This window comes from Ambystoma mexicanum, chromosome 6p, assembly GCF_040938575.1.
Source record: "Ambystoma mexicanum isolate Mex_15411 chromosome 6p, UKY_AmexF1_1, whole genome shotgun sequence".
In the NCBI taxonomy this organism is placed as follows: Eukaryota; Metazoa; Chordata; class Amphibia; order Caudata; family Ambystomatidae; genus Ambystoma; species Ambystoma mexicanum.
In genome coordinates this window covers 826,880,683-827,457,398 of record NC_090935.1, presented here as the reverse complement: position 1 = coordinate 827,457,398, position 576,716 = coordinate 826,880,683, and the positions used below count along the sequence as shown (strand labels likewise).

Below are 576,716 nucleotides of genomic sequence, written 5' to 3'. Positions count from 1 at the left end.
CCTGGCAAGTGGCTCAGAGGAACTGGTTCAGATTGATTGCATACACAGAGTGGGCCTACAGAGGGTGGTGGAACCGGGCACGTGTCCAAGGGATGTTTTGGCAGCAAAACCATTTTACAGCCAGAAAGAGCAGATTTTGAGGGCGACAAGTTCTTCTGGCCCGACGAGAGTCAGTGAAGTGGAAGTAAAGTTGTATCAGGATCTCGCTCAATCCACATTACAGAAAAGAAGGTAGATGAGCCCGCTGGTGAGATTCCTAGTTCTAAAACAAGTCAGGTACAAATGGACGTTCACCTTCGACCTCCTGTTCTCGTGGGAAGGATGGCAACATAGGATCACATCCTGCGATGTAGGGGAACAGATTTTGAACTTGGAAGAAGGAGCTGCAAGTGTTTGGGACAAGCTTCAGAGGGGAGAAAGAGGAATTAGGCGACTGTGGGACTGGAAAAAGTAACGAAAAAAGGCAAGGGTGATGCAAAGAGCAAAGTTAAATAATACATGTTATGAGGAAGTTTGTAGACGGTCTCTTACTGTTCTTTCCTGTGCTTTCACCTGTGTTGGCTTAATGTCAAAACGCTGTGCGTCATTTCCTTGGAGTATTTGTTTGTGTTACTATGGTGATTTTTGTGTAATGGTCCTTTCTCTATTTCCTATCGCGGGCATGAGGCGACTGAAGAAATGCGGGCGCCATCTTTTGGGATGGGTGTTGTATTATGATCCATTTAAATTGATGCTAAAGTTCCCCAAATTGGGTTTTGTAAGGGATACATTCCTTCATGTTCACTAAGACTTAGAATTCCTAATAATGCATTTGGATTGGTTAAATTTAAAAACGGAAAATATTATGTGAAATCTTCGTAATTGGATGCATATGCATTTTTAGTATAAGTGTGAAATGAATTACATTATCACGGTCCTGGGTTTGAATTACACTAATTCAACATTGCCTAGTGCTATACGCCACAGCTTCACAGTCGCCAGCGCTGCCTCCGACTACTATGGTTAATCTCTTAAACACGGCATATTTACCTGCCGAACTTCTGTTTTACTATGACTATTGCTCCACTTTTTCTACTACACATCTATCCATTGATCTCTGCTCGTTGTACATTTTCTGTCTTTATGCCTCACCTTGTTAACTTCTATTGTAATTCATGTATATATCTATGTTTGCATACTATTCATATATATAACTATGTATGTATATAAGCTAAGTATGTATATTTGCACAAGTTGCACCCTGATGCCCCTGGGCCAGATGGTGCGCGTTATAAATAAACAAATACAAAATACAAATACATTGGCTTGCTTCTAAAATCAGGTTGCGATCAAAATAAATACAGTTCATACCATTCTTCCATTCTATTAGAATCAATCTATGTTTGTATGTATATTTGCCCGTGCATATATGATCAAAGCAGAATACAGTACTGCGGGTACTGTACATCTGTACTTTTCCATATTTCTATCTGTACTCTAGGGTACCGTAGTTAGTACTAGTTTTGCATATGTAATATGATAAGCGTTGCCAAATTAAGCTTACGCTAATAATTCGGTGTTGAATATTTCATATTTCAAACTGACTGTTTTGCATCTATTGTAGACAGACATTTTCTCATAAGAAAGAAATCCTCTCATTGTTGGAATTGAGGCCTGTCACTGTCGTATTTAATTTAAAAATAAGTCTTGCTTCAGTTTGTCTGAGTAGCTTTTCTTTGTTTCCACCTCGTCTTCCTAGTATGATTCTTTGTAGGCCTATAAATCTTAGGTCGGATTTGCAGGCCATTTGATGTGCTGTTTGCCAATGTTGTGCGATGGGGAACCGGGGGTCCTGCCTTCCAATTTGAGCTATATGTTCTCTTATGCGCGTTCTTAATTCTCTTTTTGTACTTCCTATGTACAACTTTTTGCACTTGCATATTATTCTATAGACCACAAATTCTGTTCTACAGTTAATTTCTTGCTTTATGGGGAAAAATGTTCCATTATCATCACAGAATGTCTTGGTTTTCTCATGTGCATATTTGCACATGCTGCACGTTTCACATTTTCAGAAACCTGTATTGTCTGATTGTAACCACGTACTTTTTCTTTTTTTTTATGTGATGTAATTGCATTTGGGTTTTTTTACACATTCTTCATAAAATTACTCAAAATTCATTACAGCATTATTACAGTTTCATACAATTTTCACTTGATAAAAAAGAAAATAAAATAAAATAATTGAACAACAGCAATCAACAATAAAATCTCATACACATCTCCCATCCACTACACCTATTAAGTTACCAATTTTTTTGTGGGATGAAACCTATGTATAGCAATACTCTTATTACTTTTAGTGTCAATTTGGTTTCGTGGCCGGCAATCATTCTTTCCCAGAAGGCACTTGATGACAGCCGGTCAAGTGACCTGACTGAACTGCCCAGTTATTTGACCCTTGTATCCCAGGTACCTTTGCAGAATCTCAATAGGTGCTAAAGCGTTTGTTTACTCGGGTCTGAGCATTCCGTACATATGCTCTTTGTTGCTTCTGTGAGTCCCCATTTGGTCAATACTTCACCCGTCTTGATCAAATTCAAGCGTACTCGCAAGAAATTCTGCCTTCCTTTTGCATCTGGCAACTTCATCAAATACCTAGGAACAAAACCCTGCTTTTTTCCATACTTAAAAAAAGATATGGGGATAGAAGAAGACCTCAATGTCAGGGCTTTCTTGACCTTCAATGGGTTTATGATCAATGTGTGTTTGTCTTGTTCACAGTAGATCAATATATTTTCTGCCACCTGTCTAAGTTCTCTCAAAGTTAGAGAGGTGTCTGAATTCAAGTTATCTAGAAGGTCTTCGTACAGTGTGTTAGGCATAGGCGCCACAATGGACCTATTTGAAGAAAGTAATTTCCACTCTGCTGCGATTTTAAGAGATTTTAAGCCTAGTTCATATCTAAGAGTGTCAGTCTGTAGGCCTCTGGGCAGACCTAATACCTGCTTCCAGATATAGCTCTCAAGTTTTTGCCAATCTATTGACCATAATAAAGATTTTGCCTCGATTCCATACAGGGATCATTTTGCCACATAGAACTTAATTATTGGCATAATGGCGAATTTACCGTACAGATTCAAAATCTTCCTCATTTGGGCTATTAGTTGTGTACATTTGGTCAGTAGTTCTCCGTACTGTGTCCCAATTGTAGGGACCGCATGCAGAATAACGCCAAGGTACACAACTTCTTTTACCACTGGAATTAAACAACCACCTATTGACCAAGGATATCTTGCTCCTTTAGTGCCCTTACTACCAAAGGCTACAACCCTTGATTTCTCCGGGTTTACCACCAAATCATTTGCTTTCACATACAAGTCAAGTACGTTTAACAATCTTTGCAGACCGACAGGGGTCCTATCTAATAGGACAATGTCGTCTGCATACATAAGCCATTTAATGGCTAATGAACCCACCTTGGTGCTTGCCAGTACTGAGGAATCTATATAGTGTCCAACGTCTCCCAGATAAAATTTGAAGAAAAATGTTGCCACCATACACCCTTTTATATTAATGTACTCTGGTAGGTGTCCCGCTAGATTTAGTCTTACTCTAGCTGAATTTTCTTCGTGGAGGTTTACTAGGATGTTTAACAGAGTTTTCGGGGCACCTTTCTGCTCCAACTTAACCCAGAGCTTATCCCGATTCACCATGTCAAAGGCGCTTGACAGGTCGACAAACGCGCCGTAGAGTCTACCTTTTTTTATCTTTATGGTTTGTTAGGGAGGCCAGTATAATGCCATTCAGGGATGTAGAGTGGCCTCTCCTAAAACCTATTTGCTGTTTGGGAATTATATTATTCTCTTTTGCCCAGGTTTACAATTCTCTTAGTACTAAACTAGTGAACAGCTTACCCTCACATCCAACAACGTAATTGGCCTGTAACTTGTTAGATTTCTACGATCTGGCCTTCTTGAAAATGGGGACTATAATCGCCGATCTCCAAGACGGAGGAATCGATCTATTGTCTATCACACCCCTGATAATGTATACAGAATTTCTGCCCACAACGTCCCATTTCCTTTGAAAACTTGATAAGTGAGACCATTGGGGCCCGCAGATCTAGACGCACAGGATTTATTGATCAAGTTCAAAACATCCTCTCTATCGAAGTTCAACCCCCAATTTCCACCTCCACCCTTGAAGATCAGCTCTCCCTGTGGTTTGTGATATTTGTCACAAAAATGGGTCAACTAGCTTGATTCGGGTACATTATTCATCTGAGCTATATCTTGATCAATATTGAGTGGGTTGATAAGAGACCAAACGTTACGTGACGAGTTGTGTTGCAAAGCACGCAACATTTCTTCTCCGTCGTTTTGCCACAGCTCTTCTCTATGTTGTCTGAACCAACTCCTAAAGTTGTTTTTAATTTTTTTTATCTTCACTACAAGATCTAATTTACTCCTTGCCGTCTTTCTAGCTAATCTTAGTTGTCTCTGTGTCTCACATTTTCTTTCCCATATTGCTTCGTCAAAATGATGTTTATGGATTTGCTGATGACCCTTCTGAATGCTCTTTTGGCAATCAATTGACCATATGAAGTCATGGAAAGTGGGCAGCGTGCAGTTTTGATATAATGCTTCGGGGCAATCCCAATTAAGGAGTCTGTCCAGACCATAATTTAGACGAGCGCCCTCTCTCTGGTATTTAACCAGGCGATTTTTTTTGGCATTTACGACTACTCGATTGTCCCACACCTCTACTGTGTCCCTACAGCTCCAACTTATTTGTGTTACCAATCGCTTATGGTCACTTGTACCCCCATCTTTAACGGCAAAATATCTACATTTCCCGAACCAGTTTGTAGATAAAAAAACATAGTCCAATGTTGACTCTGTATCCCCCCTACCCCAAGTGGTGGAGGGCAGAACGTCCCCTTCCACTGATCCATTTAGAAGTTTAAGATCCCATTCGTCGAAGAAATCCAACCACTTTCTGCCATTAGTTGTTATTTCTTTCGTTCTTCCCTTGCCAGATTTATGTAAAATTTTTATACATTGTGAATTTAAGTCTCCTGCAACTACTATAAAGGCCCCGGGAAAGGTAATCCTGATGTCACTAAGGACTACCCAAATTGACTCTAGAAATTCCAATAATTTTTCCCTGGCCGGGTTCCAATATAAATTGATAATTATTATCTCCTTAGATGATACATCGCCGGGGAGAGTGACTGCTTTTACCACGAGAATTCCTTCTTGTTTATAGGGTATAACTGCTATTTCTTTAAATAAAGCCTTTCTGCAAGCAATCAGTAATCCCCCCATATGTCGACCCTTGGCTTTATTATATGCTGGTTGAATTGCCAGGTTGAAACCCTCCAGTTCTGGTGTGTTGACTAACCAGGTTTCTTCTAGTAGAATCAAGTCGCTCTCCCCGAATAACAAGGCTCTCATTTCGTTGTTTTTAAATGAACTAGAGCCCCGTGTATTCCAACTAGTGATTTTTAGATTTTTGCTACTAAAGAGAAGCCTGCACAACCCCCAGCTTCTGACATACTTGCATGATTATTTCTGGTAGCATTGGCCAAGAAAGTGATTGGGACCCCTCTTTGGATTGGCCGTCTTTCGTTTTTTGCTGTCTAACTTGTGCACAAGGAACTTTTCCCTGGGTATCTCCATTTTCCTCGGCTCCTTCAACTACTGTGCCATAAAACGGCAATTTATCATACACTTCAAGTCCTAAACAACACAACTTTTCTCTCACATTTAGAAGAGCCTTAACCCCCATTTTAGAAACAAATCCGACTTCAGCTAAACTGGTGCGTCCGGTTCTGGAAAGCGAATAATAATAATCAATATCTTTTGTTGAAAATAGATATAATTCAGGAAGTTTTTTAACTAATAACAAGATCGCTCCCCTGTTCAAAGGTTTACCAGACTGTCTATTTTCTTCATTAGTAAACCAAAGTCTCGGGACCGCATAAGGTGTTAGCTTTTCTTCGGAGTTCGTAGTATTTTCAATCGTAACTTCGGAAGATTGTATTGTCAGTGATGGAGTCCTACTCCCTTCATTTGCAGTTCCTACACGTAGGTCTGGTTTCTTAGTCTCCAATTTGGGTAAAGAGACTTTGATCCCGCCCTGTAAATAGTCTGTCTGAGGTTCTGATGTTAAACTGTTCTTCCCACTTTTGCTCTGGTCATATTAAATATTGGGGCAATCCTCAAACCGGTCTCTCTCAGTATTAGGGCTTTAGAAGCTGTTTTCTGCTTATGTAAAAATATTGGTGCAGGTTTTAGCGGCTTCCCAGTTGTCTTTGGTCTGACGGCATCCTGCTGATGTGGATTTTTATCTTCATTTATAGATTTTACTTCTGTCTGAGTGCCCATTGATTTTTTGTTCATTTCTACTTCTGTTACTTTTTCTGGGACCGCGTTAACAGGAATTTTTTTCTTTTGTTGTTTTTTTTTGCTTTTTTGATACTGTTCCGCCCTGAACTTCATACAATGGGGATTCTGCTTCCAAACTCTGATCATTCTTTTCCAGTTCGATATGTTTTTCTGGGTTATCCCCAGATCCGAGATCCCCTTTACAAAGCTATTTACGTTTGAGCTCCTTATTTTTGAGCCCTTCATATTTTTTGTTTTCTTGTCCTGTCTACATCTAGACTTGGAGGACATATGGTTTGATTTTTGATTTTTCCGCCTTTCCCTTCTACGACTCTTATATGATTGCTGTGTACTCCTCTTCCATGGAGTTTCATTTGTAGTTACTTCTTGTGTTGATATCTCAATTATTTCATCTTTGTTTTCTGGAGACTGTTCAAATAATAAATCTGCGACCTGTGCCAGGCGGCAGAATTCTTCCATCACTGACTCTGATAGAGGAGTATCATCAGCAAGTATGTTCAAACCTGGCTGAATGTCATCTTTTTTCTTGTTGGTGTCCTGCTGATTTAAAGGATTTGTTTGTCTGGAATTGATTTTTATTAACAAATCCTTAATCTAAGAGTCCTCCATTAGCAAAGAAGTTATTTGTTGTTTAATTTCACTTAGATCTTGTTTAGAGAAGCCGTCTTCCATCCTTGTCAGTGTGGGCAATACTGAGCAGTTTATTACATTGCTTTGCCCTACCACTGTAAATTCGAATTGTTCAATATTTTTTGTCATTTCCATCAGGATTCCTGTGTGTGTCTGCACATCCCTTTTAAGAAGTTCAAAAACTTTCACCAATGAATTCAGAACATAATTCAATGCTGGTAGGGTTGGATCCCCTTCCTTGGGATCTTGACTCTTACCCCCATGGGCTACCGAGGATCTATGTGCAAGATGATCTACTTTTAGTTCATCAAGTGCAGCTGACTCTCTTCGAAAAGCTTCTGTTGAATTCAATCTCTCTCCTTGGTATAATGGATTTTGGGTTAGGCTCATTAGGCGGTTAGGAGTCCTTGAAAGATCTATTACTGAGTTTGGTAGTTCTGATTGTACATTCTCAGTCATTAAGTTGGAATCCTGGTTGAAGAGCCTCGGGGAGTTTGAAGTGAGGGCACTCAGGCTATTGTGTCTTCGTTTCTGAAAATAATGATCAATAGTCCCTTTTATATTTGTTGATGTCAAAGTGAAGTCCCTTAGTAAGGTGGGTGGGATGTTTTTAATTGTATCTCTCAAAATGTCTTCTGCTGGTTTCCTTATGGCTTGAGGTTCTTGATGAATTTGAACCTCCACTAAATTAATATCTTTTGTTGGGGTAGTAGGAATATCTGGACCTGGGATGTTTTCTTCGACCTGCGAAGATTTTTCTATATACGAGCCATCCCACTGAGGAGCTCTTAAATCATCAGCAAAGGGACCACTCCTCAGACTGTAGCGGGAGGACATTTCTCACTTTTGTAGAGCTTTTCATTGAGTATCGTAAAGGATGCTCAATACAAATTATTGTTGTTCTTTTTGTATGAAATTATTGTTGTTATTCGAGTGCAGTTCCACACTTTATCTTAGGAGATGGGATGGTAGAAAGGAGGAAAAGGGATCAAAGGAGTGCTATCTCCAACAGTCTCCCCTTTTTTTTCCACCTTTATTTATTCTACCTTTTGCCTGCAGTTAAATTGTATTAGATCTGTTATTGCAGTGGGTTCAGAAAATAAACCAACACACTACACTCAAATGCTGCTGTGTTGCGCTTAGTCAGTGGGTTCAAAGAGACCCAGTCTCCACAGTCTCCCACTGGGAGCTTGGTCAGTGGGATCAAAGAGACCCAATCTCCACAGTCTCCCACTGGGCGACGGCACCAGGTAGCACACAACTCACAGCGCAAAACACAGCGCACTACCCCCTCAAATTGAGTGCCAGGTGCCAGTAGTTTTATTTATTTATTTATTTATTTTACAATTTATTCAGCAGGCAATAGGCCAACTTCAAATTACCTTACCCCCCTACTTACTGCTGCTGCCCTGTTCCCTTACAGGCACTTATTCATCCGAGTTCAGAAAAAAACGTACTCGGGTTCACTTGGCTGAGCTTTTCCTTCTTCTTTTGCAAGCTGCCACAAGCGGCTTGACTGCTCGCTGGCTGCTTGCTGACGCTTCCCCTTCCCCTTCACCGGCACTTCACCTGCGTCCGTGCGTAGCAGTCAGCTATGTAGCAGTCAGCAGTCAGCTCCCCGGGATCACCAGGCACGCCGGGCTCACCCGGCTCGGGCTTAGGCAAAAAAAATTAATAATAATTTTTTTTAAAAAGCCGCAGGAAATCGCACACAGATTCGCGGTTCACAGTGTTTTCACAACGTTTTTCCCGTTTCCCGAACGATCTCGACAAGCGGCAGACGCCCACAACGGACTTCCCGTTGGAGAAAAGGACCTTGTGCACATCCTTGCACGTCCTTGCACACGTCACTGATTTCTGTCAAGCCGCACTGGGACCTGGGAACAACACACAACCAGCCGCTTCCGACAGATTTTTCCACGTAACCACGTACTTGCCCTCGTATTCTGGACATATGGTAGTAATGAAGGGCTGAGTTTGGTTCTAAGGATGATTTCTTTCTTATGAGAAAATGTCTGTGTACAATAGGTGCAAAACAGTCAATTTGAAATAAGAAAAATGAATAGGAAATATAGTATCAAATGCATTGTAAGATTGTTACCCATTCAACACCGAATTATTAGCGTAAGCTTAATTTGACAACGCTAATCATATTACATGTGCAAAACAAGTATTAAATAAGGTACCCTAGAATATGATATGATATGATATGATATGATATGGTATTTGTAACGCGCCTATACACAAGTGTTTCAAGGCGCGACGAGGTAGGGAGGGAGGGAAACAAGGGGAAGACAGACAAACGATCCTACTAGGCCAGGTGTCATTCAGATCGCGCAAGTGCAGAGGTAAGGGGAAAAGGAGAAAGTGCAGGGGGAGGAGGTGGGGGGGAAAGTGCAGTACAAGGTAAGTAGCGTAAAAAAAAAATAAATAAATAAAAAAAAATAAAAAATAAAAAAAAAATAATAATAATAAATAAAAAGGGCCAGCTGGTGGCAAGTGCGAGGTAAGTGCAGAGCAAGTGCTGGGAAGGGGGCTGTAGGGATACAGTGACAGTCCCACAGTGCAGGGGGAGCCAGGGAGGCAGTGCAGGTGGAGAGTGGCTGGGCCCTGGACCGAGGTCGCTGAGAGTGGCCCAGATGCAGGTTTAGTGCAGAATTCAGTGGGGAGTTAAGCAGGTTTAGCAGGGGAGAGGGAGAGAGAAGGCAGAAGCGAAGAGGAAGGTTTTGAGGTGCTTCCGGAACCGGAGATGGTTCTCCTCAAGTTTCAGGGAGGCAGGAAGGCTGTTCCAGAGGGAGGCCCCTGCTGCGGAGAGAGATCTACCCCCAGCTCGTTGCTTCGAGAAGCGGCTGACCATGAGGGAGTTGGAGACGGATGAGCGAAGGGCTCGTGAAGGAAGATATTTAGGAAGAGAGAGTTGAAGGTATTTAGGCCCCAGGCCCCAGAAGGCATTGTGGACAATGCAGAGGGTTTTGAACTTAATCCTCGCAGCCACTGGGAGCCAATGAAGAGATTTCAGTCAGATACGGTCCCTGGGCTTGAGGCCAAGGACAAGTCTCGCAGTTCTGTTCTGGATAAGTTGCAGAGGGCGGAGAGTGGAGGCAGGCAGATTAAGATAGAGGCTGTTACAGTAGTCCAGCCTTGAGAGAACCAGGGCTCGGGAGACAGTGAGCTTCTGGGGGAAGGAGAGGAAGGGAAGAATACCTCTTAGGAGGTGCAGCTGGTAGTGTGACTTCTTAGAGACGTCAGATATATGAGGAGAGAAGGAGAGTGTGGAGTCGAAGATGACCCCGAGGTTTTTAGCCTTGCAGGTAGGGGCAGGAAGGGGGCCAAGGGAGGCCGGCCAGAGAGCTGCAGGGAAGGAGGGAGTGGGTGTGCCGATGAGTAGAATCTCAGTCTTACTGGCGTTAAGGCAGAGGTCATTGGCGGCACACCATTCCTGGATAGCAGACAGACAGTCGGAGATGAGGGAAGGAGAGGAGGAGGCCGAGGGTAGCCTGAAAATGAGCTGGGTATCGTCCGCATAGCACTGGAAGTAGGGGCAGAGAGCGGCGATGCGGTGGGCAAGGAGTGCCAGATACTGGTTGAAAAGCCAGGGAGAGAGGTTGGATCCCTGGGGGACACCACAGGTGGAGAAAAAGATGTCAGAGAGGAAGGAGCCCATTTGGACCTGGGAGGGTCGACCGGAAAGGAAAGAGGTCAGCCATGCCACAGCCTGACCAGTGATACCCAGGTTATCACGGAGACGGTTGAGCAGGATGGCATGGTTGACAGTGTCAAAGGCAGAGGAGAGATCGAGCAGAATGAGAACACAGGGAGTGTTGGAATCGAGGTTCAGGAGCAGGTCCTCACGGATGTTCAGGAGAGCAGTTTCCGTGCTTCTGGCCGCTCTGAAGCCGGATTGATGGTCATGAAGATTACCAACAGATTCAGCATGGAGGTTAAGCTGGGAGATGGCCAGTTTCTCCAGGAGCTTGCCCAGGAAGGGAGTAATGGAGATTGGGCGATAGTTGGCCGGGCAGGAGGGGTCGGAAGAGGGTTTCTTGAGGAGGGGGTGCACAAAGGAGTGCTTGAGGGGAATGGGAAGACTCCAGAGGCGAATGAGTGGTTGCAAAAGTCAGCCAGGGCAGGAGCCAGGGAGTCGATGTGGTCCTTGATGGTTTTGGGGGAACAGGGGTGAACCTGTTTAGACGAGGCTTTCATAGATCGGACTTGTCTGGAAACCTCATCAGCAGAAAAAGGTGGAAAAGCAGAGAAGGAGGGCGGAGGGGCGGCTGCAAGAGAGCAAGAGGAAGAGCCGGGAAGAGAGGGAGGGAGGAGAGAGGAGGAGAGCGAGGACAGGATGTCCTGAGTTTTTGAGATGAAGTGCGAGGCCAGTGCAGTGCAGAGGGCCTGGGAGGGGACAGGAGAGGTAGAGACTGCAGCAGGGTTGGCCAGCTCCTTGCAGATTTTAAAGAGTTCGGCCGAGTTGTTAGATGCCTCAGAGATGCGGGCTTGGATAAGGGCTCTCTTCTTGGTGAGAACGGAGAGCCGGTATTGCCTTTGGAGCAGGCGGCAGGCCAGTTTGTCAGAGGATGAACATGAAGCACGCCATTTCCTCTCTGCCACCCTGCACTTGCGTTTTAGGGTGACGAGATCCGAGTCATACCAGGAGTTAAATTTGGCTTTGGGCTTCAGGCGTATCAGATATAGCGGAATAGAGCATGGAGAGGGCTGTGTCAGGGTGGGAGTCAGCCAAGGGGGGAGGAGGGGGCGAGAAGGTAGCAGCGAAAGCCTCAACTGACACGCGATTCATGGGTCGGATGACCGAGAAGGTGGGTGGCAGTGAAGAGGGTGGCTTTGCCTGTGGGGTAGGGAGGGAGAGGTGGGAGGATAGGAGAAAGTGATCGCTCCAGGAGAGAGGAGTGGAGAAAGGGAGGGAGAGGGGAAGGTCAGAAGAGATCAGAGCATCAAGAGTGTGCCCTGCAGAGTGAGTAGGCCCAGACGGGAGAATAGAGAGTGAGAGAGAGTTGCAGAATTCGCGAAAGAGACCAGTGGGGGGACAGGAGGCATCGAGGTGGATGTTGAAGTCACCGAGAAAAGAGGGAATACAGATGGAAATATGGAAAAGTACAGATGTACAGTACCTGCGGTACTGTATTCTGCTTTGATCATATATGCACGGGCAAATATACATGCAAACATAAATTGATTCTAATAGAATGGAAGAATGGTATCAACCGCATTTATTTTTATCACAACCTGATAAAAAGCGAGCCGATGCACACTAGGCAATGTTAGGGTCATTCAAACCCAGGACCGTGATAATGTAATTCTATTCACACTTATACTAAAAATGCATACGCATCCAATTACGAAGATTTCACATAATATTTTCAGTTTTTTAAATGTATCCAATCCAAATAAATTATTAGGAATTCTAAGTCTTAGTGACCATGGAGGAATGTATCCCTTACAAAACCCAATTTGGGAAATTTAGCATCAATTTAAATGGATAGTAATACAACAACAATCCCAAAAGATGGCGCCCGCATTTCTTCAGTCGCATCATGCCTGAGACTGAAAATAGAGAAAGGACCATTACACGAACATCACCATAGTAAGACTAACAAACAAATACTCCAAGGAAATGGCGCACAGCATTTTGACATTAAGCCAACGTGGGCGACAAACACAGGAATGAACGGTAAGAAACTGTCTACAAACTTCCTCATACCATGTATTATTTAACTTTGCTCTACGGCTGAGAGTGCTCCATAAAAGCCGGCGCAGGCCGAAGACAATAAGATCCTAACATATGCTTAATGACTCGTGCGGACAGCGTTCGCTACGAGATTTAGTCCTATTGACATATTGCAATTAGGAGCGGTTGATGGCAACGGCTAAGTACGAGCTATGCAAGCCGACATGGAATAAAGAGAGGGTTTTAAAATAAGAATGAGAAATTACAAATTGCGCAAGCTGCTGCAATATATGTAAAACCAACACATTATAGTGTTTTCAGAATTCAATTCAAAGATGAGAATCATTGATTTTGCAAGCCGCTCTAAGCATGTCAGTTTATTGGTTTCCACAGGGATTCAAACCTTTAAACTTCATCAATGGATCGATGCAAACATTATACAAAAAGACGGGTAAGACTAATCAATTATGCAGTGTTATTTGTACTGGAGCTGTAATACTATAACCAACCATTACTACAATATTGGTGAAATGAAATCATTGAATTTTGATCAAAAGTAGATGCGAAAATGAGAACTGACTTTCTCTTGTGTCTCCTATCTCATCTCCTACCATTCCTCCCCTACACCAACCCTAAATCTATGTCTTATGACCTACTGTTATTGTATCATTATGTCTGTGATTTATATGATGCACAATATGATTTTTGGTTTTGTTATAGCACTAATACAGAATCTATTGCCTATCGGCACAGTTAAGACACCAAATGCCCTGATTTGAAAAAGGAGGCTGATGCCGAAACACTTGTCATCACAAAGGGCTACTTTTTTCTGTATATATATATAATTTCATGCATAATAAACTTGATATTTGTAAAGAAACTGGCGCAGATCAACTTGAGTGAATTTTTGTTGGCTGTTTTTGAAGTACACTGGGAAGGAGGGAAGCGGATGAACATTGGCACCCTGGAGGGGGGTTTCCCACTGCTCAGGAGTAAGAATCACTTACATTACAACTTGGATGGTTTTTGGGGGCGGTGGACTTGGGATCCGACAGTGGGGTTTAGCACTCCCCATGACACGTCTCTGGGAATATGTGAGGGCCAGGCGTGGCGGGCAACACGCCCGAGTAGTCCTAGGAACCTGAGCCCTCTTCAGGGAAAGGGGAGTTGGGATCGGGTGGGAGGGGGAGAGGATTGTTTGGGTATGGTTAATGCAGTTGAAAAACCCCTATAAAGAGGAAGAAATTGGAGGGGCTCTTGAGGGTAGAAAAAACAGATATCGTTATTTATCAGGAAACCCACATAAAGAAATGGGATAAAGGGAACCTGGGGATCAGGGGATTCTCGCAACTGTATCAGGCAAATGCGTGAGACAAAACAGTGGGGTGCTCATAGTACTGCACAATAAGCTGGGAGTACAGGTCTTTTTCAATGTTATCATAGACTCGTACAAATATACATTAGCTATTGGATATGCTCCCAACACGGGCCAAGACGGGTTTCTGAGGGGAGTGTTATCGAGATTGGAAGTCTTTGCCAGAGGGGACATAATCCTGGCAGGTGATTTGAACATAGCTTGGCTCCCCCAGGTAGATAGAAGCTCACAGGCGACACATCAAGCAAAGGCTCTGTCTAAGGCCCTTCAAACGAAAATTACCATGTTGGCCCTCCATGATGTTTGGCGAGCACTAAAGGGGCAGGTGCAGGGATACACATATTAATTACATGTGCACACATCCCTCTCTAGGATAGACTACTTCTGGGTCTCTACGCGATTGATAGGGAAAGTGAACACCATGGAACTGGGGTCCATTTCCTTATCAGATCATGCCTCACTGTCGATTTCATTATCATTGGGGAACTCCTAGGGGGGGTACCTGAAAGTGGAAATTCCCATCAGAAGTATTAAAGGATCAGATTCTGCTTGAGTCAATTAGAGATAAGCTAGATCAGTTAATTTTGCCAAAAATGAGACCCCAGACACAACTCTAGAAATGGTTTGGGATGCATTTGAGGCGGTTTTGAGGGTCCAGCTAATAGCCATAAAAGCAGCAAAAGATAAACAAAGACGGATGTGGGAGGTGGAATTAGCGGGGAAACTAAGAGACGTACAAGGGGATCTGGCTAAGGGTCAGAATAAAAAGCTGCAGAGGACTTTCAAACATATCCATGGCCAGTTGGAAAGACTGCGTACGGAACGGGCCGAGAAAACATTATTATACACTAAGCAATGGTACTACGTGAAGGACAATAAAGCAGATCGTTGCCAAGGAAAAAAGCCCCGGATGGGTACCCGACATGCTTCTATAAACAGTACCAAGACGTCTTAGTCACCAGGCTCACAAAACGATTTAATACATTTAAATCAAAGGGCTCCATCACGCCATCAATGAACAAAGCCAAAATGGTGGTGTTTCTTAAGCAGGGTAGAGACCCTTCATTCCCAGGCTCATATAGACCCATATCACTGATTAATATTGGCAGGTAGGCTGTCGTTCCTGTTGCCAAAATTAATACATCAAGATCAATCAGGGTCTATACTCATGAGACAGACACATGGAAATACTCACAGAATATGCCATCTGTTAGAGAAAACGACCAAGACACAGAAACCGGCGCTGCTGGTTTCCCTCGATGCTGAAAAAGCATTCAATAGAGTTGAATGGTCCTTTTTATTTCGCACAATGGAGCACATGGGGTTGGGTACAGAGTTCCTCCAGATGGTCTAGGCCAACTATAGGTCTCCTATGATCCGACTAGTTGTTAATGGGACTCTCTCCAATAATATAAGAATTGTGCGGGCACTCAGCAAATATGCCCTTTGACCCCCTTATTGTATGCTATATATTTAGAGCCACTATTAGCGAGGATCTGTGACATGGATCAAATAAAGGTGCTTGAAATGGCATGAGGAGCACAAGGCAATATCATTTGCAGATCATATCCTGATCGCGATATCTGGCCCAGGTAATTCTGTGCTGGCTTTGATGGAAGAACTAAAGGTGTTTTGGCCAGTATCAGGACTAAAAATCAACAGACAGAAGTTGGAGATTCTGAACTTTTCAACCCAATCCAACAAGTTAGATAGGCTGAGCTCCCAAACACATCTGAAGATCACAGAAAAAGAAATCTCGTATCTAGGAATAACCCTCACAAGCACTATAGGGCAATTATATGGGGCAAATTACCTTCAATTACTCGTCAAGTTTAAAGAAGATCTAATGGAAGGGAGCCCACTTGCGATCTCCTGGGTAGGGATGATGATGACAAGAAAGATGGTAATATTACCTAGGCTCTTATATTATTTTCAAGCGCTTCCTTCCCAGTTTCCAAGTACATTCTTTAGCTCCCTCACAAAACCTTTAGCTTCATATATTTGGCAAAATAAATCCCCCATGGTAGCGATGTCAACTTTGACGGCTCCAAGAAAGAGGGGGGGGGGGCATGGTACTTCGCCACTTCTTCATGTGTTATGAAGCAGCACAACTATGGGTTTTGAGGGGAGGCTTTACCAATAACCAACAGAAGATATGGGCCAGGCAGGACAGAGCAGTGGCGGGATCACCCCTCTCTAGGCTCTTGTGGCTAACTAAAAAGCATAGACACCCCAATGTCCGGGTTAGAGAAATAGTGGGGCTGAGGGTGGAAGACTCCCTCGCGATTCCTCCCATTGTTTGGGAATCCGGATTTTCCACCGGGAATGGGAAAGTGAGAATTTAAATTGTGGAAGGGGGTGGGATGCCTGAAGATCCAGGGCATCTTTCACAGACAGACCCTGCAGACGCACACGGGCGAGTACCGGATTGAGTACCGCTTAGCCGCGTTGTCTGCTGCTCGTGCTCCTGTGTTCCCGTGCTGGACTTGTGCTGGACTTTGGCGCTGGACGCTTTCCTGGGGAGTTTACTTTGGCGTTCTTGGCGCCAGAACTGTGTGCTTGAGCTCATTCGGCTCCACCCCTTACCGCGGCGATTGGCTGCGTGGTGAATCTGCCTAATCTACAAATATCTTGCGCACGCGCACATCGCGCGCGCACACGGGCGAGTACCGGATTGAGTACCGCTTAGCCGCGTTGTCTGCTGCTCGTGCTCCTGTGTTCCCGTGCTGGACTTGTGCTGGACTTTGGCGCTGGACGCTTTCCTGGGGAGGTGATGCAAGGACTTTGTCATTTGAAAAAACTTTATTGACACTGTTGCAAACACAGTGAAAGTGATACAGTGTTGTCTGTTTGTTTTTTAGTTTACTTTGGCGTTCTTGGCGCCAGAACGGTGTGCTTGAGCTCATTCGGCTCCACCCCTTACCGCGGTGATTGGCTGCGTGGTGAATCTGCCTAATCTACAAATATCTTGCGCACGCGCACAGCGCGCGCGCACACGGGCGAGTACCGGATTGAGTACCGCTTAGCCGCTTTGCCGCATTGACGGTGGAGGTGGCTTAATCTATATCTTTTTTCACGTGTAAGTGTTTACTAAGTCTTCCATAGAGTATTACGTATAAAAACACCTTGAGTGCTCTATTGTGCTGTAACTTAGCTATTTAACGCCCTTTTGTTGAAATTGAAATTGAAATGCTTAAACGTGGCCGACTTTATTCTCTGAAAACCGATGTGCCACCTATGACAAATGTTTGTAATAGCTTTGATGGTAATCATAATAATTTGCAACAAAAAAAGACTTCTTTTAAGTCTATTGTTCTGACTCCATGCCCATTGACACCAAGGGGCCCCAGTTTAACAGTATTGCAACCATTGTGCTTGTCAACGCCTAAACAAGGAGGGCAGTCGATAGAAAAATCCCATCAGCTATTTAACTTACCTAAGCCAAGCAACCATCCGGTTTTACCTACACAGCGTCCTTCCTATAGAATTGTTGCTGGTTTAAGGGTGCCTTGTGAACTCTCTGATAACACAATGCTAAATTCGCCTTGTCAGATGTCTCCAGTAGTCGATGCCCAAAGCACTCATTCATCTATTTCCACTGATTACACTCCCGAAGCATATGACGATCAAGAGGTGTCCCTTCATGCGCGTCAGTGCGAATCTCCTATAACGATTTGCAACTCCCAAAACTCACAAGCAAAATCTGAATCCCCAATATCAGTTCATTCCTTGTCTGCAATCTCATATGTCCTCCCAACACCACGCCGCCCCAGGGTTGATCCACCAGGCGACTTTGTTGAAAGTCAGTCATTGCTGTTACAAACCACACTGACGGCAATTAATACCACCCTAACGGCTTTGTTTAAACTCTTCGAAGTATTGGATGGAAAAATAACAAAACAAGAATCCAAGTTGGATGACCTATTGTTATGGACACAGAATATGAAACTGGTATCCCAGCCTGAATCTCATCTAACGGTCGGCATGCTGAGCGATACATCAATTGGCAATCGGCTAGTGCCGGACTCTGTCTCTTCAATACCCCCTCTAGATTTAGTCTCAGCCCGTGCAATTGCCCCTTTACATCCGATGGTGCCTATCATTTCTCATATTATTACATCTAGTCCGACAAAATCATCTGTCGCCCCGGCCATTGAGAACAAATCATGGGTGAGTGTACAAGACTCCATTATACCGGATTCGATGTCTGATAATGCCCTGCCCATTGTGAATAACATTGCTTTAACATCTGAGTCTATGACTAACATAGTGTCTATTGGGAATAATATTCCTTTAACATCTGAAAGTGCTGCTGCTGTATCACCTAAACCTAGGCAGATTGTCAAGGCACCTACCAAAAAACAAAAAAAAAAAAAAAACAAGAAAATGTCCGTGGCTCGAGTGCCAACAGCGTCCATACACGCCTTTTTCAAAAAGATCACCGCGTCCTGTCCTATGCCTCATGATTCCGTAACCATACGCCCAGTCACCTCAGCTAGTGTCACAATTAACTCTGTTGCGCAGGTCTTGCCTGCACGCTCAGTGATACATGACCCGTTGGATGCACCCCCTGTGGTATATGACCCGTTGGATGCCTTGGTTGAAGTACTTGAAACTGCCCAGACCAATGACAACTATGATCCGTCTTCGCCAAGGACATTGGTCATACCCTCGGATAAACAGTCATTAACACCTAAAAATCATGAAAACGATTTACAAAAGGCTGATTTTCTGAGGGAAATGCGTAGGGCGCTGGATTCTTACTTAGACGAACGTGGTTTGGCACATAAGGATTCACTAACGAAATTAGCTTCTGATACTCAAGCAAAAACGGTTTCGTGGTCATCCCCGGTTGTTCAACCAATAATTCCATTGAATCCAACAAACAATGGGGTCTCGAATGTATCTAATCAAGCTCCTTGTTTGACCCCAGGAAATCCACAATACAATTTGGAAAGAAGTAACAACTCGTCCAATAACCAGGAACCGAGAAATAGTAATCATAAACTGACCCGTCACTCGACTTCGCCTCCCTCAGCTTGTCACACGTTAATTTTGAAATGCCGTGAAGGTCCCTATCCTAAATTCAACTTAAACAGACAAAGTGTCTTGAATATTTTTGGCGATGTATACGAACTAGAGGATCTAACATCTCTTGATATCGCCCAAGTTGAATATCTCACTGATGATTCAACAGCGATAGTGAGATTATGGATTCCTTCAGGTCTAGTCCTAAATACAATATGGCTGGCAAAAATGTCCCTATTTAATATGGGATTTTTGCTAGCTCAAGACCCGGATCGCATTACAAAATGTAACGATGCTCCTTGTGCTCAGCAATTCAAAACTTATTCGAGTTCTTGTGATGACATGCAGGCGGCGAGATATTAACCATTAACTACTTTACAGCCTTATGCCATTAAGATAGCTTCCTGGAACACTCGTGGTCATGCCAATTTACTAACTTCCTTAAAAACATTAGCAGGGTATGCGATAATTGCTCTCCAAGAGACTTGGTACTTGGAACCACCTACTTGGGACAATTTTGATGTCATTCTTTTACCTGCAAAGATGGGATCTCATGGTCGGCCTTCGTCAGGTTTATTGGTGGCTGTAAATAAAAAATTGGGATTTCAAATCGAAGCCTGGAGCCATGTGAACATTTATATGCAATTGGTGAAAATTAACTGTAAAAATCACACAATAGCCCTCATTAATATCTACCGTAATCCGATAGGGATATCCGAATCAATTTTTTTTGCGGGGTTAACAGGGTTCATAGACCTCATATCAGCTACTGCTGGCATTACGGAAACCTTTATTATGGGCGACTTAAACATGGATTGTTTATCCTCTCCTCTTAAAATCAAGACGAAGGCCGTTACCACCTGGTCAAGGATTATGTCTGATTGTAATATGCGAATGGTGAATTACTCGGTAGCTAATGATATTCCACCGAATCCTACATGGCAGAGAGACACCAGCCATAGCATCATTGACTATATGTATGTTGCATATGCAATGTTTTCCGAGATTCTCTCGTTTGAGATAATCCAGCAGTTGTCAAGTGATCATCACTTGCTCTCGTTACAATATGCTTGGCTATCTAATAGTACATCTAGACAATAGTTGAACCAACCTTTAATGGTTAATAACTCCAAGACCCGTTTAAAATGGTCTTATGGAAACTTAATGAAGTTCACCCATGCAATACATAAATCAGATAACTCGTACAATTTGATCGAATACATTGATTTTCTTGAACCTTTTTGGAACACTATTGTTCCAAATGCTTATGTTAAAAATCATAGCCACACATTTGACCTTGCAATTAAAATCCGCAAGGCGGAATACCGTAAGGAAAAGAGATCAATTTTCAGGTCAAATATGATAAACATCAATTCTGCTTTAAAAGCAGCTAAATGCAAATACCGGAATTGGATTCGTGGACGCCGAGCCTGTATCTACCAACAAGATGGCGAAGCCATGTTTTCTGCAATCTGGTCTAAAAACTCTGCAGAGATATGGCGCCACCTTAATCAGAAATCAAATCAAACCCAAGCATATGTACAAACAGGAACTGTTAAAGAGAACGTCTGGATATCTCATTTTACAGATTTATATAGAGACCCAGGCTTCGATCCAAAGGATTATCAGCTTCGATCCTCCACATCCTGGACCATCCATTGCTCTCCCACCCTACTCGAAGAGCTGATTCAGAAGCTAAGTTCATCTCGTGCTGCTGGCCCCGATGGCCTCCACAACGCCATCTTGAAAGAAAATTCAAGACTTTGGGCCCTAAATCTTAATGCAATCTTCTCCCAAGTAATGATCCATCGTAGACTGGCAACTTCTTGGTTATGCTCAGTAGTAGTCCCCATCTATAAGAAGGGTGACGGTGCTGACCCTCGAAATTATCGCCCAATTGCTTTGTTAGATGCCCCAGGCAAACTCTTTGCAAAGCTAGTATTGGCAGAATTTAATCAATGGACTGAAAGCAGTGGTAAGCGTGATTGGCATCAAACAGGGTTTGTTGCAGGGATGGGGACCGGTATTAATCTATTAACCCTCCATGCAATTAAAGCCCTTAGCCAATCACAAAAACAATCAGTTTACTTTGCGTTCATTGACCTACATACCGCTTTTGATTCTGTTTCCCGCCCCTTACTAGTGACAAAACTCGTAAGAGATAGTTGTCCACCAGACCTTCTTGATATCATCCATGCGTTTCATGGTGCAACGTTGATTCGGGTTAGACTTACCCTGGAGGGCCTGCTGTCAGCTCCAATCAAGACAGCTAGAGGCCTAAAACAAGGATTCTTATTAGCCGCCGCAATTTTCAATTACTTTATCCATGATTTAAGCACCATCTTTTCGCAAACAGTTTCTGATGCCCCTATCTTAAAAGTTCAAAAAATAACAAATCTGAACTATGCTGATGATATAGTTCTCATTTCGAAAACTCCGAAGGGCCTCCAGAATCTGATTGATACTTTTAGCAAGTATTTACATGAGAACCAACTAATAGTTAGTACCAAAAAAACACAGATTGTAATTTATAATGCAAATCGTCTTCATAGATATAAGTTAAAGTGGTCAATAAATAATATACCACTAGAGATTGTCCCAACTTATACCTATCTAGGTGTTGACTTTGATGGCTCCATAAAATCTTGTAGTCAGGTCGAGCGCCTAGAGGCAAAGTTGTTCACGGCCATTTCTCAAACTAAAATAATATTACATAAATTTGGTAAATTTACCATTAAACCGGCTATAACTTTTTGGACCATGAAAGCGATACCTTCTATCTTATACGGCGCGGAAACGCTATTGAACTGTAAAAATTTAAATTTAATTTTTGACACACTTGAAGGCAAATATTGGCGGGCAGTGCTTGCTTTGCCTAACTGTGTTCCTGGTTCTTGGCTGCGCTACGAACTTGGTCTTATTTCAATGCAGGCAGTTTATACGTGGCGCTGCTGTATGCTCTTGCGTAAATGTGTCATGGCATCTTCCAAAACAAACACCCTTTCGATAATTGCTGACTATATGTTATCATCAGACAAGTCCTTTGTAAAACAATGGACAGATTTTTGTTTGGAATCCCTAGCGAGTGCAAATATATCGATTGATTTATTGACTTCCAATCCAGAGAAGTCAAGAAATCTGTTATTCCAACTCGACTGGCTTAAGACCCTTGAAAAATGCCAAAAGTACCGTCAACCATGTAGGTTTCGGTTCTGGCCTAAACCAGTTAAAAGTCCAGAGGCTTATCTTCTGAAATCTCCATCGGCATCATTTAGAGCAGGTTTTTTAAGGGCTCGGTTTGATTTATGACCGACCTACCTAGTTCAAGCAAGACGTAATTTGAGACCGCGAGCACTTACAATATGTAGATTCTGTAAGGATGCAACTACAACCGAGTCTCTTGAACACCTGGTCTGTCACTGTGTCCAACTTGTAACCCTTAGAGCACGGTACTTTTCAAAGGTGATTAGTACCTTAGTAACTATCGACCACGATATGCGTTGGTCGTTTTTATTGTGTTTTAACAATTATTCTGTTCAGATAGCTTTATTTAATTTCTTATCTGCGGTAAATTGGGATATTGATAAATGAGAAGAAGTTGTAATCTCAAGCAGCGTACACTTGACGCATTGACAATTAATTGCTATTGAATTTCTGGATAAAAATCTAGTTTTATGAATTGTCTAGCTGTGGATGGACTATAGTCTAAAGCTTATGGTTAATCTGGTTGTAGACTGTTATCTGTTTACTGCTTTATTGCTATTGCTATAGCTACAACTTGTTTTATGTATTATGCTTTGGTCTTTTGGCTTTTTTGAGTTTGTACATCGCATATGAATGTAAAAATGAATTGTTGTATTTTTTTTTAAACTGTTTAACTTTGTATATTGAAAAGTTGTTTATAACAGCTAAATCAATTAAAAAAAAAAAAAAAAAAAAAAAAAAGACCCTGCAGACGTTTATGGAATTCATGCAGGACATGGGGGGGGTGCAGGAAAGGGATAGATTTAAGTACAAGTGTTAGGGAGAATTCTCCAGAATGGCTAATTTCCCTTACCTACTGAGGGACAGCAGCTTTGCTGGATTTCTAGGATTTATTTTTTCACCTAGTAGAGTGTGAGCCTATTTTACCCACTCTTACAGGTGTTTTGCTGTGTGTGTTTAACATTTTTGTGTTCATGCACTGTGGAGCCTCACCTACTCCTCAGGCATCATCTTTTTACTGTGTGTTACAGAGCACCTTCAGTGCAGTTACACAGGGTTGTCTTTTAGACTTCCCAACTCAGACTCCATTTTCTGGGACTGACTACTGTCTCCCAGAACATGTAAAGTTGCCATTGACTTTATTAGTCTTTTTAAAACCACAGACCCAGTACAACCCATCTTACATGGAGTACTGGAAAGGGTTAATACTTATCCCTTTTTGTCTGTTTCTCTTGGAGCATTGTTTTGCTCCCTTTTCATCAAGACTTGGCTGGTGGCAGTGGTAACTACACTATTTTTCCTAGCGCGGTTATCTTAAATAACTTTGGTATTGTTTTAGGCTATCTTGGTAGCCTTCGAACTTAAACCCGCTAGACCATATACGTTTTTATACGGTTCCGGCTGGGTTTATTCGCCATTTCTTTTAGAAAATGTCTTTCACGCTTTTTTCTCTGCGCGACAAACCATGTTTGGTTCCTTTGTTCACCGCCTCTTCACGGGCTTCTACACAGGCGCTGTTAGGGAGAATTCTCATTTTATGGCTAATTTCCCTTACCTGTAGAGTCCCCCAGCAGCTGTGCTGGATTTGAAGGGTTTGTTTTTTCTCCTAAGAGTGAGACTCTTTTTCCCACTCTTAAGCATTTTTGCTATGTGTGTTCTAGGCTATTTTGTGTGTTTAATGTCTATGGGGTTTCTCTCACCTCCATAGGAACCCTCTTTATTCACATGTGTTACACAGCACCCTCATTTAAGTATTTCCTATACTGATGCACTGTCTTGCTTAAACTGGTTCACAAGTTTATGGGAAGTGTTGCTAGGGTGTGTAAGAAGATATTTCTGTATAACTTGTGCTTTCCCTCCCTTGTGAGAAATTGCTAGAGTATCCCTTGTGTGCGGTTTTCACTGTGCCGTTTTGCTCAGTTTTCACTCTGGTCCACTTGGTCTACAATTTAACTAGGGAGTGTGTATATTTTTTGTTGACTTATTTTAACTTGCTTGATGACTGTGATACATGTGTTTTACTAGAAGTGTATTAAATAAATATATATATACTTTTTAATACAAAGCTTTGGTCAGTGTTTCCTTGTGCCATAGTACTGTAGACCTATTGTGTAAACCCTGAATACTGCTCATCTCCCTCTTGAGATAAGTCTGACTGCTCAGCCACAGCTACCAACTAAATTGTTGTGGTACAGACTGATAGCAAAGGGTATTTATTGCTCTCACCTGTGGTCCTAATCTTCTGTAGTGCTCCCTAAGGGAACTGCACAGGATTCTGCCTAACAGGCGCCTGAAAGTCTGGGTAGGCAGGATGTGACAGAGGGGTTTTAGGACCCCTGCCATGGCTTCCCTTGGTTACCCAAGTCACACTCCTGTTTGATTGGCTACGTGACTGTCTGGCCAGGACAGCCACCCTGCTGTGTGATTGACAGCCAGGCTGTGTGAATGGGGGAAAACTGCATAAAAAGCAGGTCTCTGGGTCTGGAAAGGCAGAGTCGCCACTGGAACGAAAGAGCCGACGAGGAGCTGATGGAAGAGGACCCCTACCATGACAAACCGCCCGGTGAAGCCCTGCTGCAGGTCCGAATCCTCAAACTCCAACGACAGAGAAGATCCTCCCGGAATCTTCTTCCCCTGAGCTGGTGGGACCAACCAGTTCGCCCAAACTGCAAGCCAGGACTCCCTCCTCTGTTCGAATTTGCTGTACAGAGCTACAGTGGGCCGGATAGCCAGGAAGGTTGGAACCTGGGGGGTGGCACTGTTGAGCAGCCCAAGATGGCTGCTTAGCTCTCAAGCTCTGTGCTGGCCAGACCGAAACCCGTTCACAGCTGCAGTCTCCTGCTTCGCCATCACTCCAAATACCATGGATCTGCTGCCTACACCTTCCTAACTGCCCATGGGAAGTTTTGTATAAAACCGGACTCCAGAGGCCGATTTGCAGTGGCGACCCAGCCTCGTGTACATTCTACCCTCCCCGTACGTTCGGCTCCCGGCTTCCTGTGCTTGTCTTCATTCGGCCGGCTAGTGCGGCGGCTGCTCCTCCAATACCCGAAGCCCCCGCCATCTGGACCCCCCGACCGAGAGACAGGACTCTGGAGGGACCCTGTTGGCCCAGCCCTGCTCACCGCAGCGGTCTCCTGCGGGACGCACAGCGTACCGCTGTGTGAGGCTGGGACGCGACTAGGCTTGTGCAGGGATGCGCCCCGGCCCCTCTGCTCCCAGGGCCGGGCCCATCATCTGTTGCTTGTGAGCGGCGTGGAGGAGCTGGGCTGGAGCCCAACCGCCATACCAGCGCAGTGCACAGTGTGCCTGCACTGACATACGTGCAGCAAAGGTGAGGAGTGGGGGAATCAAAAACAAAAAAGGCCCACTGTTGTTTATTACACCCGCGGCCCCCATTGGACCCTAATGGCATATTTGTAGAACTGCAGGGGCACGCACGCGGTGCTCCTATGCCTCGCCATAGCATCAGTGCAGGACTGGACATGTAAGCCCCCACTCGCCCGCTCGGAGACATTTGACTAGTTAAGCCTATACGGGCCGCAGCGGGCGCTCTGTTACCTGCCATACCAAGTCTCACATAAATCTGTGGCTCCTCCACTCGGGCGCAGCCCCAGGAACCCTATGGCCCCTTTATGTGGTGGGCAGTGATCCGCTGTCCCCCTCTTGCAGCGGCTGAGGGCGGTCATGAGAGGGTCCAGCTCAGCTTGACTACTGCAGCATCTACTGCCTCTGCATGGGATTGAGGCATCATATCACAGCTCTGTTCGACCAACACTACCCCCTGTGACCTGTTGTCGGCCTCCTCCTGGCCTTTAGGCGGCCCTTGCCCCGCATCTCACCACAGCCCTGTCACTTCTGCCCGCTGCTACCATCATTCAACCACCTTGCTGTTGCTGGGGGTGGTTTCTGAAGACCACCTATCTGCCCGGCGCCCTTGTCATTTACCTCCCCTCCAGCTCCACCTGGGGGCCATTGCTGCATCTGATCCCACACTTGCAATGTCCAACCGATCCCGAGGAGCCAGTAAGGGGGGAGCCATGGATAAGTTTACGAAGTCTGTCCCGAGGGCTGAGGCGGGTCACACATCATCCCCTCAGGAAGAACCCGAGCCTGATCCCCATACTAGTTCACCGGTACCTGATCTTACCGTAATGATGGAATCAATGGCGAAGAACTTTGCCTCCTTCCATGAGAAATTGAACGACATCAATGCCAATGTCGCCTCACTCAAAACCAGAGTGGACCAAGCAGGAACCAGGATCACCAACACTGAGAACAGAATCTCTGTAAATGAGGATGAAATACATACACTTCAGAATACAGTGGCCTCCCTGACCCGAGACATGAAAAGTGTAAGAGCAAAATGCGATGACTTGGAGTCTCGCTCCCGCAGGAATAACCTGCGAATTATCGTGGTCCTGGAGAACGCCCTCAAAGGGCGCATGGAAGACGCTGTTGAGAACCTACTCAAAGACCTTCCGGGTAACCCGGCCTTATCACCATACTTCACGGTGGAGCGAGCTCACCGGGCCTTATCACCTCGCCCAAAACCGGGCGACATCCCCAGGCCCATCATCGCCAGAATTCTCAATTACCGGGACAGAGACCTCATCCTTCGCCTATCACGTGAGAAGGGAGACTTGCGCTTGGAAGCCCACACCATCAGGATCTTTCCTGACATCTCAGTAGGAGTGCAACAGGAGAGGCACCAGTTCCTCTGCGTCAAAAAAATTCTTAGAGAGCGCAACATCCCTTATGCAACACTGTTCCCGGTGCGACTCAAACTCACCCATAATGGAAAACTATACTTCTTCACTGTCCCGGACGAAGCAGTGAAGTTTATTAAGTCGCAAATACCCCTTCACAATCCAGGAGGGGCTCACGCTGATGACGTCTAACCACAACTGATTCACCCTATGGTACTCAATATGTCTGATGATCCTTGTCTATAATGTGATGATGGCAATACTATATCTGTAACTCAGCAAATATGGCTCCCTGTTACAAGTATTTGGATCACTGGTCGGCTCTTGGCCCATAGCCACTAACTATCTTCCTCTTCTAGTGCCTGGAGCCGGCGACAGGTGCTAACCAGTCCCCTGATCTAATCCTCATCTGATATTCGATGTGTTACCAGGGGCCTTGCAAATAATACACACCCCGCAGAAGATTACACTGGACAGCATTTGCTGTCCCTTTTTGTGATTGAAATGTCGGCCACACGGCAACTGCGCGCCCCACTACAGTTGCAATGATAATCTTTAGTTTGTTGTTGATGACTGTTGGTCCCTGTTGGGCCAGTTGTGGGGTGCACCCATGTTGGGTCCTACCCATTGCCCTTTGCTGTAAAGGAAATGTTGGTTTATTGGGGGGACGGGGTGGAGGGGAACACTGCCCAGCTGGGGAAGGTGGTGAGGGAGGAGGGTGGATTCGGGTTGGGGGTTTATGTTAAAAATGGCAGGGGCTTACGGTCACACCACATTACAACCGGGCATCCCCGGATTGAAAACGCCTACAACAGCTATGCTCGACATCGCCAAAGCTGGGATGTGCCCTAAACATTTAAAATGCCCACCACTATAATGTCCTGGAATGTCCGGGGCCTCAGTAATCACACCAAAGCCCGCAAGATAATGGTTTATGGCCAAAGACACGGCTGCAAGATATTACTCCTACAGGAAACACTCCGAGGGTCCCCTAGCAAAGAACATGGTGACATACAGGGGACCAAACAGGTACTATACCTCCTACTCCACCCAGGCCAGAGGAGTCCTTACACTGATTCATAAATCCATTAAATTTGTAATGCACAAGAATTATATCGACCCTGCTGGCCGGTATGTCATATTGCATTGCACAATCATCAATAGAGAATACCTCCCGGTAAACACATATGGTCCCAACGTGGATAACCCTGACTTTGTGGATAGTGTGGTTTCTATACTCCTGGGATACATAGGAATCCAAATCATCTGGGGAGGAGACATGAATTTCATATTAGACACTGTCCTGGACAGAACAGGGATGGCACCCAGGTCACTGTCCGGCGCGGCACACAGGCTATTGGCACACACCCATACGCTTGACATCCACTATGCCTGGAGACTCTTACACCCACAGTCACGGCAATATACCCACTATTCCTCTGTACATGACAGTTCCGCCAGAATCGACTTGCTCCTGGTGTCAGGTGAAACAATGGGGAGGATTAAGGGAGCACAGATACTGACTCATACTCTTTCGAATCATGCCCCGGTCACCCTGGCGGTGGAATTGGGAAACCCTGCACCAACATTCAAATCCGCCGCACTGCGTGATATCATGTTTAAAGCTGATATCCTTGCAGACATTGTGTCCTTCTTTGAGCATAACGTTCCCCAGGCCACCACCATTGGGATACGATGGGATGCCTTTAAGGCCTACATTAGAGGAATGTCCATATCCAAGGAAGCCGGGATACTAAAGACCATTAGGGCTGACCTTAGCCGCTCTGAGTCTAGGTTACGCGATCTAGAGCAGAAATCCACAACACCAGCTGACCCCGCCATCCTTGCCCTTATTAGTGAGGAACTTCAGCTATTCAATGTTCATGCTACCAGGGAAGTTCAATACTTCAGCCGCCCACTTGCGGCGTGGAGGTATGGGGAGGGCGAGAGACCTGGTAAGACACTGGCTACCCTGACAAGGGGGGAGTGGGGGCAATCCTAGATCACCGGCATCAAAGACAAACAGGGCACATACACTGGTCGGACCAGCAGATACTCGACATTTTCACCAAGTTCTACACAAACCTCTATTCCCAGCCCCCGTGCACAGTGAACAGTCTATGAGGGACCTCCTCACCCGTATTCCCACAACCAGTATCTCCCCTGCAACAAGGGACCAACTAGACGCCCCACTCCACCTCAATGAGATAGTTTCTGTCATCGCAGATCTCCCCAAGGGCAAGGCCCCCGGCCCTGATCGACTCACTGCCGAATTCTTTCTGGAACACGTCGCCCTATTGGCCCCCAAGCTCTTAGAGGTGTGGGAGGAGTCCCTTTGCATATCTGCCCTTCCCCCGACGATGCAGGAAGCCGTTATAACAGTACTACTTAAACCTGGTAAGCCCAGTGAGTAATGCGGGTCCTATCGACCCCTCTCACTAATGAATCTGGACGCAAAGATCTTTGCTAAAGTAATTGCGAACTGCTTTCTCCCAGTGATGACCTACATGGTCCACGAGGACCAGGCAAGCTTTGTACCTGGCAGATCCACCTCCCACAACATTAAGTGGCTATTTAACATCATGTCACGGATAGACCAGGGCTCAAGGGCGGTTGCGGTCACGCTGGACGCCCAAAAGGCGCTTGACATGGTATCCTGGAGATACATGTGGTTGGTGCTGGAAACGATGGGCATTGGCCCTTACATGATTAATTACATTAAATCACTGTACACCTCCCCAGTAGCAAGGGTGCAGGTCTAACATCGTCCCTGATCCCGCTTTCCAGAGGCACCCGCCAGGGCTGCCCATTCTACCCTATCCTCTTTGCCCTAGCAATAGAGCCCATGGCAGACCACATTAGAGCATGTCACACCCGCCGGGGGATCCGTTTAAAGGACACTCCTGAGATCATATTGCTCTACGCGGATGATGTGTTACTGTATGTGAGGGACCCATCAGTCCACCTAGACCCAATATTACGTAACATCACACGAATCGGTGCCCACTAAGGCTTCACATTTAATTACACTAAATCTGAGATCTTCCCACTCACTAGTTCCACCCAACAGCCGGCCACTGACTATCCACTTCGCTGGTCTCCCACCGGGATTAAATACATGGGGGTACATGTTTCCCTTACCAAAGACAATCTCCTCACTGACAATTACATGGCAGTGGCACAGCTTGCTGAAAGCAAAATGACTCGCTGGCACTCTCTCCCGTTGTCTCTTGCTGGGAAGCTTTCACTCATCAAGATGGTGTTGCAACCTAAGTTTTTGTACACTTTCTCTAACATACTCATTTGGCCAGGGGGAACATACTTTGCAAATCTACATAAAATGTGCGCGCAGTTTTTGTGGCATTCGGGCGCGGTACGTAAGAAATGGTCCGGCATGACCCTCCTTTATGAGAGAGGAGGATTCACCGCTCCCGATCTGACACTATACTGGATAGCGGTACAGGCCCAATATGCTTCCCATTGGTACCCTGGGACCCCCCCCACCCGCATGTCAAACTGTAAACACTTGCAGCTGACAAAGTTAAGGTAATGACACTAATTTTACACCGACAATACATACCAGACTCCCCCATAGACCTAGATGGCATCACAGTATACGCATGGGGCCGTCTCCTTGGGCTGGCAGCTGATCAGCACCCCTATTACAAGTCGCTTCCCGCGTGGGGGCTCTCCGGGTTGGAGCCCACGCACGACATGGCCCTCTCACAACACTGGAGCAATCGGGCTCTGGCAGAGTTCTACCCTGACGGGCAGTTTATAAACCCACAGACTTGGAGGCCGGGTCACTCCGGGTCGGCCCTGGAACTCATACAATACTATAGACTCCGAGCTGCCTTCCGCACCGCGTGGCCGGACTTCCCTGATGAGCCCCCCGAATCCCCAGGGATTGCCTATATCGCTAACTTGGGAGGCGTCCGAGGCATTGTCTCCGCATTATATAAGCTGCTACTAACAAACTCCCCATCTCAACCCTCTGGGTTCCGGGACGAATGGGCAGAGGGGCTGGGCCTTGAGATCACCAACAAGGTCTCCCTCAACTTCTGATACCGCGCCATGCAATTTAAGCTGCTGAATAGGCTGTATTACACCCCCCGCCCTTAGGATCTCCAAATTCGCTCATTCTGGCTTGCACGCTTGCCCCCGGTGTAAGACGGAGAACGTAGACCATTTACACATGTTCTGGACATGCCATAAACTGGGAGAATTTTGGGGAAAAATACTAGCGTCATTATCAGAGATTGGTGAATGTGCTATTGATCCGGATCCACTCGGGGTGCTATTTGGGGTGTGGAAAGCTAAGAATATTAAGAGCATGTTTACATTTTGGAACATAGGCTGTATGGTGGGCAAGAAGTGCATACTTCAAAACTGGAAAGATTCCCGCCCCCACATTTAAAAAATGGTTGAACTTACTTACATGGTCCCGGAACTGCGAGGAGGAATATATTGACATGCTCCCCACTCGCTCTTGCCCTAAGAACAGTTGGACTACTTTTAACAGTTACCTCAACATCCAGGAAGCAAGTGAGTCCGAGAGCGGCTCATCAATGGGCCAGTAGAACGGTACTCCAGTGTAGCGGTGTATCATGATTCATCTTGTTTTTTTTTATTTCTTTTATTATGTCTCGCACTGGCCAGCTATTGGCAGGTCGACCAATTTTGATTACTGTGTCACTATAGGTACTTACTGCTTGTGCATGATTACTCTGAAGTGTGTGTTCTCTGTATGCCTCTGCCAACAGAAAAAATATATAATTTAAAAAAAGGAATGTAGGACCCTGCTTGGGTTTTAAGGAACGCACCTTTTATGTGTTGCTTTGCTCTGCTGCTGGTTTCTTCCCTGGGCAGTCCAGGACCCTCCAGTCTTCCTAATTCATGTCAGTCCGACAGTCGATTCAGGAACTGTGAGCCTGCAGGAACTGCCAGGAACGTCCACCTCAGCTACAGCTTCTCCATTTAAAGGTGCTGTGCAAATCCGGTTGTTAGTTTCGTCCAGCCGCAGTGAAGATGTGTGAAACCTTTCGCCAATCCAAGGGCTTGTCCTTCTCTACTCTTTAAACTAACCTTTCTGCCGACCAACTTCGTCCGGAACTCTTGGCAAAGACTTAACCGCGAAGTGCCCTGAACTGTGTGATCTTGAGCAAAAGACTTTTGTCCTATTGACGTGGGCCCTAAGCCTATTTGATTTGATTCCATCACTGTAGTTCCTCTAGATTGCCCTGCTTACTTACCTGTTGGTGCTGCTCAATTTCTGCCTAACTTTGTCTTTCTCTCCCTTTTTAATTACTAGAGTGCCATTTTGCTCCCACTTCATTTTGTGAGATTAACTTGTCTGGAAACTATTAGGAGTTGTGTGGTGTATTAAGAGTGTGATTTTTGAACTGCTTATACTACTGATGTGTAAATAGATGTATATTCTTTTACTCAGAAACCTTGAGGCAGTGTTTGTTTGAATCATAGTAATTGCTGTCCTTTGGGTAACTATTGATACTGCTCACTTACTCTTGAGATACGTCTGGCAGCTCAGCCATTGCTACCACTTTTACTGTGTAGTACAAGCTTGTCCCAAAGGTGAATTTGTACTGTCACTTGTAGTCTTAATTGTGTGTGGTGTTCCCAAAGGGTACTGCATATAATTCTGCCTAACAACAATCAATTAAAGCATTGGCTATCCGACCCACACGTTAAAACAGCTGCCACGCGACAGCTAACGCCTTTCAAAATATACATTACAACCCATCCAGGATCGACAAGACTAGTTTCTACACTGTATGGGCTTCTTAATGAGCACCCACTCCAAAGTCAAATGAAAATATATGAAGAAATGGAATTAACATTAGGGAATACCATTTTGGAAGAACATTGGGCTCATCTGTGGGGAGTAGTCCAGAGACTAACACGCTCGGTGCAATTGAGGGAGTGGTATACAGCTATATTTCAATGACACTACACACCGGAAAGATTGGATGCAATGTATCCATCAGTATCAGATCAATGCTTGAGAGGCTGTGAGACCGTAGGAGACTGGGCCCATATGAGGTGGGATTTTCCGGTTTTGCAGCCCTTCTGGGAGGAAGTGAAATCACAGATGGGAGGGATGTTTCAGGGGATTGAACTGGTGAACAAAAAGGTGTGGCTGTGCGGCCTGTGGTATCCATCCTTCAGAACTTACTCAAGAAACCAGACAAGGGGCTTCATGACCTTTCTAATAGCAGCATGGTTGGTGATAGCTCATCTGCGGAAACAACAACAGATCCCTACAAACCAACAGTAGCTTTGGAAAGTTTGGTGTTTTGTCTCACTGGAATGGGTAATGTATCTGATTCTGGGAGCCCTGGATGCTTTTAAACAGGACTGGGGTAAGGTTTTGTTGTATCTACATAGTGACTATATGCTACAATGGTGCCCCATAAGATACACATTTTGGACATTTTATAAAACCACTAAAGGACATATCACAAATGAGAAGAATGGACTCACCTCAGGCGAAGGGGTGGGGGGTCGGGGGAGACAAAAGGGGGGGACGTTTTGGCTTGTATTGCATTTGGTTGTAAATAAAAATACATTTAAAAAAAGTGACTGTTGTCACTTATATAGTGTGCCGCAAATACTGCACTACTTCTTGCCACTAACAGTGCTGTTCTTCTATGGTGATTTTGCCTAGTGGCTCTAATGCCATGCCCCTCGATTTGTGGGATAGGTGTAGGAGGTTGTTTTACCAAGCTTCCTTTGGCTCAGTTTGGGGAGCCAGGTGAGTCACTATGCTAGGGACGAAGGCCGGACCAAGGATGGATCCTGGTTAGAGTGGCTTTGGGTTCGAGGTGGCACCATGCGATTGGCCATCATTGTGAGTTGTGAGCCCAAGCAGGGAGACAGCCAACCAGTCTGGTGTGAGATGACAGGAGGGAATGTCGTGTATCAGCTGGGTGGGGGGGGGTCCAGAGGCAGAGTCAGTAGATCTGGCAAAGTTAAGGTGTGTGTAGTAAAGGAGTGGGACTGAGGTGAATGCACCTCCAGCAATGCAATTGAAAAGAAGGCTCTTCTTATACTCTCTCCCAGAGCAAACTTTAATCTCAGACTTCATTTTTGGTAACCTCTCCTCACCCTAAACCATCGACATTGTATATTGCGATCCTCTTACGGTGGAAATAAAAGCCATGCAGCAACAGAGATCCCCATATTCTATAAACAACAGCATTTGAAAATGACTATTCTAGACAGCATCATTTAGGTCCTCAAGACTAGAGTGAGTAGATAGGACAAAACCATTAATCAATACGGTTTACAAATACAACTCCTGGCAGGCAAGTTGGCCCCAATGATCTTCAAGCTCATGGGTTTGGGAGACAGAGGATTTAGAAACAACCTACGCTTTGAGTAAATAACGGTGGGAGCAGATGGATCTACTCTTAAGAGAAACATCACCCACACACCTTAATTTCTTGTTCCCCAAGTCCAAACTGATCAGCTTTCCATGGTAATCTTGTATGCATTTTGTGAGGACTCCCAAACAGCAAGCTATAAAACAGGACAGCTAGAAAAAACAGAAGTGGAAATTCTAGTGAAAAATGTACCAGGAGGATGGCCCAGGGGAAACGTGTTTGTCTTGGAAGCAAGACAATGCAGAGCAACACAGGCCCCATGCTTAGAGACTGGTTTCCAGTGTTATATGCATAAAAAAGAATAATTAATTTTGCTCCAGGACCTCTCTGTGTCACCTCACCAAATTCCCCAAAATCCCCAGGTTTTCCGACTTCTCCGAATGTGGGCCTTGTGTACATCTGAGAGCACCAGCCAAGTGAATGGAGGATAGCACAGGTCTTGGAAGCAATACCACACAGAGCAACAGAGGTTCGAATCCCGGATCTGTGCTTAGAAGAAGGCTTCTATGGTTGGAATTGGGCACAGTTCGCTGCCAAAAGAAAGAGGAAAGGACCTGGCACAAGGACCTCTTATACCAAGGGCTGACTCCTGATAGGTGGAGGAGGGACGCCCAGGACTACCAGAGACTGGAGGTTCATGGGGCTTGTAGTGCCCAGGACAGATCTATGGAAATTTCGTTTTTGGAACGCTTTAAACTTTTGAATTTAATTTTCTCATGTTGGACTTATGAGTGAACAAAAAACTCCCAGTTTAAATGTTCATGTTTGAAAAGCTGTGAGCGGCAGCATTAAAGACAGTTTAAGCTTAATGCCCGCCTCCTGTCTTGACATAGAATAAGGAAGTCATTTGTATAGCTTACATCATAAACCAGCTAATTCAGTGGTGGGGCATACCACACTCACAGAAACTGCACTCTCAGGCAATATATCACCAGAATATCAAGCAGCTGGACCCTATTTAGGGGTGTCAGGCTTGAAACATATCCTTGAATGTGTCCACAGGTCCATATTATTATTATTATTACTATTATTATTATTATTATTATTATTATTATTATTATTGTATTTATTGAGTGCGGACATAGTTTTGCGAAAACAACCAAGCTCTTTGCAATCATAGGGGGAAGAACACAGGGATGGAAGCAGAGAAAAAGGGAGTAGGGAGCGAACAGGGGAGGATGGGCAATTGGCAGCATGGGGCAGAGGACAGTGGGGAGCAGATCATCGAGTCTCAGGTAGGGTGGGGAGTGCAGGGTGTGTGGACCTAGCTGTTAAGGAGGCTGAAGGGGAAGGTCCTGAGCTATTTTCCTGAACTGTAAAAGTGATGTTGACGAGGAGGGGGTTCCAGAGTCTTGGAGCGCAGACAGAGAAGGTCTTCTTGCAGTGTCGTAATTCAAATCTGCACAGAGTTAGAGAGCCGAGGTGGAGAGCCAGTCTGCAGCTTTGTGCAGTCCATCCACGATATTGTGCAGGAGGTGCCTATAAGTGCCTCAATACACCTCGGAGCGGTGAGCAGAGTTGGAGAGCCGAGGTGGAGAGCCAGTCTGCAGCGTTGTGCAGCCCATCCACGCTATTGTGGATGAGGTGCCTATTAGTGCCTCAATACACCGCGGAGCGGTAAGCGGAGTTGGAGAGCCGAGGTGGAGAGCCAGTCTGCAGCGGTGTGCAGCCCATCCACGCTATTGTGCAGGAGGTGCCTATAAGTGCCTCAATACACCACGGAGCGGTGAGCGGAGTTGGAGAGCCGAAGTGGAGAGCCAGTCTGCAGCGTTGTGCAGCTCATCCACGCTATTGTGCAGGAGGTGCTTATAAGTGCCTCAATACACCACCGAGAGCCGAGGTGGAGAGCCAGTCTGCAGCAGTCCACTGCAGATGCGAAGTCGGAGTTGTATGGAGCTGGTGGTTCGACCTCCAAATTCACTGAAACCACTCTTGAGACCACTCCTAAGAAATTCGCCGTCGACCAAAACAGCCAAGCCGGAGGGGGCGATGGCCCCGGGATCAACCGACAGGAGGAGGAGTAAATCGGATTCGCACCAAGACCGGCTTTAACATCACCAATGGCGGACCTTCTACCGATAGCGCCTGGACGGACATGTCCACAGGCACCGGTACATGGACTCGGCAAAAGAAGCGGAAAAGAAAATAATATCCTACTCGAACCACGAAGAAATGGGCAGGAGTCCGCTGGAGTGAAGAAGTCACGGCATTGGCAGAGGAGCGGGAGGAGTCTCCCGCCCGGGAGGAGGAGGCGGAGGGGGCTCAGGAGGGGCCGCGCCCACCTACCTCGGCCATAGTACACCAAGCTGGGAGCGGTCCGCCCTCACCGGAGGTGGTGAGTAGAGTTTGTCCGGGTGCGGTCGGAGGACGGCGCCCGCCTGACTCGAAGCCGCCGCCGGGCGGTGGCCTTGAGGAGAGTCCCGAACCAGAGAGATCGGAGGATCGGGAGGTACACATACCCTTGGAGAAACCAGCTGGAAACGGTACCCAGGCACGGGACGCACGTAGCGGGTTCGAACTGGGGATCATAGAGTCGGCAGCAGGCCTGGAAACATCTGAGACATCAGAACAGCGTTTGGCAGGAGAGGGGCTGTCCCGTCAGCATAGCACCGAAGTAGAAGGGTTGACTAATCCGCCAGGTAGAGCTGAAATCAGCGAATTAGCCCCTAATATGGTGCGCATCCAAGTTTTGCTCCATGATACAGACTGCGAAGGCGACGATCTCATACAAAGGCAGGGTAAAAGGCAATCAAGGGTCTTTAGACCCGTTATAGAGATCAGTGACAATGAGAGGAACGCCGACCTAAGCAAAGAGGAGGAATCAGATGAATTTGGCTCGGAAAGTGAAAAACAAACGGAGGGAGAGCCGGAGGATTCGAATAAAGAGACGGATGGAGAGCAACTCAAAACTGGTTGTGCAGTGAAAAGAAAAAAGAGAAACAAAAGCAATACCCCGGCCAAAGCAAGGCAACAAGGGACAAAAAACACAGCAAACATGAGAGCCCTGAATAAACTGTCCATGGGAGAATCGAAAGAAAAAAAAGTATCAGAAGACGAGGGCAAACATCTAAAGGACTGCCTAATCCACTTCTGTCTTGCCCTTTAAAGGCGTTTTTTACCCAACAACATAAAAGGAAACAGAGTATAGAGACGGAAGTATCAGATGGAGAAATGCTTGAAATGGCAAATGAAACACAGCCAGTTCTAAAGCAGAGGAAAACTGAAACGGCAACATTGCCAACTAACAATCAAGGGCGAGAAACCAGTAGCCCCAAGGAGAGAAAGAATACAGCTACTAAAGAACCAAGCAATGATACAGAAAAACCAACGGCGGCAGGGAGTCTGGATACATCGGCACTGGATAAGAGAGATGGCCCCCGCCCCCCAGACTCAAAAGGCATCAAAGGGGGTTTCTGCAATTACAGAGGAGATTGAGATACTGGAGGATGAACAGGAGGAAGAAAGGGAGAAATTCAATCAAAGAGCCTGGGACTCGAATCGTGAGTCCATCACTCGACCGGAAAAAGAGCTCCGTCTTGCATGGACAAAGCCCCATCTGTCAACGGGCCATTTGACCTCTTCTCCGACTACGAAAGGACAAGAGTTAAAAGCAAATTGGGACAATTCTCAATTAAAAAATGGACCTTTAAGAAACCGGGTGAATTCGGATTGGAACACCAGTGGAAGGCTTGGTGTTCGACTCATCAATACCCGCAAGGTGATCTGAAAAAACCCAAGTATCGCCAAAAAAGAGACGACTTAGTGACATTGCAGTAGCTATGCAAAATGAATTGCCAAATAAAAAACCGGGCATGATAGCTATCATGTTGGCCATGACCTTCGTGTTAGCACCCTTCTGCAAATTATATGAAGCTATAAAAGAAAATTTACATGACAACACTGCAATCCTTTCAAATATAATAGGGAAATTAGCCATCGTAGAAGGTTATATAACAGCAATTGAAGACAAATCGCTCAATCAGAAAACCTGGGAAAGGAAAATTTCAGCCCTGGAAAAAAGATCGAATTTATGGACACACAAAACAGAATTAAAAAACCAACAACACTGGTGCACAAGGAAATGGTTCAAGAGGTTCAGGTGCGGCCAAAGGGAAAGGATAAAAGCATCCCAACGCTCCCTCAAGTGTCAAATGAAGGGACTCATTCTGCAAAACCTAAAAAGTCCCTGCTGCCTATAACCCCCCAGATTGAGAGAAACACCTTTGAAATGTTGGTTAAAGCAGACAGTAGAACGGGAGCGCCCCTAATAAAGCTTAACCAACTTGAGCCACTGATACAGCCTGATGAAAATAGCGCACCAAGATCACCAAGAACAGCGGAAGAATTTTTAGTCTGCTCGGACTTAATGAATATATCGATACACTCAGAAAAGGAGAGGAAGGAGATCAAGGAGGACCGAACAGAAAGTAATTAAAATAGAAGGCGCAATGATCAGGATGTTTCCGTTATAGACACGGATAAAACGGCCAAAGAGGGAGCCATCTGGAATAACAAGAGCGGTCCATCCCAGCCGGATTCAAATGAGGCCCGGCTCAAAACCAAACCACACCGAAGCTGTGAAGAAAAGCAGTATAAAAGCTATGAGGGTAGAGCAAGAAGGAGTCCATCGAAACCCTGATATGAACGAAAGGAGGCAGACAAACGAGGAAGCTCGTGGAAACACCGAGCCGAAAGTTTTGAAGTGGAGAACCATCAAATCAAAAAAAAAATGGACAAGAAAAGACACGAGTTTTCAAATTGGAGCAAATGGAAGCAGATAAAAACTTCCTAATACTGAATAGACCGACAGTATTGAAAATAACACGGAAAACAAAAACATTGAAAAAAATCAGAACGGAGGACTTTGAGCTTGTGGAACCATACCACAGGGAAATGAAGGCAAAAGCCTTTCTGCACATGAAATCGGCAGGCATTCAATATATTAATGAGTCCGCATATGAAGAGCTGGAATTTTTGGTCTTCCGTCTGACGGAAATAAAAAGGAAGATTGATAGTCAAGACTATGAAGTAAAAAAAAAAAGAAAGTAACAAAATCCAAAAGCACTACCGATCAAAAACGGAGGATCTGTACCGCAATAATCGATGGTACAGGTCTCAGGAGTCTGATGAATCCAGCAGAAGACCCCATTGGAAGGCTGGGGCAGAGAAGCGTTGGTTAGAGGCAACTAAGAGGGACTCTCCAAAAAATAAAAACGAAGGCAAAGTCCAAGCAACCGCGAGCATTCTGAATCGGGTTGCAAGGGACCTAGATCCCAAAGAGAGGAACACCAGCAATCCTCTCCCTGTACAGAAGTAGGTCCCAAATACTCGGATAAGAAGATAAATTCATATGGACATACTCAAGAGACATCAGGATCAAGACAACCTAAAGGTCCCTGGAAGTGGCTAATGTCAAATTGGAACAAAAATACTGGCAAATAGCAACGACCAGAGTTAGCTCAACTCGACAACAACATCTGCAAGAGAGAAATCGAGCGACCCGTAAAGGAAAAGTATAGTCTGGGCTCATGGAATACACGAGGACATGTTCATCTCACAACAGCTGGAGACGTCAATGTGGGTCTTTTTGAGATAGTTTGTCTGCAAGAGACCTGGTTGTTGAACCAATCGGCTCTCGGTGGCTTCACAGTGACAATATCACCAGCAGTGAAAGGCCTGTTAGGTAGACAATCATCGGGTCTTTTAACTGCTATAAAAACAGGAACGGGTCTGAGTGTACCCATCAAGTGGAAAGAGTCCTATCAAATGCTGGTCATTTTGACCTCGCAGCCAGAATTGAAGGACAAGAACCAAAATGGTGTGCGAAATCCCTTGGCCATAGCTAATTGTTATTGGAATCCACAGCGGATGTCGATAAAAACATTCTGTTCCAACATGAGTGCAATGATAGACCAGCTTCACGTTGAATTTGACAAAATTGAGCTTATCATCTGTGGTGATTTCAACGCCAAATGCTCGGTAACGGCGTTTGACCAACAAAGACCTCCAACCAGTGGGAGGCTCTGATCGCACCATCGAGAGAGGTAAGGCGTGGAATGAAGTTATTGCCTCAAGAAACATCCAAAATGTCGCCTCCCTGTTCCCAAATCAAGTGAACATCCCGACATGGGAGCGTGACTTTTCAAAAGCAACTCTTGATTATATTTTTGTCTCCAACTGGTTGATTCAAGACCTGATGGGCTTCAAGGTGCAAAAAACGGTGCACAGTGATCATAACTTACTGATGTGTACGTGGCAAACAAGAATTTTGAAGCCAAGCTCTTACGATCTGGCCATTGAACAAATATCCAACAGACCCGGCTACGACTGACTGAACAAGATATCGTGCAAATTAAACAGGCCTGGCAGCAGAGGGTCAACGGCGACGTCTTGAGCACAACGAAGGATAGACCGAATTACCTACCTCTTCTATTGTCATTCCAAATAAGGGGCAAGAAGAAATTAATGAAACCCGAGCATACAAACCATACCTATGACAAAGACCTCGTTGCGAAAAGAAAGGTGGGCCGCAGATTGAAAAGAATAGCGAAGAAATCAAATGCCCGTGAGGATTGGTAAAAATGGCAAATGGAAATGAAAAGCTATAACAACTGGCGCAAACAACGCAGAGCAGCTCAATATCAAAACGATGCCGAGAATATGATGAGCAAACTTCAAACAAAAAAATCCAATGAATTTTGGACTCTGATAAAAGCAAAGAACAGCCCTCAAAGTGCAGTCCAGAGTAATGCCGTGGCAGAAGTAAGGTGGATCAACTATTTTACAAAGGAATTTGAAAGCGTAAATCAAGATCCAGCAATGACTGACCAGGTTTCCAATACACCCTGAGAAGACCTCTCGAACGCAGAAAACATCGAAGCAGCCATAAGGAAACTTAAAACATCGAGAGCCCCATGTCCTGATGGGTTGACGAATGTGGACTTAAAAATGTTCCCAACGCAATGGTCGGAAATGATCAGCATGATTTTCGCCGAATGTGGTAGAACAAAGATGATCCCTGAGTCATGGCAGAAAGCGGTGATAGTCCTGATTTACAAAAAAGGAGCTAGAAACGACCTGAGAGCTACAGGCCAATAGCCCTATTGGACATAATAGGGAAAATCTATGCAACCCTCCTGCTAGCTCACTTGAGAATTTGGGAAAAAGACGGCCCTTCAAAAGACCATCTACAAACGGGCTTTCAAAAAATGGATGTACAACAATCAACCTAATGATAATAAACATCTTGAAAGCCAAAGTCAAAGAAGGTGCACCAAAGATCTACTTGGCTTTTGTTGACCTCTCGAAAGCTTTTGATAGGATCGACAGGAACAGACTGTGGTTGAAACTGCAAGGTTGGAATTGTCCGAAAAAAATACTCGACCCCATAAAAGCTCTTCACGCGCACACGAAAATCAGAGTTAAACTAAACCTCCAAGGCGCACTTTCCGAGGAGATAGTGGTGAACAGAGGGGTCAAGCAGGGGTGCCCTTTGGCCCCGGCTTTGTTCATGGCTTTTCTAGGCGATTACCAGCTCTCTGAAAGTAAAATAAGAGCGTTTCCTCCTAAAATCGGGAAAATGGAAATTCCACGTCTTCTGTACGCCGATGATGTCATCTTAATAGATCAGCCCAAAGCGGGGCTTCAAAGAAAACTAGCTAACCTGGAGAAATACATCGCTGAAAACCAATTGGAGATAAATAAAACAAAGACAGAAATCTTGGTAATTGAAAAAGTAACCAACAAAGCAACGAAAAAACTAAATTGGTTTCTCGACAAGACAAAAATTGAAATTGTCAAAAATATCAAATATCTAGGGGTCCAGATGGACAGTTCAAGAACAGACATGAGTGCGCAAAACCAACTGTGGGAAGAAGTGAGATGTCTAACCTCCCAGACAAGAATGGTTAACTCAAAGTTTGGAAAGTTCTCTTTAATACCAGCGATAATCTTCTACAAGGCAAAAGTCAATCCCGCGATGACATATGGAATGGAAGTCTCGTTGTATATACCTCGCCATCTCTGGAGCAAACTAGAGGGCTATGTTTGGAAAACACTTTTGGGCCTTCCAAAATCAACTGCCATGCCGGCCATTAGGAGAGAGTTGGGGCTAGTCTCACTAACGTCAATGGTAGATCAAAGCGCCATGAGACTGTACAGGAGAATAATCATGTCGGATACTTTACCCATTTTTAACTTCATGAAGATGGAAATCAAAACAGGCAACTGTGAGGCATTGAAAAAATGGGTCAAGGCCAGAAAGACCGATCTAGCACTAATAGCATGCACAGAAGTAGAGCTGAAGGAAAATCCAGATCGAATCAAAAGAAAAATGGAAGAGATGGACTGGATTCTGACAACAGATAAAGCGGTGGGGAACAAACTCCTGAGCCACTTGCCATCGGCTTTTAATAAACTGAGAACACCGACGAACTACTGCCAAAAATTTCCAGACAAGAAAATGAGAATATATGCCACGAAAGCTAGATTGAATCTTTTGTTGACCCGAGAGATTATAGCAACCCGAGGAACCACAACCGACAAGAGTTGTCGCCTATGTAAGGAGGATTCATCTGTTGAAACACTTAAACACCTGGTGATTGACTGTTCTAAAACCAACGCAAACAGAAACATCTACCTCCCATCGCTGGTGGAAAACCTATGTATATTCAATTCTGACGATTTGTGGAACAGACTGATCTCTTGGGAAATAACGAGATGGACCATTGCCCTGGTCAAACTACTCGAACTCGCATTCGAACAGATAAATCGCCAAGGGCCCTTGGGTGGAGGGGCGCAGGGCGCCAATCTCAAAAGACTATGTCTTAGTTCCTTGCTCTCGTATACCAGCCACGGCTACGTACCAGTAAATGTGGGAGGTTTATGTAGTTGGTGAAGTTTTAGCTTTTTTCTTTCGGCTGAAGATGAGGCGAAATTTTGATAAAACGTTTTGTAAATAAGTAAAAGTTCAAATAAAAAAAAATAAAAAATAAAATTAAAAAAAATCTACACATATTCTTACTTCTGGTGGATTGCAGGCTTCTGGAGATGTTTCCATGGCGGCCCATCCTACACTTTTGTTCTCCAAACTCAATTCATCTTTCACTGATTTGTATGGTATCTGTCATCCTGACTTCACAGTGCTTGCCCTGTGGAATGATTTAAACGGTGATATTGAGGCAAATAGCTGCCACAAGTTCACTGTGTTGCTGTAGAACATCTGAAGCTCATCACATAATCAAACCCGATGGCGCTCATGTTTCTCCAGTATGTAATTTGACGGTTCAAATAAATGTCATCAAGAAAATGTAACACTGGTTTGTATTTTGTGAACCTATGACTGTATTTAATTGAAAATGCAGTAGTATTTACTCCAAAGGTTTCGCCAGTTCTGATGTTTCATATCATAAGTTCATTCTCGTCGCTTTTTAAGGCATACCATCACTCCAGCACTGATCACCTCGCCCGCACACTTCCCTCCCCTCCTGTATCATGTGTGTAATCTAGCTTCGTTCCCCCACTCTCTATACCTGATGTGCGTGATGTCACGTGTATCGCGGGAGACCGGGCCTACGTGCTGGGGGCGAGGCCGGAAGAAATAAAGGTACCACCGGAACTACGCACATTGCATCAGTCCGGGTTTATGCACCACACATGCTGAACGTGTCGTTATTGCTGCACATGCTGCTGTAGGCCAAGGCGGGCCCGTGCAATCATTAAGGTCTCCCCTACCACTGAAGGCCCCTGCACCTCCCAACAGAACACTGTGCAGTGATCTGCTGCACAGCTTAAGTTTCACCTTATAAAGTAAAAGCAAACTACAGTCAGAGAGAATGGACTAGTGCCGGCAAAGAGCAATATTTTTACTAGAGGCATGGTGGCAGTGGATTGTTGGATGGTGTAAGTATTTCTGCTGGATTTGATATGATTGGCTACGGGGTGCTCCAATAGCATTCCTAAACAGTGGCAGATGTATTAAAGGCAGTTTATGGTCAATTGTACTCATTTTGTGCAAACATATAAAGCAATACCACATGTGGTGATCAGCAGTGGCCTTCAGCTCCTTATGCACATCTGGTTTCTCCTTCACCCACACCATAGAAGAGTGGGAAAAGCAATATGCAAATCAGGCCTGGTCCCACCCGAAAAGAGGCAGTTCAGCCTGAACTACTGGGTCGCATTTGTTCTGCGTGAGAACACAAGCAACACCGGACATGTTTCAGTCTTTTGGGCATCGTAGGTGATTTGTAGCTTGGTTTCCCGTATTAAAACGTAGTGGGGCACAATTATGAACTGGTTAGAGGCTGATGTTTTACGTGCGACGATCCTTCAGTGACAAGCACTGGAAAATCCTGTGACAGACGTCGATGGGAATGGGTGAGGGAGAAACCAGATGTGCATAAGGAGCTGAAGGCCACTGCTAATCACCACATGTGGTTATGCCCAATGCACATGTTAGTGGTTGGTTCCACTGTATTGCTTTATATGTTTGTACAAAATGAGTACAATTGATCAGAAACTGCCCTTAATGCATCTGCCACTGTTGAGGAATGCTATTGGAGCACCCTGTAGCCAATCATATCAAATCCAGCAGAAATACTTACACTATCCAACAATCCACTGCCACCATGCCTCTAGTAAAAATATTGCTCTTTGCCGGCGCTAGTCCATTCTCTCTGATTGTAGTTTGCTTTTACTTTATAAGGTGAAACCTTAGCTGCGCAGCAGATCGCTGCACAGTGTTCTGTTGGGAAGCCTTCACATTTTTTTTTTTTAGGTATTATGTTTTCGACATTTTTGTCATTCGAAATTATTATTTCGACATATTAACTGGATACCAGGCTAAACCTTACTGACAACTACTAATGAGGTTGAACAGGTGTAATTTTAGGGCGGGACAAGGGTGTTTGTCCCTCCATCTTTTGTGGCACACTGTGTTATCCCATTCATTTGGCAGGAGCCACTTTCATCCTGATGTCATGTCCCCCCCAACATTATGCCTGGGATTGCTTGAGAACTCACAGTTCAGGCTGGACTGGCCTTTTGGGGCGTGACCAATCCTGATTTGCATATGGTTTTCCTCTTCTGTAACGGCATGTCAGGGCGAAAACGATGGTCTAGTGGGTTGATCAATTCAATTGCCAGTGGTTAAGATTAATTCAAACCTTTTCAGCTATCTCTCTTTTATTTTCCTCTATTTTAATAACAATCAAGCTACTCAAGTTTACTTCTGTACCACCAAATCAAATCGTTTCAAAGGACGAACTAGGGTGTTGCCTGGTGCTCTGGGGAAATCTTTATCCTATGCCTACCATGCACAATTGCCCTGCCCATTTTGTGTAATACAGCACCTAGAGGCTTTCACAAAGCATGATAAAGAAGTTAACATTGATCAACCAGATGCTTCAGAATGATTGGACTCTAATGTTTAACTCTGTGCTAAACTCCATATTTTCATGTGTGTAGCATAAAAATCATGGGTACTCGGTTATGCAAAACACAACACAAACACTAGGCGTCAGGACTGCAATCAAGCTTAAATGAGTCCATCATTAGTAACACATTTAGCGCTCATTAGAATAATGTTAACTATGATGAAGCAATCTGTTGAAGAGCATGCGGCATGTACCGTAGATTCATAAGTCCCATTATTTCTAATAGGGTCACAGTCAGAGGCTAGGCATTCACACTGAAATCACAGCTGAAGACACACCAGGCTGCCACCTTTCTCCTCACTTACTCACAACTCCACATTTCAAGTGTCAATTTCTGTGAAGAATAGCCATCTTGTGACACTGTTGGGTTTTTTGCAAGTGAAATAAGTGAATTCGTAGACGAGTGCAGGGCATATTCATCATGTTCAATGTGTGTATGCTCATGGACCAACGATCTTTGCTCCATAGAAAATATGAAACCACTTACATCTCCATTTTACAGCAGAACATTTTGGTGATTTCGGTTTCAAATCTACTTCTGAAGCAAGACACTGAATTGTACTACTGTGTATTCCCTTCCTTCCCTGTGCCACTGTGGCGACATTGTCTCTTTCGACGGACTTGGAGCGATTTCTCATGTATACAAAGCATTTGTTTCTTGCTTTTGTTGTGTCAAGGTGAATTACTGTTTGCGTCCAGCTTGGTTGCTTGGATTGATTTGGACAGCCTTCTCCTTTCAGGTTCTTGAGGTCGGGTGTTTCTTCCTGCAATACTGTCACGCCCATCAACTGGCTCTTGGCGACAGTCCAGCATGTGCCTCTGATTGATACCTGCCCATCACTGCATATTTTCACATGCCATATCCATTGCATACTTGTGATATTGGGTTTGCTGTGTATGGAACAGGGTTTTGCAGATGATTGTCGTAAGGCATATTGCTTACCGTTTTAAATTCACAGCTGCAGAAGTATTGAGGATTAGCAGCAAGTGATCTAGACATTACTGGGGCCTTCTTCCATGGGACGCACAGCATCTGGTGGGTGGAATGGATGTGCGGTTAGCTGTGACTGTCAGTTCTTTACTCAGCAAAATATAAACTGAACTGGATCATATGTGTAGTATCACTTTAGAGAACTGTGGTTCCCAAGTTAGCACCGTGCACAATATTTTTTCTGTAGTACAGGCTTGGGTCACGCTGAAATGTGTCTCAGACGAGGAGTTGTTTGAGAATAGAGAACATGAGGGACAAATAATATTAGAAGTGTGTGTCCCCTGTGAAATAATGATACAGTACAGACACACTCTTGATGCCATCTTTAGCTCCAACACCCTGATTCATTTAAAGCCCCCCACCCCTATCCTCTGGTCAGATCACTTCATTCTCTCGTTCACCATTCACTCACCCGACCCCCTTCCCGTACTCGAATGTGAAACTCCGAATCTACGAAAATCCTACAAAAAACTAATAATCGTCCCGGACCTAGCCGACGCACTCCTCCAGTCTCCACCAACTACCTGCCAACCCAACAACCAACTAACCCCTGCAGCCTTTGACTAATGGCTTAACGCATCACTGATGTGGCTTACACCCCCTTGCAAACCATCAGCATGCCGTGGCAACTTCTCCAGATGGTTCACTCCTGAGTTGAAGATCAATAAACAACTATATAAATACCTAGAACGGAAATGGCACAAAGACAAAACCCAGGAGAATAGGGCCACCTTGGCCTGACACCTTTATCGGTACAAGACCGAAATCCGGAAAGCAAAAAAAACCCACTACAACTCCCGAATCCTAAACTGCAAAAATCCAAGCAAAGAACTCCACAAAATCATTTCCGAATTTACCAATCTGGCTTGCAACACGACCGTCCCGAATCCCTCCCAATCACTGTGCGACTCACTCTCTCTCCACTTTTTCACCACTGCTCTCGAAAGAACAAATACTCTAGCCACCAAACTGGCCCTCTTACATCCTCCAAGCAATTCCCCCTCCATACCGGCCACCCCACCAGCAACCACTACGCAACCAACGTTTGAATCCTTTAGTCCAATATCACCAGAGCAATTTCTCAAACTTCTATCTGCCCGCAAACCATCTGGCTCACCACTGGAACCTTGCCCAGCCACAACCCTCAAAGAAATTTTCACCTCCACCTGCGCAGGTGAACACGCAAGATCCATCATAAATGCCTCCCTTTCCTCTGGTATCTTTCCCGACGCATTCAAAACGGTTCATGTCAAACCTCTAATTAAAAAGCCTTCGCTCGACCCTCTCGAGCCCAAAAACTACCACCCCATCTCAAACACCAGATTCCTTGCCAAACTCATAGACCGAACCGCCTACTCCCAGCTAAATGCTTTTGTCGAAGCCAACAATCTTCTAGAGCCCGCTCAATCAGGTTTCAGAGCCCGTCACGGAACTGAAACCACCCTAACCTCAATTTGGGATGACCTTAAAATGACTGCAGACTCCACGGGATGCGCTGCACTAATCCTCCTTTACCTATCTGCCGTCTTTGACACAATCAATCACTCAATCCTCCTAGACCGCCTCCACTCCCTAGGAATTCGTGGAACCGCTCTTAAATGGATAGCTTAATTCCTCAAGGATCGGTACCAAATAACGATACTCTCCTCCTATACCTCCCAAGCCAGACCAGTCGACACAGGAGTCCCACAAGGAGCATGCCTATCCGCCCTCCTGTTCAATCTCTACTTGATCACCCTCCCACCAATAATTCGTTCGCACAACATCCTGTGCTACAGCTACGCCGATGACACTCAACTAATTATAAAACTCCAGAACTCAAAACCCATCTGACGACCTGACCTGGCCTCCTGCCTCCTTGACATAGAACTCTGGATGACGCAAAGCCACCTCCTGTTAAACCCCTCCAAAACGGAAATTATGGTATGTAGCAACCCCGAACTTCTTCCACACCCACTACCCTGGCCATCCGCCATGGGCAACTCACCGACCCCCTCCAACTCAGTGAAAAATCTTGGATGCACCCTTGTCTCTGACCTAACTCTCTCGCGCCAAGTCAACAAAGTCTCGAAGTCCTGCCACTACCACCTTAAAACCCTTAGGCGCATCTTTCCATATCTCTCCTTTCCCAACAGACTCTCCGCTGTCCAATTAATCGTTATAGCAAGACTGGACTACGCAAACCCCCTATACCTCGGAGTCCACGCGTACCAACTGAATAAACTCCAAAGGGCACAAAACGCAGCAGCTGAATTGCTACTTGTGCTCGGCCCAAGAGATCACATCTCCCCAGCCCTTAAAAAGCTGCACTGGCTTCCAGTAGCCCGAAGAGTGACTTTCAAAACCTTGTGCATCTCCCATCGAGCACTGCATAAAACCGGACCTCAATAGCTTCAAGACAACCTAAAACCCTACCACCCTCCACGCACCCTAAGATCAAGCTCAGCCGGTCTCCTAGTCATACCGAAGACAAACTCACCCAGGTTAGGCTGATCATCATTCTCAGCCTTGGCCAAAACACTATGGAACTCACTCCCACCCCACATCTGCCTAACTGAAGATTTAATGTCCTTCCGCAAACTGCTGAAAACCTGGCTCTTCCCCTAAAACAAACCTGTACCAAACTAACCCATACAGACCAACAGCAACTCAAGGACACTAATCCATCAAACCACCTGATGCGAGGAACTAACAGCCAATAACCCTAATATAACCTAGAAGGGCAAAACAGAATCAAACAAAAAAGTAGCTCAAAGCAGTGAAAGATTTAATAAGAGTAAATCATACGGAAACAGTAAAGTGATTTAAACTCCTGGAATGACCACAATGCATACAGAGTGAACGGAACTAATGGCGTGGATGAATTAGTTCGAATTGATGAATCAGGTAGAACAAAAAGGAATGCGCTGAGTGGAAGAATGATTGAGTGGAAGAACACCGTAAAACAGTTGAATATCTGGAAAAGATGAGATACAGCGGTTAAGTATGTAGAACTGATGATAATGTGGAACGGATGAATATGTAGAGCACATGAATATGGATAACAGATGAATATGGAAACACGGAGAGTTTGTAGATCGCTGGAACAGATGAATGTAAAGACCTGGCGAATGCGGAGTGTATCTAGATCACTGGAGCAGATGAATGTACATACCGGGCGAATATATGGAGCGGATGAGTGTACAGAACAAATAAGTGTATAGAACGGGTGAGTGTATAGAGCTGATGAATGTATATGACTGATAAATATATAGATCAGACAAGGGGTTAGAGCGGACGAGTGGATAGACCTGACAAGTGGATAGAGCGGACGATTGGATAGAACGGATGAGTAGATAGAACGGATTAATGTATAGAGTGAATGAGCGTATCGAACGGATGAGTGTATAGAGCGAACAAATGTATAGAGCGGACCAGTAGATAGAGTAGACAAGTGGATAGAACGGAGGAGTAGATAGAGTGGATGAGTGGATGAGTGGATAGAACGGATGAGTGGATAGAGCGGATGACGGGATAGAGCGGATGAGTAGACAGAGTGGACGAGTCGATAAGTGTACAATGAGGATGAGTGTACAGAACGACTGAATATATAGAACAGATGAGTGTAGCGATGAATATATGAAACAGCATATTGCTGTTGAGTGCGTAAAAGGGATGACTGCGTAAAGGGGATGAGTGCGTAAAGGGGATGAGTGCGCAGAAGGGACGAGTACGGACGAGCGCGCAGAGGGGACGAATGTGCAGAGGGGACGAGTGCACAGAGGGGACGAGTGCGGACGAATGCGCAGAGGGGACGAGTGCGCAGAGGGGACGAGTGCGGACGAGCGCGCAGAGGGGACGAATGCGCAGAGGGGACGAGTGCGCAGAGGGGACGAGTGCGCAGAGGGGACGAGTGTGCAGAGGGGACGAGTGCGTAGAGGGGACAAGTGCGTAGAAGGGATGAGGGGATGAGTGCCTAGACGGGATGAGTGCCTAGAGGGGATGAGTGCATAGAACAGGTGAATGTATAGTACATGTGAAAGGCAGACAAGAGTACATGCGTGGGGCTGACTGGAGCGTGCAGAGAGCGAGGGACGAGCCGGAATGCATGAGTGCGTGAACAGGCTACAGTGTATCGAGCAGACTGGGATGCATGAGTGGATAGGAGTGCATGGAACGGACTGGAGCGCATAGAACTGCATGATGTATATAGTATGGTTGGATACAGAGAACGCTTGAAAGACCATATCACATCACCACGCTTACTCTCTCCTTTACATCACCACTCCACTAGAACACAGAGATACTATGACACCATTTGGTATAACTGTTCTCATACCAACATCCAACGCTCACTCCACATCATTCTAAGTAAACACTGCTGGTTACTCACCCCCCAGCCAGGCATTCTCCTCAGGCCTAACGCAGCCACCTCCGCTCTGGATAAATCCTGCCAGAACTAACACATACTCCTGATCTCGCAACCACCACACCTACCGCTAGGAAGCAGCTACTACACTGATACTGCATGAGCTGCACACATACCCGGTTCCCACACGCACCTTTTTGACTCTCTCTTCTGATCTGAACTTTGGTTCCCAAGGGCGTTCAACCTACCAGCGCATTCAGACCATACCAATGGTATATAAGGCGCTAAATAAATGCAAAAATAACAATAACAATGTAGTTTGTCCAATGCTGCTAGTAGGGATGGCTCCTTCATTTACCTCTGCAGATTTGGCTCAGGTTTCCGGCAAGTTGTGGACGAACAATCCACACAATGTGGGACTTGAAAAAAGTGTCATGCAGATACGCATCACCCTGAAACCGGTGCTGTGTTGCCATGAGTAAAACAGTATTCTCTATTGAAGGCAGCAGAGGAGAGGGATTTACGATACTATTAAGGCCCTTGTACATCAGGGCATCTGTCTCAGGAGGATAGCTCAGGGGCAACATGCTCGCCTTGGAAGCGAGACGACGTGAAGCAACACCGGTTCGATCCCCGGGTCCGTGCTTAGAAACTTCTGGGTATTAAGTGCCTTATAAATAACCAATTATTATTATAACAATCATAGTAACCTCAAACCCACCCTGTAACATGGCTATTTACCTGGTGAAGAAATTGAAAGGTGCTAGTATGACCATGATTCAAGATCTACGCCCTCTTAATGACATTCTACAGGCAGTTCCCAGTGGTTCCGAACCCTGCTACAATATTGTGCAATATACCTGTTGAGGCCACTCAATTTACTGTAGTGGATTTGAAAACATTTTTTTTCTCAGTACTCTTGCATCCTGATTCGCAGAATCTCAGTGCGTTTACGTTTGCAGACAGCCAATTCCAACATACTAGGCTTCCTCAAGGGTACTGTGAGTCTCTGAGTATTTTTAATAGGGTGTTGCACGAGAATTTGGGTAACATCACTGTCCCTAGCATCATTATTCAATATATGGATGACTTGTTGATATTTAGCAGCACAGAACATCAATGCAGGGAAGACTCCATAGCGATTTTACAATTATTGGCTGACAAAGGGTACAATCTTGTCAACAGGAGGTGTTTGTATTTGGGACAGTTGATTTCAGTGAATGGTAAAAAAATAACTCCAGAACGTGAAGTCCCAATGCACACCATACCCCAGCCAGTGACAGTAAAGGATATGCAGACATTTATCGGATTATGTAATTACTGTAGGGCATAGAATTTTGATTACACGTTATATACTAAACCATTGCTGCAGGCCCTCAAAGAAGCTCAGCAGACAAAAAATATTATTATTTGGACAGATGAAATTATTACTAAGTTCCAGGAGCTTAAAGATGTTATTTCTACCGCCCTAGTATTGGCTACTCCTGACTACGTGCAAAGGTTTTATCTCTTTTTACATTCTAATGGTCAGATGATGACTGGCTGGGGGGAAATCTGAGGGGAAATCCGCCGAAATCTGAAATCCGCCGAAAAGTCGCACTCTTACCGCCGGCGGGAAATCCGCCGGCGGTAAGAGCGCAAATTTTCCCCATTGTGCCCAATGGGGAATGGGGCATTCACGAATGGGCTCAATGGGGAATGGGGAATTATATTTCCGCCGAACTCGTGATCCGGCGCTATTAGCGCCGGGGAGTTCGGCGGTAGGGCTAATACCACCGGCGTTACCGCCAAAGTCGTGGTCAGGCCCACAGTGCAGTACAATGGGGCATAAACCTTTGGCCTATTACAGTGGCATGTTCGATTCTGTCATGCAACGGCAGTTCCTGTGCAAACAAGCGTTGGCTGCTGCTGCCTTTGCTATTGAGAATTCCATGACTATTGTCATGGAATGTTCGTTAACATTGTAAGTAGAGCATGCAGTATTTGCAATATTAGAGAGGTCCAAATTCACCTTGACCACACAAAGGGCTTCTGCATTTGAAGTGATACTTTCCAGCCTGTCTATCAACATTATTCATTGTAAGACAGTAAATTCAGCTACCTTCTTGACTGAAATTATTACTGGCAATGATGGGGTGCATGACTGTGTCACATATGAAGGTCCAGATGATGATATTCCTAAAGCATTGAGACGAAGGAGAAGTGTACTTCATTGACAGGTCTTCAACTATTGACCAGGAGACAAGCCAGAAACATACTGGGGTGGTAGCGGTGCATCTGTTTGATGGAGAATATGAGGTTGCTTTGCAGCAGAGGCTGCCAGAAAAGTATATTGTTTCAGATGCTCACAGGGCTGCATCAATCCTGGGGGATGAATTCCACTTGTATTTAACACAGTTAACAATGTGTATTAAATACCTTTCTCAACAGATTGCTCCACAGCGGTTAGAAGACGTCGACATCAGCGATGTACCAGAATCTGCAAGCTCACCACCATTGCAATTGTTCCCTAATGATAAAGTTTGTATAAAGAAATGTTGTGCGCAGGTGGAGTGAACCTTGTTACAATGCTACTCCCCATGCTGTTAAAGTAAAGGAACTGCATTATTGGGTACATTTGTTCAAAAAGCACCACAAACAGAGCCCCACCTGTAAACATTTTGACAGTGTTTCTAAATTACTGTCGTTGTTTGATCATTCTAGATTTTAACATTCACAGCAGTATTAATTGTATTTGTTTTTTTGTTTTTTGATTTTGTGTTTTTTTTATACCCTTTTTGAAGAGATTGTTTGGATTTATGTATTATTTTTAAAAGTTTTTTATGCACCATGTTTCTTCAAATGACTAGATTATGCATCAATATTAAAAATGTGTGTTTTATGCATAATTGCACTGCTTTACCGTATCCACTTATGGGCGAGTTTGCTTTTGTGGTGTTCATTTATATTTTTAGCACTGTTATATGGGTAGGCCATATAAAATGATGTGGGAATTTAGTACTAGTACCTTAAGCAGTGCTCTAAAGGAATGTACACTTGTTCGATATTTTGACAATTCTTTGGAAGCCACAACACCAAATGATGACTATTTAACCATAGCGGTAAATTTTAAGCAAATGAAGATATAGGATATTTCATTATGGGATTTGAAAATACGAGTAGAAGGGATTTGGAGGAAGAAAATGTCTATGATCAGTACAAAGGAATAGTGTTTGATAAAATGTCAAATGTGCACCACCCAGAGTTTAACAATTTGTGGTATAGTTATATAAACTAAGTGGGGAAATGGGTACAATGGGAGTTGTTATGTCTGCACTCCCCCACATGCCAGGAGCACCCAAAAGGTGAGTACCTCAGGAGATGTTGCACTTGGAGGCTCAGTGGCTGGTGCACTTAGCACTGTGTCGGGTTCGAAGTCTGTTCCAGTGGCACAAAGTATAAGTTGCACTAATAGACTAAGATAAACAGAGGTGTGCAAAGGACAACAGTGCCCCACAATGCAAGCCCCAGCTGATGTTGAAATTGGGTGCAGTATTGTTCAAATCAAACAGTTGGCAGAAGGTGGTGATGAGTTGTGCGGTAGGGGGGTTGGCAGGGTTCAGAGAAGAAGTCATATGGGACATTATAAGAACTGTTTCAAGATATGGTCCACACACATATCTAAACTAACTTGGATTGAAGCATGTGAAACACCGGTAAAAGTGCAATCAAGGGATGAATACCAGTTTTGTTTTTGAGGGCATGGAACTGTTCCAGTAGGCACTAACACTAAGTGCAATAAGACATTGTTCATTCCAGATCTTGCAAAAGGAACAGCAGCATTGATGCACATGTACTGGGTATGTGGTCAACAAGCATACCTGCATATTGCACTCTTGTGGAAAGGCACCTGTGCATTAACAACCCTGCACTCAGCTATCCTGGTGGTGCCAGAAGTACACTTGACAATCGCAACTGAACGTGAGGTGTTGCAATCTGTTTCAACGTCCATTCAACCCCCACCCCCCAAGTGAAGGTGACAAGTGGTCGTAGAAGTTGAGAAGGAAGAGATTGAACTATTTATCAGAAGAATCATCCAAGTTGCTTAAAGCAATCCCAGATAAATATCCATTGTGCACCAAAACAGAAGTATTCTTCATGTCCCTTATGAACCCAGGAATTGAGGCAGCTGCGAATGCCGAGCGGTTGCAAATTGTTCGTTGGGAGATGATCCAGTTAGTGAATGATACTGAACAAGGACTCATGCAATCAAAAGTGAGCTGAGAGTGATCTGGTTGATGACGCTCCAAAACAGATATGTTTTGGACCTCCTAATGGTGATGGAAGGGGGTGTGTGCAAGAAGATTGGATTGTTATGTTGCACGTACACACCCCCAAATGGCATGGAAAACGGGTCCCTAACACATATCATAGGGGCCTTGCATGAGCTGAAAACCGGAATGGAAAATGAAGCAGGTGTGCAATCTGAAGATTAGTTCGACGCGCTGTTCTTGTGGGCACTGTCTTGTCTTGGGGCACTGGTGAAGCGATTGGTGTTCCTGTTGGTGGTGTTTTGCACATGCCAGATGATACTCTGATGCTGTGTGAAGACTATCCCAAGCAGTGAAAAAATGATGGTTACTATTGGGGCAAGAATAGCTCTCCCAAGCCCAAAAAAAGGAGCAAGTACAAACTGAGGATTTGAAAAAGCTACGGATGGTCAGAATTGAACAACCCCTCCATCACTCAGGGACACTAACATTGCCCCAACCAGATCCTGAGAACAACACAGAGCACTGGGTATATTTAGCAGGTGATAGAGATTGCATATAAATTGCATGCACCCCAGAGAGGTATGCACAAGATGGGGGCAGTTTGTGTCATATGTGTAGGACATGGGTCCCTAAGGATATAGCAGATCAACAAAGAGAAAGAGATAGCTTAGTTAATGAAGGATTAACTAAAGGGGGGAATGTTGGGATGCATTTCCAGACCACCACCTCTCCTTGATGATTTAGATTGTGAAAAATATATTAAAATATGGAAATGAACACGGGGCGGTGTAGGGGGAGGTGTTATGGGTGGGGATGATTGGTGGGAGTGGAAAATCATGCAGGGTTAAGTTATTCAGTAGTGTTGCAATTGAACTACTTAGGATGTACTATACATATATACATGACAGTCATAACACAAACAAACAGTGCATTTACGAGTAGGCCTGAATCCTTGCAGGCCGTGTTTTCACAGAAATACAGAAAAACAAGGCCTTATTCTTCACCTTACTATTGCCTCCCGATTCCTAGCTGCGACAAAAGAACACACGTAAGCCCTCACATCATTTAGGCCTTTCAACTAATTAGGTAGAAATGTGTGCGGCTGAAGAAGTGAAGGGATGTAGCCTAGTACCAAGGTCGTATTCTTGGGAGTGAAGGCAGAGGTCTCGGGATGCCAAAACACGAACCAAGATTTAAGACACTAGCACCCTCCAGAATGAGGGTCACTCTATTTGAACTACCAGATGTGCAGGGAAATGAGCTCTAAATCCTTTGTAAAATGGATTGATTAGTGGGACGCTAGGCGCACTCTTGGGGAGGGGAACTGATAAAGGGGAAAACTGAGAACAACAGCTAAGATGAAGCCCATATAGTGAGGAGCACATGGGGGGAGTGCCAACATGTCTGGGATGAGAAAATGTCTGCTTTGTTCACAAGGACCAGGCTGACCTCCAAGTTGCCCACTGAGTTCACGTTGGTAACCAGGTGCATGTCACACGGTTAGGATTGAAGGTAGGATTGTGCCAGTCATTGCTAACCAATTGCTTTACAGTATTCCATGATTGACAAGGACGTTACTCATGTGTGGTGAAGAAGAGCAAATGGACTGCGTAACCAACTGAAGGATGTATGTAATCATTAGCATGTATACAGGCAGCAGCCAATGAGGAGGATTAACACTGTATATCAAGTGCATCATGAGTGACGATTTGTGGGTTTATAAACTGAATCTTGTACGAAAGATGTCGGAGAGCTTTTTTGCAGTGGATTTTTAATACCCTGTTGCCTTTTCCTTTTGTATATAAAATAAAGCTCTTGTCTTTCTCAAAAAAGGGTACACCTACCGTTTTCCCTAGCAGGTTGTATTTGATTGGTCTGTTCGCTGGGAATTGCCCCACACAGGTCAGCAGAAGCCCTGCAGGTAGTACTTTAGGATCAGGGTCAATAAGAGTGCATAAAATGTCTGGCTACCAAAAGCACACATCAAACAATGCAAAGCACTCAGGACCCTTACTTCCACAGAGTGGTTGAACACTGTCTTAGAGGATATGCTCCCAACTGCTTTTAGGGGGATACAGTGAGCAAAGGCCCTTCCTCTTGAGGAACCAAATAATCAAGGGGCATACCCTTTGCCTCGGAGGGTCAAGTATACCCATAAACAGCCCTCCAAATCTTTTTTCAATTAACCCACCCACCCTATGGCAGTTTCCAGGACACAGGCTCATTGTGCCATATGGAGGTGTATGCTGAAAAGGGCAGAGCTACATGTCAGGGGATTCATGATTGTCAGCGTCTGTATGGCACTCTTGCTGGGTTCCCAAATCCTAAAGATGGGCACAAGGATTAACACCCCACATCGAAGGGCCCTGCTCGATCCATCCCACTGAGCATCAATTTCGCGGCCCAGCACAAAGGGTAAGGGATGAGAATTAGTTAAATCCTAAAAGGGCTGGGACAGATCAAAGGAAAACAGGAGCCCCAAAATCACATGGCAATACAGAATGAGCTGGGAAGAACAGTGACAGGATTGGTCAACATGTTTAAATGAAGTCAAACACTCAGGAAAAAAATTAAACACTTTGGTGAGCTTCATGGATTTCATGAATAGGTTTGGCAGAGCTTGTGTCATCAACATTGCAACACCATGCTACGTGCCTACAGGTCTTCCCATAAAAGCTATGGGACAACCCTTCCTTTCACACACCAAGATCAATGATAGGATTCTCAGGCCATACATATACTGTTCTCCTGTGCATAGGTATCCACGAGACATAGGAGTTCTCAAACACAACATGTGCATCCTGGAGGCATACACAGCAGACAAAGATTCAAGTATTCCCCAGTGTCATGGCATTTAGTGAGCACAGTTGTGTAAGCTATTTTTGGAATGTGTTTCAGTGCAAAGAAAAGTATGGTGGCACGTTAATCTAGTGTTAAAGTCACATAAATTGCAGTTTTTAGGTGGACTAAGTGGAAATATTATGCAGAGATGAAACAATTAAGTAGATTTCAAAGGCCCACTGACTTCATCAGATGGTGCAGAATGAAACAATTTGCAAAGAGAACACTTCAATTCAGTCCATTCTCATTGCAAAGAGAAAAAAGCATTTTCAATTTAAACTTCATTGGATGAAGAAATTGTAAGCATGGAATGCAGGTCTGGGGTTACTGTCTTATTTAAAGATCCATACAAATGCTGCAAGCAGGGGACACAAGTCCGCATTTCTAGCTGGAAGTTACATTTTAAGACAAACACATCTGATTTCACACATAACTGTTTGTCAGATCCTGGTCTCTCGTGAAGGTAGCATGCACTCCTGTCTTCCCTTAGAGGTATTGGCACCTGTAGGCGGAGGTGTAGCTAGGATTGCCTAACAAGTAGGGCCTGAATCTAATGTAGTTGAGTCCAGTGCAGTGACATTAACATCTGTAAATGCTCATAAAGTGCTGCTGAGTGGGCATTTACAGATTTTGGCGGGCCTTGCCCGCTCAGGCCCTACCTTGTCTATGCCTCTGCCTTTAGTTACAATGAAACAGGTTGACCGCAACGCTCATGGGGAAAGAGGGTTAGGGTCCATGGTTTGGATGGGTAGGGGGAATTAGGGAAACTGGTAAGAGGGTAGGGGAGAGGTTGTGGATAGGTAGGGGGGATTATGTAAATATGTTCCTTGGCTTTTTAGCACTGGCAATGCTTGCATTGTGTTTCATGTGATTGTTCTATACACTCACACATACAGCATAGCTCTCAACCATTTGTCTTGCAAAGGCGGGTGAAATCACCCGATTTTGTTTCTGGCGGGTGAGACGCCCATTGGAATGAATGGGCGTTCAGGAGGACTGGCGGGTGAGTCACCCCTTTGCAAGGCGGGTGACACCCGCCAAAAGCGGGTGAGTTGAGAGCTATGCATACAGCACCACACTCACACCCAAACTGTTGGTGTGCCCACGGAGTAAACCAAATGCTTCCTGCACTGTGGTTGGGTGCTGGCTTGTACTACACATATAGCCCAATTACCTCACTGGGTACAGTCTACACATATAGCACAGTTATCACATGCAAATGTACATGTGAGCACTGGGTGCCAATGCTCACATGTACATTTGCATTCAGGATTTCCTTCTATTTAGTTATTGGTACATCACAAAAGAACATAACAGAAAAGAAAAAAGCACTTCGCTTTATTTTCTCTTGCAGCTGCTTAGGTGGCGTGTTGCACTCTATGTGATCCTGGAGCTGCCAAGGTTTGGTGTGCGTTAAAGTGAGCGCCATGGCTGAGAGTCTATAAGAAAGGCACAACTAGGCGCGGCCGATACACAGAACACAGTTACATGATAGAGATCGATGTGATCATTTTGTAACGTTTTAGCGGTCAGTGTGGGTTAGTATTCCAAGTTCTGTTTAGTGTCCCCAAATGCGCAGTGTTAATATCCCTCAAGCAATATTAGTTCTCGGCAGAAAGCGGCGAAGCCGTAGTACGTAGCTGAAGCCGTAGCAAGCCTGAATGAGAGCCAGGCAGGGCACGGCCCCGCACTGGAACTTGCTGTGATCTAGGTATTGGGAGGAGAGGCTCCGGAACATGTCCATTCAGCTTGCGCATGAACAGAGTTTCCTGCGCGTGCATGCGTGTTGTCGCCGGCGGGGCTCGGGAGAGTCTCTGTGTGCACGGCTACTCCCGAGTGGTTCTGGGAGTTGTGGTTTCCTGCTCCAGCTCCCACACCCATTGATTCCTTCGGGCTGGCTGTATTTTTGTGTTTTTTGTTGTTTTCCTCTGTTGGGCTCTAACTCTGTGTAATAGCCTGAATCTACATATGGGACAAATGTGGCGCCTATTATGCTTAGAGTTCAGACACTTCAGATCACTTCTCCCTAGACCACCATTCAGCATGCCCATGACTCCTTTGCCCACAGAAGTGCCTCCAACAATGCACCTCTGGCCCCTGCCCTATCTCCTGCCCCTGACACTGTTAAATACAATATGTTCTCAAAGTAAGGCACAGACAGTCTTAAAGTAGGCCCAGGATTTTCCTAAAATTACTGTACAAGTACTGGTATGAGGAATATGACGACTTGATTATTTTCAATAATTGGTTTTATCCCAGGGATCTCGCTTTTGACCCAACTTGGTTTTATTTCACCCTTCAAGGTCTTACTGGGGATTTCAACCTGTCCCATACTTTGTAGGGCATTTTCCCTTTAATTATCACAGTTCGTTTTATAGTTTCTTCCAACCCCAGGAGCTTGCTCCTTACCCCCGCTCCGGGGCTGCTTCTCTCTTCGGTTCACAGTCTCACCAGGATGCTCTTGCCGGCTCTTGAATTCTCCCGGCTTCTCTTGTCGGCTATTGGTCTCTTCTGGTTTCTCTCACCGGCTCGCAGCTTCTCAGACTGGCTCCTGTCTTCTCTCGCTCCTCGAAGTCGTGCCGTGGCCCCACAGCCCTGGGTCCCTTACAGGTTCAGCAGTACCTTCTTCCGCCTTCTAGCTTACTGCCGGATACCTACTTCTCCCACTGTGGTTCGAGGGTGACAGCGGCGTACTCTGATGGAACTCATAGTTTGACTGCTCTTCGTCTCGGTCTCCTTCGGTCCCTGTACTACGCACGGCAGCTCCCTCCAGCTCGCGGTTCCACCAGAGGTCTGCTTGCTTTGGTTTCAGCGAGGGGCTCTTCATTCCTCTTTTCTTATTCCTTATATCAATATTTACAAAGCCATAATTTTCCTTACTCTTCCTCGTCACAGTATGGTTTTCCTTATACTCATAAATAGGTCTACACTGCATAAAGTAACTATGAGCAGAAAGAAGGGCTACAGAGAATGGGACTGTTGTGGTTTTAGCAGTGTGAGTGGACGTGGTTCTGGTGGTAGAGGGATAATTGTCATACTGCATTCTCCCTCGATAGTCTTCGCGTTTCCCACAAAGGGGGTCTCCTCCCATGGAATCTTCCCGCTGAATACCATCCCCAGGGGGACTATTGGATAGTGACCTCACCTCCCTGGCCCCATGGGAAGGTTCCCCCTCCCGGGGAGAATTGACGGTATCGAGGAATTTGTCACAGAAGGCAAGCAAGTGTATAAAGATGTGTATGAGGAGACATCTATTAATTTTTATTTATTTTTTATGCTTATATAGCACTGTTATCCAAAGCGCTTTACATGGTAAAAGTGACGGTACAAAACATGAATAAATTATTAAAAACACAATGGCTAGTGCAATTTACATGAGATATTTTGGAATAGCAGAATGAATGAGACAAGATTATAAAAGTTTCTTGAACTGGGAAAGAGAAGAACAAGAGCAAATGTTAAGTGGAGCAGTGTTCCAAAATTTACGACCTAGAAGATGGGAAGATCTAACACCTGAAGAAGCAGATGGAGGACAAGAGACAGCCAGAAGAAAGTGTAGTAGAGAACAGACATTACGAGATGGTTGGTAGAAGGGAACAAGATAAGGAGGAGCTTAAACGTGTATACATTTAAAGGCAAGACAAATGAACCGATATTCAAATGATACTGAATTGGTAACCAACGTAAATCAGCAGACATAGAAAGACAAAAAAGAGATCTGACCGAAGAGTGCAAGATGAAGCGTAAAGGAAAAATAGCATATTTAAGAGGTCCAACCTAAAGAGAGAAACAGTAATATAAACAAATGTTATATAACTGGAAACCATGATAGTGATCTTAGCCTGCAAAGAAAATGAAGAGTCAAACATGATATCTAAATTACGAGCCTGGCTTGAGAAGGTGAGTTGTAGTGGAGTAAACAATATAAACAAAGACATTTTGGGAGCAGCAGCAAAGAAAAGGATTTCCGTTTTGTTGGTGATTTAAGCAAAGAAAACGAGAGGACATCCACGATTTTATGGCAGTTAGACAACCAGACAGACGTTGATGTATAGAATATGTAAATCATGGAAATGATACAAGATTCTGGGTGTAACTTGCATAAAGGTGAACATGCAACTCATGACCAGAGATTAAGGAGGCTAAAGGACAAGTATAGAGAGTAAACAGAAGAGGACCAAGAACAGAACCATAGGGAACACCATGAGGGGAATAGTAGGAGCAGGAAGAGGAACCTTTCCAAGAGAAAGTGAAAAAACAATTACAAAGAAAGGGGTTAAACCAAGTAAGAACTGTACCAGAAAGTCCAAGAAAGAGAGAGTGGTGATTAAAGTGGAGTGATCGACTGTATCAAAGGCAGGTCTCAAGACAAAAAGAATCAGAATAGAAGACAATTTAAGATGACAACTGCGGATAATGGAATTGGAAAAAGACAAAAGAGCAGTTTCAGTTAAGAAGCCTGACCAAAATCAAGATTGTTAAAGAGGAAGAAGGTTTTATGAATTAAGATAGACTAAAAGTCGAGAATAAACGAGTCTTTCAAGAAGTTGAGACAAATAAGCTAAAAGAGAAATAGGAACAAATGTAACCGTGTTGGAAGAATTGAGAGATGGTTTTCTTTGGTAACAGAATGACTGTCATGGGTACTGGACCCCCAGCTAAGCACTCCTTCTTAGCCCATAGAGGGACATTGAATAGGCAGACAAGGGCTATGTGGGTTGGGGCCTGGCGTGCAAAATGCTTCCAACAGCTTCAACCACCCTAACCTCAGTCACCATTCCCATTTAGGGTAAAACCCTTTTAGCAGCTGCAAACCTTTAATCTTAGGCACACATCCAGGTAGGGTTTATCACTTCCTGCTCATTGAACATGGAGCTCTAGTGGCAATGCTAGCAATGTGCAGCGCGTTCTAGTCTCTGAGCGTGGCTGCCTTTAGAAGCCATGCCCAGAAACCAGTCCATGCTTCGTGTAGTTTCTGTGGCCTTAAGCTACACGCTCACCACAGCTCCGGTACTCCTGTGAAGGAAGAAATAATAACGTTATCATTTACATTGCTTCACAAACCGGCTATTGTGATCTACAAAGCACTTACCTGATCCCAGCTCAGCGGGCTCTCCGAACTTCAGTCAAGGAACTTTCATGGTCAATTCTGTAACTCCAGCGCCTGCGGGAGAAAGAAGGGAAAACTAGTAAGTCCAACGCCGCGCATTGAAACATTGCCAGGCTTGCAAAGACGAAGGGAAGTGCAGTGCAGCAGCGAACCACTCACGCAGCCCTGCACGTCCATCCAGGCTGCTTGCAAAATTTGCCCCGACAACAGAATCGCGGCGAGCCTCACCCAGCGCTCTCTTGCCACCCGCGCCACGCCGATTCCGTTTCAGCCCACCAGGAACACCTGTAGAAGGTAGAACGAACGGAGTGTGGAAAGTGGAGATTAACTCTGCACCTCATGCCGACAATTTAGCCAATTCCTGCATTTAGAGACACTTGTTTAATCCACATGCTCAACAAAAGACTTGCTAATCTACGCCTGCTCTCAAGACACTTGTTAACCCCTGAGGAACTCCCACAACAGGGGAAGGAACCACTAGCCATACCTATTTTGGGACACGCTGCTAGTAACACAAGCAGCAGAATTTACCAACAATCAAAGATCTAAGGGTCCAGTGAAGTAACTGGAACTCAATCCCACCCATGACTCAGCACCCCTGCGTCTCGCAGGATGGAGAGCTCTGCAAACCAGCCATAAAGGTGAGCCCTGCACTAATATTTAGAAAACGCACACAGGGTATCTGGGAGGGGGAGGTTCTGGGTAAGACATGGAGAGCAGTACACTGAATCCCTCTTGTATTGGCAGGTCTAGCCTCCATCTACTCCGGGGCCCCTACCCAGAGCTGGAAGGACCCATTACCTGGAATAGGAAGGGGCACCAGAAGGAATCCATCGCTCCTGCAGAGTACCCAGATGAGTGTGACAATGACAGTAGCAGTTTTGAATGTAGAAGGAAAAATCCCGGATGACGAAGACAGATTAAATAAAGTAGTTAAAATGGAAGCTAATGACGGAAATAACCTCACCCTCAGAAATTGGGGAAAAGGAAGAAAAACAAGCAGAGGGTGCCAGAGGGTGTTAGACAGTCTACAGGTGGATGAACCACCGGAGTATTATTAATCAAACAGAGATGGACAGTCTCACTTTTATAAAAAAAAAGAATTTAGCAAAGTTTTCGGCACTGAGATTCGAGGTAGAAGAGGGATCAGTGGGAGCTGGTGCAACGATTTTGGTAAAGGTAGAAAAAAGAAACCTAAGAGAGTTAGCCTGAGCTTGAATATGGGATTGGAAGTAGGTAGCCTTACCCTGTTATAAATCAGACGAAAAAGATGTTACCACAGAAGAATATATCCGATAGTTAGAAGTAGAACAACATTTCAGCCAGCGCCATTCTTCTGTGGGATATTTTGACCCATTCCAATGTGTCCCACTGCATCACTTTACAAATGGTGAAAGAAACAGCCCAAAATGGAAGGCGCTGACTCCTGTACGCGCCAAAATCTGCAAAACTGTGTTTGGGTCACAACCAAGAAAAGGCTGCACACCCTGCCATACACAGTCAAGGGGGAGTAAAACAGTCATCACTGCAGGAGCATGCCAGTGGGCTCTGTTACATTCAACATGGAACAAAGCCGCAGAATTGTGCTGAAAACCGAAAATGCCTTTTAAAATGCTAGCTTGCAACCTTCAAAAGTGCTGTTTTGGCGCTAGATCCATTTATTTCCATTGAATCATTGAGAGTAAAAGGGTACTGAAATGTCAGGATCATCCAGTGGGGCTCAGAGGAACTGGGCCTCATTGACTGACAGCTTTAGAAAAGGTATCTAAGGAAAGAACAGCCCAGGAACATTTGTTTTCACTTCCACAGGAAAAACGCAGCTAAAATTGCAACATGTAACAAAATCAGCTGTGCCGACAGAAACTTTAAACAGAGGCAGGATACATGTATCCAGACTGCAAACAATCCCAGCACTCAAGGGAAGACCTAATGCTGAATCAAACTGTATGTGCTGCATAGGGAAATCAGATTTAAAAGAACTCAGATTAATGTGTTTTTCCATGAAGAAAGTGCAAAATTGCCTGTTTTGAAAGCATGTGTTTGTTTAAAGGTTTAATTCTTTAAGAAATGTCAAAGGATTGCTAATGTAAAAATCCACCTATAAACTGTGTTCATTTTATATATTTTAATGAAAGATGTAGGTAAAAACTTAAAACCCAGCTTGGAGTTAATTAACTATTTTAAAAAAACAATTCTGCTTGACAGTCCTCAGCCTGGGAAAGGTTGACACTTCAGGTTGATAATTCACTGCTGGCAGGAAGGCCTAATTGCTGCTGGGAGGCCTCGCATACTCACAACAAAGGACCTCATTAGAGTTTAACTTTGCTTCAAACAAAGGCAATACAAGGCTTGGACACCCAGCCTCCCAGAGAAGGGGTAGGATGCTGGGAGAGGCTTCTCAGTGAACTTTAAAGGACTGGCCATTTGCTTACACTTGGGAAGTAAGAAAAAAAAACTGACCTGTGATTTTGAGTTTAAATTGCTTATTTTGCCACAGAACTTCATGACATTTAACTTGGCAGCAAAAATAAGGAAAGGAATGAAAAGTACATACATTGAAATCTAAATTTATGATAGACATATGAAAACTTGGTAGGATTTCTTACTGCGTAAGGAACAAAAGTTATGCAAAAAGACTAATTGCAACAAAACTATTAATGCTGTAAATCTAATATTATGTAACCATGTTCTAGGGGTGATTGCACATATATGTACCGAAGTAGGAATTGTTAGGCCAAACCTTTATGATTAAAATTGACAAAATTCCACAGAAAGACAAAGCCAGGTCCCACCGACTGGGGAGTTGGACGTAAATCCCAAGTCACATCATAAAATATGACAACCCTTTCTGTCAAAAAGCAAGGCGGGAACTGTGCCTTTGACCAATCCTAGCCTTGTGGGTGTTGGTTGTAAGTCTGCCCCTACCATAAATTTAGTGATGTCATTTGGCAGGATAAATAGGGGAACCTCACAACACACAGACACACACTGATTCCTGACTCCATCTTTATTTCCGTGTGGCACCCTGTTCCTGAATTCTCCATCTTTGTTCCTGATCCAGATTTCTTTGCAAAGCCAAGGCCTGAGCATTTGCTGAACTCTTTTTCAGCTAGGCCCAAATCCTGAAACCATCCCAAAACTTAAGGGAAATAATTCTGAACCAGTCTGGCTTGCTACCATTAATGCTTGCCTGCTGAAACTCGCCATCCCGCTGATCTACAGTGTCCAGTAACCAGAAGGGCCAATCCAATCCAGTCCAGTCTGAGGTGCCAGTCCAATTGACCAGAACCGCCCAGCTGACCTATCCTGTCAGATGTGCCCTGCTGTCTGTAGACCCGATCTGGATGACCAGAACCCTGACGGTCCAAATCTTAAAATAAAGTGGACTGTAAGTATCAATAGGAATCATAGTAAACCATAGCATATATTGCCCTGTCCTATCCCAATCTATAACCTGTCCCATCTTTAAGTTAAGAACCATAATATTGTCAGAACCGTTCTTCCCACCCTATCTGTGATTCCAAGTGTTAGTGATATTTTCTCATTTGTTTTTCTTGGCCATAAGCCATTAGTGATTTGGATTAAATAAAGTAATTCCCATAAAGAAAACAGGGTATCCACCACGTGAAGGGTTACAAGCAGCCGTGTGTAACTGTGGAGATTCACGGGTGGCATTCTCCTTTTCTTAGCATTAATCTAGTTTAAGTAAAATCAACCTGTCATATTAAAACCGATTTCCAGTTTTTTTAAAAAATGCCTCTCATTCAAACTTCCTCAGTTTTATAGCTAGAGACTTAATTTCAACTCTGATTTAAACCTATGACCCTTAGCTACATCCACACCTACGTACCGCATCCAAGAACAGTGTATTTGACCCGTTATTCTTAAAAATCGCATAGAGAAACGTAGGCAGGAATTTGCAATTTTGCAAAAGTTTTACACGTGTGTTTTCCCATTCAAAGTATTTCCAAACTTCCATTCTGATCAAATTGTGTATTGTTGCTCATATGATAGCTTATGTTTGTTAGGAGCTTTTCAGTGTTGCTCCCATAGGAATTTATATCAATTTAAGGATTTTTGCACCCTTTTCATTGTTTCACAAAGCCATTTTCAAATGTCCTTTTAAAAGTGTAAAATTTCCAAAACGCTTTTCTTTCTTGTTTGGGGAGGGAAGATTGCATTCAAACCCTAGACACTGTTCTTTATTCCCAAATGCCTGATGCTTACTTACATCTGTGTAGAATTGCTTCTTTGTGAGTTGAGAAATTTGCAGGGGGAAATCTTAACCTAAGCGCTATCTTTTCAACAAACCAAAAAGTGTTATTTTCCTTGTGTTTTATCTTCCGTATTGCTATAAGTGAATTCAACTGCCTTACCTCCTTTCTGATTTATATTGTCCCACATTGGTGATTGCTGCCCCATATATGTTAAAACCTGTTTGATTTGAATTTTAAATAAAGAAATAAATATTAGCTTTACCAACCAGCCAGATTCCTGGTCCAGTGTGACCTGGGGGTATTTTGAGAAGGGGTGTGATATGAGTGGTATATCACTCAGAATATTGAACCCATAGACACAATAAATAAGTATTTCATTTGTGCATTGCATGCTAGGCTGAGACCCGGGTGTATGGCCTGATTGAAAGCCTTAACACAGCTTTGTGAAATTGAGTTCTGAAAATGTTTAAAGAAGAGGAAAACCAGGGACCGAGGGATTTACCTCTAGGGGTAAATTGATAAAGAGGAGCAAAACAATCAAGAGCAGAGTTAATAGTGGTATGAAGTTTATCAAAACAACTATCAATGATAGAAGAAGACGGCGGTTCAACATCCGAGAAGGAGGAAAGCATAGAATTTGCAAGGGCAGCGCTATCCACATTACGTGGGTCATGCTGAAAAAAGGAAGGTCCAGGCGGAAGGAGCAAAATAACTCGTTTTCTAACACGAAATAAGAAAAGATGAAGAAATGCGTAGAAACAAAATCAGAAGAGACAAAAATACGATCGAGAACCCCGCCTTTCAAACGTGTAGGAGGGATATAAATAAATGTAAGATTATAGATAGAGGTAAGAAAGATCAAAGGAGAGAAAGAGGAATCCGAAGGAGGTGAATTAATATTGAAATCAGTATCAACAATAATGGAAGAAGCAACCGGGGATAGAAGAGATAGAAGAGAATCAAGATCCTCATAAAAGGAACTCCGAGTGCCTGGAGGATGGTAAACTGTAAGAATGGACAGAGTTCCTGGAGAAGAAAATGAAACTCAAAAGAAGCTAAATTAGAGCTAAGCAGCCTCCTCCTGAGGAACTGGTGGTACAGTCCCCTAGTTAAAAGTGTGTCATAAGATTTAAGGCTCAATAAGTACTATGAGGCATAAGCGGCACCATGGGACTCATTTGCGTTACGGGTATAACATAAGAAACCTGTATAAAAGCCTTGCATAAGGCTTTTATGCACATTTCATATGTCACCCCCCATTTTCATTCATTTGTATGGTGGAAAGGAGTGGCAGAACACAACTTGTGTTTCCACTGCCTCCCTTCCTCTTTGCCATACAAATGCTCCAGTATTTGCACCAACATGCTTTTTCATGCTGGCAAAAATGCTGTAGATCCATTGTAAACACTGTGTGGCATGAGTACATGGCAGGCAGCATTTACTTCATTTGCACGTCTGAGTACAAAAGTGCAGGGCAAATGACAGCATGCACACTTGTATGCCACCTTTTGACCTGCATCTATGCACTCCGCCATGCAAATGACCAAAATTCAGCAGCGGGCACCCACCTACGTGTATGTCTAGATCTAAGGCGTTCCTGCCGCTGAATTACGCGGCTCAATAACATGAGCTCACACGTATCTTATACAATTCAGTGCACAGTAACAGAAGAAACGTGTGGCTATCTTCTGTGTAGCCACATCTTTCCCGAGCATGTAGCGATACAGCAGAGTGCCTGCTGAAAACTAGGAGGGTGGCAGTCTGTCACCACTTCTCCACCCTTCTTCCGAAGTAATGAATTCTAAGGCATAGCAAGAAGGCTCCTTTTATGCACTCTCTTTTCTTTTATTTAATCAACAATAAGAAAACAAAATAACTACTGCTCCCTGAATGCTCAGTCTGGGACTATTCTCTTTCCTCTTCCAAGCACTCCTCTGCCTGCCACATAAGGACCCTTGAATCCCCATAGACTTCCTTTTTCTTGCTGCTCCCAGAAAAAGATAAGGATGTTATGAAGGCATCATGAAGCAATACACAGACAACAGGTTCAAAGTTAAAAAGCAATATGTTTATTAACTTAAATGTCAGGATGGTGTACGGCCTAACTTGCCCTATGCTGAGGTGGTATTTCCCTACCTAAAGAAACTAAGGATAGTCTGAGTCAGTAAGTTCAACTTAAAAGTCTGTCTTTGTCCAAAATCTATAGTTGTCCTCACAACTAAATCTAAACAATGTGTAAGGATGTCAGCAACAAACAAAATAGTGTTCCAAACAAAGTTGAGCTTCTTCCAGCTCTAAGCTTACTTTCTAGCACCCCTTCCCCAAGTTCAAAACAGTTCCAAAAAGCCACAGGGTTCCCTTCCCCAAGTAGACAACACAGCTCTGAAAAGGCCTCAAGGTTGCCTTCCCCAAGGCTACAACACAATTCCAAAGACTTAGGTTTAAAGGCAAAAACACAGTTCCAAATGTCTCGGGTTTCCCTTCCCCCAAGATGTTAGCTGTTTCAGCTTGCTAATGTAAAATCAGTTCAAGTCTCTCAGTCCTTAAAATATGTTCCAGGTCGACTGCACAATCCTTCAGGCTTGTCAATAAGTCTGTACACGTTGCTATTTCACATTCACTTTAGCAATCTACTTCATAAGTGGAAACTATTTATCTTGACTTTCCTTGACTTTTCCAGACAGGGTATCCTCTGTCTGGACACAGTTGTCGGACCACATGTTTCACCCATTACTGGTCACGCAACCGATAACCCTAAGTTCTCTTGCCCACACAGGTGTCTTTCTCACTACACCTGGGCCTTGCTTCAGACTCACTTAAGCTTCTCCTTTACAGTCACTTGGCTTTGCCACAGTGTGTTCTTCCACACACCTCACTCTGTGGTGCTCACTCTTTTCCACCACCTTGCTTTCACAATCAACATAAGTGTTCAACACTTGCTTTCAAGTTATACATAACGTTTCATTCTTTGCCTATCAATGTTCATTGCGGGTGTTTCACACCTCTTTTCATTTAATTCATGGGTTCCCTAAAGCTTTCCTTCAGTTCTGTATTAATAATGCTTGCAAATCCTTCCTTTACTTTACAGTTCAGTGTTTACTCGTAGTATTCAAAACCCCCTTGCTTTAGGTCCACTGTCACTTGCACCATTTTCTGTTCAACCGGCATCACTGTATGCCATGCAGTAGCATCAGGAGCGCGCTGGTACAAGTGCTCCTCTGATTCACTCACCGGTCCCCCCAGCTTCTCTTGGCGTTTCTCTCTCTCTTCCCGGCACTGCACACACTTATCTGGGCATCTGCGAGCAGCGCTCTCCTGCTAGAAATCCCAAATCTCCACTACACCCACTCAGCAGGGCAGTCTTCCAGCAAACATGGTCTGGTATGCCTTACCTTAAGTAGCCCAGCAGGAACGGAATGGACCCCCCACCTTCTCCACTAGGTCACCTGTGGCATAAGAGGTACAAGGCCCAGGAGGCCAAGTGAAGGGAATAGGGATGTGTGCTGTAACTTCCCTCCTGACTCTCCCTGGTGTCGTGATTCTGCCCACTTAGTCTGTGCTGTCTTCTGCACTCTGTCAATGTTCTGCAAGAAGAGTTATAACTTGATTACTTGCACATTCCTCTGGTATTATCCCTTGTCCCACTCCCCTACTTCTGTCCCCCAGTTTTCCTTACTCTTCCCTGAATCACAAGTGAGACCCACCAGCTCTATGCCAGTTACTGCACAGGCCAAGACTGAATAGTCCTGCTACTTCAGGCGGGTTTTAGTAAGAGCTGCACAACGCTCACTTGCTTCACTGGGCAGGTTTTCTATTACATTTCTAAAGTCCTCAATTTCCCTTCCTAGGTTTCAATCGTGTTTTGTTTTTGTGTCCCTGAGGCAGGTAGCAAAAAGCACGCACACGGGCAAGAAGCACACATCATGGTGAAGAGCGTAGCAGCACTGAAAAAATAGGTTAAAGTAAGTCCTGCGATTGTTGTAGTGACAGAAACCTGAGGGTATCCTCACATCTAGTCCCCTTGGATCCTCTTCTCAGGTGGCCAGGGAAAGGCCATCGCTTTGGATCCTGATCCTGGGGGTGGGGATGTGTGGGAGGATCACCTGGGTAGAGGGTCCTTGGGGATTGGGGTGAGGATGTCTGCAGGCGAGGCATGGTTTTCCCCCTTGTGATAACCAACCTTACCCTCCCCCTACCTTTATAGGCTGTTGCCAATTACTCACCTTCATTTCCCCTCATTCATACCACTATAGTACTGTCAAGAGGAAGAGGCGACTAGGAGTAGTACACACAAACATGTCCTTTCACCACTCTGGTGCACAGACGAGGAAGCAGCCTGAAGACTGCTGTAAGGGAGAGACATGTCCAGAGAACACCACTATGTTCAGGCAACTGGACTTGAGGACTCACACCTGCAACCTGTTAAATGTTTGCAGGTGCATGAAAGGTGGGCCCGACAATCAGGAAAGACAGACCAGAAGGAGAGAAGCCGGGCCAAGCGTTTTGAGCCTGTGAGGGGAGAAAACCTGTTGAGAATTAGGCTGCCAAGGAGGGTCCTGTCTGGAGGTCATGCCGCCGGCCAATACCCAGAAGAGACTGCAATGCCAAGGGTCAAAGGGGTTTGAGCCTCCCTGGTCCACTGCCCACATTAGGAGCTGTGGGGCTCGGAAGAGAAATTACTGCAAGCTACCAGCAGCATCCGCGAGAGGCGAGTTTAGCTGCCAGCAACCCACAGAGGGAATAGCAGAGGGTGAGCACAGCGGAGACCTGTACATGGAGCAGAAGAAGTGGAAAGAAGCCGCCCGGAGGAGCCGCCAGCGACCGGATAGTGAACAAATGTGAACACTTTTACTGAAGTGCCCCTGCGGGCTACTACTGGGCAAAAGTAATTGCTGAATGAACTAAATGAAATGTGCAAGCTAATGTGAACACAAAGTGAAGGGCTGTAGTGAACAATACAAGCAAGTTGAACTGCAAGTGAAAGAAAATGAACTAAGAACTACTGAATACCGAATTAAAAGAAAGCACTGATAAACCTATGAATGAAATGCAAGCTTGTGTGAAGCACACGTAACATATATTGAAAGGCAAAGAATTAATCTGATGAAATACAATGAAAAGTCAGTAATAAACATTACGGAAAGTGTGAAAGAAATGTGGTGAAGGAAAAGGGGGACCACGTAGTGAACTGTATGAAAGAACACATCATGGCAAAGTCAAGAGACTGGCAAAGAGGAAAACACATTATGGCAAAGCCAAAAGACTGGCAAGGAGAAAGCAAAGTGAATGTGAACCAGAACACAGGTTCAGAGAAAAGAAGAACCTGTTTGAGCAAGAAAGCCTAGGGTTACCAGTTGCGTGACATGTAATGGGTGGACCGTGTGGTCCAACAACTGCACCTGGACCGAGGATACCCTATCTGTGAGAGTCAAAGAAACATACAGATAACAAATGTGCATCTATGAAAGAGATTGCTTAAGTGAAGTGAAGCAAAAGAAAGCAATCTGTATAAGCTGTCAAGGAAACGGAAGGACTGCAAAGTTGAACTGGAACTCGTTTCGAATATTAAGAGACATAAACGAAATGTGAGTTGGCAATCTGGACAAGCCTTGGAGAAGGGAAACCTAAGACTTTATGAATTTTGTCATTGCCTTGGGGATAGAGAACCCTGAGGCCATTTTGAAACTGTAATGTCTTTGTAGGGAAGGGAACCGAGGACCCTTTTGAACTGTGTTGTCTTCTTGGGGAAGGGAACACTGAGACTTTGTGGAGATATTTTGAACTTGGGGAAGGGGAGTTGCAAAGCAAGACGAGAGCTGAAAGAAGCTCAGAACTTTATTTTTGAACATTATTTGAGTTGTTGTTGACATCCCTATACATTGTTTAGCTTTAGTTGTGAGGTCAAGTATTGGTTTTGGACACAGACAGACTTTTGAGTTAAACTCACTGACTTGGACTATAGTTCGTTTTTTTAGGTTGGGAAATCCACCTTAGCGTAGGGCAAGTTAGGCCTTCAACCGTCCTGACATTTAAGTTAATACAAAAATTGTGTTTGAACTTTGAATCTGTTGTCTGTGTCTTGCTTCATGATGCCTTCACAAAAGGTATTGAGTTCAATGGTGCATTGTAAGAAGCGCAGAGGCGTATACCAATAGTTATGCGGACCATGTAGCGGGGAAGAATGAGTCAAGGTATGTTCTTGCCAGGAATGCGCCACAGTGTGGGGGGACTAAGACTGTGTATGTTTTCTTCTTCCTTTTTTCAGGTCCAGCAGAAGAGACATGCAGATGACCAGAGCAAAACAAGCAGGCTGCGCAAGAGAGGAGAAACGAGCAGGTGAACAAGGAGGTAAGAATGCGTGAAGAAATGCAACACTAAGCGATGGGCGTTACATTGGGTGTGGTATAAATATTCTCCCAGGTGTCATGGCCACCATGACTTCATTAGCCTCGTGGGATTATGTGTTTTCTTGCAAACTGTGATGAATTGAGGGAATTTGTCCCTTCACCCCAACAAGTAGCCCCCGTCTGTGAGGTTAGGGGGTCTGCTCTGCAACACCCTCCCTAGGGGTCGAGGCAAGTAAGACCTCACTGGGAGAGACTCCCCCTTTGGGCACGATTCCCATTCCTGGGAGGAACTCCCTGATGGCCTCCAAATGAGGGCATATATAGAATTTGTAAGGGTGTGGAAGGAGGAGATTGACACACAAGTGGCATGATTGTTGGCAGAGACTTTTATTAAATAAATAAGCGTTGGAGAAATACCTTCTTGACCCTATTACTAAGAGGGGTTTCCATGCCTCGAAATAATATTTTAAGGAGTCTGTCAGGATAGTTCACAAGAAACAAGTCCACGGTTGTGTCAAAATTCCTATTTCCAGCCCTCACACTAAGAACATAAACTAATGTGAAAAGGGGATCTTCTTTAGTCTCAAAGTACTATTCCAACTCGCCAAACAAAGTTCCAAAATGGTGCAACAAATAAACTCCAAGGAAGGACAACCTTACTCCCAATTTGTCGTGCCCTCCAAATGTTCAATGAGGGTCTTTTCTTTTTTTAGTATTCCGGTCATGCCCTCCAAATGTCCAATGAGGGTGTTTCCCCTCTTTTAGTGTTTATAAAAGTATCCTTGATATTGTCTACAAAAATTATTAGGGAGGAGGCTTCCCTTCCCCTTGTTTCTTACCAGTATATTCCACAGTCTACCTCCTTGGTTTTACAGCCAACCAGGTACACTGTCCTGCCAGGTACTATGACTATCAAGAGTGCTCTATCTCTCTCTTCATATGTGAGTCCCAGGCTTTGTCTTCTCTGTACTTTCCAATTGTGCGTTTTCTTGCTTGATGTTAGGGAGAATTCTCTGTAAGGCTTAATTTCCCAAACCTAGTGAGTCGCCCAGCAGCTTTGCTGGATTTTTTGGGGTTTATTTTTTTCTCTCCTGCTAACAGTGACATTCTTTTGCTCCCACTCTTAGACATGATTTGAGGTGTTCCTTTAAGTTTCCATGTGTTTTATGGGCTGTGGGGTCTTTTACTCCTTAGGGTCTCATGTGTTTTTTTGATGTGGGTTACACAGCACCCTCTGTGCCGTAACCCAGGGGTGTCGTAGCGACCCCCCAACATAGACTCCATACCCTGGGACTGACTACTGTCTCCCAGGGCATGTAAAGTCACCATTGGCTTTGCTAGTCCCAAATTATGAACAGAAACCAGTACAAACCATCATATTGTGGACGTACTGGTTGGGGCAATTCGATTGCCCTGGGGTCTGTTGTTCGAGGGGGCACGTCTCCGTCCCCCCTGATCGAGTTTTGGCTGGTGGCAGTGGATACTACTTTTTATATTCGACCGCGAATATATCTCTATGGTATTTTCCCATTGTTCGAGGCTACCAACTTTAATTATTTAATTCTTATAGCCTCGAACATACCGCTGGTTTATTTATTTAATATTAATTCGCCGGTTGGTATTTTTTGCCAGAACTCGATTCTAAAATGGCGTTTGTGTTCTCTTCTGTGACTCCAACCCAAGTCGAGCCCTTTGTTCCACTTTTTGGCGGGCTTCTCCACAGAAGCCTCCAAAAAGTGGTGCCACTCTGTCTGGGTACCACAGGGAGTGTGGGAGGGGGTTTATGCACCCTGGACTGAGTTACCTTGGTAACTCAAGTCGCACTCTTGTGTGATTGGCCCAAGTGGTGAGCCGGCCGGCTCACCACTTAGCATGTTTGATTGACAGCTAGGCTGAGTGAATGGGGGTATGCTGCATAAAAGCAGGGCTTTGGGGACTGGAACTTCAGAAGTCACCACAGGACCTAAGAATCCGAGGAGGGAGAAGCTGAGCCAGCCTGCAACAATGACACCACCGGTGGAGCCCTGCTGAACCGTCTCACCACTTTTGCCAACGACAGAGGAGATCTCCAGCCCGGAGAGTCTTCTTCCTTCGACTGGTGGGGATAACCAGTCTACCTTCTTTTCGCCTTCCTGGAGCATCTCGTGGCCGCCTTGCCTGTGCCAAGCACCCCGGCAACCGGGATACCACTTTTTCACCACTACCGCGAACCGAAAGGGTAGTACCTTTGTACCGAAGAACTCTGCGGCTGGTTTCTTCCGTGGCAGTGCAACGACCTTCATCCTTCCTCCACGATGAGATCTTCTCCTCCTCTTGACGACGCTGCAACTTGCACCCGCTGCCAGGAACAACTGCCCCCGCTGGAGGATCCTCTCTATTTAAGGTACCGTGTTCCGCCTGGCTTCCCTTGCAACCGTTTGAACGGGGTGTATTAAATCCTCGTCTCTCGAACCTGGGTTAGCCTGGGACACCTTCGCTAACTTTCCTGCACTGAACTAAACCTTTTTCAAACTACCTCCACAAACTTTGAAGACTCTGTGTAACTGTCTGATCTTGGGCATCTTCCGCCTGGCTCCCTTGAAAGTGGGCCTGGCACCTAAACTTCCTTGCTCACCAGTAGACTGTGCCTTCCTAACTTGCTGTGGTTCTTTAAAAAGTGTTTAGTGTGTATGCTTCCATAATTCTGCTTTTCCCTCCCTTTTTATTTAACTTGTTGGAGTGCCATCGAACGTTAAGCGCTCACCTCTGTCTGGAAATAAGTGGTGTTAACTAAGACTTGTCCAACAAGTAATCAGGGACGTACATATGATAATAGTGATTGTGTTTCGAACTTATCCTACCAATTTAGTGCTAGTGTGTTTTATAAGTGTGTGTTAAATAAATAATTATATACTTTTACAGCCCAAGTTCTGGTCAGTGTTTGCTTGTGCTACTGTATTTCTGTACCTATTTTGTATGCTCTGTATACTGCCTAACATTTCTTGAGGAAAGTCTGAATGCTCAGCCACAGCTACCAGTGAATCTGTGTGGTACAGACTGCTACCAAGTGGGTTTAGTGCCAAACACCTGTAGTGTTAAATCTTTTGCAGTGGTCCCTAAGGGAACTGCACAGGTTTCTGCCTAACACTTGACTACTACTGTTTTGCTGGACACAGCCAACCTGGTATATTCTGCTGCCAGGTGCTGTATGAAGATAGCTTTGGCTCTCTCATTGTGTGGGCGTGAATCCAAGATTCACCTTTCTTTAATTGTAGTCTTCTTGCTTTGCTACTACTACTCCTTTGTTGGTCACAGTTAACCTGGTATACTATCCTGCCAGGTGCTGTGAGTATGAAGATTGCTTTGGCTCTCTCTTTATGTGGGTGCAAATCCCAGACTTGCCTTTTCTTTAAATGTGATCTTCTTGCTTGACTACTACTAATACTACTACTTCGTGGATCACTGCCAACCTGGTATACTATCCTGCCAGGTACTTTGACTATGAGGATTGGTGTCGAGGACTTGATAAGGTATGGGGGTGTGGGTCCCAGACTTGCTTTCATGATCCTCCCTTCTCCTAGCCGTCCCGTGAACTATACCAGTCTTCCCGACCTCTCTGGAGAGCATAGCAGTGCTTTTCAGTTGTTTGTGGGTGCTTCTGCAGTTCACGGCTTCCCTGCTTCCACTGCTTGAGGGGACTCCACGCTGACTCCTGGCCGTTGTGCTGCTCGTCTCGGCTTCCCACGTGCTCCAGGCTTCCCAATGGGATGGGAGCTCAGGCTTCTGCCTCTCACGAGTGTTCTTCTGTGACAGAGCTTCTAGGGACACCTTTACCAGTGGTTAAGCATCCCTTGCTTGGTACTGTCAGTGTCCCGTCTCTCTCCCTACAGCTGCCAGCATTCGAATTTCGCTCTTCTTCCTGGGGGGGCTTCTCTCACTTCCCAATCCAACTTCCCTTTTTATGACAGGAACAGTATTAGCCGTTCTATGGCATCTATTCCATGTAGAACCTGCCACATGGATCCGTGCCTCTTCCTCGTCTCAGTAGTGAGGCATTCACTTCTCACTAGGTTGTTATTGCTCTTCCTCATCCCAGTAGTGAGGTCTTCACTCCCCACTAGGTTGTTATTGCTCTTCCTCGCTCCAGTGTTTCCAGGGGAAGTGACATTATCCACTCTGCAGACATACATGGATGTCTTGTGCAGGGTAACAGAGTGAGGGAGGTTGGGGTGTAAGGGAATTACACTGTGTATCTCCCAAGGTGCCGTTCCTTGTCCCATAGGGGGTTTCTCTCCCCATGAGAGCCACCCACTGAGTACCACCCCCAGGCGGACTATCGGGTAGTGGCCTCCTCTCCCTGGCCTCACAGGAAGGGACTCCCCTTAGGGGAGAAGGGAATATATCCAAGGATTCATCACAACGTATGCAATATACCAAAATGTTATCAAACTCATGAAGATAACATGAAGTTATATTATGAACGACAATACATGGAAGACATCCCTTTAAATTCAATTATCCAATGGACTGCAATGAGGAGGCTGAAAAGGGATGTGAGACCAACAAGTGAGAGAGCAGGCCGATAGCAGAGAGAAGGCCAAGAGCCAAAGGGAAAGCTCCCTGTCTGTAACAGAGCAGAAGGAGGTGGGGTTCTGGCAGAACGCAGAGCCGATGTGTGACATAGCTGCTCCAGCACCGAACCAGAAGCACTGAGCAACTGGCATGCAAGGGCGGAGGAAAGCCAAGCAAGGCAGAGGAAAAAGAGCAATGGTGGCGTAACCAGAGAGTCGGAGTGGTGGGTAGTGTGCCCGTACAACAATGCTGAGACCATGCACTGGAATAAGGAGCTCCTAGTCCAAGTCACGAGCCCTGTGATGTCCCAAAGACAAGAGCACATAAAAAAAAGAGACGTTGTGAAAAGCAAGCAGCAGAGCGGCAACGAAAAGAAAAGAGAATTCAAGGGCCCTGCAGGTACTGGCGACGTTGCCCCAGAACACAGAAAGTAAAACAGGAAAGGGGAATACCGGCAAGCCGAGAAGACTTATTATAAGATAAGCAAAACTTGTCCCAGTACTAATGGGAAAACTATTGGAAATAATCCAGTGAAACAGAACTGTTTGAATGCGATAAGAAGAAGTACGAAAAACAGAGAGTTGAAAAGAAACTAAATTAGAGGCTTGTCACTTTGGGGAAAAGGGAAGGACCACCCATACTTCGAAGATAAGAATTAGAGTACAGAAAAGAGAGACATTTCGGGAGGACAAACATGTGAAGCTAGGAAGCCCAAACTCATACATGAAACTGCACCCTGGGAATGGGGAAATTGTAATTTGAACTTGAGCTACCAAAAAAGAGGGGAGAGTAGGGTAACCGAAATTCAGCAACCCCGCAATGGGGAGAAAAAGAACTTAAATTTGCGTAGGCTCACCACTAAGAAGAGAAATACCAGTCCCCTAAAAGAACTGCAGAACTTGATACAGTGGATAACCAGGGAATATTTGCATATGGTCTATTGACTAGAGCAAGAGAAGTGAGACCGGGAAGAACAAAAGGGAATTACCAATCCCCTTCTAGAATTGCAATACTTGATATAGTGCATGACAAGAGACTATTTGCATAATGTCTACTGAAAGGAGTAAGAGAAGTGGGAAGAAACGGTATCCAGTTAAATTGTCGAATGCACATTTTCGAATGCCATTTTGTCGAAAACAAATTTGCGGAAAAACAAATTCCGAATGTGTTTTTTTTTTTTCCAACATTATTTTTATTATTTTTGGCATAATGGAACATACAGGTTCTTTGATTGTTACATATTTGGTAAACTGGTTATAGCATTAAGGAGCGGTAAGCTGCCTTGGATGTAACCGAGTCTTAGTAAATTATGCATTGTCTTCAAAAACAACATTATTAATAACAACTGAGGAGGGGGAAGGGAAGTGGGGGACATGGAGCTGCATACACAATGGGAACAGCAGACTGCTTAGTTCGTTCTTAGGGACTTTTCAAAGGGTCCGTGTGGCTCTCCAGCTATGTTTAGGATGGGTTCTTTGCCGTGGATTCGGCAGAATTAGGGGAGTAGTTCGCTTAGCTGCCTGAGACTACGGGGTGTGGAAGAGCCCCGTCGCTTCTCGAGACTAGTTTTAGTCTTGTTTTATATTCAGTCTTGAGTTTCCATCCAGCGTAGGCTTGGGGGCTGTCTTGCCACCCCTGGGAATTGTTGCACATAGTCCAGGAAGGGGGCCCATATGCGTTCGAATTTGGGCTTGTTGCGTAGTCTGATGGCCGTGACTTTTTCGGCTGCCACAATTTCCCAGCATTTGGACCACCACATGTGCGTGGACGGGCTCGCCGGATTTTTCCAGAGTCTGGCAACAGCGATTTTGGCGGCTGTGAGGAGGTGGGAGCATAGGTCCGCCATACAGCCTGTAAGGGGGAGTTGGCCGTCTCCTGTAGCCCCAAGCAGCACGATTCCTGGGTCCCAGGGAATGTTGAGCCCGGTGATTGCTTTGATCTGCTCAAGAGTGTTTTTCCAGAATAGAGTGGCTTTTGGGCAAGACCAGAAGAGGTGGAACAGGGTTCCTCGTTCTGCGCATCCTCTCCAGCATTGATCAGGGATCGCTGGATTGCACTTATTTAGGATGACCGGGGTTCAGTGCCATCTGTAACAGAGTTTAAACGCACTTTCTTTGTTTGTTACGCACTTTGAGCTTTTTTGTGCTCGAGACCATATATGGTGCCATTCCTCTGGTTCGATCGGTCTTCCGATGCCTTCTTCCAATTTGCAGCATATATGGTTCTTTTTTAGTGGGGTCTGTTCTGTCCAGTAATTTGTACAGTGTTGAGATTTTCCCTTTCGGGGGATTTGCTAAGAGGGTGAGTTCTAATGCAGTTAGCTCTCTGCTGCCTTGTTTCCTGACCTGGGGGTTCGACAGCCAGTGCCTCAGTTGCATATAGCGAAACCTTTCAGTCTCCGGAATCTTAAATTTTGCTTTGTACTCCCCAAAGTTTAAGGGACGCCCATTCTCGAAGAAATCTGCCATAGTTTTTAAGCCCCCGGTTCTCCACGCAATGAACTGGTTTGGTGAGACTCCCGGGGAGAAGTCTGGATTCTCCCAGATTGGGGTGAGGGGGCCCATCGTGCCCCTACATTTCCACCGGCGGGCTGCAGTTTTCCAGCTGGCAACCGTGTTCCTTGTTGCTGGTAGGGGGCCCAACTCTTGTGTTCCTTTGCATTCTTTAGAATGGGGCAGAACTTCTAGCGGGACCCTGCTACAATCTTCCTCTAGTTGTAACCACCTGGGACGGTTGTCGCTGAGCTTCCAGGCAAACGGGGGGGCCAGCTGGGCTGCTAAGCAATACCTTGCCACATCGGGGACCCCCAGGCCACCCAGAGCTGTACTTCGGAGCATGATACGTTTCGGAATGCGAGACTTCTTCCCTTCCCAGACGAGGTTTAGGATTTCCCTTTGCAGTTTTCGCAGCGCTTCCTCCTGGATTGTCACTGGAAGCGCCTGCGCGTCGTATAGCAGCCGTGGGGTCAGGTTCATCTTTATTGCTGTAATTCGGCCAAACCAGGAGATTTCCTGTTTCTCCCAGCGGTTGATGTTGGTTTTTAAATCTCTGAAGAGCATCAGGAAGTTTGCCTTATACAGCTTCTCAGTTTTATTGGGTATCTGGATTCCCAAGTAGCTGATACTGCTTCTTGCCCAAGGAATCCTGAACTCCTCCTCGAGATTGGCTTTCGACTTACTTTGAATATTGATGCCCAGTGCTACTGATTTGGATATGTTTATCGTGAATCCTGAGGCCGCCTTGAATTCTTCGAGAGTTCGCCATAGGGCTCTTATTGAATCTGCCGGGTGGGTGAGGGTGAGGAGAACATCATCTGCGTATAGGGTGATTTTGTAGGTTTCACTTTTGTGCGTGAGGCCGTGTATTGCTGGATTTTGGCAGACCCTGTCCGCGAATGGTTCCATTGAGAGGGCAAAAATGAGCAGGGAGAGTGGGCATCCTTGTCTCGTGCCCCGGGTTATGTGTATGCTGCCAGATTTGGCCCCATTGAGGCGTAGGCTCGTAGAGGGACTTTGGTAGATCGCTAGGATCCATTTCCTAAAGTTTGGGCCAAAGCCAAAATGCCGTAGGATTTCCTCCACATAGCCCCAGTCGAGCATGTCGAATGCCTTATGTGCATCTAAGGAGAGGACTGCTAGCCTTGAGCTCAATCTGTTTGCTGTCTCTATGAGGTTGACGGTTCTGCGGATATTGTCTTGGGTGCCCCGTCCTGGGATGAAGCCTGTTTGATCTGGGTGAATGATCTCTGGGAGGAAGGGGGCCAGTCGATTTGCCAGAATTTTGGCAAATATTTTCGCGTCGTTGTTTAGAAGCGTTATGGGTCTGTAAAATGCGCACAGCGTTTGGTCTTTCCCTGGCTTTGGGATCAATACTGTTATTGATCCGTTCATTAACGCTGTCGTGGAGCCGGTGGAGAGAAATGAGTTGAATAGATTTGCTAGTTGCGGTGCTAGCAGGTGCGCAAACTTCTTGTCAAATTTTGAGGATAGCCCATCTAGCCCAGGCGTTGTGTTTTTCAGGTGGCGAATTGTTTCGCTAACTTCCTCCACTGAGATTAGGCCCTCCAAATCCGGGAGTGCGGCAAATGGTTGTGGTTTTGGGATGGGGGCCAGGAATTGAGTAATGGCTGGGATTGACGTTGGGGGTCCTGCCATAATTTCCTTGTGGTGCTGCACCATTATTTCCAGCTTCCCAGGGTCCAGATGGTGTTGGGAGCCCTTTTTGTCCAGCAGGGTTTGGATGCAGTTCCTGGTTTGGAGCTTTTTCAGTTTATGTGCTAGGAGCCGGTTCGCTTTGTTACTGTTAAGGTAGTAATACTGTTTAGTGTAGGTCAATGCTCTGGCGGCCCGGTCTGCTAAGTGGATCTCCAGCTCTCTTTTTGCTCTTTTCAGTTCTCGCTGTGTTGTTTTCGTGTAGCGTTGTTTGAGCTTGGTTTCTAGTTCCACGAGTCTGTCCTCTAGCTTAAGTTGCTTCAACAGGTTTTGGCGCTTGAGTCTCGCAGATAAGTCCATTGCCATCCCTCGGATTACCGGTTTCATGGCGTCCCACAGTTGCTATTGGGGTTTCTGGGGTTGTGTTCTCCCTGAAATAATTCTGAATCGCCTCCCCAAGGTCGGAGCTGGCCGCTAGGTCGGTGAGAATGTGGTCTTGCAGCTTCCATTGTCTCTGAGTAGGTTCGGGAACTCCGTGCAGCAGCAGCGTCATCATGACTGGGGCATGGTCCGAGATTGCAATGGGCCCAATTCGGATGTTCTCCATGCAGGGGGCCATAGTGGGAGCGGCGAGCAGGAGGTCAATCCGCGAGTAGCCTCGGTGTACGTGTGAAAAGAATGTGTAATCTCTTTCTCCCTGATTGCGTAGTCTCCAGATGACTTTGGTCTCGGTTTCCTGCAGAAATTCCTCAGGGCCAGGGATTTGCCGAAGTCTTCCCTAGAGGCTGGGAGCGTCTTATCTACCCTCGGGTCTGGGGGGAGGTTGAAGTCCCCTCCGATTAGCAAGTGGCCTGTTGCGAAGGCCCTGATGGTTGGGAGGAGGCTTTGGAGGAATAGGTCTTGCTCTTTGTTTGGTCCGTAGATTGCCACCAGGGTAATCAGAAGTTTGACTAAGAGTCCTTTCAGGAGCAGGAATCTGTCTTCTGGGTCTCTTATGATAGTGATCTGTGATAATGGGAGATTTTGGGTTAAGAGGATAGCGACACCCCTCTTTTTCTGTGCAGCTGAGGCGAAGTAGCATTTCGGGTAGCGCCGAAAACCTATTTGCTTTTCATCCTCTGCGATCAAGTGGGTTTCTTGGAGGAAGACAATGTCCATTGCTAGTTGGTCTAGTTTGTGTTCCACTGATTTCCACTTTCTTGGTGCGTTGAGCCCATGCACATTCCACGTCGTGATAGTAAGTGTCTTGTCTAGTGAACCCATCCTGTAAATCCTAGGTAGGACGATTTGTAGTCTTCCCTGGAGATTTCTTGTTCCATGTCGTTGAGCAATGTTTTCGGCCATGTGCCCCATATTATGAGAGACGTCCGCCCTCCTCTTCTCTCCCTCCCTCCTCTCTCACCCCCCCAACAATAACTAGGTTTCCGGGCCAGCCTTCAACCAACGGGGCATTCGGCCGGACCGGTGTAGTGCCTCTGTTTGGAGGCAAGCAATGCCTCTTCTGTTGATCAGTAAAGTTCCGGTAGAGGCTAACGAGTTCATTTGATGAAGTCAGCTTATGGTCTTTTGGCGTCCCACTCTGCGGTTTTTGTCCCTTTTGGGCATGCCCAGTGGACCTCGGGGTCTGCGACGCCCTGCTATTTTGGTCCAAGCTCTGGTGGGATCTCCCCGGGGGGTTCCCGGGGCATCCGCAGTTTTGGCGGGGGGCTCCTCCTCAGCTTCCGGGTTCATAAATCGCTCAGCTTCTTTAGGGGAGGGGATTATCCAAGACTTGCCCTCCCAATTGAAGATTAGAGCTGTGGGAAAGCCCCAGCCGTAGGTAGTTTTCCTCTCACATAACCATTCGGCGAGGGGTCTGAGGGCTTTCCTGTTTGCGAGAGTGGGCGCAGCCAGGTCCTGGTACAGGGATATTTCAGCATCTCGGAAGCCGATTCAGTCGTGTTTCTGGCTTCATGCATTATTTCTTCCTTGACTTTGTAGAAGTGGACTCTCACCAGAATGTCCGGCACCGAATTTGCGTTTTGTCTGGCTCTGACCCGGTGTACCCTGTCCAGCACCAGGGGGGCTCCGCCTGGAAGCATTAGGATGAAGCAAAATAGGTTGTTGACGTAGGAGACAAGCTTTTCATCAGGAACCAAGCTCGGAATGCCCCACAAGCGGATATTTTTGCGCCTAGACCTGTTTTCAGCTTCTTCTTGCTTGTTCTCGAGGGCTTCGCATATGGCCTCTAGTGAGGCGATTCTGTCGGCCCCTTCCCCGATCTCAAAGTTTTCCTCGAACAGGGTAGTCTCGATTTCTTCTGTTCTGGTTTCGACCCCCCCCCGACTCTTTTGTCCAGGGATGCAATTTTACCTTTCAGTTCCTCTGTGCCTTTGTGATATTTCGTGGTTATGGCAGATAGGAGCTCCTGGAGGTCAGCTTTCATCACTCCCTGGGTTGGTGGGTCGTCGTGGAGGTCTAGGGACGCGCTCGTAGTGTCATTACACTCATTACGCTCCCCTTTCTTGGGCTTTTTGCCCATGGTGGTGGATAGTAGGGTTGCAATGTCGGTTTGCTTGGTTGATTTTTGGCTTCTGGCCATGACCCCTTGTGACCTAGGCAGGAGTTTGTCTGACCCCCACTTGAGTTGGTTGTTTTCAGGCACTCAGGGTCCCCCTGCGATTACCGCCCCCCTGCTGGGCAGGTTTATCTCCCGACTCTGCTGCGGGGACAGCCGAATAGATGTTGGTTGAGCTTTACAGAGTCTTGGAACTCGGTGGAGGCTGGGCAAACCCCGGATCCTCTACGGGTGGGTCACTTCTTCGGGGGGGGGGGTCTGGGGTGGTCTCAGGGAAGGGGCACCAGGGAAGGGGCCACGGGGCTCGGTGGGTGGGTATGGGAGTGAGCTCCCCCCACAGAACGTGCACGGGACTCTCTCAAAGAGGGCGCCTCCTCTCCTCGCGGAAGGGAGATTGGTCTGTCAGCCCAGGGAGCTCCCACTTGATGCGGCAGGTGACGCCCTACCTTCCTCTGGGAGCGGGCACCGGGGCCCTTGCAGTCAGGATCATTGAGGGGCCTCTCTCCTCCTGGCCTCGGATGCCGCTGGTGGATGGCTAGTGGAGGGGGGGGTCCTCTCTGCCCCCAGCTCCGGCTGGAACATGGAAGGTTCTAGATCGCCCCCGGGCCTCAGCAGATTGTTGGCTGCCGAGAGCCGATGGGATCGGTAGGGGGAGGAAAGGGAGCCTCAGGTCGCACTCCTCCCCGACCGGTTTCACTTTGTTGCTGCCAAGGGTGACTCAGGGGAGGTGGGGGTCGCCAGCTTCCGCAGGAGAAGCGGTCGTTCAGGTTGTTGTGTTTGGTGCGGGTCCAGCTGTAGTGGAAGTGGAGCTGAAGAGTTCAGAAGGAGAAGGCCGGGCTCTGGGCTTTGGATCTTCGGGGTTGGGCCTACCACGCTGCTGCAGATGGAGTCTGGGCGTGGCCCCGCACTGGAGCCGGAGAGTTCATTGGGCACTGACTATGAGGCGGGAGGGGCCCGTTGCCACCCGTGCTGGGACCTCTGGGCGCAGATGGTCGGGGGGCCGCCGTTGGTGGTGCTAACCCGGGCCTTTGGTGTTACAGGGAAGCCCGGGAGAAGGAGCCCCACACTGCCGCGTTCTGCCCGCTGTTGATTTTCAGGCCTGGCGTAAGGACCTCCCGCTCTGAGACCGGGGTGCTCCCAGAGCTTCGTCCGAGGGCGGGACCCGCTGATTTTGGGCACTACGCCGATGCAGGTGCAAACCGGTGCGGCAGGTGAGGCAAGTCGGGCTCCGTGCTATGGGCCTTCGGGGCTGGGCCTGCCCCACAGCTACGGGTGATATTCCGATGTGAGCCCGCACCAGAGATGGAGGGTTCATTGGCTCTGACTGTGAGCGGGGCAGGGCTCGCTGTTGCCCATGTTGGACCCTGCGGGCACAGATGCTGGGTGAGCAGCGTTTCGGATCTCCCGTGCGGAGCTCGGCGCCCCCCAAGGGCTTTGTTCGAAGGCAGGGGCCGCTGCTGTTGTGGTGCGGCGTGGGTTGGAGCTGGTGACGCTGGTGGACTCGGGAGAAGAGGCCGGGTTCCGAGCCCTGCACCCACCGGACCAGGATTCCCCCTCAGCTGCGGATAATCTTCGGCTGAGTCCCCGCGCCAGAGCTGGAGGGCTCGTTGGGCATGCCTCTGAACGGGCCTCGTCCGAAGGCGAGGCCCGCTACAGTTGCCATTGGACGCTGTACTGCACCGCCACAGATGCATATTCCGGCGGGGATGCTGGGTTCTCAATCTTCAACCGTTTTGGGAGAGAAGATTGCGACACGCTCCAGAGTGAGCTCTCGGCGTTCCCGCTCGGTTTGGGAGTTGGAGGGCGGGTCGGGCTACTTTACACCATGGTCCGCCATCTTGGGCTGCCGCCTGCTTCCACTCTTCTCGTCGGGGAGATTCGCTTTAAACTTGGTCCTCCTTCGCCTCAGGACCCCGGTATTGAGGCATGGGTTGCAGGAGCCTCCAGGCTCCGCAGGACGCCGACTCTGCTTTTAAAAACCTGAACTTTACTGGGGCATTACGGACAAACACACGGTCGTGGCCAGGAGCTCTCACCGGACCTGAGTGTTCGCCATGGCGCCAAGCCACGCCCCCCAAATGTGTTTTTTTTATTTTATGTTTTTTTTCAGTTTGGTTAGTAAAAAAAAAGTGTAAATAAAAAAAAACAGGGGGGTTGGGGGGGGAACCCCCTCAAATAATAAAATAAAATAAAATTTGAAACTTTTTTTTCTGGCATATTTGTGTCGAGAAAAAGGCATTGAAAATGTGACATTCGAAAAAGTCACTTCTTAAAACCAGAAGAAACTTGTGACAAAACACAAGCACCAAGAGAAGGGAGTCATTTTCCTGTCCTTAGTTATAACAGTGGTAGGGTCAGATAGCTTAGATTTGGTCAGTGGACGGATTTGTTTTTGGACATTCATTCTGACTCAAGAGTCCCTTAGTAAGATGGGCAGGGAACACTCCATAGTTATAGGGAGAGATATGGGGGCATGGCTGGAGTTCTGATGCAAAATGTGCTCTAGGCACATGCCTCCCACTTTCGCTGTCATGTTCCAGTGCTCTACACAGGGTGGCCCCCGCAATGTTTTCTTTACTCCCACAGACAGAAAATATCATTTGTATGTATGTGAAACACATTTATCACTTATTATAAGTAGGCACTAGACAAAGGGATGTGTTTTGTACACCAGGTTATACACAATTCTAAAATGTTTTTTTGCAGCTAGCATTTTGTCTTGTCACAAATCTTTCAAATATATTTTTTTCTTGTCTGTCACAAAAAGGTCGCACACGAAGAAAAAACACTGAAGGTAATTTCTTGCCTCAAAACAATTCTAAGAAATTGTCTTTGGAACTAATATTCTGCCTCCTTACAAATCTTCGCTGACAGTATTTTCTCTAGATTGTCACACAAAGTTGCACAACCATTACTGACATGTAATGTAACTTCCCGCCCCTATACAATTCTACAATTTTAAGAATGTTTCTTTGCAACTAATACTTTGTATTGCACAAAAAGATGGGCACTAAATTGGGGCCATAGAATGTTATCTCCTGCCTTCAAAGAATTCTAATATTTTTTTTTGCAACAAGTAGTTTAGCTCATCACAAAACAATTTGCACTCTGTTACAGCCACTGAAAGTAATCCCCTGCCTCCGAACAATTCTAAGAACGTTTCATCTTAACTGGGATATTCTCTCCAGTGTAAAAAGTTGTCATACTCAGTAAAAATGCTAAATGTAATCGCCAGCCCAAAACTATTCTGTTTGTCATTGCTGCAAGTATTTTTCTCAGCACAAATCTTCACAATTAGTATTTTCTTTCAATTTCAATTTTCACAAGTGGGTACACCAGTTACAGCTGCTGCTTCCAAACCTTTCGAAATAATTCTTCACAACTGGTATTTTATGTCATCACAAAATGTAATCTTGTGCCTGCCTTCAAATAATTCAAACACTCACGTCCTTGTCACTGACTAGAAATGTCCCTCAGTAGTCATACAAATATGGATCCATTCTATTTCAATGTTCTGTCTCTTCTTCAACTAAAGCCTATTTTAATTTGAATGTTCGACCACTCTTTTAGATATATCCTATTTAGATTGTTTCCCTCTCCTTCAACAAATCCTATTATTTTCTGTCTCTCCAGCCTCAACTGCTTTAGCACACAAAATCTTGCTTTTGCCTACGATATAGATCACCAATTAAACAATCAATGTCCTATTTATATAATGCGAACCCAAACACAATTGAAGTTCTCTGCCCAAACACCAAATGAGGTTTATACAAGTTCGACTTGTAGGATTCAGCCATAATTAAGGTAATTTGGTCTTTGGGTCAGTACATTTGCCAGGATTGTCAGTGATGTAGAAATAGTACATCATGATGAAAGCTCTGTTATAATGTTTGACCCTTTGTGGAAGCTGGTCCAACTGTGTAAGTTTGGGGGAGCATTGTTAAGTGTAATTTTTAAAAGCTTTTTTCTGTTCTCATGATGCTTAATGCAATGATTTTTTCCCACGTTTGTGCTGCGTTACACTTTGTTAAGAGAATACATCAATTAGGCTCCTGGCCCATAACTATCAGTTTATCTATGATTCAGAGAGTGTCTACAGCAATACTTTCACAAGTACCATCTTAAAATGATGAGGCATGCTCAGAAATGTTAGAGTTACGCGTACGTGTGTGTGTCCGTGCGTGCGTGCGTGTGTGAGAACCCAGTGATGTTTCTATATATTGTGTATTTTTCTTGTGTTTGATCATTATAAGTTGCACTATGTAATTAATTCATTGTACTGAATGCATTGCTGCATTATATGAAAGAAGCACTTTTCGCACCGTCTGATTTAACTTTGAAATGTGGCATGTAATGAAACAATACATGTAAGTAAATACATGTTGGTATCACATAAGAGGAGAACATTTTTGCCAGCAGATAGTGTATGTGCTAGATAATGTAATTCAGAGTGGCACAATATAAGACCTACGTGCCATAGTCAGACCTTCAAGGCATACATTCAGGCCCTCCAAGTCACAGGGCGTTTTCGGTGAAGTGCAATTACTTCTGGGTTTTTTTATCTCTAAACCCTAGAGAACAAACAAAGCAAGTAGCACTTTGTGGTGCTGGGCAAATAATACATTAATCATTTATGTATTTATGGGCAGTAAAGAGAAGCAATCAGCACTTGGAGGTGGAGAGGTTCATTGCAATGCTGCGCTGTGATCCTTGGAAAACAACACCAAGCAAATAAGAAATCATTGAAGAGGGATAGCTTACAGTGTATCCTTGTGATCTCTGCCAAAGGAATATATTCTGAACTCTGGTGTTCCATGAGGATGGAAGAAAACCCATTGGCACTGGGAGATGGAGAGGTATATTGTGTTAACCAGGGGAGGAAAGAAAAGGAATAGGCAAATGGTGGTAAAGGCATTCAGTGCAGTGGAGATTTGAGCAGTATACACCAGGCTCTTGGGAAGAAATAAATCAGCACTTTACCCAGTACAGGGTATGGGGAGATGTATAACAATGAGACTTGTGATCTTGCGCATACTGTGCATCTATCCCTGCGATGTTGCAAATCTATGGGAGGAATGGAAGCAACCCGCCCTAGAAAGTGAATATATTTTTGGAAATAGGTCTTAGACAAACACCATATTCTGTGTTTTTATTGTTCTTTATAAAACAGTACAAACAACACCAAATACAACTATTTACTCCTTTTGTGGGTTTCCTCCTCCACCTCACCCACCATTCCCAATATCCAGTCCCAGCTCAATGGGGCCCAGCTCATGTGACCATCTCCAGAGGCCAGAGTGAGTTATTATTCGGGGGCAGTCTCTTGACTCAAGGGCTAGCAGGCTGGATGGAGGTGCTTGCTTTCTCCGTATTTGTAACTTAAAAAGGCCCACAGCGCCACCTAGCTATACCTGCAACTATTCGGCTGTCTGAAAACTGGCATTAGCAGATTTAAGCTTGCAGACAACTACTTGACAGCAGTGATTTCTAGGCTTCTGAGAAAGGTCAATTGCCTTTATGTTTCTCTGGCAGAGACCTTAAGAAAATTTCGGTAACCTAGATTATATGTTTTTAATACACTCCTATACAAGGTGGCAGTTTTCTCATAAAATGTTACGTACTTAATGTAACATGTCAATGCATATACCTGAAAATGCCTTTTTCTAGCTGAAAAAAACCTTTCCAGGGAAAACAGTCCCTTCAACAGTTAGGCCCACAATAGAAGGGTTGTAAGGTGCATTCATTCCTCTATCGAAACCACGTGTGCACACCAAGATTAATTTTCTCCATGACGTTTTACAAAGCATATGAAAGGGTTGGACGGTTTGTGCATAACCACTAACATTTCCATGGGTTTGGAAAGGCAAAACTTTCCTTGGATTTCCCAGAGACTTGAAGTTCTACTGGGTTTGACCTCGCCTCTATGGAGAGGGGCAAGGGAGTAGAAATATAGAAAGGTCTGTGGCTGGCATTGGAAGAGGGTGGAGTGGCTCTTGCCAGTTAAGGAGGGGAACTGTAGCTATGGGTGTTGGTTTAGGATTATTAGTAGTGTAGGTTTAGAGTTCAATTACGTCAATAATATGTCCACTGTAGAGTTAGGAAATTGGGTTCGAATTTTTGGGCACATGATTTGTGGGTGGAGGGGTAGTGCACTAAACCAGAGAGTGTAAGTGGTGTTGGCCTCCATGTTTTTGTAGCTACAGGACAATGCCACTGAGAATCCATAGCTCTCACCTCAAACGCTTTTGGCGGGTGTCAGTCGCCTTGCCATCAGCTGACTCACCCACCAAGCCCCCCATACGTCCATTTACCTCAATGGGCTCTCACCCACCAAAAACAGATCAGGTGTTTGCACCCGCCTTGTCGACACAAAAGATTGAGAGCTATGAGAACCCAAAGTTCAATTTGTAGGCAGAGGAGAATTCCATGGAGTGTTAGGCGCACATGCATTTTTTATGCAGGGGCGAACACCAATACAACGAGAATCCCATTGTAAATGTAGGAGAAGGCCAAAGCAGTGAGAACCCTACATGCATGTTGTAGGTGGAAAAGAACCCCAAAGTAGTGTTAGGCGCTGTCACTTCTGTGATGGGTATCAAATGATCAGACAACCACAAATCTAAGTTTTAAATGTTTGAACCATAGCGAGTGAGAAAAAAAAAATGGGGTAAGCCTAAAATGCCATGCTAGTGTCAGGATAGTTGCAGTGGTGTTGGGGTGCACGTTCAGATCCCAGCCCCACCCAAACGATTATGATTGCGGCGAGTGTATTAGTATGCAGGAACTACACATAAGCGAGGACTAGGTGGAGGGGGAGACTTGTGGGTACAGGTGAATGGTGTAGGATCTGATAAGACAAAAAATGAATATGCTTCTTAGGAAGCTAGGTGGATACACTGCCTGCACACAACATATATATAAAATGGACGTGTGAAGGTAGGCCTGAATCCTCGCAGGCTGTGCTGGGAGCACAAAACAATGAGGCCTTGCGGTTGAATCATTCTCCCTCACCCCTGGCGAGGTAGGGAACACAAACACACACACAGATACATTTCAGTACAGCTTTCGATCATTGAAAGGAAAGTGAACGGCCCACCACGAATAAGTGCTGCAGCCGGTTGTGAAGGACCAACCCATGGGAGCGAGAGCAGAGCTCTCAAGTTGCCAAAACACAAGCAGAGACTTAGGACATCAGCAACCCACAGGTGAATGGCCATGTCATTTGAACTACCAGATGCCCATGAGCTAAACTTCTAAATCCTTCACTATTTCGACTGATTAGTGGGACCTGCAGGAAACACAGGCCTGTCCCTCGGGAGGGGTAGGTGATAAGGGGGGAGCAGAGGACAACAAAACCTGTGATTTGTACTGGGAGAGCAAAGGATGATGCCAACTTTTGTAAGATTACCGTCGGGAGGCACCATGTGGGCTCCTGCATGTCTGGGATGAGAAAAGGGAGGCTGTATTCGCAAGGACCAGACTGACCTCGAAGTTATCCGCTGAGCTCATGTTGCAGGCCAGGTGCACCTCATGTGATTAGGTCTCAGGCCGGGGCAGTGTCTTTAAAAATCTTACCAATCATTTTGCAGTAATGCAAGGTGAAGAGTTTGTCACCCATGTGCGAAGGCATTGGAGTTAGAGAAGCTTTGACCAATAACCTCAGGTCTATATGTGATTATTGGTATGTAAATAGATGGAAGCCAATGAGGGTGGGCGATGAACACTGTATATTGTACACGTCATGAATGACAATTTGTGCAGTTAAAACCTGCTAGTTACTTTGAAGAAGGCAGAGAGAGCTCTACGGCAGTGGAGCTATAATACCCTGTCAGTCCTTTCCCTTTTTGTATATATAATAATGCTCTTGTTCTTCTCACAAAAGGGTGCACCTAGCTTTTTTCACTAGAGGGTTGGTCTTTTTTGTCTGGTGGTCGAGAGGTTACTCTACAAATTGGTGACCATGATGTGATCCCAGACTCCCACGCGAGGATGGGGATTTCTGGTTGTACATCCTGAGGGGTGCACTCATCTGCAGCGACCAGTTCCCTTGCGGGCACCTTGGAGAGGTTTATAGGAGCCGTGTTAGAAAGATCACTGTCTGTTCTATGGAGCGGGGTGCTGTCCCCGGATTGTGCAGGCCGTTTATGGGACCCTGTGATGGATGATTTTGGGAGAACACGCAGATCTAAATGCACCTTTTTTGGAGAAAAACAAGTGGGGTTGCAAAGGGATGTGTGAGTGTTTGAGGGCGTGAGGAATGGTGTGAGCGTGGGGAATGAAGAGTGAGTGGAAGAGTGGCATTGTACATAGGTTGATTTGATTATAATATAGAGGATTGTGGTGGAATGGAACACTTTCCTATGTTACTAGGGAAGAAGACATCGCTATATAACGAGGAAACAAGGATACGGATAGAGGCTCCATATAATTAGTGAGCCTGGGATCCCTTCGTCCAGTTTAAGGGCCGGGGGGCGTGAGGATGATAAGTAGTTGGGGTAGAGGGCCTTGGTGGACATGGGATCTGCTCACCCGACATACAGGGGGTGTTGGAATAAAGAAGATGTTTTTTCATTACTGTTGATGGGAGCAGTTTTTGTAAATTTTTTGTGATAAGGAGAGGCCAAGGGAGGTCTTGATTTTGTTGTGTGAGAGGAGATTTGTGGGTGGTGTGAGGATGTGTGTAAGAGCAGTGCAGGAGGGTGTGAGTGTGGGGAAGGGTGGGGCATCGGTAGCAATGATTTGTGAGAAGGGGGATGGGGCAATGTGTAAGAATAACTCTGCTGGTCCTGGGCACGGTTAACATAGGTGACGTAGAACGGTGATAGAGAGGCAGCCACAATGGAGCCGGTACCGCGGTTGGACTTTGTGTAAAGCTCTTCCTTTGTATCAAGAAAACATTCTTAAATATCATGAAGAGTGGCTAGTTGAGATGAAAGGAGGGCTGTATAAACCATGGCCGGAGCAGGGAAAAAATAATAGGGAGGGATATTTTGAGTCACATGTATACCTTTTTGCGAGCTACGTACAGAGGAAAAAGTAAAAAAAAACAAGAAGGAAGAATTGGAATTGTGGAAGTGGAGTATGACCGTACATGAGTAGGGGAGGAGGAGTGGGATACCATGGATGAGTTGGAGGAGCAGCCGCCAATGATTTCTCCACAGGTTCAGATTTTGTCAGGGCCTAGTTTAAGGAATACATTAGGATGTATGGCAGTGGCGAAAACATCACTGGCAGGGAAGAGGAAAGCGATTAAGCTGGTGGAGGCTCAGTTTCCATTATTGCATAAGGGGCCGGGGAGAGCCCAGTACATACCATGGGCCCATATGAACAGAAATAATGTATTAAAGGCACTACCATCCCTCACCGCTGGAGCATGTAAATGGATATAAGCCTTTGAAAAGTAGATGACTGGTACAACCCTGACTGTAGGGGATCTGAAAGGTTTATCTCAATATTGGGGGGTCAGGCTGATGACATTTGGGTCAAACCTGGCTACCCGGGAGTGAAGTTAGGGAATGAAAGCCATGATGGGGTTCATTTCAAAGACATTAGGCCCCAAGTGTGGACTGCGCTATGGCGTACATATCCAGACATGCCTGACCTTCAATCATTAATGAAGTGGACATTGCAGGATGATGAGGATCCAGCACAGTACATTTTACAAATACAGGAAATGCGGAGGGCAGAGATGGGAGATTCTTAGGACCAGGCATTCCTGCTCTTTTATTTTGTGGTGAAAAGGGGACTTCCAAAGGAAGTGCACAAGACTCTCGATAAGATAATGGGGATTGAAGCTAAAGGATGGGCACAAATAAAGTCTATTATTGTATATCATTGCAAACGGTTCAAAGAAAAAGAGAAGGACACGGCTCAGAGAGCGCAGACAGAGGAAGGGAACCTGGTGCAGAAACAGTTAGCAAAAGTTGCATTGTAAGGTGCAGTGATGGCGGTACAGACAGAAGGACAGATAGAGCCCAGAGTGGTCCAGGCAGATGTATGACCAGCGCCTGGTTTGGGAGGTGAATATGATTTGAACGGTGGGTACCAGTTTCAGTATCAAAGGGGTTTCCAGGGAGATATTGGGCAGGAAGAGGGAGGTTTTTGGGGGCACGGGGAGGATGAGTAGGATTTGGAGGAATGGGGACACGAGGAGAAGGAGCGGGACAGTGTTGGACATGTGGGTGGATGGGTGATTTTTTCCAGGGAGTGTGGGAGTAGACAGCAGCAAACATATCCATACCCACAAAAGGCACAGACCCATATCTCGAGCCCTACATGCAAGTTCCCCCACCAGTTAGATATGGCGTGCGACTGACTACAACCCTGTTGGCTCCCCCACTGCCATTTCCGCAGCTGCCAGTCCCAGGCCCTGGTGGCGCACTAGCATATGTGGTACATCCGGGGCAGCAGCAGTGCCCTCAAGTGAAGAATAACAATGCAGTACCCAATGGCACAGTGACGCATTATCAAGGGACCACTGTCGCTGGAGGAAACCCATTTGTTTCTCTAGGAAGAAATAACCATTCAGATTAGGACAACCCACAGAGAGATTTAGCGTTACCAGTTCTATCGGCCGCTGCCAACCCAGGAGAGAAACCCTTGATGGGCTTGGAGCTAGGCAATACACCATTCATATTCATGGTGGATACAGGTGCTACTAAATCATGCATTAGTCAGGGAGGATTCTCTTTGTCAGGTGAGGTAATGGACATGCAGGGCTTCTCTGGGGCAGTTGAATAAGTTCCCGTCACAAAAGAATTACCCATCAAAATACAGGCCCCATTGTTGTTTTCCGCTCTGACCCCCATCAATTTGTGGGGTTGGGACATCTTAAGTAAGCCCTACAAGACCATCTCTTTCACTGAGAGGAGTGTGTTAATACCAGTGCCCCCTGATTTGTTCATTTCTGGGATCCCAGTACTTCTTAGTGCAGTGCTGCAGGTGGCCAACCAGTATTGGCGGGTGCCTTCCGAGTTTTTATTTAGACTTGATCAGGCCCAGGAAATTGTTGCAGGGACTATCATCATGCTTGACATAGAAGGGGTGTTGGTGTCGAAGGAAAGGATTGTGTTGATCGCCACAGACCCAGACAGGGCAGAAAAGCGTACGATTTGTGGTATTTTTCCAACCCAGCCCCTGAGAGATATAACTGATGAGGACCTCTTTGAGAACAAAGAGAAAGATGGGGAGATAATATTGGAAGTGTGTGTTCCATGTGAAAAAATTATACAGTATCAGCATATTCCAGGTCTGATGTAATTGGTAGGGAGCGCCCCCTCATTTGCCCAAGAAGATTTATCTCAGGTCCCTGACAAATTGTGGACAAGTAACCCTCATGGTGTAGGACTCCTGCGCAGTGTTGCACCAATTCATGTTACATTGAAGCCAGTCGCAGTGTTACCCAGAGTAAAACAGTATCCCCTGTCCAAGGCAGTGGAAGAGGGAATTTACAACAACAATATGGGCCTTTTACATCAGGGCATTATAGTTCCATCTAATTATCTGTGTAATACAGCAATGTATACAGTGAAGAAATCAAACGAGGCAAATTGGGGAATAATTCAGGATTTATGCCCCCTTACTGATCTAGAGGTAGAGGCAAAGGTTTCTGTGGTTCCTAATCCGGCTACGATATTGTGTAACATACCCACAACGGTCACACATTTCACTGTTGTGGACCTAAAGAAAGCCTTCTTCTCGGTCCCATTACATCCTGATTCTCAATAATGCACTGCATTTACGTTTGCCGGGAAGCGGTTCCAACTTACTAGGCTCCCACAAGGGAACTGTGAGTCTAACAGCATTTTTAACAGGCTTCTATACAAAGACTTAGGTAACATTCAGGTGCCCAGTACTGTTATCCAATATGTGGATGACCTGTTGGTGTATAGTGACATGTAGCGACAGTGCAGGGATGATTCCATCACCTTGCTGCAGTTATTGGCTGACAAAGGATACAAGGTGGATAAAGCGAAGTTTCAAATTGTCAGCAGGAGGTGCTGTATCTAGGGCAATTGATTTCAATTCATGGTAAGAAAGTGACTCCAGAACGCGCAGCAGCGGTGCGCAGTATGCCCCAGCCAGTTACGGTTAAGGACATGCAGAAATTCCTGGGGTTGTGTCATTATTGCAGGGCATAGATTTTTGACTATTCACTGTACACTCAACCACTGCTGCAGGCCATTAAAGACGCCCAGCGGACAAAGAATGTCCTTAATTTGGACTGATGCAATGCGCACAAGTTTTCAGGAATTAAAAGAAGTTATTTCCACTGCCCCTGTTCTAGCAAGCCCAGATTATACTAAAGAGTTTTATAATTTCTCTGACGGACAAATCATGACGGCAGTTTTAATACAACACAACTCTATGGGTCATAAACCTTTGGTGTATTGCAGCGGGATGTAAAATTCTGTTGTGCAAGGACAGTTCCCTTGTAAACAAGTGTTAGCTGCAACTGCCTTCGCCATTGAGAAGTCAGTGACAATTGTAATGGGATGCTCAGTGACTCTATACATGGAACATGCAGTATTCACCATACTTGAGAGGTCCAAATCCATGTTAACTACCCAAAGAGCGTCAGTTTTTGAAGTTATTCTGTCTAGCCCATCTATTCACATTGTTTGATGTAAGACAGTGAACCCTACCACCTTTTCGACAAAACCCATTACTGAAGATGATGACGCTCTCAACTCCGTCACGTATGAAGGTCCAGACGATGACATTCCTAAAACACAAGACTATGCCATAGATGACAGAGAAGTGTTCTTTGTTGATAGGTCCTCAACTATTGCTCAGAAGACTGGCCAGCAACATACTGGGGCAGCAGTGATTGGATTGATTGATGGGTAGTATGAGGTCTTTCTCCAGTGAAGGTTACCAGGGCATTACCTGGACATTTCTCCACCCAGGCAACAGAATTGATTGCGCTCATTGAAGCATTGGAGGCAGCACAGGGATGCAGAGTAACAATTTATTCGGTCTCGGCTTATGTGATGACAACCGTGCATTCAGGATTATCGGGGTGGATGAAAAGAGGGTTCCAAAGAGCTGATGAATCCCCAATACAGCATGCAGCCCTTTTAGACAGACTCATTCATGGCCTTTCACAACCAGCACTTGCCGAGATCAAGTCACGTGTGCTGCCCATACTAGTGGCAGGGACTTTGTTTCTCTTGGTAACGAAGCAGTGGACACAGCAGCAAATTTGGCCACATATTTACCAGTACCAGATATCCCTGAACACCCAGTACTTGTCGGAATGTAATTGCAGATACATGTCCCGTATACTGTGCTATCTGTTACAGAAGGTATTCAATTACAGGCCCAGGCACCCCAGAGTGAGAAATAATTGTGGAAAGGAAGGGGGTGTGCACAGTCTCCTACAGACTTAGTGTTCAGACAGGCTAGCACTGGGAATGTTGTGATGCCTCAAGAAAGGGCTTTAGTTGCATTCGATCAGCTGCACTACCCTTGCATGTGTCTAAACAGCATATTGTTGCCGATATACAGGAGGATTGGTATGTGCCAGATGTTCAGGACATGGTTTGTCAGACATCCACCACTGGGCACACATTGGAAACATTAAGGGGTACATTTCCCCATCCAAGGCCCATTTAGAGACCTCTACATTGACTTTGCAGATATGGGAGAGTGGTGCAAGCAACACCTTTCACTATCTCATAGTTGTGATATAACCTTTCTCCAGTTGGATTGAAGCTGGTCCATGTGCACATCCGGATGCCAAATCGGTAGCCACATTTCTGGTAAGAGAAGTATTTCCCCATTGGGGACTGTGAAAGACTCTTAAAAGTGATAATGGCACCCACTTCTTTAATGAGAGTTTTAAAGAAATTGCATCTCTTTTAGGAACTAAACACAAGATGTGCTCCATTTACCATCCCCAGGCCAACGGCCTTGTTGAGAGGATGAATGGTCTCTTGAAAGCTAAGTTATCTAAACAGTGTTACACTTAGAAAAAACTGGGTCCATTGTTTACCTTTGGCCCTTTTCAGTTTAAAGACTGTGAGAAACCTGAGGGTATCCTCACACCTACTCCCCTTGAATCCTCTTCTCAGGTAGCCAGGAAAAGGTCATTGCTTTTGGATCCTGACCCTTAGGGTAGAGATGCTAAGGAGGGTCCTTGGGGGTTGGGGAGAGGATGTCCGCAGGTGAAACATGGTATACCCATTTTCCATTTGATAACCAACCTTACCCACCCCCTGCCTCTATAGGCTGTTGCCAATCACTTCACTTCATTTCCCCTCATTCATACCACTATAGTACTGATTTAGGAAGAGGTGACTAGGAGTACTAACATATCATTTCACTACTCTGGTAATGAAATGAAGAAGAGGCCTGAAGACTATTGTATGGGCCAAGCATATTTAGAGACCACCACTAACTGTCGTCAGGCAACTGGACTTGCGGACACACACCTGCAAGATGTTAAATGGTTGCAGGTGCATAAAAGGTGTGTCCGACAATCAGGAGAGAGAGACTCGCAGGAGAGAAGCCGGGCCGAGCATTTTGGCCTGGGAGGGGAGAAATCCTGTTGAGAAGGAGAATGCCAAGGAGGGTCCAGCCTGGAGGCCAGGACACCAGCAAATACCCAGGAGAGACTGTGACACTGAGGCCTCAGCGGGCCGTGAGAAGGTCCCAGGGGTTTGAGCCTCCCTGGTCCAGTGCCCACAGCAGGAGCAGTGGAGCACGGAAGAGAAATTGCTGCAAGCTATCGGCAGCATCTGCAAGAGGTGAGCAGTGCTGCTGGTAACCCTCAGAGGGAATAGCAGAGTGCGAGTGCGGCACGCAATACTACAGAGACCTGTATGGTGAGCAGAAGAAGAGGAAAGAAGCTGCCCGGAGGAGCCGCCAGCGACTGGTGAATGAACAAAAGGGAACACCCATACTGGGGCACTCCTGGGGGCTACTAGAGGGCAAAAGTAATTGATGAATGAACAAAATGAGAGGTGCAAGCTAATGTGAACACAAGGTGAAGGGTTGTAGTGAGCAATATGAGCAAGTTGAACTGCAAGTGAAAGAATATGAACTAAGATCTATTGAATATCGAACTAAAAAGAAAGCATTGATAAACCTATAAATGGAATATAATTTAATTTAATTTTTATTTTTAATATTAATTTTTTAAAAAAATGTATAACACACTTAATACCCAAGTGTGGTTTCTAAGCGCAGATCAGGGATTCAAACCTCTGTTGCTCTGCATGGTCTTGCTTCCAAGACCAGCACATTGCCTCTGTGCTATCCTCCATTCACAAGCTTTTGTGAAGCACACGTAACATATATTGATAGTCAAAGAACAAATCTTATGAAACACAATAAACAGCAAGTAATGAACATTACGGAAGAGCGAGAAAGTAATGTGGTGAAGGAAAGAAAGCACCACAGAGTGAACTGTATGAAAGAACACATTGTAGCAAAGACAAGAGACTGGCAAAGAGGAAAACACATTATGGCAAAGCCAAAAGCATGGCAAGGAGAAAGCAAAGTGAATGTGGACCAGAAGATGCAGGGATAGAAGAACATATACGGTCATGAAAGCATAGGGTTACCGGTTGTGTCACTGTAAAGACTGGTGGGGGCTTCTCTGTACTTCTGCCCTCTATATGGCACAGTAGAAGCACAGAGCACCCCAGCCAAGATTCTCTATATGTTAAGTGCTAACACAGTTCTTTCTATAAAAATAAGGTTCTATCTATATCTATATATATCTCTATATATATATATATATATATACACACACAATTTATAACACACTTTGTACTTTGGCAAATCTAATATGGCAAATGTGGTAGCAAACTTAACTACTGACTCCTTTAAAATGTATCAACTGCTGACAGTTATAATGGCATACAAATCATATAACAATGTGTATCAGCATAGATCATAGGAAGGAAGGCAAATTAGTTTAAACAATGACAGAACGTTTCTCTTTCTACTAAGAAACAGTTATGTGTGAGTATCCCCACAACCTGTAATAAAGTGTATTAACAAGACCAGTCCATTATTGCTAAAATAGTCTTGTTTCCTGGTCAAAAATGTTCTACTACCCCAAGTTTAGCAGAGTTTCTTCGACAGTTCATCGATGGATCCCTCGAGGGTGGACTCCCTTTAAAGCAGGAGCCACAGGGCATCGAGATACCTCAAAGAAGGTGAAACCTGGCATCAAGAGTCCTCGAAGTAAAATGTTTGGTGCTGCAAAGAAGACTCAATGAAGAAGGAAGGCCCCGCAGTAGGGCGTCGAGGGTCGGCGTCGGATGTCAGCGATCGAGACTCAACCATGGCTAGACTTTGGATCTTCACTTGTCAGCGTCTTTGTGGACCTCAGGTGGTGGGAAACCCACCGGGGAATTCTCCTCAGTCGTCAACGACCTCGACTTTTTCTGGTGGGACAAAGCGGTCAACGGTGATGGCAAGGGAGCCCTTCATTTAAATGTTCTTTGGCAAGGCGGAGCATTGCGGCTCCTGTTGTCAAGCAGTACAGCGTCAAGCTGTCCCCGCTTCTGGGCAACACGACTTGACAGGCTTCCAGCGGTCATGGAGATCCTCCGAACCCCGGTCAACAGTGATGGATGTTGACGGCCTCAATGTCAAAGTGCTTTACTTCAAGATTTCTCAGCAAACTCCATTTCTGGTCGACAGCCTTTCGGGACTGGCTTCCAGGGTGCCTTGATGAAGATCAGCATCTGCACGATGTTATCTCGTAGCTCAGGGAGAGATCTCCTAGCCAGGTCCTCTCTTGGATCAGTCTTCGATAGACTCAACAGCTTCTCGGATTTCCTCGAAGGAAAGCAGCAGCAATTATTCTTCTTCCAGCTGGGCTTCAAGAATAAGCAGCTTCAAGTTTCAACTTCAGCTTCTGAACAATATTGGTAAGTGAGAGGTCCCCAGATATACTCATAGGTCCCTCATTCAGCCAATCAGTAAAAAGGACATTCATGCAGGCAGGCAGACAATCAGGCTCTCAGTGCATTCAGGATATTCACTTCCACCCAGACACCCATAACAAGGAAGGTGGATTGGGGCAAGCACACAGACTTTCCGCAAACCACACTGCATTCATGTTAGTTTCAGGCAGGACTGTCTCATTCTTTGTGTCACACACACAGTGTCAAGACCCAAAAGGAGGAGAGAATATCGACACTCTCCCCCAAACCACAGAAGCCGAATAGATCGACCCGCCCACCGTGGTTAGCACGGGTGCCTGATGTTTGTAATAACATGTAGCCATGTGTCAGCCAATGGGGGAAAGAGGGATTAGGGAGAGGTTGTGGATAGGGAAGGGGAAGTAAGGAAAACCGGAAAGAGGGTAAAGGGAACCATAATTGGATAGGTTTGGGGGAAGTTAGGAAAAGCAAGATACATATATATACCACACTCCTGACCTATTCTCACCACCAGACCTGCCTGTCACCTGAGCCTAGAACCCTAACCTGGAAACTCCTACTACAACTCTCCTACTGTGGCTATGAAACACATAACATGAAACTTAATGCAACATGGAAACACATACTGACAATGTAGCAAGCAGCATGGCACATACAAGGGCATTTCCCTCTATGAAATAACAAACACATGGCCCGTTGGGCAACCAAAAGTGAACATAACATGCATTACATTGAAGGGTCACCCCTAATGCAACCTATTAGTACCTGACCCCTCCCTTCTCATGTAATGGCTGTGCATTTAAACTAGCACACACTTTCCCACTCATAGGGGCAATCCGCGCTTCTCAGCGGATTCATGACTTCCTTTGTTAAACATAAACAATGCTTGTAACTTAAATGTCCAAACAGCCCTTCAGCCGAAGAGCAAGCAGAGCGTGCAGGCAGAAGCCCTCAATAAGGTTTCATACACGCGGGCAGAGCATGCCTGTATTGTTTAAATACACATACAGCAAGAAATCAACATGCAGCTGCTTAGCTGAATGTCCGGGAGCCCCACGGGACTACCCGGACGTAGAGATGTGAAGTGAAGAACTCTCTGGGCCCCCTCCTATTCACTCCTGTGACCCGGGCTGAGCGAATTCCAGCATTCCTCTGGCGTCCCTGCCCCTTCCAGTCTCCTTCACGCATGCTGCTGTGACCGCCCATGCCGAAATGCTCAATAATCTGCACCTGAGCATGCACGTATTGTTCACATACACATACAGCAAGAAATCAACATGCAGCTACTTAGCTGAATGTCCAGGAGCCACACGGGACTACCCGAACGTAGAGATGTGAAGAACTCTGGGCCGCCTCCTATTCACCGCTGCGACCCGGGGCGAGTGAATTCCAGCATTCCTCCGGCATCCCTGCCCCTTCCAGTCTCCTTCACAAATACCGCCGTGACCGCCTGTGCCGAAAGGCTCAAAATTCTGCACCTGAGCACGGGAAGCCAGCGTATGAAATAGTCCCTTCAATTACAATCAGCTGCTGCTGCGTGTGAAGTCTGGGACTACAGAACCTTCCCACGGCTGCTGGGAAGTGTAGTTCTTCCTGATAATTAGCGTTTTTCATGCCCAACACGCCTTTTCCTGCCCCGGCCCCAAATCCTGACAGTACCTTCTCTCCCTGGCCCTTCACAGGACCTGGCTTCTCAGGGCGGCGCAGTGGAAACTATCGCACCGATCGTGGCGCATGTACTGCACTTGCTGGCTCCCATGAACAGTCGTCTGGATCATTACCAGACCATTGGATTAAATACCACAACACATGCCCTCCTTCATAATTGCTGATGGTCTCTGCGTGATCATCCCCATAGCTGAAGGTTTAAGCAGAGACACATGGAACACTGGATGTATGTTTACATTTTTTGGTAACCATAATTTAACAGCCACAGAAGACACACACTGCATAATCTCGTAGGGCCCAATAAATCGAGGTGCAAATTTACGAGGTCCCACCAGTAACAGATTAGGAGTCGACAACCATACCCTGTCCCCCACCTTGTACTTGGGAGCCTCTTGTAGTTTCCTGTCAGCCTGTATTTTATAGGCCGCCTTGGCCTGTTCCAAATTAGATTGTGCCTTCCGCCTAATGTACAGAAGCAAATGCTTCTGCTCTTGTAGAACAGGAATTTGTTACACCTCGGGCAAAGTATCAGGTAATATATTTTTTAAATGTCCGTACAGGCATTCATTAGGTGCCATACTCAGCGATGCGTGTTCAGTATTGTTGTACGTGAATTCGGCCAACCACAAAGCTTGCACCCATGACTCCATCCCATCCCCGAAGCAACATCGTAAGTATTGCTCAAATGTCTGATTGACCCTTTCAGTCTGCCCATCAGTGTGGGGATGATAACTCGTAGACAGGGCCCAGTCGATTCCCAAAATTTGGCAGAAGGCACGCCAAAATCTGGACATAAATTGGGCTGCCCTGCCCCTGGAATACCGATACATGGCACAAGTGAGCTTGCTTAGACAGGGAATCCACCACCACCCAAATAGTGTCATGTTGATTATCGGGAGGAAGATCAGTAATAAAATCCATGGAAATGTGTGTCCACTTCCTTTCGGGTGTTGATAAAGGCTGGAGAAACCCCACCTTTCTAGAATGATCAGCTTTGTTGCAGACTCACGACTCACACCTTTGAATGTACCCAATAGTATCTTTCCTCAAATCCGGTCACCAAAAGTACTTTTCTAACATGCGTTGTGTCTTTGTCCTCCCTGAGTGGCCTACTAATGGGGATTTAAGACACCAATACAAAGCTTTCTCTTGCAAGTCATCGGTATGTAAAAACAGCTTGCCCGCATTATAAGGAAATCCATCTCAGATGTTTTTTAACGGGTCTCCAACTCCCCACTTTTGCACTTCCTGTTGACTCATAGCTTTCCGCACCTGTCCTAGCATATTTCTCAGTAATCACCCCAACAACTTTCTCTGAGGGAATGATTGCCTTAACCTCTGTCACCTCATTCTCAAAATTTTGCTGCCTTGTCAAAGCGCCAGGCTTCCCATTTCCCTTTCAGGGTGAAAGGTTACTAGAAAATCAAACTCATTAAAGTATTGTGACCATCGCAGTTGCCTCGGACTAAAGGTCTGGGCTGTCTTAAAGTATTGCAAGTTTTTATGATCTGTCACCAACACGATGCCTGGCCCCCCAAAAAAAGTGCCTCCATTCCAAAAATGCAGCACGAATGGCTAACAACTCTTTATCTGTAACAGAATAATTCTGCTCGCAACTTGTGAGTTTGCGGGAGTAGAAAGCCACTGGATGCCAAGTACCCTCGTCATCTTTCTGAGACAACACTGCCCCCAATGCCACATTAGATGCATCCGTCTCAACCTGAAAAGGCTTCTCATGATCTGGATGTCTCAAGACTGGTGCTGTAGTAAAAGCTCCCTTCAGCTCCAGAAAGGCCCACTCCACTCCTCCTGTAGAAATTGGCAAACCTCAAAAAGGACTGAATATCTTTTACGCATTGAGGAGTAGGCCTATTAGCAACCGCCTGAACCTTTTTCTTATCCATTAAAATGCCTGTGGGGGTTCAAATGAACCCCAAAAACTCCACCTGCGTAGTATGGAATGCACATTTCTCCAGTTTGACATAAAGCTGCAGCCGCTGTAACACTGCTCTTACACGTGCTGTATGTTATTTCTTGGAGGAAGAATAAATCAGAATATCATCGATATACACAATGACAAACACGTCAATGAATTCCCTCAACACCTCCTGCATGAAATATTGGAAAGCAGCCAGAGCATTACACAAGCCGAAGGGCATCACTAAGTACTCAAACAACCCAAACTTGGTTCTGAAAGCAGTTTTCCACTCATCACCTTCTTTTACCCTTATTAAAAGGTATGCTCTGCTCAAGTCCAGTTTTGTGCATACCACTGCCGCTTTTACTTGATCTAATAATACATAAATCAAAGGGCAATGGGTACCTGTTCTTAATTGTCACCTTATTCAATGCCTGTAGAACCCCTTTTCCCACATCTCATCCAAGTACTCCCTCAAATGTTGGTTCTCGGCTTCAGTGAGAGCGTATATCCTACTACAGGGCAACTTGGCACCAGGTTCCAACTAATCACACAGTCATAAGATCGATGGAGTGGCAACCTCTCGGCCCCACCTTTGCCAAATAATCCAGCAAACTGTATAATGGGACAGAAATCCAGTCCCCACCGCTCCCACAACCTGCGGTACCTGTGTCCTGTCTGCCAAAAACATAGTGGGCCCATTTCCCCCTCCATATGCCTCTTGGACTCCTGAGCCTCAAAAAACACTTCCCGAGTTGCCCACTCAATCCGTGGGTTATGCTGCACTAACCATGGCATTCCTAAAATGAGACCAAACTGAGGAGCCACTATTAAGTCAAAGTAATCTCTTCACCCTGACCTGTCCCACACACAATGGTGAATGTGCAAGGGTTGGGTTTGCTGCCGAATAGGACCTGAAGTCAATGGTGATCCATCCACCAACTGCACTCCCTCCACCCGCTGTTTGTCCTGCAAAGGCAATCCCAATTGTTCTGCCAAATTGATGTCAACAAAATTCCCTGTGGTCCCAGAATCAACCATCGCTGACACCACCTGCTTAGTTAGCGCAAAAAACAATGCAGACACAGATTATTAGTCTTGCGCTGTTCCTTCTTTGCGGCAGACAATGGCCGTCTTACACTCCCAATTTGCATAGGTTCTCCTTCTCCACCCCTTCCACCCCTTCCTCCCTGACCCTTATCCAACCTCACAAAGGGTAACACTTCTGGTCTCTTCCTATCCCCCGTTCATTCATACGTTGATCTAACCGTAAAGCCAAATCAATCATAGTAGTACATGTAGTAGGTTAGGTCTCCAGCTGCGCAATTGCATCCTTCAATTTCTCTCTCAAACCTTGGTAAAACAGCACTGTCTGTTTGGTCTCAGACCAATCTGTCTCTGTTACCAACCAATTGAACTGTGTCACGTATGACACCAAATCATGTGACCCCTGCCTTAGTGGCAATAATTCCTTATCCTGCGCCAATGAAAGCTCCCGTCTATCAAACAACCGCCCAAACTCTGTCAAAAACCCCTCTCAATTATACAGTAAAGAGTCATCCTTCTGGACCAGGGGCATGGCCCATGCGGCAGCACCTGCAGTCAAATAGGAAATCACAAACGCTGTTCTAGCCTGAATTGTTTCAAAGGCAGCAGGTTTAGACAAAAAGTGTAACCTACATTGATTCAATCCTGACCTATTCTCACCACCAGACCTGCCTGTCACCTGAACCTAGAACCCTAACCTGGAAACTCCTACCTAGGCCGACAAACATCCTACTGTGGCTGTGAAACACATAACATGGAACTTAATTCAACATGAAAACTCATATTGACAATGTAGCAAGCAGCATGGCAGTTACCTGAGGGTTTGGCTGCGCTATATAAATAAACTAACTAACTAACATACAAGGGTATTTACCTCGATGAAATAACAAACACATGGCCCGTTGGGCAAGCAAAAACGAACATAACATGCATTACATTAAAGGGTCAACCCTAATGCAACCTATTAGTACCTGACCCTTCCCTTCTCATGTAATGGCTGTGCATTTAAACTAGCACACACTTTCCCACTCATAGGGGCATTTGGCGCTTCTCCACAGATGTGTAGCTTCCTTTGTTAAATTTGCCTGGCAAATAATTTTTTTATGAAGGCAAGAAATGATGGATACTATCTGTAAACAATTGGCCCCTTATTAACATGCCAAATCTAGGAAAGTGTTTAACTCATGGTTCTCTCAAAACTTGTCTTGAAAAGGAGTCAGCTGAGATCCCTGAAAAACAAATGGAGGAAGAGGAGAACTGATCATAACCTAGAGTTGATTAAGATCACCCAAAGAAATTATATAAAGGCTATTTTTGAAGCCAAATCAAAATTTCTTAGGGATAAGATTGAGAAAGCTAGTAACAGACTGCGAGAATAAAACTCGGCCATTTCAGATTTTGTGGAACCTAAGTGCACTTCAGTACTGTTAGCAGCCTACAAAACACAAGCAGATGCCTTTAAAGACCATTTTGTAAAAAAAATAGAATTAATTAGAGAGAAGATTGTTCAATCTTTACTGAGGAGCAAAGATAGGATAAGGAGACCATTAATCCAGATTGCTCATTAACGAAAAACCTTTTACATTCTCAAAGGACACAGTATATTCTTTACTTTTCAATCTGAAATCCACCAATGATGCCCTATTTGAGATACCATCATTGGTACGAAAGCGGCTTGCGTCGGATATCTCTCCTTTTACCACAGATTTTGTGAACAAATCTCTAATTATAGGTATTGTACATACAAATCTGAAAAGGGCAGTTGTTACTCCTCTGCTGAAGAAGGTAAACTTAGACCCTAAGAACCTACAAAACTACAGACCAGTGGCAGGGTTACCATGGCCTGGACACATTTTGGAAAAAGTAGTCACATCACAGCTGCAGGAATATGCGGAGAAGGAGAAATTATTAGATCCTTTACAATTAGATTTTTGACCAGGATCTGGTACAGAGACTGTGTTATTGACAGTCTGGGATGATCTCCTGGAGAAGGCAGATCAGGGAGACATATCACTTTTGATTATGTTGGACCTGTCTTCTGCATTTGACACAGTAGACCACAAGTTCTTGCTGAGCTGGCCTGAGGAGGTCGGGAAGGTCTCTATAGATGCCTTACAATGGTTTAAGTGATTTCTTACTGGAAGAGAACAAAGGGTTACATTTGGAGGATTTTACTCTGATTCCCTCTTGCAAAATTGTGGTGTTCCACAAGGTTCCTCACTCTCCCCTCTCATTTTCAATGTATATATAAAACCTCTCATGGATATCTTGAGGAAACATCACGTTAAATTCCACTCATACGCTGATGGTACTCAAGTATATCTGAGAGTTGAGAGATTGGAGGCGACTTTAGAACCAATGGAAGACTGCCTACAAAATATCCAAGCATGGATGACCACTAACCAGCTGTTGCTAAACACTAATAAAGACAGAGGTAGCATTGTTTGGTTACAAGCACCATCTGCAGGATAACAAGCAGTTACCATCACCATGCTTATTGGTCTCTCAATTGGATTTCTCCTCTAAAGTAAAAAATCTGGGCAGTATCTGGGAGGATAACATGGGGTGTGGAACACAGTTTAGTGCCAAAGTGCAATCTGTGTTCTACACCCTTTGGATACTTTGACAGATCCTTCCGTTTATAGTGGATTCCGACCGGGCGACAGTCGTGGGGACCCTGATTAACTCCCGACTGGACTATAGGAATGCTCTGTTGACAGGAATCCCAGCATTCCAATTACAGAGGCTGCAAGTAGCTCAGAATGCGGCAGTTAGATCAGTGTTGACGGTGGCAAAATCTTCCCCTATCTCTAAGTTAAGGGGGTCATTACACTGGCTAGCTGTTGCTAAGGAGAATTCTCCAGAATGGCTAATTTCCTTTACCTACTGAGTCCCTCAGCAGCTTTGCTGGATTTCTAGGATTTCGTTTTTTCACATGGTAAGAGTGTGAGCCCTTTTTCCCACTCTTACATGTGTTCTGCTGTGTGTGTTTTACATTTTTATGAATTCTTGGACTGTGGAGCTTCACCTACTCCATAGGGATCATCTTTTTACTGTGTGTTACACTGCACCTTCAGTGCAGTGACACAGGGTTGTCTTTTATACTTCCCAACTCCGACTCCATTTTCTGGGACTGACTATTGTCTCCCAGAACATGTAAAGTTGCCATTGACTTTATTAGTCCCTTTAAATGCACAGACCCAGTACAACCTATCTTCCATAAAGTACTGGAAAGGGTTAATACTTATCCCTTTTTTTCTGGTTGTCTTGGAGCACTGTTTCACTCCCTTTTCATCATGACTTGGCTGATGGCAGTGGTAACTACCCTATTTTTCCTACCGCGGTTATCTTAAATAACCTTGGTACTGTTTTAGGCTATCTTGGTGGCCTCAAACTTAAACCCGCTAGACCATATACATTTTTATACAGCTCCGGCTGGGTTTATTCACCATTTCTTTTGAAAATGTCTTTCTTGTGTTTTACTCTGCGCACCAAACCAGGTATGGTTCCTTTTTTCGCCGTCCTTTCGCGGGCTTCTACACAGAAGCCCTCCTTAGGCGCCTGAAAGTCTGGGTAGGCAGGATGTGAGGGCGGAGTTTTAGGTCCCCTGCCATGGGTTCCCTTGGTAACCCAAGTCACACTCCTGCTTGATTGGCTAGGTGACTGTCCCACCAGGATAGCCACCCTGCTGTGTGATTGACAGCCAGGCTGTGTGAATGGGGGAAAACTGCATAAAAAGCAGGTCTCTGGGACTGGACAGGCAGAGTCGCCACTGGAATGAAAGAACCGATGAAGAGCTGACAGAAGAGGACCCCTACAACCACTGAACCATCCGGTGAAGCCCTGCTGCAGGTCCGAATCTTCAGACTCCAACGACAGAGAAGATCCTCCAGGAATCTTCTTCCCCTGAGCTGGTGGGATCAACCAGTTGACCCAAACTGCAAGCCAGGACTCCCTCCTCTGGTCAAATATGCTGTACAGAGCTACAGTGAACCGGATAGCCAGGAAGGTCGGACCCTGCTTGGGTTTTAAGGAGCGTACCTTTTATTCGTTGCTTTGCTCTGCTGCTGGTTTCTTCCCTAGGCAGTGCAGGACCCTGCAGTCTTCCTATTTCATGTCAGTCCGACAGGCTCTTCAGGAACCGTGAGCCTGCAGGACCTGCCAGGAACGTCTGCCTCAGCTACAGCTTCTTCTCCATTTAAAGGCACTGTGCAAATCCGGTTGTTCGTTTCGTCCAGCCACGATGAAGGGGTGTGAAACCTTTTGCCAATCCGAGGGTTTGTCCTTCTCTACTCTTTAACCTAACTTTTCTGTCGACCAACTTCGTCCGGAACTCTTGGCAAAGACTTAACCGCAAACTACCTTGAACGGTGTGATCTTGAGCAAAAGACTTTTGGCCTATTGACTTTGGCCGTAAGCCTTTGTGATTTGATTCCATCACTGTAGTTCCTCTTTCTAGATTGCCATGCTTACTTACCTGTTGGTGCTGCTCAATTTTAGTCTAACTTTGTTTTTTCCCTCCCTTTTTAAATTGCTAGATTGCCATTTTGCTCACACTTCATTTTGAGTTTAACTTGTCCAGAATCTATTGGGAGTGGTGTAGTGTTTTAGAGTGTGATTTTTAAACTGCTTTACTTTAGTGAAATGTTTTACAACTGATGTGTAAATAAATGTATATTCTTTTGCTCAGAAATCTTGAGTCAGTGTTTGTTTGAATCATAGTACTTGCTGTCCTTTGTGTAACTATTGATGCTGCTCACTTGCTCTTGAGATAAGTCTGGCTTCTCAGCCATCGCAACCACTTTACTGTGTGGTATGAGCTTGTACCAAAGGTGAATTTGTACTGTCACTTGTAGTCTTAATTGTGTGTGTTGTTCCCAAAGGGTACTGCATATAATTCTGCCTAACAGCTGTGAAGGAACGCATTGATTTCAAAATTCTCTGTTTCATGTTTAAATACGTAAACCAGCTAGCACCAAGTTATTTGTTGAATAATATAAAGATTTATGCCCCGGCCCGTCAATTACGCTCATCTGATGAGTTGCTGTTGCAAGTACCATGGTCTAGATACCAGAGCAAAGGGTACCGCAGGTTCAGAGTCTATGGGCCAAAACTTTGGAAAAGCCTCCCGAGAGCCATTCAAGTGTCACAAGTCACTCAACTGCATTGCTAACTGGACACTGATTTCAAGCTACCGAAACATTATTCTGGGACATGAAGCTACATTTTTTAGGGATATTAAAATCCATCAGAAAAATCTTAGGTCAAAATGTTTGACCATTCTTGAAAATAGAATGAATGAAGCCTTATCACGGGTTGAATTAAGCCCAGAAACTCTGGTGTCAAACCCCCTAAATGTTAAGCGTGAGCAGGACATTTTGGATTGGATTGACACTATAGCCAAAGTTAGGCAATCAACCCCAACTAACCCATTCTTATCGATTGAAAATAGGCTGGGCTTTCTTCCCTGCTAATTGGTTCAGTTTCCCAGCAAGTGAGGCACAATGCTTTGAGGATAAGATTAAATCTAGTTCATACTGGGGAAGTGCTAGCCAAATGGAAACAAGAGAACAAAGCACTTAAGCTTTGTAAATCCTGTGACATCCCCTCGAAACAATTGCTAAAACACCTCCTTATGGAGTGTGAAGGAACCTGGAAAGTGAGATTGGCTCTCTTTAGGCGTTTTGTCATTAAAGAGGAAGGGATCATCGCTGAGTGCTTCTGGGATAGAATTATTTCGGGGAATGAAGTGGGGCTAATGGCAACTGTAGTGCAAGTATTAGAAAGTTGTAATTTCATCGCTCGAGTATAGATAGTGCATACAGAAGAGTTTTGTTTCCATTCAGACTAATTACCGATGTGTAAAGTCCACTGGCATACTAATTTCCACTTAGCCTCCTGTTGAATGAGTGGTAAAAATTGGATATTGGCTGCTAATTTTATCTTGGGTAATGGTTACTGCTCCTTATTTGAAAGTGGATTTTTTTTATGAGGCATCTTTGTAATTATGTAAACAGTGACTGTTTTATTCTATGTCATTTTCGTTCTCTCTTTTTTTTCCTCTTTCTTTTTCATCGTCTTAGTTTGGTTTGTAAACTTTTTATCTGGGTTTCTTTTCTACATGTAATACCTTTCTGTTTATTCTTTTTTCTATCTATAACTATCTTTAAAATGTTCTAAATTTGTAAAGGTTTTGTTGAACCATAAACAAATACAAAAAAAAAAGAGTCCCTTCAGTTACAATGAGCTGCTGCTGCGCGCAAAACCTGGGACCACATAGCCTTCCCACAGCTGCTGGGAAGTGTAGTTCCTCCTGATACTTGGTGTTTTTCATGCCCAACACACCTTTTCCTGCCCGAGCCCTAAATCCTGACACACAGATACCAGACACTGATAACATGGAATGCATATTGGTCACACACTCCATTTACCCAGGTCCCACCCCAAGGGTGTACCCACAACATACAGTCACTGGGAAGACTCCAGCCAGTCTGGTCTGGACTACCCCACAATACCATATATGGTTCTTCCACCGAACAGCCAGTCAGGGGAAGGGACAGAGTCAGGGCTTCCCAGGACTTTGGAAAAACAAGGTAACAGGTAATATAATCTAAGAGGCCACAGGGGCCATCTTGTCTCCTATCAGGAATCCACTGATTCCTATGGCAGGGCCTGGGTATCCCAAAATGGAGGATATTCACAACACCTGTCAAATTCAGCATGGAGCTGCCACCAGCCCATACCCTGCTCTGTGGTCCACACACAGGTGCCCAAAAACATTCACTAGGAATCCAGGGTTGTACCCCCACCCATGGGTGCCATAAGGGTATCCCAGGGGTCTTTGTTCACCACAATCAAAAAGAGGAAGAGCTGCACTGCCAGGAGTCCCACATGGACTCCTCTGCTGAAAACAACACAGAGCACACATGATAAGGGAGTACGGGACAAGGACTTGGAGGACCTCTCCCTCCAATGCGTTTCTAGTATCAAAGTGACCTGTAATGGGTGGACCACTTTGTTCAACAACTGCGCCTAGACCGAGGATACCCTATCTATGAGAGTCACAGAAAAATACAGATAACAAATCTGCACATTTGAAAGAGATTGCTTAAGTGAAGCAGAAGAAAGCAATCTGTATAAGCTGTCAGGAAACTGAAGAAGTGTAAAGTTGACCTGCAACTAGTTTTGAATTCTAAGAGACTGAGACTAAATGTGAGTTGGCAAGCTGGACAAGCTGTGGTCTTGGGGAAGGGAAACCTAAGACCTTATGAACTTTGTCGTCGCATTGTGGAAAATGAACCCTGAGGCAATTTTGGAACTATATTGTCTTCTTGGGGAAGGAAACCCCAAGGTCCTTTTTGAACTGTTGTCTTCTTGGGGAAGGGAACCTCGAGACTTTGTGGAACTATTTTCAACTAGAAGGTGAGCTGGAAAGCAATACAAAAGCTGGGAGAAGCTCTGAATGTTATTTTGGAACACTGTTTAAGTTGTTGTTGACATCCCTACACATTGTTAGCTTTAGTTGTGAGGGCAGGTATAGGCTTCTGACACAAACAGACTTTTAAATTGAACTCACTGACTTGGACTATCCTTAGTTTCTTTAGGTAGGGAAACCTCATCTTAGCATAGGGCAAGTTAGGCCTGACATTTAAGTTAATAAAATTATTTTGTTTGAACTTTGAATCTGTTATCTGTGTCTTGCTTCATGATGCCTTCACAAATGGTGTCACCAGTGGGATACTGCTCAACCGATACAAGTTGGGGAACCCTACATTCTGAGAAGTAAAGTGACAGAGAATTTGACCCATCAGTCACCACCTTTGGGTTTGATCTTTGTAGCAGTAGGGAGATTATTCCCCCAGGTGAAAGAAGACTGATACCCACTGATTTGATTCTAATTCTATGCCCTGATATTTATATTAGACTAGCACCCAAATCCAGGCAAGCATGGAGGTTTGTTATTGATGTATTAGCTGGAGTTATAGACCTAGACTTTAGAGGTGATGATAAGGTGGTTTTACAAAATCACAGGAAGAATCGCTTCCAAATCCACCAAGGGGATAAAACTGCTCAAGGGGTGCTTGAGAAAGCAACGTTCCCTACGGTTAAAGAAGAATCTAGGAAAAAGGGAACAGATTATGGTACTCAAGGTTTTGGAGAGGCAGATGAAACACCTGATGCCCTTCCCAACCCTGAACCCAGAAAAGTTAAAAAGGAAGAACCTGAGACACTTCCAGGCCTATCCTTTGTCCAAAGGAACAACCCCTTATTGGCTGAAGTATTTTTACACGTCCTTTCTGAGCCAGAGGGTCGTGAGAAAGGGGGACTATTTTTCATTTTGAAACATGGACTTCTATATAAAGATGACACCACTTCAGAGATCTTGGTAAAAACACAGTTGGTTGTTCCTAAAAGTCATATGCAGGTGGCCTTAGACATAGCCCATTCACATCTGATGGGAGGCCATCTGGGACAGTCCAAGACTCAGAACAAAATACCTAATACATTTTACTGACCCGGAACACATACTGATATTAAAAACTTCATTCAGGCTTGTGAAATCTGCCAGAAGACTAGCACTCATATGCCAGCGCCAGTTCCCTTTAATCCATTACCAATAATTGAAATTCAATTCTCAAGAATTGGTATGAACATTGTGGGACCCCTAGAAACGTCCAAACTGGGAATTCAATACATTCTGGTAATTGTGGACTATGCAACACGATACCCAGAAGCATTTCCCCTGAGAGCCAGTACCACACAACAAATTTTGAAGCATCGGCTCCCTTTCTTTTCTTGAGTGATGTGTGCAAAGGAAATATTAACCGGTCAAGGCTCTACTTTCATGGGCAAACTAATGTTATGTTATGTTGATTTATACCGTGTAAGGCTACCACCCAGGGGCAGTCTCCAGGTGCTCCCGTGGCTCTGCAAGAGAGGGGGTGGGGAGGTTAGTGGGGATAGGGTAAGAGGATAGGGTCAGAACCAGGAGGAACTGGCACCTGCGAGTGTTGTTGTGTTGTGCATGTGATATCTTGTGCGAGGGGCCTTGTGCATTGTAACCGTATGGGTAAGATTCTGTGTCTCAGGTGTGTGGTGTGATTTGTATTCACGTTAGTGTGGTGTGTGGGTTGAGGCTGGGTTTGGTCGTGTGCACTGGTTAGATAGTGTCCATAAGGGATCCAGAGACATGGGTGGCCGTAGCTGTAGAGTAATCCGTTATCATGGTATGTAGTAGCGTTGTTGATGGATATATGGACTATGTGGGTGGTTCACTCTAGGTGTGCTTCAGCATCTGAAGATGCTGAGTGTGAACATAGCATTGATTCTCTTCCTGTTTATGTGTAGCATGGCTAGTTCAAGGTCTGCAGTGGTGGCGTCAGTTATGGTGAAGGAGCAGAAAGGGGAACATAGGTTAGTAAGTCGGTCGGTTGCCGCTTGAAGGTATCTAGCCACATTTTTGTTTGTGGTTCTTTGGCCCATCTCATCTCCTCTCTAGTTGTTTGTCTGTGGTGTTGTTGTTGCTGGTGTCCCTTCAAGGTTGTCATTGTCTGCTGAATAGCCAGGTTTTGAGCAGTTTACTGAAGGTAATATGGTCTTCTGTGGTTCTAATTTCTTTGGGCATGTTGTTCCAGGTGTTAGCAATTAGGCGTGAGAACGCTGTTCGGCGGAATTTCCTTTATTCATTGTGTTTTGCCTCTATTTGTATGTCGTTGCTGGAGCTTAATTCCCTTGCTGGGCGATACCGGCTGATCTTGTCTTGCAGGAATTCCGCTCCTTGTCTGTGCAAGTCTTTGTGGGCAATGCAGAGTGCTTTGAATCTGATGTGCTTTTTTACTGGTAACCATTGTAGGCTTTTCAGTGCTGGAGTGATGTGGTCTCTTCTGTTTAGTCTTAATAGAATCATCGCTGCTGTATTTTACACCCTTTGAAGATTCTTGGTAAGTCTTTCTGGCATTCCTAGGTAGAGGCTGTTTGCGTAGTCAATTCCTGTGAGTATCAGGGATATGATTGTGAGGGTTCTTTGGGGGAAGGTGAGGTAGGGGAGTAATTCTCTGAGCAGTCGTAGGAGGAAGAAGCATTTTTTGGTGATTGCGTTGACTTGCGGTTCCAGTGATAGTTGTCCATGAGTATTCTGAGTTTATTTGCTACATCAGTAGTCTCTAGTTGTGCTTCCATGCAAATCGGCCAGTTCAGTTGTGGGTTCCCTCTGGCAAATCCTGCGGGTGAGAGCATTATTTCTGTTTTTGCCAGGTTCACTTTAAGGTTGCTTGTTGTCATCCAGTTGTAGATATCTGTGAGGCAGTTTTGAGGCTGTTATTTTGTTCTTGGGCTGTTTGGTTTCACAATCAGTTGTGTATCATCGGTGTAGTTGTAGGCGGTACGTTCGTGGGTTCAGATGATTTTCATCAGTGGGCACATGTAGATGCTCAAAAGCAGAGGGGAGAGGCTGGATCCCTGTGGGACTCTGCATGATATATTTTTGGTGTTTGAGGTGAACAGTAGCAAGTCATTTCTTTCAGTTTGGTTTGTTAGAAATGAGATAAGCTACTTTAGTGCAGATTCCCTTATGCCACATTCAAACAATCTTTTTTATCAGTGTTGCGTGGCTGATTGCGTCCAAAGCTGCTGATATCTCCAATAGTGTGAGGGTCGATTGGGCATTATTGTCTGCATTTATTTTCAGGTCTTCCCATATCGATAGAAGTGCTGCTTCTGTTTGTCTCATTGATCTGAAGCCAACTTGTGACTGGTTGAGTATTCCGTTTGTTTTAACGTATTTAAGAAAGCTTTTGTACACGTGGTTCCCAAGATCGTTGCTGGGTAGGACAGGTTGGAAATCGGCCTGTAGTTGCTCAGGTCTTCTCTGCATTCTCATTCCTTTTTTATCAGTGGTTTAATGTATGCTGATTTCAAGGAGTATGAAACTATTCCTCTTTTAAGTAATAGATTCAATAGGTTACGGATGTGTGTCACCAGGATTCTGTGGTTGAGAATTCCTTTGAAGGTGTCAGGCAGGTAGGGGTCCCTTGGGGATCCTGCAAGTTTAGTGTCCTTGATCAGCATGGCAAAGGTTTTTTCTGTGATTGGTTCCAGGTAAGTGAGTTTTGCTATGATCTGTGTTTCGCCCAGTGTCTGTGGTCCGGCAGTCATTGATGTGTTTGCCCGGGGTAAGTTGATGATCTCGTGGATTCGGTCTATTTTTGCTCTCAGGTGGTTGGTGATATTGTCCCAAATTGCTTGAGTCGGGGTGATGGAATTCTTGCAGGACAGAGGTTTTTTTTATCTGTTTGATGATTTTGAAGTGTTCTTTCTGTGGATTGTTTGCCGATTCTATTCTTGTGGTGTAATAGAACTTTTTTGCTTTGAGGACTGTTGATTTGTATAGTTTAAGTTGTCTTTGGTATTTTATTTTGTCTCGTCGGGTGTATTGTGCTTTCCGTTTTTTTCCATTTTGAGGTTCTTGTTTTTTAGTTCTTTCAGTTCTTCTATGAACCATTTTGATGCCAGTTATTTTGGTGTTGCTTTGAATGTTTTAGCTGGTGGTTCAAGGGCCTTGGTGATTCAATAACTGGTAGGAGGTTTGTAAATCCCCTTTCAGTAAAGTATCTAAATAACAGAGTTTTAACTCATCCCTTCATCTGAATTGGGTGGCTAACCTTTCAAAATTTAGGAAAAGATTTCCCAAAACATCTCCCTCTTTGTATGCTTGAAGAACCCCCTGTCTTATATTAGGTCTTTCTTGGACTGCAATTAGCCATTCCAGCCCTGTCTGGAACCGTTCCTCAGCTTGTATTTGGTATTCCGCCAATTGGGCAAGCACGGTTTCCACTGACGCCATGATGTCTTGAGGCAAGATGTTTTTAATTGGGGTTTCATCAGAATCAGAGAGGGAAACAAATTCTGAGACCCCCAAGTTCTGGATTTAAATAAATCTCCGTCAGGTTGGGTGGATTCATGCTCTTCTTTTTCCTTTTCACTCAAGCTAACTCTGTAGAAGTGTGAGGCTGAGTGAGAGGAGTGAATACCGTTTTATGGACAAACACACCCAATGTGCCTGGTCGAAGAATCCTTGGGGTTTTTGAATATTTAAAAGGATTCTGCCACCTTGTTTTAATTGGTAAGTGGCAAGGGTAAGAGTGTCAAGAAGAATTTGGGAGTCATATATTAGATCTTGACACTTGGCTGGAATCTGACACTGAGTGGCAATTAAGGTTTTGATTTTTGAAACTTTCTCCTGGGCCTGAACTTTTACAATTGTTTCTTTTCCTGAGGGATGTTGGACCACAAGAAGCATATGGTTCTTTTTTTTTCTTTAGTATATGGGGTCCCCAATGTATATCAATTGAGAGCATACCACTCCTGACCCCATTTGTGAAGGCATCATGAAGTAGACACAGACACATTCAATTACCAAGTCGCTTTTCCGGTGGGTGTATTCAGTCTAGGTGCAGTTGTTGGACCACACAGTCCACCCATTACAGGTCACGCAACTGACACACCTTAGAATCTGCATCATAAGTATTTTGCACCATCTCAGCTTCACAATAAGGCTTGATTTGTTCTCCTTCCACGTGCCCTTGAAGCTATTTGGTTACTTCATTTATCACCATTCACTTGTTTGAAAGCTTCCACTTGAAATAACCAACATAGGCTTCACAGTACACTCTCCTGCAAGGAACCCCAGTTTAAAGTTCTTTTGCACCAATTATCATAAGCTTCCCAGTACACTCTCCTGCTAGGAAACTTATTCACTGTTTCATGCCATCTGCTCAAAACCTCTGATGCCCTTTTTGCCAGGTTTCCCTTGCACACAAGATTTCTGTTTTCAACCTTTCAATAATGCACAATAATATCCGCCTAATTCTTGGCAATGTTCACTTGACTCTTGATCCTCTTGCAAATTGTTAATCTCAAGCGTTCACTTATGCTTGCTTATTTGGCTCTCTTTATTATCATTGCTTTTCTGGTCCATTCATAACCAATTTACTGACTTTATCACAGTTTGTTACTTCGTTGTTGAACTTATCCTGTATTGTTATCAAATTGACTTATTTCAGGAAATTCACACAATTAAGGTTTCTTTCATTTATCCGCTTGTCATATACAGTATTTAGCCCATTGAAACCCATGTTGGTACACCCCGGGACTCCCAGCAATTCTCGGCAGACTCACCGGTGTTGCTTGGCATGTCCAACACCAGGTGTGAGGCTGCAGCACTTGTCGTGTCGCAGGGAAGCATTTTCTGTCCTGCCGGTCCTCCTGCAGCTTCATAGACAGCTTCTCTCTTGCCTGCCGGTCTGCCCGATGCACCTCTATGCCTCTGTGACACTGCACACTTCTTATCTGCTGCCGTTCATTCGGCGGTGCTTCTCCGGCTCTCACCCAGCCTCTCCAGCTGCTGCAGTACAGAGGTAAGTGTGAGAAACCAAAAGGTGTCTCACCCACTAGTGCTCGAAGACTTGTCATCCGAGTGGCAAGGACATGGCCATCGCTTTTGGATACAGTTCTTTGGGGGGGCACCAGTGCGTGAGGATCGCCTGGGTGAGGGGCCTTCCGGGAGTGGGGATGAGGCAGCCGATGGTGAGATGCAGTTTCCCCCCTTTTTTGTATATCCAATCCCTCCTATTTTTTAGGATCCAATGTCCCAACTTCCCCTCACCTTTCTGCGCAAAACTAGGCTGAGGAAGATAGCGACTGAGAGTAACAAGACTAACTCGTATACATCGTACTGGACAAGTCCCGCTAATCGGGTCAGGCAAGGTCAGGCACTTGACTTCAAGTGCATACACCTGAATCCAATTAGCTCTCCCCAAACAGATAAAAGGCAGAACCTAGTGTAAGAAGATTCAACTCAACACTACAGCTAAGTCCATGCATAGTCTGGGATACTGAATGGAAATCCTTATTGATATATCTTTATGTCCAGTTCATGAGTTCTGGATGACTACCCCTATATAACACCCGTCTCTTAGAATCCCCCTGACCCCACTGAGCCAAGAAGTAGTTCTGTTTTGCAAGTTAAAAAGGTTTATTTGAGAATTTTAACAATATATATCACACTTTATAATAAATTAATATCTGATAGTACACTTAGACATATGATGTTGATCAACAATGGGTAATCTGGCACTAGCACACTTCTTTACAATCAATGAGGAGTTAGTATAGGATGGATAAAGTAGCAAAACTACTTTTATGATTTCAAGGGAAAAGCAATGAGGAATAAAATGCAGTACAGAAATACTTGATATGATTTTAGCAAAAGATAAAATAATCACTTTTTCTCTGGCAATTCACCCCCCTCCCCTATGCAATGTAAGAGATGGAAATAGATGGAAAGAGGAGCACACAGTTCTCAGGAATGCAATCAAATACAATACGAAATTCAGTTCCCCCCCCAGCAAGCTTAGAGAAAACCGGTATGAGTTTTAAAACACAGGCCCAAAATGCTTTTTAAATGTGATGGCAATGGATGAAAAATATGCTTTTAATTCCCTCTAAGAGGTTCAGGGGGAGTGGTAGCTACTTGGGATGAGTTCAGGCTCACTTTAGCAATGATTCAGGGATGGTTCTTAAGATGCAAATGAATTTTAGCAATTCAGGCAAAAGCAACTATCTTTTTACAAGTAAAGAAATCCGGCCAAATCGCGGCAAAATTCGCGAGTGCGTGAATTGTGATTGCGGAAAAAGTATAAGGAGTAGGAAGTCGGTTCTAGGCCCATTAAAAAGCTTAGATTCTAAGCTTTCAGAGGAAAGTTAAACTGAGTTTGTAGCCAAAAGGGTTCAGAGATACAGACGATTAAATAAAGGTAGTTTTTTGGATTTTAAGTAAACTCAAAATGAGAGGTGACAGCTTTGCAGCTGCAGAATTGACAAATGACAGTGGTGCAGCTTTACAAAATGACAAGTGACAACTTCTAAGAGGCAGTTCTGGTTAGATTAAAATAGTTTGGATTAGATTATTTTAACTAAGAGATTGGTTCTGCACAGTGCTGCTAGGTACTCACAATATATTTTTGAAATAGGCCTCGGCACGGATCTGGTCAGGTTTTGGACTGGACTCCGGTTCTGGTCTCGGCACTTCACAGTGATCTGGGTCAGCTCTCTGGTTCTGCTCACAGCGGTCTGGTTCACTCTGGATCTCTGGTCTGGTCTGTCCGTATACAGCGGTCTCTGCACGGCTCCTGGATCTCTGCACTGGTCCTGGCAAAAGTTCTTGGCAAGGGATTCAATCAGCTCGCCCGGCTGTGAGTAGCTTGCAATGATTTGAGGCCTGCGGCAGAGAACTCAGCTTGTGGTTTTAGGCCTCTGATTTAGGTTCTAAAGTATAAGTTCTAGGTTCTGGAATATGTAGCTGGAGTCAGTCTGGAACTGGTATCTTCTGGATGTTGTGTGGTCCGGCAAAGCTTCCCGCAAGAAAATGGAAATTGAAGTCCTCTCTAGATTTCAGTGGTCCCTTTTTATGTGTTTTGGAAATGGGTGTGTGCCTGGGCCTAGCTAAGCCTGCCCCTCCCTACTTGTCATTGGCCCAATTCTCCCCTCTCCCATGATTGGGGGAAGGAAATGTGAGTTAGAGTGATGCTGTAGGTTTTATGGGTCAGAGGATCCTCCCCTGGTCAGTTTGCCCACAAATCTATATTTGATTCAAATACATATTGCACAGATACACAGTTGTTTAAAATTGCATGCACCCATCACATATCACATGAGGTATACCCTGTTCAAAGCTCTTCCTGGGGGCTTGCATTCAGAAATGGCAACATTTTGCGCTTTTTAACTGGTTTTGCAATATCGGACATTTACCCAAATTTACACACATGTGCGCAAGGAGTATGGACATTAATTGATGAAGTGTCAGATTTTTAACATGCAGACATTTGGAGTGACAACCTCTTTTCCGCTCGTAACCCCCCAGATCATACCACCGTGTCCTAAAACCTCTTAAAATGTGGGCAGAAAAATCACAAGAATTATGGTATCATTTAGATAATTTTGACAAGTCCGCACCATGAGTTATACATCTTTCTTAAAATCATATTCTGGCCAACAGGGGTGTGTCTTCCCAGGTCACATGGTGGAGAAACCAGTCTATCCACTTTCTTTAAGCTTAGCCTGTCCTCAGAGGGGGCTGCCCCTCCCCGTTTCTGCCAAGAGGAAGCCACTTTTACGACGCCCCCAATATAACATTTGCCTGAGTCCAGGACAGGCCTTTGTTCAACTCCCTGTAGCTGCTCCACCCCTAATCTAATCAGAGAGGTGACAACTCCTTTTGGCAAGGGGAAGAGTGGCTGAGCAGATTTTAACTCCTGTGGGGGTAGATGTCAGGCAGAATTGGAATCTCTTTAAGCCAGTTTTTAGCTACATGTCAATTTTTTTGTTCCCAGTTTAAATCACTTACGATTTTTACATACACATTAAATAATGACTTCCTTCAAGTCATTTCAGAATATAGTTTTACATTGTATCCACCTCTTAGCAAGTCTTTCCTTGGTCTGGTTTTGTTTCATTTGTTCAGTTTTACACAAAAGTCTGGTGGTTTTAAAACGCCGGCTTTCTGAAAGTGGTGAGTACTGGTAATGCAACCATTTTTGGGATTTAAGAAAATGAATTCCTCACAGTTCTAGGTTGCTTTTGGCAATCAGCATTGCCATTCCCAATGGTTTCAGGCTACTGTGTGGGTAGTCCAATGGTGGTTTTAGGCAGTGGCCTCCTGTGCTCACAACATAGGCAAAAATGGGTGGCAGCCTATTCTTCATGCATTTCCCTGTGCATTTTCTGGGAAGTTCTGGCCATCATGATGTTTTCCATGCCAGTACTGTACAGTTTTCCTATTCTGGCCTACATGTGGGCTTTTTGGCCATCTTGGATTTTTTAAGCCCACAGCACCAAATGTTGCAGCATGATAGCTCAAACGTGGGTCAGGACACCCAACACTAGAGACACACTTTGAGCAAGGTGGAAAACCAGTACGAGCAGACCTTCTGGGGAAAAAGCGAACCTAACGGAGCAGAGCGACGGACCAAGGGATGAGAGCAGCGGGTTGAAAACCCCAAGAGTTCCCTACAGGAGGTTCTCGCATACACAAGGCAGCGAAAGACATGTGGAGAAGGCCAGATCCCAATATCGAAGACTGTGGACACGCCAGCGTCCCTCCTGGTTGACCAGCAGAGTTGGGGAAGTGAGGCCAAGCCTGTGGTACTAACCTTGACTCGTGAATTGAAAATCGAAAAGCAAGAAAGAACCGCACACAGCTGGTGAGTTGGCAAGTGACCTGAGAGCCCTGTGTGTGCAAAGAAAGGTCGAGGTTTGCAACACTATATCGCAAGTGAAGGCTGCAAGCGTGTGGATGAGATGCAAGGAAAGGCAGACATGGGAATGAACTTAAAGATATAGACAGCTGTAAAGTCAGCGATATTGAGTAACAAGGTGGTCCGGCAAAAAGGAGTAGCCCACATGAAGGTCTCTGTGAAAGGTGCATTGTTTGAGGCGATTAAAATGAAGGACTTGTAAAAGCGAAAGTGAACGAAGTTGACCCCGAGAGAAGGGGAGAGGAAATCTGAGTCGAAGTGGTACTGCGGTAGCCTATAAAGTAAGCCAGCACATTCAAAAGTCTTAGCCCAACTGCGGGAGACCCGAAGTGTAAAAGGATTGGGAAAGGGAGTCCCGGCAAGAGTTATCGAACTGTGAAAAGGTCTGAGCCTGGCAGAGGGGGACCAGCGCTGAACTGTGCAAGGTGTGAGCTCGACAGAGGGGGATCAACGTTCAACTTTTGTTTTCTTTGAAGAGGTCTGAGTCCGACAGAGGGGGGCCAGCGTGAACTTTTTGTTTAGTTATTTGGAGAAGACTGGAACAAGTGCATTTAACGTGCAAGGCCAGGTGGGCCTCGATCCATGTTTCAAACTGTTTCAGTGACAAAGCCAGAGTCAGTGTGTGGGATCCTGTCTATAGAGACTCCTTATTCCAAGCTTTCTAAACGTGGGGAGGCAAGCTGATTCAGCCACATTCTTTGTGTCCTTTTATATACATACCTCCTCTACACACGTTTTTGTACAAGAGATAGGGCAGGCATTCGTTTTTGTTAGCATAGGCCATTCTGATTTGACAGACACGACTAAGACTGTTTTATTTATTATTTGATGGTCGAGATGACTCCCATCCTGGTTAGGGGAAAGAAGGAGTTGTTCCAAACCTCACCAAATTAATAAAGGTTTTAAAAATGGTATATTTTGTTTCAGTGTCGTACTTGTGATACCATGCCTCCCCTACAGAAGATCCAGCTTTCCTCTGCAGAGCTTTCTCACGCTGGCCTGCTTTTCAACTGGCTTCCTGCTGCACTTACTCTACATCCCTCTATGGCTTCTCTGGACTCCTATGGCTTTAGCTCCCACACGACTACTCTCTCACTCTGGTCCCTCTCGTTCAGGTCCCACTCATGCTTCCAGAACTGGCTTTTAAATATCCTGTCAGCTTGATTTAACCTTTGGCAACCAGACTGAGCAGAGTAAGTTCTGCAGTCTGTTGTCAGTGTTGGTTGCATCTTTCTCGTAACAGTACCAAAGTGGTGTTTGTGTGTGTGAGAATTAATGAAGAGCAGATGTATAGCTCTGGTGTGTTTCTTCCATATCCCAGTACCTGAATGACATTTACTGGGAGCTACTTTAGGTAAGCAATAGGGAAGGGATTGGTAATAACCTAAAAAGACATGGGGGATAGTAGGTTCATTAGAAAAGGGAAATGGGGGATACTGTGTCTCACCCAAGAGTGCCTCATCACACTCCCCAAGTCTTCTCTACCCAGGTGATCCTCCATTGCATATTCACCCCCAGCATCAGGATCCCATAGCGAAGGCCTTTCCCTGACCCCGTGGGAGGAGGATATATTGGGAAGAAAAGTGAGGACGCCCTCAGGTTACTCACAGTACACAATTCCAGAGAGGGAAGACCCTATTGTATGGAGTGGAATCACATATCTCATTCCATATCTTGCGCCAGGCCAATGCAGTTATACTAGCAGGGTCGACCTTGCAGCCATCTGAAAATCAGACAGGGAAAATTAGTGACCGCAGGTCTCTATCACCCGCAGAGTGTCTCTCTAGCCAGACGTGTCAGGGAGGTGGGTCGTCTCAGAATCAAAAGGCTGCGAATTGTACCTGCGCAGCTATCCAATATAGACCAAAATTAGGAGCTGCAAATCCTCCATTCTCATGTGGTTGCAACAACGTAGCCCACTTTAGCCGCACCACTCCCGAGTGCCACATGAACCACAGTGCCTGTGTTTTTGTTGTATTAGGTCCACTAATGGCTTGATAGTAATAGCAAACAGAAGGGGTGATAGATGAAGTCTTGGCGAGCTCCTCTAGCTATCATGAATTTTGGGGATAGTGTCCCATTAGTGCTGATACTAGCTGTTGGATTTGTGTATAGAAGCTGGACGGATGGAAGGAACCCTTGACCAAACCCACATGTTGCTAACACTGCATACATAAACCTCCAGGAGTCTGAGTCAAGCACTTTCTGAATGTCAAGTGAGGCAGCTACTGCCTAGACCCCAGGGTCTATCTGAGCTAATATATTAAAGAGGTGCAGTAGGTTTAATGTAGTGGACCTCCCCGGAATGAACCCTGACTGGTCTGGGTGGCCATTATCTTTGCAAATATTTTGATGTCTTAAGGAGAGGGGCCTATTGGAGCCACAGTCTTCTGCAGGTTTGTTTGGTTTCAGAAGGACTGTAATAACAGCCTCTCGCATAGTTTCCGGAAGTGGCTGTGCCCCAAAGGCTTCCTGCCACAGTTGCAGTAGGTAAGGGGCCAGCCGTGTTTTATAGCGTTTGTAAAATTCTGCTGTGAGGCCGTCTCTGCCTGGAGCCATCCCTGATGGCAAGTGTTCAATCACCTGGATAATTTTGGCCAGGGAGATCGGGTGATCCAGGAGGGGCCGAGCTTCTGTTGATAGTTGGCTAACCGGCAAGTTGTCAAGAAACTCGTCAAAGTCCTGCGAGTGTCTTTGTCAGAGCAGAGGTCTGTGTCGAATCTAGGGAACACCTCATTAATGGCTGTTGGTGTCAGTACCAAGTTACCCGTGTTATATGTAATAAGTGAAATGCACCCACCACCCCTTCTTGATGTGCCATACCAGCCAACAGTTTGCCTGTTTTTTTGCCCTCCCCATATCGCCTGACAACCGTCAGGGCATCAAGAAACCTAAGCTCCCGCTCAGCATGCACTCTAAGAGTATCAATTGCCTCCTTGATCTGCGCGAGGGTGGTCGTGGAAGGATCAGCTGCTTGCCCTTGCTCTAGTTCTCTCAGCTTACTCTCACATTACGCTATGTTCCGCCTGATTGTTTTGAGTATGATGAACTCGGCAGACATGACAATCCCATGTATGTACACCTTGAAGGCTTCCCAAAGTGCGCTGGTCAAGCGTCCCAAGCCCACGTTAGTTTCAAAGTACAGTTTCACGTGGTCGACCATAGTGGTCGTAAAAGCCACGTCGTACAATGCTTGTGATTTAAAGCGCCAGACACTGCAGGGTTTGGGGAGTGTAGTCAATGCCAAGGAGTTACGGACCGGGGAATGGTCAGAGTAGGTTCTGAGGAGGTTGCAGGTCTATTTAACTCCCCCAAGTAATATATCAGAAATGAGCGACATATCAATGCGGGAAAAGGAGTCATGGACTGATGAATAAAAGGAATAGGAACGATCACAAGTGTGTGTTTCCCTCCAACCATCCACCAGTCCAAGGGACTCCATTCCTTCCTTGATGGTGCAAGCTGCCCTTGAGCGGGGCCTTTCAGTGTGGGTAGATCTGTCCAATTGCAAGTCAAGAATAGTATTGAAGTGTCCTCCCCAGAGGATGGGCATCAGTGGGTATTGGGACAGTTTATCTATGATGGCAGCATACATTTGAGAATCATCAATGTTGCGACCGTAGACATTTAGCAATAGTATTTCCCTCGCCGCCAGGGAGCGGTAAACCAAGATGCATCTTCCGAGAGAGTCAGTATCTACTTTCTTGTGCTGAAATAGGAGTGACTTATGCAGGAGGGTCATAACACCTCTGGACTGTGTACAATATGTAGTATAGAAGCGGTCCCCTCCCCAATTCCTGGCAAACCCCTCACAACTTGTGACAAGTGTGTGAGTCTCCTGCAGGTATAAAATGTTGGCTCTGTGTCTCGATACATAGAGGAGTAATTTCCAACTTTTGATCTGATTCCCCAGGCCACGTATATCCCAGCTAAATCATGTCACTTCTGCCATCCTGGCAGTAATGGTATCATAACATAACCCCACACACATAACCCCAACCTCAAAGACGCCCCAGACCCTTCTCTGGTGCCCATTGTTCCTCCAACTGCATACAAATTGCTTGCCAAGTGCTGTTTTATCAACCCCAACTCCCTTCCTCCACCCCTTCCCCGCATCCCCCTTGAAACTGGGGTGATGATATCACACCAAAAACATACCCAACCATTAACGCAACTTTGCATGGGGAGAACAGTGCGCCGGTTTGAGCACAGACTTATACACATGAAAAAATTAGCATTCACACAATCCTGAAATTGGCACATATCGGAAAGGTGGTAGACTGTCCATCACACACATTGTTGCTCAGAAAGGACCTCCCTCAACGCAGAGCAAGAATGAAAATGAAGTGCTGAGGAGCGGCAGCAGCAAGGGAAATAGAGAATGAGGCGAGTCAGCAGGTAGATTATAAAGGCAACCTTAGACTTCAAACCAAAGATTCATGTCATCGGCAAGTTCTCGTCCAGGAATTTCATGGCTTCACCAGGCAAAGTGAAAAAGTAAGTCTTGTTATTCCAGTCTATGCGCAGTTTAGCAGGATAAAGCATTGTGTATTTTAGGCCACCATCTCGTCGGTGCTTCTTCACTGCCAAGAATGTCTTTCTCTCCTGCTGCACAGCCACTGAGAAATCAGGACAAATGTGCACTGTGTTGGACCCCTGCATGAAGTCACCCTGTTCACGGGCGTCCCAAAGGATGGCATTTCGGTCTTGGTAGTTGAGGATGCGAGCGATGATCGGCCACGGGGGTGCACCTGGTTTAGGTTTGGGCGCTAAGGATCTATGGGCGCGTTCAGTCACTAATTGTAGTGAGGGTGTAAGGCTACCCAGTAGTGGCAGAAAGGTATCTTCTATAAATGACACTAGTGAAGTTTCGGTGTTGCTCTCAGGGACTCAGATGACGTGTATGTTATTGCATTGGGAGCATGATTCCAGCTCATCATTCTTCCTCACTATCGTGTGCACCTGTTTAGAGAGCGTTGCAATTTCCTCCGTGGGAGCAGTTACGTCATCCTCCACCCAGCCCCCTCTAGTCTCTACTTCAGTCAATCGCTGATCCGTTCTTTCCAGGCGTGCCTTAATAGATCCAATGGTGCTGGTTATGTCCAGTTTACTATGCACCGCTGAAAATCCCTCCTGCATGCATGCCATCATCCGTTGGGTTTCAGTGAGCCCCACAGGGGGGGCCGGGGGGGGGGGTCCATGGTGCCAGCCGCCTCAGTAGATCTGAAACCTTAGGGGTAATTTTGGCATAGAGGTTCATGGAACATTGTTTTTTGACACCAGCCTGAGTCATTTTAGCAATATGCAATGTTCTCCAGCCTCAATGTATTGGGTAATAGCCCACCAGTATACAGACTCAGAGTGGCAGTGGATGCATAGTCCAGTAGCGACACAATGGTCACTTTGCATCACAGAGAAGCAGTTGGCTCAGGCCCTCACTCACCCAGGGGGTGGCAAGGTCTCATTTGGGTATCCAGTGGCATGAGGCACGCCCACCAGCAATTGAAGTGCCTGACCCCCCCAATTTGTTGAACTGAACTGGATTATGGACGGAAGGTGCTGACGTGCTGTAATGTCCAAATGTATGTTGCTGGAACTCAAGTGTAGTAAAAGCTGGAGCGTTTTGAAAGTCAGTGTACTAATGGCCGAGCAAGCACTGTCCACCCTGGCTAAGTGGGAGTCTGGCCCCTTCAAGTGCATATGGAGCTGCACACACACTTGTGATGGCAGGCCAGAGATGATTACAATTGGAAAGGTGTGCGCCAGCTATATCAGACCCCCACCAGATTACAGAGGCATAATGTCCCCTCCCTACCTCTGGGGTGGATTCGTAGAGTACTCACAGATTGTTGGGTCTGATTTTGTATACTTTGTACCTGCAGGGTAGGTCATTATTCAAAGGGTAATCAGAGCCAGTAACACATAGCTCCACCGATTCAGCAGGCCACCTCCCGCAGTCGGAGCGCAAACGGTAGCAGGACAGAGGTCGGTGTAGCGACGCGTAGCTGGAGGCTCCACCACAGTGTCTCCTGGCCCAGCTGAGCAGCTCACACGCTGACCGCAAGATCAAGGGCCTTGAGGGAAAGCTGTGCTCTTCTGCAGCTGGTATTATATCTGGTGTTGGCGCCTCAGCAAGAACGGTCACGCAGTATACGAATGACAATGACGGTGTTGCCTGTCACACGCCAACAGCCGTGCTGCCTTCCCCACTTCCCCTCTGTCTTCACACAGTGATGCAAATGAAACCGCTCTATCCTCCCTTTCCGGGCCAGTTGCTCACCCGACAGTAAGGTCAATGCGTTATCTCCACAGTTAGGGGACACCCTCCACCGAGCAACACGCGATGAACTGGGTTCAGGAGCGCATTTTCGCCCGATTATGGCGTTAGGCTCTGGGAGCTCTAAAAAAGGGCAGCCATCACAGTTTTCGCGCAACAGCGCCCACCCCCACAAAGAACACTTATAAAGGCTTAAACAAGGCATCTTTCAAAACTGTCATCCTATCTCATCTTCTGAAAATAATCTTTTTTAGATCTTACTACGTCTTAAGACTTCCATCCTAATTGTTGAGGATGTATGTCACTAGCCAACATTGAGACTTTGCCAAGAGCAATTAAGATCTCCAACCTAGGCAAACTAGTTTCTGCCTAAACCACAGTACTGAAGCTGTATTAGTGGTGGTGCTTGGTGATTTGAAAAAAAATGATGGATGGTAACCATATTACAGTGCTTATTGTGCTGGAGATCTAATGGCTGCCTTTGACACAACCAAACAATTCATTCTTTTTGACTATCATCGCCTCTATGGAATAAAGAGAATGGTGCTAGATTGGGTCTGCTCCTTTCTTTCTACCTGCATTTAAGCTGACCATTTGACACCTTCTATTACAATCTGTATGTTCATCCTCTGGTTGAGATTATTTGGTCATAAGACTTCAGCTTCTACACCAACTCTTTTGACACTCTGCTCGTCCTCCAGTTGGATGGTGAGCGGAAGGTTGTTGCCAGCAAATTGTGCACTGCATGACATCCACTATGACTTACATTTAGAAATATTTATATGACTGATTTTATGTGGCTTGGCAAAAATCCAAAGATTTGGACCTCACACTCTTGGCACCCTTCAAAGTATGCTTTTCTGGATCTTGCCACTGCGGTGAAGAATTTGGGGTTCAGAAGGGGCCGTAGCCCTTCACTTAGCCCTTGGATAAAAGAGGTGATATCCTCCTGATTTTTCAGGTTCTACACCAAATATTTCCATGTCCTTCTAACCTGTGTTGTCTCTCAACCACCACCGCTGTTGTTCAATCTGGCCTAAACCACAATAATGCCCTCGAGCACGACTTTCCTGTATATAGCCTCAGGCAACTCCTGCTCATTCAAAATATTGCGGCTCTCCTTTTTGCACACACAAAGCGGTGCACCCACATTACTCCTATTCTGGCCTCCTTGCGTTGGCTGTCTGATAGATAATGGGATAAATTCAAGTTTCATTGCAGGTTCATAGAGGTTTTTACAACAAGGACCCACCTTTCGAATATCCAACTTGTTCATCATTTTCCTACCAGAGCCCTTTGTTCTTTTGTCAAATGTCTTTTAACCGGCAACCTCGCCAAATAACTGCAAACACTGTCGGGGACCCAGAAACACCCTAACTGAGCAGCTCTTCCATACAACACACGTTAAATCCAAGATGGCTGCGTGACTTGATGTCGGTTAAGGCAAGCCTCACCAGCCTGAACTGGATCTAGGTGAGGCTAAAAATAACAGCCAATCCCACTCTTCCAACAGTTAATGATCGGTGCAGACCCTCTTCCTATTTAGCCGAAGCAAACCAACTTGGCAGAAGAGCTGAGAGAGGTGGACAAAGAAGTTGTTGAAGAAGCAGAGAATGTTGGAGAGGTGATGACAGTGAAGAGCAAGTGAAGGTGCGGAAAGAGAGGGAGGGGAAGGGGAGGGTGACATGGGGGATAGTGAACAGGAGGCGTTGTTAGCAAAGAAAGAGGAAACATCAGGCAGTGAGAGTAAAAAAGAAGGTGGTGTTGGCTGTAAAAGAGGTGTCATTATTACTGGAGGAGAGCACACAGAAGCAGGTGAGGGTGGCACAGGATTTGGTGGCATCAAAAAAGGCGAGAGTGAAAGGGTGGTGGTAGCAGAAACGGAGGTAGTAAAATCATGAGGCAAGAGTGGAAAGAAGAAGGTGGAGTGGGCAGAGGATGCAGTGACATTGGGAGGAAAAAGAGAACAGAACAGTGGGAGCGGAGGAGGTGGTCACATCAAAAGTCAGAGGTTGGAAGGAATACGTTCTACGGGGAGGTGGGAGAATTGGGGGGAAGAACTAAGATCAGAGAAATTGGTAAGATCAGGAGGTGGACAGGCCCAGGAGGGGGAGATGGGGTGAGGAAGAGGTGTGGACATTAGGGTCCACGAGTGACAAAGAAGTAACCATAACAGAAGAAGAGAGTGGTACGTAGGAGTCGGGAAACAAGCTGAACATTTCAAGGAGTGAAGAAGAGAATGAGGAAGACTAGGGACTTGTCATAAAGAATAGGAAGGTTCCAGTAGACCGGGTTAACCCTTGGGTGGAGGAATGCTATGGGTAAAGGAGGTTATGATCAGTTTAGAGTGGTGAAGGGGAAGAAGTCGAGGGTACTCTTAGCCGGATCATGGACCTCTCTCTATCTCTCCCTGCTGGCAGCGACAAATGACCCATCTGCCCACGAGGCTTAGTGCCAGTTATTCAAGTGACACAGGACCTCTGAACGCCTACACCCAGAGGCAAAGAAAGAACAGGGGTTGGTCCTGTGGGCCCTACACGCCGGTGGATGTGCTCTGAAGCAAACTTCAGTGAACTCTAGAGACCCTGGCATTTGCTTCAGAAGCCTGAAGGCCTGGCTACCCGCACCTGGCGTGAGAGTACATTATTTGGAGAAAACCATCCTGATTATTATAATTTCCTCGCAGGGAGCTCCAGTTTGATTTTCGTTTGCCTTATTTATACATAATCCACAAATTAAAGTTGTGAACTGACAACACCTGTTATTGGCTTCATTCTTGAACCCTGGTGCCTGCCCTATGTGGCATCTGCCCTACGTTGGTGCACGAGTCAAGCCTATTTGGCGAGTGCAGGCTGCGGATTCCAACTCTATGCTAGTGAGGCCCATCCCAGAGCCCATTCGCCTGCTTCACAAAGCCTCCAGGACCCATGTCTCCTATGTACATGTATTTTATTTTAAATGAATGATGGTCGTTTTACGTACAAAATACATACAACCCAATTTACTTAGTGTGGGTGTAACAAAGTGCCTGTGCTTAATCTAGCTCATGCTGAAAGTTCTTCATAACATCACATAAACATATAGATCAATATATGACAAACTTTAATCTTTGACAAGGCCTTGCCAGGATTAGACTAAGAACAATGATACAAATTAAGTAGACATTATTTACTGCAAGCTTTCTGTTGATCAATACCCATGATGTGTCATGTAGGATGTGAGTGGTTGAAGAGTGCCACAGCAGTCATCAAGTCAGCAATCAACAATGTGAGCAAAGTATTTGACCATTTCAAATATATAATCTGTATCCATATTGAAATGCTTACCAATTACAAACGATATAATAATATCTACAAGAAAATTATTGGCTGTAAAGAATAATGTGGTTAATAGTTCCAAACTTGATTACACTAGAAGACATTTGAAAACGCTACTTGCTTTTCAAATCTGCTTCCTGGCTTACGTTGTTGCTCACTGAAATCAGTGGTGCGCCCAAACTGAAGCTCATAGTTATATGAAAAGTGAGGCAACACTGCCATCTGTTGTTATAGAAACATATTGCTTCTAGATTAGCTGTGTGTCGGCATCATTTATCTGCTGAGTGACATGTTCGAAGAAAGAATAACAATAAAAGCACCAGCATTGGCACCTTATATAAAGCCATTATATATACGAAGTACACTTATCGCTGATACATGTAAACAAAACCTTGATCTGAAACTGTTTTCATGTTTTAAAAGTTTCCTTTTAATGACCTTTAGTCATCTTCAATTTCCTCTGTTTGCATTGGATGAGTTAAAGTTACTTTTTGTTTTTCCTCTTTAATGGTATTTTCACATTACGCTTTCCAGAAAGTTCGGCATTAATTGTGTTTATTTTTTTCATATGGAATGTTAATTTCCTAAACGATGCATTTTGATGATTAAAATCTCAATATTTAAGTATATTTTATAAGAGAATAATCACATAGAGTAGATCCAGGCATGTCAACAACAGAACTGGATGTCACAATGCCCTGATCACTTACTAGTAATTTTCATTACACCGAGTCCTAATTTTTTCTCGTGGCAATGCTAGATATATGAGTGTGAATTGTAGTCCTGGGAACAGTTCTCTGCTGCTGTGATATAAATCAACTGACCATTCCCAAGCAGTAATGCCTTCGGTTGGCGAAACAGCTGAAATTTGCTCCACACAGAAATTTCCGAATTCAGGAAAAATTCACCTGTTTTGCCCATTTCGCTCACATACCGAAATTGGCCAGTTGAAATGTTTTCCGAATCGAAATTATTCTTTTCCCTCGAAATGTTGCTTTTTTTGCAAAGTGTCTTTTTTTTTTTTTTTTTCTTGTTTTTAATCGGAAAAGAAATTAGCGATTTTTACAAGAACCCTTCTCCTTCTACAGATGCGCCGAGACGCTTTTCACAGTCGTTTTTGTGATGATGATGACGCTTCTGAGTTCATAGTCACTTTCCGCCTTCTCTCTCGAGAATTTCGCTGTTATTTGATTGTTTCTCGGATTTGGCTTGCAATGGGCGATTTCACTGTTCCGGCCATCTCTGCTATTTTCCTATGGGCCTGTTTGTTGGAAATCTTTTCGAAGGCAAGGTCTATCAATTTTACTGCCGCTATGGTCCATCTCGTTGTTTCTCCGGAGATTAGCCTATTCCAGACCGCCTCTTCATCTAGCGTCGTCGCCCCTTGCAGACATGGTTGTATATATCTGTCTCTGTTTATGCTGGTTTTTGGGCATCTTAGGACTAGATGTCGCAATGTTTCCACTTCTTCTTTATTTTTGATAGGCGGCAACTTTTATCCATTTTTGATGATCTAATGGCTAGGATTTGGTGGGTCATCAGCAGGTTTAATCTTGCCTTCAAGAATGTGCTCCTCATCTTTTTGTTCGGGAACTTTTTGCAGTAGTTCAGTGGCTCTTTCACCCTGTTGAACGTCGGTGGAAGGTGGGTGAGTAGCTTATTTGCTTTCGCTGTGTCTACAGTGTGGATCCAATCCATGAGTTCAATTTTTATCTTTACTCGATCTGGATTTTTTTTTAGATCTTCTTCTGTGCATGATATTTCGTTTAGTGTTTCTTGTATTGTTGTTGCCCAATTGTTGAGCGCTTTACACGTACCCGTTTTCAATTCTTCTGCTATCACCGCACATATTGGCAATGAATCGGCCATTATGCTTTTCCTATAAAGTCTCAGCTTGCTTTGCTTTACTGATGTAGCTAACAAGACCAGGCCCAATTCCCTTCTAATTGCGGGCATGGAGGTTGATTTCGGTAGGCCTAGTACTGCCTTCCACACGTGTCCTTCCAATTTTTGCCATATTGAGTTCGGTAAGTTGAGGGTGGCTTCCATACCATAGGTGATAGAAGGCACAACCTTTGCCTTGTAAAATTTTATTGCCGGAATAATGGAGAATTTCCCAAATTTGTTGTCGACCAGTCTCGTTTGTGCCGTAAGTCTTTTGACTTTGTCCCATAACTGATCTTGTATTGCGTTGTCACCTGCTGATCCATCTAAGGTTACCCCTAGGTATTTGAATTTGTCGACTACTTCCAGTTTGGCGTTCTCCGAATGCCAATTTGACTGCTTTGTATTTTTGTTTGCGGTTTTTTCAAAAACCATCACTTTAGTTTTTGTTGTATTAATTTCCAGATGGTTTGTTGACATATACTTTGCCAGATTGTTCAGTTTTCATTGCAGCCCAATTGGTGTTTGGTCAATGATGATGGCGTCGTCTGCGTACCATAGTCGTGGTATGATTTCATTTCCAATTTTTGGTGGGAAAGCTCATATTTTTTTTTCTTCCGTCTGGTAGTCCCCCAAGAAAGCGATGAACAGGGCTGGAGCTAGTGGGCAGCCCTGCTTTACACCTCGCTGGATTTCAATCTCTTCCGACAAGGTGCCTTGTTTATTCAGTTTTACTCTGATTTTTGTGTTTTCATGAAGCGCTTTTATTGGTGCCATGATGCGCGTTGGGCATTCCCACTTGCTCAGTTTCAGCCATAGTTTTCCTCAATCAATTTTATCAAAGGCTTTTGATAAATCTACGAATGCCAGGTAGATTTTTGGGGCACCTTCTTTTACTTTTGCTTTCAAGATCTGAATGATCAATATATTTATTGTCGTGCCTCCCTTCTTCTGGAACCCTGTCTGAAAAATGTCGAAGCAGGGTGCAGTCTTTGCCCATGTCCCAAAGTGGGTCAACAACTGGGTTGCGTAGATTTTGCCCACAATGTCTAACAGTGCTATGGGTCTGTAGCTTTCCGGGTCTTCTCTGTTGCCTTTTTTGTACACTGGCACAATTATGGCCTTTAGCCATGTTTCCGGCACCATTTTTGTCTGGGCACAGTGTGAGAAAATTTTGCTAATTAGCACTGCCCATGTCTTCGCAGATTGCTTTAGGTCGATATTTGACAACCCGTCCGGTCCGGGGGCCCTTGATGTTTTTAAGTTTTTGATGGTTTTTTCAATGTCTGTGATGTTAGTCACGTTCACCCAAATGGCTGTCGTGTCTGATAATCCTTTAGTTGTTTGCGTTTTCGGTCGCTCGAATTGTGCCATTAGATATGATTTCCAATTTGACTCAGGGACTTGATTTATCAGTTCTGGTGGCTTCGATGTATTTGTTGCTTTGATTATTCTCCAGAAATCGCTTGTTTTCTTTGAGCCAAGACTTTTCAACATTTTTTCCGCATCTTGTTGGTACATCCATAGTCTATGTTGCTTTAGCCAATGATTATGTTTCTTAGCCTCCATTTGCCAGTTTTCCCAGTCTTCCTGCTGGTTTCTTTTTATTGCAATTTTTCTTAACCTCCTCACCACTTTTCTTCTTTCCACCACCAGTTTATCATATGTGTGTAATGCGTTTGATGTTTTCTTCTGTTGACTCCTCGCTGGTTTTTTGTATGGTATCAGCAACGGTATGTAGTTTGGTCGAGTTTGTGGGGCTTTTTCTTGAACTTCCTCTGAGAGTCTATATCTTGCTGTTATCGTTTTTACCTCTTCTTCTGTTAGACAGACTCTAGATTGCTGGTTGTTTATTTCGAGATTGTGTTTGTACACATGATTTTCAGTTTGTGATCCTGTCCATTTGCATATTAGCAGATTGTGATCACTGTGTGTGGTTCTTTGGACTTTGTATTCTTCAATTCTGGGTATGAATTCTGTTGACACAAAGATGTAATCTAGGGTAGCTTTTGCATTCAAACTCTCCCAAGTTGGAATGTTCTTTTGTTTCGGAAATAGAGCTGCAATGTTGTGGAGATTTCTTGGTTTAATCAGGGTCTCCCATGCAACACCTCTCTCGCGGGCGGACTCTTGACACTTTCCCGACTTTATTTCTTTGTTCCCCTCTCTGCAATCGGCGTTTAAGTCACCACATATGATGATGTCTGCATTCATGTGCTCTATTTTGATTTCATCTATCACCTCTGCCATTTTTGCGCAGTATGTTTTGTTTGTCATCTTTTGGGGGTTCCAATACGTGTTTATTATGATGACTTGGTTGCCAATCCTCTTGCTATTTGATTTTCCTTCGTTGGTCCATGTGGTCAGTATTACTAACATCTCATATAATTTGTGTAATTTTGTCGGTGTTGCCAGGCCTACTCCCATTTTCGTTGCTGTCAATAGGCCTGAGGATGGTCGGCCTAACAGGCCCTTGCTTGCAGGTGCTATTTCCACTATATAGCCGTCTAGGCCGGGTTTTTCTTGTAGCCAAGTTTCTTGTAGGCATATGATGTCAAATGCGCCTAAATCCACGTCGCCCGGTCTGGTTAAGTGCGTATATCCTCTTGTGTTCCATGACCCCAGGATGAAACATTTCTTGGTTTCTTTTTGGTCACCACTTCTTTGTTCATCCCACATAGGTGCCGGTGACCGTGTTAGTTGCTAATTTTCTGTTTTGCCCATTAAGGCTGCTTTTAGCCATGCTAGCGGGCCCGTGTTCGTTGACGTCTCCTTTGCTTGTCTCGGAGGTGATTTCTTTGCTCTCTCGTTTCTACTGTGGCGGCCAGTTCTCTCTGGACTAAAATGTCTCTGAACGCGTTTTGGTTCCCCTCTCCGGTATAAGTTCTGATATTCTGCGCCCGTCTCCTGGTGCTCCTTCCTTGATTGCGTGTTTTGTTTTTCGTCCTTATGGGGTCTGCGGTTCTCTTTTCTGTATTCCGTTCGTCCATACATCACTTCCCAATCAATACCCCTTTCTTCTCTATATTTTCCTAATCTATTAGATCAATACCGCTCTTCTGTCCGTGAAGTGAAATGGTATGGTCTTCTTTCTTTTTCATCATACTTAGGGTCTTTCTTTTCTTTTTGTATTTCTCTTTTTATTTCTGTCAGCCCAAACCCATTTTGGAGCATTTCAGTAGCTGCGTTTGCTTCTGTTTCTTGCCGGATTGGTTCTTTCACGTGAATGTATGCCTTTGCGATCTTTCCTCTATGATAAGGCTCTAGTAACGTGATATCTTCTGTTTTTATCATCTTCAACGCGTTCATTTTGCTCATTAATTTCAAGATCGTCTTCCTATTTAGGATAATGTATCCCGTTTTATTGCTCAAGTTTGAATTTACGTTCCTGTCTTTCCGCTTTCGACATAACCATTCTTCTGTTTTTCTCTGGGCTTTTTATCACCTGTTTTCGGTGCGTTGTTGACCACTCACTTATTCTTTGGTCTTTTGAGGGCTTTCGTTCTTCTTCACTGTTCTTTTTTTATGTTTCCGTTTCTCTCCCCTTTTGGATCTCACTTGCCTCTCGGCTTCTTTTTGGTGTTTGGGGTTTCATGTTTTGTCTAATTTCTATTTCTTTCTCTGTTTCTTTTTGCTTTTGTGTTTGCTGATCTGTGTTCACCTCCATCACTGAGTTGTTGGAGGCGGTCTCCCAATGCTGGGACAAGTTCATCAGGTTTGTGTCGCTCATAAAATCTTCGACCGAGAGGGGGGGGCTTCTCATTTTGTCTCTTTTACTTTCTTTCTGGCTTTTTTCTGAACTTTCCACTCTGATTTCTTCTTCTTTTTTTTTTTCTTTTAGTTTTTCTGCTTCCTGCTGCTCCGCCTTCTCTGTCATCGGGTCTTTGTCAGCCTTGTCATTTTTCTTTAGTTTCAATATCACTGGGACTTTATTCTGGGGATGATTCTGGAGTCCTGATTTGATTGGGTATGTTTGTGGGGGTTTGGATCTTTTCTCCATCACTTCCTTTATCTCATGGTCTCCTTTGCGTCTCTCTGTTATTGCCGCATTTTTACTTTCCCGCTCTGATTTTTTGGTTTTCTCGTTCTCCTCCTCTGTCCCTCTTTTTAGGCACTCAATTTGTTTCTTTGAGTCCTCCAGTTCTTTTTCCCACCCTTTCTTGTAGGCGTCATTTCTTTCTTCTACAGCTGTGATGTATCCTTCTATATGCGTGATTTTTGTGGACATTGAAGCCAGAATTGATGTGTTGTCTTGTATTCCTTCTTTTATTGTTTCGTATAATTTGCAATATGGCGCCAGTGCTATCAGTATTGCAGACATGATTGTTAGTAGATCTGGTTTTTTACTTGGGGACTCCTTTTGTATCGGCGTGCCTAATTCACTTATCCTTCTATTTTTCGGCGATTTTGGAGTACTGGCTATTTTCCCTGGCATAGCCATTATTTCTGTGAATAGGCTATCGCTTAACCTGGGTCTGTGTGCTTTTTCCTCCAACCTTGTGCACTTAGGTTTTTCTTTCTGTGTTTCTCTTTGTTCGTTCTCTCCATATAGTTCTCTTACTTTCTCTGGGGTACGAAGTAGCTGGTCTGAATTCGGGTGTGCTTTTGCCCCATCTGGGCCATCCACGTTTTGTCGTTGATCTTTTGGTTGGGGCACCCTCTCCCGGGCCAGGGCCTGTCTTTGGTTGTCGTCTTCGGGTCTTGCGGTATTTCCCCCTCCTTCAGGGAGCTCCTCCTGATGTTCTTTTAAAGTGCTTTGCTTCCGTCTTTCTTCTCTTTCTTCTATTTGTCGCCGGATTGCTTTCGCCGCATTCTTTTTTTCCTGCAGGAGCTGCGGCAGACCTATAGCTGGCGATCCTTCTGGCCCCGGTGAGACCCTGGGGGTCTGTTGGGTGTCTCCTCTGGAATTTACCTCAACCGCTTCCAGCAGTTCTGCGTCAGATAGATCGTTTTCTGGTTCTAATTTTCATTTCTGCTGGTTAAGGAAAAATGCTTTCAATGTTCCTGACAAGGATACTGGTAATGATCCTTTTTGCATTCCCTCATTTATTTTTTTTTGCGGTTTCTTTTTTATATTTTCTAATGTTGTTTTCGTTTTTCCTAGCTGTTCACGTCCTCTTTCTTTATTATTTTTTGTTGTTTTCATTTCGTTTGTCTTTTCTTGGTTTTTTCTTTGCATTGTTGGTTTGTTGGTAGTTATCCTTTTTTTCTGTTTTGCTTCTAAGGCTTTTTTTTCTTGTTCTATTTCGGAATCTGGGTCTGACGTCCCCGTTTCACTTTCATTCCAACTTTCTTCTGTACTACTTTCTTTCCCCTCGTTGCTAATGGCTTTGTTACTTGGCACTTGCGTCCGATTTTCTTCCCTTAGTTTTGCCTCTTCTTCTATTACGTTCTCACTTATGCCTAGTTCCTCATCAGTGTCAACAAACCCTGCTTCCCTGTGTACACTTGCTTGTACGACTGTTTTGGGAACCTTCTCTTTTGGCCAGTCTAGCCTTCTTCCTTCTTCATTTTCTTGTGGTAAACTGTCCACCTCCACACTTTCCCTTTCTTGAATGGTGGTCAGCTTGTTAGCCTGGCTCTTGGCCAATTCCACTATCTGCGTCCCTTTGGTGATTTCATTTGGGCTGTCTACTTGACCTCGAACTTTCTCACGGCGTTTCTCTAGACCACTTCTCTCCGTGTTCCCCATCCGCATGGGGCTCCTCCTCCCAGCCCTCCCTGAGTCCGGCGAGGCAGACAGGGCTGGCTGTCCTGCTCCGCGGTTTGTTGTCTTTTCCGATGGTTTCTTCTTCCTCCGGTCCTCGGCGTCACAGCGCTCCTGCTGAGGGTCCGTCAGCGGCTGCCCTCTGGCTGCCGTTTCCGGAAACCCACTCGCCTTAGGCGCGGTGTGCAGGGCACTGGTCACCTCAGATCCCGGTAGGTCTTGCTTACTTTCACCGCTTAGATTTATTCGCGGGACTTGTGGTTCTGTTGTTACTGGTTCTGTTGTTCCTTGTGCATCTTTCTCCTTTGGTTCGAAGACGCACAAAGTAGTCGTCGTGCCCACTTCTCTGAGCTCGTTATTCGTACTGTTGAAACAAGACCTCGGCGTATGTAGCTCTTTTTTTCCTTCGTGGGCAGTTTCTTCACTGAAAAGCGTCTTGGATTTCAGCCGCATGGCTGGCGATTTCACACTCCTTAGACGCCGTTTGTTGTTATCAGTGTTGTCAGTGTCCGAAACCGCTCCCGCCTCGTCCGGTTTTTCATTTTTACTATTTTTTCGCCCTTGCTGTAACGATGGTCTCTCATATTTCTGGGCTGCATCCATATTACGTCTACCTCTGTCTCTGCCCTCACGGGCTCCCGCGGACTCCAGCAGACTCAACTCTCCTCACCCAACTCCGCTCACCGCTCCGCTCTGGTGCAGGGTTTTTAAGCCCTCCCACACGCTGTAGTAGACAGGGGAGAGAGACTCCAGCAGACTCCAGCAGACTCAACTCTCCTCACCCAACTCCGCTCCGGAGCCTTTTTGTGAGCTCTGATGCTGCCTGGAAACTGACAAAGTGCCTTTTCCCCCAAAAAATCATGCAAAGAAACCTGCAGTTTTGTGGAAAAACATGACATTTTGATCCACTACCGAAGCGAAATTCGTAGTCAATTTTGCCAATTTCGCTTCGCTGCCAGCAATTTCAACCACTCTCATGCAGAATGCTAATGGTCGAAGGCACACACAGCAAAGATGTGCAGAAGGGGGGAAATGCAGGACTGTTACGAGAAACGAAAGTATAATGAAGATCCTCGGATATCTTATAGAAAAGAGTGCTGTTGGCTGCCCTTCTGCCGAACGATACTCCCGACTTTTCTCTCAAATGTGGGTTATTGCATGCAAATCTGAACCTCTTACATACTGCCTGACTGAAGCGCCGCCCACAACCCGCAAGCGCATTGATATAATCCCAGGGCACGTGCATCACAGAATGCCTCCAGAGGGCTCTTGGCTGACCTACTGCCGAACGCTGCCCCCGACTTTTCTTTCAAATTTGGGACATTGTACGCGAGTTTTTGGAGTTTCCCTACATCAGGTGATCCTCTGGATTTTGGACTTTGGTCTGTTTATATTCAATACTTTAAATCAGACTTAAATCTACTATTATTGTGCTTTTCTTCATACAGTTTGAACCTCTTACATACTGCCTGACTGAAGCTCTGCCCACAGGCCGCCGAGCACACTGATTTAATCTTGGGACTCGCGCATCAGTGTGCGCCCATCGCAGTGTGCCTCCAGAGTGCTGTTGGCTGTTTGCTGGCTTGCAGCGAGGTGGCGGGGGCTTTCTGTATTTTTGTATCATTTGAGCAGTGAGTAAATACGTTACTTAACAGATGTTTGTGTTGGGGGTAAGGGGTGCCTTGTGTCTGCCTAACTTAGCATTTATTTTCACGAATTATTGACTAAATCTTTTTTTTGGCTGATACGCCATAACCCCTTAAAAGAACAATGCGGAAGAAAGAGTGTATGCCGTCTTCATGGAAATACATCATTAGTGCACCCCTGGTCTTCACAAGACGGAATAGGTTGTCATGGGCAATGGCACTGCCTCTTCCCGCAACTGCTGAGCTTGCTGACACCATTTTGTTTCGATATCGTGGGAAGAGAGGGGGATATATCCAAAGTGAAAGCAACTATTGTGGTAGTCCAACATACTAATATACCAGTGATCCCTACTAGATTCCTGAAATTCATAGTGACTGCACTCACATTCCACAGGTACACCGCTGGTCAGTACACCTGTCATGTCTCCTTGAGGGACACCTTCAAGTTGAATGCGTTAAGTTCTAAATACCAAAATAATACAAATCTTTACTACCCGCAATATGATTGAGAACTGCCGGCCTCACTCAATGTAGCTTCATTCATCCATGCAAACAGCCACCCAGTCGTAATGTTGTTACGTAACCCCTTACCCGTCACACATACTCCCAACGGATATCTAACCTTGTCATTTGGGTAACGTTGTAGATGGACATGTACATGAAGTCCTGTAGATGTAGATAGCATAACGTGAACACCACTGTATAACAAATATAAATGAGGGGAATGTGTAAGGTGCCACTGTATAGGCACAGTCCACTTTCATCGGTAACACATTAATGAGATTTGAGTCCATTGTTGTCAGCTGTGTTAGATTTGTGAGAGTGCAGGTTCACAGTGAATGGTCCATGTGACAGCAACTGCACCTAACACCCCCTCACCACCATGCATCTGCCCTAAGTTCACTTACGGGATACATAGCCAATTGCATATGCCATGTACAGTTAGTATTCCATGTGCATAGTTCACTAATCAAATGAACACTGTATAGCCTGTGCCAACGTGGAATGACCACACAAATCACAAGTTCCCTTTCTCTTGCTCCCATGCAGGTGATGCCGGGTATCCCCTGATGGCATGGCTCATGTCTCCCATCAGACAACCCCACAATCGGCACGAAGAGGCCTACAACCACGCACATGTATGCACTCGCTGCACCATCGAGCAAACGTTTGGCCTGTTGAAGGCCAGGTTCCGCTGCCTCAGCAGATCGGGGGGAGCCCTCATTTAAGGGCCACAAACGGTGGGCAAAATCGTGCTGGTATGTGCCATGCTGCACAACATGGGCATCCGGTGCAACGTCCCCCTGGCCCGTGACGTGGACATGATGCCACCACAGGACGAGGATGAGGATGATGAAGATGTAGGAAATGCACCAGGCCATAATGGCAATGAGGGACGTTCCACACAGTGGGATTTAATTAATCACTACTTTGGATTTGATGGACTGTTACAGACAGGGCACTGAACATGGGTCGCACTGGACACTGTACATGATTAAATGCAATCACACTGAATAACCAATGTCCAGTCATGTTTTTTTGAAACACCAGGTGTATTGGCACATGATTAACTATGTACAGATGTGCATGACATTCCTGACCACTACAATCCTGTTGTGCTGACCCCACACCCCTTCCCCAACTCCCCCCACACCACCTACCCAACTCCACCCTCACCCCCTCCCCAACTCACCCACACCCCCTCCCCAACTCCCCCGACACCCTCTCCCCACCTACTCCCTCCCCGCATGCACAAGAAGCTTGGCCTATTTACGCCCCCTTTTAGGTTGATGGGGGTGCCCCTCTGGCGTACGATTGAGCCGCAGCGAACGATGCACAGGGCTACTTTGCATTGAACTTGTCAGTGTTGTGCTTGAGGATGGGGCCAGTGGGGTGGTGACGTGGCTCTGCCCTGCATTCGTGCTGTGTTCGGTGAGGTGTCCTGCATGGGCTGGGGCGCGAGTTGGGACTCAGTAAGGTACAGCTGCACCAATGCGTTCATTGCATGCTGCCTTTCCTCCATCCTGGTGAAGCCTCCCTCAATGTCACGTATATGACAGAGTCCCGGTAGTGGAATGGGTGGTGGGCTCTGAGGGTCTGTGGGACTGAACACTGCATCATCCACATGGCTACCGTCACTGAGTGTGTTGTGCACACTGGCCTCCACAATGCTGTGGGCTCCAGACACTTGTGTTGGTGGTGTAGGTTCGTCCTGCTGGCTGGGGTCCGGGGAAACAGGCTCATCCTGCTGGTGGGGGTCTGGGGAAACAGGCTCATCCTCCTGATGGGGCTGCATGGCAACAGGTGTTTGGGGCTGGTGGGGCTGCCTGGCAGCAGGTGTTGGGGCTGGCAGAGCTGCTTGGCAGAAGGTGTTTGGGGCTGGCTGGGCTGCTTGCCGGCGGGTGTCTCCTGCTGGTAGGGCTGCTTGGCAGTGGTAGGGGGTCTGGGCCAAAGGTGTTATGGCATGCTCCGTTCTTGTGGTGGATGTGCTTGGCTCCTGGCTCAAGGTGGTGGATTTCTTGCAGTAGGGCCGTGCCCCAGTGCCCCTGGAGGTGGTTGCATGTTCCCCATCGCTGCCAGATGATGTGCTTGTGGGAGACAGTGAGGCAGGGCATTAGTAATAGATGTGGATCCATCAGACAGACATCAATGCTAGTACATTCTGAGTCATGTGCATTGTCATGGACATGGTGGAAGGCACGGCATGGTGCACACATGAATGTGTGGGTGACGCAGTGTGGGGGCATGTTTGTAGTGCGGCCATGGAGTGCGCATTTTCTGTTTCCTGGGGTACTGGTGTTTACCGGTTTGGGTGTTATGGGCATGCCACACGAGCTGTGTGACATGTTGAGTCCGATTGAGAAACTGATGTGTTTCACTTGTGGCTGTTGCTGCGTTGATGATGAATCAGCGTGAAGGGACATGGTGTGTGAGAAAAATGAGCAACAGGTGTCATTGATGTGTGCAGCCTGTCATGACGTGACTTTGGCCATGTGGTGGCATGGCGGTGACAACAGCAGTTGGCCATTGTCTGGGTGATGTGTGCCTGTGTGCATGCAGATGCTGCTTGTGTGGCCAAATGCAGGGGACATGTGGGGTGTGTCATTGGTGTTTGTTTTTGGGTTGCAGACATGTTACTCTGTATTGGTAGGTGTTCAGATTTCGAGTATCACTCTGGTGGACTGAGGATTGCAATGGATTGTGTTTTCATAATGGCTGCCGGTGCATTTCCTGTTCCGGCGCAATGACGGTATTTCCGGTGCTGGTAATACCGGCACCAGTAATAACGGACTCCTGGGTGCTGGAGTCGGAGTCTGTGTCACCGTGGATGCTGGTATTGGGGGTTTTGGGGCCGTTACCGGCATGCCGGTGCTACCAGTTCTGGCATGTCGGAATGCGTATGCACGCTGACTCGCAATCTATGGTAGATTCCGGCAGCAGTGTTGTGCTACACAGACACAGTAGCACCGGCAGGCCAGAATTTTTGATTTTTTTTACCGGCAAACTCATAATGAGGCCCTATGTGTTTCTTTTTTGAGGTTACACTGGGAGATAAAGATGTGTAACCTGATTAAATTGCACTATTTTTATAAGAAACGTGTTTTATATGTTTCTTGGATTACTATATCGCTTTTGGGATGTGAATCTAAGTATTGAAATTGATAATGTAATTATTTTACTTTATGTATAATTTATTGTACATTCTTGTTTCTTTTCTCTTTCTGTATTTTAATCTTTTTGTAAAGGTGTATATAAACCAACACAAATAAATCAATAATACATAAATAATGAAGATTACCTGTAAGTAATTAGAATATTATCACTTCATCCCTGTTACTTGTCACAAACTTTGAGCTATGAAGATTTAAGCAAGTAATGCCCAGTTTTCAAACGACAGCCAAACATAAGTCATGCAACAACTATGACCCACAGGTTTCAACAAACAACACAGTCAGTGAAGGTACTGATATTTCAAACCTCAAAGAGTAACAGAACAGCTGCTGACGTAAACCCAGTGGTGGAACCACAATAGAGTTGCTCATAAAGGTACAGTGTCATCAACAGTTGCCATAAATCCAAGTCTAAAAAAGACAAGTAAAGAGTTGATAAGTGGTAAAACATTCGGTAAAAAAAATGGCTAAATCAGGGCAAATGGCCAAGACTTTCCACCAGGATCCTTCCAACCGAAATTCAGAGATGGGGAACATACTCCAAACCACATAAACTCTTGAAAATGAAAAATTCAAACAAAAGCAATTACTGTAAAAGGAATGATCTCGGATGAGTTGTACAACTTCAGCATATGAGAAGGCACACTGACCAGCTTCAACAAAGCAATTTACACCAACCCACATGCTGAAAGGCTCAAGGCCCACAACATCAGGTCACCAAAGAGTTTGGAATCCAAGTGATACAAAGCTCTAAAGATACCCAAAGACCAGGGAAATCACACACATCATATCACAGGTAACTACCACAGCCTTAGGCTTTGAAGAATGTAGCAAAAGGTCTGACCCATTCTTAAGTATGAAGGGGAGTCTTTAACCCATGAAAGGTGGCCTAACAATCCTTCAGACCAGGGCCATGTGCTCGCCAGACGTAGTCTTGGAGGTCCGCAGGTCTTGGAGGTCCCAAGACAAATATTGAAATCAGCACTTCCAAACAGCAGATCGCTAAATAAGCACGCCCGGGACATACGCAATCCTTTTGTGGCTAATGATTTGGACTTACTGTTTCTTACAGAAACCTGGGTCACAGAAACCAGCGGTCAAATGACTGACTTTGCTGTTCCCATGGGCTACTCGATCCTTTGCGGGAATAGAGAGTCAGGACATTGTGGGGGTGTAGCAATAATTGCTAGGACCATTTTTGATCTCTTTTCCTCCCCCTGCTCATGTCAGGGATGCAAGATTGTTCTTGCAAAAATGACTCTCTCTAATCACGACTGCCTTAATCTCGTACTTGTTTACCGACCACCTAACAATATGCCTGATTTCAATGATGAAATTATTCATATCTTGAATAATCTGGATGGTCCAAATCGTATGACTCTCCTTCTAGGAGATTTCAACCGATGGCGGGGTAACAACTCGGACCCCGAAGCTTTGAATCTAGAAGCTGCTTTAAATAATATTGACTACCCGAGATCCAACGATAAGGAACAAAAATATCTTGGACTGGATTGCGACCAAGAACCTTGATGTAAATACTGAACAGACCAAGCCTTGCATATGGTCTGTCACTTCATAATCGATTTTCACATCTGCCCAATTAAACCTCCTATGAAACTCAGAAATTAGACCAATACTGTTTGGAGTCGCAATTTCAAATAAGTATCACTAACAGGACTATCAAGTGTGTCTTGACTCTATCATGACCAACCCCTCCTCCGGTACCGCGGTCTGTGATCTGGTGGCTGTATTTAATGGACACTTTCAGACTATGCTGTATAAATCTGCACCCATGAAATCTAAGCTTGTAAGACAGAACCAGGGTCACCAAAAATGGTTTACTCCACAATTTACAATGCTGAAAAAACAGAAACGTAATTTAGTATCCCGTTGGCTGAAGTAACCTACGGAGGAAAACAAAATCACCTGGAAGAAGGCGGATAAAACCTAAAGACTCTTAATTGAAGATACTAAAAAATACTTTTTTAATTTCCAGATCCACCATTCAGCCAACCACATAGGCAAACTCTTTGAGATCCTTAAGGCACTGGAAAAACCTCAGGCAGCCCATGTCTCATTTCAGCCTACAAACCACGATTGTCTGAGTGATCAGGAGGCTTTTGAAGCTAAAGTTAACACTGCAAAATACAAAATAAAAAACATGCAAGCTCAGACAACCAAATATGATTCGGTGGAAGTACCCTTTCAGGGGACTAGTGAACACGCAAAGTTCAGGTTATCCTCCATTTCTACCACAGAAATGACAAGAATGCTCTCATCCATGCGCCCTACCTTTTGCACCTCCTCCAAAGATTATTTTAGAGCAAAAATACCTTCTTAACCAGGTTTGTAAACTCGTCTTTTAGGGATAGTCAGGTTCCTGCCTCCATAAACCTGTGATAGTTACCCCCCTCCTGAAAAAAACAAATCTTGACCCCAAGGAACCCAATAATCTCAGGCCAATTACAAATTTATTTTTTTCTAAAAATCCTTGATAAGTGTGCCACCTTACAATTTCAGACTTTTATTGAACTCCTCTCAATTTTACATGACAGACAATCAGGCTTCCGGACTTCGTTTAGCACTGAGACTGCTCTGGTGGATTTGCAGACACATCTGCTGAGAATTAACAATGAGGGAATACCAGGTTTGCTGATGTTGCTCGACTTGTCTGTAGAATTCCACTTGGTGGACCATGACCTCCTCCTGTTATGTTAAAGGTTATGTTATGTTAAATGATTTTGTAGCAAGGTACAGCGCAACCAACACCAAAGGAGACAAGCTGGCGCTATGATTGAGAAACACAGGTATCACAAAAACAGGGAAACTAGAAGAGTAGAGTTTCAGAGCTTTCCTGAACTGTAGATGAATTGGACAGGCACGAAAGGGCAACCGGAAGGACATTCCACAACATAGCCGCTCTGACTGAAAAAGAACGTCTTCCAATTCTTGCACTGTAAACTTTAGGGACAGCCAACAGGGAGCGGTCCGCAGAGCGCAGAGCCCGGGTAGGCATATAGGGCTGAAATTTCAACTGCAGATACTCTGGGCCTGAAGCATAGAAAGCCCTATGCACCAAACAAAGGGATTTGAAAAACACATGCGTAGCCACTGGAAGCCAATGGAGAGGAACCTGAGAACGGTGAGATATGCTCCAGATTCAGAGTACCAGTAGCAAGGCGAGCAGCAGAGTTTTGAAACACCTGCAAGCGGTGTACTAAGTAATCAGACTGAGCCAGATACAAGGAATTGCAGTAATCAATTGTGCTGAGGACTAAAGCCGAAACTACAGGGGCATGCAGACAAAGAGGAATGAAAGGCAGGACCTTCCTGAGTATCTTTAGTTGGAAGTGGGCAGCCTGACAGACCGACCCAATCTGTGAGGCCATAGAAATGGAGGCTGATAATTTAACACCCACATTTTTGACTGTCGAGACCGCTACAGGGAAGGTACCCAGCGAGGACAGCCAGAAGGGCGGCCACCAAAAGGACTGGACAGTATCAGCACCCACCACCGTAACCTCGGTCTTGTGTCCATTAAGTTTGAGCCAATTTTTGCTCATCCAGCATCCCGTGGCCGATAAGCAATCTCGCAGCTGGGTGGCATTAGCAGGGGTGGAGTAAGTCAAGCTGAACCAAGATTTGAGTATCGTCAGCATACAAGTAGCATCTAAAGCCGTGGGAACGAATTAAGGCAATCAGGGGTTGGATATAGATATTAAACACTGTGGGAGACAAGGTCGAGCCTGGCAGAACCCCCGCAAAGCAGGGCCGCAACTGCAGAGAGAAAAGGTTGAAGTAGCAACTGCTGCGAACGGTCAGAAAGGAAACAGTGAAACCATGAGAGAACAGGACCCAACATACCAGCAGCTGACAACCGACTGATTAGGATAGCGTGGTTGATGGTATCAAATGCGGCCGACAGATCCAAAAGGATCAAAGCCGCCACACCTCCCTGATCGACGATAAACGTCAGGTCATCCAGCACTAAGACCAACAAAGTTTCAGTGCCCCGGCCCGGTCTAAAGCGGACTGGAAAATGTCAAGCACAGCCATGGACTCACAAAACTTCAGCAATAGAGGGGACACCAAAGATTCAAGCAACTTCATAAAGAATGGTAGCAGAGAAATAGGGCAGAAATTAGCAGGAAGGAGTGGGTCAAGAGCCGGCTTCTTTAGAAGGGGGATCACTGTGGTTCACTTCATAACAGAAGGAATGATCCCAAAGGAGCATGAAATATTAACTGCATCAGTAATCTGAGGCAGGAGCAGAGGGAAGATGTCTTTAACCACAGACAGTGGGATAGCGTCAGAAGGAGAGGCTGACTTCATCCTTGCAACTGCTAGGGTCAAATCTGCCTCTGTAAACAACGGGAAAGAATCCCAGCGGGCAAGAGAAGATGGCCTGATCTCATGAGCTGTGGAGAAAGATGAACCAAGGAAAGCCCTAGAGGGATCGTGATCCAACGAAATATGCTCACGAATCTTATCAATTTTATGAATAAAAAACTCAGCCAAAGAGTCACAATGCTCTTGGGAGGGAGGCATCGTATTGTCAAAGGTGTCCCTGATTGAAAGAGAGCAGACTACCCTATAAAGCTCTTTAGGCTGGGTAATGGATTTTTCAATTTGCAAAGTGTATTAGTTTAGCTTGGCGAGCTTAATAGCCACATGAAAACGTGAGGTGACAGCACAAAAGGCAGCCCTATCCTCCATCACATAGGAGGAACGACGTTCTGCTTGCCTACGTAAGAGGCGAAGGGACGGAAGGTCCTCATTAAACCAAGGCGCAGATGGCCCGAACCAAAATCTCAGTCACTGGTGCAAACAAATCAGCAGTGGAGGAAAATATTTCAGATAAAGAACCAAGATCATCAGTGGATACAGTACTGCATCCCTTAATTATATGTGCGGCCAACGCGGAAGTATCAACCGCCCGCGAGTTACGCTTCTTCACCCTCTGTTTGCCATAAACTAAAGGGGGTCAGAACAATCAAAAATAAAAGGTATGACAAAGTAATCGGACCACGTAATATGAAAATGGGTGAGATACTGTAAGAAGATTGTGCTTTTCACAAATACTAAATCTAACTGGTTGCCCAGGTTGTGGGAAGGTTCAGTAACAGATTGCCACAGAGAGAGATCATCCATGGCAGCAATCAATTTAGCAGCCATTTTGTCAGAAGGATCATTACACTTATAATTAAAGTCAACAACAACAATGAGGGTAGAATACTGCACTTGTAATAAGGAGCCAAAATCAGTAAAACTATCAACAAACGTTGAATCATAGCCAGGAGGGTGATAGACTATTAAGACATGAACAGTCCTAGAAGCTGACAGAGTCAGACGCACAAAAACTGCCTCAAACCTGGAGAGAGTGGGCAGGGGGATTACCTCAGATACAAGTGAAGACTTACCAATAAAGGCAACACCACCCACCGGATGGCAGGCTGCTCGATCAGCCCTCAAGACGTTATACTCAGCAGGGAGCATCGCAATCACTGCAGGTCCAGAGGACTCAGATAGCCAGGTTTCACTGACAAATAGATAGTCAGGTTGGTAATCGGATATAAGGTCATAGCAATCTGCAGCGTGGGAAACCAAAGACCTTGCATTACATAATAAACTATTCAGGTGATGCAACTTAAAACCAATCTCTGCCATATTAATATTGTTATTGTTATTGTGCTTGTACCGCGCCAAAGCCCATAGGCATCCAGGCGCCAAGAGAACAGAGTACAGTGAGCAAAAGACTACCGCAGAAGATTACTCTAGTTAAAAAGATGCGTTTTTAATTGTTTTCGATAGGCAAGAAGATCTGTTGTCTTGCGCAGGGATGCAGGCAGTGCATTCCATGCCTTAGCTCCCTGGGTGTGAAAGGCCCTTCCAGAGCCTCGAGAGCGTTTCACCCAGTGCTGTACCAAAAGATAGCCTTCAGCTGACCTGAGGTTTCTTTTGGGCTGGTAAATGCTAATGACATCCTTAAGGTAAGCAGGAGCGCTACCAAAGATGCATTTATGGCATATGGTTATCAATTTGAATTGAATTCTGCGTTCCACAGGAAGCCAATGCAATTTTTTTCTGGCTGCAGTAGTCGGTTCTGAACGCTTCATTTGGAAAATGATGATAATGGCTTTGTTTTGTATTTTTTGTAACTCCTGTATTTCTGCTTTACCTGCACCGCCTAGAAGTGCATTACAGTAATCAATACGTGTCAAGATAACAGCTCTCACGAGTTGAATACGGTTTTCAACCGAGACGAGTGTTGCAACTTGCCTGAGCACTTTAAAATGATAGTTAGTGCTAGTGGTAATGGCTGCAACATCTGCTTCGCAGTTTTAACTTTTTCTTATGAATGCGCCCAAGGTTTTTACTTTCTGCACGGTGGTGATGAAACAACTAATAGCAGGTTTACCTACAAAACTAGCAGACCAGCAAGTGTCAGAAGGGGCTAAATCAATAAGTTGTGTCCATGTTCTAAGTGGCATGGCCATATTAATATATTAGTACCGGTAGCAGATAGAGTCCGCCCAAGCCACCCAGCCAGGTCTCGGACGTGCACAGACAGGCTTGCCTTAAGCGTGCCTTTGGAACTCAACAGACATGCCCGCTGCGCCGTCAGGTAGGGAAGCACATAAGTTTCGAGCAGAGAGGCCACATGACCGCAAGCTCCTCCTGAGCACTCTTTGTGATCTGGGCCAATGCACAGATGAAGCCATTGGATGGTTCTGCTCCTTCCTTACGGATAGAGAATCTAGGGTAAGGTGGGGCCAGGCGTGTTCCCCCCTAGCTCCCATGCTATGTCACAGGGGGCCTCTCACCCCTCCTATTTAACCTATATATCAGATATCTCTGTACGCACATGGAACACCTGGGTGTGGTGTTTACAAACTACGCCGAGGACACACAGGTGATCATTAAGCTAACGGGACTACAGTCAAGATCAGAACAATCTATCAAGAGTATATAACCACATAGAATCCTGGATGATCACAAATTGGCTCTGTCTGAATGGAAATAAGACAGAGCTCCTGCTGATGAGCACCAATCAGGCTCTCACCAAATTGAGCTCCTGCTATAAAGATTTTGACTGTAGTAAAAATTAAATCATGGTTCAGAAACCCTGGGTGTACAGATCGAATCCTCCCTCACTGCCGATACCCATGTCAGCCAGCTGTCTCGCACGTGCAGCTACCATCTGCGTCTACCTAGGACCCTTTGCCCTTTTATCTCAGAGAAGAATTGCGCCACAGTGGCCCAAGCTACGGTATTATACAGATTGGACTACTGTATCTCCTTGTTGATTGGAGCCTTCTCAAGCAACCTGAGAAAATGGCAAACATTGGCTGTTCGCATTATAAAAAAGATCTCAAGAAGATGCAGAATTTCAGAACATAGTAGGGCCCTGCACCGGCTTCCAGTGAATGAGCGTTTCATCTTTAAGAGCCTCACTATTGCTCACCGATTATTTTCGGAACTGATCCAAAGTATTTAAAAGGTTGGGTGCCTTTGTACACTCCAGGCAGAACTCTGCGCTCCTCAACCCACTCTTTGCTTCATTGTCCAAACTTCAAACGTTCGAGGCGTGGAGGTAGATCATTCCCAGTTAGAGTGGCAAGATCCTGGAACTCACTCTCTCCTGCCCTTCGACTTGAAGTAAATCTATTTTTTTTTCAGAAAATCACTGAAAACCTTCCTGTTCAAGTAGTCCTACCTGTGCCAGATCCTCTGATTAGCTGCTTTAGCTTGTCCTGTCTTTGATGGTCATATCCTGCGTGTAATTGTGTGCCCGATGCCCCGCGCGGTATAAAAAAATAAATAAAATAAAGTCTAGGGTGGAAATTCCTGGTCCACGTCCTGTTGTAATGTCAGGTAAATCACTTCCTGAGGATATTGGCTACTTTTGTGATCCATTCTCCTACTCCCAAAGTCCATACCTCAGCTCTACATAAGGTCAGTGGCAACAACTGCATGTCATGGAAAGCAGAAGGAGAACACTGATGGTCATGGACCCCAGGGCTATTGTGAATGTCACCAATCACACATATCACAACCAATGTCCAATACACCACAGGGCCCTATCGACCAGCTGTGACCTCAAAGACCTGCCACCCTGCGAACACAGCGCTCCAAGAGAAGGCCATAGTTCAAGCCATGTCACAGGTGCAGTGACAAAGATGGGATTCTCACTGAGCTTTGCTTGGCGCAGCAGAGAAGTATTACTGATGGAGTTTGGGGCAGCATATAACCTGTGCCATAGGATCCCATGATATGATATGATATGATATGATAAGGCATTTATAACGCGCCTATACACAAGTGTTTCAAGGTGCGATGAGGCAAGGGAGGAGGAGACAAAGACAACAATCTTACTAGGCCAGGTGATATTGAGATTGCGCAAGTGCAGGGGAGGGGGAAAGTGCAGGGGGAAGGGGGAGAGGGCAGTGCAATACATAAGATCAACAGTAAGAATAAATAAAATAAATAAAAACAATAGGTAAAAGTGTGGTCAGCTAGTGGCAAGTGCAGCGGTAAGTGCACTCATCAAGTATCAAGAGCTCGGGGGACTGTAGGGATACAGAAACAGCCCCCCAAGTGGAGGGGTTGCCGGGAGGCAGTGCAGGTGTGCAGCTGGCAGGGGAGGGGACCTGGGTTCAAGATCAGAAGGTAGCCAGGTGACCAGTGCAGTTTCAGTCAGGAGTTCAATCAGGAGAGCAGGAGAGAAAGCAGAAACAAAGAGGAACGTCTTCAGATGCTTCCGGAACCGGAGATGGTTCTCCTCAAGTTTCAGGGAGGCACAGTGGCTGTTCCAGAGGGAGGCCCAAGCCGAAGAAAGAGCTCTACCACCAACTCATTGCTTGGACAAGCGAATGACCCTGAGGGAGTTGGAGGCGGATGAGAGAAGAGTTCGAGAAGGAAGATATTTAGGGAGAGAGAGTTGGAGGTATTGAGGTCTCAGGCCCCAAAAGGCCTTGTGCACAATGCAGAGGGTTTTGAACTTAATCCTCGCAGTCACTGGGAGACAGCGCAGGGATTTCAGTCCTTTAGAGATACGATCCCTGGGCTTGAGGCAAAGGACAAGTCTTGCGGTCATGTTCTGGATAAGTTGCAGAGGGCGGAGAGTAGAAGTAGGCAGATTTAGAAAGAGGCTGTTACAGTAGTCCAGCCTAGAGAGATCCAGAGCTCTAGAGACAGAGAGCTTCTGGGGGAAGGAGAGCAAAGGAAAAATACCTCTGAGGAGTTGCAGTTGGTAGTGGCACTTCTTTGAGACGTCAGAGATGTGAGGAGAGAAGGAGAGAGTGGAGTTGAAGATGACGCCAAGGTTTTTAGCCTCATAGGTGGGAGAAGGAAGAGGGCCAAGAGAGGCCGACCAGAGAGCGACAGGAAAGGAGGGAGCAGGTGTGCCGATGAGGCATAGCACTGAACATGTGTCAAAGTGTACCCATCCCGATGGGATGGGGCCAGCTGGAGGTGAGAGCCAGAGAAGAAGATGTCTCTGAGGAGAGGAGAGTTGTAGAAGCCAGAAGATCGCAGACAACTGCTGCAGAGCTCTTAATGGAAGACAGTACATGCACTTGATTGAAAGATGGATGCTCGGGCTCTTTTGGCCTCAGTGGGCTGCCTAAAACCGCAACTGGGGACAATTAAGGGGCCAAGCCTATCAGCAAACATGATAAGACTATCCTTGCAATACCAGGGTATGAAAGGTAGGCGAATCAAGTACGAAACCTATAAAATAGTTGGGAAAACTAGTCACAGGTTACCAGCTACCCAGAGCCGATGTGAGGGACAGGGTCAGGTGCATAGGAGCCAGGAAATCCCACCAGAGTTTACAGAGGAAGAAGAGTTGGGCAACTATGCCAGTTGGCCTTTCTGAATGAGCTAAGGGCCTTGAGAGGAAAGCAGGAGCTGAGAAAGCTAAGAGGTGAAAGGTCCTGAAACTGCTACTAAATGAGATGAATACTAAATCCCTACAAGAGCGAGCAGGACACTATTTCCTCAGAGAAGTGAGCTGGGCACAATATCCCAACTAAAGTGAGCTGGGCGCTATAACACTATAAAAATGTGTTGGGAATATATCCCTACAGGGGTTATCTGGGCACTATATATCCCTTGAAATGTGGGGCGGGTGCTCTATTCCTGAGTCTTTGAGAACCAAGGAAGTTAGCTTGGCACTATATCCTTGGATGGATTGCAACTAACAAAATGGGTGCTTTATCCCTGAGACTGTCAAGATGTCTGCTGGCTGCTATAGCCCTGAAACTGGCCATGATCAGATATCCACCAGATTGCCTTTTATATAGAATATACGAATGCACAATTGTTTGACTCGTTCCTTCCTCATTACCAACCCAACAACTCTAATAAACCTATTTCCGGTGTCACTTATTCTTAGATGTGGGTGAGCCAAAGAATGCATGGAGAGAAAAAGGTGCCCATCTTGCTATCTCCCCTCCTTCTAACACAAAACCCATTGCTGTCATGTTGTCTCTTCCCCCTCTATAACAAAAAGCAAATACCCAACATCGTCTTTCATGTCCACCACAACACAAACACATACTTGATGTCCTGCTTCCCTGCCCCATAACAGCAAACCCTTACTTAACATCTCAATTTTTGAAGATGCAGCACAGTGACATTAAATGATTTGTCCAGAATCGCACACCTTCTGTAAGATGTGATTTGATCCCTGTCAGCACTTTGGACACTTGGCCACATACCTACTCATCTCTGGCTGATATAAATGTGTCTTAATGTACAGTATTAAGAAGATACAGTAATGCTCTGTTTCATAAAGATGACTTAAAATTGCAAAACTCGCATGTAAACCAACCTGACAAATATATAAAACCCTATGTTAAGCAAAAAGAATGATTAACGCTTTATTTTCACCAATCTGAATCAAATGCCACATTTACCAGAATGCAAATAATGTTGGCCTAAACAAGCCCCTGTTTAGCAACAGTACTTTCAAGACTTAGTCCGACAGCAAAACTGCATGAAAAGTTAATCTACCTCTGGTCATTATTTCATGCAGACTTGGAGTTGGTTATTGTGCACAGTTTCTAGTGGGATTAAACACTAGGGAGCTAGCTTCAGTATTTCAGCAGGCACAAGTAGGAGCAAAGGGCAGCACCCACATATCCTGGATGGTTGAGACCAAGGACAACATGTAAAGGGCTGTGTGGCAAGTGGGAAGCCACTTTGGGTAGCTTCCCTTGGACCAATGGCCAAAGGAAAAGGCCTAGGCAAACCCTCTCGCCCCCCAGAAAGTGCACTATTTCACTATTAGCAATTAGCAAGTTAAGGGATACTTCAACCTCTGCTATTCACATTATACATGATACATTTCTGTATTATCTTTAGAGTAAATACTGTAGTTTAATACACCTTATATAGTGCAGCGTATTGTGGAGTGCACATTTAGCAGAATCATTCTATTCAATCTCAATTGTAACAGCCAAAGGAAACATGAAACAATTATGCAGAGTGATTTGCCCAGGATTGCTTGGATTGCTCAAGTGGCGCAGCTAATTTTTCCGGTTGCACATATTGCATTTTTGCGGCTTTCCGAGCACCCATGCTTCCAATGCATCTTCAGTTTTGCACCAACATGCAATTTGCAAGCGATAATAAGCAGTGCGTGTAAGTAGATGATTGCATTCAGTTCTTTTAACTGCCACTGGGTGGCACTGTCAAGTTGCTCTGTGAATGAAACAAAGGATGAGGAGATGCTTGTCTCAGATACAGTTGGGCTCTTCTCTCACAAATGCACTCGAGCCCAGCCAGTGCCAGACATTTGGCTCTTACCAGGCTAAAGCTAGCTCTGCCCCCAACACACACACCTCTACTTATTCTGCCAATCTGCCATAGCATCCACAAGAAGAAGAATATAGGTATTGCCAAAGATCATCTGAAAATGTGAGAACCAAGGTATAGCATCACCCTTAGAACTATGGTAGGACAATAAAAACACGGGAAAAGTGGGCTATATTTTGCAGTATGAGTCTGCGGCCCCAAGATCCATGTGCTATCCCTTTGCAGCCACCACATCTTTGAGTGTTGCCTGTGCCCCAGTCCACTGCAGTCAGCCCACCACGCCGCACCTCTGTTTTGCTTGGGCCATTATCTTGAGTCAGTGGGGCTGTTAACAGAAATTACAACCCAGGCCGAATGCCAATATCCACTAACTGATGTATTTTGCAACTGTCCATACAGTGTGTAAATTAGCAGTCAAAACGCACCCCTAAAAAGACAATTAAAGTGACCAAATAGGATTCAAAGCCTCATGGACCATTCAGAGAGGAAGAGAAGGAGAATTAAACCACTGATGCCAGAAGAAGAATAAAGGTAAAGCCTTCAGAGGACGCTTACTTGTACACACAGTCCCAGGAAAGTAAAACAAGTTATGTATAGGCGCACTATAAAAACCCAAAGAACACAAAATAATAGTCATACATTAAGCCCACTGCTTGGTTATGGCAACATATGTTCAATGCCAACACCCCATGGGTTACTGCCTTCATTGTTTGCTTGGAAATTCCAGAAAAAAAAGAAAACAATACTGTTAGAGGCCATATTGTGAGGTAAAATCTCTGTCCTGAAAACCCATAACATCTGAAACCTAGGGACCCATCACCCTTCAGCCTTTCCAGGCTATGCAGAGAATGTGCCTTTATTCCTTCAACCAAACAGAGCATATTGTGAAGGTCAATTGTTACATAAATGCGGGGGAAACCCCTGCAACCCCCCATTATATATATATATATATATATATATATATATATATATATATATATATATATATATATATATATATATATATATATATATATATACCATTAACAGAATATAATACAAGTACAGAGCAGACAGAGATGTATATACATGTCCTGTACCACACAGGGAGACTGGACTGAGTAAGGGTATCATGGATCTTGGGAGAACAGCCATGTTTTAGCATTGTTCTTGAAGGAGTGGAACGTTGGTTCAGTTCTAATAGGCGTGGGCAGAGTGTTCCAAAGTTTGGAAGCTAGGACAGGGAAACTCACCCCACCAGCTTTTTGGAGTTTACATCTCGGCACAATGAGGCTATGAGTTTGGGCTGCTCTAGTTGGTCGAGTAGATGTGTGGAGTGTGAAGCGAGCGGACAGGTAAGGTGGGGCGTTGTTGCTCAGGTATTTGTGAGTCAGGGCTAGGGTTTTCAGGGCAATTCTTTGTTTTACCGGGAGCCAACATAAGTCCGATCTGATGGAGGAGATATGGGAACGTCTCAGGATGTTTAAGGCTTCCCTTAAGGCATTGTTTTGTACAGTTTGCAATTTATTAAAGTTAGACTGACTAGTCCCAAGGTAGAGAGCACTGCAGTAGGCAATTTTGGCCATGACAAGTGTTCTGGAGAGGGTGATGCAGTTGGTAGAGTTTAGGAAGGGTCTGCAGGCGGTGATAAGTTTGCAAGTATAAGCCAAAGCTGACCTAACTGCATTAGTTTGTCTGTTCAGGGAGAGCGTGGAGTCGAGATAGACGCCTAGAGCCTTGGTGTCTTTGGAGACTTTAATATCGTTTCCGTCAATAATGAAGGACTTGTAAGTTTGGTCTAATTTATTGAGCCGATGATTTGATCCTAGAAGTTGGAGCTCGGTCTTATCATCGTTAAGGCAAAGTTTGTGATGTGCCATCCAGGCCTGAATGACCAAGTAAACATCGTTAAGGGCTTTGGTGTCAGCTGTGTAGTCTCCCGTGATGGGGATGAGTATCTGGGTGTCATCCGCGTAGTTGGTGTAGGAGACACCCAGATAGTCAAGCACATCGAAGAAGGGCTTGGTGAATACGTTATACAACGTAGGGGATACACACGAGCCTTGAGGAACGCGACAATGAATGGGGGAGGGGTCCGCTGAGGCAATGGGTGAGAAGACCCTCATAGATTTTTTGCTCAGGAATGAATGGATCCAGGCATTGGCAGAGTCAGAGAAGTGGGCTGCAGATTTGAGATGCTGGCAGAGTATTTGGTGGTTGACCAAATCAAAAGCCGCAGAGAGGTCAAGGAGGAGGGGAAGAGCTAACTTCCCTTTGTCCTTTAGTGACTCCATCTGAGTTTTCAGGTCAATCAGAGCTGATTCCGTGCCATGTTTAGGGCGGAACCCTGATTGTCTTAAGCCCAGAAGATTGTTTAGTTCGAGGTAATCCTGATTCTGCAGGTAGGCTGCACGGTCCAGGATCTTGAGCAGGAATGGGACTGTAGTGATTGGTCTGAAGTTAATTGGGATATTAGGGTCAAGGGAGGGTTTTTTGAGGAGTGGGATAACCCATGCATCCTTTAGGTTGTCAGGGACAATACCCGTCTTGAAAGAAGCATTTATGAATGCTGTGATGAACGGGGCTAACTCATGAGATGCTTCCTTGATAATAGGTGCTGGGCAAGGTTCACCTTGGCAATTGGATGGTTTTAAATTGTTTATGATGGCTTCTACTTCGAGGGTAGTGAGCGGGGAGAAGGAGAAAGGTTTATGAGAAGGGTTGGCTAGGTGTGTATTGAGTGTGAGTGTGGTCAGTGGTTGGTCAAGCTGTAGGGATTTCTGTTTGTCTCTGATTTTGGATTGGAGGGTGGCAATTTTACCCAAGAGTGCTGACTGAATGTTGGAGCACCAAGTGCTGTCTTTGGTACAAGAGTCAGGGGGGCTGCAGGTGCCTCAAGTTCCTTAAGAATATTAAAGAGTTCCTTGGTGTTAGACAGGGCTGATATAATGCGGTTATTGTAAGAATCTTTTTTTGCCTGGAGTACAGCTTCTTTATAGTTAAGGGTGGCTATCAGAAGACTGGCCTTGTGGGCGTCAGAGTGGTGACTTCTCCAGTGTGACTCTGCAGTACGTTTCTCTTTACGTAACACTCTAATCTGGGGGGTGAATCACGAGTTAAGGTGTGCTCGTTGTTTGGATTTCCTCAGTTTCAGCGGGGCAATGGAGTTGATGGCTGCAAGCACTGACTGGTTGTACATGTCGGCTAGGGTGGTGGGGTCTGAGCAAGTTTCAGGAGCATTATTTAATGTGGGAAGGATGAGGGGGAGTAGTTTTTCATTCGTAATGTTCTTTTTATTTCTGGTGAGGGTGGCTGGGGCGACCAGAGGCATGGGTGGTAAAGCTGCTTCAATACTGAAAGTGATGACGTGGTGGTCAGACCAGATGCAAGGGGTGTTGGATAGTACGCTAATATTGCAATTGGTGTTACTAAGCCAGTCAAGGGACCGCCCTTTAATGTAGGTGGGTTCCTGTATGTGGTCTGAGAAGCCTAAATCTGTTAAGGTATTAGCGAGGTCGAGGGCCGCAGGGTCATTGGGGTCTTGGTGTCCTAGATTAAGGTCACCAAGAATGATGGCTTGAGAGTTAGATTTTGCATTGTTGAGTACTAAGGTAGAGATGTCATCCACAAAGGAAGTGGGCGGACCAGAGGGTCTGTATATTAGGTGGATGGTGACTGTTTGGTTGGCTAAGAGTCCGAGTTTGACAGAGTGTAACTCTGCGGATTCCAACTTAGTGCTTGGGATGGTTCTAAGTCCTAATGAGTTTCTAAAGATAAATGCAATTCCCCCACCTCTCGAGGTGCGATCACATCTGATAATGGAGTAATCAGTGGGGATGGCCAGAGAGAGTGCCAGGCCAGATGCCGCGTGCAGCCAGGTATCAGAGATGGCGATGAAGTCGAGTTCCTCAGTCTTGATAAGATCAGCGATGTCCAGAGTGTGTGCGGCTAGGGACCTTGCGTTAATCAGGGCGGCTTTAATTAAACCAGCGTTGCTTGTTGAAGCTGTGTTGGTCTGAGGGTGATGGGGAGTGGGTGAGGTGGGCATTTGTGGAAGCGGGCTGAGCATCTGTGTTTTCAGATGTGGGCTCAGATACATGGGGTGGGCCTTCGTACCCATAAGTCTAGATCCTAATCTTAAGTTTCTAAGAGAGATAGAACATGGTTGGTTAGGTGCGAGTTTTTTAGCAAAATGGTCAAGTCATAAGGCCAGATCGTTGAGGTAGATGTGGTTTTGCGGTGCAGTGCTTGGGTAGGTATCAGCAGGTGATCTGTAGATGATGGCCATGGATGAGGTGTACAAGGAGCTAGGTGCAACTAAGTTGGATGGTGGTAAGTGTAGCATCCAGGTAATTGCCCACACTAAGAGTGGTGCTTGTAGTGAGAAGAGCAGTGACCTTAGGGAAGACAGTGCACAGTGGCGCGAGTTATGGTTGCTTAGCTTACCATAACTGGCGAATTTCAAGGGTTTTTCGGTTTTACTTTGAACCATAACATCCCTTTAACAAAGTATTTTACTGAATTTCATAGGTTTTTAGAAGTGCAACTTTACCATAATATCCCTGACTTTATATATATGTAACATAAACATACTGAACCCCCAGCTAGAGATTTTGATGTTCGCGGACTGTGCGAATGTCCGCGGACGGACGCGGACAACAGCAATACTACCCAAAAACTCAGGGGTATCTTAAATTGTTATATCATGCCATATGAACACTGCACAAGTTGAAAAACCAACACACAAACACATTATATGTAGTAATAAATAAGAAGTAGAACCTATATATATATATATAAATATATATATATATATAAAACACATCAACCATCCATTTAAATACCATATATACTAAAATGGAATATACCAAAACAAGAAAGATATGCTTCTAACATAATTACCTCACAGAAACTGCCCAACTAGGTGCAACAGCAGACCTATAGAACAGTGAGAAGACAACTTACCACAATCTAGTAAGTAAACTTATTTTTCTTATGTATTTCTAAAATGTCTATATTAGATACAATAAAAGTAATATATATTTTTTTTCCTCACAGAAATGTCCAATACTTTAGAATGGCTTGAGGAGAATTTTCCACATGGTGAAATGTCTGAAGATATTGAAACTAATGGTAGACACTTCTCTATATAACCAAATTAATAAGTATTACTTTATGTGCACTTAATATATACATAGATATTTTTTAACAGACCATACAAACATTGAAAACAATACACAACAAGATACTTTAGAACAAACTCTCCAGCGCATGGAAGATAAAATGAACAAGCTCATGACAAATTTCCACCTTTTGAAAGATTTTGTGGAGGACCATTTAAAAGAAAAAATTAGATACCATTGTGCAACATGTACCTGTCCCCCCTCTCCATATCCCAGTCAATTATCCCCAAACCCTTCCCACATAGAAAAACGTTTTGATGAGACTTCCATCCCTTCATCTTCTCCTGTCCATCCTCTTGAAAACCCCAATTCCCCTGTGTTTGCGTCAGTTTCTGCTTCCCCTTCTCTATCATAAATTGTACATATATATATATGTGTGTGTTAATTTAGTCCTTTGTGTTTTTTTAAAAAAGTCAGTTTTGGTGTCCGCGATCAACACGGGTGTCCAGAATGTTTGTAAATAAACAAAATAGGGGTGTCCTGAGGACACTATACCTGTCCGTACTGTTCGTAGGCAGGTTGAACTGTTCTAAGAACACATCAAGTGTCCTGGGATGTTTGTAAATAAACAAAATAGGGGTGTCCTGAGGACGCTATGACTGTCTGTATTGTTCGTAGGCAAATTGAAACTGTTCTAAGAACAACCGCCTGTCCGTAACTGTTAGTTTCCATTGTGTCGCACTTTTAATTCGTTTCAGGACCCGAACACTGTCCGTAGACTATCTACGCACATGCGCACCACACCCATAAGTCCTACGAACACCGCGCCTGTCCGTAGCTGTCCGGCACACTTTGTCGCAATTTTAATTAGTTTGAGGACCCGAACACTGTCCGTAGAACACCAACGCGCATGCGCAAAACAGTTCCCATGCATTTGGTGTCCTGCGGACACCCGTTCCCTTCGCGGACATGTTCGCGACGTTATCATGTGGCCGCGCCCACGCTAAGCATGTGTTCTGATTGCGGACAATGTTTGTGCCCCCGAACAATTTAAAAGTACCTTTTCAGGCAATCTACAGTATCTTATAATAAAAAATCACCTTAGCACATGTCCCAGAGAATGATCCTGACTTTTTGGGACTTTTTGAGCCTTTTTTGGTGTTCGATCTGTCCGCAGACAGCGCGGGTGTCCACGAAGCACGCACCAGAACCCCTATAAAAGGCCACACCCCAGAGTCATTCTCATGGTGTTTCTGGCTACCTGACAGAACACTGTACTTTGGCTGCCAATCTTCCTGATTTTTCAGAAACCTGATGGCAACCATGGATCCTCTGCTTCCATCTGGTGCTACATCTACCTCAGCACCACCCCCACCCCCTCCACCACCACAACCTCCTCAAGGGCCTGAAGAGGGGAACAGGAGTGAGGATGTAGAGGAGGATGAAGAGGATAAAGAGGATGAGGTAGTGGAAGTCCCTACTACCAGCACTTTCCCATGACTCTTGGGTGTGGCGGTTATTTACCATTCATGGTAACGTAACCAAGGCGCGTGCGGACAAAGTCACCTGCAAAGAGTGCAAAATGGTGCTCAGTCGCGGGAGGCTTGGTTCGTACAGCTTTGGTACGATAACTATGAAGCGACACCTAAGGTCGTTCCACGGTGGGGCCATTCGCAAGGTTGTACCTTGCAAGGAGCGTAGTCGGTTGACTTCCTCTACTACATCCTTCGTTTCCGATCCTATCACCGCAAGGAACACTCCTGTGGGAGAGCGTATCCCTCCAGCTGCCTCACAGGCCATTCGCAATGCTGATGACCCTTACCTTTCGAGGGTCACAGTTGTGTGTATGTACTGTGACAAGGTACTCTGCAGGGGGGAGAGACTTCGTAGTGCTTTCGAGACTACGGTCTCAGAGCACGAGAAGACCTGCCCACTACCTAAGTAAGGCCCATCCTACATATTCCTCTCTCCACCCACCCTTTCTGATCCCTGTGGCTGGTATCCCCACCTTACCCTCCTTTCCCCTCCTCTCCTAGTGTGTTGTGTAAAAAACCCCAAAAAAATAAAACAAAAATAAAAAAAAGGCTCTTTTCAGAGCTGCCTTTCACAGTTTAAAAATAGAAGTGGCAAATAAATGGATCAGGGCCCTGTGTATTTTTTAGAAGTCCATTGACAGTTCGCGGACATCTAAAATTTTGGGGTGCTGCCCTATCATAACCATTGCACTTTTCTCTGGGAGGAAGTGATGGCTCTGAAAAGAGCATTTTGGTGGTGTTTGTTTGCATTTGAAAAACTTGAAATGGTCAAGACCTACTGCAAAATGGATGGCTGTAATTCCAAAAAAGGTTGCAATGCATTTTGTACATTTCTCAGAAAAATCTGATTGCCACCATAAGTAAGATGGACTCCATCTCTACGAAAAATGTATGTCCTACGAAACATAATATTTTCATTGTGAAAAGAGGACATGCCAACATCTCTTAGAAAGGCACAACATTGTGCCTCGCTTTCTCCATTTGTGGACCAAATGAAGAAGAACGCAGCCACATTTGCCTCTGCGCAATCCGAGAAAAATTTACTTGAGAATTTAGAAACATGTCCATGACCTTCCCAAGTCCTTCTTTCATTTCAAATTGCAAAGTAATTCCAGACACATGTCCTAAACTATTCCCTCCACAAAGAATTATCATTATGTCTGGATGATGCTCTGTCTCCAAACTAGCACAGACAGGTACCAAGTCCAACCACATAATTCCACGCACTCCATGCCAGTGCACTTCCACATGTGGGAATCCAAGATCTACAGCTACTCCACAGCTTTCTGCATGCACCTTCAACCAATGTATCCACGAATCTCCCAAAATCCAGACAATCTGTTTTCTGAAACACACAGCCATAGCTATCTGTTTTTCTCTCAGGAAAAAGACTTTCTGACAAACTCTCTCCTGACACAGCACACCCACTAAGCTTTACTGACCAATCCCTTGCTCTGCTCATTCTCATTTGCATACAGCCCCACCCCAAAATCCCTGTATGTAACATGCGATGTCCGTGGACTACTGCCATGTCCGCGAAAATATCGTAACATGGACAGCCCTTCTACCATTTCCACTTCACTCTCTGTGCCATTTCCCGATTGGATACAGCTAAGCAGTCACACAACCATCCACCAATCAGATCCAAGACCTCTACATCTAACTCCATCATCATAGATCAGCACTTCAAATGTACTGTTTATCACTCTGAGTACAAGTGTTATATCATCGGAAAGCACCTACTACAAGAACTACTGTACAAGTCTCCAAGATTTCTACTTGCAGCTGCATGCATATCCATATGCATGAACACAAACTACAGGTATGCATATTTTCTGTATAGTACATGTACAATTCTTATAAATGCATATAAACAAATTAACTGCCTTTTAACCTGTATAACCTATAAAATGAACTTACTGTCATTTTTCCCATCTGCTATAATCAACTGTCACTTCCAAACCTATCTATTTAATTTCTTTTTACACACATTTGCAAAGCATGATGAACTAACATATTTAAAGAAATATATAAAGACTGCACATGGTCAAACAAAATTGCATGCACACACTATGTTCAGATATCAAACATGAATAGTTCAACAAAAACATAAAAATCAATGTCGAAATTAACATCAGTGCTATAAACACACACAATTACTAACTTCTTTCCTTTACAATTGCAGTGAAGACCACTCTTCTGAAAAGCAGCAGCAGAATCTGAAGTATAAACAACAACTCAGAAGAAACCTGCTCATTCCACACAAAAAAGTAAGTTAAATACCACCATAATATTTTTACTGTTACTCGAACAGACTGTGGGTTTCATTCATGGCATTTCTGCTCCAAAAAACAGAGATTGTGCACCATTCTGCCCAGAAATCCCCATTTGTTAAACAGGGATTTGCAGGCAGAATGGCACACAAATCCCAATTTTTCGGAGCACAAATGGCATAACTCAGCCCCTAGAATGTTAGTATTGTAGAACAAAGAACTGTTTTAATTCTATACCATTAGATTTACTATGTGTGCTTCTACTCACCACTAGCTTACTTTCCACTGTCATCTGAACCCCAGTATAGTAACACACAAATTCAAGAATAGCCATCCCAACTAATTGTAGTTGCCCAATGCACAATCACACACCATCACATACATCTTTACCATCATACTCAGACACTCATGCACACAGCACACATACATTGCAGAACAGCCCAACCCATACCTTCTTTATTTTTTTCAACAAACCCCAAAGAATGCCTACCAAAAAGCAAGTCCATAGAAAGCAACGCAGAAGTAGAGCAAATGAAAATAGAAGTGTCCAAAATAAGCATCCATCTCTAGCAGAATTTGTACAAAAAGTTCAAGCAAAACAGTTAATACAGTCATTTAGCGAAACAAAACAAGCTTCAAGTACAGAAACTTTCTATCAAAATGTAAAACTAAACAGAAAACAATTAACAAGAATTCAGCTACCACTACTGCTTAAACTGCTCCTATAAATCTTGATATAGTGCCAAGTAAGCATACCAAAAAAAGTATTTTAGCAAAAATGTTCCGCCACAGAGTCCTTCAAAATCTTATAAAAACAGGAGAGAAATCTTGCAACCCTTAAAACCTAGCGTAGAAAATTAATCTTAGAAGCTTTGATAGACAGTGCAATCCTTCTCAAAAGAAAGTTATTTTAGTGTTAAACAAAATGAAACCACTAACAAAACTAATGACTAAATTACAAAAAAGACTTCTCAATAAACGAAATGTCAACAAAAATAACTTCTTAAATATCTGTGGAGGTTATTGGAGTAACACCACAAGCACAGAACCTTATTTTAATGAAGAAGCATACAAACAAAAGCAAACAAATACAATTGCCATACATGGCAGTGGACGAGGTTATGAAAACGTTAATAATACCATAATGGAACAAGAAATACTGCTTACAAAAATATCCCCAGAAAACTCAGAATTACCTCTCCATTCGACAGAACCAGAACGTCCAGTATACAAATGGCCATGCACGTCAATGTGTAACATTCCCAAAAAATCTTTCAAGTCTTTACGCCAATTCCTCAATCAGCATGTGAAAGGCAAAGACAAAATCAAAACGAAACTACTGCAAAATATGGATACCTGTCCAGTGCGCAAATACACAGGACTACAAGGACATTCATTAGCCTGCATTTCAGGACCCATTTGCAAAACCACCTTCCATCATATCAAAATGATATCAACACATCATTGAACTATAAGAAATCTAGTCTATAAACTGTACTATGCTAAAAGTCCTGCTTTAGCACTAGCCAATTTAAATAACATTCTTCTACATGGTACAGCCAAATACCTACTCGAAGAAATCGACTATATCCAGAAAAAATATTTTGGAAGTGAAAGCCACTTACAAAATGCAATAGCTTTACACAGACTAGCAACAATTCTACGGATGGCAACCTTCTACTACACACATACAAAAAAGAAATACTGAAATTTAAAAGTACATCTGCTGAAGTACCAAACCATGTGTGTGTGTGTTGCCGCAGAACTTTTTATAAAAGTAACACAAAAACTGTAGACCTAACATACAAAATACAAGACAATGAAGATTCTAAATGGTTTGAATTAACTGACCCCTTAATACTTTGCAGTTACTGCACTATAAAACTTGACAACAGCCAAACTCCTTCACGTGCTATCACAAATAATTTGTAATTATTCCCACTACCAAAACCCCTACAACAACACAATTTATATGAGAGCATCATAATTCAAACAGTGCACCCCTTTCAAGCAATAATACGCCTTCAACCAAAAACAGCAAAATTACCTCCCTCTGAATTGGTGAAAGGCATTCGTGGCAAAGAAGTGTCTTTACCATTAGATCTAAAACAAAATGTGCACACTCTGGGAGTGCAACATCCAATAGAGCAATATTTAATTATCTTAGTAAATGGTGTACCTACAAAAGACAAAAACATTTGGCAACAACTGGTAGACTTACATAAAGTTAGACAAGCCTTGCAATAATCTAAAAGACAATAATGAATACTACAAAGAAATGAATATTGAAGAAAACTTGAAGGAAACCACTGAAATAATTCAAGAGTCACCAGAAACTGGTCAATTTGAGCTTCTAGATCCTGCTACAGTATTCAATATTTTAGACCATTATACAATTCATCCATTGCACTCTAATGACACCATAGAGGATGCACTAGAAACGTACCAAATGCGACAAACGAAAGGATCACCAATCAGCATATGGGAAAAAAGTATAGAAGCACATGTTTTTCCTCTACTCTTTCCTACTGGCAAAGGAGGAAGGTACGATGATAGACCTATTCAAATAACAGCATCAGACTACCGCTCATTACGGATGTATTCTGAAGATCCCAGATTTAGACAAAATGTGGAATACATATTCCACCTACTCTTTGAAAGTGAACTAGAAACTCTATGGTACAGAGTTGCACACACATTAAAATCAGGAACCCACTTTCAAAATATGTCAGCTACGCAATTATTACAAAAAGTGCAAGAAAAAGATGAGGGTTTACAATCAAGTATTACTACTCTATTAGCAAACATGCGTGGTACTAATGAGTACTGGTTCCAGCGTCATGGAGATGTACGTTGTATGATAAGAAACCTTGGCCCACCCACTTGGTTTGTTACATTAAGTTGTGCAGAATATGCATGGGAAGATTTACATGATTTCCTACGCATATCAAACAAAAATAAAACAAACATAGATATACTAACACCTGGAGAACTTTGTTCTCTAGATCCTGTTAATGTTTCAAGATATTTTCATCATCGCTTCATTGCTATGCTATACTTTATTTGTAATAAAACTGTTCCTCCCCTCGGAGAAGTGCAACACTTCTTTTGGAGAAAAGAATACCAAGCCACAGGAGCACCACATATCCACATGCTTTTATGGATTAAAGATGCTCCTAAATTTGGTCAAGACAATGATGCCACTGTGTTACAGTTTATCAAAAAATATGTCACTTGTGAAATTCCATCGGAAGCAACAAATAGTGATCTTCATGCACAAATTTTACAATTTCAAAGACACAAATGTGGCAAATATTGTCGTCGCAAATACAAAAACAAAGGGAAATACTACACCAAATGCTGCTTTGGTTTCCCTAGACCGGTTGCAAAAACAGGTCAAGTGAACAACTTCATGTCTTCAGTTAGACATAGTGTTAAAGGTAAATCACCTAAAAATACATATTACATAAAAAGAACAGAAGAAGCAAAATATATCAATGATTACAATGCAATCATTGCACTCTTATGGAATGCAAACATAGATGTGCAGTACATTGCAGACAATTCCACTGCAGTTGCACGATATGTTACAGCATACTTAACCAAAGCAGAAAAAACAGAGCTTCAAGACCTCTGGAATGACCTGTCATCAGACAAAACACTGTCTCAGAAATTGTATAGCTTGGGCATAAAAATGCTCTCCCATAGAGAATGTGGCTCCTATGAAGCTGTGGCTCGTTTAACCGGTACTGCTTTGTATGGAAAATCTGAAAATATAGTATGGCTAAGTCTTGGTCCTGCTAAATCTAGAAAAAGAGTTCTCAAATCATACGACGACATCGAAACAATAGCCAAAAATGATCCCAACAGCCAAGACATTTTGAAAAACAATTTGCTGGACACATACTACCCAACCAGAAGTACCACTTTGGAAACCATGTGTCTATACCATATAGCCCAAAACTTCACATACAAAATTAATATAAAACCTGATGAAAAAAAGGTAGATACAGAGTGACAAATTGTGAAGGCAGCTTAGTAAAACTCACCAAATCAAGTTTAATTAATCATATCAAATTGTCATTAAAGACTCCTCAACATAAAGAACTATATTACATGTCCATGCTACAACTCTTAAAACCATGTAGAAAAGAAGAAGAAATACTAGATAACTATGACTCCTACGAAGATGCTTTCAAAGCAAATGAAAGCACTATAACCGATGTAAACTTTACACACTATAAAACAATGTTGCACAATGAACAGCAACACGAAGAAGAACTCCGGGCCCAACTAGATAAGGACACTCCTGACAGTAGTCAACCTTCTGTAACAGGAAGCCAAGAACCACTGGGACAGCCACTAATAGCAAATGATGCAGAATTAGCTATGACAGAAGTAGAAAACACTATGTGCCAGTATGTAGATAAAGAAGACTTAACTATACTACAATCAAAACTAAACAATGAGTGGTGTGTCGATCAAAAATAAACATGTTTAAAAAAAAAACTAAACAATGAGCAGCGTAGCATTTTTCAAGAAGTAACAAAAGAAATTGCACATGGTGTACAACATGAAAATAAATAGTGCAAGTGCCAAATTTACAAACCTATACTGTCGTGATGCCCGCTCCCGGGGAGCCGGTTCAAGCCCTGCATCCCCGAAAGCGGACATCCAGTCCCCAAGGAAGGACCCAGCAACCCCATATAGGGGCCCTTTGGACAGTGCCCTGGCGCCTATGGCGCCAGGCTCATAAAAGACATCAGTCCTGGCGCCATAGGCGCCAGGCTCATTATGGAAGTGCTTGGGTGCACTTACCTGATGCAGACCATGCTGCAGGATCCCGGCCTCCTTGAGGCCTGAAAGGAACTACTTTACCTGTGGGACTAATTTACCATCCGGGCGTGGTCGGGGAAGGATACATACCTGATTGGAGGAAGGATACATACCTGGAACTTCTTCCGAGGCTATTTAAACCCCACCCGAACAGCCACACGTGCTTCGCGTTGTTCTGCATCTAGCAGCTGGACGCTCACCGTTTCTGCTCCTGCATCCTGACTTCTGCCACGCCTGCCAGCATCCTGGATCACCTGCAAAGGAAGAGAAGAAGAGAACAGAAGAAGGAAAAGTCCTTACCTGCTAAATCCGCATCCCGGAGACATCTCGCCGACAATCCTGAAAAGGAAGACTTTTATTTAAAAGCTCATCGCGTCGATCGCTGCAGCGCCGCATTCCACTCACCTTTACAGGGCGCCTCCATGTTCAGCAGCGATCATCCGGATTCGCAGTCACGCCCCTGCGCCTAGGGAGAAAAAGATCAGAACAAAAGGCGAGAGAGAGAAGGGAATAAGGAAAGCTAAATCTCCATGTTAAGACTTACCTGTTGATTCATTCCCTCTTCATTTCGGGTCCGCGCCATATCCTGGCATTTCCGGACCCTGACCCCTAAGGGAAAAAGAGACATCCGCGTTAATGAGGGAATGAAAAGACATTACCAAAAAAACGCTCATTAAAGACTTACCTGATTTCTACAAGGATTTCACCTCTCATCTCGGGTCGGTGCCTGTTCCCCGGCATTCCGTACCCCGGCCCCTATGGGGAAAAAGACACTAGCATTAGTACATTACTGCATGGACACAAGGGGAACCTCTTATCAAAAAACGTACCTGGAAGCCAAGCAAGTTTGGTTCTCACCAATCCGAAAATCCAGTGATGTAACTGGATACCAACGCGCCCCTGCATCAGAAGCAGGATGGAGAGCTCGTCCTTCCAGACCCTAAGGTGAGACGCTACGAGGAATCACAGAAGGGTTTCGAGGAGGGTGAGAGGGGAAAGTGGGAGGCTGATTGCATTAACCCGCAGACAGTTAATCCCCTATTTTCGCCTACAGAAGGATACATCTGCGAGCCAGACAAGCCAGATTTGGGGGCCCGGTCCAGTCCGTCTTCCGAACCCTGCGCATCACCTAAGAAGAGGTCATAGGAGCGCGAACCAGGCCAGCGCCTCCGTGGGAGTCAGGTGAGCGTTACAGAACGCGAAGCCTTCCTACAAATTCCCACCCAGGCGCTATGGAAAGTTCTGAGACTGATCAGTTGGCCCAATTACTGGGGGAATTACGGGCCGAAGTACATGCTGCTCGTCAAGAGACTAATGCCCTCAGGAGGGAATTAATAATATCAAAGGAAAGAACTGATGACCTGGCCAGACAGCTTTTGCAAGGTCAAGCTGGGCAAACTCCTCTACTCGGTTCTGGAGGGAACCCCGCTCCTGTGGTTTCCAGTAACCCTGTGCAGATTAATCTACCTGGAAACATGCCGCTGCCCCGCCCGAACGCTTTGCTGAATCAGTGTCGTTTGCACTTCCTGTGCAGACCTGGGGCCTTCCCTAATGATCAGACCAAGGTAGCCTTTGTATTGTCATATCTCAGCGGCTGCGCTGCCGATTGGTCAGTTCCACTGGTTACTCAAGATGACCCGATTCTCCGTGATTTTCAAAGGTTTCAAGCAAGCATGGAAAGGTTATTTGCTCGACACTCTCAGGGGCAGGCTCTTGATGACGAACTTCTATCCCTGCGACTTGGCAATCAGGACGGGATGGAAACGGGATGGCCTGAGGATAAAAGAGTCATGTTGTTTTATCGAGGCCTACGCGGAGAACTTAAAGATGTCTTGGCCCAAATTGTAAATCCGCCCCAAGAATGCACAGAGTATATAGACTTAGTGGTCCAATTGGATCACAGACTTCAAAACAGAAAAGCAGATCAGTCCAGGTTTGAAACCCGGGTGTTGGTCAAGACCCATGCTAATCCCAAGGGAGTTGATGTCTCTGAGCCTATGCAAATTAGAGGGGTTAAAGGACCCTTAACTCAAAAGGAACATGAAAGGAGGCGGCAGTTAAAATTATGTCTTTATTGTGGGAATTCTGGACACTTTCTACGAGATTGCCCGGCAAAGCCGCCCCGAAAAGCGGTAGGAGCCGCTGATAAAAACCATGAAACCTCTGTTTCGGGAAACGACTCCGCCCGACAAGTGTAGGGGTCCGCTTGCCGAGCTTGAAAACTAACTCTCAGACCTCGCATTTCATTGTGCCAATGGTTCTCGTAGATCCAGAACAGCCTAAGCAGTTGCATACATCGATAGTGGGGCAATTGGAAACTATGTGGATCGTGAATTGGTCTCTAGGATTAACCTCCCTCTCCGTCCTAAAACCAGCAAAGATGTCATCACCACAGTCGATGGAACTGAAATTGCCTTTGGACCAGTAACACATTCCACTACTGAGGTGACTCTTATTGGTCCCGACGGCCATCGGGAGGGTGTTGTGTTTGATGTAATCAGGGCTCCACAGTTTCAGGTTATTCTTGGAATCCCTTGGTTAGAGACACATAATCCTCGAATTGATTGGCGAGCTAAGAGAATAACCTTTCCGGATTGTACACAAACCTGCTACCCAGAAAACCTGAAAATTAATCTAGCATCTGTAACCTCTGCCTCCATGCAACTACCTCCGGAATACCAAGACTTTCAGGACGTCTTCCAAAAGGAACAGGCCAACACGTTACCTCCTCACAGATCGTACGATTGCCAAATCAATCTGGTGCCCGGTGCACAACCCCCTTGTAGCAGGATTTATGCCCTTACCGAACCTGAGAATCTGCATTTGAGACAATATTTGGATCAATACCTAGCTAATGGTTTTATTCGCCCGTCAAAGTCCCCGGCATCCTCGGCTTTGTTCTTCGTGCCCAAAAAAGAAGGAGACCTTAGAACTTGTATCGATTACAGCGCATTGAACCAGATAACGGTTAAAAACCGTTATCCTCTGCCTCTGATCCCTGAACTCCTTGACCAGGTGAAAGACGCTTGCATATACACCAAGTTAGATCTCCGGGGGGCTTATCATCTGGTACGAGTTAAAGAAGGCGACGAATGGAAAACTGCCTTCCGTACTAAATACGGATTGTTCGAGTACCAGGTGATGCCTTTCGGATTGTGTAACGGGCCGGCTGCCTTCCAACACTTCATGAATGATGTCCTTCGGGAACTCATCGATGTTTGTGTTGTCGTATATATCGATGACATTCTGGTGTACTCCTCTTCGGAATCTGATCACAGAAAACACGTCAGGGCAGTACTTGAAAAACTGCGCCAACACAAACTATTTGCTAAATTGGAGAAATGTGTTTTCCATACCACAGAAGTCGAGTTTCTAGGTTTCATCCTGACACCCAAAGGAGTCCGAACGGACTCACGAAAAGTGGATGCCATCCTCAAATGGCCATCACCTAGCTCTGTAAAAGGGGTTCAAAGCATGCTCGGCTTTGCCAATTTCTATCGCAGGTTTATCCCGGAATTTCCACGCGTGGTACAACCCATTACTGCACTCTTGAGGAAAAATAAACGTTTTGAATGGTCTGAAGAAGCCGAGCAGGCCTTTCAGGATTTGAAAGCTAAGTTTATCTCCGCACCTATATTGAAACACCCGCGTCCAGATCTCCCTTATGTCGTCGAGACTGACGCATCCAGCCTAGCCATGGGAGCTGTCCTGTCCCAAAGAGATCCCGAAACCAACCAACTCCATCCTGTAGCATTTTGGTCCATAAAATTCTCGGCACCCGATGTTAATTATGCAATCACGGACAAAGAACTGTTAGCCATTAAGTTCGCTTTTAAAGCCTGGTGGCATTATCTGCTTGGCGCTCGACATACTATCACAGTGATCACTGATCACCGGAATTTACAGTATTTGAAAACTGCCAGGGCACAGTCATCACGGCAGCTCCGATGGGCTTTTTTTTTTCGCTGAATTTGATTTCGTGATTACCTATCGACCTGGCTGCAAGAATGGCAAAGCAGACGCCTTATCCCGAATTGGAATGGAAGAATCTGATACAAACTCAGAACCAGTACCAATAATTCCCGAACAGAGGATTCTAGGCATGACTTTGTTACAGACGCTTGAAGACATTCAAGCCAGAGTGAAACAACTCATGGACCCTACAACCTTACAGGATTGGATACAAAAGGGATCAGACTTTACTATAGATAATGGTTTACCTTATTTCCAAGGACGCTTATTCCTGCCACATAAGGAATTACACGAACTAGTTATTGCCGGTTATCATGATGCATTAATAGAGGGACACACCGGTATTGCCAAGACAGAGGAAAAGGTGAAACAACAGTTTTGCTGGCCCTCTTGGCGAAAAGATGTTAAATCTTTTGTGATGTCCTGTGGTGTTTGCACCCAAAATAAAAGTCAAAAGAAAAGACCAGCCGGTCTCCTTCAACCTCTAGACATACCTCCAGCACCCTGGCACACCCTATCAATGGACTTTATTACGGACCTGCCTCCTTGTTCGGGGTACAATACTATTCTGGTAATTGTGGATTTGTTTTCCAAAATGGCCCACTTTATTCCTTTGAAAGGTTTACCTTCAGCTTCTGTCCTAGCCAAAGAATTCCTCGAAAATATTGTTCGGCTACATGGATTCCCATCTATACTAATCTCTGACCGGGGAATCCAATTCATTTCCCACTTCTAGCGCAAATGTTGTCAAATGGCGCAGATTGACGTAAGATTATCGACCAGTCACCACCCTCAGACCGATGGTCAGACCGAGAGGACAAATCAGACCCTTGAGCAATACTTACGGTGTATGTTACAGCAATCTGAAAGCAACTGGTAAGACATTCTTTGGATAGCCGAATACGCATATAATAATTCGGTACACTCTGGAACTGGCCACAGTCCTTTTTATACTTAGTTTGGGCATCACCCTCGAACCTCAAACCTTGACTTACCTCAGAACCTCAGAATGCCTGCAGTAGAACATCTGCATTCTACTATTACCAAGCCTTCAAAGAGGCAACTACGCATTTACAACAAGCCAAGAGAAAATACAAGGAGAATGCTGATCTACATCAGAGTGAAGTACCTCCGTATCAGATTGGGGATCAAGTGTGGTTAGCTACCAGACATTTACCACTCAAAGGGCCTCGAACTTTTAACCCAAAATATCTGGGACCTTATTCTATTATGGCAATAATTAACCCAGTGGCTGTTAAACTTGATTTACCAGCTAGTATGCAAATTCACCCTGTTTTTCATGTGTCACTTCTGAAACTAGTGGTACCCGGAACCCGACTACTCAAACCTCCAGAACCTATTCTAATAGATGGGGAGCCCGAATTCGAAGTGAAGAACATTTTAGACTCAAAAATGTTTAGGTCAAAACTGTTCTACCTAACTGATTGGAAGGGGTACAGACCTCAGGAGAGGTCGTGGGAACCCAGCGACCATGTGCATGCACCTCGATTAGTCAGGAAATTCCACCGACTCTTCCCAGACAAAGCAAAACCCCCGGAGGGAACAACCTTGGGAGGGGCCTTGGGGGGGAGTGCTGTCATGATGCCCGCTCCCGGGGAGCTGGTTCAAGCCCTGCGTCCCCGAAAACGGACATCCAGTCCCCAAGGAAGGACCCAGCAACCCCATATAGGGGCCCTTTGGACAGTGTCCTGCGCCTATGGCGCCAGGCTCATAAAAGACATCAGTCCTGGCGCCATAGGCTCCAGGCTCATTATGGAAGTGCTTGGGTGCACTTACCTGATGCAGACCATGCTGCAGGATTCCGGCCTCCTTGAGGCCTGAAAGGAACTACTTTACCTGTGGGACTAATTTACCATCCGGGGGTGGCCGGGGAAGGATACATACCTGATTGGAGGAAGGATACATACCTGGAACTTCTTCAGAGGCTATTTAAACCCCACCCGAACAGCCACACGTGCTTCCCGTTGTTCTGCATCTAGCAGCTGGACGCTCACCGTGTCTGCTCCTGCAGCCTGACTTCTGCCACCTCTGCCAGCATCCTGGATCACCTGCAAAGGAAGAGAAGAAGAGAACAGAAGAAGGAAAAGTCCTTACCTGCTAAATCCGCATCCCGGAGACATATCGCCGACAATCCTGAAAAGGAAGACTTTTATTTAAAAGCTCATCGCGTCGATCGCTGCAGCGCCGCATTCCACTCACCTTTACAGGGCGCCTCCATGTTCAGCAGCGATCATCCGGATTCGCAGTCACGCCCCAGCACCTAGGGAGAAAAAGATCACAACAAAAGGTGAGAGAGAGAAGGGAATAAGGAAAGCTAAATCTCCATGTTAAGACTTACCTGTTGATTCATTCCCTCTTCATTTCAGGTCCGCGCCGCATCCTGGCATTTCCGGACCCCGGCCCCTAAGGGGAAAAGAGACATCAGCGTTAATGAGCGAATGAAAATACATTACCAAAAAAACGCTCATTAAAGACTTTCCTGATTTCTACAAGGATTTCACCTCTCATCTCGGGTCGGTGCCTGTTCCCCGGCATTCCGTACCCCGGCCCCCAGGGGGAAAAAGACACTAGCATTAGTACATTAATGCATGGACACAAGGGGAACCTCTTATGAAAAAAACGTACCTGGAAGCCAAGCAAGTTTGGTTCTCACCAATCCGAAAATCCAGTGAAGTAACTGGATACCAACGCGCCCCTGCATCAGAAGCAAGATGGAGAGCTCGTCCTTCCAGACCCTAAGGTGAGACGCTACGAGGAATCACAGAAGGGTTTCGAGGAGGGTGAGAGGGGAAAGTGGGAGGCTGATTGCATTACCCCGCAGACAGTTAATCCCCTATTTTCGCCTACAGAAGGATACTTCTGCGAGCCAGACAAGCCAGATTTGGGGGCCCGGTCCAGTCCGTCTTCCGAACCCTGCGCATCACCTTAGAAGAGGTCACAGCAGCGCGAACCAGGCCAGCGCCTCCGTGGGAGTCAGGTGAGCGTTACATATACTACTGTACGTCAGTGGTGAAGCTGGTTCAGGCAAAACATTCTTGATCAAAATCATCAGCAAGTTCCTTCAACAATTGACAAACAACAAACTGTCATCTGTTGTCACTGCCACCACAGGTTGATTGCTACTCCTGCCAGTAGAACGCCAAAACAAATTAGACTATTACAAACTTTCTACAGAGGCTGCAATGGAACTACGCAGAGTGTTAAAACAAATGAAAATGCTACTAATAGATGTAGTGAGCATGGTCTCCAACCTAATGTTGGCTTTGATTCACCTAAGATTACAAGAAGTACTCAAAACAGACTACGAAGTGTTCTTTGGAGGAAAACACATTATTGTTTTCAGAGATCTTCTTCAATTGACACCAGTGAAAGGTGAACCTATTTTTAAAACCCGAGGACACAAACTCTGCCATAAAACTGTTGGCAGCATAGGAAATCAACCTTTGGCAACATTTCCAATACAGAGAATTAACAGAAAACATGCAGCAATCTGCAGATCTCACTTATGCCAACATCTTAAAAAGTGTTAGAGTTGGTATACTATCTCAAGAAGCACAAGCAAAATTGAAAACCCGGCACATTCATACACTTTATGGCGATAATGCATGTGCTACTGATGTTATGGAACAATTAGCGCACAAAAATGTCAATTGTATGGCCTTAATGCCAACTCTTGCAAGTTGTTTCAAATTCCATGAAACAATGTTAAATAATGAAATGCAACCAATAATGGAAATTAGCACCACAGACAAACTAGACGTACATGGTATGACACTAACCATGTGTGAGCAAGCCACAACAAGACTAAATAGTTTAGAAAATTAAATCTCCAGCACAGCTGGGTTGGAAAGAAAAATTAAAATTATCCTTAAATTGTAGAGTAATGCTTAAACGTAACCTTGATGTGGATCAAGGACTAGTTAATGGAGAATTGGGTACAGTTGTTGGCTTTCAAACATACCCACGTGACAACAACATTCAGTTTGTCAATATTCCCTTTGACAAACTTTCAGAAGTGAAAAGGATAGGACGCTCAACAGCTCGATTCCTTCTCTTCAAAGATATGTATGTATGCAGAGAACACTTTTCTCTAACTCTTGCATACGCAGCCACCATTCGTTAATCACAAGGTCTTACCCTAGACCAGAGGTCTTCAAACTGTGGGGCCGCGCCCCCCCAGGGTGGCGCGGCCGCATCCCAGTGCGGCGCGAGAGACCAGCAGCATGAAATGTTTAAAAAACTTTGCTCAGGGGGGGCCCAGGCCAAAAACAACGTTTGGAGATCACTTCCCTAGACAAAGAATTGATAGATATTGGTAACACAGTCTTTAAAGAAGGCATGAGCTACGTAGCACTATCACGCTTACATACACTTGAAGTTCTATTTCTAATCAAGTTTGATGCAAGTAAAGTAAACTCTGATATTCCTTGCATTTTAGAATACAATAGACTACGTTCACTATACACCCCCATCTAAAAACATATCCTGTTCCACAAAAAATAAAAGTTGTAAAAGAAAACTAATTCAAACAGAAATGGAACAGGATGTCACTGCAATTCCTCCAAAGAGAGTAAAAGAAGCTAATACTTCATTAATTACCACAACCAAAGAAGAACCTATTACTCAAAGTAACTCAGATACTTCTTCAAAGAAACAATACACATTCCTAAAAAATGACTTGGACACAGACCTATCTGGTCCATTTAAATGTTCAAATATAACTGGTGTAAGTTGCTACACAAATGTAGCAATGAATATTCTATTTCAATTGCCACCAATTGCTGACAACATTTACTTACACAGTACAGACCAATTGTGTTTGCAAATGTTAGTACTTCATAGAAACGCAACAAACAATCCTGACAACACATATAGTGTTCATGGAATAAGACAAGAATTGGACTACTGTGCTGCAATGGTGAAATTCACTATAAACTCACAGGAAGATCCACAAGAATTTCTAATGTACTTACTACAAGTACTGGAAAACAAAAACATACCTATAAATGAAATCTTCCAGATTTCATACATGTGGATACATACATGCACTCTCTGCAACAATGTGACACAGGAACAAATCCCTAATGAGCGTTTCGTGTATGTATCCATACCTAATTGTGAATTCGTTCCATTTCAGCAACGTGTACAAAATGCAAACCATGGTAAATTATGTACTACCTGCAATTCAGAAAATCGCTCTACCTTACTAATACAAACACATAGTAAATACATAATACTAATGCTTCTACGTTACAATGCAGATGGTACCAAAAACAACTGCAAGCTGACTGGATTCACACATGGTCAAGTATCACTTGGAAAGAAAACCTTCACAACAATAGGTATAATCTACCACACAGGAGCCACAACCAATGCAGGTCACTACACTGTATATATATATATAAAAAATGTGGATGGTTTGAATGTAATGATAGTACCATTACTCTAAAGCAGAGATTACCAGCAAATCTTACAAACGCTTATTTAATCTTAAAACCAAAAATTTAATAACTAATCTGTACTTAAACATTAACAAAACTTCAATTAAAAAACTATAAACTGTTAGAATATGCCAACAAGTATCTAACTGCCCCAAGATTCTACAACAACTAAACAGATAAATGAATACCACTAAATTAGATTAAAAAAATTAACAGTTAGAATACGCCAACTGGTATCGAACTGCCCCAAGATTTTGCAATAACCAAACAGATAAATCAATACCACCACATTATAACAAAAAATAGACAGTTAGAATATGCCAACTGGTATCTAACTGCCCCAAGATTTTGCAATATCCAAACAGATAAATCAATACCAGTATATTATAACAAAAAAATAGACAGTTAGAATATGCCAACAGGTATATAACTGCTCCAAAAATCTGCAACAAGCCAACAGATAGAACATTAGCCAGAAACAACAAGTGAACACTGAAAACAAACAAACAAATAGACTCTAGCATAAAACAAAAAGTTTTTTTTTAATCCGACATGGATTTATTTTTCCACAGACCCAATGATTTTAGCTCCAAACACAGAAACTCAACAAATTGCACAGTACACTGATTTGTAATCTACTAAATATGAGGGTCAAAATAACTAAAAAATGTCTATTATTCAATGTTATAAGTCGTTACAAACAACCAATACTAACATGATCTTTTCTTTTATCACAGACATTGACAAAGAATATATGTACTCCAGTTACCAAACCAAACAGTAAGTATATTATAATAAGTACAACCACTGCAGCATATCACACCCATAGTGGTTTATAACTTCGGTGCTTATAAATTTGGTCTTGGTCATGCACCCAAGACTCTAGGTCCTGGCCACAACCACCGCAGCATATCACACCCATAGTGACTTATAACTTCGGTGCTTATAAATTTGGTCTTGGCCATGCACCCAAGACTCTAGGTCCTGGCCACAACCACCGCAGCATATCACACCCATAGTGACTTATAACTTCGGTGCTTATAAATTTGGTCTTGGTCATGCACCCAAGACTCTAGGCCCTGGCCACAACCACCGCAGCATATCGCACCCATAGTGACTTATAACTTCAGTGCTTATAAATTTGGTCTTGACCATGCACCCAAGACTCTAGGTCCTGGCCACAACCACGACAGCATATCACTCCAATAGTGGCTTATACCTTCGGTGCTTATAAATATGTTCTTGGGTGCATGGCCTTTGGCCATGCACCCAAGACTATAGGCCCTGCCCACAACCACCTCAGCATATCACACCCATACTAGCTTATAACTTCGTTGCTTATAAATTTGGTCTTGGGTGCCAAAGTTATAAGCCACTATGGGTGTGATATGCTGTGGTGGTTGTGGCCAGGGCCTAGAGTCTTGGGTGCATGGCCACGGCCTACGGCCATGCACCCAAGACTCTAGGCCCTGGCCACAACCACCGCAGCATATCACACCCATAGATCACACCCATAGAATCAAACATTTTAACTATGTCATATGGGCACTTTTTATGTCTGCAAACAATATGAGTGTTCTTAGAACAGTTTTAACTTGCCTACGAACAGTACGGACAGGTATAGTGTCCTTAGGTCATTCCCATTTGTTTATTAACGAACATTTCAGGACACCGTGTGTGTTCTTAGAACAGCGTGTGTTCTTAGAACAGTTTCAACCCCTATTTTATTTATTTACGAACATCCCAGGACACTGGATGTGTTCTTAGAACAATTTCAACTTTCCTACGAACAGTAAGGACAGGTATAGTGTCCTCAGGACACCCCCATTTTGTTTATTTACTAACATCCCAGGACACTTGAGGTGTTCTTAGAACAGTTTCAACTTGCCTACGAACAGCACGGACAGGTATAGTGTCCTCAGGACACCCCCATTTTGTTTATTTACGAACATTTCAGGACACCGTGTGTGTTTTTAGAACAGTTTGAACTTGCCTACGAACAATACGGATAGGCGTAACGTCCTCAGGACACCCCCATTTTGTTTATTTATGAAAATCCTAGGATGCTTGATGTGTTCTTAGAACAGTTTCAACTTGCCTACGAACAGTACGGACAGGTATAGTGTCCTCAAGACACCCCCATTTTGTTTATTTACGAACATCCCAGGACACTTGATGTGTTCTGAGAACAGTTTCAACTTGGTTACGAACAAAACAGACAGGTATAGTGTCCTCAAGACACCCCCATTTTGTTTATTTACGAACATCCTAGAACACTTGATGTATCCTTAGAACAGTTTTGATTTGCATGAGAACTATACTGACAGGTACCGTATCCTTAGTACACCCCATTTTCATTAACTACGGACATTAAGGACAGCGCTGCTGACTGTGGTCAGAACTAACACAACATGGGTGCCTGTCACCTAAATAAATACAACTTTTGACCCATCTCTTACTCCCCCACCCTCCCCAAACAGTCTTACACGCCAACACACTTGACTAAATAGTATTTTTCCAAGTTTCACTGCGCTGTCCGCGGATGTCCGCGGATACAAGATGGCAGGCGTGCCCAGAAAATCTAATGCACCACACGCTCTCAACCACCCAATCAGCGAGCATGTCGAATGTCCACGGACATGACGCGGATCGCCCAGCCAAACAGGACCCTGTCCGCGGAGCGAACAGAGAAGTGTGTCCGCTGAGCCGACATAGATATCACTAATTTTCTTGCCTTACGTTTTAGTCATTTAGAAAAAAACTACTGGACGGATTTTCACCAAATTAACAAAAGCACGCTTTCGGGACCAAGCCGCCGCCCCTGCCACAAATTTGGTTTAAATCCGTCCAGCGGTTTGGGCTGTAGGCATGAGCAAAGTTTTTTCCCATTATGTCTATGGGAAAAACAGAAGTTTTGGGACCACCCCTATAACTTTGTCCCCCTGGACCAAACCACACCAATCTTTGCAAAAATATTCAGAGTGGGCCATATACTTATTTTGCAAAGTTTGGTGAGGATTCGTCCAAAAAGTGCTCTTCCTATGGAAACAGCAACTTAACCATAACTACACGGCCACTACATAAATGTTATTGGACATGCTTTTCTTTTGCCTCACACACAATGCCTTTATGTTTGACGGCCAACATTACAAACAACTGTGTGGTACAGCAATGGGCACGACGGTAGCACCAACATATGCAAACCTATTTATGGGGGCTTGGGAAGCGAAATTGTTCTCCGAGGAAACATTATTAATACACACAAATAAGGTGGTCCTTTGGCGCCGTTATATTGACGACTTGTTTATATTATGGGATGGCAGTGAACAAGAATGGATGGCTTTCTTTAACATCTTCAACGCACATGATACCAATTTGAAATTCACCGAACAGCACGATCTATTGAAGGTGGTATTTTTGGACATTAAGATCTTGGTAAAGAATGAAGCACTGACGACTGAAACTTATAGGAAACCAACAAGTACCAATTCACTGCTTCATGCCAAGAGCGCACATCCGAAATGCCTAAAAGACAGTATACCCTACGGTGAATTCTTAAGAATAAAAAGGAACAGTAGCGAAAACAAAACCTTTGAAAAAAATGCCAAAACTACAGCAATTAACTTTATGGCAAGAGGCTACAAGAAATCGACTATCAATAGTGCGTTTAATAAATTTATCAAACAGACACAAGCTGATATTTTCATAAGAAATAAGGAGAAAAATGAATTGAAGCTACTGGAAACAAAATCTGACAATATACGTTTCATTACAATTTACAACAATGAGGCTAAAGACATTCAAAAAATTCTGGCCAAACGATGGGCGCTATTACAGAGAGATCCAGATATCGCAGGACACATTCAGAAGAATGCCAGTGTGACCTTCTGGAAAGCAAAATCGCTACAGTCACCAAGTCTCTTCTCGACCCCGACACAGATATCAAATCAATGGCTATTAAGCAATCAGGGGGGTTTCCACAAATGCACCAAATGCAAGGCCTGTAAATATGGGGTGTCTTTGAAAAACTATATACATCCTCGAACTAAGAGGGAAGTGACTATCAAGAAACATATTACCTGTGTAACAACTTATGTGGTTTATGTGATAACGTGTGGATGTAACCTATGGTATATAGGTAGTACGAAATTAGAAGTAAAACTGCGGATCTTGCAACATCATCGTGCGATTAAAAACAAAGATCCAATTTACCCCCTAGCCAAGCATTTTGAGGAAAAACATAATGGAGATATCTCATCATTTAGATACTATGGCATAGACAAAATCTTACCAAACCCAAGAGGGGGTAATCGAGAACTGAGGTTGAGACAAACTGAATGTAAATATATTGTCGATTACTAAACAAAACACCCAGGTGGCCACAACAAGGACGAGGAGCTCTAAACATTTGTGGGAAACTAAAAGTGTTTTTTTGATTTTTTTGATTTATCTGTCATATGCCTATGTTTCTACATGAGTACCTTAGTATACTGGATTGAAGTTAATAATAGAATGCTATTTATATCAATGCATAGCTTAATGCACTGATTAGCACTTGATATTTATTCCAATAATCCTTGACACTGTTTTTATTAACATTACACTAAGAATCCCTTGTACAGACTTTTCATGAAAGGTAAATGCACATGTGATGTCATCAGTGATGTCATCAATGACATTTGTGATGTCATCTTTGATGTCCTGGGTGTTAGGCTTAGCAGTGCACGGTTGTGGCGCGAGTTATGGTTGCTTAGCTTACCATAACTGGTGAATTTCAAGGGTTTTTTGGTTTTACTTGGAACCATAACGTCCCTTTAACAAAGTTTTTTCACTGAATTTCATAGGTTTTTAGTAGCGCAACTTAACCATAACGTCCCTTTAACAAAGTTTTTTTACTGAATTTCATAGGTTTTTAGTAGCGCAACTTAACAATAATAACTTTGACTTTATGTACATGTAATATGGAACATTACTGAACCCCTTCTACTGAACTTGATGTCCGCAAACTCTTTTAATGTCCGCGGACATGTTCGGAGAACAGTACCACTACTTACAAACTCCGGGGGGGTATGTTTGATTGTTATGTCATAACATAGGAACATTTAACAAATTCAAAAAGCAGCACACATTATGTAGTAATACATAAGAAATGTAACCCATATATGTAACACACTAACCATTCATTTAAATACAATATGTTCTAAAATGGAATATACCAAAAGAAGATAAATTGGCTTCCAACATAATTACCTCACAGACACTACATAACTAAGAGCAAAACCAGACCTAGAGTACCTAGAACATATATTACCTGAAATAGTAAGTGTACTTCATTTTACTCATATATTTATAAACTTTCTGTATTAGATTAAAAAAAAATATTATCTTTTTTTTCTCACAGAAATGTCTAGCACTCTGGAATGGCTAGAGGAGCATTTCTCACATGAGGAAATGTCAGAAGATAGTGAAACTAATGGTAAACACTTATTATTTTATATACATTTAACATATATATATATTTTTGTACAGAGCATACCAAAATAGAAAATACCTCTGAAGAAACTGTTATGGATAACACTCTTGACAGCATAAAAGAAAAAAATGGATTTATTGTTGACCAATTTTAATAATTTGAAAACTTTTGTTGAAGATCATTTTAAAACAAAAACCTCATACCATTGTCCCACATGTACTTGTCACCCCTCACCATATCCCAGTCAATTATCCCCAAACCCTCTCCATAACCCAAAACGTTTTGATGAGACTTCCATCCCTTCTACACCTGATACCAATCATGTTGAAACCCCTAATTCTCCTTTTTGTTTCCGTTTCTGCCTCACCTTCTCTGTCATAAATTATTCATATATGTTAAATAAAGTAACATTTTTATATTGTGTTGTAATTAGTTTCCGTTTAAAAAAAAACAAACAATGTAGGTGTCCACGGACAGCGCGGGTGTTCTGAAATGTTTGTAAATAAACGAAAATGGAGGTGTCCTGAATAACACTATACCTGTCCGTACTGTTCGGTAGCAAGTTGAAACTGTTCTAAGAACACACGCGGTGTCCTGAAATGTTTGTAAAGAAACGAAAATTAAAGTGTCCTGAAGAACACTATACCTGTATGTAGTGTTCGCTAGCAAGTTGAAACTGTTCAAAGAACACAATTGGTGTCCTGAAATGTTCGTAAATAAACAAAAATGGAGGTGTCCTGAAGAACACTCTACCTGTCCGTACTGTTCGCTACCAACTTCAAACTGTTCTAGATCACACGTGGTGTCCAGAAATGTTTGTTTGACGTGAGACAGACTTTTAATTACTTCAGGACCGGAACAGTGTCCGTAGAACATCAACACGCATGCGCAAACCAATGTCCGTGCATTTGGTGTCCTGCGGACAGCCGCTTCCTTCGCGAACATGTTCGCGAAGCGATCATGTGACCGCGCCCATGCTGATCGCGTGTTCTGAATGCGGACACTGTTCGTGTCCCCAAACAATTTCAAAGTACATTTTCAAGGAATCCACAATATTTCTCAATAAAACCTCACCATAGCACAACTCCCACATATTAATCCTGAGTTTCTACATACTTTTTGAAAGTTTTTGAATTTTTTTTGTGTTCGATCTGTCCGCAGACAGCGCGCCTGTCCGCGAACAAGCACCCCTATAAAAGACCACACCCTAGAGCTTATTCTCATTGTGTTTCTGGCTATTCTTCAGAGCACAGCTATTTTTCCTGCAACTTGCAGATTACACCATCATCGAGATGGCATCCATGGCTTCGCTACTGCCACCTGGTGCTGCAACTGCTTCAGCACCACCCCCACCACCTCCACCACCACCTTCCCAAGGGCCTGAAGAGGGGAACAGGAGTGAGGATGCAGAGGAGGAAGAAGAGGATGATGAGAATGAGGTAGAGGAAATCCCTACTACCCGTACTAAGCGTGAGTCTTGGGTGTGGTGGTTGTTTACCATTCATGGGAATGGTCCTAAGGCTCGTGCGAACCGTGTCACCTGCAATGAGTGCAAAATGGTACTCAGTCGCGTGAGCTTTGGGACCACTACCATGAAGCGACACCTAAGGTCATTTCACTCTGGGGCCATTCGCAAGGTTGTACCTTGCGAGGAGCGTAGTAGGTTGATTTCCTCTACTTCATCCTCCGTTTCTGATCCTGTCATCACAAGGACCACCTCTGTGGGACAGCGTCTTCCTCAAGCTGCCTCACAGGCCATACAGAATTCTGATGACCCTTACCTTTCGAGGGTCACAGTTGTATGTATGTACTGCGACACAGTACTCTGCAGGGGGGAGCGACTTGGCAGTGCTTTTGAGACTATCGTCTCAGAGCACGAGAAGACCTGCTCACTACCCAAATAAAACCCACTCTACATCTTCCTCTCTCAGCTTGCCCTTTCTCATCCCTGTGGTTGGTGTCCCTCCACTTTACCCTCCTTTTCCTCCTCTCCTATTGTGTCGTGTATAAAAAACCAAAAAAAATACAAAATAACAAAAATCAAAAAAAAATAAGGCTCTTTTCAGAGCTGCCTTTCACAGTTAAAAAATAGAAGTGAAAATAAATGAAGCAGGGCCCTTTGTATTTCTTAGAAGTCTGTGGACATCTAACAATTTGGGATGCTACCCTATCATAACCATTGCAATTATCTATGGGAGGAAGTGGTGGCTCTGAAAAGAGCCTTTGGGAGGTGTCTGTATGTCAAAAATTATAAATACTCAACACCTACTTCAAAATGGATGCTGTAATTCTAAAAAAGGTCGCAATGCAGTTTGTAAATTTCTCAGAAAAATCTGATTGCCAACATAAGTAAGATGGACTCCATCTCTGCGAAAAATGTATGTACTACGAAACATAATATTTACATTGTGAAAAGAGGACATGCCAAAATCTCTTAGAAAGGCACAAACAGCCTTATTAACATTGTGCCTTGCTTTTTCCGTGGACCAAATGAAGAAGAACGAAGCCACATTTGTCTCTGCGCAATACGTGAAAATATTACTTCAGAATTAGGAAACATGTCCATGACCTTCCCAAGTCCTTGTTTGATAGCAAATTGCAAAGAAATTCCAGACACATATCCTAAACTGTTCCCTGCACAATGAATTACAATTATGTCTGGATGTTGCTCTGTCTCCAAAGTAGCACAGAGAGGTAGCAAGTCCATCCACTTCATTCCACGTATACCATGCCAGTGTACTTCTACATATGGAAATCCAAGATCTACAGCTACTCCACAGCTTTCTGCATGCACCTTCAACCAATGTATCCACAAATCTCCCAAAATCCAAACAATCTGTTTTCTGAAACACACAGCCATAGCCATCTGTTGTTCCCTCAGCAAAAAGAGTATCTGAGAAACTCTCTCCTGGCACAACACACCCACTAAACTTTCCTGACCAATCCCTTTCAGTGCTCATTCTCATTAGCATGACTTCTGAACCCAAAAATCCCCGGATGTAACACCCGATGTCCGCGAACTACCGCCATGTCCAAGGCCATATCGTAACATGAATAGCCCTTCTACCATTTCCACTTCACTCTCTGTGCCATTCCCTCATTGGATGTAGCTAAGAAGTCACATGACCATCCACCAATCACATTCAAGACCTCTACATCTAACTGCATCATCATAGATCAGCACTGCAAATGTACTCTGAATCTCTCTGAGTACAAGTGTCATATCATTGGCAAGCATCATCTACAAGAAATACTGTACAAGTCTCCAAGATTTCTACTTGCAGCTCCATGCATATCCATATGCATGAACACAAACTACAGATATGCATATTTTCTGTACAGTACATGAACACATTTTCAAACTGACTTTTAGCTTGTGTAATCTGTAAAATGAATCTACTGTCTTTTTTCAATCTCCTAAAATCAACTGTTACTTATAAACCTTTATACTATTTACTTTCTTTATACACACACACACACACTCAAATCATGTTAAACTAACATTTTTTAAATGAAATATATAGACTACATATATTCAAACAAAATTGCATGCATGCATTCTCTATGTTCAAATCTCAAAAAATAATACTTATACAATTACATAATGTTTTAATTTCTTTCTTTATTTAATTACTTTAATTTAAGCATGACATTGAGGCACTATTACCTGGAAGAGCTTAGTTACAGAAATAGTGGTATTCAGTGGTACATTATGAATTGCACAAGACCATAGTAAAGATATTTTGTTTGTTACAGTTAGTCATTGCAATACAATTTGTTCATTAAGAACATATCATATTTATTGAACTGGTGCGACGTATCTTATGTAAATAAGATAGTTTTAATGGTTTTGAGGAAGGCGCTGAGGATTTCAATTAAAAAAATCAATGTCTAAATTAAAAACAGTGCTATATACAAACAAAATTACTAATTTGTTTCTTTTACAATTGCAGTGAAGACCATTCTCCTGAAAAGAAGCAGCCGAATTTGAAGAACAAAGAAGAACTAAGAAGTAACCTGTTCATTTTAGAAAAAAAGTAAGTAGATTATCACCATAATATTTGTATTATTACTCAAACACACTGTAAAGTTAATTCATGCTATTTCTGTGCCTAAAAATAGAGATTGTGCACCATTCTGTCCAAAAATCCCCATGTCTTAAACAGCGATTTATAGCCAGAATGGCCCACAAATTCCTATTTTTGGACACACAAATTACCCAACTCAACTGCTAGAATTTTGATATTATAGAACAAACAACTGTTTTAATTTTATGCATTAGATTTACTATTTGTACTTCTCCACACCACTAGCTTACTTTTTTCTGTCATCTGAACCCCAGTTTAGTAGCACATAAATTCAAGAATACCCATCCCTACTAGTTGTAGTTCCCAATGCACAATCACACACCATTACATACATCTTTATCATCTTTCTCAAACACTCTTGCACACAGCACACATACATTGCAGAACACCCCAACCCATACCTTCTTTATTTTTTTCAACAGACCCTAAAGAATGCCTCCCAAAAGTCAAGTCCGTAAAAAGCAATGCAGAAGTAGAGCAAATGAAAATAAAAGTGCCCAACATCAGCATCCATCTCTAGCAGAATTTGTAAAAAAAGTTGAAACAAAACAGCTAATACAGTCATTTAGTGAAACACAAGAAGTTTCAAGTACAAAAACGTTGCCTCCTCTATCAAAATGTAAAACAAACCAAAAAACAATTAACAGAAAATCAGCTATCACTACAGATAAAACTGCTTCTTTAAATTTTGATATAGTGCAAAGTAAGCATACCAAGAAAAGTATTTTAGCCAAAATGTACCATCACAAAGTCCTTCAAAATCTTATAAAGACAGGAGAGAAATCAGGTTCAATGCTTAAAACCTATCATAGGAAATGAATCTTAGAAGCGTTGATAGACAGCGCAATTCTTCTCAAAAGAAAGTTATTTATTTTAGTGTTAAACAAAATGAAACCACTAACAAAACTAATAACTAAATTACAAAAAAGACTTCTCAATAAACGAAATGTCAACAGAAAGAACTTCGTAAGTATCTGTGGAGGTGAAAGGAATCACACTACGAGCTCAGAACCATACTTTAATGAAGAAGCGTACAAACAAAAGCAAACAAATACAATTGCCATACATAGCAGTGGTCGAGGTTATGAAAAAGTGAATAATACCATAATGGAACAAGAAGTACTCCTTACAAAAATATGCCTTGAAAACTTAGAATTACCCCTCCATTCAACTGAATCAGAACATCTACTGTACAAATGGCCATGCACGTCAATGTGTAACATTCCCAAACAATTTTTCAAGTCTTTACACCAATTCCTCAATCAATATGTAAAAAGCAAAGGCAAAATCAAAATTAAACTACGGCAAAATATGGATACCTGTCCAGTGCACAAGTACACAGGACTACAAGGACATTCGTTGCCCTGCATTACAGGACATACTTGTAAAACCACCTTCCATGATATCAAAAGGATATCAACACATCATTCAACTATAAGAAATCTAGTCTATAAACTGTACTATGCTAAAAGTCCTGCTTTAGCACCAGCAAATTTAAATAACATTCTTCTACATGGTACAGCAAAATACCTACTTGAAGAAATTGACTATATCCAGAAAAAATATTTTGGAAGTGAAAGCCACTTACAGAATGAAATAGCTTTAAACCAAATTAGCAACAATTCTACACATAACAACCTTTTACTAAACACATACGAAAAAGAAATACTAAAATTTAAAGGTACATCAGCTGAAGTACTAAACCATGTGTGTGGTTTAAAACTGTAGACCTATCATACAAAATAGAAGACAATGAAGATTCTAAACGGTTTGAATTAGCTCTCTACCTTGTAGCAGAAAACAAATTCGAAATAACTGACCCCTTAATACTTTGCAGTTACTGCACTACAAAACTTGACAACAACCAAACTCCTTCACGTGCTATCACAAATAATTTGGAATTATACCCACCACCAAAACCCCTACAACAACTTAATTTATATGAGAGCATCATAATTCAAACAGTGCACCCATTTCAAGCAATAATACGCCTTCAACCATAAACAGCAAAATTACCTTCCTCTGAATTGGTAAAAAGCATTTGTGGAAAAGTAGTTTATTTACCATTAGATCTAAAAGAAAATGTGCTGTGCATACTCTAGGAGTGCAACGTCCAATGCAGCAATCTTTAATTATCTTAGTAAATGGAGTACCTACAAAAGACAACAAAATATGGCAACAGCTGGTAGATTTACATAAAGTTAGACAAGCCTTGCAATATCTTAAAGAGAATAATGACTATTACAAAGAAATTAATATTGAAGAAAACTTGAAGGATACAACTGAAATAATTCAAGAAACACAAGAAGCTGGTCAATTTGAGCTCCTAAATCCTGCTACAATTTAAAATACTTTAGACCATTATACAATTCATCCTTTGCACTCTAATGACACCATAGAGGATGCACTGGAAACATCAAATGCGTCAAACAAAAGGATCACCAATCAGCATATGGGAAAAAAGTATAGAAGCACGTGCTTTTCCTCTACTCTTTCCTACTGGCAAAGGAGGAAGGTACGATGATAGACATATTCAAATATCAGCATCAGAATACCGCTCATTATGTATGTATTCTGAAGATCCACATTTTGTCTAAATCTGGGAATACATATTCCACCTACTCTTTGAAAGTGAACTAGCAACTTTATGTTACGGAGTTGCACACATATTAAAATCACGATCACACTTTCAAAATATGACAGCTACACAATTATTACAAAAAGTGCAACAAAAGGATGAGGTTTTACAATCAAATATTACAAATCTATTAGCAAATATGCGTGGTACTAAAGAGTACTGGTTTCGACGTCATGGAGATGTATGTTGTATGATCAGAAACCTTGGCCCACCCACTTGGTTTGTTACATTACGTTGTGCAGAATATGCATGGGATGGTTTACATGATTTCCTACGCATATCAAACAAAAACAAAACAAACATAGATATACTAACACCTGGAGACCTTTGTTCTTTGGATCCTGTTAATGTTTCAAAATATTTTCACCATCGCTTCATTGCTATGCTACATTTTATTTGTAATGAAACTGTTCCTCCCCTTGGAGAAGTGCAACACTTCTTTTGGAGAAAAGAATACCAAGCCAGAGGAGCACCACATATCCACATACTTTTATGGATTAAAGATGCTCCAAAATTTGGTCAAGACAGTGATGCCACTGTTTTACAGTTTATTGAAAAATATGTCAATTGGGAAATTCCATTGGAAGCAACAAATTCTGATCTTCATGCACAAATTTTACAATTTCAAAGACACAAATGTTGAAAATATTGTCGTCGCAAATACAAAAACAAAGGGAAATACTACACCAAATGCCGATTTGGTTTCCCGAGACCAGTTACAAATACAGGTCAAGTGAACAACCTCATGTCTTCAGTTAGACATAGTGTTAAAGGTAAGTCACCTAAAAATACATATTACATAAAAAGAAAAGAAGAAGAAAAATATATCAATGATTATAATGCAATCATTGCCCACTTATGGAATGCAAACATAAATGTGCAGTACATTGCAGACAATTCTACTGCAGTTGCACGATATGTCACAGCATACTTAACCAAAGCAGAAAAGACAGAGCTCCAAGGCCTCTGGAATGACCTGTCATCAGATAAAACAGTGTCTCAGAAATTATACAGCTTGGGAATAAATATGCTCTCCCATAGAGAATGTGGATCATATGAAGCAGCTGATCGTTTAACTGGTACTGCATTGTATGGTAAATCTGAAAATATAGTATGGCTAAGTCTTGGTCCAGCTAAATCTAGAAAAAGAGTTCTAAAATCGTACGAAGATATAGAAACAATAGCCAAACATGATCCCAACAGCCAAGACATTTTAAAAAAACAATTTATTGGACACATACTACCCAAACAGAAGTAATACTTTGGAAACCATGTGTCTATACCACATAGCCCAAAACTACACATACAAAAATAATATAAAACCTGATTTAAAAAAAGGTAAATACAGAATGACAAACTGTGAAGGCAGCTTAGTTAAACTCACCAAAACAAATTTAATTAATCATATCAAATTGTCATTAAAGGCTCCTCAACATAAAGAAGTATATTACATGCCCCTGCTACAACTCTTTAAACCATGGAGAAAAGAAGAAGAAATACTAGATAACTATGACTCATATGAAGATGCTTTCAAAGCAAATGAAAGCACTATAACTGATGTAAACTTTACACTGTACAAAACAATGTTGCACAATGAACAGCAACACGAAGAACTCCAGGCCCAACTAGATAAAGAAACTCCTGACAGTAGTCAACCTTCCGTAACAGGAAGCCAAGAACCACTGGAAGAACCACTAATAATAAATGAGGCAGAATTAGCTATGATAGAAGTAGAAAACACCATGTGTCAGTATGAAGATAAAGACGACTTAACTATACTACAATCAAAACTAAACAATGAGCAACGTAGCATTTTTCAAGAAGTAGCAAAACAAATTGCACATGGTGTACAACATGAAAATAAAGAATGTTCCTGCCATAATTATAAACCTATACTACTGTACATCAGTGGTGAAGCTGATTCTGACAAAACATTCCTAATCAAAATCATCAGTAAGTTCCTTCAACAATTGACAAACAACAAACTGTCAGCTGTTGTCACTGCCCCCACTGGTTTAGCTGCCTACAACATAGGTGGTGTCATGTTACACCGATTACTACTATTGCCAGTAGAACACCAAAACAAATTAGACTATTACAAACTTTCTGCAGAAGCTGCAATGGAACTACGTAGAGTATTGAAACAAATGAAAATGCTACTAATAGATGAAGTGAACATGGTCTCCAACCTAATGTTGGCTTTGATTCACCTCAGATTACAAGAAGTACTCAAAACAAACTATGAAGAGCTCTTTGCAGGAAAACACATTATTGTTTTTGGAGGTCTTCTTCAATTGACACCAGTAAAAGGTGAGCCTATTTTTAAAACATTAGGACACAAACTCTGCCATAAAACTGTTGGCAGCATTGGAAAGGTCAACCTTTGGCAACATTTCCAATACAGAGAATTAACAAAAAACATGCGGCAATCTGCAGATGTGACTTATGCCAACATCTTAAAAAGTATCAGAGTTGGTATACGTTCTAAAGAAGCAGAAGCAATATTGAAAACCCGGCACATTCATGCACGTTATGGCGATAATGCATGTGCTACAGATGTTATGGAACAATTAGCCCACAAAAATGTCAATTGTATGGCCTCAATACCAACTCTTGCAAGCTGTTTCAAATTCAATGAAATAATGTTAAGTAAAGAAATGCAACCAATAATGGAAATTAGCGCCACAGACAAACTAGATGTACATGGTATGACACTACCCATGTGTGACCAAGCCACAACAAGACTAAATAGTTTAGAAAAATCTATCTCAAACACAGCAGGCTTAGAAAAGATATTAAAATTATCCTTACATTGCAGAGTAATGCTTAAACGTAACCTTGACGTGGACCAAGGACTAGTTAATGGAGTACTGGGTACAGTTGTTGGCTTTCAAACATACCCACGCGACAACAAAATTCAGTTTGTCAATATTCTCTTTGACAAACTTTCAGAAGTAAAAAGGATAGGACGCTCAACAGCTCGATTCCTTCTCTTCAAAGACATGTATGTACGCAGAGAACAATTTTCTCTAACTCTTGCATAGGCAGTCACGATTCATAAATCACAAGGTCTTACCCTAGACAAAGCAATGATAGATATTGGCAACACAGTCTTTAAAGAAGGCATGAGCTACGTAGCACTATCACGCTTACATACACTTGACGGTCTATTTCTAATCAACTTTGATGCAAGTAAAGTAAACGCTGATATTCCTTGCATTTTAGAATACAATAGACTTCGCTCACTATACACCCCCCATCTAAACACATATTCTGTTCCACAAAAAGTAAAACGTTATAAAAGAAAAATAAATAAAACAGAAATGCAACAGGATGTCACTGCAAATCCTCCAAAGAGAGTAAAAGAAACTAATACTTCATCAAGTACCATAAGCAAAAAAGAATCAATTAGGGAAAGTAAACCAGGTACTTCTTCAAAGAAGGAAGACAAACTCCAAAAAAAGCAGTCAGATACAGAAATACCTGGTCCATTTAAACTCTCAAATATAGTTGGTGCAAGTTGCTACACAAATGTAGCAATGAATATTCTATTTCAATTACCATCAATTGTTGACAACATTTACTTACACAGTACAGACCCATTGTGTTTGCAAATGTTAGTACTTCATGGAAACGCAACAAACAATCCTGACAACACGTATAGTGTTTATGGAATAAGACAACAATTGGACTACTGTGCTGGAATGTTGAAATTCACTATAAACTCACAGGAAGATCCACAAGAATTTCTAATGTACTTACTACAAGTACTGGAAAACAAAAAGATACCTATAAATGAAATCTTTCAGATTTCATACATGTGGAAACATACATGCACTCTCTGCAACAATGTGACACAAGAACAAATCCCCAATGAACGCTTTGAATATATCAATACCTAATTGTGAATCTATTCCATTTCAGCAACCTGTACAAAATGCAAACCATGGTAGATTATGTTTACCTGCAATTCAGATAATCGCTCCACGTTAGTAATACAAACACATAGTAAATACGTAATACTAATGCTTCTACGTTACAATCCAGATGGTACCAAAAACAACTGCAAGCTGACTGGATTCACACATGGTCAAATATCACTTGGTAAGAAAACCTTCACAACAATAGGTATAATCTACCACGAAGGAGCCACAACCAATTCAGGGCACTACACTGCATATATAAAAAAGAAATGTGGATTTACTCCCACAGATGCAATGATTTTAGCAAAGAACACAGAAACTGAGCAAATTGCACAGTACTCTGGTCTGTAATCTACTAAATATGAGGTTAAAAAAAATGTTGATTATACAATGTAATAAGTCATTACAAAATACTAATACTAACATGCTATTTTCTTTTATCACAGAAAGGAACAAGAAATACATGTACTCCAGTTACTAAACCAAATAGTAAGTATATTATACACTCAATGCCCTGGCCACAACCATTGCAGCATATCACACCAATAGTATCTTATAACTTTGTTCCTTATAAATTTGTTTTTGACCCAAAGTTATAAGCAACTATAAGTGTGATATGCTGCGGTGGTTGTGGCCAGGGCATAGATGGCCAAATGGCCACAACCACCACAGCATATCACACCCATAGAGTCAAACATTTCAACTATGGCCTATGGAAACTTTTAATGTCCACGGACATTATGAGGGTTCTGAGAACACTTTCAACTTGCCAGCGAACAATACGGACAACATCTTCAGGACACCCCCTACGAACATTTCAGGACAACGTGAGTTCTAAGAACACTTTCAACTTGACAACGAACAATACAGACAGCGTCCTCAGAACACCCCCATTTTGTTTATTTACGAACATTTCAGGACACCGCGAGAGTTCTTAGAACACTTTCAACTTGACAACGAACAATATGGACAGCATCCTCAGAACACCCCCATTTTGTTTATTTACGAACATTTCAGGACACCGCGAGAGTTCTTAGAACACTTTCAACTTGACAACGAACAATACGGACAGCGTCCTCAGAACACCCCATTTTGTTTATTTACGAACATTTCCAGACACCGCGAGTGTTCTTAGAACACATTCAACTTGCCAGAGAACAATACGGACAGTGTCCTCAGGACACCCCCCTTTTGTTTATTTACGAACATTTCAGGACAACGCAAGAGTTCTTAGAACACTTTCAACTTGCCATCGAACAATACGGACAGCGTCCTCAGAACACCCCCATTTTGTTTATTTGCAAACATTTCAGGACACCACCCCTACGAACATTTCAGGACAACGCGAGAGTTCTTAGAACACTTTCAACTTGACAACGAACAATACGTAGAGCGTCCTCAGAACACCCCCATTTTGTTTATTTACGAACATTTCAGGACACCGCGAGAGTTCTTAGAACACTTTCAACTTGACATCGAACAATACGTACAGCGTCCTCAGAACACCTCCATTTTGTTTATTTACGAACATTTCAGGACACCGCGAGAGTTCTTAGAACACTTTCAACTTGACAACAAACAATACGGACAGCGTCCTCAGAACACCCCCATTTTGTTTATATGCGAACATTTCAGGACACCGCGAGTGTTCTTAGAACCCATTCAACTTGCCAGAGAACAATACGAACAACGTCTTCAGAACACCCACCACAAACATTTCAGGACAACGCAAGAGTTCTTAGAACACATTCAACTTGCCTGAGAACAATACGGACAGCGTCCTCAGGACACCCCATTTTGTTTATTTACGAACATTATACGGACAGCGTCCTCAGAACACCCCCATTTTGTTTATTTACGAACATTTCAGGACACTGCGAGAGATCTTAGAACACTTTCAACTTCACAACCAACAATATGGACAGCGTCTTCAGGACACCCCCTACGAACATTTCAGGACAACGCAAGAGTTCTTAGAACACTTTCAACTTGACAACGAACAATATGGACAGCGTCCTCAGAACACCCCCATTTTGTTTATTTGCGAACATTTCAGGACACCGCAAGAGTTCTTAGAACACTTTCAACTTCACAATGAACAATACGGTCAGCGTCCTCAGGACACCCCCATTTTGTTTATTTACGAACATTTCCGGACACCGCAAGTGTTCTTAGAACAGTTTCAGCTTGCTTGCAAACAAAACGGACACATATTGAGTCCTCAGAACACCCACCATTCAGTTTATTTAGAACATTTCAGAACACCTGTGATGTCCGCAGACAAATCGAACACAACAAGAACGTCTACCACATAAAAAAACACAACTTTCAACCTATCTCATACTCTCCCACCCTCCCCAAACACTCCTACACACCAACACTCTCTACTAAATACAAATTTTGAACCAAGTTTCACCGCGCTGTCCGCGGACGTCCGCGAATCCAAGATGGCGGTGCTACCAAAAATCTGACGCACTTCACGCTCCACACCATCCGATCAGCGACAACACGTCGCCTGTCCGCAGACACCACGCAAACTGATTGGCCAATCAGGACACTGTCCGCGGAGCGAACAAGGAAATGTGTCCGTGGACCGAACACAGATATCACTAATTTTTTATGACCTACTTTTTGGTCATTTTTAAAATAACTACTGGATGGATTTTCACCAAACCTGCAAAAGCATGCTTTCGGGACCAAGCCGCTACTCCTGGTCCAAATTTGGTGAAAATCCATCCAGCGGTTTGGGCTGTAGGCGCGAGCAAAGTTTTTTCCCCATTCAGTCTATGGGAAAAAATAAAGTTTTGGGACCCCCCCCTATAACTTTGCCCCCCCGGACGAATCCTCACCAAACTTTGCAAAAAAAATCAGAGTGGGCCATATACATTTTTTTGCAAAGTTTGGTGAGGATTCATCCAGGGGGAGTGAAGTTATAAGCCGCCCAAATGGTGCTCTTCCTATGGAAACACCAACTTAACCAGAACTACATGGCCACTACTGTGGCCATGTAATATATATATATATATATATATATATATATATATATATATATATATATATATATATATATTATATATATATATATATATATATGGTCAATTGTGCAAAGGTCAATTCAGACCCTTGGCTTTCGGTCAATTAGGTCAATCGAACAATTGTGTTACAACAATTTGGTTAATACCGTCACACAAAGCTGGGTAGAACAGCCTCTTTTATTGGGTAGGGGCGGGGGGGGGGCCAGCCTTTGGCAGACAAGGTTTGAACAACTGAACAGAAGGATCTGCGTCCGGTAATGGAAATCCACTTTGTATACCATCAATGAATAGGCCATCCAAAATTCCTCTCAAGGAAACAGATGAATGAACTTGTCAAAGAGAGCCTGGAAAGGTAAGGGAATACACATGCATCTATTCAGACAAGTTAACATGAAGAGTGACTGGAACTCGCATGCAATTTCAGAAAGCAGAGGGTTAAATCTACCTCCCAGTATTGAAATTAACTTAAGTGTATCAATTTCTATGTACACAAAGCCCAACACAAAAACATATCTGTGGGCAATCTGGTAAAAATAGGAACACATAACACTGGAAAGAAAAATGGCTGTCACAGTGATGTTCTGTTCACTCTGTACTCAAGAGAGAAGGTCAGTGGAAAAGGAAAGACACTTACCAAAAATGCCCAGGCGAAAATGTGCAACACACACTTCATGAAAAGACACCAGACTCCCAAATGGTATATAACGTTGATATTTCACATATAAGAACTAAGGAAAGAAAACCTCTTATTATGGGAGGACCAGAGCCGTAAAACTCATGCAACAAGGGGATGTTATCAAACCCATTGAAGGACCAAGATAGCAAATATCCAGAGAACGTCTTTTCATAACTTAAGAAGGAAATGTGTACAATCGGCAGCATCATAACACCCTCAAAGCTTCCCTTGAGTTCTTTACTAAAGCTTAGTTAATGGTCAAATAACATCAAAGTGACTGGGTTGCAGAAATCTGTCCTGCGTCCCAAGTACTTTTCTGTGTTTCATTATTCAACATTAGGTTGAGCAGGTTTAAAACCAAGCTACAAGTCTATTCAGGTCTCCAGATAAGATTTTGAAGTGGGAATAGTTTGATCCTTATTATTTGAAATAATAATAATAATAATTGGTGAAGCCCGCGAGGAGTCAAGGGCGCGCTGTTGTCGGCTGTTTGGCTGGAGGCTCAATCTGGTGACCTGCTGGTGCTTTTGTTACATGTGAAATTGGTGCATCTGTGAAATCATCTCTAAATCCTTCGACACGCTCCATTCGCGTAAGTCTAGCAGCATAACACCTGGAGCTGCTAGCAGTTTGACGCGAGCGGGCCCTGTGACTGTCTGACCACGTGACATCGGTCACGTGACTTTTGAGACACACCCCCAGGAAGTGACACACAAATACAGTGCAGCGCGACCCTTGCGGCGTGAAGCCCGCGAGGAGTCAAGGGCGCGCTGTTGTCGGCTGGTAGCGGTGGTAAGTACTCTCTGAAGAGTAAGAACTCTTCCACTTGATTCGATTCACATTGGGGCCTGATACAAACAATGGAAAGCCAAAAACCAAGGACCAGGCTACAAGGGAAGTCAGAAGAATCCCCTGCATATATATCCAAAATCATTGTCCCTCAGACGGCATCTGAGGCACTTACTCTTAATGTGAGTAAGGACCAAAAAGAGTCTCCCTTGCACCAGGTGGAAATGAACCATTCGATGCCACCAAACTATGACTCTGAGATTCTAGATCTTGATGTCCCGATAACAAATGGTAGCCAAAGAGTCTTACGAGTGTGTGAGCTCAACCAGATCAACCAGGAGATATAAAGAGGACGAAAAAAGGTGAACAAGAACCCTTTGTTACACCGTCGCGGCAAGAACAAGCTAAAGCGGGGAAATTACATTGGCAATCTACTTACTCATCAGTACAAAACCATAAGAGTGATCAAAGCAAAACAGCATCACGCAGAACTGCTCGACTTTCACTCGACATCACTGAAATTGAGGCCATAATGGAGTCTCAAGAAAAACTAAATGAACCTTTTGCTGGGGTAAATACCCCGAAGCATCTAAAAAACATCAAGACTTCAACACCAATTATGCACCCAAGATCGAGCTCACTTGGTGACAAAAAGACATTTCACTTGACTAAAGTGATAGATAAGCCCAGGATGTAAGAACCGTATGCCTCCCCGAAAAAGGTTCAACCAGAACATGTATCTGAAACCCAACAAAGTATCCCAACAACTAGATTTGCAAAATACATTGGTTGCAGTCCTGTCAACTGCAATGATACCGTTTTTGAAGATTCAAGAATATATGGTTGACGCTACTAAAGACCAGGCAACGCTGCTGGCTATGATAACGATGAAACAAACATATGTGGAAACATTTATAAATACCATTCAAGATCGTCTAAATCAAGAAGCCTAAATATCCAGACTATGGCAATCTCGTTTGGCAGAACTCGCAAGAGTCGACCGGGTAGATAAACAGAACCTCTTGGAGACTGTATCAACCCTAACCAAAAAATTGATGGAAGAGAAAACGAAAAAACAGCCGTATTTGTTGGAACACAAACAATCCGCAACAGGCCATACACAAACGGAATCAAGAGATAAAATAGTAGATAAAGCAGATCAAAATGCTCAACATGAGACCCAATTGATCCCGATGGTCCCAACGAACTTGATTACATCCACACACCCAGTCATTACCGAACCGTTGGTGTGTAACCCGTTTGATATATTTGATCTTACAAAACGTGGAATTGTAGAACAAGAGCCGACAATTAGACCTAAAGGCAAAAACACAACTAAAAGAAATCAAAATGGATGCCGTGCATTTTTGAGGAAAATAAATTTAATACACAATGTATTACCAGAGGACGCTAAGAAAAATAACAAGCAGCCGACGCTTAATCAAAAAGATATTCAACAAAAAACTAAAGAAGCTAAAAAGATGATAACACACACAGAGAATACCAATGTTGATGACAATGTAATAATCGACCCATTGGATGCACTTCTGGAGATAATTAATAAAGATACTGCTGTCCAACTGGAAAATCTCACTCCTATAATTGATCTATCAACAGCTGACGATAGGAGCGATTATAATTTCATATCAATCAACTCTCAAGATAACACCTTGATATAGGTTGATGAATATCATGACACGGCAACCGAACAAATGTTAATGGAATCTCACGAAGAAGACGCAGTGGACCTCGATTTGGAATACTCAATTTCAAATGATGAAACATGGTTAGAAAGTGAGATGCTTCCTGAAGCTAGTATCCTTAAAAGTTTGGTTCCCCAACCCAGTCCAATTTTAATTAGACCTAAATTTCAAAATCCAAACGACACAACAGCTGCCTATAGAATAGCTTTATATCCAATGACAGAGAGTACAGAAGATCCGGTAATAATGAATGGAGCAAACATTTTACGCCTGTTTAAAGCTACTCCACAACTGGAGAAAATAAAATCGGATGATTTGGACCTAGTACTTTTTCTAAATAAGCAAGACATGGAAGAGGTCCAAATTGATTTTTTCAAGCAGGATATATTCCAAAACAAAAAGTTCTAGCCACGCACTATCAGTTTGAGAAACTTGGTTTCGGCGTAGAGGAAATCTTTGTCACAAGGGCGGCAGCAGAAAAAAAGGCAAAAAACATGGCTCCCTTTAAATACTATAAAACAACCGACAAGGAGGAACGGACCACAGGGACAAAGGCTTCTCAAAATGATAATAATGCAAGACCAAGGAGGCACGCAGAGGATGATTTGTTGGAGCACCCCATATGGCGTGACTATCAAGAGTCCCCACACATGAAACCAAATTCAACGTCCTAACAAACTGGTAACAAAACCTATTTATAACAATCAAATAGGAATGTAGCCCAAAAGCAATCAATAGCACTGGGATCGTGGAATACAAGAGGAAATAAACACCTCATAGAAAAACACTCAAAAGCCCTGCTGAATTTAGATATCATATGTTTGCAAGAAACATGGATAAAGGATGAGGTAATTTGCGATGGATTTAGTACCTTAATCAATCCGGCGATTGTAGCCCATTTGGGTAGACCAGCATCAGGTATGTTGATTCTAACAAAAATAGTTCCCACATGGACAATCTTAACAAGCAAAAAGTATTCATCCGTGGGCCCAATATGTAACTATTGAAATTTCGTCAGACAACAAGGACGTTTCACCTGCGGTCAGGGACAACTATGCGATATCCATATTTAATATATACTGGAACCCAAAGGCAATGTCGGAGACGAGATTCATTGATTCGATATTTGATGAAATTGACAATCTGGCCATTACTAACAGTGAAATGGACTTCGTTATAGCAGGAGACCTTAACTTTCATTTATTCGAAAAAAAAGGAGGAAAGCTAGAGTCCACCGTACTCTCAACTAGAGCAGCAAAATGGATGAGAGAAGCAAACCAGAGGAACCTCTTCTTAAGTACCCAACCAACAGATATTGAAGGTACACCTTTACCAACTTGGGTAAGTGAAACTTCCAACTCAATCATTGATTTCATATTTACTTCAGAAAGAATCAATAGATTAATTTCTTCAACAACCAACTTGTCTCAGCAGGATAGCGATCACCATTTAATACAGATAGAATGGACCACTCAAATAACAACCGACCAATGCCTAATACTCCCAGACCTGGAGCTAACAAATGGGATGAATAGACTCAGAATAAAACCGACCCATATGGAGGAAATAATCGCAACCTTTGAAGATGCACCAATACAAGATAACATAAAAATGGAATACGGTTGGATACTAGAAAAATATCAACAGAAGGGTGAAAAGAAGATCCAAAAACAAATACACTCCCACTACTTCAATATTGAAATTCAAACAAAAAAGAAGCAACACTACAAAGTCCTATGAAAACTGCGGAAACACAGGGGACCTAATTTTGAAATCAAAATAAAAAAAGCAAAGAACAAGTACTCTAACGAAATAAAAGCGATCAAAGCTTCATTAAAACAGAATGATGCAGAAGCAATCTTGAGAGCTCTTAAAGAAAAAAATATGCAAAATTTATGGTCAATGTTAAACATGTCATCCGCTAATCAAAACATGATCCAAGAAGTTGATGCAAGTAGATGGGTGAAGCACTACTCAACATTATATCATAATACGGAACAGGCAAGTATGAAGTGTTTAACATCTGAAGCCTTGGGACTTTAAATGGGAGAATGAAGACATTATTAATACCATCAATTGTCTCAAATCCTCTAGAACTCCAGGACCTGATGGATTAGCAAATAGCTATCTAAAAAAATCCCCAGTCCAGTGGGCCAAGTTCATGAGCCACTTATTAAGATTAATTGCTAAAATGAAAAAGATACCTCACACCTGGACGACAGCGGTCTTGATACCAATCTTCAAAACTGGAGATAGAAAAGATCCTGCTAATTACAGACCGATAGCTTTACTGGACCCTTTGGGAAAACTATTTGCTGCTTTCCTTCAAACAAAGCTGACTCAATGGGCAAGAGATAACAACAAAAAAGCTATAAGACAAACGGATTTGTAAAACAAATAGGCACCAATGTCAATCTCCTATTGCTGAACATGTTGAAATATGAAGCAATGGTTAAATCACAACAACTATATGCCATCTTCGTAGATTTAAAAACTGCCTTTGATTCAGTAAATAGACAATTGTTATGGGCTAAGCTAAGACAATGGGGTTGTCTGCCAAACATACTGAATCCTGTAATAGAATTATACTCTAATACGTCGATATGTGTTCGATTGACGAAAGGGGGAAGAGAAACAGAATTTATCCCATCGGAAAATGGATTGAAGCAAGGCTGCCCAGTGGCTGCATGTCTTTATAATCTCTTCACGTATAACTTTGAAGAAGAAATCCAAAATAACTTTGCAAATCCACCAAAAATTAATAATGAATCAATCCAAACGTTAATCTACGCAGATGACATTATTATTCTGGATAAAACATTAAAAGGATTGCAACATACAGTAAACAAAGCAGAAGAGTACATGATGGTTAATAAGTTACACATTAATATTGACAAGACAAGAATAATGACACTGATTACTCCAAAAACAAAGAAACAACCTAAAATGAAGATTCAGATAGGAAATCAAGTGCTCCTGACAACTAAAGCAATCAAATATCTAGGTGCAATAATCAATCTATCATCAAATGAAGCAGAATGGCAACAGCACATTGAAGGAAAAGCGAAACCGCTGGCGAAACAAGGACGTTTCTTTCATGCAAAATACGGGACATTTTCTATGAAGGCCACAATCTTGCTGTATAGACAGAAAGTAATCCCGATCCTTACATATGCAAGTGAGACAATTGTCAATCAAAACATAATGAGATGGTCGTACTATGAAGCGCTGTTTTGGAGGAAAACCCTCGCCCTGCCGCAATCATTTCCAATGACCAGACTAAGATTTGAATTAGCACTACAATCAGTTCACTCGATAGTATTGTGGAAGCAAATGGACTTGCTAAGAAAAATCATGTCTGAAGAAGGAATACCAGCTTTAGAGATTCTAAAAGAAAAAAAGGAAGCTGTCCAAATAGCAGCTCTATCGAAATGGTCGAATGAAATAAAAGCTAAAATGACAGCGGAAGATATCACAGACGAATTGTTACTTAATAGACCACAATACGCAAAACGCAAATTACAAATGAATGATTGGCTAAGAACAATAGAAGCACAGAAAACTTCAAACGACACCTACACTCAGAAACAGAGGTGAGGGCACTTAACCAATTACCTAAATACTTAGTACAATTCCCCAGTGGCAGCATTCGTGACTTGTTTTTGCGTTTTCGATTGAATATTCTGCCGACCTGTGAATATCAAGTGCTGATAGGCAAAACAAACAACAAATTGGACGCCTGTCGCTTTTGCAAGTTAATTAGACCAGAAACCCTGTTCCATGTGATTATGGTATGTCCGGCCTTGAAGGAGAGAAGAGGCTTATATAAAGACTTTTTCAAAATTTCTGGCAGACAAGCAACTATAGAGGAAAGATGGGCGGAACTCCTCGAAGGAAGCAATCAACGATTGATATTTACCATCATCAAATTTTGGTCAGACATTACTAATGGAAATATAGTTGATTAAGTTGAAGGTTCCTTTCTGTTTTATTGATTTCGTGCAGACAAATGAAAAGTTTGTTAATTCAAACAAAACATTTTAATAAAAAAAAAAAAAAAATTATTTGAAATTAGAACTAAGTCCCAATATCAATGGGGGTATTTATGCAAGCATACATATATTTTACTCTACAATAGATATGTTTTGTAATACATGTGGTGCGGAAGCATATGTGGAAAAAACATGCTCCATTGCAGTTTTAGGGAGGAAAGTGTGGGTCTGGATTTGTGCCATCAGAAATTATCTGTGGATGAATAATTTCCAGAGTGTTACTCTTTGGTGCGTGACACTTAGTTTTGATTTCATCACAATGACCACCAACATAGTACATAAAATCTTCAATATCGTTGTTATTTAAAGACCAATTTAAATTTGTAAGGTCTGTTTTGAAAGAGATTTTGAGGCTGCAAAAAGTAGCTCTAATTTACTCTAAAGTCAATGCTATCTCAAAAAAGTCCATATTTATAGTATAGATATGCAATTACAACTCTAGTGTTACAAGTTCAGTTCTTCATTTTTCTCAATGTTTAATCTGTAGAACTGTCTATTTATGGAAGATGTTATGCAGCTAGATCTCTTTCTCTTTGTATTTATTAAGCACAAAAGCCCTTGGACATCCAGGTGCTACACTGAAACATAGACAACATAAGCAAAGGGCGGAAAAAAAACATTATATTTACAGGTTGGTGGGCAGACAGTACAGGGGCCTGTCGGACCTGGCAAAGAAGTGTTGGGGTTGTTGTATTGCACATCAGCTGAAAGTGCGAGCAGTCTTCATTCCCAGGAACTCCAACATTGTTTCAGACTGGTGTCCTCTTCATTGTGTACATCTGGCAGACTGGCGTCTGTCCCCTCCAATTTTTCACATGCTACACAGTCTCTGGGATACTTCCAAATCGATCTGTGGATGTCATGCCTCAATTTCCAAGGTCAGTTGGAATCCAGACCTGAAGTCTCAGGCTATGTATTAGTTTGCTCAGTCCAAAGGCATGGATACACATTTCATCCATTTACTCTGATCTGATTTTCAAGTACAGACTCTGAGGAACCTGAGGGAGTTCTCACTTCTTCTCCCCCGATATCCTCTGCTCAAGTGGCCAGGGAAAGGTCATCGCTTTTGGATCCAACCCCGGGGGTGGATATGCGAGGGAGGATCTATATTTTTGAAAAAAACAGATGTTGCAGCCAATGTCGGCTTGAGTTCCTATCTAGAGCGAAGCCTTTGTGCCTCTCTGGTTCCTTTCTCAGATGGCCAAGGGTCTGCACCAGGGGTGCCAGTATTGTGGCTGCAGCAATATATGTACAATTCCGAGAAATAAAGTTGGTACCCTTTAGTGCGCTCCTTGGGAAGAATTACTCAATCACTTGGTTATGTTAATTCCAATTTGTTTATTCAGTATAGGTTCTGGATACTCCATACACTTAAAGTTTCAATAAACAAACTTTGTCTCCCAAATTGTCTCCCAACACGTGTTTCCCCATGACTTTAACCACGGTTCCTCAGGGGAGATTCCTTGTCATGTTTCTCATAATTCTGATTCAGTATTGATTGGTATTCAATTTTCTCTCTCATCGGCTCTCTATTTGTCTTCCTTTTGTTCTTTTTCCCTTTTTTTTCCTTTTTTTCTTTTTTTCCTTGTGTGTAGATTCTTGTGGATTCAAAGATGTTCCTTTCTCTCGGTACGATTGCCTCTGTGCATCCGTGGTTCCCGAGGGAGGATCACCTGGGTGGAAGAGACTTGGGGAGCAGGGAGAGGGCGACCTCAGGCGTGACATGATATCCCCCCATTTCCCTTTCACCACGAACCCTCAAACCAACAAACCTTCATCAGTTTTTGTCAGATATCCTATTATGACTTCCCTACAATATCCACCAAATGGCATCAATCTGATACTGGGATGAAGAAGAGGACAACTAGATCTACACATCCTCATTTTCTGAAATCAAGTACTGGGATGAAGAGGAGGACAACAAGAGCAAAAAGGGACTGCCGCTTTGTTGATGAGCGGTTTAGTCTTTTGTGTAACAGCAATGGAGGAGGGAACTTTAAAAATGGGCCCAACCAAAATGTAGTCGTCGGCTGCAGCACGATCAGCTGTGGGAGCATGGATAGCCGCATGCAGAGAGACCTTTTTGGTGAGGCAGCATGGTAGAAGGAGTGCTGGAGACCTGGGAAGCAGTGCAGAGTTCAAGCAGCACGAAGCGGCAGAAGAAGAAGCTAGAGGCGGGTGGTAAGCCGTGAAAAGGATGCCGGCCAGACCGAAGGAAGCAGTCTGAAATATCCTGGTTCACAGAGGAAGCATTGCTGAGGGCGCGAGAGCCACAGAGAAGCCATTGGAAGAAGATGCGAGCGCCCGCACGGAGTGAATCAGATACCCGTAGCAACAGGACACTCGCGAGAAGCTGAATGACTGACCGATGAGTGAAACCAGAGGGAGGTAGAACACCTGGCTGGCATGCAGTGATGCTGAATGAAGTTAAAGTCCAGAGACAGCTCTTGTGGACCTTCAGTCCCACATGCTGAAAATCATGAACAAGGGGAAATCCAGGATGTTGATTTTATTAGACCTCTCCACGGCCTTCGATCTGATAGACCATGAACGCCTCCTAACTTTTATGAAAGATCCCAGACAATGCTCTAAGGAAGCAGTGGACTGGGTCCACTCTTTCCTCTCAAACCGTGAGTCAAGAATTCAGTGGGGACCTGCATTTTCTTCCTCAGCCCCTGTCAACTGTGGGGTGCCTCAGGGTGCTTCCATCTCACCTGTACTTTTGAATCTCTACATTAGGTCGCTCTGCACACTTCTTGACAACTTGGGTGCATTTTTTACAAACTATGCCGATGACACCCAAATCGTCATAGAACTCTGTGGTGATCACGCCAAAGACTCAACCACCTTGTCCAACATCTACTGCCAAATCGAAAGCTGGATGTCGGAGCTATGTCTGCATGTCAGCAAGGCGGAGCTTCTGATCTTTTGCTCCCAAAGGGCCCGAAACAAACTTAGTCCAGAGTATAGCAGTTTCCTAATAAAAGACAATGAAATTGAAATCCAACAAAAGGTAAAAACCTTGGGGGTCCAACTAGAGGCATCCCTAAATGTGGACGCTCATGTAAAATACATCAACCAAACTAGCAACTACCATCTACAGCTACTTTAGACTATTTGCCCCAACATTACAGAGAAGAACTGCGCCATTATCGCCCAGGCCACCATCTTGACCAGACTGGACTACTGTAATGCGCTTTTATGTGGAGCCTCAATCACCAACCTTAAGAAATGCCAGATAATTCAAAATGATGTTGTCCGGATTGTTAAAAACATTCCCAGAAAAATCCACATATCAAACCATAGAAGAAAACTCCACTGGCTACCCATCCAGGAATGTGCCCGGTTTAAATTAGGCATTGTGGTTCATTGTTGTCTTTACGGCTCAACTCCAGAATATCTCAAACTATTGGTACTGTCATGATGCCTACCCCCGGAGCACCAGGCCAGGTCCAGCACCCCCGGGAGCAGGCATCACATCCCCGGGTAAAAGCCCAGCGGCCCTTTATAGGGGCTCTTTGGACTCTGTCCTGGCGCCGTTGGCGCCAGGCTCATGTTGAGCATCAGTCCTGGCGCCATAGGCGCCAGGCTCATAAGGGGAAGTGTTTGGTGCACTTACCTGAAGCAGACCATGCTGTACACTCACCTGATGCAGACCATGATGCATGAAGAACCAAGCCAAATGAGGCTTAGGAGGGACTATTTTTCTGAAGGAACTATTTTGTTACTTGGGTGGGGCTCTGGAAGAAGACTCACCTGGTATTTCTTCCAAAGCTATTTAAGCCACGCCCGGACAGCCACACGTGCTTCGCGTTGTTCTGCATCCCAGCAGCTGAACGCTCACCGTGTCTGCTCCTGCACCTGGACTCCAGCCACGCCCGCCTCGAACCTGCAACACCTGTAAGGGAAAAAGAGAAGAGAAAGGTGAAAACCAAGAACTTATTCAACCTTCTTACCTGCATCCGGAATCTTCACGCCAGCATTCCTGAAGGAAGTCTTCCATTTAAAAGCACCGCGTTGCTCGCTGCAGCGCTGCGCTTCACTCACCTGTTCCCGAGACGCCACCCGGCTCCATCGCGGCTCTCAGCACCGGTCGCCACATCTCTGCACCTAGGGGAGAGAAGAAGAGACAAAAGGTGAGCAAGGGAACACAAGAGGAAAGCCAAATTTTCAGCCATATTACTTACCGGCTTTTCTTGGTGAACCATTCCACATCTCGGGTCGGCGCTGCATCTTTGGCAGGTACCGCACCCCGGCCCCTATGGGGAAAGGACAAAAGACATTACTGGAGAATTATAAAGACATTTAGAGGGGTCGCCCTCATCACTAATTCACCTGATTTTACCACCGGCAATTTAACCCCTCAACGCATCGCCTTTGTTCTGCACCTGAAATAAAGGACAGAAAAAACAACATAAAAGGAGGCTCACACTGGAACTTTTGCATCTTCATACTTATGGCGTATCGCTCAGAAAAGTCAAGTGGATGTGTCAGCGCCATTCTGAAAACCAGTGAAGTAACTGGACGAACGCGCGCCCCTGCACCAGAAGCAGGATGGAGAGTTCATCCTTCCAAACCATAAGGTGAGCTTAAACCGGGGGTTTTTGGAGGAATCAAAGAAGAACGAAGGGGGGAAGGGGAGAGCAAGCATACTATTCAGCAGACAGTTAATCCCCTTTCTCATCTGCAGAAGGATATTCCTACGGTCCAGACAAGCAAGATTTGGGGGTCCTGTTCAATCACTGGTCTGAATTCTGCGCATCACGCTTGAAGAGGCCACAGCAACCCAGACCAGACCAGCGCCTCCGTGGGAGCCAGGTGAGCGTTACAGGTACCCTTGTACCAGCCTTCTAGAAACCTCAGCTCTTCTACCTTTCTCTCCTCACATCTCCCACTTTGCCAAGAAGTCCCACTACCAGCTGCACCTCCTCACCCTTTCTCACTTTCCCCAGAGGTTCACTGTCTCCAGAGCACTGGTTCTCTCTAGGCTGGACTACTGCAACAGCCTCTTTCTCAATCTGCTTTCCTCTACTTTCCGCCCTCAGCAACAAATCCAGAACAGGACTGCAAGACTTATCCTTGCCCTCAGGTCCAGGGGCCATAGCTCTCCAGCCTGAAATCTCTCCACTGGCTCCCAGTGGCTGGAAGGATCAAGTTGAAGACCCTTTGCATTGTCCACAATGCTTTCTGAGGCCGGGGCCTGCACTACATCCAACGCTCTCTTCCAAAATACCTTCTTTCTCAAGCCCTTCACTCAGCTACCTCCAACTCTCTAAGGATTAGACGCATCTCCAGGCAGAGAGTGGGGGGGGGTAGATCTCTCTCCTCTGCAGGTGTCTCCCTCTGGAATAGCCTCCCTACCCCTCTCAAAATTCAACCGGACCACATGAAGTTCTGGAAGCAGCTCAAAACCTTCCTTTTCTCCTCTACTTACTCTCTCTACCACCACTGCTGACCTACCTGTCTGCTGCACTGACTGGTTGCTTGAGAGTCTCACTGGTACCAAGCTGTTTCTTGATCAGTCACCCTTGCACTGCCTTCGGGCCAGTATGTTGCAGGGAAGTACACGTTCCACACACTGGCATGTGCCCAGCCTGCCAATCAAAATGCACCACACTACAGCCCTGCTGGTGAACTGTATGCCAGCGGGATTGAGGTGTGTGAGCGACCACAACACTGTGCAGTAGTCACACCAGTATGTTTTGGGCCCAGTAGGCAAGCCACAGGGAAGTACACGTCCGACACACGGGCATGGGCCCAGCCTGCCAATCAATGTGCACCACAGTACAGCCCTGCTCGCTGCACAGCAGTGCCCCATGGAGCCATGACAGTGCCATGGAACAAGAAATTGACCAAGGCTTATAAACCTTCAGTGTGGACCGCACACCCTTGAGCCCTCTGAGGGTCAATTTTAGTCAATCAATTATCAATCGTTGTCTAATCGTAAAAAAAGTTCTTACAAATTACTTATGTAGGTTCACTTTCTTGTTTTAATTAATCAATTGTGTCACACCAAACAACCTTTATGTGATTTCTTAAGCAAAGGGCAAGCAGCCCTATGCATTTTGGACTTCTCTCCTTCTTCGGGGCCACATGCCCTGGCTTTACTGACAAAAATGTTCCCTATATGCTGTTCAACAATCTAACAAATCGGCCATATGTGGTCAAACAATGTAAAATAATATACAGTAATTCCAATTCAAGCATTGTTGCAATTACCAGTATGTATTAAGAAAATAAATCACAGGGCGCCCACAACATATAACACAAAAGACATTGCCACATTGAGAGGGAGAAACACACTATGCACTGTAACTTCATGAATATATTTGTCTTTTAACATCAGTAGCACGTTAATGTTAATCAATGTGAACAAGAGTTAGTCCATGTTACATGTGTGCTAGTGTTTCTGTAGACCATTACATCTTGTTGTGCTTGTGTTCACTCACCAAGTTAGTACATCAGTTCTTAATGCAGTGTGTTCCTTACTGACTATGTATCGGTGGCTATTCCCATACTGTGAGTATCTCGCTGTATTTGTTTCTGTAAGTGAGGTGGAATTACCGGTCTAACTCCCTTCTTATCATCAAAATGCCTGTGATCTATTATCTTGCTAATGGTACTGACCTGTTGCCAGCTAGGATACTGCTGTTCTGTCCTGTGTGTGAAACGCGGCTGTATGATCTGTAGAATAGTCAGCATTATATGGCTGTTAATCCTCAAAACAGTCGTGCTTAGATAATACTTTGTTAAGAAAGCATATATGCTAAAGCAAGTGCGAACACTCGGTGGTACCTGTAATCCCGATGTCTCAAGCACAGTAGAACTCACCTAAGGTGGCAGACTCTCACTGTCCTGTCTATAAGCATTGGGCGACATTCGTTGTCGTGATAACCGCTCTCTCAAGATGGCCGTACTGTGTGTAATACAGCGGCCATGTTAGACTAGTCTTCTACACTATAATAAAACGTATTCTTGTGTAATTCTTTTTCTATGCTATGTGTTACTCTTGATATCAACACACTCTCGCTATACTGTGGAGTCTTATAACTATAGTAATGCATTATCCAAATATCGCATATTGTCTGATGTTTCTGATTGTGATACATACCTCTGTGCTAGGATTTGTGTTATGTCACCACCATTTACATATGTGATGCCTACTTTTAGGCTGCTAAATTAATAAAAATGGATCCAGAGATAGCTGTGTCTTTGTTCATCTGAGCTGGATACTCTAGTATCTTTGTGCATGTCCTCCCATCTTTACAAGTTAATCTATATACGTAAGATTCTCATAAATGGATCGGTACGTGTATATAATAGCTCTCCCTGGGAACCTGCATTCTCCCAATGTCTGGGAAAACAGTGCATATGGTAACTCTGCATATGGACGATTTGTTAGATTGTTGAACAGCATATAGGAACAATATTTGCCAGAAAAGCCAGGGCATTTGGCCCCGAAGAAGGACAGAAGTCTCAAATGCATAGGCCTAATGCTTGCCCTTTGCTTACGAAATCACACAGGTTGTTTGGTGTGACACAATTAATTAAAACAAGGAAGTGAACCTACATAAAGCAATTTGTAAGAACTTTTTTTACGATTAGACAACGATTGACAATTGATTGAATAAAATTGACCGTTCAACGGCTCAAGGGTGTGCGGTCCACATCGAAGGCTTATAAGCCTTGGTCAATTTCTCACACATAACTATAGGTACTTCACAGTGGACTGCACCCCTCATAAAGCAACTGATAATAGGACTTTTCTGCATACTCATGTTTAACCAGCAGTGCCTACTCACCACCATAGAGAGTGCCATGGAACAAGCCACCCCCCACCATGTGAGTGAAACCCGGGGAGGGGATGTGGGGCCCTGAAGGACCATGAGCATGCATATCAGACATAATCTGCCCCAGCATGCACACCCTACTCCACCCCAACACAGGCCAATAACCAACAGGCCATCGGTCACACACCCATTGCTACAAGCAACCCCATGACGCTGGGCCCATATGCATCCTCCCATGACCAACCATGCACATTTGCCCATATGTGTTGGGTCACAATCTGTACCATAGTGTTAGGGAGAAATCTCATTCTATGGCTAATTTCCCTTAACTATAGAGTCCGCCAGCAGCTTTGCTGGATTTGAAGGGTTTGTTTTCTTCTCCTGCTAAGAGTGCAACTCTTTTTCCCACTCTTAAGTATATTTGCTATGTGTGTTCTAGGCTATTTTTTGTGTTTAATGTCTATGGGGTTTATCTCACCCCCATAGGAACCATCTTTATCCACATGTGTTACACAGCACCCTCCGTGCAGTGAAACAGGGGTGTTGTAGTGACCCCCAAACATAGACTCCATACCTTGGGACTGACTACTGTCTCCTAGGGCATGTAAAGTCCCCATGGACTTTACTAGTCAATCTTTATGAACAAAACCAGTACAACCCATCTTACTATAGAAGTACTGGCAAGGGTTAATAGTTTTTCCCTTATGTTCATTTTCGAGAGGGTACCGTACAGTCCCTTTCTCAAATGTTTCTGGCTGGTGGCAGAGGTTACTACCAAAAATATTCGACCGCAAATATTGCCCTATGGGATTTTCCCATTGTTCGAGGCTACAACATTTCCTGACAGCCTCTAACATACCACCGGTTTATTTTTATATTACCTTTACTCCGGTAGGTTTTATTTGCCAGAACTTTTATATAAATTCTTTCTCGTGTCTTTCTCTAAACTCCTAACCCAGGTCGGGGATCCTTTGTTCATCTGTTTGGCGGGCTTCTGCCAAGAAGCCCTCCTTTCGGCACCACTGAGTCTGGGGTGGATCCATTGTGTGGGAGGGGGAGTAGGACCCCTGGACAGGGTTGCCTCAGCAACCCATGTCGCACTCTGCCCTGATAGGCTGGAGGGTCCCCCGCCAGGATGACCACTTCACTATGTGATTGACAGCTAGGCTGTATGAATGGGGATCTTTTGCCAGTACCCTGTACTCGGAGACCGGATAACCAGGCACCAGTCCACCCAGACCGTGATTTAAAGGAGCGTACCTTTTATTCGTTGGGCAGCACCGCAGCTGGTTCATCCCTGGGCAGTGCAGTAACTCGAACCTTCCTCCACGACGAGAGCCTCTCTTCCTCTGCTGGATCTCCCAAACTGCAGGAACTGCCAGGAACAACCGCCACCACAGGAGCCTCTTCTACATTTCAAGGTACTTTGTTCCGCCAGGCCTCCCTTTCCGCGTGGTAGTGCTAAAGGTGTTTTAAATCCTTTACCTACCTGTTGGGTGGGCCGCCCCTATCCTCTAACATTGTCTTTCACCTTTTGCATCCACCTTTTCGAATCGTTTAACACAGACTTGACTGCAGCTACAAGAACATTTTGCCCCTGGGCTCTTTGCCCTGTACTACTGATTCTGGCACAGGCCTATTGACTCTGGTTGAATTTGTTAGAACTGCCTTCTCTAGATTGCTTCTCAACTAGAACTGTGTTGGTGCACCCACTTCTTATAACCACCTTCTTCTTCCCACTTTTAATACTTGTGAAGTGCCATTTTGGTTTTCATTTAAGTATTATACATGCTAAAGTACTGCCTTGCCTAAACTTGTTCACAAACTTATGGGAAGTGTTGCTAAGGTGTCTAAGAGTATATTCCTGCATAACTTGTGCTTTCCCTCCCTTGTGAGAAATTACTAGAGTGACATTTGTGTTTGGTTTTCACTGTGCCGTTTTACTCAGTTTGCACTCCTGCTCAAACTTGTCTACAATTTAAACTAGGGAGTTGAGTATACTTTTCTTGACTGATTTTAACGTGCTTTAATAACTGGGATTAATGTGTTAAATTAGAATTATGAAAAATAAATATATATATATTCTTTTTAATACAAAGCTTTGGTCAGTGTTTCCTTGTACCATAGTATTATAGTCCTATTGTGTGAACCCTGAATACTGCTCATCTCCCTCTTGAGATAGGTCTGACTGCTTAGCCACAGCTACCAACTAAATCTTTGTGGTACAAACTGATACCAAAGGGGATTTATTGCTCATACCTGTAGTCTTAATCTTCTGTAATGCTCCCTAAGGGAACTGCACAGGATTCTGCCTAACACATAGCAATTGTGTCTTGCATGCCAACATAAGGAGGAAACCATACCTTACAGCATTTCCTATGTCCCCTATATGCACTCACACATCGCTAGAGGCTTCAGAGGAACAGGAGGATGATGCAGACCCATCAGGGAGTGGTGCATCCAGGCCCTCATGTTCTGCCACCATCTCCACCACCAGGGAGGTGGGGGAGCACGTGTGGTATCATCACAATCCCAAACCTGTTTCATCGCAATCACAAACCTGTTTCCCCTGTTAATTCAATAATACACTGGTGTGCAACAACATGAAGGGCTGAATCTGCATATGAAGTGTATCAGAAGAAATTGTGTATGAATGCTCCACATGCATGTAGTCCATCGGTGGCACCCGGCCTGGTAGTGCACCCATCCCATCACTGTCATCATCATCAACATCATCTTCATCCTCATCTGCTGGCTCAAGGTCCGGGGGCAGTAGTATGTTCCTGCGTATGCACAGATTGTGCAGCATAGCACATAGCACATGCAAGTACTATTTTCCCTGCCTTCACCAGGCTGTACTGCAATGTGCCACCTGATCTGCTCAGGCAGCGGAACCTGGCCTCCAGCTGTCCAAAGGTCCGCTCTATCACACCACGTGTACATATGCATGCCCAGTTGTAGGCCTCCTCATGCCTATTCCGTGGCCGTCGTATGGGCATCATCAGCCATGGCATGAGTGCATATCCGGCATCACCTGCATGGGAGTTAAAGTAAGGGCACATGTTACTGTTTGTGGTATTACTGTCTGTATCAGATGCAGTCCACAGATGCCCCTTCTGGTAATCCGATGTTTGACTCATCTAATGTGCACACTTGGATCACATTTCCATGCCGGGTTCTGTGATGCTTAGATTTGTGGAGTGATGTTAGGTAAGAACATGTTCCATCCTGACCTAGCAGTTCGGGCTGGGCTACCATTGGTGGCAGTACCTGACTGATTTGCATATGGATGGTCCCCTTTTGCAATGGCGCAGATGGGCTAAAAAACGGTGGTGTGGAAGGTTGCCCAGAGCAATGCCAGTGGTACAGATTCATTCAAACCCTTCCACCCATCACATTTGTGGTTCCAATCATTGTAATGTGCATGTGTTCAGATGTGGTGGGTGACTCCAGCATTGTGATGTGATGGGCTGATCTGCATCAGACAGACACAGATCCCTGCAAAGATGTGACCACTGCGCACAGCACGAGACGTGCCCATCGTGTGCATGGGAGTAGCAAATGTACATCGGGTGGGGGAGGCACTCACATCCTCATGTTGCAATTGCATGTAGTGCCACCACATGGCTAGGGTGTACATGAAGATAGGCAGGACATGTATATGTGTGACATGGCATGGTGCAATATTCAAGTTGCTGTGGTAAACTGTGTGGATTCTGGTGTCTATTGGTGCTTGTCTATTCCCCCCCAATACACAGGGGTCATGCATTGGCAGTTGTGCTCGCCCAACAGCCTGGGACATTGTGGGCCTTTACTATTCCCCCACCCAATACACAGGGGTCATGCATTGGCAGTTGTACTCACCCAACAGCCATGTGCTTTGTCCCGCAGAACGTTCCATGTAGCGTGGCAATGTTGAATTCCGCAAGACCATCGAGTTTTGTGTGGACCCCGGGAAACGTGCACAGCAACATGTGATGACTTGTTGGGAATCGCAGACCATCTGGGCGTTCAGTGAGTGGAATTGCTTCCGATTGCGGTACCGCACCTCAATTGCATGTCTGACAGTCAACTCCACATGCGTGCAATCTAACTAATGCGCCTATGCAATTGGGCATGCCGGCAATGGCATGGAAGGCCACTTTGGTGGCAATGACCTGGGCAGAGGTACGGGGTAGGAAAATGTGCTCTGCCGCATGGCGCAGCAGTGCATCCAGTATCTGGAGCAGTATCCTGGAATAGCAGGGTCGTGACAGCCCATGCAGCTCCCCAACAGTGTGCTAATAGGTTCTGGTGGCGAGGAAATGCAGTACAGAGACTTCCTTCAGCAGGGGTGGAGGGGATTGCAGTCTGGATGCCGATGCGGCTGCTGATATCCTCTTCAATGAGGGTGACGATAGATATGATTGAGGCCCTGTCAAGCCGGTGTACAAGAGGGCAGTGTTTCCACTGACGGGCCCATAGATCAGTGCTCACCCTCTGGTACCTGTAAGATAAGATAGCTGCACCATGTGAGGAATGGGGGTGCAGGATTCACTTACTCCAACACGACTCAATAAGGAGGACTCAGTAGTTTGGCAAAGAGAAGTCTGTTTAATGACAAGTACATCAAACAGGGAAACACTTGGTAATCAGCATCATTGCGATCGCCTGTCTCGCTCCAACTTCCTCGAACTTCAATTGAACAGTAACTTTTATACATGAAACTCATCATCATTGACGTCTAACTCTACAAAACTCGTCATGCACTATAATTGGTTAGGAAAGGTGACTTAAGTATAGGTGCTATATCTGTATATGGTAACAGAGCATGTGTCTGCTTCTATGCCCATCCCACTACATCACTCGTAATACTTCACTACATCTACGACGTCTTATTGGTTCTACAAGCTATAGGACCCAAGATTATTTGGTCCTTTGTGATTGGGTGGGTTACACCCTAGGCATACATCTTCATTTTAATTAGCAGCATGCAGAATGGACACCCAGATGGGAAGTGCCCCAAGATTCACCCTGCCTCCCTTCCATCAATCAGTACCTTTAGGGCTATGTGTCAATTAGTTGGCTGAGGATGGCCTCGAAACTGTAGCTTCTTGTCAGGAAAAGTTATGGCATCCTGGGGTCTGGGTGACATCAGACGTTGGTACCTCTTTGCCCTTGGCTGGTCACGTGTCTGGTCACCGTGAATCTGCTTCATTTTCCTTCTTTTCGTGTATTTGATTCTTACTTAGCCTTGCTACCTCCTTGGGGCCTCCTTATCTCGACCTTCACTGGCTGGGTGGCATGCTCTGAAGTTTTGATTCTCCGAGGTTGCTGCTCTCCTCCCTTCCTTAGGTTGACCTCGAATTTCCCGGGCATGAGCTACTTCTTACTGAGTTTTGATTCCGCGCTTTCCTTTGGCTTTAGCTGGAATATGAATCTCTCTCATGATTCCTGCCCCTCATGTCCCCAGCCCTCCAAGATGTCAGGCTGGAGCCAGGCCACGATCACCTACATGGCCCTCCAGGGCCGCTCCATCCCTCCAAAGACCCACTTGGAGTCAGACTTGGTGCTTGTGGCACCAGACTCACTCACTCCCATAGGATAACATTGGGGATTGGACTTGTAGTGCATTGATGGGAACAAGATGGATGCCCCCACATATTTCGGTTCCCAGAACTGCATGTGCAGTCTATTCTTTTGGGTGTGGTTCAGCCCAGAGACACCTGGGATACCCAGAGAATATTTAAGCCACTCCCAGGCTGAGAAACATGCTTTGTGATTTCTGCACCTGCAGCATGACACTCACCGTGTTCGGATCGGTCTCCAGTAGGCCTGCATCTTTCTTCTGCGCTCAGCTCCTGCAAGAACAAGAACACCGTTAGGAACAGCCTTACCTTGCGGCGCTTCTGCCCATCATTCATCGCTTCTTGTGTTCTGCGGGCATCTTCGGCGGTGTCATTTCCATCCCGGCACGCCGCTTCCTAAGGAAAAGGGAAAAGAACAGAAAAAAGGCGTTAGTAGGCATTCAGCAAATCTTCGCTTATTTTTAAAGACTGTACGAGCTTCAAACACTTACCTGAATCCCAGCCGCTCTGGGGGAACTCTGTCTCCGGAACTTCTCATCCATCTGCAAGAGGGAAAAGACACTCCAGGTTAGCGTGGATACATCCAGAGGCGCCGCATACCGCGCTAACTCACCGCATTTCTTCTTCATAACCGGCATCCATGCTGAAAACGTTGCAGCACCTAAAAGACACAGAAAAAGAACTCAGTTCAATACAAATACGAAAGGGTCTCATCGTGCATCGCGCTCTCACTTTCCTTCAGCGCTACTCATCTCAGCAGTAAGTCGACAACCCCGGACACCGGCCATCATCTAAGGAAGGAAAGGAACGAAGTTGGAGAACTGTTCAAAAGACTCAAAGAGTCCTGGGTCCTCCCTCTCCTCAAAAAACCCTCCCTCGACCCGTCCATCCCAACCAACTACAGACCGATTACCACCGTCCCATTCCTGCTCAAGATACTAGACAGCATACCAACAAATCCAAAAATATCTTGAAACAAACTATCTTCTAGGAATAAGACAATCCGGCTTCAGACCCCAACATGGAACTGAAACCACCCTGATAGATCTGAAAGCCCAAATAGTCGTCCTTAGAGATAACGGGAAAACTGCATTACTACTCTTGTTAGACCTCTCCGCGGCGTTTGACCTAGTTGACCATAAAATCCTATGTAATCATTTAGACTCAGCTGCCCACTTTTCACAAGAAGCCATCAGTTGGATTGAGTCATTCCTCAACAACAGATCCATGCGAGTCTTCTCCTCCTCTGCCGCCGCCGAACCCATCCCCATTACGTGTGGAGTCCCACAGGGCTCGTGCGTCTCCCCCACTCTATACAACGTGTTCACGAAGCCCCTGTTTGATGATCTAGATGGCCTGGGTATCACCTACACTAACTACGCCGATGATACACAGATCCTCATCCCGTTGACGGGAGATTACAACCAGGATTTGGCCTTGGGGAACAAGGTGTATCTCATCATCCAGGCATGGATGGCTTCGCACAGTCTATGCCTGAATGATGACAAAACTAAACTCATCATCCTAGGTTCCACTTCCAACCTAACCAAACTCGACCACAACTACGCCAATTTCATCATAGACGGGAACCTAATCAAGGTTTCCAAAGAAGTAAAAACTCTAGGAATATACCTCGACTCCTCCCTAACCTTCCACAAACAGGTTAGCTCGATGGCATCCTGTACGGCCTACAAATGTAAGCTTATAAGAGCAGCCAAACCCTTCCTCTCCACCCACAGCTGCACTACACTAGCCAGAGCATTGGTATTATCCAAACTGGACTATTGTAACGCCCTCTACATAGGAGCCACCAAGCAAATTACCAACAAAATTCAGACGTTACAAAGCAACGCTCTTAGGGCAGCGCTCAATATTCCCAGGAGGGAACACATTTCCAATATCAGGAAATCCCATAACTGGCTCAGCACAACAGACGAAATCCTGCTTAAAGTAGCATCGCTCACCCACAAATGCCTGAATAACGCTGCCCCACGCTATCTGGCAGACAGAATATGCAAACACACCCCCACCAGACCCACCAGAACCTCCAATGCTAATCTGCTCAGTGTCCCCAGGTTTAAACGCACCTAAATGGGTGGCAACAGCTTCCAGGTGAAAGCACCTCAACACTGGAACTCCTTACCACCATCGCTCAGAACTCCCCAATCTTACTCACTTTTTAGACGCAACTACATCCATTGGTTAAAGAACACGAACCATTAACATCTCTAACACCACACGGCTGCTCTCCGCATTGCATGCTTTAAGTAAATCTGTAAATTTGTAATATTAAATTTGTAAATATTTGTAATTCTTTAAATATATTTACTGCATTATCTCCTGCCAAACTGTACACATGTTCCTTCATTGTAAAGTATAAGCAACCTGTAACCAAGCTTTGAATAACCTTGCTGCTCATGCACCCTCATACCCTCGGGTCTGGTGCGCAATACAAATGAATAAACTAAACTAAACTAAACTCATTATACTTACCTGTCGGACTCCTGCAGGTGAAGTAACTAGGCAGCAACGAGCCCGCATCAATCAACGCCCCCTGCGCTGAAAGCAGGATGGAGAGCACACTTTCCAAGAAAACAAGGTGAGCTGTGGATCAAAGGGAAGGGTTGGACCCCGGGGAAGAGGGGGTTCAAGCACACAGAGACAATAGGGAGTTACACTCTACCAATCCTGTGTTTCAGGCCCAGTCCCTAGTCGAGTAGACTCCAGGGAAGGGTTTGAGGTCGTAAGAGGTCAGAACAGGCTGAGTGACGTCCCCGTGGATACCAGGTCAGCGTTACAATCTCCACCTTGGAGGCCCTTCGCAGCATGGGCTTGGTTCTGCTTTACAAAATGGAGTCGCACTTGTATAGCGTGCTTCATTGAGGTAGATATAGATGCTTGGCGCATGCCGCTCTATTCTTCTACTAAGCATTGCAAGCAGTACCGTTTTCTTAGCTTCTTGCGTTCCAAGTCTATTTACACGCATTAACTGGTTGCTTACTTCCATCTTGTCTCATAGCAACATTTCCTTACGTTTTAACATAGTCTCGTTCCTGTGTCCATTAGATCTATTTTCATAGCTACTTGCATTGGCATGCTACCTTCGATAGCCGTTTTCGTTCATTCGTGAGTCTGTCCAGGCCCTTGTGTCATTTCCACTGGCCCTCCACTAAGGCTCTTTGGGTTTCTTCATGGACCGTCTGTAGCTACTCTTCATTTTGTCTCAGCGGCCGGTACGGCTGTGTGATAGGGTACCGTGCTGCCCAGGGTTGTCTGGTTATGGGTGCTTCAACAGTTATGGCTCTTCTGATGTACACTGGGCAGAGTCCCAGCGTGGCTCTCTGTTGGTTTATTTGCTCCTCATACGTCACATACGTTGGTGAGTACGTTCCTGGTACCTGGAAATGGGGGGCAGGGGTGCAGGCATCCTTGGGACCTCCTCTACACTCCCCCCTCTGGTCGGATAATCGACCACTTCTGCTATTCCCTTTGTATTTATTTCCTTATTTTCTTCAGCGCCCTGTTCATCATCTTCAGGGTTTGTACATGATGGTGTGAATGTATGTGTTTTTGGAGTCCATATCTTTATCACACCCTTCAAACTTCCTGCTGCTTTTACATGTTCATCTTTATTCCATGTCATTAACTGGCATTGTTCATTTGGGCTGCAATAAATCCATTTCCCTTCATACTCCCTTCGTTTCCTGGGATATGTGAACTCAGTTCCTTCTGGCGCAAATTCACTGGCTTTCACAAAGTCTCTTATTTCTTCATCAGTCAGGTCTCTGGGCTTCCACCCTGGTTCGACATCAACCATTATTTTCATTCCAATGGCTTTCTTCGCAGTGTTCTGGCACTGTGTAATGATTATTTTGATAACACAAAATCCTAGCAGTATCATTGCTAGTAAGGCTCCCAGCACCTTGAATATATCTGCAATCCATTGTGGGACCCACAAGAACAGGGCTCCAAACCAGCTGTCCTCGCCCACTGCATCACTTTTATCGATCATCTGGTTTTTCAGATTTGTCAACATACTTATGGCCTCTGTTAGGGTTCCGTTTTCTTCATCGTGCGATGGTATAAATGTACAACATGATTCTCTGATTTTTGCGCAAACGCCTCCATCCATCGCTGTGATCATGTCAAGTACATATCTGTTCTGGAGGGTCATAAGTCTGATTGCTCTTAGTTCCTCCTTGATCGCGTTAAACCCTTTTATGGTGGTGTTGATGGTCTGCAATAACTCCCATCTGGTTATCTGTAGCCATTTAGCATTTACTTCAACTTGGATGTGTGGCAAGAGCATTGTGGTGAATACTGTTGAGGTGAGACAGAATAGCCTGTGTTTGTATGGGATTGCATGGAATGCCTATTCCGATTTGGCAGAAAAGTAATTTTCTCTCTTCATCCTGGATGCCAGTTCCCCTGATCTCCTTTTTCTTAGATGAGCATCTGCTTTCGGGTAACTGTCCAAATTCAGGTCATTTTTTGGGATCAGTAGACCGGGGATGTGGACATTCAACAGTGTGCATATGCCTCCCCAGTTCTTCGGTAGTCTTATATATGCCTTGGATCCACACGCCCAGTAATGGTCCATAATAACTGTGGTTCCTTGTGTCATTCCTGGGGCTTCAAAGATTCGTCCGCAGTTTAAATTCTCTCCCATCTTCCTCGTGCCATTGCTTCTGAAGCATAGTTTCTGGCTTTCCAGTGGTACTATTTGCAGGGTTCCTCCTCTGTCTTCGACCCATTTTAGCAGCTTTACCAACTTTGGCCATAGAGGTTTGCATAACCTCTGTGAATTCTCTATTGCTTCCTTGCAGGCTCAAAGGACCATCCACGCTCGGCAGATTACTACTCCTTCTTCCCATCCATTTGGGGAAACCACTGTTCCCCAGATCTGCATTTGGCCTCTGTTCTTCCAGATTTGAGCCTCTTCTGCAGTTTGTCCTTGAATGTTCAATCTCGGGTTTATTTCCCATCGTGTTCCTGATCCTTTAACTTCAGCGTTCTCATATCTGATTACGTGATTCCTGTGTGCGCCCTGTTTCTTGTTTTAATTTCCTGGACGTAGCCATCTTCATCTGGGTAATCCTTTTCAGTGGCCCATATCAGTGAGGCGTCTCTCCCCATAAATTGTCCTCTGATGTTGCACATTGCTACGTGTGACATACAATGTGTGTAGGGACCTCAATTTCTACAGCTACAATGATCTTCGATTTTCCGATGCTGTATGGTAAGAGTGCACAGACGAAGCATTCTCCTTCTGACTGCCTTCGGCCTACTTCCTTCATGTGCTGGTACCATATGTTGTTTCCGAGATGGGGTGTGCTGTCCAGGTAATCGTTGAGTTCATTGTTATCTTTATGCGGGCTTCTCTTGATTCTTAGTGTTCTTTTGTAGTTTGCTATTACTATGTCTTTAAAAGCGTCTGTGCTGCTTTTCCACTCTGTGTGTCTTGGTGGAGCAGGTTTCCTTGGCTGCATCGCTGTGGTAGGAGAAGGTTTTGCGTTTCTTTTCCTTTCCTTTTGTAATCTTTCATAGATGTTCTCTAACCACCATTGGCTCACCAACTTCCCAATGCATGGCTGTGTCGTGGGCCTGGTGCTTGTTCCTTGCTTTGGAGCTGGAGTGCTTGTTGTTATAGTCTCTGTAGTTCTATTTTTCAGCTCCTCGTGCAGTTTCTTTGCTCTAACTATGAACGAGAACAAATGGTCTATCAGCATTTGTGTTTTCTCTGTGAGTTCCTTTGTGGCTACTTCTGTTCTTTTGAGGGATTTTACTATGCCCTCTCTCTTTGGTTTCTCACTTGGTTCTCCTTGGTTACTTCCACTATTTTCTGGAAATGGTTGTTCGGCAGGCAGTCTCGTTTTCTTTGTTGCCTTCGTTTGAGGCCCTGTAGCCTGTGACACTTGCCCTTGTTCGTGTGCATTCATGTGTGAGTGCGTGCAGTGGTCAGTGCTACATTTTCATTCATTCCGTGCTGACCGTGTCTCCAATCTTTCTCTTCATTCGTTACCTCAAATGTGTAAGAATCACCTTTAATTACGTTTAATTTTAGTTTGTTTACTTCACCATCAGATTGTCTTGGAACTGGGATAACTATATAGGGTCTGGGTGCTTTCGTGGGACCCAGGCGTTCATTATCTGGTGGGTGCACTGAAATTGGGGCGCTTCGTCCACCGATAAAAAATGCAGTTCTGATGGCCAATGACAGAAACACAACGATAATTACTATGCATATACACATAATACATCTATAAAATAGTTGGCAGCATTTTCTTCCAGGGAAGCGGGGGCGCCCCTCTGCTGGTGGTAAAACCAAGTTACTGTTCTGGGCCCCCATGTCGAGCATAAGTCTATTTTCAGCGTTTACCTCTTTTTCTTACTCTGATTTTGTTACTCAGGAGTTCGTAAATTACTAAAGTGACGAGTGCTCCTCGAGTGTCCCCCATCTTGTGAGCGATGACGGTAGTCTCTGGGTGTGGAGTACAGTTCCCTTGCTAGACTATGGAAAAAGGTTAGGCTAGCATCTTTGGCACGTCACATTTATTATGCATATCTACAATAGGTAAAATCCCAGTGCACTCCTCGAATTTGCCTTGGTCCTGAGGACATGCTGGAACCTGTTTAATGCAAAGGAATGAGAAGACGGAACTGCTAAAAATCACACAAAAATAAAATGTTGTAAAAATAAAAATAAAAAATGAAAGTGAACATGAAAAATAAAAATAAAAATAGGAAAGATAGAAAAAGAAAAGTAAAAGAAAAACAAGATGGTGGAGTTCTCCTTTCCCCTCTTCTCGATCTGTCCCACGGCGGAAAGATAAAGCACTGTCTCTCTGTCTCCACGATCTGTCCCACGGCGGAAAGATAAAGCACGGTCTCTCTGTCTCCACGATCTATCCCACAGCAGAAAGTCTCACTGGAACCTCCTAAGGTATTCTCGCTGCAAGTTAGATAGCTCTACCTGGAGCATAATGCTGTGGATGAGTGTGCCCATGTGTGGGACGTTGGCTGGATCTCTGCGGAAGGTGATGCTGTCAACATCTGTAGGCCTTCCCACCATTTCTGGATAGTCTGTGACCAGTCTGAACAGGATGTTGTGTGCCAGCTGGGTGTCCTCAGGTGACAGGGACATTTGTCCTGTTTTGCTGAGTCCTGATCACAAGCTTTTCTTTTGACTTGAACAGTCTCTGCACCAGGTAATTTAGTTTAGTCCTCAGCTGGTTCAATTGTGCTAAGTTCCTTGGGTCTCCGATAAAAGTGTGTGTGTCCGTGGTCCTTCCGACAAGTGCCGGGCACTTCTCTATTATTTGGAAGAACAGCGTGTAGGTGAGTTCATCAATGTCTACCGGTGGTGGAAGCATATGTGTCCTCTTCACTGTGCTCGGGTAATTCAGCGAAGGCCTCCGCGATGACAGTCAACAGTTGCCAGATTACTTTCTTGTTGGCAGGATCTTGAATAAAGTCTGTGACACGGGTTTCTCTCCCTATGAGTGACAGATATGATATCAGCACCAACTGGAAATATGTGAGCACATCCCACTTGAGGTCTCTGCTGGGAGATACCATAAGTTCTGTAAATAAAGTCTTGACACTGGTTGCCTCAGGACGCTGTGTTATGCTCTCAGAAACTGTCTTATTCACAGTCTATCAGAGTCTTGATTCTTTATACTGCTTGAGCGGTGTGATTTCAAAAGTTTGTTTTATCAATGTTGTTGTGGCTTTGTATGTGAAGTTCTCTTCTTCATCCTGCCACTGCGGTGCACAGAGTGTCCGTATAATTGTTGTTTATCACCCTTCTCTGGTCTGAGGAAGTGTTCTGTTTAAAAGCCACAATATAAAACAGAGTTCATTTGTCTTTGTTTTGCTGCTCATGCGTCCTTCTTCCTCGCCATGGATCTTGTCTGCACGTGCTGAGGTTCTTCCGCGTTTGAGGGCTCTCCCCTATGTATGGTTTAATGTCATTTAGGAAGAGCCACGCCCTCCTTCCTTGAAGCTCAACGGCCGACGGAGGGCAGTCCTCCATGATGAAAGGGCCATTAAATCGTGGCCCGTCCCACCTCTTTCTTGTGAAGCATCACCAGGGAAGACGAGAGGCGCACATAAACCTTGCGCTGCGTCTGTTTCAGCACTTCCTGTTTTATTTTGTACTGTGCTGCACCCTTTTCGCCGTCGCTGCAGCTGGCCTGAAATGACAGAGACGCTGGATGTCATAAAATTCAAGTAATCCTGCATCTCTGTCCCCAAGACCACTCTTGTTGGCTGGGCAACACATCTAGCTCTATTTCGGGGGGTCAGAGGGGTCCTCATCCTTCTGCCTGTGACTATCTCGTGCGGCGTGAGATGATGGTCGGAGCCTGGTTGGTTCTGAAGTGCATACAATGCCAGTGGTAGGCAGTGCAGCCATCCCTTTTTTAATGTGAGTTTCAGCTTGGCTATCCTCTCCTTTAACATGCCGTTGAGCCGCTCACATATGCCATTCCCCTCCAGATGATACGCCGATGAGAACTTGTGCTTTATACCAAGCAACAAGCTGATCTGGTCAAATACTGAATTGACAAAGTGAGCCCCATTATCTGACCTCATTACCTCACAGACACCCCATCTAGGGAACACCTCCTTCACTAGAAATTTGGCAGCACAGGTAGAGTCTGGGTGTGTACAGGGACCTGCTTCTATCAATTTGGAGAATGGACACACCACCACAATTAAATACCTGTACCCATTGCACACTTGAACCATGTTGACATAATCGATATGCAAGTACTGGAATGGCCCATTGGGCCGGGGGATGACTCCTCTCACTAATTTTAGTGTGTGCTCAGCAGTGAATTGCTGGCAGATAATGCAGTTCATCATAAAAAATGCAACATGCTCTGCTAAATTCGGTGAAAACCAGTCTTCTGCGAGCGTTGCAGCGAGATTTTCTTTTGTCATATGTATAGGGTAGTGTAATTGCTCCAATGCTACCTTCAGTAGGGCGACAGGCATTACTGGTTTACCAGTACTGTCTTGCCTCCACAATCCGTCAGAGGGGCGTAAAGAGCACCCACAACTCTTCCATAAATTCTTCTCCTGCTGAGGTGCCTCCCCCTGGAGCTCCATTAGCTGAGTCTGCCCCATGTTGCTGTAGGCCTCGGGTGTGGCTCTTGCTATCATCATCCTCTCATGGGTACGTGCCACCTCCACGTCCATGATTGGTTCACTCTTGGATGCCATACGCTTGTGTCACGACCCTTGCCCAAAACCCCCTCTGGCAAATCCATTGGCCAGCTGGAGTTAGGACTCAGGCCTCTAGAGCCTGGCATCCTCTTCAAAAGCCCTCATGGGGCCAGACCTGGCACCTATGGCGCCAGGCTCATACACCATGAACAACAATGTGCTTGGGAACTACTTTATTGTATTGTCAGCCAACATGGAGGCATCCACATAGCTTGGTTCCTAAGAACCAAGCTATGCGGTCTAGTGTTTTGGGTGTGGCAAGACTGGAACTACTTTCCCTGGTACTACTTTACCTGGGTTATATAAACCACACCCTGACTGCAGTACATGCTTCGTGTTACTTTGCAGCTTGCAACGTGACGCTCACCGTGTCCAGCTATTCCCTCGAACCTCGGAGAAGCAGAACCTGCAAGGAGACAAAAGGAACATCATTAGCAGCAGCATTTTACCTGCAGTCTTCATCTTTAAACACTCGCAGCTACTGAGAACAGCTTCTTCAAATCTGCACGCCTCCCGGACAGAATGACCTGAAAGAAGAAGATAGAGGCAACATTAAAGAAAGCTGTAGAGACATTTACAAATTACGAACTACTGAAAAGGCTTACCTGGCTGGTCGCCCCTCCGCTGGCACCACTCCGGACATTCTACTCGCGCTGAAGAACACCGTGACCTACAAGGAAGGAAAACACAGGTTAGCAAAGGCAAGACTTCGCAGCGCTGTGCATAGCGCTTACTTACTGCATCATAGCGCTCTTAATGCGCCATCATTTACCAGCGGGGCTCAACCAAGACAGTTCGCCACGCTGAAGCTCTGCATACCTAAGGGAGAAAAAAGAGACATTTTAAACAAAGAGAGGCATGCAGGATAGCAACAAAACTAAAGAACAGCAATAAGACCTACCTGAACAATATCAAACGGGCCGGTGTCAGTGAAGTAACTGGACTGCACTCGCCCATGAAGGACAACACGCCCCTGCAAAGAAGGCAGGACGGAGAGCACCCTAATTCTGCCACAAGGCAGAAGCGACCCCGCAGACCACATCAGGGCAAAGCTGAGAAGCATACCAGCGAGTAACCCAGCTGGGTGGCATCCCTGTGGATACCAGGTGAGCGTAACAGAACATGAAGCATACCATAACAAATCCACCTGGGCACCATGGAGGCATCAGAAATGGACCAATTGGCCCAATTACTAGGAAAGCTTCGTGCTGAGATTCATTCTGCCCGACAAGAGACTAATGCCCCCCGGAGAGACCTAATAGTGACCAAAGAATGCACTGAAGAGATTAGAAGGCAATACTTGCAATCACAGGCAGGACAGACGCCTCTACCTGGAAGCAATCCAACTATGCAAAACCCCGCCATACCACCCACTCTGGTACAGATCACGTTACCTGAAACAGTGCCCCTGGCACCACCAGAAAGGTTCTCAGGCGACCCACTGAAGTATGCAGCATTCATCAATCAGTGCCGCCTTCATTTTCTTTGTAGGACTGGAGCATTTCCAAACGACCAAGCTCGGGTAGCTTTTGTCTTATCATACCTGAGTGGTAGTGCAGCAGATTGGTCGGTGCCATTGGTAACCCATGACGATCCTCTATTACATGACTTTGGGGGGTTCCAGAGAGAAATGGAAAACCTTTTTGCTCGCCATATACAGGAACAAGCAGTAGACAATGAACTCTTGTCCCTCCGACAGGAAAATCAGGACTTGTTAACGTACATTGCTACCTTCAACAGACTGGGTGCCGAAGCTAGGTGGCCAGAAAACAAAAGAACCACGTTATTCCATTGAGGCTTACGAGGCAAATTAAAGGACGTCTTAGCCCAGGTGGTTGATCCACCCAGAGACTGTGCAGAATTCATAAATCTGGTCATGCAGCTAGACTACCAGTTGCAGGACCGAAAGGCAGACCGGTCTAAGATGGACCCTCAGACCGTGTATGTTCGACCATCAGAAAACACACCCCGTGTACCTGAAAATGCTGTAGAACCCATGCAGATTGGAGGGATATGGCCTCCATTAACAAAACAAGAGTGAGACAAAAGCTTTGTTTGTATTGTGGGAAACCAGGCCATTTCCTGAAGGACTGTCCAGTAAAACCCCCAAGAAGAACAGTCGGGGCCACAGAGAAGGATGAAGCTAAGGAATCGGGAAAGTACCAAGCTCGACAAACATAGAGGTCAGTTTGTCGAGTGAGAAGAAAGAGTTGCTGACCTCGCACTTTGCAATACCAGTGATCTTAATTAACCACCAACAGTCATCAAGAATGCATGCCATTGAAGCATACATCGATAGCGGAGCAGTTGGAAATTATATTGATCAAGAACTGATAGCAGAGATGGGGCTTCCTTTCTGTTCTAAGCCAACTATGGACAAGGTAACCACCGTGGATGGGACAGAAATCGCTTCCGGACCAGTAACACAGTGCACAGCCAGGGTAACCTTGCTGTGTCAGGACGGACATCGGGCGGTCTATTTCATTCGATCTCATCGAGGCACCTCAGTTCAGGCTAATACTAGGGATGCCATGGTTGGTTGCTCACAACCCTTTGATAGACTGGCAGGCACGAACATTAACCTTCCCCGGTGACTGCTCCCCTGCCTGTTATTACCAAGAGGATAAACCCGACGTCTGTCTCCCCATGACTCCCAGAGCGACAGTATCAACCCTGGAAGCAACTAATACCTTGCCAAGTGAATACCATGATTTCCAGGATGTTTTCAGAAAGGACCAAGCCAATGTATTGGCGCTGCACAGGCCGTATGACTGTCAGATCGACCTTGTTCCTGATGCACAAATCCCTTGCGGCAGGATCTACGCTCTCACAGAAACAGAAAACCTTCATTTGAAATCCTATTTAGACCAGTACCTTGCAAACGGATTTATCCATCCTTCGAAGTCCCCCGCAGCCAGTCCTTTGTTCTTCGTACCGAAAAAGAAAGGAGACTTGAGAACCTGTATTGACTACCGCGCATTGAACCAGATCACTGTGAAGAACCGCTACCCCTTGCCACTTATCCCTGAGATGCTAGACCAAGTTAAAGATGCCCAGATTTATACCAAATTGGACCTTCGAGGAGCGTACCACCTGGTCTGAGTCAGAAAAGGAGATGAATGGAAAACCGCCTTCCGTACTAAGTACGGATTTTTGAATATCAAGCCATGCCCTTCGGGTTATGCAACGCTCCTGGGGCATTCCAATATTTCATGAATTACGTTCTTAAGGGAGTTAATTGATGTGTGCGCCTTAGTGTACATAGACGACATCTTAGTATACTCAGCTTCGGAACAAGATCATGTCAGGCACGTTCGTTCAGTCCTCACCAAGCTCCGTCAACATCGCTTGTTTGCAAAGCTTGAAAAATGCTTTTTTCACATCACCGAAGTAGAATTTCTTGCTTTTATCCTTACTCCAGAAGGCATCAGAATGGACGTGCATAAGGTAGATGCCATTCTGAAATGGCCTTCACCGACGTCTCTGAAAGGGGTACAAAGCATGCTGGGCTTTGCGAACTTCTACCGCCGGTTCGTCCCAGACTTCTCTCAGGTTGTGCACCCAATCACAGTACTATTACGAAAAAACCATAAAAAGTTTTCTTGGACCGAGGAAGCAGAAGAGGCCTTTCAGGAACTTAAACGAAGGTTTACCCCCGCTCCAATCCTGCAACATCCTCGTCCAGACCTCCCTTATGTCGTTGAAAATGATGTGTCCAGTCTCATAATCGGGCCTGTCCTTTCACAGAGAGACCTGGAAACCGGCCAGCTACATCCTGTGGCCATCTGGTCGAAAAGGTTCTCACCTCTAGAGATTAATTATGCCGTCACAGACAAGGAACTCCTGGCTATCAAATCCGTCTTTAAAGCTTGGAGGCACTACCTTCTGGGGGCCAGACACACCATTACAGTCATCACAGACCACCGAAACATGCAAGATCTCAAAACAGCCAAGGCCCAGTCCTAGAGCCAATTACGGTGGGCCCTTTTCTTCACCAAATATGATTATGTAATCACATTTCGACCAGGAGTCAGAAACGGAAAGGCGGATGCCTCATCTCGCATGGGCATAGATGAAATAGTATATACAACTCCAGACCCAGTACCTATTATACCTGAAGACAAACTCTTGGGTATCACAACAGCCTTAACACAAGCAGAACTACGAAATGAAATCCAACGGACAATGAATCCTGATGCCTACCTCGCATGGCAAACTCAAGGAGGACAATATACCATCAAGGACCACCTTCCCTTTTTTAGGGATCGCCTATATGTACCCAAGAAGGAATTACAACAGCATATTATTTCAAACTATCATGATTCACTGATCGAAGGTCATCCTGGGATCGCCAAAACCCTAGCTAAGGTGAAAGAGAATTTTTGGTGGCCTACCTGGCGTAAGGACATCATTCAGTATATTCAGTCCTGTGGTGTCTGCGCACAAAATAAATCACAGAAACAAAAACCATCTGTTCTCTTACAATCATTGGACATTCCTCCAGTTCCATGGCACACTCTTTCCCTTGACTTCATCACTGATCTACCTCCAAGTCAAGGGTACAACACCATCCTTGTAGCTGTGGACTTATTCTCGAAGATGCCCCATTTTATTCCTCTCAAAGGCCTCCCAGACGCAGCCACTTTAGCAAAAGTGTTCCTGGAGGGCGTGGTTAAGCTACATGGCTTCCCTTCGGTTCTGGTCTCTGATCGAGGCATCCAGTTTGTTTCAAACTTCTGGAAAAATGCTGTGCAATGGCGCAGATCGACGTTCGGCTATTTACCAGACACCATCCCCAAACGGACCGCCAAACCTAGAGAACCAATCAGACACTCGAGCAATATTTACGGTGCATGCTGCACCACGAACAAAGGAATTGGAAAGACCTACTATGGCTAGCCAAATATGCATATAACAATTCTTTGCATTCAAGCACGGGACAAACGCCCTTCTATACCCTTCATGGCAGACATCCACGTACCTCTGAACGAGACCTTTCAGCCAGCTTGGAAATGCCAGCGGTAAAGACTCTACACACAACCATTACTAAGGCTTTCAAAAGGGCAAAGGAACACCTTATTCATGCCAAAGAAAAACAAAAGAGATTCGCCGACCCATACCGGAGAAAGGCCCCAGATTATCAAGTAGGAGACCAAGTTTGGTTAGCCGCTAAATTCGTACCCATCAAGGGAACCAGGACCTTTCATCCCAGATTCTTAGGACCCTATACCATTAAGGCAATTATCAACCCAGCAGTCGTGAAACTGGATTTACCACCTACTCTACACATCCACCCGGTATTCCATGGGTCCCTCCTGAAACCAATGCAACCCGGCACACGGATTGGGACACCACCTAAGCCCATACTTGTTGACGGAGAACCAGAATTCGAAGTCAAAGATATCTTGGACTTTAAATACTCTAGGACCAAGCTATATTATCTCGTCGATTGCAAAGGATTTGGACCACAAGATAGATCCTGGGAGCCCAGTGAGAATATCCACGCACCACGTCTAATCAGGAAATTCCATTGGAACTTCCTAACCAAACCTGGGCCAGACAGAAGGAACACCATGGGAGGGGCCTTAGGGGGGAGTGCTGTCACGACCCTCGCCCAAAACCCCCTCTGGCAAACCCATTGGCCAGGTGGAGTCAGGACTCGGCCTCTAGAGCCTGGCATCCTCTTCAAAAGCCCTCATGGGGCCAGTCCTGGTGCCTATGGCGCCAGGCTCATACACCATGAACAACAATGTGCTTGGGAACTACTTTATTGTATTGTCAGCCAATATGGAGGCATCCACATAGCTTGGTTCCTAAGAACCAAGCTATGCGTTCTAGTGTTTTGAGTGTAGGCAGGACTGGAACTACTTTCCCTGGTACTACTTTACCTGGGCTATATAAACCACACCCTGACTGCAGAACATGCTTCGTGTTACTTTGCAGCTTGCAACGTGACGCTCACCGTGTCCAGCTATTCCCTCGAACGTCGGAGAAGCAGAACCTGCAAGGAAACAAAAGGAACATCATTAGCAGCAGCATCTTACCTGCAGTCTTCATCTTTAAACACTCGCAGATACTGAGAACAGCTTCCTCAATTCTGCATGCCTCCCAGACAGAACGACCTGAAAGAGGAAGATAGAGGCAACATTAAAGAAAGCTGTAGAGACATTTACAAATTACGAACTGCTCAAAAGTCTTACCTGGCTGGTCGCCTCTCGGCTGGCACCACTCCGGACATTCCACTTGCGCTGAAGAACACTGCACCTACAAGGAAGGAAAACACAGGTTAGCAAAGGCAAGACTTTGCAGCGCTGCGCATAGCGCTTACTTACCGCATCATAGCGCTCTTAATGCACCAAGCCAGTTCACTGTGCTGAAGCTCTGCATACCTAAGGGAGAGAAAAGAGACATTTTAAACAAAGAAAGGCATGCAGGATAGCAACAAAACTAAAGAACATCAATAAGACCTACCTGAACAATATCAAACGGGCCAGCGTCAGTAAAGTAACTGGACCGCAATCGCCAATGAAAGACAACGCGCCCCTGCAAAGAAGGCAGGACGGAGAGCACGCCTAATTCTACCACAAGGCAGAACCTTACACGCAGACCACATCAGGGCAAAGCTGATAAGCGTACCAGCGAGTAACCCAGCTGGGTGGCGTCCCTGTGGATACCAGGTGAACGTAACAGCTTGGCTTCCGTGTCTGCTTCATGATTTCCACGTGACACGAAATCCATCCCTTTGGTGTGGGCGGCGCCCTTCACGACCGCTATGCCCACTGGGAGCTGTAGTGCCTTAATCAGCCTGTCCAATAAGGCTGCGTGCTGTGATGGCGTGCTGTCTGCTCGGAGGTAACCCCTCCTTTTCAAGTGCGCTAGTCCTGCATGCACTGTGGACGTCACATAGGCAGAGTCACTCTACACCATTACTTCCTGGTCTGCATGATTCTCAATGGCGAGTATCAACGCCAATAATTCTGCCGCCTGTGCTGAATAATGAGATGGTATTTGTGCACTAACGAGTACTTGGAATTCTCTGTTTGCCATGTGTCTTATTACGGCAACTTCTTGGTCGATTCTCGAAGAACCGTCAATGAACACGATCTCACCACCTGCCAGGGCATTTTCCTTTACCCTGGGGATTTCATCATAAAATTCCTCATAATTTGTACAGTCATGTATAGGTTCTCCCTCTGTGACTGATTCAGCTATGAACATGGCTGGATTTACAGTTTTACATCAAACTATTTTGATCGATGGGTTAGAGATAATCACCTCATAGGCAGATGCTCTCTGAGATGTCAGCGTTCCCTTTGGTTTTAGAATGGCGAATAATGAGTGCTCGACATACAATGTCATGGAGCACCCCATCACTATGGATGGTGCTTTCTCGGTGGCAAATGCGGCGGCAGCGAGATTCTGTTCGCATGGGAAGTGGCCTCTCATAACCGGGTCCAGACTCCCGCTGTAATACGCTAGGGGCTTATACCCCAGCGAGGTTGGCTGAGCGAGTACTGCCGTCATAAAATTGCCATCAGTATGTGAAAACAGGTAGAATTCCTCTGCATAATTTGGGATCCCTAGAACCGGGGCCTTACAAATCGCCCCCCTGAGTTCTGCAAACCCCTTCTCCATTGCCTCAGTCCATTCAATTTGTTCTTTTGTCGCATGGGCCTTTTTTAGGGCCTGAAGCAAGGGCTTGGTATACGAGCTGTAATCGAAGACCCATGCTCTGACATAATTGCAAAGGCCTGGGAAGCTCTGCATTTGTTTTACTGTGTTCATGATAGCTTCAGCCCTTTCTGGGGTTACCTTTTTCCCCTCATGTGAGATTAGCTGGCCTATGTACAGCACCTCTTGTTGACAGTATTGTAATTTTTCCTTATCATCTTTATATCCTTTCTCAGCTAAGATAGTCAGTAGTTGGACAGAATCGCGCCTGCATTGTTCCTCATTGACGCTGCAGATCAGAATGTCATCCACATACTGCAAAACGACACTGTCTACCGCAATATTGCTTAGGTCCATTTGCAGGACTCTGTTAAAAATGGACAGAGACTCACAATACCCCAATGTCAGGTCTTGCGAATCACAGTGCAACGGGATTGAGAAAAACACATTCTTCAAGTCAATCACTGTGAAATATTTTGCCCGAGTGGGTATGTTGCATAAAATTTTGGGTTCCTTAGGGACTAGAGGGAACTCTGCTTCAACAATATCATTTAATGCCCTTAAATCTTGGGTCAAACGCCAAGACCCTCCTTTCGATTTCTTGACTGGGTAAATCACTGTGTTGCAAGGTGATTCTGACGTCACTAGGATGCCCTGCTCCATCATGGCAGAAATTTTCTTTGCGATCCCTTCATCCGCTTCTCTGGACATGGGATATTGTCGCACTCTTGGTAAAATTGCTCCTGGTTTCAATTTAATTTTCACTTCACCTGCCCCCTTCAAGAGGCCTCCGTCATAAGGCCCTGTAGTCCATACTGTGACGGGTACTTGGGCCATGTCATCATTAAAGTATTCTGGACGTATCAGTGCCAACATCATTCTCTGAGGTACCTCCCGTTTGATAATTTTGACCCAAAATATGAGACTCGCTTCCACCCTTGTCACTTCTAGGTCATGGTGTTCTTCGAACAGATCGTCATCGGTGACATCAGTCACTTGGTACCCTTCTTCGAAGGCAATAATCACGCACCATTGTCTCCCTTCATCATCATATCCTTCAACCAATACCACTTTCCCTCGCACTGCGGCAGATCGTATCATTAAGGGAAATACTTGTCCCTCGTCTTCGTGCATAGGTATTCTTGGTCTGAATAGGAACTCATTGGGGGTTCTCATAGTTTTATCCGCGAGGCCTGGCAATTCTGCCATAAGCACCCGCACTCCATATCCGAATACTTCTGGTTCTAAGGGTATAGCTCTCATGGCTATGCGTCCTGAGTATGCCCTAATCATTTCGCACACATTTGAATAATGCATTCCTGGAGTGGAGCACACTATACCATTCTCGGTAAATGAGATTGTCATATTCAACTTTGTCATCAAGTCCCGACCCAGGATGTTTACTGGGGTCTATCGTCAATACAATAAGGGTACATTCATTTCGCACTCTCCTACAGAGACTGGGAGCGCGTCTGTAACGGGAACTCTACTGTGAGCTTCTGTGAAACTCTGAGTATCTATGGCCTCGCCTGACAAGGAAAACTTGCCTTCTCATATGCACGAGCGCGTTGCACCCGTGTCAACTAAGAAGGAATATTCTCTGCCCCCTATGATGACATTCACTCTAGGTGGTTCCCTATTAGGGTCTGGTGTCACTGATAGGATAGAGCATATCAGAGTCCCCCGTGAGCTGTCCGATTTCATGTATAGGTTCGACCCACTGTATGCTTGTGGATTTTCCCCATTTCCAGGGTTGACTCCCCCTCCGGAGTTAGTGCCCAGAGGCATTTGCGGTGGTGCCTGCTGGTATTGTCCCTGTAGTCAGTTCCCCATGTTCGAGGGTTGAACCACTTGTTGCGCACCTTGCTGCAAGCCTGACGCCTGCTGCTTCACTGTGGGATTTTGTGCACCGCCCTGGTGTGGGACGGCAGGCTGATTCACCATGCCTGTTCCCATTCCTTGGCCATTTTGCTGAATGCCTTGGCTCTGCACATGCACGCCACATGTCCTGTTATTCCACATAGCCAACACACCGGCGGTGGTCGGGCCATCTGTCCATCTGGCGCAGCTGGACTGCCCATCTGCACATTTTGAAATCCACATTGGTTAGCCTGAAAACCTCCCTGGTTACCTCGAAACTCACCCTGGTTACTCTGCTATCCTCTTCCTCCGAAACCCCTACCCCTCGGGTAAAATCCTGCGCTACCTTGGTTATTCTGGGATGGGTTAGCTGCTGATTGCGTGCTTGGGTCAGCTGGCCTTGTCAGCATGGCTCCCTCGAGAGCATACTTTGAGAGTTTCTTTTGCACCAGCTTTGCCTCCTCACCCTTATAAGTTGCCTCCTTTTTTCGGTTCTTTTCTTGCAACAATCTACAGTAGTGTGCAATTGTCAACTGTATTTCGGCCCAGGGTTTAGCTTCTAGTCCTACTACGGATTCTGATTGTTCCCAGTTTACGCAACTCCTTGCATCTTCTTCGTTCTGCCCAATCTCCAGTCTGTCTAGGGACAGTCCCCTGCTCCCACTACTTCGAGTGACATCCTCAGTGTCATATAACTGAGTGCTCTCCAAGCACTCATCTTCCCTTCCCTCATGGGACATCTGTTCCAGCCCCATCTCATCGTATATTTTATCAATCGTTTCCCCGATGCTTCTGGTGTCAAAGTCATCCCCAATAGGTGTCCCACTCGTACCTGGTACTGAGTCATTTGCATTCTACAAAAGGATTGGGTTTTTTAACTTCCCGCTCCAAATATTCAAGATCTCGTGCCCTTTTTCTGCGCTTACGTTCTGTTTCCTCATCCATTTCCTTGCGCTTCCTCGCTTCTTCTCTAGCCTTATCTACTTCCCTCATGCTTTCATTTCTACGTTCCCTTGCCCTTCTACCTTCCTCATCTTCTCTACTCTTAACTCTCCTCTCACGTACCCTTTGCTCTTCCTCCAACTTTTGCTTATCCTGTCTGTGCTGGTCATGGGCTGCCTTCTGTTTGCGAACAAGCTGTTTCTCTTGCTCTTCGCGATATAGTTGCTCTCGCCTCAGCCTATCCTTTCTTCTTAACCTTTCATCCCTCATTTCCTTTTCCTTCTCTTTTTCCCTTCTCTGTACCTCATCAGACCTCTCCCTCTGCCTTATCTCATCATTTCCTTTTCCATCAAGCTTCAGCAATATCTGACCTCCCATCCATTCGTCTTTCGCGACTGCTTTCTCATCTGTTCTGTTTTCACTCCCTTTCCATTTCTTTTCCTCTCTCTCCCTAACAAGAGATGCACAACTCTGTGCCTGGTCCTTCCCTTCATCATCGCGTCTCTCCTTGTCCCGCTGGGCTGCGGAGGCAAGATTAATTTCCTGCTCCTTCTCTTTTATTTCATCACTACTATACGTAGGTGACTCATATGCGGGGTTGCTGTACCCCGTGGCTGCCTTTAGTTCTCTTAGCGGGTACAGTCCCTCTGTCTTACTTCCCTCGATGACTGGCTCAGGCGGGGCTGGTGGCGCGGTAGGCGTCTCACCCCCCTCCGTGCATACGTTTAATATCCAGTCTGCGGGTGGTTCGTCTGTTCGAACTTTTTCCAGTTTTAAAAGAGAGAGACGTTTCTCTAATTTGTTGCCTGTGTAAGTGGCATGTAGGTAAGTCATCATGTGTTGTAAGACGACTTTAGATAGGGACCCATTCTGTGGCCAAGGCATAAACATCTTGTGGGCGGTGCCCTTAACCCACTCTGTGCTGTACTTTTTAAGTTTAGGTGCATGTTTGGGTAACTGCTTACACAGATGCGCAAGTGGGGTAACCTCCTCCATTCTCAATTTTGTTACCAGCAATATTTATGCAGTTTTTATCCTTCCAATAGTATGAGCGAGCACCAAATATGCAAACTCCAATCCAATCTTTTCCCACCAAAATTTTATACTCTCAATTTACTCAAGAACATCAATCCACTGGCGATTCCCTCTCAGTTATGGAATCGCGTAAAACCAAATTTCATTTTAAACAATCAATGATACAGTTCTTCTTACATTCGACATACAACAGAACACATAAGACAGACACTTGACAGACTAGACGGACACCAGCTGGTCACACATGTACCAGCCTTCTAATGAATACCCCGTCATGGGGTCTAAACGAACCCCATTTGTGCTGTCTTTAATCGTCACCGTAGCCTAATCATCCCCTATTATGTGGGCTCTGGATTCACGTTTCTTCTGACCGCTGTATTAAAGCCCCCCCCCCGGTATCCTTATGTTTTTCTCTTGGGTGCCCCCCTGGTGGATGTATACGAATTGTTCGAACTACAATTGTTCGAATTACAACTGACCTTTGCACAATTGACCGAATTGTGAAGGTCAATTGTTACATATATGCGGGGGGGAACCCCCCGCAACCCCATTATATATATAAATATATATATATACACATATATATATAGATATATATATATATCTATATATATATGTGGTCAATTGTGCAAAGGTCAATTCAGGCAGGTTCCTTCAGATCCACTGCAGATTTTTTATGGACTTATACTATCATTGTCCACGGGAAGCTTCTCAGTCTACTCAGCCGTAATGGCGAAAGGACTTGTGATATTGCCGAAGGCCTAGAGTTACTTCGTGCCGTCGGTCTATAGGTGTCTTAAAATTATAGAATCAATAATCGATGGCCGAAACCATCCTCTGCTAGCAAGTGTACAGGAGGGTGGTGTTTCCACTGACGGGCCAATAAATCATTGCTCACCCTCTAGTACCTGTAAGACAAGATAGCCGCACCATGTGAGGAATGGGGGTGCAGGATTCACTTACTCCAACATGACTCAATAAGGAGGACTCAGTAGTTTGGCAAAGGGAAGTCTGTTTAATGACAAGTACATCAAACAGGTAAACACTTGGAAATCAGCATCGTTGCGATCGCCTGTCTCACTCCAACTTCCTCAAACTTCAGTTGAACAGTAACTTTTATATATAAAACTCGTCATCATTGACGACTAACTCTACAAAACTCGTCATGCAATATAATTGGTTAGGAAAGGTGACTTAAGCATAGGTGCTATATCTGTATATGGTAACAGAGCATGTGGACTGGATCGCTCTTATCGGGTGGGTGTCTACGCCCATCCCACTACATCACTCGTAATAGACGTCACTACATCTACAACGTCTTATTGGTTCTACAAGCTATAGGACCGTAGATTATTTGGTCCTTTGTGATTGGGTGTGTTACACCCCTTGGCATAAATCTCCACTTTGTCAGCATGCAGAATGGACACCCAGATGCGGAGTGCCCCAAGATTCACCCTGCCTCCCTTCCATCGATCAGTACCTTTAGGGCTATTTGTCAATTAGTTGGCTGAGGATGGCCTCAAAACTGTAGCTTCTTATCAGGAAAAGTTATGGCATCCTGGGTACTGGGTGACATCAGACGTTGGTACCTCTTTGCCCTTGGCTGGTCATGTGTCTGGTCACCGTGAATCTGCTTCATTTTCCTTCTTTTCGTGTATTTGATTCTTACTTAGCCTTGCCACCTGCCTGGGGCCTCCTTATCTCGACCTTCACTGGCTGGCTGGTATGCTCAGAAGTTTTGATTCTCCGAGGTTGCTGCTCTCCTCCCTTCCTGAGGTTGCTGCTCTCCTCCCTTCCTTAGGTTGACCTCGAATTTCCCGACCATGATCTACTTCTTACTGAGTTTCCGCGCTTTCCTTTGGCTTTAGCTGGAATATGAATCTCAGCCTTGGTGGCCCCTCGCAGCCTGGGCTTGGTTCTGCTTTACAAAATGGAGTCGCACTTGTATAGCGTGCTTCATTGAGGTAGATATAGATGCTTGGCGCATGCCGCTCTATTCTTCTACTAAGCATTGCAAGCAGTACCGTTTTCTTAGCTTCTTGCGTTCCAAGTCTATTTACACACATTAACTGGCTGGTTACTTCCATCTTGTCTCATAGCAACGTTTCCTTACGTTTTAACATAGTCTCTTTCCTGTGTCCCTTACATCTATTTTCATAGCTACTTGCATTGGCATGCTACCTTTGATAGCCGTTTTCGTTCATTCGTTAGTCTGTCCAGGCCTTTGTGTCATTTCCACTGGCCCTCCAGTAAGGCTCTTTGGGTTTCTTCATGGACTGTCTGTAGGTACTCTTCATTTTGTCTCAGCGGCCAATACGGCTGTCTGATAGGGTACCGTGCTGCCCAGGGCTGTCTGGTTATGGGCGCTTCGACAGGTATGGCTCTTCTGATGTACACTGGGCAGAGTCCCAGCGTGGCTCTCTGTTGGTTCATTTGCTCCTCATACGTCACATACGTTGGCGAGTACGTTCCTGGTACCTGGAAATGGGGGCAGGTGTGAAGGCCATCCTTGGGACCTCCTCTACACTGGTATAATGTGGGGATTTGACTTGGGGTCAGGTTACAGGGTGAAGCCCCGATGCAGGTTATTGCTGGCTGCCTGTGGGGTGGTACCTGCTGCACATTGATGTTTTGGATGGCGACCAGATTCCTGATTTGCCTCCTGCACCTACGCCGCCTCCTCCTCCCGCCTCCTCCTCTGCCTCAGTGTTGCTTCAATCCCCAATGCTGCTTGCAGGTCCCCTATCCCAATTGCTGCTAGGGCGGCTGACAGCATGGCTGAGATGGAAGGTGGCGTGGGTGTGGCACTTTTATAGGCTCCCAGTGGCCTATGATGTGCAGCTGGCCTGATTGTGCACACTAGGGGCATGTTGCAGCTCACCTGCCACTGTTTAACACCATGTCCATGGTGCCAGCGGTAACGGTGCGGTGTTCACTGTGTTTATGCCATGATCCTGGCAGTGTTTCCATGTTCATGCTACTCATAATGTGCCTGGTGTTGTGCAATGCCGGTGATTGGGGGTGCGCTGCCGAGTTGTCCCGCTGTTTACGTGCACCGTGCTACCGGGTGCGTTGACACCGCAGGGGTTGCTTTGCGGTGATGGTGTTTCCAGCATTGCGGGTCAGATGAGCTGGTCCGGTAAACGGTGCCGGTACGGATTTGCTGGCACCGTTAAATCCGGGCCAGCTAACATGTAATGAGGCCCATTGTGTCAAAATAAGATATTTAGTTTCAAAAGGGGGGTAAAGGTGATACAAAACTGGAAAAACAGACATCTTGTGGGGTTGGTGGGACTTGTGATGGGGAGGCATTAGGAAAAATGGGCTGTTTAAAAATGCCTTATAAGATTCCTAAAAGTAGCTTATAAAAACTTATGAGCAACTAGTGGATTTTGGGAACAATAATAAGAACTTTATTAAAACGTATAAGACATCAAAATAATTATTTAATTCTTATAACATCTTATACATTTGAAGTAGGAGTAATGTAAGGGCTGTAAGGTTGGTATCATGGAAGTCGACACAGACAATGGTTTCAAAGTTAAACAATGTTTTATTAAAGAAAAGGTCAGGATGGATTAAGGCCTAATTTGCCCTATACTATAGTGGGACCAAAGGAAACTAAGGAAAGCCTGTGTTAAACCTAAAAGTCTGTCTGTGTCCAAATCCTATACTTGCCCTCACAACTAATACAAACAATGTGTAGGGTTGTCAATCATAACTTAAATAGTGTTCCAAACATGAAGTTCTGAGTTGCTTCCAGCTCTGGCTTACTCTTCTGCTTCCTTTCCCAAATGTTCATATTCACCACAAAGTTCAATTCATCTTCCATCAAGCATCAGAGGAAATACAGTTTCAAGAAGGCCAGGATGCCCTTTGCCAGGTTCAACACAGTTCTAGGGCAACACAGTACCAGGACAACAAAGCGTAGGGGTCCCTTCCCCAAGCTTAGTGTCACCATAAAAATGAAACTGTCTTGACCATAATTTCCAGGAAACACAGTTCCAAAATACCAAAGCTTATAATTCCCTTCCCCAAGCTTAGTGTTAATATCAAGAGGAAATATCTTGGAGCGTTGGTCTTTCAGCTGGGCTTTCACAACTCAAGATATCCTTCCCCAAGTGTAATGATATTTGGTTTCCTGCTTTCGCCACAAAAAGCTTCCTCGTTGACTTCAAAATGTTCTCTGGTAAAGGTGAAGTTTTAGACCACAGGTCCACCCATTAAAGGTTACGCAACTAGGAGCTTTCAGGTTTCCGTCAGAGTACTATATATGCTTTAATGAACAATTTTTGAATGCAGCTTCACAACTTTTACCACAGTAATTTGCTATAGACGTGGCTTTTGTTTCCCACATTATCTCTTGGTCTTTGCTTTTCAAATCTGTATTCAACCAAGGACAGCTTGCTTTTTATACTCACTGCAGTATTTCCAGCTTTCTTGTAATACTCAATGCAGTAATCAATAAGGATAGCTTTTTCATAGTTCATTTAATCTGGCATTCAAAATAAGTTCTTTTCACTTGATTCACTAACTTCAGTGTTCATTGAGATAGCTGTTCCTGAATGTTGTGAAAGAGGTGAATAAGTGATACAATTAGTGATGTATTAGTACCCCAAATAAAACGGATCCATAGTAGGTTTTGTGAAACACTTTCGCCAGAACAGAATTTGCCAAATTACAACTTTCTAGCATTTTCCAAGTACTTACAATACATGACAAGGTGCTTTAGAGTTTCGAAATCATAACTCGGTGAGCAAAATCGACACATGCCATCCGAATTCACACCATTTTTTGTTTGCCAATGTTTAGTGCGATCGTTTGTGCGGAATTGATTTAGCTTAAATCTTAAGATCTCGACCCTTGTAACATTGGAAACATGGCAAGTATTGCTATCGAGGCTGTTTTGTTTCATAAATAGGGTGTACTCCTTATATGATTTGTAACCATCAATGGTCTCAACCACTCTCATCCATCATATTCATAATGCTTCCTCTTCACCAGCGCCGGACGCAGGCACAGATCAAGAGGATTCATTTCTATGTTTTTTAGTAGAGCTTTAATTTTGACGTCAAAGTGTACCATTGAAGCTGGGTGGGAATTGGTTAACATCTGTGATAATTCCTCATACAAAGAATAACATGGGGGCATTATCATTTTGGTGTAGTTTGTTAACATCTTCCATTGATGTTTAGACGCCAACAAATGTAGCCCTAGTTCATGTCTGAGAATCACATTTGGAAGAGCATTGGATAGTCCAAGGGTACTCTTCCAAATCCTGCCTTGAAGATGATCTAAGATCTTATCAATGTCTAGAAGGCAGAGGTCAAGGCCATATAATACAATGGCTTCCACCTTCAAGGTGTAAAATTCCAGTATGGGCATGACAGAGAATTTACAGTGTTTGTGAAATATCAGTCTCATTTGGAATATTAATGGTCTAACCTTTAATTTTATTGAGTCCTTCCTCATTGAAAGTGAAGTTGTGTCACACAGATTGTAACACAAATATCGAGTACACATAGAGCGCTCAATTTCAGTGCTTCCTATGAACAATTTAAATGTACACATTTTCTTCCTGTTCGTAAATATGATAATGTTAAATTTGGACGCATTTGTCTGCAGATTGTATTTTTGAGCATATGTGGAAAAGAGTTGCAGTTTATTTTGTAGACCGAAAAAAGTCAAGTCGTCGAATGCCAAACATTGTACACAGAGCCCACCTAGTCTTACTGCAAAGATGTTTGTGCAATTCCACATTTCATCTAGGTCACAAAGATACAGATTAAACAAGATTGATGCTAAATTGCAGCCTTGCTTCACTCCAACTTCAGTAGCAACTGCATCTGTTAATAGTCCATCTTGTTTAATACGAACCCTATAATTGGTACTCGAGTGAAGCATTGCTAACAAGCCAACAATGTGCATAGGTGTGCCAAAGGTGACCATTTTGGTCCAGAGAAGCGCTCCGACAACTCGATCAAATGCTGAAGACATGTCAAGTGAAGCCATATAAATGGGACCTCCTTGAGTGTGTTTTGAGGCTTCTAAGAGGTGTGCCAGAATAGTTGCGTTCAATGAGGTCCCCATGTATTTGCGAAACCCGACTCGAAAGCGAGATAACGTGTGATTGTTCCTAATGAAGCCTTCAAGTTCGTCTAAAAATGAGTATCACAAAAACCTTGGAGGACACATCCATGAGCGTGATCGGTCGTCTGTAATTAGAGGCATCTGTGGGGGACCATTCTTGTGGATGGGAATAATGATGGAAGTTAGCCATGAGTCCGGAATAGTTTTAGTTTTGAAGATGTAATCAAACTTTGATTTTAAGATGGTAGACCAGAAGTGAGGATCGTCTTTTAGAACACAATCAGGAATACCATCTTTTTACCTGCAGCTTTTGAGTAATTAAGTCTGCGAATGGCCCATCGAACATCCTCCAGTGACCACAAACATTGTGCCAAAAGTGCATTGGCAAGGTGTTGTGCGGGGACTGATGGGTGACCATGAAGCAATTGATATTTCATCTTCATATAGTCGGTCCAGACCTCTCTCGAAACCGATGTTGCAAATTTGGACGTGACCCTTGCAGTAGGATTTCTCAGAATGACCCTAACATTTTTGGAGTTATGGTTAGATAGATGACACATCATAGGTTGATTGTCATCAATATAATGTTCAAATTTAATTATTTTGAGCTTATTTAAAAATTGTTGATAGATCTGTTTTTTTTATCTTAAATATGAGGCATCAGTACCATTTTAAGTTTTCTTAGCTCTTTATTTTTGGAGTGTTTCAGAAAGGCCACTTATTTGCTAAATGTAATACTGTGTGGTTGAGTGGTTATTATACGCTGTTGATTGGCTAAATTACTTACATGAAGGTTAATCATGTTGGTGTTCCATACCTCTTTATTCTGCAAGGGTTGTCCAAAGCGAATTACATCAGTCTTGGACAAAAGATCATGATTGACAAAGGAAGACAATTTCCTGCACAGTTCGTTGTTTCAGTGAATGGACACAGCATGGCATTCCATTTCCACCAGAGCTAGGGCGGGCAACTCTTGATGATGCTCGAGTGAGATAGTGATGTCAAGTTTTAGAATTATATGATCAGCTAGGCCAGGATTCATCATAATGACCAGATCACAGCTTCCTAGGAGGTTCCTAGACACACCAAAGTAGTCAATGAAGGACCTTTTCACCCTCTTTGCCAAATGAATTGCAGTTGATTCAATGCTGGTGAGACGATTTGAATGTCCAATCGGCTAAAAAGTTAACCCATGTTAACTTCAATCTCGTCAATGAATTTGTGACATGTGAGCCTTTTGTGTTTGAAATTTGATTTGGCACCCCCTTCGTTAGTGTGGAGTTGTAATCACCTCCTATAATAATTTCATATTCGTGGTTATGAATCAATGCGTCTTCAAATATTGTGTTCAAGTTAGCTAGGATAACTGCTTGCGCTGTCCTGTTGGGGTTCCAACATATGCAGATTATTAAAAGGCATATCTTGGTATCTTCAGCTGTAATTAATTCAATAACCCAACAGATCTTCGGAAGCCAAAATTAGCATTGTGCACAGCCTCAATTTATTGTGTACCAAGATGGCAAGACCCCCAAAAGGACGTCCAAGATGGCCAATGTTTGCTGGTTGTTTAAAGCAGTTATAACCATATAGGTAGATGTTTTGCAGTTGCATTGTTTTTGCAATATAATGATGGAAGGTTTATTATTAACGGTAAAAGAATCGAACCAGGTAGTGAGATTATTGAATCTGCAAGAATTCCAGGATTTTATGGAAAGTGCATCTTTGTTACGTATGGGAGGAAGCATTAGGATTGCCGATGAGTGTTTTCATATAGGTCTCTATCCATGCAAGGCCATTGATTGCGTTGGCAAATGAAGAAAGTTGTACCAAGATTTCATTGTTGGAAATTTTTGGGGATTCTAGGTTGGAACCTGGATGATCGCTGCCACTGACCGGAAACAACTGCTTCTCAATGAACATAAGCGATTCCTCCTTAGATTTAAATAAATGTACTTCAAGTTGTTAAATGACTTCAATTCAGCAATTCCACTAAGTCAGTGCCTCGTCTGGGACGCCCAAGGGAAGCCCTTATTTATATATTTTTATGACAAGTTATACTCTGGATGATAAACCCTTATATAACGCCCCTCTCTTTGAACCCCCTGACCTCACTGAGCCAAGAAGTAGGTTAGTTTTGCAATTTAAAAGATTTATTGGAAAAATTAAACAATATATATATATCTCACTTTTATAAATAAATTGATAATTGATAGCACACTTGGTAATATGAGCAGTAATCAGCACTAGGTAATCCTACAGTAGCACAGTTCTTGGTTACTTATGAATAAGAACAGAGGACTAAGGTAGCAGAGAATGCTTTATATGGTTCAAGGAAATGCAAGGTGGGACAGAATGCAACACAAGAATAATTTGATATGATTTCAACAAGAGATAATGTGATCGCTTTTTCTTTTGACAATTCACTCCCCCCCTTTATGCAATATAAGGAAATGGAAGGAAAGCACACAGTCTTCAAGAATACCAACAAAAATGCAATACAAAGTTCCAATTCCCCCCCACCCCCGCAAGCTGAGAGCACCAGGGATGATTTTTAAACACAGACAAAGTACTTTAAATGTGGTATGCAAAGAAGGGAAAATATGCTAAAAATGATTTTAATTCCCTATAAGAGATTCAGGGTGGGTGATAGCTACTTTAAATTAGTTCAGGATCGCTTTAGCAATGCTCTATGAATGATTGTCAGGTTGCAAACGAATTTCAGCAAAGGAAAGCAAGAAGCTGCTATTTTGACAAGTGAAGATATTTTAGCCAAATCGCAAATCGCGGCACTTTTTCTGAGTGCGTCGAGCGCGATTACGGAAAAATGAATTGAAATGGGTTCGTTGGAAAGCCTAGCATCTTAGCTTTAAAATGAAAGTTAAATCTCGCTTCTAGCACAAACGGTTCAGGAAATACAGATGATTTCGTGAAGGTAGATTTTCAGAAATGAAATAATGATTCAAAATGGCAAATGACACTTTTACAGGTTTAAAATCGGAGAAGGGACACACGATTTCTATGATGCAGTTCTGGACAGGTTCAAATGTTTTGAATCAGATTATTTTAAGCTAAGAGATTGGTTTTGCACATTTCTGGCTGAGTACTCACACTATGAATTTGAAATAGGCCGTCAGGGTCTGGTCAGGTTGGGACTGGATCCAGGCGGTTGGTTCTGAAGTCACAGCTATCTGGGTCAGCTCTGCTCTGCTGGTCTGGATCTCTGGTTCTGCTCACAGCGATCTGGGTCTCGTCTCTCTGGATACAGCACTGCTTTCTGGGTCTGCTACCGGTTCTGGAAAAAGGTCTTGGCAAGAATCCAACAGCTCGCCCGGCTGTAGAATAGTTTGGTTGGATTGCTGGATTCTGAGGGCCTGCTGAAAAACGATTTAGCTGGTGGTCCAGGCCTCTCTGCTTTAAGTTCTGGAGTGAAGTTCTGGATTCTGGAGTTCTCCATCAGAGTGCTGCGCATGAATTCAGTTGAAGGTTGGAAAATGAATGTCCCTGTCTGGCTTCCAGTGGCTCTTTTTATGTCTTTTGAAAATGGATAGGGATGCTAACTTTCTGTGCCCACCCCACTCATGATTTGATAGGTCAAGGATTTCTCTTTGACCTGATTTGAGAAGGGAGCAGTGAGTCATCAGGTGTCATCTTTATGGCATACAGAAAGAACACTCCCCTTTGCTTTTACCTTAGAAAATCATTTTCATAACTAAACACATTTCCCAGATACACAAGTGGTTTACATTACATATACACATTATATATCACATAAGGTAGTTTCTGTTCCAACTCTGATGTTTCTAAGAGCTTGGATTAAGACATGACAACATTTTGCGCTTTTTGGTTGGTTTACCAATATTGGATTTTTACCAAAAATGTACAACACCTTTCTACACATATTCCAGTAAATTTTCATTTTTCTAGCGTGAACCCTGTGTCTGCAATCTCCATAATTCATGGGGTTTCGCCTCAGAACATGGTACAGAGTTCTAACACCTCTTAAAATGTGCACAGAAAAATCACAAGAATAATGATATTAATTATATAATTGTGACAAGTCCGTACTATGAATTATCCATATTTTAAAATTATGCTCTGGCCCAGAGGGGTGTGGTTTCCCAAAGCACATGGTGGAATTTCTGGTTTGTCCACTTCCTCCAGCTCAGGTTGCTCACAGAGGCACTGCCCCTCCCCGTTTCTCTCAAGAGGAAGCCATTTACGACCCCCCCTAATTTAACATTTGCCTTAGCCCAGGAAGGCTCATTGTTCAGTTTCCTGCAGTCCTCAGCTGCTCCTCCCCTAATCCAATCAGAGAGGTGTCATCTCCCTTTGGTGAGGGCAGGAGAATGCAGGCCAGGCCTGGGAAGAGTGGCTGAGCAAGTTTCAACTCCTGTCGGGGGTAGTTGCCAGGCAGAATTCAATCTCTTTAAGCCAGGCTTCAGCTAAATGTCACTTTTGTTCCCAGATTTTCTTCATCCAAATCAAACTTACAATTTTACACATGCAGCTAGAATGCTGATTCTAAGTTCAAAACTATGACATTTAACAGTTGCAAACTATGTGACACTCAACAGTAGGTCACTCATTTATTTTAAACATTTCGATTTTAGTGGCTTTAAGTCCAATTTCCCTTCAGCTGCTAACATCCACAGCTCAGCCAGTTTCATTATGAACATTATTTTGTGCTCTTTCTCTTTCCAGATTTTATATGCACACAAGTCTACCTTCTGCCAAATGTCTGCTGGTGTTCATTGAGATTTTTGAATATCTTGCAATGTTTAAAATAGGCATTTTTAGCTTGCATTTCAGAGAAACAAAGGTGATTTCAAAGCGCTGTTTTTCCTTTGGCACACATTTCACCCATGGCACTCCTGGCCCATCACACTCGCACTGGTGGGTGGTAGGTCAGGCGACCATTTTGATGTGCGCAAAAACTGCGTGGTTTTCCTGGATCCTGGCGCAATATGGGCTTTTTCAGCCATCTTGTATTTTCTAAGCCCACAGCACCAAATGTTGCAGCATAATAGTCCAAACGTGGGTCAGGGCACCCAACAAAGTCCAATTAGGGCTAGATCTGAGTGCTGCTCCCAGATCATTTTAGCAATAATATATGATTGTACTTTACAAATCATTCTGTTATTGTTATGTATCGACAAAGTAATCCATTCTAAATCGTCTGAATGTAGGTTTCTCAACAAGGGAATTTGATTTAAGACTTTTAGCTTGTAGGTGTGGTTAAATCTGGATCTGCCATTAAGGTTAACATCACTAACCCAACCAATGATGTTATTCATGTTAGATGGAAATTCACTTTTGAGCACCTTTGAGGGACATACTGTTACCATAAATGTTTTCAAAGGTTTCAATGGAAGCACCGTTAGGAGGCCTACCGTTGAGATCATTGTTGGTAGGACTTTTATTGTCATTGGTGCTGTCACAGTTATTATTCTTAAGAAGTTTATCCTCTTTGACTGCTGGAGTAACTTCAGCCTGTGAAATCATGTCTTTATTACATTCTTGAGACAAACTAATGTTAGGTTGGGTTGTGGAGAGAACTTCACTTCCCCTCCCTTTTTTGGTGGTTATGATAGGGAAAAAATTTGATAACTGAGTTTGCATGATGGAGGTAGCAGCAGTTAGCAAATGGCAAGGGACTTTTAGTGAATCAATTGATATGTGAGATTTCACGTTTGGAAGCTTCTTCTTATGTCCTAGCTTTAGAGTTACATGTTCATACTTTATTATTTGTAGTGGCAGAAGATTGGATCTTAGATGGATTATTCACTTCTTTTAATTGCAGATGAGCTTTGCTTTCTTCGTTGAGTTGATTAAGGTCAAGAGTCACGTCCTCATTTGAAATGTTACATACATTTTTTGCCTTAGAGTTGTGACTCTTGCTCTTAGCGCAATGTTGATTTTTAAAAACAAAATGTGAATGTTATCTCTTTTTTATTTTGCCTGAAGAGACATCTTTTTTTTGCTCTGAGTTCAAGTCGCTTGGCTCTATGGGATAGAATGCTTCGAGCCATGGGACGTGTCATGATCTGAAAAAGCTTCCAAGATTTCAGGAGCTGTTGCATGAGGAGAGGCCCTCTGCTCAAATAGATCAGTAAGTGGAGTAGGACTGTCGACGCGTCATATTGAGGTGCCATATTAGTACCCCCCTTCTGTGAGTTTTCTTGCACGCATTTGTTGTCAACATGCGAAGGATCATGTACGGACTTTAGATGTTGCTCAACAACTAAAATCCTTTTGTGTTGAAATTTAACTATTTTAGCAAGGTCAACTGGCCAATCCCCAGGTAGATGTCCATTGCTACCAGCTGTACTACCCACCACATCGGCATAAGACCTGTCCTTGGACCCCTGAAGATCATAGCTAAGATGTGTTTGAGTAGACTTATAAGATGAGCTTGTGGTGATGGTTTGAGTTGAGCTTGTGCTTTGGCGGATGGGATCCAGTCATTTTTTTTAATGCATTTTTTCAAAATGCAGTTATCTCGAAAACATTTCATCTAAAAAATTTTTGGCAAATTTATTCTTTTTTTATTTAATACGTTTTTTGGGGGGGTTGTAAGTAAAAAAAGTGTTTAAAAAACGGGCTTGGGGGGAACCCCCATTTAAATAAATAAATAAATAAATAAACATTCACATTTTTTTTTCAACGAAATGTTTTCGAGATAATGGCATTCGAAAAAATGTAATTCGAAAAAATCACTATAAACCTTGGCGGATATGTTGCGCCACTTTTTGCGATGAGGCCTGGATCAGACAGAAGGATTCTTGAGCTAGCATGTATCCTTCAAGCTTATTTAGTTTTGCCAGTATGTCAGAGAGAGACACTTTAATTTCTCTAATTTCGTAATGGGTTGTATCATGACCTTTATCCAGTAAATTGAGTATGCATGTTAGGACTGGTAATTATCAGGTGCATTGAGCACGTGAAATATATCACCGCGTAAAGAAAATGAAGTATGTTCTTGACCCATCCCGGTGGGGTTCTCATGCTCAACATTCGCCCCATAACATACTGGATCGCCAGACAATGGAGGCAAATCAGTGCCAAGTGGAGCATGCTTGGCCTGAGCAGAGGGTGAACTAGCAGTCATACCAAACGGGGACGGACCAACCATGCTATTGGTTGAGTGAAAATGTTGTAACGGTGGAGAGTGCGAGTTAAGGTGTACCTCTTCAATATTTGAGGGAAAGTGAACTACTGGTGTGGAGGGACCCAATGGCAGACTAATCTGCTTGCCAAGCTCTGCCATGACGGCATTGTTGAGGGTTTGTCCTTTGCCCCATGCGGTCCTGTAAGCCCCCAACCTGGAAAGACCACACCCGACACACGTCTTTCCAGTTCGGGCTTCCCGGTCGCTCTAACGCGGCCGGGAACGCCCCGTTTATTTATACTGCACACGGCGACGTGCAACGTCACGCTGCCGCGTGCGCGTCCTATCACGGGGCAGCGCCACAATCCTCCTTTTTCAGGGAGAACCCACAACTACCTTTTATTATACACTGCAAACCACACACCAATTAACAACAACACTGCACGCCCACAGCCCCTTTAATGTCAACCACCCGGATTCCCTCACTCCGGTTGACCAAGTAAATGTCCCAGTACGTATTCGCTGAGGTAAGCAGGTTTCCCTCGCCCAGCCCTCTGGGGGTACCTCCCGCTTACCTCCGGCACGGGAAGTCCTTCTGCAGACGTTCCCCGGACCGGGGATTCCGGTGGGCTGGATGGGGCGCCTCCTTCCTCAGGCACCTCCGTCAAGTCAGGCTCCAGCGGTGGTTCAGTCCTGGGGTCACCCAGTTTCTTAAAGAAGCTGACATTCCGGGTGACAGCAGACCTTCCGTCCGAGGCCGTCACCATGGACCCCTTCACAGCCACAGCGTCCAACGGCTCCGGCTCATAGGGGAGCAAGAGCTTTCCAAGGGGGTGTCGATTGCGCATGAGGACTTCATCCCCCGGCTCGAGCCGCTGGGGCCGAAGACCCCATCGCACATTCTCCTGTTCAATCATCACCTGCCTGTCTGCCTCCACCTGTTGGTTATCAATCACTCCTGGTTCTTTCTCCCCAATTTCGGGTGCAGACCCCGGGGGCATCGCTTGAACAGAGCCTCAGCCGAAGCCACCCCCGTGGAGGCATGGGGGGTGGTGCGGTACACCCGCAGGAATTGGTATAGGGCTCGTTGGAGTGACTGCCCTTGTCCCTGAGCGATCCTGAAGGTCTTATTGAGTGTCTGCATCAGTCTCTCAGCGTCTCCGTTCGCTCGTGGCCACAAAGGGGATACCTTCCGGTGCTGCACCCCGCAGCTCTCCATCAGCTCAGAGAAGCGCTCGCTCTGGAACGGCGACCCGTTATCCGAGCACATGGTGTGGGGGAACCCATGGGCCGCAAACACCTTCTCCACGGCCACAACCACGTGCTCGAAGGCCACCGACTCGACAAACTCCACCTCCGGATATCGTGAGTCTTCGTCGACCAGTACGATGAAGTGGGTGCTCATGGACGTGGACCCAAAGTCTGCATGGACGACCTCCTACGGCCGCGTGCCTCGGGGCATCACCTCGATCGCCAGCTCTCGCTGTAGAGGAGAGGCCGCCTGGCACCATACACAGGATGCCACAAAGTCATCGACCCTCCGCTCAAGCTCCGGGAACCACACCTTCAGCCGCAGCCTCGCCTTGGTCTTGGCAGCTCCCTGATGCCCGTGGTGGGCCAGGGTAATTACCTCCTGCACCTTGGACTGGGGAACCAAGATCCGGTCACCTCGGAGCAGCAGGCCCGACGCCGAGAACGACAGCTCGTCTTTGACCTTCCATAGTTGTTCAAGTGCTGTCTTGGCCTCCTGGGTCCGCCCCGCCAGAGCTTCCAGGATGGACTTCCAGGAGCCGTGCTGCATTGAGTGCTTGAGAATCTGAAAGCACTCGTCCTCGGCTGCCTCCAATTCTGACAGAGGAATCGCATTCGGCGTGGTCGCCTCCACCACCATTCGGACGTGCTCATCGGCCTCTTCCGCGCAGATGTCACACTCTTCTCCCCCACGCACTCCCGGGTGTCTGGATAGGTAGTCCGCCGCATTGTTGACACCCGGCCGATACACCAGCGTGACTCCGTACTCGAGAAGAGCGAGCATCCACCTCTCAATTGTGGCCGGGGGCTTCGAGGATGACCCTGCCAGAATGGGAAGCAGGGGCTTGTGGTCTGTCACCACCGTCACTGGACGCCCCAAGACATAGAGTCGAAAATGTCTGCAACCCCAGAGGACCGCCAGCGCCTCCCGCTCAATCTGGGAGTATCTTTGCTCAGTTTCCGAGAGCGCCTTGCTGGCGTAAGCCACGGGCCGGATGTTCCCGTCCCGGTCCACTTTTGTCAACACAGCACCCAGACCAAATGGACAGGCATCAACAATGATCTCTGACGCCAGCGCCGGGTCGAAAAACGCCATGGTGTCCTCTGCTGTTAGGGCGCTCTTGATATCCTCAAAAGCCGACTGCTCCAGTGGGCCCCAGTGCCAGGCCCACTCCTTCTTCGTCAATGCCCTAAGCGGTTCAGACCTCGAGGCGAGATTTTGGATGAAACGCCCACAGTAGGTCACCATCCCCAGGAAGCTTCTTACATCTGACACCGACTCGGGGGGCTGCGTCTTCTTAATGTCTTGGACCTTCTTCGGATCCGGCGAGACCCCCCCTCCTTGAACACAAACCCGAAGAACTCAATGGAGGGATGCAAAAACTCACATTTGTCCCGATGAAGGGTGAGGCCCAGAGATTGTAGCCGCTCAAAGGTCTTACCGAGCTTCCTTAGATGGTCCATCTCAGTCTTTGCGAACACCAAAATGTCATTGCTAATGTTCAGGACCCCCTCCAGATCTGCGAGGGCGCCTCTAATGATGTTCTGAAAAACTTCTGCCGCCGATGACACCCCAAAGCTCAACCTCTTGTACCGGTATAGTCCACGGTGAGTAGTGAATGTAGTAATGTACCGGGACTCAGGGTGGAGGACCACCTGATGATACCCTGCTCGAAGGTCCAGTTTGGAAAAGAACCGAGCCCCTTGCACTTCGGCAATAATGTCATCGATGGTGGGGGGTGAGATGCCGCTCCCTCTTAATGGCCTTGTTGGGCAGCCTCATGTCCACACAGATCCGGACGGATTTGGGTTGTTTGGGCTTCCCAGCCACAACGATTGGGGACGCCCAGGGGGTCGGGCCCTCGACCTTCTCGATAATGTCCAGATTCACGAGGTTGTCAAGCTCCTTGTCGACTTGCTCCCTGAGATGAAACGGTACCCTGCAGTGTTTCAATGCAATGGGCTGCACAGAATCATCGATGTGTAGCTTAACCGGGTCACCGGTCATCCTTCCAATGCCGTTGAAGAGGGCGGCATACTTGTCGAGCAGGTCATTAATGTCCTCGAGGTACACCGAGTATGCGAAGCTGACAATTCCGAGAGCCTCGGCAGCGGCACAACTCAGCAGAGTGTTATTGCTCACAGGGGTCACATAGAATCGGCTTTGATTCGCGAGCCTTCGTGCTCCACGCTTGCCACGAAGGCACCGTCCAGCGGTATTGGTTCGAGTCCTCCAAACGCAAAGATGCAGGCTTTTGGCGTGACCAACTTTGGGGGCAATCCAAGGGCATCATAGTGCCCCTGGGCCATCACATTGACAGAGGCTCCGGTGTCCACCAGCACCGGGACTGGCGAGTGGTCGACCTCCACCATACACCTCGGTTGCCTCCTGCCCTTCCCCTTCAGGACTTCCACACTGGAAACAAAGAAAATGTTCTCTTCCTCCTCGGCCTCGTCCCCCTGGGTCTCCTCTTCACCCTGGTCCACCTGGGCCACGTTCAGCGGGCGGTTCTGGCGTGGGGTCCAAGTCCGAGCCGGGCCTCTCGGTACTATCACGGGCAGCGCTGCCCTGCACACCCTCGAGAAGTGGTCAGGCAGGCCGCACCTACCACATGTCCTCCCAGCCGCCGGGCACTCCGTCGGGTGGGGTAGGTCGTAGCCACACTTCTGGCACGATTCCCCCGCTCTCCCAGCTCTGTCACGGGGTCCACCACCAGGCCTTCTCACTCCTCTGCCTCCCCGCCACACGCCTCCTCCGACTTTATTGAGCGGGTCCCCGCCTCCATCTTGCTTGCCCGAGCCTCCGCCACCTCATGGCACCGGCCCAGTTCCAGAATGCGGGGCAGAGTAATACCCAGCTCTCTCAGGACCTGCCTCCTGAGTTTGCCGGAGGAGCACGCCTGAATCAGCATTGTGCGTATTATGTCCTCCGCGTCCCCCCACGCACAGCCCAGGGAGAGGAGGCGCAGGCGACCATAAAAGATGTCCAGTGTCTCATCCTCCATTTGTTTGGTCGATAACATCACAAATCTTTCATAGTCCACATTGGCGAGGGCAGAAAGTGGGCCTGGAGGACTGCCTTGGCCGCATCGTAGGTGGCATCCGCTGGAGTGAGTGACTCAAAAATGTCCTGGACTGCAGGCCCCGCGGAGTACAGCATCGTGGCCACCCTGCTGTCGTCGTCCATCACCTGAGCGGCCCTGAAATACATATTGAGGAGTCCAACCCACCTCCTCCACCGGGGCCCTATGCTGGATGGTGAGCCCGACGCATCAAATTCGGGGATGGGCTGCAGGGCCGCCTGGGCTCATGCCTGAGCCATGATGGGAGGTCCTGGCTGAGCAGCAATCTGTACTGCCGGTGGCCCCTGGGGCCCAGGAACTAGACCACCTACTTGAACTTGAGTGGGCAGCTGCGGAGCCGCCACTGGCTGTTGCACTGGAAGCACCGGGGGCCGAACGGCCTGTTGATGAGCAGCCACGTGACCACCGTCCTGGGGATGCTGAGCGGCTGCCGCGGCCCCACCATCCAGATCCTCAACGTCACTCATGGGCTTGAGCGCACAGGCACCCCCACCTTGGGTCCTGAGGGCCGCAACTCAGCCACCCACCGCTTCCACATGGATTGGTCACCCCACCCAGGCACAGCACCAGTCCAACCTGGGGGAGGGGTGGTGGTATCCTGCCACCAGCTCACCTGAGGCTGCCTCCAGCACCAAAATCGAAGAGAAAGATAGAAGCACACCAACATGAAGATTTCCACTGTAGCAGTCCACCTTGATGATGAAGGGGGCAAAGAAGAAGCCACAGCGTCCTGATGATGAAAGGGATGAAGAAGCACCGTTTCCCCTTGCTGCTGCAAGGCTCAAGGATGTAGGTGTCCCAAAAATTAAGCTGAGAAAATGAAGTGGGCTAAGCAGGCCCAGCCATATTAGCCCTTCTCCTAGCTTTCACTCGACGTAGAAGTCCCAAATCTGGAGTAAAATCCACAAACCAGGCATGGGCATGCAGATTATTCTGTCTGCAACCAGAATATCCAAGAATTAGACCTGGATCACCTTCACCTTCCGAAACAGAGCCTGATGAAGTTCCTCGGCCTCACCGACAAAATGGCCGCCAGCCGCGTGTGTGATCCGCGGCCACGGCGTGTAACGAAATGTCCGATCGTTCCGTTTCAGGGAAAAACAATTCGGAATGCTTTCACCGCCGGGCCCGGGCATCCGACATCACTCGTCACCACTGTTGGGGGTTTGTCCTTTGCCCGATGCGGTCCCGTAAGCCCCCAACCTGGAAAGACCACACCCGACACAGGTCTTTCCAGTTCGGGCTTCTCGGTCGCTCTAACGCGGCCTGGAACGCCCCGTTTATTTATACTGCACGCGGCGACATGCAACGTCACGCCGCCGCGTGCGCGTCCCATCACGGGGCAGCGCCACAGGCAGGTGCAAGCATGGAGATGTCAGAGATCGATGTATTGAAACATTCATCTGGATTAGGAATAAACAAGTTATTAATGAGTGGCATATTAGATGGTGTTTCTAGCAACATTGGGGGCACGTCGTTCACTTCACGCAGTGTGAACGTGATAGACCTGAGCTGGTGAGCTGCTGCGGCATGCACCTGAGCTACCACCTGTGCAGTAAAGGCATTGTCTGAAAGGAGAGGTCATACAGGGGAACACGAAACTTGGGTTACTGGGACTTTGTCAGGCTACGTGAGCCCTGTATCATGCTCAGCCTGTTTGGGTGGATTATCAAGTGCATTTTCCATGAAGTCTTCAGAATCCGACATATTAGGAGTTTTAGGTGAAGACTTGAGAGTTAGGTCTTTGGTGCATTTACCGCTTCTCAAACCCCTTACCATTGTCGACATTTTGTTGCGTAATGCTCTAGTAAAGGTTATAGGTAAATTAATACACGTAAAAGTTTTGATAAGCCGTCAGAGCGTCTTCCCAGATCTGTGAAAGTAATACCCGAGGAAGCCACCCTAAGTAGTTCTTTTGCGGGTGATACAAGTTTAACACGGGGCGGAAGAAGTCTACAACATGCAAATTAGCCTTTGGTTATTATATGGGAAAGAAATGCACCTCAGAGTATACGCCGTCCACTGTCGGAAGCTGCCTACCTTCCAAGCATTAGTAACTGAGAGTGCGTATATGTTGATAGAGCACAAAGTAAACAACCATGATCCGAAACAAAGTGGGACAAGGCAACTCTCAGCTTATGTGTATGAAGGTAGCAAGTTATTTCGCCGCAGAGCACATCTTTCAATAAGGTTGGTTGAAGCGGCCCAATGACCTGCCGCACATGCCATACAGGCGAAACAAGCACTTATGAAGACACTTCTGATGCGCGCTCGTGCCTAAAGTGGGGCTGCTGGGAAGTGGTGGGCGGGGCTTGTGGCAACTATTAACTTAAAGAGTAATAGCATATGTTAACACTAATAAGAGAGTTCTTTAACGTTCTTAAAGTCCAATATAGAGTTCAGTATAGGTCTGACTCTGTTTGCTTCAGCAATCTGAACTTGATAACTTGTGCAGTAAATAAGTTGAAAGTACAATCCAACAGCGACAGGCGAAACAGGCACTTATGAAGGTACTTCTGATGCGTGTGCTCGTGCCTAATGTAGGGCTGCTGGGAAGTGATGGGCAGGGGTTGTGGCAACTATTAGAGAGAAATAGAGACCACCAGGGGGCGCACAGGTAATGGCAGCATGAACGCTGTGCTCCCGCCAGGCTGGGCCGAAAAGGGACTTGAGCCCCCCTAGATGACCCCTGAAGAGAACGGAGAGAGAACGGAGGGAGCCTGGGGACCCCCACAAGCCCAAGAACGGGGCTTCACCAACTCTGCGTGTTAGAGAGCGGGAATCCGCATGGTGAACCCGGCGCTGTCAACACTAAACCAGAGCTGGATGTGAAGAGATTTGGCACAGCAGGATCCCGGCTGCCCATCTGGGAGGCGGCGCGAGCGGGGCAGGGCTTCCCGCGCGACCCCCTCTCCACCGGAGACACTGAGAGGGAAGCGGTGTGGATCCCGAGAAGCTGGGACCCGCGTACTGTAGCGCAGAGGGAAAACCAAAGGAGGCCTTACACAGCTTGGCGCAGGGAGAGGTTCGGCCCGGGCCCTGGAGGGGATCCCCCCCCCACAAAGCAGTGAAGCAGTTCTCTTCCAGTGGAGACCGAAGCGGGATGTGGCATGCACGAAAGCGCCGGGGCCCCAGTCCAACGAAAGGAGGGACAGAGTGGGCGAGCCCCCGCAGGTGGGGTGGAGATCGGGCACCCGTTTGCCTGCATACAGCAGCCAGGACTTGGAAGAGACGAAGTGGGACGGGACACAGTGAGCCCCTCTGCCCCGAAACGGTAAGCAGAGGCGTGGAATCTCCCTAGAAACTCCAGGCGGGAGGCATAGTAGCCAATACATAGACACCCTCCAAGCCAGCACTAATACGGTCCACACAGGTGCGGGGAAGGCCCTGACCCAGAACAATAAACCACACCCACAGGCTCTTACCTCAAGCACTGAGGCCACCGGTCGCACAACCAGCAACAGCGTACCCCCCCAAATGAGGCTTCCGGCCCCGCAAGCACCCTCCCCCTGGCACTCCTCACATCCCGGGCCTGCCTCGCAGGGCTCAGAAGAAATAGGGGCCTGGAAGAGGGAGACCAATGGAGCCTAAGCTCTCCCCCGTTCAGTTCTACGAGTCAACAATGTGAGGAACACACGCGTTGTGCTATGAGGGTGGAGAATAATCCCTGCAAAGACAGCTACACACAGCAACGGGGGATCAAGGAAGGAAAAAGAGACACCCCATAGGCGTCCTTCCGGAACGGAGGGCTCCACTGGTGAATAGGGGGGGAAAGAAAATTCATTGGTGTCAACCCTCAGGATTGCCTACCAGGCACCCACACACAGTAAAACTAGGTAGAGTAAGAGTCCCCCGAATCCCCAGACACTCTTGGTTGGTGGCCCCCGGGCCCTACCCTGGGGCGTGTGTCCGCCCAGGACAACTCCACGTGAACTCTAATCACTCAGCTCTGATATGCGGGACGATCCCTAAGTGCAAGACACTTGGAAGGTGAGACACTCCATTAGAAGGGAGGTAGACACACCCTCCCGCCCACGCATATCCTTCGAAGTCCAGAGGAGACCAAGAGGATCCACCAGGGTACTGAGCCCGCAGGGCCTTCCCCCTCTTGGGCTAAGACCCCCTTTGCCCCCCCTATACCCAGGGTAAGAATCTTGAGTAAGTGAGAAACCCCTGTACCCCTCACATCCCACAAAAAGGCAATATCAGCCAAGAGGAAGAAAATACTACACAGTCTCCAGGGGACAAAGCCTAGGACCTTGAAGAAGGAATACCCTAACAAGTACATGGGGAATAAATATGAATCAATTGGAACTCCCCCCCGAGTGGGTCTCAAGCAGTGCCGAGCACTGCCAAATAAGGTGAGGGCCCCCAGGAGTCAATGCTGGGGCGTGTGCCCACCTTGGGTGCCCACCTTGGGTGAAGCTGGTACCCCCCAGAGTCCTGTCCAAGGGGAAAAGTGCAGAGCAGACCAGGACTAGCCAAATCCGGAAGTGACCGCAAGAGCTCACCAAACCCCGCCTAGTTGGCGGTCACCCCGAACACATCAACAACAACCTAGATGGAACCGCATGAGTTGGAAGAAAACCCTCTGGGAATTCTGATACCGAGAGGCGCCGCGGGACCAAGGCAGTTTGTGTACGGAAAGGGGAATGGACCGGGCCGGGGACCCGACGCAGGAAGCCACAACCATGGAAAAGGGCTTTGCCACTGTAGTGCAAAAATCCGGGATATGCGTTCGGACATAAACCATTAGTTAGAGAAAATGGATCAAAGAGTGGACAAAGTGGAGGATAGATTACAACAGTTGGAGACCAGTCGTCAAACGCCACCCTGGAAGCACAGATAGACTCGAGACTTTCGGCCCTGGAAAAGAGAGAGGAGGAAAGGGCGCTACAAATGGACGACTTCAAGAACAGGGAAAGGAGGAACAACGTCTGATTCTTTGGAGTCCCGGAGGAGGACGGAGAGACTGAAAGGGACATTTGCTGAGTGATCAGAGACGTGATCCACCTCCTATTCGGGAACAAAGCGACCACCAAACCCACGATAGATAGAGCACATAGAGCAGGGGGTAGAGCAGGAGGCCCCCGCTCCATCCTAGTACGCTTTCACTACTATGCGGAAGAAACTAAAATTCTGGAAGAAGCCAGGAAAGCTAATAACATTACATACAACAATGCAAGAATATCAATCTTCCAGGACCTGTCCGCTTTCATGGTGGCCAGACGGCGACTGTGCCGGCCACTGACCCAATGTTTACAGGAAAAAGGGGTCCGGTATAGGTGGGGCTACCCCTTTTTTCTTTCCTTCGAGTACATGGGCCAAAGATCATGCCTGGTCACAGGAGACGATATCAGTGGGGCGATCCAAGAATATGTGGGCACCTCCAATGACCAAAGACAGCCTACTGGGTTGGCAGCGGATGCAACAGGTGGAAAAGGAAATACAAGAGACAGAAGACGGATCCCAGGATCCAGAAAATACAAGAAACTGAACACTCCCTCACCACCCCACAATGATAACCCGGGTTGATCTAATGGCTGACAGAAGTTCCACCCGGGCCAAGGAAATAAATCAGCGCCCAGAGCCGGGACACAGCAAGTGCCCCCAGAGCAAAGCAAATATGGAGGAAGCTGCCGCAAGTGGGGAATGTGAGAAAAGCAATATCTGGGTGGGGGGAGGTTGGAGAGGCTTAGTTAGTAAGCCAGTGGTTAAGAAGGGAGGGGGAGGGAGGGGACATTGGGGGGGGGCTCTATGTGCATAATGAGCTAATGGGGGCCCAGCCGAAGTGGGCACACAGGTGGCCCAGTCGGGCACCAGTACTGGGCGAACTACCTGGCTGGGTGCCGGGGGAGGTGGGATGGAGGTTTCAGGGGAAAGGTGTTATGGGAGCGATAAAAGGGGAGGGGGGCAGTTGGGGTTAAGTTCCACTCAGGGGTTAGGGGGACAGGGGAAAGGGTGTAGGGAGGGGGGAGGATTCTGGTGTTCTCGATCATACTACAAGCCGTTCTCACAATCTTCCCCAGTCTTGGTAGAGCAAAGGAATGGTGTCCTATGTTTTTCCCGCCGAAATCCGCGGCCCTTGATTTCCAGGGGTTGCAGGTTCGAGCTTCACTCCGGTTGGTGTTTTTTGCTGGTGCAAGGACTCTCGTTTCAAGAACTCTCAATGCAGCACCCCTCTCAGGACTGGACTCGTGACAGGTAAGCAGGTTTCGGACGGTGCACACCACGCACAGCGATGCAACAGGACTCAGTAGCCGCGGTCAGACTTTCCAGTCTATCTCGGGTCCCCTTTGTGCTAGGATGCTGAAATGATGCAGGAGGGAGCCTTGCAGTGACAGCTGAGGGTCCAACAAGTTTCAGGCCAGGACCCGGTGCCATGACGAAGTTAGCTCGGTAGCCCAAATACGAGGCTGGTCAGCCACAGGACAGTTCCAGGGCCCTTCCAAAGGCGTTTTTTGTGCTGGGCACCGAGCAGACATCGGGAATGGATGGTCCCTCCACTCCAAGAGACGTAGCACCTTGGCAGGCCTACTGAAGATCACAAGCAATAAAGGGCTCCACCAGGGCTGCAGCAGAAGTTGGTTGCCAAGCCTCCTTCAGTCAGGTCTCAGGTTTCTCTGTGGGTCTCACAGCTGGACAGGATTCTTGGCTCCTTCAGGTTTCTCCAGGAATTCTGTGGAATGGGTGTGGGGGTCCTCTTCTTATCCTAAAAGCCAGGTAGGAGCTGAAACTCCCACTAGCTAATAGCAGGACTAGCCCACACACACACACACCCCAGCAGTGGTCCAATCAGGACCACAGGTGGGAACATTCATGCATACCATTCAGACACACAGAAACCAGAATGTGGATTGGAGTCAGACTGGCCCAGCCCACATCCTGCCTGCAAACACACATAGTCCACCAAAAGCTTGTGCTTTCCCGGGCACTGGAAGTCCTTATAAGGATCTTCCTGGCAAGGCTAAACAGCATGATGGAAAAAGAACAGGCAAAAAATCTCATGGCTCGGTCATGTTTGACCAGTAGCCACAGTTAGTAGCCAAACACGGTAAAGCTAAAACAAAATTCCCCAAAAAGTCGGGAAAAGTCATTGCTGCCACCAGGCCATCTTTCAAGCACATCTAGAGTAATGACAAATCCTCTGAGTGTTAGTCTAGGGCAAAGCAAAAATGCACCCCACTGCACTACAGTGCAAGCTGCATTGTGCAATGATAAAAAGTTACCACAAGTTATACAAAAGTAACCACAAGTAGCAACATAGTAACACGACTAAAGGAAACACTGTTTCCCAGTACTGCTAGCCTGAAAGACATATCAGTTTCCCCATAACATATGAGCAAAGGCCAGTGCATTGAATCTTAATGCTTCACTGTACTACAAAAAGTACAGGTCAGATTAAAAAATAAAAGCTAAAGGTTTGGGAGATCGATAAAGATTGAAGGAAAAGTGCAGTAAAGAGGAATCTTTCCTAACACCCAGCACAAAACGTCCTTGATATACCTCATCCATATGGGGGCTCGATCTTGCATCTTACCTTTCGTAGATTGTAGTGCTGCCTAAAAGCTTTCCTTTCGCCAAGGGTGTGCTTGTGTCTATCTACCTGTACCATGAGGACAGTTTACAAGACTTCCGCAATCGTGAAAGTGACATTGTGCGCATGTGCGGTAACGACAGTATCTTTGGTTAAAATGTCGTTCGGCCATCTGAGTGTTTAACTGCCGCTGTTGTCACAATGTAGAGCATGAGCTTTCAGCTTTATTCTGTTGGTTGATGTATCTCAATCCATGGCGTAGTTGTTCCATAGATCCCACCTTACATACATACACATTAAGGTGACGTTGCCCACCCGCTTGGGTAGATCATTAATTAATTGTAATGCTCGTGGCAAATAGCGATTATTTTACTGCCCTTTTTGATCCGGGTAAGCTGCACCCATCAGATGTCTATTTTATTTAAATATCACTCATGTCAACCCCACCGCAAATGCGGATCTCAGGATGCATCAGTGACGTCATGGGCATTTTAATATGTATGTGTGAACCCATGTATTTATGGGTATCTGAGTCCTATGTTATCTTCGTACGCATAGGACGGTATAATCGTCTGGCCTGACAACGCCTGGCCAGAAAAACGGTGGTGTACAGTTTATTGGTTTGCTGTTGCATTATACAAAAAGCCCCACTCCCAGAAGTTGATGCTATTCTTCTTTGGGGTAAAAGTATCTACTTGGAATGCTGCTCATGTATTCACATCACCCGTTCCTGGGCGTCTATTGTCTAGCCCACTGCATCGCCTTTTGATGGTCGAATCTGGAGGTCTCCATTTGGGACTGCCCTACATTCAGAATTGGCCACAATCTTAGCACTTCTTTTTTAATTTTGTTAGTTAGAGGAGAAAAACTAAAAACTACTGTGATGATATCACTGGTTTCTGTTTTTCTACCATGTTGTTCCAAGGTTACATCCCTAGGGATGTTTCTAGCTCTTTTGTTGGCTTGTTTCACTATCCGCTTTGGATAACCGTGGTTCAATAGTTTGCATGCCAGCTTGTGGGATTGGTTTTCATAGTCACTCAAGTTGGAACCGTTCCGTCTGTATCTAAGGAACTGTCCAAATGGGAGATTGTTCCTCAGGCTAACAGGGTAGTAGCTGTTAAACACTAACAAGGTGTTTCGGTCAGTAGGTTTATTAAAGTCATGCTTCTCAAGATCCCATCTGTCACAGTTAGGTCTAGATCTAAAAAAACACCCGTTCCCTACTGCGGGTGTCTGTAAATGTCAAAGAACTATTTTGGCCATTAATCCAGTTTATGAAAGTCACCAATTCTACCTCATCTTCATCAAAGATCATCAGATTATCGTTGATGTATCTTGACCATAGACTGATCTTGTGGGTAAAAGGGTTGTTTAACCCATAGATGTTTTTTTCTTCAAAGTCTGCCAAATATAGATTGGCCAAGCTGGGTGCAAAGTGTTGCGCCCATGGCAGTTCCCGATATTTGTTCGAAGAACTCCTTTTCATAGATGAAGTTGTTTTTTGTGAGTGCGATTTCAGCCAATTGCATGATGAAAGTTACTGGTATCGCTACTGGTGGATCCAAGTGTCTTAATACATTCTTGATGACCTTTAGGGACGCCTTTTGTGGAATTTTTGTGTAAAGTGATTCGATGTCTAGAGTCACCCACATCTGCAACTCAGGATTAAATGGCTTGTCTTGTATTAAGCGCAAAACCGCTACTGTGTCTTTCAAATATGACCTCATTTTTACAACCTGTGGTTTCAGAAAATAATCCACAAATTGTGATAAGGTCTATAGTGAAGTGGGAGAATGGAAAACCAGACTCCCGTCCTTCACCTCTCGCGCTTGGCCTAGAGGGTCGCGGCCCAGACACCCGCCACGAGAAGAGTTTGCCCATTTACCAGATGACCAAATACCCTGGTACAGAAACATACGGATGTGTCCATCTGCCTGCCCAACAGCCCGCACTGGCCATGCCGACACCTGCGGCACGGACCAACTAGACTGAAATCTACACATCGTTAGAGATGCCATGACGACCTAGATAACGGGAAGCACCGCTGAACTATTATACACGCTGAACATTTCCACACCAATCTACACGAAGAACATACTCAGTGCTCTGACGTAGGCGACAGGCTTATTCACGGACGTGCATCTTTATTATTTTTACATAGGCTTTCAGAATGCAGAAACGCAAGACGCACCATGAGCTCATTTATAACGCTTGCTCACGCTTCTCTTGAAACCCGTTACCATCATGAGAGATATAATGGAAACACGATACTGGCCATGAAACTGTATGCCACTATAACCTAAAGCATCCATGCACTAAATGGATTACTCGTGCACCAGGCCCAAGTAGGTCTCAAGCAAGAGTTCCCGTGGACATTAACAAAGCAAAAGTCAGGTTGCTGAGCCTGCAGAAAGAACCCAGTGGAGCAACCAGCCAAGGTCGTAATGTTGCAAACCCACAGTCAAGAAACAAATCTTTAAAGGCACGATGTTGCAACCTCGCACTCCACGTACCAATGTTAAAATCATATCTGCAAATTAAACCAGACATACAGTGGAAAAACAATATTAATTGTGCAGAATTATGCCTCAAACACGGTCCCTCCCCACGTGACCAAGCCGAACCTGACGAGATGCCAAAACCCAGGAGAGAAAAGGCGTCTGGGTACCTCGCTACGAGACGCAGGCCGACACACTTGAAAGGCTCAATGGACACCTGCTACAGTGGGAACGGTCAGTCTCCCACCTATGAATAAATCCTCACATTGCCTGCACGTACCCATATTGAAACACTGTTGCAACCACAGGTGCACCGTGTGCTGGGAACAACGGTGGTCCCAGGCTGGGGAGCTCACGGATGCACCAATCAGAACATGAGGTTCTTATCTCAGACGTCAGTAACGTTAGCCAATCCTCAGGGGTCTTCATGTAACAATTCTTATGTATCTAATTGTAGGGACAACCCAGATATACCACCTGACTACATCTTAACCACTAATATCATTCTCTATATGCGTACTATACTAACCCCACCACTCGAGCAACCAATCAAGAGTGGCGATAGGTTCTTTTGGTAACTTTTTGGAATGACGCAAGTAGCGCGTCATAATGTAGTAAAAAGGGCCTGCGAGCCCCACTATTGTGTGTGTGTCAGGACGAACGCGTACGCTCCTTGACCCATCCCTGCCGTTTGCATAATAAACGGCAGAAGTTGCCTTGCTCCTTGTGTGTGCCTCATACTCTGTCTCGATCCGAGATATACACGGGAGGAGTTGGGGCCTCCCTGCCCGGAGGTCTGCGGACGGCCCGGCCGACCCCGGCAGAATCCCCCCCGACAAGTTGGAGGCACCGCTGAGATCTGTTTAAGATCGACTTTTATTTTTTATTTTTCCAGGCACTCCCGTTGCGGGGAGGCCCGGCGGCGCGGCCCCCTCTGCCGTTGCCCCCTTCTGAGGACTACAGGACCATCGCGGAGCTGCGAGAGGACCGGACAGCGCAATCCGGATATTGGCCCTCGGGAGCCGGTTGAGAAGTATCCCGCCCGCGGTCGGCGAGTGTCCAGACGTGGTCCAGACGAGGGGAGGTGGCGAGCCGCTTGGAGGGGTGCACGCAGTCGAGCGGCCCTGCATCGAGGGAACTTGGTGAGCATGACACGCACAACAAGCAATGCGAAATTGTGAGGGAGGGGGCGGAAGTAAATAAGGGAGGAGGGAGGTATTGTAAAAAGGTGGGGTGAAGGTTTAATTGAGTGATGATAATGGAATGAATGGTAGTGAATTGAGTGCGAGAGAAGGCGGCTAACGTTACGCGAAAGAGGGGGGCAGGGCACGAGAACAACACGTGCAGACGCTCGCAACAAAAAGCTAACGTTACGCGAAAGAGGGGGGCGGGGCACGAAAACATCACGTGCAGCCGCTCGAAAGACACTGATTGGCCTAAATCGCGACTACGTGTGAGGGTGGGTGTGTGTGGTTTCCTACGATTTGACATTTATCATTCAATGAGTAGATGAGGTTCCCTATTGTTCGAGCAAGAAACTCGATAGGTAGATGAGGTTCCCTATTGTTCGAGCAAGAAACTCGATAGGTAGATGACGTTTCCCTGTGGGCGGTGGCTAGTTACGTAGTTGCCCAAAACGGAAGATAATTGGCTGGTTAAGCCCTCCTGTTGAGGGGCGTATCACACGCGAGGCGACGCAGCGTGCGCAGTCCGGTTATAGTATTGATGAGATTACCTTGTTCCAGGAGAGACAGGAAGACAGCTGTAGGGTTAGCGGGGTAGATTGCAAGTGTATTTTGAATTTAAAGAACATAACACGAATATACCAGTAGTTCGAAGAAATAGGTGACGTCACCAGTAGGGATTTAGTAAGATATCGTGAACACAAGAAGCTTTGGGTTTGACATTGGTGGGGAAGAGAAACATGATAAAGGAGCGGACACGGAGATAAACGATAAACGAGTGGATCAAAGAGGAGAAGGGGAAGGGGGCGTGGCTGCGCACGGAGAACGCCGGCCACGGCAAGTGTAAAGGTGGGAGGAGAACGGGGAAAAAGGACGACTGTGTAAGATCGTCGTAAGGGGTACGCAGCTGCAGGGGGCTGCGTGCGCTTCGGCCGCAGGGGGCCGTAGGGGAAGGAATATAATATAACATCATAAATATATTTGTTTTATAATTTTTTTTTTTTTTTTTTTTTGTGATTATTATCATTGCATAATTTGTCAAAGGATTGTCGTAAGTCCCCACACTTGCGGGGCAAGGTAAGCAATAAAAGGTTGTATGTTGCAAACTGGTAGCAAGGGGAAGGGTAAGAAAGGGTGCGCTAGTATGTCATACGGGAGAGGGTTGGGAGGGTGGGGGAATACCCTCACTACCCCACTACAACATATATGCACCACACTGCCACCACATAGGGAGAAGTTAATTAAGTACAGCATAGAGTGGACCCAGGGGACGGACAACAAAATGTTGACACCATGGCCGCCTAATGGTAGCTTTGACCCATATGCCCAACATTCACTATTAAACCATCTGCACAATACATACAAGGGGAAGAAGTTGGCAAACCATGTGGAGGTGTTTAACTTATGGAGGATGTTCCAGGGGTCTAGACCAGGACCAAATGGAATGTTCACTATGGGGGAAACACCGGAAGAAAAGGAGATTAAGAAAGAAGGAACGGATGGGGAAAAGGAGAGTGAAGGAACAAAGAATATGGGGAATGAAAAACTGGGTGGAGGAAAGGTTGATAAATTAGCTGACATAAAACAGGAACCGAGCAATGAGATACCCTTAACACCGGGAGTGAAAACAGAGGGAGGAGGGTTGTACCCTTTAAGAGAATTAGGAGAAATAAAAGGACAGTTAAGGGCGGCTGAAGGATACTCAAACCCGGCATACAGCCCTCCACCATATGTGGCTCATGGAAAGATACCAATGGGGGACGGGAGGAGAGAAGAGCAGACTGTAGAGATAGGAAACGATGAGTGGGTAGCTGCACAGATATTGTTGAAATTACGAGGATCACTAACTGGAGAGGAAAGGGAGGCGGTAAAGAGAACAAACGAGGATAGTGAAAGAGAGAGTGAAATGAGGGGAGAGGAGCTGCTACGGCAGAAGGAAGAGATTTTGGAGGAAAGATTAGCTAAACTAAGGGATGAGCAGAATGAACTGATAAAACAACTTGAGGGGGAGGAAAGAGAGAGAGTGAGGAAAAGGAAAGAAGGTAAGGACGAATTGGAAAAATTAAGGGAGCAAAGTGAGGAGAGAAAGAGGGAAGCTGTAAGGGTAAAAGCAGCAGCAGAAAGGGTATCAAGAGTAGTGATGAGGGAGAAGAAGAAGGAAGAAGAAGAAAATGAAAAAGAAATGGAAATATGGAGGAGGAGGATAATATCAGAGACAGCTAAAAAATATGAAGAGGGGAAGGTAATAGAGAGTATAGTAGAAAGAGAAAGGGTGAAATGGGAAAGGAGGAGAGAGGATGAAAGGATATTGGAACAGATGAGCAACGAAGTAATGGAGGAATTAAAAAGGAAAAGAGAGGAAAATAGTAGGGAGATGGAGGAGAGGAGTGAAGGGGAGAGAGAAGAGAGTAAGAGGGAGAGTGAAAGATGGGGAGAAGTATATAAAAATAGAGAGGTAGCAACAACGTCAGCACTAAGGGGAACAGGTGGTAACAACGGAAAGGAAGAGGGAGACCTAATAGACTTAAAAACTGTAACAATAAAAGGAAAAAAGGCAGAGTGGGGGGCGCAATTTATGAATGATTTTTGTAGTGAGGATGGAAGGAAGAGTGAAAGGGAAAGCTTAGATAAGCTATACCTCACTAGAACAAACATAGATTCGCCATGGGTGAGTAGAAGATGGGAGGAGCTGGAGAGAAGTAAGGAGGAAGTGAAAAGAATGGGAGAAACACAAACTAACGAACACACGCCACCGACGCTCACCAACCAACACACGCCACCCACATCACCATCACGCTCTCTAACGCCACACCCCACATGTTCAACAACTGCACGCTCTCTGCACAGAATAAAGCTCGCACCCTTCATGGACGAAGTTACACCTTATGCATGTCGGCTTAGGGACCTCCCTAGTCGCAGGCAAGACAGGCAAACAGACGTGCCAATATTGAACACAGGAAAGGATGAAAAAAGGGGAAAGGAAGAAGAGGGAGGTAGGAGAAGAGGTAGTAAGGAAGGATTTGAAGTAGTAAAAGGAATGGGGGAAGAGGAGGGGTGTGAAGAGTTAACATCATGGAGCATAAAGGATGACACAAGACAGAATGTAATGCCACTGCTGGAGAGAGGAGGGGTTAGACCACAATATGTACCTTGGAAACATACGGATAAGGAAAACATAAAATGTAGGCTCCCATCATTAAGTGGAGGTGCGGGTAAATGGATATATGAAATGGAAAAACACACCGCAGGACAGAAACTAGCAGTGGGAGATGTTAAGGGCCTGTTAATATCAATATTAGGGGATAGAGCGGATGACATTTGGAAAAGAGCGGGATTCCATGGGGTAACAATAACAAACACATCGCATGATGGGGCACCATTTGCAAACTGCAGACATGCGCTATGGCAGGCACTAAGAGTGCAGTACCCAGACACATCAGACATAGGAGCCATTACTTCCCGTAAGATGGGTGAGAACGAGGATCCTGTTGATTATATCCAGGATATTCAAGAGAAGTGGCGCATGGAAACTAGAGAACAATGGGACAAAACACCAGCCATATTTTATCATATACTAGTACAAGGGCTCCCAGAAGGAGTTCAGAGACAATTAAAGAAAGTAGTGGGGATGGAAGCAAAACCATGGCCGGAAATACAACTGACTATAGTACATCACTGTAGAACATGGCAAGGAAAAATGAAACAAAAGGAAGAGGACAGGAAAACAGAAGAGGCCAAATTAGTACAGAAAAAACTTACTAAATATACCATGGAAGGGGCACTAATAACTGCGCCAACACCAATGGCCCAAAGCCCAACGCAAGTAGTGGCTGCACAAAATCCAGCTCAAATAGCGCCTCCACAAGAGGTAATAGAGCAAGTGCTGCCTCTGCAATCACACGCACAGAACATGGGAGGAGGGTACCCAATGCAAGGAGCTGGGTATTATAATTATAATAGAGGGAGAGGAGGGTTTATGAGGGGAAGAGGATACGGATATAATACCCAACAACAGGCTGGGGGACTCAGAAATAACTACCAGACAGGGCAACCAGTATACCAGGACAACACAGGGAACTTCCCATGGCAAAACAGGGAACCACCCGTGTGTTGGAGCTGCGGACTATTAGGACACATGTCACGTACATGCAGGGTCAGGCCAGGAACACCAGCATGGAACGAACAAGCACAACATAGGACATCACAAGAACAGCAGGGCATACAACCACAGCAGATGTCACCACAAGGGAGTGACCAACACTATTCCCTACCACAACAACAAATAAAACAATACCTGCCACAAGTAACTGGTGCAGCGTTAATACAACCACCACCACAACCTGAACGAACGCAATTGGGTGGGGTGACGGTGTTGGGACACAACCCTTACACAGGGAATGGCCAGTCATTGTACCCCCAATAGGACAGCCCACAGACGGCCTTGGTGTGTCCCATCCTGTCAGTAACACCTAATAGTGCGGAGGAGCCACGCATAGAGGTAACGATAGGTGACAAAAAATTATCATTCCTTGTTGACACCGGGGCAACCCGGTCTTGCATAAGGGAAGGTAAGTTTAAGATGTCAGGCGAAGCCATGAACACACAAGGGTTTTCTGGGGCTAAAGGGTTGGTTCCATTTACTGATAACGTTCCGCTATCTATTGGGGATTACGATCTGTCAGTACCACTTTTGTATTATAGTGCCTCACCAGTAAACATACTGGGGAGGGACATAATGAACAGATTAAATATGACGATCTCCTTTACAGAGGATGGCATAATTTGCTCTACTCCAGGGATTAACATGCTTGCAGCACGACAGATTTTGCAAGCATACTGTGGACAGATAGCGATCAGGGCGGAGCCGGTAGACGGCGAGCTATTCCAGTACGGAACAGACATGGCATTTGCATGGATGCCAGGGATAGGAGGGAAAATATGGAGGAGACCAGCAGCCTATCTATTCCGACCAGAAACACCAGCTAATGAACTGGAAGGGAAGGTCCTTGCAGTGGACATTGAGAGCATTATTGCAACAGCTGATTATGTTGCTGTGCACGCCCAAGATAAAGAAGGGAGAGCATGGAGGGCGGTGATAGCACTAGCAGAAGGATGTAGGCTGACCCAGGTGTCAGATGAAGAGTTGTTTTCAGAAGAAAAGGAGGAAAATGAAATGGTGTTCATGATGAGTGTAGAAATGTGGCTAACAGTGGCTCACAAACAAGTGGCACAGAAAATTGCAATGGCACTTGAGGCACCCGCTGGCACACCAGTCCCATTTTTTAAAGAAGATATGTCAAAGGTGCCAAAATCATTATGGACTATTAGCCCTTATGATGTAGGATGCATTAAAAGCATAGGGGGTGTAAGGATAAAATTAAAAAAGGGTGCCATAATACCAAGAGTGAAACAATACCCATTGTCAAGAGAGGCAGATGAGGGCATATACGAAACCATAACAGCCCTTATAAACAATGGCATATTGGTCCCCTCAGAATCCCCATGCAACACAGCTGTGTACCCGGTGCGCAAGGCTAAAGGAGGGTCTTGGCGGTTCATACAGGACCTCAGACCGTTGAACAACATAGTAGAAGCAGAGTATCCAGTAACAGCAAACCCGGCCACAATTTTGTGTGGCATTCCAGCAGAAGCATCACGGTTTACAGTGATTGACCTTAAAAATGCTTTTTTCTCAATACCATTACACCCAGACTCACAAGACTTGACAAGCTTCACTTACCGAAATAGGAAGTGGAAACATACCAGATTACCACAGGGATATTGTGAATCACCTTCAATTTTCAATAGGGTAATACAGATGGATTTGGGTAACGTTGAGTTGGAAAGCACAGTGTTACAGTATGTGGATGACATAATAATTTGCAGTACAAATGAAGATAAATGTAGAGAGGACTCATTAAAAATGTTGACGATATTGGCTGAAAAGGGGTACAAGGTAGACATGGAAAAGATACAATACTGTCAGGAACAGGTACTTTACATTGGCCAACTGATATCACAATATGGAAGAAGGATTGCACCACAAAGAGCACAGGCAATATCAGGCACTCCCGTGCCACAGACTGTAAGAGAACTGCAGCAATTTCTGGGACTGTGCAACTACTGTAGAGCATGGGTATTTGATTACAGCTCTTACATAGGACCCCTGCTTGAGGGTTTGAAGGAAGCAAATAAAGGGGAGAAAAAGTTGGGATGGACTATGGAAATGAAGGAGGCATTTGATGAATTAAAAGAAGCAATATCAACTGCTCCAGTACTAGCATCCCCAGACTATGAGCGACGATTTTTTATATTTTCACATTGCGACTCAGCAGTAATGAAAGCAGTATTGGCCCAAAAGACTAGCATGGGCTATAAACCAGTAGCATTTTACAGCGGTCACTTAGATCCAATAATGTTAGGACAATTCTCTTGCGAACAAGGTCTTGCTGCAGCTGCATTTGCAGTAGAAAAAGCATCATCAATAACTATGGGGTGTCCAACTACACTATTTGTAGAACATGCACTATTTGCGATATTGAATAAACCTAAGTCCACACTGACGACACAGAGGGCAACAGGTTATGAGATTATTTTGTCCAAAGCTGAACTGGCAATTGTTAGATGTAGCACGGTTAACCCTGCAAGGTTCCTAGCAGAAGTAATTGAAGAGGGAGATTACGCCCACGACTGCACCCAAGTAACTGAGATGTACTCATGTACTAGGAAAGTTGAAGAAAACGCACTAGAGGGAGGTGAGCTTTTGTTTATTGATGGGTCATCAACTATTGATCAAGGAGACGGGATAAGGAGGACTGGGGCAGCAGTAGTACAAATGATGGAAGCGCCAGTGTGTGTGGCTATTAAGTGTGTACAATTACCACAGCATTACTCTGCTCAAGCGGCGGAACTGGTTGCACTCATATTGGCACTAAAGGAAAGTTTTGATAAAAAAGTTACTATATATTCCGACAGTGCATATGTTACATCCACTGTCCACTCAGGGCTATCAAAGTGGAGAAGAAGAGGGTTTAGGAGAGCTGACGGCACTCCAGTACAACATGCCCTCTTGTTGGCTGAACTAATTGAAGTAATAAACGATCCCCAAGAACTAGCCCTAGTAAAATGCACAGCACACACCAATGGAGAAGACTATATATCAAAAGGAAATGCAGCAGCAGACGCACATGCAAAATATGCTGCATATTTTGGTGAGATATGGAACCCCACAGACTCACAGAGAGGGAGAGGGAGGGGAATAGCGAGGGAGATGTTAATAAAAGAAGGGTACACCCATCTCCCAGCCACCCAGATTATGGAGTTACAAGCGGCTGCACCAATGGCCGAAAAAGAAGTATGGGTGAAAAGAGGATGCACAATGTCACCAACCGACGCACTATGGCGCCAGGGTGGCACTGGGAAAGTTGTAATACCATTGGCATTGTTAAATACCGCCTTGAACCAATTACATCACCCTGCCCATACAGGCAAAGAAATAATAGCAGCACGAATTAGAGAAGATTGGTTCTGTCCCGAGTTAACATCCCATGTGTCAAATTTTATCAGCAATTGCCTTACATGTCAACAGTTCACGGCCGGTCATACTTTAAAGGTGATAAGAGGTACCATACCCCGACCAGAAGGACCTTTTCGGCACCTCCACATTGACTATGTTGATATGATCAACATTTGTCAAGGCAATAGATACATGATAGTAGTAGTATGCCCATTTTCTAGGTGGATCGAAGCAGGGCCCTGTTCACACCCTGATGCGTTTAGAGCAGCCAAATTTATAGTAAGGGAGGTATTCCCCAGGTGGGGAGTGTGCGAGGTGTTAAGATCAGACAACGGACCCCATTTCGCAAATGAAATGTTCCAGCATATCACATCCCTACTGAACATTAAACACAAATTTGCATGTGCGTACCACCCACAGGCCAATGGTGTATGTGAACGCCTGAATGGCCTATTGAAGGAGGCAATTGCTAAAATACAGCAAACAACAAAGAAAAGTTGGTTGTATTGCCTTCCGTTAGCACTGTTCGAACTTAGAAACAGGCCAGGGTCCGACCACCACCTCACCCCACACGAGGTGGTTACTGGACGCCAAATGCGCCTTCCCCTAACACCAACGTCAAGGGCATTCACCGACCAAGAAAGTTCTGCGAATGTGTTAGGTGATGAAATGTATCAATATGTGTCTTCTTTGATTACTAGCGTTGTGTTTGTGTCTCAACAGCTCGAGCGCACACGGGGCGGGTCCACCAGCAACCAAGAAATAGACGAAAATACAGAATTGGGAAAGGAGAACTTGTGCCAACTTGCCAAAGGTGACCACGTACTACTTCGAAATTTTAATAGAAAGTGGAACCAGCAGAGGTTCACTGGCCCCCATTTAGTAGAGGACGTATCAACAAGAGCAGTAAAACTAAAGGATAAGCGTGCGTGGAACCACCTGCATGATGTAAAAATTTACAAACTGCAGACCCGCCCCAGCGCCAACGACAGGTCCATTGGAAAAACGCCAACAACATCCCCGGCAGCGGAAGAAAACACAACCACAGACAACGACCCAATTGTTCCCTCGGAGAGAATAACGGACGAAGAAGGGGGTGATCCCCACACTGCCCACCCCATGGTCACACGTTCAAAGAGTAAAACTGCTCCCGCCATCTGAGCAAACCCCCCCCCCATTGACTACTAAATACAATTGTAATAAAAACTAAGGACTTCGCTTGCACCAATACACATGTAAACACGTGAATGTTCTCTTTTTCTCTCGCACATACAGGAGCTGCGTAATATTGTATTGTTAAGAAAAGTTATCTAACAAATTCAGTGTGCAGGCGTAGATGGTGCTGCCAGACGATAGTTACCCAGAAGAATTGTCACACCAATTTGTATACGAAATAAAAAGGCCAACATACTTAAAAAAGAAAAGGGTACGTGTATACTACACGGCCTTCCTCCTGGCCATAGAAAATTACATGCCCCACCTCCGCCCATACTTGCCGGTCTTGAGAGACCGATCACTTAGAGTAGCGTGGGAGCAACTCTTCACCTGGGCACTGAATGACTATTTGATAGGGAGAGCTTAATGAAACAAAACTAACATTTAATGACAAGCACTTTTTGAGAATTTTTAGGCGGGCAACTTTAACGTCGCAAGAATACGCTGCCAGGACTGCAGCAAGGTAAGAGCAAAAATGTCGGTGAGGTTAGCATATGTAATAAAAATAATAGGGATTTTTATGATCACCGGAGTTTTGGCTGCCTCTGTATGGCAGTACAGCTATGCTATGAGTTTTTTTGCTGCACCCAAACCTAATGTACCCCACCTCCCTGCTGCAACAGGTGTTACGTCAGGTGGTAACAGTAACAATGAACAAAAGCGAAATAAAGTTAAACGCAGCACATACTCAGACAATAAAGGTATTGATAATTATGTACAAGATTCAGCACACGTCACAAACAACATATGGTACCAGCACATGACCCGCATTGGTAAGCAGACAACTGAGGATAGCTGTTACGTTTGCTCATTAATACCATACGCCATGAGCGCTTCACGAACATTTGTTGCCACAGAAATAGATGAAAAAACAGCACAGTGCATAATATATTTGGCCCTGTTCCAAACGAAAGGAAGATTCCAAGGAACAGTAGTGCACATGACATGGAAAACACGAGACTCATACCCATATGAAAACAACTTCCTCAAGACCTATCTGAGTTATCACAAGACCAGTTTACATGCTGAAGCATTCAGATACATAACAAGTGGCCCTGAAAAAGGAGAAACAAAGAAGGTAACACTGCAGTATCTACCATGTGATTGGTACGCCACGGAAGTTCCGGGTAAACAAGGATGCTGGGAGAGGCCATTACTGACGATAACAGGAAAGGTGTTCCTGGGTACCAGCTGGGAGATAGGAGTGGTTGGCAGCAACATGGTAACAAAAGAAACTATCTCAACCATCGAGACACACAATCATCGATGTTGGACGACATGGATCAAGTATGTACCAATGCTCACGTGGGTAGAAGAAGATGAAGACCCGATAACTATATTACCATTGACTGCGCCCAAAGTATGTTACCAGCATAAAGGAGAGGTGGACGTGGGATATAACACCAATTGTGCAAGTGTGATGGAGTTACCTGAGGGGGGAGCGGGAACAGCAGTAATAATTGACCATTATTGGGCCTGCGGAGAAAAGGCATATCATACACTGCCTCCCCTGTGGAGTGGTGTGTGCACAATGGTACACGTCAATGTACCATCACTAGTGGTACCTAAGAAGCATGTCGATGTGGCGAAATTTCCGAAAATGGATGAAGGAGACAGGAGAAGAAAGAGATCTGCACCACTCCAGAAGGAGCAAGAAAACAGGACAAACAGCAATGATACTGTCCTAAACAGGAGAAAAAGACAAGGAGAGCCATTAACAGGAAATTATCTGTGGGGAAGGTCGGAAACGGAACTAACATCAATACCGCCAGAACACAGACTATTCAGCAGAGCAGCAATGTTCTTCTCCTCAATAATACATCCGGGACTGCAGGCATACGCAAACGCAAAATGGCTGCAAATAACCAGATGGGAACTAATGATGACCATAAATTCGACAGTAAATGGGTTTAACGCAATTAAAGAGGAGCTGCGAGCTGTAAGGATGGTAGCACTACAGAACAGATATGTATTGGACCTTCTCACAGCAATGGAAGGAGGAGTTTGTGCAAAGATAGGACAATCATGCTGCACGTTCATACCTGCCAACGATGCCGACAATGGTACACTAACAGAAGCAGTTTCACAATTGGCCCAGATGCACTCCAAAATGATGGACGAAAGTAACGGCGTAAACAAGGATAAAAGCTGGTTTTCACTATTATGGTCATGGATGCCATCTTGGCTGTCAGATGGACTGAAAATAATAGTGGGATGTGCTATTTTGGCTGGAGCTGCACTGATAATAATTAGATTTTGGAAAGCCCGGAAGGCGCGCTCAACTGATGAGTTGCTGGAAATGGTGGGAATGCACCCCTTGATGCCAGCGGATGACGGCCAGCACACAGGTGTGATAATACACGAAAGGGAGAAGTTGCGCACCCAAATCATCGCCAATCATCTAGACCCACCATCAGTGAAGATCGAGAACCCAAGGAACCCTAGGAGCTACATAGGAAGATGGGTGTACTGTACTCCTGGAGGAACATGCGAATACATGTATTGGTCATTTGAAGATCACGTAAACCATTATGGACATCTCGGAGGGATAACCAAGATATGGAGAGTAAGAGGAGATAACGAGAAGGATATGTTTGTGGTCGACAAGTCGACCAGAGGGGGGACTGAAGTGGGAGAATGGAAAACCAGACTCCCGTCCTTCACCTCTCGCGCTTGGCCTAGAGGGTCGCGGCCCAGACACCCGCCACGAGAAGAGTTTGCCCATTTACCAGATGACCAAATACCCTGGTACAGAAACATACGGATGTGTCCATCTGCCTGCCCAACAGCCCGCACTGGCCATGCCGACACCTGCGGCACGGACCAACTAGACTGAAATCTACACATCGTTAGAGATGCCATGACGACCTAGATAACGGGAAGCACCGCTGAACTATTATACACGCTGAACATTTCCACACCAATCTACACGAAGAACATACTCAGTGCTCTGACGTAGGCGACAGGCTTATTCACGGACGTGCATCTTTATTATTTTTACATAGGCTTTCAGAATGCAGAAACGCAAGACGCACCATGAGCTCATTTATAACGCTTGCTCACGCTTCTCTTGAAACCCGTTACCATCATGAGAGATATAATGGAAGCACGATACTGGCCATGAAACTGTATGCCACTATAACCTAAAGCATCCATGCACTAAATGGATTACTCGTGCACCAGGCCCAAGTAGGCCTCAAGCAAGAGTTCCCGTGGACATTAACAAAGCAAAAGTCAGGTTGCTGAGCCTGCAGAAAGAACCCAGTGGAGCAACCAGCCAAGGTCGTAATGTTGCAAACCCACAGTCAAGAAACAAATCTTTAAAGGCACGATGTTGCAACCTCGCACTCCACGTACCAATGTTAAAATCATATCTGCAAATTAAACCAGACATACAGTGGAAAAACAATATTAATTGTGCAGAATTATGCCTCAAACACGGTCCCTCCCCACGTGACCAAGCCGAACCTGACGAGATGCCAAAACCCAGGAGAGAAAAGGCGTCTGGGTACCTCGCTACGAGACGCAGGCCGACACACTTGAAAGGCTCAATGGACACCTGCTACAGTGGGAACGGTCAGTCTCCCACCTATGAATAAATCCTCACATTGCCTGCACGTACCCATATTGAAACACTGTTGCAACCACAGGTGCACCGTGTGCTGGGAACAACGGTGGTCCCAGGCTGGGGAGCTCACGGATGCACCAATCAGAACATGAGGTTCTTATCTCAGACGTCAGTAACGTTAGCCAATCCTCAGGGGTCTTCATGTAACAATTCTTATGTATCTAATTGTAGGGACAACCCAGATATACCACCTGACTACATCTTAACCACTAATATCATTCTCTATATGCGTACTATACTAACCCCACCACTCGAGCAACCAATCAAGAGTGGCGATAGGTTCTTTTGGTAACTTTTTGGAATGACGCAAGTAGCGCGTCATAATGTAGTAAAAAGGGCCTGCGAGCCCCACTATTGTGTGTGTGTCAGGACGAACGCGTACGCTCCTTGACCCATCCCTGCCGTTTGCATAATAAACGGCAGAAGTTGCCTTGCTCCTTGTGTGTGCCTCATACTCTGTCTCGATCCGAGATATACACGGGAGGAGTTGGGGCCTCCCTGCCCGGAGGTCTGCGGACGGCCCGGCCGACCCCGGCAGAATCCCCCCCGACAATAGTATGGACTCTATCCCGGAGACAATGAGTCTACCGGACGGCATATTCTTTCCTTTGTGGATTTTGGGCAAAGTGTAAAAAACTGGGCACTTTGGTGTTGATGTGTTCTAGAAATCACTTTCCTTGTTGGTGATATAGCCTTCAGCTACTGCCTCTTCTACAATGGGGGCAATCATCTGCCTCATGGTTTCTGTGGGGTCACTACCCAGTTGCCTGTAGCTATTCCAGTCCCCGAAGAGGTAACTCAGCATTTTCTTATATTTGGAGTCATCCATTATTACTGTGGCCCCACCCTTGTCCTCAGGTTCTATCACTATATTGATGTTATCAGATAGTGATTTTAGTGCCATTTTGTCTTTTTTAGTAAAGTTGGTAAAACCTGGTGTATGATTTTGCTCCAATGTATGATGCAAAAGCAACCCAATAAACTGCACACCGCCATTTTTCCGGCCAGGCGTTGTCAGGCCAAACGATTATACCGTCCTATGTGTGAGTAAGGAGACAACATAGGACTCCCATACCCATAAATACCTAGGTGTACACATTCATATTAAAATGCCCAAGACATCACTGATGCATCCTGAGATCCCCATTTGCCGCAGGGTTGACAAGAGTGATATTTAAGTAAAATAGACATCTGACGGGCGCGGCTTCCCCAGGACAAAAACAGGAGTAAAATAATCTCTATTTGCAGTGAGAATTACAATTAATTATCTATCCAAGCGGGTGGGCAACATCACCTTAATGTGTGTGTATGTAAGGTGCGATATATGTAACAACTACACCATGGATTGAGATACAACAACCAACAGAATAAAGCTGAAAGCTCATGCTCTACATTGTGACAACAGCGGCAGTTAAACTCTCATAGATGGCGGAATTACATTTTTACCATACATACTGTCATTACCGCGCATGCGCACTTTGTCACTATGACGATTGCGGAAGTCTTGTAAACTGTCCTCACGGTACAGGAAGACAGACGCAAGAACATGCTGAATGAAAGGAAAGGTTTCGGCAGCACTACACTATACGCAAGGTAAGATGCAATATCGAGCCCCCATAGGGATGAGGGCATATCAAGGACTTTTTTTGCCATTGGTTGTGCCGACTGTGTGTTTGTACTGGGAACAATAATGCTGTAATTACACAGCCACCACTACGTGGTTGTACATTGCTATATATTTTAACTTAAACTTTTATCAGATGACTCTTTCTGCGAGTTACATTCAGTCTCTCACAATTACAAGACCACTAGGATATATGTCATGTATTCCTGTAGGTCCACATGGGTCAACTAAGAAACCCCGTTTTCCAGAAGCGTCACATCCTTAGATCTGGCATGGCTGTAACTGCAACCAGGGTACGGAACGATTACACCAAGAGCGGATGAATATTGGGAATGCCCATTGTGGAAAACAATGACAAAATATGTTTGCTACTTTCTTCCCACCACCCTCCCCATTTCCTTCCATCAGCAGGTGTAGTGATCAGTCAGAGCTGAGCCTCTCTTGTTTCGTGTCAGTACCCGTAAGGGTGCTGAGGCCCTGAAGAAAGTGGTGCAATCACCAAACCACGGAAAACGGTAGGCCTATTCAGACCTCCTAATAACAAGGGACCATATTCAAGGTCCAGAGTTAAAACAAGTGGAATGAATACTACTTGTTAGAGAGATACATTACTTCAGAATTACCACCATTTTAATTGAATTTTATATGCCTATCCAGGGAAAAAGAATAAAGAAATATAATTCACCTGGAAGGCCCTGAGCACATTTATTGGGTGCAGTATTGGTAGACACACACACATTGTGTTGTCCTTGATGTTACAGAAATCTAACAAAATAGCCAAATGCCTGAAGGATTTAGGGTAAGCTTCTTCTTATCTATCCCCTCACCCTAGATAAGCGGCCCACCAGCGATGCCTAGGGCCAGGCACCACACAAGGGTTTAGATAGAATGGTTGAAGGGCAAGCAATCTTGATTTCTAAACAAAAGAAAGAAATATAACCACTGACCTGTCGTTTTTTGTTTCTAATTAAGCCTTACCATCAAACATTGCACTCAAAGTGCCTGCCAGTGTTTTTTCAAAGCAGTCTTCTGAGAGTTAATCACTAAATTGTAGTTGTAAATGGGCTACTTATGTAATTAAAATGGCTTAACCAGGTCTGCCTTCAGTCACTCAATATATAAGCATTATGCGTGTCCTTCACTTAAGTCCTGTTTAAAACAAGCATTCTTTAAACCAAAGGTTTTGGCTTGCGTACATTAAGCATTTGCCAGGCACTATTAGATGGCATGGGAACTGGCTCCATTGTGCAGCTACTACAATTTATGGCCAGTTAATACCACTACGGCAGTGCATGGCAAGCAGGCGTGCAATATCATTGAGGTGACCGGGCTGAAGCCCCCCACCCCCTCCGAAATGTTAGCTGAGGGGCAGGGCTTCTGTGCCCTTGAACTGTTCAAAGGATCAGGAACATGCTTCTGGACGCATTTTGTTTCTTCCGAGGCAAATCAGCACTGCCCGTTTCCCCAGTCACAGCCCCCCTGAGACACACCGGCTGCGTCCCTGGCTCTGCAGCCAGTGCCGTAATGAACTCAACAACACCTTTCTTTTGTCATCAGCAGCAGAGACTTTCTTAAGCATAATGGTGAATTTCGCACTGAAAGACCACCAGTCACCTTGCAAATCTATGACAGTCAAAGCGAGCAACACAATAAAGCACCCTTTGAAAATGTGTTCATAGCCATAATGTCTAATAGCTTGATATGCTAAAGAGTAAAGATTGCCTTGATGTCCTTAGTTGATTGTTCTTAAAACCATAAATAACACACTGGAGGTTTGTGACGAATCTCCAAACCTAAGTGAGTTTGTGAAACAACTTATTTTATTGTGTGTCTTAAAGCGTGGAAAATAAGGTGGGTAAATAGATATTTTGCCTTTTGCATCTTATAGTTTTGCATTCAGGATGCGGAAAATAAAGGTACACTGATATTGTTTTGGCCCAACATGCTGCTATACGGATTTCCATGTTGTAATGATGCTTTGCTATGCAATTTGTGTATTTTGGAAGTAAACTTTATAGGACAGTTTTATTTTAGGTCTTCACACCAAAAACTTATTTGTTCCAACTAAAGCGTGGAAGAAGGTGACCGTGCCCAAATTGCAGAGTTGATTAAAATCGCTGCTTCGCTGTTTAGCCTAAGTATGTGATCCCAGGCAAATAATGTAATCTCACCTGGACTTCAACTGCAAAAATTGGGGTGCTTATAAGTGATTAGGTTTACGCCCTTACAATAAGACAGTTTTAATAAGTGTAGGGACAAACTGGTGTACCCTGGTGCTCCTCTGCTAGTGGCTCCAAACTGTCACATAAAATAGCATTACTGCTGCACTGGCCCTCCCCCAGTCTTGTAACACTTGATTTGACAGGCAGACATAGTCTCACTAGCCAGTCAGTGTACCAAAGATTATAGTATAGCGGACTAACTGTGGTAGAAGCAACATTACATTTTCTCCCATGTTGCTCCCAGCCAGTGAAGTCGCTTGGGCCATCCAGAGAATTGCCCCACACTCTGCAATGTCCCGTTATGCTATGATATTGAGTATTCCATTGAACACCATCTGCCATTTCCAATGTTTCTAGGACCTTCAGGATCTGCAAGAAGTGGGTGTTTTCAGACTTAAAGGAGAGTTACCTGATAGTAACATTGTAGCTGCACTAGAATAGTCTTGTTACAATGAGTAATGAAGTTAGATGCCCCTACACAAGTAAGTTTGCCACTCCTCCACCATCTCTGAAGTTATCGCCTCTCCCAACATTTGAAGGGTTAGCCCCTGCCTAAAGTTTAGCCTAGGTGCACGCCTGGATGGGCACACTTGCATTATTTTAGGCAGAGTTGAAGGAAGCCTTTCCCCGAAACTGGCAGTTTTACTGTGTTTTTTCAGAAAAATGTACTGAACAAACTAAAACTTTAAAGCTGCTACTTTCAAGAAAGACTTCCATCGCCTCTCTGCATATTGCGCTTTCAAATATACTAAGTGATAGTTGGTCCCCACACCCAGAGCCGGCCTTAGGGGGGGCGAGCCGGGCGACCGCCCGGGGCACCACACCCCCCAGGGCGCCTTTTGCCCCTTCCACGCCAGCTCGGGGGGAGTCTTTCAAGGGCTCGCCGAGCTGGCGTTGTGGGACAAGGCGCAGCAGGCAGCCTTTTACTGTAAAAGGTGCCCGCGGCGGTGGGTGCATTTAAATGCGCCCCTCCGCCGTGGATACTTTTCACAAGAAAAGGCGCCATTAGCCCCCCACCACGCCAGCTCCAGGGAGACTTTCAAGCGCCGCTTGTCATTTAATGAACCCGCGATGGCGGGCTCATTCAATGACAATGGGGTGCTAATGGCACCTATTTAACCTCCTCGCCTGAGCAGGAGGTTAAAAAAAAAAATATTTAAAATGTTGCCCATCCTGGCCCCGCCCCCTTACGCGCCCCCCTCCCCTCTGTTAGCCAGGTGGGCGCGGTTGGCGCCAGTTCGCCCAGGGCGCTGCTGGCCTCAAGGCCGGCCCTGCCCACACCAGACCATGGGTCTGATGTTATAGCAGTGGGGCGGACACTCAATGTTTGCCCTGTCTGTTTTCTAAAGTGGCCCCCCTCGCCCGAAGTGTAGATTTCATTGCGCCCCTGATGGCAAGTGCCTTTTCCATGCCTACACAAGGCTTGTTTATAGTGAGCAATGAACACAGATAATTATGGCGCACCGAGAGTACTTATGCCCCGTCATCTAACAATGTCCGTGTAAAGCAAAGTATAACGTCAGAGCTTGGTGCTCTGTAAATACATAAAATATGTAACACGCACCCTCGGAACGCCTACATTTACTCCCCGCATTTAAATAAACTTTGCTCAGCAGCTTTCAAGGTCACTTCCGGCTTACATAGTCGGCAGCGCTCTTTGAAACCCCCCCCCCCTTCATCTCACGTGATATGAGATAACAGTCATGTGATAACAGATTCGTCTGTTCAATTGGTGGAGCTTTCATGTGTTTCTCTATGTTGTGAAATTCCAGCAAAAAATCATAGGCGGCCAGGCTTTGCACTGCTTGTTTGTTAAAGTGAACGTTAGTTTCCGTTTTGTCATTTACAAGTGAAGATTTCAAGGTAATCCTCCAATATAATAATTTGAAACAAACATACGTAAATGTAACATTTGCTAGTCTTAGCGTTGTGTTTATATATTAGGCATTAACTGAATAACATGTTTCCGAGTTATTATTTTATGATTTTGTCTTGGTTCCTACGTCTGAACTACTATTTATGATTGCACGCATTCTGTGAAATTGTTACTATTGCTATGTTGTGTTTTAGTTTTGTATTTATCTCTTCACTGGTGTTTTCTGATTGTTACAGATTCTATAAAATATTACAGTTCATTTATTCAAAGACGTTGTATTGAAAGTCAAAGCAATTAAACATCTGAAATATTGCAACACTTCAAATGCCAGGTCTGCCATATTATATGCTGTGATTTTTTGATCTGCAGGCCCTACGTCTTGGGGCAGGCCCGCCATTAGCCTCTCACAAAGTACACAGACACTCATAGAGCTTGCACTTGCACTGCCCTGTTTCCGTCTTTATTAAATACTTCTTCTCAGCACATGTGGGCGTGTTCCCCCTCCCATAATGTGGTGTCAGGAGCGGTACAACACCACATTCCTCCCAAACATGGCTTTGAAAAACAATTGTGTAATCACTGTATAGTTCGGCGACATGTGGCACTGGGTCTCTGGCATGTCCATCACAATGGCACCTCCTTCTCGGCGGTAGACTCCAATGAGTACATACCGTCTCAGTTGTGATGAGGGCTGCGGCCGTTCTCTCAGCGGATAGGGGGATCCCCGCTCTTTTTCCCTGGGGTCTTTGTTTTCAGCTTGTGGGGTGCTAGGGCTGGGGGTTTTGGGGGCCGTCATAGCATCATCTGTGTGAACTGTTCCTTCTCTTCCTGGTGGTACTTCTCGACGGACTGGTGACTCATTACTCCCTGGGGTTTCACCTACTCTCTCTTTTTCCACATTCTCGGTGGCATGTTGCAGAAGTGATATCCGGGGGACAGTCGCTCATCACTGGGCTGTCGTCACCATGCTATGGTCAGCCTCCACAACAGTCTAGCGGTGGGACTCATATGGAATCGTCATTTTCTTGGGCGTAGACCGATTTCTTTACCAATACTGTGTCTCCTGTTTGGAGTTCTCAATGTTGTGCCTGTCGGGCATGGTTATCCTCTTCATGGAGCTGCCTCCGTTTTCTCTATTTGCTCTACGACCATCTCTGGATCTACCCATTTCAGGTGGAGAGGAAGCTCTGTCTGAATTGGCACCCCAAACATCAGCGCTGTGGGGCTTATCCGAATGGCGGTGTGACGGGTCTGCCGCTGTGGGGCTTATCCGAATGTAGGTGTTGCAGGTCTGCCTCTTGGTCTCTACCACTCAACTCCTCCTCCTCGGTGACCTAAATATACATTTAGACTCTCCTTGCTACTCCTCTGTACTCTTCCATGACCTCTGCGACTCCCTCTCCCTGTCCATCCCCCCCTCTGGCCCGTCTGGTCTGACTCACTCTGCAGGGCACACACTCGATGTCTTGATCTCCTCTGACCTCCCCCTCTCCATCTCTCTGACTGATCACTCCCTCCTCTCATCTCATCTCTCCCTCTCTTCCCCCCCAAGCCTACCCCAACACTGCCACCTACCTTCTCGCACATCCGGCCCATGAAGCGTTCGTCAGTTGAGGCTTTTGCCGCCACTTTCTCTCCCCCCTCCACCTTTGGCTGTCTCACATCCTGACACAGCCCTGTCTCTGCTCTACTCTTCAATTTCTGATACGCTTGATGCTCTTGCCCCTGTCATGAGGATCTGTTTGAAGTCCAAAGCCAAGTGCAATTCCTGGTATGACTCTGACCTAGCTACACTTAAACGTAAGTGTAGGACAGCTGAGAGGAAATGGAGGACTTCCTGTTCATCCTTTGACAAACTGGCCTGTCGCCTGCTACAAAGGCAATACCGACTCTCTGTCCTCACCAAGAAGAGAGTTCACATTCAAGCTTGTGTCTCTGCGGCATCTAACAACTCAGCCGAACTCTTTAAAATCTGCAAGGAGCTGGCCAACCCTGCTGCAGTCTCTACCCCTCCTGTTGCCTCCCAGGCTCTTTGCAATGCCCTTGCCTCTCACTTCATTTCAAAAACCCAGGACATCCTATCCACCCTCTCCACCCACTCCCCTCCTCTCCCCTCTCCATCTGTGCTTGCTGACCCTCCTTTAGCCACCCTCCCACCATCCTTCTCGTCCTTTCCTCTTTTCACCCCTGACAAGGTCGCTAGACAAGTCCGATCTATGAGAGCCTCATCAAAACAGGTTCATCCCTGTTCCTCTAAAACCATCAAGGACCACATTGATACCCTCGCTCCGGCCCTTGCTGATTTTTGCAACCACTCCTTTGCCTTGGGATCCTGCCCTCTCCCCTCTGAAGCACTCCTTTGTGCATCCTCTTCTCAGGAAACCCACAGCTGGTCCTTCTTGTCCAGCTAACTATCGCCCAATTTACATTACTCCCTTTCTTGGCAAACTCCTGGAAAAGTTGGCCATCTCTCAGCTTAACCTTCATTCCAATTCTGTTGGCTGTCTCCATGACCACCAGTCTGGCTTCAGAGCTGCCAGAAGCACGGAAACTGCTCTCCTAAACATCCGTGAAGATCTGCTCACCAACCTTGACTCTAACATTCCCTCTGTCCTCATCCTCCTCGATCTCTCTTCTGCCTTTGACACGGTCAACCATTCCATCCTGCTCAACGGTCTCCGTGAAAACCTGGGTATCACTGATCAGGCTCTGGCCTGGCTGACCTCTTTCCTCTCAGATCAACCCTCCCGGGTCCTTCCTTTCATCTATCTTCCTCTCTACCTGTGGTGTTCCCCAGGGGTCTAACCTCTCTCCCTGGCTTTTCAACCAATACCTGGCAACTCTCGCCCACTGCATTGCCACTTTCTGCTCAAATTTCCAGTGCTACGCTGACGACACTCAACTCATTTTCAGGCTGCCCTCTGGCACCTCCTCTCCCTCTCTCATCTCTGATTGCCTAACTGCCATTCAAGATTGTGGTGTTCTGCCAATAATCTTTGTCTGAATGCCAGCAAGACGGAGATCCTCCTCATCGGCACACCTTCACCATCCTTTCCCCTCACTCTCTGGCTGGCCTCCCTTGGCCCTCCTCCTACCCCCACCTGCGAGGCTAAGAACCTCAGGGTCATCTTTGACTCCACCCTTTCCTTCTCCGCCCACATCTCTGAGGTCTCTAAAAAGTCAAATTTCCGACTGCACCTCCTCAGAGGTACTCTGCCTTTCCTCTCCTTCCCCCAGAAGCTCATGCTATCCCAAGCTCTGGTTCTCTCTAGCTTGGACTATTGTAACAGCCTCTTTCTAAATCTATCTGCCTCTACTCTCTGCCTTCTGCAACTAATCCAGAACAGGACTGCGAGATTTGTCCTTGGCCTCCAAACCCTGGGATCGTATCTCTCCAGCTCTGAAATCTCTCCACTGGCTCCCAGTTGATGGGAGGATTAAATTCACAACCCTCTGCATTGTCCACAAGGCTTTCTGGGGCCTGAGTCCAAAATACCTTCAGCTATCCCTCTGCAAATGCCTCCCCTCTCAAGCTCTTCGCTCCTCTACCTCCAACTCCCTCAGGGCCAGTCGTTTTTCAAAGAAACGAGCTGGGGGTAGATCTGTCTTTGGCTGGGGCCTCCCTCTGGAACAGCCTCCCTGCCACTCTAAAACTTGAGGAGAACCATCTACGGTTCCGGAAGCACCTCAAGACCTTCCTCTTTTCTTCTGCCTTTGCTCCCTCTCTCCCCTGCTGATCTGTTCTCTCTTGGCACTGTGCACCTGGCCACCCTCTGTCCTTCGGGCCCAGGTACCTGCTCACCCTGCCACCCTCCCGCACTGCCTCCGGGCCACCCCTTGCACTGGGGTCTGTATCTGTACCCATACAGCCCCCCCCTTTTTCTTCCTGCACTTATCAGACCTACCCTGTCTGCTGCCTGAAACCTAGCACTGCGAATTGCTGGCTGCATTACCACTGTTTGTTGCCTTTATTATTTATTGTTATTTATCTGTTTCTCTTCTGCTTCGCACTTTCCACTTCTCCCTCTTTCCATGCACTTTTCCCCTCCCCCTCTCCCATGCACTTGCGCATTCTCAATGTCCCAGTGCCTAGTAAGATCGCTGTTTTGTTCTCCCCTGTTCCCCTCACTTGCTTTGTCGCGCTCTAAAACACTTGTGTACAAGCGCGATAGAAATGCAATATCAATCAATCAATCAATCAATCAATCAATGACTGTAGGAAGCGGTATACTGCGGGTGTCTACAGATGCTGTTGGTCCTTGACGATTCGTATCACTTTGTTCAGTGACCCCATGAACCTCTCAGCATCCCCGTTGGCTTGTGACCAGCATGGGGTGATTTTGTGGTGACGTTTGTTGAGATTCTCTAGGAAGTTCTGCAGTTCCCAACTGGTATATGGCGGTCCATTCTTGCACTTTATTTCGCATGGTAGGCCGTGAACTGCAAATATTTTCTCCATGGCCGTTATGACTGATGTTGTATCCGTGGACTTTACAGGCTCCACCTCTGGGTATCAGCTGAATTCGTCTACTGCTACCAGTAGTTAGCATTAATTTGCTACTGTGGAGAAGTCCACACTGACTGACTACCATCTCTCTGGCTTCTGGGGGCGCTGGCTATGGGTTCCGGTGCCATCTGTCGTTGTGAGGATTGACAGGCTATGCACGCTTGGATGAGGCCTAGGACTCTCTGTTGAATTTTGGGCATCAATATTCGGGATTTGAGGTACGCCTGGGTCTTTACTTCCCCTTGGTGTCCTTCATGTGTCAGCCCTAGTGCCCATTCCTCCAGCACTTCAGGTAGTACGATGTGGTGTCCTTTCAGGAAGATTCCTTCAGCCGAGATGGTCAGTTCATGTCAAATCCCAAATTGTGCTTGCAGCTTTTCTTGTGCTGCTGCTGTGTGATGTGCTATGTCTGACAGGAAGTTTTTCCATTCTCCTGACTGTATTGTTAGTTTTACTCACTGCAGATATGAATCTTGTTCCGTTTCTTCGATTATTTCTGATAGGGTCATTGCTTTAGGGTGAGTGTATGCCACTAAATGGCACACGTGTTATTCCGCCTCTTGTGCGTACTCTTGCGCGTGTCTGGTTGCTGGTGTCAAGTGCTGGGACAAGTAGTCGGCAGGGATTATCTGCTCCCGTGCAAATCTTTTGACCTCTATGTCAAAAGGTTGTGGTTGTAGTTGTAGCACCCACTTTTGTAAGCTGGCCAGCGGGTGCAGTGCTGACCCCTAGAATATCAGGATCAACGGTTTGTGGTCAGTGAATGTTTTGGCTGGCTGACTAAGGAGGTACACCTTAAAACACTGGCATCCCCATAAGATTGCCAGGGCCTCTTTAACAATGTGCGCATAGTTTTGTTCTGACTAGGTGAGCACCCTCCTGACGAACGCAATGGTGCCTTCTTGGTCTTCTTGATTTAAGACGGGCGCTAGGCCCCCAGGCTGGCATCTACCAACAGTTCGGTACTCTGTTCAGTGTTCAAGAATGGCATCTTTGCTTTTCCGGTCAGGGAGTCTTGATCTGCGGAAACACCCTTTCTTGTTCTTCACCCCACTCCCATGACTCTTCTTTTCTGGTTAGCTCTCTCAGTGGGGCCGCAACCGTGGCTAAATCAGGAATAAATAAATCTGGCACAGTACGTGGCCATACCCATGAGGCTTCTGAAGCTGAAGTAGGGGCCTTTGCCCCTTTAATGTCTACTACTTTGGCGGGGTCTGCTGACATTCGTTCAGCGTTGAATACATATCCAAAGAATGCAAGTTCCCCTTTTCAGAATTCACATTTTTCAGCGTGCAGTGTTAAGCCTGATTTTCCAGTCGTTGCAATACAGTTCTTAACCGGACATTGTGTTCTTGTTGTGTTTTTCCATAGACTAGGATGTCATCGCTGACATTGGTCATGCCTGCTAAGTCATGTAGCACTCTCTGGACCTAATTCTGGAATACTTTGGCTGCTGAGGATATCCCAAAGTTCAGCCTGCATTACCTCTGCAGGCTGAGATGGGACAAAAACGTTTTGATGTACCTTGATTCACAGGCCAGACGTATCTGGTGATACCCATAACGTAGGTTCAACTTACACTGTTGCTCCCGTCAAATCTACATATCATTTTGTCAGTGGGTGATGTTAAGTGTCGTTCATGCCCTGTCGCCATATTTGGTAGTCGCATCTATTCAGATACAGACGGCATTTGGTTGTTTGGCTTTTTGTGTCGCCACCATTAGGGATACCCAGGAGGTGGGGCCTGATGTTTTCTCGATGATCCCCAAGTTTTCTAGTTTCTCTAGTTCGGCTTCCACTCCTTCTCGTAGTTGGAACGGGACACAGCAGTGCCTTACTACCCTGGCTTTGACGGTTGGGTCAATGTGTAGCTTCACTGTCGCCCCTTCAGGCACCCGATTCCTTGGAATAATTTGGCATGCTTTTCTAATAGTCTATCAGTTTCGGGTGGATTAATGCTGAATGCAAAATGTGTCCATTTGAGTTTTTCAACTGTCTTGCAACTCCAGAAGGGTCCCCATTCCCACGTCGACTACATATATGCGGGTCCTAGAAGTGTTAGATTGTGAGTCAGGTTTGACCGGAATGATCCTATTACAGGCAGAGGTTTCTTGCAGCCATATGCAAACAGCTGCACTTTCTTGTTCTGGAGCTGAGCTAATGGTTTCAGTTCTTTGAATTTCGCCAGCAGCATTACATTTACTGTTGCTACGGTCTATCACCACCTTCGTATGGATTCCATCAGTTAAAATCAGACGGGTTGGTTGAGCGGTCGTTCTCTTGCCTTGTTTAATAGCTGAGATCATATGCACTTGCTCACTGAGTTTCTTTGGTCGATTTCCTGGTCTTTCAGGGGATGACTCTTCTTCTGATGCCTCTTCCTCATCACTGTCACTGAATTGTCCCTAGTCCACTGCTATACAGTTCTCGCTTTCCCTTTGTCTCGCCTTCTGGATGTGTCAGTGCTTGACTGCTTTTGTTCCCTTCCGAGGGGGAGGGTTGAGGCAGACAGCTGCGAAATAGTTGCGTCGTTTGCATTTTCAACAGGTGGCAGCCAGCCCTGGACAGAGCTCCCCATAGTGCCATGCGCCTTCACAACATTTACAGGAATCCTGCTCTCTGGGTTGCCAGTGTAGTGGGACGTTTGTGGTTCTTCTCCGTTGCGGCCTGGATTGGATGGCTGCTATGTTCTCTTCTTCCTTGAAGTTGTCAATTGGCAGCTTACTCCTGGCCATTTCCATTGCTGCGACTTGCTCGTCAGTGCGTTCTCTTTGTCGACCCATTGCTAGGATTCAGTCTAGCAGTAGGTTCTTATCTGATAGGATGCTCTCCACAATTTCTGTGAGGATATACCATGAATAATTTGCTGACGCACTGCAAAGTCCTCGTCTGGGAACTCGCATCCTTGGGCCGCATCCTTGATGCAGGCGTGAAAGCCATCGATTTTCTCCCCCAGTCTTTGCCGGGCCATACTCAGCTGGAAACGTTCATAATCTGGGTTCAATTTTGGTTTGAATGTCCATTCAGGGCTGCCTTTGCTGCCTCATAGTCATCATCTTATCCTCTGGTAGGGTGTTAAATAGTCTTAGTGCTAGTGTGCCCAGGTTTAGCATTAGTAGCGTCTGTCGCTCTTCTGCGTCGATAATCTTCTTGGCCTTGACGTGGAGTTCAAATTGCTGGAGCTATAGTTCCCATTGCAGCGCAGCTCACGTTACCCAGGAGTCAAATGGTCTCATGAAGGCGCCATATTTGGCATCTAACCTTGGTCTAGGCCCTTCTTGTTCTGCGGCTCCTCCCGTGCCCCTGGGTGTGCTCCCCCTGGCTGGACTTGCTTGTGGGCTGTGCATCATTCCAGCACGTCTTTCCCACCCTCCTCGGGTAGTCGTAGCGTCTTGCTGGATGTTTGCGATATCTGTGGTTGTTTTCTACTTTCCACATGACAGGTAGAGGCTGCAGGTGCTGATCTGTCAGTAGTGAGCAGGTGTTCTGGCTCGCTCCCGACCCTAGCTTGCACCAGTCGGGTTGAGTTGGCCCTAGATCAGGGCTTTTTTGACTGATCAGGCCCATGGTTCAGTTATGCAGGTTAAAAGTATATTTCTTAGTGATGTGGGTGTCCCTCTCATTTCAGCTTGCAGCCGGATGGCTTCTGCTTCATTCTCCTGGGCCCGCAGCAAGCTCTTACCGGCATGTGGGCGGGGCTGTCATCCACTGCTGATCTTTTCATTGGTAGGCCTCGCTCTCGCAGCTTGTCCTGGGGTTCCCCGATGCATTCGCCGGTGTTGGAGCTCTTCCTGGCCTTCACCTCCCTTGCGTGATGGGATTGTGCTGCTGGGAGGGTCAGCAAGCACAGACCATGCGCTCTGTTGTGCCAGTGCGTCTCGTTGGCGCCTGGTTTTGTGTGGTTGTGAGGTCGGCGTTCCGGGTTACAGGGCCATTACTGCTGCATGCCGTTGAAATAACGCTTGTTGCCAGTGTGGTGTTTTGATCCGCCTGCCTAATGGCTTGGCCTGAACCTCTCACAAAGCACACAGACACTCGTAGTCAGGGTTTGGCATTCGCACTGCCCCGTTTCCGGGGTGCGTGCGTCCTTATTAAATCATTCCTCCTCCCCTTCCTCACACCACGTGTGGGCGGGCTCCCCCACCCATCACGTGGTGTCCGGAGAGATACAACACCAAACTAGCCATCACAATTCATGTGTGCCTTAATTCAATTTGAATCTGTGTTTTGCTCCCTCTTCCTCATGCCAGTACTTAGCCCTGAGGCCCCACCTCCATTCCTGGAACCCGTTTTTTCACTTTCTCTTCTGAGGTATAATGCCTCCAATTTACCCACAAGCCCCAGATTTTTTAATTTCCCACCCTCTGGCCAGGATTGTTTCTGGGGCACATGAGAGCTATGTTGTTTGCTGGCTCCCTGAAGGATCCCTTGTCTGTGCATTGGTCCCTTCCTGTGGGGAACACTCCTAGTCTCCCTGGCAGGGCTGGGGGTGCCGGTTTAGTGGGGTGCATCTTCCCGGGCTCCCTGCGGGATGTGGAGACTTGCGAGCCTCAGTGCTTCGGCTTCCTGTGTGCCCTGTGTCGTTGGGCCCGGGGCGAGCAGGTGAGTACTGGGGGCATCGCTTTTGTGAGGGAATATTGCCTGAAATCCATGTTCCGTGGGGTTGGGGATACAACACGTCTTGGCACGGCCCCCTCCTCTTTTTCTCTTTTTCTGCTGTGCATTAGGTCAGCTTCCTGGACTCGGATCTGCAGGCTCTCAGGCTCCTGCTCTGTGCGTTGAGTTTCTATGACCTTGCTGCCGGTTGAGGCATTTATTATTTTTTGTATTGTTTCTCGGGTCGCCTCTGCATGGGTCACAAGTGTGCTGGGTGGGTGGGACTGGGCTTGTTGATGTAGTGCTGGGTAGTCTGTGTTTGGTTCCGTTTTATTTTCCTGTGCTGTTCTTTTTAATAAGCTGCAGTGTATTTCATTTTGATGTTTCACTGTGCACTGTCTACCTGCACTACATGGAAACTTGTAGACTCCCTTGAGCCTTGGCGGAGGTATGCTGCTAAGGGGACTTTGCCTGAACATTTGTCCTTGCCCCAGAAGGACATTAAAGAATTGCTACGGATGGCTGTTCGCACACATGGGAGCGAGGGCATGCTTCTTCCTCTTCCTCATCTCCTCCGTCTTCCGGGACTCAAGCCTCCTCCTCAGATGCCCCTTCTTCGGAGGCGGATGCTGGGGGCAAGGACCTGGACAGGGATGCTGTGACTGCTGTCTTGATGCATGTGTGGGACTGTATGGGGTTTTTGAAGTCCAGGGCAACTTTTTGGATCCCTCCATTAGACAGTACAAACATACGCCTCGGACAGGGTTGCCCTTCATTGCAGACATTTGCAGGAAGATCCTTCGGGAGTGGAAGGACCCAAAATGGATCGCCATGCCCCAATTATTGCAAAGCTCTGTCCTTTGTCAGGTGGGGACTCCTTGCTCTCGGACTCCGTGGATGTGGGCGATATGCTTGCCAGTCTGGTTGTGCTGATCGTACCTGCCTGTCGGTGAAGGCCCAGGGTGTGGCTCTTGTGGAAGGGATCATCACATGCCTGCGCCTCTCTGTCTGAATCCTTGTCATTCTCATCCTCTCCCTGGCCTCCTGTTTCCTCAGCTGGTACTCCAGCCCCTGCAGCTGTGGATTGGCATGCAGCACCTCCAGCTCCATGTTTGCATCAATGACTAGCAGCATGGTTGTTGTGGGGAGTGTTTTTGTAGAAGGCGTGGCCCTTTTGTACTCTTCCTATTTGCTGTGGGTGCACCTGTGGTTTATTTCCTTCACCTGTGTCTATATACCGGCTGCTCTGAGGTGTTGTTATCCCTACCTTGGTTTTGCCATTATTACTGGCAAATATCAGCCGGTATTACCGGCAAATTCAATCTCGTAATGTGACGATAACATTGTGCCGGTATTACCAATGTTGGTTTCCGGCCCATCTGGTATTTTTGTTGCTGGTGTTACCGGTGCCGGTAATCCCGGCAACTGTGTTCTGGCAAACTATTACTTGGCTGGACCGGTAAAAGTGCAGGTAAACAGTTTTGCCAGCACTTTTACTGTATACCAGCTAACTTGAAAATGTGGGCCCATGACTTTTTCTATGTCTCTTACTCTTCAATCCGCCACTTCAGCCGATAACATGTTCTCAATCTCCATCTGTCCACATACAAAAGTGCACACATCTCTCACTCCTTTACTCTTGGGGAATTCTAACCTGAAATAATTTTTGAGTGATTTCCTAGTAAGCAAGTCTCCCAGCAAGCCAATATGGGTTGGGAAATGTCAGTTACATCTTGCATTGACTGACATGTAACTGACTTGACCCTAGCCCTAGTGACCTAGATAAGGGAGTGCCTCCTTTTGGGATGCATACCAAATTCCAAACACCCCCCTGTCTCCAATCAGTTTCACTTGTAAAACAGAGCTCTCTATAGTCTGTCCTCACACCTATCTCTCCATACTCTTCAGAGAAAATTGAGAGATTTGTCAACCCAAAGTTCCTGAGAGGCCTCTTAGGTGGGGACATAGCACTCTGCCAGACATAACTCAGTACCTGAGCCCTACTGTTGTCCCTCCCTGTTGTGAATTTTTTAGGTTTCTCCATAGACATTTCCCACAAGTAACAACTATACTTGCCTCTCCTTCACTCAGATGCACAAACCTAATATACCTTGGTCTGACATTTTAGCAGGAATGCTGTCAAACCATAGAATGCATCCAGGGTGTCGCTCACAGTAGTACTTATGCTCTAGTGGGTTCGTTTTATGCAATTGTACATGTTAATAAAATGGAAAGTTAAATGAAACAGTAATAACAGGTAAAATCACCTTTTTTATTTTATATTTTCACACTCATTTTAAAACTTGTAAATACCATCTGCAAATTACTCTTTAAGAAAGCATTCACAATGAAATCCACCTGCTTTATACAAGAGCTTCATGCATGCAGATTTCATGGAATCCATTAGATGAATGCCAGAATGAAAATATATGCTGGTTTTAAAACCAATAGTTTTGGAAGGCTGAGAAGGAATAGAAGGCAGATTGAGGCATAAATGGCTTTCACCTTGCTATTACCCCTCACTTTTGCTCTTTCTCGATTTTAAAAATGAGCCCAAGTGTTTTTATTTCTATTTTCCTTTTGTAATCTGCACTCCATTTTTGTCTGAGCTGTTCAATTGAATTCAAGTGAGAAGAGAAAGTATTCCGCAGAAGCAGAATACCAAGAAACTATTTGGCCCAGTGCTTTTTATCAATTGGAATTCGGCTGAATACTTCCTCAAAGCCAAAGTTCAGTACACCCCTAATGCTTGTGCCCTTTAGTCACTGTTCCAAGCTAGTATTTTACACTCTCGATTTCCATATTCAAAGTGTGGTTTTAAAGAGTGACTCTGCAATTGACTCAACAATAGTTTTTTGCAGTTTTGATCCTGAACCTCTGACACAGTGGCAGAACAGAATTCCTTCTACAAATTTTAGTACTCCTGATTCTGTGGTTTATATTAACTTTTAGATATCCACCAAATGACATACACTGCCATCAAAACAGCATAGTAGTTGGGCTACAAACCTGAGTTGGTGCCCATGACCTGCAGCACGTCCAGATTCTTGTTCTTCATGGTGCACACCAACACTGAGATGTTCAGTGGGGTGCTCACTGCAGCCACTTCTTGTGTCAGATGGATTTTCACACAGAGATACCCGTGCTATCTGCAAGCAGCATCTCCCAACTCCCATCGGATGTAAGCCTTCTAGCGGTTCCAGAGAAATGTGTTATATGCTGGCAATAGTAAGGTTCGTACACTATGGTGACCTGGGACCCACTATCCAATAAGGCTGTAGTTCTTCACCCTTAAAGATCGACTGGGATAGTCCTGGTGGGACCAATGAGGCCAACTGGGGTGCCACAGTTGGTATACTGTTGAGTTTAAAGCCTGAAACGCTTCACTGGCAGCTCCTCTTTGTTGTTCTAGAGCTCATGGAGCTGACAGAGATGATTAAAAGTTCATCCTGCCTAAGTCTTAGTCATCCACTGGAGCTCTGTGTCATCGGCATGTTGCCCGTGCCGGCCTTGGTGGAGCTTATTTCTGCTGTTTGGGTTGTAGCTGCTCGTCCTGTAGATACTCCTGTGCGTTTCCCGACATGGCCCTCGCAGGAGTGAGTTTGAGGGCATTAAACCGGGCATGATTAGGATCTCTCTCGCACAGGGGTGTTGAATGATCGTCGGCTCCACATCAGTGGCAAAATCTCCAGGGTGATAGGGGTGCAATAGCTCTGCAGAAAAATTCTCTGTGCTCTTGTGCCTGACAGTAAGTCTGATTCTCTCGCTCACGGGAGGGTGGGATGGCACCACTCCCTCTGTCCCGGCTAGACGATGGATTCTCTCTGGACGCAAGTTGTAGTTGGAGCTGCTTGGCCAGCTGCTGTAGCTCTTCTCTCTGCCTCTGCTGGGTGCAAACTGGGTCTGGGGCTGTGGCCTGCCTTTGTACCGGATGATTCTACACTGTGATAACGCCTGTTTCTTCTTCCAGGGCCCTAATAGACCTCAGCATTTCTTCATAGGAAGTGGGGATTATCCAGCTTCTCAGGCAGTCTGAGTTGGAGTAACGAAATGGCCGCTTCCTTAGCTCCTCTCAGTACTTGCTTCAAATCGCAGCAATTTATTTAGTTTTAAGGTCTCCACCCCTTCTCTTTGGTGAGCCAGACACAGGATTTGTTCAATCCTCACCACATAATCAGACAGATTCTCCCCCGACTGCAGAGTGGTGTCATGGAACTTCATTATCAGATCATTACTTGCTGAAATGTAGGATCTGAACACAAAACATGGAGTGACTCTACCATTTGTAGAGCAGGGCCCCTCAATGCTTCACTAATCGACTCGACTCTTCTCGTGATACGACACCTTCCAGTCTTGCAGCATACAATTGGTAAGGTCAGCCTGTAGCTCATAGGCCTGGTCACCTATTTGAACTGGGTGCGCTCCTGAAAATGTTCATTGTCGAGTGCAGGTTCCATGCTCGGGGTAAATGATGGAGTAGGTTGACACCCTAGTGCTACTCCAACAGCCTCAGCCACGGCGGTAGCAATGACAACTACATCTTTGGTTGACTGGACAGGTTCAGGGCGCAGAGGTACACCTGGCCAGGGATGGTTTGCCCTGTCTGGTCTAAAGACCAGATGTTCCCTCCTTGGATCTCAAAGGATACAGTTTGGCCTGTAAGAGAATTGCATCCATAACACAGCATGTAACATTTGGTGTCCTGACCAGGAATTCTATATGTTTTTATTTTATTGTTCACTTGTTAGGCACTTATACAGCAAGTAACTACTGTTTCAAAGCGCCCCTCGGGTCAAAGGGAGGGAACAAGGGAGTGAAACACATTAAAATACACAAACATATTATAAACAGTGGGGGGAAAAGGTGCAGCCGCATTTGGGTCTAAGTACGATCCTTCAGGGCGGAGGGTGTGCCGAGACAAGTGCTCAGGGTAGACCGAAGCTGGGGTGATTGGGTGTGGGAGGTCAGGGGCCCCGAGGATGCATAAGGGCCCAGGACACCAACTGCGGGTTTGGCAGAATAGAGAAGAAGGGAAGGAGGAGGTAAAGAGGAAAGTCTTGAGAAGCTTCCAGAATTTAAGAAAGTCCTGGTCAAGCTGCATAGGGAGTGGGAGGCTGTTCCATAGGAGGGAGCCAGCTGAGGAAAGCGATCAACCTCCTGCCCTCTGTTTAGCAAAACTCTTTACACACAAGGAGTTGATGCCAGAGGAGCATAGAGGTCTAGGAGGGAGAGTATTTAGTCAGATGAAGTCGAAGATGGTGCCCAGACAGCCTTGTGGATGATGCAGAGGGATTTGAATTTAATCTATGCAGCAACCGGCAGCCAGTGAATACTTTTTAGGGCATGAGAGATGCTGTTCCTTGGTTTAAGGCCAAAGATAAGTCTTGCTGCCATATTCTGGATTAGTTGGAGGTGTCGCAGAGTGGAAGAAGGTAGATTCAGGAGGAAGCTATTGCAATAGCCAAGTATAGAGAGTACCAAGGCTTGGGTGACATTGAGCCTCTGGAGGAAAGTGAGAAAGGGAGAATTCCTTCAAGAAGGAAGAGCTGAAGTGGGGCTTCTTGGCAATGTCCTGAGTTTGAGGGATGAAGGAGAGAGAGGAGTCAAAGATGACTCCAAGATTCAGGCTTCCGAAGAAGGAGCCGGGGGAGAGCCCATGGAGGAAGGCCATAGTGAAGGGAAGAAGGAGGAAGCAGGGGTGCCCTAGACATTTCAACTTCCCAGTGACAGATTCCAAGGGGCCAGTGACTGATTGATCTCAGATTCCAAGGGGCCAGTCATAGCCAGGATTTCACCCGTAGTGACATGTAGTGGGACCTCCCACACTAAAAAACAAACTTCAGGACTAATTTCTTCGGCGCACACCAATGAAGTACATAGTCAAGTGTCATGTTGCCCACTTGTGAACAAGTAGCCAAAACACTTTACTTGTTTGGTAAAGAGGAGATCCTTCTGAGGCTGGCGTACTTCCCCCGGATATATGCAGTGCCTCCAAAAATGTAAGGTTTTTCTCCATAATAGAAGTTGGTAAGAACAATATGCACTAATACAGCAAACTGCATGAAAGTTAACGTGAGAGCAACACCTTACTGCGCACATGCACCTGTCAAAATCTCTGGGCATACAACACCAGTAATTCTTATGGGTTTCCTTAATATCTCTTTACCTTGAAGGCGAGAGCCACCAGATATATTGCTCCCTCTGTGCACTGTGGAAGTAAACGGTTAGATGGCAACACAGGTAATAATTTGCACAGACGGGAATACTCTGGTGAACATAGTGCTCCAGATAGGATTTGGGCGTGAGAGTATTTTAATCCCAGTTTTTAGAATTGTAGAGTAAATCCAATTTCAAGAGAGTAAAAATTAGTTTTTTACTTCTCAAGAGAGTAAAACAAGTGTCCGACAACTATCCAATTTGTGTATAAAATTTAAACTGCGTTCGAAAACATTAGTGACACAGAACTTGTCGATGCATACTATCAAGATTCATCTTCATTATACTCTGACACCAAAACTCTGTTAAGAACTACTACTGGTGCCAGCTAGTCTAGTTACATCATATCGAGTCCCTCACTCTACCAGCATCACGTTTCTGCCTCTCGGTTGTACTGTTGCTGCCTGGCAATACCTGCTTGACAGCCACTCCATTTTTTTGCCTCATCTCTCCTTCCTTTCCCGGTCTCTCACTTTCTGATATTCTGCCTCTCACTCTTGCTATGCCACGTTTTGAGGTCTGTTGCTCTGTCACTCTTCTTCTCCCATCTCTGCATTCTATTATTGCTGTTTCCCTCCTTCATTGTTCTGTATCGGTTGATATAACTCCTCTCCCTCTCTCATGTCATTACTCTGCCTATATCTGTTTTTTTTATTTTCTCTGTTGTGGTTGCTACTCCTTTTGATTCTTTCTTGCACTGCCTCTTAAGTTATTGACTTGCCTTTATCTAATCTGGATTTTCTATTTCCAGATCGCCCCATCTGCTGTTGATCTGTTTTCTTATTTTACTGTATATGTCTCTTTTGCTCTGTTTCTATCCCTCACTCCTATTATATCCTCCTGTTTCCCTTCTCGAGTTCTTTGTTGCTCTCTTATGTAACTCATTAGTGTCTCTCTTCCTGTTGCTCGAATTCCTGTTTTGGATTGTCTATTACGTTCTCTGTTCTCACGGCCTCTTCACCCACCCCTCGCTTTGTTCTCCTGTATTGCTTAGGTTCAGAGTTGCCCTTTCTCTCCTTTTTGTCTTTTGACATAGCACTAATAAATATTTAAAAATCTGAAAATGCCTTTTCCATTTACAAATCCAGTGCAGCTTTACAATTGGGTGCTCCTTTTTTAGATGTGTGCAAATCTTGTTTTTTTTAATTAAAAAAAATGTTTAATTGACATAGCTGATATAAATCAACTTTACAATATCATTATTAAAGGAAACAGAACAAGATAAAATATTTAAATCCATTATAAAGCTGAACATTAAAAAAAGGGGAATGCTACAATTCTATACATTAAAACAAAAATCAAAGTTAATCCAACATTAATAAAGTTAAGCAAAAACAGTACCCAAACACAACTTAGGAATGCTAGCAGCAAAGTACGGTAGGCAATAAGGCTAAAAACTGGACATGAGACCAATTACAGTCCTACTCACTTGCACTGTTCATTCATCATTCGATTTATGCAAGATTGATCTCACTATGTTCAGATTGCTTTCATGAAGTTTCAGTTGACACAGAAACGCGATTGCTCTTGTTTACGTATAAGTACCAGAATGGATTAACGAGTAAGGAGACTAAAAAGATCCATCAAATACTCAAAATGTGTAAGGTGCTGATCAATCAGTGCGTCACACTCTGTCAAAAGTTGGCTTAGAGTTTCCTCTTGTTCTTGTCTTTTACAAAAGTGACAGAAATTAGCTGAACTTTTTATTATTTTTCGACGAGCCAAGACCTGTCTTGTAGGCCACAGATTCAACCTTTAAACAAATGAAATCATTTCAATGCAGTTGTGATGGCGATTGCAGCAAATAGGGCTCAGGTTCACTAAATTTCTTTATAGCGAACAATTCAGAGTCAAAGTCTTGATAATGGCTACATTTTTCTCTAGTATCAATCCAGTCCCTCGGAAAAAGTGTTATCTTAACCTGTACTGGATTTTGCAAAAGAGCTACTAGAGAAACCTCTGCAAATGCGAGGGCATAGATGACTAACTTACGCCACTTCGTAATGAATATATCAGTCAATGAAAGAAGACATTCTGATAATGTGCCCAAAACAGTGCATGTTTTGAAAGCTAGCAGACATTTCCTGAAAAGAGCCACCAACTGCCACATGTATCGAGCATGCAAAGAAATCAATCCTAGTTTGTTTAATATCAATGCTACCGGTGTTGATTGGGCAAGCTACAAGATTCCTCGCCAGTACTTGCCCTCTAACCTAGACCAGAACTCTTTTGACAATGTCGGTTTTGACTCGGACGCATAGAGAAGAATAGGCGTGGTCTTCTGACGATAGTATGTTAGTGCTGGGACAATAGTACATTTTCCAAACTTGGCTTGAATAATTTTTGCCTACTGGATAGAGATTTATCTTGTAATAACTGTTTGTAAACTAGGGTACCTCTTTGGCTAGTTATTCTAGTACCTAAGTAGGTGTAGTATTGAACAATTTCGAGCTGAGTGCCACTAAGAAACCATTTAAAGGACTTCTTAATGGGCTTTTTAGATGGATGAAATTGCATAATCTTAGTTTTCTCCAAGTTCATATTTAGAAGATTCTCTTCAGTATAGATAGTCAGTGCGTCCAAAAGTGCTTGGAGACCCTTCAGCGTTTTTGAGATTAACACTAGGTCATCCGCATACATAAGAAACAAAACTGCCTTATTAGCCAGATCAGGAGGGTCAGTTATAAGATGCAAGAAAGCTCTTCCAATATCTGAAATAAAGAAGTTAAAGAGGGCCGAGGCCAAGGTGCAACCTTGTCTCAGCCCTCTAAACGTCCCTTTTGGATCAGATAGTTTACCGTCAGATGTTAATCTCACTCGTATGGTGTTATCTGTATGAAGAGCTACAATGAGGGATACAATGATTGAGGGATACCCATATTGATGCAGTTTTTGAAACAAGAGTTCCCTTGAAATTGATCGACAAAGGTGACATATAGAGGTTGATTCAAAGAGCAATGATGTTCAGTTATTGAAGAGAGTATTGATAGGTTCACGCTGGTGCCCATGCCTGGAATAAAGCCAGTTTGGAAGGGGTGCCTCTTATGATGATCTGATGTCCATTTGTTGCAATCTCGCAAGATAAATTTGGAGAAGAGCTTACCAGGTGCGTCCAAAAGCGTAGTTGGTCTACAATTGCCTTGATACGAGCGATCACCCTTTTTGAAGATGGGGACGATCACTGAAGAACGCCATGATAGAGGAATTGTATTGGTTTTTACTATTTGATTGAATACACTGTACATAATTTTTGACCAGAGGATGGGGTTCTGCTTGAACATTAAATTGCATAGCCCATCGGGGCCTAGAGCCCGCAAGTTATTAAGTTTGTTGATGAAAAACAAAATATCTTCCTCTAAAATCAATAAAACTTCAAATTTTGTCGCCTCAATGATCAGTCTCTCTTGATGACATGGTGATCTCGTATAGAGAGTATTAAAATCAGCACACACTCTTCCTAATTCACCCCATTCAACTGCACTGCCATTTGAGCAGCACTGTTTGCAATATTGATGAGAGACCATATTTGAGCAGTGTTTTTTTGAGAAATGCTACACAACATGGCCTCTCCATCAGATTGCATCATGACCATTCGATGGGAGCAAAGCCAATTCTTATATCGGCATTGCAATGATCTTAGCAATTCACGCTTGTTCATCGAATTCGAGGCGGCAACAATCTGTTTCTGCTTGCTCAATAAGGATTTTTTGCATTGAACCGCAGCGTCAAATTCATCTGTGGGTTTGTGATGTATCAAGGAATTCGAACGAGCCTGAGTTATGCATGAGTTCCTGCAGATAGGAAGTATAATCGGTCTTAGCTGCAATGCCATCACGATAAGCACTCTCAACTTTGTTGTTAAAAAAAGTGAATGCATATAAATTCCATGCAAAGCGTGTTCTAGCATTGTTTACCAGCATTGGTTGTTTGAAGGTTTGTAGAGCCCACTCAACCACCAGATTATTCACCTTCCAACTTAAATTCAGCATTTTGTGATCACTATGGATCTGGGTAATAACTTTGAAGCTTGCTGCCACCTCAAATGTTCGAGAGTCAACAAAGGCGTAGTCAATTGTTGATTCACTCAATCCTCTTTGCCATGTAACCTTAGAAGGGATATCCCCAGGCAAAGCCCCATTGCACATTATCATCCCTCTGTCATGCATTAATGACCTCCACCTCATACACGATAGATTAAACTGAGAGTTGTTTATAGGTAACAATTGTGAATTCAGATCTCCAATCAATATAACATTTGTTAATTCACTTGCCTCAACAATGGCATTCATCAGGTTGTCCAGATCTGAGAAGAATTCATCGTCTGTTATCCCCCCTGTTATCCGATACATAGTGACAATGGCTACCACGCTCCCCGGAAGGGATAATTTCATCATAAGTAAATACAAATTGGGAGCAGCCCAAAAGGAAAGTTGCCAGTTCTTATGATTTTTTTTTTTTTATGGCATCTAAAAGGCCAGACGAAGGACAACCACGGGCAGATGACTTAGCAGCGTGTAATATGATAGTGTGACCCTCCCATATTGGTTGTCGAAGTAACCAAGTTCATTGCAGAACTAAGATGTCATGCGCTGCAAGAAAACCTGCGCTTTAGCCAAGCAAATGGAAGAACCGGTAGGTATTACAACTAATTAGAGAAATACGGTAAAAATCATATTTGGCTGTTGGTTATAAATTGGGCCTGAGCACTCTATCACATGAGTCGATGCTTGAGCCATGGTCTATATTGCTTCGTTCCCTGTGTTGTGCAGATGCTTCTGAAAATACAGATACTGAGGAATAAGGCATTTACCCTAGTCCTTGCTCACCATTATTATCCATCGTGACAGGGTCTCGTACAAGCATGAACCAAAGGGCAAATATCTCCATACGTGCCTGCTAAAGGGCATTTCTAACTAAATTGGAGTGCAAACATATTCTTACTATTGAGAAATCGTTGTCACTGATAACTTCAACTTGTTCAAAGTCAGATGAGGTGATCTCCTGTAGAGAGCTCACATCTTCACATAGGGCCTAAATGCTCGTCCTATTCATCACATATGATGGATAAGGACTTGGGTGGCATTTCAGAATGAGACGATGAAACTTATACCAGTTCTTTTACTTAATATGTGGTTGAACCACCCTTTCCACCCGACAATTAAGGTTGTCTCGACCCTCGGCATTACCATCATGACCTCTTTTCCTGGCTGACGGATCTTGATCACACGGAAACTCAAGCACCGTTCTACAGGAATCTGAAGTGTCCACTTTTGTCAAAGGTGGCGTAGTAGCAAAATTCTGTTTTACATAGAGCTCAACAGCCTTATAGCTCAACAGCCTTAGCAATCTGTTCTTCAAGCTGCACACTGACTGAGTTTTGTATCATATGGCTAGGATGTTGGATGATGTCTGCATCGGGTGGATAGGAAGTTGATTTGTCTTTTGAGTTACTGTGTGGCGAAATTGCAAGATGATTGATCTTGTGTGTCTCCAAATTGGGATAACATCAGTTTTCTGTGAAGCTATTTTTTCAACTTCATAATTCTACAACCTTAATTCTACATCCAATTTATTTGCCCATCAGCAACCTGAGTTTCAACCAACCCCATGGAAGCTTCACCTGTGTGAAATGTAGGGTGCCTCGTGCCAATATCAACATTGTCTGACAGCTCTTGCGGTTGAGCTGTCGCAATATCAGAACTGGTTTGTTGTATAGCAACATATTGTTTAATCGATCTCTCGATTTGTTCACGAATGTCAACCAGAACAGAGAATGTACTCTCATCATGGTCATTGACTGAAAAAGTGACTTGTTTTGCAATCTTAATCGGCAAGTACGATTCCGAAGCATTAATCTGTGGTGTGACAATTATCTTCTCGATCACTTTATCAAGAGAAATGGAAGCCACAAGATCATTTATGGGGGGATAATCCTCCACCTCAGTGATCTTATTAGCATTAACAACGTCTACTTGTTTGTTGACCAACTGCTGTTTCGATATAACTACACGACCTTCGAAAACCATTTTGTTTTTAGATGCTAAACTCTTAATTAACTGTTTAATATTGGTTTTAGCTCTGCGTGCATGACAGACCCTTTTGATTTTTAGATTTTCTTTTTTTTTTTTGTCATTCGAGGGGCTGCTGTGCATTTTTCCTTGCTGCCTTTGGAATTGAATAGACCATACGAAACCTTATGTTCCACCCAGTCTTCAATCAAAGTCATATCATTTTCTGAACCAATACTAGCTGGTCCAACACCTAGATCAAATGCAGGCTCCACCTCACTGTTTGGTGGCGAAGGAGGGGGTCTAAGAGCTTTATTAAGATGGTCATTCACACTACCAGACGTAAACGGCTGACTCAACTCACACTCATCTTTGTCTCCCATATCAATAATCCGAGCAATATCTGGTACAGCAGTTTGATTAAAAACAGGAATTCTGGACAAATTTGTTTGGTTTTTGATGCCAGCCAAGAGTGCAGGGTCAAGTCCATTATTCACATCCTTCATTATCAGCCCATTATTCATGCCATTCACAAGTTCACACATCCATACCACCAGTCGATCTATCTGCTTAGCTTGCTCAGGTATTTTACATTCTAACGTTTCAAACAGTTTGGTTAATGTAACGATGGTCCTATTCATTGCATTAAGTGCTATTTCAAGCAAAACTGATTGAGGTTGAACTGTTGGTGAAATATTGGGTGAAGTCACTTCACTGTTTCTCCGAGAAACCAAGCGATTGATGGCAGACCTTGAAAAGGATGAGTGAACAGACTGGACAGAATTATCAAATAAACTGGGTTACTGATACAAACTATTAGGCTCCGAACATAATAAGGAAGATGACACAATGAGATAAATATTTCCAACAGTATTTATACTATTGTCAATTTGCTGTATAGAATGAGCTGCTGCCATGCGGTCGTGAGAGGGCTGAGTCTCCTCCTGCAAATTGTTCACAGCTGGGGCAGGTTGTAATAATGCATTAGGCAACTGTAAAACCTCTGGAGCTTCAGTAGTTAAGGGTAGATTTAATGTTATTGTAGCTTCAGCTGAAATCAGTTGCGTATCAGTGATGGTAACATTAAATGGTACCGGAATCATGTCTACTAATGGAGATATACTGTCCGACAGTTGGGGAATTCTGTCCATAATAGCAATAGAACTGTTAGTTGAGGGTTTACAGAAATCCTGAATGTCACCTGCGCACTTTTTCTTTTCGGAATGAACCAGCGTTTAATTGAACATTTTGCGCTTTAAGACGTAGGCTGGTGTTGATCTAGCCGGCGTTGACTTGAGAACAAAGGAGGCTCTTGATGTCTTGAGAGTATTAGGCATCCCTGATTTGAGTGAGTAGATAGAAAAAGGTATAGATTGCCAACCCACTGGGTGATGCCTAATTTGAGCACTGTGAGCCTTTAAGCTGTTCAAAAGCTTACATTGAGTGCAGATAAAGATGAACTAGCGACTAGTCAAAGGGCCTAGCCCAGCAGTTCCAGTCACAACACGATAGACCAAATTCCTAAAATGGCATCACTCCACCATATAGCGCATCTGCGTATAGATAAAACAGATGGATGCACAAAATGCAAGTAGAAGTGAACTGACGACTGGTCCTAGGGCCTAGCCCCGCAGTTCCAGTCACACCACAAATTGGCACTCCGATACGATGAAACACTAGCGGCTGCTCCAAGGGTTTAGCCCTGCAGTTGCAGACACTTCTTTTGTCGGAAAAAAGGAAGGAAGTCAGTAAAACCTGCTTTGCTCAATCACTATAGCCGGTAGTGTTGATACGCTGTGTGTTGGCGTCAGCGTTATCTGCGATGCATCAAGCGGAATCAGGTCACTAGCAGGTGTCGGCGTTGGAGCTGCAGAGTTATAAGTAAGTTACAGATCAGTCGTTCAATTACCAATCCAATGCTCGATTTCCATTGTGCAAAAGCTGAACTAGGAGTAAAGCCATCAACAAAGTCCATAAAACAGATAAGTAAATAGCCTCAGATCAGGCTAAAGACAAATTGTGAAGGCTCACCCAGTAGCACAGTCACCTGCACACCGCTCGCTGGTCACAGGACACAAGACACACCGCGCAGCATTCCGCGCATGCGCAGTGTTAATACAGGCAGTATTGATGTTTCAGAGCAATAGAAAGCAGACTTAGATTCCAGTAAAGTGATGCAGAAATCAATGGTCCCATGGTGCAAAACGCACAGGACCTCTTCACAACTCGCAACAAGACACACTGCGAGCACACCGCAAATCTTCTTTTGGCCATTAGGCTGGAAATTTTAGAGTTAGAGGTGTGTCTCACCAGATTCAATACTGGCTTGAATGCAGATGCTTTACCAGCACTGTATGCCATTACAAGTATAAGAGCCCAGATGAGAGGTCTGAGCCATTACAAGAATAGCAGCCCTGATGAGATGTGCGTGTTCCGAGCCATTACAGGTATAGAAGGCCTGATGAGAGGGGATATATATGATCACTGTGCCGTCTTTACTGCGACCACCGAAAATGCCGATTTAAAAAAAAAAAAAAGTAACCCCCTTTTTTCTCTCTCTCTCTCTCTCTCTCTCTCTCTCTCTCTCTCTCTCTCTCTCTCTCTCTCTCTCTCTCTCTCTCTCTCTCTCTCTCTCTCTCTCTCTCTCTCTCTCTCTCTCTCTCTCTCTCTCTCTCTCTCTCTCTCTCTCTCTCTCTCTCTCTCTCTCTCTCTCTCTCTCTCTATATCTATATATATATATATATATATATATATATATATATATATATATATATATATATATATTGAAATAAAAAAAAGTCAACGTTTTCAGTGGGAGCCCTAAAAAAGCACAGGAATTGTATTATCCCGATGAGAGGTGTGTGTTCCGAATAACTGAACATTTTAGTAGTCCTTTTGATTAGTTAAATGCTAAGTCTGCTTTGTTACAATTGAATGTTACTGTAGGGGAGGACCGGCCACACGGCCCTCCTCACCTACAGCCTTCTCCCCAGGTGAGGACCATGGCTCAGTGGGCGTCCCCTCATGCCACCCGGGCCCAGGTGGAGGAGGGCTCACCCGCCGACGACATTGCCCACACTCATCCCTTCCTTGCATTCTCCCAAAATTCAGTCAGGTCTAAAAGCCATCTTGTCCAGCAAACATGGTGTGAGTTCAGCACACTGTAACGAGGCCCCCACCTTTGGAGGGCCTTTCATGCATCTCTGCCGCCTCAGCAGCCCTGGCAGATCCGCTGCGAGCGCGTTCCCATGAGAAAGTCGGAGATGAGCTAAACCCGAGATGCCAACACGGCAACATTCTATCAGTCACAATGTAATATTGCACCCCGTATGACCCAGACCGCGAGGCCGGGGTAACGGGGAAAAAAAAGCTGAAGCATCACTATCTGAAGAAAGTAGAAAATAATTCAAGTACTGGTATTAATGAACTACCTCTGTTTAAAATGTGAATACACTATTAAAATGTAACGTTATATGATATCCCTCCAGGTCTGGACTAGTGCTGCTATAACCACGGAGAAAGATGTTAACCAAACATGTAACCTCTATCTGTAAAAGGGTTTTTTCAATATTATGTAGAAACTTGAACTCATATATGTTTTCTTAATCACCCAAAGCGGCGAGCATCAACCTCTGTAGGCCATAACCTAGATATCCCTCGTATAACGTCTAATGTATATACAATACGCGCACAATGTAGTGAATGTAATGTTAGGTAATGAAAAGGTACTGAAACCGACTGTAGTAAACAAACGTATAGTGAAATTGATATATATATTGATACATGTGTGTGGCTAACGTAATGTCGAAATAAAACAGAACAGTGTAAAACTTCTGCATTCACTGATCAGCAACGCACGAGGAAAATACCTTTGTGGATATATGCAAGGCCATTCCCACTCCCACCCTACTAAGCCTGCCAGATAAAAACAGCTAAGACTTGTGCCGCGCTCCCTCACCTCCCCCAACCAAGCTGGCGTTACTTCAGAGAGTCAGGGGCCCCGGCACCGCAACCAAGGCCACAGGCCGCCACCTGTGTTATTTACAGCACGGTAATAAACCCACGGTTGAACCCACTGATCTACCAGCACCCTCTCATAAATCCCACAAACCCCCCAAGAATCCTGACCCCGCGCAAGGACGATCCCCATCATTGGGACAAGACACAGAGACCCATTTATGTAATAACTCCTAACGCAGCAGGCAGAGATGTATCGTTCGACCCAGGCCCAGAGCCCAGTCTCGTGACCTGAAATACCGGTCAATAGGACACAGGTAAATCTCACTCCAACCACCAGACCGCTCACGAGGTGCATTCCTCATGTGTTGCGTTTATTTTATAAGATGAACCACCGAGCGATTTATTGATGAAGTAAATGTCGTTTTTTGAATAACTGCAGTGTGCATGGCCTAGGGCAGACGAGACAGGGAAGGTATTCGTCATTGTCACAGGCTGCCCCACCATACCAACACCGCTCGGATGACCTCAAGCTGGCCTGCCAGGCCCAACCCAACCCACGAGGGTGACCAGTGACGTCGTCACGCCAAGACCAACCACGCTGCAGCAACACCTATAGTTAGTCGACGCCACCCAATCCCAATTAACTTGTGCCCCCTATAGTGTTTAGGTGTTGATGACGTTTCTTGTATTAGAAATACGCCTGTCTTTGCGATTGTCAGACAGAGCGCTCTCGTAGGTTGCAGAGTTCTTTGCATGCCTTATTTTTGGATAAACTCCCACTTACGCTCACCCGCACTCTGTCTTGGTCTTATTCCCACTACGGGAGAGTCCTTTATTGTCTCTCATTGCGGGGAGGATCGTGCTGAATTTGGGGGCGCTTCCCTTCAGTGGTGACCCCGACGTGATATCTCCAAACTATTCTTTCCTAACTCCTTTTTAAACGACCCCCTTGTGGCACGAGAATCTCCGGTCGAGAAGGGATACGCACGGTGAGCCGGCTCCGGGAGGCCGTCCGCCAAAGGCGACCGGCACGATAAGAAGTGCGCACTCAATGAGAAAGGGTACGGGATCCCGATTGGAAAAAAATCCCCTTTGAGTGCCGCTCGCCGGAGCCAGGGGCTGACCGTTGAGTTACCGGTGACGCCGCCTGGACGGACCCAGTTTCGGAGAGTATCGGTTCAAGACGGGCACGTGAGTACCGAGTGCGAGTGATCGTCAAGGGGAAAAGAAGGGGAATTGGGAATAGAAGAACGGGGAAAGGTAGAGGAGGAGAATTGCGGAGGTCTACTAAAGACGGGTCTTGAAACTTTCTTTATTCTTTCTTTTGCATATGGCCATTAGGAGTAAGAAATAAGTGAAGTGGTAGAAGTGACGGAAACCTAGCTCCGAAAGGGGGTGGAAGGCGGCGCCGCATAGTGCTATCTAGACTAGTACTGGGAATATATGAAGAAGTCAGAAATAAGTTATTGGTGTCTAGCAAAAGGAGACACCGGGAATATTTTTTAGTGATTGTGCTCTCTCTCTATTTCTTTTTTTCCATTTCCACGGGGTAGGGGGTGAAAATGAGAAGGGTATAAAGTAGTTAGACTTGTAGAAAAACTAAAAAAAAAAAGGGGGTAGAACATCTTAAAAAGTGGGGACTCAGTAGTGGCACGTACAGACGTGAACACAGTAACCTTAGCAGGAAAACAGGGACAGCTGGCTAGGGAGGAAAGGGAGGAAAAAGACAAAAGTGTGAGTGGAAAGCATTGTGAAGGGTGCGCGCACCGTACGAGTGTTGGAGACGAACGGGTGGCCGCGAGGTGGTGCCAGAGAGTGTGGCCATAACCAGTACTTGATCAGTTGCAAGTGAGATCACATAAGAGTGCCTGGGAATGGGAAGGAGATGAGATATGGTGAGTGAGAAGGGATTTGTACAGTGAATAACAGTGGGTGATAATTTTGAGAGGTCCGCTCTTGTCTGTGCCATAAGGGTATACATACGCATACCTACACCTAATAAAAAGTAACGAAGGTGAACGCGGTAGTGCTAGCGATCTAGAGGATGGGGGCTGAAACTCCCTTGTCACACATTTGTAAGAGCTTGCCGGGATATGCTGAACGCATAAATAAATATCATGATCAGTGGTTAACAGAATTGAAAGGGGAGGGGTTGCCCCAGATCTGGCCAGAAGGAGGGTCTTTTGACAAAAGCGTTCTTGATATGGTATGTACATGTATTTGCCTCAAGTATAAGGGGAAACAATGGCAGAATAGGAAGGAGATATTAGATCTCTGGAGATTGTTTGAGGAAGTACCCCCACCCAAAGCTCCAGCACCAAATATTGATTTACCTTCCACCACAGATAATCCACTAATGATCCCGCGAGAGGAAAAGGAACAGCTAAGTACAGAACAACCTGCGGAGGTGATTACGTTGTACCCAATATTACCTAAACCAGCCCCCGCAGCAGGATATAGCGACCCGATTTATGTGCCTCCCCCGTCGACCAGCACACCACAAAGACCAACTGCACCCCCACCATACGAAAGCACCAGAGAGCGCGCCCAGGGAGGCACACAGAGGGTGGATATAGAGAAGCTAACGAGTGACTTAGAGTCGAGGCTTACAGTGGCGAGGGATGAACTCTCAAGAATAAAAGACATATGTGAACGCACAGCATGCGCCCCTACACAATCTGGACGCACGTCTAGAGCGTCGAGCGAAAATAGACAAATTGAGGAGGGATGGAAAAAGGGGGAAATACTGTTCAGAATTGAGGAAGAACCGACAAGAATAATAGAAGTGGGAACAGCAGAAGGAAGCATTGGTGATGTCTCACGAGACAGAGGGATCAGAGAGGACTTGTTATGTGACGTCAGAGGAGGGGTGGATGAGAGTGATAGATTGAGCATGGCAGTAGGAGGAGAAGGCGAGGAGCTAGATGGTGCATGTTCACTGGGGACTATAGAAGATGAATGGATGGGACGACTAAGAAATAGGGTGGGGAAGATGGCGTCATTGGAGTCAGCAGCGGCTAAGGGAAAGGAAGCTGCAACGGCAAAAGGGAAATTACAACTCCCATTACTCCACAGAGGGGGCGGGAGGCCAAACTATATACCGTGGGCTCAGATGGATAAGGCTAATTTAATGAAATTATTACCTCAGCTGTCAGGAGGGGCAAGCAAGTGGATATATGCATTTGAGAAACATACCGCCGGTATACCGCTGGCAGTAGGCGATGTGAAGAGCCTACTAGTATCCGCAGTAGGGGATCAGGCAGACAGAGTATGGGCTAAAGCGGGTTTTCCAGCTGTAACTTTAGAGTGTGATCGCCATGATGGGGCTTCTTTTAACACTGTGCGAGCAAGGGTGTGGGACGCACTGCGGGAAACCTTCCCAGATACCCCTGATTTGCAGTCAGTAATGCAATGTACCATGAATGACGGGGAGGACGCTATGGATTACATTCTCCGGGTGCAGGAGATGTGGAGAGCGGAAACGGGTACGCCCTGGCACCAATCCACATCTCTATTTTATTTCATCATTAAGAGAGGACTCCCAAAGGAAGTGCAAAAGGCACTCGATAAAATAGCAGGCGTTGAGGCAAAAGGCTGGCCAGAGATCCAAAGCATAATAGTACACCATTGTAAACGGATCAAAGAAAGAGAGAGGGAAGTAGCACAGAAAAGGTTGGCGGACGAGGCAAAGTTGGTGCAATCAAAATTGGTGAAGGTCGCAGCAGCGGTAGCGGGACTCCCACTCATGAGGGAGGTAGAGGAAGGAGAGGAGGGGCAAATAGCAATACAAGGAAGAATAGCAGCGAATTGGGCAGGACAAGGACAACGACAGTGGACAGAGCAGGAGCAGAACGGAGGTCCAACGTGGCAAGAGTGGGCCCCAAGAGGGGGAAGAGGTGGGTACAGGGGTCGAAGGGGAGGACAAGGGTATGGAGGAATGGGAGGAAATGGGTGGCAGGGTCCCAGAGGTCCACAGGGGAGCTGTTGGAATTGCGGGAGATGGGGGCACTACTCAAGAGAATGCAGGAGCAGACAAAACAACGGTTTCCAAGAGACAGAACAGTACGGACACCCCCACCCAGGAAGCCCCTACGGCCTCCCCATGGGACAATACCAGCAACCAGACAATGTAGTACAAAGGGGTAACGCACAACTACACGGACATCAGTACCGAACACAAAACTTCCCACAGAATAATGACAATGTGCACTACACACCTGGTAACACTTTCGCCACAGTAGCTAATGGGGCACCCGCCCCCGCACCGTACAGTGGAGTGTCAGTAGTTTCGGGGAACATTTTCGATCAGGGGGGGGCAATGAGACACCCCGCATAGGACAGCCCACAGAGAGCACTTGCGTGTCCAGTACTATCTACGACCCACAATGCATCAGAGGAACCATTGATAGGAGCGCAGATAGGAGACAAGCAATTCATATTCATGGTGGATTCGGGAGCGGAGAAATCATGCATTAGAGAGGGCCGGTTCCCGTTATCTAATAGAACGTTAGAGACGCAGGGGTTCTCTGGGGCTGTAATTGAAGTTCCTTACACAGAGGTATTGGATGTGACAGTAGGGGGTAAAACAGTGAAAGCACCCTTACTGTACTATGAAAACTCTCCCATCAACTTACTGGGGAGAGATCTCCTAAGCAAACTAAATATGACAATATCGTTCACAGGGAGCGGCATCGTATGTTCGACGCCAGGCATATGCCCCCTCCGCATACTAGCAGTAATACATGGCCACACAATCATGCAAGAGATCAGAGGGGTACCAAGAAATGAGGAGATGTTTGTTGAAGGTATGAGAACATTGGCTCTCATAGTACCAGAACTAAAAAGGGTGGAGTGGAGGATCCCAGCAGAATTCCTTTTTCGTCCCATAGCAAGCCCTGACACTGCTCTTGGGTCAGTACTATCGTTGGATTTGCATGCAGTACATGTATCAACAAACAGAATATGTGTGATTGGTGTTGACATGGAAGGATGCGAGTGGCGGACAGTATTGTGTACAAATGCAAATATCCCGCTGAGAGAGCTCTCGGACGAGGAGCTATTTTCTGACACTGAGGGAGATGGTGAAATAGTGATGGAACTAGCAATGCCCTGCGACATTGTAGTTACAGCCAGAAAAACTAAAGTTGAATTAATGGCGGTAGTAGGAGCACCACACACATTTTTTGATGAGGACATGAGTTCAGTACCCACTAACTTATGGACAAATGGCCCCCACGATGTAGGGTTGCTGCATGAAGTTCAGCCTGTGGTGATAAAATTAAAACGGGGAGCAATACTACCCCGGGTGAAACAATATCCACTGTCGCGAGAAGCAGAAGAAGGGATCAGAGAGACAATAGATGCACTGCTAGCACAGGGTATAATAGTGCCCTCAAACTCCCCATGCAACACATGCATTTACCCAATCAAAAAGGCGAAGGGGGGTTCATGGAGGATGATACAAGATTTACGCCCACTGAACGATGTGGTAATGAAGGAGTTCCCTTTAGTGCCGAACCCGGCGACAATACTGTGCAACATTCCAAAAGCAGCATCACACTTCACAGTAATTGACTTAAAAAATGCATTTTTCTCGATTCCCTTAGCAGAAGAGAGTAGGTACTTAACAGCATTTACATTGGGAGGAAGGAGGTTCGAACACTGCAGACTACCACAAGGATATTGCGAGAGCCCAAGCATATTTAACAGGGTACTACATGAAGATCTGGGGAATTTGTCTGTAGAAAGCACAGTGATTAAGTACGTTGATGATTTATTGGTTTGTGCACAAACTGAGGAAGAGTGCAGAAAGGACTCAATAACACTGCTGACATTATTGGCCAACAAAGGGTACAAGGTGGACAAGGGGAAGTTACAATACTGTCTGACAGAGGTCCTATACTTGGGTCAGCTGATATCAAAGGATGGCAAGCGAATCATACCAGACAGGGCACAGGCGATTAGAACAGTTGGGGAGCCCAAAACAGTAAAAGAGATGCAGAAATTTCTGGGTATGTGTAACTATTGCCGAGCATGGATATTGGACTATGCGGCGTACACAAGGCCCTTGTTACAGGCACTGAAAGAAGCACAACAAGAACACAAACACATAGAATGGACAGAGGAGATGAACACAGCATTCGACTCACTAAAAGAGCTGATATCAAGCGCTCCAGTACTAGCAAACCCAGATTATGGGCGCGAATTCTTCTTATTTTCACACTGCAAAGGAACACTGATGACAGCAGTACTGACACAGAAAACATCTTTAGGGCACAAACCACTTGCTTACTATAGCGGCACCCTAGACGCAGTAATGCAAGGTCATTTCGCGTGCGAGCAATCCCTAGCTGCAGCCGCGTTCGCGATTGAAAAAAGTGCCACGATAGTGATGGGCTGCCCGGTGACACTGTTTGTGGAACACTCACTTTTTGCAATATTAGAGCGAACAAAGAGTACATTGACAACACAACGCGCCACAGCATATGAGATAATATTGTCCAGCGCTAACATCCATATAGTAAGATGTAAAACAGTGAACCCAGCCACATTTATCACAGAGGCATGCACCGTAGAGGACATGCAGAACCACAACTGCGCCACGTACACAGGTGACGAAAGTCAGGATCAAGTGATTTTTGAAAATGCCCTGACCGAGGGTGAGGTGTATTTTGTGGACGGGTCAGCATCAATAGACATGGAGACAGGAGAAAAGCATGTGGGTATGGCAGTGGTACGATTAGAGGAAGATGAATATGAGATACTAGTACAACACCGCCTCCCATCACACTATTCAGCGCAAGCAGCAGAACTAATAGCGCTAATAGAAGCATTGCATGCCGCCAAGGGGTGCGCAGTAACCATATATACAGACTCAGCATACATGACAACAACAGTTCACGGTGGGTTGGCCCGGTGGGGGCGGAGAGGGTTTCGGCGAGCAGACGGAACGCCAGTTCAGCATGCAGAATTATTGAAAGAATTGATTGAGGCCCTGCAAGACCCCACGGCAGTGGCCATCGTAAAATGCCAAGCCCATACCACAAATACAGATTTTATATCTTTGGGGAACGCGGCAGCAGACGCCACTGCCAAAGCAGCTTCATATTTACAGAAAGGTGAAATAGGAGAGTACATGTTGCACCACACAGCAAGCCAAGAGGTCCCCACAGGATACAACATGATGTCCACACAGGAGATAATAGAGCTGCAAGAGGGAGCTAGTGCAGAAGAAAAATTGCTGTGGACTAAGAGGGGATGCAGCAAATCACCGACTGATTTATTGTGGCGACAAGAGAGTTCAGGAAAAGTGGTAATGCCAATTACGCTGTTAGAAATAGCATTTCAACAACTACACTTTCCCGCACACAACGCAAAGAAACACATAATGGCAGAGATACAAGAAGATTGGTTTGCACCTTGCCTCCAGGAACACGTCACAAGGTTAGCTCTAGAATGCACGACATGTCAAATTTACAACTCAGGTATGACATTGCGCACACTAAGGGGAACGATACCAAAACCAAGTGGCCCATTCAGAGAGCTCCACATTGATTATGTAGACATGGGAGAAAGGTGTAATGGGGCTCGATACATGATTGTGGTTGTATGTCCATTTTCGAGGTGGGTGGAGGCAGGCCCATGTGCCCGCCCTGACGCGAAGGGCGCCGCGAAGTTCCTAGTGCGGGAAGTCTTTCCGCGCTGGGGAATTTGCGACGTTATTCGCTCAGATAACGGGACGCATTTTGTTAATGAACTATTTAAAGAAGTGACTACATTATTGGGAATACAGCACAAATTATGTTCGATTTATCATCCTCAAAGTAATGGCGTCGTGGAAAAAATAAACGGGCTGTTAAAAAGCAGATTATCAAAACTTTGTTTTTCCCTTAAAAAGACTTGGATGTACTGCCTGCCTTTGGCCTTGTTTGAACTGCGAAACCAGCCAAGTAAGGACCACCATTTGTCCCCGCACGAGATCGTCACGGGAAGAAGAATGCACACAGCGCATTCGCCTCTCCGTGAGCGTTCTGATGCACACAGAAGCGCAGCTATATTGGGGGAGGAGTTCACAGAATACCTGCGAAAACTGACACGGGCAGCGCGCGTAATTGCAAAGCAACTAGCCCCCCCCTCTACAAGAGAGGAGGGGAACGCGACTGAACCAGAGAGGCTGCCTGAAAAACCACTACAGCTAATGCCTGGTGACCTTATATATGTCAGAAGTTTTGTGCGGAGGTGGAATGCACCACGTTTCCATGGCCCCTATGAGGTAGTGTTTTGCACGCCCACAGCAGTAAAGGTGAAGGGCCTGCGATATTGGGTGCATTTGACAGACGTCCGTAAAGCTTACAGCGCTGCGGAGAGTGAGGTGCAGGACGAGGCACAGGCAACAGCGGACGATGAAGTTGTGCGGAATGAATGATTGGAATTTTGTGTGCATTATGAGATGAACAGTGAACACAATTGGCGCGCGACAAATGTCCTGGACTAAACATGTACATATGTATATGTAAATTTTCTTTTTTATTACAATTTTTGAAAGTTTTGCGTGATGTTTTTTTTTATTGTTGTTGTTTTTAAACTGTCATTTTTTTTATTTATATATATATATATATTAAGTAAGGTACGAATAATGATGATTGAAAGGCTACCTTGTCTGTCAACACACCCCCTCCCTCACCCAATCCTATATTTTATCAACGAAACGTTACAACGTGGAAATGTTTACATGCTTGTACTTAATGAACCTTTGTGTCTCAAACAGGATTTATCATGGCATCGAATGGGCAGCCTGCAACTAATAGATGTGTCAGATTTAGAGAAATGTTAGTGGCTAGATTGACATATTCATTTGAATGTGGTTTATCAATGTGTGTTATTGTGTTCTTCATCTCAATGTTTTGTCTAGTATTACACTGGGTCATAGCGTTCATCTCTACTGAGATGAACGAGGGGGGAGGGGGGAACAACACCACCCTTGCCCCTGGAATGAAAACAATTCCGACTGTGGGTATCAAAGAAGGTGATTTCTTGGTCTGGGATGGATCACACTTTGTGTGGGGATACTATACTACACCACCCACTGCTGTCCTGTCACAATCGAGAACCAAAAATGTAAATAATGACACAATGTCCCAACCTGAAACATATAACAACCGCACGATCCTTCCCGCCCCAATTCCAAACAACGATCTCTTGTTTATTAAGGAGGATGGAAAAGTGATTATGATGACAGAACACAAGTCCCTATATGAAGAATTAGAAAAGGGGGGTGGGAAGGAGGAAGGGGGGCCTGTTTCTTCACCTACTATAACGAAAAGGTACAGAAGGAGGGAGAAAAGTAGGCGGAGAAGAGAGACTGGTGGAAAGGGGTATGATGAGTATTATGGGCTAGGGTTAGACAAAATGGAAGACCCACGACACCCTCACCAAGCAAATAAATGGTATGCAGATATGAGCACAACAGCCAAACAGACAACCAATGAGAGCTGCTATGTCTGCTCGCTTATCCCCCATGCATCAGGCACACCTAAAGTGTTGTTACCACGAGAATTGCCCATTGTGGATGCCCAATGTCTCCTTCATCTCACGCTGTGTAGAATAAAGAACACTTTTCAAGCACACGATGTCTCTTTCAGAATGCTACAGAACAACAAAACATGCTATTCACAAGCGTCTGGAGTGGTCTGTCTTAAAGAACCTTTCTTTGCAATACAAGGGACACTGTTTTCCGAAAACAAATGGAGAGACGAAGAAGTACTGTGTAAGGCAGAAGCACTGAAAGGTGTCCAACCGGACAAGTTGCGGTGGATGGAAAAAACGTGCTTGCCAATATGGAAAGAACACATCCCTAAACTAACATGGGTAACAGCGATGGAGAAACCCTTCAAGCTACAAAGTGAAATACAAAACGAACTATGTTTCAAGGGAGAAGGAAAAATGGCAATGGGAACGAATAAGAACTGTAACAAAACTCTCACCATCCCAGACATGAAAAAAGGAACAGCAGCACTAATGGACGCATACTGGGTATGCGGAAACAAGGCATACTTGCACCTTCCCCAATCATGGAGTGGTAGCTGCTCAATGGCCACTTTGCATTCAACACTAATGGTGATTCCAGAAAGCCACATTGACAGAAGTAACATGATGAAAGGAGACTTGAACAAGGATGTAGCTTCTCCAACTACACAAGCGCACCTTTATGTCCTGTCCTCCGGAGGGAAAGGAGAAGAGCTCTCACGGAACAAGCGAGCCTCGAACTACATATCGCAAGCATCATCTGATTTATTGGCACAGATCCCAGACAGGTATCGCCTGTTCAGCTCCGTGGAAACATTCTTTGCCTCGTTAGTATCAAGTGTCCAAGCAAGAGCAAATGCAAAATGGCTCCAGATCACACGGTGGGAACTGATCCAGTTGGCCAATGACACTGAAGAAGGGTTCAACATAATAAAGGTGGAACTACGAGCTCTGCGACTAATGACCATGCAGAACAGGTATGTTCTAGACCTGTTAACAGCGATCGATGGAGGTGTTTGCCGAAAAATAGGAAGTGCGTGCTGCACGTTCGTACCTTCCGAAGACGCAGAAAATGGGTCCCTGTCCCACGTTATTGAAGCAGTACATAACCTGGGCGAGAAGATGAAAATGGAAGGTGGAGCTGAGGATAGCTCGTGGTTCGACAATATCTTCTCTTGGGTTCCCTCATGGCTTGGAGTGACAATGAAGTTCCTGATACCAATAGTGGTGATCCTCCTTGTGATGTTCTGCCTGTGCCAGGTGGGCCTCCGATGTTGTGCTAACGCAGTTCCTAACGGTGCAATGATGATGGTGACAATGGGCAACTCTGGTGGTACAATTAAGGCAACACAAGAAGTACATGTGCAGACAGGAACAGATAACACTCCCAGGTACCAGTTAGTGCCTATGTGCCGTGATAAGTTCATAGTAGATAAACTATGGCACACCACTATCAAAGAACCACGAGACGTAGAACTGGAATGGTATGAGGAGGTCTGGGTAGATCTGGAAGAAACTGGCGACTGTATATATTTAACATGTACACCAGACGAGTATGCTAGGAGAGGTGAGAGTTTAAGGGGGGTGTGCAGAGCATGGATGCCTAGAAAAGGAACCCCCGCATGGGATAACGCAGTGATAGAGGAGCAAGAGTGTAGAAGATTGGAAGAGCTAAAGAATTCGTTACTTTAGTAACGAAAGGGGGGAAATGTAGGGGAGGACCGGCCACACGGCCCTCCTCACCTACAGCCTTCTCCCCAGGTGAGGACCATGGCTCAGTGGGCGTCCCCTCATGCCACCCGGGCCCAGGTGGAGGAGGGCTCACCCGCCGACGACATTGCCCACACTCATCCCTTCCTTGCATTCTCCCAAAATTCAGTCAGGTCTAAAAGCCATCTTGTCCAGCAAACATGGTGTGAGTTCAGCACACTATAACGAGGCCCCCACCTTTGGAGGGCCTTTCATGCATCTCTGCCGCCTCAGCAGCCCTGGCAGATCCGCTGCGAGCGCGTTCCCATGAGAAAGTCGGAGATGAGCTAAACCCGAGATGCCAACACGGCAACATTCTATCAGTCACAATGTAATATTGCACCCCGTATGACCCAGACCGCGAGGCCGGGGTAACGGGGAAAAAAAAGCTGAAGCATCACTATCTGAAGAAAGTAGAAAATAATTCAAGTACTGGTATTAATGAACTACCTCTGTTTAAAATGTGAATACACTATTAAAATGTAACGTTATATGATATCCCTCCAGGTCTGGACTAGTGCTGCTATAACCACGGAGAAAGATGTTAACCAAACATGTAACCTCTATCTGTAAAAGGGTTTTTTCAATATTATGTAGAAACTTGAACTCATATATGTTTTCTTAATCACCCAAAGCGGCGAGCATCAACCTCTGTAGGCCATAACCTAGATATCCCTCGTATAACGTCTAATGTATATACAATACGCGCACAATGTAGTGAATGTAATGTTAGGTAATGAAAAGGTACTGAAACCGACTGTAGTAAACAAACGTATAGTGAAATTGATATATATATTGATACATGTGTGTGGCTAACGTAATGTCGAAATAAAACAGAACAGTGTAAAACTTCTGCATTCACTGATCAGCAACGCACGAGGAAAATACCTTTGTGGATATATGCAAGGCCATTCCCACTCCCACCCTACTAAGCCTGCCAGATAAAAACAGCTAAGACTTGTGCCGCGCTCCCTCACCTCCCCCAACCAAGCTGGCGTTACTTCAGAGAGTCAGGGGCCCCGGCACCGCAACCAAGGCCACAGGCCGCCACCTGTGTTATTTACAGCACGGTAATAAACCCACGGTTGAACCCACTGATCTACCAGCACCCTCTCATAAATCCCACAAACCCCCCAAGAATCCTGACCCCGCGCAAGGACGATCCCCATCATTGGGACAAGACACAGAGACCCATTTATGTAATAACTCCTAACGCAGCAGGCAGAGATGTATCGTTCGACCCAGGCCCAGAGCCCAGTCTCGTGACCTGAAATACCGGTCAATAGGACACAGGTAAATCTCACTCCAACCACCAGACCTCTCACGAGGTGCATTCCTCATGTGTTGCGTTTATTTTATAAGATGAACCACCGAGCGATTTATTGATGAAGTAAATGTCGTTTTTTGAATAACTGCAGTGTGCATGGCCTAGGGCAGACGAGACAGGGAAGGTATTCGTCATTGTCACAGGCTGCCCCACCATACCAACACCGCTCGGATGACCTCAAGCTGGCCTGCCAGGCCCAACCCAACCCACGAGGGTGACCAGTGACGTCGTCACGCCAAGACCAACCACGCTGCAGCAACACCTATAGTTAGTCGACGCCACCCAATCCCAATTAACTTGTGCCCCCTATAGTGTTTAGGTGTTGATGACGTTTCTTGTATTAGAAATACGCCTGTCTTTGCGATTGTCAGACAGAGCGCTCTCGTAGGTTGCAGAGTTCTTTGCATGCCTTATTTTTGGATAAACTCCCACTTACGCTCACCCGCACTCTGTCTTGGTCTTATTCCCACTACGGGAGAGTCCTTTATTGTCTCTCATTGCGGGGAGGATCGTGCTGAATTTGGGGGCGCTTCCCTTCATTACCTGGATCTTAAACACATAGCTCTGATGCAGATGCATCAGCTCACCTATCAACAGGATTTGAACTAACAGGTTACACAATGATCTCTGCAGCAGGGTTATTGACCAACTGAGCAACCTTTCCCAAAAAGCTGTTGACTTGGAAAGGCAAATAGGGTTAGGTCACTGGCAGTGAGGCTTTCCTTACAAAACTGACTTGTCAAAATGTCTCAGCCTGTTTGGACTATGCTGCATGAGTCAGTAGATTCATAATGAGGCTTGATTTGCTAGATTTTAAGTAGTGGGATTCAGTAATGTGATATGGGAGAAGCAGATGTTTTGAAAAGCGCAAGGCAGAGTAGGAGGGATTGAAGTATATGACCGCATTGCCATCTTCTCACACTGTCTGCCAGTGTGCATCACACCAGCTCAGGATGGTGGTGGGAAGAATCTACGTGAAAATACCACATTGTTTACTGCGAGGTCGAAAATCCTGCACACATTTTCTGTATTTAAAAAGCAGGGGGAGACCGCTCGCAGCACACCCCCTCCACATCCACTCACTTTATTAAATACCCCTACCCAATGCCCCTCCCCATCTATTCTTTGGGGTACATTTTTTGATTTCCATGTAAGGTTTTCTACATCCCAGTAATGGGATTCAGGAATTTTGTAGTGAAACCGGTTGGAAGAGGAGCTCAGACAATGTTCTTGCTCAGTATTTTAGCCCGTTGCAGAAAATGCCAACACATGTTCGTGCTTTGTCAATACAGCAGCTCTTTTAAGAAATTCAGGTACTGTCCCAAAACATAGCAGTCCTGCTAAGAAATGCGGGCATGATGCAATTGGCAGCACTGTGAATAATTGGCACTGTACCATGATGTGTATAGCAGCTCTGCTGATAAATTAGGCTACTTTGCCTGAATATATAGCAGTCCTGTTCAGAGTTACCTGTACCATCTGTGCCACTGAAAATATATACAGCACTGCTTCTACCTACATCCATTATACCCGCTTGCGGTGGGTGGGTGGTTAGAATGGGAGTTAAAGTAAAGTTCAGTCTAGATGCCCATCTCATTCTTGCTCTCCAAGACCACAAACTATGTACAGTGCCCTTTCATGCATGCACATGCACTAAGACTAAATAAAACACATCGTCATATAGAACACCAAAAGCGTTTCCTTCTCACAAATGCCAAACATCTGCTTGCTGGGAGGCTCTTCCAAAACTTCGAGATATCAGACGCAATTGATGTGCTTCTGTGATGAAAAAATAAAGTATGAAATGCCCATGATGCTGCAACTGCGCTGCCTCTATTAAAGCTGATCAAAACAGAGGAAAATGAAGCAGAAATGCAGTGCTAGTTTAAGACCATTTTCATTTTACACAATACTACATCTGTCCTAATGCGATGTGAAAAGCATGATCATGATTCAAAATGCTTCAATAACACTGTAACCTACGAAATGCAGGCAGTTGAATGAAATGAACAAAACACAAATTCCCTTCTACATGACTCTAAAGTATTATCTTTTTATAATCATTAAGAGTGTTAAAAAATAGACCAGAACTCATCCAAGTTGCTTCTTTCAAGCAACTGTGTGGACCCCCTGTCTCCACTGACCTCCAAGATTTATGAGGGTGCTGCTATAAATAGCATGTGTAAGCTGTATGCAAGGAAGAATTAAAAGGGCCTATTTGACTAGATTTCTGTGCGTAAAAAGGTCTGACATGCACCTTACCTTGAGGGCTGGGTGAACAGGTACAACTTTATAATAAATATTGAATAAATAATTATGGCAGCAGAATAATGATCAGCAGTATAACAATGACAGGTAAAACCTTTTCATACAAAATTTCAACCCGCTAAGTACTAGTGGGTCCCCCTTGAAATCAGAGTCTATTAACATTGAAATAGAAGGCCTTACAAGCCAGCTAAAAACTCCTAAACATTGTCACACCAGTGAATCGTGTAATGTTTAACAATACCGTTCACCACAAATTGAACAGAGTCCCACACTTCACTTGCTTATGGCCAGTAATTTGGGCTCACATTTTTGCCCCTGCATACCTGCCAAGTTAATTGTGGACTATTTCCCCTATTCACATACTGTAAGGATTACAGAATAAAAACAGAAAAGGTTTCTCAATGTTTAACGGTGCTTCTATGCTTTCCTCATGTCAAAAAGTTCTTGTATAGGAAACCAATGGAGTCTTCCTGTGGTAGCTGCAGTTTACCACACCACATATTATTACCACACAAACATATACACAACATTAATATCTGCGAAATGGCTCCGGACTCTGACACTCAGAGCTACCTCAACAAAGATGACTGGGCGCCACCAGCTTTAAGATGGCCAAGGAAAATGAACCCCTTTGAGAAAAAACATTCTGCTGGTTAATGAAGCTTTAGAGTACACATTAGCACCCTAGTCCCTAGGACCACTGCAAATTTACCGAACATGCCGCTCTGTGCAAAACTATGTGAGCATGTAAGAAGTAAAGATTTCCTTAGCCCGATTACGCTGTGATGGTGAGAAAGGCTAAACGGCCACACTACAGTGAATTATAACATGGGTAATGTGGTGGCAATTCCCCTTAAATGTGCAGTATATGAAGGGAACCTAATGCAGGCTTAAAACATACATACCTGTGTTCGAACTTGGGAGATCTCAGTTTACTAGCCCAGACTATGGTGTAATGTCAGAAAGACACTGCTAAAAGAAAAATACTAGATGGCCACCATTGACCTCAAGAAATGGGTTGCCTCGTGAGCTGCCCCAGTGAGATGCTTTCCCAAACTAAATGCCACTGACACAGAGCTTGCACACTATCTCGTCATACACCCTCGTACAACATACACCATAATATGTGTAATTACTATACTGTTATTGCCTGGGACAGGTGCTCCCTCTTAGACCCAAATACAGCGTTGCCATGGGTACCTCCAACTCGAACTCTTTTATTCAAACGGGGGTCTTATTTTCCTATAAGGACGCTGAGCTTCTGCATGATCTGGTACAGCCACGACAACGACCCTCACACCCAACACCTGGGGCGAAATGAGTAACACGGGCCCTAATGTGGATAATTAAACCCCTTGATATATATTTAGCCATGAAAACAGTACTGTAATGGAATTCGAAGGAATCCAACCAAAACAAGGAAGAACTTTAAAGGGGTAATGCTCCCTTTCTAAATGAAGCATCCCCCTCCTACTTCTTTTCTGTTGAGCCACAGAAAGTAAAAACCTGCTCTAGGCATTTCCGTTTGGTGAACGCTATGTTCGGCGGAACAAAAGTGACAAGCAGACTGGCGGCAAAACCCGCCCTGCCACGCTTTGCCTCACGTCACCTTAACGAAATCCCCCAGGGTGGGAGACCATGCAAGAACAGCCCGAACTGGCCTGTTAAGTGCTCTAGAGGTAAACGTGCCGGCAAGAGCACCCACCCCGGTTCCTGTCTCTTCTGCTTCCCACTACATCACTCCGCAGAGGTCTACCTTTCCTGGGCCATACCAAAATCACGCCTCTCAGGAGGGTCTGGGGGAACAAATGAAATATGCCTAATTTACCTCACATCAACCCACAGTCCCCCTGGTGTGGGGTCATACCAATGTCCACCATTTTGTGACGGCCACGCTTTGCACGTGAAACCATGCAAAGAAGGAAAACAAGGTATGACATACCTGTAATTGGTTTATTGGACGACAGAAACCTGTACATTCCAAATACAGAACCCTCAACAGAATAACATAGACACAACACACAGGTACAATGGAACAGTGAATAACCAACACTACCAGTTATTTGCATGGTAAACAAAGCCGGTTGTGTTGCACATATCGGATAACCCTGCTAGGTCCAGTCTAGCAGGTGATTTTATTATATTGTTTCGGTTGCTAAGGAAATAACACTGCACATTCCCACTCTCAAAAAGTAAGAACCCAGTCGATCCAAGTTCCAGATTGAAACCTGCAATTTTGGGGTACGTTACACATGCACTGGACAATGTCATCTCTTATGATAGATATGCACCTCCTCACATGGTGCAGCCTGTGTATAGACTTATTTATGAGCGCTTCCTTATTCTCAAATTGCCCCTGGACCAGACACATTTAGAACCCATGGTTCTCATTGGCCCCTTCTATATAGGGCGATTCGTATAAGGGTTAGACCAAGAGCTACTGCTTGACTGGTCATTGAGAATTACTCCACTGTTTTGATATCTTCTAGGTGGATTTTTCCGTGTGGATTTGTCACATTTTTCTAATATTGACGTCATGCCATTCTTCTTAACTTTGGTGTTGGCTTTCACGCTGTCCTGGGACAAAAGGAGTACTTGAATGTCCTTTTCCCCAGCAATATACATCACAACTTATTTTAACTTTCTCCCAGGTCTTTCTTCTTGATGCAGCCACACCCACAGCAGAGGGGCGGTTGGGACCTAGGCAGGGAAGGCTTGAATAGAAATTCTCTTTTCACAGCCGAAACACACAGAATAGACAGCTAATATCTCTAATTTGGGTATTTACAGTATGAGTACCTCAATCCTTTTCACCAGGGTCACTTCCTTGGTCTCGGTGTCAGCAAGCATGCCAAATCTGTTTGAAGGTGGGATTTCTGGGGCGATCGTTATTGACCTCAATCTAGTCATTGCTTGGCAGGCTCACTGATTTATTAGATTAGATTTAAACCCCCAAAAGCCTTGGGAGCCCCGCTCACTTTTGCTGCTAGCGTTTGTACCATCAATGCCTTGCAACCTGTCTTGAATCTCCATGATTAGTACATTTACATCCTTAATGGACTTCGTTTTGAGAACCTATCTTGGTGATATTGCTCTTGGACATCTTGGATCGATTACGTCCCCCGTTAATATACACTGAGGTACAATGAACTCGCCCATATGTGCCTTTGAATTCTATAGTTGGTGGGATGATTAGCAAGTTTCAAGCGTAACACTTACCGCTAGAGTGGAAACCTTGGCAGGGTGGCTTGATGATACAGTAACTCTTCACCTCTGGACACTGAACACCTGCAGCGGCCAACGCTGCGGCCTTTCCCCAGTGGGCTTCACCCTGGGGTGATAGTACGCCAGTTGATGATCTCCAGGTGGCGTGGCAAATCGCTGCTTCCTCAAATATCGCATGCTGCGCTAGACTGGCTCCTTCTCTGCGCCAAACAGTGTTCTTTCCCCACTGTACTTCACCATGGCAGGGCAGTACAGCCGTTGATGAACTCCAGGTGGCATGGCCAACCGTTGCCACCTGGAATATCACAAGCTGCTCTGGACTTGGCCCTCCTCTGCACCAAACACCATGCCTTTTCCCCAGCATGTACAGATTAATTTGCAGGGCCTAGTTTAGGATTCAACTCCCAGAGGGAATTAGATAGAAAGTGTGTTTGCCCTTTGGCCATCACTTGTAGACCGCCAGCTTTTTAGACAGCAGGGGTTATCGAACTCTGGAGGTTATCCTGGGGTTGAGTGATCCCTGGGCTAGGGAAGGAACCTCTGCTTGAGTCGAGAGAGTGAGGGAGCGCCTTTCAAGTTTCTCAAATAAAACCATTGAACTGTGTTAGGGAGAATTCTCTCTTGAGGCTGAATTTCCTAACCTAGTGTGTCCCCCAGCAGCTTTGCTGGATTTCTGGAGTTTGTTTTTTTTCTCCTGCGAAGAGTGAGACTCTTTTTTTCTCCCACTCTTGGACATGATTTATGGTGTTCCTTTGACTGTTAATGTGGTTTATGGGCTCGGGAGGATAGCACAGCGGCAGCGTGCGCGTCTTGGAAGCAAGTCGACACGGAGCAACAACAGGTTCGATCCCCTGGTCCGCGCTTAGAAACCTCTTAGTGTTTAAGCGCGTTATAAATACCTAACTAAGACAAAAAACAAAAAAAACACAATTACGCAACTAAGAAAAATAAACAATTCCTCTAACAGCGCCTCGATGCCTGCGGGCTGTGTGAGCGCTTTATAAATGTAAAATAAAATAAAATGGGGTCCTTTACTCCATAGGGTCTCATGTGTTTTTACTATGTGTGTTACACAGCACCCTCCGTGCAGTAACACAGGGGTGTCATAGTGACACCCCACCATAGACTCCATACCCTGGGAGTGACTTCTGTCTCCCAGGGCATGTAAAGTCACCATTGGCTTTACTAGTCCCAAATTATTAACAGAAACCAGTACAAACCATCATATTGTGGACGTACTGGTCGGGGCAATTCGATTGCCCCGGGGTCTGTTAGTCGAGGGGGCACATCTCCGTCCCCCCTGATCGAGTTTTGGCTGGTGGCCGTGGAAACTACTTTTTATATTCGACCGCGAATATATCCCTATGGGATTTTCCCATTGTTCGAGGCTACCAACTTTAATTATTTAATTCTCATAGCCTCGAACACACCGCCGGTTTATTTAATTAATATTAATTCACCGGTTGGTATTATTTGCCAGGACTCGATTCTAAAATGGCATTTGTGTTCTCTTCTGTGACTCCAACCCAAGTCGAGCCTTTGTTCCACTTTTTGGCGGGCTTCTCCACAGAATCCTCCAAAAGTGGTGCCACTCTGTCTGGGTACCACAGGGGGTGCGGGAGGGGGTTTAGGCACCCTGGACTGAGTTACCTTGGTAACTCAAGTCGCACTCTTGTGTGATTGGCCCAGGTGGTGAGCCGGCCGGCTCACCACTTAGCATGTTTGATTGACAGCTAGGCTGAGTGAATGGGGGTATGCTGCATAAAAGCAGGGCTTTGGGGACTGGAACTTCAGAAGTCGCCACAGGACCTGAGAATCTGACGAGGGAGAAGCTGAGCCGACCTACCACGACGACACCCCCGGTGAAGCCCTGCGGAACCGACTCACCACTTCCCGACGACCGAGAAGATCTCCTGGCTGGAGAGGCTTCTTCCCCTGACTGGTGGGCACAACCAGTTTACCTTCTTCTCTTCGCTCCCCAGACCGGTTTGTGGTCGAACTGCCCGTGCCAAGCACCCCGGCAGCTGGATAGCCACTTACCACTGGACCGCGAATCAACAGACCGCTCCTTGTACCTGAGAAACTCTGCGGCTGGTTTCTCCCGTGGCAGTGCAACGGACTCCGGTCTCTCCCTCCCCCCTGACGAGATCCTGTCTTCCCCCGGACGAAGCACCGACTTGCATCCGCTGCCAGGAACAACTGCCCCCGCTGGAGTGTTCTCACCACTTTGAGGTACCGTGTCCGCCAGGCTTCCCTTTCTAAAGATTGGTACAAGGTAATAATAACCCCTTAACCTTCTGGACTGGGCTGGCCGCCTTGACCCTCTAACTGGTCCCTTTCTTTGGTCCAACTCCTTTTTGAACCGTTACAAGACTTTTGTGCACTGCAACCGTGTGACCTTGGACACATTTCGTTTTGATCCTCTTAAAACGGATCCGGCCTACTGACTCTGAATTCACGGTATTACTTTGCCTTTCTCTCTTGTTGTGTTCGTGAAAAAGTGTTGGGATCTGTTTAAATTTATTCTCTGCTTTTCTCTCCCTTTTTTAAAAACGAATTATTAGAGTGCCATCTACGTTAAGCGCTCACCGCTGTCTGAAAATAAGTGGGGCTTTACTTAAGACTTGTCTAATATTCTTTTAAGGGAGTGTATATCTTTTAGTGACTGTGTTTTTGAATTGCTTACTATTAGTGCCTGTGTGTTTTTCTAGTTGTGGTTTTAAATAATTATCTCTTTTACGCCAAGCCCTGGTCAGTGTTTACTTGTCCTATTGTGTTCTCTTGACCTATTGTGAATACTCTGTATACTGCCTAACTCTTCTTGAGGGAAGTCTGACTGCTCAGCCACAGCTACCAAGTGAATCTGTCTGGTACAGACTGCTACCAAGTGGGTTTACTGCCAAACACCTGTAGTCCTAAATCTTTTGCAGTGGTCCCAGAGGGAACTGCCCAGGTTTCTGCCTAACAAACTGTCTCTGAGAGTTGGTGTGTTCTTGAGGCCATCTGTGACAGTGTCCACTTTACAAAGATTGAGTGTTGAGTCTTAAATCTCTCTGTAGTGTTATTGTGACATTTCCCCATACCACACTGAGGTGATGCCTCATTGTGCATTGTCAATAAACCTAACCATCCATCTGTTTTGACTAATTCAACTGTAGTGTTTTCTGTTAGGTGTGACAAACCCAGGGAATGTGTCCCTAGTCCCCAAGAGAGCCATCCCCATTGAGACTAGGGAGGTGAGGCTGCTGCGCAATACCCTACCTAGGGGACTGGGGGAGATCCCTCTGGGTACAAGGAATGACCAAGTAAGGATTTCTAACAACAAAGGTTCCTACTCCTCCTAACAATGTAATACTGCAAAACTGTTTAAATAAATACAAAAAAGCTTTTATTGATGGGACATCAAAATACAAAACCATTTAAAACCAGTTAATCTTTTGTCAATTACATACAACACATGTATGTTGAGTAAACATTCAAAAAAGTGCAACTGTGGTCCTGGTAGGGAAAAACACCTCTAAAGTGCTAGTGCTTCTGTACAGAACAGGTAGAATAGAAGAAATGCAGGAACATAAAAATGTTAAAACCAATATCAATTTTCTAGCCCATTTTTAGATAAGTTCTGCGAAAAGCAAGGGGGCGTAATTGGGCTTGTGCAGCCTATGCATAGAATGGAGTCTCTCCCTCGTAGGAGGAACAGAAGTTGAGAGCCACGCATTCAGGATGGTGAGTGGTGACCCAAGGCAGCCAAAGGAACGCTGTGGCTTTGACCAAGGAGGAGACCCTGTCGAGCCTGGGGCCACTGAGAAAGGAAGCAAAGCCAAACCAAAAGAGAATTACCGGTATTCTACTTCTGATGCCGTAGACCTGTAAAGGAAGAAGCAACAGAAGAAAGCTGACGCGCAGCCCAGAGCCAGGTCGAAAATGCAGGTCTCGCTGGCCAGAGAGACCGCCTACACAAGGCTCAAAGTAGAAATGTCCAACCAGGCATAAAGAGAAAGTTTGGTTTTTGTAAAAATGTTTCTATCCAGATCAGAAGAACCTTCTGAATAAGCAGAATTCATTCCTGGAGAGGGCATATACTAAACATTGTTCGGACTGGTTGATAAGGCTGGGGTTTTGCCAAGAGAAAGCTGAAATACGTGTTTTGTTTGTTTATTTGTTTGTTTGGAGCTAGCAGACCAAGACCTGGAAATGACTTTGAAAACTCTTTGGTGGGGCACAGAAATCCAGCCACCACTGATGTACCCAAGATGGAGAACAACCCTTTTCTAAGCTAAAGCTTGCATTGGCTTTCCTTCTGTTCATAGTGGTAGGGCAGATGTTAGGATAGTGTATGTTTTGACAGAGGGCAAAGTTTATTTGAGCAACCCCCTTTATTAGAGTAGGGAACCCATCGTAGAGGTAGAGTTTAGAAGAGGTTTTCTTTACTTTTCTAAATAAACATCTGATTCAAACATGTCCTCCTTGTCCGTCTTCTTTGTCTGACTTACCACATAGGCCTAACGGTAATAAGCAATGGGCCTAATCACAAGTTCAGTGGTGCAGTGATTCTGTTACCACTTCATTTTGGCAGTAGTGGAATTATCACTGCTTTCACTGTACCTCCGAATTCTGAGTTTGACCTTAAAGATGATGAATGGCCTCCAGCATGATACCGAAGGTAAATCCTCCACTGTAAGGCCAAAGGAATTAGTGTATTTACTGTGTGGAATTACCATTTGCAGAATTGTACTCTTAAAAACATATGTTTTTAAATTGCCAATTACAAGTCTTGTTGAATTAAATATGCTGTATGCTTATGTTAAAAACTTCTCTTTATTTCACTGTTGCATTTTATGATATGTGGTATGTAAACATGTGTATCGCACTTCGTTTTGTTTCCTAGACACCATGTTGGAAAACACTTTACCACGCTGGGTACCTTACCACCCTGAACTGAACATGATCTACTGATTGGCTGAGCACAGGTCACAAAATGGAAAAATAAGTTCAACAATTTAATAATACATATTGTTGGTCTGTTTTTTTTTTCTTCATTTCGTCTCATGCTTTTTTCTGAAAATACGTTTTTTTAAATTACTTTTTTACAATAAAATGGCTGACACGCCAAGAAATCCCAAGGAGGCAATTATTTCTCAATTGCACAATTTAGCTGCCCTCGGGGACAGGGACCGCCTCTCTGTGCTGCTCAGTCATTCATCATCTATTATCAATGAAACTGCTGAGAATGGGTGGACTGCTCTGATGTATGCTGCTCGCAATGGCCACTTTGATGTTGTTCAGATGCTCCTTAAACATGGGTAAGAATCATTTGAATGTGACTTGTGCGTAGCTTTTTATTGTCCATCTGGTCTACTTCATTGTATATTGTGGTGCCAATGTAGTACTTCATTTACTATTTTGTAACAAATTATGCTTTTTTTTCCAAAAGCAAACCAGTATTGTATAATTGTTTTTTTCAGAGTTCCTGTGTTATGTGCATAATCATGTGAAAGCAGATAATTTGTACACTTATAATTTAATTTATACTCTAATTATAAAAACAGTGTGTAAAATGATGACTATGTAAAGTCTAATTTACATCCATTTAACCTTGCAGTCAGTGAGGTACATTATAGTAAATGGTCAGTGGCCGCAGAGTCTTTGTTCACGGTGAGTGATTGTCATTACACCAATCAAAGGTCTTCTAGCCTCTCAAATCTCCAAGTCTACAATTAAAACATCCAAAACCTGACTCTCCTGGAAGTGCAAGCACTGTTCAAAAACAAACAAATGAAAGTTACATTTGTAATTGAAATAGAAACTCAGCAAAACCTGTCCCTGTGATAATCCAGATATGTATTTAACTTTTTGTAGCCCTTTATACATGGTTCGTCCAACATCTAGGAACTGTGATTATTATACCTCAGTCAGTTAACTGACCTTTGAAGGATGTTAGCCAGTAAGATAGCTCAGCCGGATGAGCACTCGTTGCAGCGATCTGTGCGTGATCTGTAGGTTGCAGGTTCCAATCCCGGCAAGGCCAACTCAGCCTTTCATCCTTTCAAGGTCAATAAAGGAGTACCAACTTTGGTTTGTTGATGATTGTGATAAATATGTCATATGCACAGTGCTTTGCCAAAAGCGCTACATAAATAACCATTTGACCATGAGATTAGATATATAAATTTAGCATGGAGTGCTTGCCTCTCTGCACTGTTGTTAGATAACATTGGCATGCAGCTCCAGGAAATGAGGACTTTCATTAAACGTCAAAAGGCAATTTTGCTATTGAACTTCAAAACACACAATACAATTCATGCTTGCTTTACTATGTAATTGGCTAGGTTTTTGTGTTTTCAACATTTAAATATATACAGAAGAGATCAAATGGCCAGATGTTGGAGAAATAATGAAAGGGGTATTCTGTCACAATGCAGAAAGCTGCAGCGTAGTAATGATTTCCATACTGTTTTTGCACACGTCGGCTGGATGTCACATACATTTTACTCTCTTGCAAGGGAGAAAAGTCATTTTTTACTCTCTTAAAATAACATTTACTCTCAAAGTTTAAAAATAGGGAGTAAAATACTCCTCCCCCGCCCCTCAAAATCTTATCTGGAGCACTGGGAATATGTTTAATCCCTATGTTTTGAAGTTGGGAGTAAAAAATGTATTCCCTTCCCCCAAAGGGGTATTTTTCAGGCTTATCAATTAAAATACTTACTTTTGAAAGTTTTAAATTTGATTGTGCCCTTTTGTTTACATGTGTATGGGTGGAGGAGGGGAGGCAAAGTGGGGGTTTAGGGTAGTGACGGAGAGATTACTGGGGTACCCCACCCCATAATAAAAATAATTGGTTCAATCATAGTCGAACAAAAGTGCATGACCTTAATGAAAACTAACCTAGTCCTTCAAAACCGTTATCCGGCAGTTAAAAAATATGTTTCACTCTAAAATCCCTTTGTAGGCCATATTTCTTTACACCTAGTAGTTCATGCAATTTCAAATATGTATTTAATTTTCTCCATAAAGTTCCTCTTCTGATGGGGCTGTGTGGTTGGAAGCAAGGATACCCCATCCTCTGAGTCAGTTTTTCCCTTTTTTTTTGGAAGTATGTTAGTCTATATTTTTTATGCTTTTCATGATTTACCTGTTTTAAAAGTGGCTACTGCGTGTCTGCAGGGCTGCATACAGAAAGATGTTTTTGCAGTGAAAACACCTTGCAAAAAATGACATTTCAATGGGCACAGTAAGGTTACGTCCGTATGATAACCTTTTTATGGCAGATTTTGAGACCATCCCAGAAACCACTTACTTGACTGAGATTGTTTTGTGTACGTAAGGGGAGGTTCCCCTAAAACAATTCCATGAACCTCTGAACGGCACCCACCACTGCATTAAGTTCAAAATGGAATAGTCCAAGACGAACGTACACTTCTGGATACCATGATTTCTGTTGGAAGGAACAGCCACCTACTAACCACTGTATCCAGGAACCACTGTACAGGAACAAATACATGCACAGGACAAGTTTCCATCCACTCCACACAAAACAATCTATTCTCTACAACCAGGCTTCATATATGGTATATGTTCAAATAGAAGGATATGGACTATCTTCCTGCCACACACTGCGCGTGCTTTTTTGCAAAAGGGGTCACTCTGTCAAACTATTAGTCAGGGAATTTGTGCATTGAAAATACTCAGTGACCGCATGCTACAATTAAGAGATAGAACTACTAAATGAATACACTTTGTGGGCATTCATCATCTAGCATTCCCACAGCTAGCTAGAATTGTTAAAAACCTACAACCAATATTCAGCACAGATGATTTGAGGAGAGATGTTTTGAGAGAGATTCCTAAGTACAAGCATCCAAAATATATAGCCCAGCCTCTGATCAGAAGTGCATTTTAAACTAGATTTACAACAAAGAAGACCTGGAACATATCAATGGAATGTAAGTATACCAAAGCAAACACATGTGCCAAATATGCCATACCAACCACACAAAAATAGAGCTACAAGGGACATTCAAGTGCAAATCATCCTATGTTATATACCTCATCCAATGCAAGAAATGCATGCATGGAAGTGTGTAGATGAGTCATCCCAGGTAATATGTGAAAGAATGAACCTACATAGATCTGCCATCCCGGACAAAAGAACTGATACACTAATGGGTTACCACTTTATACAGGACGAGCACAGGAAGTGTCGTGCATGCAGTAAATCTCAATTACAACACACAGAATAATATAGATACTCAAGTACTTAAATATTGTCAACCTCAAAAACAAGAGTTCTGAACGTAGATACGTGACTCATGACACACTATGGATGACTTTGAGCCCAGGACCACGAGGCCATTGTTCCATAGGGCCAGAAGACAGTTTACGAGCACCACCTTTCACCAACAGCTGTGGGGCACTACCGTTCAGAACCTCAAATGGGCGAGGATGCAAGACATCAATGGCAATCTTGAATGTCTGTGCTCAAGTAGTTGGTAGCCATTATCGAGCGCACGGCTTAATGAGATGATAGTGGCCATTGCACCAGTTAAACTTAAGAGATGTATTTTGTATTGGGCGCATTGTATGCAAGCCAGTAGGCATACAGATCTATATTAAAATCACTACATGGTCCCAACACTGCATATATACTGCAATACACATTGGGCCTCATTCAGAGTTTAGCATAGTGGCAAAAAGGTGGTTGTACCAGAATCACCATCACTTTTACCGCTCTGCCAAATCCTGAGTTTGGCCTTTAAGTGGAGTATGCTGGAGGTAAATACTTCACCTTACTGCTGAAGAATTACCATCGATGGAATTACGGCCACTGGCAACTCTGCTGAAAGCCCCATGCACTCCAAACAAAAAATGGTGCCTTAAACCGCCTACCACCACTTGTAATCCTGCGGTAAATCTGTGAGACCAAGTGGTGATAACGGTAATTCCGTTTGGCGGTAGTTCAGCAGAATTACTGCCAAACTCGTAATGAGGACATAGCCTTACCTCTAACTTCAAAGTATTAGTGTGCACAGTTGTGGAAAGGCTTGGAACATTGAAATTGGGCAATGGAGGCTGTCGGGGAGGTGGAGACTGGCATTTTATTTAGAAAAAACGGAATGCTGTTTGCAGAAATTGTATTTTAACATACCCAATGTAACCTCTGTGTGAGCTACATGCATAACAACATATCATGCATTTGTTTTTTTAAAAATAATAATAACTTCAATATGTCTCTAAAATACGATTCATGTTTTGTCAAACTTACATGGTCGCACTTTAACATTACTTGTGCCTAATTTTGTGAACACATTGGGTATCATTACGAGTTTGGTGGCAAATCGGTGGTAAATCCTCCAAACTCAATTATCTTTACCGCCACTTGGTCCGGTGGAGTTGCCACAGGATTACAAGTGGTGTTAATTCCCCATTTCTGGAGTCTGTAGGAATTACCACACAGTAAATCTGCCTGTTTTTTGGAGGTAAAGTGTGCTAATATTAGTGGCAGTAAATCTGCCAAAAGTTATGATTTGGCATGCAGGAAAAGTGGACATAAAGGAATTGCTGCCCCTTTTTACCACACTGCCAAACTTGTAATAAGGCCCTTTATCATTTTTTTAAAGGGTTGTATAGGTAGCATGTGCCTTTTGTAAAATGTAATTCCCAACACTGCTTGAATTGCAATTGTTTTCAATAAGAGATGTTAGGTGTGTTTCCTGAAGCCAGATTAATTGTTCTGTAGATAACGTCCCAGGCCAACATTCTATTCAAACTCTTCATTTACTCGATGGAGTTCAAACTGAAGTTTCTATGTGAAAGGAAAATCTATCTCTTTTTTTAATAACATTCACTTCATTCTATGACCTCCCCCCTTCCTCCCCTTCTGATGTCCATTGGACATCGAAAACAATCGAAGCATAATATTTTCAGTTAGTCTAAACATATGTGTGAACATTTGGATTGTGTGTGATTTTTGTTTCCGTAAAAATAATTTTGGTTTTTCAGGGGTGCTCTTTAAGTTAGGAAGGAAAATGTGCATAAATTAAGTCAGATTCCCACTGTCACAGTTCATGGTTTCAACCCCCTTTGCGTTATTGATCATCGTAATATTTCAGTATATATTCCTTTCCTTGACCAAGTACAAATCTAGGAGCTGTACACCCTGTGACTCAACTGCTTATTTTAAGTTCCATCCCATCTACAAGAAGCCCCCAAAAGGCCCAGGAGAAGGGACAGCATGAAATGCAGAAGACTGGCACTCTGAGCTTGAATGCATCCAAAGGCGCACCTGTGCCGAAGGGTCCAAAACCTGCTGTAGAACAAACCGCACATGAACCTAGTTTAGACAAGCTGGTGCCCACAGGACCTAAAAGACACATGGCCTAGAGATGGGCCTCTAACTTCCCTGATACACGATTCACTGAAAGGTGTAGCGCTAGAAAACATAGTGCCAAGAGTCAGGAGCTGAGAGTGCCGGGGCCTAAATCCTACACAATGCGGAAAAGAGGGCAAGGAGCATTTCACACCCACACAACAGCATGGTGCCTAATATATCCAAAACGCACACGAGTACTTGGGCGGGGTGTAGCCAGGCAGAGGACACTTTTAGTCAAACAATCAAGGACCACCTGTACATAGATGCTGCAGGCATATTTTTTCCATATGGAGTAGGGAAAGGACACCATGAAGATTAATATGTGTATCCGGAACTTGGACCAATACACATGGACACAGCTGAACTTCGCTAGTGGATGGCAACATTCTACCCAGCTTTCCTTTGTGTAGGCAGTGACCGACCTTGCACAGACAGAAAGGAAAAGACACAAAGACACACCAAGGGCCACCAAAGCTAAATGGGCCTGTGCCTACTGTGAGGGGTCGAAAATGTGAGGTGGACAACTTTGTGAAGGTTTTTCAAAAGATGCCATTTTATTAACTCGAAAGGTTGGATAAACCCCTCACTATCCCAACCATGACAAGGATTTCCCTGCCTCAAATAAACTAAAGAAAACACTCTGACAAAAGGTTTCTGTCCCTCACATGTAAACATACACCAACTCAGCAAGGTTATATATGGCAGTTCAACAATAACCAATGCAATTCTTAAATTCGGATCACAATCCATGTTTCTCCTTCCAGTCTGGGGGAATTCCCCTTCTGCAGATTTAAGCAGTATTCTGTTCAAAAGTTCCAAACAAAGGTTCAGGGAATCCTCTTAACAAAGTTCTAGCTCCAGTCTCTTTATTCTACTTTGATAATAAAGGTTCCAAGATTGTATTCAACCAACAGTTCACAAGTGCTCAACAAAGTTCCCTCCTTCTCTTTGTGACAAAGACCTTTAAACAACGTCTTTTCATCAGCCTAGAATAATTCCTTGGTTCATTGGTTTCCACAAAAAAGTATTTGAATAGTATTTCAGCCACTGTACACAAAACCACCTGGTTGGCAATGTTAAACGATTCCTCAGCAGTTTACACAGCTCTTTGTTTAATGTTATTAACTGGTCAGGATGCTTCTGGTTTAATACACCAGAGCACTTTAATGATTCTTCAACTGCTTCAATATTGTTAACCACATCACAATACTTCAATGGCTTCCACCTGGTAAATTCATCTGCCAGGCTTATCACAACAAAGTTCTCTTTACTGGTGTACTCTTCTGCCAGCAGAGATCAAAGTATGATGACACTCTCTGACCTGTGTACTCTCCTGCCAGGCCAGAACAAACTACTGCTTATAGATACTTCTGTGCTAAAGGGTAAACAGGTTAGTAATGTCTCTAGTATATGAAATGCTTTGAGGAAACCAAGAACCTCCCTGGTGCTTTTTATTACACCTGTGCATCTTCCACACTCCCCGCAAAACATGGTCCCCGCAATGGCTTACAACATACGTTTGCCATACGCTACCATTCCATTATGATAGAGCCAAGTGTGATTTAATTTTGCAGGTTATGCTCCTCTCGCTCTGAATATTCTCTTTCAGAAGGGCATCCGGCCTGCCATTCTTGTTCCTCCCCTTTTCTGTCAACCAACTGCTGATAAGGATTCTGCTCCACTTTTACACTTCTTTGGCTTTGGCAATCTGGACTTAAACCAATCTCTTCTGGGACCACTTTTCTAGAGGGACAACAGCCTTTATCATTGCTCAATATCTTAACCACCTTCTTTTGGCTTGGGCAATACTGGTTCTTTTGTAATTGCCTAGGTTTACTTCTCTTTTGGCTTTGTCGATGATGGTTTCTCTTTCCTTGTAGGTTTATCACCCTCTTTTGTTGTTGGCTCACACTTCTCTGGTATGGTTATCCAGTTCTTAATTTACCTTTGCACCTTCTTAAATTCGCTACATTCACATTAGAAGTATTAATCTGCTTTGTGTGTGTTCAAAAGGTAACTTCTCCCGCTTTAACGCTACTTTGTTAATCTCAATTGTGAGATTCAATTGCCTGAACTTGGCAAGCGGGCGGTTACGGAGCGCTCCGGGGTCACCATGTAACCGTGAACTCACCGGGACTGGCATGCGCATCCATTCGCCTTGCTGCCTCCAGGTCTTCTGCTTTGGTTTCTCTGCACGGCCCTGCAATCTCCTCTGCAGAACTTTCTGCAGTCTGCGTCAGTTTCTGTAACGCTCACCTGATTCCCGTAGAGGCGCCGGTCTTGACTGGGCGTATACCGTATCTTCAAAGGTGATGTGTAACACACGGCTGGCTCTTTGGGCTGGACCTCTGTGCACTGTATGTCTGACTTGAAGGGTAAGATGTCTGCAGATAGAAAATGTGGGATTAATGAACTGGGTTATTGAATGTCTCTCTCTTCTTCCCTTTCTCTTCTCCTGTAGAACCCCAAAGGTTAACGCTCTCACCTTAGGTAAGTGAACGCCGTGCTCTCCATCTGCCTCGAGGCAGGGTGCTGTAACCAGTTTCTTCACTGGATAAGGGGAGCAGGCCTCTTGACTTCAGAGGACTGCTGTCCGTCGTTTACTGCACGAACGGTAAGTTTCGAGTAATTCTAATGTCTTTAAAGTCTTTAGTAATGATGGCTCTTGTTTTGCAGGGTTCCGGCGATGGCGGGCTGAAGTGAGTTGAAGATGGAGCCCGTGTGATGAATAGAAGCGCCTGGAAGCACGTAAGTAAGCGCTTGTTGCCTGCTTCACGATGCGCTCTAACTGTATTTTTATTTTGCAGGTACAAGTTCGGGGCGGCTGCAGGGTGCCGGAATACCCACTGGGTTAGATGTGGAAAGGAGTAATGGCACGTGAGTATTAAAGTTCCCCAATGTCTTTAAATGCACCTTGTTTTGTCTTTCAGATGCGGGATGCAGCGCCGAAGGCCTCCGGAGCGTGCGAAGAGTTGGTAAGCTTTTGTCTTTCAGATGCCGGAATGCAGCGCGAGGCGTTGGTGACAGCCGATGGACCAGGTAAGTGAAGAGCTGTCACTGAAGACCGTAATGCTAACCTGTTCTTTCTTGTCTTTATAGGTGTTGCTGAAGACTGGATTCAGAATGGTAAGCCTTTTTCCTTAGGCCCAGGATCAGATGCAGAAGACACGATGAGCGTTCTGCTGCTGAGGATGCAGAATAACGCAAAGCAAGATTCATCCATCGGGTGTGGTTTAAATAGCCTCCTGTAGTGCTTAGGTGTCTCCTTCCAAAGCCACGCCTAGGTAAGAAAAGAGTTCCTGCTTTCCAGAAGAGTTCCAGTGTTCTGAATCTAGGGAGTGGCTCCTGCCCCACCCAACAGGAAAAGTAGTTCCAAACAGAAGAGGATCAGAGACCCAACTGGCAGGCAAGTAAGCAGCATGGTCTGCTGCAGGTAAGTCCACCCAAGCATTATGAGCCAGGCGCTTCCAGCGCTGGGACTGGGCATATTTATGAGCCTGGTGCCACTGGCGCCAGGACTGGGTCCAAAAGGTCCCAATTGGGACTGGTTGGCACTCGGAACCTGGGTTATGGATCTGCTTCCAAGGGAGTTGGGAAAACCCTGACCTTTTGGAAGCAGAGATCATGACCGTTTCAGAGCCTTCCTGGCTCATACAGGAACGCGGAACTCCTCCGCCCTTGTGCTCGTCTGACAGTGGGTAAAGCTGCAAAATGGTACGCCTTCGTACTGCGCGACCTGTGCAGCTGCAAACTCGAGCCTCTGGACCGGCATCACAATTACACACGCTGAGGTCCTGGGGTCTCTGCTCCCCGCCTGCCTTCTGCTGCCACATGGAGAATACAAAACCGCTACTACTGTCTCCTTCTCTAATGTCCTGCACCTGAGGGGCTTTTAATGCCTCCCAGTCCTCCTCGGGTGTGCGTAATTCCTCTTGACTGACTGCACCCCGCAGTCATGTGCCTCACAGTCCTCTTCCCAGTACTCTGGGAATTATGGTTTTTACAGTGAAATGAACCTCATTAAGTTCACTACTCTTCTCAGATATATTAACACATGGAATCCCATAATGGTAACACAAAATTTGTGGCGTAATTAAAGAATGGGATTTCTCATAGTTTACATTGGTGGAAATTACAGATTCCTCTTCCTTATTTCTCTGGAACTTCTAAAAGCTCACAATTCTCTAAATGTCAGTAACCCTTAAAGGATGTTTCTTAATTCAAGCACTTGACTGATTACCAGAGTCTTCACCCCCAGCCTGACAGTTGGATTGAGAAAATAAAGGTTCTTGCTGACAAGAAGCCATTACCTATTCTGGTATTAAGCCCTTAAACGCAAGGCGTTTCCCCTCCCAGTAGTGAGCTCTTTTTTGGACATTTCGGTATGTCACCATTCAATTCCTTGTAACATTTTTGTTCCAACTAATGATCGCGGCCAAATTTGCACCCTTTTCTTCCCACGTGTAGGCGTTCCTAACGCCAACAAGGATTCCTAGTTTGCTGTAGGGGGTGTGAGAAAATAACAAAAAAGGGACAAAATGTTGTGTGTTGTCAGAAAATGCCAATGCAATGAGGTACAAAGAAGCCTGTGTTTTTTTTCTTTGTAAAAATTAGGAACAAATGGTTTGCTGTTCTGAATTCACAATTGTCTAAGCTTTCAAGAACAGGTTGAGTGGAAACAAAAAAACATTTTTATAAGGTTCCCCTCAGTTTTGTGAGAGGTAGGCGATTTTTTTTTCCCTTTTTTTTTTTTTTTTTTTTTTTTTTTTTTTTTTTTTAAATAGGACATGCTTTAACGGAATGGAAGGGGAGGGTAGGAAAGCTGAAAGGGAAGACAGAAAAGCATGCATTTCTGAAACGCAGACAAAATTCCAAGTTTAGGAAGGGATCATTTGCGCTGGTCAGTCAATGTAGGTAGTATTTCCAGAGTTTGGGAAAAAATTGGAAAAACTATAGAAAAAAAGGTATGTGCTAGACATGTTTTCACCTGTAAGGTAATGGCTTCTGTGAATATTGAGAAAAGCAATGCACCGCTACATTCCCCCGACTCTTCTAGTTAGGAAATTACACATTGTTCGTAATGTTTCACAAAGCAAGCAATACCACAAACCAAAAACTGAGCCATAGTACACAGGATTTTTATGCTGACGGCCTAAACGGACGCATTTGAAATTACAAATCTGGTGAGGAATGGCAAGCATACATTTTTTTGAAAGGACAGAGACAGACCTTTTGAAGGATAGGTGATTTGTGCAGGTTACTAAAGCATACAGTGCCTAAAGCAGTGACTAAATGTAGGTTACATTTCAGAAATTAAAGGGTTGTGTAACAAAGTGTAGTAGCAAATGTATGAAAACATTATCAAAACCAAGAGAAAACAACAAATATGCCACATTCCCACAGGGCTACCGATAAAAATGGTACCTCAGATGTGTCGTTGCACCGACCTGGGCACAAAGGGGAAAGGCGAAACCACTGGTATGATATGTTATTTATAACGCGCTCAATACCCAGAGGTTTCTAAGCGTGGACCCAGGGATCAAACCTGTGTTTCTCCATGTTGTCTTGCTTCCAAGGCGAGCACGTTGCCCCTGAGCTATCCTCCCAGGGGAGGACTGAATTTGGTTTTGTGGGTAACCCACAGATTTTGGGTTGGGGTGTCGCAGCCACTAAGGAAAACGGTGAACCCCATGCATTTCTGAAATTAAGACACCTGTGGGAATCCAAAGAGGTCTGAGTTGCGCCAATCGCCCTAGGAGTTATTACCCACAAGGCACGGCAATGGCACGGCAAAGTCAAACATTTAGGGGAAAAACCCCAATTTTCAGACATGCCACCAGGAAACCACTGACACGCCGGCAACAACACATGTCCTACCTTCCCACATTCCCACAGGTGTCTGACGAAAATGGTACTTCACATGTGTGGGTGTACCTACCTGAACGCACCTACCTGGGCGCAAGGGAAAAGGCTAAACCACTGGTAGATCAAATGCCCTGCACTGACCTGGGCAGAAACAAGTAAGTCATCCATATGCCAAATGCTCTGGGAATACACTAATCACTGTGTATTAGCCACCACCACCCTGTGTCTAGTCAAGCCTTTTTGCAGGCACCTTTTATAGTGCAACAGGACCTGATTGGTTGGATTTGGTTCAGGTAAAAGGGAACTTGTGAGCAGAAAAGCCACGTCAAGGCACCAACTCCTCTACTGCCCATGCATATCCCTTTTTGTGTCTGCAGTTGCTAGCCATCCATTCCAGCAGTCGCACCACTATCAAATCACCAGCTCCACAACCATCACATCTGTACACTCATAGCATGTGGACATCCGCTCCCACAGCAATTTCGTTTTCGGGTGATGTCTTTCACACTGACTTCATGTACTTGCATATGAAGTATGCCTGCCTTCAACAGTCATGTTGCACCAACCATATCTGCAAACTCATAGCAAGTGAGGGATCTGCTCACATAGCAAGCGTGTTTCCAGGCGGTGTCTTTCACACCATCGTCAAGTACTCGCATAGCAAGTGTGACTGCATTCAACAGTAATTGTGCACCAAGCATATCTGCAAACATACACACACTAATTACACATCCACTAACATGAAAACCAGTGATGGTAAAGTGCAGTCGCAGCAATCATAACTGCATGGACAGCTCAGCCTTGCCTCACTGGCACATCAATCACATCTGGATCATTCTAACATTCCAGTTATACAAAAATGAACTTTGCTAAAAGTAAATCATGGCAGGGTGGTACGGTTTATACAAGACATCGCTGCCACATAGATGGTATCCAGTTCACATTTTTATTTCACTTACCCCTCAAGGGGAGGGAGCCAAACTGCCTTTCTCTTATTTTGAAAGATACTCCTTGAGTGGAGGGAACCGGAATGGTGTTCCCTTACTGTCCAAGGCACGCCTGTGGTGTACCTTTCCAAGGCACACCTCAAGTGGAAGTAACCAGAATGGCATTCCTTAATAAGGCACGGCTGCATTGGAGGGAGCTGGAGTGATGTTTCTTTGTAGGGCACGCCTCAAGTGGAGGAGCTGGACAACCATTGCTTTCCAAGGCACGCCTCAAGTGGAATTAACCATAATGCCATTGCTTTCTAAGGCATGTGGAAGGAGCTGGACTACCATTGCTTGCCAAGGCACGCCTCAAGTGGAAGTACCCAGAATGGCATTCCGTTCTGAGGCACGGCTGCTGTGGAGGGAGCAGGAGTGACGTTTCTTTGTAAGGCACGCCTCAAGTGGAAGGAGCCGGAACAGCGTTCCTTTCCAAGGCACAACTCAAGTGGAGGGAGCATGAAGTAGCATTGCTTGCCAATGCTTGCAAAAGTGATGTGAGCATAGTGTTTCCTTCTTGTCGATGGGATGGCTCCAGTGGAGGGATCTGGAGTGGCGTTCCTTGCTAAGGCATGCACGAATTGAGAGCCTATGGGTCCCTTTGTAGGAATGATGGGCATTTCAGGAAATCACTTGATCTCCCAATACAGTTTCTTTGTATGATACAAATGAAAACGCGGCTGTAGGCAGAGGGCTGGCATGGAAGGGCATTGGGGACAGTAAATCAGAGTATCCCTTCTTCTTTTGCACATGCCTTACATTTTCTGTATGGTTGTGTCTTCATGGGTGTGACAGAAACATAATCAGCAAAGTGTCATTCCTCCAATCTGGCTACATCCTCTTCTTCTGAAAAGTAGAGAGTTGCTACATGGACAACGGTCAGGGAATTTACAACTGCTTTTTCTAAGTTCAAAAAAGTGAGTTTGTTTTCTGGAGAAGCTGCACCATATGCAACGGATGCATTGTACGTAGCTACATGCATAAGATGTACTGCCAACTTCTTGTACCATTTGCAAGACCTCTGTGTTGCATGTTATGGCTCAAGTAATTGGTCAGTTTTATCTACTCCTCCCATGTACCTATTATAGTCCAGAATGCACTTGGGCTTCTGCACTTGTTGAGCCTGCCCCTGCACAGTGACCAGTGAAGTACTTTCATCATGAATAGTACTTAGCATGTGCACATCCCTTCTGTCGCAGAATGTTACTGCCAACAGTTAATCACGCTGCAATGCCATACATGCTCCCTTGTCCAACTTCTTACAAACGAGAGGTCTGGGGAAGCCTTTGTGGTTACAGCGGATTGTACCGCATGCTACTGTACCCACATTCTACAATTCCTTGAACAGTGGTATTCCTTTGTAGAAATTGTCACATACAAATGGTGACCCTTGTGGAAAAATGGTGTGGCCAGATCCCACACAATTTTCTCACTTGTCCCTATATGGACTGGGCAGCACAGAGGGTTTATGCTGGAGTCTTTTCCAGTGTAGTCTCTCATGTTGTAGGCATACCCAGTGGTACTTTCTCACATGTACACCTTGATCCCATATCATGCTCTTTTGCTCGGAATAAACAGCTTGAACACTAGCCGAACTTTGAACCATATCAAAGACTCGTCAATAAATATTTTCTGGCTTGGAACATACACCTCTGAAAATAGCTGTGCAAACTGCTTGAGTAATGGCTGAATTTTGAACAGCCTATCACAATTTGGGTCAGTTTTTTGTAATGCTGCAGAGTTGTCATTGAAATGCAGCATACGTTGCAGTGCTAGGAAACCATCTCTACTCATTATTGCTGGAAAGAAAGGGCTTGCTAATAAAGCTTCAGTTGACCAGTGCATTGAGATCGAATGCTTCCGCACTATTCCCATGAGCAGAGTTAGACCCCAAAATGTTCTCAACTCAACACCCAAAGTTGGAACCCAAGAGTGCACTCTGGAATAGGGTCTCAAACTGCCACCCTCAAGAACTGTTCAGCATACAGATGGGTTTACTTCAGATATGGTTGAGAAAACCAATCATCCACTAAAAGGTTGACAAAGTCAATAGGCTCAAAACCATCTGTATTCTCTGTGCACCCCAAGACTCCAGTGAAAAGCGGCACAAGAGGCTGAGCCATTGCTGCAGGATCCCAGCTTGACTCATCAGCCATGTCATGTCCTGTATGTTTTCCCTTAACCTTGCAGGTAAAGTTTGTGTGGCAAGTGTCAGGCGAGGTGCATGTACCCGTTCGTTCTCTTCCTCATCAGATGAGCGGAACTAGCCTCAACCGAAAACTCACTTCCTGAATCTACTGCTTGCTGCCCCTCAGAAGCAGATTCTGTTTCAGATTCTGCATCGGGTACTGTGCCTTGCTCTGACTCAGACCGCATCAGTAAGTTGAAAGTTTCCTCGCCACACATCTTACGTGAAGCCATGCCAACTGTGCCAATCTCAGCGTTTACTGCCCAAAGAACAGAGAAAGACTAAAACACCAAGTAATGTTTCTTTTCAAAGTAGGGAAACTAGTACAGTAATTGGTCTTGAATAAAATAGACCAAGACCACACATTTATGCCAAATTGTCCGGAATCTGCTCACAACATGTGCCAGCCCTACAAATGAAAAGGAATACCTATTTGCTAGCACTCATGTATAAAAGTATAGCTGCTTACTTACAAGTAGTTGGACAACAACTCGCATGCACCTACACCAAAGAAAACGAAAAATATAAGTAAGATGTCATCTTAACATTCCACCAAAACACAGTACAATGCGGGTGCTAACAAGACAGAATCTCACTGTCAACAGATTTACTCACCTTTTTCTTAAAATACAACACAACCCAGTAAGTGCATCAATTATTGGGATGTCCTCCTAACCCCCAACATAACGTCTGGGCAAAGGTCATTATGTCTACAATGAAAACGTCCATGCCTCGCTTGGGTAGGTGCACTCCATCTCTGTGAAACATCAATTCACCTTTGATGAAACCATGGTGAATTGTCTGAATTTTGTCATTTGACTTGGTCCATCTTGCCATCTCGTCATTAAGTTTCCTCACTGAGGAGTTGATGGCCTTTTCCTTTCCTGGAGCTCTCCAATCCCTCCTTGGAATCATTTGAGACCAAGTCACCACAGTGTTTGGGAACCTAAGCGAAATCCACTCCAGTTCAGCCATAAGTCTTTCCCGGACCCCTCTCTGTCCCAAAGATGCCATGTCATTTCCACTCAGATGCACCACAATCAGGCTGGAACTTCTCTTTTTGCCTGAGTATTGCAGATAACTCCTCTCAGCTGCTGAAGGCGCATTTCCCCCAACACAAAACCAGTACAGTGAAACGCAATCTGTCTGAGACACAGATGTGCTTTGGTCTGTGAAATGTGCTTCCGCCCTTCGGATGAAAGAGTGCCCGACAATCCATACAACCCTCATCCCCACTAGGAAATGCAAAAATAAAAACTATCATGAATAGGGCCTTAGGTACAGGCTAGCCAGAACTCCAGGATAGTTGGAGGTTATGTCCCCGGCCTTGGGTGCTTATCTTCCATGTGAGTCGACCATCCCCAAGTCCATCGGCGGTCCTAGGTTGCCCCGCCAAGGTCTCCATCCCTCCCCGAAGAGAAAAGCTGTAATTCCCTCCCTTCCAGAGCTCCAGGACAGTCGGGGTGATGTCCCTGGTCTTGGGCACTTGTCTCCCATGTGGGTCGACCGTCCCCAAACCTAGTCTGGAGCTCTGGGTCGGCTGTGTTACAGCTTTTCCCTCCGGGAAGGGATGGGGACCCTGCCGGGGCTCCTAGGGCATTACCTTGTCCCCACTCATTCTCGCCCACACCACTGAAACTTCAGCCACAGTCCCGACAACCACACTAACAATCCGCCACCTAATTATAATATATAATAACAAAAGGACATTTCGTACTACTTACATAAGCCAGCAAAATCTTCAGCCTGCCACAACTGTAAAGGAAACCAAAAACATTCATTATCTGTGGCCAGCCCAGCAAAAACAAATCCAAACTATCATGCTCCTATCACCTCCACCCCTTTCATACAAGCCATTCCTGGTGGTCTCGTAGCCCCCACCCCCCCAGTGAACACACATTTGCTCCTTCCTAGGGGTAGATTGCCAGATTACACTAGCAATCTGCTCCTAGGGAGGGCTACATTACATGCCCCATCCATTTGAGGCAGGAGGGGGGAGAGGACCACCTCCCTTCCATTCATACAAGCCATCCTCTGTGGTGTAGTGCCCCCTCCAGTAAAAACACATTTGACCCATCCTACGTGCAGATTGGCATATTACACTGCCAATCTGCACCCAGGAAGGGGTACATTCCATGCCCCATCCATTTGGGGCAGGAGGGGGAGAGGGCCACCCCCCCTTTCATAAAAGCCATCCCTGATGGTCTAGTGACCCCCCCACCCCCCACCCCAGTAAAAACAAGTGTACCCCGTTTTAGGGGCAGATTGCAGATTACACTGGCAATCTCCCCCAAGGGAGGGCTACATGCCATGCCCCCATCCATTTGGGGTAGGTGGGAGAGGGCCACCCCCTTTTATATTAATAAATCCCTGGTGACCCCCCCCCCTCAGAACAACCCCAATATTTTTGTATTTTTCGTTCGCCCCTCTCCCTACCTAGGGGCAGATGGGCACATTAGTGTGCCTGTCTGTCCTCCGAGTGGGCAAAACGTAATGCCCCATGCTTTGGTGGTCCGAGAGGTATGCGTATATACTAAGCTGCCCACTCACCACCACCCCCCCACTTCAAAAAAGGATCCCTGTTGGTCTAGTGGCATTGCTGGGTGCGGATCGAGCAATGCTTCAAGGTAGGTGTAGTTGGAAGCCGGAGAGTTCTTTCCAATGACACCTCCCTCAATCAAAACGGCCTGAAAATGCCTGCGATCGAGGGAGAAACCTACTTTCTCCTTGACTCGCCACAGCCAAAATGACTGCAGCGAGTGAAATTACATTCAGTGTCACGTGAATGAAATGCAACCCCTTGGCCGTGAGGAGGCACCTCCTCCTCGTATAGCCCGGGGGTTGGATTTTGGGTTTGTGTGATCGCTGCTCAGCGATCACACAAACCCAAGTGCATAAAAGGACGAGGTATCTCCTCCTCTGCACTACAAACGTATGACTGAGGACGACATACCTCATCCTTAGCCCTTAAGTGGTTAAAGATAATCCCTTCCGTCTGGAAGACTAATACCGCGCCTCATCCTACAAACTCCTCGGGTTACCCTGGGACCCTTCTCCTCCCATGTGATCCACCCAGCTAATACCACCCCCAGGGTGCAGATCAGAAAGCGTCTTCCATTCCCAGGCCACCTGGGAGGAGACTAGGTAGGGGTTATTTGAGAACTCTGCAGGATTCATCACACTGCAACAAGATATACAATGGACTGACTCACTCACTCACAAGCTGAAGAGGATGTGGAGGAGGCGGCACCACAAAAATACCTATAGAGTGAATGTGAAGATTACCCCTTGGACTTACCAGAAGATAAAAACTCATCAACGTATACCTCCCTAATGAGGATTCATGTGAAATATATTGCAATCCTTGAGCGCGTCCTTCATGGTTCAACATTATAACACAAAAAGGACATACAGGCAAGGGATTTCATTGAACAATCATTGGACAGTCCTGTGCCAATAGCTCATTGTATTCCGGTCATGAATTTGAATAGAAATTATTGAAACATACCATTCTGGCATGCTGCCAGATATGTGAATCCTAAAGCACAACAAGACTAACTGTGCATAAGATCACACCCCAACGGTGACTCTGTGGTAGTCAGTACTGCTGGACAATGTGTCATATGATGTCAACATCTGAGTTGCTCAGCAACAGAGAAAGCAAACGTACTCTGTAAATGCTGTGGGAGAAAACATGGTCACCTCAATGGCTTACAACATACGTTTGCCAAGGACATGCGCTACCATGCCATTATGATGGAGCAAAGTGTGATTTTATTTTTTATTTATTTTCTGGGTATTTCATGTAGCTTCAGAAAGCAGCAGATCACTTTCCAGAGTAATACGGTAAACTATATGAAGGGGGTATTACCAAGGGGCATAGCATAGGAGCGGGGACTAAACCGTCGGGTGAAGGGACGAGGGCTGATAATCCGTAGACGGTAGCAGCAATGAACTAGTGTCATGTGAAGGCAGGAGCAACCAGGGCATTAACATAGAAGTGGTTACCGTAGCTGCGAGCAAGTCCTTAAAGAGGACGATCTTGAGCTCCTTCCTGAAGTGCAGAAGGGTGGGTGCAAGTCTGATGTTGAAGGCCTTCCTTCTGGTCCTTTCCTTCCTACATTGTGGATGTTATAGTCTACTCAAATTGTGGCTTCTTGTGGAGCGCTGGCTGTCTGATATTCTGAGTTTCACAGTGAAGTAGCTGGGAGACTTGATGCTGATCGCTAGTAGATGATGCAGCAGGATTTAGATGTGATGTGTGCATGTAGAGGGAGCACATTCAGATTGATGAGAGCTGGTGTGATGTGAGAAGCATGAATTAAACTAATTCCTGGAGTTATACATGCTGAGGCAAACACCATATTTCAGTTAGCCTCCAACTCAAGAGCAAACTGGATGCTGGTGAAACCAAGGTAGAAAAGCTAAGATTAAAAGAAACACTATGACTAAGGGTCATAGGATTTTGACCCGAAAAACAGGCACTCTGATAAACACTCACTTTGATGGGGAAACCTCATTTGGAAAAGAGGCAGATGAAGCTAAAATAATTGAAAAAGGAAAATGAGACCATGAAATCTCTCAATCATTTCCTAAAAAGAGGGAAAGTCTACTTCAAAGGGGTATAGAGCCTAGCAAACGCCCACATACCAACAAGACTTTAAGGATTTGCAAATCCCCTGTACCACTAGGCAGCATGGCCTACAGGGTTATAGTCGAGACCTTTATCACAAATGCCAATATCACTCCATCAGAAGAGAATGATGGGGTCATGGCAACCCACTAATTGTGCACCCATCACCAAACGGGACCGGTATTCTCCCATCCTTCCCCAGTTGAGGAGATAAGAGACCAGCATGCCAACAAATGGGAGGAAATTATCACAGACCAGTGGGTAAGATACGGGTACTCCATAGAATTTGTGATACTACCCAATACAATATACCACTTAAGATTCCTTCCATTCAAAGGGATCACCTTCCCGTGGTACAAGGTGAGGCAGAGCAGAAGCAGTTCTGCTAGAGCGGGTCATTGGGGAGGTCCACAAGGAGAACACATCCACAGTATTTATTTAACATACTTTCTTCTGCCAACGAAAGACCAGCCATTCTGCCAGTGTTAGCCCTATAGCCACTTAATATGTTTGTCAAGCCTCAAAGATTCTGTATGACATTGTTGCAAGAAATCATACCCCTGCTAAAGCAGGGAGACTACATGGAGTCTCTAAATAGTAAAGGTGTGTACTTTCATATTTTCATGCAGCCCAGTTGCAGAAAGAGCCTTTGCTTCAAGGTAGGTGCTCAATTTTACCAATTCAGAGTACTATCTTTAAGTATAACAGAAGCATCTTGCATGCTCACAAAGGTTCTGTCATGGTAGGAGCATACCTGCACATGCATATACCTACCTAAACGACTGGCTGATAATGAGGAACAGTGCAAAGGCCACAGTTACTGAACCGTTTTGATTCAACGTACCTGAGTACAGTTTAATACCGCTTCATTCCAAGAAGTTTCTAAGAACTATCCCAGACTCCAATAAACTGGTTGCCTTCTGCCTCGCAGGAAAGTATCCAAGCTTTGCTGACAAATATTCTCCTTTACTAGCTATCAGTGTATAGCATTGTGAATAGTGATGGAGTGATTGGGGATGATGGCTTGATGAATCCACCCATTACTTCACGCATCAAAACGCATGAGACCAGTCCAAGAGTGGCTCAGTGCACAGTGGTTACAGGGAGGAGGGAAAATATGGTGGTTGTCACGCAAATAATTGTCCAATCTCTCAAATGATGGAACCTACAGAATATGCCAAAAGGACACCCTTTCATGAACCCCCACAAACAAATGTCCATTTATTTATTATTTGTATTATGCCAAAAACACACCCAGAGGCATTGAGGCACTCGCAAGATGGGAACACAAGACATCAAAGACAAAAAGAAACAAACTACACACACCGTCGTGGTGGAAAAAGAGCACAAGAAAGCAAGGCTAAAATGAACTGATCATTTAAAAAATAGGTCTTGGGTGGCCACCATGGGGCACGGATATGTGCTAGTACATTTTGTCACTCCGGGCCCCAAGGGGATTGTAGGTAACTGATCCCGCCCCAAGAACCCCCATGTGGTGAAACCTGAGAGCACCCACAGAGAAGCGAACCCCCCAGCACTGCGGGGCGAAATCTGGGGTCAAAAGGACCATCACAAGTGAACCAACAGCTGTATGAGGATGCTCCAGAGCCTCCGCGGGAAAAAGTTAATCAAGACAGAGATTGAACTGCGATCCGCCCGACCCGGAATCATGCCCCAGAGTTTTTCTGGCACTGGACTGCAGTAGAGAGGCAACCCCACCTTACGACAACGATCGGGTGTGCGGCCCTATCGGGAGAGGGCTCACCGGGGGGGTTGCAGCGGGACCGGCTGGAGCCTAGGGGGAACAGGCGAGTATATGCTCTCCCCCGCCAACCAGTGTGCAATGAGAGGTCCCCCACTGGGAGATCGGATGGAGACCAGAGTGGTGGCCGTCCCCCCACCTCTCCATAAAGGACGTGCCTGCAGCTCCTCCACAGATGTGTTGGCATCGGGCCATGGAGCAAGTTGGTCACAAGGAGAGGATAAAGGGCTGGTCACAAGGAGAGGATAAAGGGCAAGAGCAGCGTGAATGTGAAGGCCTTAGGGCATTCAGAGGCTCGGCCCCTCCGGAAGGGTTTATATCGAAGAGGCGCCAGGGAGAATTGTGCAGTGAGGGCATGGCCCTTCCTGGAGGAAACCTACGGATGGACACGCTGGACTCTCTAAAAAGTGATAAGGAATTAGAACTGTGGAGTACAGTGGTTATCCCTGATCTGGAAGCCCAGGTCGAGAAGGGTGGAGATGGCTCGCTCCATGTGGCAAGGCTGATTGGAAGGCACTAAAGAGGAATTACCCGGGAGTTGTGGGAACCCAGAACTGGGGCGTGTGCCCTCCTCACCATTGTTTGAACTCAGGAGACGTAGGTAGCTGAGAGAGGCTTGAAGAACCCAAGTTGGAGAGCAGAAGGCAAAGGACTGGGCCTGTTGAATATTACGCTTGCAGACCTATTCAAACCAGAGGACCCTGGAGTAACAAATTGGAGATTAGGTGTGTGGAGGAAAGCGGTCTCCAGAAACCCTCGTGAATATGCAAGCAACGTTACACTGGGCCTGCTATAAGAAGGGGCAGCAGAGGAGGCGTGGGGTGCTTGTGAACTGTTCCACTTTGGCCCCGTTTTATATGGAATCTTGATCTAGGCTGGCTGAATTTGCATTCCCAGGCAGGCCTGAAGTGACAGACAATAACACAGGGAGGACAATGGCAGCGGGTGGGGAGGACTCGCTGGCAATTAAGAAGGATGTTGCCACCTTGCTTGAAGAAATCCGGGGCATGAGGGCTGATACTGGCGGTAAAGTAGATAAGATCAATACTAGACGTGACAAAATGGAGGAGAAACTACAGGAGGTGGAATATAACCAATCCTCCCTGGACACTTTGGAGTCCCTAATAGATGTGAGGATGGGCGAAATGGAGAGCAAGGAAGTGGAGATTGTGCTGAAAAATGGACATCTTTGAAAACTGCAAAAGGAGGGACAACCTCAGATTCTTTGGAATACCAGAAGGATGGGGAGACTGAACGGGATCTCAGGAGAATCATAAATTAAGTCTTAAAACTCCTCTTTGACGATTTGAAACAAAAATTGAGAGAGTCCATAGGGCCGGAGGTTTGGCAAGGGGCCAGAGATCAGTTCTTGCGCGGTTCCACAACTACCCAGATAGGCTCAAGATTTTGGAGAAGGCAAAAGCTAAGGGCCTGGTGATGCTGGGTATTGCGAAAATTAATCTTCCAGGATCTGTCCTTCCTCACCCTCACAAAGAGGCAGTTGCGTCTACCACTGACGAAATGGCTGAATGGGAAACGAGTACTATATAGATGGTGAGTCCCGTTCTCGATCTCCTTTGAGCTGGAAGGGCATAAGTACAGGCTGGTCACAGAAGAAGAAATGAATAAAATCGCAGGAGAGCTACTTGGGGGGAGAGGGGGGTAGTTATATTGGGATGGGCGATCGACCTTGGGATCACAAGAGAACACCGGAGGATATAGACAATGGTGTATTAAGGGCCTGAAGAATCCCAGGCTTAAGGACAATTTTGGAAGCTGAACACGCTCCGGAGGGGGACGTGAAGGTGACACTGCAAGTTTTCTTTATGGTTCAGATCACTAGCAGGATCCATAGGGAAGGGTGGAATGTGACTGTGGTTGAGGGGGCGAAATTGATTACTAGGGGTGGTTCATGCAGGACTTTAGATGTACAAAAGTGTTCTGTGGGTATTACATTGGTTGAATTTGTGGGGGCTAGGGTGGGGGCTTTGGAGATTGAGGTGATGGGGGTTGGGGCTTGGATCTCAGGCTCATTTGGTGGTTCGGCACTCACCTAGTGATGGTCATTGGGGGGGCAGAGCGCTTTGTTGTGGGTAGAGGAGGGGCCGGGGAGACTGGGGGAGAAAGGGACTTGGAACTGACGATATGGCTCTTGCAATGTTCACTTAGGGACCTATTTAACATACTGTATGGTGGTGTCTCTGATTCTGAGACTTGGTTTGGGTGAAAGGTCTTGTTATGGCCGACTCGGGAGTGGGGACCAGGAGAGACAGTTTGCGGGTATGTACATTGAATGTAAAGGGGCTCAACTCCCCTACCAAGAGGTCTTTGGTCGTGAGGGAATGTAGAAGGTCGGAGATCAGCGTCCTGTTCCTTCAAGAGACTAAATATTTGAGGTGCAAGGAACGCAAGATTCTCTGTGGCTTGATTAGATGCGAATATTGGGGATCAGGGATAAGGAGAAAGGCAGGAGTCAGGATTTTGGTCCGTATAGGACTCGGGATGAAAGTCACTAAGGTGTGGTCAGACTCGGAGGGAAGGGCTGTGTTGATCTCGGGTTTGATCAACAAAAATAAAATTCACATTTGCCACAATTTACGCCCTGAATCCGGGTCAGAGGATATTCTTACAGAGAACCCTAGAGAAAGTAATGTACGAGGGACTGGGACATCTCATAGTTGGTGGAGATCTTAATTTATGGATAGATGTCAGTTTGGACAGGCAGACTAAGCATTCGTGGGGACAGGATTCCCAGAAACATGGTTTGGAGTTCAGTACAGCTATGGAACTATACGCGTTGGGGGTCAGATGGCGTTACTTATACCCGCAAGAAAGGGGGTTTACCTTTTACTCCACCCTACATGGAACCTCAACAAGAATACAAGCTTTATATTTCAAGGAATTTATGGGATATGCCTTTGGGATTGGGGATTCGCCCAGTTAGTTGGTCGGGCCATGACATGTGTCAGTCGACACTGAATGGAATGGTCTGTGCCCTACAAACTCTAAATGAAGGTGCAATGAATCCCTGTGGAAAGACTCTGTGTTTGAATGGAATCAAAGAATTTTTCGTCATGAATGGCACAGGAGAGATGCCAAAGCGAAATGTATGGGATACAGTGAAGTCCACGCGCAGAAGCATGTTGATCAGAGAGGGGGCCCGTAAAAAGAGAGAACGTACCCTTATCGAGAAAGGACTGCAGAATAAAATAGGGGCTAGGGGAAAGGCTTGCACAGTCGTCCACTAGTAGCAGGGAGGACTGTGTTATGGAGGCTACGGTCGCGAGAGAGGAACTGAGAATGTTGGAAGAAGGGAAGATAGTTTGCAACTTAAAGTGTCTGAACCAGAAATTTTATGAAAAGGGAAGATCATGCGGTCGCTCTTCTCGCTGCAAGGTTAAGGGGACAACGTGCAGAAAGATGGGTCTCGGAGAAGGGAGGGGATAACAGAGGTTTCAGTAGAAGGGATCCAGGAGGCATTTGACTCGTTTTATGAAGTTCCATATAAGAGTGAGGGGACTGCCTATATAGAAGAGATTAAGAATTATTTACAGTTGTGCCTCCCGTTGCTAACTGAAGAGGAATCTGGGGCCTTGGATGCCCCAATTACGAGAGATGAAATTAAGACTGCTATAGGCTCCCTCCAGCTGGAGAAAGGACCAGGGGAAGTTGGTTTCACATCAGGATTTTAGAAATCCTTCTCGTTGGTTCTGCTCCCCTTTCTGACAAAATTATTCAACGATGTTATGGAGACAGGTAGAGCCCACGATTCATTTGTCCAGGCCCTTATTACAGTAATGCCAAAGGAGGACAGGGACCCTCGGTCCTGCGCATCTTCACGCCCAATTTCCCTACTAAATATAAATGCTAAGATATATGCTAGGGTCTTGGCGGCCAGGTTGGAAGGACACTTACCGAGACTGGTGCATTCCGACCACGTGGGATTTGCCAGAGGGCGCTAGGGAGGATAGTTCGGGGGCAACATGTCTCGTGTCTCGGGAGGATAGCTCCGGGGCAACGTGCTCGCCTTGGAAGCAAGACGACACGCAGCAACACAGGTTTGATCCCCGGGTCCACGCTTAGAAACCTCCTGGGTATTAAGCGTGTTACAAATAACCAATCATATCAGGGGGCAGACCCTATTAGGAAGACATTGGGCCTCATTATAAGTGTGCCAGTCCGGTAACAATGTTGCCGGTAAGCCTACCAGAACTGTTACTGGACTGGCACACTACAGGTCTGATTGCCGGAGTTGCTGTGCCCGGCAGGTGGGACCCTGCCGGGCACAGAGGCCACGTTAAGTAGACCTACACGGAAGCACCGGCACCATTATTAACGGTGCCGGTGCTTCTGTGTTCCCCATTCCCATTGAGTCCTATGGGACTCAAATGGGAATGGGGATTAACATTTTACTGGCGCCTGATTTACTGGACTGCAGGTGCTGTAATGCCCGGTTATTCCGGCAAGTCAGGCGCCAGTAAATCATTACGGGTCTGGCGGCTACCTGCTGGATTTTCCGGCACGGTTCCCGCCGGACTCGTAATGAGGGCCATTGCATTTGATAAATGAGGTTCAAGGTTGGCCGGGCGATCCCACTCTCTTAACTGTTAATGCCAAGAAGGCCTTTGATAGGGTAGAGTGGGACTTTTTAGAGTCAGTGCCTGCCAAGTTTGGGATGGGCAAGAGACTTATATGTGGTATAATGGCGATCTATTCCTCCCCAAGGGCATGCGTGGCAGTGAACAGAGGATACTCAGGTTGGTTTGATCTGGGCAGAGGGACGAGGCAGAGTTGCCCACTTTCTCTTGCTCTGTTTGTACTCTCATTGGAACCCCTGGCCCATAGGTTGAGAGAGGATCACCGAGTGGAAGGGACGATATACAAAATTTCACTGTATGAGGACGACATGCTCCTGACATCTGTACCGGTTGCGGTTAGTTTTATTTGAACAATATGGTCACATGGTAGGGTTTAAAATGAACACTAGAAAATCGGTCCTTTTCCCCTTGGACAGAAAAAGGGATGACTATATGGGGCATTTCTCTTCTCTAGGCATGAAAGTTAACTTGGGAACACTACGTTACTTGGGTATTAACTTCAAAAGAGAACTTAATTGTATGACGCAAAGGTTCCCCCCCTGATGTCCGAAATGGATAAAGAACGAGAGAAATGGAACAAGCTGACAATCTCTTGGTTGGGGCGTTTGAATGCGATTAAAATGGTGGTTCTCCCTAAGATTTTATATTTGTTCCTGATGCTGCCCATTCAGATTCCTGACTCCTGCTTCAAAGTAACTAAGGGAACTCTCTGGCAGGGGATTAAACCCAGGTTTTCTAGTGAGGTCCTGAGTCTTCCCAAGGACAGTGGTGGAGTGGGAATCCCGGACATACATTTGTATTATAAGGCCACTCGGTTTAGGATCCTGATTCCACACCTTAGAGTGCAAGGAGGCCTACAATAGGTGGGATTGGACAACTATCATCTGCAACTGGCTACGGTAGGATGATGGTTGTGGGTTCCTAGAGCAAAGGTACTACTTAGGATACGGGGACACCCCATTCTGGGAACCACCTGAATTATCTGGCGACAAGGAGCAGGGTTAGGTGGCATTACAATGTGGCCTTCCCCTTTGGGGCACATCTGGGTACCTTTTAGAGTGGTGGGGTCTGGGGTGGCGGGTAGGTAGAAAGACACATTTTGTGTTTTTGTTGAAAAGTTGCTTATCTGTGTTGAGCGGATCCTTTGTATGTACAGTAAACTGTTTTTCTTGAAAATTTTAATAAATCAGAAATTTGATTAAAAAAAAAAAGTTAGGTCTTCAAAAATTCTTTCTTAAAGTTTCAAGATGCAACAGTGCCGTAACTCAGGTGGAATAGCATTCCATTGTTTGGGAGCGGCATAATCAAAGGTGCACTGTCTGCCCGACACCAGCTTAATTCTCGGCACGACTAGGAGATTAGCTGAATTTGAACTCTGGGTTCTCCGAGCAGGCAACCAGGATATTCGTTCAGATAGATAGCTGGGGCTAACCCCAAACAGGCATTCATTCATGAGAGTAAGAAGCTAGAAGGTTATCCGGTCTTCCCCAGGCAGCCAATGAAGGGCACGCCTAGCGTGAGAGGCGTGATCTCTTCATCCTAATCTCTCAACGATTCTTATAGCACTATTTTGTATCACCTTCAATTTAGATATATTACCCTTGCTTACTCCAAACAGCATGCTACTGCAATAGTCTATTTTAGTTCCAATGATGGCCCTTGCTATGATCGCACAGCTCTCTTTAGAGAGAAAAGGCCTTGTTTGCCTCAACAACTTAAGATGGTACGCCGAGGTCATGACAGTGTTATGGATGTGAACCTTCATGTACTTTTCAGAGTCTAAATAGACACCTAAAGTTTTGACCTTGTCTAAAGAAGCAATAGTACATCCCGCATTAGTAGCGTTTTCATATTCTGGACCTAGTTTAGTAAGTCTCACAGAGGTACCTGCTAACATTTGCTCCGTCTTGGAGTCATTTAGTGCCAGCCCATTATCAGCCATCCAATGCTGGATAAGGCAGTACACCTCAGTGATGACCTCAGTGTCCTTCAAATAGTATCCATAGATGAGGAGAAAGCATCGAGTGTCATCAGCATAATTACTTTAGGTAATAACCTTAGCATCCAATAAATCAAAGTGGTTTTGTGAAGATGTTGTATAGGGTTGGTGATGACCACGAACCCTGTGGCACCCCACACGGTACATTGATGCAGGCTACAGCCCCACTAAACATTAGCCGACCGATCAAACAAGAATGATTTCACCTACTTAGCAGCAGAGGATGAAAAATTGGCAGAATGAAACAGTCTGTCGACCAAAATTGTATGATCGACTAGATCAAAAGTGGAGGATGGATCCAGCAACAGCATAAAACAATACCCCTTGGTCCATAGCTTTCAAGATGTTAAGCTTCAGATTGAACATGGCGGTTTCAGTGACATATGCATGCCTAAAACCTGATTGATGTTTACCAAGAATATTTTGGTTGTTCAAATGTGCCTGAATTTGAAGATAAACCCGATCCAAACTTTTCAACAAAAACGACACATTAATAGGTCTATAATTTGTTGCGATTTCTGTATCTAAAGGGGCCTTTTTTAGTAGGTGTGTAATCCATGCTTGTTTAATACTGTTTGGTACAAATCTTTCTGTAAAAGCAGGATTTATATCGGAGCACAAGTTTTAACAAAGATTGCTGGGTAATCATCAGCTGCCAATAGCTGTGACTGACTTTTAATCCAGTTGTATCCAGTTGTTATTGACTGTACTCTATTGCAGTAGACTCTATTCAGCGTTGTGCTCGCCATGGAAGGAAGCGCAACAGCTTGTGGATTGCATCCTGCTTCATATTATTGGTTGGGCTACAGTCACTCGCGTTGCGGCCTATCGGGAGCTTATAGGAGAAAAGCTGAGGCATTGACTTCTGTGTTCCTACGGTCAAATAAGTCTTCATTTTACAGTGACAGTTGGGGCAGTGTTTAACATAGGCGAGCAGAAAATTGTACTTTTAGCTGCAGGGCGAAGTGGGGGAGGGAGTTGGACTCTGGCAGCCCCTAAGCTGTTGGGCGTGCCTCACCCTGAGCTAAAACAAGCTGAATAGGAAGGAACCAGCTACTTTGAGACCTACCAAGGCCTAACTATTCATCTAGCCCCACTGCTGGGTATCTTACTGAATCTTATTGGATTATTTTGGCTTTTGATATTGGACCTTTTAATTGACCTATTGTGTTTTTTTTATATTTTAAGATGATTGGAAAAATGTATATAAACTTTCTGTTCACATAAATAATTTTAGCTTGGGCTTTTTAAACTTAAGCCACTCAGATTTTGAGGTTCTTTGTGTTAATATCCCCACAACAATATCGCCATATAAGAATATCGCCATATTTTTGCGGATCTCTGAAGCCATGGAACTTGCGGGGGACACCCCTGTGACTCTCCTAATTCTTTTAATGGAGCGGGGGGCCCCCCCACAACCTCCGGTCCCAATAACCTCATTCTTTATCCCCCCTAATAATATCGCCTATGGCCTTATCCCACGACAATATATTTATGGCGATATTATTGGTGGGGGTATTATTACCTGATACCAATTTTGAGTGGTTGCTGAAGCAATGGTATAGCACCAGGCGCCACATCGTCCCCATAAGGGTGGGGCTTTGCACCTAGCCCAAGGTTTTTCACTCCTTGTAGCCTTTTTCGGTCATAGTGTACATGATACTTGATACTGAGTTTTGTCAGTTGCTCGCTTGGAGCTCCATTTGGTGTTGTACTGTCGGAATTTGTATAGGCCCAAGTATATGGTCCTGCAAACTTTGCACCAAGCACAAGCCACTTTTTGCATTAAGCACTTGGAGGCATACAGCTTATACAAACATATAGTTCAATCAGTACCTTTAGTAGGTACTGTGTGTAATTACAGCTCCTCACAATGTTGAAAAAATAAACACTGCGAGTCCACCATTAAATTGTAATACTGGGAAGAGGAAGTCTAAGTTTGTAGATAGAATTGAAGATGCCAATGCTATGATGAATGAAATTGCAGGCCCCTTGTATGATATTGACTCACAGGAGGCTAGACATGGGTATAAGATTATGGGTATTTCTGAGAGTGTGAGCTACTGTGGACCAAAAGTTACTTCAAACTGCAGTGTGGTTACTAGTGACGATCTAGCTACCTTGCCTAATAAGGATGTTTTGCTAAACCGATTGAGGCAGAGAAACCCACCCCCTTGCAACCTCAGCTTTGAGGATATGCTCAAGATCGCTGACGGGAATTTGAGGTTACATAAAATTGGTCTTTCTGACTTGGTTGATGTTGAGAAAATCTTGCGAGGTTATGAACCGACTAGATCAGCAGGACGGTAAATCTTTCAATGAACCGGTGGAAGCTAACCACCATTTCAATTGAGCCATAGCTTTGGGAGATGGAAATGGGGGGATAGACGGTGTACATATGCCATTGTCAGAGTATTAGCTGCGGTACACCACACTACCTATTCCCCTCTCCCCCAAACTATTTGCGATTCTGACTGACCAACTAGCCAAATCTTATGTAATTACTGTCCCTACTTCGTGCAGCTCTGTACCCGAGACGGTTATAAACGAGGCAATTCCTGCCAGCCACCATGGCTTACAAAGTTGTGGCGGTTGTGATCATGCATTAAGGTTAGTGGTGGCACTGCAAAAAGAGAATGAGGTGTTGAAACTGGAATTGAGTAGGCTCAATAAAGTAGTGGAGAGTTTGGTCTTATGCTTACAGCCAAACAAGGAACAGCCAATAGAAAGGGTTGTGTTCATAGGGGCCCGGAGCCGGGCCATGGAGAGCATAATACTGTGATGCTGGAAATGCATTGGAAGGACAGGGCCTTCATATCCTTGTCCTTTATTGCTTTATCATGTGTGTTTTGTCTTTTTCCGTGCAGGAGTTCATGTGGGACTCCTGACGGTGCGGCTCTTCCTCTTTTTGGTTTGGTGAACAGACCCTTGGATACCCTTATGGCACCCATGGGGGTACGACCCTGTACTCCTAGTGTATAGAGAAGGGTATGGGCTGGTGGCAGCTCCATGCTGAATTTGACAGGTGCTCTGAGTATCCTCCGTTTTGGGCATACCCAGGCCCTGCCATTGGAATCAGTTGATTCCTGATAGGAAACAAGATGGCCCCTGTGGCCTCTTGCTTTCTATTGCTCGTTACCTTACTTTTCCCAAAGTCCTGGGAAGCCCTGACTCTGTCCCTTCCCCCTGACTGGCTGTTGGGTGGAAGTTCCATATATCGTACTGTGGGGAAGTCCAGGCCAGACTGGCTGCAGCCTTCCCAATGACTGGATGTTGTCGGTATGCCCGTGGGGTAGGACCTGGGTTAATGGAGTGTGATGAATATGCGTGCGTGTCTAGTATCTGGTGGTTGACACAATGACTGAGACAGCCCTGCTCTAAACTGGTATGAATGCAGTGTGGAGTGCTGAATGGCAGAGTGCTTGTCCAAATCCATATTATGTGTTGTGAGTGTTTGGAGGGAGAAGAACGGCCTGACTGCACTGTGAGCCTGATTGGCTGCCTGACTGCCTATATGCTCTTCTGAATGATTGGTTGCCTGAGTGTGACCCAGCAGAGTGAATGGGAGATCAACAGTATATCTGGGGGCCTCTCACTGATGGTAATCGTTCAGAAGCTCAATTTGATGCTTAACATTGAAGCCCACTGGAAGAAGAAGAATTGCTGCTGTTATCCTTCGCTAATCTGAAAGCTGCGTGACTGTCAAGGAACTGATCCAAGAGAGGACCTGGCTAGGAGAGCTCTTCCCGAGCTACGAAGGACCATAGTGCACCAGCTGATCTTTGCCAAAGCTCCGTGGACTTCAGACATTCAAAGGCTGCCGACCGGAGACTGGGACTGCTGTGGAATCACAAAGTGAAGAGCACAGACATTGAAGTCCGTCGACGACTGCCGTCGCCGACCAGAGCCGCAGTGCTTCTCTGCCTAAGACATTTGATCCAAGGACTCCCTTGTTCATCACTGTCGACTGCTGTCATGGTGCAGGCACCCAAAACCTTGAAACTGGTGGGGCCATCCCGGACTTTGGCCCCCTTGGGGGCTTATCAGGCCCCAGCCAGGCTCACCTGGACTCAGTTCTGGCGCCAGGCTCATGGAGATTTAGTTACATGATCCATTAACTTGGCTGTGAGAGGCTGAGCCATTGAGTTGAGGGTGTGGCCTGGAACTACTTTACCTGAGAGAAGGGATACGGAGAAGAGGACTATTTTCTTGGAACTACTTGCCAGGCTATTTAAACCGCACCCAACAATCTGAACACGCTTTGCGTTATTCTGCACTCCTGCAGCGTAACGCTCACCGTGTCAGATCAGTTCTTGCTTCCTTCTGCCACGCCCGTCCAGAGTCTTCCATCCATCGGCACCTGCGAACAGAGAATAACAGGAGTTATTTAAGCATCGAAGGCCTTACCTGCAGAACATCCAGATCTCATCTCCTGCATTCCCACGGACCGCCACATCTGCAGAACAGAACGAAAAGCACCCTCTCCGGTAGCTACTCACCTGATCGGCCCGCTCCAGGAACTCATCGGAAAGTTCTTCACTCAGCCGCGCGCCGCAGCTCGACACTGCCACTCTGATCTTCTATTCTTCTTCCTGGGCTCGCGCCGTACCTGCTGAACAGAAAAGGACAAAAGGTTAGTCGCACGTAGCAAAGGAAAGCTACGGAGGTGAACATTAGCGCGCCCGGCACAGCGCTATACTTACCAGCAGGAATCCTGAGCATCATTGTCAGGAGAGTCATCCATCATCCGAAGGTCGCTTAACGCCGCACCTGTAAGACAATAACAGACATTAGTTATCTTGAACAGAAAGACTTAAAGGCAGTCATTCCAAGCAGTTATTGGAATAGAGACTTACCTGCTTACTCCCGGGTCCTCTACTTCAGCAACTTCCTTCAGATCAGTGACGTAACTCATCCAGGAAAGACTGTGAACCGCGCCCCTGCCAGAGGGTGCAGGACGAAGAGCTCGCCCATTAAAACACAGAGGTGAGCCAGAAGAAGTGAAGGATAGACCGGAAGGAGGTGAAACCACTGACCAGCTCTCTCCGGTAGCTAATATCTTGTTTCGACTTGCAGGCTAACATCTCCTGAAGCAAGAACTAAGGGAAGACGCAAGCTTGCATCACCAGCCAAGCAGAGCAGCATCAGGACAGACAACACCCTACGCACACGAGCACACCCCCGTGGAGACAAGGTGAGCGTGACAGAACGCAAAGTCTTCACAAAATTCTCTACCTGGGCGTCATGGAAACCTCGGAAACTGATCAGCTAGCTCAGCTTTTGGGGGAACTCTGGGCCGAGGTCCATTCGGCTAGACAGGAAACCAATGCCTTACGAAGAGAACTGATTGTAGCAAAGGAGCGCACCGACGATCTCGCCAGCAATCCGGTTCAGATGGTCCTCCCAGGAGCTGTACCCTTGGCACCCCCAGAACGATTCACTGGGGATCTGAAAAGGTATGCAGTGTTTATGAATCAGTGCCGTCTACATTTTCTATGCAGGCCAGGAGCCTTTCCAAACGACTAGTCCAAAGTGGCATTTTGTACTTTCATATCTTAGCGGCAGTGCTGCTGACTTGTCTGTACCGCTGGTCAGTCGGGATGATCCCATTTTGCGAGGCTTCCAAAGATTCCAATTGGATATGGAGAAGGTCATGCATTAGCTAATGAGCTCTTGTCTTTGTGTCAGGGCAATCAGGATTTGTTAACATACATTGTGACCTTCAACAGACTGGTTGTGGAAACTGATTGGCCGGACGACAAGAGAACAACGCTTTTTTACCGTGGTCTCAGAGGGGAGTTAAAGGATGTTTTAGCTCAAGTGGTGAACCCGCCCAGGGACTGTGCTGAGTACATAGACTTGGTAGTCCAGCTAGATCACAGACTGCAGAACCGTAAGGCAGATTGTGCTAGAATTGATTCTAGAGTATTGGTGTGCCCCAAGGAAAATTCCTCCAGGACCACCGATGTGTCAGAACCCATGCAAATCGGAAGAGTACGGGGGCCGTTAACCAAGGGCGAAAGGGATAGGAGAAGACAACAACAGTTGTGTTTATATTGTGGTTCAGCCAGCCGCTTGCAGAGCGAAGAGGACTCCCAGACCTCGCACCTAGTTTTGCCTATGGTCCTTATAAACCACCAGCAACCGTCTCGAATGCATGCAGTCGGAGCATACATCGACAGTGGAGCCATTGGAAATTATATGGATTACGAATTGGCTTCAAGGATGAACCTTTCCCTTTGCGAAAAGGCAACAACAGACTTAGTGACCACAGTCGACGGAACTGAAATAGCTTCGGGTCCGGTAACACACTCTACGGCTGAGATGACTCTTTTGTGCCAAGACGGTCATCGGGAAACCATAGTGTTTGATATAATCAAGGCCCCACAATTTCAGATAATTCTGGGTATGCCATGGTTGAAATCACACAATCCTTGCATAGACTGGCGTGCCAAGAGGCTGACCTTCTCAGTCGACTGTGTTCAGACTTGTTATCCAACTAAAGGACCTTTGGTCACTGGAGCGACAACGATCACGAAACCAACCAACTCGCTACCTCTGGTATATCAAGACTATCGGGATGTATTCCAAAAGGATCAAGCCAACACACTGCCCCCTCACAGGTCGTATGACTGCCAGATCGACCTAGTACCAGGAGCACCGATTCCGTGCAGTCGAATCTATGCTCTCACAGAACCCGAGAACCTGCATTTGAGAAAATATTTAGACCAGTATCTGGCTAACGGTTTCATCCGCCCATCCAAGTCCCGGGCGGCCTCACCGTTATTCTTCGTGCCTAAAAAGGAAGGTGACCTTAGGACTTGCATTGACTACCGCACATTGAATCGGGTCACTGTTAAAAACAGTTACCCGTTGCCTATGATTCCTGATTTATTAGATTAAGTTAAAGATTCCCGGTTTTACACCAAGTTAGACCTCCGCGGAGCTTACCACCTGGTGCGGATCAGGAAAGGGGACGAATGGAAGACTGCTTTCTGCACCAAATACGGGCTATTTGAATTCCAGGTGATGCCTTTTGGCCTTTGCAACCCCCCAGCGGCGTTCCAATATTTCATGAACAATGTTTTGCGAGAAATGATTGATGTGCATGTCGTAGTATACATCAACGACATTCTGGTATACTCCCGTTCAGAGCAAGAACATGTGAAACATGTCCGAGCAGTTTTGGAAAAACTTCGACAACACAAGCTATTTGCAAAGTTGGAGAAATGTTTTTTCCATGTTACTGAGGTTGAGTTCCTCGAATTTGTTCTAACCCCTTATGGTGTGTGCATGGATTCACGAAAGGTGGATGCTATTCTCAACTGGCCGTCGCCAACCTTGATTAAAGGAGTTCAGAGTATGCTCGGATTTGCAAACTTCTGTCAGCGCTTCATTCCAGGATTCACGCAACTAGTGCACCCCATCAATACCCTTTTGCGCAAAAACGAGCGTTTTCAATGGTCCAAAGAAGCTGAGAAAGTCTTCCAGGAACTAAAACAAAGATTCATCTGCGCCCCGAACTTGAAACACCCTCGTCCAGATCTACCGTATGTGCTGGAAACGGATGCTTCCAGTTTGGCAATGGGTGCAGTCCTTTCACAAAGGGATCCCGAAACGGGTCAACTGCACCCGGTAGCCTTTTGGTCACGTAAAGTTACGGCTCCCGAGCTGAACTATGCGATTACGGACAAGGAACTGTTAGCCATTAAGGCGGCCTTCAAAGCCTGGCGACATTACCTCCTCGGAGCTAGACACACCATCACAGTAACTACCGATCATCACAATTTACAGTACTTTAAGGTGGCAAAAGCCCAATCATCTCGTCAACTCTGATGGGCATTATTTTTTGTGGAGTTTGACTTTGTAATTACCTACCAACCTGGCTGTCGAAATGGCAAAGCAGATGCACTGTCCCGTATAGGAGTAGACGAGGAAAACGCCAATCCGGACCCAGTGCCTATCATTCCTGGTGAGAAGATTCTTGGGATTACTACGTCTCTAACATTAGAAGACGTTCAAGAGAGTATCTCTCATCTCATGGATTCCAACACCCTAAAGGATTGGCCGACCAAAAGTCCTCACCATTCGGTCACTAACCAACTACCCTATTTTCGAGGAGGTCTCTATCTACCCAGCAGAGAACTTCAGGAAAAAGTCATCTCACATTACCATGACTCATTAGTAGAAGGTCATTCTGGAATTACAAAAACTGAGGCCAAGGTCAAACGACAATTTTGGTGGCCAACATGGTGTAAGGGCATCAAGCAGTTTGTGCTATCCTGTGGAGTTTGCGCTAAAAACAAGGCCCAAAAGAAAAAAATCACCAGGCCTTCTTCAGCCATTAGACATTCCACCAACGCCTTGGCATACACTATCTCTTGATTTTATAACAGACCTTCCTCCGAGTAACGGATTCAACACAATTTTAGTAGTGGTGGATTTGTTTTCAAAAATGGCCCACTTCATCCCGTTAAAAGGACTACCCTCAGCTTCAACTCTGGTTAAGGAATTTCTGGAACAGATTTTCCGAATTCATGAATTCCATTCCATTCTGATCTCAGACCATGGCAGCCAGTTTATCTCCCGCTTCTGGAAGAAGTGTGCGAGTTAGCTCAAATCAACATACGACTTTCCACCAGTCACCATCCCCAAACCGATGGTCAAACAGAGAGAACAAACCAGACCTTGGAGCCATATATCAGGTGCATGTTACATCAAACCGAAGGCAGCTGGAAGGATGTTTTATGGATCACCGAGTATGCCTATAACAACTCACTCCATTCCAGCACAGGTCAAAGTCCCTTCTATTCAATCTACGGGTTACACCCACGAACTTCCAACCTTGACCCGCCACAACTTCTGGAAATGCCAGCTGTGAAAAGTTTGTACTCTACCATCTCCCAAGCCTTCAAACAAGCAACAGATCATCTAAGGAAAGGTACAAGAAATCAGCCGACGCTCATGGAAGTGAAGCTCCAAGTTATCAGGTTGGGGATGAAGTCTGGTTGGCGTCAAATTACATAACCGTTAAAGGGCCTCGTACCTTCAATCCCAGATATTTGGGTCCGTATACCATCAAGGCCATAATCAATCCAGTGGCTATGAAATTGGACTTACCCCTGCACATGAAAATTCATCCAGTGATCCACGTCTCACTTTTGAAACCGGTGCAACCTGGAGCAAGAGTTGTGAAACCACCGAAACCGGTCACAGTGAACGGAGAACCCGAGTTCGAGGTTAAAGAGATTCTGGACTCAAAAATCACCAAATCAAAACTCTTTTACTTGATAGACTGGAAAGGGTACGGACCGCATGAAAGATCCTTGGAACCTAGCGAGAATGTACATGCTCCACGGTTATTGAAAAGGTTCCACCGTAATCACCCAAACAAACCAGGACCAATTAGTGATTCAGCCATTATGGGGGGTTTGGCGGGAGTGCTGTCATGGTGCAGGCACCCAAAACCCTGAAACTGGTGGGGCCATCCCAGACTTTGGCCCCCTTGGGGGCTTATCAGGCCCCAGCCAGGCTCACCTGGACTCAGTTCTGGTGCTGCTGGTGCCAGGCTCATGGAGGTGTTAGTTACATGATCCATTAACTTGGCTCTGAGAGGCTGAGCCATTCAGTTCAGGGTGTGGCCTGGAACTACTTTACCTGAGAGAAGGGATACGGAGAAGAGGGCTATTTTCTTGGAACTACTTGCAAGGCTATTTAAACCGCACCCAACAATCTGAACACGCTTCGCGTTATTCTGCACTCCTGCAGCGTAACGCTCACCATGTCAGATCAGTTCTTGCTTCCTTCTGCCACGCCCGTCCAGAGTCTTCCATCCATCGGCACCTGCGAACAGAGAATAACAGGAGTTATTTAAGCATCGAAGGCCTTACCTGCAGTACATCCAGATCTCATCTCCTGCGTTCTCACGGACCGCCGCATCTGCAGAACAGAACGAAAAGCACCCACTTAGGTAGCTACTCACCTGATTGCCCCGCTCCAGGAACTTCATCGGACAGTTCTTCACTAAGCCGCGCGCCACAGCTCGACAACGCCACTCGGATCTTCTATTCTTCTTCCTGGACTCGCGCCGTACCTGCTGAACAGAAAAGGACAAAGGGTTAGTCGCACGTAGCAAAGAAAAGCTACAGACACGAACATTTGCACGCCCAGCACAGAGCTATACTTACCGGCAGGAATCCTGAGCATCATTGTCAGGAGAGTCATCCATCATCCGAAGGTCGCTTAACGCTGCACCTGTAAGACAATAACGGACATTAGTTATCTTGAACAGAAAGACCTAAAGGCAGTCATTCCAAGCAGTTATTGGAATAGAGACTTACCTGCTTACTCCCGGGCCTTCTACTTCAGCAACTTCCTTCGGATCAGTGACGTAACTCGATCCAGGAAAGACTGTGAACCCCGCCCCTGCCAGAAAGAGAAGGATGGAGAGCTTGCCCATTAAAACACAGAGGTGAGCCAGATGAAGTGAAGGATAGACCGGAAGGAGGTGAAACCACTGACCTGCTCTCTCCGGTAGCTAATATCTTGTTTCGACTTGCAGGCTAACATCTCCTGAAGCAAGAACTAAGGGAAGACGCAAGCTAGCATCACCAGCCAAGCAGAGCCGCATCAGGACAGACAACACCCGACGCACACGAGGAGACCAGGTGAGCGTGACAACCGCTTTCGTCCTGCCAGAGAAAGTCAAGGCCGCTAACGAGCGAGGAGAATCCGCCGGTGGGTTTCCTGCCTTCCGAAGACTGCAGAGACGCTAACAACTCGACGCCCTTGCTGGGCCAAAATTCTTCATTAACTCTATTGCGGCAATGAACACTCATCGTCGAGGTGCCCCGCATGCCTCAGCTTGCAGGATGTTTTCGATCGATCGTCAACAAGCACCGCAAGAACCGAAGCTGCTGCCGCAACGACAGTGTTCACCCTTTTCTTCACCGACTCTCAACGACCCGTGCCTCCTGCCTTTAAAAGGAGTGCACTCAAGAAGGAACAGTTGACGACTCATCGAAGGACTCTACGAAACCAGGTACTTTGGGGTCTTGGAACTTTTTAGGACTCAAGACTATATTGATCACAATTGGACTGGGCTTGTCAATACACTTTGTTTACAGGTTGCCCAGGTGGGGGGATACGCACACAAAATTTTGTCTAGTTGGTAGGAACCCAGTATTCTGCCATTGCTTAATTTAACTTGTTCTTTCTGTGTCTATTGTTGATTCATCTTATAATCTGATTCGTATCCCATTGGAACTGATAGTAGTTGATGTATTTCAAAGGAATCGATAGTTAAGAATGGTACCTGTATATATTTGCCATTATAGTATTGCCAGAGTAAAAAGTGTGTTATTATGATTGTGTATATAACGTGAACCTTATTTATATAAAGACTGTGTTTTCACTAACATAGTGTGTGGACATTCCTTTGTGGGTGCTTGGGGACTACACTGTAATTAAGAACTAGCCTGCATCACCTCCTGAGAGCTTAAGTCTTGATTGCTCGTCCAACGTTACCATATAGAGAATCTTGGCTAGGGTGCTCTGTGCCTCGACTCCGCCATATAAGGAGCAGGAGTACAGATACCCCCTCCAATCTTTACAAATACACCACACATGAGTAAGAACGGCAAAAGGAGAGGGGTTATTCGGGGGAGATGAGTGCTCTTGAAGTCCCATTAGTGTGATAACATATGAAGAGGCATGACTCAAAGGCTGGCAATGGTTCAGTGCACAACAGTTCTTTGAAGCAAGGTGGTCCTATTGCCACATCAAATCACTTGATTGTTTCTACTTGGTCAATGTCCCTAAACCCCTTAGATCCCAATAATGAACATGGAGACGGCTTGACCAATAAGGTCACTCATTGGATGAGGGAGAAAAGGGGTTGCTTTTCAATAATACGTAGTGACATTGTGGCATGTGCAAGGCAGGCAGGACCACAAGGTAGAGACCTAATTAAGTCCAGATGAAAGATCACAAGATGGTCCAGGGTATATTAGCAATGGAACAATGGCACCTGCCTCCAAGGGGGTTGGCCATAGCAATCAAAATGACTCCACCCCTTGGCACCAGGCCGGTAAGTGTGGGAGAGGCAATCCTAGTACCCCACCGGGTCTCCGGGGCACTACACATCTACCGGAGTCCCACTCTGCGAGATACTTGTTGAACACTCAGTGTGCATCTATTTCAATCTCGCCTTGCAAGATCTGTGGCACATTGAAACACATCCTCTGGGGAGTGAAACCCCTTTTTGCTCCCTAGCTGAACTGACTCGGCTACAGCATAGACTCGTGGAAATAAGCTGGGGGCGAATTGGGGATGCCATGGATTGTTGGGCTGGGCACCCCGACCAGGGGCATGTTCTAGAGGAACTACCTAGCTAGCTGCACCAAGTGGACGCTGGAGGCAATGGTGCCCAGCACCCCCCTCCCATTGTAGAGCCTGGGTGTGCTTCTTAAACTCGAAAATCGCCAGGGTAAATAATATCTGTCAGATAATGACTGGCAGAATTGTAACCAGGGTCATGGGATAATAAGTCTCCAAGAATTCTGGACCACTGAAGCACACAATTTACAAGAGTGTGCTACCTATGCAATCCCAGCTTGTCCGGGTACGAAGGGCCGTCCGAGTGGGGGGCTGGTGACATGGGTGGACATTGCTCTGTTCGGATCTATTTGGGTTGAGGATTGTGCTTCACCAGATGTACTGGAACTCCATGTTGAGCTTAAGGATGACTCTACAATCATCTGTATACATTTCTACAATAGGGGTCTACCCCGGGCAGGTGTCCATCTTATTTTTGAGGTAACTGAGCGTATCCACCTCTGGAGAACTAGCTCACCTGGCCAGTTGAGGGTTTTGGTTATCGGGGTCCTGAACATTCAATTTGAGCCCATACTCAGCATGGCAGAAATTCTTGAAGAGGAAGACAGTTTGTGGGGGTTATTGAATTTGAATCCTAGTATAACAAAAAGATAACATAGGCATGCTGAGGATGTAGCAACCCTGTTGTTCTCAGCCAAACTCAGGGCATGTAATGGACATTTTCCTGGGGATGGTCCTGCGGTTCCAACTTTTGAAAATGAGCAAGGGAATAGTATAGTAGATTAGATTCTTTTTAATATAGAGGCTTGGTTTCTCCTGGAAGGTTTTGGCATCCAGCGAAGAGTGGAAAATGACCACCAACCCTTGGTGCTAGTGGTGAGGGATTCATTTGTGAGATTGGTGAATGGTGATATTTCTAAGACCCAGAGAGCGGGTTGCCGTTGGTGATCAGTGGTCACACTAGAGGGAACATCAGGTGGGGAAACCTTGACCTAGAAAAGATCCTGCCTATGATATGCCATGACATTGTCCCACTGTTGGACAAGTTAGCACTAGCAGATCTGCACAATATTGCAACCATAGTGAATGTGCATGAGAAGATGACAGGAAAATTGGGGAAGATGTGCTCCCACTCACAGAAATCTGTGTGTAAGGTTATGGGGGCTAATACCCTCTGGTATGACCGAGTGCTGGCTGGCAAAAGGCAAACTTCCTATGGAGGCTAGGAAGCAGAGCTCAGTAGACAACCTTGCTTTGCTGGAAGCAAGGAGTGAGCACTGCAGGCTACTAAAAGACAAGAAAAAGGACTGGTGCTAGGAGACTTGGGACTCCCTTCTAAAGGCGATAGTGAATGGAGATTCCAGGGGTTTCTTGAGCATCATGGGGTAGGGGCAAAAGCCAGGGCACAATCTCATGCAGAGCTGTATTACAGAATCGACTTTGGTTGAACATTTTACTGGGTAGTATAGCGAAGACAGATCCTTTACTGTAGACTGTTGTAGTGGTGTCCACAAACCCAGGGACAGTGGCGCAAGATTCCACACCTCTAATTCTTAATTGGGAGGAGGTAGCTAAAGCACTACTCCGCCACAAAATGGGGTCATAGGGTCTCAATAGAGTTATGCCTCAGAGCCAGTCTTATGGATAATGTACCTGACTAAATTATTCAATGCAGTCTTGGATCACAATGTGGTTCCACCCCTCTATTCCTCTCGGAATGGTCGGACCGTTCCTCTCTCCTTACCTCCTCCCCCCAAACTTCTCCCTTGGGAACTTTAACTTCCATCTTGACTCTCTGGATTTGGCCACTGTTCTCTTTCGTGACCTCTGTGGCTCTCTCTCAAAATGTTTCCTTCTGGACCAACCCGCTCTGCTGGCCACACCCTGGATGCTGTCATCTCAACAGACATCCCACTCGCCAACCCTCTAACTACTCCTCTCTCCTGGTTTGACCACTCCTCTCCTCCCATCTTGAGCTCCCTGACACCGACGATGACTTCACCCGCACTGCCAGTCTCCTCCTCCGTCATTGGACCGATGAAGTGTGTGTCAGTCACTGCATTTACCTCCACCTTCATCCCTCCTCCCACCCCTACTTTTGCCTCTTACCGACTCTGCACTGGCTAACCTCCATCTCTAGCACTCTGGACATCCTTGCCCCTGCCATGAGGATCCGCATGAAGCCTGCATCCAAATGCAACTCTTGGTATGACTGTGACTTGGCAGCTTTGTAACCCAATAGCAAAGCTGCTGAGCGGAAGTGACAGGCCGCAAGTTCATCCTGTTGACAAACTGGCCTGTCGCTTGCTCCAAAGGCAATATTGTCTTGCCATGCGCTCCAAGAAGAGGGCTCATGATGTCCAGGTCTGCTGATCCAGCTTAATGTCCTATACCGTACTTGTATGACACTGCTCAGTTTGGCCAATTGCAGCACTACTGCTAGCCAACTGTGCCCTTGGTGCAATGCAGAGGCGGCAGGACTTATGCAGATGTTCTGGGAGTGCAGGCGGGTACAACAATTCTGGGATCGGATAGCACAAGCCTGTGGGAAAGCTGGAATAGCGTGGTATAAATGGACGGCAAAAGAATGCTTACTAGGCATCTACCACATAATGAGCCAAATTAAACATGTAGTTAAGTTTATGGACATGGTATGCATGTTGGCCAAAGGAACCATTGACATGGCATGGAAGGCTGCCAGCGGCCCACAATATGCGAGATGGCACAAGGAATTTGAACATTGGGCTGAAATGGAGACCAGAGTATGGGGGGAGGCGATATCCAGGTCTGATGAGTGTGTGAATGTTACATATGAAACTTGGAATTTTTTTTTTGATATGCGACATGTTCCATCCGTCTGACGATAAACCTCCCTGAATGCATACATCATTTAGATGAGGTAACTATTGAGCAATATGAAGGATGCAGATGAACTGTTCCCCCTGCGATTATAACCCCAAGCAGGCAAAATTAGAAATCCAGCGTACCCCAAAGCAACAGATACAGCAATGACCCTGAAAGGAACCCTGTAACACCATGTGAAGACGGTTTTGTCTGTTCAGTTTGTTTATAGAATGTTATTATGTTAATGTAACCAATTGTTGCTAACTTGGGATGCAATGGCAGAATGCGACAGATTGTAGCTGAATATATGTCTTAAATGCCAATACAAAAAGTTTCAAAATAAACTCTAGTCCAGGCCTGCATGTCTGCTGCAACTAATAACACGGCAGAACTTTTCAAAATCTGCAAGGAACTTGCCAATCCTACGTCAGTCTTCTCTCTTCTTCCCACCAGGCACTTTGCTCAGCACTTGCCTCCCACTCTTTCTACACTAAAACTCACTGTCATCTATTCCCCTCCCCACACCCATCTTCTTTTGCATCCCTTGGCCTCTCCCCACCCTCCTTCTCTCCCCTTGCACCGGATGAGGTCTCTAGAGTAGTCTTCTCTTTGAAAGTCTCCTCCAATAAGGTGCTCCTCTGCTCTTCCAGAACAATCGAGGACAGCATCTCCTCCCTTGACACTTCCTTGGTGGTAACCACTCCTTTGCCACTGGCTCTTTCCCACAACCCCTCAAGCACTCTTGTGCACCCTCTCCTAAAGAAGCCATCTGCAGACCCCTCATGCCCGGCTAACTATCGCCCTATCTCTTCTATCACCCCCTTCTTAGACAAACTCATGGAGAAGCTGGTTATCCCCCCCCCCCCTGCGCGCAACTGGCCCACCACACCCAATTGGCTGGCTGCCTCCACGGTCTGGCTTAAGAGCATCCAGAGGCACAGAAACTGCTCTCCTGAACACCTGTGAAGATGTGCTCTCAAACCTGGACTCTCCCTCTGTTCTGATCCTTCTTGATCTTTCTTCTGCCTTTTGACACGGTCAATCATGCCATCCTCATAAATAGTCTCTGTGATACCCTAGGCATCACGATCCTGGCGATGACGTGGCTGACCTTCCTTTTAAACCGGACCCTCCCAAGTGCAATTTGTCCCTTTCCTTTCGTCCACCTTACTCTCCACCGGTTGCATCCCTCAGGGCTCTATCCTATCGCCATGGCTGTTCAACATCTGCCTTGCCCCTCTGGCCCACTTGATTTCGACTTTCCCGCCTCACTTTCAGTGCTATGCTGTTAACACTCAAATTTCCTTAAAGTTTCCATCCACTACCTCATCCCCTTCCTCTCTCATACCCGATTGACTGGCTGCTATTCAGGGGTGGTGCTCTGCTAACAATCTCTACCTTAATGCCAGCAAGACAGTTCCTTCTCATTGGGACACCTGCTCTCCCCTGCCCCCACTCCCTGGCCACCCTCGTTGGGTCCCCTCCCCTTACCCTCCTGTGAGGCTAAAAGCCTTGGGGTCTTCTTTGACTCCTCTCTCTCCTTCTCTCTGCATATGACAGACCCTGCCAAGAAGTCCAACTTTCAGCTCCACCTCCTCGGGAGCATTCTTCCTTTCCTCACTTTCCCGCAGAAGCGTAATTCTCTCTAGGCTGGACTACTGCAACAGCCTCTTCCTCAATCTGCCTCTGTCTTCCCTCCACCCTCTTCAGCTAATTCAGAATAGGGCTGCGAGACGTATCCTTAAGGTCAGGGACTGCATCTCTCCAGCCCTAAAATCTCTCCACTGGCTCTGTTGACTGCAAGGATCAACTTCAAGACCCTTTGCATCAGTCTTTGCATCCTGTCTGTAGCAGGCGATCACGGGTTAAAATTCTGGTAAGAACAACTGAATCTTTCATCCCTGTAGGTCATCGATTAGTACCACACATTTGGCTCTAACACCTATTATTTGCAGTGCTTAGGAGTAGCAGGAAGTAGTCCTGAAGCATTATACGAAAAATATATTATTATTTAGCCTGCTGTCTCCTGACCATTTTTAAATGTTGTAGCGCCCATTGAGGCTCTGTTTTCCAAATGCATGTATTTTAGCATTTAGTGTTACAACTCCAGTGACAAATTTTAGATGAATCTATGTGGGAGAATCGACGTGCTGTTTCCTTTCTTTCCCTGTGTGCCCCCCTTCATCTGCGCCCCCTATTCCCCTGTCTTTCTCTATCTGCTTTCCCTCATAAAACCGTATATCTAAATTTTTGCCAAATTTGCTAATGTTAACAAACTACATTTTTCAGGAACATGTACCCTTACAATGTAAAGAAAATATGCAGTGGGAATTTTGTACAGCATTCCCCTTAGTCGGCATCTCGACCTTTCTTCTCATCTTCCAATTCCTCTGGGTTTGTTCACCCTTCTGCACATCCTGGTGTCCACTGAAACATGGTTGCTTACTTTTCATATTTATGACCCCATCCGCATCAAAACTGGAATGTATTCTAGATATAGCGATTCTCTAGTAATATATCCCAAACTGATGTCATATTTTATTGAGTGTGCTTTGATTGCCATACTGTCGAAATTGGTCACTGTTGGCTGCATATTGAATTGCTATATTAAAGAGATGTTTTCCCTTTGTTATGACAGGTGTGACACATCTCTGGTCAACAAATCAAGACAGACTGCATTGGACATTGCCAAGTTTTGGGGCCATAAGCATGTGATACCTTTATTGTCAAACCTCAAAGGGGGGGCGAAGCCCTGGTTTCTTCCAGATGCAGTAGAAGAGCATGAGAATTACTTCAGTACCTCCCTGCTGGACAGGAGGAGTGAGAAGAGGACCGACATCAATTGGCTGACTACCAAACAGAAACAGGCGTCGACAGTGTACATTATCTTTTCAAATTTAAGCCCATTAGTGATGACTGGGAAAGGAGAAGATCATTCCATGCTATCAGATGTCAGGCTTTGTAGGCTTCCATATGAAGAGGTCCAGGAATACCTGACACAGCCTCAGAACATCTCACTCATTTTTCTTGGTGTGGAAATACAGCAAAATCATAATGTGCCCAATCAAGGAACGGGGCATCAGGTTGGAGAAAAAGAGGATGATGGCATAACCGTTTGGTTTGCCTTTAATGTTGACAATCTTGCAGCAGATCAGTTTCAGGAAAAGCATGAGGGCTGCTATTTCCCCCAGCCTCTGATGCCTACTCTCTTTCAGCTAACACAGCAAGAGTCTGGTAAGATACATCTTATAACATGATTTTTCGGATATATTCAAAATTTCATTGAGTGTGTCATGAACATTTAAAAGTCCTATCCTCTTATTTCCTGAACAGAGATGAAAAACTGCAGCCCTCAGTTGGTTCTTGTTTGTGACTAAAGCACGGGCATATAAATGGTGCTGTATTTAAATAGGTAATGGCCCATTGTCAGATGCCCTATAATTATAGACTTTGTATGGTCTACAACATGTGTTTGTTTATTTATTTGAATACTGTTTAAAACAATGTCTCTCTTCTACCAAATATTTCATTTACAGTAAAATATGGGGATTATTCCACATACGATATAAATATGCATTTTATTTAGTCCCATAAAGGCCCTCTCGAGACACATAAATATTTCTTCAATTTCTGTTGGAGGAATGGGGGGGGGTCTTGGTGGGTGTGATTACAGGGGTTAGTTTGGGAAACATATTTTGCTGCAAACACCCCAAACCCGAACGAAATCCACATACAGGTTTGAGATCTGAATGAAAAATTCCATGTATAACAGCCAGTCATTTGACTTGCAGGCTGGATAATGTAAGTGCCCTCCTTAACCTGTGTTTCAAATCGAATGAATTTGGAAGTGAAAGAAAGCAAAGCAGACTCGATGGGAAAAGATCAGAAGGAACACAAATTAATTTAGCAAGTTAAGGGGTGCAATAATAAAAACCTTACCCTCATTACATATTCATAACTTCTTGCTGTTTAAAGTATATGATTTAGTCTATTTGCTGTTATTTAGAACAGTGTTTATTCTTGGACTGCAATCATTTGAAACTGAAGCCACGCCGCAACCTTGAGCTTAGAAGTGACCTTTAGAGACAATATTTGTTAAAATAAGGAAATATATAGGGCAAGAGCTATAGTGTATATGAGATATAATGATAACATAACTCATACTTTGGCTCACAATCTTATCACATTTTAATTATTTAGGAAAAGCAGGCTTGGTCATTGCAGGCTCCCCTGCTACTGAATCTGAATTCTTTCAGCAGGGCTCTAGAAACAATTTTCTCAATCGAGTGTCATAATCTGACTGTGTAGTGCTCTTTTGCACACTGAAGTTTTTACGTTTGAGTTTGCACATAATTACATATTGAAAACCGAATGGAAGGAGATCTCAAAAGTTATTTTGTGAACATTCCGACTATTTTGAATAGATTATATTGCTAGGGTATGGCCAGAGCAGCAGATGATGACATTCATTAGTTGGGCAAGAGTCTATGCAGTGCAGTATAACCATGTCGGATTGTAAGTGTAGTTTGGGATTTGTGACAAACCTTTGGATGTTGTCCTTTCTCCCCTAGGGGTAGACCTTTCCCATTGGAGCAGGGCAGTTTGTCCACAGTACAATAGTCCCCCTTAGGGTGGTGCATCGGAGGAGGATCACATGGGAGAGGAAGCCCCATATGGGATTACGGACGACCATCCCCTGAACGCTGTATACCTCTGCTTTGTTAGACCCCCCCACCCTCTTCTTCCCAGCCCCTCTCTCCTTCCCACTGCCTAGCTCGTGTCAATATATTTATTGTAAAGGCAGCCAATCTAGTATGCTAGACTTCACTGAAGCACCAAAGAACATAATGTGCTTTCCATATAGTTCCAAGGCAAGTACGGTGAAGAAGATGACCAGGAGTATGAAGATCACGCCAGACAACCAGAGGGGAACGGTCTAGTCTTTCACAGCATTTGATTGGTCAAAGGGAATGCAAAATAGCAGAGGGAACGCAAGAAGAGGAAAATGATCCTCCAAGGAGGAAACCAGGGAGAAGCTGACCCAGTGAACAGGGAAGCGCACCAGAAGACACGGAGCATGAAGGCGAATGGGAGCACAAAGGTAGTTGAGGGAGAAGGAGCTACTTCGTCCGCTGCCCGAACAACCCTCAGGTGGCCAAAAGTCTGGGGAGCTGCCAGAGAGAAGAGCTGCAGTCCAGGAAGGAACCTGTGACTGGCGGAGCAACCACTGATGAGGAGAAGGGATACCTTAACGTGGCTGGAGATGGAAGGCACAGCCGTAGAGAGGAGGAGTGATCGGCAGAACTGCTGCCTACCCGCGAAAGCGCCTGAATGCTGCAGCTGAGCAGCGCCACTCGGACACGAACCACACAAACAGGAACGCAGACAGACCAACAGGTGCTAGAGGTCCAGGTGGAATCGGAAACAACTGCAGAGTGCAAGATGAGAGGGATTGGGTCCCTGGGAATAACTGAAAGAGAAGGAAACAAGTATATTTTTGGCAGGAGAGTAAACCAAGCAGGCCAGAAACAATATTGCAAGTCTGGGACCCGCACCCATATGATATCTCAAGAATGAGAGGGTGTGGGACCCTGAGAGAAATGGAGACAGTCCAGCAGTAAATATATACTTGCCAGGACAGTAAACCAAGCTGTCGTAAAACTGCATTTCAAGTCTGGGACCGCACCCATATGAAAGCTAGAGCGTCTGGAACCCTGAAAGCAAAAGAGATGCGATAAATAAGATGAAACCATATTCTTGGCAGGAGAGTACACCAAGCAGGTATAATTCCTCATATGCTAGTCTGGGACTCGTACCCATATGAAGGTCTAAAAGTAAAGTGAAGGAAACTACACAAGGGAAAATGAGCTCCTAGCTTGCCAAGTAGGATAAGAAGACATCAAGGGGAAAGGAGCTAATGCCTGATCATTGGAACCTTACACTGTGAAAAAGGAATATGTATATTTGTTTTACAACCCAAGACATTGGGAACTTTCTTTTGACAAGAACTGTCTTCATCGCTTTTTCTGAATATGGCATCCTTGCACATTAGATTTGAGTTACTAGTGTTTGGGTCAGAAATAGGGTTTTTGCACACGACGCAGACTATTTATTTGACATCCTGAAATTTACGTTAGATTTCTTTGAGGCAGGGAAACCCCTCTTTGCTTTAGGGATAGAGTGGCCATGTTGCCAACCTTTTTACTGGTTAATAAAAGTATATGACCAAAACTATGTTACCTTTGTGTCCGAACTTTACTGTACCAATACAGATTCAAGAAAAGACATTTATGTGTTAATGGTACAGTGAGCTAAAACATGGATGTAGACCCTCCTGTTTGGAAAACATCCCATAGAACAGGTAATTTGAGCCATGGCCGTTCACAGTAGAGAAAATAAAAACATTTTGAAAAATCTTGATGCCGGCACATGCCTAAAATGGCAGAAAGAGTAGATCTGTCAAGCACAAGCTCACGTTCCCTCTCCCTGACCGTAAAAATAATGCACCTCTGAATAATGCTGCACTGATTTATTAATTCATTGATGAATGGAAGGACGATCACCCTGTATGTTGGAAACCTTGCGGGAGTAGCAACATGATTGATGAGGACCCTCCTACCACAGCACTCCTCAAGATACCAGGCGATCCAGGGATGGGTCCCTGATGAGGACACCACTGTTTACGGCGAGATGCGAGACACCCAGGTGCAAACCGATGTGCAGAAGGAAGTGTTGTGGTGGCGGTTTAACACATCATGGTTTTAATAGCGCACCGGTCATTGAATGGAGTCGGCGATCCCAGTTTGTAGATGATGAAATCATGGATCTCATTTATGACGAAATTCATCTGGGTTTATGGGTGACCTGATGTGTAATGTAGCGGATGGTGGTGCCTTCACAGTGGTTTTTCTGAGGGTGCATGTTGTGGCAGGGGCACTGTGAGGTGTGCCCCAAACCCTTCAGTGAATTAAACCCTTTGGAGGCAAATCTTGTGTCTCAGTTGTGGGTTTCTTCTGAATACCTAGTGGAGGATAACCAAACCCCAGCGGGCTGCTGAAAAGCACAGTATTGATGAGATTTTGGAATCTGCAAATAGACCATGGCGAATACAAGTCAGCCCAGGAAGCACAGCAGGCAAGAGCGCTGCAGCAGAGATTGGCAGAAATGACATTCCGCTGTCGAAGAACGCACTTGACCAAAGTCTACAGTTCTTAAAGACCGCCTCAAAGACTTTATTAAAACAGAGATAGCACCACTCTGAACTGGGGGGTGGAGATTATGGATAATAAAGACGAAAAAGACTTTATAACTTTCAACACAGTGCTTAATTAGCTGGCTAACCACTGAACTGATACCCCATGGTCGTGAATAGTTAGCGAGTTGGAAGCAATGGACATGTTCCAACTGTTCCTCGGAAGACTCGAGAACATGGCTAAGGACTACTCCATGCACCCTGTCTCCACTTGCTGCGATAGAAACATGTCAGTGTAATTGAAAGTATTTTCAGGCTTTGACATCAGAGAAAAAACACCTTCCTAATTCTGAATGCAGACCTGTAGCCTTCAAGGAACATTTCAGGGGAAGCCTCTGTTCCAGTTCCTGTGCAAACAAATGAATATGCTATCAACAGATGTGACTGAACACAACCACAGCTGATTCAGGGATATTGCATCTTCCTGCGATACCTACAAACTCTAGTGGCAGCTAAATGGAACTTCTCTTAAGAAAATACTGTTAACAGCCGTATCTTTGCTTGACTAAGACTACCACAAAGACGATTAGTCATTTTGCAGACATTTCTCCACTATCATTTAACTTTCAGTACATCTATTTGTGAGGAACCTGAGGGTGTCCTCCCTTCTTTTTCCCCAGGATTCTCCTCTCAGGTGGCCAGGGAAAGGCCATTGCGTTTGGATCCCGACTCTGGGGGTGGATATGTGAGGTAGGATCACCTGGATGGAGGAAACCTGGGGGCGGGGAGGGCGTAGAAGAGGGCTATGGATGCATACCAGTGGAACAACCAGGCATGTCCGCCTAATGGAGTGCTCTATAGTCGGGCAATAGAACTCAATGACCCACACCTTGGATCACTTAACCCACCTCATGGATATAAAAATCCCCACTGCATTGAGAGAAGGGGAACGGGCTGGAGGAAAGGAAGCTGAAGACCCAGGTGCTGGGAGCGGTGTTGTGAACGAGAAAGAGATGCCGGTCTGTGATCAGCTGTGCGAGGGTCCTGTTACCCTTGGGAGCGAGTCTGCTTCGTGGAAGCTGTGGAACTCCCATTGACCCCAGCTGCCACGGGAAGTCAGGCGAGTGAGCGGTGCTGTCTGCCGAGGCACCGAGGGAGAGGCAGAGTCCGGGGAGCCGCAGAAGCTTAGAGAAGCCTGTTGTGAACTACGATGAACAGAAGAAACCTGCCGTGTGGGTGTAAAGCAGTTAAACACTCATACCGGAGCGTTCCGGTAAAACGCAACAAAGTCCTTTTGTGAATGTCGAACGAATTGAAAGTAACGTAACTAAAAGTACTTTTAAAATACTGAGTCAAATGAAACCGATTGAAAGCGCTTCTGAATACTGCTGAGTACAAAGCAAATTCAATACTCATAAAGGGAGTGAAAGCAAAGTATTCCATGAGACTGAAATTAAGGAATGTTTTGTGTGAAACAATAATTGGCAAAGTCAAGAAAATGTCCAGAAGGGTATGAAATTGAGAAACTAAGAAATGGCCAAAGCCAAGAGGGGCCCAGGAATTGCAGGCTAAGAGGAAACCTGTCTTGGCAAGAGTCTGAGGAATACAGAAAAATATAACAAAGTGCATATTGTCTAAGCAAGTCACAGTACAGTGTGTGAAGAGTGTGTTACTGAGGCATCAACTAAACATCACTGTCTGGTGGAAACAGTGGCCAATTGTTGATGGGAACAGTAAAAAGGGGTATCGGTTGCGTGACCAGTAATGGACCGCATGGTCCAAGCCTAGACCGAGTGCCCTACATGGAAGAATCCAATGAAACAATGTCTAAAGAAGTTAATGTTTTGCAAGTGTTTGAAATGGTAATTGAGGTTAAGAAACAGAACTGTGTAAGTGAACTGGCACAAGGTATTGATCTAAAAGGAAATGGGAAGTATCCCAAAGAACTGTTATTTTTGAAATTGGAAGATTTTAACTCTTGGGGAAGGGAACACCAATATTTTGTGAACTACTTTGAACCTGGGGAAGGGGAAGCTGATTCTAAGCCAAGAGCTGGAAGGAGCTCTGAACATTCTTTTGAACACTATTTTTTTGATGCTGACATCCCTACACTTTGTATACTGTTAGTTGTGAGGGCAAGTATAGGTTTTTGATGCAGAAAATTTCATTTTGACATCCTGACACAGACTATCCTTTGTTTTCTTTAGGTAAGGAAATCCCACCTTAGCAATGGGTAAGTTAGGCCTTACTCCATCCTACATTATAAGTTTACTTAAGACTTTTCAAACCTAATTTGAATCCGGTGTCTGCGTCTACTCCATTATGTCTTCACATATTTTGTTAATTTGTTTCATATTAATCTGGTAATTTCTAGAGCACTCTTATCGCAGTAGCCTCGAGGATCCTGACAAGGTGGAAGACATATAGTGGTAATGTCTTCGAAGGCTTGGGTGAAGAGCCTGGTCTTCAAGTTGTGTTGGAAATGGCAAAGGTTAGGAATGTTGCAGAGATATTGAGGAACCCAATTCCAGAGGTAGTCTTAGAGGACAGCAAATCTTCTACCTCCTATATAGGTGTGTTTAAAAGGCAGAGGTTTGAGCAGAGTTTTGTTGGATGAACATAATATTCTGAAAGGAATGTGCAAAGAAAATAAGGCTGGCAGGTAGTCGGTAGCATTACCATGCAGAGCTTTGTGAACCAAGACCAAAGATTTCAATGCTCTTCTTTGTCTGAAGGTAAGCCAATGAAGAGCTTAAAGCGGTTGGTATTAGAGATGAGGCACAATGCCAAATGCTGAAGAACTTATAGCTTATTTAGAATATTTGAATTGACCCATTCCACTAAGGTGGTGCAGTTATCCAGCTTTGGGGTAATGAGGTTTCACAGTCCAGAGATTTAAAGCAAGCGAGAAAGAGAACAGTTTTTATTTTGCAGAGGAGTTTTAAGGTAAGGGGACAGAGGAGACTATAGATTTGATTTGGGCCTCAAGTGACGAAGAAGAGGCATTCCAAGATTTTTCTGGCTTCAAAAGTGATAGTTATCCAAAGATCCTATCCTGGTAGGAGGTTCAGAGGGTGGTGAGGGATTTGGGAGAATCTTGTTTGAGAAATTCCATGTTGAAATTGTTCAGGGAGAGCATTTAGGATCCATGATCTGGCTGAGAGGAGCTGTTTCATGGGATACCAATGCAGATGTGGGTGTCATCAGTGTAAACATGTTTACCCATGCTAGGAGAATTGAGACTGTTGACCAGGAGCTGCATATAGATTTTGACAAGTGTGGGTGGCAATATAGAGCTTTAAGGGACTCCACAGGTGGATAGAATAGGTGGGGTTGCAAATGGGTCTTGGTACACTTTAGTGAATGTGTCATAGATGAAGGATTTAAGCTTCTTTAAAGTCATATGTATTGCGTGAGCTTCCAAGGCAAAGCATTCAGTGAGGATTCAATAGTCTAAGGTATTGAATACAGAAGAGAGGTCGAGCAGGACTAGGACCGTCTATCCATGTATATCGATGGGATGACGAAGGTCATGTACTATGAATATAATGGCAGTTTTTTTTTACCAGGTTTGGTGTGGAATCCAGATCATGTTGTATTGAGATGAGAATGAAGTTGTTTGTTGGCAAAGTAGTGAAGGTCCTCCTCAAGTCAGAAGAGAAGAAGGGCAAATGGTCTGTGGTTAACTAGGGTTTTTGGGTCAAGGGTAAGATTCAGAATTCTGAGTTTAATCCACGACAGTTTCAGGTTGTCGGGAAAGGAACAGGAATTTTGCATAGGTGTAAAATGGATGGAGGGGGGTAGGACTGATTTCGTTCAATAAGAAGAGAGAGCAACAGTCTGACAGAGACACTTACTTTTGCAAATTAAATATTCTTATTGACTAAGATTGTGTTAGTATTCTTGATTTATTGGGGCACAAATAGGGTATTGTAGTATATTATATTACGTTGTTTGATCCCTTACTTGTTTTTAGTTGTGTCATACAGCTTCTTTTATCCTTCATAATCTCCTGCGAGTTCCCTCATTGTTTTGGCTCATCTCGATCTGTTATTTAGCTGTTTCCCAATTTAATTGTTTGGTCACCTCCTTTTTCCTCAAACAAATATGTACCCTTGAAATAATCTTTCCTTATTTTATTGATTTACATCATTTAAGCAAGTCTGCTCATCTACCTGCAACCTAAGTTGACTGTGTGGTCAGCTCCTGTTACCTCGACTTCCATTATATCAAAAGTGTCCATCCATACCTATTGTTCCCCTCCCAAAGTGACTGTGGTCAATGCTGTCCTCTCCGGACTATGGAAACCTACTTTTTTCTTTCTTCTTTTCTCATCCGCAAACTCTAGAGGGCCCAGACTGCCACATCCTGCTTCATATTGGGGTTGGGGAAAAAAGGCAACATGTCACCAAAGCGTTACCCTTCATTTTCATTCAGTAGCTAAACGAACCAAGTTCAAATTCTTCTGTTTGGTGGCTGACATCCCACATTATTCATGTCCAAATTCAATGATCATACAAATCCCAGTAGAATGGAAAACCTACTCACAATTCCTTTCTTTTTCGGTTGTCGTGCTACTGTTGTCTTCGCCTCTTACTGTCTGCTACATCTGACCTTGACATTCCTTTCCCTTCTTCTTTTCCGCAAGGTTCTGACAATCTGACTTCCATTAAATCAAATGTCCTGACCCAGCTGAATATATATTCTGTGTGGAGCCAGGAATGGGACGTGGACACAGAGAGCTCATAGCTTTGGCCATACATGTTTATTCAAAATCAAAGGGCGTTGGACAATGCCTAGCTGTCCCTTCCCTAAGAGTTATTTCCCTACCTAAACCAAAAACTAAGGGTGTGTCCCATGTAAAAATGTCCAAAGCAAACCTGTCCCTTTTCCGAAATCCTATACTAGCCCTCACACTCTGCAAGTAAATTTAATATGATAAGGATAATGTTGTTTAGCTTGAAAGTGCACAAATGTTCAAGATCAAATGAAAAATGTAACTCCAACACAAATGTTCCCCAATCCAGGAGATGGCTCCCGTCCCCAGGTTTCGCTTCACCAACAAAATGAATCAATTACTCAACCAAAGTTCTTTTTAGCCCGAGCGGATAACTCCCTCCTCTTGGCATCGCAGTTCACTCCCGGGTAGCCATCTCCCTTCCCTCTTTAAAACACTTGGAAACTCTTAAGGTTATGAGTCTTCCTTGGGAGGGTTGTCTGGTCAACAAAAAAACTTCGACTTGGATTTGCCAGATGTACTCCCTTGCCAGGACTTTCTCCTGTGGCTTCCTTGCACACAATTGACTATGCCCGGTATACTCTCCTGCCAGGGCTTTTCTCATGTGATTCACTTTACACACTTACTAACTTGACTATGCCTTGCATTGAACTTGTATTTTTCTGGCATTCACTTTATTTTTCTGAAGACATTGGGTCTCAAATTCCCTTTCATTCACTCTGCTTGCTTTCATCTGTCCTTGATAATGTTTCTGGAGCGCCCCGGTGTCCCAGTTTCCCTTCTCGGGACTCACTGGCTTTCCTTGGCATTCTCCAGCTCTTCCGCGATAAACTGGTTGCAGCGTTCCAGTGTCCCGCTTTCCTTTCACGGGCTCATTGGTTTTTCTCAGCTGCTCCCGCGTCCCTTGCAGCTCCTGCTTTGCTGTGGAGCCCTTCTCCATGACAGGCGGCTTCGGTACTGCTGCTTGGCTCCTGCGGCTGTCGGGGAGGCTTCCCTCTTATTCGTGATGTGGCTCTGATACGGCGAACCAGCATCTGCAGTCTTCCTTCCTTCACCGTCCCCTTGAGCCTGCTGGCTCCATGGTCTGCGTTGTGGCTTGGTTGTCCCTCGGTCCGCACAGAGAGGCCAAAGCTTTCCCAGGCAGCGTCTCTGCTCTCCATGCTGGTTGGGATTTTAAAATGTCCTGCCCCTATCACAGGTTTGTAAACATTAGAGCGTGTGATGTGCTTCTTGGACTCGTCCCAGTATTTCTATTCAAATGGGATTGATAGGCAGTTCTTGGTAGCTTACTCATGGAGTATTGAAAAATGCCATTAGTAGATTTGATGGAGGTTTGAAGAGAACAGTCACAGTAAATCATAAGGGCTTGAGCTGTGGAGGGGACTTCCCTAAAGGGGAAATGGCGGTATATGCTTTCACCTGATGATGCTGTGTCATCCCCTTGCAGGTTACCCCCTCTCCCCCCATGTGGTCCTCGCTCATAAAGCCGCCGTGAGGGTCAGGATCAGGTAGCGACTGCCGCCCCCTGGCCACATGGGTAGAGGCTACCTACGGGAAAGGAGTGATGACATAGTCAGATTCATCACAATTCCCTCACCGTGAGCTCAGCAGCAAGAGACTGCCCTGATAATCAACACTTCACTCTGTAATGCCTACTACTAAGCATAACAGTAATCTACCCTATAATATAAAATCATGAGTGAGGATTTTGTGTAACGTTTTTATGTAACAATGTTTCTAACGCTTTAAATTGGGGTCATTGTATATTCTACAGACATGGGTCTGGTGTCATTCCATTCCAGATTTCGCCCACTTTAAAGGTATACTGTCCAAACAGCAATTCCTAAGGCGTTTGAAGTCCATTCACTGGAGTTAATTCACTGATGAAGGTGTGTATAAGTGACGTGGAAAATTTCATATGAATCTGGTGGCATTCTTTTCCTCATGATTCCAACTTGGATGGTATACTATCCACATCTACAATTTCAAAAGGCATTTCAAGTTCATTAACTGACATTAACTAATTAAGTTGTGTGATGAACTTGTGTAAGTGATATGTGATGGTGCAGTAACGCTTTGAATTGGGGTCATTGTATGCCCTGAAGATATGGGTCTGCTGTCATTGCGTCCCACATTTCTCCAACTTTGCTGGTATACTGTCCAACTTTCCAATTCCCCAAAGGAGGCTGGGGGATACGAACAAAGCGAGACCTTGGTGGAGTAACCCTAGAAGCGACAAAGCTGCCGAGTTCAGCAGGCGCCAGGGTAGGGACTAAACTAATCGGATTAGGGGAACCACTTTGGTTGGCACCCGATAAAGAGGTCCCATAAATCAACCATGTACTCTCCCTTGTATATGTAGGATAACGACTGTGGCTCTGTGTCCCGATCATTCTACACATGAACCTCGATTAAAGATAGACTTGGTACAGGCCTGGAGTAGTAAAGTAATTCCTAGGCAATTGCGTGCAGTGGGGGGCATTGGGGTCCTTTAACTTCCTCCCCAGTCATTGTCCCTTAGTGCTCCCCTCTTTCCATCATTTTTTAATATCTATTTCGATCACTCATGGATTTGATGAAAGACCCTGGCCTATGGTTTTTTCCTATGTATGTTATATTTTGTCTATTTTTGTATTTAGTGTGTTTCAGTTGTTAAAAACGTTCACACAAGTTACTATGCTTACAAGACAATAAAAGATTGTAAAAGTGTTGTAAAACCTATTTACATCAGATTATAAACATATCAAGAAGAAATGTACACATCACACAGGATCCCACATCACTAACAATATTGTTGTCATACAGTTCCTAGCAGTATACACTTATTCCCTAACTCTATTTGGCTCATTACGAGTATGGGGGTGCCTGAAAAAAGTGGCGGTAACGGAATTACTGCCACTTTTCCCACTCCGCCATACTAAGATTATGATCCTATAGTAGAGCGTCAGGCTGAAGGTAAATCTTCCCACTTTCCACCAATAAATCAACAAAATAGTCAGAATTGCCACAGCTGTACTTCTGCCTGTGGCAACTCGGTCAAAATATCCAAAGGAGTCCTATGGATTCCAAATTAATGGGGACCAACACTGTCACCACCACTTGTAATCCAGCAGTAAATCCGCCAGACCAAATGGCAGTAACGGTAATTCAATTAGGCAGTATTCTGGCAGATTTACTGCCGGAATACTGCCCAACTCTTAATGAGGCCCTGTGTAGTACCTCTGTGCATATTGCTTACAAGTTACACAAAAATGATCGTGTTAATTGTTAACTGCAACATCGTATTTTTATGCAGACAACACTTTAGCTATATTCAACCAATTCTATCTAATCCAATAAACGGAGCCTCGTGCTCCAATTCAAATACTTACACCTCAGCTCCCAGTCACACCTTGGTGATAGCCAATACCAAAGAGTGGCTATGCCCTGAAACGCACTGCAGCCCGAAGGACTCCTTTCTGATCAAGCCCTGTTTCCCATATTCTAGATCAGAAGTACTTGTCAGTGCCTGACCGCAGGTCAGCACATGTCTCGCTGATTCCAACTTGTCTGCATCCCCACAGTTTTTTATCTGCAGGAATCACTGTCAAAGCCCATCTTGAGTACACTCAATTTTTTTAAACCTAATTAACATGTAGATTCTGCTTTTTACTGGCGAGGGACATTGAACAATGTATTGCTGTGGTTTCCTTTATAGAAAATACATTATGGAGAATGTAACTAAAGATTTCACTTTCCCTATGTTATTGTGATTAACCGCCCAATTAAATGTTTCCACAAACTTTTTAAATGAGTCCAGAAGTACCTCTCCACCCTCATGCCACTTAAGTGTCCACACAATCGGATCAAAGAAACGTTCATTGCCGGCCTTCCACTCTTGCAACGGGTGAGAAGTACCATCCACTAACGCTTTTCTAATAATAAATAGTGAATTGTCCTCGGAAGTCATCATTTTGATATACAGATTTCCTCTGTTAATCTTCATGATAACTGACGGGGACATCCACTCCAACTTAAGCCTTATAGCTTCCATTAGTATTGTGTTTGTTAACCACAAAATACTTCACCACTCTTCACCTTCAAGCTTATTTTCCCAATATCTAAGTTGGTATACAATGCCTCAAGAGCATACAGCATACCTGCCACAACATGTGCCTGTATATCCTAATAATGCCACTAACGCTATACCCTGCTGTTCTCAGCAGACTGCTTAATCACAGTCATAATGGCCAATGCTCTCACCCTTCGTTTATGGTTCAATTCAGTTTCACCATTCTCTGTGCATAAACCACACCCCCAACTAGTCATACCTGTCAACTTTTTCGATACACCTTTCCGGGGTATGAATCATCCTCCTTTCAGACCTGAGATTTCCCAAATTTCATGAGCTTATTCTTGTTCATGTTGACCTCTAACCTGTTGACTTTAACGTATTCCAAAACTGCCTGAGCACTCCTACCTATGCCAACAAACACGTGATCGAATATAAAACATCAGCCGCGTAGGCGACCCACTTGATTACAGAATGGTCCAGCCTTGGCAGAAAATTGTGATAAGCACTAGTCACATTTTCCAGGGAAAACAGAGACAGAGAGAGACAGAGAGAGACAGAGAGAGACAGAGAGAGACAGAGAGAGACAGAGAGAGACACAGAGACACAGCTTGCGAAGAAGTCAAAGAAAGGAGGGGGTTGTTGGAATGAAACTAGGTGATGAGAGACTAAGACAGAGAGAGAACAGCGGAGGGAGACTTGAGAGGCAAAGAGATAGAACATAGGGAGATTGGATGAGATACTGCTGAGCAAGTGGAGGAGAGGGAGAGAGAACCTTAGAGTGACAATGGAGGAGGAGAGACAAAGATAAAAAAAGATTAGAGAACAATCATTATTTTGGTGTTCTAGGGGAGACCAAGAAGAAACACTGCAGTTTGAGCTAACAGTGTTGACCATTAGAAGTTCCTGGAGGGAGTTGGCCACAGAAGGCCATGGCCTTTAAGCCTCACGTAGCTTAAGCCTCACATAGGGGTAGTTTTGAATAGACACTAGGGCAGCCCTTGCTGTAGAGAACAAGTCATTCGAAGGGATTGTGTCCTCCGACGTATTCCTCATCTTAGATATCTCCTTCCAGCTCTGCTGGCCTCGGAAAATTTTTTCTCTAGAGGGCGCTGCGCGTCGACGTCCTCCGAGTCGATGTCCCTCGACATCCGCCGTATCGACGTCGACGTCATCCTGCCTATAAAGGCCGCGCGCAGCGTCCGTTGCTCAGTTCCGTTTTTCCACGCTTACTCAGTGCCTCGGAATACCGTTGCTCAGTTTTTGTCAGGTTAAACCTATTTACCTCGAGTTATTCGATCCGTACTCTATGGCTTCTTCGTCGGAACCGACAACTCCTCGATCCGGCTTCAAAAAATGCCGAGATTGTGGAAAAAAGATGTCATTGACTGACCCTCACAGAGTTTGTCTGTGGTGTTTGGGAGCTGAACACCATTGTTCAGAGTGCGAGGACTGTATGTCCATGACAGCTAAGGCCCTGAAGGAGCGTAGGGGGAAGCTGGAGAAAGGTAAGACTTTTAAAGCTTCTTCTTCGTCGACGAAGTCGAGACATTCGTCTCCTCGTCACCATTCGCGCTCCAGGTCTCGGAGTGGTCCCATCACTCCTCGAGATCGAAGCACTCGAAGAGGAGACGTCGAAGATCCCCTTCTCCGTCTTCCTCTTCCTCTGTTTCGCCAAAGAGAATCCCTTGCCCCACGAAACATAGTTCCCGGGCTGAATGGGAGGAATTCCGCAAAAATATGATGAGCGTCTTCGAGAAAGCGGCCTCGACCCCCTCGAAGACTGCCGAGAGCGATGCTCTGGTCGAAAGACCCGAAGGTCAAAAACGCCACGAGTCGCAGTACCCGGCGAAGGAAACCTCTCGAGCGCGTCTTGAACCCTCGAGTAGGACTATGACCTCCAAACCTTTTTCAAAGGTTCCGTCGACGCCGTCGACGAAGGTTCCGTCGACACCGAGGTCGGTGTCTTCGACGCCGTTGTCGAAGGGACCTTCGACACACAGGTCTGTCGACTCGACGCCAGCTTCGACACCGGCGTCGACGCCAAGAAAGGTCACGGTCAAAACACACCCAGTGACTATCCCCAGGTCCTCGATGACGATGGCTTCGAGATTGTCGAGCAGAATCCCAATTCTGTCGAGGTCATCGAGGCCTCCGCCTTTGTTTTCGACACCACGCTCGAAGCCTTCGACGTCGGCGTCAACGACATCGACGTTTTCGAGGCCGATTATGACAAGTTCGGCACCTTCTGCCTTGGAAATGGGATTTACACACTTTGAGTTCAGAACAATTGAGAACTATGTCCTCAATTATGGAAGAGGGTGAATTGTCTGAACAGGAAGACACATTTGAGTTGCAGGGACCTGTAACCCCAATTGGAGAGGAATTTTCCTCTGAAGAACGCAGGTTAAAGGATCTTCATGATTCCTTACATGAGGCAAGTGGGTTAGACACTTCCCCTGAGGTGGAGTTTGCTAGGCCAGACCCGGGGAAGCATGCTGAAACCCCCTATAGAGCCTTAATGGCCAGGATCACAGAGTTTATGGGGTGGTCTGCACCTTCACAATCTTTCCAACAGGATGACCTCACAGATATTCTTGACAAAGGCCCACGGGAGGATCCTGTGGTGTCTTTTCATAAAGCTCTTCAGAGGAAGATTATGACGAACTGGGAAACCCCAGATGTCGTCCCGGCAGTAAATAAAAAACTGTCTACAAAATACAGGGTATCCTCTACAGACCCGGAGTTTTTGTCAAAGCACCCATCCCCAGAAAGTCTGGTGGTACAGGCGGCATCTTCTACCGATGTCAAGACGGCATATCCTACCGTCCCACAGGACAGGTATGATAAAAAATATGATGCTATGGCAAAGAAAGTTTTTTTCGGCATGTAGCATGGCGTTAAAATCTGTTAATGCTACTTGCACCCTTGCTAGATTCAGCCCATACACTTTGGGAGTGTGCTTCTACAGCGGCTGACTGCATCCCGGAGGGAGAAGAAAGGGAGACGTTCCTGAATATCATACAGGACTGTAAAGACGCTATGTGCGAATCCCTCCAGACGGGCATTGATTCGGCTGACAGTATCAGCAGAGCAATGGCGGCAAGTACAACAACCAGGAGATTCGCTTGGTTGAGAAAGTCTGGTTTTGCCCCAGATGTGCAAGCCAGGCTCTTGAACATGCCATTCGATGGCTCTTCTTTGTTCGGGAAAAAGGCGGATGACAGTTTAGAGAAACTGCAAACTTCAAAAGCAGCAGCAAAATCCCTAGGCGCTGCAATCCGTCAGACACCTTTTCGTCCCACAGGAACCTCTGCGAGGGGCAAGTCCTTTCGCTTCTACTCCGCATTCGGAAGAGGTAGAGGACGACCGGCTCAAAGGGGACAAAGAAGAACTACCCGAGGTGGACGGGGTAGATATTCAAAAGCCGCAGCAACAGCAGGTGCCCCTTTACCATCTGCATCAGCCGCCCCAAAACCACTCTGAGGACTTCCCTCACAGGACACCTGTAGGAGGCAGGTTGACTCAACATCTGGCGGTATGGCAGGCTATCACATCAGATGCTTGGGCATTGGAAACAGTTGCCCAAGGTTACTGCCTGCCTTTCCTACGCATACCTCAGAGTCATCCACCGGGGATCCGCTCTCAGAAAGCTCCAGATCCGCTCCTCTTGCAGGAAATTTTGGACTTGCTAGAGAAAGGTGCCATAGAACCGGTACCTGTAGCAACGACTTGACCATCAGCGGTCGTTGGTCTCCATCGGAGTCCAGACTACATATCAACCTGTTAGAGCTTAGAGCCATCAGACTTGCGCTGAAGGCGTTCCTACCAGCTGTACAAGGGAAAAACGTCCTGATAATGACGGACAACACAGTGGCCATGCATTACCTCAACAAAAGAGGAGGCGTAGGATCGCTACCCCTGTGCAGAGAGGCGATGCAGCTCTGGTTTTGGGCAATCCAAGAAGGAATCTCTCTAGCGGCAGTTCACCTAGCCGGAGAGAAGAACTTGACAGCGGACGCTCTGAGCAGGTAGAGCACAGTCTCCCACGAGTGGGAACCAGCTCAGGAAGTCCTTCAAGAGATCTTCGCCCTTTGGGGAACCCCTCAGGTGGATCTGTTCGCCACCAGCGTCAACAGGAAATGCGATCTGTTCTGCTCAAGGGAATTTCCACCGAGAGGAGCTCTGGGAGACGCGTTCATAGTGGACTGGGAGTTTCCGCTTCTGTACGCGTTCCCACCGGTCCCTGTCATTCCTCAAATGATCAGGAGGTTGAGAAGATTCCGGAGAACCATGATCCTAATTGCCCCGGATTGGGCCAGGAGAACGTGGTACCCGGACCTTCTAGACTTGTCCATCTGCCCTCCAATTCGACTTCCACTCAGAGAACCTACTCTCACAGAAGGGAGGTCAGGTTCTCCATCCAGACATCAAAACCCTCAACCTTCACGCTTGGCTTCTGAAAGGTTGAGGTACAAGGATTGGGACCTCCCTGATGATGATATGGAGGTGTTGCTTTCGGCAAGGAGGCCAGCAACAAAGTCTTTATACCGCTGTCGTTGGAACAGATTTTGGTGTAGAGAACAGAATATCAACCCTTTTTCATGTGGTACACCAATGGTTTTGTCCTTCCTTCTATATTTGGCGAATTCAGGCCTTCAAGTTGGCACCATTAAGGGCTATCTCGCAGCGCTATCCATCTTTAAGCGCACTGCGGAAGAACCATCCTATTTCAAGTTACCCTTGGTAATACAGTTTCTAAAGGGGTTAACCAATGTTTATCCCCCAAGACCATTCCAAGTTCTCCTATGGGATTTAAACTCAGTACTAACTTTCCTGATGGGCACACCTTTCGAACCACTCCATTCTTGTTCGTTAAGATTCCCTACCCTTAAAACTGTTTTATTAATAGCACTTACATCTGCTAGAAGGGTGAGCGAATTACAAGCTCTTTCTTGTAAACCCCCTCACACAATATTTCACAAAGACAAAGTTGTCCTGCAAGTGAAGCCTAATTTCCTCCAAAGGTGGTTTCTGAATTCCATATCACTCAGAAGATTACCCTACCATCTTTCTATCCTCCTCCTCATCCGGGGAAAGAGGAAGAGAGGTTACACAGGCTAGACCCTAGAAGGGCTTTAGTTTTTTACATCAGTAGACTAGCCAGGATAAGACAGGCAGACCAGCTGTTTGTAGGTTACACAGGTCACAAGCTGGGGTTACCAATAACTAAGCAGACCATTTCCAGATGGATCATTCTAGCCATTCTGGAGTGTTATAAACTGGCAGGAAAAGAGCCCCCTCAAAACCTTAGGGCTCATTCGACCAGAGGTATTGCAGCTTCATCGGCCCTCAAAAGAGGTGTGCCGGTTAAAGACATCTGTGCGGCCGCTACATGGTCGTCTGTCCATACCTTTACACGATTTTACAATTTGGATTCCTCCTCCAGTCAAGATACTAGGTTTGGAAGGGCTGTACTGCATTCTATTCATCAATAGAAGACAGCGTGAAGTCAGTACTCCCTCCTCCAATAATAGAATACTGCTATGGGAGCCTATCTAAGATGAGGAATACGTCGGAGGACACAATCCCTTCGAAGAACAAGTTACATCTTACCTTGTAACGTTCTTTCGACGGGATGTTCCTCTGACGTATTCCTCATCGACCCTCCCATCCATCCCCGCAGTTCTACTTCCCTTGTTGTTACAGCTTACGCTCCTTCAGGGTGATTAGTCTAGTCCAGAAAGTATTATTGTGGGCTACAAAACGGAACTGAGTAACGGACGCTGCGCGCGGCCTTTATAGGCAGGATGACGTCGACGTCGATACGGCGGCTGTCGAGGGACATCGACTCGGAGGACGTCGACGCATAGCGCCCTCTAGAGAAAAATTTTTCCGAGGGCAGCAGAGCTGGAAGCAGATATCTAAGATGAGGAATACGTCGGATGAACATCCCGTCGAAAGAACGTTACAATGTAAGAAGTAACTTGTTCTTTTGGGGAAATGGAGGCAATTGGCTAGGGTGGCTGGTTACCCCACAAGGTTGAGCTGTAACATGTAGGTATGTGTTAGTAATTGGATTGTTAAACTCTGCAGAGTAAACTCAGATAAATTGAATTATTACTTTAAGACCTTAAAACAAACATCCTGTTGATCTTCCAGAATGTCTGTATCATAAATGTCTTTCTTGCTGTAGATGAATTTTCGTTGGTAATGCTGCACTTTTGTAAATAGTGCTTCTTCTTAAAATTGCCAAGTCCAAAGAAACTGAATTCACTAATACAACTTTAATCTGAACAGCTGATCAGATTTGTTTGCGCAAATGCTCAACTCCCACTAGACACCAAATGTATACATGTTTTGCAGGTCAAGGTGGCATTGTATGCTCTGTTCTCACTTTTGGCCTCCTCACTTAATGTCTGGTCTTTTCTGTCCGATCCTCCATTGAAATGTTTCTCACAGCTTGATATTCGAGAGATGTAAACATCTTCCTGGTCTGCCGAGAGCTGCTGGTGACCAGTGTACCAAACTTGGCAGTTCTAGCTTCCCTCCCATGCACTCAATGCAGCATCTCGCTTTTCACTGAACTGCTGTGCAAGACTTCCATTGCATTATTTTACATGGGGTCAACGAGCACTAATTGTCTAATGACAGACATTCCAGTCATGACAATTGCAGGAAGGCTCTGTAAGAAAATAAATGCCATATACACATCAAATACTAAGACATTTGCTGTAGAAACTACTCTATCACAGGGATGGAACTAAAGATATGGTGGGCAGTAGTTATCTGCAGCTTTTGGGTATCTGGCATAAAGCAGTAAACCGGTGCTACCGCTGGGTAGCAATGAGCTAGTATATAATGTGCCACACATGTAACTGCCACATGAGATGCAAACCATAGCAACGTTCTGTTTTAAAGGGTCTTCAAGACGTATCCTAATGCTTCATACAGACTCCTGGAAATGAAGAATTGTCTCTAAATGGCCCGAGGAGTAAAAAGTAGCTCCTGTTAGCTATTAGTGTCAAGTCAACCAGGCTCTCTTAGGCTCCTACCAGGTGCTAACTAGCTCACAGCTCCCATCAGTTTCAAACCTGTATCAAGTTCATAATATTGCTAAACTATGAATGGAAAAAATATTGTTTTTAAGAGAGACTGCTAAAATGTCAAGTAAAAGGGCAGATGTTCTACAACAATGCTGCTAAAAAGTAAAACAAAGGTGCAGATGTTATAAATGCTCTTAAGAGTAATGTACCATCAATCGTTTATTTGTTTCCTACCTTTTTATATTCATTTGAGTGGTTGGGGAGCATTAATTAAAACAAGCCACAACATGTGCACTTTCCGTTAGCCATTACCAAGTGATCATTCACTTTTGGCAAATGAGAAATTGTGTGCGGTGTCTATGTGGAGAACTGCAATTCATGTGAGTAAGTGAGTCACTTGTGTACTTGGATAGTAGCTTGCAACTTTACTTTTTGTAACCCTGAATACATGAAATGAATAATATAGCACAACAAAACGAACATGTCTATTTGAACAGCAACCACAGGATCATGGCAAGATAGTCAAATGACCAATTTTTCCAAATCTGCCAGACCCTTACACAACTACATTCAGAGGAAACAATGTAAGAAAGCCAGGTCTGGAAAGTGGTACTAGCACCTAGAAAGATTATTCCGAGCCCCACATTTTGAAATTCGGCCATCTATACTAGCCCTAACTCTGATTACCTACGTGGTTTTGGGGCAAGGAGGCTTGCACCGATACCTAGAGAGAGAAACCCATGCAGGGCAGTTGGGTTAGCATAGCCAAGCTTAAACTGTGTTCTAGCACCAATGAAGATCCAATGTTGGAAACGCAGCAGAGGGAAAACAAGAGCCTTTTTGAGACTACCCACCAGTCTAATAGTGGAGTATTGGTCTACTGGCAATTGGTGTATCACGTGTTGTGTGACCGGTTGTACTATTATGCAAGGTACTTGGATATTAAGGCATCAAGCAGCTTGAATCGAATGTTTTATTATAAAGCTGGTCCATGTTAATATCACAGAGAATAAATAAACCGTCAACAAGGTGCCTACATATGTTTCACCCCCTGGGCTTTTTAAAGCAGATTTACGGTAACAGTTTTTATAAGTAGAAAATCTTGAGTGACAAAAAATACCTCCAATATGACAATCAATATCCATTATGTTGTCTGGCTAATAGTATCGTTTGGATAATATGCATTCATGTGTCACACCAAATCCACCAATATTGTATATTATCAATATCTAAGATCGTGAATTTTCTGAGAACCCATACCGATAACAACATAGCTTAATGTGCAAACGATCACAAAATAAAACACATATTATTACATGGTTAAGGAGATGAGGCTAAAACAAAATAAGAAAAGAGAAACTAAAGAACAATATTTGACAACAATCTTAGATCTATGAAGCCTGCATTTCTAAACAGTTAGTAAAAGGATCATATCTGTCACTCCAATTACAGGGTTCGAATTTGAAGGGAGCTGGGAGCTATTTAGCTCCTGCTTGTGGCATAGGAGAGCCTGGGTAGCTTGACACCAACAACTACCAGGAGCTGTGTTTAGCTCCCCGGGCCAACTGATGCCAAACAAATACACCTATGTTGATTTGACTCTGCATTTGTGAAAACCTATAAATTAGCACTAGGACACATCTATGCAACATTTAAAGCATAAGGGGTCATCAATAATGAACAAAGGGATATGTTTGCATCATATGTGGAAGTTAGATTTGCAGAATGCTATGCACTAGGTCCTAGTTCCTTAGTGGTAGCTCCTGGTCACTGGTTAATGCTAGATACTCAGGAGTTGCTTTTAGGTCCTTATCAAATCTTAATTTCGACGCCTGCAATCATATACCTGCATTTCAGTCTCATTAGAAATAAAATCATTTTCTTGGAATACCATTTGTTCAGGTTCATTATAGAATACCTCTAGTTTAAAAGTCCCATCAGTTAAGATTGTAGTTGGGAATGCCCATAGTCCTATCAAATGTTCATATATTTATATGAGTCATAAATATAATTTCAACGACTGTCTTTGTAATCATTATATATTGTAATTTGTTTATATTAGAAATCATTATTATATCCTTACCACTTTCTAATACCAAATTTCCCAGTGCTCCTTTGTATGGTTCAAGTTCATGTAGTAGACTTTTGCAATCGCCATACTTGTAATAAATCCATGTTATTTCATAATAAATATGGTGATATTGGTTTATCGCGATAATTGTAATCTTACTTGATATTAGTAGGAAAATAAAGGGGTACAGCTCACCTATAGTAGATATTTTCTGTACCCATCATGAAGTGTAAGACGTAGATACTGCCATCGAAAAATAATAAATCTTCCCAAGTTTGTATCCCAATCAGTAAGCAACTCTGACTTTGTTTTATTTTGGAATGTTTGGCCACCTCACATTGCCCAGTTGTTGTGCCTAATCCATTGTGGAATCTCTACATATAATTGTTCAAAGCAGTGTGTGATTTCACTGTGTTGAAGTGCATGTTGAAGTGTATGATATCACAATATTTTGCCAGTGTTTACAGCATTGCATGGATCAAGGCCCTTTGTCTCAGGTTTTATAACCAAGTTCCATTTCAGCACAAAAAAAAATACTGGTTAATTATGCTGATATCTGATTATTATTCCAAACCAAATGCCATCTTTTTTCAGATGTCTTATTTCTCACTTATCTTAATAACTAATTAATAATGATATAATAATTACAAATTAAGATAAATATAATATGACTAGGTGTCTTACTAATTAACTATCTTCCGCGAAAGTGCATCGCTCACACAACTCATGCAATTTCTATAAGGCACAGGGAGGGAATGCCTCACTCTGATTAGCACATGTTGCAGCTGTTGATTAAGGAAAAGCGAGAATTAAAAGACCAAAAGGTAATTGTAGGGACAAGGCACGAGGAAGTCTGGCTTCTACCTTTTGCACACAATTGGTGTATCAGGTTGGTAGGGGCACCTGCTTTTTTCCTGTTACAATAGTCCAATAAGGAATTAGCTAAAACTCCTTTTGCAATTTAGTGAGGGAAATGTAATTGTAACGCTCACCTGATTCCCACGGAGGCGCTGGTCCCGGCTGAACTGTTATAGTCTCTTCAATTGAGAAGCGTAGAGCTCGGATGACTCTCTGGACTGGGCTTCCTCTTATTGACCGTCTGGCTTGCAGGGTAAGGTTTCTGCAGGCGGAAGAAAAAAGGGTTAATGACCGTTTGGCTGGACTTCCTCCTCACTAATCGCCAACTCTCCGAAAGTCCAGTGTCCTGGTGAGCTCTCACCTTAGGCGTATAAATGCTGGGCTCTCCATCCTGCGACTTATGCACGGGTGTGTGGGTTCCAGTTACGTCACTGGAGGTCCTCAAAGTCTTTTGTGGCCTTAGAAGTGGCACAGGTGCTGAGATGCCAAAAGGTGATTTGCAGGTGTCGGGACCTTGCGGGCGTTTTCCCAGTCGCGGATGGGAATGGGGAAACACGTAAGTGTTAGGCTTTCTTGCAGTCTTTAATGGCACTTAAATAATGTCTTTTCTTGTTTTCAGGTGCCGAGCTGCTGCGGTTGAAGAGATCGTAATACGCGCCCAAAAGCAGGTAAGAAAAGTAAATGCGGCCGCCTTCACCCGATTCGTACTTAACAATGTTCTTTGTCTTTACAGGTGCCGGTAGGCTGCTGAAGAGAAGTCCGCGAAGAATCCGTGAAAGCACAGATGGATCAGGTAAGCGAGCGCGGCTGCGAACGTGTTGCAACTTGCTAACCTTATGTTTCTTTTGCTTGCAGGTTCTGCCGGTGTCTGGATTCCTGGATGGTAAGTATAGTTCTCGTGTCTTTCTTCCACAGGTTGCTGAGCTGAAGCTGGAGATGTCACTGGAATGCTGGAGCAGACTCGGTGAGTGTCCTGCTGCAGATGCAGAATAACGCGAAGCACCTTTTTTCCAATCGGGTGTGGTTTAAATAGTGTTGGAGTGATTGGGTGTCTTCTTCCTCAGCCTCGCCCTGGTAAAAGAGTTCCTGTGTTCCAGAGCTAAGGAGTGGCACCAGCCCCACCCAGGTAAGAAAGTCGTCCCAGTTCAGGGAATAGTTCCTCCCAGCAGAAGGCTGGGGACTTCATCCTGCCAGCATTTGCAAAGGTGAGTATGCAGCATGGTCTGCTACAGGTAGGTCCACCCAAGCACCTTTGCAACAATTATGAGCCCGGCGCCCCTGGCGCCCGGACTGAGGTTCCTTATGAGCCTGGCGCCAGAGGCGCCAGGACATGGTCCAAAGGGCCCCAATAGGGGTTTGCTGGAGCCGGGGACGAGGGTCGTGAGCCTGCTTCCGGGGATGCTGGGCTTGACCTGGCTTCTCGGGAGCAGTGCTCATGACAGCACCCCCCTCATGGCCCCTCCTAAACTTGTCTTCCCCAGAGGTTTTGGCCTATTGGGGAAAAGTTTGGTGGAAGTTTCTGACTAGACGAGGAGCATGGACGTGGTCAGAGGGTTCCCATGATCGTTCTTGAGGTCCGTAACCCTTCCAGTCGATCAGATAGTATAATTTTGACTTGATGATTTTGGAGTCCAGGATGTTTTTAACCTCAAATTCAGGTTCTCCATTTACTTGAATAGGCTCTGGAGGTTTATTCATTCTGGTTCCAGGTTGCATAGGTTTTTAGTAGAGATACGTGAAACACCGGATGTATTTTCATGTGGGATGGCAAACCCAATTTGACAGCCACTGGGTTTATTATGGCTGTAATTGGATATGGTCCCAGATATTTTGGGTTGAAGGTGTGAGGTCCTTTAAGTGATAAATGTTTGGTGGATAACCAAACTTGATCTCCAACCTGGTATTGAGGGGCGTCTCTTCGGTGTTGGTCTGCTCCCCTTTTGTACCGTTCTTTAGCCTGTTGTAGGTGGATTGTCGCTTCTTTGAAAGCTTGAGTGATAGCATTGTGAAGTTGATCCACGGCAGGCGTTCCAAGATCTTGGGGCGGGTCGAGATTGGAGGTTCGAGGATGAATCCCATATAAAATGTAAAAGGGACTTTTTCCGGTTCCTGAATGGATCGAGTTGTTGTAAGCATATTCGGCTATCCAAAGGATATCTTTCCAATTACTTTCCGACTGCTGTAGCATACAACGTAAATATTGTTCCAGAGTTTGGTTTGTCCTCTCAGTTTGTCCGTCGGTCTGGGGATGATGGCTAGTTGAAAGTCTCACATCGATTTGAGCTAAACGACAGCAGCTTCGCCAAAAGTGAGAGATAAACTGGCTCCCCCTATCTGAGATCAAAACCGAAGGGAAGCCGTGCAATCTTACAATATTTTCAAGGAATTCCCGTGCTAGAACTGAAGCTGAAGGTAAGCCCTTTAGTGGAACGAAGTGGGCCATTTTAGAAAACAAATCTACAATTACTAGAATAGTGTTGTATCCGGAACAGGAGGGTAAATCGGTGATGAAGTCCATGGAGAGGGTATGCCAGGGATGTGGCGGGATGTCTAGCGGATGCAGGAGACCCGCTGGTCTTTCCTTCTGACCTTTGTTTTGGGCACACACACCACAGGACATCACAAACTCCTTTATGTCTTTTCTCCATGACGGCCACCAGAAGTGTCTCTTGACTTTTTCCGAGGTTTTGGCAATGCCTGGGTGGCCCTCCATCAAGGAATCATGGTAGCAAGAGATTACCTGTTTTTGAAAATCGGCATGTGGTAGGAATAGTCGTCCCTGAAAATAAGGCAGGTCTTTTTTTATGATGAAGTCCTTTCCCTTCAGTTGCCAGTTTTGTAAGTCCGAAGGGGTCACAAGTTGTTTAACTTTTGCTTCGATATCTTCGATGGATTGTGAAGAAATCAGGCCCAGGATTCTCTGTTCTGGAATTATTGGCACAGGTTCAGGATTGACAATATTATCTCCCATTCCAATCCGGGAAAGGGCATCCGCTTTGCCATTTTTGTTGCCGGGGCGATAAGTAATTACAAAGTTAAATTCGGCAAAGAAAAGTGCCCAGCGAAGCTGTCTGGAGGACTGAGCTTTGGCGGTTTTCATGTATTGTAGGTTTCGATGATCGGTGATTACCGTGACAGTGTGTTTGGCTCCAAGGAGATAGTGCCACCAGGCCTTGAAAGCGGACTTAATTGCTAAAAGCTCTTTATCTGTGATGGTGTAGTTAATTTCAGGCGCCGAGAACTTGCGAGACCAGAATGCCACGGGGTGCAATTGGTTAGTTTCCGGATCTCTCTGTGATAGAACCGCCCCCATTGCTAAGCTGGAGGCGTCGGTCTCAACGATCTAAGGGAGGTCTGGACGTGGGTGTTTCAGTATGGGTGCTGAGGTGAACTTGGCTTTTAGCTCTTGAAAGGCCTGTTCTGCTTCTGTTGACCACTCGAAACGTTTGTTTTTTCTTAAGAGGGCGGTGATGGGCTGCACCACTCGTGAAAACTCTGGAATAAACCTGCGGTAAAAGTTGGCGAAACCTAACATGCTTTCGACACCTTTCACGGAAGTAGGTGATGGCCACTTGGTGATAGCGTCCACCTTTCTCGAGTCCATGTGGACTCCTTTGGGTGTCAGAATAAAGCCTAGAAATTCGACCTCCGTGATGTGAAAAACACATTTTTCGAGCTTAGCGAAAAGCTTATGTTGGCAGAGTTTTTCAAGGACGGCTCTAACATGTTTCCGATGATCTGCTTCTGAAGATGAGTACACAAGGATGTCATCTATGTAGACGACTACGCAAACATCTATGAGTTCTCTGAGGACATCATTCATAAAATACTGAAAAGCAGCTAGTGCATTGCATAGTCCGAAGGGCATCACTTGGTATTCAAATAGTCCATACTTGGTGCGAAATGCCGTATTCCATTCGTCGCCTTCTTTAATCCGTACCAAGTGGTAGGCTCCCCGGAGATCTGGCTTTGTATAAATGCAGGCGTTCTTAACTTGGTCAAGGAGTTCCATAATCAGAGGTAGGGGGTATCTGTTCTTTACCTTTATCTGGTTCAGGGCACGATAATCAATACAGCTTCTAAGTTCACCTTCTTTTTTAGGTACGAAGAACAGAGCCGAGGATGCAGGAGACTTTGATGGGCGGATAAATCCATTGGCCAGGTACTGGTCCAGATACTGTCGCAAATGAAGATTTTCGGGCTCGGTAAGGGCGTAAATTCTACTACAAGGGGGAGTGGCTCCGGGTATCAGGTCTATTTGACAGTCGTAAGATCTGTGGGGAGGCAGGGTATTAGCCTGTTCCTACTGAAAGACATCTTGGAATTCTTGATACTCTGGAGGCAATTGCGGTCCTTCGGATGTTGCTACCGCTAGGCCAATACTGGGTCGAGGATAACAAGTAGGTGCACACTCTGGGAACTGTATCGTCTTTGCTCGCCAATCAATTTGAGGATTGTGTTTCTCCAACCAAGGGATCCCCAGAATTATTTGGAACTGAGGGGCCTTGATCACATCGAACACGATTACCTCCCGATGTCCATCTTGGCCTAATAACGTCACTTCTGTGGTGGTATGGGTTACCGGTCCGGAGGCTATTTCCGTACCATCCACTGTGGTAATGACGTCTTTAATTACCTTAGGACAAAGGGGTAGGTTCATCCTGGAAGCCATCTCGCGGTCTACATCATTTCCAATCGCTCCGCTATCAATGTATGCTTTAATGGCATGCAAACGATCCGGTCGTTCTGGATTTATGAGGACCATTGACATTATGAAGTGCGAGGTCAAAGAACTGGTTTTCACGCTCGGCAAGCAGACCTCTACACTTGTCGGGCGAGGTCATTTCCCGGCTCGGGCTTTTCTGAATTCTTATCAGAAGCTCCCACTCTCTTCTTCGGAGGTTTCACCGGGCAATCTCGGAGGAAATGTCCTGAATTTCCACAATAGAGACATAGCTGCAATTGTCGTCTCCTGTCGCGTTCTTTCTGGGTTACGGGACCCTTTACGATCCCTATTTGCATAGGTTCTACGGCTTCAACTCCTTTGGTGTGAGTTAGTGGCTTAGAGAATACTCGAGTTTCGAACCTGGAGTGGTCTGCCTTTCTGTTTTGTAGTCTGTGATCCAATTGGACCACTAAATCGATGTACTCTGAACGATCTTGAGGGGGATTCACGACCTGGGCTAGGACGTCTTTGAGTTCGCCACGCAATCCCCTGTGTAAAAGCGTGATCCTCTTGTCCTCGGGCCATCTGGTTTCTACGATTAGTCTGTTAAATGATGCAATATAAGCCAGAAGATCCTGATTGCCCTGCCATAGGGAAAGGAGTTTGTTGTCCAGGGCCTGCCCCTGGGAATGTCTTGCGAAAAGTCTTTCCATATTGGCCTGGGAGGCCTGGAAATTGCGAAGAATCGGGTCATCCTGTGTAACCAGAGGGATCGACCAATCAGCGGCGCTGCCGCTAAGATACGAAAGCACAAAGGCTACTTTAGCCTGATCAGTCGGAAAAGCAGCTGGTCTACAAAGAAAGTGCAATCAGCACTGATTTATGAACACCGCAAACCTCTTAGGGTCACCAGAGAAGCGTTCAGGCGGAGCCAAAGGCACATTTCTGGGCAGATTAATTTGAACAGGATTGGCTAAAGCCGCCGGGGTATAGGTCCCTCCTGAATTAGGTAGAGGGGTTTGCCCTGCTTGTGTTTGTAATAACTGGCCTGCGAGGTCATCAGTTCGTTCTTTGGACATAATCAATTCCCTCCTCAGTGCATTCATTTCCTGACGGGCAGCATGTACTTCAGCTTTTAATTCCCCTAGTAACTGGGCCAGTTGATCAGTGTCGGAAGTTTCCATGGCGCCTGGGTAGGAGGTTATTGGAGGGCTTCGCGTTCTGTAACGCTCACCTGATTCCCACGGAGGTGGTGGTCCCGGCTGAACTGTTATAGTCTTTTCAATTGAGAAGCGTAGAGCTCGGATGACTCTCTGGACTGGGCTTCCTCTTATTGACCGTCTGGCTTGCAGGGTAAGGTTTCTGCAGGCGGAAAAAAAAGGGTTAATGACCGTTTGGCTGGACTTCCTCCTCACTAATCGCCAACTCTCCGAAAGTCCAATGTCCTGGTGAGCTCTCACCTTAGGCGTATAAATGCTGGGCTGTCCATCCTGCGATTTATGCAGGGGTGCGTGGGTTCCAGTTACGTCACTGGAGGTCCTCAAAGTCTTTTGTGGCCTTAGAAGTGGCACAGGTGCTGAGATGCCAAAAGGTGATGCCGCCGTTACTGCACGAGCGGATGCCAGTAGGTATAAAGAGTTTATAGTCTTGAAGAGATGGGCACCTTTAATGAAGTCTTTGCATTGTCTTTTTCAGGTGCCTGGATGCTGAGGGCGTGGTCACTGAGAGCGCGACACGTTCGGTTGTACGTAGGTATGGGAATTTCAATGACACCTCAATAATGTCCCTTGTTTTCTGTTTTCAGGTCTTGAGATGTTGCGGGCGTTGTTCGTCCGTTGCCGTTGCACGTGCGAAGTACGTGAGTATAATGATCTGTGACCTTATTATAGCACCTCTAACAATGTTCTTTTCTTATTTGTAGGTGTCGGGATCTTGCGGGCGTTTTCCCAGTCGCGGATGCACGTGGGGAAACACGTACGTGTTAGGCTTTCTTGCATTCTTTAATGGCACTTAAATAATGTCTTTTCTTGTTTTCAGGTGCCGGGCTGCTGCGGTTGAAGAGATCGTAATACGCGCACAAAAGCAGGTAAGAAAAGTAAATGCGGCCGCCTCACTCGATTCCTACTTACCAATGTTCTTTGTCTTTACAGGTGCCGTTAGGCTGCTGAAGAGAAGGCCGCGAAGAATCCGTGAAAGCACAGATGGATCAGGTAAGCGAGCGCGGCTGCGAACGTGTTGCAACTTGCTAACCTTATGTTTCTTTTGCTTGCAGGTTCTGCCGGTGTCTGGATTCCTGGATGGTAAGTATAGTTCTCGTGTCTTTCTTCCACGGGTTGCTGAGCTGAAGCTGGAGATGTCACTGGAATGCTGGAGCTGACTCGGTGAGCATCCTGCTGCAGATGCAGAATAACGCGAAACACGTTTTCCCAATCGGGTGTGGTTTAAATAGTGTTGGAGTGATTGGGTGTCTTCTTCCTCAGCCCCGCCCTGGTAAGAGTTCCTGTGTTCCAGAGCTAAGGAGTGGCACCAGCCCCACCCAGGTAAGAAAGTAGTCCCAGTTCAGGGAATAGTTCCTCCCAGCAGAAGGCTGGGGACTTCATCCTGCCAGCATTTGCAAAGGTGAGTATGCAGCATGGTCTGCTACAGGTAGGTCCACCCAAGCACCTTTGCAAGAATTATGAGCCCGGCGCCGGGACTGAGGTTCCTTATGAGCCTGGCGCCAGAGGCGCCAGGACATGGTCCAAAGGGCCCCAATAGGGGTTTGCTGGAGCCGGGGACGAGGGTCGTGAGCCTGCTTCCGGGGATGCTGGGCTTGACTTGGCTTCTCGGGAGCAGTGCTCATGACAGTAATTACCTAGTGTAGCTGAAAAAACAGTCTACCATTGTAGAATTGTCGTCCCTTTGGGAAAATAAATGTTCCCAATTAGCTTCCAAATCTTTTGCATTGTCCTTGTGTGTGATTGTAGAATCAAAAAAGGTCTGAAAGGTTACAACGTGGAAGGGCTTTAGAGGTAAATCACCACTGCCTTGAGTGGAGATAGCGTCTCTACCAATTCTCATTTATAGAGAGGGATCCAAAATATTTCGCTCTCATCCACCTCCATATATATATTTGGGTACCATCTGTATAGAAATTGAAGAGTGACGAGTCATGATCTACAAGCCGTCAAAATCCTATGCTAAGTGTAAAAGACGTCCATTGTCTTTCTTCTTAGCTCATTATAATTGACCACAGCTTGGCAGTGGCCCAGCAAAGTAAGGACTAATTCAGAAATGCCATGGAACGCTTAGCAAAACAGTGGGTGGAACACCATGAGTGCCATGAAGTAAGTACAGATCTCAGCAGCAAATAGCCAAGGCTAGGCCAGTCTGGGAACAGCAGAGGCACAGCAAGCTGTGTGGTTCATGATTGTGATGGACAAGGAAGCTGCTTGGTCCCAGAACTACATAGATTTTCAATAGCTTTTGAAAGTCACTACCCGAGACATTGGGCAGTACTTGCTGAGAGGTTGCAGAGGACACACGCAGAGTCAAGATCCAGAAACGCCTCAATTACCAGTAATCCGATCCATGCTGACATTGCAGCAGTAACTAGTGCACTGTATGCCTGGCATGGTGCTGCCAATCAATGAATGGCTATCCCTGCACATTAGAAATTCTTTGCCCACACTCTCTCTGCTTGTCTCAGCTCTCTATTGGGGCACAGCCCACCATGCCCTGCTACCCCTGCCTATTTTCTCCTCATCTTGGGCCGTTTCCCATTGCACAGCCACACCTCATCCCCCTCCCTCAATAGTCTACTCCGTGGAATTGCTGCTCTCTGTGGGGGCTAACCTTCCATGACTCCCCAGTCTCAGTTCCCTAAAGCCTTGTTTTCTGCGACCACCCACCCACAGGTCACTTCCTATTGTGCTTCACCCTCTGGGGACTCACAGCAGTAATTTACTATACATGTGGCTGGGCAGAGGCCCAAAATCTTGTCTTTGCGCATCCATGGTGAGACTGAGGCTGAATGTGTTGTGGTGTGTCAGCAGTCCACTGACATGTAATTCTGGTTAGTTGGCACACTCTTGGCCAGGGTATTCTGAAACACTCACAGGTTGTAGGAGTCATTTTCATTATGCCTTCTCCTCACCCCCACATCACTTACTTCGACCATCAACTACAAAATTGCAATACTTTAAACAAAAACAAAAACAAAAAAGTGAATCCCCCTTCCATCCAGGATATAAACGGTTTCGCTTGCTATGCCTTCCTGTATTCGCTCCAAGTAACTTGGAACAAATATACGCCCAGGTGGGTAAGTAGGGCACAAGTATTGGGATAAGAAAGAGTAGGGTTAATGAAGATTACTGGAAATTAATTGGGCCATTACCTCGAAATTCCTCTTCCATGTCCCAGTCCTTATTTCATGAAGAGTAGCAAAAAGGTCAAGATTTTCCTGCACTGTCACAAAAAATTACATGGATCCAGTACTGCACACCCAGTGACATAATTTATTCACTTCACCCTGTGGTGAAGAGGTACCCGCCTGAAATACTGTGGCAGGCAGGTACGTGAGCCGGCTGGCCATTACCGCCTAAAGTTAGCACGGGCCCAGTGGGCTTTACCATTAGGACGTAATGGCTGGCCAACGAGGGGGTTATTGCCACTAGTATTCCGGGGTTTGTGGCCCCGGAATACTATGCCGTAGTGAAACATTTTCAAGCAGCATTTCTTTTGCCATTTGAAAAGGCGGTCGCAGCAGTATGCGTTAGCTCTAGGAACACTAGAATGCGCATACTGCTTCAATACTATGGAAAAACAGGGCGCCGTTTTGGGCCAAGTTGATCCATAGTAATGAATGGGGAGGAATGCTTTTATAAGTGCAATGTATTCTGCACGTGTAAGGCAATATGTTAAATACAGTAATGTGCATTTTACGTATTGTCTTACATGCACAGAATGCATTGCACGTGTAAAGGCATTGAGTCGCCGATTCTTCGACTGCAGTCAGGGAAATGGCAGCGTACAGAGGTAAGTTTGTAAACCTCAGTATACCCGGCGCGTGATGCACGCAAGTGCATCCACAGGATTGCACTGTGGAGTATCCCTTGGCATCGCCACGCCGGGTACTAATGCATTATCAAAGCTCTGATCTGCGTGTCCTAGTTTGTTTGTTTGTTTATTTATTTGGTAATGCGCACCAAACCCTTAGGTAGTGACCTTCCCCTTTCTGCCCCTCTCACCACTCCTCTCTCCTGGAGTGATCACTTTCTCCTCTCCTCCCATCTCACCCTCTCTACCCCTCAGGCCAAGCCACTTCCATCACTGCCACCCACCTTCTCGGTCATCCGACCCATGAAGCGCGTGTCAGTTGAGGCCTTCGCCGCCACTTTCTCACCCCCCATCCCTTTGGCTGACTCTCACCCCTGACACAGCCCTTTCCATACTCCACTCTTCTATATCTGATATTCTTTATATTCCTACCCCTGTCATGAGAATCTGTCTGAAGCCTAAACCCAAGTGCAATTCCTGGTACGACGCAGACCTCATCACCCTTAAACGCAAGTGCCGGGTGGCTGAGAAGAAATGGCTTGCTTCATGTACATCCTCTGACAAACTGGCCTGCCGCCTGCTCCAAAGGCAATACCGCCTCTCTGTCCTCACCAAGAAGACAGCTCTTATCCAAGCCTGCGTCTCTGTGGCATCTAACAATTCGGCTGAACTCTTTAAAATCTGCAAGGTACTGGCCAGTCCTGCTACAGTCTCTACCTCTCCTGTCCCTTCCCAGGCCCTCTGCACGGCACTGGCTTCTCACTTCATCTCTAAAACGCAAATTTTCCTGTCCTCACTCTCCTCTTCTCCCCTCCCTCCCTTTACTCCCTGCTCTTCCTCTGTCCCGTCTGCAGCCACCTCTCCTCCCTCCTTCTCTGCCTTTCCCCTGTTCTCCGCTGACAAAGTTTCGAGACAAGTCCGATCTATGAAAGTCTCACAGGTTCACCCCTGTTGCTCCAAAACCATCACGGACCACATCGACTCCCTGGCTCCTGCCCTGGCTGACTTCTGCAACCACTCCTTCTCCACTGGAGTCTTCCCATCCCCCCTGAAGCACTCCATTGTGCACCCTCTTCTTAAGAAACCCTCTGCCGACCCTTCCTGTCCGGCTAACTATCGTCCAATCTCCATCACTCCCTTCCTGGGCAAACTCCTAGAAAAACTGGCCATCTCCCAGCTTAATCTCCACACTGAATCTGTTGGTTGTCTTCATAACTTTCAGTGCTTTGCAGATGACACTCTGCTATTTTCAGGCTACCTTCGGCCACCTCTTCTCTGACTCTCATCTCTGTCTGTCTGCTATCCAGGAGTGGTGCTCCGCCAGTGACCTCTGCCTTAATGCCAGTAAGACTGGGATTCTCCTCATCGGCACACCCGCTCCCTCCTTCCCTATCGCTATCTGACCGTCCTCTCTTGGCCCTCCTCCTGCTCCAACATGCAAGGCAAAAAACCTTTGGGTCATCTTCGACTCCACACTCTCCTTCTCTCCTCACATCTTTGACGTTTCTAAGAAGTCACACTACCAGCTGCACCTCCTCAGAGGTATTCTACCTTTCCTCACCTTCCCCCAGAAGCTCACTGTCTCTAGAGCTCTGGTTCTCTCTAGTTTGGACTACTGGAACAGCCTTTTTCTAAATCTGCCTGCCTCTACTCTTCCCCCCTTTGCAACTCATCCAGAACAGGACTGCAAGACTTGTCCTTGGCCTCAAGACCAGGGATCGTATCTCACCCGGAATGAAATCTCTGCACTGGCTCCCAGTGGCTGCAAGTATCAAGTTCAAACCCTATGCATTGTCCACAAGGCCTTCTGGGGCCTCAATACTTTCAACTCTCTCTTCCTAAATATCTTACTTCTCGAGCTCTTCGCTCATCCGGCTCCAACTCCTTCAGGGTCAGTCGCTTCTCCAAGTTGGTGGTATATCTCTTTCTTTGGCTGGGGCTTCCTCTGGAACAGCTTCCCTGCCTCCCTTAAACTTGAGGAGAACCATCTCCGGTCAGGAAGCACCTCCAAACTTTTCTCTTTGCTTCTGCCTTTTCTCCTCCTCTCCCCTGCTCACCTCCTGGCTGAAACTGAATCTGCACTGGTTACCTGGCCACCCTCTGATCCTGGGCCCAGGTTCATCCCCCGCCAGTCACTCACCCTTGCACTGCCTGCCTGGCAACACCCGCACTTGGACACTGTTTCTGTATCTCTACAGTCCCACTACTAGCACTTGCCCACCTCCTGGCTGTTACTTTTACTTATTGTTATTATTCTATTCCCATGTACTGCACTGTCCCTTCCGCCTCCCCCTGCACTTACTCCCTTCCCCCTTCCCATGCACTTGCGTGATCTGAATGACACCTGGCCTGGTATGATTGTTGTCTGTCCTCCCTTTGTTCCCCGTCCCTTGTCTCGTCACGCCTTGAAACACTTGTGTGTAGGCGCGTTATAAATGCCATATATCATATCATATAGAGGAATTCATGGTTCCTTTTAATGATTATAGGTACTACCAGCCCCTATCTATCTATGTATTCAGGAGCTGACGCTAGATTGCGGGTATGTGCCACCTATCATATAGTGATAGCAAACATTCTAAAATAAATTCGAAACTGGACTGTGGGACCTGATCGCTAAAAAGAAGAAAAACGTTCACACGTGGAGCATGACTTATTTTATTCTACCCTCATATGGGTGTGTACTTCATGTGGAAGATCGAGGAATTGAATTCCCCTATTATTCACCTAAGGTATCTCAAACCAATTAAATATATCCCTAGCTTTTTGCCAAACAGTTTGTGCAAATTTAGGTTGCCTTCTTCGGGACCATATCATCTCTTACTCTTCTTTTTAACTGGTTCAAAATGCTAATTCTTAATATCGGTTCTTATTTTCTTCCTTCTAATTTGTGAGTTTTCCAAAAAGAAAACACAAAACATAGGCTATCATTGTCTATGAATTATTTTGAATTAGAAAATTTGGTACACTAGAGCGGACACAATTATCAGTGCCATCTTAATGTATTGTATGACATCTAAATAAACGTGCACTAACCTTAAATAGACTGGATCTGCATAGTTTAATTTTAATTTAGATGCAGACTGAGTAAAACGAAAACCAGAGTGCACAATTCATTTGTTTATTATAGTGAAGGAAGCTGTTAGTATTTGTGCCCAAAAATATATAAAGGTACTATATTGTTATATTTTATGAATACCTTATTTGGCGGTCTGTGGTTCCGGCCCGAAATGCGATCTCATGCTGTGTGCTTATAACAGCGGCCGCCAACTTGTGCATGTGTAATCGTATATTGACATGATGTCCGAAGCGATCTACATGACACATGAACCTCCATCTTTGATTTGGCTCTTTTTCATAGTGCATCAAATAGACCTTGTAATTTACACCACATAAAGTTGCAAATTTCGTTTTGGTTAATTGTAAGAGAAGATATTTATCATCTTACTGAGCCCGTTATATTGTTGTGAACAATCATCTTCTGACAAACAAGCCTAGCTTCGAAAGGGGGAAAAGAAAAGTGTAAACGTGCACTATAAACAATGTTGTTCTGCTTTTTTACTGATTTAGTACTTTGTTTAAATTCAGTCAGAGCATAGTTGTGGCATTATCATAAAGTGTCCAATTACTGCCAAGCAACGTCTTCATTTAAGCCATACTTATCTGTTTTGAGTCTGAAAATCCAACATTGGTCACAAAGGAACAATCATGCATTCATGTCTCATACTTTTGATGTTTTTTTTAATCTTTTATAAGATTGTCGAGCTCCCATCTGCTCCATTAATCAGCCAGAAGCTGAAACAGATGATTTCTAACACTATCCCGCATTCAAAGGAAAAGAAAATGTTGGGCGTTGCACAGGCCCATAACGAGGCTTGGAAGCAGCCACGTTGCTAGGCAACATATAGCCTTATTTTAGTTCACAACTTCCGACGGCAGGCAGAAAGCCGGCGGCCCGGTGCAGACCAGGAAAAGGCCCGGTTAGCCCCTGTTTGCCTTGTGGTGCAACGAGTGAGCCACTTAATCCAACTATCTACTGCTGCTGTTGCCTACAACTGAACTCCTGGCACTTTGACAGCACAATCTCTTGTAAGAACTGTACGTGAGTAATAGCATTCTATCAACATCAGACAGTGTACACCACACCTCCTATTCAAGTGTCTCCCTGTATTTGCTGATCTTAGCATTCAGTCTACCCCGGTTCACAGTGGGCTCCTTCTCAGCCGGCTCTTCGGTCTAGAGGCTTCCAGGCCTGTGGGGAATACAGAGCCCACTTACGTCGGGTCCCACAACCGCACTGGAACTTCTGCTGGCCTCCTGGGCCGCCATGGCTGCCTCCTTTCACAGGTTTCATGCTACTTCCCCTGTTGATCCCTGCTATGCTGGGCTGGTCTCCCTTTATACACCTGCAGCCCCTTGACAGGCTACATTGGTGAGACTCTGATTAGTCCAGCCTGACTCCAATTACAGGCGGATGCCTGACCCTCATAGGTTCTTACAGGCATCTTCTTTGTCCCAGTACCAGAGTGGTTAAAAAGGGTAATCTTAATTACTTTTAGGTGCATCTTCTTTGTCTCAGTGTTGTCAAAGTTTAGATGTGAAGATTTGAGAGGAACTGATTTATAATAGTCCATAACGGTTGGGGAAGGGTTAGGGTGGTTGTCAGTAGGGAGAGGGGGATACCATGTCTCGCCCAAGGGCACCCCACTCCCAGCCCCAAGGACCCTCCACCCAGGTGATCCTCCCTCGCTTGGCCACCCCCAGGGTCAGGATCCAAAAGTTATGGCCTTATCCTGGCCACCTGCACAGACGACCCAGGGGGAATAGGAGTGAGAACATCCTTGGGTTTCTCACAGAGGACAACAGACCACTTGCAATTCATATTTTATGGATCTTCTGCTGGAATATCCAAGACCTCCTCCCACCCCCATTCCAGTGCACCAAAAGTAACAGACAAACTAATGGATTTCTTGAAAGGAGCTGTTCTATCCAGGAAAGCAAAGCACACCACTAGTTCATCTAGGCCTGCCATTACAATCTCTTCTATTTCTGATACATTCTCAGGAAGGGTACAGATAATAAAACCTAGAGAAAGATTAATGGAAGACACAAGGACATGAGGCTGTATTGCACCTGAGGGAACTATCTTCTAGAGAGACATGTAGGTAAGGCCCCCAACTCCCCAATGTTCTGAGAGATATGGCAGGCCGAAAACTAGTCTTGTAGGTGATCCTCTTTTTATCTATCACATTCAGAGGTTCAAAAGGTGAGCACAAATGGTAGGTCTGATACATGGGTAAGCTTTTGAGAAGCCTGCTAAGAACCTTTTACCCCTCCAGCTACCACGCCCGAGAAAAAGCCTTCATGGCTGAGCATTGAGACCTCCGTTTGGAGTGCACTAACCACACATTAAAGCCTTCCAGATTAAAATGAGTAATCCTGCGAGCACCACAAAGTAAGGCCAAGGCCCCTTGGTGACAATGTTGGACACTGAATTAAATCATGTGTCTGAAATGAGAACAGAGTAGAGGGTTATCTGGAACCCTGAATTGAACCTGGTGAGATCCTCTGCATTATTAGCCCTTTCCTCTACCTCCAAGCCACCCAGCTCTAGATGCTGCTCTGGAGAGGGACATGGGGAGGGAGAAGGAGACGGCGAGGGAGGTAGGGAGCGAGGGAATTATGGAGGGAGGGAGAGAGATCGATTATAGGAGGGATATGCGACAGCTGCTGTAGAAGCAAGAACCACATCCTCATCGGCCAAAGCGATGTAACTAGTTGGACAAAGGCACCCTTACTCCTTGCACAAGAGATTGGGAATGAGGATAGGAGTGAAATTCCTACACCAATTCCTGTGGCCAATTAATAGAGGTCAGCCATGCTCTATGCTCCCAGCTCCAGGAGAAACATGAGCAGAAAAGGGTAAGCAAATTCTTCTTCAATGAAGCCAACTGGACTTCTAGAAGAATCTCACATTTCATGGTTTTCTCGAAGGTCGGAAAGCAAAGTGGCCAATCGAGAGGGCCTGCTGAGGGTAGTCTGCCATTCCATTGTCCTCTCTGTGGATGTGAGTGGCAAACAAATACAGAAAATTCTTTATTGCCGAAATCCAAGAGCATATGCTATACTCTCCACTGGTCGCAATCTTATCCCCCTTTGATACTTCACGTAGGCAATGGTCATCATGTTCTCTGTCCTTATCAGAGCAGCATTCCACCATTTCACAGGAGGGAAAAACTTCAGAGCCCGTCACATTGCCCCGAAATCTCTCCAATTGGAAAACATCAAAGCTTGTGTCACATTCCACAGAGGTGGGTCATTCTATTCTCATAAACTATCTAACCATTTGCCCTGGCATCTGTTGGGATTATCACAGGTGCTAAGCAGTGGTGTTACAAAGACACATGCCATCATCAATCCATGGATTTGGAGCCACATTGTTGATGGAGACAAACTGACTGGACTTCCTCTACCTTCTAGTCTGAAGGGCCTAAAGAAGATCAGAATTATTGGTAATGTTCAGGAGGCTTCATCTAACAAGGTGCATGTTTGAAACACCATTTCAACTAGGTTGCTAGATCGACCTTTCAGTAGCCAGTCATCTAAATAAGGATATATTGCCAACGCCCTTTTTGTGAAGGAAGCACAACCGCCAAGAAAGAACTTTCTTGAAGGCCCGGATTGCCGGCCTGACCCTGAAAAACAGATCTGTGAACTGATAATTACCCTCGCCTATGGCGAATCAAAGGCATAGGTGATTGGCTTTTCTAAGCGGAATATGGTGATAGTCATCTGCTCAATCCTTTCATGCCAGCAAATCTCCCTTGTTGATTAGGGAGGGAAGACCCTTTGAAGAGTTTCCTTCTTAAAGCATATGTTGCAAACCAGCATAGTGACAACACAGAATAGCATCTCTTGTTCCACATGTACTTTGGAACCTTGGCATTGTACCAATTCTTTTTTACACCCCTTGCCATGCTCTTCTGATCACTCTTGTCTGAGCTGGCCTTTCTGAAAATTCAGTTTTATAATTCTTGAGAATTATGGTCGAAATCCAGGTGTCTGACACTAACTTCTAGGTGAATTTTAAGAAGCAGAATTCTGGTGTAGTCTGGACTGCTGTAATCTCTACGGAAAGTAGACTTTGCGGTTTGTTGGTTTTCAGGTCGCTCTAAAGGTCAGGAGTCCTCTGTTCATCCTTCCTCCTTATCTTGGTCAGCTGGACTGAGATTTCTGAACTCTGTGGGTTTGATCCACCGTGTTCCTGCATGTTTGTCTCTTGTTTATGGTCTCCCTTTACCTCCAACTGATCCCTAAAATGTATTGGGCTTTTAAAAACCAGACAGCGGCCACATTGTTCTGAGAATTGTCTGTCATGCTGCCACTATCATATGCTTCTTACAAGAGGAACTCTGCTCCCAGGTGCACCTCCTCTATCAGTGTTGATCCAACTGTGCCTGCTTCCAATATTGTGTATACTTTAATTCTTGTAAGTCGTCCAAGAGAGTCTTATTCATAATAGGATGCATAGTGGCCACTTTTCTGTCTGTGAGATCCCTGATCACTGCTTTGTCAGGTACCATTGATGGTCGTCCAGTTAAACTAACCAGGAGGGAAATTGCCTCTAGTGAGACGATAGGGTTTGGCCAACAAAGGATGCTGTGCTCTTGTGATCCTTCCACATTGCCTTCTTAAGAATGTAAGAGGGAGGCCTTTCATAACTGCCTGCCTGTTGGATCAGTGGAAGAGCCAGCACGCTCTGCTTTGCCAAAGACCATTTGTTTGGAAACGTATCAGCGCTTTGGCAAATTCTTCGCATTCCAACAACTTAACTTTGGGACTGTCCTTATTTTCTTGCTCATCAAAAGGTAGGTAAGGCAAAGAAGAACATTTAAGAGATGAAATTCCTTACCTTCCACTGCTACTTTTCTCTTTTGATCTGATTCCCTTTCCTTTCAGAAAGTCTCCCAGATGAGATTCTTAATTCTCTCATCAAACTTTGATCTGTTACTTTTCCAGGACCTCTTAATAGTCGGAATCGCTGTGGACTCCGATGAGAAGGAAACCTATCTGTGTCTTCCTTTGCTCTTACTCCCGTGCCCATCTCTAATCCCCGATACCTCACCTGATCGCACAGTCTTTCCCTCGTGGCAGCAAAGTAACAGTGACCTACCAAAACACCATGACTCTGCCTAAGTCTTTCATCCTACACATGCATGTGTATTCTACATTGTTTCAGATTGTACATGTGTCTACTTTCTCTTTCACACCTATCTGCTTTCATCCCAATGGCTTCGTTCCCAAAGGGTGGACCTCAAGAACATGCTCCTGCTCTTACCCAGCTCGGACACTTGAGCAGATACTGCTCACCTCACACTCGCCCTTTTTGAGGGGTCACCAATGCGAGGCGGACACCTGTTTGATGATTGTTCAAAATATGGCATTTTATTAAAGAAAAAATTATTAAATGCTTCACTAGCCCTACTCTGCTTAGGATTTCCCTGCCTAACAAAACTAAAGTGGAACACTCTTAAAACAGGATATCTGACCCTCACACTTAAGATAAATGGCAATTCAGTTAACATCAACGACATTCAGTTTATTGATAACCTCTCAACAACCTGGGTGAGTTCCCTTCCCCAGGATTCAAAGTGAATTCAACTCCAATGTTCAACAAACGAAATAAGGAAATCCCTCTTGGTAAGATAGTCTCGGATCCGTTCTCATCAGTTCTTGATATTTCAATGTCAAGGTAAAGTCTTGTTAACCAAAGTTCCAACAATAGCAAATACTTTCTTTTTGGTGAAATATGGACTTTCACTTCCTCAAAACAAGTCAAATGGTATTCCTAGCCACAATACTTTGTCACCACTTGCCACAAGAAGACTTGCCACAGTTAAAAAAGAAATGCAACTACTATTATTGTTAGGTAAACACAGTTCTTGGTTAACAATTGTTAAGTCAATATACAACATTTTAGGATTCACAGTCTGTTTGTCATGATGACTTCACAGTATTGCTGTATCATGAGAACGTTCTACTTTGTCTCACAGTACTCACTTTACTTGTGCTACTGAGGTTCTGCATCGACTGACACCCAGAAATACCACCACAGCTTCATCACTTTGTGATTACACTAAAGCTTCAGTACTTTGTGATTTATGATGGGTTTTAGTTCTGATCAGATTTATGTCAAGGCACTTTACCTTGAAACATGCAAGGCATTCTTCCTCTGAATATCTCTCTTCAAAAGGGGCAGCCGCTTTGCCTCTCGTCTGTCTGCCACAACAACTTCACTTTGCCTGCATGACCCACTTCTCACTGTTGAGTAAAGTCTTTGGCAAAGACATCATGAGCAACAGGTTTCCCTTCCCCAAATTTACGACTATCTTTCTGCCAACTGTTTGTCAAATAATTACCCAGAAGCCTTGGTGCCACTCTCTTGGCTTCAGGTAATGTGTGCACACTTGTATCTTAGGCCAGGTTAAACTTCTATTGGGCTCCCAGTCTTAGTTGCTTTGTTTTCTGGCTTTAAGAAAGGCTGCCTTCAGTCTTAACAGGGGAATACTCTTGGCTTGGGCAATGCTTACTCTATCTTCAACTGTAGAAACAATGGTTTGAACCTACTTTCTTTATGAGCATTTAATGCCTCTGTGAATTAAGGTGCAAAGGTCACTCTCCCATTGCAGAAGGCAATTAGCACACATGACCACTCCTTCATAAAGTTTACAATGTTTAAGGAGATTAACAATGGAGTTCTGCAGCGTTTGCTCCCCACGCGAGTGAAAAGAGAAATGTTTATTGTCCTATTATTAAAAAGTTCAACTAACAACATTAGCTCGCTTCTGCATGTACGCACGTGAAGATTGGACTGGCTACTGTTGCTGGCAGTGCTGGCACAAGGAATCGGAAGCAAATTGTAAGTAAGGAATGTCATGAGGAAGAGGAATGTAGAGATAGTGCTACAGGAACGCTGTGGTATGCAGATAGCTGATATGCTGCTGGAAGAAATGCTAAAGCACACCCCAGAACACTGTGGGTAGTGGGCCACTTACAGGCTGCAGGAGGCCAGAGAAGAGTTTATCAAGTATCACTGGGGTATATGATGACGAGACCTTTTTAAGAGAGAGGCACTTCACAAAGCACTGAAAAACTAGACCGGACCATGTGAGTGGTAAATCACTGGTCAGTTAATAAAACTCTGAAAGATATGCTACGAGAGATCAGAAGAAGTCCATGCGGCACAAGAGTAAGTACAATGCCATGAGACAGGAGGCGAAGTTTCTGCTGCTGGGGAATTGCAGAGATTACCTGAGCCACAGACCGACCACAAGGGAAGTATCAAAAATATGTAAAAAAAAAGCCAGAAACCCTGTTTTGAACTTGTGGAATTCTGCTAAAATCAGTGATAACCTGGATAGCCAATAAAACCTGTGGAATCCTAAACCAGAACTCCACCAAAAAGGTGGATTCCTAAGTTGGAAACCATTCTGTAAGACCACATTGTTAAGAGGGGTGAAAACTCTGTGCCATTCTGTTGGCAACAATGGGACAAAGGGGTACTAAATCAGGTAGTAAAATAACCCAGATGTTTGAGAAGCCAGAAGATTGGCAAATGAGTCTGCTCCATTATGAACATAAATTTCCCCCTGGTGGTACGAAGATCTCTGGTGCGAAATCCTTTCTGCCTCATTTTAGGACAGCCACTGGGTTGGTAGAAAACCAAATATCTGATGAAGCGAGCGATCGAAGGTGATAAGTATCCCATCCACATGCATTGCCGAAAATAATGGGCCTATTCTTTGCAATGTGTTGACTTAGACACGATTCGGGCGTCATTAAGGGCAACCAAATAATTGACTTCTCAATCCATACCTTCTTCTGGGATATCCACGCACAAGTCTAAATCTGCTGAGATGATCACAGTGGCAGCTCTGAAGGAGTTTCTAACTAAGATGTCAGTCAAGATAGTAAGATTGTGAATTCTCTTCGTTGCATTTTTGCCATGACAGCTGTACCAAAATACAGCAGATTCTCCAGAAGTATATGTCTTTGATAGTCCTTGTACATAAAGGCTTTTGCGTCCCACTACTGCAACAGCCTCTTTCTCAATCTGCCATCTACTACTCTGCCCTCTGCAACAAATCCAGAACAGGACTGCAAGGCTTGTCCTTGGCTCAAGCCCAGGGACCGTAACTCTCCCGCCCTGAAATCTCTCCACTGGCTCCCGGTGGCTGCATGGATCAAATTCAAGACCCTTTGCATTGTCCACAAGACTTTCTGGGGCCAGGACCCGCAGTGCATCCAACACTCTGTTCCTAAATAACTTCCTTCTCGAGCCCTTCGCTCAGCTACCTCCAATTCTATAAGGGTCGGACGCTTCTCCAGGCAAAGAGTGGGGTGGGGCGGTAGATCTCTCTCCTCCGCAGATGCCTCCCTCTGGAATGGCCTCCCTGCCTCTCTCAAACTTGAGCCAAACCAGTTCCGGAAGCAGCTCAAACGTTCCTCTTCTTCTCTGCTTTTTCTCTCTCCCTCCCCGACTGCCTGTCTGGTTGTTTGGCTACCCACAAAGTCTCACTGGATACCAGGCTCTCTTGATCAGTCACCCCTGCACTGCCTCCGTACCTTCCATGCCCGTAGGAGCTGTAATTGTAGCCTCTATAGTCCATTGCCTCCTCTGCACTACCCAGAGCTGTGCTGCCCTGCTGTCCCCAACGCTTGCCCTGGCACTTCTCCCCAACCCTCCCACCTCCTTTCCTCTTGCACTTCTCGTTCTCGCACTTGCATATTAAGATCGTGGTCTCGTCATTTTGTCTTTCTTGTCTTGTTGCACCTAGAAACATTTGTGTACAGGTGTGTTATAAATGACTGATCATACCATCCACTGTTTTCATCTGTGTAAAACTCTACCTCTTGCCATTTTTTGTTTTTATACTGTAGTGATTGTCTAATGCTATTTCGCAACTAATGTTACTGTAATTCTGTATTATTAATGCTGTTTTCACTTTGCCTACTTGATTCCATGTCTTAAAATTGCGGCAAAAATGGCAGTGAATACAAAATATTGCAGCAAAAATGCTGTGGTTTTTTGCGCCACAGAATGCGGGGGACACCCCCACAACCCCCGTTCCCCTTAAATGGTATAATGGGGTACACCTTTACTGGGTCAAACCACAGCTTTTTTGCCACAATTTATTTTACTGGCGACATTTTTGCCACGATTTTATTACCTGATACCGCCTACTTACCATGCGGTAACTAGCAAAATTCAGTGTGCCATATTCACTCTCACTAGTTTTCATTATTGCGATAGGTTGACCCATGTAATGTATAAAACCGTTGTTCTTCTTTTCAAGGCGTGGTCGCACAAGCAAGATCTGTCCTTGCATGGCACAGTCGGTATATGTTCTGTCCTACGTGTGGAAGCGCAACCAAGATTGAAGAAGGAGGATATAAAAGAACATGTTTAAATGAAAAATGTTCCAGCCTGCAAGGTGTTCACAATACTGCCTACCCAAGAGTCGGTAAGACCATCATGAAAAAAGCTTGGTATTCTCTGCCATTAGCAACCAACCGTTTGACTCTTGCGAATGAAGTCCTTGTCGGAGGCGTCATTTTGAGATGCAAGTGTTTTACTTGTGGACAGGTTATTGTTTCCGGATAAGGAATACTGTTTCTATGAAGGGTGCTGTAGTCAAGTGTACACTGCAAAGGCTTTATCCATTAGACTTGTTACATGAGGTTATCACACGTGAAGCACAGTTGAAGCCCAGCTAGCGTTTACAATAAGCTTCATTCGCAACATTGCAGCAGTAGATCTGCACAATTGGCTATGTCTCTAATCATCGGGCTCAACACCACTCGCCTGAAATTGAGTGAAAGCAGAAGAAAAGAAACTTTAAATGCCAAACATACCCTACTCTATGTGGAGGTGATATTCCTTTTAAAGGACCAACACAAACAATATATATATATATTGAAGATCTATGGAGAAGCCCTCAGAACCTTAGACTGATGACGTTTTTTCAGATTCAAATTCAGGGGGTTTGTATCAAAACGTTACACACATAACTGTACACCATATGTTTGCCCATTGTTTGCAAAAGATATTTCCACTAAATGAAAGTGCAGCAAAACCTCACATTAAATCCTCTGCTCTCCGCAAGAGCAGTATGTTCACGCTGAAATATGTCTAATACCTCCACAGATTTGCCCCTGTTCATTGAAATCTGTATTAATGTAGCATCCTTCATTTTCCCCCTCCTCTCTGAACCTCCCAGCTAACTAATGAAGTTTGCCAATCAATGCTCGTTAAAACCAGTTTCAGAAGATGGTGCACTCCACTTAGCACGTCTTTCTCTTTTAACGTCTAACCTGCAAAAAAACAATCCTCCCAGCACATTTCACATTCCCATGTTCATTTACCTTTCCCTCCATGCCTAAAAAGATTGGCACGGGTTTGCCGGTCCGATAGCACATCGAGTAGGGCGCTCGCTTTGCCATTTGTGCAGAGCCTGCTGACGCAGGTTCGAATCCCGGCAAGGCCAAACTCAGCCTTTCATCCTTCCGAGGTCGATAAATGAGCACCACACACTATGGGTAATAATATGCAGTGCTCAGATACCTGAGGATTTGTAGCGCTATATAAATGCTAAATTATTATTATTGTTGTGTTTTTAGGTTTGCTCAAGTGGTCTCTAGACACTTCCTTTGCAATTCATCTTCATGCACTTCTCCAACATCTAGAAAACCTGTAAGTACGACTCATTCAAGAAGCCTGTCCTAAATCACACCAAGACCCCTTGCTCAAAGCATTATGGCAAAACATTGTTGATAGGATGGGTATCAAACAAAGTTCTCCCTATATTGCAAGCAAAAACGACCCTGCAAAAGGTTCAGTCAAATACTTGCACGTTACCACTAAACAAAAAGGACATCTATTTTCATGAAGCCGTACTTCATCCAGATGAGGGCACTCAAGAAGGGTTACCCTTTTCGTGTCACATCCAAACTGTGAGCCAAGCCTTTATCTGTTCACAGTTGGGTTAACTACTCTGTGTCACCAAGTTCAATCATGAAGCCAAACTTGTTAAAATGCCCTTTTACCTGGTCGTAATGTTGAGAACGGTCAAGCTTCATGGAGACATCAAAAACATTGCAGCAGGAGTGATCTCTGATTTGTTTCTGGGCCAGAACCTCCTCGGCTTCTGCAGTCTCCATTGGCTTCTATGGATGAAGATAATTTGGCTTCCTGCACTACTTTCATAATTTATAACCATCAACAGAATGAGCACAGCCGTCTTCCTTAGGAATCCATAACTCCATTCATTAACTGACCAGTTGTGATACTATCAAATAAGCACACTGACAACTTCAGCTGCACCCCAGGACAAAACAACATTGGAAAGAATTCTCCAGTGAAAACTCTCCAGACAATCGAAGCACTGACTGATCCTACTCTGAAACATGCACAGGGACAGGGGAGCCTGTGGTGCAGCACCCTTGCTTACTTACAGGGTACATAATAATAATAATAACGCAGCAAAGAGAGAGTAAACAGCAAAGTAAACCTCCATCACCAGTCCCTAGCCTTGTTTTTTTAACGAGGCCTTCCATGCTGAACCTCCTTGGCAACTTAGGGACACGTCACTCTATGGAAGAGAATTGGGGACACTCCATGTCATCCGTGTGCCACCATACCGACCACCAAGTATAGTTGAGGAGGACTGGATTAGCAAGGCAAAGTATGCTTGCACAGTAAATTATGGAGCTACCCCATTTTCTCTTGCAAGCTTCTGCCTTGCAAGCTTCTGCATGTATCAAAAACCTGAACTCTTTCACAGTTGTAGATTCACTTAGATGCCGGCTCTCACAGGTAACAGCATCACAAGCTGTTCATAGAGTTATTCAAGATTGTGGGTGCAGGAATACATTCGGCTAGCAGAGCCGCAAGGCAGTCCGCTGGCCAACTGGCAGCACCTGGACTACTTTCAACCCACACATTCAGCACCCTTCCACAAGATACACTCACTTGCCACACACACACACACACACACACACACACATCTGGACCCACTCAAACAATTGTATGCCCAGTACCCCTTCTGACCAAGGGTGAAAGAGGGAAGCAAGACCAGTGGGGGAGTGTTTGAGTCTGGAGTAAGGAGAGTGGAGAGGACTGTGGTGCATAAGGTGGGAGGGAGCAGAGGTGATGGAGGGTGAAGTAGAGCAAGCAATAGAAACAAGAAGATGTGGTAGAGAGAGAAAAGCAGAGGTAGAACAAGAAAGTGAAGAGCAGAGGTGGTAGCAAGAAAGGGCTACGATTGTAGAGCAAGAGTGAAGAACAGATGAATGGAGGTGACAAACAACAAAGGTGAAGAGGGAGAAGGTAGGACGGAACAAGAGAAGACCAGAGGTGGAGAAGGGACAGTCAATATATGTGAATGAGAGAGAAGAGGAGGTAGATAAGGGATTGAGGAGAACAGAGGAGGTGAAGAGAAGATGGAGAGGGAATAGGTAGGGGTGGAGGAAGTTGAAAGGAAAGAGAGCTGAAATAATGAGGGAGAGCCTAGGAGCAAGGAAGGCAAAGGAGAGAGTGAAGGAGTAGTGGCAGGGGAAAGGTGCAGAAAGAGAGCATCTGGGCAAGACTCTGGTCCCTGTGGAACCTCCCAAGGTAGTAGAAAAAGAGGCTAAGGGAGGGCCAAGACAGTCTGAAAGGGGGATAACTCAGACAATCCTGGGGTCCAACAATTTGACACCCAACCCCAGCAAAAGAAACAGGGCATTAGAGATGGTAGTACTCTGTGTTCTATACGCCCAGGAGTATCCGTAAGCTGTCCATACAAACCTGCAGATGAGCCAAGACGGATGTTCTCGGCTCTTTGAACCCCTGACACTGTGTGTTCCTGTACCCCATAAATCTGTGCCGTTTTTTGGAAAAGTAGAGCGGGAAGCACTGAGAACTGTGGTCCTAAGGAAGCTTGAAGAAGCCCTAGCTGTGATTGTACCATAATCTCAGGATTTGTTTTGGTGTGAAAAATAAACATATTCTAAATATGCACTTAGTTAGAGTCCTTTATTGATCAACTATGTGATCAGAAGAACCAGAGACAGTCTTTTGTTGCCCATCTAAATTTATTGGTGAGTGCAACAGGTCAAGCGATCAACAGACACTTCAAAGACAGATTTTTATTACCCCTAGCCTTTGCCGTTTTCTGGTGGGCCTTTTTCAATGTTTTCCAAAAAGTTTTGTTTGGAGTCTGTTATCCTCAAAATAATCAGATGACTGTCTTTTTTCAATGTATTCAACAGAGTTGCTTTCTGCTACATTTATGACATGCAGAAGGAAAAATGTTACTGGGTATTTGCACTTACTTCAAAAATAAATACAAAAAGTGCTTTATGAATGTGTACACCTTTTCATGTACAAATAAAACAAAGACTAGGAGGCACCAGCTTCTGCTGGATCCTGTTAAATACAAGTGTACTTTGTGAGTATTTAGAGGAAAGTCTTGCACAGTACTTTAATATAACTACATGCCCAGCTTATTGTAGTAAACAACACATTACTTTTTCATTGCGTCTTTGCCCATCTGTAGTATCATGTAGAACTATAGAATGTGGGAATGAGGGATTCCACTCGAGAATGCAGGGGACATGAGAAGTAGTATGGAAGAAAATTGGACCAGATTACTTAAATGAAGTTTACATAAGGCCAGGGGTCTATGGTGGCTCAAAAGTTGACATAATTGGATGGTTCAAGACTACATTAGGGTTCAAAGACAGATGGGCTGAAGGACGTATATATGGCTTGAAGAAAGGATCATCTCCGTTAATCAGTTGGACACATCAGTGCAACTGGATCTGAATGCAGCAGAATCTGTTTTCTTGATTGAGTCACCTGAAATTGACAAAGAAAAAGTCAGAACGGAAATATTCAGAGATGAGATTGGGTATGTGAAAGGTTTCACACATCACATTGTACTAAAACAAGGGTGCAAACCAGTAGCACAGAAGTTGCGAGGTGTTCCGATCTCCATGAGGGATGAAAAGAAGTTAGAATTTAATAAACTGGAAGAACAAGGAATAATAGAAAGAATGGATGCATCAGAATGGTTCTCCCGATTGATAGTAGTGAGAAAGAGCTCAGGAAAGTTAAGGGTGTGCATCGACTTAAGAGAGTTAAATAAGTATGTAATTCCTGAAAGACACCCTTTACCTAATATCCAAAAATTGATTTCAACAATGGGTTCTGCAGAAATATTTTCAACACTTGACCTCACTGCTGCATACCATCAAGTAAAACTGCATAAGGAGTTGAGGCATCAAACTGCTTTCATCACACCATAAGGCCTGTTCCAATACCGCAGGATGCCGTTTGGTTTCATATCTGCTGCCTCAAGTTACAAAAAAGAATGTATTGAATATTTGATGGTGCGGAAGGCGTCATTTTCTTCCAGTATGTTGTTCAGATATACGCTGATAGAAAGGAAGAACATGACAGGAGATTGGAGAAGATGTTAAAGAAATTGTACGTTGTAGGTATGACACTCAAAATCGAAGATCAACAGGAGAGAAATTGAGCACTTGGGTCATGTAATAACGAAGGATGGAATCGCACCTAAGAAAGATTTAGAAAATGGAATAGATGACATGGCCACTCCAACCTGCATGGAACAGGTCAGGACATTTTTAGGTATGGCCGAGTATTACTCTAAATTTGTACGAGGATTTGCAGACCTGTTAAGTGACTTCAATTCGGCACTCCCAACTAAGTCGATGCTGAGTCTGGGATGCCCAAGAGAAGCCCTTATTTATATATTTTTATGACAAGGTCATAGATCTGGATGATAAACCCTTGTATAACGCCCCTCTCTTTGAATTCCCCTGACCTCACTGAGCCAAGAAGTAGGTTTGTTTTGCAAATTAAAAGATTTATTTTGCAAATTAAACAATATATATATATCACGCTTTTATAAATAGATTAATATTTGATAGCACACTTATGAAGATAATGTTGATCAACAATGGATAATATTACACTAGCACACTTATTTAATTACTTAGGAGTTGGTATAGAAAGGATAAAGTCTGAGACTGCTTTTATGGGTTCCAGGACATGCAATGATGGAAAAGAATGCAGCACAGAAATAACTGAGATGGTTTCCACAAGAGATAATATGATCCCTTTTCCCCTTGTGGCGATTCACCCCCCCCCCCTATGCAATATAAGGTGATGGAAGGCGAGCACACAGTTTTCAGGAATACAATCACAATGCACTACCAATTCCAGTTCCCCCTAGCAAGCTTAGAGCAACCGGTCTGCTTTTAAACAGTCAACAAACAATACTTTTAAATGTGATTTGCAATGAAGTGACAATATGCTAAAAATGATTTTAATTCCCTATAGAAGATTCAGGGTAGGTGATAGCTACTTAAGATTGGTTCAGGTCAACACTATCAGTGATTCATGAGCGTTTATTAGGTTGAAAACTGATTTTGGCAGTTGCTGTCATGATCTCTGCTTCCAAAAGGTCAGGGTTTTCCCAACTCCCTTGGAAGCAGATCCATAACCCAGGTTCCGAGTGCCAACCAGTCCCAATTGGGACCTTTTGGACCCAGTCCTGGCGCCAGTGGCACCAGGCTCATAAATATGCCCAGTCCCAGCGCTGGAAGCGCCGGGCTCATAATGCTTGGGTGGACTTACCTGCAGCAGACCATGCTGCTTACTTGCCTGCCAGTTGAGTCTCTGATCCTCTTCTGTTTGGAACTACTTTTCCTGTTGGGTGGGGCAGGAGCCACTCCCTAGATTCAGAACACTGGAACTCTTCTGGAAAGCAGGAACTCTTTTCTTACCTAGGCGTGGCTGTGGAAGGAGACACCTAAGCACTACAGGAGGCTATTTAAACCACACCCGATGGATGAATCTTGCTTTGCGTTATTCTGCATCCTCAGCAGCAGAACGCTCATCGTGTCTTCTGCATCTGATCCTGGGCCTAAGGAAAAAGGCTTACCATTCTGAATCCAGTCTTCAGCAACACCTATAAAGACAAGAAAGAACAGGTTAGCATTACGGTCTTCAGTAACAGCTCTTCACTTACCTGGTCCATCGGCTGTCACCAACGCCTCGCGCTGCATTCCGGCATCTGAAAGACAAAGGCTTACCTACTCTTCGTGCGCTCCGGAGGTCTTCACACTGCTTTCCGGCATCTGAAAGACAAAAGCTTACCGACTCTTCGCACGCTCCGGAGGCCTTCGGCGCTGTATCCCGCATCTGAAAGACAAAACAAGGTGCGTTTAAAGACATTGGGGAACTTTTATACTCACGTGCCATTACTCCTTTCCACATCTAACCCAGTGGGTATTCCGGCACCCTGCAGCCGCCCCGAACTTGTACCTGCAAAATAAAAAGACAGTTAGAGCGCATCGTGCTCTTAACTGTCTTAGAGCACGATGCGCTTGTTGCCATCGTGAAGCAGGCAACAAGCGCTTACTTACGTGCTTCCAGGCGCTTCTATTCATCACACGGGCTCCATCTTCAACTCACTTCAGCCCACCATCCGCCATCGCCGGAACCCTGCAAAACAAGAGACATCATTACTAAAGACTTTAAAGACATTAGAATTACTCGAAACTTACAGTTCGTGCAGTAAACGACGGACAGCAGTCCTCTGAAGTCAAGAGGCCTGCTCCCCTTATCCAGTGAAGAAACTGGTTACAGCACCCTGCCTCGAGGCAGATGGAGAGCACGGCGTTCACTTACCTAAGGTGAGAGCGTTAACCTTTGGGGTTCTACAGGAGAAGAGAAAGGGAAGAAGAGAGAGACATTCAATAACCCAGTTCATTAATCCCACATTTTCTATCTGCAGACATCTTACCCTTCGAGCCAGACATACAGTGCACAGAGGTCCAGCCCAAAGAGCCAGCCGTGTGTTACACATCACCTTTGAAGATACGGTATACGCCCAGTCAAGACCGGCGCCTCTACGGGAATCAGGTGAGCGTTACAGTTGCCAGCAAAAGACAGCTATTTTTTTACAAGTGGTGAAATGAGCTAGTTGCAATTCGCGGCACTTTTTCTGAATGCGTCGAGTGCGATTACGGAAAAACTATAAGGAGTAGAAAGTCGGTTTTGGGCTTGTTGGAAAGCTTAGATTCTTAGGTTTAAGATGAAAGTTAAATCGTGTTCCTATCAAAAGATACAGACGATTTTGTGGTGGTAGATTTTCAGAAATGAAATAATGATTCAGAATGGCAAATGACACTTTCACAGGTTTGAAACCACAGAATGAACGCACGATTTCTATGATGCAGTTCTAAATAGGTGGAAATGGTTTGAATTAGATTATTTTAGACTAAGAGATTGGTTTTGCACAGTTCTGGCTGAGTACTCACACTATAAATTTGAAATAGGCCCTCAAAGTCTGGTCAGGTTTGGGCTTCACTCGCCATGGACGGTCTCTGGTACTGGTTCTGCTCACAGCGATCTGGTCTGGGTCTGCTATCAGCACTGCACAGCGGTCTGGTCTGGGTCTCTCTGGATACAGCACTGCTTTCTGGGTTCTGGCACATGGTTCTAGCCATAATCAAACAGCACAGCCCGGCTGATGAAGAGTTTAATTAGGTTGCAAAAGATTTTGAGGCCTGCTGAAAAGGATTCAGCTTGTGGATCAGGCCTCTCTGCTACAAAGTTCTGGAATCTGGAGTCTTCTGGCAAAAGCGCTTCGCAAGAAATCAGTTTGAATGTGGAAAGTGAATGTCCCTACCTGGGTCTCAATGACTTTTATGTCTTTAGAAAGTGGGTGGGAAGGCTAACTTTCTATGCCCAACCCTCTGAGGATCCTGATAGGCTATAGGATTTTCTGTGCTCTCACTGGAGAACAGAGTTGTGAGTCATCCAGTGCTACCATGTTACAATCTATTGAAGAAACGCCCCTTTGTTTTTACTGAGAAAAATCAATTTTACCCAAAACACATTTCCTAGATACACAAGTTGTTGAAAATACACGTACACATGATGGATGCATTAAGACAGGTCTCTGATCAAGCCCCATGTTCCTGCGAGCTTGGGTTCAGAAATGACAACATTTTGCGCTTTTTAGTAGCTTTTGCAACATTGGTTTTTCCTCAAAATTTACACAGAGGTACACCCCCTCCCTGAGCACATTACAATACGTTTTCAATTCTCTAGTGTAAGCACAGTGTCTGCAATATTAATAAATAGCGGGGTTTGGTCTTAGAGCATCACACAGAGTGGAGTTTAGTCTCAAATTGTAGGTACATTTGTCATATTAAGAATCTCCAAATTGTACATTTCTGTCAGCTTAATGCAATATTTTATAAGCAATTTGATAAAACATACATTTGGTGCAATATGAAATCCACAACTCAGTCTGGCCTGCCTCTAGCTTGCTGAGTCAGATGTCACATGCTTTCCTGCCAGAGCAACTGTTGACAATTACACCTCAAATCAGCATATCCTGTTCAATTGAAAGAGGCTATTGTTCCTTTCTTCCAGGCTGCAGGAAACTCTCCTCCCCTCCTAATTTACATGTCAAGGCAATATCCTGTACTGTTGGTGGTAAGAGCAGGTGTCTAGGCTCCCCATGGACAGAGGCCTCTTGAACTTTTAATTGAATCAGACTGTCTTCTTGTGAGGAGTTCTGGGAAGAGTAGGTGTTAAGAATTCTCATTGATCAGCAAGGCTTTGAAGTTTCCAGCTAACTCAGGTTCTTTTTTTCAGCTCCTGAAATAGTTCTCCTCTCAGAGTTTAGACCGCTAGCGCCGGTTAGTGTCAAACGCCCGGTACTGCACCCATTTTTGGGAGCTGTCTTGAATTAATGCATTTCGGATTTTGAACAGCACCATATTTCTTTGCACTGATTTCGCTCATGGCGCTTCGGGCCGAACACGCTCGCACTGGTCGGTGGCAGGTCAGACGACCATTTTGGTGTGCGCCAAAACTGCGCGGTTTCGCTGGATTCTGGCGCAAATTTGGGCTTTTCAGCCATCTTGGATTTTCTAAGCCCACAGCACCAAATGTTGTAGCATAATAATTCAAACATGGGTCGATACACCTGACAGACCACACAGTTGCCCTACGGAATATGATTAAAATGATTAAAAGATTAATGTGGGATGAAGGATGTGAGTTTCAATACATAAAAAATGCTTTAAGAAACTGTGAGCGAGACGCACAGTAATTGCAACTGATGCAAGCAGCGAAGGTTTAGGTGCCGTTTTGACACAGATCTGTGAAGGAAAAGAGCATGTTATAGCATTTGCGTCTTGTTTGCTGAAAGGAGCAGAAAAAGCATATGCAACAATACAAATAGAAGCTCTTGCCATTAAGTGGGCTACAGACGCATTTAGAAGTTTTGTGTGGGAAATTAAATTTGAGATAAATATGGATCACAAACCCCTAGTTGAAGTAGTTTTGATTTAAGAGTCTTGACAAAGTATCAGGCAGTATAAGAAGATGGGTTCTGAGGCTACAAGAATTCGATTTTTTAATAATGTACATCCCAGGTGTGAAAAACTATGCTGAAGACAGCCTGTCGAGAATGACTAACTATGAAGAAACTAAGGTTGGTGAGGAGGAGAAGGAGATGATTTGTGAATCCTCAATATCAAAACAAGAATGGTGTGAAGAGTTGACCAAAGATGTCAAAATGCTGATGGTAATCAAAGATCTGGAGGAAGGTAATTTATCTATAGAGAAAATGCAAGAAGCAGGAATAGAAGGATTCTGGAATGTGAGAGATGAACTAGATAAGCTGATACCCCCGTATGGGATCAGGGAGAAGGTTACGTGTCTTGGACATGAAGGCCATCAAGGAATCGTGACAACAAAATGCAGAATAAGGAATGCCTATTGGTGGATAGGATGTGATGTGCAGATGGAAAGAAGCATCAGAAACTGTCTTTTTTACCAACTGTGATAAAGGGTGTATGAGTGAGACGTATCCTATGGTTCTGACACAGACCGCAGAGACCCTGGAAAAAAATAGCTATTGGTGTACTGTGGCGAATGTGGAGTGAGAGCTGTCAGACCTTTTGCATTGTTGTTATTAATGTTTTGATGAGATGGGCAGAGCTGAGGATGTCGCCCAATGTGACTACCAAAAGAGTTTTTGGCTTCCTGGAAGAGCTATGTGGTTGTGAGGGTTATCCTGAGGAGGTGTTGACTGATAATGGATCATAGTTTAAATCTAGGGAGATGGAGGAATACCTTATGGGAAGATCCATTACACAAAAAACCACCAGTTCCATATATCACCCCCAGACCAATGGCATTGTGGAAAGGTGCAATAGAGTGCTAAAGAGGGTGATCAGGTGGGCATGGTCCAATAGGAGAGATTGGAAGGAAGTGGTGAAGAGGGCGGTTGTGGCGCATAGGAAAACGCCACACAGCACAACTGGGTTATCTCCTTTTGAACTTAGCAGGTGGAAGAAGGCCAACGGCCAACACCAAACTATTTCTGGGATGAATGGGTGAGGTGACTGGCATGAATGTGGAGCTTGATGAAGTGGAAGAGAATGTCAGGAAGAGACAATTGAGCAATAAGACACTGCATGATAACCGGAAGTTCAAGACAACAAAAATTCCACAGGTTGGATGTTGAGTTAGGATCAAATTGCTGGTGGTCCTGAGGGACAATGGGTGTCATTGGTCTGAACTGATTGGTGGTGTAAGTGCCTAAACAAGCTTTGAGAACAAAGTATGGAAGGGTGTGGAACAATGAGTCATGGTCATGACCAGAACTGGTGCTAAAGTGAGAAGGTGTACAGGCAGAGGTGATTTTTCCTTGCCAGAAGATTCAGGTATTTCTGGAGTGACGGCAGCAGCTACATCATGTTTCGGGAGGAGCTATCGAAGATCAAGGCACCTGATGGACTTTGCTGAGTAGCTGATTCCCCAGAAGGGACTTTCATGTGAAAGAAGGAGGATGTGGTGTATCGTGTAGAACTATAGAATGTGGGAATGAGGGATTCCACTCAAGAATGCATGGAGCGAGAGAGAGACGGTTGTGGGGACGTGAGAAGTGAAGGAGTGGCAGATGCATCATTCATATCCCCTTTAGATACGTTTACTTACTTTCATGTAATAAACCCTGTTCTAATGTTCCTCCGTGTCTGCATACACTTGTTGCTGTATCAGCCAGTACTTCACCATCCTTGTTAGTTTTTTTTTTCTTTTTTCTTTCTTTTTTTGTTCCCATAAAAATGTACATCTACAAAATAAGTCTTACCCCATTGGACTAGTGACTGGCAAGCTTAATAAACACAAAAATAGCTGTGTTCGACAACAATAATTAGGGCATGTCACCTTTATCAGTGCCACTGCTCTGTAAGGAACTCATGGTGGCAACAATAAAGACAGACACAAGTGAACACAGTTCATGGTTGTTTGTTTAACTTTATAGTTAGGTTGGAAAATCACCTAATCTAAACCTAAATCTAAGATGGGAGCAGGCTTGACCATCAAACAATAATAAGCCAGTCCGTGTGGTGTCTTGACAAACTAAAAGGGCTTATACTAAAAAAAAAAACTATTGGCAATCCTTACGCTAAATACAAAAAGAAGTGTGGGATAATGTTCTTTAGAACGAAGGAAGTTTTCACAAATAATAGGTCAGGATGCAGTAGTCAGGGTCTCCTTTACCCACGTTTTAAGCACAGGACAAGTAAGATTCTGGAGCACAGCACACGCTTTAGCTTTCCCAGCACGAGCCAACAGTTCCACTCTCAGCAATCAGGGCCTTCGGTGGTTCAGTCTCTTTTCTACAAAATGTCTCTTGCTGCCATGGGCCTCATGTATTCAAAATAATAAACAAAAATTATTTTCAGCTTGCTCGTTGGGTGAAACCTTTCACCCTTGGATCCCCCTCTTCCGGATGCAGAAACCTAGAAGTTCCTTAATGATACCCGGACCTCCGATAGCTATGTTTTCCTGCTTTCAAGGGCCTGGCAGGTTCAAAGTATCAGAACAAAGGTTCAACAAAAAGTTCTAGAGCTCTTCTCTGGTTTTATTTGGGTGATAGTTATTCACCCCCTGGTTTCCCCCTCTTCTGGGCTCAGACCCCACTCGAATATCAGCTTTTCTTTGTTGGGTTCACTCTGGCATGGCATGCATTCAAAGGCTTTCCCTCTTGTACTTTGCTTTGTTGCATTCACAGGTCGGTGGGTGTTGGCTTTTCACCCTTGGGTCCCCCTATTCCATGTTCAGATCTGACTCGACAGTTTGCCTCCCTCGATCGGGTTCACTATGGCTTTCAATGCATTTGTATTGGTGACATTTGTGAATCTGAATGTCTTTTTATATACTTCATTGTGGACATCCCTTGGCCGGGTTCACTCTTATCAACACATTGTATTTCGGGACTTTAGACTTCGCCCCCTCTTTATCAGCATCCCTCTTTTGGGTTCACTCTTGTCAATCGTGCCTTTTCCATTCAACTCTTATAAAGCAGGATTCACTTCCCTTAGTTTCACAATCATCTGTCGGTCAAAGACTTTCGACTGTACAGAGGATTTTACAAGACCCCTGTATGACCACTTTGACCCTTTTTCTTGCCTTTCCCAACGCCTTCTGGTACTGGTAGTTTTAACAATTGGGTAAACCCCCAGTGTTTTCCTGAGTGAGCACCCATGTGGTGCCTAACTCCTTGTGTTCCCCGTTTTAGCATCAGTAACTCTTTATGCTTTCACAGTTCAATTAGACATTTGCTACGTTTTGTTCAACACTGTTTGGTTTCTTATCGGCTCTCCCCTCGACTCACTGGCTGTGATCAACTGCTTGGCTTTCTTTCTCTTTGGAGTAAAGCCTGGTACCACGGAGACTAGCGTCTCTCCCTGGCTTGGTTATCAGTGGAGGAGGGTCTCGTGTACCGTTGACATTTGCTGCAACACATGCTGGCTATTGTTCGGGGGTCTTACAATTTCTTTTTCAGTGATTTCACGGGCCTTGGTCGTAAAGGGCAAGGTCGCTTCTCTCCTTGTCAACCTCTCGGTTTGCACCATCCTTCTCCTCCTCTTGAACTACTGTGCTGAGTTGGCTCTCACTTTGTGCGGTCTGCCTTGCTCGAATTGCGCTCTTGTGCTACACATTTTATCCCTGTGGGGAAGGGAAAAGGCTGTCGGGTGTGTGCGGTTCTGGTCTATTGCATGACCCTGGTGTTGTGACATGTGAGGTAACTAGCTCGAGTGTTAGTCTGTCGTAATGTGCAAAAATGTTTACGTCGGAAAAGGGTGATGGGGGGGGGTAAAGTGTTTGTATATCCTATGTGGTAGGTTGGGGAAAAGGTGTCATAAGAAGGGGGATACTTTGTCTCACCCGTGGTGTCCCACTTCCACTCTCGGAGGACCCCCCTCCAGGTGATCCTCCCTCACTCGTCCACACCCAGGAACTGGATCCAGTAGCGATGGCTGTGTCATGGCCACCTGGGATACCGACCCCTGGGAACTAGTCAGAGAGACACCTTCAGGTTTCTCACAGCTCCCACTACTAGTTGCAGTAAATGCAAAAACTAAAAGAAATACAGCCAGCAGGCATGAAAATGCTATATTTCTAGTTTCAACTGAAACATAAAAATGTGGGCTTGTGACTTTTTAATGAAGTTTTATACATTAAAACCTTAATCCGGAAAACCTAATTATAACAACAGAACACTAAGAGATTAGGTTTGATTAGGTCGAAACTACAATAGAGTATTGTTTATTAATGGCACTAAGGAGGAGTTGCATGTTTTCTGTTATCCTCCTATAAACAACTGAGGTTGGACATTACTTGTATGGTGTTTCTTCCAATAGAATGATTTAATGTTAGGACATTAGATTTAGGTGGTTTGTTTTACAAGGTCCTACCATTTGTATGAAACCGCTTGCACTGAATAAAGAATGCAGTGATATGATATTGCATTTATAACTCGCCTATACACAAGTGTTTCAAGACGCGACGAGGCAAGGGAGGGGGGAAAAGATGGAAGACAGACACTGATCTTACTAGGCCCAGTGTCACACAGATCGCGCAAGTGCATGGGAAGGGGGGGAAGGGGAAAAGTGCAGAGGGGAAGGTGCAGGGACAGTGCAGTACATGGGAGAAATAGGATAAATAACCAATAAGTAATAGTATGGCCAGCTGGTGATAAGTGCAAGGGTAAGTGCAGACATCAGGTGTCAAGTGCTGGTAGGGGACTGTAGGGATACAGAAACAGTCCCCAAGTGCTGGGGTTGCCCGGGAGGCAGTGCAGGTGAGCAACTGGTGGGGAAGGGGACGTGAGCCCGAGATCAGAGGGTGGCCAGGTAACCATTGCAGTTTCAGCAATGAATTTAGCAGGGGAGAGAAGGAGAGAAAGCAGAAGCAAAGAGAAGGGTTTTGAGGTGCTTCCGGAACAGGAGATGGTTCTCCTCAAGTTTCACGGAGGCATGGAGGCTGTTACAGAGGGAGGCCCCAGCAGAGGAAAGAGATCTACCACCAACTCTTTGCTTGACAAAGCGACTGATCCCGCGGTTGGAGGCGGATGACTAAAGAGCTCGAGAACGTAGATATTTAGGAAGAGAGAGTTGAAGGTATTCGGGCCCCAGGCCCCAGAAGGCCTTATGGACAATACAGGGTGTTTTTAACTTAATCCTCGCAGCCACTGGGAGCCAGTACAGAGATTTCAGTCCTGGAGAGATATGATCCCTGGGCTTGAGGCCAAGGACAAGTCTAGCAGTCCTGATCTGAACGAGTTGCAGAGGGCGGAGAGTAGAAGTAGGCAGATTTAGAAAGAGGCTGTTGCAATAGACCAGCCTAGAGAGAACCAGAGCTCTGGAGACAGTGAGCTTCTTGGGGAAGGACAGGACAGGAAAGGAAGAATACCTTTGAGGAGGTGCAGCTGGTAGTGTGACTTCTTAGAGACATCAGCAATGTGATGAGAGAAGGAGAGTGTGGAGTCGAAGATGACCCCAAGGTTTTTTGCCTTGCAGGTGGGAGCAGGAAGCTGTCCAAGAGAGGCCGGCCAGAGAGTGACAGGAAAGGAGGCAGTGGGTGTGCCGATGAGAATCTCAGTCTTACTGGCATTAAGGCAGAGATCATTGATAGCACACCCCTCCTGGATAGCAGACTGACAGTTGGAGATCAGAGATGGAGAAGAGGTGACTGAAGGTAGTCTGAAAATGAGCTGAGTGTCCTCCGCATAGCACTGGAAGTTGGGGCAGAGAGTGGTAATGCAGTAGGCATGAAGTGCCAGGTATTGGTTGAACAGCCAGGGAGAGAGGTTAGACCCCTGGGGAACAACTCGGGTAGAGATGGGGATAGAGATAGAGGAGAGGAAGGACCTAAGTTGGACCTGGGATGGTCAGTCAGAGAGGAAAGAAGTCAGCCATGCCAGGGCCTGACCGGTGATACCCTGGTTATCACAGTGACGGTTGAGCAGAATGGCATGGTTGACCGTATCAAAGGCAGAAGAGAGATCAAGTAAGATGAGGACACAGGGTTGCTGGAATCAAGGTTGGAGATCAGGTCTTCACGGATCAAAGGCAGAAGAGAGATCAAGTAAGATGAGGACACAGGGTTGCTGGAATCAAGGTTGGAGATCAGGTCTTCACGGATGTTCGGGAGAGCAGTTTCCTTGCTTCTGGCAGCTCTGAAGCCAGACTAACGATCATGAAGACAACCAAAAGATTCATTGTGAAGGTTAAGCTGGGAGATGGCCAGCTTTTCCAGGAGTTTGCCAAAGAAAGGAATGGTGGAGATTGGGCGATAGTTAGCCGGGCAGGACGGGTCGGCTGAGGGTTTAAGAAGAGGGTGCACAAGGGAGTGCTTCAAAGGGGATGGGAAGACTCCAGTGGTGAAGGAATGGTTACAGAAGTCGGCCAGGGAGTCGATGTGGTCCTTGATGGTTTTGGAGGAACAGGGGTGAACCTGTTTTGATGAGACTTTCATAGATCAGACTTATCTAGAAACCTCATCTTGGGAGAACAGGGGACGTCGGAGAAGGAGGGGAGGAGAGGTGGCCAAAGAAGGGCCAGAGGAAGGGCAGGGGAGGAGAGAGAGGACAGGATGTCCTGAGTTTTAGAGATTAAATGAGAGGCCAGAGCTGTGCAGATGGCCTGGGAAGGGACAGGAGAGATGGAGACTGCAGCAGGGTTGGCCAGTTCCTTGCAGATTTTAAAGAGTTCAACCAAGTTGTTAGATGCTGCAGAGACGCAGGCTTGGATGTGAGATCTCTTCTTGGTGTGGACAGAAAACAGGTATTGCCTTTGGAGCAGGCCAGTTTGTTAGAGGGTGTACCAGAAGCATGCCACTTCCTCTCAGCCACCCTGCACTTGCGTTTGAGGGTGACAAGGTCTGAGTCGTACCAGGAGTTGCACTTGGCTTTGGGCTTCAAGCGGACAGGGGCAAGAACATCAAGGGTATCCGATAAAATTTGGGCGAATAGGCTTATGGTTAATATGGGTGATCTGGTGGATGAGTCTCAATTGGGTTTTATCCCAGGTAGGTATGGATATGATAATATCAGGACTGTATTGGATGTCATTGGAATGCATCATAATAAAAAATCAAAAGGGTTGATTGGGTTTTTTGATGCAGAGAAAGCATTTGATAGAGTTAATTGGAGGTTTTTGGATTACACTTTATTAAAAATGGGATTTGGACCGCCCTTTATGAAAATGATTAGGTGTATTCATTACGAGGTTAGGGCGAGGGTGACTATAAATGGTTTAATATCAGAGTCTTTTTCTTTGTCCAAGGGCACGAGCCAAGGGTGCCCTCTATCGCCTTTTTTGTTTGATTTAGCACTTGAACCGTTGGCGGCTTATATTAGGCAATGTGGAGATATCAGAGGTTTATGTGTTGGGTGTGTGGAAGTTAAGGTTTTATCTTATGCTGATGATATGGTGGTCCTGCTGTCTAATCCTGAACATTGGTTCCGAAACAAACAGATGTTTGAGGAAGTGGGTGATATTTCGGGTCATAAGATAAACTGGGACAAGACTGAGATATTCCCATTGTCAAATGAATATAGTAAGGATATTTTGAAGGTTTGGAATTGCAAAGGAGCCCCTGTTTGTGTTAAGTATCTTGGTATATATATCATTGGTGATTTGAGGAAAATTATGCAATTTAATATTGATAAACTCGTAGATAAAATTGTGTATCCAATAAGACGATGGGAGAGACTTCATTTGTCATTATGGGCTAAGATAAATGCAATAAAGATGATTTTATTGCCGAAAGTGTTATATATATTTCAGTCAATTCCATTCTTAATTTCCAAAAAACAGATTTTGCAGATTGAGAAATTGTTTCAATGTTTCTTGTGGGGGTTGGGTAAAAGACCGCAGATCCCTAGATTTATGCTGATGCAAAGTGTGGATGAAGGTGGTTTTGGATATCCTAACTTGTATAAATACTGTAAGGCGTTTCTGCTTAAGAAGGGGACTTAATATACGACTGATGACTTCGCCGGTGCTATCTGGCTGCGCATGGAGAGAGGGATTTGCAGTCTTTATCGTTTGGATAGCCTTTATAATATGGGCAATATGTCGGTTAATAGATTGAAGTTGAAGTCTATAGTGGCAACCAAGCAAACTTTGCGGGGTTGGTTCGAAGAGAATGGCCAGTCATATGGTTTTAGTAAAGATGCTTCTCTTTGGCATAATGAGGTCTTACATTTGAACGACAGATGTTTGATTTGGCAGACTTGGGTTCGGAAGGGGATTTTAACAGTAGGTGATATGTTAGATGGTGATCATCTTTTGACATTTGAAGACATACAGAGGAAATATGGGTTGCATGAACGAGAGAGACAAAAATATGACGACCTGAGCTCCCTGATTTGTCTTAGGCAAAGAATGATTGGTGTTTCATTAGAAATCAAACCTGCACTGTTTGCAGTGCACTCTTGGCCTGTCAATTGTTTACAGGCCAAGAGTATTCATTACGTACATATATGAATTTTATGCAATTGGAAAATAAACATGTTGAGGCATGGGATAAGTTGAGATTGGTGTGGTCGGAAGATCTAAATATATATTTTACAGACGGGAATGGAAGGATATTCTTAGGGTAAGTGCCAATGTGGGTACGAATTTGAACTTGCGTCTGATTAGGCAGAAAGTGGTGGGCAAGGTATACTGGACACCAGTTCAAATGTTTAAACTAGAGCTACAAGCTGATAATGTATGTTGGCGATGTGGAAAGGAAGTTGGTACCCTTATACACCTTCTATGGGATTGCTCTAGAGTTTGAGATTTCTGGGTTGATGTGATTGATGTGATTGATTTAATTTTAGATGTAGTTTTAGAGAGATTGGGTGGGAACATCATCTTATTTTTACGTCGAGGTAGGTGTAGGCGTTCTTTGAAATATAGTGGTTGGATAAATAAGGCTTTATTGGTGGCCATGAGACGGGTTTGGAAAACTAGGAAGAAGCCCACAGTGGAGGATTGGTTAGTTGATTTGCGCACCTTATCAAATTTTGAAAAGCTTTCCTTTAGAGTGAAAGACAAAGAAGAGGTATACAGTCTCATTTGGGGTCCATTCAATGCCGTGTATGATTGACTATGTAGGCTATGGATATGTACGAGTTGTGGGTAGAAATGATACAGAGTGAAAAAAGGAAGACAAATAACTAATAAAAGGGGTGGTCTTTTTTTTCCTTTTGGGAGTTTTGTATGTGGTGTTGGTGTTGGTGTGTGTGTTCTATGTTGGATGACTTTAATTAACTGTTGTATTTTGCTATTTTATTGTTTACATAAATGAAAAGTTTCTTGGTATGTCGGGGGGATTGTTTATGTTGTTTGCTTATTGATATGTTATTTCATTATGAGGTTTTGATTTGTGTTCTCTGGTTAACTATTCCTTTCTGTATTTGACTATTCTGTGATTTACTTTAACAACATGCTAATAAAGAGATTTGAAAAAAAAAGAGTATCTGATATAGCAGAATGGAGCATGGAAAAGGCTGTGTCAGGGTGTGAGTCCGCCAAAGGGGGTGAGAAAGTGGCAGCGAAAGCCTCAACTGACACGCGCTTCACAGGTCGGATGACCGAGAAGGTGGGTGGCAGTGCTGGAGTTGGCTTGGCTTGAGGAGTAGAGCGGGTGAGCTGGGAGGAAAGGAGACAGTGGTCTCTCCAGGAGAGAGGAGTGGTGAAAGGGATAGAAAAGGGAAGGTCTGAAGAGATCAGAACATCCAAAGTGTGCCCTGCAGAGTGAATAGGGCCAGAGTGGAGAATAGAGAGTGAGAGAGAGTCGCAGAGGTCACAAATGAGTCCAGAGGAAGGACAGGGAGCATCCAGGTGAATGTTAAGAGTGGGTGAGACCAAGAGAGAAGAGGGGAGGTCCACCCACTGAGAGAGGAAGGAGGAGATCTGACCAAGTGGCCGATACAGTGTATACATTAAATTGATTGTAGGCCATTTCGATACATGCACTATTTGTATGTAAATTGTAATGAAAAATGTTGTTTTAATTATGTATTATAGTATTGATAATTGTGATATGCATGTCTAATTTTTAAAGAAAATAAGTGCTCAATAAAAGGTTTTTTGATACAAATTGAGATTGATAGTTGAGTGGCACACACTAAATTTCCACTTGTTCCCCTCCACCCCCTAAGCAGTTTTGATTCCTGCTCCTAGATCAAATAAGATTCAATAATGGTTCCATGAGGCATCACTCTGGTCTGTGAGTTATATTCTTAACCTCCAAGTATCTTCCCCACCTACAGGTTTGACATATATTACCTAACTAAAGGTTGGGGTCTTTTTCCGTGGCTGGGAAAGAAATCCTCTGTGATGGTGGTAAAGAGGACCAGGGATCCTTAGTTTTTGAGTTTTGAAAACCTATGGTTTTACTGAGACTATTGTTTTTATTTTCAGTCAAATTGCCCCACTTTCCTATCTCTGCCTTGTCTATTGAACTACCGGTTTCCTACGGATTCATTACTCGCCTCCACCGAGTCTCTCTAGGGATGACAAGTTGAGGTAATTCGATGCATAATACTGTGTCTAACAATGGACTGGGCAGCCTGCATTATCCTCTGTATTCCTCCTCCATGCCCTACACCACGGAACAGGTGGACGCAATCCATTACCACCATCTAGCCTCGTACATAGGTCACTAGTTTTATTTTACAAGATGTGGCTTCAACACATTCCCAGCCGGGGCTCTGCATGACAACGAGAGTTGGAGTGAGTTAGAGTGTGAATGATGGTATTGGATTCTGTAGGATTTTAATTCAACTTCCCCATTCCATTCCCTGATGCAATGTGACCACCATACATCTTCTATATCGGATACCCTGGGTGGCTGGCATTTGCTACAGACTCAAATGAAGGTATATAAAGAGAGGGTAAATGTGTTTTAATTTGTTTCGGAGCATGCCAAAGTGCTCTCATAAGGGGAAGCACTGTGACCCACGGACTCCATTTCCTCTCCCTCTGGGGCTTTTCCCCCGCAAAGAACAGATTGTGATATAGAATAGATAAGTCTTCTCCACCAGGAGGAGTATTGAGGCCAGGGAACCTCCTTCTAAATGTATTCAGAGGATCCAACAAATCCTGCCTTCATCCTTTTCTGAAACAGAGAAGCATCCCTTGATGCAATATAAGATTTTACCCTTCAGAAACAATTTAGCAAATGTACCCAGTTGAATGTAATTAAAAGACGTTTTGATCATATCTGATAAAAGTGCAGCATATCCAGAAATATTCAGAAACCTTTGCCATTCCACCTATTTTGTATGACATTGCCTTGATATGAATAAGGAAGTATGAATAATGAACAGACCTGGGCAAATTTAACCTTCCTTGTTTTACGGCTCATGTTTATGCCCTAGAGGATGTATAGTTGGAATTCACTGAGTCGGTACAGCTGGTGCCACACCTTTTTAACCTCACAGGAAATTTGGCAGTGACACAAGAGGACATGTCGGTCTTGGATGAAAAGAAAAAAATATACCTTTAAAATAAGATATTTGCAGGTTCAAATCTAGCAATTTGGGACAGCCTTTTTGGCACATACACATCTTGTTCTTGCTTTGCGACTGTCAAGATTTGCAAGAGGGTTAAGATTACAGAGAGCATTTTAGCAGTGAAACACCATGCGGACTGCCTGACCGGTATATACTTTGAATCTGAAAGGCAAAACGGCTCTGATTGCAGGTGCTATTTTCTTAGGCGTAAGACATGTATAATTCAGACATTTCTCGAGCTATGCCAGCCTAATGTATCTGGGAAGGGTATACCATCAACTTCACATCCATTGTTCCTCCTTCTGGAATGTTAACCACACTATGCCCAAAGCACTTCTTAAAAAATCTGCTTTGGTAGAAAATATTGTATTCCCGTGCAACAAAAAAGCAATGCTTCCTCCTCAAACTGCAGAAAGGGGGCACAGGTTCCATTCAGTTATTTTATTATTATGAAAATCATCTGGGGGATTCTGTGTAGTTATTTGTTTGAAACCAACCCCTTCCTAAATCAATACAGTGGATTTTCAAACAGAAGCCCTTCCGTGATTCCCTCCTTAGCATCCCCAACCGATTTGCCTGCAATCCCTTGATGTTCAGAACACATACCTTCATATTCCAATTTACCTCACCAACCATACACTGTTCAGATTTGCACTTGACAGGCTGTATTCCTCCCTTTTGTGATTACATCTACCTGTACAGTTTTGGCTCCATAAATCAGATTATATACTGAGGAAATAATTTCTGTTAAATGCCACCAAGATCACCTTATTTATGCTTAGGGTTTCCTGTTTTAGGGTTTTATTATTATTTACTCCTGATGGTGTTTTCAAGCATTTTAGGAATCCATGATTTCGCATTTGCCCCCTTAAAACAATCGCAGATAACTGTTTTTTCCAGTGTAAACACACACATATTCTTTTATTGTTTCATTGCTTCATTGCATGCATAAGTAGGCTAAGAGCAAGAGGTCATTTTTTTTATTTTTATTTATTTTTATTCAGTTTTTATAAACCTTTAAAAAAAGAGAAAGAAAAAGAAAACGGCATACAGAAGAACAACAGTTTAGGAGTCCGCCACCTCTTTCCCAGTTCATCGTCTGGTTCACAGCCTTCGTCGTGAAAGTGCGGATAATAGTGTAACTACAGGTTAGTCACAGGCTTAGCGTCTAAAGTCTCTTTTAAAATACGCAAGAAGGTGGTCAGTGCGCATAAGACCGATCTGTTGAGCCATCAAACAGCGCTCTCCACCAGTCCTCTTTAGCAAGGAACTGGAATTTGTTTGTGACTGGCCCAAAAATGGTGTTTCTTTGCTACTCCAGTCCAGGACATGACATTGTCAAGTGTTTAAGGGTTTCATATTTTGCGCCACAAAGTCGACACGATAGGTCCGAATCATCGGACTGGGACCAAAAGCTTACACGCTCCTTAGTAGGCAACGCATTAAGCCTAAACTGCATGTATAATGTTCTTGAGCGTTGATCCGGGAAGCGCGCTAGGTATTCCGGTAACTGGCCATAAGCTCTTGCTTCTCCGGGAGCGTCTCTCATCGTCCGTGAGTCAGATCTCAGTTTACATGTGTTAATCCAGTCGGTTCTCCACATCTTCAGTTTCGCTGAATCTGGGTTTTCAATCGGAGTTTGCACTGAGATGTCATATGTGTCTAACACTTCTAGGCACAGCGCATTCCATTGGTACAAAATTGTCTGACTCTTTTCAGTCTCTGGGTTGTGAAGTATTTCAATTTGCTGTGGTGGATTCATTTGCACTGTTTTCCTAAATAAACTTAGGAGGTTCCAAGCGACTCTGGCTTGGATTGAGGTGTATCCAAGTTCGTATCTTATGCAGGCTGTTGCAATTCCTCTAGGCAGGTATAGAACTTTCGACAAGAAGATGTTTTCTAGCGAGTTCCATACATCGTGCCCGCAGCCAAAGACATTTTCACCACCATATATCAAGGCTGGTACCACTTTTTGCTCGAAAATCACAGTCGGTTTTAGGGAGAATTTGCCAAATTTATTGTTAATCAATGACGCCTGACATGCCAGCTGTCGGCATTTGCTTTTTGTTAGCTCCACCCATGGTGCATCATTTCTACTAGCACTAATTCTCAACCCTAAATAAGTGGTATTCTTTAGGATCCTGATCCGCTCCTTATCAAGGTGCCAATTGAAGTTTTTCTTGTTTCCGCTGTTACCTGTTAATTTTTCAAATATCAGGATTTCACATTTCCCCTTGTTGATAATAAGGCCATTCAACGTTAGATATTTTTCCACAGCACAAAGTTTGCGTTGAAGGCCTATGGGTGTCGAATCCAAGAGGATAAGATCATCCGCGTAAACAAGATAGTCAATGTGAGTGCCATGTATTTTAGGGGGGAACATGTTCAACTCCTTAAAGATCTCTTTGATGTCAGATATAAATAAGTTGAAAATGCTGGCTGCTAGGGGGCACCCTTGTTTCACTCCCCTGAACGTATCAATTGGTGCTGATGTATTTCCCTTAAGATCTAATCTGACTCTGATTGAAGTATTTGTGTGTAATTCACGAATGGCTGCCAATAAGCTAGGAGGACAGTTCCATGCACTCAGCTTTCTCCAAAGCAGATCTCTATTTATGCTGTCGAACGCTTGTGATAGGTCTATTAGAGCTAAATAGACCTTTGAGTTCGATCGATGCGCTTCCATCTTCAGGAGATTCAACAGGAGGTTGACACCACAGCCCATCCCTTTGACAAAGCCAGTTTGTCTTCAATCGACCCGGTTGCATTCAGTAGACCACTTATGAAGTTGATGTTGCAACAGGGTGGCATACACTTTCCCTAACACGTCCAACAGTGCAATGGGTCTATAGTTCTTAGGGTTTTGTCTGTCTCCTTTTTTGAAGATAGGCACGATTACAGCAGATTTCCACGATTTTGGAGTTTTTCAGGATTTGACAACTCTATTAAACAGGGTTGTACAAAAGTCTGACCACTCTTCAGGATGGCGTCTAATGGAAACATTTGTGAGACCGTTAGGGCCAAGTGCTCTAGAATCATGCACATTCTTAATAATTTGCAAGATATTTTCTTTATCAAATGCAATCTCCCAATGCGTTAGGAGGGGGGCTTCCCATTCTTCAATTAGTGCATCTTTACGGAAGAGGTCAGAATAGAACGATATCCACTCCGATTCTAGTACCAAGTTTGCCTGCAGAGCGTGTTGAGGCGCAAGATTGTTATTTATTAGTCTCCAGTAATCTGCTGAGTGGCGACTCGCCATTTTAGACATCATGAACTCGGCATCATTTTGTAACATGATGACTTTGTGCGACTTAAGCCAGTTCTTATAGGCTTGTTTAAGCTTTCTTCTTTTTTCGCACTTGTTTGAAGCAGAGATTTTTGGCACCTTTCTCAAAGGCTGTCGCAAGATTCTTTTCTTTTGGGAGATTTCTAAATCATATTTGTTTTTGGGTGTAAACTCAGCATGTCTTAAGTTATTTTTCCTTTCGACATATTGGGACAAGAGGTGATTATATTCCAAAGATTCGGAATTCAATTGAAATTTGGCTGAAATGAGAGTTACGTCTTTGTTGTCAAGATTTAGACGAATTCTGCCCTCTCCCGTTCTCACAACCTGGGCCCATCGCTCTTGTTTGTGATAAGTAGAGGAGTTGAATTTCAGGGTCACCATGCCATGGTCACTATGAGTCATTTTTATGACTTCAAAAGTGTTTGATCTCATATGGATGTTTCCACCTACAAATATGTAGTCAAGAATTGAACTTTGGCCGCCTCTTCTCCACGTCGGAGCAGCCGGAATATCACCCGGTGTTTGGCCGTTTAGCATCGTTAATCCCCGAAGTTCCATTTCTGTACACCATTGGTTAGTTAAAAGTTCTTCTCGATTGGACAGTTTCTTTTTCTCGGGGATTAAGTTCAGGTGGGTGACAGTCAATATTGAGATCACTGCAAATGATCAAGTCATTACATTTGCCCGTTTCCATTAAGTCATCAATCACAGTTGTCACTTGGTCGATAAAGGATTTGGCGCCTTCAGCATAATGATTCCAATAGAGATTAATGATGTAGAGTTTCGGAACCTGCGCCTGTAGTGACTCAGTACAACTGAGTGTCACCACCTGAATGAATGGAGAAAGGTTAGAACAGTTTTCAATCCTAAGGCTGGAATCTGTCTTTGCTGCCACCAAGAGCCCAGCCATAGGTCTCCCCTTGTTCTGTTTAATAGCTGGGTTGTGCGCTATTTCGAAACCTTCAAAAATTGGAGTCTCGTTTAGCCACGTTTCTTGCAAGCAAATGAGGTCCAGATCGACAGCCCAGCTATTATTGAACAAATGCGTAAAGCCCCTAGTGTTCCAAGATCCCAAGGTGTAGTTTGGGCAGTGGTTTAGGACCTGGCGTTACTTGGAATAATCAGTGTTCAGTGTACCAGCAACCCAAGACCAGTCGTTTTCATTATCCGCCTGAGAAGCAAGTTCTTGTAAATTGTCTGCATTGTGGGTGGCGCTGTTCAATCCTTGGATAGTTATCCTTATGCAGTCATTCCGTGACGTTTTAAGCAGGTTCATAGTCTGAAAGAGCAGTTTGTGAGGTAGTCACAGGGCGTGTCAGCAGAGAAGTTCGATTAGCTGCAGACACATCCAACTGATGCGCTCTACTATTGAGTGTTCTACAAAAACCTTTGTCCATTTCTCTGGATGCAGGTCTCATTGGTGCTGTGGAGATGTCGAAGCCCAGTGACATTAATACAGGGCCTGCTTCTAGCAGTGCGTCCGCTGTAAGTTTGGACTGCAGATGTAGTATTACCGCGTCGTTTTTAGATTCACTGTAAGATTCTACAATTTTCAGATCACCAGATTCAATGGCTCTGAGGCTCGGAACAAGATGACACAATTCCAATACATTGTGGCGATTTTAAGATTAAATCATCCGATGACTCTATGCTTTCCAGAAGAATTTGGTGAGCCAATGGTGTATTCAGTGTGTTACCTCGCTTCTTTGGGTCTTTTAAGGTAGGAGGAGTATTTTTAGAGCTATCTCTCCCGGTTCGTCTCAGTTCAGTTGTAGGATTGATGCTCGACTCTGGTTGTGTATCAAGTGTGCAAGCCTTTTTGTGGTCCTTTTGGTTGTGGGATGTATTAGACCATACTGTCTCCAGCTTACAACAGCTGTCGAAAGTTGTTTGAGATTCAGTTGCTCTCAAATTACCATCCATTTTGTTGGTTTTTGCTACTATCTTACGACATTTTTCGTCGAGTGTCATAAACATGGACTCAGGTTTGTCAAGGAGATCGTGCGGTGTTGTAATTTGCTGAATCACTTCACACTGTCTTACTACTTTACTGTGTTGTGGTGGCAATGTTATGCCGTACGCCTTCGCTCTACAGGGTAGAGCAGGCACAGGAGGATCTTTGGCCTCTAATTGTGGTAGGGCAGACAGTTGTGGCATTCGGGAACCGTTCAACGTTCTGTCAACGTTGCCAATCGTTTGGTCATTGTTAGATGGGCCGGCCACTTCTTTGATTTCCTTCTGTGCTTTAGCCTCTGATTGTGGTAGTGCAGGCAGTTGTGGCATTTGGGCGGCGGTCAACGCTCCGTCAGCGTTGCCAATCATTTGGTCGTTGTTAGATGTACCGGACACTTCTTTGATTCCATCAGTCTGACACGGCTCCACCGCGACATTGTCGTTGTAGGTTGACATGTTCATTAGCTCCTCAGAGATATTACAAGAATCATTTGTTGGCTCAACAACTTGGTCAGGCACAATTGCAGCTTCGTTAGTAGGGCCTTTGAGTACTCCCCGTGTTTCTTTCATGATTGTGCTGTTAACTGTGAAGTTAACAGTTTTGATATATCTTAAGAATTTCCGTGAGTCGTTTCCGCGCTTTGTTTTCTTCAGGCATTGATTTTTTGATTTTTTTTTTTTGCACAAGTGTCTCTGGGGTTTTTTGAAGTCCCACTGGTTTTAGTGGTGTTCTTAGAAGTTTTAAATATGTCAAAAAGATCGGGGGATTTGGCGTGAGCGTCTTTGTTTGTCGATACAAAGTCCTTGCCGACCAGGGAAGGCTGAGGAAGCAGGTCTGAAGAGGATGCTGTTTGAGGGTCTAGGAGGGCCAAATTACTTGGAGATTGACTCGCCAAAAGAATGTTGTGGAATAGCGTGACTTTCGCCTTTTCTTTTTCAGGCAATGAGAGAGCTCCAGCCATCTTTAGAGCACTTGCTTTACCTTCAGGAATGGCAGGGGGAGGAAACTCATGTGACGGGGTGACTCCCTCTAGAGTTGAAGCTGTTAGATCCGTTATGACCTCGTTCCCTCGAGTAGTATTTGAAGTTGGGCTCTCAAGTGTTAGATCTGTTGTGGGAACTAATTTAGTTACAGCTTAATTCGCCACGGGCAAAACAGTTGTGATGGAGGAAAGGCCTCTAAGATTGCGAATAGGAGTCGCGGCAATACATATGTTTTCCTCAACGTGTCTTTCACGCTTATTTTCCCATTCATAAAGTGTTTCGGCCTTTTGTTGGAATAGGTTCAGTGCTTGTTTCCCCACTTCGGCTAGAAGTTTCTTGTTCAAGTTTGCATTTTTAGCGATCTCTACTGATGATGCCATAGCCAGCTCAGTCTTTTTTTGCATTCGGACCAGAGAGTCTTTATGTGCATTGGTTGTGTTTTCGATGGTCAAAAGCTTAGTGTTCATCGTCGATACTAAAGTTACAAGTTCTTTTATGTTGTCCTTAAGATGTTCATACATTTTGGGAAACGGAGCAGTTGTTAGCGTCATTGACAATATTATAATGGCTTGAAGGTCTCTCATTGGAAGATCTGGTTTCACATTAGCAGCTTCATCCGCTTGTACTCGTGCACGACGCTTTCTGTTAAGTGGAAGACGTCTGATTTTTGGGAACGGACGCCCCATTATAGAGGAGTCAGAGGATGGTGAGTCAGATGAGGAGACAGCTTGCTCGTGATTAGCAGTTAGCCTTTCCTCACCCAGAAGTTGCTCGTTTAATGGAACATTTTGCGAACTTTCAAGTAGAACAGTACCCATTTTGGGTTTTTTCGTTTGTGAGCATTGCAGGTAGTGTCAGCTCTTCGTCTTTTAGATAGGCCGTTTGCATGAGGCGTCTGCAGTTCATTGTCTTTCACTAAAGCCGATGAACTCAGGGTTGGACTCTGAGTTACAGGGAGTTTAGCAGAGACCTCAGACCTGTTAGACCTTTCACTTGACGTTAGTTTGTGACTTCTGTCTTTATTCATCCTATTGAGATCGGTTAATAATTTATTAACGACGTCCAAGGAGTTTCTACGATTTCCATTTTGTTTGGATTCAACGCTCTTAAACTCACTCCTAAGGGATGTAGTAAGTAATGAGTGATTAAGAAGCACACCTTTAGTTGGGACACAGCCTGAGTTTGTGCCCACCTGAGGTATCATGACTACATTATCGTCGTCAACGTTATCATGAGTCAGTTCACAGGGATTGAAGGGCGACGACATCAGTTTTTCATATGCACTGTAAAATCTAGATCGCGGGGACCCAGTACTTGGGCCAATACGTTCCCCCGTGTAATTAATGTGTAGGTGTGGAATAGTGGCCAAGAGACCGGCGTCAGTGTCGTCGCAATTTGTCAGAAAATCCACACTCTACACGGGTTCTGCAAGTTCCACATTGTCCAGTGTTACCAAGGGCATCGCTCGCACAGTGCAGGAGCTTGGGCCGTTGTCCGCATCAAGTTGTTTGCAGTTGGGTGTATGTGTTTCATTGGTCGTAACCACGATAACACTTGTTTCACAGCGAGGTTTGTGTTGTAACAATTGGACAGACACGACGTTAGAGTCGACATTGCTATTTTTGGGATTCATGGTTAGTGTTTCATCACTTGGAATTACTTCCCCCATTGTAAACAAGATATGTGACGCATGGAGAGGATTAACCTCAGTGGGCACATTAGGGGTGTTGGAAATGAAAACACTTACTTGGTGTCTGCTCTCAGAAGTCCGCAGTCCAATCAAGTGACAGGGAGACACTGGTGTCACAGATCCAGGTCTTGAAGCGACCAGTGTGGGGGACTCCGCTATCGGCGAAGAGGATTCCACGCCCGGGCTTAAAGTGTTATTACCCAGCTTCCGTTGAGCCCGTGTTTTCACAGCCGTGATGTTTGCCTTCACTTTCGTAGTGACACGCATGATTTATGCGGCTTGAGCAAGATGCTGAGAGGGACTGGGCTGAAGTGAGGCAAATGAAAGCTCAGGACGCCTCAGACTCTTACAGCGCCAAACAGTCGCACAACAGTAACTGGACTTTACGCCTGTCTGGCTTAACGCCGCACGGGTGGTAGCCTCTGTCCTTTGAGGGAGCCCGGAATCACGTGAACAGGTCACGTTTCAGATGTTGCCCCGCCTCCTCCAGGAAGCGCGATGGTGCAGCGATACCGGCAAGAGCTTGAGACAGCTCGCAATGCCGGGTAGGTTAAAAGCAGCTTCTGATCAGTTGAAGAGTTCTTTTCAGAATGAGCAATACACAGGGCGGGCGGCAGCCTCTGTCCTTTGAGGGAGCCCGGAATCACGTGATCAGGTCACGTGTCAGATGTTGCCCCGCCTCCTCCAGGAAGCGCGATGGTGCAGCGATGCCAGCAAGAGCTTGAGACAGCTCGCAATGCCGGGTAGGTTAAAAGCAGCTTCTGGTCAGTTAGAGTTCTTTTCAGAATAATGTAGCCTATCGGAACAAGTACAAAAGAAGACTACTTCCTACAGCCCCCCCCTTTCCCAGCACTTGTCTGCACTTACCTTGCACTTGCCACCAGCTGGCCCTATTTATTTACTTTATTCTACTTGTACTGCACTTCCCCCCTCCCCTTCCCCTTGCACTTTTCCATTCCCCCTACCCCTGCACTTGCGTGGTCTGAATGACACCTGGCCTAGTAGGATCGTTGTCTGTCTTCCCCTTGTTCTCCCCCTCCCTGCCTCGTCGCGCCTTGAAACACTTGTGTATAGGCACGTTACAAATGCCATATCATATCATATCATACATATCTTAAACTTAGGAAAAGCATTGCACTTCCATGGAAGGACTTACACCTTCACTATCCCGGAGTTCTCACATCCCTTCTCTGCCACACAGCCCAACATCACAGTGCTCTGCAGCTCACACCGTCGGCAGCATGCCAAACATCACAACCCTGTGCACTGCAGCACACAAACTGTGGCTCCCTTGGAACATCCATACCCAACATTGCAGTGCTTTGCTGCGCATAAGACTTTACTTTCCCATGGCTGTATATAAAACATTAAAACATTCTCAAAGCCTGCAATCTTTAAAACACAACAATACCGGTGTCAAACCAGGTAAACATCAATCTTTGATTAATGGATGTCCTTGAGTGATGTTTGCATTAGGCTAACAGAAAGTGAAATCGACAGCTGGGGGCGCTGTGGTGCTGTACATGGCACTGATTGATGTATAATGCAGACATAATTTTTGACGGTCAGTGTCCCAGGGAAAGATGTTTAGGTTGACCGTGGTTAACTACAATATTGTAGGATCCTGGTATAAAACATTGCAAGCTGTGGGGAAATATGAGATACAATGCCTAGCTTCTGAATGCTGAACTCGTATAAAAGGAAACTTGAAATAAATCATTAAATGAATGGGAGGGAGCAGAGTGATTGCCGTGCTTCTTGTCTATTTATGCAACATTTTTAAGGAAATGAAACTTGCCAATGACTCCGGACCAGTGTCTGATAATTTATGAGATAAATGATGTCCTTTTGTACAGTGGTGCTGTATTTTTAGTTTTAAAGAACCACAATTATGCTGTGGCTCTTTTTCAATGGTGCTTTTTATTATTTGGTGCAAGATTAAAAATGCGTAATGTGCCAACGTGCATACGTTGTGCCAAGGCAACAGTTCTGTTATTGATGCATGTCATTTTAACAAGTTAAATAGCTGGGGTTGTCTTAAAAGCCTTCCCACAGCATTCCAATAAACATTTGACAACAGTAAGCAGCCTCTTGACAGGCAAGTCACAGAGGAAGCCCGACCTAGTCAGAAAATGTAATGCAGTTCCTGATGAGAGGGATGTGCGTCAGTGCCCCTCTCTCCAGAGTGACACGCAGACAATCAGGCCATGCACCTGCCCCCTGCTGGCCTTTATAATACAGTCCGATACTGTGGAGTCCCTGGCCCCTTCTCCTGTCTGGAATAAAATACCAATATTCTTCACCATATTAACTTCCGAGTGCACTTGTATCCTATTAATAAAGGAATTGCTATTCTTCAGTAGATTCATGCGCCTGCTGCAGATTTTGTGGTGTTTACGCCGTTAATTCATTTAGTGGGAATAGCGCCAACATACAACCTGATGGCAGTTGGGATGCTTTGTTGCAGTGCATACATATTGAGGTACTTTGAAGGTGAAACCAGAGTGTTCCACTAGGCATATGCTGTTGCTCCGTTTGCTGAAGCTCAAAGCTGGTCGCAGCCCCACGCATCAATTCTGGTGACTACATGCATGAGAACAATGCGACAGAAACCAGTAAAGTTTCCAAGATCATTTGGGATTACGAAAATAAGGCGGCTTGGTGGATCAATGCACCTGCTCCAGTGTGCTTATTTCCTATGTGTTTGATTAGGCACTCCACACACAGCAAGTCACCTTTCGCTTCCTGCAGAGATGAGGCCTTAGAGCGCATGGGAAGTATGAAAAATGAAATGCTACTAGAACTCAAAGCGTTGGCTCCAGGGTCAGACCGTGTGCTGGAGAAGTGGCACCACTTCTAAAGAGTAGGATGCGCTTACCTTTTGAGACGACTTGTATAGGACTAAGGACACAAATGCGAGTTTTCAGTGATTATCGCAATTTCATATAGCGCTTTGTTGGAGTCTTTCTGCGCTCTATAAAGAAGTTCCCATGGCACTATCAACCTAGGAAGGATGAAAGGCTTATCCGGATTCGAACCTGTGCATGTAGGCTGCATTCTCATCCCATATAAAAGCACTTGCTTACCTAGCAGCGCATAACCTCTGCTGCAGGTGCACCTGTGCAGACATCAATCTATTTATTTATTTCATTTGTATCGCGCACATACAACTCAGAGGCATTGAGGCGCTGTTGCAGGAACATGTCAATTGGACAGTCTATGATGTACAGTCTAGTAGTTGATGTGCAGTACAGCAAGGCACATATAGTTACATTTACAGAGGAAGGTACAGTTTAATTGCTATAGTTTCATTGCTATATGCACGTGGTTGCATTTATTTGCTTTGAATAAAGCCAGCAATCCCGAGTGACACACAATCAGACCATGCCTCCAGCTGCCCTTCTAATGGCCTTGTAATCTGTGCACAGCCCCTGCCACAGACTTTACTATGCCAAGAACAACTACTCACACACACAGCTTTATTGAAAATCAGAGTTTTCCAGATTCCCCCGTGGAGAGAGAAAACCATCTTGGGGGACTTTTTGCAGCTTGTTCAGAATTTAGCAAAAATCAGAAACCCTATGTATGCCGCTTCTTTCCTGCAGGGTCGCCAACATATATATGTATATGAAATGCAGTATGACCCATGTCTTTTCTGATCAACAGAGCAAGTGTCCCATAATGTCCTCTCTCCCTTATCTTTTGTGGAGCTCTTTTCTGGACAGATCTTCCAAGTCTTTCTACCCAGAGAAAGGGTCCACACGATAACAGCCTGCATGACATCACTCGCATCAATCCTTGCAAGCACCAGTACACGTAGTTTGCCAGTTCAGGCTGGCTTTGCTACAACCTTTTTTAATAATTTTGTTGGCAGGACTACATCTCTACTCAAAGATGAACCATAATTTAATCCTTGGTAACCGTCTACTCAGAACATTAAAACCTAGGACCCAGCCCTCACAGACAGGAGAAATACTGTTCCCATCCACCCACAAAGGTGTTCACCACTGATGCCACCCTCCATTGTTGGGGTGCAACTCCAATGTCCCTGTGCATTCATGGGAAATAGTCAGACTAAGTCTCCTCTCATTCCTCAAACTGGTGATGATCTTTGAGGCTGTAAAGGGGTTCATTCAGCTCCCTCAAAGCCAGAGACTGGAGGGCCAATTTGGACAACCAGTCAAAAAGTCCATTTAAACAATCAGGGGTATATTTGAGCAAAGTGGCTAGCCTCCCTAGCTACAAAGATTGGGCCATTGGTATAGCAAGATCTATTCTTAATCTTGACACCTCACCATACAGGATGACAAAACATGCTTGCAGGTGCTGAGACTAGTATGTATTTCCAGCCCAGCCTTTCATGACCTCTCCAGCCATAATGCATTCTTTCAAGAAATGTGCATAACTCAACGTTTCTCTATTCATAACATTTGTTTACCACACCAGACAATGTCAAGTTTCCCACTTTTTCAGATATAATGACCATGAACTTGGGGCTTGGGATGTTTGTTCTCTTTCATCGCCTATAGACCTCGTTCATGCAATCTTCTTGATTACATCAGTTTCTCCAGTTATTCAATCTGACCCCACTCCCCCCAGCTCCCATGCGAGTCAGTTGTAAAGCTTCATTTGACTGCATTGAAGTTTGCTCCGTTTGTTTCCTTCGCTAACCACAGCATTCCAAGAGTCTGTAAGAGCTTCCATCTTCAAGCACTGTAAACACCACTAGATGGTGTAAGGAAGTCAGTATCACAGTGAAGACGGACGCAAGTGATCATAGTTCAGGGGTGTTTATTGAACTTCAGTGGGTTAATTGAACAGCCATCTAACCCTAAATCTAAGGATGGGAGCAAGCTACGACCATCAAATAATAATACTGCAGTGTTAGTGGAATCTCTGTCAAAATAAATGGGCCTATATTAATAAACCTATTGCTGATCATTACTTCTAAATACAAATGGTGTGGGACAACGATTTATGCAAAAAGCAAAGTGTTCAAGAAAGGACATGTCAGGATAGTTGAGCAGTTGGCTTCCCTTCCCTGCGTTTTCAGGATGGGACAAGGTGGCTCACTTGAGAGTAGCACCCACTCTGGCTTCTCTGTCATGAGGATGCAGTTCAAAAGATAGCTATCTGGGCCTTCTGCGCCAAAGTCTCTTTCCCAATAAAAGTCTCTTATTGCGGAGTGCCTGGTGTAACAGGTTCCTTTCTCATCAGGATTTTCACATTCACAAGTTCTCGGGTTTATTGTTCACCACAAGTCTCCCTCAGTCTAGCTCGGACCCCCTTAAACACAAGTTCAAAATTGGGTTCCCTCAATCGGACTCGGACCTAATAATCTCACTTTCTTTGCTTTCTTTTTGTTATCAAAATTCGAAGACTTTCGACTGTACGATGGAATTTTCTTAAACCATCCCAGGACCACTTTTATTCACTTAATTCGTAAGCTTCACTTTATTGCTTTTGTTTCTGCCACTTCTTGGCTGGGTACATCACGATTAATGCACACCCACGGTGCTGGACCACTCTGTTAACTTTGTCTCGTACCTTGTCTGATTCTTATTAAAGTTCAAACATCCATCGGCAATTGAGCTTTAATCGCGTCTCATCACACGTGTTAATATTCTTTGCCCTTGTGCTCTTCATACAATGTTGCCGCTTGCAACCGTGACTTCAACAAAGGCCGGTCTTGCAACAGTCTCCCCAACTCACCTGCAGTGTTGATCTCTCTGGCGCTGCTTTGGTCCGGGAGCCAAGGACAGTACCACAGCGGCTGCTGCTCCTCCCCGACTCGGCCAGTCATGCAGGAGGGCCCCTGGTATCTCCGACACACAATGCAGGATTCTTCGGTCTGGTTTCCAGGCCTTATGCCTTTTAATCTGAAGGCTTCTGGAAAGTAACAGTTTCTCACCGGAAAGGTCAACGGAATCTCAGTCCTTGCTCTCCCTTCTCGGTTTGCCGCCTTGCTCCCTTCGTTCAGCTGCCATCTGGATAACGATGATCCTTCATGTGTTTTGCCTCTCTGAGTGTGCTTTCGTGCTCTGCCATTTATCCGTGTGGGGAAGCTTAATGGAAGTCGGGTGTGAGTTTTTAACTTCACCTGACCATAGTAGTGTGACATGTCAGGTACAATGCTCTGGTAAGAGTCTGTTTTCTACCGAGTGGGCTGTCCGTGTGAGTGTTAATATAGGGAAGGAGGGTTACAGTTCCCAGGTATCTTACCTGGTAGGATGGAGTTAAAGGTGTTATGGGGGAGGGTTACAGTGTCTCACCATCAGGTGTCCCACTCCCCGAAGACCCCTCACCCAGGTGATCCTCCTACACCGGTCCACCCCCAGGCTCTGGATGCTAAAGCGATGGCTGTGCTCTAGCCATCTGAGAGAGATCCCCCTGGGGCTAGCGGGTGAGACACCTTCTGGTTTCTCACAATGGGGTTCTCACATGTTGTGCCCAATGAAACAGCAACTCTGTTCATTCCTCCCGTTCAAATGTTGCAATTCATGCTGGAAGGTTTCATGAAGGGCCTTTCAGTACCATCCCTAAAGTAGCAGTGAACAGCATTTAGAGTCTTCCGTTAGTCTTGGGGAGGCCCGCGAGAGGTAATTCTATTAACATCTCATATATTCCGAAATGTTCCATACCTACCCAAAAGCCATTTATTGCTTGTATAGATCTACCCGAAGTACTTCAGGAAGTGTTTTTTAAACCTTTATCCCTAGTATTGTTGCAGATCTTGCCAGCTAAAGTTCTATTTTTGGTGGTAATGACCTCAGCAATGTAGAAGGAGCAGCTAGGAGCACACCTCTCACCCCCTACTTTCCTCCAATTTCTTAATAATGAGATGACTCTACATGTCACAAGAGATATTTCCTTTATTCTTTACCGCTCTGTCCTCTGTATGAAACTCATGGTGGCAACAGTAAAGACAGACGCAAGTAAACACAGTTCAAGGGTGTTTAATAAACTGTAAATGCGGTTTGGAAAAATGCCTAACCTAAACTTAAGCAAGCTTCAACCATCAAATAATAAAAAGGCAGTTCTGGTGGCGTCTTGTCAAATAAAAGGGCTTATACTAAGAAAAACCTACTGCCAATCCTTGCGCTAAACACAAACAAAAAGTGTGGGATACATTTCACAGGAAAGAAAGAGGCGTTCACAAATAGTAAGTCAGGATGCCGTAGGCAGGGTCTCCCTTCGCCACGTTTTGAGCATGGGACAAGGCAGGACTCCGGAGCATAGCACATGCTCACGCTTCCCCAGCACGAGCTAACAGTTATGCTCTCAGCTTATCAGGGCCTTTGATGGTAAAGTCTCTTTTCTACAAAAAGTCTCTTGCCTCCGAGGACCTGATGTCTTCAAAAGGAATAAACAAAAGTTCCTTTCTGCTTGCATGTTGGGTGATGCTTTTTCGCCCCTGGATCCCCCTCTTCCGGGCTCAGAGCCACAGGAAGTTCTTAGCAATATCAGGTACTTAGGCATATGAGCGTCTCGCTTCTGAGGGTCTGATGGCCTCAAAATAATAAACAAAAGGTTAAGAAAAGTTCAAAATTATTTGGGTGATAGCTCTTCACCCCTGGGTCCCCCTCTTCTGGGCTCAGACCCCTCTCGAATATCAGCCTCCCTCCGTCGTGGTCACTCTGGCATGTATTTAAAAGACTTTCTCTATTGCACTGTTCTGTATTTCATTCACGGATTGGTGAGGATGGCTTTTCACCACTGGATCCTCCTCTTCTGGCCTCCGACCCTTCTCGACTGTTTGCCTCCCTACGGTTTCTCAACACAATCTCATCTGTGACATAAACAGTCCATTGTGGGCATCCCTCTACCGGGTTCACTCTTGTCAACACACTTTTTATCGGGACTTTTGGCTTTGTCCTCTCTATCAGCATCCCTCCATCGGGTTCACTCTTGCCAACTTTGTCATCATACAATTGCTTGAACATTTCTTAAGATGCGGTAATCGCTTCCCTTAGCTTCACAATCCTCTGTCGTTCAAAGGCTTTTGACTGTACAGAGGATTTTCCTAGACCCCTCTATGATCACTTTGACCACCTTCTTGCCTTTCTCCCAAGGCCTTCTGGTAACAGTAGTTTCAACAATTGCCCAGAGTTTCCTGAGTAAGCACCCACGTGGTGCCTGACTCCTCTATAGCTGGCTTTCCCCTTGCATATGCTTGCTGCTTTTGTTCAACACAATTCTGTTTCTTATCGGCTCTCCCCTCGACTCACAGGCTGTGATGAACCGCTTGCCTTGAGTCAAGGCCGGTACAATGGGGGCAAGCGTCTCTCCCCGGCTTGGGGGAGAGATTCAGGGTAAAGGATTCAACAGGTTTTCCAGTGCGCTATAGTCTCCACCTGAGAAGTTACTAAGGATAATAGCCTACTGCATTTACACTTCCACAAAGCCCCCCTAAACGAGGTTCACGTATGGTAATACTAGTTCAACTGGTTTGGAAGTAAGGTAACTTGCGCACTGCCAAGGAGCGATATCACGGTGAGAAATATACGACTAATACTGTGTCAAAAAGTCTTCACAAAGGTATTTAATCAGGTTGTGAACAGCCGACACATGTTTCAACCAAACCGGTCGTTCTCAAGGCATGATATCTCGAGGGAGGAGTATATTGATCATGTATTTGTGCCTTCAGATATGTAAAATTGCATAAGTCGTCAAAGCTGGAGTATGTGACCGAATTTCAGAAAGAGTATTGTAATTTAGTAGGTTTAGAACATGGTAGCACATATCTAATGGTGTCGTACCGAGGAAAAAACGTTTACTGGTGAGGAGTTGCAAAAATGAGATTCCTTTCAAAAAGCTGTAATCTGATAGACAAATTGAGTCGGGGAGTCCTGCCTCTAATGGCTTAAGTCCCTGGGCCTCAAATCAAACGGGATCAATCCCACTGATGAAAATCAGCAGACGCGAGGTGCGATACTACTTTCTTTTGGAAATTCGGTCACATACTCCAGCTTTGACAAGATATGCAATTTCACATATCTGAAGGCACAACTATAATGTTGCTGTGTGTATGTATATATATATAATAAAATTGCCGCACTATAGTTAAGGTGAGTATCAAGTTTCATAGGTTCATAGGAAACCAGAAAATGAAATTGCTAATAACCTTTAACTTGCATGACGGACATGACGGAATTATTGGCTCATATTTTGCAAACAAAAAGTTTGTCACTGCCCCCCAAAGATTCATTAAAAAATGTGTTATTAAGAAACCCAAAAATGCTGTTTTTAGCCAACTCCCATTCATTTTCTCATAGAGAAAAAAAGATTTCTGCGCCACACACAGCAAAAACCGATGGACGGAATTGGACCAGGTACGAAGCACATTGGGCATGAAGCGTTGACTCGATTTCCGGGATAGGACTGGGGTTATTCCATCCAGCAGTTGTATAAATATTTGACGGAAAAAGTGGTGCCCCCGTCTCCCAAAAATATAGCTACATTTCCCATTATGCTTTGCAGCAGAGACGCTGAGAGGCATTTCAGAAATGAAAAAGCAGCCATTTTCCCCCAAAATTCCATTGCTAATAACTTTTGACTTGCTGGATGGATTTGTATGAAATGTTCATAACAAAGTTTGTCATGGTTCCTCCCCAAACTTCAAAATTTGGGAACATAGAGAAAAAGTGCAGTTTTTGAACCGCTGTTGCTTGGGGTAAAACCATCCAGTAGTTTCCAAAATATACGACAGAGACATGGGGTGCCCCCTGTTCCTTAAAACCATATATATATATGTATATCTGCACTGTATATATGACCCTACATAGTCTATTGACATTCTCAACTTCAGAAAGAGACTGAAAACTTGTCTAGTTATGAAGTCACTCCTATGGGAAGGAACACAGATTGTTTTGAACCCCAAAGCTTATATGGCCTGGCCATATGCGCTGTTTAAATACCAATAGCAATCAAATCTGCCTAGAGGTTTGAAGTGGGAAAGAAAAATGTGAAGTTGAGGATTCGGGGGTGGGTTGAGGAGCCAGATAGGGGTAGGAAATGTTTGGTTTATCAGAGGAATGCTGTGTGATCTCACAAGATTACAGCGGCAACACTGCAAGACATGCTCAGAAAAATATGTGTGCGAGACACAAAGCGATGATTGATAGGTGGTAATGGGAGAGAGCTAGGGAGGGAAAAGCAGATGAGTGGCGTGAGGGCACATGATAAAAAGCAGGGGGGACACATGTGGAGTGCCTGTGAGGACATGAACGACTTTTAATTCTGAGCAATTTATCCAGTTATCTCTGGAATAATTTTCTGTTATTGGATTACTGTGAAATTATTGCAGGAATACAGATTTAGGAAAAAGTGGTGCAGGGGGCACTGGGTGTTTGGTAACAAAGTTATGGTTTGACATAGCCAGTGGCCATGGCTAGTGGGCCCAAAAGAAAGATATTGGTGCAACATTCACAGAGACCACAGCCGAAGACTATACCTAGTAAGACCATGAACAAACTATGCAACATGTTCAGCCATGGCTAGTGGGCCCAAAAGAAAACTTTTGTTGCAGCATGTGCAGTAGCAAAAACCTTGAACTTCAGTGAAAAAAACCTTAGTTAAGAGTTTAGGTGACCAGATTTAATGCAACAAAACCCCTGAAATTCAGCACTCGAATTTCAATCGAGTCCACAACAGGGAACAAAAATCTGTCACACTAACCAAATGGTGATGGGGGGTAATGGCAAGGAGAGGACCAGGATAGTAAAGAGCAATTGGGGGGGGGGGAGTGGAGGGACTGTGGAAATGGGGAGAGTGAAAATAGTTATTTTACACCTGCAGTGATCACATCTCCTGGGCACGGGGTAATGCATCTCAGTCACCAAGGCCATGGCTAGTGGGATCGAAAGAAACCTATTGGTGAAACATGTACAGTACAATGACCAAAGGTTGTGGCCACTGTCCATGGTCGAAGGCCATAGCTAGTGGGCCCCAAAGAAACCTATTGATGCAACATGTGCATTAGCAACAAAACCTTTGACATTCAGTGAAAAAATCTTTGGTTAAGAGAGTATTAATGTGATCATATTTAACGCAACAAATCCCCAGAAATTCAGCTCTAGCATTTCAAGCAAGTCCACTTTAACTATGCGCCCCTGTTGCGCTGCTTATGATCGCAGTGATGACATCACCAATGACATCACACATGGCATCACTAGTCACATAATGCATGACATCACTAATGTCACTGGTTTGATTAATTACATTTTGAAATATCATTACTTTGTTTTTTAATAGAACATATGTACATATTTTGTACTTACACAGTACAATATATTCTGCCATTATCCCTTTAAAAGTAGCGTGCAGTATACAATTATGTAGTATAAGTAACTATTTTTGTTGGCATATTAATCCAACTTGGAATGCTTAGACAATATATTGTCACAATGTAAATGGGCAAGTACTTTCTTTTGTATGTGATTATTTTGTATAAAACTATAACACTTTAGAAAATAACGTTTTCATATATGTTACTACAGTAAAAAGAAATGTAAATTTAAATGTGAACATTAACTATTTTCATAACACTTATTATTAAACATGTTTATACTTTTACCCTTATTTTCTTTTTACCTACTACATATACTAATTATATTATGTTTGAAAAAACTGAAATAGATTTACCAGGATCAGGTACTTTCCCTGCACTGAAGTATTGTAATTATTTAGTAATACATGAAATTCAAATCATTTGTATAACGTTCCATATTTTTATTTGAAACTTTATATGTTAAGTACTACAAATGAGTGCTCCATAAGTAATCATATCATACTTTGATATCCGTGGATTGTTCCATATCATTTTGTTGTTCTTAACAGTAATAAAATAAAGTACGTATCCAAAGAGGTCAACCATCAATGTCACATTTGAAGGTATTATTGATGTCATCAGTGATGTCATGTATGACACAATTCGTGACATTATCAGTGATGTTATCTGTGATGTCATCATTGTAGTCATATGCTGTGCAACAGGGGGCACATGGTTAAAGTGGACTTGCTCGAAGTACGATTGCTTAAGTACAGGGATGTTGTAATGTTAAATCTGATCACTGTAATGCTCTCTTTTTTTCACTGATATATCATAGTCCAGCGGTCGGTGTACTATAGTTAAGGTGCATGTTGAGTACCATAGTAAATCTGAAAAATTATCTGTTAAATTAAAAAGTTATTAAGATAACAAAAAAACACACTTTCGGCCTTGTCCACATTAATTTTGCCATAGGCAAAAGAGGCCAATTTTTGGGTAATATTCAGGGTTATGCGAAAATGAAAATACGGAGGAGGAAAAAGGATGAAATTGCATCAAACTAGTGGTGGGGAGGGGGAATTAGGACACCATGTGACATTAGGGTTTTGCGGGAGGTGGGGCCGCAGGGACCAAGTTCACAGCGCCAACGGTTTTGCATATTCAAGGTTATTTTTTCATGTTAAAGGTTATTTCCATATCCGTAGTTACTTTTTCATATTCATGGTTATTTTTGACAGTGTCACATGTAAGAATAAGCACTAATATTTTCGAAATATTTGGGATTATTTACAGTTCATTTTTTGCTGAAATAACAACGGTTCAAAAAGAGAAGCTAAAAAAATTAGATGAATACGAAGAAGGTGGAATTTTACAGTGAGGTGTGCGGTAACCTATTGGAGCAACATGTCAAGGGGTGCAATATTGCCCTGGCTTGGGAGCACGAAGGTTGTGCTCATTGGCCAGGGCATCAGGCCCTGGCTAGTGGGCCCGAAAGACATGTACAATGACCACAGCCTTTGGCCATGTCCACCTAGTGGGTCCAAAAGAAACATATTGGGAGAAAATGTACAGCGGACACAAAGACCATGGCCAGTGGCTCGGTAGTGTTTTAAAATGGGGAGCAAGACAACTACAGACTGGATTTCACTCTTATTAGGGATCATCAGTGTAGTATAGTCTGACACTCTTGTGGTCAACGCTCCAACCACAAGACTGTCAGACTTTACTACACTGTCCTCTAGGACAAAGGCAATAATCTGAAGCAAACGTCCTGCATTTGATATCTTTTGCATGCTGACAATGCCTTGCTGATGTGGCTCTAACTGGAGGTGTACTTCCAAGGATGATTACTAGGTGATGGTGTAGCATGTGTGACTTGGGTCAACTGGAATATTCTCCCACTAGCTATATCTAACATTTAAAGTGTCCTTTTTCCCGAGCACATTTCTTTTCTGTTTTTTTTTTTACCACAGATTTGTTTTTATTTGATGACCAATTAAATAATGAAATATGAATTAACCCAAAACATTCCTTTCAGGTCTGCAACTCCTACTTTCCTCTTCCTCCCCCACCCCCAATATACAGTAACCCTTTTAGGGGAGGGGGGGAGGTAGATCCCTCTGGCTTCTTTTACATGGCAGTTGAAAGGCGGCAAGAGATGCTCCTTTTACCTCTAACATCTACAGCCCTCTTCGTTTTGCCCATGCAGCCACTAAAGCAGACCTGGGAATGTCTCCCTTCCTTTCTGACAGTCTCTTATCTGTCATGCTGCCTCACCGTCTCATCAACGCTCCCTCCTCTGCGAACACATTCAACCGAGGCTGTCCCTAGAGACAAAGTCCAAATCTGAGGCCCATATTCTTCTGCGGAACACCTAGATTGTTCACAGATGACAGATTTTCCAAATTCCATGCGGATTTTAGGAATCGCCCAGAAAAGGCCTGCAATTCAGGAAGAGAGACACCTAGCAGAATACAACAGAAGCTGGGTAGAGTAGAGCTAGGAATCCGGACATCAGTGGCCATGAACATAGGCAGCCACAAAGAATGCACCGTTCTTATAGTTTAACAGTACACCTGCATCGCGTGGCGTTTGTTGTAGCTTGTTTAACTTTCTTTAGATTGCAATTGAGAAATAGTAATGCACATGTTCACCATGGTTTTTGCAGAGTTTCAGGTTTCCGCAGAGATTTTACCTTTAGCCTCGAAAAAAAGTCTGTAGATATTCCCACCTGTTTACACAGATTGGGACTGTTTAGCGTTTGCCGTCACCCACAGTGCCATCATCCCGTGTTAATAGTTTAACACACTGTACTTGGGCAAGCAGATATACGCTGTTACTTCGGTTTCGTTGTTGTATTATTTTGGAATTTGTAGGGTCTGTGTACAGCTTCTAAACCCTGCATCGTACTCTGGTGCCTGGTCTTGGCCGATTACTGTGTTGTGCAATATACAAACCTAGAAATAAATGATGTTCATACCAGTGCCAAACGGCCAGAGCAAGTTATGAGCATGAGTTTTGTACAAGTGACTCTTCGAGATTACTTGATTCTTTCTGGGTGAGTAGTTTAGCCTCAAACTGTGGGGGCTCATGATCGTGGGTTAATACATCCCCAGGTTTTTGCCTGAGGTGAAGCCGGGAGCAATACATTGGGTAAGAGCATTATCTCTGGTGTTAGTAAGCCCTCCACCCTATCGCCTAAGGGCGCTAAATTTGTTAGCACCAGTCAGTTGTAGCTTATGATTTTCCACTGGGAACCCTATGAGGGGGAGAAAAACGAGGTTCGTGTGAATGCAGCATTCCATTATCAATCAAAAATGCCTACCAAGCATTGATGCTCTGCAACAAAGGTAGAAATGATTGCCCATGCCCCATGCCATAATGGCTGTGTCAGCGGCCGCGGTTTAAGATGCAATGGTTATGCTAGGAAGGTGCATGGTGTCAGCCAAGGTTGGTTGCCAACGAGGGGGCCTGGGGAGATATATGTGGGCACAGGGATTAGAGGGTGCGGGAGTAGGAGCGAGGGAAATTGAAGGCAGACACTAGCGGCTGGGCACGTGGAAAGCTCAGTAAGCAGGTTAAACTGCATTCCCAGCATTCTGATAGGCCCACCATTGGTCACTAAGAGGACATATGCGCTCAGTAAGCTTTATAGACCTTGGCCGATGGCTGTACCGGTCCCTGAAAACGGATTTAAAGTTCACAGCGCAGCCAGGGCATTTAATGAGGTATACAGGCCCATAACCCCAAGTTCAGGCCTAGGGCATAATGCTATTTTTTTCATTTATTGTGCATGTGCTTAACAAACCTTTAGCACATTTACACACTATTAAAAACAATCCTCACCATTAAGATTGTTAACATTATATATAATTTCATCAAAATTACATAAAATGTTGAAAATTCATAAAATACAAATAGACATCACAGTTACATAGACGCTAGTAAATGACACATGATCTGCTAAGTATCTGCGCGATTCGGTCCACAAAGTGCAAGTGCCAAACATGAGCTAATGCTTCCTTCTAGTCCTTAAAATATCAAATCAATTTCATTGGTATTATAATATCTAATGTAAAACACTTTAAGGTGCCAGTGCTAAAAGGGCCAAAGATCCCTTCAGATGAACAAGGTCGCAGAAGTTATGACCATCGATTCTGCCCCAAATATTACACTGCAGAACTGATCAGTGGTGATGGACTCCTCGTGACTAACAAGCACCACCTATCCCTTTAAATAACATGGCTTTAAAATAGGGCAAGAATTTAAAATATAACGACTGGTTTATAAAGAACCCTTACACAAACAGAGTCTTTCCTCATAAGAGATTTTAGTCCAGCCGCCCGCATACTCAAGTGTGAGGAGTAACTTAAAACACGAAAGATGACACACCTTCACAGCTTGGTCAGATAAGTACATGAAGAGTTTAGACCAAAGCCTTGTAAACGGTATTCCTGAAATATGTTTTTCCCATGTAGTTTACCTATGTTGTCTGCTCTGTCCCAGTCTCTTGTTTCGTTTTCTAATAAGATGGAAGCATTCAGCAAGTCCTGTGCCAATTTCAACGATAGATATATATTGCCCAGGTGGGTTGGATCAGAGCTTTGTTAGTCCTGCAGAAAGGATTTGGGACACTCCTCCCAAAGATGTAGAGCAATCAAGCCCAGGAGAGTCTTGGAATCCACGTGAAGGTACTGCAGTTGTAGGAAAAGCTTACATCGTTGTGAAGCCACAGAGATCTAATGGATGGAAGTCCCAGTTTACGCCTTAACGCCTCAATGGGTACCGTGTTGGGGATACCCAGCAACACGTGAAAAACCTTCCCCTCCATTCTCTACAGCCACATCACATATCGGAAAGACAGTACCTGAAGTCGTAAAGTATCCCAGGGATGATACTAGTGCAGTATATGGCTAATAAGACCTCCACATTGTATCCGACCTTTTTGGCCACAAACATTTTTAATAGCAAGCCACTTTTTCAGGGCTTTAGGCATAATAATCTTGCCATAAAAAGTTAGTGCAGGACGTGATTTAATTGCTATGCCCAGATATGTATAGCTATTTACCACCTCTAAGTTGGTATGGTATTCAGGCATTGCATCGAATGCATAGTATTTTGTAGGTAAAGTTTTTTTTTTTTTTTTTTTTTACTATAATGGGTTTTAAGGTGTAAAAAAACAGGGGTTGGGGGGAACCCCCATTAAAAAAATATGAATTTTTTCGATGCATTTTGTTCAATGGTTTTGCATTCGATGCTTTTGCGTTCGATGCAATCACTAGGAACCGTGGGTATGGACCAATTTCCAATTAAAAGACCGTTCACTTAATGGTCTGCCTCCAAGCACCAATACCTTTTTTTGGGTATTTTTTGTACATATTAATTTCATGTGGTTAGTGGTGGAAAAGGTGGAGAGTGCATCGATGGAATACTGTAGACCAATTGGTGTGTAGTCCAACAACACTGTATCATGGGCATAAGCCAACTAAGGTGTAGGTCCTCCGACCCCCAACACAAGGTGGGGGAAGTTACACACTGTGCTAATTGTATCATCTCTGTCAGAGACATATAAATTGAATTACAGTGGCGCCCCTGTTGAGTCCCCCTTTTGTGACAATGGGGCTAGTTATAGCCCCCTCCTGATTTAATTGAATAAACACTGAGGTACCGGTGTGCATATTTTTATGAACTAGAGAAGAAGGGGATCCATTCCCCAGCGGTTCAATGTACCCCGCAACAACCAGTGCGAGACAGTCGAACACCTTAGAATAATTGATAAAACAGAGATTTAGTCTTCGTTTGGGGCGTTGAGAAACCTCTGCCGTGATTCAATAAAGGACATATATGTTATCGGGTGTACTGTGTGCCCTTCTAAAGCCTGTCTGACATTTCTTCAAAAGGCCCGTCTCCTCTACCCATCTGTTCAATTGTTTCAGCATGACGGATGAAAATATTTTGGAGTTCGAATCCAACATGGCCAATAGCCTGTAGTTGGGGGTGGGAGGTTCCGTCCTATCTCCCTTTTTAACCATGGGGACACGACTAGACTCCCTCCAGCTAACAGGAATCCTCCCACTAGACATAATCCATTGCTATAGTTGGTATAGGATGCTTGCCCAGAAATTAGGATTTGCCTTGATGACATTTGCTATGGAATCGGGGTTGGGGGCTCTTTAGGCCTGCAGTTTCTTGATGATCGTTTCTAATGTCATCAACCTCAAATCCAGTTGTAATCATCTCATCATGGAAGATTATTTCCCCCACTGGCCCCACCAGAATACCATGAAAATAGATTCTGCAATGGCAGAGGCCCATCTATCCGCAGGTATGGGATTACGTTCCTGGTGGGCATTACCCACCAGAAATTTCCTGTAGGAGTCCCCATTTTTTTTTGTCCTTGCCCCTTAATGATTTAAACAGGAATTTCCAATTGGCGTGGTTTGGTTGAGTGGCTATGCTGTTAAAACCAATTCTTGTATTGAGTCGCAAATAATACTATTAGTGCACCCCACATTGTTTAATTTACCAAAGAAAAAATAACTAAGAAAAATCATAGGTGCTCATTACGAGTTTGATGGTAATTCTGCAGTAAATCCACTGAATTACCGTCAAATTAATCTACCGTTACCACGACTCTTTCCCAGGAGGAGGAAGCGGCACGGCTTCATAAAAAGCCTGGCTGTGGGGTGTGGCAAAGTAATGGAGACCTGGTGGTCTGGGGGTAGTTAGGACGAGAAGCTAGGCAGCGGCTGCCAGGTGCGGCCTAGCAAACTTTTTGGTGGTTGGGGGTGGGGCCATTACCCCAACGGTAAGGAGGAATGGGGGGCTTGTAGGCCAGGCGAGCAGGAGAGCAAGGAATAGGGGAGGCTTGTAGGCCGGGCGAGCAAGGAAGCATGCAGTGTGGGCAACTGGGCTGCTCTTAGCCTGGTGCTTCTGTGAAGAGAGGGAGCGCCACGCTGAGGGCTCTTCCCAGGGCTCCCTAATATGCATCACTGTGACGCTTGGCGCAATCTGCGAGCTATACCAATCGCCCTCCTGAGGTGCAACCCGGGAGTGCACTAATACACTTTACTGCATGCTGCTTCCATGCGCTGAATAGAATACATGTATTATAAATCCTTCATTAAAACAAAATTGGTAGTGGAATGTGTGGAGAAGACCCGGTACTATTAGCCATTGATGCCGAAAAGGTGTTCGATTGAGTAGAATGGAATTTTGTATTTGCGGTCCTCTGGAAGTTGCGATTCGGTGATAGAATCATGAAGGGCATACATACAATATATGCCAATCCAACAGCGCAAGTGGCTGTGTATGGGAAGGTTTCACAGGCTTTTGCTTTGGGACAGGGCACCAGGCAAGACTGCCCCCCCCTGTGACCGTTCTTGTTTGCCCTCACTATTGAGCCCCCTGATACTACAAATACGTCTCAACCGAGAGGTGAAGGAATTCGAAATAGGAGGCAAGAAATGCAAACGGGGACTATACGCACATTACATTCTCTTGCATTTGAGAGACCCCGTAGGGTAGATCCCCAAAGCACTACACAAGTCATCGAGGAATATGGACCCCTGGCGGGTTTCAGAGTAAACTCCACTAAGTGAATACTCTTAACATATGGCAAGGATCCTAAAGGCTCAGTCGAAGGCCTTTGGTCGCTGGGAGGGTTTGAAATACCTATGGGTGCTGGTCACCAGGGACATGACGGATCTCTACGAAGCAAACTACCCCCCACTGCTGTTTTTGCATGGTGAAATGGTCATAACTAACGTTATCCTGGATGGGGTGTTTCAATGCTACAAAGATGACATTTTTGCACACAATATTATACCTTTTCCAGATGCTACCCGCCAAAATGTTGCTTGAGCTGAAGCACAGGATCCTGTGCTTTCTGTGGCAGGGGAAGAAGCAAAGGGTGGCTTATGCAACCCTAATGCTGCCAAAAGAAAAAGTGGGAGTGGGACTGCCCGAAATGTACACTTATTGTAGGACGGCGCAATTCCGGGTGCTTATCCCGCATTTACGTAGGGAAAGGGATAAACAGTGGGTGTAATTGGAAAACCATTGGCTTTGTCCAGTAACGGAGTGGGAATGCTTATTAGCACCCCTATGGGCTATCACTCGGACAATAACTGAGCACACGATTTTGTGCAACATACGGAAATTATGGAAAAAGGGCAGTGAAATGAATTGAGTGACAACGTGGCCATCACCACTGAGTCAATGTTGTGGCCCCTCTGATATGTGATGTCATTATGGAAGTGTGCCAGTTTCATCCGCCATTTGAAACGGTTCTGGAGAAGGCGTGACGGGTTTTGAAGGGAAATTAATGTGTAGATTGACGTGCTGGTAGAGTGACTGCCCATGAGCATGCTGTCGATATTCGTGCAGTTGAAAGGGATATTGATGGCCAAGAAGTGCAAAGCAACCCTGCAAAGGGAACTAATGGAAACATAAAGCTTTCTTAATGACTGTACTGGGATGACAGGACTCATTTTGGCTCTGTATGGATTTTTGCTGATAGGGGGGGGGGGCATACAGAGGAAGGTGGGAGCAGGATCTAGAGATAGGGCTAGAGGAGCAGAAATGATGGACCCTTTGTCTAAATGCCCACAGTACTTCTATAGCATGTCAATACAAGTTGCATGGGCTGAAATTATACAGGTTACGGTATGACCAGGTGCATCTATAGAACATTTCCCCAGGGGTAGACCTGAGGTGTTGGCGGGGATGTGGAGAGAGAGCCACATACTGGCATGTGGTGGGAATGCCCCAGGATTTAGAATTATTGGAAAGCAGTGCTAGTATGGAATAAACACCTAGACCTGATGTTGCTGTTTGGCATAGAGATAAAGGATGGAATATGAGCTCTGTTTCCAGTCATGGTCTGCTTCTCGCAGCAAGGGCCAGTGTTGCCATGGGTGGAAGAGAGACCTCTTGCCAGAGGAGAAACATTTGTCATTGAAACCAAGGGAAATATACGAGATGGAGAACATACAAGGGGCTCTACATGACCTAGAACCATCAAGAGAAATGAAGTGGTCCTCCTTCCTGAAGAAGTATGCAGGAGGGTGCCAGATAGGCTTGGCAGCCACAGCCTGTACTATTAACATATTAGCGACTCAGAGAGCCCAAAGGGGAGCTTTAAGAATATGATTTGGCATTTGTATGCTTGATGTAATAATGTGAAATGAAGGGTGTCCATGTTAGTGACACTACAGAGATTGGCTCTGTAACACCAGTGAATAGTTTGCTCCATTGTTGCTTAGGGAGGGCTGTGGTCCTGAGAATGGGGAATGGTAGAAGGGCATAGATAAAGGCGGGAGAATCTTGCTATTTATAAAGGTTGTGCTGTACGAGAAGTCAAGTGTATTTTTTACCAATTTCAATAAAGAATTAAAAAAAAACATTGGTACCCCTATTAAGGTAATTTAGGGAAGACAATCGTTTAGCAGTGCCCTTTTAGTAAATATTTCCTTTAATTTGTAGGCCGTACACAATGACGCATAAACTTCTTTTTCTCTCCGTTTGTTTTCCTCAGATCCTGCAGTGATCATGCTAGTAGTTCATCCGGATGGCAACCACTGCCTCTTGGGCCGACAGAAGAGATTTCCAAGTGGCATGTTTTCCTGTCTGGCTGGATTTGTTGAACCCGGTAAGACTTTCTTCCCGACTCTAGGTGTGACTCACTAAGACTACATTGCGGCCCGGAGGTGACCAGACCAGCTGAAGCATGAGAATTAAAACATTCCTGCTCATACGAATTAAGAAACGTAGCATCAAAGTAGGAATGTTCGATGACTTTCTCCACGAATATTTATGGGTCTGACAAAAACATAAATGCGCTGTGCGCACCCATCCCTTCTAATTTCAGCTTGTTTTCCAGTTGCTTATTTGATCGTTTCTTGCCCGTGGCTTAAATGGATTTAAAACATGTAGCAAGAACAAGCATATTCACAGTGTGGTTTCCTCATAACCTATCCAGTAGACTGAGACAGCGTTTTCCAATAGGCCGGATCTTGCCAGGTCTGAGATCTGGCATCCGATATCTGGGCGGATCTCGGGATCCGGCTTGCCTCTGCCCCGGCAAACAACCCACAAAACAAACCAATGTGCTCACTGCACTACTGTATTGAGTGTTAGGTACGTTTTTCTAAAGTCCAGCTGGTGTGGGACTTCATAAGACTTATCTCTTGGTATTAGGGACCCAACTCTTAATATAGGCCTGTACCACACAAGTCGTTAGAGTGGCTGAGCAGCCAGGCTTATTTTAGGAATGAGTAATGTGAGCTGTAGAGCAGTACAATGAAATTGGTACACAGAGGTATCCAAGTAAACACTTAAAAATATTTTTATATAATATTAAGTGAGTATTTATATATACACAAGGCACACAAGTAAATCTAAAATGCAGCAACTACTAATAACATTCAATGTGAGATGGAATCAATTAATATAAGGAACAACAATGAGGTGAGTAACTTTCTCTATGCTTTACATATCCAGCTCAGAGAGTGACGTCAATAAAGGTCAGCACTTACATATATCACCTTTTGCAAAGTTGAGATGGGAGAGAAAGTTTCTAAGTTAGGCAGAACACAGCTAGCAACTGTAAATAACAAGTACACTCTCCCTGAGGGATATAGGCAGTCTGTGAACACTTTTATTGCTAGGAAACAATTAAAACCTATGGAGGAACCTACATTGCCAAAGCCAATAGGATCAGAAGATGGCCCTTTGGGAAACCAGGACAGCCAAAGTCAAATGGACAGTCCCAGTTCTGATGAAGATCTTCAGAGGAAAAGTTAGTTAACCAGTCCGTGGTTAATGAAGAAACACAGGAGCTCAAGGGGAGCCTACCTGCCCTACAAGCTGTAAGGCCTGCACAAAGGAGCTGAGGTCAACTCTCAATTGAAGACAACAGCACTTCCCAAGCCAGAAAGCACTGGAAATTGTACGAGGTAATTACAACCCAAGACCCACAGTACCTTGAAAGTGAAGAAGAGATTATAGCTGGCTTCCTTCTAGGTGCAACGTTGCAGACCCTGATTCCTGCTCATGGTTTGTGGTGACAAAAGGGGGGACCTCTGGTGGGCTTCTGCACCAGCACTCAGGAGAAGGGGTCGGCAGCAATAGAATCAGCTCACCCCAGCGGCTCCTTGTGGTTTTTACGCCTTTTTCGTAGCGCCAAGAAAAAACTAATATCGTTTGTCGGATTCTCTTTGGTGAGGGAACCAGAGTTCAGGACGGAGTAAAGAATTCCTGCCTCTGGAGGTCCACACGGATGCCTGCATATTTTCAGCTGAATTTGAACTTCTGAAGACGATGCACTTGATAATGGTCTAGGTACCCTGAGTATTGGAATTCTGCAGCTCAGGAAAGTCACAGCAGGTCGGGGATGGCCCAAAATGAAGAAGGCCTTGAGGCTAGTTGGTCCCATGAGCCTAAGAGAGTTGTTTTGAAATACACTAATATGAAATAGGCTGAGAGTAGTGAAGCTTAGGAATCAAGGTGTGATACATACGCACATCATTTTGATCCTCAAAGAACTGTGATAACATTACTCATCCGTGGTGTTCCTACTTGTGTTGTTTTAACATATTGTATATGTCTTATGCACTATGATCATTTTTGATTGTTTTATGAAATGTATTGATTCTTAATCATTAAAATTTTGTGATATTGAATGCTTTTTGATGTGGGAAGAGTGTTTAGATGACACCCAATAGACTATCAGACTTTCTTTTTGTAGAAGAAATATATAGTTTGTTGATCCCTATTCTGTGACTTAGAACCGTGTTTTGAGAATAGACCAAAATGAAGAAGGCCTTGAGGCTAGTTGGTCCCATGAATCTAAGAGAGGAAGTTGTACTTGTCGGGTCTTCCCTATCGATGGGAAAACCAGGACAGTACATTTGCAAAGCTTCACCAGTGGTTTCGCAGTCCTGGAAGGTGCTGCTGGCATCTCTGCTTGTATTCTGTTTCAGAGTCCTTGTTCCAGTGGTTGACTCTGTCTGTAGTCCAAAAATCCTCACCTTTTATGCTGGATCCCGGTCATTCACACACTCGGTGCTGTCAATCACCTGGGGGTTGGCTACCTCCAGGACAGCCAGCCGCTCAGTTAGAACCGCTTTCAGCCAGGCATACCTACAGACCCAGGACAGCAAAGCTTCGGGCTTATCCCTCCCTACATGCCTTCCCAGACACACTGGAACCTGGGCGAGTTTCAGGGCTGAAGCCCCCCAAAGGCAAGACAACGAACTGCAATCTACTCTAAAGGACCCAGACGAAAAGCCAGAAAGAACTGACAAACAAATAATGGCGAAAAACGAAGACCGGGCCATTTTGGGAAAATGGTCACCCCTGGGTGCTGTACTGCAGCTGAGAAATCAGCCTGCTAGTAACTTGCACAAAAGATAGCAAAAAATAACCACTGAAAACCAGCCATTTAAGTTAGTCAATTGTAATGAAAAGTTACATGAGGTGTGGGAGAAGGAGTTAGAACCCCCCCCAGAACCACACATAGGGTGGTGTGTGCTGGACCCACAAGAAAAAAAGGTAAGTATGATTAGTTTTCTTACTATTCTTGGGAACTGTAGTTCTCACAAGAAAATGTATTTAAACATAAAGAGAAGTCCAAGGGACTCTTCAGTGACACTGCACATAGGGAGCTGGGTGTTTCGCAAAGCAAAAATCAGGTGCCTGTATGAAACATATGGAGTTTACCAGACTCCATAAAACAGTGAAAATAAAAATCCCAGTCAGAGAAAAAGAATGAGTGAATGGTAAAAAGTTCCACTCACCCAGGAGATTAAAATCCCAAAAGGTCCAGAGTCCAGCAAAAGTGCTGGGGGTTTCTCAGGTTAAATTGAATTGGAACAGAAACTGAAAGTTCTCCCTAACATGGAGTAGGGGCGCAGAGCTGCACACAGCAAATTGGTGCCAGGAGCACTCTTTAGCACTCTTTAGAATAGGATGGTTCAAGCTCCTATCATCGTAACTGCTTTATTTCTCACCTCATCCCCTGGTGATCAATGGCGAACAAAGCCATTGAATAGTTCACGCATCCATCCCCACAGTGCCTGTGAAGCAGCTAGAGAACAATAAATCAAAGGTCAATACTGTTGTTGGCTCATGGGAGCGGTCAGACCTGCCAGCTGCCCAGTGTGGGCCTGTGCTGAGCAGGGTACAATAGTAGCAATCTGGCATCCTGGTGGGGTACTTCCTGGGGAGATTGCACCCAACCTCCCCTGAGATGAACGGACCAGGGAGAGGGCAAGGCCGGGACAGTGGCAGGGCTGGGGCACACCATACAGGTTCCTGGACAGTGCCTTAAGTGGCAATGAAAATATAGCCGGGGCCCATCAAGGGGGCGTAGCCTTATTGCGGGGGTCGACTGCCAGCTCGTTAGGCCATACCCGCTTGACAAGCCTTTTGTAGAGATCTGCATCCTCTTCCCCCTGGGGGAAAGGGTGCTGATGTCTGCATTTATTTTCTAAAGGCTTGCCTGGCAGGGGACAGCGCCTCACCTTTTCAGCCTTTATGGTGATGCTGCCCCTCGCTAGCTGGGGAGGTACAGCGTCACCATTGTGGCTGAAAAGGTAAGCTCATTTACTGTAGCTTCAGGATTTCAGCGGCCTCGCCTTTCTCTCCATAATGGTGGCGCCGGCCCACAGGCATCTCTTGCTTGAAGGGATGCCTCGCAGGTGCAGTGCCACCATTATGGATGAAAGGCATTGTTTTCTGAAGCCTGAAGCTCTTTCTGCATACACTTCTTAGACAGAAAACTCACACAACCACTTCTCTGCACAGCAATCTGCACGTACTTCACCACATTGCAACAACAAACACATAACTCGGCACAACAGCACACTTGGAAGTTGCAGCAACCCGAAAACCGCACATAAACTCAGCGAACGGTGCAAACTGAACTGAAGCTGCCAACAGTATATCAAAACTCTCACTTTCCTATTCCTGCGACACCCTACTAACCCCACTCCCGCCCTTTTCAGATCAGCCAGAGCACCTGGGAACCACTCTGGTGGTGGTGACATTGCGTGGTGCAAATAGCAAGTGAAATAAATGATTATTTGGATTGGTCCCACAAGAAATCACGAAGAAGCCACATCGCTAGGGCCTGTTTCAATTGTCTACCACTGGGTGAAATAATAGCATTGAGAACGGGGCTGAGTATTGATGCTGTCTGTGCTGTCTGTGGTGCAGGTTTGGAGGATTAGGCACACTTCTTGTTTTTTTTTCCCCACATATGCTGAGTTAAGAAGGTTATTGCTGGTCCCTAATTTTAAAGGAAAACATTTTACTGAACATGGACCTGCACTTCTTTTTCTGTTGAAAATAGAAGCCCCTCTGACAGCTTGGGCACTGTAGATCTTTGTAAGTAGGGCATTGAAAATGTGCCAGAAGTTTAAAAAGGATAAAGAGGCCTTCCTATAAACAAACTAAAGTACACCCTCCCTCTAAGCAGATGGGTCGAGTTCGGGTGTTTTTAAGTCTTTGTTCAATCCAAAGGGGATGGCTGAATTTCAATTTGATTTTTATATGTTAATGTTTTATGTATGGAATTTATTTGATTGCGTTTTATATCTGTGTTTTGTACTTTTATGTATTTTGATATCCGAATAAAGTTTATTACTACTACTACTATATAACCATTCGGCAACGGTCTCTCAAACTGTAGAGCTACCCTGATAGCCTTCTACTGTAGAGCGTGTCTGTGGATCCCTTGATGTACTAAAATCACTGCATTACCAACAGTATTTTGGGTGCACCGTTGCCAGGGAACTGATTTAAACGAGAATTTATGTACAGTGTGGAGTTTGGAAAGAAGCATTTTGAAAGAAATTGCACCATTTTTAAACTATTATTTTGAACATTTCCTTTGAACGTAGTTCAACTGCCAGCCCCTCCCTCCTCCTCCAAACTTTGCCCCCACCCAGGCCCTTGCGGATTCCCCCTTAAAAAAAATTCCACCACTGAACAATGGTATGTCTCTGCAAATACAAACGTTGTATTTGACGGGATCTTGCCTTTTAATTTTGTTTGTATATTTGAATTCTCCAATTAACATTGGTTTTATGTTAAGGGGTTATTCTGGCGCACACACAGTGAGGTGCAGGGCCAGCTTCGGCCAAACGTGCAGTGATATTACTTTAGTTATCTTGTTCACAACTTAAAGCTGCAGTATAAAAAACATCCCGGAAACTCGAGAATAGTGAAAATAATTGAAAGATCCTTCAGACCACGACTGTACCTCCGAGTAAGATCGGGTAATCTCAACAAGCAATGGCATAGCCAATATTTGAGGTTTATGAATACGCTTTTAAAGTAGAGACTGCAAGGAAAATAGAAGTAAGGGAAATGGAGGTCCCGCAAACAGACAGATGGAAACTATTGCAGGTATACCATGTGAACTGGTTGAACGAGTGGAAGGAGCCGGACAATTTGATGATGGTAGCCAGTTCCACCAGTGAGATTCAGGAGAATTACCTGGTGCCTTGCTCTAAGCGAGGATACAAGAGAGGCTACGTCCCTTCCAATCTCCTGTCCTCTGGGATTTTATGGACGATTTCCTATAAGCCAGGTTGAGACAAAGATTTAATTCACTGCATAGATACTCCTCCAGGAAAGTCACTTTGACTGATCCTACCGCCTCCCTAAGGTGCGACAAGAAGTGGTCAAGGAAGAAATGGAAAAGATGTTCGACCTTCAAGTAGTCGTACCCTCCTGCAGTCAATGGCCCACTCCCATCATACTTGTCATAAAACCAGTTGAAATTTTGCACTTCTGCACTGTCTTTTGGAAAGTTATTTGTGTTTTCACGTTTTTTGATACATATCCCATTCCTCAAATCAGTGGGATGATTAATACAATGGACATTTCTTCCTATATCTCCGTCTTGAACTTTCCTGAGAGGTGTTGGCAGATTGCCCTAACCATGGCGCATAATGAAAAGAGACTGTATTAGCCACTCCATGGTACTCTACCAGTTTAAAAATTCTCATTTGAACTACATGGGGCACCAGCCACCTTTCTAGAGGTTAATGGTACACGTCTTACATACTCTCCATGCCTACTCTGCGCTCTACTCGGATGACATTGTAATCCTTAGCAACACCTGTATTAAACAAACAAGGCCTTTATACCAAGTGGCGCACACATTGCAGAAGGTCAGGCGAAAAGAAAACCCAAGAAATTGTCATGTAGACCAGGCCGATGTCAAATAACTGAACCTCAAGATTGAACGGGGCCTAATACAACCACATCAGGGGAAGATCTAGGTGGTACAGAAGATCCTTCTACAGATCGCCAAGGCGTTCTGTGCCTTACTCAGCTTGGTCAGATACTGCTGGCAAATTGGTTAATTCCAGGTTCTCCAGCATTGCAGACTCTTGACCAATCAACCTTGCGCCTTCCAACCCAACCACCTTCACTCGCTTATGCTTGTGTTCTCTTTGCCCCCCACCTCTTTTCATTATGCCTGATTTTTCGTAGCTGTTTATCCTCCAGACAGTTTCTTCCCAACTGGGATTAGGGGTAGTATTCTTGCAAGAACAAGAAGTTAGCAAATTACATTCTGTGCATTAGTCAACTATTTCCCATAAATAAAATTGATACCAGCATTGCGTTAGAATGCCCAGCTATTAAATGGGCAGGGGAAACCCTTAAGTCTTATCTCATGGGCAGATACTTTCAGCTGCTAACACACAATGCTTCTCTCACCTTTCCGGCATGGAACAAGACAAAACTCCTGTTTGAGGTGGTTTCTGACATTAGAGCCGTATACTTTCACCATTAAGCACCAACCAGGTCACCTAGAAGCAAATGTATATTTTCTTGGATGTTACCATTAGAAAATACAAGGGGGTACTTATCTGAAGAACGGGACGTATGTGACCAAGTGAGGTGACCCTGTAAACTGTCCCACCGCCCACTTCATGTAGCAGACCCTGACGGCGGTATATGTGATTCTCCAGCACCTCCAACCCAACCTCATATGCATAACAAATCACACTAATAGGAAATATTGCATTGTAACCAAGCCAAGAGTTTGATGAAAAGGATTGCACACAGACGACACACGCAAGCGAACCTGAGCCTTCTAGTTAAGCCGATTAAGTAAAATGGTTATAACATTCAAAGTATGCACACGCCAGTAGTTAGGTGCTCGGTGGACCCCACTGACGCCATTTGCTGGCTCCTATAGGTCACAGCGAGGAAACCAGAAGATTGATCTAAAATTTCAGATTAATGGACTCAGCTGCTCAATATGCCGCATTCTCTGTTTGGAGTCTCTGTACACGGATCTGCGCACTGAAGCCCCACACTATCAGAAACAGATGGTGAAATGGTAGTGCAATCATACAGCTGGCAGTTAACAAGCTGCGTGCCAAAAAGCCCACAGGTAAAATCACACTCATATCAGGATCTCTATTTCAAAGTGAGCTTCGGGAGTTTGACTGGGGAGGTAACAGGCCCAGTGTTGTAGGTGTTAGGAGTCAGCATGCAGAGTAGTGCATGGCAGTGAGGGAGGAGAAAAATAGGAGCGAATGCGATAGCGAGGAGAGAGAGAAGCAAAAAAGGTGGCTAGTAGAGAGAATAATGGAGGAGGCAAGGAAAGAGTGAAGCTGAGGAGGTGGACGAAGAGATATAAAGGAGTGAAAGAGGTGTAGAGAGAGAGGATTAGAGGTGGGGAGATGAGCTATCTGAGCAGAGGAGGCAAAAAGAAAGTGAGAAGGAGAGGATGAGTAAGACAGGAGAGGACACATGGGAGAGACTGTACAGAACGTCGCACAGCAACAAGCAGAGGAACAAAAGGGAGGAGGTACAAAGCAAAGTGGAAGCAAAGACCACAAGAGAGGAGAAGAGTGAAGAGAGAAGCAGGTGCAAGAGTAGAGAGACAAGCCGAAAGATGTGAAGAAGGAAAAGATACCCAAAGCTCTGGGTTTCTGCTAAGATTACTGATCTGGTACAGATCATCACTGGGCTAGTTCAGGACACAAAATAGGGAAAGGCTGTATGTTCCAGGGAACAGTGCTGAACGAGTGTGGGGCCTGCCCCCCATCAAGATGACACAGAGCACCAGGGGTGGTGATGCCAAGTAATTTACAAGTTCTTGTTTTCCCTCAACTCCTCCCCAATCTCACATTACCCTTCAATCTTTCTCTCACAACCTCTTCTTTTCTCTCCCCATTCAAGCATGAAGTTTTTCTCCTAATTCTCAAGACACCTGCCCTTGACTCCAAAGCTCCATCTAACTTTCAACTGATCTCTTCCTTAGCTTTTCAAACTGTTAGAGCATTCTGTTTTCTCTCAACTTTCTATCTCTCTAGATCATAGCTCTCTACCCTCTGCCTTTCAATCTAGGTTTGGACCTCTTCACTCGTCCAGGTCTGCTTTACTTGCTGTTACCAATTCTCTTCCTTCCCGGCCACTCAAAACTATTCTCTATTCTTATTTTATTAGATCTTTCTACTGCCTTTGACGCTGTGGATCATTCTCACCTTCTTTCTTCTCTCTCCTCTTTTAGCATTACTGGTTCTGCTATAAATTGGATTTGTCCCTATCCTATCTTGTTCTTTCCAACCTTTCTTGTCGGTCTCCCACCCTATCATCTTTCTCCCTTGCATTCAATCTGACTCTCCTATCCACACTCTTCTGTCTTCCCCGTCGAGCCTCTATTTCAAATGCTTTACACTCCATTGCTTGGCTGTTGTGAGGGGTCAGCAATGCAAGACAGACAACTTTTGAATGATTGTTTAAAATATGCCATTTTATGAAATCATAAATGTTATCAAACGCCTCACTATACCTACTCTAACAAGGATTTACTTTCCTAACAAAACTAAAGGGAAACACTCTAACACAGGATGTCTGGCCCTCACCTTAAACATAAAATACACAAAGAAAATATATGGCAATTCAAATAACATAAACCATGATATTCACTGTTTCTTGATAAACTCTTATTAACCCGGGTGAACTCCCTTTCCAGGATTCAAGGTAAATTCAGCTCCAATGTTAATAAATAAATAAGGAAATCCATGTAGGTAATGCAATCTCAAGTCAATTCTGGATATTTCAAGGTAAAGTTGAAGTTCCAACAACAGCAAAACATTTCTTGGTGAAAAAAACTTTCCACTTCCTCAAAATAGCATCAATGTTATTCTCAGCCACAATGTTTTGCCACAACTTCCAATTTCCCATGAAGAATGCCCACAGTTGAAAAGAAATACAATTTCTGTAAATGTTAGTGAAACACAGTACTTGGTTAACAATTAAGATGAATCCCTTTATAAGATTAGGAGTCACAGTAAGTATCTGTCACAATGACTTCAGAGCTCTTCTACTTCCACTTCAACAACTTCAACTTCTACAAGAGTTTCCATGCAAGCATACTCCTTGACCTCATAGTATTCCACTTCATTTCTGCTGCTGAAGTCTTGCGTCTACTGACAACCAAATACACCACCACAGCTTCAGTACTTTGTGACTTCAAATAGATTATGACAAGATTCACTTTCAGGTGCTTCAACACCTTCAAATAGGCAAGGCACTCTTCATCTAACTATCCCTTTTCCAAAGGGGCAGCCTCTTTTCCTCTCTTGTCTATCTGCAACCAGCAACAACCTCTAATTGCCTTTAAGACACACTTCTCTCTTCCTTCTACAGTCTTTGGCAAAGTAGGTTGTATCTACTTCAAAGAATATTTATAAGTAGCAAGTTTCCCTTCCCCAACCTTGGCTTCATCCCTCTGACAACTGTTAGCCAGAATGATTACCCAGAACCGTTGGTGCCACTCTCTAGGCTTCAGGTAATACTTGCATTTTAGGCAACAAGGAAACGCTATTTGGCTCACTGTGATGCTTACACAGGTCTCTGGCTTTGGAAAAGGCTGGTTTCAGTCTCAATTGGGGAATACTCTTGGCTTGGACAATGTTTGCTCTCTCCAACTTCAAATATAATGTTTAAACACTTGACTTATTTTTATGAGCAATTGTTGTTTGCGTGTATAAAGATTGAGTTCACTCTTCCATTGAAAAGCGAAATTATGCACACTCAACCATTTCTTCATAGGTTGACAAGGTTTAAAAGTTTAACAATTGCTTTTCATAGCGTTTGCTCTTTACGTGAGTGAAAGTGAAAATATCTTATCACACGCGAGTGCTACATTTCAATTGTCACATTGTTAGAAACTCAGCGAATAACTTCACCAAGCTTCTGCTCTTACGCAACTGGATATTAAGCTGGATACTGTTGCCGGCAGTGCTTGCGCAAGGAATCGGAACGCCAGGTTTGGCTCAACGGGTTCTGTGTTCCTTTCTCCACGGGTTGCACAACTTCTCCAGCGTGGGGTCTGTCATGGATTTGCATGCTCATGAATATTCAGTGTCCTCGGGCTGAGAATCCTCGGTAAAAGAAAAACAGTTTCACTTACAAACTGTATTTCTCTTGTAAACCAATCCCTGTCCTCTGGATCATATTGCCCCCATTCAATGACAGTCCTCTCCCTAAGCACCTTCTCTGGCAGCCATCTTCAGATTTTGACTGCACGCTTCAGTTTTGGGAGTCCTCGAGTTTGCTCTGCAAGCTACTTCTACGTTTATTTTGTGTTTTGGACAGAAAAAGGTTCTATTTTTGTTCCAAAAGAGCCAGTGTGCTCTTTTCTCCATCTGCCGACAGTGGGGATCCATTTTTGTTGAGTTGCAGCACCCAAGGAGGAACATCGTCGAAGTTTCCAGAAGGCCAGGCCATCAGGCCTACTAAGCGCCCTCCGACCATGAGGAAGGAGAAGAAGAAAGGAAGATCCCTCTTCAAATCCTGCACCTGCGGGCTACGGAATGTGTTTGTTGAAGATCAGCACCTGCATTGCCTCTACTGCCTGCTTCCAGACCACAACAAAGGAGAATGCGAGATATGCCTCTGTTTCTCCAAGAATGCGATGAAGGATAGGCACAGTAGACTGGCGGCGTGTCTGAACGGCAAGGCCTCTGCCCCATGCTCTGAGCAGGTTCCTGCCTCTCCCTACCCGGCTAGTCTGAGGAGCGGTCTTCTAAGTCCTTTGAGGGCACCTCATTCATGGGGGCCCGAGACCAGGCCAAGAACCGCAAGTGTGGGTCCAGTGGGTTCGCAGCGGAAGCGGGTCCCACGGAGGACAGGGCGCGATCGACATCACCCTCCGCCTCCATTGCCAGCCTGCAATCAAGTTCCTCCTCGAAAATAAAACCGTCCAACCGGGCTAAACTGCGGCAGAAGCTCGAGAAGGCCGAACTGCCCAAGAAGGCCCAATCGGCACATCGTCAATGATAGAATTGGTGGTGGCTGCTCTCACGAAGGCTAAGCGGGCTAACCCTGTGAAGGTAGCCCCTGCAACGCAGAAGGTATCCCTGCCCCCAAGGTGTGAAACCGCTGCAGTGACTTTGGCAAAGTCTGCTGGCACGCCAGAGGAGGGGACACTGTCTCAGAACCCAGTTCTGGCCCCTCAGGGTGGAAAAAAGGGGGGAGCAAGGAAGCCCCGGATCAGTCCTAAACCATGTACCATACCATGGAAGTTTCGTCAACAGACAACAAGGACCTAGAGTCCTTACACACTGTCCGCGAGGACGTGAAGAGGGGGACGATGACGGCGACGAGGTGTTCCGTCTAGCCGGTCAAGTGGCAGAGCGAGTAGAGCGCTCGCTTTGACATCCATGCAGAGCCTGTTAACGCAAGTTCGAATCCCGGCAGGGCCAAACTCAGCCTTTCATCCTTCCGAGGTCAATAAATGAGCACCACACACCGTGGGTAATAATAAGCAGCGCTCGGATACCTGAGGGTTCGTAGCGCTATATAAATGCCTAATTATTATTATTATTATTATTATTGCGATTACGCCAGATCAGCCAATGGATGCGTATCTGGACTTCTGTTGACCCGCCACACCTTGGTGTTGGAGATCCAGAAGAGGATGCCACAGGGCCTGGTTCCAATGGTCCCCCAGTCCCCCGATCTGCCAGCAAAGAAGAGGAAGCGTCATCCGATGCCCCCATTTCAGCCTCCACATCCGCGTCAGGCCCCCTATCCCCCAGCAGACCCAGACATGGGTACTCTGGCAGATACATCGCAGTGGGCAGCAGGTCTCCGCAGTCTAGGGCGTCCCCACCAGATGAGGTGGGGTCTTTCCATTCCATGATGGCCAGAGCCTCTGAGCTATTCTAGCTTGTACCCGAAGAAACCAGGAAGGAGGGTTTCTTGTACCAGAGGCGCAAGGCCAAGAGGAAGAAAATCATTGCGGTGCCCTTTCTGCACAACGTGTGGGAGGAGGGCATGGCCCTCTTGAAGAATCCTTTAATGGCCACGGCCAAACGGTATAGGCTGGAGAAGAAGTACCGGGTGCCCGAATCCACACCCAAGTGCCTGAGGTAGCAAACATCGCCGGATTCAGTGGTTTCAGAGGCCGTGAGGAAATGGTCGGCTAACCCGTCATCGTAGTCTTCAGGGACTCCGAACAGCGAGGGGAAGAAGATGGACGCCATGGGAAGGAAGGTTGATTTACACTGCAGCATCCTTCATCGAGACGCCCAACGCACTGGCGATCCTAGCCAGGTACGTTAGGGAGCTGTGGTACAAGCTGGGTCTGATTAGGGAGTTTCTCCCCAATGACAAGAAGATGGAGACAATCGCTCTCTTCCAGGAAGGGGATGTAGCGTCGGATCATGCCATCACAGTGGCGCTGGACATTGCCGACACAGGGTTCTGGCAGATGGGGAGCAATGTCTGCCTTCATCGCCTAGACTGGATGAAGGCCACAAATTTCCACCAGGAGGTTCAATCGAAGGTACTGGACATGCCTTCCAACTGAGATAACCTTTTCAGGACGGTCCTCGTCGAGTCCCTACAGGCCATCAAGGTGGAAATGGAGACGGCCCGTTCCCTGGGCACCCTCCAGCAGTACTGTTTTTTTCGCTCCCCCAGAGGAAAGTCGAGCAGGTATTCAAAAGGGGTCTCCTCATTGTACTGTCAGCCTTCCAGATCCATGGCTCGCAAAACCTACAGAGACTGTTCCCAGGCCTACGGTGGCGGAGGACAGCATCACTATTGCCTGCAGCGCAGGACTACTGCACCAAAGCAAGCCTGAACCGACCAGGACGTCGGGCCCCCACCCATGCACCCCAGTGGGTGGCCGGCTGACGTGGTTCATCATCAAGTGGAAAAAGATCTCCACTGACGGATGGGTGCTGGATGCTCTCGCCCAAGGACATACCCTGGAGTTTCAGCGCAGGTGTGCATGAATCCCTCCGGTGGCCCGTTAGGAGCAGCACATCCCTCAGCTCTCGGAGGAGGTACAGGCCATGCTGTGAAATGAGGCGATCGAGCTAGTCCCCCAGCGACTCTGGGTCTCCAGAGTCTATTCCAGATACTTTTTGATCAGAAAGAAGACCAGAGGGCTGGAGGCCCATTCCAGACCTGCAACGTCTGAACAAATACCTCAAGTCCCAAAAATTCTGGATGGTCACGTTGCAACACATGCTCGGCCAACTGGAAAAGGGAGACTTCTTGATGTCGCTAGACATGGAGGATGCCTACTTACACGTCCCCATTCACAGGAAACACCGAATGTTCCTACGCTTCGTAGTGCAGGGACAACTTTACCAGTTCAAGGCCCTACTTTTCAGCTTGAAGTTGGCCCCTAGAGTGTTCATTAAGTGCCTGGCACTGGTGGCGGCCCATCTGGGTCTACGGGGTATACACGTATAGCCATACCTCAACGACTGGTTCATCCAAGCCCGCTCAGGAGAGTTGGCCTTCGGACACACGGAGGCGACCGTCCAACTAATGACAGATCTGGGATTTTCCATCAACTATCCAAAGTGCTGCTTGACTCCATCGCAGAACGCGCTGTCCCTAGCAGCCAGACTCAATACAGTATCCTGCCTGGCATCACCATCACAGGAAGGTGTAGCTGTTGTTGACGATGACCACCACGGTGCGAACCATCAAGTCATTGCCCGACATGTCATTTTGCATCTACCTTATTCGGCTCAGCAGGTTACAGATGCAACCTCTTCAGGAGTTCCTGAACGCTCTCTGGATACAGGTGTCCAGAAGCTTTGCAAACAAGATCACGCTCGACGAGGTGTTCCGTCAGGCGATAAGGTGGTGGGGCGTGGCTCCAACTTTGTCCGGAGCACAGGGTTTCAAAACCCCCATACCAAGAGACGGTCACCACGGACGCTTCCCTGGAAGGCTGGGGAGCCCACTCCGGGCGTCTGCAGGCCAGAGCCATGTGGCTGCTGGAGGAGAATGATCTCCATATCAACATCCTGGAGCTACACACAGTGTTCTGGCCCCTAAAGTCATTCCTTCCATCGCTGAAGGGCAAGGGGGTGAGGATCTTCATGGACACCACCACCACAATGTTCTACATCAGGACATATGGGGGCACTTGATCCCCGGCGCTCTCCAAGGAAGCGCAGGACTTGTGTCGCTGGGATATTGGACAAGAGATTTTCCTCATTCCTTTTCAGCTAGCGGGAGTCAAGAACACCATTGCAGACTCCCTCAGCAGGGAATTGCGCTCCTGCCATGAGTGGGGACTTCGGCAGGATCAAGTGGATTGCATCTTCGTGACGTGGGGCAGGCCCCAGATTGATCCGTTTGCAACAGCGGCGAACTCCAAATGCCAGACGTTTGCCAGCAGATTCCACCAACCGAAGAGCCTGTGGCACGGGATCTCTTTCCCATGGGGAGGCCTGTTTCTGTACGCGTTTCCTCCGTTGCCTCTCCTCTCCTGCTATGAGTCATCCGCACACTCGGACAGTGCCAATGCAGGATGATAGTCATCGCCCCGGCATGGCCTAGGCAGATTTGGTACCAGGACCTTCTCAGCCTGTCACCTTTGTCTCCGGTCAAGCTGCCAGTGGTTCCTGATCGACTCACCAGAGAAGGAGGCGCAATCCTTCACCACGACTGAGGATAGCTTAACCTGAGGGCTTGGCTCCTGCATCCTTAGAGTTTGGAAGTTATGAGTTGCCTGCAGACTGTATGGAGGTCCTCGCCAAGGCCAGGGCGTTGTTGACATTGAATTGCTACGGCCACAAGTGGAAGCGGTTTGCTGCGTGGTGCTGGCCTGAGAAGATTACCCCTCTGAGGGACATGGCCTGCAGATTCTTCAATACTTGCTATCCTTGGCCAAGGCCGGACTGGCACACGCCTCTATCAAGGTACATCTGGCGGCTATCTCCCGCTACACCAGGTCTCCAGGAAGATCTTCACTTGGGTCTCACCGACTCGTCAATGAGTTCCTCAAAGGATTTTTTCGATCTTTCCCGCAGGTGAAGGCTCCTGACCCAGCGTAGGAACTCAACGTGATGCTGACAAGGCTTGTGGGGGCCTCCTTCGAGCGTATGCATCGGGCCCATCACAATTTCCTCTCATGGAAAACGACTTTCCTTGTGGCCATCACCTCTGCCAGGAAGGTAGGTGAGATCCAGGCCCTATCCTGCAAACAGCCATACCTGACTTTCCACGAACTGAGGGTGGTGCTGCTGACGCACCCCTCTTTTATGTCGAAGATTCCGTCGGAATTCCACCTCAACGAGTCTTTGGTGTTAACTGTTTTTTTTCACAAAGCCTTAGTCACCGACTTGAAAGGGCCTTGCACTCGCTGGACGTTGCTCGTGCCTTGAAGTTCTGTGTGACATGCACAACAAGTTTTCGGAAGACTTCTCAACTGTTCGTGAACTTTGTTCCTATGAACCATGGGAAGGCCTTGTCCAGGGCTTCCACCTCAAGGTGGCTCTCCTGCTGCATCACGCGCTGTCATCGGTTGGCGAATCGACCTCTGCACGGCCGTCGAAGAGCGCACTCCACCAGAGCGATCGCTGCGACGACGGTGTTCTTGTCTGGTGTGCCCAGCCCTACAGATAAGGAGTGTATGAGACACTTTTGCTCCCTAGAAATAGGCAAATACTCACAAAAAAATTAAAATGGAGAGTAAAAATACTCCCAACAAAAAGTAGGAAAATATGTATCTTGTTCCCCTGCTTTCACCCTTGCATCTCCATGGATATGTTTGGACAAGTCATACATGTAGTATCACAGGAAGAAACTACTATTATAACTACCGGATAGGAATACGTAAACCTGTTTTTTTATGTGCATCAATAACAAGGTGCAAAGAAATAATTATTACAAAAACATTTCAGTTTTTCAGTAAAGACATATTTACTCGCTTATAAGATACTCTCAGTGGGAACTGGACTTACATTTTACTCCCTAAAAAATCATTTTACTCCAAAATTTAAAAAATAGGGAATAAAGTGCTCCTACTTCCAAATCATATCTGGAGCACTGGGTGTGCCCTTGCTGAACATCTGCAGATTGGCTACGTGGAGGTCCACGCACACCTTCACGAGATTCTACTGCGTCGACAGGGATTCCAGGTAGGAGTCCTAAGTCGGCCAAGCAGTGCTAAGCAACCTGTTCGCTTGAGGTTATTCTGTTCCAGGGGTAAGCGTTGATTGCTTTTGTTGAGCCTTGCCACCTCGCATGGTTGTGTAATGTTGTACTGCTATGTATTTGTTATTCATGAGCATGTGAATCCATGCCAGACCCCATGCTGGAGAATGAACAATTTATTTACCTGTAACTATTGTTCTCCAGCATGGGTCTGGCATGGATTCACATGCAAACCCTCCCTCCGTCCCCTCTGCAGCTCATCTTGGTCATACTGCCACTTTGTGTGCTTACCAAATCTGACTATGGCTGCCAGAGGAGGGGCCTAGGGAGAGGACTGTCATTGGATGGAGGCAGTATGGCCCAGAGGGCAGTGATTGGTTTAAAGGAGAAATACAGTTTGTAAGTAAAAGTGAAACTGTTTTGCTTTTACTGATGATTCCCAGCCTGACGATGGGGAATATTCATGAGCATGTGAATCCATGCCAGACCCATGCTGGAGAACAATAGTTACTGGTAAGTAAGTTGTTTCTTCTACTGCTTCTGGCTTCACTTGGTACCCACACCCTTCCTCGATGAAAGAGTCTCTGGTCCGGCCACCCAATTAAGGAGCCCCTCTCGCTCCCGAGACCCAGGACTTTATAACCGCTCCTCGCCACGGTCTCCAACACGCTTCTTGCTGCGCAATCTCTGCAATTGGCTCACATGGTGCCTTCCGTTGCGCAGCCTCTGCACTTCAGAGTTTGGGGAAACGGGACCATCACACGATAAGCAGGTGAAATCTGCTGCAACAAAATCCTGGCGTCTTCTTCCTTCTGCTACTAAACTCCAGCCAAAGATCCAGCTCCTTCTAATTGCCTACGACTGAGGGGGCCTTTTATGCGTCTCAGGTTCCTTCAAGTGTGGGCTATTAGGCTTAATTACCTGACAACTACTACAGCTTAACCCTTCAGCCCTCTTCCTTGTCCCAGTACTTGTGTGATTATGGGACTTATAGTCCCCAACAAAAAAGTTAGTGCTTTTTAGTAACTTCTGGGATTTTTGGGTAGATGTATTTCCCCCAGAGTCATTTAAAGATGAATCATTAAAATGTGTTGTTACAGAGGAAGACAGTTTATTTAAGGAAATATTTATAAATTACTTTCCATTATACCTTTGGGAGTAGGGAGGATTTTTATCCTAGTGTGCATTGCATGGTCTTTCTGTTAAGTTTTGTAGGATGTATAACATGTGTGCCCAGAGCCCAGGTGTTATATGTGGTTCAGATACACCATAATGACAGTAAGCCATTACATGTTCTGGTTTTTTTTTTCTCAAAGGGTTCTCCCTTTTACAGCTCAAATACTTTGTCTCATCCCATCGAATATCCTCACCACCCTCGTCCTTGTCTCCTCCCAGGTGATCCTCCCGCATTACACCACCCCCAAGTTCAGGATTAGGAAGCGTCTGCCTTTCCCTGGCCACCTGGGAGGAGACTTTAAGCAGGGGTTTACTGAGGGATCCGTAGGATTCTTCTCGCTGTCCTTTGAATCCCGCCTTTTTCCTCTTCTTGTGTATTGTTTTTAAATGTATGCACGGTTTGGCTCCTCCCAATCTGCCCTTCTTGGTTTCGTGCTATATACCTACCTATTATCTTCGCTTCCAAAGTCTCTTTCTCTTAGTTACTCCTAAACCTCTTTGTGCGGTTTCGATCTTTCTCCTTACTGGCTGCTAGATTTTGGAATACTTTAACCCTCTCTGTTCGTTCTTAAACCTTTGTTTTCTTTCAGTTCCTCTGCCAAACCACATTTGTTGGCACCACACTTGGTCTCCCTCAGAGACAGTCAATAAAGACCAAGGGAAAGCAAAGAAAGAGGTGCAGAATACTGGAAAAAAGCCTGCGAGTGACTGTAGGCCACTCGGTAGGCAATCCGGTTTAGAGGAGAGGAATGGACTAAGCACCAGTGCCCTAAAGAGGCTAGGGGAGCCCTCCGTTATTGATGTTCTCTAACCCTGTTTGGTGTTAACAAAATAAACCTATTGTCAACTTCTACTTTGACTCAGGTCTTTCGTTCATCCCCCAGCTAGCACCCCTCAAACTGCCTGCCAATGTATCAAATCAATGCATTTTCGTAAACTAGTGTGCATTGTACAAGGAAACAACCTCCTGTAAACTTACAAGCTGCTCACTGATAAATCATGTTTTTTACACGTAGAAAAACAGTGCATTATGTCAAGGTCGTGCTGTATTGCACACATGTATGTGAAAAATAAGTACCACCAGGCCCATTCAAATTTTGCTGCGAAGATGCAAAGGGAAATATAGCAAAGTGCTCAAGACATACAATGCAGAAAAGCAGGAAGGCAGGATCCAAACCCAGGAATCCCCAAAACAGAGCTTGCTCTCAGCCACTTCACAGATGCACTTAAAAAAAAGATGTGTATGAGGACCCATGATTGCCTCCGAATCCAGTCTTGATCTACTGTTTATTCTGTATCCCACTGCAAAACTAACTGCGTCACTGTCATAGGTGTAGTTATGTTCTGATAACTGAGCCACAGCTGAAGGGGCCATTCCACGATTTGTGTTACTGGTATAAAAGAAATGGGCATAGCTGAAGTAGCATGACGTGAGCATCTCCATCATCATTGACCTATTCAAAGTCATCTCTGCAGATCCTGCTTCTGCATTCTGACCATAACACAGATAGTCCCTGCTTGTTGCCCACAGCCTCTCTGTAGTCCTTATCACTAGAGAGAGAAAGCAACTTTACAGCAAGGACTTAGGTCCCACACAAAACCGTAAGGAAGATCCTTTCCTCGAGCAGGAGGACAAAAAAAGTCCAGTTTCCCAACATGCACACAAACTCCCAAAATATTTACGTTTTCGCAGTGTTTTGTGTTCTATACACCCGGAACTGTTAAACAGCACACTGAAGACTTCAATCAAACAAAAGAGTGCCTGAGGTTTAGGAAAAGAACAGACCCGGCCATGGGGTGCATTTTCTCTTCACATATGGAATCTGAAGCATTCGCCTAGGCGAGGCCGGCCTTCCGACAGGGACGATCGCATGGGGTGCCATTAGCCCCTTGCCACGCCAGCTCGGAGGAGTCTTTCAAGGGCTCCCCGAGCTGGCGTCGTGGTAGAAGGTGTGGCAGGTGACCTATCGAAATTAAATGCACCCACTTCTTGTGCTGGCGCCGAGCTTTTCAGTGCTGGGGGGGCGGGGGGCGCATTTAATAACAATATGGGGCGGGGAGTTAAAAATAAGTGGCAGCCGCCTGCCCCCCCTCCCCCAAACGGCATTGACCAAGGGCGCATGGGGTGTGGAGGGGGAGATTTTTGTATCACAGTCCGGAGTGCTGCCGCTGCCAAGGATCGTCCTGAACCAGGGCCTCCAATCACACTTCACTCTTAAGTATCCCATATACTAGTAGCGCTCTACAAAACACCTGATAAACAAAGCGTAGAAACGGAGCAGGCACTATCTCACACAATAGCTACATTCCCTTGTGCACCAATCCTACCAACGTAAGCCTTGTCACTGCTGTTCTGAACAGCCTCCAGGGGTGCTTCACCTAACTAGCTCCTGCGTCAGCAAGTCACTCATGGATGTGTATGCTGGATCATGGGGAGCAGCGAGCTATTTGGCTGTGTCCAATTGCCTACCTGGATCTACTTTTAGCTGCCCCAGCCAATGGACACAAATGCACACACGGTGCTATCTATGATTGCTGTGAAGAAGTGCTAAGGTCACATTTATAAGTCATGTGATGCCCCTGGAGGTACCTTGTTTGCTTTTATGTGTTATGCCAGCACAGCATCAGAAGGTGATTGGGGGCAAAAGTCTGTGATTGCGTTAGGGAGTGGCGCAGTCTGGCCACTAGAATGCTGGGATGGGGGATATGCCACCAGTTGTAATCTCTCCGTAGCATATGTGTAGCAAGTAAGCAACTGTCTCGCGGTTTCTGTCTGGCGCTCTGTGAAGTGCATGCTTTTATGATATGGTGCTTGGGTCAGCCGCCAACTTTTGGAATGATTGTTTTTGGTTGATTGCATGTTACGTCGGGACAGCAACGGTTTTATTCCTTGCTCGTGTCCTTTTTACAGTTGCATCTCAATTCAATGCAAGAATACCTGGATCTGAGCGCTGCATTTTCATTTCTTTTATTACCCTGCACAATGGTATAAGCACATTCATCATATTTGCATTCTCAGTGGTTCCTTTTCTTATCGTTATTTAACAAGTCATGGGTAGTTAACTGTTTGGCATCGTTTTAAATCTGTAAGACTATTCGCAAGATGAAAATGTGTCCTTCTGCCCCCTTGAATTAGGAGAGACAATAGAAGATGCGGTTCGGAGGGAAGTGGAGGAGGAGAGTGGAGTCAAAGTTGGCCATGTCCAGTATGTCTCTTGCCAGCCGTGGCCAATGCCCACCTCTTTAATGATCGGCTGCTTGGCTGTTGCACTTTCTACAGAAATTAAAGTGGACAAGAATGAAATAGAAGAGGCGCGCTGGTTCACCAAAGATCAGGTCAAGTTCAATTTAATTTCCTGACATTTATTGCTGGCTCTCTGCATTGACTTTGTCATGCAACTGCAAACAAGTGTCTTCCTTCCCCCCTCCAGTCATTCCTTGCACGGACCAGCAGTGTGCATCCTAATGTAATCAGTGAATCTTTTGTTATCTGTTTTCAATCTTTGTTTTTGATATGAAATTGTATCTTAGAAATATCTTCCATCATCTTTACTTTAATTTATTTCTGAGGTTTGTTGCACCACTGTGGACACGTATCTGCAATATAATGTAAGAGGATTGATAAAAATGCTATCATTGGTTATCAGCATAACCTCCATTCGATGCATGCAGCAACCTGATTGTGGCTAGGAGAACACCACAACCTTGGTAAACAACTAATCGGGCAACTCTGGTGCGAACCCATTTCTGTAGACGCAGAATGTACACTCCATCCTGTAGCTCTAATGTATATTGCACAGCAGTTGAACACCTTTTGCTGGGTATCCCCAAGCACTGCACTATGCCACAATTTGCTCCTCTACATCCAAGTGCCCTGCGATCCAAGTGCCATTTGCTGCTCATCCCCTTCCTGCTCAGCCCCATGTCTTTTTGTCCGTATTATATTCTTTCATTTCTTTATTAGCACCCTGGTTGGAGGTAGCAGCCTATCAAATTTCTCAAAACTATGGATGAATCTTCCAATCGCATGCATCCTCCAACCTTCTTTACACTACTCAGATGCTCAATCGCACGGCTGCTCTCTTCCATGACCACCATTTACCTGGCCTCCTGTCTTCCTGCAAGCATGCCACATCCTTCCACTCGCCCTGGCCAGCCATGGAAATGGAAGTAAGGTTCCATTTCCACAGCGGTCATGTACATAACTTGCCACTGGTTGTTTTTTTTCTTCTACCCCACTATTAGCACCTTGGGGATAGCTCCGGGTGCGAATGGCTGTAAAACCCTCAGAAACAGGCTTCACCGGCCTGTGATAGCACTGAGGACCAATTTAAGGCACTTGCTTCACTCGGGGCTGTAACCTTTTTAATAGGCCATTACCAGTGGGTGTAGCCTGCCACTGAGTTTATTATGGGCAAAATGAAAAATGAGCAAGTTCCATAGAGTTCTAACAAACAAACTAGAGGGTTAATATTGGCTATATCAACGCACCGTTGAGGGCATAACATTGAAAAGGGACCTGTGAAAATTGCAGCGTTTCTTACAATGAAGACTGCAGGAAATGCACAAAATGTTGATCATAACTAATGTGAATTGTTTGTTTAATATAAAAAGTAATCCTATTGTTTTACATAGTGCATCATGCCTGACTCCTTCGCCTTCCAAGCACTATAAACAAAGATATTATTATTACCTAATAATTGTACTCAACTGTTGACATCAGAAGGATGGAGGGCTGAGTAGGCCTGGCTGGTATTGTGATGGTGTAAGAAGGAAGCTGATACAAAGGTGGCATGGTTTTGATTATAAACTTTTATTTGTGTAAATCAGTAAAGGTCCTCACTGTCCCTATCTGGTATGAGGGGGATCCTTGCCTCAAAACAAATGCTAAAAGACTCTGCCAGAATATCCATCAAATTAATCTCCGCTGTCCTGTGTCACAAATTTCTCTATCACTCACACTACAACTAAAAGATGAACTAACATAAAGTTCCTTCTTCAGGAGAATACCTCCCTTCTGCTTTTCGAATAGTATCCAAATGAATGTTCACTTGCAACAGAAATGCCAGGGGGAATGAATCCCTTCCCCTGGCTTGCAGGTTTCACCCAGTCTTTATGCAACTTTACCTCCAGGAGAATGGCTCCCTTCTCCTGGTGCAGATCTAGACAAACTAGATATATATATATATATATATATTTCTGAGGCTTGTGGAATCTGCTTAGATCACATGCTGTGCATAGGCCGACATCTAGTGGAAGCTGCGGAGTATTACAGTTTGTTTTACGAAACTCGAAAATGGGCGTCGACACAGGGCGTGCCAGTAATACTATCCCTAGTGTGACGTCCACTGTACCCAAGATCCCTCACGCGTCTAGGATCCTCAGATTGTTTTTTTCCGCCATACTGGTCAGAAGCATTTTGCAGAGTCCCCTGGCCTTAGCCATACTTTTGCTAAAATATCGATACATTTACATCCTTTCCCTACCCCAATGTCGAACTTCGACACTCGACGCCGGCTTGGAGAAGAATTAGACCGTCGGCTGCTGCACGACGGATTTGGGCCTCGGAAGGCCTCTGGCCTCGGCCCGGGCCTTGGAAGGCCTCTGGCCTCGGCCCTGCCCTGCAAGTAGGGAGAGTGGGGGGTTGGACATACTCTACACTCTTGGTATATAGGTACATCTTATACATTTCCTACACTTACCAGCCCGCTGCCTCAAGGTGCGTATGGAGGGTACCCCTTTTCAATTCTGCCCCAAGTGCAATCGAAATACCCTTGGGTCGACAGGCACGCCACGTGCAATCTCTGCTTGCCGAGGGACCACCCCGAGGTTAACTGCAGAGCGTGTAGTAGGTTTAAACCTAAGACACTTAAGGACCGTTCGACGAAGCGTTGGGCCGACCACGCCAGGCAGGCGGCCCTGGCGGCGGAGGGCGCCTTCAGCGATGGCAGCGACGCCGTGCTTTCGGACGGCGAGGACATTACGGCGTCTAAAGACAGCCGAGCGCAAGTCCCCGACCTCGGAAGGTCATCCGACAGGGCGGCTATGGGGAAGACCCCCGGCGACACAAGCGCTTCACACACCACTCACACAAAACACACGAAGTCCAACCGAGACTCGACGACGTCGAGGTCTCGGAAAGAGGCACATAGAGAACGGTCCGAATCAGTGTCCTCTGGGCGTTCTAGGCCGAGATCGCCTCATGACTCCAGGCAATCATCCACTCTTGCCAAGAGTGCCTCGCTCCCTAAGCTAACGGAAGTTCGATCGTCGGAGGACAAAGACGACTTCCACCCCCAGGCCGCTCTCCAGGAGTCGGAGCCTGCAGACAAGATCAGCGCGGCCCCACGTTCGAAGGACAGGGACTCTACCCCCGATCCTCGACGCCAGGCGTCGAAAACCTCCAGAACCACAAAGGGACAGGGAAAACACTCTTTCACTCACGGGGAGGGGGGAAAACAGCAGAAGAAGCAGCCACTGCACTCTTCCACACCTGTAAAACACTCCACTCCTCTTAAACAGACATACAAGCCCAAGTCTGCTGCTAGTTCTAAAACCAGCAAGTCTACTCAGGATAAGTCTCCTAGACTTTCTGAGAGAGTCATTCCCAGTTCCAAAGAATGGTCGAGTGATGACATAGATAGGGTCATGTCAAGGATGTCTTCTTTGGCAGACTTTTATGATAAAAATCCAGACCATTTCCTTTCATATAATCCACAAGGGTCTACTCCCTCAGGCTCTAATGATCCTATCCCCCCGAGTAAGAAGCCCCGGTTTGAGACACCTATGAGGTCTTCGGACCCCTTCGATGTACAACCATACTCACGGCCATACTCACAGTATCAAGGAGAGACTTCCTTTGGTGAGGACCAAGAATTTGGCCTGGTACAAGAGCAAACCGGGACGGGCTACTATGGGGATGATGAGGACCAAGAAGAGGAAGACCCTGAAACCTACATAGTAGATTCCCCAGTAGAGAAGGAAGCCCCGGTTACCGACTCCCCTGTCGGTAACCAACCCCTCCTGAACGAGGTTCTCGCACGAGCAGCAGAACATTTCCATATTGACACCCACGGTGTCCAGGAGGAGAGGGACTTCGCCGAGGAGTTAGTGGGAGAAAGAAGGCCTGTTGCCCAGACCATCCCTATCCTTAAGTCTATTCAGCGAAGAAAAGACCCGTCCCTGGTGAACCCGAACCTCACCAGAGCAGTCAATCCCAGAGTTGAAAAACCTTTCAGGGCAGCCCAGTCTGACCCTCTCTATATAAGAGGACATCTGAGCCAGACTCCCTGGTTGTCACTAACACTCGTAAGAGGGCTGGAACACCCTTGTTATCGTCCGAAGCTCCTCCAGACAAGGAGAGCAAAACACTATATGGTTTCGGCAGGAAAGTAGCCTCAACGTCCGCCTATCAGGCAAGGATTGCAAACTCCACCACCCTGTTGGCCAGCTACAACTGCCATCAGTGGGAAGAAGTCGCGGCACTCATAGCCTCTGCACCAGAACCCTTAAAGGGCCAGTTAGCACGAATTTCAGCAGAGGGTAGAGCCGTGTCTGGTTGCATTTTAAAAGCAACTTTTGACGCCGCGGACAACGCAGGCAGATTGATAGCAGAAGGTACTGTTATCAAGAGACATGCATGGTTACGGCAGTCTGGTTTTAAGGCAGAAACCCAGGCATCATTGTTGGACAAACCGGTGGAAGCCGATCTGTTGTTTGGTAAGGCGGTCGAGGATGCGTTGAAGAATGCCAAGGACGAATATGAGACACTCAAATCCCTTGGCCAACTAACCAATAAACCCCCTAACCAGAGGGGGAATGGAAATTTTCGTTGCCCACGTGGCCAAAATTCCCAGAGAGGATCAAACTATTCCCAGGGGCAGGGTACACAGTGGAACAACAGCCAACAGTCTACCCAGGGTTACGGCAGGGGTAATAGGAGAGGACGTGGTAAAGGCAGAGGCAGCCCCAGTAGAGGAGGCGGCACGCCTGCACCAAAGCAGTGACGCTCAGTTCAGGGTCCCTTCTCACGCAACCCCAGTAGGGGGGACACATTTCCAACTTCACCCAGGCTTGGGAAGGGATCACATCAGACAGATGGGTGCTGTCAACAGTATCCGCAGGGTACTGTATAGAACTACTGCAGCGTCCCCGGAACCATCCCCACGACAAAGAGTACACTCTTTAGAACATCAGAAGATTCTCCTCGAGGAGATCGCCAATCTGCTAGCAAAGGACGCGATAGAACTCGTCCCGGGACACCAGGTAAACAAGGGTATTTATTCAACTTACCTCCTTGTGCCAAAAAAAGATTTGACAATGCGCCCAGTATTGGACTTATGGCCTGCCAACAAGTATGTCAAGTCCCAAAAGTTTCGAATGACTACGCTACAAGAGGTAACCCCCCTCCTAAAAAAGGGGGATTACATGGCAACCTTGGATATGAAAGATGCCTATTTCCATGTTCCCAGCGCACAGAAGGTCCTTGCGCTTCAAGGTGGACAGTCGGCACTACCAGTTCAAGGTACTGCCCTTCGGGATAGCTTTGGCACCAAGGGTATTCACCAAGGTACTGGCGGTGGCGGCTGCACACCTACGCAGGGAGGCAATCCCGGTGTACCCTTATCTGGACAACTGACTCATAACGGGGGAAACCCCAGTAATTTGCAGGACAAACATTCAAAAGACTATCGACCTCCTCCACGAATTAGGCTTCTCAATCAACCAGAAAAAGTCAAGCCTGGTGCCAAGCACCTCCAAACAGTTCCTAGGAGCAATCCTAGATACTCAAGAGGGGTTGACATTTCCTTCAGAGGAAAGAATTCGGAATATACTACTGCAAATTCCGCAATATCAGTCCGGTCACCAAATAACGGTACGCAAAGCAATGCGCTTGCTGGGCATGATGGCGTCATGTATTTACCTGGTCCCCCACGCGCGCCTGCGCATGCGTCCCATGCAGGAATGGTTGGCGAAACAGTGGTCTCAGGCAAGTGGTCAGTGGGACGATCTAGTGGTCGTTTCACCAACACTGGTACAAAGCCTTCACTGGTGGACAAGGGAGAATCTTGCACAGGGGAAACCCTTTTACGATCCCGAAGTACAGGCAGTAGTCACTACCAATGCATGCCTGACGGGGTGGGGAGCTCACCATCTCCACCACACAGCTCAGGGTCTCTGGTCTCCCTCAGTGGCCAAGAACCACATCAACCTGCTAGAGCTTCTGGTAGTATTCAGAGCGCTTCAAGCGTTCAAGCCCTACCTACTAAACCTGTCAGTGCAAATCTGGACAGACAGCACGACAGCCATGTTCTACCTGAACAAGCAAGGAGGGACTCGTTCGCCAAATCTGTCCAAGCTTGCCCAGAAAATCTGGATATGGGCACTCAGACGGAACATCTTCCTGTCATCACAACATGTTCCAGGGGAGCTCAATTCCCTAGCGGATGCTCTGAGCAGAGACTCCCTCCCAGAGGAACACGAATGGGTTCTACACAGAGAGGTCATAGAAGATATCTTCTCTAAGTGGGGTTTCCCCACTATAGACTTATTCGCCATAAGCGAAAACAGACGTTGCCCAGGATTTGCATCCAGGTTCCCCCAACCAGACTCCCAGGGGAACGCCCTGTGGATGAACTGATCAGGGATGTTTGCGTATGCTTTTCCACCAACTCCTCTCATCAGGAAGGTGGTCAACAAGATGAACAGAGAGTCGATGACGCTCGTCCTAGTTGCTCCCATGTGGGCAAGACAACCGTGGTTCCCACACTTACGCAGGATGGCGGTGTGCGAGCCCATCAAACTTCCGGCTTGGTACAACCTACTGTCCCAGCACCAAGGTCAAACAGTGCATCAGCAACCCAACTCAATGAACCTGGCAGCATGGCTCCTGAGGTCATAGAGTTTGGACATCTCAATTTACCACAGAGGTGTATGGACATCCTAAAAGAATCTAGGAAACCTAACACAAGGCACTGCTACTTTGACAAGTGGAAGAGATTTGTTATCTGGTGCCAGAGTAAACAAATCAACCCAGTTGATTGCACTCCTTCCACTATTGTTACATACATGCTCCAACTGCTGGATGCAGGACTGGTTTTTAACTCACTGAAAGTACACCTGGCAGCCCTGTCGGCATACACCACTTCCCATAACAAGGTCTTGTGGTGGAAAGTACCAGTAGTTAAAGCCTTCATGGAAGGAGTAAAGAGACTTCACCCTCCTATTTCAAGCCCACCACCAGGGTGGGACCTTAATGTGGTGCTATCAAAGCTCATGGGCCCCCTTTTGAGCCCATGCATAAAAGCAGTCTCAAACACCTGACTTATAAAACGGCCTTCTTAGTAGCTATTACTTCTATAAGAAGGGTCAGTGAAATTCAGGCTCTGTCAGTGCAGGATCCCTTCTTTACTGTCCATAAAGACAAACTGGTTTTACGCACACACCCTAGGTTCTCACCTAAGTTTATATCTAAATTTCACGTAAACCAGTCCATCGAGCTTCCGGCTTTCTTCCAGGACCCTCAAAGCTCGGCTAAGGTGAGACTACACACCCTAGATGTGCGTAGGGCCGTCCTCTACTATGTAAATAAAACCAGACCGCTAAAGAAAACAGATCAGCTGTTTGTCTCCGTAGCTACAGGCAGAGAGGGGGATCGCGTCTCTAAAGGTGCCATCTCGAAGTGGATTATTAACTGTATCCAGCTGTGTTACTCACTCTCTGAAAAGACTCTGCCTTTCACGCCAAGAGCCCACTCTACAAGAGGCATTGGGGCTACTCTGGCTTTCATTGCAAATGTACCCCTTGACAAAATTTGCAAAGCAGCTACTTGAAGCTCTATTCACACTTTTACTCAGCATTACTGCATTGACACCCATTCCGAGGCAGATACACAAGTGGGACAAGCGGTTCTAAGACACTTATTTGCTCATGACCCTTCTCACATCCCACCTCCTTCTTCAGGTACTGCTCGCTAATCTATGCACAGCATGTGATCTAAGCAGATTCCACAAGCCTCAGAAGGGATACATTACTCACCGTAATCGTATTTCTGATCCTTGTATCTGCTTAGATTCACATGCGACCCACCCTTCCTCCCCTCTGAGAGAAGGCGCATGGTTGCTTGTAGTCTTACCTTTCTATCTATCTGCTTGGATTACCTGTACTCACGCTACTCCTCATGCTACCTCATGTCAGAAAAAATACAATCTGAGGATCCTAGACGCGTGAGGGATCTTGGGTACAGTGGACGTCACACTAGGCATAGTATTACTGGCACGCCCTGTGTCGACGCCCATTTTCGAGTTTCGAAAAACAAACTGTAATACTTGGCAACTTCCACTAGATGTCGGCCTATGCACAGCATGTGAATCTAAGCAGATACAAGCATCAGAAATACGATTACAGTGAGTAATGTATCATATATATATATATAACTTCGCTCCCCCTGGACGAATCCTCACCAAACTTTGCAATATATGGCCCTCTCGGGATTTTTTTCCAAAGTTTGGTGAGGATTCGTCCAGGGGGGGGAAAGTTAAAGTGGGGGTCCTAAAATTTCTTTTTTTCCCATAGCTTGAATGGGAAAAAAATTTTGCTCGCGCCTACAGCCCAACTGCTGGACGGATTTTCACCAAATTTGGACCAGGAGCAGCAGCTTGGTCCCGAAAGTGTGCTTTTGCAAATTTGGTGAAAATCCGTCCAGTAGTTTTTTTTAAAAATGACCAAAAAGTAGGTAAAAAAAAAATGATATCTGTGTTCGCTTCACGGACACACTTCCCTGTTCGCTCCGCGGACAGGACAAGGATTGGGCAAGCGGGTTGCGTCGTGTCCACGGACATGTTACGTGCTTTCCCATTGGCTGCACTGCAGCGTGCAGTGCGTCGTATTTTCGAGACGCCCGCCATCTTTGTTTGTGGTTTGCGGTGAGAGCCCGGCTAGTAAGTGTCTTCCTTCCGTTCCCCCCACCCCCACTCATGCCCGTGTCTTCCTCCCGTTCCCCGCACTCCCCGCTGATGTCCGTGTCTCCTTCCTGTCCCCCCACCCCCACCCACCGTGTCTCCCCTGTTCCTCCAGCCCCCGCTCACGCCATCGGCACACAGTGGCCTGCGGAGGGCCGAGGAGCGGCATCTGCCGCCTGCACAGTTAGCTCATTCCCCGTGTCTCCCCTGTTCCCCCCCCCCACCCCTGGTCATGTCTCAGCTCATCCCTGTGTCTCCTCTGGTCCCCCCCACCCTCCGCTCATCCCCCGTGCCTCCCTCACGATCCCCCCCACCCCCATTCATGCCCCGTGTGTCTCTCCCCTGTCCCCCCTCACCCCCCGCTCATGCGCCGTGTGTCTCTCCCCTTCCCCCCACCCCCGCTCATGCCCCGTGTGTCTCTCCCCTTCCCCCACCCCCCGCTCATGCCCTGTGTGTCTCTCCCCTCCCCCTGCCCCGTATGTCTCCCCTCCCCCCACCCCCTGCTCATGCCCCGTGTCTCTCCCCTCCCCCCACCCCCCGCTCATGCCCTGTGTCTCTCCCCTCCCCCACCCCCTGCTCATGCCCCGTGTGTCTCTCCCCTTCCCCCCACACCCCCGCTCATGCCCTGTGTCTCCTCTGTTCCCCCCACCCCGCTCATGCCCCGTGTGCCCTGTTCCCCCCACACCCCCTCATGCCCCGTGTGTGCCCTGTTCCTCCCTTCTTCCGTCCCCCACCCCCCGCTCATGCCCCGTGTCTCCCTTCTTTCCCCCCATCCCCGTGTCTCCCTTCTTTCCCCCATCCCCGTGTCTCCCTTCTTTCCCCCCATCCCCGTGTCTCCCTTCTCCCCCCAATTCCCCGTTCATGCCCCGTGTGTCTCTCCCCTGTCCCCCTTCACCCCCCGCTCATGCGCCGTGTGTCTCTCCCCTTCTCCCCCCACCCCCCGCTCATGCCCCGTGTGTCTCTCCCCTTCCCCCACCCCCCGCTCATGCCCCATGTGTCTCCCATTCCCCCCACCCCCGCTCATGCCCTGTGTCTCTCCCCTCTCTCCACCCCCTGCCCCGCGTGTCTCTCCCCTCCCCCACCCCCTGCTCATGCCCCGTGTGTCTCTCCCCTCCCCCCACCCCCCGCTCATGCCCCGTGTGTCTCTCCCCTCCCCCCACCCCCCGCTCATGCCCCATGTCTCTCCCCTCCCCCCCACCCCCCGCTCATGCCCCGTGTCTCTCCCCTCCCCCCCCACCCCCCGCTCATGCCCCGTGTCTCTCCCCTCCCCCCCACCCCCCGCTCATGCCCCGTGTCTCTCCCCTTCCCCCCCACCCCCCGCTCATCTCTCCCCTTCCCCCCACCCCCTGCTCATGCCCCGCGTGTCTCTCCCCTTCCCCCCACCCCCTGCTCATGCCCCGCGTGTCTCTCCCCTATCCCCCCTCGCTCATGCCCCGTGTCTCTCCCCTCCCCCCACCCCTCGCTCATGCCCCGTGTCTCTCCCCTCCCCCCACCCCCCGCTCATGCCCTGTGTCTCTCTCCCCTCCCTCCCACCCCCGCTCATGCCCTGTGTCTCTCTCCCCTCCCTCCCACCCCACGCTCATGCCCCGTGTCTCTCCCCTCCACCCCCCGCTCATGGCCGTGTGTCTCTCCCCTTCCCTCCCACTCCCCGCTCATACCCCGTGTCTCCCCTGTTCCCCCCCACCCCCGCTCATGTCTCCGCTCATCCCCGTGTCTCCTCTGGTCCCCCCACCCTCCGCTCATCCCCCGTGTCTCCCTCACGATCCCCCCACCCCCGTTCATGCCCTGTGTGTCACTCCCCTGTCCCCCTCACCCCCTGCTCATTCCCCATGTGTCTCTCCCCTTCCCCCCACCCCCCGCTCATGCTCCGTGTGTCTCTTCCCTTCCCCCCCACCCCCCGCTCATGCCCCGTGTGTCTCCCGTTCCCCCCCACCCCCTGCTCATGCCCCGTGTCTCTCCCCTCCCCCACCCCCGCTCATGCCCCATGTGTCTCTCCCCTCCCCTCCACCCCCGCTCATGCCCCGTGTGTCTCTCCCCTCCCCCCCACCCCATGTGTCTCTCCCCTCCCCCCACCCCCGTGTGTCTCTCCCCTCTCCCCACCCCCGTGTGTCTCTCCCCTCCCCCACCCCCGCTCATGCCCTGTCTCTCCCCTCCCCCCCACCACTGCTCATGCCCCGTGTCTCCCCCCCACCCCTGCTCATGCCCCGTGTCTCCCCTCCCCCCCACCCCTGCTCATGCCCCGTGTCTCCCCTCCCCCCCACCCCTGCTCATGCCCCGTGTCTCCCCTCCCCCCACCCCTGCTCATGCCCCGTGTCTCTCCCCTCCCCCCACCCCCGTTCATGCCCCGTGTCTCTCCCCTCCCCCCATCCCCGCTCCTGCCCAGTGTGTCTCCCCTTCCCCCCCACCCCCCGCGTGTCTCTCCCCTTCCCCCCCACCCCCGCTCATGCCCTGTGTCTCTCCCCTCTCCCCACCCCCCCGCTCATGTGCCTCGTGTTCTCTCCCCTCCCCCCACCCCCCGCTCATGCCCTGTGTCTCTCCCCTGCCCCCACCCCCCGCTCATGCCCCCTGTGTCTCTCCCCTTCCCCCCCACCCCCGCTCATGCCCTGTGTCTCCTCTGTTCCCCCCACCCCGCTCATGCCCCGTGTGCCCTGTTCCCCCCACCCCCCGCTCATGCCCTGTGTCTTCCCCTTCCCCCACCACCCCCACTCATGCCCCGTGTCCCCCTTCTTTCCCCCCACCCCCGCTCATGCCCCGTGTCTCCCTTCTTCCCCCCACCCCCGCTAATGCCCCGTGTCTCCCTTCTTCCCCCGCCCCCTGCTCATGCCCTGTGTCTCCCTTCTTCCCCCCACCCCCGTTCATGCCCCGTTTCTCCCTTCTTCCTCCCCCACCCCCCGCTCATGCCCCGTGTCTGCCCTGTTCCCCCCACCCCCGCTCATGCCCCGTGTCTCCCTCCTGTACCCCCACCCCCTGCTCATGCCCCGTGTCTCCCTCCTGTACCCCCACCCCCCGCTCATGCCCTGTGTCTCCCTTCTTCCCCCCACCCCCCGCTCATGCCCCGTGTCTTCCTTCTTCCCCCGCTCATGCCCCGTGTCTCCCTTCTTCCCCCCCACCCCCCGCTCATGCCCCGTGTCTCCCTTCTTACCCCCCCACCCCCTGCTCATGCACCGTGTCTTCCTTCGTTCCACCCCCACCCCCTGCTCATGCCCCGTGTCTTCCTTCTCCCCCCCACCCCCCGCTCATGCCCCGTGTCTCCCTTCTTTCCCCACAACCCACTCATGCCCCTTGTCTCCCTTCTCCCCCCACCCCCGCTCATGCCCCATGTCTCCCTTCTCCCCCCCACCCCCGCTCATGCCCCGCGTCTCCCTTCTTTCCACCCCCACCCCCGCTCATGCCCCGTGTCTCCCTTCTTACCCCCCCACCCCCTGCTCATGCCCCGTGTCTTCCTTCGTTCCACCCCCACCCCCTGCTCATGCCCCGTGTCTTCCTTCTCCCCCCCCACCCCCCGCTCATGCCCCGTGTCTCCCTTCTTTCCCCACAACCCACTCATGCCCCGTGTCTCCCTTCTCCCCCCACCCCCGCTCATGCCCCATGTCTCCCTTCTCCCCCCACCCCCGCTCATGCCCCGCGTCTCCCTTCTTTCCACCCCCACCCCGCTCATGCCCCGTGTCTCCCTTCTTCCCCCCACCTGCCTCTAATGCCGCGTGTCTCTCTTCTTCCTCCCCTGCTCATGCCCCATGTCTGCCCTGTTCTCCCCACCCCGTGCTCATGCCCTGTGTCTCCCTCCTGTACCCCCACCCCGTGCTCATGCCCTGTCTCCCTTCTTTCCCCCCACCCCCGCTCATGCCCCGTGTCTCCCTTCTTCCCCACATCCCCCGCTCATGCCCCATGTCTCCCTTCTTCCCCCTCCACCCCCCGCGCTCTTGCCCCGTGTCTCCCTTCTTCCCCCCACCCCCCGCTCATGCCCCGTGTCTCCCTTCTTCACCCAACCCCCGCCCCCGCTCATGCCCAGTGTCTCCCTTCTTCCCCCAACCCCCTGCTCATGGCCCGTGTCTCTCTTCTTCCCCCACCCCTGCTCATGCCCTGTGTCTCCCCTTTCACCCCCCACCCCCCGCTCATGCCCGTGTCTTCCTTCTTCCCCCCACCCCCCGCTCATGCCCCGTGTCTCCCTTTTCCCCCCCCGCTCATGGCCCATGTCTCACTTCTTTCCCCCCACCCCCCGCTCATGCCCTGTGTCTCCCTTCTTACCCCCCCACCCCCCGCTCATGCCCATGTCTCCCTTCTTCCCCCCAACCCGCTCATGCACTGTGTCTCCCTTCTTACCCCCATGCCCCGTGTCTCCCTTCTTTCCACCCCCACCCCCCGCTTTTGCCCCATGTCTTCCTTCTCCTCCCCCCACCCCCCGCTCATGCACCGTGTCTCCCTTCTCCCCCCCCACCCCCCGCTCATGCCCCGTGTCTCCCTTCTCCCCCCACCCCCCGCTCTTGCCCCGTGTCTCCCTTCTTTCCACCCCCACCCCCCCGCTCATGTCCCGTGTCTCCCTTCTTACCCCCACACCCCCCGCTCATGCCCCGTGTCTCCCTTCTTTCCCCACAACCCGCTCATGCCCCATGTCTCCCTTCTTCCCCCCACCCCCCGCTCATGCCCCGTGTCTCCCTTCTTCCCACCCCACCCCCGCTCATGCCCCGTGTCTCCCTTCTTTCCCCCTCAAAACCCGCTAATGCCCTGTATCTCCCTTCTTCCCACCCCACCCCTGCTCATGCCCTGTCTCCCTTCTTTCCCCCCCACCCCCCGCTCATGCCCCGTGTCTTCCTTGTTTCCCCCGCTCATGCCCCGTGTCTCCCTTCTCCCCCACCCCCCGCTCATGCCCCGTGTCTCCCTTCTTACCCCCCCACCCTCTGCTCATGCCCCGTGTCTCCCTTCTTTCCACCCCCACCCCCTGCTCATGCCCCGTGTCTTCCTTCTCCCCCCCACCCCCGCTCATGCCCCGTATCTCCCTTCTTACCCCCACACATCCCGCTCATGCCCCGTGTCTCCCTTCTTACCCCCACACATCCCGCTCATGCCCCGTGTCCCCCTTCTTCCCCCCGACCCCCGCTCATGCCCTGTCTCCCTTCTTTCCCCCCCACCCCCCACTCATGCCGCGTGTCTCCCTTCTCCCCCCACCCCCGCTCTTGCCCCGTGTCTTCCTTCTTCCTCCCACCCCCCGCTCATGCCCTGTGTCTCCCTTCTTCCCCCCACCCCCGCTCATGCCCCGTGTCTCCCTTCTTCCCCCCACCCCCGCTTTATGCCCCGTTCTCCCTTCTTCCCCCAACCCCCGCTCATGCCCCGTGTCTCCCTTCTTCCTCCCCCACCCCAGCTCATACCCTGTGTCTGCCCTATTCCCCCCACCCCCGTGTCTCCCTCCTGTACCCCCCACCCCCTGCTCATGCCCCGTGTCTCCCTCCTGTACCCCCCACCCCCGCTCATGCCCTGTGTCTCCCTTCTTCCTCCCCACCCCCCGCTCATGCCCCGTGTCTCCCTTCTTCCTCCCCCACCCCGCTCATGCCCCGTGTCTGCCCTGTTCCCCCCACTCTCCGCTCATGCCCCGTGTCTCCCTCCTGTACCCCCACCCCCGCTCATGCCCCGTGTCTCCCTCCTGTACCCCCCACCCCCGCTAATGCCCCGTGTCTCCCTTCTTCCCCCCACCCCCCGCTCATGCCCCGTGTCTTCCTTCTTTCCCCCGCTCATGCCCCGTGTCTCCCTTCTTACCCCCCCACCCCCTGCTCATGCCCCATGTCGCCCTTCTTTCCACCCCCACCCCCTGCTCATGCCCCGTGTCTTCCTTCTCCCCCCACCCCCGCTCATGCCCCGTGTCTCACTTCCTCCACCCCCACCCCCTGCTCATGCCCCGTGTCTTCCTTCTCCCCCCACCCCCGCTCATGCCCCGTGTCTCCCTTCTTACCCCCACACCCCCCGCTCATGCCCTGTGTCTCCCTTCTTTCCCCACAACCCGCTCATGCCCTGTGTCTCCCTTCTTCCCCCCACCCCCTGCTCATGCCCCGTGTCCTCCTTCTCCCCTCCACCCCCCGCTCATGCCCTGTGTCTCCCCTCTTACCCCCACACCCCCGGCTCATGCCCCTTGTCTCCCTTCTTTCCCCACAACCCGCTCATGCCCTGTGTCTCCCTTCTTCCCCCCACCCCCCGCGTCTCCCTTCTTACTCCCCCACCCCCTGCTCATGCCCCGTGTCTTCCTTCTCCCCCCCACCCCCCGCTCATGCCCCGTGTCTCCCTTCTTCCCCCCACCCGCCTCATGCCCCGTCTCCCTTCTTCCTTCCCCACCCCCCCGCTCATGCCACGTGTCTGCCCTGTTCTCCCCACCCCCCGCTCATGCCCCGTGTCTCCCTCCTGTACCCCCACCCCGTGCTCATGCCCTGTGTCTTCCTTCTTCCCCCCCACCCCCGCTCATGCCCCGTGTCTCCCTTCTTACCCCCCACCCCCGCTCATGCCCCGTGTCTCCCTTCTTGCCCCCACCCCTGCTTTATGCCCCGTTCTCCCTTCTTCCCCCAACCCCCGCTCATGCCCCGTGTCTCCCTTCTTCCTCCCCCACCCCAGCTCATGCCCTGTGTCTGCCCTATTCCCCCCACCCCCCGTGTCTCCCTCCTGTACCCCCCACCCCCGCTAATGCCCCGTGTCTCCCTTCTTCCCCCCACCCCCCGCTCATGCCCCGTGTCTTCCTTCTTTCCCCCGCTCATGCCCCGTGTCTCCCTTCTTACCCCCCCACCCCCTGCTCATGCCCCATGTCGCCCTTCTTTCCACCCCCACCCCCTGCTCATGCCCCGTGTCTTCCTTCTCCCCCCACCCCCGCTCATGCCCCGTGTCTCACTTCCTCCACCCCCACCCCCTGCTCATGCCCCGTGTCTTCCTTCTCCCCCCACCCCCGCTCATGCCCCGTGTCTCCCTTCTTACCCCCACACCCCCCGCTCATGCCCTGTGTCTCCCTTCTTTCCCCACAACCCGCTCATGCCCTGTGTCTCCCTTCTTCCCCCCACCCCCTGCTCATGCCCCGTGTCCTCCTTCTCCCCTCCACCCCCCGCTCATGCCCTGTGTCTCCCCTCTTACCCCCACACCCCCGGCTCATGCCCCTTGTCTCCCTTCTTTCCCCACAACCCGCTCATGCCCTGTGTCTCCCTTCTTCCCCCCACCCCCCGCGTCTCCCTTCTTACTCCCCCACCCCCTGCTCATGCCCCGTGTCTTCCTTCTCCCCCCCACCCCCCGCTCATGCCCCGTGTCTCCCTTCTTCCCCCCACCCGCCTCATGCCCCGTCTCCCTTCTTCCTTCCCCACCCCCCCGCTCATGCCACGTGTCTGCCCTGTTCTCCCCACCCCCCGCTCATGCCCCGTGTCTCCCTCCTGTACCCCCACCCCGTGCTCATGCCCTGTGTCTTCCTTCTTCCCCCCCACCCCCGCTCATGCCCCGTGTCTCCCTTCTTACCCCCCACCCCCGCTCATGCCCCGTGTCTCCCTTCTTGCCCCCACCCCTGCTTTATGCCCCGTTCTCCCTTCTTGCCCCAACCCCCGCTCATGCCCCGTGTCTCCCTTCTTCCTCCCCCACCCCAGCTCATGCCCTGTGTCTGCCCTATTCCCCCCACCCCCCGTGTCTCCCTCCTGTACCCCCCACCCCCGCTCATGCCCTGTGTCTCCCTTCTTCCCCCCACCCCCTGCTCATGCCCCGTGTCCTCCTTCTCCCCTCCACCCCCCGCTCATGCCCTGTGTCTCCCCTCTTACCCCCACACCCCCGGCTCATGCCCCTTGTCTCCCTTCTTTCCCCACAACCCGCTCATGCCCTGTGTCGCCCTTCTTCCCCCCACCCCCGCGTCTCCCTTCTTACCCCCCACCCCCTGCTCATGCCCCGTGTCTCCCTTCTTTCCACCCCCACCCCCTGCTCATGCCCCATGTCTTCCTCCCCCCATCCCCCGCTCATGCCCCGTGTCTCCCTTCTTCCTTCCCCACCCCCCCGCTCATGCCACGTGTCTGCCCTGTTCTCCCCACCCCCCGCTCATGCCCCGTGTCTCCCTCCTGTACCCCCACCCCGTGCTCATGCCCTGTGTCTCCCTTCTTTCCCCCGCCCACCCCCGCTCATGCCCCGTGTCTCCCTTCTTTCCACCCCCCACCCCCTGCTCATGCCCGTGTCTCCCTTCTTTCCACCCCACCCCCTGCTCATGCCCCATGTCTTCCTTCTTCCCCCACCCCCCGCTCATGCCCCGTGTCTCCCTTCTTCCCCCCACCCCCTGCTCATGGCCCGTGTCTCCCTTCTTCCCCCCACCCCCGCTCATGCCCTGTGTCTCCCTTCTCCCCCCCCAACCCCCGCTCATGCCCCGTGTCTTCCTTCTTTCCCCCCCACCCCCCTGCTCATGCCCGTGTCTCCCTTCTTCCCCCCACCCCCCGCTCATGGCCCATGTCTCACTTCTTTCCCCCCACCCCCCGCTCATGCCCCGTGTCTCCCTTCTTACGTCCCCCACCCCCCGCTCATGCCCCGTGTCTCCCTTCTTTCCCCCCAACCCGCTCATGCACTGTCTCCCTTCTTCCCCCATGCCCCGTGTCTCCCTTCTTTCCCCACAACCCGCTCATGCCCTGTGTCGCCCTTCTTCCCCCCACCCCCCGCGTCTCCCTTCTTACCCCCCACCCCCTGCTCATGCCCCGTGTCTCCCTTCTTTCCACCCCCACCCCCTGCTCATGCCCCATGTCTTCCTCCCCCCATCCCCCGCTCATGCCCCGTGTCTCCCTTCTTCCTTCCCCACCCCCCCGCTCATGCCACGTGTCTGCCCTGTTCTCCCCACCCCCCGCTCATGCCCCGTGTCTCCCTCCTGTACCCCCACCCCGTGCTCATGCCCTGTGTCTCCCTTCTTTCCCCCGCCCACCCCCGCGTCTCCCTTCTTTCCACCCCCCACCCCCTGCTCATGCCCGTGTCTCCCTTCTTTCCACCCCCACCCCCTGCACATGCCCCATGTCTTCCTTCTTCCCCCACCCCCCGCTCATGCCCCGTGTCTCCCTTCTTCCCCCCACCCCCTGCTCATGGCCCGTGTCTCCCTTCTTCCCCCCACCCCCCGCTCATGCCCTGTGTCTCCCTTCTCCCCCCCCAACCCCCGCTCATGCCCCGTGTCTTCCTTCTTTCCCCCCCACCCCCCTGCTCATGCCCGTGTCTCCCTTCTTCCCCCCACCCCCCGCTCATGGCCCATGTCTCACTTCTTTCCCCCCACCCCCCGCTCATGCCCCGTGTCTCCCTTCTTACGTCCCCCACCCCCCGCTCATGCCCCGTGTCTCCCTTCTTTCCCCCCAACCCGCTCATGCACTGTCTCCCTTCTTCCCCCATGCCCCGTGTCTCCCTTCTTTCCACCCACACCCCCCACTTTTGCCCCATGTCTTCCTTCTCCCCCCCACCCCCCACTCATGCCCCGTGTCTCCCTTCTTCCCCCTCCACCCCCCGTGCTCATGCCCCGTGTCTGTCCTGTTGGAACAGGGCAGACAACACGGGGCATGAGCGGGGGAGGGGGCCCCACCGCCTGCTCATGCCCCGTGTCTCCCTTCTCCCCCACCCCCCGCTCATGCCCCGTGTCTCCCTTCTTTTCTCATATCCCCGTGTCTCCCTTCTTTCCCCCCACCCCCCGCTCATGCACCGTGTCTCCCTTCCCCCTCCCCACCACCGCTCATGCCCCGTGTCTCCCTTCCCCCCCCACCCCCCGCTCTTGCCCCGTGTCTCCCTTCTTTCCACCCTCCACCCCCCGCTCATGCCCCGTGTCTTTCTTCTCCCCCCACCCCCACTCATGCCCCGTGTCTCCCTTCTTCCCCCCCACCCCCGCTCATGCCCCGTGTCTCCCTTCTTCACCCACCCCCCCTTATGCCCCGTGTCTCCCTTCTTCCTCCCCCACCCCCCGCTCATGCCCTGTGTCTGCCCTGTTCATTCCCCCCACCCCCCGCTCATGCCCCGTGTCTCCCTCCTGTACCCTCAGCCCCCGCTCATGCCCCGTGTCTTTCTTCTCCCCCCACCCCCACTCATGCCCCGTGTCTCCCTTCTTCCCCCCCACCCCCGCTCATGCCCCGTGTCTCCCTTCTTCCCACACCCCCCACTCATGCCCCGTGTCTTCCTTCTTCCCCCGCTCATGCCCCGTGTCTCCCTTCTCCCCTCACCCCCTGCTCATGCCCCGTGTCTCCCTTCTTCCCCCCCACCCCCCACTCTTGCCCCGTGTCACCCTTCTTTCCACCCTCCACCCCCCGCTCATGCCCTGTCTTCCTTCTCCCCCCACCCCCACTCATGCCCCGTGTCTCCCTTCTTCCCCCCCGCCCCCGCTCATGCCCCGTGTCTCCCTTCTTCCCCCACCCCCACTTATGCCCCGTGTCTCCCTTCTTCCTCCCCACACCCCACCCTTGCCCCGTGTCTCCCTTCTTCCTCCCCCACCCCCCGCTCATGCCCCATGTCTCCCTCCTGTACCCCCCACCCCCCGCTCATGCCCTGTGTCTCCCTTCTTCCCCCCAACCTCCGCTCATGCCCCGTGTCTCCCTTCTCCCCCCACCCCCGCTCATGCCCGTGTCTCCCTTCTTAACCCCCACCCGCTGCTCATGCCCCGTGTCTCCCTTCTTTCTACCCCCACCCCCTGCTCATGCCCCGTGACTTTCTTCTCCCCCCCACCCCCCGCTTATGCCCCGTGTCTCCCTTCTTACCCCCACACCCCCCGCTCATGCCCCGTGTCTCCCTTCTTTCCCCACAACCCGCTCATGCCCCGTGTCTCCCTTCTTCCCCCCACCCCCCGCTCATGCCTCGTGTCTGCCTTCTTTCCCCCTCACCACCCGCTCATGCCCCGTGTCTCCCTTCTCCCCCCACCCCCTGCTCTTGCCCTGTGTCTCCCTTCTTTCCACCCCCCGCTCTTGCCCCGTGTCTCCCTTCTTTCCACCCCCCACCCCCCGCTCATGCCCCGTGTCTTCCTTTTCCCTCCCACCCCCCACTCATAACCTGTGTCTCCCTTCTTCTCCCCCACCCCCGCTTATGCCCCGTTCTCCCTTCTTCCCCCCCACCCCCGCTCATGCCCCGTGTCTCCCTTCTTCCTCCCCCACCCCCGCTCATGCCCTGTGTCTGCCCTATTCCCCCCACCCCCCGTGTCTCCCTCCTGTACCCCCACCCCCCACTGATGCCCCGTGTCTCCCTTCTTACCCCCCACCCCCTGCTCATGCCCCGTGTCTCCCTTCTTTCCACCCCCACCCCTGCTCATGCCCCGTGTCTTCCTTCTCCCCCCCACCCCCCGCTTATGCCCCGTGTCTCCCTTCTTACCCCCACGCCCCCCGCTCATGCCCCGTGTCTGCCCTATTCCCCCCACCCCCCGTGTCTCCCTCCTGTACCCCCACCCCCGCTCATGCCTCGTGTCTCCCTTCTTCCCCACCCCCCGCTCTTGCCCCGTGTCTCCCTTCTTCCCCCCACCCCCGCTCATGCCCCGTGTCTCCCTTCTCCCTCCCACCCCCGCTTATGCCCCGTTCTCCCTTCTTTCCCCCCCGCTCATGGCCCATGTCTCACTTCTTTCCCCCCACCCCCCGCTCATGCCCTGTGTCTCCCTTCTAACTCCCCCACCCCCGCTCATGCCCCGTGTCTCCCTTCTTTCCCCCAACCCGCTCATGCACTGTCTCCCTTCTTCCCCCCATGCCCCGTGTCTCCCTTCTTTCCACCCCCACCCCCCGCTCATGCCCCGTGTCTCCCTTCTTCCCCCCACCCGCCTCATGCCCCGTCTCCCTTCTTCCTTCCCCACCCCCCCGCTCATGCCACGTGTCTGCCCTGTTCTCCCCACCCCCCGCTCATGCCCCGTGTCTCCCTCCTGTACCCCCACCCCGTGCTCATGCCCTGTGTCTTCCTTCTTCCCCCCCACCCCCGCTCATGCCCCGTGTCTCCCTTCTTACCCCCCACCCCCGCTCATGCCCCGTGTCTCCCTTCTTGCCCCCACCCCTGCTTTATGCCCCGTTCTCCCTTCTTCCCCCAACCCCCGCTCATGCCCTGTGTCTCCCTTCTTCCTCCCCCACCCCAGCTCATGCCCTGTGTCTGCCCTATTCCCCCCACCCCCCGTGTCTCCCTCCTGTACCCCCCACCCCCTGCTCATGCCCCGTGTCTCCCTCCTGTACCCCTCCAACCCCCGCTCATGCCCTGTGTCTCCCCTCTTACCCCCACACCCCCGGCTCATGCCCCTTGTCTCCCTTCTTTCCCCACAACCCGCTCATGCCCTGTGTCGCCCTTCTTCCCCCCACCCCCCACGTCTCCCTTCTTACCCCCCCACCCCCTGCTCATGCCCCGTGTCTCCCTTCTTTCCACCCCCACCCCCTGCTCATGCCCCATGTCTTCCTCCCCCCATCCCCCGCTCATGCCCCGTGTCTCCCTTCTTCCTTCCCCACCCCCCCGCTCATGCCACGTGTCTGCCCTGTTCTCCCCACCCCCCGCTCATGCCCCGTGTCTCCCTCCTGTACCCCCACCCCGTGCTCATGCCCTGTGTCTCCCTTCTTTCCCCCGCCCACCCCCGCTCATGCCCCGTGTCTCCCTTCTTCCCCGCATCCCCAGCTCATGCCCCGTGTCTCCCTTCTTTCCACCCCCCACCCCCTGCTTATGCCCGTGTCTCCCTTCTTTCCACCCCCACCCCCTGCTCATGCCCCATGTCTTCCTTCTTCCCCCACCCCCCGCTCATGCCCCGTGTCTCCCTTCTTCCCCCCACCCCCTGCTCATGGCCCGTGTCTCCCTTCTTCCCCCCCAGCCCCCGCTCATGCCCTGTGTCTCCCTTCTCCCCCCCCAACCCCCGCTCATGCCCCGTGTCTTCCTTCTTTCCCCCCACCCCCCTGCTCATGCCCGTGTCTCCCTTCTTCCCCCCACCCCCATGCCCCGTGGTTCCCTTCTCCCCCCCGCTCATGGCCCATGTCTCACTTCTTTCCCCCCACCCCCCGCTCATGCCCCGTGTCTCCCTTCTTACGTCCCCCACCCCCCGCTCATGCCCCGTGTCTCCCTTCTTTCCCCCAACCCGCTCATGCACTGTCTCCCTTCTTCCCCCATGCCCTGTGTCTCCCTTCTTTCCACCCACACCCCCCACTTTTGCCCCATGTCTTCCTTCTCCCCCCCACCACCCACTCATGCCCCGTGTCTCCCTTCTTCCCCCTCCACCCCCCGTGCTCATGCCCCGTGTCTGTCCTGTTGGAACAGGGCAGACAACACGGGGCATGAGCGGGGGAGGGGGCCCCACCGCCTGCTCATGCCCCGTGTCTCCCTTCTCCCCCACCCCCCGCTCATGCCCCGTGTCTCCCTTCTTTTCTCATATCCCCGTGTCTCCCTTCTTTCCCCCCACCCCCCGCTCATGCACCGTGTCTCCCTTCCCCCTCCCCACCACCGCTCATGCCCCGTGTCTCCCTTCTCCCCCACCCCCCGCTCATGCCCCGTGTCTCCCTTCTTTTCTCATATCCCCGTGTCTCCCTTCTTTCCCCCCACCCCCCGCTCATGCACCGTGTCTCCCTTCCCCCTCCCCACCACCGCTCTTGCCCCGTGTCTCCCTTCTTTCCACCCTCCACCCCCCGCTCATGCACCGTGTCTTTCTTCTCCCCCCACCCCCACTCATGCCCCGTGTCTCCCTTCTTCCCCCCCACCCCCGCTCATGCCCCGTGTCTCCCTTCTTCACCCACCCCCCCTTATGCCCCGTGTCTCCCTTCTTCCTCCCCCACCCCCCGCTCATGCCCTGTGTCTCCCTTCTTCCTCCCCCACCCCCTGCTCATGCCCCGTGTCTGCCCTGTTCATTCCCCCCACCCCCCGCTCATGCCCCGTGTCTCCCTCCTGTACCCCCAGCCCCCACTCATGCCCCGTGTCTCCCTCCTGTACCCCCCACCCCCCGCTCATGCCCTGTGTCTCCCTTCTTCCCCCCAACCTCCGCTCATGCCCCGTGTCTCCCTTCTCCCCCCGCCCCCGCTCATGCCCGTGTCTCCCTTCTTACCCCCCACCCGCTGCTCATGCCCCGTGTCTCCCTTCTTTCTACCCCCACCCCCTGCTCATGCCCCGTGACTTTCTTCTCCCTCCCACCCCCCGCTTATGCCCCGTGTCTCCCTTCTTACCCCCACACCCCCCGCTCATGCCCCGTGTCTCCCTTCTTTCCCCACAACCCGCTCATGCCCCGTGTCTCCCTTCTTCCCCCCACCCCCCGCTCATGCCTCGTGTCTGCCTTCTTTCCCCCTCACCACCCGCTCATGCCCCGTGTCTCCCTTCTCCCCCCACCCCCCGCTCTTGCCCTGTGTCTCCCTTCTTTCCACCCCCCGCTCTTGCCCCGTGTCTCCCTTCTTTCCACCCCCCACCCCCCGCTCATGCCCCGTGTCTTCCTTTTCCCTCCCACCCCCCACTCATAACCCGTGTCTCCCTTCTTCTCCCCCACCCCCGCTTATGCCCCGTTCTCCCTTCTTCCCCCCCACCCCCGCTCATGCCCCGTGTCTCCCTTCTTCCTCCCCCACCCCCGCTCATGCCCTGTGTCTGCCCTATTCCCCCCACCCCCCGTGTCTCCCTCCTGTACCCCCACCCCCCACTGATGCCCCGTGTCTCCCTTCTTACCCCCACCCCCTGCTCATGCCCCGTGTCTCCCTTCTTTCCACCCCCACCCCTGCTCATGCCCCGTGTCTTCCTTCTCCCCCCACCCCCCGCTTATGCCCCGTGTCTCCCTTCTTACCCCCACGCCCCCCGCTCATGCCCCGTGTCTGCCCTATTCCCCCCACCCCGTGTCTCCCTCCTGTACCCCCACCCCCGCTCATGCCTCGTGTCTCCCTTCTTCCCCACCCCCCGCTCTTGCCCCGTGTCTCCCTTCTTCCCCCCACCCCCGCTCATGCCCCGTGTCTCCCTTCTCCCTCCCACCCCCGCTTATGCCCCGTTCTCCCTTCTTCCCCCCCCGCTCATGGCCCATGTCTCACTTCTTTCCCCCCACCCCCCGCTCATGCCCTGTGTCTCCCTTCTAACCCCCCCCCCCGCTCATGCCCCGTGTCTCCCTTCTTTCCCCCCAACCCGCTCATGCACTGTCTCCCTTCTTCCCCCCATGCCCCGTGTCTCCCTTCTTTCCACCCCCACCCCCCACTTTTGCCCCATGTCTTCCTTCTCCCCCCCGCCCCCCACTCATGCCCCGTGTCTCCCTTCTTCCCCCTCCACCCCCGTGCTCATGCCCCGTGTCTGTCCTGTTGGAACAGGGCAGACACGGGGCATGAGAGGGGGTGGGGGCCCCACCACCTGCTCATGCCCGTGTCTCCCTTCTTACCCCCACACCCCCCGCTCATGCCCCGTGTCTCCCTTCTTTCCCCACAACCCGCTCATGCCGTGTCTCCCTTCTTCCCCCACCCCCCGCTCATGCCCCGTGTCTCCCTTCTTCCCACCCCACCCCCGCTCATGCCCCGTGTCTCCCTTCTTTCCCCCTCACCACCCGCTCATGCCCCGTGTCTCCCTTCTTTCCCCTCACTCCTCGCTCATGCCCCGTGTCTCCCTTCTTTCCCCCACCCCCCGCTCATGCCCCGTGTCTCCCTTCTTTCGAGGGGATTGGGTCCTCCGACGTATTCCATATCTATGACATGTAATCACCACAGCTGTGCTGCTTCGGAAACTTTTCCGGCGTCTGCGTCCTGCGTCGATGACGTCGATGCGCCAACGTCTAGGACCTCCTCCGACGTCATCCGATGTGATAAGTAGGACGCACGACGCCCGTAGCCTCAGTTCCGTTTTTTCCGCGAACGTGTTGCTTCGTGTTTCTCGGTTCTAAGCCTCGACTCTTTGGAGTTCTGTTCTTTCTGGTTCTTCGAACCTGTTCGTTTGTGAATTTCTTTCGGCGATGTCTTCCACTTGGTCTTCAACCCCGCGTCCGGGCTTTAAGAAGTGCGGGGAGTGTGGGTCCAAGATGTCGGTGACTGACTCGCACGACGCCTGCCTCTGGTGCCTCGGGGAGGCCCACGACACGGATGACTGTATCGACTGCCAGTCGCTCACGTCCAAGGCCTTACGCGAGCGTAAGAAGAAATTGTCGGTAGGTCGGGTGTCCAAGCCCCGGAAATCGAAGTCGGCGGGGCTTTCGACGGATGATTCGAGGGGTGACTCTCCGCGTCTTCGTCGGAAGTCTCGTCGGTCTTCTTCTAGGATTCGGTCTCGCCACTCCTCAGCCTCTTCGAGGCATTCTCGGAAGCGCCGACACCGGTCGCCTTCCAGGTCCTCTTCAGAGGACTCTGCCCGGCACGTCGGTTACCCCACCAGCCGTGCGACGCCGGAGGAATGGGCTTCCTTCGGGAAGAAGATGTTGGCGGTTCTTGAGTCGCAGGGTACTCAACCGTCCGCGCCCCCGAGTGGGGTCGGCCGTGAGAGGTCGAGAGCCACCGCTCGCAAGAGTGGTCGGCACGAGTCACGGGAGAGGTCCCGTTCGGACAAGGAGGCTCGTTCTCGCCGTACCCGTTCCAGGTCCCGGTCCTCGACGCGATCGAGACCGTGTGCACCTGTGATGTCTTCGAGGAAGACATCGACGTCTGATGCGTCGAGGGCGTCGACAGGCTTTCTCGAGGCTCCGGCTCCGAGGAAGTCGTCGAAGCCGTCGACGGTCAGGTCGTCGAGGGACACGCTCGGGGCTCCGGCTTCGAGGGCTGTGTCGACGCCGCCGATACTGGAGGCGCTGCATCTGACGTCGACGCCGATCCTCTCGGCGCCGTTGCCGGTTTTCTCGACGGCGGCGCCGATTCGCTCGACGCCATCGACGCCTTTCGTGTCGGAGGTGCCCCGTGTCTCGGGTGTACCCCCTAGGAAGGCTCTGGCTAAGAGCAGGCACTCTCGGGTGCCTTCTTTTCGCCACCTGGAATATATTTCAGAGGCGGATTAGGAGTCTGATGGCCTGGTTCCTCGTCAGGTGCCAGATGACATTGTCTCGGGCCATAGTCAGTTTGACGATTTGAGGCAGTCTCTGCATGATGCCAGTGGACTGGACACCTCTCCGGAGGTGGAATTTTGTAAGCCTGAGCTTGGCTCCCATGCCGATTCCTCGTACCGGCGCCTTATGGCTAGGGTTTCTGAGTATCTGGGATGGTCTGCTCCCCCAGGGGAGTTTGTGCAGGATGACCTGACGGACATCCTGGATGTTGGTCCCCCAACTGACCCGGTACTGCCGTTCCATATGGCTTTACAGAGAAGGGTGGCGGCGGCTTGGACTGCTTCGGAGAGTCTCCCGGCGGTGGGCAAGTCCTTGTCGCGTAAATACCGTCCAGCCAGTAGCGACCCCTGCTACTTGACCAGGCACCCCACTCCAGAAAGTTTGGTGGTGCAGGCGGCCACGGCCCCGGCAAAGCAGGCGTCGTACCCTACCATCCCTCCTGATAGGGACGACAAGCGTTTTGATGGCTGGGCGAAGAAAGTGTTTTCTTCTGGTGGTATGGCGCTTCAGACGGCCAACTCCATTTGTGCCTTGTCACGTTTCACGCACACTCTGTGGAACTGTGTTGCGTTAGCGGCTGAACATATTCCCGAAGGGGATGAACGGGATGGTTTCCTTGCTATGGTCCAGGATGGTGAGGATGCCATGTGTGAGTCCGTTCAGTCGGGTCTGGACTTGGCTGAATGAGTCAGTAGGTCCATGGCGGCGAGCACCGTGATACGCAGGTTTGCGTGGTTGCGGAAGTCGGGGTTTGCTCCTGATGTGCAGTCCCGGCTCCTCAACATGCCCTTTGACGGTGAACACCTTTTTGGCAGCAAGGCTGACGAGAGCCTTGAGAGGTTGCAGACCTCAAAAGCTGCAGCGAAGTCGTTGGGCGCTGCAGTTCGCCAACCTCCGCCTTTTCGTCCTAGGGGACAGCAGTGGAGGGGTGGTTCCTTTCGCTTTTACTCGTCCTTCAGTAAAGCGAGAGGGGATGGCAGTCAAAGAGGCCAGCGCAGGGGTACCAGAGGTGGACGACAGGGTACCCGTGGTGCCAAGGCCGCTCGGGCAGTTGCCTCTTTGCCCTCAGGTAACGCCACAGCCGCTCCTACTCAGTCATGAGGCCATGTCCCATGGTTCGCCGGTTGGGGGAAGGCTGACGCAGCATCTTGTAGAGTGGCAAGCCATTACTTCAGATGTGTGGGTTCTGGAGATCATAGCCCACGGCTACTGTCTTCCCTTTCGGCACAGGCCTCGCGACAATCCACCGGGGAACCTCTCTTTGAAGTGTCTGGATCCGCTCCTTGCACAGGAAATTCAAGCCCTGCTGGAGAAAGGCGCTATAGAACTGGTGCCTGTAGCGGAGAGGAACAAGGGATGGTATTCCCCTTATTTTTTGATTTCCAAGAAAGACGGGGGATTGAGACCCATCATGGACTTGCGCGGTTTGAACAAACTCCTCAGGAAGGACAAGTTCAAGATGGTTACTCTCTCTCAAGTCCTCCAGGCCCTTCAGCTTCAGGACTGGTTGGTGTCACTCGACCTCAAGGATGCTTACTTCCATGTGCCGATCCATCCCAAGCACAAGAAGTACCTGATGTTCGCGGTTGGCGACTCGCACTTTCAGTTTCGGGTCCTGCCGTTCGGATTGACCTCCGCCCCGAGGGTTTTCACCAAGCTCATGGTGGTGGTGGCAGCGCATCTCAGGCAAGGGGGGATTCACGTCTACCCCTACCTGGACGATTGGTTGATCAGGGGGAGCTCTCCCGAGCAAGTCCTGGATCATCTGTCTGTCAACTGCCACTCCCTTCACAGGCTGGGCTTCTCCCTCAATTTAAAGAAGTCCCATTTGACGCCAACGCAGAGGCTCCAGTACATCGGAGCAGTGCTCGACACTTCCCTGGGGCAGTGTTTTCCTCCCCAGGTGAGGGCTCTTCACATTCAGCAGATGGTGCGCAAGTTTCAGCATGCCCAGACGCTCCCAGCGTTCGAGTTCTTGAGGTTGCTCGGCCTCATGGCATCCTGCATTCTTCTGGTGCCAGAGGCTCGCCTGCGAATGAGATCTTTGCAGTGGGCACTCAAGATGCAATGGTCACAGTCCTCCGGCAGGATGTCGGACCCGATTCAGGTGCTGCCCTCGGTCGCCCGGGACCTTCTGTGGTGGGCCGTCGAAGGCAACTTGATGAAGGGGGCTCCATTTTGGCTTCTCTGGCCGGAGGTGACGATCGTGACGGATGCATCCCTCACGGGATGGGGAGCTCATGCCAACGGGCTGACAGTCAGCTGTCGTTGGTCTCCGTCGGAGTCCAGACTCCATATCAATCTGTTGGAGCTGAGGGCCGTCAGGCTAGTCCTGAGGGCTTTTCTGCCGACTGTGCGAGGAAAGAATGTCCTGATCCTGACGGACAACACAGTGGCCATGCACTACCTCAACAAAAAGGGGGGGGCAGGGTCACTTCCTCTGTGCAGGGAGGCGATGCAGCTCGAGTTCTGGGCCATCCAGCAGGAAGTTTCGATCTCGGCAGTTCATCTGGCCGGAGTCGAAAACGTGACGGCGGACGCTCTGAGCAGGCAGAGCACGATCTCTCACGAGTGGGAGTTGGCTCAGGAGATTCTCCTGGAGATCTTCGCCCTTTGGGGGACCCCTCAAGTGGATCTCTTCGCCTCCAGTGTCAACCGGAAGTGCGAAAGGTTTTGCTCGCGGGAATTTCCTCCAAAAGGAGCCTTAGGAGACGGGTTCGTGGTGGAGTGGTCGTTCCCGCTGCTGTACGCGTTTCCTCCAGTCCCCGTCATCCCGCAAGTGCTGCGGAGGTTACGGAAGTTCGGTTCCCGGATGATCCTCATTGCTCCGGCGTGGGCTCGGAGGACGTGGTACCCGGACCTTCTCGACTTGTCCATCTGCCCTCCACGTCGTCTTCCCTACCGAGACGATCTGCTCTCACGGGAGGGGGGTCTGGTTCTCCATCCAGAGGTCAGATCCCTCAACCTTCACGCTTGGCTTCTGAAAGGTTGAGGTATAGGGATTGGGACCTCCCTGAAGACGTGTTGGAGGTGTTGCTTTCGGCCCGAAGGCCAGCAACTAAGTCTCTGTACCGTTGGCGTAAGTTCTGCGACTGGTGCAGAGTTCGGAATGTGGATCCTTTTGCATGTGACATCCCCATGGTTCTGTCCTTTTTGCTTTCTTTGGCCCACAGGGGCTTGCAAGTGGGTACCATTAAAGGTTACCTGGCGGCGCTGTCCATCTTTAAGCGCTCGTCTGATGAGTGTTCTTACTTTAAGATCCCTTTAATTTCACAGTTTCTCAAAGGGCTCACTAATGTGTTCCCTCCGTCACCTTTCCTGGTGCCCGGTTGGGATTTAAACCTTGTTCTTAGGTTTCTTATGGGTGCTCCGTTTGAGCCTTTGCATTCTTGCCCTTTGAGGCTGTTAACTCTGAAAACTGTGTTTTTAGTTGCGGTTACTTCCGCTCGCAGAGTGAGTGAGTTACAGGCACTTTCAGTTAAGCCACCCTTCACTGTTTTCCACAAGGACAGGGTTGTCCTTCGAGTTCGTCCTTCTTTTCTTCCGAAGGTTGTGACGGAATTTCATTTGGCCCAGAAGGTTGTTCTTCCGGCATTCTATCCTCCTCCGCATCCTGGTAAGGAAGAGGAGAGGCTCCATAGGCTTGATCCTAGGAGAGCTTTAAGCTTTTATGTTTCCCGCATGTCCCGGGTCAGAGTGGACGATCAACTCTTTATTGGTTACGCTGGTAAGCGTTTGGGGCAAGCTGTGACGAAACAGACTTTGTCCCGCTGGATTATTTTGGCCATCTCGGAGTGTTACCGCTTGGCGGGTAAGGACCCACCGGCTGGCTTGCGGGCCCATTCTACCAGGGGTGTGGCTGCATCTACTGCGCTGCAGAGGGGTGTTCCTATTCGCAACATCTGTGATGCAGCCACCTGGGCTTCAGTACATACATTTGTACGGCATTATTCCCTCGATTCCATCAGAGGGCAGGATCTGGCCTTTGGCAAGGCGGTCCTTTGCTCTGCTATTTGATTGGCTATTATAAATTTGTTTCTAAATTCTTTCCCTCCTCCTTGTTTTGGTACTGCTTTGGGAGTCTGTCATAGATATGGAATACGTCGGAGGACCCAATCCCCTCGAAGAACAAGTTACTTTCTTACCTGGTAACGTTCTTTCGATGGGATGGTCCGACGACGTATTCCATATCGCTCCCGCCCTGCCTTCCCCGCTGCAGAATTTCTTTTGCGATTGCAGCTTGCGTTCCGCAAGGCTTTGTGTCTGACTGGCAGTTGACTTATGTCACACGTTCTGGGGGAAAAATCTACAACTGAGGCTACGGGCGTCGTGCGTCCTACTTATCACATCGGATGACGTCGGACGTCGGAGGAGGTCCTAGACGTCGGCTCATCGACGCAGGACGCAGACGCCGGAAAAGTTTCCGAAGCAGCACAGCTGTGGTGATTACATGTCATAGATATGGAATACGTCGTCGGACCATCCCATCGAAAGAACGTTACCAGGTAAGAAAGTAACTTGTTCTTCCACCCCCCACTCCCCGCTCATGCCTGTGTCTTCCCTCTCCCCCCCACCCCCGCTTATGCCCCGTGTCTCCCTTCTTCTCCCCCACCCCCGCGTCTCCCTTCTTCCTCCCCCACCCCCGCTCATGCCCCGTGTCTGCCCTATTCCCCCCACCCCCGTGTCTTCCTCCTGTACCCCCGCCCCCCTTCTCATGCCCCGTGTCTCCCTCCTGTACCCCCACCCCGCTCATGCCCCGTGTCTCCCTTCTTCCCCCCCACCCCCCGCTCATGCCCCGTGTCTCCCTTCTTACCCCCCCACCCCCGCTCATGCCCCGTGTCTCCCTTCTTTCCCCACAACCCGCTCATGCCCCGTGTCTCCCTTCTTCCCCCCGCTCATGCCCTGTGTCTCCCTTCTTCCCACCCCACCCCCCGCTCATGCCCCGTGTCTCCCTTCTTTCCCCTTCACCACCCGCTCATGCCCCGTGTCCCCCTTCTTCCCCCCTACCCCCCGCTCATGCCCCGTGTCTCCCTTCTTTCCCCCCACCCCCCACTCATGCCCCGTGTCTTCCTTTTTCCACCCCACCCCCTGCTCATGCCCTGTGTCTGCCCTGTTGGAACAGGGCAGACACGGGGCATGAGCGGGGGCCCCACCTACCCTACCCCCGCTCATGCCCCGTGTCTCCTTTCTTCCCCCACCCCCTGCTCATGCTCAGTGTCTCCCTTCTTTCCACCCCCGCTCATGCCCCGTGTCTCCCTTCTTCCCCCCCACCCCCCCGCTCATGCCCCGTGTCTCCCTTCTTTCCCCCCCACCCCCCGCTGATGCCCCGTGTCTCCCTTCTTCCCCCCAACCCCCGCTCATGCCCCGTGTCTCCCTTCTTTCCACCCCCCGCTCATGCCCCGTGTCTCCCTTCTTCCACCCCACCCCCCGCTCATGCCCCGTGTCTCCCTTCTTCCCCCCCACCCCCGCTCATGCCCCGTGTCTCCCTTCTTCCCCCCACCCCCGCTTATGCCCCGTTCTCCCTTCTTCCCCCCCGCTCATGGCCCATGTCTCACTTCTTTCCCCCCACCCCCCGCTCATGCCCTGTGTCTCCCTTCTAACCCCCCCACCCCCCCGCTCATGCCCCGTGTCTCCCTTCTTCCCCCCATGCCCCGTGTCTCCCTTCTTTCCACCCCCACCCCCCACTTTTGCCCCATGTCTTCCTTCTCCCCCCCACCCCCCACTCCTGCCCCGTGTCTCCCTTCTTCCCCCTCCACCCCCGTGCTCATGCCCCGTGTCTGTCCTGTTGGAACAGGGCAGACACGGGGCATGAGCGGGGGTGGGGGCCCCACCACCTGCTCATGCCCGTGTCTCCCTTCTTACCCCCACGCCCCCCGCTCATGCCCCGTGTCTCCCTTCTTTCCCCACAACCTGCTCATGCCCTGTGTCTCCCTTCTTCCCCCCACCCCCCGCTCATGCCCCGTGTCTCCCTTCTTCCCACCCCACCCCCGCTCATGCCCCGTGTCTCCCTTCTTTCCCCCTCACCACCCGCTCATGCCCCGTGTCTCCCTTCTTTCCCCCCACCCCTCGCTCATGCCCCGTGTCTCCCTTCTTTCCCCCACCCCCCGCTCATGCCCCATGTCTCCCTTCTTTCCACCCCCCACTCCCTGCTCATGCCCGTGTCTTCCCTCTCCCCCCCACCCCCACTTATGCCCCGTGTCTCCCTTCTTCTCCCCCACCCCCGCTCCTCCCATCTTCCTGCCCCACCGCCGCTCATGACCCATGTCTGCCCTATTCCCCCCACCCCGTGTCTTCCTCCTGTACCCCCTGCCCCCCTGCTCATGCCCCGTGTCTCCCTCCTGTACCCCCACCCCGCTCATGCCTCGTGTCTCCCTTCTTCCCCCCACTCATGCCCTGTGCCTCCCTTCTTCCCCCCACCCCGCTCATGCCCCGTGTCTTCCTTCTTTCCCCCGCTCATGCCCCGTGTCTCCCTTCTTCCCCCCCACCCCCCACTCATGCCCCATGTCTCCCTTCTTACCCCCACCCCTTCTCATGCCCGTGTCTCCCTTCTTTCCACCCCCACCCCCTGCTCATGCCCCGTGTCTCCCTTCTTCCCCCCCACCCTCCGCTCATGCCCCGTGTCTCCCTTCTTCCCCCCCACCCCCGCTCATGCCCCGTGTCTCCCATCTTACCCCCCCACCCCCGCTCATGCCCCGTGTCTCCCTTCTTTCCCCACAACCCGCTCATGCCCCGTGTCTCCCTTCTTCCCCCCGCTCATGCCCCGTGTCTCCCTTCTTCCCCCCCACCCCCCGCTCATGCCCCGTGTCTCCCTTCTTTCCCCCCACCCCCCACTCATGCCCCGTGTCTTCCTTTTTCCACCCCACCCCCGCTCATGCCCTGTGTCTGCCCTGTTGGAACAAGGCAGACACGGGGCATGAGCGGGGGTGGGGGCCCCACCTTCCCTACCCCTGCTCATGCCCCGTGTCTCCCTTCTTCCCCCACCCCCTGCTCATGCTCCGTGTCTCCCTTCTTTCCACCCCCCGCTCATGCCCCGTGTCTCCCTTCTTCCCCCCCACCCCCTCGCTCATGCCCCGTGTCTCCCTTCTTTCCCCCCCAACCCCCGCTGATGCCCCGTGTCTCCCTTCTTCCCCCCAACCCCCGCTCATGCCCCGTGTCTCCCTTCTTTCCACCCCCTGCTCATGCCCCGTGTCTCCCGTCTTCCCCCCCACCCCCGCTCATGCACCGTGTCTCCCTCCTGTACCCCCCACCCCCCGCTCATGCCCCGTGTCTCCCTTCTTTATCTCCCCAACCCCCGCACCCCCGTGTCTCCCTTCTTCCTCCCCCACCCCCTGCTCATGCCCCGTGTCTCCCTTCTTCCCCCTACCCCCCGCTCATGCCCCGTGTCTCCCTTCTTCCCCCCAACCCCCGCTCATGCCCCGTGTCTCCCTTCTTCCCCCCACCCCCCGCTCATGCCCCGTGTCTCCCTTCTTACCCCCCCACCCCTGCTCATGCCCCGTGTCTCCCTTCTTTCCCCACAACCCGCTCATGCCCCGTGTCTCCCTTCTTCCCCCCGTTCATGCCCCGTGTCTCCCTTCTTCCCCCCCACCCCCGCTCATGCCCCGTGTCTCCCTTCTTTCCCCCCCACCGCCCGCTCATGCCCCGTGTCTTCCTTTTTCCCACCACCCCCCGCTCATGCCCCGTGTCTCCCTCCTGTACCCCCTCACCCCCGCTCATGCCCCGTGTCTCCCTCCTGTGCCCCCTCACCCCCGTGTCTCCCTCCTGTACCCCCCCACCCCCCTGATCATGCCCCGTGTCTTCCTTCTTTCCCCCGCTCAGGCCCCGTGTCTCCCTTCTCCCCCGGCTCATGCCCCGTGTCTTCCTTCTCCCTCCCCCGCTCAGGCCCCGTGTCTCCCTTCTCCCCCGGCTCATGCCCCGTGTCTTCCTTCTCCCTCCCCACCCCCCGCTCATGCCCCGTGTCTCCCTCGTGTTACCCCCCCACCCCCGCTCATGCCCTGTGTCTCCCTCATGTTACCCCCCACTCATGCCCTGTGTCTCTCTCCTGGTCTTCCCGACCCCTCGCCGATGCCCTGTTGTGTTCTCTTTATACACCCCGCCTTCCCTTTCCCTGGTGTCCATCTTGGTAAAAAAATGTCCTTCCTACACCGGGATGCCTGCCTGTGGCGTCCCGGTTTGGGAACCTTGGATGCTAGTGGTCTTCCTCCATTGAAAAGGATGTTATGGTTACGTTGCACTAATAAAAAACTATGAAATTCAGTAAAAAAAAAAAAGTGTTAAAGTGACTTTATGGTTAAGTTGCGCTACTAAAAACCTATGAAATTCAGTGAAAAAACCTTGTTAAAGGGACGTTATGGTTAAGTTGCGCTACTAAAAACCTCTGAAATCCAGTAAAAAAACCTTGTTAAAGGGACGTTATGGTTAAGTTGCGCTACTAAAAACCTATGAAATTCAGTGAAAAAACTGTGTTAAAGGAACGTTATGGTTCCAAGTAAAACCAAAAAACCCTTGAAATTCGCCAGTTATGGTAAGCTAAGCAACCATAACTCGTGCCACCACAGTGCACTGCTAAGCCTAACACCCAGGACATCAAAGATGACATCACATGTCTGACTCCCCCTTTTTTCCTTTCCTGACATATCTAGGCCACATGATTTTCTTCAGTAACAGTCAGGAACTAAAAATTGTAAATGTACTATATTCGTATACGTATCCTTCAAGTATGTTCTTACAATAATTCCCTTAGGGTCCAGTCATATCATATGAAACATATACATAGGGGAAGACAGAACCTTGAAAGACAGCAATCCTTTTTGTGCATTAAAATTATCAGTAGATTTATCAGCACTTTCTGATACTTTTGATGTTTTTTTATTACTATACTTTCCCTGTATATGCTCATATTTTTATATGTTGTACTCACCCTATTTTCCTTAGGGTCCAGACACATCATGTGATATATATAGATAGGGTAAGTAACAGCTTTGAAACAGAGCAATCATTTCTCTGCATAAAGGTAATCAGTTAGGTTATGAACACTTTCTGCTACTATTGTTTTTTTTTCTTACTTCAATTCCCTTGTATATATTCATATTTGTATGTGGTGTTGTCTCTTTGTGATTTGTCTATAATAATGCAATTATGTAGTAAGTGGGTTTTATTACCAACTTATCGCAAGTTTCATTGTACGCAAAACTCTAATATGAAAACCGTTATCATTTCACTATTCAACATGGCAAGCTCATGAATATTGCACCTCCATCATGTATGCTGCACACAATGCCTATGTTTCTACTCGAGTACCTTAGTATACTGGATTGCAGTTAATAATACAATGCTATTTATATCAATGCATAGCTTAATGCACTGATTAGCACTTGATATTTATTCCAATAATCTTTGACACTTTTTTTATTAACATTACACTAAGAATCCCTTGTACAGACTTTTCATGAAAGGTAAATGCACATGTGATGTCATCAGTGACATTTGTGATGGCATCTTTGATGTCCTGGGTGTTAGGCTTAGCAGTGCACGGTGGTGGCACGAGTTATGGTTGCTTAGCTTACTATAACTGGCGAATTTCAAGGGTTTTTCGCTTTTACTTGGAACCATAACGTCCCTTTAACAAAGTTTTTTCACTGAATTTCATAGGTTTTTAGTAGCGCAACTTCACCATAACGTCCCTTTAACAAAGTTGTTTTACTCAATATATATATATATATATATATATATATATATATATATATATATATATATATATATATATATATATATATATATATATAAAAAATCAACATGCGTATGTGGGTTTGTGGATATGTGGCTTGGTGAAGCATTGTTCCTTATACAATTCCACACCGTTTCACCAATCTACACCAAATTGTACATACTTACCCGTTAGGACCCTTTGGACATTACTGGCTACATGACATGTGGACACCCCACCCCTTTCCCCAGATTTCAGCAAATGTTAAAATTTGTTTGTGGCATGCCGACGCAGCTTTAAACCATGTCCTTTGGGCAGGGAAACAAAAAATGTACGAGAGGCGAATGGACCCGAGTGGAAAAGGTGAAGGCAGGTAGCATTCCAGAGGGCTCCAAATGTTTACTGCATCAGATGAAAATACTTTCCCAGAGGATTTTTGTGAGATGGTGCCTGCCAACGAAGCCGTAAACCCTTTTCACCTGGAAGGGAAACAAAAAAGTTTGCTGCATCAGGTGAAATCACTTTTCCAGACGATTTTTGCAATATGGGGCCTTCGAGATGAAGCCGTAAACCATGTTCACCGGGAAGGGAAACAAAGCATGTTGTTTCTCAACTGGTTCCGACACAAGGAACAAAACTCGAGGTCAAGGATGCTCAGTTTCTAAGATATTTGCACCATAACAAACTGCACCGCGCCAAGCTGAGGCGGAAGAGCGACCTACAGAATCATTCATTTTCAACAATTAATGAGTGTTATGTCTGTCTACAGAACCCGTTCACAGAACAGGTACTTCTGCTTGTTTCCAGTAAAACTAGGTGTAATGACTCTCTTCGCCTGGTGTCTCCGGCACAACTCTCCACTCGGGACCAAGTGAATGCCTTCCTCCTTGTGGTATTCTTTGGTACAGAACAAAGAGAACCACAGACTTCCTCCTACTCCTGCATTTTAGCTGATTTTCAGTTATCAGACCCAAATAAACACCCTGAAGTTATAAGCCATATAAACTTCTTAATGACTAGACCATACTTATTTAAAAAGGTTTTGAACAGGAAACCATATTTTATTCTTTGACTTGAGTACCTGTTTTTCACAAAACCAAATGTTTTCCTTTTGTATCAAAGCACATAAAAAACAGGTATCACAGACGATATAATTACATTTAGACATATTTTCATATACATACATTAGATCTGGGTTCATAAAACAAAACAACCAGGTACAGTACATCAAAGGGTACCGACTCATTTAGTTTTCACACCAAATTCTCAAAGAAAAGAGGGTAAATATTTCTTCTGTTGATTGTAAGGTGTTGGATACCTATCACCTCAAGGGGCTTGATTGGCAATGGATGAAATTGCAAAAATAGTGTCGACGAGGTGCGTTTCGGCCCATATGGTAGAGATAGACCGCATCCAACCTTGGTCTTCTCTTTATTCATGCCGGGCCTTCATCAGGACAGATATAAGTGGTCTATTGAGATCTTTAATCTTCTAAACTCAGTAGTGCTTCTAATCTCTAAAATTAACAACAAAAATAAAAACCGCTAAGTAAAAATGTCTATGGTTGGTCAATACAGATCTTATTTAATAGAGCATATGTGGGTGATGGCTAGGTTGTTGTCCACTCACCTTATTGTGATGGACAGAGCAGGGACAGGATCTTCATTTAAGCATCACTCGCGAGATTCTGTGACTGTGGGCCCTATTGGATTTAATCACACAACAGGCCTGCCAGTACCTTAGGGGCATATGCAAACGTTCAAAAGCTTAACAATGTGTCAAATTCACGCTATCAAACAACACAGAGATTGCAATTCATACCGTCTCTGCAAAGATTATACAAGTCTGCTTCCTGCTGAGCATCTTCGGCAGAGTGCAAAAATGGGTGGCTTAAGGCACAGCCAAGGTGATATATTCCTGAGTGTGCCCAGTCCTGAAAAGACCAAAACCCAAATGGTTTCAAATTGGCTGTGCATAGTTAAACTATTTGATATATTTTGACAAATACTGTCGGCATAAGTGAGCAAGGCAAGGACTATGGACAAAAACCCTATGTCTCTCTATATATACAATTCACAGAACACTAACTGGCTGCTGTCAGTGCACTGATATTGTTGTTTGGAGCTTCTCAAACTGTTCATACTCAATGGTGATTTGTACTCACCTATTGTTGGCACACAAGTGGCGTGCGGCTGATGACTGCTCCATGGCACGTCCACGGAACTCTCTCCGTTTCACTTCCAGATAGCGCAGGGCTCAATCGCGTTGTTCTCTGAATAGCTGCTAAATACTTTAAATAATTATCACGAAAAATGGGTGCAGCGCCGCCGTCGCAGTATCAACACTTCTCCAACATGGGGTCTGGCATGGATTCACATGCTCATGAATATTCCCCGTCGTCAGGCTGGGAATCCTCGGTAAAGGAAAAAAATCAGTATCAGTTTCGTTTCTGATCTATCTTTCTTAATAGTAACCAATCACTGGTCTCTGGGTCATACTGCCCCCAGCCAATGACTGGCCTCTCCCTAAGCCCTGCCCTGACAGCCATCCTCAGATTTTTACCGCACGTTCAAGTGTTGGGAGTCCTGGTGCTATAGCTCTCGAGCTTTTACTGCGTTTTGTGATTTTTCAAAGAGTTTAATCTCATTTTTCCGATCAATCGAGCCTCAAGCTCCACCGTCAACGGGGACCCGTTTCGGAATTTTCTACGCCCCTCAAGGGCGAAGTTTTCGTCGAGTACGCTTATTGGAGGATTCCAGAAAACCTTGAGGCCTACCCCGTGGACATGGCCCAGGACAAGGGAAGCTCGATGCCCAGATCCAAGCTGTTGAGGAACTGCCCTGGATGAGGATTGCAGAATTTGTTCAAGGAGGACGCGCATTCTAGATGCCTCTACTGCCTTCACAAAGACAAAATGCACGTGGAGAAGGACTGTGCGTTTTGCAAGAACATGTCGGAGCGGACCATGAGGGATCAGCGGATCTGCCTCACAAACTGGCTGGAAGGGAAGAGCCCAGCGGAAGGTGAGAAGAAGATGTCTGAGCGGTCTTCTAAGTCCTTTGAGGGCACTCCAGCAACAGGTGCCCAACAGAAGGCTAAGCACTGCGAGTCAGCGGACACCGGGAGCGCCGAACGGTCAGGCTCCTCGGCTGCCAGGCAGGGTGCACATTCACCAATGCCATAAACCAGGAGCCAACACTCTGGCTCGGGGAAGAGAAAGTCGGAGATCCCGGGTAAGCTTCTGGAGAAGCCTCGGTCGATCCCGACGGAAGCAGCCGAGGTGGAGCGAGGTGGTGACTCTCCCCCCAAGGTGAAGGCCCCAAGCACGCCAAAAGTCGTGAAGGCCCTGATTCACCCGCCTAATCCTCTTTTCAGCCCATCGATAAGACCCCCGTGAAGACCCCGGTGGAAAAAGAGGGGGGGGCGGTGGCCATCACGGACACGGATTACAGCCTTTGAGGAGGAGCTGGTTGAAGTCGTGCAAGGCCTCAACAAGAGGTTTGAGGAGGTCCGGTCCCACTGGAGGAATCCCTGGGAGGCGGACGAAGAGAGCGACGGTGGCACTGATGAGGCTCCCGGGGAGGAGGAGCAACCATCGTGCCCGTCGCAGCCAGTGCCCGACAACTCGGTGGCCATTTTTATGGCATTCCAAACCAAGTCCAACTGCTCACGGACCTGGTATTCTCCATCACTTCCCCAAATCCCACCTAGTTCCGTCGCAGGTCGCACTGTTTCTGGGAGCCAAGCTCGATACACTGTCACGATTGGCTTCCCCGTCGGAGGAAAGGACGAAGGCCATCCTAGGCAAGGTGCAGCACCTGCTGGCCACGGACGTGTCCCGGGTGTGGTCCATCAAGTCACTTCTCGGCATGATGTCTTCTTGCATCTACCTGGTGCGCCTATGCAGGCTGCGGATCCATCCTCGACAGGAGTTCCTCGACGCCCGTTGGATGCAAGCGGCAGGCAGCTTCGAAGACAAGATCCCGCTCAACGAGGGTGGTGGGGCACCCGTGCACATCTCGCGGCGGGCACAGACTTTCAGACCCCAGCACACCAGGAGACTGATGACGGATGCCTCCCTGGAGGGTTGGGGAGCGCACACCGGAGATCTTCACGCGAGAGGCCTTTGGCGAGAGGTCACTCCACATCAACATCTTGGAGCTCTGAGCAGTGTTCTGGGCTCTCAGGTCATTTCTCCCGTCTCTCAAGGGCAAGGTGGTAAGGATCTTCACCGACAACACCACCATGATGTTCTATAACCGGAAGCAGGGAGGAACCAGGACCCCGGCCCTATCCAAGGAGGCCCAGGATCTGTGGCATTGGGCCGTTGCCCAGGGGATGTTTCTGGTGCCCTTCCACCTAGCAGGGATAAAGAACCCCATCGCCGACTCGCTGAGCAGGGAGTTGCGCTCATGCCACGAGTGGGAACTGCGTCAGGACCAAGTGGATCAGCTTTTCTGACGATGGGGCAAACCCCAGATCGACCTGTTCGCGACGGCGCCAAACTCCAAGTGCCAGAGGTTCGCCCGCAGGTTTCCCCAGCCGAGGAGCATGTGGGATGCTTTCTCATTCCCCTGGGACGGCCTGTTCCTGTATGCGTTCCCTCTGTTGCCATTGCTACTGCGACTCGTCAACCAACTCAAGAGGTCCCGGTGCAGGATGATCCTCGTCGCACCGGCCTGGCCCAGACAGATCTGGTTCCTGGACCTTCTGGACTTGTCAGTGTCCCCCCCCCCCCCAGTCAAACTATCGACAGACGCAGATCTTCTCTCCAGAGAAGGAGGTGCCATCCTCCATCACGACATGGGGTCGCTGAACTTGCAGGCCTGGCTCCTGCGGCACTAGAGTTTGGAGGGTACGATATCCTGGCAGACTGCAAGGTAGGTGCTTGCAAAGGCCCGGGCATCCTCAACTCTCAAGTGCTATGGACACAAATGGAAGAGGTTCTCTGTCTGGTGCCGTGCACAGAAGATTAACCCTCTGTGAATTACGGCCCCTCAAGTGCTGCCGTAACTTGCTGTCGCTGGCCAAGGCGGGGCTGGCTCATGCCTCCATCCAAATACATCTGGCGGCGATCTCCCGCTACACCAGAACTACGGGACGATCATCTCTGTGGTCTCATCGCCTGGTGAAGGAGTTTATGAAGGGACTGCTCCGTTCATTCCCGCCGGTGAAGGCTCGGGCCCCGGCGTGGGAGCTCAACGTAGTGCTGACCAGGCTCATGGGGGGCGCCTTTCGAGCCTCTGCATTCGGGACCGTTGAAGTTCCTGTCGTGGAAAACAGCATTTCTTGTGGCCATCACCTCCGCACGACGAGTGGGAGTGATCTAGGCCCTATCCTGCAAGCCTCCATACTTGACTTTTCACGAGACGAGGGTAGTGCTTAGGACGCACCCCTCCTTCATGCCTAAGGTGCCGTCGGACTTCCTTCTCAACGAGCCCTTGGTGTTACCAGTTTTCTTCCTGTCGCCTTTGTCGCCGGCCCGAGAGGACTTTGCACTCGCTGGATGTAGCTAGAGCGCTGAAGTTCTATGTGGACCGCACAAAGAGTTTTCGGAATACATCACAACTGTTTGTGAACTTTGGACCTGTGAACCAAGGGAAGGCCTTTCGAAGGCTTTCATTTCCAGATGGCTCTCCGGCTGCATCATGCACTGTCTCCAGTTGGCAAACCGACCGTTGCCCGGCCGTCTGAGAGCCCATTCGACCAGAGGGATCGCTGCTACCACGGTGTTCTTGTCTGATGTACCCCTGCTGGACATCTGCAGGGCTGCTACGTGGAGGTCGACGCACACCTTCACGAGATTCTACTGCGTCGACTGTGATTCCAGGGAGGAGTCCAGGGTCGGCCAAGCAGTGCTGCGCAACCTGTTCGCCTGAAGGTGGGCATGGTGAGGAGGTAAGAGTTGCTTAATGTTGAGTTCATGTAATGCTTAATGTTGAGCCTTGCCACCTCCCGTGGTTGTGCATATGTGTACTGCTATGTATTCTTATATTCATGAGCATGTGAATACATGCTAGACCCCCATGCTGGAGAAGGAACAAGTTACTTACCTGTAACTGTTCTTCTCCAGCATGGGTCTGGCATGGATTCACATGCGAACCCTCCCTCCTGCCCCTCTGCGGCTCTTCTATTGGACTTTACGTGCTACCAAATCTGAGGATGGCTGCCAGGGGAGGGGCTTAGGGAGAGGGCAGTCATTCGCTGGGGGCAGCATGATCCAGAGACCAGTGATTGGTTACTACTAAGAAAGACTGATCAGAAACGAAACTGATACTGATTTTTTCTTTACCGAGGATTCCCAGCCTGACGACGGGGAATATTCATGAGCATGGGAATCCATGCCAGACCCATGCTGGAGAACAACAGTTACAGGTAAGTAACTTGTTCCTAACTCGTGGTCTCCACTGCTACGGGTCAGCTGATCACATAACGTAGATCCTAAATAGAGAAAGGACTACTTGCTCATTTGTACACCCGTAATGCTATTAAAGGGAGAGGGACCTAATTGCTATAGTGCACAGGTTAATTGCATACGGATTCAATCTGCGACAGCCTGGTCTAGTCTTTAAATATTAATATTCTTTAAAACACTCCTACCTATATATACTATAGCAATTAGGTCCCACTACCCTTTAATAGCATTACATGTGTACAAATGAGCAAGTAGTCCTTGCTCGATTTAGGATCTACGTTATGTTATCAGTTCACCCGTAGCAGTCGAGACCAGCGAGTTAGTGTTGATACCACGACGGCAGCGCTGCACCCGTTTTTCGTGATCATTCTTTAAAGTATTTAGCAGCTATTCAGAGAACAACGCGATTGAGCTGCACGCTATCTGGAAGTGAAACAGAGAGAGTTCCATGGATGTGCTGTGGTGTAGTCACCAGCCGCACGCCACTTGTGTGCCAACAATAGGTGAGTCCAAATCACCATTGAGTATGAACAGTTTGAGAGGTTCCAAACAACAATATCAGTGCACTGACAGCAGCCAGTTAGTGTTCTGTGAATTGTATATATAGAGAGACATAGGGTTTTTGTCCACTGTCCTTGCCGTGCTCACATATGCCGACAGTATTTGTCAAAATATATCAAATAGTTTAACTATGCACAGCCAATTTGAAACCATTTGGGTTTTGGTCTTTTCAGGACTGAGCACACTCAGGAATATCTCACTTTGGCTTAAGTCACCCATTTTTGCATTCCGACGAAGACGCTCAGCAGGAAGCAGACTCCCTGTATAATCTTTACAGAGACGTTATGAATTGTAATCTCTGTGTTTGATAGCGTAAATTTGTCACACTGTTAAGCCTTCAAAGATCTCAATATACACGTATACCTGTCTGGATGAAGGCCCGGCATGAATAGGGAGAAGACCAAGGTTGTATGTGGTCTATTTCTACCATATGGGCCGAAACACACGCCGTCAACACTATTTTTGCAATTTCATCCATTGCCAATCAAGCCCCTTGAGGTGATAGGTAGCAAACACCTTACAATCAACAGAAGAAATATTTACCCTCTTTTCTTTGAGAATTTGGTGTGCAAATGAAATGAGTCGGTACCCTTTAATGTTCTGTAACTGGTTGTTTTGTTTTATGAACCCAGATCTAATGTATGTATATGAAAATATGTCTAAATGTAATTGTATCATCTGTGATGCATGTTTTTATGTGCTTTAATACAAAAAGAAAAAATTTGGTTTTGTGAAACACAGGTACTCAAGATGAGTAAAGAATAAAATATGGTTTCCTGTTCAAAACCTTTTTTTAATGAGTATGATCTGGTCATTAAGAAGTTTATTTGGCTTATAACTTCAGGGTGTTTACTTGGTTCTGATAACCGATAATCAGCTAAAAAGCAGGAGTAGGAGGAAGTCTGTGGTTCTCTTTGTTGTATACATATTAAGTACCCTGCTATATCACAGACCTCTTGTTAACTAGAAATATAGGGTACAACCTGCCGTATAGATTCGTTGGTACAGTACACAACAAGGCCAGGGCGAATGCGTCTTTAAATCAACTCATTTTGTATCGAGAAATGACTCCCTTCTCCTGGTGTTACTTGGCACAGTACACAACGAGGCCAGGGGGAATCGCTCCCTTCCCCTGACGTCTTCATAACAACTCCTGTTTCTGTACCAGGAGAACATCTCCCTTCACCTGGTGTTACTTGGCACAATTATTTCTTATTACTTGCAGCTTCACGTATACTTTGCCACTCTGGTTTGTGGTTAACAAAGTGCAAAATCTTGTTGGGGTCTGAGACCTTGCTCTTGTGCTCAGTGTTTCTTTCTTTCCCACTGTGATGAGGAAGATCTCTTATGTTCTCAGTATGAGTTTTCTCTGATGGTCAGTGGATGCCTCATTCCCACTGTGATGAGGAAGATGTCCTCTTCTACTCTAGTTATCTGTTTTCGGGTCCCAGACCCTTTTCTTGTGGTCAGTGGTTTTCTGTCTGCTACTGACACGAGTACGATGATGCTGGAGGTACGACTGACACTGGCTTGTCCCAATAGTTGGTCCACTCTCACTGGGCTGAGGGAAAGCTGTTAAGAGTGTCTCTCCTGCCTGTTCCCTCGTCCCCTTCAGGCTCCTATACCTTCTGGAGGTCCGCTCCTTCAGCTCTTCGGACTTCTTTCCTTGTCAGAATCTGCAGCACAGCATTTCCTTGGATGACTCAACTTACTTCCCTCTCTCGGCCGTGTTCTCAGGTCTGTACCAGCAGACCAATTGGAGAGCTCCAACAGCTGTTCGCCGGCATTCTCTGCATCTTCCTCCCACTAGTCCACCAGCAGGATTTTAATCTCCTTTGCTGAATATCTGCTACACCTGTTTCCTCTCACAGGTGCGCTTGACTCTGTGGCCGGGCTTAATACATTTGATAGTCCTTTGTTCCTTTTTATGCATTGTATCCAGTTCCTCCCATGCTGATTGTAAAAGTCTTTCAGTTCTGTCAATGACTTAAAGTCAATGATCTTCATGTGTCCTGTGCTCTCTGTGTCCTAGTACTTTTGGCTTTATCTCCAATGTTAAAACAATACATAGGTTTACCTTCAAGTTAGTGGTTCTAAATATTAGGGAGGCTAGGGAATGTCAGGGAGAGAACGCTCACTGGGCTGTACACCAAGTGATCGTCCTTGTTCCCAGGGGGGGAAGTCCCCACCATGAGGTCCTCCCGCATTAAACAACCCCTGGAGAACTATTGGGTAGCGGCCGAACATCTCCAGCCTCAGGGAAAAGGGCTCCCCATTGGGGAGAAGTGACACCACACTGTGTATTGTCACAGTATTCAAAATGGTGGTACGCAGGCCTACGAGTTGAGTGCTTAATACATTGAGCCATGAGTGTCAAGGTGTATTTTTGTCAGTTTTGGAACCATGTAGTTATTATGGCGATAAATAATAAATGAAAGGTTCTCCCATGAATATTTGACATGCTTTAGGCAGAGCTTTGGCCTACGACTATCCATCCTTGCTCTTTTAACAGTTTTGCTCTTTCTTTCGGTCCATTTTCATTTTCATTTAGCTGTACACCCAACCCCATAGGTATCACGGCGTAAGTTACAAGTATGCTTACAATCTTAAAAGATTACACAATTTACACAGTTACACAGACTTCAGAAGAACAAAAGGTTACAAGTATACTTACAATCTTAATGGTTACACAAAAACATTGTTTTACAGAGAGTTCAGGAGCAACAATCAAGGAGGTCTTAAGCAAGTACACAATGGTTACATGGCGAAGGGGCTTGGCATTGGTTGCTGGGACATAATGAGTATAGCGTATGGCATGGTAGGAATGGTCAGAGGCGGCCGACCGTGGTTGGAGGAAAATGGCATTAGGTCAGCATGTGTTGTGTAAGGTACCTGGAACAAGTTCGAATTTATCGAAGAGCCATGTTTTCAGTAGTTTCTTGAATTTAGGCTGGGGTGACTAGTTACAAATGTATGGGGCGAGAGAGTTCCAAATTCTAGGGGCTGCTACAGGGAAGCTGGAACTTCCTGTTCTGGCGTGTTTGAAGTGGGGGATGATGATGAGCGTGTTAGCATTGGATCTGAGCGCTCTCATTGCTGTTTTGCATTTGAGGCATTTGTTCAAATATATCGGGCATTGGCAGTAACACATTTGTGTGTGATGGTGAGAGTTTTATGTAGTATTCTTGCTTGAATAGGCAGCCAGTGTGCCTCTTTCCTGTAGTGAGATATGTGGGATCTTCTGTTTATTCATAAGAACTGCTCAAAGGTCCTTATTCTGTAGTAGTTGCAATTTGTCTGTTTTTCTTGGATGTCCCTAGTAATAGGATATTGCAGTAGTCGATCTTGGCCAGTATGAGGGCTCTTGCAAGAGTGATGCAGTTTTGAGGTGTGAGGAATGGCTGACTTAGTGCAATGAGTTTAGCTGTATGTGCGGTGGAGGAAGCGAGTGAACTGATGTGTTTGCCCATGGTGAGACTGGGGTCGAGGTAAACAATGAGGGTTTTGACCTGGTTAGAGATGGTAATGGGGGTGCCATCAATAACTATGGATGTGTAATCTGGGTGGACTTTACTGAGTCGTGATGGTGTACCTATTATCAAGATCTCTGTTTTTTCTCCGTTGAGGCAGAGACTGTTAGTCGCCATCCAGTTTTGGATGAGCGAGTACATTTTGTTTATGCAAATGGTGTCTTGTTCCAGATTGCCTGAGATTGGGATAAGTATCTGTGTATCGTCAGCAAAATTAGTACATATTACTCCCATCGCATCCAGGGCGGTGAAGAGTAATTTAGTGTATGCATTATAGAGGGTGGGACTGATATGTAATCTGCTGCTTCGTCTCCAATGAACACTCTAGAGGTACGGTCAGACAGGAATGATTTAATCCAGATGGTTGCTTCTTTGGAAAAGTGAAAGTTATTATTTAGTGTTTGGCATAGTATGTTGTGGTCTACTAAATCGAATGCCACGGTCAGGTCAAGTAGTAATATTATGCAAAGGTTTCCTGATTCTCTAATGGCGTCCATCTGTTTTTTTAAGTCCAGTAGAGCTATCTCTGTGCTTTGACCGGGACGGAAACCTGATTGTCTGTCCCCAAGTCATGTCCCTGATTGCCATGTCTATCAAATTTTAAAATCAGAAAAAAGGAATGTTGTCAAACACACGTTTGGAGTCAAACATTACTTTACTTATTGCTCTTTTCTAATAACCTGAAATGGCCAATTCTTTGACACATTTGCCTACCATTCTGCCTTCAGATTTTCGCAGATTCAAGGTTGTTACATCTGTACGCGGCTCTGTCTAATATGTCAACAATAAGTGTCCCCTTGTCATACAAAAAGGGGAAAAAGTGCCTGCATGTGTATTCCCAGTACATAGTTCATACAGGTGAACCATTCTCGGGAACAAAAGCATTCTTGTGTATATCATAAACAAAGGTTGGAACCTCCTTGGAAAAGAATGCAGCCCCATGAGCTGTGGATTTGATCTTTATTTTATTTTTTGATTTTATAGCTCGAGAGCAGCAGAGTGATGTACAAATCTTCCACTACCAATGACCTATCATTAATTTTCATCAACTCCTTGTTAATGATATTTATTTATCAGGAGGTGTTTGGTCAATGAAACCTTAAAACACCCATAGCATCCCTCCATCGCATCAGCCATCAAAGGTCACTCTGTCCTAGGCATTGGAAAAGTTATTTTTAGCAACGCAACCATAATTCACCCCATGCTAACAATGAACTGCTTTTAATTTCGCAAGTGATATCGCAAATAATGTCAGACATTGTTTTAGGCAGATCAATGTCTTATTGCAATACTGTGGGTTGGGATATTGGGTGTGGAGCATGACCAGAGGCATGCCAAACACACAGTGCCCAGCCTGCATAGCCATTGGCCGTGCCGTAGGATACTGTGGCGAGAGATAGTGCTCCATGTGCAAAAAATTCCTGAATGTAATCGGTTGTCTTAAAATCCCTAATATTAACGTAATTGCACAAAACACGATAGAATTGCATTTTTCTCAAATTTAAGATGTGATTGTACAAAATAGTTTTCATTGATATCCATTATTTATAATAGAATTGATAAATACATGCAAAAATACAATTCAATGTGATACAAGCATAAAAGACCAATTGCAAAATTTGAGACTATTATTTTATTGTCTTCAGAGTCAAGTCGATACCGATCATGAGGAATTCTGAATCATGTTCACAAACAAGGTGATGCCAGCACAATGATGCCAAATAGTTTAACTAGTTTTGAAACTCTGCCAATATGCTTTTCTTCGTCAGGGTAAAAACCTACAATAGTCTAAGGTAAACATTTCTATAATCCTATGCATATTGGAAGAACGTCAGTGATCAACTTCTGCTTAGTACAACAATCACATCTGTGTTCCAGGTGGGGCATTATTGTCACTCTTGGCATGTTTTCGATATGATGTAGGTTAAACTATTTCCAATATCATGAAGGGATTATTTCCTCTGCAGTCTTCATTTATAACTCTTCATCTGCAGAATACAGTGAACATTTCTTCTTGCATGATACTCAATATTTGTTACACTGTGTGGTGGGTCAGAAGGAGGGGAAAGACTAGAGGTTGCCATGTTAAGGTACTTTTATTCAAATAATAGAAAGATTACTTGCTTTCCCAAGTCTATGGGTTTCCCCTACCTAACACAACTAACTAGGGTACTTGTTGTCAGTTTGTGAAGTCCAAAAGTAAAGTCTGTCCTCGGTCCAAAACTAAATTATGATGAGCCTATAACGTAAACAAAACAACTAACGTCCAGGAGAATGTTTCCCTTCTCCTGGACCAGCTTTCTCAATTCAGTTCCTTTTTAATAACAAATCTTCAGTTAGTTCTTTGCTATCTTTTCCAAAAGCTTGTTCATTTCATTAAGGGGACTTCTCCAGTCCTCGGGCTATGCCTTTCCCTGTTGCTGAAGGATCCCTCTGATCAAAGTTCCTCTTCTTTGTCTTAGATTCCCTTGGTCTCTCTTAGATGTCGATAAGTCTTTCTTTCTCTGGTTGAATTCTTACCCTCTTTGTTAGTCACTTTCTCACTAAGGTAATAACGGTAATCACAATATTGACTCTCATTCTCTTGGTTAATGGCTTTCTCACCCTCTTGCTTCTTAGCCGTCTCACTTGGATCATAAGATGAAGCCAGCGGTGATTCTCACTCTTTTGTCTACTGCTCCTCTTACTAGGATGAGTAGGATGCTGTGAGAAACCAAACAGTGTCTCACTTTCTAGTCCCTGGGGATCTCTCTCTCTCTCAGGTGCCAGGGCACGGCCATCGCCTTTGGATCTGAGGGTGGACCAGTGCGGGAGGATCACCTGGTGGTGGTCTTCGGGGAGTGTGGGTGAGGCAACCGATGGTGAGATGCAGTATTCCCCACTTTCCCTTTCCCATACTCAATCCTATTTTATCAGATCCTCCAACATCCCAACCGCCCCCATTCTACACAAACCATGGGCCGAGGAAGAGGGTGACTGAAGGTAGAAAAGCTAACACTTGCATATCTCATTGGACATGTCCTGCAAATCATGTCAGGCAAAGTCAGGCACTTGACTTTAATCACAGACATCTGATACCCATTATCTCTCCCCACACAGATAAAAGGCAGAACATACAAAGACACTCTGAGCAAGGTGGAAAACAAGAAGGAGCAGATCTTCCAGGTCAAAAGCGAACCAACTGGAGCAAGACGACCAATCAAGGTACTAGGGCAAAGGGTAGAGAAACCCTGAAGTTCCCTGCAGGAGGTCGTTGCCTCCAGGAAGCCGGAAAGGAGACATGGAAAAAGCAAAATCGCAGACAAGAAGAAAGCTTCATTGTATTTGAAGGACACTAGCTACCCTCCTGGGTGAACAACTGAGTTGGGTAGGTGAGGCCAAGCCTGTGGTATTAACCTTGACTCCTGAATCGGAGCTGCAGAGACCAGAAAGGAACGCGCAAAACCAGTGATTTAGTAAAAGACACATTAAAGGCCGGTTTGTGTTAAGGAAAGATTGAAGCCGCAACAGTGTATCTCACAATTGAAGGTTGCGCATATGCTGATAAGACATGAAAGAATGTTAACCAGTGGTGAACTTTTAAGTTTCTGATAACTTTGAAGCCAGTGATGCAGAGTAGCAGAGTGGTCTGATTAAAGGAAGTAGCCCACTCGGAAGTCTACGCAAAAGGTTTGATGTCTTGTTATAAAGCGGCAAAGTGAACAAACTCTGAAATGCGCAATGGCCAAAATTAACCCTGGCGAAAGGTGAAGTAAAAGGTGAATGCTTTAAGAGAAAGGTTTCTTTTTAACTTTTGTGCTTCTGTTATGGAAATACCAAGACCAAGAGACACGGGGGTAAATAACATAAAGCTGGAGTGAAAGTCGAAGTGGTCCTGCGAGGGCCTATAATAAAAAACGTGCACATTAGAAAGTCTTCGACATCAGTGAAAGGTCCGAGCCCGACTGAGGGAGACCTGTAAGAAGGTAAAGTTAGATGGTCTGGGGGCCAACCCAGTTGGAAAGCCAAGGATTTAAGGGTCACTTTTAGCAAACCGTAGAAAGGGAGGCCAGGTGGAACACAGTACCTTTTAAAGTTGAAGAAGCTCCAGTGGTGGCAGTTGTTCCTGGCGTGGGTGCAGTTCGTGGTTTCGACCAGGGGAAGAGATAATCTCATCGAGGAGGAAACTTGGAGTCGTTGCACTGCCCAGGGAAGAGACCAGCCGCGGAGTTCGTTCGTTGAAAATGGTGCGTTCCTGTTATTCGAGGTCACAGTGGTGAAGCTTGGCCATCCGGCCGCCGGGGTGCTTGGCATGGGCGATTTGACCAAGAGACGTCCTGGAAGCTGAAATGGCGAACTGGTTGATCCCACCAGTTCAGAGGAAGAAGACTCTTTCAGCAGATGATCTTCTCTTGTCGCCAAGAAAGTGGTGAGGTTGTTGCAGCAGGGCTCCACCGGTGGTGTCGTCATTGCAGATGGCTCAGCTTCTCCCCTCTTCGGATTTCTTAGGTCCTGTGGCGACTTCTTAAGTTCCAGTCCCAAAAGCCCTGCTTTTATGCAGAAAAACCCCCATTCAACAGCCTAGCTGTCACTCATGCATGCTAAGTGGTGAGCCGGGCGGCTCACCACTGGGCCAATCAGAACAGAGTGCGACTTGAGTTGCTAAGGCAACGCAGTCCAGGGTGCCAATTCCCCCACCCACATATCCTGTGGAACCCAGACAGAGTGGTACCAGTTGGAGGGCTTCTGTGGAGAAGCCCGCCAAAAAGTGGAATAAAGGGCCCGACCTTGGTTGGAGTTACAGAGACGGACACGAACGCCATTTTAGAACAATTCTGGCAAAAAGACCCAACCGGTGATTTTATATTAAATAAATAAACCAGCGGTATCTTTAACATTGCACCAAAAAGTGGTGCATTTAAAATCAATGGGAAAATCCCATAGGAAATATTCCGGTGGAATATTTTGCGTGGTAACCACTGCCACCAGCCAGAAACTCGACAAGGGGGGACGGGACAGTGCCCCCTTGGAAAGGGGCCCAGGGCCAATCAAAATGAACCCCTTCCAGTACTTCCACAATATTATGGTTTGTACTGGTTCTATTCACAATTTTGAACTAGTAAAGCCAATGGTGACTTTACATGCCCTGGGAGACAGTAGTCAGTCCCAAGGTATGTAGTCTATGTTTGGGGGTCACTATGACACCCCTGTGTTACTGCACTGTGGGTGCTGTGCAACACACACACTAAAACAGATGATACCCTATGGAGTAAAAAGACCCCATAGCCCATAAGCACTCAAAAAGTCAAAGACATACCTCAAATCATGCCTAAGAGTGGGAGGAAAAGAGTCTCACTCTTAGCAGGAGAAACAAACAAACCCCAAAAATCCAGAAAAGCTGCTGGGGGACTCACTAGGTTTGGGAAATTAGCCTTATAAGAGAATTCTCCCTAACAGGCAACCCCTGCAAGTGCTGTGATTGAGAGGTCAGAGCCGAGGGAGATCTACGTTGAATCAGGTACTTTTGGTGAAAGGTTTGCGCCCGGCTAACGGAGACCTGTGTGAACTATTGATGCCTTGAGAGGTCTGAGCCCACCCAAAGGAGACCTATGTGAACCTTTGTTGAACTGTAAAAGAATTTTGGAAAAGCTGGAATAAGTGACTTTATCATGGAAGGCCAAGCAGGCCTTGACCCACGTTTTGAACTGCCTTTTTCTTGATAACCTGAGCCAGAGTGTGTCATCCTGTCTATGGGGACCGCCTTACTCCGTGCTGTCCAACGTGGGGAAGAGAGCTGACTCTGCGATTTTGATCCTTTATGTTGTAACACTGACTTTCCTTTGCATGTACATTCCCCTTCTCACTCTTTTTGTATAAGAGATAGGGCAGGCCTAGGTTTTGTTAGCAAAGGCCATTTTTATTTGAAAAAGACTGACTAGGACTGTGTTTTCTTTATTATTTGATGGTATAGACTACTCCCATCATGGCTATGGGGCGGATCAGGAGTTTTCCCAAACCCCAAGAATTTAATAAAGGTTTTGAAGCTTGTAACTCTTGTGTCAGTGTCATACTTGTGATACCATGCCTCCCTTACAATGCCCACATAATTATTCTCACAATTCTTGATACTGGGACGAGTAAACTGAACCCAGTACTTATTCTAACTATTCTTGTTATTCTTCATAACACTGGAACAAGTATGATTATTCCAATCGTTATGTTCGTTTTTGGTAGTAGGCCGACAAGGAGGATTGTCATTCATTATGACCACCTCTCTCCCCAGGTCTCATACTTTCCCTGTTACCTTCCTTGTATTGGTGCTGCATTACCGGGTTGGCATTCTCCTTCTGGACTTCATCTTTTGTCTGGACGGCTCGTGTTTCCTTTTCTTGCTTCTCCAGATACGCTTTGCATTTTTCGATACCAGCAGCATTGGCACTTAGAGGGACACTCTGTCTCTCCTTTTCTTGGCCACCACCTCTCAGGACAAGCCTGGTCCTCGCCTCTGTTTCGGTCTCGGGCAGCACTCAGTGTGCAACGTGGTAAGTGGTTTTGTCGCGTACAGGGGTTTCCTCTCTCGGCCACCACTCCTCGCTGCTGTGTCATTCCTGGGATGACAGTCTTTTTCACAGCTTCTTGGTAGACTGTCTTTGGCACATTGCTTCCACTTCCAGGGCACCTGTTCCTCTGTGTCTTCCCTTGCTGGGTGCTGGCGTTCTCTCCGGTTCCCAAGCCTCCCTCCTGGAGCTGGTTTGAAACGCATGCATCTCTTTCTCTCTCTCTCTCTATCAGGCTCTCTTTTATGATGCTGGTCTGAGGCTTCCTCAAGATCCTTTGGGAGTCCTTTCTCAGTTTTTTTGGCATACTCTCTATAGCTCTCTTGGGTTTCTACAATTCATTACCTAACTGGTACTTGTTTTCTACTACTCCAGAACAGGAAGTTCCAGCTTCCCTGTAGCAGCCCCTAGAATTTGGAACTCTCTCGCCCCATACATTTGTAACTAGTCTTCTTCGTCCCAGTAACCAACAGATACTTGTTTTGTTCTGAGACACCACAATAGCAAATGTAGGTGTAGCTAAATTTCTATTGTTCTCTTCCAACAGAATAATCCTGGTTGGAAAGACAAAATGCTGAGAGGCTCGTTGTTTCGTCAACCTTGGCCCCAGGTGACGGTGGTCATTGATGCATATCTGACTGGTTGAGGCACTCGCCTATTAGACCTAACGGTGACCAGACTGTGGTCTCCCTCAGAGTCTCAGAAACGCATCAACTTGCTGGAGATGAGTGCTATCAGGCTGGCCCTGTTCACTTCCTGTGAAACAAGATTGTGCTGATCCTGATGGACAACACAGTGCCATGTACTACCTCAACAAACAAGGTGGTGTGGAGCTCCTGCCTTTGTGCAGAGAAGCAATATGACTGTGGTTCTCGGCTCTGGAGAACGCCGTCTCATCTGGCTGGCAGAATATCGCGGTGGATGCCTTGCGCAGACTGACTTTGGCCTCCCACAAGTGGGAGATCTGCCAGGAAATTCTGGAGGCGATCTTCTCCTTCTGGGGGACTCTTCAGTGAACCTCTTCACTTCCAGTCTCAACAGAAGGTGCAAGTTGTTCTGCTCCTGGGAATTTCATCGTCTGGGAGCTCTGGGTGATGCACTGATGGTCCCGTGGACTTTCAACCTTCTTTATGCATTCCTGCTGATCCCTGTCGTTCTGCTGGTTCTCAGCCTGTTTGAAACTATGATCTTGATCACTCCGAACTGGACCCGGAGAACCTGGTATCTGGAGTTGCTGGGCATGTTCATCTGCCCTGCCTGGCGCCTTCTGAGGAGAGTCGATTTAACTCTCCCAATCGGAGGGGCGGGAACCTCATTTAGCCTGAACCTTCATGCTTGGTTATTGAGAGGCTGAGGTACAACGAATGGGACTTGTTGTACAACGTCCTCAATGTGCTCTTTTCAGCTAGGAGGCCTGCTATGAAATCAATGTATGCCTGCAGATGGCATAGTTTTTCGATTTGGTGCCGGGAGAGGGATCTGGATCATTTATCCTGTCTGTTATCCCCTTTGTTGTATTTTCTGCTATCCTTAACCCAGGAGGACCTGCAGATTGGCACTGGAAAGGGTTACCTTGCCGCTATTTCGGTGTTCAAGAGGTCCCCAGCACAGGGCTAGTTTTTCACAATCCCCACTGTTCTACAGTTCTTGCAGGGCTTGTGCAACCTGTTTCCTCCCCACCAGTCTGTGGTTCTGGCGTGTGATTTAAATTTCGTTTTAAGGTTTCATATGGGTGCTCCGTTTGAGCCCATTAATTCCTGTTCTATTTGATTGATTACCCTTAAGGTGATTTTCCTGGTTGTCCCTGCCACGAGATGTGTGAGTAAGCTCCAGGGGTTGTATGTTTACCTCCCCATTTTGTTTTTTACCAAATTTGGCAAAAGTGGTGTTGGATTTCCATCTCTCAAAGGATCCATCTTCATGAGTTTTTTTTCCCTCTGCCTCATCCTTCCAAGGCAGAGGAACGATTCCATCAGCTGGAACAGGTGCGGGCCATTACCTTCTATGTTTCTCAAACGAGACAGTCTAGGAAAGATGACAAGATTTTCATTTTCGTTTTGTGGGTTATTCTCGGTGCTCATGCTGGCAGCACTGTCATCTAGCAGACCCTGTCAAGGAGGATCCTTTTCTGCATTTTGGAATGCTTTGATCTGGCTGGAAAGGATGTGCTTGAGGGTCTCGTAGCTCATTCTACCAGAGGAGTGGCTCCCGTTTCGTCCCTGTCCTGTACATCTGCCAGGCACATTGTGGGCATCATTGCACATGTTTGATAAGCATTACTGCTTGGATTCCCTTTGTGGGATAAGATGCTAGTTTTCGTAGGCCGTCCTCTAGAGTTTTTTGGTTTAAGGTAGTGTTCTCGCTTCGTCCCTCCTCTAGATTTACGTACTGCTTCGGGAGTCTTTAATAGATGAGGAATCAGTTTGAGGAAAGAATCCATTTGAAGAACAAATTACTTGCCTCTCGGTAATGTTGTTTCTGATGGCTGTTCCTCCCAAGGATTCTTCATCGCCCCTCGTGGCGGATAGCTAATACACAATGGTTCTATGATCCTTTAGCTTCAGAGTGCTACGGAAAAAGGGTGGAACTTAGGTCATGGGTGCAGTGCCGCTATATATAGTGGTCCGGATGTCATATCCGGCGTGTAGAGGCATCGGGTGGAGCTGACGCGTAGCAATGACTGCAGAAAGGTTTCCGGACAACAGCTGCGCTGGGATTAGGATATCATACTGCACAAATCCCAAAGTTAGTATGGCTATGTACACAACCTACCATCCACGTCTCGTCACTATATATATATTCGTCTTCCTTAACATGACCCAAAGCGATCTTCACTGCACACATCCTATACCCGGAACACCTTCAAGCTTGATCACTGGCGATTGTCTTCAGCTCAGGTAATCCACTTCATTGGCCCCCTATTAATAAGTACATGGTATTTCACGATGTTCTATGAATCTGTCAGAGAAACAAGTTTACCCAGTAACTGCATCGCACACAGTCGTCTTATCCCTTGATATATTCCTTACTCTGCCATCCTATTCACCCTCCTTCCAGCTGTTTCACAATTTCTCAGCACTGCAGACAAGCACCAAATCCACAACTCTTTGGGCTCCCCCGTGCCAGCTTCTCAACTACATATAGTTTAAATTGCATTCCTTTTTTCTACCTAGGTAGGCAGGTGGGGAAATCACGTCTGAGCTGTCACATCCACTTTCTTTTGACAAGGTAGTTAGTTACATGTCACTTCCTTTTTTGATCCTGTAGTAGTGTATTTGTTTCCATGGTCTTTTCTTTTCAATTATCTACTTGGTTTCACCTTCTGTCCGTTGCCGCACATTTCGTTTTCAGATATGGATTTCTTGTGCCAGGCACTTCTCAATCATTAAACTTTACTAAGCCTGTCTAAAGTACCTTTGAATTTTCCATCATTTGAGTTCCCGTATTCTATGCAAATAGTTGCATTTGAGGTTCTCGAGTATTTGACTTCTACTGTCTGTGCAGGAAGCGACTAGTACTAGTTCACAATCAACCTAGTGGTAGATTGCAAACTGCCACATGAGAGTAAGGGGAAGTTCTGATCAACCATTAACTAGTCACTGTGCCTGGTGGTCCCAACAGGGCCGCTCAAGAGCTAGTATTCCGATTTCTCATACTAAAAAATCATACTGCTATTCCCTAAGATTTTGGATCACCTTACTTAGCAGAGAAGATGCATTCTTCAGCACTACCTTACTAATGCCGAATATTAGATCCTGCTTTCTAAGACAATCCCTTACACCCGCGTATGGATTCTGAATGAGAATAGGGCTATCACAACTTAATCAGGAGACCATTATATGTCTTTCACCTTGACATCTTTTGTTCTTTGTTGAAGAAACATTACAGAATATGGATGTCTCATGAGCTTAAAAATTCTACCCTGAGAAATAAAACACTCAGATGTTCATGTCAAAGAAGAAGGGTGTGTTCATACGCCATTCTCCAGTAATTCTGACCAGCAAGAGGACTCTAAAACCCCCATGGTAGGAGAGACGCAAAGTCCATATTTCTACTGAAAAGACACTAATCCATTACATATCGAATGGGTAACCCCATGTATAAACCACCCACAATTTGGCTTCCCCTCACTAGAGAAACATTATGGATGCGGGAAAGGTACTCTTACGGACCATATCATTGTGTCCACGTTGCAGCATTTTATCCCAGGGGTGGGGGGGGGGGTTGGAGTAGGAGTGCAGGGCATATAAGAGGAGTTTTAGGGGGCTTACTCTGATAAGAATGTGGGGAAGTGGCAGCGTTCAGTTGCTCCCTACAAGCTGTACCAGATCCGAGTAAGCAGAAAAAATGGGATTCCCCCAAGATTGCATCAAATACAAGAACATTGTTTCTGAACCAAATTTCAATAGAAAATAAAACCCATTTCTAATCTACACTTAGTTTGAGCCTCTTAATTAGCCACTGATACTCAAATAATGAGTATTTATTTTGTATTCCCATTAATTAAATTGTCATCACCTTATGCACTTTAAAATACATAATGTATCTAATATACTTATTTGTCTCCTCACTCTTGATATTGTTATTCCCTGGTCTTGGTGAACTGTGCATTTTGTTCTATATCTTTATTTTGGCACAGACTGTGCCCACAGTCTATACATTGCTGCTTTTGCGTTTCAGCCCTCCCATCGATTAGCTACTGCTTTCGCTGCTGTACATCACTGCATCGCTGGCTCCATTTTGTCACTGTATGTGGTGTTCCAGGTGGGGTTTGTTCTCCACTTGACCCACCCTTTTCCCCTTTTGTGCCCCTCTGCCGCCAGTACTTTCTCTTACCCCTCCCTCCAATGTTGTCTCTTTTGCCCAGCCCAATGCACCATAAGGGCCCACCCTTGAAGACCCCTTTATTGCACACTGTTCAAACCCCCATTCCACCTCCCCAATTAAATACTGCCATGCCCCTTTCTCTCACTTAAAGGCCCTTACCCTTTGTACACCATGGTCCTGTGACGCTGCTGTCACACTGCATAATTGTTCAGTCTTCTAGATAAAGGTGCTCCTCCCTTCATCTGCCTGTGCTTTGCACCGTTCAGCCTGTCTTCACTTCCGCCCACCAACTCCCCGGACTTGGTTTAATTTGGCCAGCTGTTTGCACCATAAGCCCCCCCCCCTTCAACTCACCTTCATCACACTGTTCACAGCACCTTGCCCACTTCCCAAATATGCATGGCCACGTCCCTAGATGCTTAAACGCCCTTACCTTTTGTATACCATGTTCTTGCCGTGCGGCCATCACACGCGACATACAGGAAGTACTGTTAACTTTTCCTTGTAAATGCAAGACCATTTGTTTCCTTCACCTGTACCCACCTTTGTTCCAAAGCCAGTGCATTCATGAGGTGGCTTTGAACACCAATATCACTTTTCTCCTGATGCTTTTGCAGCAGTGGATCCATCCTATGATACAATATTGCCATCTGAAGTCATGACACCATGCATTTTCATATTCCCATCAGGTGGGTCATACATCACGGTCCCAGTCAATCCTATTATGCTGCATTCTTTTTTTCATCAACTTGTGTGTCAACGGTCTATCAAAATATTCAATATTTAGCAGTATACTTCCATAAATACATTGAATGAAACATATGCCTTATTTTGTAACATTCTTGTCAAGTCACATGCTCTTACTGCCATACATCTTCAACCCCTCTAACATGTCTGTTTTTGTTTTCATATGTTATGTTTATTTTCAGAGTACACATTGGCATGCTGTCTAGCATACTAACACTTCTTTATATTTTACAGATTGTGGATGTTCTTATCAAGGGAAAAAGCCATTCGTTCTTTGTGCCGCCAAGACAAGCAATTGCTCATCAATTGATTAAACACTGGATTAAAATGAATGCTAATCTTTAATTTTACGTTTTATACTGAGCTGGAGGGAAGTCACCTGTTGCACCTTGCTTAAATGCATTCTCCCACTTTTTAGGGCAGCAGGTTTGCCAATTCAACAACCTGGATTTACAATACAAACAGTCTTCTGCAAAGCCAGATGCATGGGTTTATGTCTGAAGACCAGAGACATAGTTAAACAAATGCATATTACTGACCGGCAATAAAAACGATATTCAGACACCTCACTTATATGTTGTGTAGTACTTTTATTAATGCAAGGCACTTAATGCGAGAAGAATACACTGGCTGACTGACAAACTCCTCACTGGGGCAGTAGGGTTTGCTGTCTTTATGAGCTCACACCATCCATTTCTCATAAGGATTTGTTTGTAAGTTCACAAGCAGTACGTTTTATTCTTTATAGACTTGAAAATCTTTTCATTTATTTTTATTATGGATGCTTGTTGTTTATGATAACCATGGAGAAGGGGCCTGGCTATCCGCCATGTGAGAAAGACGCATATTCGGCAATCTCCGCTTGATGTAGCCAATATAAGCTGCTAAAATACTTTTCATGGGTGCCTAAAGAATTTGTGTACTGCTGCCACCCTGCGAGCCCTAACTGGTACGAAACACTGTGGAACGCGGAACCTCGACAAAAAATTGTGCCTGTCGAGCGGAGGACTTGAGTGGCGCCGAGTCCGCTGATCCGGACCAACGATCTAAGCCTTGACGAGCCCGGAAGAACCGAAGAGCAGACTGGGGGGCTCCGTGCACAGCCAGAAGCTGAGAGAGGCAAAGAGACCGCTACGACTGCAAAGCAGAAGAAGGCGTGCTTGGAGGCTTTGGCCGGCTCTGGCAGCCTGACGGCCTTGGAGCACCGCGAAAGGACAGCCTCCCGGCGCGGCCAAGCTGCCTAAGCGGAAGACAGAAACGCAGCGCAACGGTCGCTGAGTGAGAGCCCTGAGGTGGGGAGCAAACATTGAAGTGCTGTGGCATCGCCGTTGGGTGAGCAGAGGCCACTCCTGGAGGAGTTACTGCGACAGCGCTAGTGCAGGGGAACCCGGATGACGGGAGGCCTGCTGCAGGCTGCGGAGCGAAGCCCTGAGAACGCAGACGAAGCCGCAGGAGGAGAAAGACGCCTGAGGTGAGGAGGGAGGACCCAGCCAGACTGCCGCACCCTGGGAACTGGGTGTCCCCCACCCCCTGGATCCTGCCCTCACAGCGGAGGTGGACGCTCTGGCACGGGGCGGCGCAGGGCCCATGGTAGAGCGCAACAGGCGCTCAAAGTAAACATAAGAACTGCTGCTGGGAGGTTGAAGAAGCAGTAGGAGGGCAAGCGCTGAGTGGATTGGTGCTGGGGCTGGTGCTGCCTGTATGGATTGGGCTCTGCTCTAGAGGAGTAGGGGGGCAGCCCCTTACAACAAAATATAAGCGCTGCAGACCCCAGTCGCAAAAGAACTGGCAACGCCCTGACTGAGCGGGGGCCCAAGCACCGGCGTGGCTCTCTGCCCTGCCATTACAAAATAAAGGCATGGAGGAGGGGGTAAAGAATGAAACCACACAAGAGAGGGGGATTCGCAAAGGCACTGTGGATTATAGGCGCTGCCCAACTCACCCCAGGGTGACGTCACCTTTAATGTCGTCCTTCAGTTCTTTAAAGACTTAGATAAACTCTGCAGACGATTTCTCTGGCAAGGAGGGAGACATAGAGTTGCGCTGGAAATGCTACAAAGACCCTTTGAAAAGGGAGGCTTGAAAATCCCCAATCTCGAATTGTACTACTTTTTTTCTTTTTTAAATTAATTTTATTTCAACAAACCATACAAACCAAACTTGCAGTGCATATAATAACATTTTAAATATACATCGCTTCATCATGTCCACTGCTTATCCCCTCCCCCCCCCCTTTCAAGCCTGCTCCCTTTCATGTTCTATTTCTGCGCCTTGTAATAAGGATTCCTCTTCCATGATTTCCGTTGGGTCTCGCATTAGCCCAAATAACACTATTAGTTGTTTCCAGACTATCAGGGTCTCCGCCTCCTCCCCCTGATGTTACTTGCATCTTGCCATACTGTAGTTTCTGCTTCAGCCCATTTCTGTAGATCTTTCCACCATACTTCTATTCGTGGTCTATGGCATGCCTTCCACCCCATAGCAATTCTCCTCCTTGCAAGTGCATACGCTAGGTCCTTTAGTTTACTCACGTGGTCTCGGAAACCCTCCTATCAAGTAGGCCCACACCGTGTCCACCACAATCTTGATTCCTTTTTCGGCTAACCTGTGTGCCACTTCACCCCAAAATCGCTCAATGACTGGGCATGACCAGAACAAATGCACCATTCCGGCATTTTCCTCATCACATTTGGGACATGCTTGTCGTCCTGCGTTTTTGAATTTGGCTATTCTCTGGGGTGTCATATACGCCCTACGAGTTACATATAATTGTATCTGCTGTAGTCTTGCATTCCTCGACACTTTTTTTGTGGTACCCTTGGCTCGTTCCCACATCCCATCAATCATTGGGGCTCCCACTTCCTCTTCCCAGTCCCGTCTCGGTTCTGCCACTTCCTTCCCCACCTTGGACAACATCAGCTCATATAATCTAGATATCTCATGGCCCCCCTCTGCTATGTCATATATTGTATCTATGGTGGTGTCCGGTTCTTCTGCTAGTGCTACTTCGGAACGTGTCTCCTTGATTCTCTGCACCACCCTATGGTATGTGATATACTGGCCCGCGTGTAACCCGGTTTCCTCCTCCAACACTGCAAAGTCCCTTATATTCCCTCCTGCCATACATGGCCCATTGTTGCTATCCCCACCGGTTCCCAGTGTTTCCTGATCATCATCCTTAGTTGCTTTTCTTTACCCGCCAGCGCCACTAGTGGTACCTGCGGGGAACACGAGAATGGATACTCCATCATCTGGCAGGCCCTGCGCCACATCTTCCACCCAATTATCATAATCTTTGAAAGCCCTTCCATGTCTGGCTTAGGCAGCCACATCATTTCCTTTAGGAAGAATGGGGCACAGTCCTGTCGGAACAGCCTGGACTCCGAGGTTGACTCTTCAGGGAGCCATTTAGCTACATATTGCAGCTGGCTTGCTATGTAATAAATTTCATAATTTGGCAGTTTTATACCTCCTTTCTCATGTGAGTTTTGTAGCTTCCAAAGGGCCACTCTATTCCTCGTCCCATGCCAACAGAAATCCCTGCACATGTAAGGGATATCAAAACGTGCTAACCTCCCATGGTATCTGTAGCACCGGTAGCTGTTCTAACGGGATCCCTTTGTACCTGCCCAGTGGAAATATACTGGATTTTTGGGGGTTCATGGCTATACCAGACAGCCTTGCATATCTCTCCATCACTTCCAGAATGTACTGGAGGTTTTCTTCCAGGTACCGTAAATACAACATGTCATCTGCATACAAAGAGATTAGATGTGATTCCCCTCCTACAACGATACCTATCGGAGCGTACTGTTGCCTCAGGTATATCGCCTGGGGTTCTAGGGCTAGAATATACAGCATAGGAGACCACAGGCATCCCTGCCTAGTGCCTCTACGAAGTTCCCACTGCTCTGATATCACTGCTCCTGTTTTAACTCTGGCCAGCGGCGCGTTATATAACATTTTAGCCCACTGTAGGTACCCAGGCCCTATCCCATAGCCAGCCAGGGCTGCCATCAGCCATGGCCATTTGACTGAATCAAACGCCTTTATTGCGTCTAACGATACAATTGCCAGTTCACCTTCATCCTCATTTGCAAGCTCAACGACTCAATGGAATCGCTTAAGATTGTTGGATATGTTCCTGTTTGGGACATAGCCAGTCTGGTCGGGATGTATTAGTTTACCAATAGCCCTCCTCATTCTGTTTGCCAAGACAGTTGTCAATATTTTACTGTCCTGATTTAGCTTTGATAGGGGTCTGTATGAGCCGCAGTTGTGGCCAGGCTTTTTACTTTTGGGTAGCGGTATAATTATCGCTTCTCTGAGGGACTCTGGCAGTCTTCCCACTCCATATGCTTCATTCAGCATTTCTAAAAGCGGGGGAAGCACCTCATCCTTCTATGTTTTATGAAATTTGCTTGGGAGTCTGTCAGTCCCCAGAGTCTTGCTGGTGGGCAACTGCCTCACTACCTCTTCCAATTCTTCTAAAGTAATCGGAGCATCCAGCTCCTCTCGCTCTTCAGCACCGATCTGCGGCAGTCCTATGTCCTCCAGTGTTTATACTATTTCTTTACAATCACTTTCCTCATCTTCTCCATACAAGAGTCCATAATATTCTGCAAATTCCTGGTTAACTCCTTGGGTGTCCACTATGCTCCCATCCTCCCTGGTGGTGGTTCTAATTGTGGGCCTGGGGTCTCGCTCTTGAATAGCCATGCCAAAACCCTCCCTGGTTTGTCCCCCCCTCGTGTTGTCTCTCTATATACTTTTTATAGTTAAGATTGCACATCTCTCCCAGTGCCCCGCACATTTCTTCTGCAGCCTAAGTATTACTTCATTATCTTCCTTGGTATTGCCTCCCCCACTTAACGCTCTTTCTAGCTCCCTCTCCGTATCTTGCAGTTTTACCCCCCTCATTACCACTTTAATGGCCTCCCAAAGCATACCCGCTGTCTCTACACTGCCAGTATTGATCTCAAAGAAGTTTATATTTCCTCCCTCATATCCTCCCTAAAAATTGTGTCTTTCAGCGCCTCTGCTCTGAGGCGCCATTTCGGAATCTTGGCTCTCGGGGTCGATATTGCCACCTCAGGATTAGTGGCGAGTGGTCTGTTAGGACCCTCGCTTTATGTTCCGTCTGTGTTATCTCAGTCATTAACTCCTGTGTAGCAAACATATAGTCCAACGTAGTATGTAGATTTTGTGGAGCTGAATAGTGCGAATGTTGCCTCTCCCGGGGGTGGTGTGACCTCCATACATCCTCGAACCAGAAATCCTCCAGCAGTGTCTGCAGTGCTCTAGCGGCTGGGGTGGGTCTATCCATTTTACCATCTGATCTATCTACCTTAGGGTTTAACACGCAATTAGTCTCCTCCCCAGATGAACGCCCCTCCCAGGCACGTACCGAGTTTGTTACATAAGGTTCTGAAATATGCCGCCGTGTTTTGGTTCTGGGCGTACATGTTTATGATGCTTATCTCCCTATTTTCCACCAGCCCACTTATTATGACCATCCTCCCGTCTGCCTCAACTGTAGACTGTAACAGCTAAAACGGGACATGCAGTGCCACCCAGATGATAACTCCCCTAGCATAGGCCGAATATGATTCACCCACTACAGTCCCCCTCCATTTCTTCCGGATCATCTCCATTTTATCCTGCGTAAGGTGAGTCTCCTGCAGCAGGGCTATATCTATTTTCTGTCTGCGTAGATACAGCATGACCTTATTCCTCTTTAGATGGCTATTGAGCCCTCTGACGTTCCAAGTAATTATTTTAAGATCCCCCATGGCGTGGTAGGGTCCCGCTCCCCCCACCACAAGTGCAGTCCATGACCAAATATATTTCCATTCTGTGTAGGCTCGTTTCCCAATTTAAACTTCCCCAAACTAAAAACACTTCAAATTTCCCAACCAACCTCCCTCCCACCTCCCTTCCCCACCCCAACTCACTCCCCTCCGTTTCCTCCACCCCCTAACGCCCTTCCCAACTGTTGCCCAGCTCCATCCCTGGATCTCAGGCACCCCCGCATCTAGCCCTTTTCTGGCAATAGCCTGTACTCACGGCTCAGCAGGGAGAAGTCGACCTAATGGCGGTCCTACTACTCTAACTCCCGGGGGTAGGTTGTCTCCATCTTGCCGCTCCTGTTTGCTTAAAATTTAGACGCGCTTAGTGCTACCCAATTTACATTTGCATTTTATATTCTAGTCCAAATGTCCTACGTTACAATTTTCGATGTTATCTGTCCTCGCACCGCCCCTGTTATCTGTGCTACAGTCTTTTTTTTGGGCCCCCCCCCCATCCTTTTATCACACATGTGTCTCCATCCCTTATTGTGATCCTCGCAATCTTGCTCCTCGTCTCGTTCCGGACAGCCCTGCATATCCAACCATGCCGCCGCTGTCTCCTCCGGGGTGTCAAAAAAATACACCCTGCTTTTGTGCAGGACTTTGAGCTTTGCGGGATACAAAAGCATGTACTTTATTCCAGCTGTGCGCAGTCTCCTCTTAATCGCCACATAGCTATAACGCTGTCTATGCACCAACATGATGTAATCAGGATATGCTGTGATGGTTGCAGATGCCCTTTCTATCGTTCCACCCTTGCGAAAGTACTCCAAGATCTTCTATCTTTGTAGTTCAAGATCTTTGCTATTAATGCCCAAGTGGGGGCTCCGGGTCGTGGTTTCCTCATCATGGCCCTGTGTGACCATTCCACAGCAAATCCTTGTGAAAGCTTGTCGGCTTCCATTTCTTGCAGGATCATATTCTCCATGTAGTCCGTGGGGTCTTGGCCTTCCTCCCCCTCCGGCAGGCCGACCACACGTATGTTGTTACGTCTCCCTTCAGCCTCCTCCACTCGGTTCTCCATGTTGGCCACCTCTTGCTTCAGTATGTGGACTTCCTTTGCATTGCTTGTGCTGGTTTCTGTATTGGTTTTCACCACACTCTCTAGGCCGCTTGTTCTTTCCACCAGCACTCTCACATCTTGTCGCAGCAGGTTGACCTTTAGTCCCACCGCATCTATTTTGGTTTCCAGAGCGGTTCTAAGGTCTCCCATCTCTGTTCCCCTCGAGGCTTTCAACTCTGTAATGGCTGTTAGGATCAGATGATCCTCTTTTGTTGGGGACGCTTCTGCAGGCACGGCTGCCGCACCCTGTGCCAGGGTGGTAAGGGGTCTGTTGCGCCTTGGCAAAAATGTCCATTGTGGGCTGCTTGCTCTTGGTCTTGCTTCCTCTTACCGACATTGTGCAGCCCTGCCTATATGCCAGGGTCCAACTTTTCTGTAGGGTGCAAGTCCTGCTTCCCCGTTCCTCCACACAGCCTGGCCTATATGGTTCTTGCGCCTTGTCCCGTTACGCTTTGTGGGGGCTACACCTCTCACTCTCGAGGGTAGCCAGTGCCTTCTTACGATCGATGTCAGTCACGGGCCACTCTTGCGTGCCCCTGTCACGCCGTGCGTGCTGGTTGCTACTGTGCCAGCTCCCAGGCCCTGATGCTGCCCATCCGCCTCTGGTTATGTCTGCCAGTTCTTATTCCAGGCACTATGCCTCTCTTTTCGATGGTGCTCGTGGGCCCGCGGACTTCCGCCGCCGATTGGATCCTTCTGGAAGCTTCCCGTTTTCCTGCACTCCCTTAGAAGTTGCGCACCTCACATTAGCCACTGGTATTGGGGAATGCAGCACAGCAATAATTGTCTCGCTGTATAATTACCATGCGCAGGCCAGCAGTCCTCACGTGGGCGCCCTCTCATTCCACGGCCCTGTCTCCTCTCGATGTGCTTTCCGGGGCCCCAGCTACTACTCTGTTGCCACTCACGTGCGTCTTGAACAGCGTATGAACTGTGCTATGGTCCGCGCCTCCTTCACAGCTCCCGCAGGTCCCCCGCTCTGGGTAGTCGAGCGAATCTCCTCAGCTATTCGCCCCGTTCGCATGGGCTGCCCGTGCCCTCTTCTTCCTTCGTCTCGCGGCTGCGCTACTTCAATGCCAGGCGCGCAGCGTAACAATGTATTTCTCTGCTTCTGTATTCCCTGTGCAGTTTTCTCAGCCGCAGTTGCTGTCCGGTTCTTATTCCACACGCTGCACGCTCTCTGCCAGCCTTCGTCCGCCGTGGTTCTACTGGGCCTGCTTCAGCTTCCTTTGTTCTAAAACGCCGGCCATTTTGTATAGAGTGCCGCTTCGTGGCTACAAACTTTTAGTTGATCTTGCCAATCCTCCTGCAGCCATCAAGGACTCAGCTCTTCCTCAAACTTGCCCCATGCCTTTACACATCCAATAGTGTATTTCTGAGCACGATCATGCCTTTTTTAAGCTTATTGTCACGCAGGATCATGTCGGATCGTCAGGAGCAGCTCGAAAGACACATCCTACTCCAGGGCCCTCTAGCCACGCCCCGAATTGTACTACTTAGCGAGTCAACTGAAGCATGTAGTGAAATGGATGTCGGATGAGATCACCACAGACACCCGACTCCTGCAACCGGCCATCCCCCAGATGCTCCTCCGAGACTTGCTCTGGGTCCCAGCAAATGCAACACAAAACAGCCCATACTTGGCGAAACTAGGGATTCAGATTTGGAAACGAGCCTGCAAGACCGTGCAGATAAACAAACCGTACTCCCCCCAGATCCCCATCACTGCAATCATGGCAAGCAGACCCTGGGGACAAAAAGAGGTAAGAAATGGATGGGAACCCTGTGGAGTGGCTACACTGGGAGAACTGGTGAATGACCAGGAGATCCTAAATTTCACCGAATTGTACGAAACCACGGGCCTGCCAACAGGACAGTTCCTGCTTCACGGAGCAGTGGTGGAGAGACTCATGGTCAGATAGCCAGAGGTCAAGAACCTAGAAACTGAGCATGTGGTCATAGAGAACATGTTGGCTGAAGCCGAAGGGGGACACGAAACCTCTAGGCTCTACGAAACATTACTGGCCAACACAACCAAACAAGAACTCAAATGTAAGGCGAAATGGGAATGGGCGTTGGGCTTAGAATTTGAGGACACGGAATGGGACACCATAACCCAGTATCACAAAAAGATCTCCAGGAATGACTCATTACAGCTAATACAGTTCTACATCAATAACAGGGCGTACCTCACACCAGAAGTAGTCTCCAGGTTTAAAGGGGCGGGAGTTAAAGAATGTCCGAAATGCAAAGAACCCACAGTGGGAATGACCCACATGTTTTGGAAATGCCGGATAATACATTCCCTTTGGACACAGCAGCAAAGGTGGCAGAGACAGACATCGACCTAGATGTGCAAACACTGATGGCATGCATCTTGGGCAGATTTAAAAAAAGCAGGAAGAGAAAACCCCTAAACAAGCTCAGGGACTTGATGTGCATATTAGCAAAGAGACGCATTGCTATAGGATGGAAAAGCACCAAAAGCCCAGGCGTGGCACTCTGGTGGGAGGACCTGAACAAATGGGTGACAGCAGAAACTGGGGCGTGGGAGAATGCACTGCTAGAACAGAAACTAGACGTCAGTGAAGACTTACATCAATGGGTGGTGCTCACAGTGCCATTATTCAATCCAAGAGAAGAAGATGACACCACGGACGAAGCAAGTAGCCCGTGAGCAACGGCCGGCAAAGGCAGAACTGAATAATAAACAGTGGTCTTGGGAGGGAGGGAAGGGCATGGAGTTCCATGCGCAAACCATAATTAATGCATTGATGATGTAACCAGTTTGGTTGATGTTGTTTAAAATCAATAAACATATATATTTTTTTTAAATGATAACCATGGAGACTGCAAACCAAAAAGACAGTAAAAATGCAATTATACAAAATAACATAAGACACAAAAATAACCTATCATGAAAGGATAACATGAACCAGTTATTAATGTATACATCAAGAAAAAAACATTTTAACTGTAGTTGAATAACCCAGAAATCTAAGCCTTCCACATTTTAAACCAAGCGTTCTTCAAACCTATATATGAGTCCTTCCTGAGGTGCTACATAGCCTCATATGGAACAGACCGATTATATGTGTCATGATCACTGCTTCCAAGGAGCCAGGACCAGCCCAACGTCCTTGGAAGCAGGCCCCTAACCCTAATCCTAGGCACCAGCCGGTCCCCACGGGGACCTTTTGGACCTTGTCCTGGCGCCGGTGGCACCAGGCTCATCAGAATCATCGGTCCCGGCACTGGAAGCGCCGGGCTCATAATATGTGTGCAGATGTTTGGGTGGACTTACCTGCAGCAGACCATGCTGCTTACTTACCAGCCACTTAGAAGTCCTCTGTAAACAGGAACTACTTTCTTACCTGGGTGGGGCAGCTCCATTCCCTGGATTCAGCATGGGGAAAGCTTCTGGAACTGGAACTCTTTTCTTACCTAGGCGGGGCCGTGGAGGAAGACACCTCATCACTCCAAGGCTATTTAAACCACACCCGATGGATGAAACGTGCTTCGCGTTATTCTGCATCTGCAGCAGAACGCTCACCGAGTCTGTTCCAGCCTTTCTTCCTCAATCTGGAAGAATCATACTCACCATTCCTGTATCCAGTCGACAGCAGCATCTGCAGAGACAAGAAACAGCAAGTTAGCAAGGCAGTCTTAACTCGCAGTGCTTACTCACCTGATCCATCGGCTGCAGTCATTTCGGCACGCTGTACCTTCGCCTGTGAAGACAAAAGCATTGTCATTACTTACCGGCACTCCGTGAACTCTGGAATTCTTCACGCTGCATCGCCACCTGCGAAGATAAAAGCATTGTATTTATTTACGGGCCTTCCGCGGACTCCGGCGCTGCAAACAAGCTTCTGAAAGACAAAAGAAGAGACATTAGACAGGTATTTACTTACGCCCATCGCACTCTTCACAATAGAATGCCTGCAAATACCCCGGTGCCTCTTCAGCACGAACTACGCTGCAAGGGAAAGAACAGCTAGAGTGCTTGCATTTACTCACGCATTTCCAGGCGCTTTATTTCATCTTCCTCACGAGTCCTGCAAGCAAAAGGGGAGAAAAGCATCATACGAAGTCCTGTTCAATGTTAACGTGCCTTGCACCTAAAGACTCTAAAGACTAAAAAGGTGTCTGGAAACTCACCGCTTGTGCGATTAATGACGGTAAAGGTCCTCTGAGTCCAAGAGGCCTATGTTTCACCAGTGAAGGAACTGGCAACAGCGCCCTGCATCAGACGCAGATGGAGAGTCCAGCATTCACCTATCTAAGGTGAGCACGTTGACCTGGGGGCTCTACGGAGAAGCTTGGGAGAGAGAGGAAGAGAGACATTAAACAACCCAGACCATTAACCCCTATATTCTTTCATCTGCAGAAACCTCACCCTACGAGTTCGTCACACAGTGCGAAGAGGTTCGACCCCAGAAGCTCATCGAGTCCTGCACATCACCTTTCGAGTCACAGACACCTTCCTGCCACGACCTGCGCCTCCGTGGGAATCAGGTGAGCGTTACAGAACGCGAAGCCCACTGCAAAACTCCTACCCAGGCGCAATGGAAACCTCAGACACTGATCACTTAGCCCAGTTGCTCGGAGAATTAAGAGCAGAAGTACATGCAGCTCGTCAGGAAACAAGCTCTCTAAGAAAAGAACTAATACTTTCCAAGGAGCGAACAGAAGACCTCGCTAGCCAATTGCTACAAACGCAGGCCGGACAGACACCTCTGCCCGCTCCAGGAGGAAGCTATCCTTCTGCACCATCTGTAAATCCAGTGCAAATCAATCTACCTGGTAATGTGCCCTTGGCTCCGCCCGAACGTTTTTCTGGTGACCCAAAGAAATATGCAGTGTTCATCAACCAGTGCTGCTTACATTTCTTATGTCGACCAGCTGCATTCCCAACAGATCAGACCAAAGTGGCTTTCGTGCTTTCTTATCTCAGTGGCAGAGCCGCAGATTGGTCGATTCCTTTAGTCACCCAGGATGATCCGGTTCTGCATGATTTCCAGGCCTTCCAGTCCATTATGGAGAAACTGTTTGCAAGACATGCACAAGGGCAGGCCTTGAACCATGAACTTCTTTCATTACGACAGGGTAATCAAGACCTCTTGACCTATATAGCCTCATTCAACAGACTCATAGTGGAAACTCAATGGCCCGAGGACAAGAGAATAAGGCTTTTCTACAGAGGCCTGCGTGGAGAGCTCAAGGATGTGTTAGCTCAAGTTGTGAACCCTCCACAAGAATGTTCACACTATATTGACTTAGTCGTCCAATTGGACCACAGATTACAGAACAGGAAGGCTGATCGTTCCAAATTTGATACCCGAGTGTTTTCTAAACCACAAACTTCTACTAAGGGAGCTGACACTGTGGAACCCATGCAAATAGGGGGGATGAAAGGTCCTTTAAGCCAAAAGAAGCGGGAAAGAAGAAGACGGCTGCAATTATGCCTCTATTGCAGGAACTCAGGGCACTTTCTTCGAGACTGTCCAGTGAAACCAGCTAAGAAGGCTGTAGGAGCCGCAGACACCAGTGCCACAAGTTCTAAGCAGGGAAACGACCTAGCCCGGCAAGTGTAGAGATCCTCTTGCCGAGCGTTAAGATCTGTCCCGTGAACTCGCATTTCGTGGTGCCCATGGTCCTCATTAGTCCAGCACGTCCGGATCGTTTGCATGCAATTGAAGCTTACATCGACAGCGGAGCAATCGGCAATTATGTGGACCGTGAAATGGCATCAAGGATGAATCTACCCCTTGTCCCTAAGGCAGTAAAGGACGTCATTACTACAGTGGATGGCACGGAGATAGCCTCCGGACCAGTAACGCACGCCACCCAAGAAGTGACGCTAGTGAGCCAAGATGGACACCGGGAGAAAATTGTGTTCGATGTGATCAAGGCCCCTCAGTTCCAGATCATTCTGGGAATCCCTTGGTTAGAGAAACACAATCCTCAGATCGACTGGCGAGCAAAGACGGTTCAGTTTCCAGAATGTTTTACCACTTGTTATCCTCGGCCTGAAGTTTCAGTGGCGGCAATTTCTTCTGAGGTTCCTACATTACCTCCCGACTACCAGGAATTCCAAGATGTCTTTCGGAAGGATCAAGCTAACACCCTGCCTCCTCATAGGTCTTACGACTGTCAAATAGACTTAATACCCGGAACAACTCCTCCTTGCAGTAGGATTTATTCCCTCACCGAGCCAGAGAATCTTCACCTCAGACAATATCTGGACCAATACCTAGCTAACGGGTTTATCCGTCCTAAGTCTCCAGCTTCCTCGGCTTTGTTCTTCGTTCCGAAAAAGGAAGGAGACCTTAGGACTTGTATAGATTACCGCGCCCTGAATCAAATCACCGTTAAAAACAGATACCCGTTACCTTTGATCCCTGAACTCCTGGACCAAGTCAAAGAAGCATGTATATATACAAAATTGGATCTCAGAGGAGCCAACCACTTGGTACGAATAAAAGAAGGCGATGAATGGTCTACTGAAGCAGAACAAGCTTTTCAGGACTTAAAAGCTAAATTCATTTCTGCACCTGTTCTGAAACATCCTCGCCCAGAACTCCCCTACATTGTGGAAACAGATGCTTCTAGTCTTGCTATGGGGGCAGTTTTATCACAAAGAGATCCGGTCACACACCAATTACATCCTGTAGCCTTTTGGTCCCGCAAATTCTCGGCTCCCGAGATCAACTATTCCATTACAGACAAGGAACTTTTAGCTATCAGATCGGCCTTTAAAGCCTGGCGACATTATCTTTTGGGAGCCAGACACACAGTCACCGTAATGACTGATCACCGCAATCTACAATATCTGAAGACGGCCAAAGCTCTGTCTTCCAGACAACTTCGCTGGGCTCTGTTTCTGGCTGAGTTTGACTTTATAATTACTTATCGACCCGGCAGTAAAAACGGAAAAGCATATGCCCTCTCTCGGATGGGAGTAGATGAATATTTGACCAATCTAGAACCCATACCCATAATCCCAGAACAAAGGATTTTGGGGTTAGTCCACACTCAATCCTTTGAAGACATCAAGACTGCAGTCAAGTCATTCCTAACTCCGGCCGATTTGCAGGACTGGCAATTAAAGGGAAAAGAATTCTCAGTGGATCAAGACCTACCATATTTCCAAGGACGATTGTACTTGCCATGTGAGAAAATACAAAAACAAGTAATCTCCGGTTATCACGACTCTCTGATGGAGGGTCACCCTGGCATTGCCAAAACCATGGAAAAGATCAAGAGACATTTCTGGTGGCCATCATGGAAGAAGGATATTAGAGACTTTGTAACCTCCTGCGGTGTGTGTGCCCAGAATAAAAGTCAGAAGGAGAAAACAGCCGGCCTTTTACACCCTCTGGATATTCCTCCCTGTCCATGGCATACCCTGTCCATGGATTTCATCACGGACTTACCTCCATGCTCAGGGTATAATACCATTTTAGTAGTCGTGGATCTATTCTCCAAGATGGCTCATTTCATTCCCCTGTAGGGCCTACCTTCGGCTTCTGTATTGGCCCGAGAATTCTTAGAAAAAAACATTCGGTTACACGGTTTTCCCTCGGTTTTAATCTCCGATAGGGGAAGTCAATTCATCTCCCACTTTTGGCGAAGTTGCTGTCGTCTAGCCCAAATTGATATAAGACTTTCAACCAGTCACCATCCCCAAACTGACGGACAAACCGAGAGGACAAATCAGACTCTAGAGCAATATCTGCGTTGCATGCTCCAACAAACTGAAAACCCTTGGAAGGATATTCTGTGGATCGCTGAATACGCTTACAACAATTCGACTCATTCTGGAACCGGGAAGACTCCCTTCTTCCTATTATACGGACATCATCCTAGAACCTCTAATTTGGATCCTCCCCAAGAATTCGAAACACCAGCTGTGGATCATTTACACTCTGAGATTACCCGTGCTTTTAAGGAAGCCACTGCCCATCTGCAAAGAGCTAAAGCTCAAGTCAAAAAGGGAGCAGATCGGCGCCGTAAAGAGGCCCCTGACTACGCAGTAGGAGACCAGGTCTGGTTATCCACTAAGCACCTGCCTCTAAAAGGATCCCGCACCTTCAACCCGAGATACCTTGGACCCTACACCATCTCTACCATAATTAATCCGGTGGCGGTCAAATTGGAATTACCTACGCATATGAAAATACATCCAGTATTCCATGTCTCCTTATTAAAACCAGTACAACCAGAAACTCGATTGACTGAACTCCCAGAACCTGTTTTGGTAGACTGAGAACTCGAATTCGAAGTAAAGAACATCCTAGACTCCAAAATCTCCAAATGTAAATTATACTATCTGGTTGATTGGAAAGGATACGGTCCCCAGGAAAGGTCTTGGGAACCCTCAGAATATGTCCACGCACCTCGTCTGGTCAAGAGATTCCATCTGAATCACCCCGACAAGCCAAAACCCCCGGAGAAGACACGCTTAGGAGGGGCCTTGAGGGGGGGGTACTGTCATGATCACTGCTTCCAAGGAGCCAGGACCAGCCCAACGTCCATGGAAGCAGGCCCCTAACCCTAATCCTAGGCACCAGCCGGTCCCCACGGGGACCTTTTGGACCTTGTCCTGGCGCCGGTGGCACCAGGCTCATCAGAATCATCGGTCCTGGCACTGGAAGCGCCGGGCTCATAATATGTGTGCAGATGTTTGGGTGGATTTACCTGCAGCAGACCATGCTGCTTACTTACCAGCCACTTAGAAGTCCTCTGTAAACAGGAACTACTTTCTTACCTGGGTGGGGCAGCTCAATTCCCTGGATTCAGCATGGGGAAAGCTTCTGGAACTGGAACTCTTTTCTTACCTAGGCGGGGCCGTGGAGGAAGACGCCTCATCACTCCAAGGCTATTTAAACCACACCCGATGGATGAAACGTGCTTCGCGTTATTCTGCATCTGCAGCAGAACGCTCACCGAGTCTGTTCCAGCCTTTCTTCCTCAATCTGCAAGAATCATACTCACCATTCCTGTATCCAGTCGACAGCAGCATCTGCAGAGACAAGAAACAGCAGGTTAGCAAGGCAGTCTTAACTCGCAGTGCTTACTCACCTGATCCATCGGCTGCGGTCATTTCGGCACGCTGTACTTTCGCCTATGAAGACAAAAGCATTGTCATTACTTACCGGCACTCCGTGAACTCTGGAATTCTTCACGCTGCATCGCCACCTGCGGAGATAAAAGCATTGTATTTACTTACGGGCCTTCTGCGGACTCCGGCAAACAAGCTTCTGAAAGACAAAAGAAGAGACATTAGACAGGTATTTACTTACGCCCATCGCGCTCTTCACAATAGAAGGCCTGCAAATACTCCGGTGCCTCTTCAGCACGAACTACGCTGCAAGGGAAAGAACAGCTAGAGTGCTTGCATTTACTCACGCATTTCCAGGCGGTTTATTTCATCTTCCTCACGAGTCCTGCAAGCAAAAGGGGAGAAAAGCATCATACGAAGTCCTGTTCAATGTTAACGTGCCTTGCACCTAAAGACTCTAAAGACTATAAAGGTGTCTGGAAACTCACCTCTCGTGCGATTAACGACGGTAAAGGTCCTCTGAGTCCAAGAGGCCTATGTTTCACCAGTGAAGGAACTGGCAACAGCGCCCTGCATCAGACGCAGATGGAGAGTCCAGCATTCATCTATCTAAGGTGAGCACGTTGACCTGGGGGCTCGACGGAGAAGCTTGGGAGAGAGAGGAAGAGAGACATTAGACAACCCAGACCATTAACCCCTATATTCTTTCATCTGCAGAAACCTCACCCTACGAGTTCGTCACACAGTGCGAAGAGGTTCGACCCCAGAAGCCCATCGAGTCCTGCACATCACCTTTCGAGTCACAGACACCTTCCTGCCACGACCTGCGCCTCCGTGGGAATCAGGTGAGCATTACAATATGCAGGTCAGACCCATGAGAGCATTTTCAGACATGTAGATATCAACTGTGGAAAATCCTGTGGATCCCCCACTAACACCCTACCTAAAGTTGCCTCCCAGGTGGCCAGGAGAGGGCAGACGCTTCCTGATGCCAATCCTGAGGGTGGTATACTGGAGGAGGATCACCTCGGTGAAGACCAGGCCCAGGGTGGTGGGGAGATTTTGCAGGGTGAGATACAGTATTTCTCCTTGACAAGGAATACTCTTACCACAGACTTACAGGCGGAATTGGTTTATTGCCATTTTGATATATCTAGGGTCTGCTACTAAGTATGGAAAGGTACATTCTAAAGAAGTGACTCAATCTAGTATTCAACCCAAAGGACAAATCTTTTATACTCCTAAATATCCTCCACAATACCAAAAGTATGCCAAAAGGAACAACTTACATGTGACTTTTCCTATCCCATCTGTCTGTCAAAAGGTTGCACCTTATAACTCCTCTCTCAATAATAACCTGAAGCCAATTAACCCACTTGAGGGGCATAAAAGGCTGCAGCAGGGAGCAGTAGAAAGAAGCAGGAGCTGCAAGGTCGGCAGAAGAAGCAGTGCACGAGGCTGGCAGTTCACAAGGACAGAAGGAACACCAGAGAAGAGGCAGAGCAGACTTCACCCGCAGACTCTGAGTTGGTCCTGTGCTCACAAACCCTCTTTGGACGTGGCAGCATTGGAAGAGGCTGGTAGAAACAGGCAGTCTTTCCAGGTGCACCTAATTACTATGAATGAAGAGCTGAAGTTGTGGATCCACCCAAAGCCTGTGTGCAGTAGCTGGAGAGTGGTAGACTCTGTTAATGATGGACACTAGTGCAGCAGAGGGTGTGGGTCCAAAACTACTTGTAGCAGTAGATGAAATCAAGCCGGGAAGCAGAAGCAGCCTTCAGCCACTGTGATTGTGGAGTCAATAAAGAGAAGCTACGTACACATAATCATCAGGAATGCCTTGCCAGTAACTGTAGCCAGCTTAATTTGCACTGGAGTACACTTAAAAGCGAGTGAAAGTTGTTTACAGAAATGGGAAGTGGAAAGTCATCCTAACAAGGGAATTGTAAAAAGGGAATTGTAACATGGGCTTATATTAACAAAGCTGAAGTACCCAAGTGTAGAGAACGCATCTTTTCCCCATTGTTAGATGGAACTTGTTGCTGAGCGGGAGTGTGGCTCCTATTGAAGAGGAGACCATTGCCGGTAACATTATTAAAGCAGAACTTGACTTTCCAAAAATGTTACAAGGGTATTCTAACATCAGAAGAGGTTCCGCTTGCAACAGTGTTTCCCTGATTACCTTGGAAGCAACACTGACCGAAAGGTGGGGACGTTGCCTTTGCCCATTCCCCTGAGGACATCCAATGGTGGGTGTTAGATACTGTGAAAAATAGCTCTAACCCCCAGAGAGCATTGAATAACAAAGAATCCAGATGGATCCATCGTCTGCGAACCCTTGACAAAGTGAGAGGACTTAATTAATAAACTCCCTCCTATCAATTCCTACAGTGATCTTGGGCACCTTTAAAAAATCAAGCCTTCTTTATGGTGTGAGCCAGTCCTGAATCCAGTGTCATTACACCAAACCCATTTAGGGTCCAGCCACAACTTTGTAGTTCACCGCTCCACAGAAAGGTTCTTGAACCCAAACTTTTCCAACATGGCCTCTTCAGCGCCTTTCCATCTTCACTGACCAGATGGCCTATTAGCCTTATCACTGAAGACCACAAGATTCGCAGACTTGCATTTGCTTAAATGGCAATCATGATACCCCAACTGTTAGAGGTTATTTGCCATTTCTTCTTAACCTACTCTCCTGTCTTGTTCCACCACACAGGCATCGGTATAGATTATCTCTCTTAGCTCTGCAGAGTTACAGGCCAGTACCTGAACTTTATTGGCCATACTGGGCAGCAACCATCACCATATAAGACAAGGTGTTATATTTTGTGATACATCCAATTTTCTTTCCTGTTATATTACTGTTTTGTTCAATCAAAAGCAACTGAGGGACACTAGTATTGTAACATCAAGGCATATATAACATTGATAACATCTCCAATAGATTTAGACGCTGATTATACTCTCTATTTGAACTGTTGTTTCATTCGAACATAGAGAGAAAATCTCCTGCAGGGTGTCTTTCCTTGTCTGGCCACTACCTAAATAATGGCTCACTTCCTCTAAAACGGATTGTGCAACCAGCTTCAAATCACTATAGTAACGTGGACATTCTGCCGCACGTTATTCAACTCGATGATCTACTTCCAACATTTTTCAAACCATGGCACACCCCCTTTGACACAGGTCGCGCTACCGACTTTGAATCACGATAGCAACGTGGACACTCTGCCGCACGTTATTCAACTTGCTGATT

At 46.1% G+C, this 576,716-nt stretch overlaps 1 protein-coding gene across 2 annotated transcripts; it reads left to right on the top strand.

Moving 5' to 3' along the window:
- Positions 1 to 284,670: 284,670 nt before the first annotated feature.
- On the top strand, positions 284,671 to 558,047 carry NUDT12 (nudix hydrolase 12). Of its 2 annotated transcripts, none has more exons than XM_069625469.1 (7): positions 284,671 to 284,758; positions 337,157 to 337,571; positions 382,490 to 383,085; positions 427,867 to 428,034; positions 478,199 to 478,312; positions 499,427 to 499,626; positions 557,713 to 558,047. In XM_069625469.1, exons 2-7 carry the CDS (start codon positions 337,366 to 337,368, stop codon positions 557,821 to 557,823), a joined length of 1,395 nt encoding a protein of 464 aa, XP_069481570.1. In that variant the 5' UTR covers positions 284,671 to 284,758; positions 337,157 to 337,365; the 3' UTR covers positions 557,824 to 558,047. The 2 variants fall into 2 exon arrangements, with proteins under 2 accessions (XP_069481570.1, XP_069481569.1); XM_069625468.1 differs by lacking the exon at positions 284,671 to 284,758 and adding an exon at positions 288,735 to 288,874.
- Positions 558,048 to 576,716: the final 18,669 nt, after the last annotated feature.

What these genes read in the sequence shown, in the direction of transcription:
- NUDT12 (XM_069625469.1), top strand. Translation starts at nt 337,366, where the DNA reads ATGGCTGACACGCCAAGAAATCCCAAGGAGGCAATTATTTCTCAATTG. An exon ending in GGCTGGATTTGTTGAACCCG is followed by an intron (nt 478,313 to 499,426) that starts GTAAGACTTTCT and finishes CCCTTGAATTAG; the next exon opens with GAGAGACAATAGAAGATGCG. An exon ending in GCTGGTTCACCAAAGATCAG is followed by an intron (nt 499,627 to 557,712) that starts GTCAAGTTCAAT and finishes TATATTTTACAG; the next exon opens with ATTGTGGATGTTCTTATCAA.